The following is a 576,716-nucleotide window of genomic DNA, read 5'->3' as shown; positions in this document are numbered from 1 at the left end:
TCTTCTCACCTGTCTATCACCACCCCTGGGTCCTGTCCTCCTCCCCTTTCCCCTACGGTCCACTCTCCTCTCCTATCAAATTCCTTCTCTTCAGCCCTCGATCTTTCCCACCCACCTGACTTCACCCATCATCTTCGAGCTAGCCTCCTTCCGCTCCCTCCACCTTATTTATTCTGACATCTTCCCCCTTCCTTTCCAGTCCTGAAGAAGGGTCTCAGCCGGAAATGTCGACTGTTCATTCATTTCCATAGATGCTGCCTGACCTGCCGAGTTCCTCCAGCATTTTGTGTGTGTTGCTTTGGATTCCCGGCATCTGTAGAATATCTCGTGTTCAAGCTTACTTTGTGCTGCTTGAAACTTTAAACAATTGCAGCTTAAATGCATCCTAACTGTGCTTTTAAAAGTCTTATTGCCAGCTACCCTGCACTGGCTTAAGTGGACCGGTATTCTTAAATAAAGCAACCAACCATGAAGTCAAAGGTCCAAAGTAAATTTATTATCAAAGTATACATCCGGTGTGTCACCTGAGATTCATTTCCTTGCAGACATTCACAGTAGAACAAAGAAACACAATAGAATCAGCGAAAACTACATGTAAAGCAGCCACTGTGTGAAAGACAAACTGTGCTAATACAAAGAAGAAAACCATACTGAGAGTACGAGGCGTAGGACGTGAATTGATTCTGATAAAGTTATTCATGAAGTCTTTCTGATCTGGAAATTAAAAACAGAGCTGTAAGTTTTGCTGGAGTCCTGGTGGAGAGGAGGGAGGATGTGCAGTGTCACCAGTTGATCAAGGTGCCCTCCAGATAAACTCCATGGTACCGAGAGTCAAGCTGAGAAGGAATGGAAGCTGTGCCGTAAGGAATTCAGAGACCACACAAGCACTTAAAGAAGCATCTTCACACATCAGATTTCATGTGCCTACCCCTGGCAACTGCTCAATGTTCCACAGGCCCAGCGTTGAAGTGCTGTCACTCCGGATGGTAACCCAACGTCCGGTCCGTGCTCAACGCTCGCCAGAGACACCAGTTGCTTGTTCGCCCCGTGAGCTACTCAACCCCGATGTCACTGTGCAAAGCTGACGGTCTATTCCTCTCCAATAGGTCTGTGAGCTTTGATATCCCGCGGGTTGTCGCAGACTGTCCTTCATGTCACTGGTGCAGTGGAAGGCGTTGATGGTGAGGCACTGCAGTGAATCCACACTGCACAGATGAACTAAACGTCCCTCTCCCCGGTGGAGGGACGGGTGACTACATTCTCACCCCCTGCGTGCCATTTCCAATGCGTTCCATGCTATCTCACGAGCAGCTGGTACGAAATCCACACTTTATTACAAGCACCAACGCCAGAAACAGCCAGGGCTCCCAGTGGCCACTCATTTCAACTCTGCTTCCCATTCCCATTCCGACACGCCAGTCCACGGCCTCCTCTACTGCCGCAAAGAGGCCGCACTCAGGTTGGAGGAGCAACACCTTATATTCCGTTTGGGTAGGCTCCAACCTGATGGCATGAACATCGGTTTCTCGAACTTCCGGTAATTACACCCTCCCCTTCACCATTCCCCATCTCACCTTATCTCCTTACCTGTCCATCACCTCCTCCCCCCTCCCCTTCTTTCTTTCCTATCTACCCTCTCCTATCAGATTCCCCCTTCTCCAGCCCCTCATCTCTTTCACCGATCAGCTTCCCAGCTCTTTACTTCTCCCCCTCCCCTCTCCCTGTTTCACCTACCACCTTGTATCTCTTCCTGCCCTCCCCTTCTTACTCTGACTTCTCATCTCTTTTTTCCATCCTGCTGAAAGGTTTCCGCCCAAAACGTTGACTGTTTATTCTTTTCTGCAGACGCTGCCTGGCCTGCTGAGTTCCTCCAGCAGTTTGTGATTTTATTAGGATCTCACTTGCCCTGCAGCCCCTCATCAGAAGCCTACCCTTGATGTTTTAGCTACCCCATACTGCAAACTCGGGGTGGAGGGGTGGAGATGCATCTCTACCAAAGGAGGTGTACGGCACCTGCAGGTCACGCTTGGGCAAGTTGTCGCGCCTGCTTAGCCCCCCAATCAGGGTCACGTGAAGCCACGGTAGCAGTTGGTGGATGGTCGTATGAACAGCTGGTGCACATCACAAGTCCTGGTTATGCGACCACTGACACCAGGCAGACCATCTCTGAAGAGTATTGATAATGGCTGGGGTCACTCTTCTTGTAAAGATGAAGAAGACAATGGCAAACCACTTCTGTAGAAAAATTTGTCAAGAACCATCATCGCCCACATCACACAACACGGCACATAGTGATGATGTCACACGACACGGCACATAATGATGATGGTGATACTGCAACCTGACCATATATTGACTGAAGAGGAAGAAGACAGCATTAGTGTAAAGTATCGTTACTCAGTTTCAAATGATGCCAGCAGAGACACTGATGGGGACCATCAATTATGATTTGTGAACCAACAAAAATACTTTCCTTAATCTTGGCATCAGTTATTCTGACTTGAAGTAACAAATTAGGCAAAATGTGACAGGAAAATTTCATGGTGACTTTCATGATCAGCAGCAGCCCAAAATCCATAAGGTACACACAAAAGTATTCAGGAAGCAAAATCTCTGTTGTCTTGTGTTATATAAATAATTATATAAAATGAAATTAGAGGTTGAAGTACAAATATGGAATGAAATGTGAATAATATACACAAATACTAGAATATATTTACAGTGTAAACAGGATTAAAGTGTCCCCTTTAGTCCTTGAAGATCCTTATTTATTCTCTACTCATTTTCCCTTAATATACATAAAATTTCTTTGTATTTTCCTCAGTCTTCTCTGCCAAAGGTATTTCATGTCCACTTTCTCCCTTCCACTCAAGTCCACTCCTTGTACTTCTTACGAGTTGGCAAAGTGAACGTATGGTGTCATTGGCATCATACCTTTGGGAAAATCTGCAGACACGCGCTCCCTGCCTGCTGTTCTCTGGCGGACAGGAACGAAAAATAATCAGCTGCCTTTCAGCAGAGGGCATCGGCGGCCTCCTCTATGGAGCGGCGAACAGCAGGCCGAGAGACGTCCCAAATATCTCCAGCTCCAGCCGGGAAGGAGCCAGGCGCACAGAAGTTCACGGCCAAGGCCACCTGCAGTCCGACTCTGAAGCTGTACTTGTGTTTGGAGCAGGTGGCGGATTTCACTGAAGAGCTTCTTACTGAGGAATGGAGTCCCACTAGTCCTTCCTTAAGTTCAGGGACGTTGGTCAGTTTAGAGTTCTTCCCCTCGGAGTGGCTGGTGCTGCTGAGTGTCCTCAGCTCAATCTCCCTGTCATGTAGTATTCCACAGGGAAATGCCTATTAATGTATAGGCACTCTGGTCCGGGAGCAGCTGGTTCACTCAGGGCTCAAGCTAAGTCCTTCGGCACCTGCCACACCAGTCCCCGCAACTCTGAGGTATTCATTAAAGCAGCAAGCACTTGTACCAACAGACAGCAGAAATCAATCAACAATCCACCTGAAAGCAATTGAAGGCCCCTTTAAATAGTTCCGATTGAGTGTCTATCCCACTATTGAATGTGTGCTCAGCTGTGCAAGGTTAAGGGGGGTGGGAACGCTCGCTGGAGCATTATGTGCCAAAATGGACATCACTGATGCTAAATCAGCATCGCATGCTGATTGATATCACCATCTGCCATTGCTGCATGCTCCTGACTGTGCAGACATCTCACAGCCTCACCAAGATGGCATCTGGTATGAACTGCATCTGAAATGTGCAAGCAGATACCAGGCACCACACTGGTAAAGAACTAACACCTGTACTGCTAAAAAAAGTGCCAAATTTTACACTAATTGTCATGTCACTGTGAATTACCATTCCTATTTTTATGCTGAGTAGTTTCATTTCAATGTGAAGATAATCCACCGAAAATTACCAGTCAACAGATTACAACAGGATATCTTTAGGGAGCGGTGTCTCAGAAAGGCAGCGTCCATTATTAAGGACCTCCTGCACCCAGGGCATGCCCTTTTCTCACTGTTAACATCAGGTAGGAGATACAGAAGCCTGAAGGCACATACTCAGTGATTCAGGAACAGCTTCTTCCCCTCTGCCATCCGATTCCTAAATGGACATAAAATCTTTGGACACTACCTCACTTTTTTTTTAATATATAGTATTTCTGTTTTTGCATGTTTTTAAAAATCTATTCAATATACGTAATTGATTTACTTGTTTATTTTTTTTAATTTTATTTATTATTTTTTCTTCTCTGCTAGATTATGTATTGCATTGAACTGCTGCTGCTAAGTTAACAAATTTCACGTCACATGCCGGTGATAATAAACCTGATTCTGATCATTTATCTTTTAACCATCATTCTGAAACCCAGTCACAAGGACAACATTCGATCTTTATAACTAACATGCTAAAATTGATGTTTTAAAATATTTAAGTTTTTAGATGTTGATTTAACATTGCAGATTTGTACGTGTCTTGGTGGAGATCTATGAGATAAAAGCAAGCTAAATTTGGAATTATTTAGAATTGAAGTTGAAGGCTGAATGATTAGTAGCTCTCAAAATGGAAGACATCTCAAATGTGTTTTCTTTGAAATGTGAAATTTGCCTCTGATGTTCTTTCAGGACAGGACACCCAGCTAAATGACTTTCCTAAAGGTTACTTGAAATTTTCTTTGTTCTCCTGTAAACTTTTCTGATGGAGGGAAAGAAGGAAGTGTTATTTTCCAACAATTCAAGCTCAACCATATGCTAAACGAAACTATGTTTAGAGTTTTGTTGTCTTTGTTTTTCGTAATACTGTGGAAGAGCCCACACCCCTTTCCCCAGCCCTTGAAGAAAACTGCCTTTGTTGTCACCAACTTCAACTTTCTCATACCATCCCATTTCCTATTACAAATTGTTTCAATTCCTTAGACTTTGTTTTCAGTAACCAGATATATATATATATATAAAACTATTTTGTATATGTGCAATGGCCTGTTATTCTGTCTGAATCTTGAAATCATGCTAAAAGTTATGGTATATGGTATAGGTTTTCACAAATAAAACTGCAGGAGGCATTTATTGTCCTCCAAAACACTGGACACAAGGTGCAGTAACAGAACATGAGTGACGGTAACATCAGCCCAGCCCAGCCTCTACCAACTCACCAGCCCACAAAACTCAATGTCTGTGGTTGTGAATTATGTACATTTCCACCAATTGTTTGTTGTTGTTCAGTTGGGTTTTCATGGCAAGATACAGAAGCAGATTGCCAGGCCTTCCTTCCACACAGATACCACTGCTGCCCAAGTTGGGACCCGGCTGGGTTTGAACTCAGAACCATCTGCCTCAAAGTCTAGAGCTGATGCCAATACACCAACTTCCTGACATTGTATTTTCCATCAACAGAGACTAGAGCTATCAGTCTGTCTCACTAGTAGTTAGATCGTCATTTTCCTCTGCTTTCACGGTTAATTGCTAATCTTTTAGTGATCACTGCATTAGGATTTTATTAGTGAATGTGCAGCTTCATCACAAGCCTTTTCTTAGTTGTACTATGTGTGAAATAACATGAAGGTTGATGTTAAATAAGAAAAACAGTACTGGTAGTTTGTGGACATTTTGATGACATTCACTCTGCACTTCAGTATGTTGATTTACGAGTGTGGAAGATATAATGTGCTCCTGGAGATAAAGTATCTTCCATACAACAGAAAAATATTCACTCAGCCGATTAAATTAGAAAAATTTACACTGAATTTGTCATTCATTGACCACATCCCAAAATCTAAGTTCTGAATTCATTTTCCAAACTGGTTAATTAATCATTTTTTGCAAATTAACATTAGAGTATTTTTGATCATAAATATTATAACAGGTCTTTCAATACAAAATTGTTAGAGTTTGGCAGAATCACCATAACAAAAAATGGTCATTTAAAAAACTATTGGATATCCATTGGGTTCTGAGGAACGATTTCTACAGCCCTGAGATTTCTATTCACTCATGGCTTGACCATGTCTCTCTGTCTTACCCATTTAAGGACAAAAATGATGTATGTGACATATCCCCTTTGAGATTATTCCACTCTTTTTGGCCCAGAGTTCCAGCACAACTAACTGTGGCCATAAGACCAGAAGAAGCAGGAACGGCAATAGGCCATTCAGCCCATCAAGCTGACTCTATCCGCAGCCAGTTTGACATTTCTCAAGGCCACTTTCCTGCCCATTCCCAACAATCTTTTATCTCTTTCCTGATAAGGAATCTAACGCAGCCTTAAATAGACCCAAGGGATTTGTCCTCCTCCCAACCCCCCCCCCCCCCACTCCAGGTCTCTAGTAGCAAGAAGTTTTGAAAACACATGATCCTTTAGGAAAAGAGATTCTTTATATTATCAGACTGACATGGCACCCTTTAATACTGAGACCAGGCTTTCTGTGAGAGAAAACGTTCAGTGTTTATCTGTTGAGCCCAGAAGATATATAATACGTTTCTAGATTGCTTTGCCATTCTTCTGACATCCAGTCTATTTAACCTATGCCCATATCCTGCATTAACCTAGTGAACCTCCTCTGAACAGCCTACAGTGAAATAATATTTTCCTTAAATAGGGAGACCGAAATTGTTTGCAGATGTGGTCTAGACATTGACTCACTAATGCCTTGTAAGTTGCAGTAAGATTGCCCTGCATTTTTTTTACTCCAACCCCCTTAAAATATGGTCAGCATTCCCTGTTAAAAGTTCTAAGTAATTTTATTATCAAAGTACATGTATGTCACCATATACCCCTGAGATTTATTGTCTTGTGAGCATACTCAATAGATCCATAGGATAATAACAGTTACAGAATCAGGGAAAGACCACACCAACCTGGGTGTTCAACCAATGTGCAAATGCAACAAAAAGAAATAATAATAAATATTGAGAACCTGAGATGAAGCGTCCTTGAAAGTGAGTCCATAGATTTTAGGAATATTTCAGTGATGGGACAAGTGAAGTTATTTCCTTTGGTTCAAGAGCTCGATGGCTGAGAGGTAATAACTGTTCCTGAACCTGGTGGTGTGAGTCTTGAGGCTCCTGTACCTTCTACCTGATGGCAGCAGTGAGAAGACAGCGTGTCCTGGGTGGTGGGGGTCCCTGATGATGGATGCTGCTCTCCTGTGACAGTGTTTCATATGTGTTCAGTGGTGGGGAGGGCTTTACCTGTGATGGACTGGACAGTATCAACTACCTTTTGTAGGATTTTCCATTCAAGGGCATTGGTGTTTCCATACCAGACTGTGATGCAGCCAGTCAATATACTCTCCACTACACATCTATAGAAGTTTGTCAAAGTTTTAGATGTCATGCTGAATATTTGCAAACTCTTAAAGAATTAGAGTTGTTAATGTCCTTTCTTAGTAATTGCACTTACATGCTGGGCTCAGGACAGGTCTTTTGAAATAATAACACTGAGGGATTTAAGGCTGCTGACTCTCTGTACGTTTGATCGCCTGATGAGCACTGGCTCATGGACCTCTGGTTTTCTCCTCCTGAAGTCAATAGTCAACTCCTTGGTCCTGCTGACATTGAGTGAGAGGTTGTTGTTATGGCACCACTCAGCCAGATTTTCAATCTCCATTCTATAAACCACTTTTGATTTGGCCTACGACAGTTGTGTCATCAGCAAACTTGATGATGAAAAACATGGTTTGTTTCTTTTTATCAATTATGCTATTGTTTGCACTGTTGTAACTATGTGGTTTTGTGCAGGTCTTGTAGCTTTAGTTTTTGGTCTTGTTTTGTCTGGTGGATTTGGAGTTCCTTTCCGGGGAACGTGCTAAGATGGTAGCACGATATTAATAAGCAGCAGCCTCCCCGGACTCTGGATTGGGGATTGCCAAACGTTACGTGGATTTTCTGGTGTAGTTTGTTTGTCTGTCATGTGCTTTTGTGATATCATTCTGGAGGAACGTTGTCTCATTTTTTAACTGCATTGCATTTGTGGTTTCTGAATGACAACAAACTGAATCTGAATCTGAATATGGCATTGGAGCTGTGCTTAGCCACACAGTCAGAAGTGTAAAGAGAGTAGAGCAGGGGCTAAGCACACAGCCTTGTGATGCAGCTGTGCTGATGGAGATTGTGGAGGAGATGTTGTTGCCAATCTGAAATGATGGGTCTGCAAGTGAGGAAATTGATGATCCAATTGCATATTGAGGCAAAGGTCTTAGAGCTTATTGATTAGTTTTGAGGGGATTATGACATTGAATGCTGAGCTGTAGCCAATAAAGAGCATCCTGATGTTCCAGGATTGTGTGAAGATCCAGTGAGATGGCATCCGCTGTGGACCAGTTGCTCCAGTAGGTAAAGTGGAGTGGATCCAAGTCACTTCTCAGGTAGGAGTTGATATGGTTCAACACCAAACCTTCAAAACGATGGTCACCACATTCTTCTTAGGCAGTGGTATAATTCAAGCCTGCCTGAAGCAGCTGGGGAAGTGAGAGGTTGAAGATCTCAGTGAACGCTCCAGCCAGCTGATCAGCAGAGGTCTTCAGTACTTGGCCAGGTACCTCACCCGGGCCGGGTGCTTTTCGTGGTTTCTCCCTCCTGAAGGCTGGCTACGGCACTTTCTCTGCTTCCTTCGCAAAGCGTGCCTAATCCCTTGTGATGCAGCTTTCTGTGATTTCCTTTTCTGAAATAAACAACGCTTCTCTATTATCCTTCCTTCCAAGGTGAACAAGCTCACAGTTTTCCCATGTTGCACTCTCTTTGCTGACCTTTGCTGGCTCCTGAAACGTGTATCTCCTGGTGAATTTTAGCTATTTTGGATTACAGCACAGTAACAGGTCCTTCTGGCCCATCGAGCCTGTGATGCACAATTGACCCCCTAACCTGCATGGCTATGGAATGTGGAGAATATGCGGTCACTGGGAGAACATACAAACTCCTTACAGAGAGCAGCAGAATTGACGTAGGCTGCTGGTGAGGTAATAGTGTCGCGCTAACCGCTACTCTAGAGTGACGCCCAAATTGTTAGTATCCCCTTCACAAATTGTTTTTGTGATGCCTCCAATCTTCCCACCTCCTCGTCATTGATATGCATTGCAATCAGTTGCACATCTAGCATCGATTCCTGTGGTACCCTCTGGTCACAGATTGCCAAACCTGTAAATGTCAAGGGCTAGGGTTGGCCAGCAGGATCCCAGCAAACCCTGAGACTTGCACTGAAGTGTAGCGTAGAGGTTAGCCCAAAACCTTTTACAACTTGGAGTGTCAGAGTTCGGAGTTCAGCTTTGGCGCCCTCTGTAAGAAGCTTGTGTGTCCTTCCCGAGAGCGCGTGCGTTCCACCCACCCCACACACACACACACACACACACACACACTAATTAGCAGGTTAATTGCTCATTGATTGTAAGTTGTCCTGTGATCAGGCTCGGGTTAAGTAGGTGGGTTGCTGGATGGAGTGCCTCATTAGGCCAGAAAGGACTGTTCCACGCTGTATCAATCAATCAATAGATAGGTATGTCCTGCATCATAGCCAGACTTCTTTCTATGCCAATATGTTACCTCCAACAGTATGTAACATCAGCTGTTATGTCAATGCGGCTGAACAAAAATATTTACTTTTCATTTTAGTTATTTCTTTCCAGCCGTGTTTGTGTATGAAACATTATACAGGTGAAGTCCAAGGCGGACATTTATTATGGATCATATAACAGCACAAGAGGTTGAAGTAAGAGTGGGTAGGGTTCAATCTGATGAGTATTTGCTGCATTCCTATTACAACCATTACATAGACAGGGAAATTGGACCGATAGCTCTCCAGGCTCCATATAATTGCACCAAGGTATCTTTGCCTTGGTACTCAAATCCTCTTGCGATAGTGGCCAGCATAACATTAAATTTACTAATTGTTTGCTGTGGTAGATAGTTAATTTTTATGTATTTCTTATATAAAGGCTTTCTGAATGCCAACAATGTTCAGTCCTTCCTAATTTAAGAAACATTCCACTTTTCTTGACGTACAAACAAGCTGGATGAACTCAGCAGGTCGGGCAGCATCCGTTGAAATGAGCGGTCAACGTTTCAAGCCGAGACCCTTCGTCAGGGCTTTTCTTTGTTTTTCCCCCATGGTCGTTGGCCTCACTCTCCTCCACATTGTATTCCGTTTGCCACGACCTCGTCCCTTTACGTAACCTCCAGAAGCCTCTCCGCATCCACCTCACGAGGGGGGGGGGTAGGGTAGGGGTGCAGCTCAATAGCTTCTTGAAAGTGAACAGGGTGATAAAGAACATGTCACTTGTCAGGACACAAAGTATAAAAGTTAGCAAATCAGGGTGCAGCTGTACTAAACTTTGGTCAGGCCACATTTGGTTACACACTATGTGAAGGATGTGGTGTGTTTAGAGAGGGCGCCGGGCAGAACAGATGCCCCAGGGTGTTGGCTGTGCTGGGGTGTATGATCTACAGGGAGCTGTTGGACAAACTTGGATATTCTCCCCTGGAGTGTCAGAGGCTGAGCAATGACTTGATAGAAGTACATGCCATAGGTAGTCAGCGTCTTTCTCCCGGGGCAGACACGCCAATGCGAGAGGGCACAGGTTCAAACTGAGAGAGCGAAAGTTTAAAGGCAGGTTTTCACACAGAGAACGTTCGGTGCCTGGAATGTGTAGCCAGGTGAGGTGGTGGTAATGGATATGATAAGAATGTTTAAGAGACACATAGACAGATGTAGGGAGTACAGGATGCCACCTATGTGCGGGCAGAGGGGATTAGTAAGTTTGGCATCAACACGGTGGGCCAAAAAGCCATATTGTTCTATGTCCTATACTTTATCCCTTATGTTTTGTGCCACAAAGCCCTCTTGGCTGTTGACCTTGTTTCCCAACTAAATTACCCATTCTTTACATGATGTTCTCCAAGAGGACTACAACCTTGTCATAGGGTTCGGAGGCTTGCGTGCCTCAATTACCCAGAGAGCTGTGTTGGCTGGAGTCAGGGCCTTGTGCTTTGGCTTTTGGTAGGGTCACCCATACCAAACTGGTCAAAGGGTAGAGGCCAGACTAAGAGTGGTCCACCAGTCTTCCAGGTCTGAGGGTTCAGCTCAGGCTAACCACCCTGACTGGTAAGACAAAATCACTACGGAAACAGCAATGGAGAATCCTTCTTCATCTGAGTGGGACGGTATTCCTGAGTCTCCACCCGGGACCTGCGTGACTGACAGTAGTGAAAATCGAGAGGAAGCTACTGACAGGATGAAGGAAGCCCTGAACACCACCAGCAATGGAGGACCTTCATTGCTGCCCTGAACGCCTGAAACGTAATGGGCAGATAAGTACTGTAAGTTACACTATGTCCAAGAGACAGGGTTGTGTGCTGACTCCCGACGCCACTCTTGAAACGGGAATCAGAGCGTGTCCTGTCCCTGCCCACGACCTCTCTTTGGTATCAGCCGTGTTTACATGTGGAAATATTCCAGTACTGTGCAGTTGCACTGCCCCCTGTTGAAGATGTTTTCGCTGCCAAACTGGAATGAGGAAATTCTGTCTTCTTTATAAGCAACTGAAGAAAGAGCAGGCTCGCCATTGCCGGCTCTCCTCAAGCTTCATCCTAACAAATTGAGTCAGCCATAGGAATCGTTACACAATAAGGTGTTACAGTTGTGGTATATACTCTTATGGTAAGTTCTCATTAAATTATTGAACTTTGTCTTTAGTTGCAAACTATTTTGCAACTTTAAATCATTCTCCAAACTGCTGTTCTATTAAACAATATAAACAACGGTTTCTTGCATCTCATGCCTAAGCAAATTATATAATTTCCGATTTGCAAGCAAAATTGTGATGTAAGCCATACAGATGGAATTTTAAAAAAGAACCCCGCACTGCACTAAACTGCAGTGCACTTGAAACAGAATAACACGTTGCTCTTGATTTGGAGCAAGCTCCAAACAAAAACACATTCCAGTTGTGTTTCATTACTTGTAATGTATATCCATTGAGTTATAAAGTTGCGTGCCATGCATCAGCATAAAAATAGGAAGCAAACAGTTGTTATGAAAAATGATCTGTTGTTGATAAAGGGAAATGTACAGAACAAAATCAGTACATCACGGATGAAATGACAAGTTGTATGATTAAATCTCATGGAGGAAAATAATCTTCAATTTATTGCCTTTAATATACAAAGTACTCTCTGAAATGATACCAGAGTGATCTGTATAATTAAGGAGTGATACAGGAAAATACAGTCTAGGTGATGATACATTAGAAATTTTATTAGTTGCAATTTACTTGCAAGGCTGAAGTTAACAATGTTGCAGCACTTTACACTTATACAAGAAACGTATCTGAGAGCCATTTGCAAGGCTCAATAGACTTCGGGGTTCTAATGTTTCTTCTGTCATTCATTCTTTGGGGGGGGGGTTTCTTCTGTTTCGTGGATGTCTGTGAAGAGTAAGAATTTCAGGTTGTAAACTGTATACATTCTCTGATATGAAATTGAACCGTTGAACTAGTGCAGTAGTGGAAGTGAAGTGGGTCCATGATAATACATTGTTATTTTACTGTGCTATACCAGTGATACAGATAGAATTTCCATTATCTACCCTAACAATTCACCTTCCCTATTACCAAACTCAGTTTTCAAGGAACAGTTGATGGCTTGTCAGGCAATCTGCTAACAACTCTTTCTATGCGACTAGCAGTCTGTTAGTAGAACATTATTTAGGTTGTGCTTCATCTTTGGGTGTGAGAATAAGCTTTAAGGCTTTTAATTATCTGTCAAATCCTGTAACTACCCTTGCCTTTCCTTTGTTACCACAGAAATCCAAATCTTTGGCTTCAGTACAACACAAAGTGTGTTCTTTGAACCTTAGCTGTGCTGTAAGCAAGAAAGGATAGAGATTGAGATGTGAGGGTTTCGTGTAGCTCTGACAAGTTAATTTTCATTGACTGGAAGTGGAAGCAACTGTGTGCTTCTGCAAGTGGGACATGGCAAGGGTAAGATCACAACAAGGGGCGAGACATATGCAAATATTAATGACATTTCTGACCGATTGTAAGTATTGTTTCAAACTAAATCATAATTAGTAGCTGGAAATAACACTCTTTTGAATCAGCATAACAAACGACAGTTCCCCAAGTAACAAAGGAGGAATAATTTTGTATATAATTCCTAAGGCAGATCACTTAAACTAATAGATGTAAAATACAAGTTTTACCATGTTAACATTTTAAACCGTAAGTTAATTGCAACACATATATTGACAACTGTAGTAATGAAATGTATTTATAATATGCCCTTAGATAGACTCATTACACTTCCTTGGTTTTACCCTCAGAAAGGAAGTATTGTTCAGTTCTGTGAGATTTGGTGGGGTAAATCTGATATGAAGTGACACCATGACCAAGTGAAGTCCTAAACTGGAAAGCTTTTCTGACCAAGGTCATTTTCCTTGTTGTTTCCAAAAATACTTTGATACAAATGTAATATGAGTACATTATTGAATATTATATGTACAGGGTGTATAGTTTCAAGAAAATACTTCAGGTTGACAGAATTAGATCTGGTTTATATTGCAGACGATGCTATATTGTCGACAGTAAATTAAGATTTTCATACAATACAAAGAGTTGCCATTTTCAGTTCTGGTTCTGAAAAATACACTACATGTGAATTTCTTCAATACATTAAATGTTAACTTGAGATTGTTAAATGAAGTTCACGAATATGGTGATGATTAACGTCTTGTCAAGCATCAAGTAATATCTTTGTGTGAGCATTCAAAACACATTAACATGATCCTATCCCTTAATATATAAGATAATAAAGAACTACATTTTGAAATGTCTGACTTTGCAACATCAGGATCAGCCAATGCAAATTTATAGATGGTTTATAGCTCCGCCACAAAATCAAGATTTTGCAATAATGCCACAGCTATGTATGTTTTGGCTACAACCTTAGGGCTTAATATTTGTTTCCATGTAAAGATAATTTAAAAAAGTAAATGCAATAACTTACCTCTTTGTAGTATTCCCCATTCCTTAGCGTACCCTCTACATACCAACACTAAGGTCAGCATACCAACAGGGAGATCACTAGGGATCCCCATCCCTTTAAGGTAATTTTCAGATAGTGCCAAATGACTTCTTCCACTTTTGCTCTCTATATTTAGAGCTCCTTTCCCTTTAAAGCAGTCTTTAGGTCTCTTCTAAGCCAGATGGCAGTGAGACAAAAGAAGAAAAACTCATAGCAGCTTTGGAGCAAACTGATCTTTTTCAAGTTTTAACCGTACAGATTCTGATAGCAGGAGATGGCACTCTAGTTTAATTAGCTTGTTCCAGATAATTGTGACGCTCATTTCGCTTCAAACAATGCAAACCCCTCTGCAGCGCCTGCACATTCTCTCCATGATGGTGTTGATTTCTTCCAGGTGCTCTGGTTTCTTTTTGCTCCTGAAAGATGTGCTGATAGTCAAACAGCCACTGTTAAATCATCATCAGTGCCCTTTGCACCTACGGACCTTTGGGGTCCCTATGTTTTATTCTGTCATTTGCTCTTTGGGTGGGGGGGGGGTTTCTTCTGTTTTGCAGATGTCTGTGAAGAGTATGAATTCCAGGTTGTATACTGTAAACATTCTCTGATGTTAAATGGCACCACAGAACCATTGAAACTATATTAAAAAATAAACAGGAGTTCATGGCATGTGAGAACAAGAATCATTTGCAGGATATAGGAAATAGGAGAGGAGAATGGGACTAATGAATTGTTGCCTTGGGAGTCTGCATGTACTTGTACCCTCTCCTTTCTTACAAGGGTAAAAACTGTTAGAACATGAAAAAAATGTTCTAAGCCAATTAGGGAAATAAAATCTTGATTCTCCTGTACGACCGGCGCACACCCGCTGCCGACCACTCCACCATCTTTACACCCACCCCCACCTCAGTAAGGACAACTCTGCCTGACCTCTCACTTGAAAGGATTGACTGAATTGGTGCCCAGTGCATGAGCTAGTATTTCAGATGTGTGCCAGTCTCTGGGGAGGAAAATCGCTTTTGAAAACCCTATCTGCATCTGGCTTTGTGCCACCCCATATTGGTCACCCTGTTCCCTTCCATCCCATTTAATTAAAGGTAGCTGTCCACCAAAATAATTCTCCTCATCACCTCACAAGCCTCAATCAGATCTGTACTACATTTAAAGTTCTTTGAAGTCTAAAAACTACCTTAGATGTTTCCTGTGAATAGGCACAAAGATTGTATGATTAACCCATTCTCTGCTGAAGGCAGCTCATCAAATTTAAGCTACTTACTCATTATATTGACTTTGGCACCCAGCACTAACTGTACAATTGATTGTCTTTCCTCATGCCCAGTTTCAGTTCTGGCTTCCACTGCTTAGAGGTAGTCTGGACTGTTCAAAGCCTATTTGCATCTTTTAAAGGATTATAGCAGGGAGTAGAGTCATTGAAAAGTACAGCCAGAAACAGGCCATTCGACCCATCTAGTCCATGCTGAAACTATTTAAGCTGCCTGTTTCTATTATCTGCACCGGGACCATAGCCCTCCATACCGCTGCCATCCAAATACGTGTGCCAACTTGGCTTAAATGTTGAAATTGAGCTCGCATGCATCACTTGTGCTGGAAGCTCGCTCCACACTCTCATGACCCTTGGAGTAGAAGTCATTGTGGAGGAGATTGCACCTTGCCAAAAGGCAGGCCAAACACCATGGGCAAGGATAAATCCCTCAGTTTGCCACTTAAAGTGGAGGGGCAGAGGAATGTATATCGGGTAAGTGCCAGGAGCTAAGTTCAGTGATTTGGATGCTGTGTTTGATAACGTCTCTAACATAGTTAAGTTCAAGTGAATAAATCCTCAAGTTGTTGTAACCATTGACAAATTAGTCCTCTCCCTGCTCTGACGAGTCAGTTTGTGGCAGATGGAATATTTGAGTAAGGACATTATATTGAAGTATTGCATATCATTCAGATATTATTTCTTCCTGGGAGACTTACATAATAATTGGTCTATGAAGACTCTGGATAGGTTTAGCCTCCTACAAGGAGCCTTATTCCTCTTCTGATTTTTCTTCCTAGTCTCATAGAATAAGATAAGGGAAATCCTTAATCATGTGGACAAAGATTCTGCAGATGCTGGAAATCCAGAGGAACAAACACAAATTGCTGGAAGAACTCAACCGGATCAGGAAGCATCTACTGGGAGGAATGAGTGGTCGATGGGTATTTCAGGCTGAGACCCTTCACAGGCACTTTCTTTATCATGTATCCTTATCAAGGATTGATGGGTTTGAACAGAAGCATTAAACTTCAGCTCCTGGCACACTAGACCCACAACCATAGATACTTTGAAGAACTAAACACAAGTTAACTCAAAGCATAAATTCATTAGTAACTAATCACAGGTTGTTGATGTTGAAGAAGATCCTTCCTGCTGTTGATCTGAATTAGCTATGCAAGGATTTAAAAAAAAATTTGGTAATATGGTAGTGCTGGCATCAAATCAGCGTTACCTACAAAACTCACTAGGCAGGTGAATGTTTGTGGTCTGAATTGTCAGTTCTTTTAGCCGAGCTCGCTGAAACAAAACTGGTTTTTATTACCCAACTCTATTATTCCTCAGGGTGGCGGTGAACACCCATGGTGTTGGTCGGTGTGGAATTTCCAGGATTTGCATCTGGCGAGGACCAACATAGTTCCAAGTCAGGCTATTGCACGATTGGATCAGGACTTGTATGCGGCTTTCTCCTGTATGTGCTTGGCCAAGGTATTTAGTGGGTTTGGGAAATACAAGGTGAGTTGCTACAATCCAAATTATAGGCGGTATATCCAACATAGAGGAAGTGAATATCTGAGATAGAGGGTTGGGGGCCCAATAAAGTGATAGAACATGGAACATATTAGCACAATACAGGCCCTTCAGCCCACAATGTCGTGCCGACCTTTTAACCTACTCAAGATCAATGTAACCATTCCCTCCTACACAGACCTCCATTTTCTATTATCCATGTGTTTATCTAAACGTTTCTTAATTGCCCGTAACATATCTGCCTCTACCACCACCCTGGCAGGACGTTCCACACACCCACCACTCTCTGCATAAAGAACTTTCCTCTGATGTCCCCCTTATACTTTCCTCCAATCACATGCGCCCTTGTATTAGCCATTTCCACCCTGGGAAAAATGTCCCTGGCTGTCCACTCAATCTCTGTCTCCTGTAATCTTGTACACCTCTATCAAGTCACCTCTCATCCTCCTTCACTCCCATGAAAAAAGCCCTAGTTGAAGTTGAAGGATATTGAGATGTACAAAAAAGCTGGATGAACTCAGCAGGGCCGGGCAGCATCCATTGAAAGAAGCAGTCAACGTTTTGGGTCGAGACCCTTTGTCAGGACTAAAGAAGGAGGGGGCAGGGGCCCTATAAAGAAGGTGGGGGGAGGGTGGAAAACCAATCAGAGGAAAGATCAAGGGGTGGGGGAGGGGAGATAGGCAGGAGAGGTGAAGAAGGAATCTAAAGGGAAAGCACTATGGTTAGTAGAAGGCAGAACCATGAGAGAGGTGATAGGCAGCTAGTAGAGAAGACAGAGTGAAAGTGGGATGGGGGAAGGGAGAGGGAGGGAATTACCAGAAGTTGGAGAATTTGATGTTCATACCAAGGGGCTAGAGACTACCCAGACGGTATTTGAGATGTTGTTCCTCCAACCAAAGTTTGGCCTCATCATGGCAGTAGAGGAGGCCATGTATGGACATATCCGAATGGGAATGTGAAGCAGAGTTGAAGTGAGTGGCAACCGGGAGATCCTGTCTGTTGTGGCGGACGGAGCGTAGGTGCTCGATGAAGCGGTCCCCCAATCTGCATCGGGTCTCGCCGATGTAGAGGAGGCCACACCAGGAGCACCGGATGCAATAGGTGACCCCAACAGACTCACAAGTGAAGTGTTGCCTCACCTGGAAGGACTGTTTGGGGCCCTGAATGGTGGATCGCAGATTGGGGGATCGCTTCGTCGAGCACCTACAACAGACAGAACAGACAGGATCTCCCGGTTGCCACTCACTTCAACTCTCCTTCACATTTCCATTCGGATATGCCCATACATGGCCTCCTCTACTGCCATGATGAGGCCAAACTTCGGTTGGAGGAACAACATCTCATATACCGTCTGGGTAGTCTCCAGCCCCCGGTATGAACATTGAATTCTCCAACTTCCGGTAATTCTCTCTCTCTCTCTTCTCCTATCCCACCTTCACTCTGTCTCCTCTTCTAGCTGCCTATCACCTCTCATGACTCTGCCTTCTTCTGCTACCCATAGTGCTTTCCCCTTAGATTCCTTCTTCACCTCTCCTGCCTATCCCCTCCCTGCTTCCCCTCCCCCACCCCTTGATCTTTCCTCTGACTGGTTTTCCACCCTCCCCTCACCTTCTTTGTAGGGCCCCTGCCCCCTCCTCCTTCAGTCCTGACGAAGGGTCTCGACCCGAAACGTTGACTGCTCCTTTCAATGGATGCTGTCCGACCTGCTGAGTTCATCCAGCTTTTGTGTACGTCTTGATTTGACCACAGCATCTGCAGTGTACGTTGAAGGATACTGAACTTGTTGGGTGTTGTTGCTCTGGCGTAGAGTCAGGAAGTGAGGGTGTCACTTACCAGTGACATGGTCTCGCTTCCACAGTACTTATGAGGCTGGTCCGTTTTAGATTGATGTTGCACCCTTCATGTTGATGGGGATTTTAGCGATGATTTGACTGCTGAAGGGAGTGAAATGAAACACAGAATTCAACCATTGATCCCCTCGCACCCTTTCCAGAGTACTAATGTCACTGTAATTGAGGAATTTGATTAAACTGTGTGTTAAGAATTTTCTAAAAACAATATGTAACATAATTATTAATTATTGGTATAAACTCAAACTTATAACCACAGAGAAATCTGCGCATGGCAAAACCTAAAGAGGAATGAATAGTACAGAAAAAATGAAATGAATTTACTGTTTTCTCTCTCTCATGAGGGAAGATTAAAGATCACAATTATTCTTCTTGACTGTGGATGCACATGATATGTCAGGCCATTTTCTTTGTAAGTGAAATATTGTTTTAATATAGTAACATTGAAGGCTCATAATTATGTGTGTAGACATATCTTGACAATAAAAAATAACCAGCCAGAAGGCTTCTTGTTTTTTTGCTTTATGCTGACTTACCTGCATTGGGATCTAACTATTTTTCTGGTTTTTATAGTGAATTCAATCAATGGTTGACAAATTTGCACTTAAAGTGTGAAGAAACAGGTCGTGGGTTGGCTTTGTGAAGGATTGTAGTGGTTAGAGTCATAGAAAAGTAAAGCAGAGAAACAGGCCATTTGGCCCATCCAGCCTGTGTCAAGCCATATCCTGGAAGTTCTTAAGATTCAGTTAACTTGAGAGTCAGTAGTGAGTCAATGGTTCTGCAAATAGTCATTCAGTTTGGGCTGGATTAGAAATTGATCCTTTTATATTGGGAGTCCCTTTGGGGAAAATGATATTGGCAAACGGGGGTCTTGTATTGAATCACAAAGGGCTGGTTTGCAGGTGCAGCAGGCTAACAAGAAGACAAATGGAATGTTGGCCTTCATTGCTAGAGGGATTGAATTTAAGAGCAGGTAGGTTATGCTGCAACTGTACAGGGTACTGGCGATGCTGCATCTGGAGTACTGCGTGCAGTTCTGGTCTCCTTACTTGAGGAAGGAGATACTGGCTTTGGAGGTGGTCTTGAGGAGGCTCACCAGGTTGATTCCAGAGATGAGGGGGTTAGACAATGAGAAGAGATTGAATCACCTGGGACTGTACTCGTTGGAATTCAGAAGAATGAGGAGATTTTATAGAAACATATAAAATTATGAAAGCGATAGATAAGATAGAGGCAGAAAAGTTGTTTCCACTGGTAGGTGAGGCTAGAACTAGGGGACATAGCCTCAAGATTTGGGGGAGTAGATTTAGGACGGAGATGAGGAGGAACTGCTTTTCCCAAAGAGTGAGTGTTGAATCTGTGGAATTCTCTGCCCAATGAAACAGTGGACTTCAGTAAATATATTTAAGACAAGTTTGGATAGATTTTTGCATAGTTGGGGAATTGAGGATTATGGGGAAAGGCAGGTAGGTGGGGATGAGTTTATGGCCAGATTGGTCATGATCTTATTGAATGGTGGAGCAGTTTTGATGGGCCAAATGGCCTACTCCTGCTCCTATTTCTTATGTGAAGAAGCTAATTTTCACTTGAGGATTGATCCTTTGGCTTGACAGCAAGTGTAGAGAGTGCAATACGTCAGATCATGAGGTTATAGATTATCAGGCTATGTTGCTGCTGATGGTCCACGGTCCCTCATGGATGCCCAATTTTCAGCTGCCACATTTATTTCAACCATTTCTATACCATTTAACACAATTAGACAATAAGACATAGGTGCAGAATTAGGCCATTTGGCCCATCGAGTCTGCTCCACCATTTCATCACAGCTAATCCATTTCCCTCTCAGCCCCAATTTCCTGCCTTCTCACTGTAGTGCCAGACATGGAGATTGTCCTCAGTCTGCTCGGGTGGCTTTCTACAAGAACGGTGCAGCTGTCACATCTATCAGTGGCATCGTGGCAAACACCGCAGGTAGGATGGCAGTGATGAGGTCAAATTGTTTTACCCCACCCCTCTTGGTTAACTCATTAGCTACCTCAAACCCAGCTAGCACGAGCACCCTTCAGCACACAGCCGGCTCAGTTAGTGCTGATGCACGCTGAAATCCCCATGCAGTTGCACATTTTAATGCCTCCTCCAGCCGTTATTCAACAAGGAGCCATTGGGATTCATCAGGTGAGGAACTACAATGGGAGGCATTCAGGAGGAAGTTTCCTTGCCCACGTTTGACTTGGTGCCATAATACTTCTTGGGGGTCTGGTGTCCACATTAAGGACTCTTGGGGTTACCACCTCTGCTTTGAACTGCTATGCCACTGGGACGGAATGTGATGGAGAAGTCTGAGACAATATCAGACTGTTATTGACCAGAGTGTGGGACAGTTCTCAAAGTCTAGGCACCGATCCCCAGATGTTTGTGCTGGGAGCAACTTTGCCATGTCCATTTCTGATGCTCAAGTCCTTGCCAGGAGATCCAGGTATTTTATTCTTTCTTTGAACAAAGCGGTATTGGTGGAGTTGAGACATTTGCTGATAAATGAGTGAAGAGGCACAAACAGGCCAGCTGGGATAAGAAAGGTAGATTTCCTACTCTTGAATGACATTAGCAGCAATTCAGTAGTTTTCACATTCATTATTACTAACACTACTCGTTTCTGCATTTTTCAAATTATTAACTAAATTTAAATTCTTCAGCTGCTGTGGGAGGGATTTGAGCCTGGTCTCTGGAATGTTAGTCCTGGTCTTGGGAGTTTTTACACCAGTGGTTTGAATTACACCAGTCTGCAATTCTTGGGCTCCCACTGGAGATTACTGCGAGGTACCTTTCTTATTTTTTGCAGCCAGCGGGGAGCCCCCTTTACTGTCTGCTGGTTGCAAACCCTAGATATTTTCTTCCTGGCTGGGATTGAACGTTACCAGTCAAGCGACTGCGGAGAAAATTAGGGTGATCAGCTGTTGCATTCTGATCTTGTATACCACAGCCCATTTCTTTTTTAAAATACCCTGCAGTGCGCAACAATGGGAAATTTTATTTCAACCTGTCAGTTAAATCATTCCTTAATTTCGGCATATCCAACATTTGGTGAATTGGTTTATTGGCGTCACTTGTACAGTGAAAAATGATTTTTGCATATCGACCATTCAGATCAATTCATTACAACAGTCAGGTAGTAAAACATAAAACAACAGAAGACTGAAGAGTTACAGTTACGCAGAAAGTGCAGTGTATGCAGACAAGTACAAGGCTATTAACAAGGTAGATTGGGAGGTCTTATCATATTAGGGACGTTCAATAATCTTATAGTACATGGGGTGGGGGGGGGGGAAGAAGTTGTTCTTGAGCCTAGTGGTACAGTACATGCTTTCAGGCTTTTCCATCTTCTGCCTGACGGGAGGGTGAGGACAGAATCTCTGGGACGGGTCTTTGATTATGTTGGTTGCTTTACCAAGGTAGCATGAAATGTAGATGGAGTCCATGGACGGGAGGCTGGTTTCTGAGACGGGTTGAGCTGTCTTCACTGCAGTTTCTTGCAGTCACGTACAGAGCAGTTGCCGTATCAGGTTGTGATGCATCCAGATAGAACATGTTCTATGGCAGGGATGGCCAAAAGTGGCGCATTGCACCCCAGTGATAATAATAAAAAAGTAAGCCCACTCATGCAAAAAGTATTAACCAAAAACCGATCTGTAGAAAAAAAAAATCTGTAACAGGAATTCAAGTAGCTTAGAGCTAGAAATGGGTTTTACTGAGAATAAATCTAAAACTTAGCAATTATTTTTAGCAATTTTATTATTTCGTGCACATCTTTTGGCGAAAGTTATCTTCTTTCACATTAATCTGTTTTCAATTAAAAAACAATGTTCAATGAGTCAGACGAGGAAAGAAGGACTTCTGTTCTGCAGTCGTTCCATAACTGTTCAATACACGTTTGATACTTGTTTGATCCTGAGGCGGCAGGTGTCTGCACCAGCGGTGTGTCGCAGGTTTTTGACAGTCAGTTTACAATTGACACTCATGTGCTACGGAGTTGTGCTTTGTTCTTCCTTTGTGAACAACTGCAGTTTTGTACTTCTTCGAAGATTAAGCCTTGTTTTTACATTCAGTTACCCATCACAGTGCAAAAGAAAATGAGCAAAAGAAAAGCAGAAAGTGATAGTAAGCGTGAATTCAATGAACAGTGGGGAAATGAGTTCTTATTTATAGCGGGTCCGTCAGGAAAACCGTTGTGCATTGTTTGTGAAAACACTTTCTCACATAATAGAAGACATGATCTTAATACTATAAAACATCAGACTGAAATAGAAGGAAAACTGAAGCTCGTGCTTGGGTCTGAGTTACGGAAAGAATATGTGATTAAGAAAAAGGAAGAAATCAAAAGAAGACAAAAGTAAGTAATGTTTATCTTGTTTTTATATTAAATCAATATATCATGTAAAAATGCTAAATATGTCTATATTAATATATTTTTACAAGAATTGAATGGGGGTACAAGAGTTGTACGGCGCATCTGAACTCGTGCATGAAAAAATTGACGCATGGAACGTAAAAGGTTGGCCACCCCTGTTCTATGGTGTATGGATAAAAATTGATGAGGGTCAAAGAGAACAATGCCAAACTTCTTGAGCCTCCTGAGGAGGTAGAGATACTGGTGATCTTTCTCGGTCATGGTGTCTCTGTGATTAGAGCAGACCAGGCTATTGGTCATGTTCACTCTGAGGAATTTGAAGCTCTCAATCTCAACACCTTGATGTAAACAGGAGCATGTGCACCACCCTGTCTTCCTTCAGTCAATACATACTCTTCTGCTTTGTCAACATTGAGGGAAAGCTTATTGTCATAACTAGGCCCTCTATCTCCTTCTTGTACTCTGACTCAGCATTATTTGAGATACATTTCTTTCCTCAGTAGGAATTCTGGCTGGCTGCACAGACAGAATTTGTAGGTTCTTAAAAGCAAGTTTGGGGATGTACTATTAACCCATGTCAGTTGCTTTCGTTACAGAAAGCAGGGGAACTTCTTGGTGCCTGTTTACCTTTGTGATCAGCCAATGTGAATATTGGCTGGATACTTCAGAAGGTGGCTGGTAACATGAATGGCCAGCAACAATTTAAAAAATTAAGTTGCAGGACATTTCTACTGAAATTTCTCAGAACAAGTGCCCTAGGCCTAATCTTCCTTCCAACACCAGGCCATAATAATGGAGGTGTTTGCCAATGACTACACAGTGTTAAATCCACTTACAACTCTATGAAAAATGGACTAAACAGGCAATATTTAGTCATGGGTTTATTGAGTGGCAATTAATTTCATGCCACATGTGACCTTGGCAATAACCAGCTCCATCCAGCCACCAATTAGTGATATTCAATTGCATTACAATGGACGTCCATCATAATGTAATTGAATCTAACCAGCTGGTGGATAGACTCTCTTTTGTTGGAGATGGTTATTGCCAAGGTCTGATCCTGTGGTGAGTGACTGTAGAGACTGTTGACCATGGAAACAGGCCCTTTAGCCTGACTGGTCCATATAGACCAAGACATGATTTTCCATGTTTGTCCCTTATTCCCCCGAAACCTTTCCTATCCATGTACCTGTCTAAGACTCTTTTAAGTGTTCAGAATCAGGTTTATTCACTGTCTTGTATGTGTGAAATTTATTTTGTTTTGTGGCAGCAGTACAGTGCAGAGACACAAAACAACTACCAATTTGAAAAAAGAAAGGAATAATGAGGCAATGTTGCTGATGACAGAGGGGAAGAAACTGTTTCTGATCTACTGAGTATGGGTCTTCATGCTCCCGTACCTGATGATTGTAGCAAAAAGAGGACATGTCGGGGATAGTGAGGGCACTTCACTAGTCAGAGGCCTCCAACACCCCCTCGACCAAAGATAGCCTTTCACCCTTACCCTCTGTTTCCTATCATCAAGCCAATTATGTATCCAATTAGGCCTCCCCCTGGATCCCATGCAAGGCAGAACTTTTTCAAAGGCCTTATTTGAGTCCATGTAGACCATGTCTACCACCATGCCATCATCATCCTTCTTGGTTACTTTTCAAAAAACTCAAATCAAATTTGTGATGTATGGTCTTCCACGAACAAACCATTGCTGACTTTCCCCTAATCAACCCCTGCCATTCCAAATACATTTATATCTTACCACTCAGAACCCCTTCCAGCAACATCCACTTCTCTATAAGTAATAAACTATTTATTCCCTGCTTTCTGGTATATCCCAGATACAGTATATACCATTCACAAAACATAATGGGATTACTCCAATAATAGCATGAAAGCACTACCCTAACCCGTCATCTTTTTCTTCCAAAAAAAAGGGCGTGGGCAATGAGAGTACAGAAACGTCAATGGTATGATAACTTGCTAACCTAAAGATGACACTGGCTTAAAAACAGAAAATGTTGGGAAAAACTCAGCATTTGTAGAAAGAGAAACAGTTACTTTTTGAAAACATTTTGCAGTTCCGTAGAATGTAATTAATAATCCAAAGATAATCTATTAATAGTAATTTTCTCAAAGTGTGATATTTCACCCTCAACACTTCTGGATGCATTTTTAATTCAATGACCAAAATCAGGCACAATTTTAGTAACAGGCTACCTTTAGACAGGTTATCATCAAACATATATGGACTATTTGTCTGCAAACTTATCCCATCTACACTTATCATTAGACAAGTTGACTGCTGCAAAATATCGTTAAGCTAGATAGTGACTGCTGTGATAGAGCTATTTATGCTTTCCAGGTTCTCAGAATTAAAGAAATCAACACCAAGCCATCCTGAAGATCAGCACTTACATCTCACAAAATAACACTTCTTGTCCACACTTATATCTAATGCTTAAATATCAGATTAATATTTTTAGTAAGATGCACGGCTGAAAGGTTTCTTGCCCTCTCCCCGAATTGATCTATCTGACGGAAAATCTGTTAATTGCCAAGTAGCACAAAGTTACCAATAACACTCACAGTAATCCAACAATTTTAGATTTTTAAAAAACAAATAATATTTCTGAAGCAACATATCCATAAGGGAATATTACTTAAAGCAGTCATTTTTTTATTTGGGTAGAAGACAAATGAGACATATTGTGATTAAAAACTGTTCAGTTTATTCAGAAATTGGAACATTCAAATTGGAAGAGTTAATAATTCATAATCATACTACTGACAATGTCAAAAAACTAAACACTTGATTGTTGCATACACTTTTGAGGATAGCAAAATATAAATTAAATTGTTAGATGTTCTACAAACTACAGAGAGAATCTTATTAAAATGCATGCTTAAACATTGCATTCTTAGTGTGACAATTTAACAGCATCCCAGCATTACTGCTTATGGTTATGGTTTTCTTTTATGCTGGTAGATACCATAGAAACTCTTTATCATAACTTCAAAAGATACTGGGCATGTATAAACATTATATTACTCCAATTACTCCAAGGTTTCCTATCATAATTCAGATTAGGCAATTTGGTATTTCTGTTACTGGTCAGCTCTTATCATTTAAAATTCTGTTTCCTTTTAAGAACAATTTTTAAACATAACAGCAAGCAAAGGTAGTGGGAGTAAGTGTAGGATAGATTAGTAACAGCTATGAGGAATCATGCATCTCATTTTGAGCTCAGTAGAGCAAGACTGGAAGAAGTATTCCAATCCTGTCAATCATCATTTAATTTATTCTGTGTCAAAATTAATGCTGGAAGAATAACTAACTATTTTGAGATTAATTGTTCAATTTATAAAAGAGAATAAATTTGGGGCTTATTTTTTCCAGTGGTAAACTGATTATGTATTTAAAAAGAACTCCATAAAATTAGATGTAGGCTGAAGACAGTATATTCCCTGGAAGGTTTCTTTTCATCTCAAGAATAATTGGCAGTCACAACTGCGCTTGATACTAGGCTGAGTCTAAAATATTTCTAAAAAGGTTGTGGTCCCTGCTGATTGATTTATTTTCAGCTGTTAAGGATTTTTACTGTTTGTGTTGAGAAGCTTTCAAACCAATAAATCAAAACAAAAATGCCAACAAATTAGCAATGAATGCTTAAGGCCCGTATTTCCTTATCAGTTTTTCCCCCAACAACTCAATAAAATGTAATTGTGTTTTATTGTCAATAATGCAGAAAAAATGGCTTGCAGAAATTCTGGAGCAAATACCAAAATATTGCCATTGTTTGCATCTGGTGAAACTCCATTCGTTCTTATTCAAATACTCAATTGTATTAATAATAATGAATATATGGGTGTGACTGCCAGACTAACTAATGAAAGGATTCCGATCAAGGGAATTACTGGCTCAGCATCTGTCTGAGGTAGAGAAGGGGCTTTTCTGGCAGCATTTGCATTGCATTCTTTTATCCCCTGAGGAGTACGTATCAGGGTTCAAAGCAAACGAAGACCGCTTTGCCACAGTTGGGCAGCAACACTTCAAGGATATTACACTGAAGCCCTTCCATGTCTATCATTCTGGAACACCACAAGTGCTGAGGCAGTTTTCAAAGAGTAATTTTTCCATTGCCTAAGAAGTTGATCTGAAAATCTGGATAACAGAAACATTTTTCAACAATGTCTTGTGTCTATATTTTGTCCCACAATAAGAAGATACTGTGAAGATAGTGGCATCAATCCCAAAGAGTTCTAACTTCTCAACAATGCCTAACGGTGCTATGAAAACTTCGGTTCAGTCTGGACCACCACCTGTGGGACTTGTGTTCTTCCTGACATACACAACTTCCCTTCTACAGGCCATGTACCAGTGCAACATTAACACCTTCAAGTAAATTTACCCCTGGTGCGTCTCTAGCCAGCTGGTCAAGGAAAATGTAGGCAACAACAGTCCATTAACGACACCTGGAAGTCTTATAGCATCACTCAATTACATTACAATGGACATAACCACCAGGATGTCTGTTAAAGTAGAAGGCATGGTTGGAAATCATTAATACTTCACTGATTTTAAGGATAAGGTAGAAGTAACCAACTATATCAGGAGTCAGAGTTAACAATAATGTTCTACAGGAGCTCTTGACTCTCACAAACAAATACTCAACAATGAAAAGCTGCAGAAATTGGCTCAACAGTAAGTTGCAAATGAGAGGTAGCTTTACACTAAGAATCTGAAAATCTGATATCATGGAGGTTTTCTCAAAAAATGTAGCAAAGAAGGATTGTCCTGCATTAGATATTCTTTGGGATTGGAAGGTAGGGGCAAGGCAGTTAATATTCAATATCTTCTTCAAGGAGAAATCTTCAGCTTCACAGGATGAGCAACAGCCAGGTCCTGCTACTTCATCTCTCATGCCAAAAGTTAGAAGATTAAGTGTGTAGTGGAAACAAAGGCAACAGTGACCAACGTAAAATAAGCTCCGAGGAAAGTTACTGGAGGCGCTATTATTTTTCAGCTTATTTTAATGTACTCTTTTCCACTATTTAGCAAAATCTAACATACCCCCACTATGGAATATGAATTATTGCTACATAAAATTCAAGCCACCAGGCTGTTCTCCAAAGCTGGATTCACTGTAGTATTCAGCAAGAGAGTATGGACTTGGGTTGATAGCTTACCATTTTCAGTGCAAACTCACCAGGATATTCTGCACTTGGTCCAAAGACCTGCAAGACTGTATTTTGACAGTTTCAGTGGAAGAAACGTGCAAAATCTTAATTTGAATAAAATATCCAGTGCTGTTGAAGGGTCTCAGCCCGAAACTGTACTCTTTTCCATAGATGCTGCCTGGCCTGCCAAGTTCCTCCAGCATTTTGTGTGTGTTGCTTGGATTTCCAGCACCTGCAGATTTTCTCTTTATGATTAAATTTCTGTTTCATTGTTTTGTCTGGAACAATTTTTTACTAACCTCCATAATACCTCTTAGGTTATGTCATACAAGTTCCTACTGGACAGATTGCATTGTTGGACTGATTCTATTATTAAATGAATTTAGCAGCAAGTACCCGCTGACTGAAAAATCTAAGGCATGGTATTCATTTCACTGACTGTTAACTACTCACATCTATAAATTTTCTAAAATATACAACCATGCCCTGGTTGCAGTTTTCCAACTACATAAAATGCTAACAATTAGAAGTCATGTTGGTATAAGCTACATAGTTCTTCATAGCTGCCTATTAGTACAGTTCTTTACCAACTGATGAAAGATATTGTGGAGCGGTAGAGAATATCTCCAATCATAGGATGAGGTTTTTAGTAATCGAGACAAAGGATTCTTTCTGTGCTCTACCCTTCTGAAATCCACAGTTGTAATATAACACCTGTTGTGTGTTTAAAATGAAGATCCATTACAATTACTAAAATTAATCCAAGTTAAATAATTTTATTACAGTTAATTAGAAATCTTAATAGCTGCTGAAATGGCTAACACCAACAAAAAATGTAACAGTGTAAATGTACAATTGGACCACTGATTCATTTAGTTACAAGATCAATCTGTCCTCCCCACCTTCCTGAATCACCTGACCAACAGAATTCTGGTTTTGCTGCTTCAAAAAACATTGCTTCTTGGACTCCATCAGTTGTTCAAAATCTCGCCACATTTTAACCTGCTTCATGTTTGGACCATGGCTCTCCCGCACAGCTTTCTGTTTCTCCCTTAGTTTCTGTAGGTAAAAAGAAAAATCACAGCAATGTTCAGAGCAATTAAACTGCACTATAACTGCACCATGCAGCAGGTGTTCTCTTAAGTTTCTATTCCAATCTTGAAGGAAAATTGAAATCGTACTTGAAACAATAATTTCAGCAGTAAATATTCCACCCATTTTAATTAGATGGACTAGTCCATAGTAAAACATAGCTATAATAAAGAAAAGAAATTGTGCAAGTATTAACATTAACATGAATTGGCAATGCAAATTATTTGGAGTATTCATTATATGCAATTTGTTGCATTGTTTGAAGAATCCTGTTCACCCTATACACATCAGACTTCCAATATAACTCGGAGTCCTGCCATGTGCAGAAGTTCGCTGATGACACGGCCATAGTGGGGTGTGTCAGGAATGGACAGGAGGAGGAGTATAGGAAACTGATACAGGACTTTGTGATATGGTGCAACTCAAACTACCTGCATCTCAATATCACCAAGACCAAGGAGATGGTGGTGGACTTTAGGAGATCTAGGCCTCATATGGAGCCAGTGATCATTAATGGAGAATGTGTGGAGCAGGTTAAGACCTACAAGTATCTGGGAGTACAGTTAGACGAGAAGCTAGACTGGACTGCCAACACAGATGCCTTGTGCAGGAAGGCACAGAGTCGACTGTACTTCCTTAGAAGGTTGGCGTCATTCAATGTCTGTAGTGAGATGCTGAAGATGTTCTATAGGTCAGTTGTGGAGAGCGCCCTCTTCTTTGTGGTGGCGTGTTGGGGAGGAAGCATTAAGAAGAGGGACGCCTCACGTCTTAATAAGCTGGTAAGGAAGGCGGGCTCTGTCGTGGGCAAAGTACTGGAGAGTTTAACATCGGTAGCTGAGCGAAGGGCGCTGAGTAGGCTACGGTCAATTATGGAAAACTCTGAACATCCTCTACATAGCACCATCCAGAGACAGAGAAGCAGTTTCAGCGACAGGTTACTATCGATGCAATGCTCCTCAGACAGGATGAAGAGGTCAATACTCCCCAATGCCATTAGGCTTTACAATTCAACCGCCAGGACTTAAGAACTTTTTAAAAGCTATTATTAATGCTTTTTGAGATAGTGATTTAGATGCATATCATATTTTTTTACTGAGTTAAGTATTGTATGTAATTAGTTTTGCTACAACAAGTGTATGGGACATTGGAAAAAAAGTTGAATTTCCCCATGGGGATGAATAAAGTATCTATCTATCTAATGCAGGAGTGCAGAACCAGGGCCACCAAAAAATTAAAAAACCAGGAGTATAAATGGGTACTCAGTAGGTTCACTATTCCCAGTATGTTATAAACCTATCGACGATTACAAAGATAGGCTCAAATGAATAACTCCTTGTAATCTTCCAAAACACATGAGCCTCTTAAAAGAGCACAAAGAAGAGCAGATTGGTAACTCATGGATTTGAGTCTCCTTGGAGGCTTACGTCATTCTTGAGGATTGCAGAGAAGTAAAGATTTGTTAAACTAATGAGGGATTAACTATTTGTCACATGTACAAGTGTGTTGTTTGTGTCATCATTTGTGATAGGCTGGGAGAGCCCGCAAGTATTGCCACACTTCTGGCACCAACATAGCATGTACATAACTCAATAACACTAATTTGTGTGAGGAAACTAGAACACTCAGAGGAAGGCCACGCGGTCACAGAGAGAATGTACGAACTCCTTACAGGCAGCGGCGGGAATTGAACCCCAATCAGAGATCACTGGCGCCGTAAAGTGATAACACTAACTGCTATGTTACTGTACCGTACCGTGAATGTTCAGATTAATCAGCATGTTAGTATGTGGGTATGACAGGCAATTTGGAAGATAAATGGGGAAGTTCTGCTATAATTATACAGGGCTTCTTGGAATCCATATCCAGGTATTACATTATTTAAATCAACTTATTTAAAGCTTGACATGCTAATTTTAGAAATAGTGCAGAAATGGTTCACAAGATTGATTACTAAAATGGAGGGTTGTTTACAAGATTGAGTGGAATTTAGAAGGTGAAACCACATGATTTTGGGCCTTGTTATGGTAGATGCTGTGAGGGTGGTGGAATCTAGATTGGAAGGCATAAAGAGAATGGCCATTTAAGATTGAGATCAGGAAGGCATGTGAATGTTTGGAATTCTCTACCCAGAAAGCTGTGGGTGTTGACCATTTGAGAGATTTTAGACCACAAGAAGAACAAAAGGTTACAGGAATCACCTGCAAAGTAAAATTGAGGGCAATGATCAGAGCAGTTCAACCTTATAGAATAATGAACAGGCTGGAGGGACCATGCAGTCCACTTCTCTGTTAATGTCAGAATGCTTGAAATAAGAGACGCTTATCGAAGCAGTATCCTGCAGTAGTGGGAAAAAGCTGACAGATTCTGACAGAGCTTTTCTAACCCTTATTACATAATGTAACTTAAATAAGTAGATGCAAATTATTTCCTTATTCTTTCAGGACTTAATTTTTCCAAGTACTTTTTCTACATCAGAGGTTTCCAAATAAGAAGAAAAAGTCTCTGCAAACGCTGCTTTTTTTAGATAGATAGATAGATAGATACTTTATTCATCCCCATGGGGAAATTCAACTTTTTTTCCAATGTCCCATACACTTGTTGTAGCAAAACTAATTACATACAATACTTAACTCAGTAAAAAAATATGATATGCATCTAAATCACTATCTCAAAAAGCATTAATAATAGCTTTTAAAAAGTTCTTAAGTCCTGTCGGTTGAATTGTAAAGCCTAATGGCATTGGGGAGTATTGACCTCTTCATCCTGTCTGAGGAGCATTGCATCGATAGTAACCTGTCGCTGAAACTGCTTCTCTGTCTCTGGATGGTGCTATGTAGAGGATGTTCAGAGTTTTCCATAATTGACCGTAGCCTACTCAGCGCCCTTCGCTCAGCTACCGATGTTAAACTCTCCAGTACTTTGCCCACGACAGAGCCCGCCTTCCTTACCAGCTTATTAAGACGTGAGGCGTCCCTCTTCTTAATGCTTCCTCCCCAACACGCCACCACAAAGAAGAGGGCGCTCTCCACAACTGACCTATAGAACATCTTCAGCATCTCACTACAGACATTGAATGACGCCAACCTTCTAAGGAAGTACAGTCGACTCTGTGCCTTCCTGCACAAGGCATCTGTGTTGGCAGTCCAGTCTAGCTTCTCGACTAACTGTACTCACAGATACTTGTAGGTCTTAACCTGCTCCACACATTCTCCATTAATGATCACTGGCTCCATATGAGGCCTAGATCTCCTAAAGTCCACCACCATCTCCTTGGTCTTGGTGATATTGAGACGCAGGTAGTTTGAGTTGCACCATATCACAAAGTCCTGTATCAGTTTCCTATATTCCTCCTCCTGTCCATTCCTGACACACCCCACTATGGCCGTGTCATCAGCGAACTTCTGCACATGGCAGGACTCTGAGTTATATTGGAAGTCTGATGTGTACAGGGTGAACAGGACCGGAGAGAGTACGGTTCCCTGCGACGCTCCTGTGCTGCTGACCACCGTGTCAGACCTACAGTCTCCCTACAGTTTTCCAAATAATCTGAAAACCAAAGGAAATTCTGCAGGTACACCACATTGATAACAGGGAACATTGTTTGTTAATTGACTATAGAATCAAATACGGGGGGGGGGGGGAATGTACCCCTTATCTGAAATTCCAAAATGTGAAAACCTCTGAAATCCAATTTTTTTTTTGAGTGCTGACATGACGTCACAAATGGAAAATTCCACAAGGCGCTGGGAAGGTTCCCAGGCGATGCGCAGGTCTCTGCACACCACAGACAGTTCTGAGAAATAACCTCACATACGTAATTATCAGTTAATGAAAAATAGGAAAACATTGTATAAAGCGAAAAAAGATCTCAATCGTGTATTGAAAGAAAGGATGCATCAGCAGAATGAACATATGCCGCTTGACGATATGCTGATCACGAAACAAAAATTAAATCTAATTGTGAATATTTAGCAGGCTGATTGTAGAAATTTAAGTAAGCATTACATTTTTAAATATTTGTTGTGATAAGCGTCTGCTGATCACGAAGGAGAGAAATTCGTTGATGAGCTACTGTCGCTGATAAAAATCTTAACACACTGAGTGGCTGCATCAATAAACATGTGATGAACACACATAAGATAAAGACTGCTTACCGGTAGCACATAAATTTAGAATCGGAAATGATGGTGATCCCAAGCTATATCATAATATATTCCAAATTCCAAAAAAATCTGAAATCCGAAATACTTCTAGCCCCAAGGTTTTGGATAAGACGTACTCAACTTGTACCTTTTTGCTGATGAGTACAGATACATGAGTCCAGCTTTGAGATGTTCCAAACATTGTTGGCATATTCAAAATCTTCTGTTCTGAAGAACTATTTGGTATTATGGATTCATTCGTTTCTGTAAACTGCACATCAATTGTACTATACTTCAAAATGGGGTCAATACAGGTCCACAACCCTTCCCAAATGTGGATGTGTATAATATTCCTCATTTCCACATCACAAATTTGTGTCCATATTAACAAGCAATACATGCTTTTAAACTCTATATCCCCAAAGCTCTTGGAGACATATTAGCTAAGCAACAGTACAACAATATACTATAGCAAATGCAAACTCACTGGCTCGCCATTGGTTTTGCAAGAGCTGGACAACAGCAAAGCATATGCCAGATTGCTGTTTACTGATTTCAGCTTGGCATTCAACAGCATCATCTCCTCACTACTAATCAACAAGCTTCAAAAACTAGGCCTCTGCAATTGGATCCTCGACTTACTTACCAAAAGACCACAGTCAGTGCAGATCGATAATAGCATCTCCTCCTCATTGACAATCAACACAGGTATACCTCAAGGAATGTGTACTTAGCCCACTGCTCTACTCACTATTCATTTATGACTGTGTAGCTAAGCACAGCTCAAACGCCATTTGTAAATTCACTGATGACACCACTGTTGTTGGCAGAATCTCAGATGGCAGTGACAAGGCGTACAGGGTTGAGACAGATCGGCTGACTGAGTGGTATCACAACAACAACCTTGTACTCAACGTCTGTGGAATTCAGGAAGGGGAAGTCTCAGCTTGTGGTCGGTGGTCAAGCCCACTAGCGGATCAGCTGTTCTGGATTGAGTGTTGTGTAATGAACCGGATTTGATTAGGGAGCTTAAAGTAAAGGAACCCTTAGGAGACAATGATCATGACAAAATTCACCCTGCAGTTTAAGAGGGAGAAGCCAAAGTCAGATTACAGTGGAGTAAAGGGAATTACAAAAGCATGAAAGAGGAACCGGCCAAAGGGGACACTCGGAGAGCAGCAATAGCTGGGGTTTTTGGAAGCAATCTGGAAGGTGCATGATAAATACCGTACTTCTGAGAGAGGAAATATTTTAAAGGTAGGATGACGCAACCGTGGCTGACAAGCAAAGTCAAAGCCAACATAAAAGCAAGAGAGAGGCCATATAATAGAACAGAATTATCGAGAAATTAGAGGATTGTGAAGCTTTCAAAAACCAACAGAAAGCTATGAGGGCAGGTGGGGCAGAGGGGAGGTGAAATATGAAGGTAGCCAACAATGAAAAAGAGGATACCAAAAGTTTTTCCAGATATATAAAGAGTAAAGGAGAGGCAAGAGTGGACCACTGTAAAATTACACTGCAGAAGTAGTAATGGGGGACAAGGAAATGGCAGACGAATTGACTATGTATTTTGCATCAGGCTTCACTGTGGAAGTCTCTAGCAGTATGCTGTAAGTTTGAGAGTACCAGGGACTGAAGTGAGTACCAGTTCCTCTCTCTCTCTCTCTCTCTCTGGCTATCCAGCCCAGGGGATGATGATGGTTCCTTTCAGTCTGCTCAGAAAGGAACAGCATGTGTATGAATGGGTTTTAGGTGAGTAGGGGATTGCACAGGTCCAGACCCACCCTCTTGGCATCCCCTCCCGGATCCAGCAGCACGGTGGGGTCCAAGACGGCTGGGGGAAGTTCTGTTGCAGTGAATGGCCAGACCAAGCTTCGATGCAAGGGATGCCCTTTCTGCGCTTCACGTGTTTGCTAGATGGCCGTTGACCCTATGAGAGCGTTCATCCGCCCTTTGACAGGTCTTGTTTTTTGTCCTGCAGGGTGCCTAGCCACCCTCTTCACCAGGCAAGCCTAGTAGGGGAGCCGGTTTAGTGGCCGCCCACCCGACCGTGCGACAGGTAGTACTGGGTTACATGGTACCAACAGCACTCAGACGAGTGACCTGACAGTTCTTATTACTAGGGAGGAAGTGCTTTGGAAACTGCAAGGTCTGAAGGTAGATAAGTCACCTGGACCAGATGCTTCACAGTCCCTTATGTAACATCCCTTCTTGAAAAAATTCACATCTCCTCTGCATTCTTGATTCTTGCTGTGTAGAAGCACAGATTGGCGACAGATTTGATAAGCTAGTGTGGGCATATTGACACGCTGCAAAGTACTAATTGTAGTAATCATGTATAATGATAAGTTTTATATACTGTATTTATCATAATTATCGCTATTAATGCCACCAAACAATTTTATTAGTTTTTCTGAACTGCAATTTAATTCACGGGCACTGCTAAATTCATTATGTAATGTATTTATGCCCCACTGGCCTACCCTACACTGAAAATGAATAAATATAGCATATACTAATTTTCCATTTTGGAATTAATTAACCTGGGGTCACGTAACAGGTTTTAACTGGTTGGAAGACGTTTATGATGGCATTCACTCATCCATGTATAAGCTTACTCATCTATGATTAAATCTCATTAAAGATAACCTTACTCATTAAGCTGTTATTCAGAGGATTCAGCCCCACATTTTGTACAATTAGAAGCATGATTTTACATTTTTGTGTGGCAACATTTCAGACAGTAAACAATACAAGTGCCATATTAAAGTGGATCACTTGCCGCATTAGCTCACTGCAGGAGATTAAGCATACTGTAACTGTTCGGTTGGAGTGTACAGATGAAATATTGTCATCTCCAGTGCATCCTTAAAGCACATACAGTACTACACTAATAATCATGCATCACTGAATAAATTACTCTTAACAAAAGAAACTTGTTCTAAATTAACGTAATTTATCATAAAAGCTGATAACATGCATTAAAAAAAACCTTCAAAATAGGTTAAGCAAGTCTGTGGATGTGCACGTATTGTACTTAAGCTGGTTTCAGTTGTAATTATAGATGCAATAATAGTAATTGCAATATTTTAAATTCACCTCCAGAAGAACATTTACTACACCAGCTGCAAGAAGGTGACCAGGAATACTACTGCATTATTATAAAACTGTGACCAGTACTCTAGAGGAAGGAAATGCCATCCTCACAGCTTGCCTCACCTCTAACCCAATCCATATTAAATGACCAGATAGAGTCACACAACACAGAACTGTGTCCTTCAGCCAATCTCATCTATGCTGAACTTTCTACCCATCTACACTAACTCACTGGCCCATATTCAGACCATATTCTACTATCTCAGTCTAAATGCCATTAAAATGAATAATTGTATCTCATTGTGTCACCACCTCTGGCAGTGCAATCCAGATACAACCACTGTCTGTGTAAAACAACCTTATCCCTGACTTCGGAGATTATATATCATGACCATCTTAAAGAAAGGAGACAAATCTACCTGTGGTAACTACAGACAGTTCCTTTGCTGTCCATCACAAGTAGTCTTCAACCACTTTTTCCCCAGTGGCCAAAGTGTGGATTCTGTCCATCTGGAGCCAGAGTATACCTGGTCTTCATGGGTCTACTCTAACAGAAATGCTGTGAGCATCAGCCACCAAACACAGCCTTCTCTGCCTCACATATGGTTTCATGGCTTGCATGACATGATCTTAACCACTAAGCCAGCAACAAGCTAGGGTACATCATCACCCAATACTATTCTCATTCTCACCTCCCAGAAGCTTTCCTTTGCAATTGAATTTAATTGTAAGATTAATAGAAATTGAAACTGCTCAGCAGCAGGCAGTGAAGAAGGCTAATGGAATGTTGGCCTTTATTACAAAGGGAATTGAGTACAAGAGCAAGGAAATCCTCTTGCATTTGTACAGGGCCCTGGTGAGACCACACCTGGAGTATTGTGTACAGTTTTGGTCTCCAGGGTTAAGGAAGGACATCCTGGCTGTAGAGGAAGTGCAGCATAGATTCACAAGGTTAATTCCTGGGATGTCAGGACTGTCTTACGCAGAGAGGTTAGAGAGACTGGGCTTGTACACGCTGGAATTAAGGAGATTGAGAGGGGATCTGATTGCAACATATAAGATTATTAAGGGATTGGACAAGATAGAGGCAGGAAATATGTTCCAGATGCTGGGAGAGTCCAGTACCAGAGGGCATGGTTTGAGAATAAGGGGTAGGTCATTTAGGACAGAGTTAAGGAAAAACTTCTTCTCCCAGAGAGTTGTGGGGGTCTGGAATGCACTGCATTGGAAGGCAGTGGAGGCCAATTCTCTGGATGCTTTCAAGAAGGAGCTAGATAGGTATCTTATGGATAGGGGAATCAAGGGATATGGGGACAAGGCAGGAACCAGGTATTGATAGTAGATGATCAGCCATGATCTCAAAATGGCGGTGCAGGCTCAAAGGGCCGAATGGTCTACTTCTGCACCTATTGTCTATAACATATTACCTCCACTCCAGAACCAAGGTTACCCCTTCGTCAGTAATTTAGCTGCAATATGCAGAGAATACTTATGCTTGGGCGTGTTTGGAGAGTGACTTTGAAGATCATATCCTCTAACCTGGCACAAAGCTCATTGTCTATGATAGATAGATAGATAAATAGATAGATAGATAGATACTTTATTCATCCCCATGGGGAAATTCAACATTTTTTCCAATGTCCCATACACTTATTGTAGCATAACTAATTACATACAATACTTAACTCAGTAAAAATATGATATGCATCTAAAATCACCCTCTCAAAAAGCATTAATAATAGCTTTTAAAAAGTTCTTAAGTAGTTTACTTAAATACATTGAGTCCTAACCCCGGTACTTTAACATATCTTACTCCTGGCGGTTGAATTGTAAAGCCGAATGGCATTGGGGAGTATTGATCTCTTCATCCTGTCTGAGGAGCATTGCATCGATAGCAATAATCCCTGTCCTTCAAAGCACTGGACAACACAGAACATAGTACATAGAACATTACAGCATAGTAACAATCCCTCTGACCTGCAATCTCTGTGCTGAGCAGGATGCCAATTTAAACTGTACATCTGCCTGCAACATGTTTTATATCCCTCACCCTGTTTGTTCCAATGTCTATCTGAATGATTTTTAAATGTTGCTGTCATATCTGCTTCCACCACATCCCCTGGCAATGTGTTCCAGACACTTATCAGTCTCTGTTTAAAGAACTTGCCACATAAATCTCCTTTAAGCTTCCAACTTTAAATATGCCCTCTAGTATCTGACATTTCCTCCCTGGAAAAATGGGCTCTGACTATTTAGACTATAATTTATACTTCGATCATAACAACTGTCAGCTTCTGACATTCCAGAGAAAACAGTTCAAGTCTGTTCAACCTCTCCTATAGCGAACACTTTCTAATCAAGGCTATATCTTGGTGAAACTCTTCTGCACTTTCTCCAAAGCTTTGACATCTTTCCTGTAATGTGGTGACCAGAACTTCACACACACAATTTCTTCCAATGTCTCCAATGACATTGATATAATACTATGCCATTCAAAGTATCTTGGTGGTAAGTTCACAAGAGAGGTACAATGTTGAAGTTGCAAACATTTCAGCAGTTAACCACATTCTTGACCCTTGTCTGATATTGCTAAAAAACAAGTGACAAGTTGTCTACAAGTGGAATTTCTTTATAATTTATTTTTAAGCATTCAGTCTGGAGCCCTAGTGCCCTGGTAAAATTGTCCAACATAACTAAAACTAACAAAATAGCTTTAACCATGGAATCTTGACTCCCTTAATGAAATATTATCTTATCACTTATTATTTTAAACAATGACCTGGAAATGCAGTCTCATTTTGCCTGCACTTATTGAACCTTATTTCCCAACACCTTTAATGTAATTTTTAAAAATCTACTTTATCCTTCTCACTTCATTTGTGAGGCTAATCACAAATTTCCATTCTTGGATTACCAGGGAAGAATGGACACACAAGACTCATTCAATTCTCAAAGAGAATGGAGAGTGACATATACAGAAATGAGTTATTCAGAAAACAGTTGTTTCGATGAATAGGATGTCTTTAAAGAGTTTTTTCTAAGTTAATGCTATCAGGAGAAGAATTGTTCTAATAGAGCACAAAAGGAGACCTTTAGCCCCACCATAAGCAATTAGAGAAGTTCTTTAGCAACACGAGTGAATCTGCAGATGCTGGAAATAAATAAAAACACAGAATGTTGGCAGAACTCAGCAGGCCAGACAGCATCTATGGGAGGAGGTAGTGACGACGTTTCGGGCCGAAACCCTTCATCAGGAGTGAAGTAACATGGGATGGTAGAGGGGGGATAAGAAGTGGGGGGGAGGGATGAAGTAGAGAGCTGGGAAGTGATAGGCCGGAGGGAAATGGGCTGGGGGAAGGTGGAGAATTATGGGAAATAAAAGAGAAAGAAAAGTAGGGCTGGGGGGGAGATTATAGTGAGGGGGGAAAAAGAGAAAGAGAACCAGACTAAAATTAAAGATAGGGATGGGGTAAGGGGGGGCAGGGGTATCAACGGAGGTCTGCGAGTTGAATGTTCATGCCGGCAGGTAGGAGGCTACCTAGGCGGGAGATAAGGTGTTGCTCCATCAACCTGTGTGTGGCCTCATTTTGACGGTAGAGGAGGCCATGGACAGACATATCGGAGTGGGAGGGTTCTGTGGAATTGAAGTGTGTGGCCACAGGGAGATCCCGCCTCTGCTGGAAGACCGAGCGCCGGTGTTCGGCGAAACGGTCTCCCAGTCTGCGGCGGGTCTCCCCAATGTATAAATGGCCACATCGGGAGCACTGGATACAGTATATCACCCCAGTTGACTCGCAGGTGAAGTGGTGCCTCACCTGAAAGGACTGTCTGGGGCCTAGGATGGTGGTGAGGGAAGAAGTGTGGGGGCAGGTGTAGAACTTCTTCCGTTTGCAGGGATAAGTTCCTGGAGGGAGGTCGGTGGGGAGGGATGGGGGGGGATGAATGGACAAGGGAGTCGCGTAGGGAGCGATTCCTGTGGAAAGTCGAGAGTGGGGGTGAGGAGAAGATGTGTCTGGTGATGGGATCCTGCAGGAGGTGGCGGAAGTTACAGAGGATTATACGTTGGATCTGTAGGCTGGTAGGGTACCTAGACTATTCCTCCTCCCACCCTGTCTCCTGCAAAAATACTATCCCTTTCTCTCAATTCCTCTGCCTCCGCCGCATCTGCTCTCAGGATGAGGCCTTTCATTATAGGACAAAGGAGATGTCTTCCTTTTTTAAAGAAAGGGGCTTCCCTTCGTCCACTATCAACTCTGCCCTCCATCGCATCTCCTGTATTTCACGCACCTCCGCCCTCACCCCATCCCCCTGCCAGCCCACCAGGGATAGAGTCCTCCGGTCCTCACCTATCACCCTACCAGCCTACAGATCCAACGTATAATCCTCCGTAACTTCCGCCACCTCCTACGGGATCCCACCACTAGGCACATTTTCCCCTCACCCCCACTCTCGGCTTTCCGCAGGGATCGCTCCCTACGCGACTCCCTCGTCCATTCTTTTCCCCCCCCCCCCCCCATCCCTCCCCACCGACCTCCCTCCAGGAACTTATCCCTGCAAACGGAAGAAGTGCTACACCTGCCCCCACACTTCTTCCCTCACCACCATCCCAGGCCCCAGACAGTCCTTTCAGGTGAGGCACCACTTCACCTGCGAGTCAACTGGGGTGATATACTGTATCCAGTGCTCCCGATGTGGCCATTTATACATTGGGGAGACCCGCCGCAGACTGGGAGACCATTTCACCGAACACCGGTGCTCAGTCCTCCAGCAGTGGCGGGATCTCCCTGTAGCCACACACTTCAATTCCACAGACCACTCCCACTCTGATATGTCTATCCATGGCCTCCTCTACCGTCAAGATGAGGCCACACACAGGTTGATGGAGCAACACCTTATCTCCCGCCTAGGTAGCCTCCTACTTGCCGGCATGAACATTCAACTCACAGACCTCCATTTATACCCCTGCCCCCCCTACCCCATCCCTATCTATAATTTTAGTCTGGTTCTCTTTCTCTCTCTTTTTCCCCCCTCACTATAATCTCTCCCCAGCCCTACCTTTCTTTCTCTTTTATTTCCCATAATTCTCCACCTAGCCTATTTCCCTTCAGCCTATCACTTCCCAGCTCTCTACTTCATCCCTCCCCCCACTTCTTATCCCTCCTCGACCATCCCATGTTACTTCACTCCTGATGAAGGGTTTCGGCCTGAAACATTGTCACTACCTCCTCTCATAGATGCTGTCTGGCCTGCTGAGTTCTGCCAGCATTTTGTGTTTTTATTAGAGAAATTCTTTGCAGGCCATAACGGGTGTATAAAATTAGTTACAGTAGAAGTGTCAAACTTGGAATGAAGAACTCTCACTTGAACATGTCACAGGAACAGTTACTATTAGGGATGTAAATGTTTGTGATAGGGGAAAAAGTGCATTGGTAATGGAGCTTTATTTCATGAAGGACTGAGGCATATCTGACTCAAATTCATGGTTTTAATGGAAGGCAAAGGTTGTGTATTTCCTAAGTCATTCTGGATTCGATGCCATCATCCCCTCAGAACTAATCAATAAGCTTCAAGACCTTGGCCTCAATACTTGCTTGTACAATTGGATCCATGATTTCCTCACTTGCAGACCCCATCAGTCTGGATTGGAAAATCATCACCAACATCTACAATCACCACCAACACAGGTATATTACAAGGACCTGTGCTTAGCCATCTGGTCTACACACTTTCTATTTATGACTGTGAGGCGTATCACAGCTCCAATCCCGTATTTAAGCTTGCTGACAACACCACTGTTGTACGCCGCATCGAAAGTGCTGATGAATCAGCATATAGGAGGTAGATTGGAAATCTGTTTCAGTGGTGCCACAACAACAACATCTCACTCAATGTCAGCAAGACCAAGGAGCTGATTATTGATTTCAGGAGGAGGAAACGGGAGGTACATGAGCCAGTCCTCATTGGAGGATCACAGGTGGAGAGGGTCAGCAACTTCAAAATTTCTTGGTGTTATTATTTCAAAAGACCTGTCCTGTGTTCAGCACGTAAGTGCAATTATAAAGAAAGCATGGCAACTCCTCTACTTCCTTAGGAGTTTGTGAAGCTACAGCATGACATTAAAAACTTTGACAAAATTCTATAGATGTGTAGTGGAGAGCATATTGACTGGCTGCATCACGGCCTGGTATGCAAAAACCTATGCCCTTGAATGGAAAATCCTATAAAAAGTAGTGGATATGGCCCCACCATTGAGCACATCTACATGAAGGTTCATCACATGAAAGCAGCATTCATCATCAGAGACCCTACCACCCAGGGTATGCTCTTTTCTCACTGCTGCCATCAGGAAGAAGGTACAGGAGCCTCAGGATTCACACCACCAGGTTCAGGAAGTTATTACCCCCTCAACCATCATGCTCTTGAACCAAACGGGATAACTTCACTTGCCCCATCATTGAAATGTTCCCACAACCTGTGGAGTCCTTTGAAAGACTCTTCATCCCATGTTCTCAACATTTATTGCTTATTTATTCACTATTATTATTATTTCTTTCTTTTTGTATTTGCACAGTTTTGAAGACTGGTTGTTTGTCAGTCTTGTTGGGTGTAGTCTTTCATGGATTCTATTATTATTATTTCATTATGGATTTGTTGAGTATGCCTGCAAGAAAATGAATCCCAGCGTTGTATATGGTGACATGTATGTACTTTTGATAATAAATTTACTTTGAACTTTGAACATTGGATTTATAAAACAAAATGCACCAATTACATTATTTTATTCTAATCAAGGTAAATATTTCATATTCTAACTTAAATATTAAAGCTTTTAGTTTTACTAAATATTTGATTCAATTGGTTCTGTTGAATCACCCAGAAAAGCTGCAGACAATATTCATAGTTTTCCCCGTTACTTCATAAAGTTAGGAAAAAATAGGCCATGACCCAGTTTAAGTAGATTAGAAATATTACATCAAATTTAGAAAACCTAGACCAAAGAATATTTGACCCAATTCCAGTTTCACCTCCACATTTGTATTTTCCCTTTACATTCCTTTGTAAGATTATAAACCCCAATTATTGCACAATAAATATATTGCACCAGCATTACTTAGTATTAATATTTAAAATGGTCCAATCAAAATGTTACTGAATTAAGCAAAATACATAATTACCGAAACACATCTGCAGAACTGGCCTGGTTTCTAATAATATCTATTAGGAGCACCTGCCGTTAATGCAAATATATGATTAGCCAATCATCTGGCAGCAACTCAATGCATAAAAGCATGCAGACATGGTTCTAGAGGTTCAGTAGTTGTTCAGATCTAACATCAGAATGGGGAAAGAAATGTGATCTAAGTGACTTTGACTGTGGACTGATTGATGATGCCAGATGGGGTGGTTTGATCTCAGAAACTGTTGATCTCTTGGGATTTTCACTCACTACAATCTCTAGAGTTTACAGAGAATAGGATGAACATCAAGAAAAAACATCCAGTGAGCTACAGTTCTGTGGGCGAAAATACCTTGTTAAGCAAGAGGTCAGAAGAGAATGGTCAGACTGGTTCAGGCTGACAAGAAGGCGACAGTAACTCAAATAACCACGTGTTACAACAGTGGTGTACAGAAGAGCATCTCTGAATGCACAACATGTCAAACCTTGAAATGACTGGGCAACAGCAGCAGAAGACGATGATAATACACTCAGTGACCACTTTATTAGCTAAAGTGGTACCAATAAAATGGCCACTGAGTATATTTCTAGCTTCTATAAGGCACTACAAATAGACTAAATTTGTTTTTGTGTTTCATCTACAACAATAACCACTGCTGAAGTAGCAAAGTGGAAAATAAGAAGCAACATATTGTATGCCTAAACACACATTCTTGAGTCTTTGCCCGTAGCTAGATTTTCAGGAGCGTAAAGAGAAACATTATCCCAGTCAACTCATAGGCTCTTAAGTGTTCTATTATTTTAAACCTTCATGTACAACTTTAAGTAGTGTTAAAAAGTTCATAGTGTTATATTACACAAATACGATATCTGCTTCTTGGTGCAATGGATGTAGATTTTAAAAATAACAGTTGCCCATTCTTCAACCTCACAACATAATTGAGAACAAATCTAGTCTGTTAGGGTAATTTACTCTTTTTGGCAGCTAACTTAAACTTAAAAAAAAAACTGTTTCAAGCAATTTAATAAATATAGAATAAAACTTTGATAAACTGCTCTTCAACAATCCAGGTGATTCACCATTTGGTATACTGTGATATTTATTGTGTTCCATTGAAACTCATGGGGGTTCCAGTTCCTCCGCTCCTTCTGCTCACTAGGGCTCTGGTTCCCTCAATCCCTTGAAACTCAGTCCCTTTATGCTCACTAAGCCCCAGTTCATATGCTCTCTTTAAATAGACCAAAGCCCCATTCCCATTGCCCCCTTAAACTTACCAAGTTCACTGGAAAATTTATTACAATACTGCATAATAACCATTAAAAAGTTAACAAAAATATGTATCATCTAAGATTCTTAAAATCTGCTGCCAGATTATCGATTACAACCATGGAACCACCTCTGAAAATGTTAGAAGATTTATTGCACCAAAATACTAATAAAATCAGAGTGAAAATGACTAAACATTTCCATCAAAATTTGGTAGAGATTGCCTTGAGATCATTTCCCATTTAAATATAAAAGAAACTTTCAACTATATTATCACAGTATAGAACCTGAACAAACATTTAGATTGCATTAAGGAACACCAACCATACAATAAAAGTTTTAAAGAAAATGGAGCTGAAAAATATTAGTCTGAGGTCCAGAGTATGTGAATCTGCGTCAGCAAAGCCATGTGGGAATAATCATATGCTGCCCTAAGCAAACAAATATTACCCTAACTCCTTGCAACAACTGAGTATATTTAGATCCTGGTAGCTTTAAAAATTTGTTTACTTAATCTATAACTTGTGTTTGTAGCACCAACAACTTACAACTAATACACAATAGTTATAAAAGCAACTTGTAATGCAACTATTGTTGGTAATGACATGCTGGCTTTAATGGTACAGTTCATGCTGTTCCTTGAAGTCACAATTGCTGATATTGTCATTTCTCAAGAGATTAGTTACCAATGTCATCTGCCAAGTTTTCTTTCTGGTTTGCTGTGCCAGGATTCTGGACAGCTGGCTAAATCCTTCGCTGTCTGCCAGAAACAATGTGTTAGTTAATATAGATTTTCCCCATGCAGCAACATTCCCAACATGGCCTATTGTACAGATACTCACCTTCCCCAGATTTTCTTGCTCCAGGATATTTCGATTATATTGCTCCCTGAAAGATGCAAAGTAATTACTAAGTTAAGTACATATTCTGCTTTAGAATTTATTACTTGACTCGTATAGTAAACAATTTGTTGAAACACTTCAATATTGTATCAGCACTTTGTTGAGAAATTGAATGTTCCTGTCAGGCAATTAATATCAGTCATATTGCAAGGCTATTTTCTAAGTTCTTACAACAATTTCAGTGCTGGTTGACTGCTTTAGAACATCAAAATACAATTAAATCCTGCCAACATAGAGATGTATGCTGTAAAACACTTCTTCCTTTTAGAAATGGTGGAAAGCAGTATAATTGTTGTGGATGCCATAATATTTCTATGGGAAATTAAGGAAAATAACTGTAATAATGTGTATTTTTAAATGAAACACAGATTTGTTATTCAGTGCTATTACAGTATCACAAGTAGAAATCTTATATAAAAGGGATGAGTCCTCATTATCTTTTTACTGTCTTAATATTGTTCCTGATCTACAGGAACATCAAAGGAATAGCAACAAATCTGGAAGTAAGCAACATAAATATACAGTGGAAATAAGGGCAAAGAGGAAACGGGATCAAGGTTCTTTAAAATTTTTAAACAGTAACATTAAAAGATTCTCATATGCTCATAGTACTTTCCAGACAGTGGACGAATTAATGACACAGCTGTGATGAAATTGCCATTATAGAAACATGGCTCTAGGTGCCCAAAGCCGAGAGTTGAACGTTCAAGCAATACACACAAAATGCTGGATGAATATTCAAAACTTACGAAGACAAAATGGAAAAGGAGGTGGGGTAGAACTATTAGTGATGAGATTACACTGGTGAAAAGTAATCTTGGCTGAGCATATCATGATGTAATCTTGGAATCAGTTTAGGTTTGGGAAACAGCAAAGGCTGAAAACATTGTTGGCATTATTCATACGCCATCAAATAGTAGCTGCAATGTTGAGTACAGCAAAAGGAAAAAAACAGCAAAGAGGAGCATATAACAAGAGTAAGAGGATAAGCATAGAGAACTGTAATCAGTATGGACCCGTAACTTGCAGTGCTCAAGTTGTATTCCCAAGAACAAGAGTGGTTGTGGAAACAACTCTATAAATATTACAGTATTACGGACTGACAACACTGACGTGCCAGTGAACTCCTGCCCTCCCTGCGGCTGCCCTGGACACCTGGTATGGATGTAGCAATGAGATGCCCCGTGGCTCAGTATGGTGAGGGTGCCTGTGAGGGCAGTTGCTACGGTGATATGTGGGTAAGGCCCGCCCCCATGCCATTGTTGGGCACTGACAGAAACTGCTGCAAATGTTTGTAAAAACAAAATGACTGGAGAATCTAAATCCGAATCCCTTACAGACGAGGCAGATGAATTTACAATGGAGAATGAGGAAATGGTAGAAGAAATAAGTAACTACGTTACGCATGTCTTTTTGTGAAATGAGACAACAAGCATGCTAGAAATACCAGAGAACCAAAGATTTAGGGAGAATGTACAAATATAGGAAATAAGTATAGTTAAAAAGGTGCTCAAAAAAAATGAAGAAATTTAAAAATGAGGGGTAATTTCAAAGGACCTAATAGTCTACCTCCAGAGTTTGAAAGGCAGTTATAACACTCTGGTTATCAAATTACAAAACACCACAGATTTTAGGATTACCCTTGCGGATCAGTGGGTAGTAAATGTCCTACTACTTAAGATGGACAGATGAAATTGCGGAGCAGACTCAATGGGTCAAATGGCTGAATTCTGCTCTTATATCTTATGGTCTTACATTCTCGAATCAAATCAACAATTTGACTGGATGGAGGGAGCAAGGGTAAAGACTGATTTTCCCTGTTGATAAATCAAAAGTAGGCATTATTGTGAATAAGGAGGAGGAAATAAAGAAGGTTCAAAGGAACATAGACAAGTTGAATAAGTGGACAAGTACATTATCCATTTCAACACGTACTAACAAGCTGGAGGAACTCAGCAGGTCGGGCAGCATCCGGATACTGAGTTCCTCCAGCTTGTTTGTACGTGTTGATTTGACCACAGCATCTGCAGTGTACTTTGTGTTAATATTATCCATTTTTTTGGTGCATTAAAAGAGAAAACCAGAATGATTTATAAATGGTAAGAACTAGGAAATGCTGATGTTTAAATGGACCTAGGTGTCTATGGATTACTGAAAGACAACATACAGACATGGTAAATGGTATTTTGGCCTCATTTGAATCCAGGAGAAAAGGTACCTTATCTAACCTTGCTGAGACAGTACCTGGAAAATTGTATAGTTTTTTATCTCCTTACTGAAAGAAGGATATTCTTGTCATTAAGAGAATTCAAAGATTAACCAGATTGGTTCCATTGTGGTAGGTTTGCTGTAAAAGAAGAGGTTCAAGGGACAGTATTCTCTGCAGTCATATGAACATACAGATTGTTTGAAATGTTCAGAATTCTTATAGGGCTTGACAGAGTAGATATAGGGTGAATGTTTCCCCTTGGCCAAGGAGTTTAGCAGCAGAGTCACAATTTCAGAAGATTGAGTAACCTATTTAGGACTAAGATGAGGCAAAATTTATTCATGTAGAGGGTGGTAAATGGATTTCTTTACCCCACAAAGCTATAGAAGGCTCAGTTTGTTATTTTATTCAAAAAAGGAAGTTGATAGATTTTCATTATTAAGAGGATCAAGGTACATTCCCTTTTAAGTACAAGAAAACAGTAGTAAGGTGAAATATCAGCCATGATCTTGACAAAAAGCAGAGCGGGCTTGTAGAACCAAGTTGCCTACTCATTCTCCAATTTATCATGTTGATAACACACACTTCCCATCCTATTCTCATCTGTTCAAAGTCTTGTGGCAGTGCACTTTACTTTTATGGCAACTGATTAACCCCAGAATTTGGACAGAAATCACAGACTTTATTAATATAAAAATAGCAACACACTACAAGTCAGGTGGCCACTGTGGAAAGCAAAACAGAGCTAACATTTCATTCTCCAATCACTATCACAGGCTGGCTTTCATCTAACAACCAAACCACTCCTGGATCTCTTGAGTCATAAGATACATCACACAAAACAGGGTACATGAGATTGCAAATGGTGTTTTTTTCAGGACACATAAAAACATAACACCAAATACAAATGCTCTATAGAGCTAGTGAACATTAAGATCTCATTCTCATGATGAGTGCCTTGACTACTTTTCCATTATAAAAAATAATTCTTCTCTGCCTGAACACATCATTCGTTTGTTATGTGTCCTCTCGCCTGACACATAGGTCCAAAAAATTACTAGGGTGCATTAAAAATGAAATCAGTGACTGGAATAAAGGCAGGTGTCAGTAGTGATCCTCTTTCCCCTGTTTTGATGAATAGTCTTCAACCTGAAACCTAACACTACTCTGGCTTTCTTTCACAGATGCTACTTAATCTGCTGGTGTTTTTACAGCTCTTTCTGGTTTATTTCATATTTCCAGCTCCTGTTGTTCTTTCTTATTTTTTATTTGTAATTCATTAATTGATGGCTCTCCATCAGCACCCAAATGGGAAGGTGGTAGAAGATCAGAAAAGCTTTTCATTGAGAAAGGTGACAAGTACAGCAAACAATAAAGAACTTTAAGGAATTCAAACATGACAGAGGCAAGAGATATAATGAAACAGAACAGAGATATAACATGCTCCATTAATGATGGCTCAGATGCAAAATTTTATAAATATACTGCAAGGAAATGTTATTTCCCAGACTAAAAGGAAACTGTTGCACAAGTTATTAAATAGATATCCACAGAAAATATACATACACATAAAAACATAAGTACTTAAACTTGCAGGTACCTCATAGCTTTCCTTCTTTCTTGTGGATCTGCAGATACGTATAGTTTCATTTCATCAGCAGCACGCTGTATCTGTCTTTCAGTAATCTGTTCAACAGAAAACAACTTTCATCTCTGCAATGCTTTCCCAAAGCTAATAAAATCAATAGGAAGTTACAAGAGTTTTTTATACCCTTCTCAAGCAGTTGGTATAATGGTATCTAGTTTCCTCCTGAGCACATTCTTCTCTGAGACCTTGGACTTCCTGAAAAAGGTTCTCATTTAAGAATCACTTTATCTGAGAGAAATTTAATCACAAACTACATTTTAAATATTATAAACAATCAATATTACACATATTTTAGTCGACTATCCTTTTGAATATAGTTGATCATTAAAGTAAAAATATAATGATCTTTCCTACCAAAAAGTATTTATAATTTACTCAATGAAATCCTACCTACAAACAATAATTATAGAAATATTTTTACCAGCCTTCCTAAAAATTGCCAGTTAACTTTAATCAGCAAACCTTTTAAGAGCTATGTCATTTTTTTAAACAATAATCTCTTATAGCAAGCAAATCTAGAGAAGATGTTTTCTATTCAAAAGGTTCTAAATCCTCCCAACTAACAAAAAATTATGATTTTGCAGTAACTCCACAGAATTATTAACATTCCCCAAATGGACAGTGGCTCTATTTGGTAGCAATGGATAAGCTGAAACCTTCTCAATATTCCCTAAATGGAAAGCAACTCCGTTTGGTTGCACTGTATACGCTGAACCTGTCTATCACTAATCTGAACAGAAAATTCGAATTTCTTTGGTCGCAAAATATACTACCCAAGTATCCCAGAAGGCCAAGTGACACTGGCAGCAACAGTTCTTTGTGGGCAATAAAATGACGATGAACTGTCATCAACAAGGATAATTTTGCAACATGATCTTATCCTCAGGGCCTCTTGATGTATTTAATATAGGGAAGGTCTTTCCTAGTCTTTGAATTCTCAAGTATTCAAGTCAAATGAGAGTAGGGCAGGCTACAATGACAAACAAAAAAAATCTCAGAAAATATGCAAAGTTCCTGAAGTCTTATTTACTTAATGTTCTGGGCATAAACCTAGATGAACGCATTATTCACATGCCTGAAAACACAGAGATTCTGGTCTTTTGTATTAAGTGATGTTCTGCAAGTGAGAAACAGAGAAGATCGGTGGACGTTTTCCACAAGTGGTGGAAACAATTGAAACAATTAACAAAAATGATTGATCTTAGTAAAATCTTTGCCAATTAATTGCATTTAAATTTCCCCTCCTGGGCAAGGGGGAAATGATGAAGTATGCTGCAGTACCACTAATGGTATTTTCCAGAAATTCTAGGACAAAAACGGGTAATTGAAATTTAAAAAAATGAAACTGATACAGGACTTTGTGATATGGTGCAACTCAAACTACCTGCGTCTCAATATCACCAAGACCAAGGAGATGGTGGTGGACTTTAGGAGATCTAGGCCTCATATGGAGCCAGTGATCATTAATGGAGAATGTGTGGAGCAGGTTAAGACCTACAAGTATCTGGGAGTACAGTTAGACGAGAAGCTAGACTGGACTGCCAACACAGATGCCTTGTGCAGGAAGGCACAGAGTCGACTGTACTTCCTTAGAAGGCTGGCGTCATTCAATGTCTGTAGTGAGATGCTGAAGATGTTCTATAGGTCAGTTGTGGAGAGCGCCCTCTTCTTTGTGGTGGCGTGTTGGGGAGGCAGCATTAAGAAGAGGGACGCCTCACGTCTTAATAAGCTGGTAAGGAAGGCGGGCTCTGTCGTGGGCAAAGTACTGGAGAGTATAACATCAGTAGCAGAGCGAAGGGCGCTGAGTAGGCTACGGTCAATTATGGAAAACCCTGAACATCCTCTACATAGCACCATCCAGAGACAGAGAAGCAGTTTCAGCGACAGGTTGCTATCGATGCAATGCTCCTCAGACAGGATGAAGAGATCAATACTCCCCAATGCCATTCGGCTTTACAATTCAACCGCCAGGAGTAAGATATGTTAAAGTGCCGGGGTTAGGACTCAATGTATTTAAGTAAACTACTTAAGAACTTTTTAAAAGCTATTATTAATGCTTTTTGAGAGGGTGATTTTAGATGCATATCATATTTTTACTGAGTTAAGTATTGTATGTAATTAGTTTTGCTACAATAAGTGTATGGGACATTGGAAAAAATGTTGAATTTCCCCATGGGGATGAATAAAGTATCTATCTATCTATCTATTAGAAATAGTTTGATATTTCACATTGGTGAATGCCATCAGAAGGCAAGAACTATTAACAGATAGCTAAAGCCTGATGTTGTTTTAGTAAACCAGATTCCAGTTTGAGGAAACTCAGACTGATCAATACAAAATGACTGAACAGAGAATTACCACAGTTAGCTATCCTTGCACTGACTATATCGGAAACAAACACAGCTTCAAAAGAAAATGAACTTACAAGTACAACAAGATACATCTTCACACTCTTTTCAAGATATCCTAAAAATGCTTTACACTCAAAGAGGTGCACAGCAAACTTCCATTAGCAGCGACGAGATAAGGACCAGATAATGTATCTTAGAAATAGTGAGTGAATGATCTACATTGGCAGAAGCATTCTCGCCAGAACACTGCGGTGACCCTGTTGCACTTCTTTAAAATAGAGCTTTGGGATTTTTAAAGCAAAGGAAGCTGTTGACTAAAGTGTTACCCTAGATTTTTGTGCACAAGTAACAGGAGTGAAACTTTAACCCATAACTGTCAAGTTAAACAAAAAGAAACTAAAATGTTCTATGTAGAGAGATTGTAAGGATGTAATAATACTACACAATTCTTAATCAGTTCTATCAATATTTACAAGCTCTTGAAAATTAACACTAAGTCATAGACATGTTCAATTACTGCTTGCACTGATTTAGCAAAACTCAGGCAGAATTCTGGGGCGAGTCCTTTCCTTCAGTCTAGGTTGCAGTTTTACAAAATGTTCTGTATTGCATGTAAGTGCATTAAAAAATCCCTCTAAATTATCCAAGTAGAGTAAAAAGTCTAAAATGGGCATAGGAATTATCGCATATGTGGATTAAATTATGACATTTATTTACCTGTTCAAGCTTAGATCGGTTGCTTTCCAAGCCTGCTGCACAGCTGTCATAGAGTGCTTTTTTTTCTTCATACTCTTGAGTTAGTTCCTAATGTGAAAGGGCAAACTGTCATGTAAATGAAACTGTGAACTAGCAGCATGCGACACTCAAACAATGTATGTCCTTGTCAATCACAAGTCAAGACCTTGCATTCTGAAATAAATTTACACATCCAAGTTCATGTGTAAACCAAACAGGTGGCTTCACATCCTTGTATGTGGAGTGAAATATTGTTACTTGCAGGATTCATCCTGGTGTTCAGCATGGAATCTGTTTGGTTAAGCCTAATTATTCTCCAAACAACACTCGTTCGAACACTTTCCTGTACTTTCGTAGCTACTTTGTGAGTAATGCAAAGATGGCAAATTGTCTGCCAACTGACACAATGGAAGTTATTGCACTTACTGTTTTGACTAAGTTAGTGCAGTAACTTGGCAACCAGCCAAAAGAAGGGCAAGAAGCAACATATTTCGACAGTACTCTCATTGTTGCTTAAAGTCCACCACTCACCTGGCATTTCTGTCTCAATGGCCGTAGTTCTTTGATGACTGGGGCCAAGGCAGATTTTTTTTCAGCAATACTATTATTAAGTTTCTTTATCTGTAGAAAAATTGGCACACAAAAATAAACAAGATCTATGCATTAACAGTTATGGCACTTTTTCAATTTCTTTTTTGCTATAAACTGGCAGAATTGCCATTTACATACTGAAATTTTCACCAATAATATACATTTATGCACAGCTTTTTGTTTCTCTTCTTTTATGAATCTTATATTGCAGAAACATATTATATAGAGAATCTAAAACGTGGGGGTGGGGGAGAAAGAACAGCAATGTGGCAAACAGTTGTAAATATTGACCAAGTACAAATGAATACATGCCCCTTTGGCTGACCTTCCTGGGGAAGGATTATGTAATGAAATTGATAAAGAGGAAAGATTTATTTAGATGGTATCTTTCTCTTGCACTTTCTCAAATCACTGGACTGAAACCCATACCAATTATCTGAAAATCTGCTTTCTGTTAATCTGAGGTCTTCACTGAAATTAACTTGAGCCAACACAAAGAATCACAAGAAAATGGTTAAAATGATAAAAGAAACAGAAGGTTAAAAAATGTAGAAGCAAACCCAGAAATAATAACAAGTACACAGACACATAAGATAAAAACTGACATTACAAATATGATGTAGGACAAAGAATAATGTACTTTTACCTGCAGCAAGAACATATTGCTTCAAAATTTGTAATGGTAATAACAATGTTTAATGTTACCTCTGGATAAAATTGGCAGCAACTTCAGGGATCCACACTCACAGATGGAAATTCAGAAGCTGTTGATGTAAACACTCCTCTTCCCAATACAGAATTGTTATAAAGGTGTGATCTCAAACTATCTGCCTATTGTTCTGATTTGAAAAACTTAAGCCATGTTCAACCAGGTGGAATGGGTATCCTTATACATCAACCGCCGTTAATTGACTGAAAGGATCAGTGGTCAATTATGGAGGCAAACAGGACATTGGCATTTATTTCAAGAAAATTTGAGTAGAAGGGTAGTGATGATTAGGATCATCATGAACCGTTGTTGGGTCGCACTGGTTGTTGAGAAAAATGACACATTTTGCTGTACATTTCAATGTACATATGACAAAGAAATGAATCCGAATATGGATAATTATTTACGGATCTCCATTATTAAAGAGGAATATACTTGTGGTAAAGGGAAGGTAGTTAAGGTTTGCCAGATTGATCCCAGGAATGACAATTTCTCCAAGGAGAGATTAAGCAGATTGGGTTAATAATCATGGAGTTTAGAAGACTGAGAAGTTATCTCACTGAAATGTACAAAATTCTTATGAGGCCTAACAAGATGGAATCAGTGTTGATGTTTCCCTGGACTGATGTCTCTGGGCCCCAAGTAAGGATCATCTGTTTCTTCATCCAGAGAATGGTGAATTTTCAGAGTTCTTTATTCAGTAGGGCTGTGGAGACTCAATCACAAGATTTTTAGATTTTAAGGGAATCAAGGGAAATAGGATTAATGCAGGCAAGTTATGGTAAAATAAATATTGAATGAATGAGCAGGCACAAGAGGTCAAATGTCCTCCTCCTCATTCTTTTTCTTATGTTCATGGTGAATAAGAAGCTTCTTTATCTAGTGAGAGAAAAAGTTGGGGGCCATTATTTTATTAAAAAAAGGTTGCAGAATATCACGAGCCTCGTTTGTAATACCACGTATAGTCATGGAACACCGGCTAAGCACATTAATGCAAATATGGAGTTTAATCTGCTGCCACTGCCTGAAAGTAAGCTGCCTAACTATCTTTTCTAGGTTACACAAGGCCCCAAGCAACACGCACAGATAAGAAAAGGATTTTTAAAAGGTCTCATCTTAATTTAAATGGAAACATTTTAAGGAATTACACATTAATGCACACATATTTCTAAAAGTTTAGTACAACACTAAAATGACACATACAGTTGCAATTTTCAAGTCATTTATGTAATGCCTATGATTTGAATTAACATACAAAAATCTATCTGCCAGTCTTCCAGAATCAATTAATGTGTTCTTCTTGGCATCAACATTATTTTGGGTACAAATTTGGTGAATTTTGATATTAATTGTCTTTCTATTTAACTCTCTAACAGCAGAAAAATATGCACGATTTTTAAATTAGAAATCAATGTAACATTAGTTGACTATCTTTTTTCTTGAAGATGCCAGAAAGTTATGAAAAAACATCTGACACCCTGTTTAAGGTGTTAACACAAAAATATACTGGTAGTTACTCATTCACTGTAATTTTCTTTCATTAAAATTTCAATGAGCTTAGATGTTCTTTTTCCTAAAATGATTACATATAAATGCTATGATCAAATTATTGAAAGATGAACAAAGGAACTTAATGAGCATTTGGGCGAGATAGCCTGGTGACTGAAAAATCTCTCCCTGGTACCTTTCAGAAATTGTGGGAAAAGAAATTAAGCAGTAATGAAAAATAAACTTCTGCAATATTCTCTAATTGCTTAATGTTCCAGACATCATAACTCTGGAGGACCATGATGACAAAAGCTTAAATCACTTGCCCCTTTCTGAATTCAATGACTGCTTAAGATTAATAAGAAATTACTATTACATGCTTTCACACATCTATTGCTTTGATAAAAGATTGTTTAAACTTGTTCAATTCTTTCACAGGTTCTAAACACGTCAATCTTACTTTTGTTTTTCAGACTGAAGTCAACCAAGCAGAGTTCTTGCTCCCAGCATAAAAGTCAAGGCCTCTCAAAGTCCAATGCTACGTCCCCGTCGTGAGAGGTGGAAACGGGCAAGGCTGGCTAACAGGGCTCTGGTGAAGCTGTATAAGCCCATCCCAGGCACAGTGGGTACAATGGATTACAGAAACTTTGATGAACTCCAACCATACCATTGACTTTGGATGATGGAGATGGGAGGTCAATGGCCTCTGCTCCCCTGGGAGCTAGGAGCCCAAGAAGAAAAAGAATAAAAACTGAGACCTCTTTAACAGATCATATTATCTACATGAAATCATGAATGAGTGACTGCACTCTAAAGTCCACTTTCTTCCCCCTCAATAAATTAATTCCATTCAATGTTCACTTCATTAAAATTAATAAAATATTTACACAAGAGATATTATATTTACACATTTTCACAGAACAACATAAATGTACTGATTTTAAAGGCAACTCCAGAATACAAACTATGTGCAATAAATATTATATTTTTACAACACGTTTCACCCAAGTTACTGTTGATCATTTACTATTTACTTCTGAAACGTTTGAGCTGATGTTTAACACTTCCTGAGAATCACTGGTTGCTATCATCATCAGTCTCAATAAAAGAATAGTTAAATTCAAAGATGTTCCATCTGCGGTAGACTAAACTCCCTAGCACTTCTCATTCTCATGAAACAACATTAAAAATCGGTGCTGGGATCACTGCAAAAGAGCTAAGAGTGCATAGAAACTGATAAATATTATATACTCCCCTTTAAATGTGTGCATGGGATATTTTATGCAAATATCTATAGCTCTGAGAAGTGCAGAATACTGATTAAGTGCTACAGAATTCAGTATAGATCAAGTTCAGAATTAACTCCAGACAAAAATAAAATAATCAACCGAATGGATTTTTTGTTCAACAATAAAGCAGCAGTGCTTGCTCCTTCAGGACTGAATGGAGTACACTTCCCCTCATCCGGTACAAGCTGTTAGTAAATGGTTTCTGTTTAAGACTTGCCACATTCAGCAGAGTTACGTCACAAAACCTGCTGATCGGACAATCAAACTGAAGGATTCTGATAGTTCTAATTTTTATAATCTTTAAATACATCACAGAACGGAAGGGTAGAGGCTGAAAAATCATAAACAATCAAATAAAATTATATTTACAATTTATTTTAAAATCCATGAATCTTGAAAATACTATTCTAAGAGAATTCAGGAGCGCACAAATAAAGTTAGATTTTCAGAACTAAGAGGTACTTCGGCAATAATTATGGATTTTTCTTATTCATTATGCAATTTGACAAGCATTTAACTGGCAATTCTAATTACCCTACTGTTGAGAGTTCAGTTAAACTCCATTCATTGGGGACTTAGATTTTATTGGTCTTACACTAAGACGAGCACAAAAAAGCTCACATCAAATTAACGATTTAGCTTTGAGACCCCCAACATGGCCTTGACAAGAAGTCGCAAGGGAACCTCCAGACTTCTGTGTTTAATTGCATGCAGGTGGACATCAGAAGCTGCTGTTAGCGATGGTGGTGAATGCTGGAAGTTATACTCTTGTTCCATCTACAAACTCTGGGCCAATTTCATCCAGGGGGCAGAAGAAAAGCTCTACAATGGATATTTTCAAGCATTATTGAGTGGGAATGTGTAACATACAGATATTTCAGCCAGTAATTTGTCCTCATAGAATGTTATTATTAAAGGATATTTGACTCAAATAACACTGGCAATCTATAACTGTATTAGGTAAGTAGTGGAAAGAAGCATAGTTACCATAATTTAAATTATTATAACTGTTCCCCACAAATTGTAAACTCTTAATATATATCCAAACACTAAATTAATTTTAGTCTTTTTAAAAAGAAGGATCACCATTTCTGACATTTCATCAAGTGTACGTCCCTTCACTTCATCCAACTCGCTCTTCAATGCAGATACTCTCTCCAGCTCTTCTTGAGTGTCACTGAAACCTGTAATACCATGCTTTGCTTCAATCGCTTGCTGTAAACACAAATAATTTGACAAAGATTACCATATACGGATCTCAGCTGGTAAGATAAATCTTAAACAATTATAATGCAAGTCTTATATATAATAGCCAAGGACCATAAAATATAAACCATGAAAGCACTAGTTAAAATACACTTGGAATACATCTGAGGAATAACTTCTTTGTGCATTTTGTGAATGACCAAGCCTTATTATCAGCTTTATTTTCTGTCTATGCATCACCTCACACAACTTGAGTCTAATAACTCGCAGGGAAAATAAATTTCAAAGGATCCACTCTTCTGACATCTGGGTACAAAACAATAATAGTTAAAGGCAAAATGATGCAGGAAATGAAGCTGTAAATTAATATGGCAATTATGCTTTCAATTCCACCCTTTATCAAAATTCTCTGCAATTTCTACCAAAATCAAACCAATCTGATGACAGTCCCATCCCATGCGCTGATTAGATCAATTATAATTGCATCTTCTTCAATAACCTGTACTTATATAGCACTTCTAACATTGTAAATCATTCTAATAGGTTTTTCAAAGACAATTACCAACAAAATGTAGGGAAACAGGCATCTGAATTTTGTTGAAAAGACATCAACCTTAAATGTTAATTGTTTCTCTCTTCACCAATGCTTTCAGGTTTGCAACATCTATAACTTTTAACTTTAAAATTTTGGATGAACTAAATTTTACAGGTTGTAGTCTCCATTACTGTGAGGATCAGCTGAGCTTAAATGCTTAAGGGAGCTAACATGGGGGATTACCAAGCAAATTCAATTCTACATATTTTGGATTTTTAAAAAACATATAGTAAAACCTAGCTAAAGAACCAAAGATAACTGTAACAAGGACAAATACTATGGAAGTTTGAACTAAAATTGATGCTATCAAAGAGAACAGAGCAACATTAAAAATCTGTTGCAAAAGGTACCAGCAAATTTTTTTGAGCAATAAAAAATTAATTCCTGTGTAATAACACCTGTTTACAAAGAACACAACTGCAAAGGCAAAATAATGGATTCATAAAATCTTATTTTTGAATATTATTAATTTTTGCCTCAGATGATAATAAATGACAAGTAGACATTTGCTTATTTTTAAAAAAATCAATAGATAGAAATTGAGGGAATAGATATAAAAAGAGGGAACAACTTCATTCACTCATCACTGAGCTGTTCTCATAACCCTTGGATTCACTTTCAAGCTTTCTTCACCTCCTGTTCTCGATATTTATTTATTATTATTACTTCTTTTGTATTTGCACATTTTGTTGTTTTTTGCACATGGTTGTTTGACCATTCTGTTCAGTGTAGTCTTTCATTAATGCTATTGTGTTTCTTGGACGTATAGTGTATGCCTGCAAGAAAATTAATCTTAGAGTTCTATATGTTGACATATATGTACTTTGAACTTTAAATAGAATACTAGCTCCTGTAATTTTAAAGAGGGCAAAGAATTACAAATAGGTTTAATGTAAAGAATGTGAAAAAACAACATTTAATTATCTGAGAGACATTCTACATGCTTAAAGATAAAAATTATAAATTAGAAGCTAATATTAACTTATACTTTTCTCAGTAATCACTGAGCATTACTTAAAGGCACTGGAACTTGTAGGGGGATGACTGAAATGTTTCATGGTAAGTTGTATCATTTCAGATAAATTATCAGTAACTTCTCAGAATGGACCTGAGCATTGAAGTGTACTGAAAGCAAGGTTCTCATATTACCAGTTGTTGCTGCATGGCTTCATGCCGCTGTTTTAGAATTTCTTCTGTCCTTTGCAGGACACCATACTCTGCTCTCAGTTCTGCCAGTTCTTGGCGCTTCTTCTTATATACAGTACTCTTGCTACGAAGTTTGCTGACATAGCGTTTGAACTAAAATTTAATGAGAACAAGTTAATATAGTCAGTGCTGAAAATAAATTGGGAGGCCTGCTGCCTCCAATACAAAAATACTGGAAAAAAGGTATTATTAGTTTCAGAATTGACAATAATCTATGTCTACAGAACAAAAGAGAGACTGCCAGTGCTAAATATGGCAGTCTCATTTTCTTAGACAACATGGAATAGTCTATAAAAAGTCCTAGGCAGGAAGCCAAAAATAGTCATGAAAATGTATCACGTAGAGTTTTCCCCACCCACTAACTTTCCACCATGGAGCTAAATGTTGAAGCATCTTATTTAAATAATTCATACCAAAATTTGAACCCTTTCTTCCCCAACCAAAAAAAATTAAAACAATTTCAGCAGCTAAGCCAAGAATAATTAATATAAGCTTAAAAATAATAGCACATTCAATACGATTGTTGTGATCCATAATTCATACTCCACATAATATCTTTAGCATTTATAGTACAAAGCTAATTTTCATGTTATATAATTATCAATAGTCTACAATCTTTGCAATATAATTTGTTCTAGATTTGCCACTGAAATATTAATTTAAGTAGACTTTCTATTTCCACTAAATCAATTAGCCAGATTTCATTTTCATTAAAAGATCTAACAGATACAGTTTACTTATGTTGAATGACTTAAATGTAAATTTATAACTTATAATAATGAAATTGACCAAAAATTCATATCATTCACTAATACGGCATATCAAAGCAGTTTAAATGTTCTCAATCAGAAAATGACCAGGTTACTTTTTAAAAATTTACTTAGAGATACAATGTAGAACAGACCCTTCCAGCCCAACAAGCTACAGCACCCAGCAACCCACCTATTTAACACTTGTTACACTTCAATTCCAAACTGTATTTTATGAAGAAAAAGATTAGCTTTATTTGTTACATGTACAATGAAACATATAGTGAAATACATAATTTTGCATGAAATCAAATTGGTGAGGATTGTGCTGGGCAGTTCACAAGTGTCACCTTACTTCTGGCGCCAAAATAGCAGGTCCATAACTCGCTAATCGTAACTGTACATCTTTGGAATACAGTAGACTTGAACACCCAGAGAAAGCCCGTACAATCACAGGTAGAACGTACAAATTCTTTACAGACAATGGTGGAAATTGAATCCCAATCTTACAGCTGCTGCTGTAAAACATTATGTTGACCCTTATGTTACCATGCCACCCTTTTGTTTTGGCACTTTCTTGTAGTTAATGATGTATTAACCATTGTATATTAAATACTGATATTTAATTCTAAATGGAATGGAATTTTTTATCGCATTCTGTATCGATCGAATGCTCTGCAGCATTAGGACAGGTTTTCTGTTAAAATGGCAGCACTCATCAATGAGCATTCATTCTTATAGAATGACAGATTCCACCAACAGCTCAAATCTCTCTAAAGCTCATCTTACATTCTCTAGTGCATCATAAATGGGTATTGATAATACCAAGTATTAATGGATATTGATTACAATTCAGTTTTTGGGAAACACAGAGATCATGAGGGATAACCCCACACTATTCTATTCCAGGACACATTTATCACCAATTATCTAGTTGTTACATTCAGACTAAAATTAATAGTCACATTTAATCATTGGTGAAATAATTAAATTGCTGTGGCAAAACACAGCAAGTCATTGATCTTATAGGTGAAAGAAAAACAACCATAAAAATACAAGTTAAAATATATCTTTTACCCATTCTTATTAATGATATGCACCCAAATATAAATAAAGATCCAGAATTTCTAAAAAAGATTTGTTATATTTTAATGGCACATTGGGTTAGTTTTCAATGTGAAAATCCTAAGAAATGACAAATTATGTAAATGAATTCATTGTTCATGCTGTGTAACTACTTCCTTGGTCTTTCAACAATCTTGCCAAAGTCATGCAAAATTAGTCATAATTCTGGTCTGACACCTCACTACTTTACCCTGGTCAACAGATGCAAATTTCTTCATTCTATGGCAGTTGTCTCAGCAGCCTCTCAGACTGCAAAACAAGGTCATAAAGGAAATAAATTTATGAATATTAAAGTAAAAGAAAATCATTGCACTTTCATTTTAATGCCAGATTTGGTGGCATCAGTATACTTAATAATTTACAGGCTTGGGTAGTCTCATTACCCCTGAAATAAACCAGGAGTCCTTCAACAGGAGTAGAACACAGTTCTAGAAATACCAGTTCCCTTCTGAGGCTTCCCCTACGTGGTCATTCTTCATTTATACACGATGCTAGCCAAGTAATGCAGAGTAGCAAATCATAATTTCTCAAAACTGAATACCAATCCTAGCCATATCCTAGTCACAAATATAGCTGCATAATAGTTCATTGTAGTACCTGGCAGCAGCTACCTGTCTGAAATCAGATACTTATTGAGGACCAAACACAGGATATGCTAAATTGCCAAATTCTACCTGATTATTCTTTCACTGAACAACAAAAAGCAACAAACTAACAGAAGCTGGAATTCTGAAATAAAAAAATCTGACTGCATGGGAGAGAGGGGCAATAGCAGGGAAAGGTAAATAAAATTGAATCTCTTTCTTCCCTTCTAATTACCCTTACTAAGAAGGTTCCAGGTTAATTTCATGCTGAAAAAAACTGCCAATTGCTGTGTGCAGCCTAATGAATCAACTCCTTAGTACAGCATAATTGCAATAAGTTAAAACAAAAATCCAGCTGATGCAACAAAGGGAAATTCAAATACTACAGCAAATTTGTTTCAAAGCTGGTTCAAGCAATACATTTAACCTTTCAAAACTTTGTGTGAATGCTTTGATTATGTGTCCATGTAAATTCATAAAATACAGTTAGAGTGCCTGCAATTTGCATGATTTGAACCACATTGTAAACTTCTTTGATAAGCATTAAAGAGAAAAAGAAAGTTGTCATCATTTGTAGGGCTGGTACCAGCCGCGCATTTGTTGAAGAAAGCTAATCAAAGAGCTACTGAGAAATTTTTAATTTGTAGACTTATTAACAAAGATAAGAAGCAAACTTGTTGAAGCTTGCATGTTAATTATACTTTGATCTTCAAAAGATCTATGGAGCTTATTCAAATACTGTGTAAAGAATGCAACATGTGTAACGTATTTGTCATGGGTCATAGCCACCTGTTTTTTGGCAAGCCACAAATGATAATCATAGTTTGGTAACTGGAGCTGCAGCACTACATACTTAATAGGTTACAAGCATCCACCCACTCAGCCTTCCTCCTCTGTAGGTCTCAGACTACACCATAGGTATGCAGCTCCACCTCATGTCAATTAAAAAGAAAATAATATTTACAGCTTAAGCTGGAACACACATTTACCCTTAGAAATAACATTTGCAAGAAAATGACTTTTATCCTTTTGAAAATTGAATAATTCTACTAAGCACAATAATCACAAACATTAGGTACAACCAGTGTAATGGAGACTTTAACAAAAGACCTTAAGGGCTATAAATATACAGCCCATACAATTCTCCACGGCCAACAACAGTATTAGCTTGCGGTGTTTATAGATCCATTTGAAACTGGTTGGGGAATATTGTCGGGGCAATATAAAACTGCTCACACAAGCAAACGCCACTCAGGAGCAACAGTTTCTTACAGTATTGAGAGGAGGCAATGAACTGTTATAAAGTGGAAAATCTTCACCACAATCCTCTCAACTTCCAGATTGAGCAATACCATCTTCATTTGTTTAACAGATAGGGACAGGTTACCCCAAAGCACATAGCAAGATGGAAAGTAGCAGCATTGACATTGATGTATTGTTTTTTAGTATATAGTAAAATAACAAGATATATTTCAAATTTAAATATTAGTCTTGCTCAGGGGCTGGGTAGCAGCCTGGTTCTATTCCCCATCTTCAAAATACATTATTGAAATAGCCTTGTATTTAGCAAAATTACTGTACAAAGTGCCTTTGAAGTAGCTTTGAAGAACAGCTTGAAGCAGAGTTTTATAACCTGACTCTTTTTATAAAGAACATGGACTCTAATCCTTCTATGCAGTGTCAGATTAATTAGAATAGATTTTCCGCAAACACATGCTGTTTACATTAACACATTCAGTGTTGACTAGGCCCCAATTCTTTTGAGGAAATGGTGGCAAACATTTTTTTACAAGGCTAGGGGGATAAATTCAAACATTTATAGAGGTCAAAACCTTTTTGAATAAACAGTTGAGGTGAATGCAATTCATCAGATTGGAATTAAACATAGTGATTGAAAAGTAGTTAATTGTGTTTTCTCAGCAGCATAAATGAGTAAACTAATACTAAACTAAAACTGTAGAAAGGCACAATGTCTGAACCTCCATATTTCATTTCTCATTACTGTTATTGGCTTCACTAAGGGACTTAACCCAGGCAGAAAGCAGCTTGATTCATAATGTTGCTTTCTGAACATTTAAAACCGCAACATCCAAACTCACCTCAGTAATACCTGTACAAATTTCCCACCTATGTTGATTTCAATAACTATGAAGGTTATTGCAGGATTTTGTTGTGGGCAGAAGTATATTATAATATAACATACAACTGAGTCAAGAATTGACATGGCATCTCTTAATTTTTTTCTTAACCCATTAAAATGTCTCATTTTCAATGCTACATATGTATATATCAGTGATGTATATTGATGAGTTGTTTATGCAAATTTGAATTATAGGGTGGTATTCACCATATATATTTATTTTCACACTGCCTGATCTGATATATCCAGCATTTTACATTATTTTGTCAGGCAGCATATTCCACCACCCCTCCAAACCCAATTCCCTTACCAGGCAATTTGTAAATGACTCAGCAGGAAAAATAATAACTAATATAAATATTATGTTTGCCTATGTCCAAGAATCCCAATATCCTTAGAGCACTAATAATATAGACACATGTATTTATCATTACTACTTAGAATCTGCATTATTATTATTATAGTATTTGCTGAGGCAAAATTATTTGATAAGCTTAATTAGAAGTATTTTGGAAACAAAAGTCCAGTTAAATTCAAAAGAATAGTTCTCAAGTGGTAATTATTTGAATGCATCTCAGTAAATGTGACAATAATAAACCAATACCAATACTTTTCTTTTGCAGCCACATACAAGACCAGGGAGGTCAACCGTCAAATGAAATCGGGTAACCATAACTACCGGTAGTTTAATCTGCAGAGTTTTCACTGCTATCTCAAAGGAAACACTGTAACACTACAGAGGCTACAGAGGAGATTTATAAAGGTAATACAAGGCCTGAATAATTTTGGTTATGAAGATAGATTAACTAAGCTGGGGTTGGTTGTTTTGTAACGGAGACTGAACAGTAATGTGATTGAGACATTCATGATCATATAGGCATGGGTAGAGTGGATAGTAAGGGCCCAGCTCCTTTAGCAGAGAGTTTAATAACTAAGGGACACATATTTAAGGGACGTAGAAGTATTAAAGGGTACTTGTTCCCCCACCTAGATGTTAGCTGGGCTCTAGAACTCACAACTTGACATGATAGTAGAGGTAGAAACTCTGATCACATTAGGGATAAAGAGATATAAACCAAATGCAGGCGAATGGGACTAGCTCAGTCAGACAACTGGACTGGCATAACCATATAACTCTATCATCACTTATGATTGTATCTGCTGGGTTTTACTGCAGCAATTCGCTGTGATTTCTTTAGAAACAACTTTAAAATTCATAAATTCTACCACCTAGAAAACAAAATATACATTATTGCCTCCAAGTTGCAGATTATGCTGAAATACATCAATACCCTTTCATGGCAATTGAATAATCCTGGAAAAGTATTCCTGATGGAATTGTGAGAATATGTTGATGATCTGTACAGCTCAAGAGAAAGACAAGCAGCAACTTTTAGAGGCAAGTAGGGATGAAAAACAAATGCTGATTTTCTTCCATATTCACAAGAACAAATAACTGAAATATTCAATGTTTAAAATAAAGATATTAACAATCTTTTACTTTGCAGGGTCTTCCACCTGAAGTATTAAATCTGTTTCTCTCTCCACAGATATATGCTGATGTGTTGCTCATTTACAACATTTTGTTTTTATTATAAAAAGATCTCAAATTTTCTCAGAGCTCATAAAACTCCAAGAAGGCACCAGACCATTTTATCAATTAAGGAGAAAACCCACAAGACAAGACAGCAAAGCAATTCAGTCTATCAAAGTTAACTCCTTGTTGAATAGTACTCTTACAATACCAATGGAACTTTAGAGGTTGGCTTGTATGACACACGCATCATGAATCAATAAATGTATATCAAATTAGAATGTACAACACCTAACAAATATCTTGTTCTTTCTTCAACTGATGAGATAGTATTGATATAACCTGCTTCAGTTATCTTACCTCATCACCTTTCAGAACTTCAGTGCCATCAAAATCACGAGCCTGACTCGTTTTCTGTGCCAGCTCTTTCTCCATGCTCAGAAGTTCTTCTCTGCATTCTTGTAACTCTTCAGCCTTTGCCTCTTTTTTGCGGGAAATGATAGATGCCTGGATGAAATTTAAATTTTACTTTAGAAGTTGGTTATTTCTAAGGTCTCATTACAGTTAAAACCAGTCCAAACATGGAACTTTGGAACTCATGTTGAAGTTGTCTTTTTATTCACAGTTCGGACCTACAGTCAGTGGGAAAGCACATACCAAACTCTGAACTTTGCTCGAAATTCATTTCGAACAACGGGCTCTTTTTTGGAAGTAGTGACCCTTCTTCCTTGAAGCCATTCATTTTCACAAAGCACTTCATGCAACGGGGAGGCTTCCCACGACATCCTCCTCCATTTTTCCTCCTATATTCTCCACAGCTCCCGCCAAAAGGACCACGAACCCCACCAGTGTCCGTCACAACTCTCTCTCCACCCAGCTTTCTCTAGAACCTTCTCCCAATTCCACCATCCTGATTAGCTGACACAGCATTCCTAAGTTGAACATCATAGCCCCTTACCTTTAACCGGAAACCCAAACATGCTAAAAGAAGAATGCACTACTTTTTCAGAACTGATAAAATGATATATCTACGGCATAGCAGTAAAAACCTTAACCAGGGCTTGGCACATATTATTTCAAAAGGATATGATGAAAATCAGAAACAAGCAAAAATACTAATCCCATTGTGCAATCGCACATTTTCATCAACCCCTCAGCAGAAGCTTAAGTACTGTATTCAACTTCTAGACAAAAATCTAAAGCTTCAAAATGATGTATTATTTCTGCAGCACCATTGTCTATTACATTGTTCAACTTAACTACATGTGTTAAAAGAATCCAGTAGTTTGGGTATTCATAAGCAAGAAGGGTCACCCCCAACCCCCAAAAAATTCACATATTCCTATTCTTTGCTTTTTGTTCATTACCATTCCTGAACTGACAATATGTGCTCTAATTTTGCTTACCCTTTCAACATTAGTGAATGAGCCTCCTGAATTTGAGTCAGTTTCATCAGACACATTTCTCAACCCAAGTACTGGAAGCACCTCCCCATTCAATTCTATGAGAGGAAATCTGACAGTGGAACATAGTTGTCTCAAGAGCAGCAATCAGCTGTGTAAAAATTCAGGTCATACACCTTCACTCGGGAGTCATGAAAGTCTCTACAGTTACAAAGGTCAATGCCTGCAGTTTCACTTTTCAAGCCAATACTTTTCCTCACCAAAGAGGATACTCCCAATCAAGGATAAAGGATGCTGTATAGGCTAAAATAGATAAAGGTCATATACTAGAGAGGCTGGAGTAGAAGATTAATTACTAAGTTTAGATATGAAGGTTCCAAGCAAACAAGGACTGAAATTTGTAGCTACTGACCATAAAATTCCAAATTTCTTCAAATGATGTCAAAAAATTGAAAAATTTCAAAATATACCTTTTGTGTAAAACAAAAACTTGCAAGAGTAAATACAGCAACTTCAAGCTATTCTAACTCTGATGGTGGGGGAACCTGGGGCATAATTAATAGTCGCGTACATTTCCTGAATTGGTTAATTTGCTCAGGTCTAATTTCATTGTCTGTGCCGGTTCCACATAGCTCTAAGTTCCCCAATCTTTCCAACATATACCAACCCAAGAAGCTCCTAATCTTAAATTTAATTTTAAAATTAAGTTCAATTTTCAGCTTAATTGTGCACCCCTCATTTGAGTCTCTCCCACCACTGGAAACATCTCAAAATCTACCCTTTCATACCTTCCTAACACTGAGAATATCTGCACAAACACCTTCACAAAAAAACAGTATCCATCAGCTAGGACCTCCACCACCCAGGCCATGCTCTCTTCTGACTGCTACCATCAGGAAGGTGGTACAGAAGCCTCAGGACCCACGCCACTAGGTTCAAGAACAGTTACTACCTACAACCATCAGCCTCTTGAACCAGAGGCTTCATTTGCCCCATCATTGAACTACTCCTATGACCTATGTACTCACTTTCAAGGACTCTACAACTCAACTTTGTCAATATTTATTGCTTATTTAATTATTATTATATTTTTCTTCTCATTTTGTATTAGCACAGTTTGCTGTCTTTTGCATCTTAGTTGTTGTCCATCCTATCAGAGGCAGTCTTTCATTAACTCTATTGTGTCACTTCTATTTACTGCGAAACTCAGGGTTGTATATGGTGACATACATGTTCTTTGATAATAAATTTACTTTGAACTATTGAACTCCTAGTTATAGCATGTGATTCAGTAAGATCATCCCCCATCCTTTAACTCCAAATCTAATTTCTTTAGTCACCATAATAAGACCACCCTCTCATTTGAGGAATTAGCTTAATGAATCTCTTTAGAACTGCCTCCAACACTGGTACATCCTTTGATAAATAAAGGCAAAACAGCAGTTCAATAAAGATTTTTTTCAATGGAGGCAATAAAGATTTTTTTACTACAAGTGGTACAGTATATGGGAATGCAAACCGGCTAGAGGACATATTACCACTATTAGTAAAAGTTTAAAGTTCAAAGTAAATTTATTATCAAAGTATATATTTGTCATCATATACAACTCTGAGATTTACTTTCTTGTGGGCATACACAGTCAATCCAAGAAACACAATAGGATCAGTGAAAGACTGCACTCAACAGGAAGGACAAACAGTGTGTAAAGGAGAACAAACTGTACAAATGCAAAAGAGAGAGAAAAAATAAATAAGCAACAAATATCAAGAACATGAGATGAAGAGTCCTTGAAAGTGAGTCCATAGGTGTGGGAACAGTTCAATAATGGGGCAGGTGAAGCTGAGTGCATTTATCCCCTTTGCTTCAAGAGCCTGATGGTTAAGGGGTAAAAACTTCTCCTGAATCTGGTGGTGTGAGTCCTGAGGCTCACAGTTATAAGTACAAAGCAAGTAGAGCAGGAGGCTAAGCACACAGCCTTGTGATGTATCTGTGCTAATAAGAGATTGTGGAAGAGATGTTGTTGCCAATCCAAACTGACTGTATAAGTACTGACTACTCTTTATACAGGCAGCTTCTACAACCAGATTATACACGTCCATTGGGCATTTAATTTCATGCAGCGGTAGTTTCTAAATGGGCTCCCATATGCTATTGATAAAAGTATTATCATAACTGCCAAAGACTAGGTTCCTTGCTGAATAGAGTTCCAGTTGGCAACCAATAGTACAAATCCCATTTCCAGAAAAGTTGGGATATTTTCCAAAATGCAATAAAAACAAAAATCTGTGGTATGTTAATTCATGTGAACCTTTATTTAACCGACAAAAGTACAAAGAAAAGATTTTCAATAGTTTTACTGACCAACTTATTTGTATTTTGTAAATATACACAAATTTAGAATTTGATGGCTGCAACACACTCAACAAAAGTTGGGACAGAGTTAAAATAAGATTGAAAAATGCACAGAATATTCAAGTAACACTGGTTTGGAAGACTCCACATTAAGCAGGCTAATTGGTAGCAGGTGAGGTATCATGACTGGGTATAAAAGTAGCGTCCATCAAAGGCTCAGTCTTTGCAAGCAAGGATGGGTCGTGGCTCACCCCATTGTGCCAAAATTCATGAGAGAATTGTTAGTCAGTTCAAAAGGAACATTTCCCAACACAAGATTGCAGAGAATTTAGGTCTTTCAACATCTACAGTACATAATATTGTGAAAAGATTCAGAGAATTCAGAGACACCTCAGTGCGTAAAGGGCAAGGTCGGAAACCGCTGTTGAATGCGCGTAATCTTCGAGCCCTCAGGCAGCACTGCCTAAGAAACCATCATGCTACTGTGACAATTATAGCCACCTGGGCTCGGGAGTACTTTGGAAAATCATTGTCACTTAACACAGTCCATCGCTGCATCCAGAAATGCAACTTGAAACTGTATTACGCAAGGAGGAAGCCATACATCAACTCTATGCAGAAACGCCGGCGAGTTCTCTGGGCCCCGAGCTCATCTCAGATGGACCGAAAGACTGTGGAACCGTGTGCTGTGGTCAGATGAGTCCACATTTCAGCTAGTTTTCGGAAAAAACAGGCGTCGAGTTCTCCATGCCAAAGATGAAAACAACCATCCTGATTGTTATTAGCGAAAGGTGCAAAAGCCAGCATCTGTGATGATATGGGGGTACATCAGTGCCCACGGCATGGGTGAGTTGCATGTATGTGAAGGTACCATTGACTCTAAAGTGTATATTAGGATTTTAGAGAGACATATGTTGCCATCAAAGCGACGTCTCTTCCTGGGACGTCCATGCTTATTTCAGCAGGACAATGCCAGGCCACATTCTGCACGGGCTACACCAGCGTGGCTTTGTAGACACAGAGTGCGTGTGCTTGACTGGCCTGCTGCCAGTCCAGATCTATCTCCTATTGAAAATGTATGGCGCATCATGAAGAGGAGAATCAGACAACGGAGACCATGGACTGTTGAGCAGCTGAAGTCTTATATCAAGCAAGAATGGACAAAATTTCCAATTGCAAATCTACTACAATTAGTATCCTCAGTTCCAAAACGATTAAAAAGTGTTATTAAAAGGAAAGGTGATGTAACACAATGGTAAACATGCCTCTGTCCCAACTTTTGTTGAGTGTGTTGCAGCCATCAAATTCTAAATTTGTGTACATTTACAAAATACAATTAAGTTGGTCAGTAAAACTATTGAAAATCTTTACTTTGTACTTTTGTCAGTTAAATAAAGGTTCACGTGAATTAACATATCACAGATTTTTGTTTTTATTGCATTTTGGAAAATATCCCAACTTTTCTGGAAATGGGGTTTGTACTTTATCACATTAATTAGCTGTAACTGCCAAGCCAAAGATTTGCACTCCATTAAATATTTATTAGTCAATAGATAGATAGATAGATACTTTATTCATCCCCATGGGGAAATTCAACTTTTTTCCATGTCCCATACACTTGTTGTAGCAAAACTAATTACATACAATACTTAACTCAGTAAAAAAATATGATATGCATCTAAATCATTATCTCAAAAAGCATTAATAATAGCTTTTAAAAAGTTCTTAAGTCCTGGCGGTTGAATTGTAAAGTCTAAATGGCATTGGGGAGTATTGACCTCTTCATCCTGTCTGAGGAGCATTGCATCGACAGTAACCTGTTGCTGAAACTGCTTCTCTGTCTCTGGATGGTGCTATGTAGAGGATGTTCAGAGTTATCCATAATTGACCGTAGCCTACTCAGCGCCCTTCGCTCAGCTCCGATGTTAAACTCTCCAGCACTTTGCCCACGACAGAGCCCGCCTTCCTTACCAGCTTATTAAGACGTGAGGCGTCCCTCTTCTTAATGCTTCCTCCCCAACACGCCACCACAAAGAAGAGGGCGCTCTCCACAACTGACCTATAGAACATCTTCAGCATCTCACTACAGACATTGAATGACGCCAGCCTTCTAAGGAAGTACAGTCGACTCTGTGCCTTCCTGCACAAGGCATCTGTGTTGGCAGTCCAGTCTAGCTTCTCGTCTAACTGTACTCCCAGATACTTGTAGGTCTTAACCTGCTCCACACATTCTCCATTAATGATCACTGGCTCCATATGAGGCCTAGATCTCCTAAAGTCCACCACCATCTCCTTGGTCTTGGTGATATTGAGACGCAGGTAGTTTGAGTTGCACCATATCACAAAGTCCTGTATCAGTTTCCTATACTCCTCCTCCTGTCCATTCCTGACACACCCCACTATGGCCATGTCATCAGCGAACTTCTGCACATGGCAGGACTCCGAGTTATATTGGAAGTCTGATGTGTACAGGGTGAACAGGACCGGAGAGAGTACGGTTCCCTGCGGCGCTCCTGTGCTGCTGACCACCGTGTCAGACCTACAGTCTCCCAACCGCACATATTGAGGTCTATCTGTCAAGTAGTCCACTATCCAATCCACCATGTGAGAGTCTACTCCCATCTCTGTTAGTTTGTGCCTTAAGATCTTGGGCTAACACCTACAACATTTTTTGAAGAGAATCTATTGAGAGCACACTTTCTTTTCTAATGGTTTACATTTTCCTTACCTGTTGGCGGAAAAGGAAAAGTTTGTCATCCATTGGATCGTTTCTCATCATTCTCTTTTCAATTAATTGGTTAATTTGTGTATTAACTTCCTTGATCTAAAAGAAAAATCAATCATATCAGTGAACTGCTTCTAGAAATAAAGAAGCAGTAAAAGTAGCAAGAAATTGAGAGGAAGTTCTAATCATAAGACACAAACACAACAACTAGAAAATATACCTAGAGGAATAGATACTTATACAAGTACAAAGCAGAAAGAGTTAGATAGACACAGACGTAAAGTGAGAAGATGGGGTGGGGGTCGTCTCATTTCAATTCTGTCTTTTGTCCTTATATAAGCTTTGCACTTGCTTTTGCTAACTATTATTTTCAAATTTTAGAATTCCTAATATTTTGTTTTCAAAAGGAAAGATTTTAATTAAAATACAAATATTGGATAAAAAGTTTGAAAAAAAGAGTATCGTTATTTAACAAAATGTGTGACTGGATAATATTTTTCTCTTCTTTAGCAATGGGTATTGAAGACAAGGAGCTGCAGTTGTCACCTCAGTAGATAGCAACCCAATGAATTACATTTTTCCTTGCTGGCTTAAGTTAGCAATCCGTGACTCCTGAGTGCTGCCCAAATGGACAAGGAATTCAGAACTAACCTGAAAAATGCTTGCTGCCATTCCAACAACACTTCAACCACTGGATTCTCATTGAGTAAGGCAGCAGACAGCAACTTTGTGCAATTTCACATCAATTATGCTGAGAAATGTAGGTGCCAAAACTGCAGTATCTTCAACAACCCCAGCAATTTCAATGGAGAGGAACGGCTCTCAAGCAATTTATATGTTTAAGTAATCTACATTTTTAAACCAAATTAACTGAAATGTGTTTAATTGATAAGTGTATTCATTATTTAAGTTTGCTTAAACACAAGTTTAACTTTAGTACTAATCTTGAGCAAAGACTTAACTCAGCTGATGAAGAACCTTTAAGGTGGGGCTCTGTGGTTTTTGGCAGAAATTTCAGTGCAGTGTATAACTCCACTGATTAATAGTTGACTTCTGGGAACTAGTTGTTGGCACTTGTCTGTAAATTAGGTACATTAGAGATATTTTGTGCTGTGCCATCTTAAGAGGCAAGCATAACAAAGCCTAATACCATTCATTGGAAAGAACTATTCAATTTCTAGTAAATTAACTTGTCTTCCCTTAGGTCTGGGTTAATGAGCAGGCTGGAGAGGATAGTGTATCCTTTAAGTGAAATACAAGTCCCTGAAAAATAGACCAGCTGATGATAACAATGCTGCAAGCCCACAAGTGCTGCAGGTATAGTTCTCACATTAAGGAAGGTTGAACAGAACTATCTCACAGGATATATGTTGAGTTTCACAGAGTTAGAATGACACTGTTGTGTTAATTTAATCAGTAAGCCATTAAGGAAAGTTGCAAAACATTCCTTTAGTTTGCAAAGTACTCATAATTTATACATATTGCACAAAAGAGGACTTTGCTAAAACTGCAATACTATTAAACACAATCATCAAATGTAGCAAAAAATTATGAACAACATTTCATGAAATAGTGATGACAGAAATTTTCATTTCCCCTTTATTTTGTTGTATTCCTTCATAATTTACAGGAAATAACAGGCAGGACAGACAAAAGAGAGTCAGTGGATGTTACTTATTTGGATTTTCAGAGGCCTTCGACAAGTTGCCACACACGAGGCTGCCTTACAAGAGCCCATGGTATTATTCTAGCATGGATAGAAGATTGGCAAGACCCAAAGAATGGAAATAAAGTGGACTTTTACTCATTGACTGCCGGTGACTAGTGATGTTCCAGAGTTTGGGACTCTTCTTTTCACATTATATGTCAACAATTTGGATGACGGAATTGATGGCTTTGTATCTAGGTTTGCAAATGATATAAATATAGGTGGAAGGGCAGATCGAGTCGAGGAGGCAAGAGGTCTGCAGCAGGAATTAGACAGGTTGGGCAAATGGGCAAAGAAGTGGCAGAAGTGGTATAGGGCATTGCTCAGACTAAATTTGGAGTATTGTGAACAATTTTGGCCCCCTATCTAAGAAAAGATGTGTTGGCACTGGAGAGGGTCCAGAGGAGGTTCATGAGAATGATAACCAAAATGAAAGGGTTAACATATGAGGAGCATTTGATGACTCTAGGTCTCTACTTATTGCAGTTAGAAGAATGAGGGGGGATCTCATTGAAACCTACCGAACATAGAAAGGCCTAGATAAGAGTGGATGCGGAGAGGATGTTTCCTATAGTGGGGGAGTCTAGGGCCAGAGGAACAGCCTCAGAATAGAGGGACATACATTTAGAACAAAGATGAGGTAAAATTTCTTTTTAACCAGAGGGTGGTGAATCTGTGGATTAATCAGGGCATCAAAGGGTACGGGGGAAGGCAGAAGAATGGGGTTGAAAGGGATAATAAATCAACCATGATGGAATGGCGGAGCAGACTCGATGGGCCGAATGGCGCGATTCTGCTCCTGTGTCTTATGGTCATAATTTAACACACTAAGAATGTGATAAATTAGGTCCATTTGAGGCAGTTGTCAATCGCTAACAAAATAAGATTACAAAGAATGTACATAAGGCATATTCACTATAATCAACATCCAAAGCGATATAAAACATTGTCACGTCACTGCACCTTAGCTTCAAGATCATTGAGATCAGACTGTCCCATAGCAGGTTCCAGGGCCACCTTTTGTAAAAAATTAACAGTTTTCTTTTTGCTCTCTAATTCCTTAGGAAGTTTGTCAGAAACCATGTAGGTATTAAATTTGATCTCTTCATCCAGCCTCTTCATCAAACCTGAAATGAACATTCAGTTATTATCAGGCAGAGACAATAAAGTACTTTACTCTCAAAATAAAACCGGGCACATTAATTAACAGTTACTGATTGTTTCTTTTGAATAGATTTTATTTTTGGTTTCTTTTGAATAGATTTTATTTTTGGTTTCTTTAAATTCTATACCACATTACTCAGTATGTTAACTTTTGAATCTTTATTTTAGATAATATTTATTATAGATTCTACATGCTGGTCTATTTTTCAGGGATTTGGATATTTTTCAATCTACAATTGTCAGCACTAGAATTCACAAATGCTTAAAACCATCACCACTTCCATCGAAAGGCTTAAATAAACCTCACAGTCTGGTTATTAGGCAGATCACCTCAAATATTGAATAATATTTTCATTTCATCATGGAACAACTATGCCTTCTGCAGGCTGAACATGAGATTTCATTTACAGAGAACTTTGTATCTAGTGTAAATCCTTATACAGGAAATTTGTACTCTCTCAAGATAACTCAACACCACCTTCTTAAAAACAATTAAAAGCAAGACATTACAAGCACTACTCATTTCTTATAAATGAATAAAAATTGGAACTATTAACCTTTATTTGTAAAGGAAATGAAAAATTGAAGCAATGAAATAATGTAAGACAATTAATGACTGCAAAATATTACATACTTTCAGATTTGTTGTCAATTCTGCAAATGTTTTCTTTCCATCCATGACACTGGACAACAAAGATTTTGCTTCCTGAATACTTTTGGGTATATCTTATGGATTTTTGGCTGCTGAATATCACCATGAAATTTCCCTATCACGCACCATTTTTGAAATCGCCTATATTTGCCGTTTCAATTTATAATTCAAGTCAATTAAAATGTTGCTCAAAATGTAATCTGAAAAGTTTTCTACCTTGTCCAGGCATGACTGGGCATGCTTAGGCAGGGCAGATGCTGAATGGCAGGTTTTAGAAAGGCTATAAATTTCCATGAAGGATTTTGATATTTGAGATACATAATTCCAAAAATAACTGATGTCAATTTTTTTTTGTAATTTATTTTTTTTAATTGAAGTTCATCATCAAACAAACATTTCCATAATATGTATTCCAGACATTGTACACATATATCATATAATCATATATATCACAAATCTCCACAAAGTATTTATCTGAGGTATACAGTTATAGAAAAGAGTGGAAAGAAAAAACAAACAAAAGGAAAAAACTATGTACAAGTAGGGAGTGATCTTTTTTTTTTACAACCTATTCATTGATTTGTGAGAATAAAATCAGGCCTATGAGGCATAATGTAGTTAAACCATTTTTCCCAGTATAAATCAAATTGTTCTAGCTTATGATTAACAGATGCTGTTATCTTCTCCATTTTGTAAATGTTCACTGTAATTTCCATCCATGTATTTAAAGTTGGGCTCTCCTGTGATAACCATTTCCTAGTAAGAGTCTTTTTACCAGCCACCAACAATATATTCATTAAATATTTATCTCTTTTCAACCTTCTTGAGGTATATATCCAAAATATATGGTCTTACTCTCTAAGGGTATTTCACATTTAAAGATGTCTTGTAGGGCATTGTGTATCCCCCTCCAATAGTTTTTGATAACAGGGCAGTCCCAAAAAATATGATAATGATTTGCATTTTGATTTCCACAATTTCTCCAGCAAACAGGGAGGTTACTATCATAATGGGATTTCTGAGAAGGTGTAATAAAATATCTTATCAAGTTTTTCCACCCAAACTCCATTTCCGTGAACTGGTACACTTCCATTGATACCTCCATATTATTGTCCATTCTTCCTCAGATATAATTATCCCTCCTTCCTTCTCCCATTTTGTTTTAATGTATGAAGTCGAATGTGTTTTAAGATTTGACAACCCCTTATACATGCTTGAAATGATTCTACTACCGTTATCTGAATTATATGCTTTTCTAAATAGCTCTATCAAGCATGTACTTGCCTTGGTTATAATTTTAAGCATCTTATTAACATATTGTCGCATCTGTAAATACCAATAAAAAGCATTTCAAAACTGAACGGTGTTCCTTCTTTCATTATGTAGCAAAGAACTGTTATTCCTTTAGTTGTCTAGTCCTTAAATCTAGCATCCAATTTATTTGGTGTAAAATCCGAGTCATATGCACACCATTTAAGAATTTCAATATCTCCCTCTAGATTATGGTAAATTCTTTTATAGTAGTTTTCCACATTTTAAGAGTCAATTTCACCCATGGGTTATCAATAGTATTTATGTACCTTTGCAGGTTGTTATCAGCCAAAATTGCTTGTATGGGGATGGGAAGTACCTGCTCCTCAATGTTTTACCATTGAGCGTCATATGATGGGTTGCACCAACATATCACAGCTCTCAACTGTGCTGCAAAATAATAATCTCTAAGATCCCTTTTCCTTTGCTAATTGCTAAGTTTTGAACTGATGTCAAATTTAAGGAAATCATTTTTGTTGGTCCACAAATCAAACAAGTCACCAATGACAGGTAATTCAAAGAACTTCTACTGGAACTAGAGAAAATCACATGGAAGACATTCAAGGATGTTGTTCAAAATTTTCTTGACAACTACAGAGCACCAAACCATATGCAGCTGGTTGATGATACTTGTATGCTTCAAGCACACAAAACCATGAAGTGCAACATGTCGCTAAAGATTCATTTTCTGCATTCCCATTTAGACTTCTTCCCTGCAAATCTTGGCACTGTCAGTGACGAGCACGGTGAAAGGTTTCAGCAGGACATTGCGATCATGGAGAAATGGTATCAGGGCAACTGGAATTCATCAATACTGGCTGATTATTGTTGGACACTTAAGCGAGAAGCCTCAGACACTGAGTACAAATGAATATCATCAACAAAACATTTTTAGCTTAGTTGAACTATTGCAAAGCATCAGCACCATTATGCAATTAAACACATTATATTAATTAAAAGTTACTTTCTTTTTTTCTCCAAATTCCTACATGACACAAGTAAACTGAAATTATGTTTGTGTTCAGCTTTAAATGATCTATCATAAACAAAAAAAAAATCTGAGGAAACAAAACTTCCAAAAAAATTTATTGTCTGGTGTAATCACTCTACTATCACACTAGAGCAGATCCAAGCAACATCCAGGTTTCATCAAACAGTAACATAAATAACAGGAAATTACCATCTCATAAGAATATATTTAATCACTCCCCTTTTACCTTTCAACAGTGAGACCATGACTTAATTCCTGATCGTTGCACACCTTCACTTAAAGCTAAGAAGATTAAAATTAAGCCGCTCATGGTATAGGAAGTGGGAAGAAAGTGGGGTTAGCTTAAATGAAGGAAAACTGAATGGGCTGGCTGATTGACGTCTGTGATACAATGTTCTAGTCCTTGATTTTGACATAACTGTCTAAATTTATCTACACCTCTGCAATGATTATTCTCAATACTGGTACTGTACTCCACAAGGTTGCGTCCTCAGACCCTACTCTACTGCCTGTGCACTCATGACTGTGTGGCCAGATTCGGCACCATTGCAATGGGCCCCGATCTCAAATAATGATCAGTTGGAGGAAAGAAATAGAGAGCGTAGTAACATGTTGTCATGGCAACAGGCTTTCCCTCAATGTCAGCAAAGCAAAGAGGAGTGATGCACATACTCCTGGCCATATAAATAGTGCCAAGCTTGAAAGGATTGAGATTTTTAATTCCTTGGTGTAAGCATCACAAGCAACTTGCTCTGGTCCAACCATGTGCTCACCACAGCCAAGAATGCCTCTATTTCCTCAGGAAGCTATGTAAGTTTGGCACATCCCTGTGGACCCTTTCCAACTTTTATGAATGCACCATATAAAGTATTCTATCTGGTACATAATGGTTTGGGATGGCAACTGCTCTGCCTGGGACTACAATGAACTGTAGAGTGTGGACACAGCTCAGCACATCATGGAAAATAGCCTCTCCTCCACTGACACTGTCAGTACGTATTGCTGCCTCAGTAAAGAAGCCAACATAATCAAAGAGCCCTGTTTCTCTTCCACCCTTTCCAACAGGCAGAAGATACAGAAGGCTAAAAGCATGTACCACCAGGCTCAAGGACAGCTTCTACTCTGGCGCTGAATGGCTCTCTAGTATGATCAGATGGACTCTTGACTTCACACTCTACCACGTTAAGTTCTTGTACCTTATTGTCTACCTGCACTGCAGTTTCTCTGTAGCTGTTAAACTTTACTGTGCATTCTGTTATTGATTTATCTACTTCAGTCCAGTGAACAATGAATTGATCTGTATCAGAATCAGACTTTAATCGCCAAGTACCTATGCACGTACAAGGAATTTACTTCCGGCAGATGTTGTCTCTCTGCTCATAACAATAATAATGATAAATATAAATGAAAATATAAATTGTACATACAGGTAGTGCAATCCAAGTAATAGTTAGCTGACAGTTAACCGGCAGTTAACTGTTCAGCAAAGTGACCGCATTAGGGAAAAAACTTCTCCAGTGCCTATCAGTCTTAGTCTGGAGGGATCTGAAGCGCCTACCAGACGGAAGCAGAGCAAACAGTCCGTGCGCAGGATGGGAGGAGTCCTTTATGATGTTCCCCGCCCTCTTCTTCAACCTGGAAGAGTACAGGTCCACAATAGAGGGCAGGGAGGCTCCAATAATGCGCTCGGCAGTCCTCACTGTGCGCTGTAGTCTGGTTCTATCCTGCTTGGTGGCGGCTCCAAACCATACAATGATGGAGGTGCACAGGACAGACTCAATGACTGCAGTGTAGAATTGCAGCAGCAATTCCTGAGGCAGACCGTATTTCCTCAAGAGCCGCAGGAAATACATCCGCTGCTGGGCCTTCTTCAGGATGGAGCTGATGTTCTGCTCCCACTTCAGATCCTGAGAGATGGTGGTTCCCAGGAACCTGAAGTATCCGAGACAAGCTTTTCACAGTAAGCCAGTCCAATTCCATTTTTCTATTTCAACCTAAATTTGCTTTGATATTGTAGAACTTACAGTGGATAAATTCCGTTTGTGGTGTAACAATATATAGCAATTCCATGGAAAATAGCAGGCAGTTAAATGGCTCTTTTCCATGAATTCATCTGCACATGTTCAAAAATAATTAATGGTGTCACAAGATATCACATTAAAGACTTCTTTACAGCACAAATATTGAAAGAAAATTAGCTCTTACTAGCTAGACAGGCTAAGAATAAAGCAATACAAACATTTCAAACATTAGTCTGAAGGAGAGATATAGAAGCTGCCACCCAGCCCATTACTATGTCAGCAAAGTGAAATGTTCCTTGCTCGTTCATTCATTATGTGCCGTGTCGTATGACGTGGGCAATCATGGTCTTTCCATGACTGTAATTGTTCTTGGCAAATTTTCCTACAGAAGCCTTCTACTGAGCAGGGTCTTTACAAGACAGGTGACCCCAGTCATTATCAATAATCTTCAGAGATTGTCTGCCTGGTGTCAGTGGTCGCATAACCAGAATTAGTGATATGCACCAGCTGCTCAAACGGCCATCCACCATCTGCTTCCATGGCTTCACATGTCCCTGATCAGGGGGCTGAGCAGGCGCTACAACTTGCCCAGGCTAGCAGAGGGAAGAAGCACCTTACACCTCCTTTGGTAGAGGCGTATTTCCACCCTGCCACCCAGAAATATTCCCACTTCTGCAAAATTAATAAGCATACATAATCTGCATTCCCTCTAACCACCCAGCGAGTAGTGGAAATCTGAATGAGTTGACGTAAGAGAAAGACTGTAGAAGGTACGTGGTCAGAGTGCAAAAAGTGTGTGTGTGTATATATACGTATAAAGGTATAAACAGTACGCTTGTTGTATATGTACACATACATACAATGATGCTAGAAGGTTTGTGAACCGGGCAGAATTTTCTCTATTTCTGCATAAATATGACCTAAAATGTGATCAGATCTTCATGCAAGTCCTAAAACTAGATAAAGAGAACCCAATTTACATAAATAGCACAAAAAATTACACTTGTTCATTTATTTATTTGAGAAAAATGATCCAATATTACTTTTATTTGTTGGGGAAAGTATTTGAATCTTTGCTTTCAGTAACTAGTATGACCCCCTTGTACAGCAATAACTTCGACCAAATGTTTCTGGTAACTGTTGATCAGCCCTGCACATTGGCATGGAGGAATTTTAGGCTATTCCTCCTTCTAAAGCTGCTTGCTTCAACTCTGTACTGTTGTCGGGCTTCCTTGCATGAACTGCTTGCTTCAGGTTCTTCCACAATATTTCTCTTGGATTACAGTCAGGACTTTGACTCAGCTATTCCAAAACACGAATTTTCTTCTTTTTAAACCATTCTGTTGTTGATTTACTCTTGTCTTTTGGATTATTGTCTTGTTGCATTATCCAACTTCTATTAAGCTTCAGGTGACTGAATGCTACCTCGACGTTCTCCTGTAAAATGTCTTGATACAATTTTGAATTCATTGTTCCTTCAATGATTGCACACTGTCCAGGCCCTGAGGCAGCAAAGCAGCCCCAAGCATGATGCTCCTTTCACCATGCTTCACAGTAGAGATGAGGTTTCAGTGTGGTGTGTAGTGCCCTTTTCCTCCAAACACTGCAGTGTACATTTCTGCCAAAAAGTTAAACTTCTGTCTCATCTGTCCACAGAACATTGTCCCAGTAGCATTGCAGAACATCCAAGTGGTCTTTTGCAAACTTGAGATGTGCAGCAACTTTCTTGATTTTGGAGATTAGTGGTTTCCCCAAACGTGTCCTTCCATGAACACCATTCTTGCTCAGTGTTTTTCTTACAGTGGGCACACAAACAGAGACTTTAGCAAGTTCTAAAGATTTCTACAGGTCTTTTGCTGTCAACCTTGCATTCTTTTTCACCTCCTTCAGCTTTGCCCGTTGTGCTCTTCATGTGATATTTGCCGGATGCCCACTACTAGGTAGAGTAGCAACAGTACTGAGTTTCCTCCATTTGTAGACCACTTCTCTTACTGTGGACTGATGAACACTCAGGTTTTTAGAAGCACTTTTGTAGGCTTCTCCACCTTCATGCATCCCTACAATTCTTCTTCTAAGGTTCTCTGAAAGTTGTTTTGATCAAGGCATGGTGCACATAAACAGATCTTTCCTGCGAAGAGCAGGCTCTGTCAGTAACCTGACTTTGTGTGTCCTTTTTATATATATATATATAAGGCAGGGCACCTCTACAACTCACTTCTCCAATATCATCTCATTGATTAGAATATCTGAATCCAGATAGCTTTTGTAGAAAACATTACCTCTGAGGTTCACATACTTTTCCCAACAAATACGCGTAACATTAGATCACTTTTCTCAATAAATAAATTAAAAGTATAATGTTTCTGTGTTATTTATTTAATTTGGATCTCTTTATCTAGTTTTAGGACTTCCATGAAGATCTAATCACATTTTAAGTCATACTTATGCAGAAATAGAGAAAACTCTACATCTTTCACAAACCTTCTAGCACCACTGTATGTACAACTATCACTGTCTGTGCTTTTGAGCCAAGTCTCCTATCACTTAGGCTTTCTTTGTCCAATGGGCAAAACCTTTGCTTTATCAATAGCACACAACAACCAGTGTGCAATGACCATCCCACATTTTAAAAAAATCACAAAAGGGATTATCCACTCATCAGAATTGGAGTAGAGACACACTATTCTTAAAACTAAGGATTTGCACAAGAAGGATATCTTCCCACAAGGCAGAGCAGCTTCATGAACAATCCAATTTTGTAATCATTTTTTCACATTTGTCCAGAGCTCTTTTCTCTGTTATTTCGGTTTGAACACATTTAGTAAGATTGCACTGTTCAGTTTTGCACTTACTTTCAGGCTTTGCATCTGCTGAGGCCTGCCGGAGGTCCTTCAATTGCTGTTGTGCTCTCTGTAGTCTTTGCTCTGCATGGAATAACTGCAAAATTAAATATAAAATATAAAATCCCGCATAATAAAACGGCAAAAGATGACAAAAGGATATTTATTTAAAATGGATCAAGGCTAAGCATAAATTTACTCTCATAAGATTAAACTCTCAACAGAATTTCATGTTTCACAGATATTGGCCCAGATTAAGTTACTATGGCACTTGCTACTGACTTCAAATTAAAGCTGTTCAAAAAGAACTGGCAATTTTCATGGTATAAAATTTCCCACTTGCCAGCATCAGTTTTCGTCAGGAACCATGTCCACTAATAGCAGAGTCATTAACCAAACTAAAGGTAAATCACAATAGAATAAAATGACTGACAGTGAAAAATATCTGACATAAATTTTACAACAGATACATTACACAGGGCAAAACAAAGATTAAATTAATCCCTCCATTTTTACGTACTTCAGTTTAATTCATAAAGATCAATTTTTTAAATTGCTGAATTTTTAAATATTTTATAGGACAGAAGTTATCAGACATCCCACCTCTCCCAGAAGTTCCGGGAGTCTCCCGCATATTGATAGTGGCTCCCTGATGCCCGCAAATTATATACAATGTCCTGAAAATCGATTTTTTTGAGAGCGAGGAGAGGGGAGAGGGGAGAGGGGGAGAGAGATGTAGTGAGAGAGTGACAGAGAGAGCATCCTGATTGGTCTCTCTTTGTGCTAAGTAGACCTATCAGTTTTCTCTGTGGGTGGGTTTTAGTTGACCTCTCTCTCACTCATTGTCCATCATTTCAGTTTAGTGTCCTGCAGCGCCATGGCAGAGTGTTCCAAAAAAAGAAAATATAAAATGTACTTCACCCCAGACTACACTAAAGTGTACCCCTACCTAATAGGGGTCAAAAATAATGACGGTGTTGTCCACTGCACTGTTTGCAACAGTGACTTTTCTATTGCCCATGGTGGGTTAAATGGCTGTAAAAGACATGTTGAAGTGAGTTTCACAGGTGTCATTCATTCATTCATGTATTGAGGGAACAGAACATTCAGGAGATCGATGTGAGCAACCCTGAAATTCACCGCCCAGATGAAGAGCTTTTTACTGGGTACCTGGCAAGGAGGCAGTCGCTAAGCCAGGAAGCACAAGAGATCCCCCCCCTTACAAGACAAATCAGTTCTTCAAAGATGCCAGAGCATTCTATGTCAGATGCTTTCAAAAAATCTTGGAGAAGTTCCCAATGACAGACCAAATCTTGAAAAATCTCTCAGTGGTCAATACAGAGAGCCAATTTGAGGTGGATCCAGAGCAGATTCTGCCTTTGGCAGAGAGATTTCCAAAGGTGATCAAGGCAGATGCAAGAGAACAGCTCCACTTGGAAGTCCTGGATTATGTCTCAACCAACCTTGAAGGACTGGTGCCAAACTACAAAAGTTTGCTGGTTGATGAGTTCTGGGGGAGGCTGTCCAAAGTAAAATCTGTGAGCACAGGGCAGTCGAGATTCAAAGAGCTCTGCCAGTTGATGAAGCTGCTTTTGGTGCTGTCAAATTCTAATTGTGATGTAGAAAGGGCATTCAGCATGGTGTGTCACATTAAGACAGAATTCAGAAGTCAGCTGTCTCATAAAACACTTCTGAATCTGATGTCTTGCAAAACTAACAAATTCATTGACACAGACTGTTATGAGGTTGAGACTTCCGGCAAAATGCTCAAAACTGCCAAGCAAGCCACGTCACAGTACAAGGAAAGTTTGCAAAAGAAATAGAAAAGCTATTTGCATCAGCATTTAGCTATTAGTATTGAGACTGTCAACAAAATACACAACAAGGAATGTGTGCGCATGTGTGTGTGTAAATAGTTTCAATATATGATCAAATAAATCGTTGTGTTCTTTCATAATCAAATGTCCTGTATACATACACCCTTGGAGGTCAACCAGGTGGGGGGGGGGGGAATATGGGGTTGCAGGGGGGGCGGGGATGGTGGTACTACCTCCCTGAAATGCATTTTTGTAAGGTGGGATGTCTGAGTTATACATAAAATTTGAAAGCCAGAGCAATTGTCTAGCTGTAAGCACGGTTTAGCACTATCTTAGTCCTCAAGTAACACAACTTAGCACTTTCAGTTCTTGTTTCCCTCCCAAAAAAAAGTTAATAAAGACCCAAAGTTACTTTTAGAAAACTTATTTCTTAAGATAATAATAGACATGGCTTCATAACTGTAACTCATGTGAAGGACCAGAAAATCATACACTTGGTTTTCTGGTTTAATGGTACAGTACATATGGTATGTATATTCCAGAAGTGTACCACATTCAATGTAACGTCTGCAGTTTCGCTGCAATGACACTGCAGTACCCGAGCCATTGTCTTCATAATGAAAATTACACCTGGTCCCAAAACATAGCACAACTTATCCTGAGACAGGATAATAATTGGCACAAGTTTGTGCAGTTATAATCCTTTCTCATTTTAAGTTGGCGTCTTCAGACTCAAGTACACAATATGCTTCTATCAGTCAATGCCTACATCAAAGATTTCCTCCTACTTATATAAAGTAGAGTCTGGAAATGATGCATATGCGATCAACAGTTCAGTACAGTTTCAGGCTTGGTAACACATTTCATTAAACTTGGAAAATATGCCGCCCACTGACTTCAGGTATTGAGTACAATAATTTTAGTATTCTATTTTGTGCAGTTAGTAAGTATACAACCTTTTGGATTAAATTTAGGAAATTAGTGAAGTTTTCTTTCATGAATTTCTGATCAAATTAATACAACAGTGTCATTCTAATTCTTGTGAGCAGAATTCTGAAGCTACTCAGGGTAATTCTCCATTGATTTGCATCAATTGTCATTTATAAGCATTTATCACACCTGATTTTTCTGTTCCTGTTTTTGCTGCATTAAAGATTCTTCCCGTTCCTTCTCTACACGAAGCTGCCTTGCCATTTCCAACATCCGCTGGTGATTTGATACAGTGTCAACCTGGTGAAAACATGTAAATATTGCTTTTCACTATTAGCGTCTTAAGAAAATCTGATCAAGCTCAGATTTCACAGATTATTTTCTCCTCCTATTAATAAACATCTGCAGCTGACAGCATGGAATTCACACCAATTATATTAACATGCACTCATTAAGTACTCAACTCCTTGCAGCGATTAATTACGCTCCAAGGTTTCCGTTACTCAAATGCGTTATTCAATCTGTTCCTTAAGCATGCTTCCTCAGTCCAGATCTGTACTTCTCAATGTGACAAAGTATGGCTGATAAAAATAATATCCTTGCAATATAACACGATCATACCCTTTTCTTTAGACGTTCAACCCGCTTAATGAGTTGATCCTTCTCTTCCTCCATTGCATTTATATCCTGCCAATTCAACACAAAAATTTAATCATGCATTATTTGTTGCATTTATTTTTTTAAATTATTTTAAATATGTTGAGGCTACCTTAAACACATTAATTGCCAGATGAAATTTCTATCTTTCAGTAATAATATTTAAATATGATATTCTGCATGGTGACACTTTAGAAATAACTGACAACATATTTCTCTCATATGAAAAACATACTTCTCTTACATAAAATTAATTCATAAGATATAGGAGAAGAATGAGGCCATTTGGCCCATTGAGTTTGCTGCACCATTTCATAATGCTGATCCATTTTTCAGCCCCAAACTCCTGCCTTCTCCTCATATCACTTTATGCTTTGACCAATCAAGAATCTATCAACTTCTGCCTTAAATATACTTAAAGACTTGGCCTCCACAGCTGCCTGTGGTAAAGAATTCCATAGATTCACGACTCTCTGGCTAAAAGAATGCATTCTCATCTCTGCTCTAAAAGGATACCGCTCTATTCTGAAGCTGTGTCCCCTGAGCCTGGACTCTCCCAACATAGGAAACATCCTCTCCGCATCTACTCTATTAAGGCCTTTCAACATTTGAAAGGTTTCAATTAGGTCACTCCTCATTCTTCTGAATTCCAGTGAATACAGGCTCAGGACCATCAAATGCTCTTCATGTAACAAGCCATTTAATCCTGGAATCAATTTCATGAACCTCTTTTGAACCCCCTCCTTTCTTAAAATAAGGGACCCAAAACTGCTCAAAATATTCCAAGTGAGGCTTCACTAGTGTTTTATCAAGCCTCGACATTACATCCTTGTTTTTATATTTTATTCCTCTTGAAATGAATGCTAACATTTGCCTTCCTCACCAGATTTGACCTGCAAATTAACCTTGAGGGAATCCTGCACAAGGACTCTCAAGTCCTTTTGCATCTCAGATTTTTGAATTTTCTCTCTATTTAGAAAATTGTCCTTGTTAATAGTCTTTAGAAATTAAGTACAAGAATCTGCGAGTCTCAGTGGCAGCCCTTTTTACAATCTGTACAAAAATATACATTAAATCGTGGAAGCTATTCTTCCACAATTTTTTAATGTTAAGTACCTCAGTTTTATTACTAATTTTCCTCTACCGCAACACACAAATACCGAATAAACTAAATCAGAGTAAGTTTGTCTATTCCTACAAAACACCAAATGTTAAAAACTAGATATATAGTTATTGAGCACACCAAATATGAAGAATAACAGCAGTAAATGTTAACATAAAATCAACGGAAACTCAATGCACATTACTGCAAGGAACTAACCCTTGGAGCATACAGTATTTTGAATAACAGTCTGATTTATGCATCAGTGGAACCAGCAACACATTTGTCGTATACTGCTTTTAATGCAAATCAAAAATACTTCATAAGAACAATAAAGGAATTCAAGCCATTTTAGACTCTAACAGGACAGGTGATGAAAAGTTTGAAAACTGAGAAAAAGGTATGGAAGTGACAAAGTTCAGAATGGGATTTAAACATCATAGATCTGTTAGTTAGGGGCATATCTTCCAACTGGGAAGCTAGAAAATTGGGGAAGTAGAAATGAATATTTGACCCCAAAAAATTGGGTGGTGGTAGTGTTGTAGAACATTGGGAGCCACCCGTCTCTAGTTAAGATATTTATAACAATGACAGATGGTCATATTTTCACAAAGTACCTATCTAAAACAGGCTTAAATATATTTAATGGCTTCCAGCAATACAAGCAAGGCAACAATACGATGATCTTGAAATATAAAATTCTGAGGGGACTTTTGTTACCAATAAAAAAGAATACAGGAATAGTAATGTTAACTCCACATTAAAATGTTATCAAAATATCTTTGAAGATGAACAAACTTAAAAGTTGAAGAATTTGATAAAATAAATCTTACTGGTGTGGTGCACTAAAAAAAAATGAGCATGGAGGAATTTCAATTCTTGTGCATTCAGGCAAAGGTTCAAGAAGAAGTTGACTTCCCACTTCTTGAACTGGGAGCTATTCATGGGCTGGAAGATTCTGGGAAAATTACTTAATTTGTGGGAAATAAACTAAAATATATTGAAACAAATACTTCACAACAGTATCTCTAGGAAGCAATTGCAAGCAAAGTTAAGTCACTATTTCAGGCAGTTTAAAAAAACTATATTCATAATACCACCACACCAAGTCACCCGAGGCACCTCAATGTGCAGAAAGTTACTTTAAATTGCAGTCATTTTTATTATGTAGAAAATAAGCTCAGTCAAATCTGACAAATAGCAATGAGTGGAATGAATTGTTTATTTTTTTAACCTGGACTAGTTGAGGGAAAAATGCAAGATGAAATTCCTTAGAAATATCTCGGGGATAAATATATCAAGATTTAAGATGCTTCTCTATACAGAAGTTAAAGTGGGACAAATGCCTTTCTTCATTAGTCAGACTATTAAAATTTTTTTTGCTCAGAAATAGTTTAAGGGCAATTTTTTAAATTAAATCCCACAGTTGATCTAAAAGGTTTAACTTTCTTATACATAGGCAATAGTATTTACCAAACCAAGCTCACAGCTCACCCAGATTAAATGTTATACCCTCCATCAGGAGGAATTGTCAAACCAACATGGAATTCTCAATAATAAAAAATACTGTAAGCACTCAGCAGATTAGGCAGCTTCCCCACAAAGAAAAAATAAATTAATGCTTCAGATCAAAGACCATTGCCAGAAATGGAAAAGAGCAAAAATAGAAAACAGTTTTAGTTGTAGAGTGGGTGAGGAGTGATGCAAGAATAACAGGAATTCTGAGACTGAGAGGCAAGGGTTGCCATGGAGATAGGATGTAAATGAGATTGCCTGGTCAAAAAAGCAATATGGGAAATGGAGGGAGAAAATCTGAATAAGGGGATATAGAAACTAGGAAATAAGGCCAGGAAGAGTAAGAACACAAAGGAAGGAATGTGACAGTTGTGAAATATTACAGACGGAGGCCAGTTCAGATTATCTGAAGTAACACACACAAAATGTTGCAGGATCTCAGTAGGCAGGCAGCAACTATGGAAAAGAGTATAGTCAACGCTTCAGGACCCTTCATCAGGACTGGAGAAAAAGATGAGGATTCAGAGTTAGAAGGTGGGGGCAAGTGAAAAAGAAACACAAGGTGATAGGTGAAACCAGGAGGGAAGGAGGGGTAAAGTGAAGAACTCGGAAGTTGGTTGGTGAAAGAGATACAGGGCCGGAGAAGCCTTGTCCATTCATCCCTCCCTTTCTCCTTCTTGGCACTTATCCTTGTAAGCAGAACAAGTGCTACTCCTCCTCCCTCACTACCACTCAGGGCCCTGAACAGTCCTTCCAGGTGAGGCTACACTTCACATGTGAGTCTGTTGTGGTTATTTACTGTATCCGATGCTCCCAGTGCGGCCTCCTGTATATCGGTGAGACCCAATGCAGATTAGGAGACCACTTCACCAAACACCTAAGCTCTGTCTGCCAGAAAAAACTGGATCTCCCAATGGCCACTCATTTTAATTCCACTTCCCGTTCCCATTCTGACATGCAGTCCATGGCCTCCTCTACTGTCGTGATGAGGCCACACTCAGGTTGGAGGACCAACACTTTATATTCTGTCTGTGTAGCCTCCAACCTAATGGCATGAATATCAATTTCTTGAACTGACAGTACTGCACCCCCTTCACCATTTCCTTTTCCCTCTTTCACCTTGTTTCCCTACCTGCCCATCACCTCCCTCTGGTGCTCCTCCCCCATTTCTTTCATTCATGGACTTCTGTCCTCTCCTATCTCATTCTCTCTTCTCCAGCCCTGTATCCCTTTCACCAATCAACTTCCCAGCTCTCTACTTCACCCCTTCCCTGCTCCTGATTTCACCTATCACCTTGTGTTTCTTCTTCCCCTCTCTCAACCTTCTAACTCTGACTCCTCATCCTCTTTTCTCCAGTCCTAATGAAGGGTCTCAGCCCGAAATGTTGACTGTGCAATTTTCTATAGATTCTGCCTGGCCTGCTGAGTTCCTCCAGCATTTTGTATGTGTTGTTCAGATGTCTAGCATCTGCAGATTTTCTTTTGCTTGAGATTATCTGATGCTATCGAATGCAATAGTTAGTCCAGAAGGTAGCAAAGGTGCACGATGAGGTGGGACCTTGATATCATAACAGAAAGCCAGACAGGTAATTACAACAATCATACTTTCAAAAGTAGCTTAGTTAAGAAAAGATTAAAGCAAAACTATTTTGATTTTTCTTTCTAAATAAGAATCAGCTGATTTATGTTACAAGTTCTTTTTCAGTCATGTTTAAAACCCTTGCATGTTTTGGTAGATTACCAAAAATTCTTTTGACTAAACTTGTATGTTAGCTGTAATTTATTACTTACCCTTCTTATTTCTGCAGTTGAAAAACCAGAGTTCTTCAGTTGTTCACATTCCTTATGCAAGGTTTTGAACCCTTCTACTAATTCCTCATACTGTAAACATAAACCAGAATGATTTTTAAACACATTTCTGCCAACTGCAATATTCTATAAACAAAACTAGATTGTTTTATACATTTAGTACTTTTAATAAATTAAAAGCTAAATGTTAACCATATATTTTATATGAATAATGTTCAGAGCAAAATACAGATCAGAGTGACTGAAGAATAAATGGAAGTAAACATCCATGCCATGTTATAATAACAACCCATAATTTGAATTATACGTATAACTACAAAACCTGGCGATAAGTGTCTGCCACTACATCATCCTGCAGAAAGTCGGCAGGGATTTCCACCTTGACGAGGAAGCGTGCCAGATACGCTCGTTTCTTAAGCTCACTTGTTCGTTGTAGAAGCCAATGTAAAATGGGATGTATTATAGGCTTACTTCCAGTCACCAGACCCGGTCGAAAGGCATTTCTAGAGGAATGAGCACAATCACCTGATCAGATATTTCAATCAACTGCCCTCGGAAGTAAACCATCCAACCCCACCACAATGTTCTTAGTGATTTTATCTTGCAAGATATACTTAGGTGCCTAGGGAGCAAATAACCCAACTCAAAATTACAAGTTGTCTTTATGATAGTTTTTGCACTCCTTTATTTGTGAATAATGATCTGAATATTTTTCTATATTAGCATTTGCTCGTATTTGGAGAATCAAGTAGTATTTCACTTCAAGAATACATAAAAGCCTATAGATGTTGTAACAGTGCACTGTTGGAAGAACTCAAGCTGGTCAAATAGCATCTGCAGAGATAAAGATGGTCTAACATTTCATGCTGAGACCCTGCATAAATTACGAGACTGAGTTGTGATGCAGAATCTCAACCCAAAACTTCCAGTAAGATGGCAGTGTGTCCAGATGCAGTGGCCCCTCAGGGGCAAACCAAAGGTGTTTTCTTCTTTATTAAATGCCTTTTTTTATAATCACAAGACCATACTGGATTCCAAAAACTTTGGGTACTACAGGTCCACCCTATCAGTGAGAGACTCATTGATCGGAGGGGCTGGACGGGGTGCAGAGCTTGTTGCTGCCTGCTACAGGAAGGTGCTGAAGGCATCAGAGTTGGTGTACGAGGATGGCATGCAGTGTAAACATGGATGATTGTCTTGGAGGTTTCTCTTATAATCGCAGGAGCCTGTTGCACAGTGATAATGTAATATACCACAGGCATGTTACCCCGTCTGGTGGCACGACAGGTGGTGGGGAAACTGCGTAGCCTCGGTTGTACCAAAGGCTAGACCTCAAGCCACAGGCTTGCCTACTGCTGCTGTCCAGGAGAGGAGACACCGGAGGCGGTGTAGCGTGGCATGCCACGCTCGGTTGGGGCTGGACTCTCCCGTCAGTGCTGCCCTCCAGTGATCGATCTGTGGAATGACTGACTGGATTGCAGTGGCTATGAACTGCTGAGATCTACAGGACATGCCACTCAGGAACTTGAGCTATATATATGTTTTATTGAGTGACTGTAGCGGTGTGCTACACGCAGCGCTGAAATAACGACATGTAGTCGGTGAGCTGCAGTTGCAAAAGAGGTTTATTCAAACTTCACGGCCTCGCTTTAAAGCTTTCCTGTTCCCCGCCTCCCCGGGCGGGAATGCTGTAGGAGGCGTGTATTCACAGTCCCGTCCCGCGCGCAGGCTTTTCCCCTTGCTGGTGAAGCAGGCTTGGCACCCTCTTTGGGACCGGCCTCAATGCCAGCGCGCACCACTTTGTGAGCTGGTTCGAGTGCGCTGGGAAGTGGGTTGTCACATAACCCCCACCCCAGAACCGGCGATACACCCCCCAATGTCCTCAGTCTGGGTCGGACTCTGTTTGGGAGGTCTGCCTCTGTGCCGCGGTGCCTGAATCTCGACCGGCTGCGCCAAGTCCACATGGGCCGGTTTGAGTCGGTCCACTGTGAAAACCTCCTCTTTCCCCCCAATGTCCAGCACGAATGTTGGCCTGCTGTTTCTGATCACCGTAAACGGCCCCTCGTAGGGCTGCTGTAGCGGTGCCCGATGTCCGCCCCATCGTACAAAAACAAACTTACAGTTTTGCAGGTCTTTGGGTACGCAGGTCGGGTTCTGCCCATGCTGTGAAGTGGGTATGGGGGCCAGGTTAGCGAGCCTCTCGCGTAGTCTGCCCAGGACTGCTGTGGGTTCTGCCTCTTGCCCCCTTGGGGCCGGTATGAACTCTCCTGGGACGACCAGGGGTGTGCTATACACCAACTCAGCTGACGAGGTGTGCAGATCCTCTTTGGGCGCCGTGCGGATTCCGAGCAGGACCCAGGGAAGCTTGTCCACCCAGTTAGGCCCTTTGAGGCGGGCCATGAGAGCCGACTTCAGGTGACGGTGGAAACGCTCCACTAGTCCGTTTGACTGTGGGTGGTAGGCAGTTGTGTGGTGCAGCTGTGTCCCCAAAAGGCTGGCCATAGCTGACCACAGGCTGGAGGTGAACTGGGCGCCTCTGTCGGAGGTAATGTGGGCCGGTACACCAAAGCAAGATACCCAGGTTGCAATCAGTGCTCGGGCGCAGGATTCGGAGGTGGTGTCGGTGAGCGGGACCGCCTCTGGCCATCTTGTGAACCGGTCCACGATAGTGAGGAGGTGCCGCGCTCCTCGCGACACTGGCAGGGGGCCCACGATATCCACATGAATGTGGTCGAAACGCCAGCGGATGGGTTGGAACTGCTGCAGCAGAGCTTTTGTGTGCCGTTGCACCTTGGTTGTTTGGCAGTGCATCCACGTTTTGGCCCATTCACTGACCTTGCGGAGTCCGTGCCAAACGAACCTGTTGGCTAACATCCGGACGGCTGTCCTGATGGAGGGGTGCGCTAAGTTGTGAATGGAGTTGAAAATGCGCCGCCGCCAGGCTGCCGGAACGACGGGGCAGGGTTGGCCGGTGGTGACGTCACAGAGTAGGGTCCTCTCACCTGGGCCTATGGGGAGGTCCTGGAGCTGCAAACCGGAGACTGCAGTCCTGTAACTAGGGATCTCCTCGTCTGCCTGCTGCGCCTCCGCCAGCGCTTCATAGTCTACCCCCTGGGACAGGGCTTGGATGTTAGGGCGGGAGAGGGCGTCCGCCACGACATTGTCCTTTCCCGAGACATGCCAGACATCTGTCATGTATTCGGAAATGTAGGACAGATGTCGCTGCTGGCGGGACGACCAGGGGTCGGATGCTTTCGTGAACGCAAAGGTAAGAGGTTTGTGGTCCGTGAACACGGTGAAGGGCCTACCTTCTAAGAAGTACCTGAAATGCCGGATTGCCAGGTATAGCGCCAACAGTTCCCGGTCAAAAGCACTGTATTTGAGCTCGGGTGGTCGTAGGTGTTTGCTGAAAAACGCCAGGGGTTGCCAGCGACCCTCGATGAGTTGTTCCAGCACTCCACCGACTGCCGTGTTAGATGCGTCCACTGTGAGGGCGGTAGGGACGTCCGTTCTGGGGTGCACTAGCATCGTGGTGTTTGCCAAGGCTTCTTTGGTTTTAATGAAAGCGGCGGCAGGCTCCTCATCCCAGGTAGTGTCCTTGCCCTTACCTGACATCAGGGCGCATGATTCAGGCTACTGAAGGGAGGAAGCGGTGGTAGAAATTCACCATACCCACAAATTCCTGAAGGCCTCTGATTGTGTTGGGTCAGGGGAAATGGCGGACCGGGTCTACCTTGGCGGGCAGAGGGGTTGCCCCGTCTTTAATAATCCTGTGGCCCAGGAAGTCGATGGTGTCGAGCCCGAACTGGCATTTGGCCGGGTTGATTGTTAGGCCATGTTCACTCAGTCGGGCGTAGAGTTGACGGAGGTGGGACAGATGCTCCTGACGACTACTGCTGGCTATGAGGATGTCGTCCAAATAGATGAAAGTGAAGTCCAGGTCGCTTCCCACCGCATCCATTAATCGCTGAAAAGTCTGTGCGGCATTCTTTAGGCTGAACGGCATGCGGAGGAATTTGAAAAGGCCGAACGGGGTGATGAGTGCCCTTTTGGGGATGTCGTCCGGATGCATCGGGATTTGATGGTATCCCCGGACGAGGTCTACCTTGGAGAAGATCCGTGCGCCGTGCAGGTTTGCTGCAAAGTCCTGAATGTGCGGCACAGGGTAGCGATCAGGTGTTGTAGCCTCGTTCAGCCTGCGGTAGTCGCCGCATGGTCTCCAGCCCCCTGTTGCTTTGGGCACCATGTGCAGTGGGGGAGGCCCATGGGCTGTCGGACCGTCGTATGATCCCCAATTCCTCCATCCTCTTGAAGTCCTCCTTCGCCAGTCGGAGCTTGTCCGGGGGAAGCCTTCGAGCACGGGCGTGGAGGGGTGGTCCTTGTGTCGGGATGTGGTGCTGTACGTCGTGTCTGGGCATGGCTGCCGTGAACTGCGGTGCCAGAACTGATGGAAAATCTGCCAGGACTCTGGTGAAGTCATTGTCAGTCAGCGTGATGGGGTCTAGGTGTGGGGCCGGCAACTGGGCTTCACCCAGGGAGAACGTTTGAAAGGTCTTGGCGTGGACCAGTCTCTTCCTTGGCAGGTCGACCAGTAGGCTGTGAGCTCGCAAAAAATTTGCTCCCGGGAGTGGTTGGGCTACGGCGGCCAGTGTGAAGTCCCACGTGAACCGGCTGGAGCCGAACTGTAGCTGCACCGTACATGTGCCGTAGGTCCTTACTGTGCTGCCGTTTGCGGCCCTCAGGGTGGGACCTGGTTCTCTGTTGCGGGTGTTGTAACTCGTCGGAGGTAAGACGCTGATCTTGGCTCCGGTGTCGACCAAAAAGTGGTGTCCTGACTGCTTGTCCCAGACATACAGGAGGCTATTCCGATGGCCAGCCATCGTAGCCATCAGCGGAGGCTGGCCCTGGCGTTTCCCGGGAACTTGCAGGGCGGGCTTCTGCACCCCACCGCTGGTGGTAGAAGCACCATTGTTCGTTGATCTCCTCACCCCTGCCTCTGGGGTTAGCGGGCTCTGCAGCCGGGCCTGGTGTGGTCTGCTGCCGAGAGCATGGCCTGGTGATCTGTGCGATGGACGCCCCACTCTCCTTCTTGGCTTTCCACAGCACATCTGCCCGGGCCACCATCTTCTGGGGGTCACTGAAATCCACGTCAGACAGCAGCAGGTGTATGTCCTCGGGCAGCTGCTCAAGGAACGCCTGCTCAAACATGAGGTAGGGCTTGTGTCCTCCGGCCAGGGACAGCATCTCGTTCATCAAAGCCGATGGTGGCCTGTCCCCCAAACCATCCAGGTGCAGTAAGCGGGCAGCTCGCTCGCGCCGTGAGAGTCCGAAAGTCCTTATGAGCAAGGCTTTGAATTCTGTGTATTTGCCGTCCGCTGGGGGCGATTGTATGAACTCCTCAACCTGGGCAGCTGTCTCCTGGTCGAGGGTGCTCACCACGTAGTAGTAAAGTGTGGAATCCGCGGTTATCTACCGAATGTGGAATTGGGCTTCTGCTTGCTGGAACCATAGGTGAGGTCGCAGCATCCAGAAGCTTGGCAGTTTTAACGAAACTGCATGAACAGATGTGGCGTCGTTCATCTTCGGCCGAAATATCGTTTGGGCTGTCGGGGTCACCAATTGTAGCAGTGTGCTACAAGCAGAACTGAAATAATGACACGCAGTCGGTGAGCTGCAGTTGCAAAAGAGGTTTATTCAAACTTCGCGGCCTCGCTTTAAAGCCTTCCTGTTCCCGCCCTCCCCAGGCGGGAATGCTGTAGGGGGCACATATTCACAGTCCCGTCCTGCGCGGGCTTTTCCCCTCGCTGGTGAAGGAGGCTTGGCACCCTCTTTGGGACCAGTCTCAATGCCGGCGCGCGCCACTGTGTGAGCCGGTTCGAGTGCGCTGGGAAGTGGGTCGCCACATGACTACGTTTTTATTTGCTCGCTATTTTGATTTATGCGCTGTGTGTGTTTTGCACACTGTTTCATTTGGCTGTATTCATTTATGGTTGAATGATAACTAAACTTGAATTTGATTTGAAAACTTTGGATATTTCACTTCAATATTGCTAATAAAATGCTGCAGATACATTTTCAAAGTATACTGAAATTATGAAATAAAGCAGAGTATTTAAAAAAAAACTTTGTTTTAAATATTGAACAGAAGTAGAACATAGTAACAAGACCAGAGATCCTGCAGATGCAGGAGGAACTCAGCAGATCAGGCAACATCTCAGGAAAGGAATAAAAAGCCCACACTTCAGACTGAGACCCTTTATCGGGACATTCTTTATACTTCTCTATAGATGCTGCCTGACCGGCAGCATTCCTCCAACATTTTGTGTTACATGGTAACAAGAATTGAAGTATTTTTCAAAAATTCTCATTAAAGTTATACCATACAGGCTTTGTTATCCTATACAACAAATGTCCTCTACAGTCCAGAGGAATCACAGGCAGATTATAGGATGAAATCTGCAGTTACTCTCACACCGCCAGAATACACTGCAAAATTGTGGCCATGTGGCCATTTCAATTAACTTATTGGGCTGACATTGACACCCTCCTCCTAATTTCTTTCCACTGGGCTGTTTGTGGAAACAGCCCAATCAATGTCAAAAAGAAAATCACTATTTTGTGCTTCTCCAAAAATAGACAAAGAAATAAGTACTAATAAAATAATAAGGGAAACTGCTGAATACAAATCAAATAGTCAGTACAAAGTATCTGTCCAGATTCTTGGTAGAGAACTGGCACATAACACTTAGTAAATAAAATAGCTTACAGTAAAAAAGAGATCCAAAATTGAGATCTGATAAAAACAAAGTATTTCTTTTAACCAGACTGCTGACTTACCGGTAGTTTTCCTTTTTTCCATAATGGTATATATTCTAAATGCTGACAACACAGACAGAAGATCACCTTGTGAATTGACAGTGAATGCACAACAGAAAACAGGACATATATAGGAGAGAAAAATAAAAATACATAGTTTGTCCAATTTCACCAATTAAGAAAAGGGAACACTAAAATGAGAAAGCTACAGAGAAAAATGATGAAATAAGTATTATTCTCAACAATGCAGTATATTGCTACATACATATCAGAAAGATTTCCAGGAGGCTTGTATTTCAGAATGCCCAGAAGACTAAACATCCGCTTTGCTGTTTGATCTGGAGCTTCCTCGCGTATGTCAATATTATGCTGGCAGAAAAGACAAAAACGTTGTTATTTGATATTAAGTATTATATTTCCAGGATATGTTTAAATTACAGAAACCTTATGGAAACCACAGGTTGTTCACACAGGTTCCGGGTGTAACAGCACAAAGCAACAATAAGTGCAGGAAAACGCAAAAGAGTATGAAAGGTTTCCAGCACAGTAACATTATCAATAACACGCCTCTGTATATATTATGTTAATCCTTTGGCACTTTTGTTCTCGTGAACATTTCAACATACTTGTTAAAATTACAGCAGCTGCATTATACATATATACATACTTTTGGATCAATCTCAGCCAGAACTTCATTGAGAACCTGCAACAATTGCAGTGGCTCCAAGGAATCAAAGGTGATAAGGTTAAAATTCTTCTTGAAGGGCTCTTTATTGAGCTGCTCTACAATGAACTTGATCTGTTCGCTCATTTTAGTTTGTCCTGAAAGAAAACAGAAGTATTTAATTCATACATGATTCAACCCTTTTTGGTATCAAATTGGCTTTTTGCAAACTGTCTAGAATATGACAAACTACAAAGATGCAAGAAAGAGATTTCATTTGCATCAGAAAACTATTTATTTGTAGAAACAGTTCAAATGTTGAAATATAGCACAGCAATATTTTACGGGGGGAAAATTAACCATTAATTCTGTCTCTATCACGTCCCCCTTTGCACAGAGGTTGCCTGAAATGTTTTAAAAATTGCGTCACTAGTGATGATGCACATAAAACTATCCAATTAAGTCAGCAAATAGTAGTCGATATGACTCAGAACATTATGGGTAAAGCTCCCCCCCCCCCCCCCCACCCAACCATTGAACACATCTACAAGGACCACTGCCACAGGAAAGCAGCATCCACCATCCAGGCCATGCCCTCTCTTCCCTCTGCTGCCATCAGGAAGAAGGTACAGGTCCCTCAGAACCAGCACCACCGGGTTCAGAATCAGCTATTACTCCTCAACCACCAGGCTCTTGAACCAGAAGGGATAACTTCACTCCACTTCACCCGCCCTGTCACTGAACTGTTCCCTCAACCTATGGACTCAGTTTCAAGAACTCTTAGTCTTCGTCTCATGTTCTTGATATTTATTGCTTACTTATTAATTATATTTTTATTTTCTTTTGTATTTACAGTCTGTTTTCACATTGGTTATTTGTCCTGATGGGTACAGCCTTTTATTGATTCTACTGTGTTTCTTGTATTTACTGTGATTGTCAGCAAGAAGGTGAACCTCTGGGTTGTATATGGTGACATACAAGTACTTCTGCACTAATTATTTTAACAACTATTTAATAGACATACATATACCTAATGTAACTCAGTTTATTTCCTCTATATTTACTTATGTATTTCATTGTACTGCTGCAATAAAGTTAATTTCATGACATATGGTGGCGATATTAAATCTGATTCTGATAATAAATTTACTTTGAACTTTATACTTTGTCACAAAAACCCACTTGGTAGTCCAGGGATGAAATCCAGCAGGTGAAGATTAAATTCAGGCAGAATTGAAAAGTAAGAAGGCAAAGCATTCCAGTTCACCCTCAGCCTTGAGATACCAGTTCAGCAAAGAAAGTCATCGAAAGAAATTCACCATTTCCTTCAGTACACCGGCACAGCCTTTGACCCACTAAATAAAAGGAGTGTTTGAAAATAAGACCGCAAACCTGACACAAAATTCATGGTCTACCAGGCAGCTATAATCTAGTTCCATATAATACACGTTCCTGAGACTTCAGCCCTCCTTCTTACATCTTAATCACGTCTGTACTTACTTAAAGTCATTATTTTTCATATAGTTAATTAATCTCACACGGATTGAAACTCTAGGGGTTTTAAACAAAATAAATATAGCTTAAAATTTTAGGCTATTGTTGCAAGGAAAAAGAGCTTCTGATATTGGAGGGAGCACATTAATGTAGACAGAAAATCGTCCTTAACTGTATCAGACTGTGACTCGGATTAAATAAATAATATTTTAGCATCAATTAACGACAATGGCTGTTGCCATTTGCGAGCTCACATAATTGTTTTACTTCGACAAGGAATGTTTAAGAATTTCAAATTTATGGTGCAGGCCAACGTCGGACTTCGGCGAAATACCAGGGGTCCTAACAATCTTGACTGAAAAGGCGGGCGGGTCAAAAGAACAGAGAGTTTGAGGATCATCTTTAGAATTGCAAGATCTTGACAGGACAACCATATCTGCCGCTCCTTTACGATGCGCATTAAATATAAACACAACCAGATGCTTTATTGGGTACTTCAGGCCTCCGTTACTAAACGCGTTAACAGCATCGTTTTAATATAACCAAAAGGCTATTAGATTAGATAAAGAAATGTGAGAGGCAACTTACACGCAAATCTTTCGACACGACAACCAAAAACTCTTTGAAACGGAGCCGCTTGGAAACCGTGAGTTGTTAACCGGAAGTAACTTTACAACAAGCGGAAGGAGGTGTAACTAGGCAACGGAAGAAGCTCAGGCTGATGTCTTCTTCTTCCTTGAGTTTTTACGGCAGTTGGCATCCACACTGTTGCATTACTGCCATCTTCAGGATTTACTGTCCATTCACTTGACTATCTTTCCAGTCCCGTCGCCCTTAAAAAGCTAAACAACCATTTCCTCCCCTTGTTGTTTGAATTTCCAGCATCTGCAGATTTCCTCGTATTTCCTCCCCTGATCACTCTCCCCACATTCCAATAAACCTTTAACACTGTTCTCTACCAGTCCTATTTTGCGTAATTGTTGTAGCATTTGTTGTCTTTCCTGTGCAAATTTCCTGCATGAAATCAGGATATGCTCTACTGTTTCAGTCTCCTGACATAGATCGCAAAAACCTGTCGGATGTTTATTTATGATGGCCAGAGTACCATTAAGGTTGCTGTGCCCAATTCTCAGTCTACTTATAATTACTTGCTCCTTCCGCTTTACTCCCCTACTCCTTCCCATATCTACTCTGTTCTGAATTGAATGTAAATGTCTTCCTTTTATTGCTCTATCCCAATGCTGCTGCCACTGTTGATTTATCCTTCTCCACACTATGCTCTTCCCCTCTGATTTTGATAGTTTAATATTGACCTCTACAGATCCTTTTTTGACTGCTGCTTTTGCCAGCTTATCTGCTGTCTCATTTCCCATAATACCCGAATGTGCTGGAACCCACATGAATGTGATATTTTTGCCTTGTCTAGCCGGTCTTGAATTTGTAAACAGGATTTCATAAAGCAGATCCTGGCATCCTCTAGCTGTACCCACCTTAATGTTTGCAAGGGCCAATACAGAATCGCTACATATCACAAAATTACTACAATCAACCTGCTTACTCCATTCTAGTGCTAACAATATGGCAAACATTTCAATTGCATAAACACTCAAGCAATCCGATGTTCTCTTGCTAATTTCCACTTGATAACTTGGCACAACAATTGCAGACCCTGTTACACCCGTTTCTGGATCCTTTGATTCATCCGTAAAAATCTGTACATCTTTTATCTTTACATAACCTATACCTATAATATTCACTGAGTATATCAGCTGTTTTATTACTGCATTTAATCTTAAGCAATTCCAAATCTACAGAGGGATTTTCTAATACCCAGAAAGGTCTGACAGGCCACACCACACTTGGACAAAACTCTTTATCATATACACCCATATCTTTTGCTGTTTGCTCTCCTGTCCAGCCAAAACTTTCTTTTTGTGTCCTTTCCTTCTCCCAGCATGTCTCCAACACCCTTTTTGTAGGATGGCTAGCACCATGCCCCATTAAATTAATCCAGTAATTGGCCTCCAGCTGTTTATGTCGCAGCCCCAATGGTATTTCATTTGCTTCAACTTGGAGTGCACACACTGGGGAAATTCTAACCGCTCCCAAGCACACCCTTAGAGCCCGAGCTTGCACAATATCCAGTTCCGCTAACACAGATTTTGCTGCTGACCCGTATACAATACTTCCACAATCTAATCTTGATCTTACTAATGCTACATCAATATACTTCAGTGATGCAAAACCAGCACCCCATTCCAAACCAGCAAGACACCTCATGACATTTATCACATTTTTACATTTAGCAACTACTTATCTAACATGTTCTCTCCATGTTAATCTCAAGTCAAAGTGCACTCCCAAAAACCGAAAACTTTCAACTCTCTCCAGGTTACTTCCATACAGAGTCAGATTAAGTCCCCTGAGCTTTTTCCTTGTAAAGAACATGGTTTTTGTCTTCTCCACTGAAAATTTAACACCCCACTTCGTCCCCCACTCTTCAACTTGATTAATTCCACCTTGCATTTTCATAACTATATGTTCAATATTTCTTCCTCTTTTCCACAAAGCCCCGTCATCTGCAAACAATGACCTCCCCACTTCCGTTGGTATATTTACGAATATATCATTTATCAAAATGGAGAATAAAGTTGGACTCACTACACTCCCCTGAGGCGTCCCGTTTTCTACAACATACTGGCTTCATAACCCTGATCCTATCTTCACCTGAATAGTTCTCCCATTTAAAAAGTCCTTGACCCAATTGAACATTGCCCCCCCGATTCCCATTAACTGCAGCTTGATTAGGAGCCCCTCCTTCCATAACATATCATAAGCTTTCTCAACATCAAAAAAAACTGCAACCACTGTCTCTTTATTTACTTGTGCTTTTCTTATTTCATCCTCTAGACACACCACTGGATCCATAATATTCCTTCCTTTCCTGAACCCGCTTTGATATGTAGCCACTATACCTCTACTTTCCAGAAAGTACACTAACCTCATTTATCATACATTCCATAAGTTTACATATATGAGACATCAAGGCAATTGGCCTGTAATTTCCTGGCCTGCTGGTATCTTTTCCAGGTTTCCTTATTGGAATAATTATGGCCTCTTTCCAGCTCCCTGGTATTCTCCCTTCATCCCAGACTTTGTTATACAGAAGCAGTAGTTTCTTCAGACTTCCTTCACTCAGGTGTTTTATCATACTATAGCATATTTCATCTTTACCTGGTGCAGTCTTTCCTGTTCTATCTAGTGCCTTTCTTAATTCTCCCATGCTGAAAGGGACATCTTGCACACCATCAAGGTTAGTTTTCCTACATAAAGCCTCCATATTTTCAGCTTTTGTTCTCTCTCTACCTCTTCTTCCCTTCTCAGACAAATTATCAGAACTATGTACCATAACAAAAGTACTTGCCAACAACTCTGCCTTTTCCTTATTTATTACTGCAATCACATTTCCATCCACCAGAACTGGGTACGTCCACTCTCTCCTGTCCCCTCCCATCCTTTTTATCACCCCCCACACCTCTCCTACTTGGGTTGTGTTTCGGATTGAATCACAATTCTTTTTCCAGTGCGTCCTTTTAGCATGTCTTATTGTCCTCCTTACTACTGCCTGAGCTTGTTTGCACTGAATCATATGTTGGAAGTTATGAGTTATTTTAACCAATTTAAAAGCCTTATTTCTATTTCTCACTGCTTCCTTACAATTATCATCCCACCATGGCATTACTCTCTTCTTTGTTCCTCCTTTACTTTTAGGAATGGATTCTAATGCAGCTGATGTTATACCTTGTTTTAATATGCTGTCAAGTGTTTCTATGTCCATCTCATCACTGACCTGACTTAGATATCTATCACTTTTTTCCAGAAACTTCTCCCAATTGGCTTTCTCAAGGATCCATTTCCCACCTGTATTCTCTGTGACCAACGAGAGTTCCTTCTTGGTACACTAACCACTCACATACTGATGCAATAGAGTTTGATACTAATGTAAGATCAAGCACAGATTCTTTACCTGTATTAACATCATTTCTAGTATTCCTGCCATCATTTAGGCACACTAAATACTTCTCATCTGGCAGCTCCTCTATTACTTGACCATTGATGTCTGTTCTGTCACTCCCCCATAATACATTATGGCCATTAAAATCACCACACCAAACAACATTACTACTATTCTGCCCTTCTATCTCCTCAAGCATGTTTAACTCTAGCTTTTTGCATGGATTATAATAATTCACAATCACCAACTCTTTCCTTTCAGCCCATACTTTTACTACCACATACTCTTGTTCACTTCCTAAACCTAGTATTCTATAAGGAACACCTTGCTTTACATAAGTTGCACATCCTCCTCCTCCCGCCTTTCTCCTGTCTCGCCTTACTGCCTCACAACCATATAAAACAAAATCTAAATTAGGATTTAACCAGGTCTCCTGGATACACACAACATCTGGCTTTTCTCTTCTACTAGCTATAAACTGCTTGAAATCTTGTCCATTACTAATCAGGCTTCTTGCATTCCATTAAGGAAGTAGCATTATTAGTAATATCAACCCACACTTACTGTCTCTTGACTTGACTGTACCCTGAGTTCATCATTTACCTCTTCTCAGTTTAATCCTATCATACCCAAATGGTGCTCTGCAGCTTTCACAATAATCTGAATCCTTTCAGTTTTAGATTTGATCTCACAAGTTGCATTTACCACTCCTGCTACAAAGGTCACCAATTTCTTCTTCTCTATCCATGCATTCTTCTTATCTTGCCTTTCTTTAGCTGCCACTTGCTCTTTGCTACATCCTCCCTCATTCATTTTCTTCTGTCCTGCCTCAGCATATCAGACTTTTTCCTTCACCCTTATCTTCTGCACCTCCACCTCTTATTTCACCATTTCACATCCCCAGTATGCTACACTATGGTTACCTCCACAATTACAGCACCTTGGTCCCACTCCCTCTCCACATTTTCCGTATGCATGTTCCCCACCACACCTTGCACATCTTCTCTTTCCTTTGCACACTTTGGCCACATGCCCAAACTCCCGGCAATTGAAACACCTCATAGGTTTTGGTACATATTCTCTTACATTGTATCTCAGAAATCCAAAATATAACTCCTTTGGAGGCACCTTATCCTCAAATTCTACCAGAACAGTTTCAGTCTCCCTTTCCTCTGCTCCCCTTGTCATTCTTTTCACACTCTTCACTGAACTATTCCTCACCCTTAAGTTCTCCACTAGCTCCTTCAGATTAACAGTGAGGGGAACCTCAGAGATCACCCCCTTGCAACCACTGACCCTTTGTGCTCCAACTCTTACAACCCTGGACACTTTGACTTTCCCAACATTAGTCACCTTCATTGCCTTCTCCATCTGCTCTTTAGTTTTACATCCTGTCAGCAGGTTTCCATCTCCTAAAGTTCTCGCATGTCTCACTTCCCCTACTTGCCCTCTGATGATTTTTGTTAGATTAAGTGGATTGATTTTCTTTACTCCCCCCTTCCCCCTCAAATCTTAGGTTAGCTCGGGCCCTTCTCAACTTCTCTTCCCTCATTTTCCGATCCACCTACACTCGACCCACCTCCTTCCTTTCTCTTCCGACCCATCACCTTCCTATTCTTAGTCCCTCTCCCCACCTCTTCCCACTCAAACTCCGTGCTGCTGCTGTCACCATCAGTCTCCCTCCCGCCATCCTATCGGAGTTTGCAAGGAACCGTGTACGAATATCGTTCCGGACGTCCCACAGAATGTCCGCCACAACACCCAGCAGTTCCTCAGCCCCGAGTCCAGCCACCTCTCCGGCAGCCAGCCTCAGGCCGATGTCCCAAGGACGTACTTAATTAATACAGTTTATGTGGCTTCCGCTGTCTCTGCGCGGCAGTTTTATGGGCAAAAATGGGCAAGAGGAGACTAGTTTGCTGCTTTGAAAATAAGAAGTGATAAACACTGTGAAACGAAGATTACTATCTATTCTATAAAGAGGCAATATACCATGTTGTGCAGTACGAGGTCAAAAGGCAGAAAATTCGTTAGAACCTACGGAAGGGTGATAATACAATTAATATAAGTAAAATAATGGATTATTAGAACGAACGAGCAAAAAATATACAAAAAAACATAAAGCAGGGACGTGTTCAAGTATGTAAAAGAGATCAGTGAAGAAGTTGGTCCATAGAGTATTAGAATGCGGAATTAGTAATGGGAAGGAAGGAAAGAGCAAGAGAACGAATATTTCGTTATCGTGACACAAAACAGTTATCACTTTTCAATAGAAGTGGAAGTCCAGTACGGGAGATGGAGAAATTTGGCTTAAACCACTTTGTTATCGCTAGGGGAAAGATATTGGGCAAACTTACAGGACCGCAACAGAGTTTCAGGGGGGTGGGAAGCAGGGTGTCAGAACAGATAGTGGAGAGATTGTGAAGACAGATGTTGTTAAGACCTCAAAGTCAGGAATCAAAATGTTGAGCATGTCCCGAGTCGCCTATATTCCAATGCAGGAAGTGTGGTAGGAAAAGCAGCCGAGACCAGGGCATAGATCACATGGAATTATGATATTATAGCCCAGGAGGGGCAGGGCTGGGAGCTCGATATCCGGGCTTCCATTGTTTTAGACGCGACAGAGCGAGAGGGGTTAAAGGAGGGACTAGCCAGGGAAAATGTCACGGTAGTGCTCAGTCAAGACAGACTGGTTAACTTGTCTAGTGAGGCGTTATAGGCGGAAATGAGGAATAAGAAAGGTATGACGACTTTAATGGGGTCTATATTACAGACCGCCCAACAGTCCGCGGTCTTTAGAGGAACAAATCTGTAGAGAATGCAGGTTGTTGCAAGAAACCTAAGGTTGTTATAGCAGGCGATTTTAACTTTCCACATATTGACTGGGACGTCCATACTGTAAAAGGACTAGACGGGATAGAGTTTATCAAATGTATTCCGGAAATTTTCCTTAATCAGTTCGTAGAAATCCCAAGGAGAGAGTGGGAGATTCTTGATCTGCTATTAGGGAATGAGGCAGGGCAGGTGACAGGAGTTTGTGTAGGGGGACACCTTTCATCTGGTGGTAGTAATGCCATTAATTTCAAAGTAAATATGCAAAAGTATAGTCGGTGGGTTGAGACTCTAAATTGGAATAAAGGTCAATTTTGATGGCATCAGGAAGGATCTGACGAGTGTGGACAGGGCAGCTTCTTTCTGACAAAGGTGTACTTGGTAAGTGGGAAGCCTTCAAAAATGAAATCTTGGGAGTATAAAGCTTGAATGCGTCTGTCAGAGTAACATAACGGAGTAAAGATAACAGGCTTAGGGAAGGCAAACACGAGGAAATCAGCAGATGCTGGAAATTCAAGCAACACACACAAAATGCTGGTGGAACGCAGCAGGCCAGGCAGCCTCTATAGGGAGAAGCACTGTCGACAGGTTTAGGGAACATTGGTTTTTACGAGATATTTGGGCCTTGATTAAGAAACAAAAGAAGATGCATAGCAGGTGAAGTCGGGTAGGAAAAAATTAGGAACTTATGGAGTGTAAGAAATGCAAGAGAATGCTTAAGAAAGAAATCAGGAAGGCTTAAAAAAGGCATGAGGTTGACCTAACAGACAAGGTGAAGGAGAATTCTGAGAGATTCTACAGATATGTTAAGAGCAAAAAGATTGCAAAGGACAATATTGGTCCTCTGGGAGATCAGAGTGGTAATCCATGTGTGGAGACAAAAAAGATAGGGGAGTAATTAAATGGATTTTTTTTACATCTGTATTTACTCAGGAAGGAAACACAGAGTCTATAGAAGTGAGGCAAAGCAGCATCAATTCATGGACTCTATACAGATTATACAGGAGGAGGTGTTTGCTGTCTTGAGCCAAATTAGGATGGATAAATCACCAGGGCCTGATGAAGTGTTCCCTCGTATCATATGGGAGGTAAGTGCAGAAATTTCAGGGGCCCTAGCAGAGATATTTATATCATCCTTAGTGACAGATGAGGTGTGAGAGGATTGGAGGACAGCCTCTTCCGCTGTTTAAGAAAGGCTCCAAAAATGAACCAGGAAATTACAGGCCAGTGAGTCCGACATCAGTTATTGGAAGGTATTCGAAGGGACCAGCTATGTGAGTATTTGGATAGACAAGGACTGATTAGGGAAGGTCAGCATGGCTTTGTGCATGGTAGGTCATGTCTAACCGATTTCATTGAGTTTTCTTGGAAGTTACCAGGAAACTTGATGAAGACAAGGCAGTGGATGTTGTCTACATGGGCTTCAGTAAGGCATTGGACAAGGCTCCACGTGGCGACAAAGGTTCAGTCCTCAGCATTCAGGATGAGGTAGTAAATTGGATCAGACATTGGCTTTGTGGGAGAAGCTGGAGAATGGTAGTAGATGGTTGCCTCTCTGACTGGAGGCCTGTGCGTAATGGAGTACCACAGGGATTGATGCTGTGTCCATTGTGGTTTGTCATCTACAGCATGTCAATGATCTAGATTAACTGGATCAGCAAATTTGCAGATGACACCGAGATTGAGGATGGAGTGGTCAGCAAGGAAGACCTTGCGGAAGCATCTGGACCAGCTGGGAAAATGGGCTGAAAGTGGCAGATGGGTTTTGAAACTGACAAGTGTGAGGTGTTGCACTTCGGTAGGGCCAACCAGAGTAAGCCTTCCGCAGTGAAGAGTCGGGCACTGAGGAGTGCGGTAGAACAAAGGAATCTGAGAATACAGGTCCATCATTCATTGAAACTGGCATCATAGGTCAATAGGGTCATAAAGAAAGCTTTGGGCACATTGGCCTTCATAAATCAAAGTACTGAGTACAGGAGATAGATGTTATGCTGATGTTGTATAGGACATTGGTGAGACCTAATTTTGAGTACTGTGTGCAGATTTAGTCACCTACCAACAGGAAAGATGGAAATAAGGTTGAAAGAGTCCAGAGATGTTTCCTGGGCTGGAGGACCTGAGTTATAAGGAAAGTTTTAACAGGTTAAGTCTTTATTCCTTAGAATGTAGAAGATTGAGGGGAGATTTGATAGATGATTTCAAAATTATGAGAAGTATAGATAGGGCAAGCAGTCTTTTTCCACTGAGGTTGGCTGGGACTACAACTAGAGGTCATGGGTTAAGGGTGAAAGGTGAAATGTTTAAGGGGAAAATGAGGAGAAATTTCTTTACTCAGAGGGTCGTGAGCATGGAATGAGCTGGCAGCGCAAGTGGTGCATGCAAACTCAATTTCAATGATTAAAGAGAAGTTTGGATAGGTACATGGATGGTAGGGGTATGGAGGGCTATTGTTCGGGTGCAGGTCAAGACAACTAGGCAGTTTAAATTGTTTGGCATGGACTCGATGGGCTGAAGGGCCTGCTTCTGTTCTGTATGACTCAAAGCTGACTGTTCTTTTGAAGTGATGCTCTGTATCCAAGGATATTGTAAAAAAAAGTGACTGGAAATACAGTGAACACATAGGTTGTGATCAGTCAAAACTCTCTAGATTTTGAAAAAGATTGTCTGGCACAAAAATAGAGTTAGAAAAAATAAATCCTTTTCTGGGTGACAAACTATAGCTTTAGAAGGGCCACAGGATTGGTTCTGTGTCTTCAATTATTTACAATCTACTTTGATGATTTATATATAGGGACTGAGTGTATTATAGACTCCATTGTTACAATATAGATGGGGAAACAATCGGTGGAGATGATGTAAGTAGTCTATAAATTGAGTAGGTAAGTATTTGGTGGATAGAATACGAATACAATAAGAAATGGGTGTGTAATTTGAATAAGTCTCCATTATTGTATTCAAATTATCTTGTGTGTGTGTGGGAAAAAAACAATATCCTAACTGTTTGTCATACCTACATGCTATGGGCTTACAGGGACACATTGAAATCTGTCACTGAAATCATGATGGCACCATCCATTTTGAAAGACCTTCCCTATTTGACATATGCTCTCTTCTCATTACTACCATCAGGGAGCAGTTCTGGGAGACAAAGACCCACACCCAATGTTTGAGGGACAATTTCTTCCCCTCTGCTCAGATTTCTGAATGGTCCAGGAAATCATGAACACTACCTTGCTATTTGCCTTCTTTAGTTATTATTGTAATTTGTAGTCGTTAGTGATGCCTGCACTGTACTGCTGCCACAAAACAAGTTTCACAGCTTATGTCAGTGACAATAACCCGGATTCTGATTCTGTCAAAGCCAACATTATTCCATCCTTCACCACAAAAGAGAACACTCCATTTTTTCCTCTACTAAAATGGATGACCTTCTACTTTTCCTTATTTTCTGCCATGTGCTTGTCTGTGTCCATTCTCTCAGCTTATCCCTGCCTCCTTGCATTCCCTTCACAGTCAATCTAGTTTCATGTAATTAGCGAACCTGGATATATTACACTCAATCCTATCATTGAAGTCATTCATAAGCAGTGTAAGCTGGCTGGTGGGGTAGTGGAATCTGCACCGGGCTTCAAGGGGAGTGGCCCCAGGTTCGAATCCGGCCGCCTCCTGCACGCTTTCCATCCGTGCTGGCAACCCTCCCTTTCTCTTGTCGAGCTAGCAGCTTGGCCTTGTAAACAACAATGCTAAAGAAACAAGAAGGTTGCTGCCCAATGCACCACAAAGTGCAAAGAGGAACAAAAATAAAGAGTGTAAGTAGCTGGTCCCCAGCTCCAATCCTTCTGGCACCCCACTGGCTACAGCCCAATTAATTCATATTCTAAGCTGATTTTGTTGAATTAACTAGTGTTCAATCTAGTCTTATATATTGCTGTCAGTATCACACTTAAAGCAAGATATATTACATTGTTCTTATATTATTAATTGCTATTTTTAATTTCATTGTCTTAATCACAGTATCGGTAAAAGCAATCATAGTATTCAAGGCCCCAAACAGTTCTTCCAGGTGAGGCAGCTCTTCAGCTGCGAATCTGCTGGGATCGTCTATTGTGGCCGGTGCTCCCGCTGCGGACTCCTCTATGTTGGTGAGGCACACCGCAAAACGAGGGACCACTTCGTCATTCACCTCCACACCCTCCGGCCACAAGCGGGACGTTCCAGTCGCCAAACATTTTAACTTCCATTCCCATTCCCGTTCTAGTGTGTCACTCCATGGCCTCCTCTTGTGCCAAGATGAAGCCACCCTCAGGGTGGAGGAGCAACACCTTATATACCACCTGGGTAACCTCCAACCTGAAGGCATGAATATTGACTTCTCCTTCCAGTGAACAAATTCCTCCCCCTCCCCCCCACTTCACTTCTTCTCACCTGGGTCCTCTCCTCCTTCCCTTTCTCCTAATGTCCACTCTTCTCCCCTGTTAGATTCCTTCTTCTCCAGTCCTTGACCCTTCCCTGCCCACCTGGCTTCACCTATGACCTTCCAGCTAGCCTCTTTTCCCCTCCCCCACCTTTTTGTCCTGGTATCTTCCCCCTTCCTTCTCAGTCCCGAAGAAGGGTCTCCCCCCCAAACGTTGACTGTTGACTCTTTTCCATAGGGTTCCTCCAGCATTTTGTGAGTTTTGCTTTGGTTAAACTAAGTTGCCGGGTGACAGTGCAGGGCCTGGTAACGCAAAACACGAAACATCTGAAAATCAGAAAATGTTGGAAACATTCTGCAGTTCAGGCAGTATCTGCGTAAGGAGAGACGGAAAGGTTTCCATAGATGCTGCCTCCAAAGCTGAGCACTTGCAGCGAAACTTGTTTTTATTTTTGGATAAAATCTCTTGTTTTCTACAGCGTTTGCGGTTCAGGAAAACTGACTGATTTCCGCGAGACTTAGTGGGTGTTACATGAAGGATTTAAAGGGATCCAGGGCACCACTGCTCAATACAAGAGGACGTGGCTCTAAGGTAAGGGGAGGAAAGTTCAAGGGGGATATTAGAGGAAGGTTTCTTTTACTCAGAGAGTGGTTGGTGCATGGAATGCACTGCCTGAGTCAGTGGTGGAGGCAGATACACTAGTGAAATTTAAGAGAGGTATATGGAGGAATTTAAGGTGGGGGGGGGGTTATATGGAAGGCAGGGTTTAAGGGTCGGCACAAGATTGTGGGCCGAAGGGCCTGTACTGTGCTGTACTGTTCTATGTTCTAAAATTTGAGCTGTTGCTGATGGCTCAGTGAGAAACGAAATAATGTAATCACATGATAAATAGTTCCGTTCAGTGAGAAGTACTTAAGACAGTCGTTTGACGGATTTGAAGTCTCTTTTAACCCGACACGGAACAATGAAAAACTGCTGTACTGTAGCTTGTGATGCATTTCTGGAATATGATACTCCCAGGATCTTACTCATCAACAACAGAACCATCGGAGTCCTGAACAGGCTGGTTCAATTAGTAATCCTCGCCTACGTTGTCGGGTGAGCGCATATTGAAATGCATTCGGACTTTCCAGTCGCATAACCTGTTAAAAGTGTTTGTAACAATGAGCACAATGTGATTTTTTAATGATTGCATAATAACTATCATTTACGGAATCCCTGTGGACTTCGGCCGTCCATCCACATCTATGAAGAGCGCCTCCGGATTTCCGTGAAACTTTTAACGAAGCGGTTTTTAAAAAGCGCCTGGTGTAGTTTTGGTGGGTTGTCAACTGTGGCTCAGCTAGCACAATTTTTTTTTACCGCTAAGATAGTTAGAATATATTTTTGGTTTTTTTTTCATTGATGAATGCGCATTTTGTTAGCATTTCTCGTCCATCTCCGAATGTAGGAAAGGCGGTGGTGATAACTCGAGTGGTGAGGTTGTTGCATAGGGAATTCCAGGATTTTGACCTGCTATAAGGAGGAATGAATGAATCTATGTATATTTACAAAACAGTTTAGCGTGTCACTTGGATGAGATCTTAGAGGCAGTGGTGGAGTAAGATTCTGACCGGTCGTGGGAGCGTGGCATATTTTAATTCAAGGTACCTACCCGCCTATATTGATTTTATGCGTTGCATGATGTTACACCCTTCGGCGCTAGTTTTATTAGTGCTGCATGTTGCTTCAGAATAGCTCGTTGCCATATACTGTATTCTAGGATGCAATGAAATTGTTTGCCCGCCTCGTATTTATTACTATTAATATTAAATACAACGCACAGCGAGTTCAAAACACCAGAAAGTTCAGTGGTGAAAACTAAAGTTTCAATGACGGAATCATCGACAGGGATAGAATGAAGATGGGAATGTAAGAGAAGCGATAGGTTTAGATGTCTGATAGCTACGTGGGAAGAAACTGTTTCTGTGTGGTCCTCCAGGCTTTCGAGCTCCCAGGGGGGTGGAAGGACAGAAAGGAATGGCCAGAAGTCCAGGCATCCTTGACCATACTGCCTTCCTGATACAACACACCATGACGATCGACGGAAGGGAAGGAAGTGACAAGTCTGTAACCCTCTGGGCGGTGTCTACTCCTTTCTGCAGGCTCTGTCAGTCCAGAGCAGAGCAGTCGCAACCCGTCGGGATAATTCCTATTGTGCATCTGTGGAACTTCAAGAGAATCCTCGTGGACCAGCTGAATTTTCTCAGCTCCCTAAGAAATCGCACATGCTGATGCTCTTTCTTGGTTACCACATCAGCGTGGAAGAGACCAAGGGAGGTTGCTGGTGAAATAGATGCTTAGGAAATAAAAGCTGTGACCATCAGCCACATTAAAGAGGACCAGGTTGTGTTCACTCCCCCCACACTAATCCCCTGAGCTTCCTTAGGTCAACAGCCAGCCCTTCCTCTTGCTAGCATTAATGACCAAGTTGTTATGATCGCTTTCACAACAACTTGTGGAAAGGGGAAGTGGGGAAAGGGGATGGGAGGGTAATTTCCTGTACTCCATCTCTGGACTTTTGTTAATTGGTGTATAACAGTGGATTCATCACCAAACTTGAAGGTCAAGTTGGCACTATATCTGGCCACACAGACATGGGAGTAGAGCAGTGGACTGAGCACCAGTGTTGAGGGTCAGGGTGGATAAAATGCTACAACCAATTCAAACCGATTGAAGTTTGCCACTCAACATCTAGAAGCCAGTGGTAGATCCTCCCCCACCCCACCCCCAGCCAAGGTCCAAGGGTTTAAGAGATGACCTTATTAGGTATTATGATGTTGAAACTGAGCTTCCATCAATGAACATCAGCCTGACATATGTATTTTTATTCTCGAAGTGATACAGATCTGATGGTGTCTTCTATAGATCTTCTCTATCTTGTATGCAAGTTGTAGGCAGTGTAGATTGTCTGGGAGGTTGGTGCTGATGTGGGCCATTATCAATCTCTCAAAGCACTTTGTGAAGAAGTTCTGAAGAAGGGTCTCGACCCAAAATGTCAACTGTTCATTTATTTCTATAGATACTGTTCGAACTGTTGAATTCCTCCATCATTTTGTATGGGTTGTTTTGGATTTCCAGCATCTGCAGAAGTTAGAAAGCACTTCATTCTGTTTGATGTTAGAGCTTCAGGTTAGTATTCCTTGAGACAGGACACAGTACTTTCCTTGTGGACGAAGATGATGGCCACAGTCATCCAGCATCTGCATTTGTCTTTATGCTGCCTCCCTATTCTAGATTTAATTCAGAGCTGATGCCTGAAGAATACATCTCACGGTGCTCTGAACACATCATCAGTGATGTAACCTGGGGTCATCGGGTGCTTTGGATCTTTCACCCTCACCCAGGCAACCCAGCTGTGGTTGATCAAGCCATGAATTGTGTTCAGGATGCATGTGCTGCAGATGCCCATGGACTTGTTCTGTCCATCCAGGGCCATCTTAAGGCTTTCTCTGCTGCCTCGGTGACGCTCAAGATGGTTCTCTGCCTCCGTGTACCAGCAATGCCCAATGGGCTGAGGGCTCTGTGAAGAGTCTGTCCAGTGAAGCCCTGGCAGCACACTTCAATGGGCAACAGACACAAAATGCTGGTGGAACGCAGCAGGCCAGGCAGCATCTATAGGGAGAAGTACGGTTGACGTTTCGGGCCGAGACCCTTGGATCTCTGTACTTTTTCCCATCGATGCCGCCTGGATGAAGGATCTCGGCCTGAAACATCGACAGAGCTTCTCCTTATAGATGCTGCCTGGCCTGCTACGTTCCACCAGCATTTTGTGCGTGTTGCTTGAATTTCCAGCATCTGCAGATTTCCTCGTGTTTGCGCTTCAATGGGCATGCACTTTGCCTCCCCCCCCACCCCCCCCCCCCCCGCCTCCAGCAGCTGCTGGCCAGCTCCTCGTATACAGTTATCGTGTAGCCTTTAAAAATTGTGTTATTCCTGTAAATCCAACAGGAATGAGAAAGGAGGAGCGGAGTTAATGAAAATGAGGGTGGGAAGAGGAATAGTATGCAGAGCAACCAGGCTAACATCTGCTGGACAGTGGCGTCAGGGTGTAATGGTAGGTCTGGTGAATAGCTTGCCGAGAACTTGTGGAGTTAATCCATGCTGCCGATGAGGACCACTAACCAGCCTAATGGGACTTGCCATGGAGCTGGTTGGACAATGTCTCTTCCATTTTAGCTCCGAGACCGAGTAAAATAGGTGATTCTGGGAAATCAGTGCAGTGTGCTAGGTACTCGCTCCCCAGTTGCTGATGAAAAATGGAAGGGTTGCAGCTTGTCTTCAACGGGATCTATTGGACAACAACCTTGTTTGCAGGTAATAATGCTTTAAAAATTATGAAGTTTATGTAACTTAAGCTGTACGGGCCCCCCCCCCCCCCAGGACACAAATATGCCTACTGTATATTATTGCTATTAAGAAAAGGCAATATTCTGCACAATCTTAATGGTATTGTTCACAAACACAATTCAGATATTGAAGCTCAGTTAATGTGGGATGTAAACGTCTTATAATTCATTCATAATTTAAAGATCTTGCTGTTGGCATGTTATAGTGATGTGTCCAAATGGTAATCGCAGATACTAACAGGTAATTCAAGGCACTTAAAATCTTGCTACCAAGAATAATAAACCAAAGGGCTTGGAATGTTTTAGTAAGTAGCATTGATTGACAACAGAAGTTGATAAGGTACAGATTGAATGTAAATTAGTAAGAAACATTAGAGTTTGTAAGAAATTCTGCTACAATGTATAAAGCATGATTAAGATTTGGGGCTCATGGAAAACAGCAGTAGGAGAAATTATAATGGGGAAATAAATGAAATATTGAGAAATTAAACAATTATTTGCTATCTATCTTGTCGCTGGTGATAATAAAATAAAATGAATGGGCCCAGAACACACAGATTCTTATGACATTCTCCAACATATTTTATTTACTTGTGCACAAGGAGAACAGCATGGCTCCTGTCACCCATATTGCTCTGAATCCAGGGTGGAAAACTGCTATTTTTATACAGAATTAGCTTATCAGTTATGGATATTGACCATCTGGTATCTTGTATATGTTTGAATTTGTTACTTGCAAGATTAATTGTCATTCACAGTAGAGATGTTAAAAGTGAATAGAAACTACAAACCGACAACCGATGATATTTTGAAGTTAGTAAAGCATTTGTCCCTTAGTTGTTGGGTGTGTTTAACATCCTTCCATTATTTCTTTCTCATCTGTTTCAGGCACCCTTACTGTGTAAAGGGAAGCAATGTTCTTCTAGGTTGGTTATACACTGCCACAATCATTCCCACCTACCTTGTCTGCAGTAAGCAAGGTTGGCTCCAGCCATCTCAATTCAAAGGTCTTACTTGACTACAACCTCCCCAGGCTGTCCTTGCCTGGGTATTGTCTTTAATCCTTGCTTTACCACAACTTTCACACTGCCTCTTCTTTGTCCTGTAGAGGATAACATAAATCTTACTTAATTTCAACAGCACTGGGTTTCTGAAACTCAGGGACTGTTGGCTGTTGATTTCAGAGACGTATGTACGATACTCCTGTCTAATAATGGCACAAGTACTATCTCTCTTAGACAACAGGAAGTCTAGCTCTAGTCGATTTTGAAGGGTCACAGTGCAGATTGCCAGCGTCTTGGCAATAATGTCATTGATAGCCTGAATTGTATCATGTAGCACTGAGGGGGTATCATTAGCCAATTTCTCCAGCAGCATCGAGCCCATGTTAATGCTGTCACAAGCCATTCTGGCAAGTTCCCAGAACAGGAACACAACAATCCAGAAACACTTAGTCTCCATAGACTTTCGATGGTAGCCCCACACAGCAGGATGTAGAGAGGGAGGAGGCAGCTAGTACATCTATGGTACCACATAGGTCAGATAACAACAATCCCTGCATGGCTTTGGTTCAGATGACAGATCCCATTTTAGAAGGAGTACTCTTAGCCACTAGTGATAAGCTTATCAGCCACATACCCAGTACGTAACAGTAACGGATTTGGAGGTTACCGCTTGTATAGATATTGCACATACTGTTACCAAATCTAGTCCTGTCCCTTGATGATTTCAGTAGCGTACTTCACCCCTATCTCTATGTAGCAGCTTCAGAGCAGGGGAGGTTATGCAATCATTGTTTGCCATTTGATACTATATTGTGTATTTAATATTTCAGTAGAATTCAAGCAATATTGTAAACGTATTGCTTGATTAAGCATTCTTGTTCGTTTAACTAATTCATTACGGGTTATATGTAAAAGTAAGTGAATTGCGTACGTAATGACGCTACCACGTCTCGCTTAAAGTAAAAAGGAAAGTACAGAAGTTTTCCTGGGCTCCCATAATTTTGCTTTCAATTAGCTTAATATTTTGGAGTTACAAAATGTAATACTATCCCTTAAAACAAACTTGCTGCGATCCAGGGGTGCAGGCCACATTGGCAAGCCACCTCCCAAAAGTATGGACAACCTCTCGAGCACACCCATGCTGGCTGGTTAGTATGCGACGCATATTGATAACTAAGGCAAAGAAAAGTGTTAGAAGTGTTGGTGTTGTGAGATACTTCTACATTTAGCCAGGTTACCCAGAACTTATGATGGATAGTGATTACTTATGGTGGCAAATAGCAAAGGTCAAGAGTTTAGTCCATCAGTCCTTATCATCAACGTTCTTCTGGCCATTTGTTCCCTGGTCTGCTGGCACTGCTGGCTTAGTTTACGAGGTGTTCCTCAGACCTATAAATAGGATATGTGGTCAGCAGCACTTGGAATAGACCTTCACAGCAGGCAGTTCTGTTGTCGGTAGGCTCTCACCAGCACCCAGTCTCCCGGCTGGACGTTGTGACAAACTGCAGCCAGCATGACCTTCCAGCTTTAAGTAACTGTTGATGGAAACCTTGAAGAGATTATATTAGATCTATACAATAACACAATGTGCTTTCGCTCGTAATATGGATGTCCATCTGTCTAATTAAAAAGGGAGGGGTGACTGGCAAGTGCATGGGGACAACCCAAAACTGTCTCATGTGGAGATAGGCCTGCTTCACAGTTTGGAGGGCACTGCTGGCCACCTCAGCTCAGTCTCATTGCACGATTCAGTTCACCTACACTTCTGGGCCCCGTTCTGTCTTTCAGCTGCCCTGTAAGATTCAGGGTAGTAAGGACATGTGAAATGATGTTTACCCTACAAGACCTTTGTCAACTCCTATATAACTTGTAAAGCAAAGGCCATCACCACTTGAGAATTTCTCAGGGATCACAAACCTAGGAAAAAGTTCTCATGATTAAAAAAAATTAGCTACAGTTGCAGCATCATTTCTTTAAGTTGGATAAACTTATACTCATGGAGACAACAAGCAAAACAACAAGTACGTTATCACAACCCATACATTTAGGTAACTGCATAAAGTCCATTTCAAGATGTACAAAAGGCCTGTGGGAGAGCACAGCACCAGCAGATACCAGCAATGCCTCTGGCAAATCAAAGGTTGCTGTTACTTTTCCTGCTATTGTGGTGAACTACATATACCTGTCTGGACTGCTCCTGTGGCTCCTCCCACAGACCCCTGCTGACTGCTCCTGTGACTCCTCCCACAGACCCCTGTACAAAGGCGATTGAGGCCTGAGCCCGGCCTCATTCTCCAGGATGTAGTGTTCTTCATTCTTCCAGTCAATAAAAGCCGATATCTCGCTTCTTACGTCTCAGAGTGAGTTATTGATGGTGCATCAGCTATGGTCGAGAGCCTCTCATTTTATTTGTTTAGAGATACAGCACAAAACAGCCCCTTCTGGCCCTTCGAAATACGCCACCCAGCAACCCATCAATTTAACCCCAGCCTAATCATGGGACAATTTACAACGACCAATTAACTCACTCACTGGTACATCTTTTGATTGTGGGAGGAAACTGGAGCACTCGGAAGAAGCCCGTGCACGCACGGGAGTAAATGTACAAACTTGTTTTCTGATTATTCCCATCATCCTTTATAGACTCGCACATAGTGTGCTTTAGTCCATAAAGTTCTTTCTGCTTCTGAAGCATCACGCTGTAATTGTACTAGTTCATCAAAAGAACTTGAAAAGTCTTGGCAGCCTGCCCGACCACACTGTAGTGCTACGAGGCCATAAACATCTGCTGTTGCTTCCTTAGCAAAGGAGTCAGTTCATTTGTTCCCGCTAGTCCAGGGGTTCCTAATATTTTTATGCCACGGGCTCCTACCATTAATTGAGGGGTCCACGATCCCCAGGCTGGGAACCTTTGCTCTGTCATCCTTCCTGTTAGTACGAGCCACGTATTTTATAACAGCAATTGCAGCAAGTAATTGAAAAGCAGAAAAAGGTTCATAGTTAGTTCACTATATTTTATTGGAGTTCTGAAGAGGTGAGAAACCCAAGGCAGTTTCCATAATTGTCCATTGGCATACCGAGGTTGGCTGTCTACAAACAAAAGCATACCACTCGTGGACATGCCCATCCCTTTCGTGTCCACCATCCGATTGCCGTGTTTGTTGATGTAAATCAAAGGAATATAAAATCATACATTTGGAACATCATTTCTAAAATATATTAATGTCACTATGACTAGTGATGAAATGTCTGCAAGCTAATTGCCAAGCTCGGCAAACACCACAACATCAAATGTATCTACTCTGTTCAAAACAAAAATATTACCAGTCACAAGTGGTTACATGAGCCATATGTGTATAAGGCAGGTAATCTTAAAGTTTACAGTGAAACCTTAGCAGAAGTTAATCAAGTTCAAGTTCAAATTAAGTGTCATTCAACCATAAGTACATACCCATGAATACAGCCATATGAAACAGCATTGCTCTGGTGCCAAGATGCAAAACACAGTACCAACAGTCATACACATTATAAGGCACATATAAGACAGCAAGGACAAATAAGAAAGCAGTGAAATACAGTCACACACAAAAAAGTGTAGTCCAGGACCCTGAGTTCCTGAATGTTGCAGCAGTCTGCAGTTGAACACAATGTGGATTGTCTTTTGCCAAGTGAATACTGGGGGGGGGGGGGCAGCACTGAATCCAGTTTGAACACTGCACCACATTGCCTCTGAGGGAGCACCCCAACTCCGACGCCTCACCCCTGGGTGGCTGTGATCAGGCGACACTGTGGCTTGAGGCCTAGTTCTCATTACAATTGAAGCCACGCGGGCCTCCCACCGTCTACCAATAAACCAGTGAATATGACTTGCAGCATTCCACATTAATCATGTTCAACAGGGTCTTGTGATCACAAGAAAGTTGACTAAGGTCATTACTTGCTGTTGGGCTGGTCACTGCCTGCACACACCGACTCCTCCGATGCCTCTCCGATGCAGGCTGCAGAATGCTCCGCACCAAGTCCAGCTCCTTCGTTTTCTCTGCCAACAAGCCGCACAATGATGGGGTAGATCTGCACTACTGTAAGTTCTTAATGTCTAGCAGGGTCTTGCAATTGTAAAAAATACATTTTAAAAAGACACTAACAGCTTTGGTTGGCCCATTGGAAGCTATTGCATCCAAGCACGCTGCCATTTTACCACGAGTGTAATCTGGTAATGATTAGCTAATATTTGGTTACTGTCAATTTAGTTAAATATAAAACAAAGCTGTAAGTTAAAATAATATTACGGGACAGCTTTCGCAATACTCTTAAGGCAACGTACAATATTACCCAGAGGCTACAGTGGAGGAATCAGGAAGTATCACAGAAGTATTGTCCCTATTCCCCTCAACAGTTTTAATCCCTTCATTTTGGAATTTCTTTGGACAATATTGTAAAATAGTCATAATTTTGCTTAACTCTTCTCATCTCACATGGTTAACAGTGTATCTTTTCCTTTAACCTAGATTGCAACTTATTTACAATAACGTTTATTAAGGTAGGCATCCCTACTAGAGTTAATCCAGGATACTTTTGAACACATTTACGCCGGCATTCCACATTTCATTAACGTCATCGTCTTCTGTCCGACACTACTTTATGCCAATCTACTGTGCGAGGGAAACATTTTCTGAGAGTTCTGACTAGATCAGCTCAAGGTACAGTTGAATCCATTTCAATCGGGATCCCCTCTGCACCCCTTCACCTCCTGTCTCCTGTAGTGATCTTGTCAGGGCACTGGCTGGCGCTGACCTCACCGAGTACTCAGGAAGCGCCACTTGGCACGAGCCTTGTTGAAACCGTGCCGGGGGGTGGGGGGTAAGGGCTCAGCACCTAGTTCATCCTCAGACTCTGGTGCCAACTGTTTCTTTTTTAACACTGAGGTAGACGCTATTATCCTTTGCCTGTTCTTTCTACCTCACTTTCTTCTTCAACTTTTGCTCACATTCTCTGCTTTTTTTACGGAATTAATCTAACAGTTTTTGCATTTCACATCTACCTTGAGCAATCACAGGCTCAATGTTCTTCTCACATTTCCTTTCTCTAACAACACATCTGCAGACACTCACTTAGTCCATTCCATCTTTCTAAACTACTCTATGCTTTCTGATCCAAAACATACAAACATACACGCTACCGGAGTCCGTTAAAGTTCCGGGCAGGGGATTTTCACGCTGCCACTCATGCATACAAAATCAAGGTGCAAACACACACGCACACAGACACACACATTTTGGAATTCCTTCTTTTTAAAAGCCACACCCTTACCAAATTTTCCTGTGCTCCCTGTGGAACCCGACCCAGACCAGGACTCTTTGCGTGGGATATGACCTGGATCAGGCAACCTCGTGTGGGACATGGCCCAGACCACAGCAACTTAATACAGGCCATGATCCGACCACAGCTGCAGCATTCCTATGTTGGCAACTAAGGTGTTGGTGTACCTCGACTACTCCAGAATAGGAAATGAGTATCCCAGCAGCGGACTCAAACATGAGCAGCCTAGGATTTAGGACCGATTGGCTACAGTGGCTGAATTCCTTTCTCCTTTATAATGACGCCAAGTGTTCCTTGATTGAACCTCCAAATAACTGTCATCCCCAATATTAAAATAAAACAACTAAAATAGCTGGGCCCAGAACACAAGCACTCTTATGAGTTAAACATACTTTATTTACTTGTGCACAAGGAGAAGAGCATGGCCCCGTCACTCACATTGCTCTGAATCCAGGAGAGAAAACTGCTATTTTCACACAGAATTGTCTTATCACTTACAGGTTGTGGTGAACTACATATACCTGCTGACTCCTCCTGTGGCTCCTCCCACTGACCCCTGCTGACTGCTCCTGTGGCTCCTCCCACTGACCCCCGCTGACTGCTCCTGTGGCTCCTCCCACTGACCCCTGCTGACTGCTCCTGTGGCTCCTCCCACAGACCCTGCTGACTCCTCCTGTGGCTCCTCCCACAGACCCCTGTCTAGACTGCTCCTGTGGCTCCTCCCACAGACCCCTGCTGACTGCTCCTGTGGCTCCTCCCACTGACCCCTGCTGACTGCTCCTGTGGCTCCTCCCACTGACCCCTGCTGACTGCTCCTGTGGCTCCTCCCACAGACCCCTGCTGACTGCTCCTGTGGCTCCTCCCACAGACCCCCGCTGACTGCTCCTGTGGCTCCTCCCACAGACCCTGCTGACTGCTCCTGTGGCTCCTCCCACAGACCCCCGCTGACTGCTCCTGTGGCTCCTCCCACAGACCCTGCTGACTGCTCCTGTGGCTCCTCCCACAGACCCCCGCTGACTGCTCCTGTGGCTCCTCCCACAGACCCCTGCTGACTGCTCCTGTGGCTCCTCCCACAGACCCCTGCTGACTGCTCCTGTGGCTCCTCCCACAGACCCCTGCTGACTGCTCCTGTGGCTCCTCCCACAGACCCCTGCTGACTCCTCCCACAGACCCCTGCTGACTGCTCCTGTGGCCCCTCCCACTGACCCCTGCTGACTCCTCCCGTGGCTCCTCCCACAGACCCCTGTCTAGACTGCTCCTGTGGCTCCTCCCACAGACCCCCGCTGACTGCTCCTGTGGCTCCTCCCACAGACCCCCGCTGACTGCTCCTGTGGCTCCTCCCACAGACCCCTGCTGACTGCTCCTGTGGCCCCTCCCACAGACCCCTGTCTAGACTGCTCCTGTGGCTCCTCCCACAGACCCCCGCTGACTGCTCCTGTGGCTCCTCCCACAGACCCCCGCTGACTGCTCCTGTGGCTCCTCCCACAGACCCCCTGCTGACAGCTCCTGTGGCCCCTCCCACAGACCCCTGCTGACTGCTCCTGTGACTCCTCCCACAGACCCCTGCTGACTGCTCCTGTGGCTCCTCCCACAGACCCCTGCTGACTGCTCCTGTGGCTCCTCCCACAGACCCCTGTCTAGACTGCTCCTGTGGCTCCTCCCACAGACCCCCCGCTGACTGCTCCTGTGGCTCCTCCCACAGACCCCTGTATAAAGGTGATTGAGGCCTGAGCCCGGCCTCATTCTCCAGGATGTAGTGTTGTTCATTCTTCCAGTCAATAAAAGCCGATACCTCGCTTCTTACGTCTCAGAGTGAGTTATTGATGGTGCATCACAGGTATCGACCATCTGGTAAACTGTATATGTCTGAATTCGTTACTTGCAAGATCAATTGCCATTCGTGGTAAAGAGGTTAAAAATTACTAGAAGCTACAAGCCGACAACCGATGGCACTTTGAAGTTAGTAAAGGAATTGTCCCTTTGCTAGCTGTGTTTCTCATCCTTCCATTATTTCTATCTCATCTGTTTCCGGCACCCTTACTGTGTAAAGGGAGGCAACATTCTTCTAGGCTGATTACACACCGCCACAGTCATTCTCACCTACCTCGATGCTGGCAGAGGATGTTATCGAAACTCTGAGATTTATGTGATTATCGGTCTGGACTGTAGTTTATATTGATCTCCTTCAGTCTTCTGTGTTTTCTTTTTAGTTGCCAATTGGCAAGTTGGGGGGGGGGGGGTTAGGGGTTTGTGGGAGATCTGTTAATTTTTGTGCGAGGGAGGGATTGGGGATTTGGAGTCTGATGTTCTTGTTGGTGATTTTTCTGTCGGGGGATTTGTTCGTTTTCTGTGTGCCAGAGAGGGGATTGAGAGTTTGATGTCCTGGTGGGCGGTATGCTAATTTTTGTGCGAGGGAGGGATTGGGGATCTGGGGTCTGGTGTTCTTGTTGGTGTTTTATTTCCGTGAGGTGCATTTGTTAGTTTTGTTGTGTGCCAGAGAGGGATTTGAGGGTTTGATGTTATTGTTGCTGTTTTTCTTCCTTGAGGGCGATAGGTTAGTTTTTCTTGTGAGGGAGCAGGTGGGGGGTTTGGGGTCGATGTTCCGGCTGCCATTTTCCAGCTGGGCAATCAGTCAGTTTTTGTGCGAGGGAGGGATTGCGGAGTTTGGGGGTTTGCGAGTTTATGTTCCTTTTTCTTTTCTCATGCGGGTGGGGAAGGAGTTTGATGCTTTTCTTTCAATGACCTCCACAGTTTTTCTCTATCTCATGGCTACCTGGAGAAGATGAAACTCAGACTTGTATTCTGCATACATATTTTGAGAATAAAATGATCCTTTGAACCTTTTCCAGTAAACAAGGTTCGCTCTAGCAGTCTTGCATCAAAGGTCTCACTCGACTACAGCTGCCCCAGACTATTCTTGCCTGGATGTCGTCTTTAACCGTTGCCTTACTGGAACTTCCAGTCTTCACTGCAGAAGATACAGTAAGTGTGGCAGACGTGGGGCTAATAATGCCAAGAATAAAAAGCTATTAATATAATTAATGAGGAAGTTTTGGAGGAACTAAAACTAACCAAATCTCCTCAAGCTAGCAGTTTGCATCATAGAATTCTAACAGAGGCTGCTCCAGAGAAAACAACATACTACAGATTTTCAGACACACTCAGTGAGTTGAAAGACAAGATGTGCAAACACTAATTAAGAAAGTGTGGTGAACTACATATACCTGTCTGGACATGCCCCCGCCCCCCCGCTGACTGCTCCTGTGGCTCCTCCCACTGACCATGGCCCCTCCCACAGACCGTGGCTCCTCCCACAGACCCCGGTATAAAGGCAATTGGAGACACCGCCCCGGCCTCAGTCTCCAGGATGCAGTGTGGTGGTCAATTGCTGCTTGTTCTTTCTTCCAGCCAATAAAAGCCTATATCTCGCCTCACGTCTCCGAGAGTTATTGATGGTGCATCAGAAAGAAACAAGAGCAGAAAGAATGTAATGGACCAGTTAGCCTTGTATTTGCTGTAAGCAAGATCTATCATAAAGGGAGGCATTAAAATGGCACTTGGAATATTACAATATGATTAGCTTCACCTAATGAAGGGAAATAATGTTTGAAAAATATAATGATTTTCATTGTGAGAATATAGCTAGCTGGGTACATAAAGACCTGCAAGTGTATATTTAGATTTTTAAAAAGGCATTCTGTTAAGGTACCACTCAAAATAATGCAGGTATATACAGTACGAGTCATTTTAAGCTCGGCGTTATATTATGTAAGGTACCATGGATAAATCTTGGGTCCTTAGTTGTCCTAATGCTTTTAAATAAATGAACTTTGCAATGTGTACAGAATTACTGCTCATTCAAAAGTAAATGGGAAAATGAAGTGTGAGAGGGCGCCAAGTCAGCAAAGGTGAACGAGCTGTCGGGGAAGTGGTTGGGACAGTTACATTAGCAACATGCAGAAGATACTTAGGCCGGTTCATGGATAGGAAAGGTTCAAAGGATATGGCCAAACGCAGACAAATGGGAACCTTGGTCGGCCACCTACTACCACCGTAATTGCAACCTCAGAGAGAGAGGAATTCACAGATGAGATCTAGATAATTTTTTTATCGGTAAGATTTAGATGAGAAACTGGCTGAATGAAAGATGCTGATGAATCAGATTACAGGAGGGAGATTGAAAATCTGGCTGAGTCGTCCCACACCAGCAACCTCATGGTTAATATCAGCAGGACCAAGGAACTGATTATTGACCAGGAGGAGGAAACAGGAAGTCCATGAGCCAGTCATCGTCAGGGGATCAGAGGTGGAGAGAGGCAGCACCTTTAAATTCCTTGGTGTTATCGCTTCAGAGGATCTGTCCTGAGTCCAGCACGTAAGTGCCATTACAAGGAAAGCAGGGCAACTCTTCTACTTCTTCGGAAGTTTGCGAAGATACGACATGACATCTGAAACTTTGACAAAGTTGTATCGATGTGTGGTGGAGAGCATATTGACTGGCTGCACCACAGCCTGATATGGAAACAGCATGGAGTGCTGTAGCAGGAAAGCAGCATCCCTCATCAAGGACCCCCACCATCCAGGCCATGCTCTCTCTTCTCTCTGCTACCATCAGGAAGAAAATATAGGAGCCTCAGGTCCACACCACCAGGTTCAGGAACAGTTATTACCCCTTAACCATCAACCAGTGGAAATAACTTCACTCACCTCATCACTGAACTGCTCCCACAACCTATGGGCTCAGTTTTATCTCATGTTCCTGATATTTCTTGCTATGTATTTATTTATTTAATATATTTTTTCTTCTTTTCTTTTTGATTCCCACAGTTTGTTGTCTTTAGCACATTGGTTACTTGTCTGTCCTGCTGGGGGCAATCTTTCATTGATTCCATTGTGTTTCTTGGACTTACTGTGTATGCCCACAAGAAAATATGACATATAAGTACTATATGATGACATATATGTACTTTAATAATATATTTACTTTAAACTTTGAACTCCCTTTAAACACTCCAGGGCCCTGGTTCACATGAAAATTTATTATAGTACTTTGCAGAATCTTAAATAAAAGTGAATTAAATTTCTCTTGTAGTTCCCAACAACATCTAGTATTCCAGAAAAAATTTAACTCCAGCAATACCAAAATCTCAAATGCATTGGGTTAAAGGAGGTTTACTGTATACATGACTCATTTCCTTTAGAATCTATTGCAGTACATATACACATAACTCATTTCCCTTAGAGTAGCCAAACAGTTACTATTTTTGTTGAATGCTGACCAGACCATCTTCATTTGTTATTGTATTTCAGATGGGTGTTTATGTGGGAGAAAGGCTACCAAGAATTTGACTACCCCTTCTCCTCAGTCACCACCAAAGTGAAAGGTATTACCTTTACAAATTCAACTGAGTTTGGAGAACATCTTTGGGATGCACCTGAGTATGTTATTCCTCCACAGGTACAGTTTCAAACTTTGGGGGGGGAGAGGGGAGAAGAACTTATTGAGATTGTGAATATGAACATTTAGTTTCTGTATCTTAAAATGGTTCCCTCTAGTTAAGTAAGTTCAGGATAGTTCGATGCTTGTGGAATAGATTAACTTTGTAATGATCTCAGGTATCCCAGTAACAAGAACTTCAGCAATTTCAATGGTTCAATGGTTCCATTTAACATCAGAGAATGTAGACAGTACACAACCTGAAATTCTTACTCTTCACGGACATCCACAAAAACAGAGAGAACTCTAAAGAATGAATGACAGTAAAACATTAGAACCCCAAAGCGCCCCTCCCATGCACAAGCAGCAGCAAAGCATCAACCCTCCCCACCCCTCCCCATTCCAGCAGGAAGATCAGCACCCACCACCCACCAATAGCAAAGCCCCCACAGGGAGACCACGATCTGCAGTCCAACAAAAAAACAATTGTTCACCTGACATGTCACTGCCCCTCTCTTTCTCTCTCCCCCCTCTCCCCCACCCTCCCTCCCCCTAACAAGGGACAGAGAGGAGTCGCCCCCTTTTCCACAGCACCTTTAATTCATAAGTGTATGGATGGAAAGACTGAGTAAAGAAAGGAAACTATTATTATTAGGTACTTAACACGGGCTCCATTATGGATCAAACTCATTTTAGAAGTGTCAATGTGTTCATGTTCCAAATGCCCAGTATGGCTATTTGAGGCTGAAACTTTTCTCTGCTACTTTTAATGCAGTTTCTAATGCAATTTTGTCAGATTTCTATACAAACTATTTTAAGAAGCAGTATGTGGGTGCTTGTCGCAAATAAGTCCCTCAATGTAGGGTACATTCATCAATCGGTCAGGAAACAAATTTGTGTTTTGCTGAAGAAGTAACTTAAATAAATACTAATTCAGACAATCCAAATCCTAACCAAAAGCAGAAGTATTTTGTAGTTAAGTGTCAGCCTGTACCATAATACTTCTGTGAACATTAATGTGTGTTTAATATGATGGTGGTTTGAGTTACCAAAAATTGCTTTTAATTAATTAAAAAATCTTTATTAAGGTACTTATTTTTCCTATAATAAGCTATACAACTAGATGTATTTCATCAAATGCAGAGGGAATGCACCAGATTTATATGGGAATAACAATGAGTGTATTACCCATTTTTATAATGGAGGGAATCAACTTCTGGAATATGTACATGAGTAGTTAAGTGCGAAAATTCAGAAGTTGATGTTAGAAAGTCCATTGATTTCACCATTGCATTCTTTCCTGGTATAATCAGCAGAACTATGGAAAATCAACTTTAAAAAAAAATGAAGTCTGGAAGTAGACTTAATTTTTAATGGCATACTAAATCACGTTAACTGCTTAGAGCCTATCTAATTCTAAAACACTCATTTTATATGTGTCACTATAACCCTCCAATAATTATTTCAAATTTTCATGATTCATTTGGTTTTAAAGAGTTTATGCTGGTTCAGACCACACATTAGTATTGCATGGTTTAACCCTTGGCTTCTCTGTAAATGATTAAAAACTTAGTTTCAAAAAGTTGAACCTTCTCATCCTTTTCAGTAGTCCAGGTTCCAACCAGAGCTGGGTGCTATCTGTATGGAATTTGCATGTTCTCCTCCCTGTGATCACATGGGTTTACTCTGGGTCCTTGGACATGTGGTTCAGTAGGTTAATTGGCCACTGTAAATTGTCTTTGTGTTGTCGGTGAGTGATGGACGCTGGGTGGCATAGATGAGAATATGGACAGAGAGTAAAAGGTGGAATTAATGTAGGACTAGTGTAAATGGGTGTTTGAGCTTTGTGAGCTGACCTGACTTTCCGTGTTGTATTGCCGTATGATTCTAGAAATAGAGCTTTTTATTTCCTGGTTTTCCGGCTGTGAAGATTAGTCAATGTGATTGGTTGCTGTTCCATACAACCATAGAACATTACAGCACAGAAACAAGCCTTTTGGCCCTTCTTGGCTGTGCTGAACCATTTTTCTGCCTAGTTCTACTGACCTGCACCTGGACCATATCCCTCCATACACCTCTTATCCTTGTACCTGTCCTTCTTAAATGTTAGAAGTCCTCCTTAAATGTTAGAAGTGAGCCCACATTTACCACTTCACCTGACAGCTCATTCCACACTCCCACCACTCTGTGTGAAGAAGCCCCTCCTAATGTTCCCTTTAAACTTTTCCCCCTTCACCCTTAACCCATGTCCTCTGGTTTTTTCTCCCCTAGCCTCAGTGAAAAAAGCCTGCTTGCATTCACTCTATCTATACCCATCATAATTGTATATACCTCTATCAAGTCTCCCCTCATTCTTCTACACTCCAGGGAATAAAGTCCTAACCTATTCAACCTTTCTCTGAAACTCAGTTTCTCAAGTCCCGGCAACATCCTTGTAAACCTTCTCTGCACTCTTTCAACCTTATTAATATCCTTCCTGTAATTTGGTGACCAAAACTGCACACAACACTCCAAATTTGGCTTCACCAATGCCTTATACAACCTCACCATAACATTCCAACTCTTATACTCAATACTTTGATTTATAAAGGCCAATGTACCAAAAGCTCTCTTTATGACCCTATCTACCTGTGAGGCCACATTTAGGGAATTATCTATCTGTATTCCCAGATCCCTCTATTCTACTGCACTCCTCAGTGTCGTACCGTTTATCTTGTATGTTCTACCTTGGTTTGTCCTTTCAAAGTGCAATACCTCACACTCAATTGTATTAAACTCCATCTGCCATTTTTAAGCTCATTTTTCCAGCTGGTCCAGATCCCTCTGCGAGCTTTGATCCCTCTTCCTCACTGTCCACTACACCTCCAATCTTTGTATCATCAGCAAATTTGCTAATCCAATTTACCACATTATCATCCAGATCATTGATATAGATGACAAATAACAATGGACCCAGCACTGATCCCTGTGGCACACCACTAGACACAGGCCTCCACTCAGAGAAGCAATCCTCCACTACCACTCTCTGGCTTCTCCCATGGAGCCAATGTCTAATCCAATTCACTACCTCACCATGTATACCTAGTGACTGAATCTTCCTAACTAACCTCCCATGTGGGGCCTTGTCAAAGGCCTTACTGAAGACCACGTAGACAACATCCACTGCCTTCCCTTTGTCCACTTTCCTGGTAACCTCCTCGAAAAACTCTGATAGATCTGCTAAGCATGACCTACCACACACAAAGCCATGTTGACTCTCCCTAATAAGTCCCTGTCTATCCAAATACTTGTAGATCCTATCTCTTAGTACTCCTTCCAATAATTTACCTACTACCGACATCAAACTTACTGGCCTATAATTTCCCGGATTACTTTTAGAGCCTTTTTTAAACAAGGGAACAACATGAGCTATCCTCCAATCCTCCGGCACCTCACCCGTAGATACTGACATTTTAAATATATCGGCCAGGGCCCCTGCAATTTCAACACTTGTCTCCTTCAAGGTCCGAGAGAATATCCTGTCAGGTCCTGGAGATTTAACTACTCTGATTTGCCTCAAGATAGCAAGCACCTCCTCTTCTTCAATCTGTATAGGTTCCATGACCTCGCTACCTGTTTGCCTTATTTCCATTGACTTCATGCCAGTTTCCTTAGTAAATACAGATGCAAAAAACCCATTTAAGATCTCCCCCGTTTCTTTTGGTTCCATACATAGCCGACCACTCTGATATTCAAGAGGACCAATTTTATCCCTTTTGCTCTTAATATACCTGTAGAAGCTCTTTGGATTATCCTTCACCTTGACTGCCAAAGCAACCTCATGTCTTCTTTTAGCCCTCCTGATTTCTTTCTTTTTTTTTTGCACTTTTTATACTCCTCAAGCAGCTTATTTACTCCCTGTTTTCTATACATGTCATACATCTTTCTCCTCTTCTTTATCAGAGTTCCAATATCCCTAGAGAACCAAGGTTCCTTATCCTTATTCACTTTGCCTTTAATCCTGACAGGAACATACAAACTCTGCACTCTCAAAATTTCTCCTTTGAAGGCCTCCCACTTACCAATCACATCCTTGCCAGAGAATAACCTGTCCCAATGCACGCTTTTTAGATCCTTTCTCATTTCTTCAAATTTGGCCTTTTTCCAGTTTAGAACATCAACCCGAAGACCAGATCTGTCTTTATCCATATTCAAGTTGAAACTAATGGTGTTATGATCACTGGAACCAAAATGTATCCCTACACACACTTCCGTCACCTGTCCTAACTTGTTTCCTAATAGGAGATCTAATATTACATCTTCTCCAGCTGCTACCTCTATATATTGATTTAGAAAACTTTCCTGAACACACATTTTACCAACTCTAACCTGTCTAGACCTTTAACAGTATGGGTGTCCCAATCAATATGTGGAAAATTAAAATCCCCTACTATCACAACTTCATGTTTCCTGCAATTGTCTGCTATCTCTCTGCAGATTTGCTCCTCCATTTCTCGCTGACTATTGGGTGGTCTGTAATACAACCCTTTTAATGTGGTCATACCTTTCCTGTTTCTCAGCTCCACCCATATGGCCTCGGTAGAGAATCCTCTAATCTGTCCTGCCTGAGCACTGCTGTAACATTTTCCCTGACTAGCAATGCCACCCCCCCCCCCCACCCCTCATTCCTCTGCCTCTATCACGTCTGAAACATCGGAACCCTGGAACAGTAAGCTGCCAGTCCTGCCTCTCTTGTAGCCAAGTTTCACTAATGGCTATAATGTTGTACTTCCACATGTCAATCCATACCCTCAGCTCGTCTGCCTTCCCCACAATACTCCTCACATTGAAATAGACGCACCTTAGAAGATTATTACCACCACAAACAACCCTTCTATTTGTGACTTTGCATGAACTTCTAACATCATTTATTTTCACCCCTGCTCCACTATCTGCTCTGGCACTCTGGTTCCCATCCCGCTGCAAATCTAGTTTAAGCCCTCTCCAATTGCACTAACAAACCTCCCTGCAAGGATATTGGCTCCAACTCCATGATATCATGCTGCTGGAAGGATCCAAGGTATCTTAAAGGCTAAAAGCCGATGATAATAAAGAGAATATCTGAATGAGATTGTGAGTATTTTAGGCACCTACGGTTTTGCAGTAGCAAGTTACTAATCAAAAACCGTGGGAAGCAGCTTGTGCTATGTCACCAAGATTTTTTTGAGTGAAACATTTCATTTCTCTTTGTGAAAGCATTTACCCTTTCATTTGTTATTTGTTGGCAATAGTAAACTGGGTGCCTTTCTTCTGAGTGCTAGATCTCTACATTCAGTACTGTGAGTGTCTTCAGCTTTTTAAGAGAATTGGAACTTTCTCCAGCTGAAGTTGGTTGCATTAGTTTCAGAAGCATACACAATCTTTCTTTCTGCTGCTGGAGGTGTATATATCAACTGGTATCTAAGGTGTAGGCAAGAGGTGGTTTGTTTGACTGGTTTACACAGTAAATTAAAGGCTAACTTACCTTCACTGGCTGATCAGTAAACTAGTAAAGTTATTTTGATTTATAGATCCTGAATAGTCTAACATTCCATTTATTTCAATGAATAAAAATTGAACTGGCTCCCTATAGGATTATTGATTTTCCTTCATCACTTAACATTCAGGCAACAGAAGTGAAATTGTATCTGTGCTTTTCTCAATTTGGCTGCAATGGGAATCTGTTTCTCTGCTTAAAACGTACAGTATTTCTACACCCATTTCAATCACTTATCTCAAATTTGCAGAATAGGGAATAAGGAAGTTCTGTTTTACTGCTTCTCTCTCTCTCTCTCTCTCTCTCTCTCTGCACTGGTAGATTACAGTCATGTCTCAAAATGTTCAGGAATTAAAAGCAATTTTGTAGCTATTTATGGCTTAAGTCAAAGTAGAAAAATATTAATGAATTTAAATTTTTTAAAAAAAAATCCAAATAATGCAATCTTGCAGCCAGCAGAGCTGCTTTGCAGATCTCATGATCAAGTTCAATGCAGTGTGCGTGTGTGCAGTTTGCATATTCTACCTGTGACTGTATGGATTTCCTCCAGTTGACCTCATCATGGAGGCAGTGTGTTGGTTGATTAATTGAGGCCCTCCATAGCTCAGGGTCCACCATGGACGTTGAGTCCCAGCTGTCTACGTGATACGTATGCCAGTACACAAGCCAGGGCAGTACAACATGGAGAGCAAGCTGTTGCCCATGTAGCAAGCTCCCCTCTCCACACAGCTGATGAATCCAGCAGAGACCGATAGAGTTTGACACCAGCGGCTTTGCAGGAGTTGCCAGTCAGCATTAAACTCAACGTAGAACTGCCTTAGGGAATCCAGCTTTGTATTTTATTTCATGGTTTACTCTTGAAGCCCTCTGCGTGAGTGGGTATTGCCACAAGGCAGTGGAGGTTTGAGATTATGAAGACTCATGTCCTCATACCTCGACTCCATTCTTACATCTACACCACTTCACATGCTCTGAATCTCCTCAGTAACTTTCAATTCCCTGGCCCTGACCACTTCTTTTTTACCATGGATTTATAGTCCCTATACACTTCTATACCCATCAAGAAGACCTTAAAACTTTCCACTTCTTTCTCAACAAAAGAACCAACCAGTTCCCCTCCACCAACACCCTCCTCTGTTTGGCAGAGCTGGTCCTCACCTTCAACAATTTTTCCTTCAGCTCCTCCCACTTTCTCCAGATTCAAGGGGCTGCTATGGGCATCCACATGGGCCCCCAGCTATGTCTGCCTTTTCGTTGGCTACATAGAACAGTCCATGTTCTCAGCCTTCCCTGGTAATGCTCTCCATCGCTTCCTTTGCTAACTTGATGCTGCTTCATGCATGCATTCTAAGCTCGTCAATTTCATCAACTTTGCCTCCAACCTCCACCCTGCCCTGAAATTAATTTGGTCCTGACACCTCCCTCCCCTTTCTCAATCTTTCTGTCTCCATTTCTTGTGGTCAAAACGTCTAATGGCATCTTTTATAAACTTACCAATTCCCACAGCTAACTTGACTACACCTCTTCCCTATTTCTTGTTAAAATGCTACTCCCTTTTCTCATTTCCTTCATCTCTGCTGCATCTGTTCCCAGGATGAGGCTTTCTTTTCCAGGTCATCAGAAATGTCCTCCTTCTTCAAAGAACAGGGTTTCCCTTCCTCCACCATTGATGCTGCCTTTACCCATTTCCTGGACATCTGCGCTTACCCATCTTCCAGCCACCTTAAGAGGGATAGAGTTCCTCTTGTCTTCGCCTTTCACCCCATGGGCATCCTCATACAACACACCTTCCACCATCTCCATGGGGATCCTACTACCAAGCAAATCTTTACCTCCACCCCCCTCCACTTTCCGCTTCCTCCATGATTACCTTTTCCATTCACCCTCCTGGCACTTATCCCTGCAACCAGTCAAAGTACTGGATCTGCCCATTTACCTCCTCCCTCACCTCCATTCAGGGCCCCAAACAGTCCTTTCAGGTGAGGCATCACTTCACCTGCAAAGCTCTTGGGGTCGTCTACTGTATCCAGTGCTCCTGATGCGGCCTCCTCTACATTGGTGAGACCCGTCATAAACTGGGGTATCGCTTTATCGAGTGCCTCCACTCCATCCGCCAAAAGCAGAATTTCCCAGTGGCCAAACATTTCAATTCCTATTCCCATTCCTGTTCCAACGTGTCGGTCTATGTCCTTCTCTTTTGCCATGATGAGGCCATTCTCATGGTGGAGGAGCAACAAGTCATATTCTATTTGGGTAGCTTCCAACCTGATGGCATGAACATCGCCTTCTCCTTCCAATAAAGAAAAATTCCCTTGCCTTCTCACTTCTTCTGTTCCCCATTCTAGCCTCTTACCTCTTCTCACCTGGCTATCACCTCCCCCTGGTGCCCCTCCTTCTTCCCTTTCACCCATGGTCCACTCTCCTCTCCTTTCAGATTTCTTCCTCTTGAGCCCTCTACCTTTCCCATCCACCTGGCTTCACCTATCACCTTCTAGCTATCCTTCTTCCCTTCCACCCCACCTTATTAATCTTGGGTCTTCCCCCTTCCTTTCCAGTCCTGAAGAAAGGTCTTGGCCTGAAACATTGACTGTTTATTAATTTTCATAGATGCTGCCTGACCTGTTGAATTTCTCAACATTTTGTGTGAGTGGCTGCATTGATCTGAGATCAGAGTTTTTCTTCTCCTAGATGAGCTGCCAACCACAGCTGACTAGCCCCAACTGCCTGAAGCAACTAGTTTTAAGATGTTACTAACCACCCCCACCCCCATTTTGCCCTTATCATGTCAGTAGAAACAGTTGCAAAGGCTAGGAGCTGGACTTAGTTGTCAGATGCTATTTGTGATGCACACCATTGGGAATATTTAATAGGTAATGGGAGCTTGTCTCCATTACCACCCCCAGTTATAACAACCTTAAGGAACCAAGATTAATTGGTCACTGTAAATTGTCCTTAGTGTGTGGGTGAGTAGTTCAGTCTAGGGAAGTTGATGAAAATATGGAAATAATAGAATGTAAAGTAGGATTAGTATAGATTGGCCTTGATGGTTGGCATAGAGTCAGTGGGCTGAAGGGCCTATTTGCATGCATCTTGACTGTAATTTATTTAAGATTATGTATGTAATAAAACATTTATTCTCTCAACAGCAAGAATCATCATTTTTTGTTATGACCAATTTTATTATTACGAAGAATCAATTGCAAGGCCAATGCCCTGAGGTGAGAATCCAGCAGTTATACCAGATGATGAATTGCTGTGGCTGATTCTATATTTAAACATACATTATTTACAATTCAAATAGATCATAGCCCATTAAATCATAGATTTAATCACCAAGTCACATTACAATTAAGTTAATTTATCTTTGTATTGTACCATTGCAAGTCCCTTGATCCTTTAGTTTCATCATCAGAAATATATTAACAATAAGAATTTTACAAATGTTCACTCAGTGTTAGATGTTTGGAACTTAATACTTTTTTTTCATTGTTCCAGAACTCTTGCTTTCATGCTCAGCACGTGCCAAATTTTAATCCCTGACTTCCCTATTGTCACTCTTTTCAGTGTTGTGTCAAAGACGGGATTCACGGAAATATACACTAATAAAGTGACCACTTTAACAGGTACAGAAGTACCTAATAAAGTGACCACTGAGTGTAATTACAGCTTCAAAAACTTTTCCTGATATTTGTTTAATTATGAATGATAGCTACCCCATGTTGTCCCATGCCTTTATTCCAATTAACAAATTTCATTAATCTCAGTTTGCAAATTCCATTTACCGGTAACTGTTTTTTGGTGAGTGAGTTCCAGAATTACTCTATGTTCTTTAGTAAAAATATCACATAATTTCACTCCTAAAGGGCCTAACTTTAATTTTGTGTGTGGATTCATTGGATAAGGAAATAATTTGCCTAAACTATCAAACCTTTCCATAATTAAATATAACACCATTTAATAGTTTTTGTAGCAAATCTATTCCCACAATTTAACTCCTAGATCCTCACATAATTCTAAGGGATCTGTGATGTGTCTTTGCAGATCAAGATGTATTTCCTGTGGTGGCATTCCAAAACCTGTAGTATTTAACAAAGTTTTATACAAGTTCAATTTCCTCATTGTTGAATTTTTAAGCCAATTCAGCTAATCCCTGATCTAATTTGATGATGGTCTGTGTACTTGCATTATCTTTCAAAGGTTATTATACATGGATCATTTTGTTTCTTCTCCACAGCCCCTTATTTTTCACTAATAAGAAAATGTCTCAGTTTTATCTTTCTTGGATAGAAAATAGATGAGCCCACACATATCCAAACTGAAGACCATCTGACATAGTTTATCCTCTCACTTAGTGCATGTTCCTTTGTTACTTCCTGCTCCCGCCTACTGTGGCTCCTATCCAGCTTCTTTGTTAATAAGGTTTACAACATTCTATTTCGTTATCCTCTTTTCTATTTATATGGAAACCCGAAGAACACCATATATTAGAAACATAGGAAACCTACAGCACAATATAGGCCCTTCGGCCCACAAAGTTGTGCCGAACATGTCCCCACTTTAGAAATTACTAGGCTTACCCATAGCCCTCTATTTTTCTAAGCTCCATGTACCTATCCAAAGGTCTCTTAAAAGACTTTATCTACCACCGTTACCAGCAGCCCATTCCACACACTCACCATTCTCTGAGTAAAATACTTCCCCTGACATCTCCTCTGTACCTACTCCCAAGCACCTTAAACCTGTGTCTTCTTGTGGCAACCATTTCAGCCCTGGGAAAAAGCCTCTGACTATCCACACGATCAATGCCTCTCATCATCTTGTACACCTCTATCAGGTCACCTCTCATCCTCCTTCGCTCCAAGGAGAAAAGACCGAGTTCACTCAACCTATTCTCATAAGGCATGCTCCCCAATCCAGGCAACATCCTTGTAAATCTCCTCTGCACCTTTTCTATGGCTTCCACATCCTTCCTGTAGTGAGGCGATCAGAACTGAGCACAGTACTCCAAGTGGGGTCTGACCAGGGTCCTATATAGCTGCAACATTACCTCTCAGCTCCTAAATTCAATTCCACGATTGATGAAGGTCAATACACTGTACACCTTAACCACAGAATCAACCTGCGCAGCTGCTTTGAGTGTCCTATGGACTCAGACCCCAAGATCACTCTGATCCTCCACACTGCCAAGAGTCTTACCATTAATACTATATTCTGCCATCATATTTGACCTACCAAAATGAATCACTTCACACTTATCTGGGTTGAACTCCATCTGCCACTTCTCAGCCTAGTTTTGCATCCTATCAATGTCTCGCTGTAACCTCTGACAGCCCTCCACACTATCCACAACACCCCCAACCTTTGTGTCATCAGCAAACTTACTAACCCATCCCTCCACTCCCTCATCCAGGTCATTTATAAAAATCACGAAGAGTAAGGGTCCTAAAACGGATCCCTGAGGCACTCCACTGGTGACTGACCTCCATGCAGAATATGACCCGTCTACAACCACTCTTTGCCTTCTGTGGGTAAGCCAGTTCTGGATCCACAAAGCAATGTCCCCTTGGATCCCATGCCTCCTTACTTTCTCAATAAGCCTTGCATGGGGTACCTTATCAAATGCCTTGCTGAAATCCATATACACTACATCTACTGCTCTTCCTTCATCAATGTGTTTAGTCACATCCTCAAAAAATTTAATCAGGCTCATAAGGCACGACCTGCCCTTGACAAAGCCATGCTGACTACTCCTAAACATATTATACCTCTCCAAATGTTCATAAATCCTGCCTCTCAGGATCTTCTCCATCAACTTACCAACCACTTAGGTAAGACTCATTGGTCTATAATTTCCTGGGCTATCTCTATTCCCTTTCTTGAATAAAGGAACAACATCCACAACCCTCCAATCCTACGGAACCTCTCCCGTCCCCATTGATGATGCAAAGATCATCGCCAGAGGCTCAGCAATCTCCTCCCTCGCCTCCCATATCTCATCTGGCCCTGGTAACTTATCCAACTTGATGCTTTCCAAAAGCTCCTGCACATCCTCTTTCTTAATATCTACATGCTCAAGCTTTTCAGTCTGCTGCAAGTTATCACTACAATCACTAAGATCCTTTTCCATAGTGAATACTGAAGTAAAGTATTCATTAAGTACCTCTGCTATTTCCTCTGGTTCCATACACACTTTCCCACTGTCACACTTGATAGGTCCTATTCTTCCACGTCTTATCCTCTTGCTCTTAACATACTTGTAGAATGGGGTTTTCCTTAATTCTGCCTGTCAAGGCCTTATCATGGCCCCTTCTGGCTCTCCTACTTTCCTTCTTAAGCTCTTTCCTATTAGCCTTATAATCTTCTAGATCTCTAATATTACCTAGCTCTCTGAACCTTTTGTAAGCTTTCTTTTTCTTCTTGACTAGATTTATTACAGCCTTTGTACACCACGATTCCTGTACCCTACCATAACTTCCCTCTCATTGGAATGTACCTAAACAGAACTCTACATAAATATCCCCCGAATATTTGCCACATTTCTTCTGTACTTTTCCCTGAGAACATCTGTTTCGAATTTAAGCCTCTAATTTCCTGCCTGATAGCCTCATAATTCCCCTTACTTCATTTAAACACTTTTCTAACTTGTCTGTTCCTATCTCTCTCCAATGCTATTGTAAAGGAGATAGAATTATGATCACTATCTCCAAAATGCTCTCCCACTGAGAGATCTGACACCTGACCAAGTTCATTTCCCAATACCAAATCAAGTACAGTCTCTTCTCTTGTAGGCTTATCTACATACTGTGTCAAGAATCCTTCCTGAACACACCTAACAAACTTTACCCCATCTAAACCCCTTGCTCTAGGGAGATGCCAATCGATATTTGGGAAATTAAAATTTCCCATCACGACCACTCTGTTATTATTACACCTTTCCAGGATCTGTTTCCCTATCTGCTCCTCGATATCCCTGTTACTATTGAGCGGCCTATAAAAAACACCCAGTGAAGTTATTGACCCCTTCCTGTCCCTAACCTCCACCCACAGAAACTCCACAGACAATCCCTCCATGGTGTCCACCTTTTCTGCAGCCGTGACACTATCTCTGATCAACAGTGCCATGCCCCCACCTCTTTTGCCTCCCTCCCTGTCCCTTCTGAAACATCTAAAACCCGGCACTTGATGTAATCAGTCCTGTCCCTGAGCCATCCAAGTCTCTGTAATGGCCACCACATCATATCTGCAAGTACTGATCCACGCTCTAAACTCATCCGCTTTGTTCACAACACTCCTTGCATTAAAATAGACACATCTCAAGCCTTTGGTCTCAGTGCGTCCCTTCTCTATCACCTTCCTATCCTCCCTCTTGCACTGCTCACAAGCTTTCTCTATTTGTGAGCTAACCTCCTCTTCCCCAGTCTCTTCAGTTCAGATAGATAGATAGATAGATAGATACTTTATTCATCCCCATGGGGAAATTCAACTTTTTTTCCAATGTCCCATACACTTGTATCAAAACTAATTACATACAATACTTAACTCAGTAAAAAATATGATATGCATCTAAATCACTATCTCAAAAAGCATTAATAATAGCTTTTAAAAAGTTCTTAAGTCCTGGCGGTAGAATTGTAAAGCCTAATGGCATTGGGGAGTATTGACCTCTTCATCCTGTCTGAGGAGCATTGCATCGATAGTAACCTGTCACTGAAACTGCTTCTCTGTCTCTGGATGGTGCTATGTAGAGGATGTTCAGAGTTATCCATAATTGACCGTAGCTTACTCAGCGCCCTTCGCTCAGCTACCGATGTTAAACTCTCCAGTACTTTGCCCACGACAGAGCCCGCCTTCCTTACCAGCTTATTAAGACGTGAGGCGTCCCTCTTCTTAATGCTTCCTCCCCAACACGCCACCACAAAGAAGAGGGCGCTCTCCACAACTGACCTATAGAACATCTTCAGCATCTCACTACAGACATTGAATGACGCCAACCTTCTTAGGAAGTACAGTCGACTCTGTGCCTTCCTGCACAAGGCATCTGTGTTGGCAGTCCAGTCTAGTTTCTCGTCTAACTGTACTCCCAGATACTTGTAGGTCTTAACCTGCTCCACACATTCTCCATTAATGATCACTGGCTCCATATGAGGCCTAGATCTCCTAAAGTCCACCACCATCTCCTTGGTCTTGGTGATATTGAGACGCAGGTAGTTTGAGTTGCACCATATCACAAAGTCCTGTATCAGTTTCCTATACTCCTCCTCCTGTCCATTCCTGACACACCCCACTATGGCCGTGTCATCAGCGAACTCCGAGTTATATTGGAAGTCTGATGTGTACAGGGTGAACAGGACCGGAGAGAGTACGGTTCCCTGCGGCGCTCCTGTGCTGCTGACCACCGTGTCAGACCTACAGTCTCCCAACCGCACATACTGAGGTCTATCTGTCAAGTAGTCCACTATCCAATCAGTTCAATTCAATTCAGTTCCCACCCCGCAACAATTCTAGTTTAAACTCTCCCCAGTAGCCTTAGCAAACCTCCCCGCCAGGATATTGGTGCCCCTGGGATTCAAGTGCAACCCATCCTTTTTGTACAGGTCACATCTGCCCTAAAAGAGGTCCCAATGATCCAGAAATCTGAATCCCTGCCCCCTGCTCCAATCCCTCAGCCACGCATTTATCCTCCACTTCATTCTATTCCTATTCTCACTGTCACGTGGCACAGGCAGTAATCCCGAGAATACTACATTTGCGGTCCTGCTTCTCAATTTCCTTCCTAACTCCCTGTACTCTTTTTCCAGGACCTCTTCCCTTTTCCTACCTAAGTCATTGGAACCAATATGTACCATGACCTCTGGCTTTTCTCCCTCCCACTGCAGGATATCTTGGATGCGATCCGAAATATCCTGGACCCTGGCACTCGGGAGGCAAACTACCATCCGAGTTTCTTTCCTGTGTCCACAGAATCACCTGTCTGACCCCTAACTATAGAGTCCCCTATCACTCTTCCCTTCCCTACTCTTCTGAGCCACAGGTCCAGACTGTGCCAGAGGCACGGCCATTGCCGCTTCCCCCTAGCCTGTATTAGATTCAGATTTATTTATTCTATGTACATCGAAACGTACAGTGAAATGTATCATTTGCATTAACAACCAACACAACTAGGAAGTACTGGCGGCAGCCATACATTCCAGTGTAGGGGTTGGTAATATCTACTGCATCCAACCAACCTGTACACTCTGCCTCTTACTTGCTACGTGCCACAAGATTTGCTTCAGCCTCCTTTTGCTAATGTGGAACTTTACATAATCCCTGCTGGCAGTTTATATAGCTTACACAAAAAAACATTCTTAGATACACACCTATCTACCATGGGTTACTCCACATGAATCTCCCAAATTTTCAAAAGTCAACATTACACTGATAATCCCCATTTATTTCCTGCTTTTGATCACTTTCCTCCAAAGTGACCATACCTCTTCTTAATATGGTGAGCTAAATCAAACACATTACTCTGATCCGATCGGTGTTCTGTGGATTGTTAATACTATCATGCAGAAATATACACATTCTGGTGATCAATGCATGCTAATCTATTAGCCTTGGCAGGATTGCCAAGCAAAGTAACGAAGTGTTGAATGCTTCCTAAATTTTCCCACCCAATAATTTCTCTGTTCCTCTATAAGAATCCTTCAAGAATATGTTTTAATTGTGTTTGTTATAAGGACATAAAAAGGAACTAATACAGGCTATAAACCAGCCTGTCAATCTGTAGATTATGTCTGATCCACTTCCTGCTTATCTATTATTTCTTTATTTTCTGCATGTTTGAATAATTAATTTTGAAAACACTCAACATATAAGCACTTACAGCTCTCTGGGAAAGAGCTTCAAATATTCTTTTTCTTACTCCGGGAGTTTCTGTATATGATATTCAGAAATATGTTAAACCACACCAGTTACAAGCTGAGACATAGGGTGCTTTCATAATGTATTTGCTTAAGATAAAGAATTGGAATAAATGGGTCCCTTTCTGGCTACAAGGACACTACTGGTAAAGTGCCTGAAGCATCAGATATGGGCCTTCAATTATTTATAATTTATATTAATAAACCTAATAAGGTGGAAGAGAGTAAGAAAAGCAAGGCTGCTAAGTAAATATCTACCACTCATGCACGCACGCACGCACACACGCACGCACGCACGCACACACACGTACGTTTAGGCACCCCTGGTCAAAATTTCTGTTACTGTGTATAGTTAAATGAGTAGAAGATGAACTGATCTCCAAAAGTCATAAAGTTAAAGATGAAACATTCTTATCAACATTTTAAGCAAGATTAGTGTATTATTTTTGTTTTGTACAATTTTAGAGTGGAAAAAAAGGAAAGGAGAACCATGCAAATGTTTGGGCACCCCAAAATATCTGAGCTTTCAGATAACTTTTACCAAGGTCCCTGACCTTAATTAGCTTGTTAGGGCTATGGCTTGTTCACAGTCATCGTTAGGAAAGGCCAGGTGATGCAAATTTCAAAACTTTATAAATACCCTGACTCCTCAAACATTGTCCCAACAATCAGCAGCTATGGGCTCCTCTAAGCAGCTGCCTAGCACTTTGAAAATTAAAATAAATGATACTCACAAAGCAGGAGAAGGCTATAAGAAGATAGCAAAGCGTTTTCAGGTAGCTGTTTCCTCAGTTCCTAATGTAATTAAGAAATGGCAGTTAATAGGAACAGTGGAGGTCAAGTTGAGGTCTATAAGACCAAGAAAACTTTCCGAGAGAACTGCTCATAGGATTGCTAGAAAGGCAGATCAAAACCCCCGATTGACTGCAAAAGACCTTCAGGAAGATTTAGCAGACTCTGAAGTGGTGGTGCGCTGTTCTACTGTGCAGCAACACCTGCACAAATATGACCTTCATGGAAGAGTCATCAGAAGAAAACCTTTCCTGCGTTCTCACCACAAAATTCAGTGTCAGAAGTTTGCAAAGGAACATCTAAATAAGCCTGAAATGGTTGCAGCAATGAGTAAAGGTATGTTTGGAGAAAAAAGGGTGCAGAATTTCATGAAAAGAACACCTCTCCAACTGTTAAGCAAGCGGGTGAATCGATCATGCTTTGGGCTTGTGTTGCAGCCAGTGGCACGGGGAACATTTCACTGGCTGAAATGTTGAAATATTTCAACCATTTCAAATGGCTGAAATAAAGAATGAATTCAATTCAATACCAGCAAATTCTGGAAGCAAACATCACACCGTCTGTAAAAAAGCTGAAGATGAAAAGAGGATAGCTTCTAAAACAGGATAAGGATCCTAAACACACTTCAAGAGGTGCAAGCTGAAGGTTTTCCCATGGCCCTCACAGTACCCCCGACCTAAACATCATCGAAAATCTGTGGATAGACCTCAAAAGAGCAGTGCGTGCAAGAAGGCCCAAGAATCTCACAGATCTAGAAGCCTTTTGCAAGGAAGAATGGGCAAAAATCCCCCAAACAAGAATTGATAGACTCTTAGCTGGCTACTGGAAGTGTTTACAAGCTGTGGTACTTGCCAAAGGGGGTGTTACTAAATACTGACATGAGCAAACTTTTGCTTCTGGCCTTTTTCCTTTTTTGTCATTTTGAAACTGTAAAAAATGGAAATAGAAGTATTAAAGAAATGTGTCATGGATCATGGGACGGGAGGCCTCAGGAGAAAGAAAGGGGGGAGCCACCAGAGGGAGATGGAGAACAGGCAAACAACTGAATATGTCAGGGATGGGGTAAGAAGTGGAGGAGGGGCATTAACGGAAGTTAGAGAAGTCAATGTTCATGCCATCAGGTTGGAGGCTACCCAGCCGGTATATAAGGTGTTGTTCCTCCAACCTGAGTTTGGATTCATTTTGACAATAGAGGAGGCCATGGATAGACATATCAGAATGGGAATGGGACATGGAATTAAAATGTGTGGCCACTGGGAGATCCTGCTTTTTCTGGCAGACCGAGCATAGTTGTTCAGCAAAACAGTCTCCCAGTCTGTGTCGGGTCTCACCAATATATAAAAGGCCACACCGGGAGCACCGGACACAGTATACCACACCAGCTGACTCACAGGTGAAGTGTCGCCTCACCTGGAAGGACTGTCTGGGGCCCTGAATGGTGGTGAGGGAGGAAGTGTAAGGGCAGGTGTAGCACTTGTTCCGTTTACAAGGATAAGTGCCAGGAGGGAGATTGGTGGGAAAGGGATGGGGGGGGGGGGGGGGACGAGTGGACAAGGTAGTCGCGTAGGGAGCGATCCCTGCGAAAAGCAGAAAGAGGGAAAAATGTGTTTGGTAGTGGGATCCCGTTGGAGGTGGCGGAAGTTACGGAGAATTATATGTTGGACCTGGAGGCTGGTGGGGTGGTAGGTAAGGACAAGGGGAACCCCTATCCCTAGTGGGGTGGCGGGTGGATGGGGTGAGGGCAGATGTGCGGGAAATGGGAGAGATGCGTTTGAGAGCAGAGTTGATGGTGGACGAAGGGAAGCCCCTTTGTTTAAAAAAGGAAGACATCTCCTTCGTCCTGGAATGAAAAGCCTCATCCTGAGAGCAGATGCGGCAGAAACGGAGGAATTGTAAGAAGGGGATAGCCTTTTTGCAAGAGGCAGGGTGGGAAGTGGAATAGTCCAGGTAGCTGTGAGAGTCTGTAGGCTTATAGTAGATATCAGTAGATAGGCCTTCTCCAGAGATGGAGACAGAAAGATCAAGAAAGGGGAGGGAGGTGTCGGAAATGGACCAGGTAAATTTGAGGGCAGGGTGAAAGTTGGAGGCAAAGTTAATGAAGTCGACGAGCTCAGCACGAGTGCAAGAGGCGGCGCCAATGCAGTTGTCGATGTAGTGAAGGAAAAGAGGGGGATGGATACTGGTATAGCCTTGGAACATGGACTGTTCCACAAAGCCAACAAAAAGGCAGGCATAACTGGGACCCATACGGGTGCCCATGGCTACACCCTTGGTTTGGAGGAAGTGGGAGGAGCCAAAGGAGAAATTATTGAGAGTAATTGAGGCCTCCCGTCCCATGATCCTTTCCCTTCTCCAGCTCTGTATCACTTTCGCCAATCACCTTTCCAGCTCTTAGCTTCATCCCACCCCCTCCGGTCTTCTCCTATCATTTCGCATTTCCCCCTCCCCCCACTACTTTCAAATCTCTTGCTATCTTTCCTTTCGTTTAGCCCTGACGAAGGGTCTCGGCCCGAAATGTCGACAGCGCTTCTCCCTATTGATGCTGCCTGGCCTGCTGTGTTCTACCAGCATTTTGTGTGTTGTTGTTGTTTGAATTTCCAGCATCTGCAGATTTCCTCATGTTTGATCTTTAACTTTATGCCTTTTGGAAATCAGGTCATCTTTTACTTACTTAACTATTCACAGTAACAGAAATTTTGACCAGGGGTGCCCAAACTTTTGCATGCCACTGTATATAAACAAATATGTAAATGCTGTAAAAGTATATGGTCTGCCAGAACACCACTTTATTGTATTAATTTAGTGACTGTTGACGTTTTCAATATTTTTCTCTTTCAGTTGCCAAGTGAAATGACTAGATGTAAATCAGACAGTGATTGTGCAAAGGGACATCATAGTCGTCATAGCAATGGTATGTTACTGAAATAGCATAATAGTGAAATACTGGTCAAAATGAAGTATATGCTGCAGGGACTTTAAAAAGTAATTGGGAAGGAGAAGGGAGTAAAACATGAAAGATTAAAGGAAATACCAAGGCATTTTGAATAAATGCATCTGGTTCACTTTTTTCCCCTTGTGGCAAGATATCTACCATACTTACCCAGACTGTCTGTTCTCAGGTCCTGCCCCATCAACGTGTGAGTTAATTACCCCTGAACCAAGGAGGCAATTATGAAAGGGAATCAATGCCGACTTTGCTAGTCATGTCCAAATCCCTATGAATTTTTGAGAAAAAAAATCTTATAACTTATAATTCCATAATCAGGGAGTTTTAGTGTGCTGATTTGTGGTGGACTGCACTAGGAAGGAATCACATCCAAGGTTCCTTTCCCTACTGTCATGACCCATTCATCTTCAGCAGTTAATAGAGCAGCATCAGTAATGTTGCAAGGTTCAGCAGAAACTTGTTGTACCATCAAGGCTCATGTTTGGTAATATATTTGAATCTTTTCCTTGACTGGTTGCAGACTATCAGCATCCACCCTCAGGCAAAAAAAACCCCAATTCTTTCTTTCCCCGGAACGTCTTATTATATTCATGTACCCTCCTGAATAAAACAGAAAATACTGGAAATACAAATCAGGTTAGGCAGCAGCTGTGAAGAGAGGAAAAATTTTGAAACCTTTCATTCTCTTGAAAGCATTTTGTTTTCGTTTCACATTTTCAGCAGTTGCAGTGTTTTGCTTATCAAAGATCCTTAAGTATTCCAAAACTTTCATCCTTCCTCCATGGTGAATATCTCCAAACTTTCAAAATGTCATCATGATTACATGGCCAGTATTGAATTCTTTTTAATAAGAAAACTAGAAAGAGGGGCAAGAAAAGGCTATTTGTTAGTAAATAAAATCCTGTCTAATCTGTTATTTATTTTGATTTTATTTTTATGTATTGAGATACAGCGCAGAATAGGCCCTTCCAGCCCCTTGAGCCATGCCACTTAACGACCCTGGATTTAATTCTAGCCTAATCACAGGACAATTTACAGTGACCAATTAACCTTTCAACTGGTACGTCTTTGGACTGTGGGAGGAAAGCGACGTGGTCACGGGGAGAACGTACAAACTCCTTACAGACGGTGGTGGGAAATGAATTCAGGTGGGATTGGGGGTGGAGGGACTCATTCCTGCATCTTTTCTGTTCAGCCATTCATTCAAGCCTTTCTATAGTTCTCCCACTGCCATTTATCTTTGCCAGCAAAGAACCTGCAAACACCAGACTTGAGTGCCTTAACCAACCCATTGATATAGATTGTGAACAACTGGAACCTCAGTGTCTACAACACTCACAAATAACAACCTCCTAATCCAAAAATGACCTATTTTCTGACCATTACCACGTCCCCAATTAATGTGAGCATATTTCCCCCAATATTCGCAGTATAATTTTGTTTATTTTTTCTACGGTGGATCAAAATATTTTAGGCGATGACTTTACACCACAAAGTAGCTTAGTGTGTAAATAAAGTCATTTATGGATATCGAATTTTAGATAATATTGTTTTTCTTTATTCATGTTTAATAGTGTATTTGCCCAATTTAGTAAAGTCCTGGATTGGGTCTAAGCTTCTCTCTTGAGGAATTCTTGCTTTAACATATACATATTTAATGATCTTGCTATTTAGTGCTGCTTCAAATTCTTTGCGACTGTGCGTTCCTAGTTTCTTACAAAATCCTGAGGGGTCCTCAAGGGGTAAATATAGAGAGGATGTTTTCTGTTGTGGGGGAACCAAGTGGCCTCTGATCTTGTTCCTAATTCATGTGCTTCTATCCACGTTCTAGTGCTGGAACATTAGAGTGTGAAGAGCTAAGTGCGGGGAAAATGGTCTCAGACAGCACATGTATTGTGATATCATACTTATTTATGCACTGCTAAGTAAACCAACATTTCACAATTAAAAAACGAAAGGCCAGGTTCTGGGTTGCAGAATTTGGCCACAGGTATAAGCATGCCATTTTGAACCCATTCTATTTATGAAACAGAAGTTTTTTTTTAAATTACAAAATGATAGTGAGGAGTCAGGGTCCAAAGCATAGGGTAATAAAAGTTCAAAAGAATAAAATAGATGAGGCAAATAGTTATAAGAAAAAGGTGACCAAGTGTCTGTGTTTTTTAAAAAAATGTTCAAATGTAAAAGGTTAACTTATGATATTAATATGCTAAATTTTTGCAGATTAATCTTTATTTTTTTACATTCTATTTCATGTGAATTACAATGTAATTCCTTTATTTAAATACTTTCAATTCTTATGCAATTAAAATTGTTTTAATCAGTTTGTTTATACTTAATCTCATAGCTATATTCCAATATTTATTTTGCACTCCATAAACTTTTTAAGATTATGTAAAATAGTGATTTATTATTTTCTGATTTAAAAAAATTGGAATTTTTCATTCACTGTTGCTGCTGATTTTTGCCAGAAATCCTTTTAAAATTAATGGCAAGATAGGTGAAAAACATACACAAATTCACAAAATCTTCATAGATAAACTGCTAAACTGCTTAAAATATAATTTTGAAGGAGGCCTACAGATTAAAGATATGATCTAAAAATTTCAAGTCTATTTGCTTTTCCAGTAAAATTTATTTGGTAACTGACTATGATAATGCAAAGATATTCTTGTGACTTTTTAAAATACGAATAAAACCCTGTGGCAACACAATGCAGTAATATCATTTAATCCAAGATCAAAATTTCTAATCATATTAATTCCAATTCACATTTTAATTGGTGAATAGTATAATTTGACAAATGCAGTACAAAGTTGATTGAATTATATTTTGCTTTAATACATCAATTTCATGCACATCAAGCTTGCCAAAAAATTTTCATTTCATCATGCATGCATTAGGTTCATGTGGCCAAGATCGGAAAATAACTAAGTTGAAAAATTGGACAATTTAAATCAAATAGGCAGATGTACAAATTTTTCATCATGCTGAAGATTTCCATTGATTTTTTTTGGTCAGTTGCTTTTATTAAATATTTTTGATATTTCCTTCTCATAACTTGACAAAAATTTATTTGGGGCAAATTAAATTAGTTGTGGCTAGCAGTTCTGATGGGGATCACCAGTGTTCTACCTGACCCTACCCCTTCATCTGATATTTTGTGCTTGCATGTAAGTATATACTGGATTTTCTTGATTGCACAATAAGTCTGGAATGAGCAGAGTTACATATGATCCTGCATCCAAAACTCCACTGTGTGTGATACAGCCATTTCATGCTGAGGTTTCCAAGCTGTATACCAGCGTATTTGTATCCATGATCTTGTGCAAGTCAGACCTAAGCATTCATTTGAATGGGGAATTCCTGATCTGGGCGTCAAGAATAGTAAATTCAAATAAACAAAATGCTCTGCTTATTAATTTTTTCATCTATATTTAAATATAATTACATTACAGAAATAATTAGAGGTCAACAAACTGACAGAATACAGCTCCATGTTATCAGGGTATTCTGTAGGTGAGTCCTTGCCATCTGATGTTGGCACTGGGATGCCCAGGCAATAGATCTGTGTTTTTACACAAGGATACTGTAGTTGTGGCAGAATGTTGGTTGGTGGACTGAATCAAATGGTGTTCAACCCATTGTAAAATGAATGTGTTAGTTTTCAATTACTAATATGACTAATTCTGAGTTTTGATTTAATTCAGGCATTTTAACTGGAACATGCAATAAAGAGGCAAACACCTGTGAAGTGTATGGTTGGTGCCCTGTGGAGAATGACACAGTTATTCCCAAGTTAGTAAAATGTTAATTTGTTATCCTTTAAGTCAATGTTGTTAATTATTACAAAAGGCATTGATATCATTCATCTATCAGTTTTGAGAGACTTAAAAACTTTGGATTCCCTCTAAATAAGTCCACACATGGTAACTGAAGCTGCACGGGTAGCTCCAATCAAGCCAGACAAAACTCCAACATTGTTTTAGCTTAAGTTGCACATCTAACTTACATTTCAGCATTTTATTTGTCTTCTTCACCACTGAACAAATAGTGTTACACATATATTAAAAATGACAGGCTACTGGCTACTTGAGCCATTGTCACAAATGTTGTGCTGAAGTTTTAACCTATTCTAAGATCATCCTAACCCCTTCCGTCCTACATAGCCTTCCATTTTACTGTCCTCCATGTGCCTATCTATGATTTCTTAAATACCTCTAATGTATTTGCCTTTACCATCACCCATGGCAGAGCGTTCAATGCACTCACAACTCTCTGTATAACAACTTATCTCTAACATCTAGTCACCATAAAATTATGCCCCTTGTATTAACCATTTTCACCCTGCGAAAAAGCCTCTGGCTATCTACTAGATATATGCCTCTTAACATGTTGTACACCTCTATCAGGTCACCTCTTATCTGCCTTTGCTTCAAGGAGAAAAGCCCTAGCTCGCTCAGCCTATTCTCATCGGATATGCTCTCCAGTCCAGGCAGCATCCTGATAATTCTCCCCTGCACCTTCGCTAAAGCTTCTGCATCCTTCCTATAATGAGGTGACTGAATGAGGAGACGAGAACTGAACACGATATTCCAAGTGTGGTCTAACCAGGGTTTTATACAGCTGCAACATTACCTTGTGGTAATGTCTACAACATTATTAAGTCATGTAAGGTTTAATGCTGCATAATTGGGTCACTTATATTAAAAAAAAAACCAAAACCAAAAACTGTGCTGAAATTTTAAATAAAATGGGAATGATGGAAATATTTAACAGATTTGTGGAGAGAGAAACATATGATCTTTCAGTTAATCATCAGAACTGGAAAGTGTTAGGCATGTACAGAATTCAAGCAAAAACAGGGACAGATTTAGAAGGGACTGAAATATGGTGACTTGCAGAGGAGGAGGGTGTAATGTATTTTATATTTCAGTGATATTTGAATAATAAATATATACTGTAGATTGATTGAATGTTCTTTGATGTTTACATAATTCATTATAGGTTACAGTTATATATAAAAAGTATGTGAATGGCATCCATCATCATGTCATATGTGAGCGCCTCATTAAAGACATGCATCCCGGCTCCCATGTTTTTCTTTGCAAGGGGAGAGAGATGTTTGAGTTTTTTTAAAAAAGGCAGAAAATTGATAAAATTCATGGGTTCATAAGTGAGTACCAGGTGTTAATAAATAAACTAAAAAAGAATAAATACAAAAAATTACAAAATTTAAAAAAGAAAAAAAAGTAAATAAATATGCAGAAATGCTTGGCTATCAAAAAGACAGATGTGTTCGATTGCACAACAAATAACTGGGTGAGAAGATGTTGTTATGAACCCCGTAACTGGGTAACTTATCAGCAAAGATGGAGACGTCCGTTGAAGTCTGATGATACTATTTTTAACAGTATTTATTAGTAAAAATACACAAAAATAATATCAATGCAAATATACAAATATACGTCATCAATACTAAATCTAAAAGTGCGAGTATAATAATAATCAATAAGAAGTGAGCTCTATCGTTGTTTAGGGGATAATGTATTGTCCGATGGAAATATAAAGCTCACTCAGTTCATGCAGGCTGCAGCCGTTGGGGACCGCTGGAGGGAGAGAGGGAGAGAGGGAGAGAGAGGGGGAGAGGGGGAGGGGGAGAGGGAGAGGGAGAGGGAGAGGGAGAGGGAGAGAGAGAGATATTTAGGAGAAAAGCTTGCCGACTTTCCTTTATGATTTCGGTCCGTCAGTGTCTCGTTGGTGTGGCCGTTCAAGTGTGACCTCTCCTTTAGCTAAACCGTTCTTCCGTGGTGAGCTCGCCACCCCAGGCAAGGGAGGACGCACACGAGCCCCCACCGGCTTTCGCTATTAAACGCTGTCACGGGATTTCCAGTGTTTCTCCTGGTGCGTCTGAAGGGGTTGTTCCCCAGACCCCTCTTTTATCCTTACTCATGGGGTCTCAGATGTCAATCAGGTTGGGATGATGCAATCCCTCAACCAGACGACTCTGGTTGTCCCGAGGGGTTTCAATGAATAGTACAGTACTCAATACACAATTCCGTCTTCAAGAGACAATACCGTAGTCAGTGGTTTCGTTCCGCTGATGTCAGGTCACATTCCACCTGGTTGTGTATTCCGTATGTCTCTCTCTCATTTCCTGGGTCTCAGACCCGAATTAATAGCGATCTTGCGATTCTCAAAAAAGGAGGGGGCGACTTTGTACCCTTCGGCCCCTCAGAGTTGTTTCACATTCATAACAATGTATACTGAATGAATTGAGCAGTATCTTGAAGCCAGTGAAAAGCGAGTGACAGTGTTACTAAGTGCAATAGGTGGAAAAGCATACAGTTTAATTAGAAATTTAACTTCTCCAAACAAACCAGTTGAAATTAGTTTTTCTGTTATAATGAATGTAATGCAGGAACATTTAGAACCAAAACCATTGTTGATTACAGATCACTTCAGGTTTCATAAACGGAAGGAGATTTCACTTCAGCTTTCATAGCTGAATTGAAGACGTTGGCTGAGCATTGTCAGTTCAGTGAAGGGCTTAATGATGCACTGAGAAATTATTTAGTTTGTGGAATCTTAAAGAAAGCATTCAAAAATGCCTCCAAACTGAAGCGCAACTCTCATTTTAAAAAACAGTTGAAATTCCTGTATTAATGGAAACAGCAGCAGGAGATGAAATTGAGTTGCAGTCAGGAATGAAAGTGAACGTGAACAAAATTGCAACATCTGAACAGAAACCTGCCTGGCCAAACAAATTGTGTTACCGTTGAGGCTAACATACACTAGACCAGTGCAGGATTAAAGGCAATGCTTGTAGAAAATGCAACAAAGTAGGACGAATACAAACAGCATGTTGGGCAAATAAAAATAAATGATAAGAGTCAACTTTTTGGGCCAAGAACCTTCATCAGGATTGGCAAGGAAAGAAGTCAAACTGAAAAGGTGGGCTGAGGGGAGGAGGAAATACAAGGTGGCATGTGATAGGTGAAACTGGAAGAGGGGGAGGGGGTGAAGTAAAGAGCTGGGTAATTGATTGGTGAAAGAGATAAAGGGTTGGAAAGGGAGAGCTTGATAGGAGAGGACAGAAAACAAGGAAGACAAATAGTTTGAGAAATTGATGTTCATTCCGCTGGTAAAATCTCGCTTTTTGTTGTGGACAGAATGAAGGTGCTCAATGAAGATCAGGCTTTGTCCTGGTGGCTATTTATTTCAATTCTACTTCCCTTTCCAACATATCAGTCCATGGCCTCCTCTACTGCCATGATGGGACTACACTCAAGTTGAAGAAGTAACGCCTTATATTCCCTCTTAATAGCCTCCAACCCGAAGGCATGAACATCAATCTCTTAAATTTCCAGGAATCGCACCCCACTTCACCATTCTCTATTCCTGTTTCCCTCTCTCACCTATCTCCTTACTTGTCTGTCATCTCCCACGGTGCTCCACTCCTTTCCCTTTCTTCCATGGTCTTCTATCCTCTCCTATCAGTTTCCCCCTTCTCCAGCCTTTTCTTTCTTCCACCAATCAACTTCCCAGCTCTTTAGTTAACATCCCCCCCTTCCTGGTTTCACCTATCACCTACCCCTGAACTTCTTCCTCCCCTCCCCCCACCACCTTACTCTGACTTCTACTCCCTTCTTTGCCCAAAATGTTGATTTTTTAAAAACTCTTTTCCATAGATGCTGCCTGGTCTGCTGAGTTCCTCCGGCATTTTGTGTGTGTGTTACTTGGGATTTCCAACATCTGCAGAATTTCTTGTTTTTGTAAAAATAAATGGACTGCACAGGGAAGATAAAAAGTCAAGTTGCAGTTTCATAAAGAGCACTAATCTGCATGCTTTTGATGGAACAGCTGAGCCGATTTCCAATTTTTCAAAAGCATGCAAATAAGTACATTAAAAATCATGTTTAATTTAAAACATTAATTAAAGAAATCTAAGTATGAATTATTGGTTGCAAATTAATTTGAAGATTTTTTAAACTGTATAGATTACCAACAATAGGAATTTTACTTCCATAGAATAAACCAGGCTAAATAAGAGAGCTTCAGAAGAAGGCCAAATAAAACTTAAAGGATATTTAATATAATCTTATAAATGTTATTTCATTTCAGGCCTGCAGTTCTTGGAGAAGCTGAGAACTTCACAGTATTAATAAAAAACAGTATTACCTTCCCTAAGTTTCAATTCTCAAAGTAAGTTCATTCATTTGTACATCGTAAGCTCACAGTATAAAGTCTCACAGACATCACAGTATAAAGACTCACAGACATCCATTTTTCTTACCTCAGGAGAAATATAATGCCAAGTGCAAATGCCAGCTACTTAAAAGTTTGTAGCTTCGATGAGGAATTTCACCCATTCTGTCCAATTTTTTGCTTGGGATACATGGTTCGAAAAGCAGGAGAAGATTTTCAGACGTTATCTGTTCAGGTTTGTAATAATTATGTCAATCATGTATTATTACACAGTTGTAGATCTAATAGCCTGTAATAGCGTACCCAGCACTAAGTGACGGATAAATTGCAAGATCATGTTTAGAGTGGAGCAAAAATGTGACAAGATTGCTAAACAACTGGCATCCTATATAAAATATGCATTTTTAAAAGTATTGTATTCTAAAAAGATCATTATGGTTGAGAAGGTTTGAGTCATTTACAATCTTTTACTTTAAGATGTTGGAAAAGATTCGTAGCTTGGGCTGAGAATGTTGTTGCTGAGTGGCTCACTGAGCTGGCTTGTTAGCTTGCGGACCCAGCTGGGCAACATCATCAGATAGAGTTGTTCTGGTGTGGAGGTTTGCCGGTTAGCAAAGGTTGATGAGCAAGTTTGAGCGTGTTGCACCCGTAGGTCCCTCTGGTACTGCAATCTTATTCTGATGTTGTCATATTTATTTTCCATAGACCAAACATTAGCCAAGAAAATGGTGGTGGTGGTGGTTTAGGCTTATGGCTCTGCATCTCACGTTTATCTGCATTCCTCCCTGTTGCCAGGTTTTCTTAGACAATGGAAACTTCCCTGAGTCTTCAACAGCTGCGCTCGCTCCTTGAGTGGCCTGCAGTGCCAAGTTCTGAAGATCAGTGTTTTTTTAAATGACTTGAAATAATGTTGCTTTAGTGTTTGTAGATTTCAGTTTTAGCAGATCTAAACAGGATCACCTCATGATTCCCTTGGGAGCTGCACACAAAAAGTCTTGGTTAAGAGGATACTACTACAAATCGTCAAATAAGTCACACTCCCTTTCCCAGCAGTTTTTCTCCTCGTCTTTCTTGAAAGCATTTAATCATTCTGGAATATGCTTCTACTAAATACTTTAATCCTTCACATGCAAAAACACTATCACTAACAAAATGATGCTAGGAACATGCCTTTCTAAAGGTTAATTTAATCCCTTTATCATTCTTGAATTTTATTTCTCTCTCAGCCTCACTTCAATGCTTTTTTCTCTCCTCACTTTCTTTCTTACTTCTTGTTTTTATCTTTAGTAAATCTCATCTCTCTATTTGAATTTTCAATTTATAACTGTATTTTCCCACTTGTTTGGAGTTGCAGAACAGGATGTGGAGAACAGCCAACTTGCATGATACTGATATTATACTAATTTGTGAATGATGACTATTATTTAAATGATCACCAAACTGTTGTTGACAAGAAAATCTCCCACGAGGTCCCACCACAGCAGATGCCGATGCTTTCTTTGTGTTATTTACAAAAACTCTTAGTGGAAATTGAAGGGTGGTAAACAGGCTTATGGGAATTTGCAATCTATGCACTGGGAAAAATTGAAGCAGTGAAAATGTTTTCCACTGCCCTGAGAAGAACAAGGTAAACACAGACCAAGAATAACAAATAAAACTTACCTGGGTTATACAAGTCGGAACACGAGGAAATCTGCAGATGCTGGAAATTCAAACAATACACACAAAATGCTGGTGGAACACAGCAGGCCAGGCAGCATCTATAAGGAGAAGCACTGTTGACGTTTCGGGCCGAGACCTTTCGAAGGGTCTCGGGTCTCGGCCCAAAACGTCGACAGCGCTTCTCCTTATAGATGCTGCCTGGCCTGCTGTGTTCCACCAGCATTTTGTGTGTATTATACAAGTCGGTATGGATTTGTAAGTGCCCATTTTTGTCTCTTTATCTCAAGAAATTACCAAAATAAAGTGACAGCTGCAGAAGATCTTTGGATAGCAATAGTGCACATAATTGAATTAGCAGATAAAATATGTAAAAACTCCATTTCATTTTTATTTAATACTTGAATATTGTCTCTTTTTCAGGGTGCAGTGATGGGTATTTTAATAGAGTGGAATTGCGATCTGGATCAATCGGCATCTAAATGCATTCCAAAGTACACCTTTGAACGACTTGACAAAAGTTATGGTAGAGCGGTATCACCTGGTTATAATTTCAGGTATATGTTCACTTCAAAACATCTGTCAAATAAGAGATTAAACAATAGTAAAATAAATACTCAGCTGTCAGCATACATGGAAATGTACACTAACGTGAATTAGCTGTCAAGAAGGGAGAGAAGATGAAAAAGTCTTTTAAAAAGTCACCAATTTTAAGTCCTGTAATATAATCAAGAGGTATTATATAGCTTTTTAAAGCTGAGTTATGTGAAAACATTTTCTGATCTAATTTTGCCCAGAATTTATCTGTTCTTTATCCATTCTTTATTTGTGAGTAGTTAGTAGTCAGGTTACTCTATTAAACAACTACAATTTACCTTTCTAAGTGCACAATTCCACCTGCTTAGTGTGTAGAAGTAGGTTTTGGGAAATTGAGGATGAAGATGAAATCAACAAAGAACCTGCAGCACAAAACTATATATCAGAAAGAGGTGAAGCAAGTGTACTCCATCCACTGAAACTTAAGCTTGATACAGGTAATTTCTTAGCTAGCTACATGGTGAATGATACAGCATCCAAACATAAAATTTATATAGTAAAAGCAATAATATAAAATTGTGATGCATGTTAACATAAAAGTTTTATAGCAAAAAATTGTTTTGTAGGGATCTGTTCTGTGACCACTATTGTTTATTGTAGATAAATTATGTAGATTGATAAATTGGAGGGTTTGTCAAAATTTATACATAAAAGGATACAATTCCACAGGGAGTAGACAAATGTAAAAAATATTGACTGCAAGTAAGTTGGCAGGTGGTTTATTTATGTGGTATTGATCCCGTAGGACAGAGTTGTAAGGATGTAATCAAGCAGCTGCAACCAGATTAAAGCAATTTTACCATCTCTGTTTACATACAAATCGCCTGTTAACCTGTTCAATATACATCATAAATACAGTCAGGAAGACAAAGACACTAGAAAAATTATCTTCATATTTCATCAAAAGTTGTTGGTTTAATTTTTACACTCTATTGAACAATGGCATTTATTGGAAATTCATGTGAATGTTTCTTAAACATGGGTAAACCAAGTTGCAGTTCTACATAGGGAAATAATAGGTATAAAAATGCATTTTTTTCAACATTATTGTTTGGCATATTATGTGGGCATTGCTGGTTTTGAAGAAGGTAGACAGTAGGCCATTTTCAGAGAATTACGGTATTTAGAGGCAGCTCTAATGAGGAATTGGGTTCAGTGTCAAAACGGCCCACTGCATGCAAGGGCATCATTAATATTCTCTCATCATCAATATGTTCCAATACTGTCATCTATAGAAGATGACATTTTAAATCCAGTACTAGGTACACTAAAGAAACCTATTGGCAAGTAAGAAAACAGCCCAGAGGGGCTAGGTAATGAGATTTAGATTGTGATGACAAGATATGAAAGATAATGCAAATAATTGATACAAAAAAAGATGACTTGGTATTTAAATCTTTATTGGTGATAGGATGTTTGCAAAGCAGTTTTTCAGCAGAAGCACAGAGTTCAAACACAAGAAAGCAATGCCAAGAAGTATTTAAATGCTATTATGGCCACAGGTAAATATTTTGACCAATTCAGGGAATCATTATTTATCATAGAGTCATACACTCTACAACCCAGTATGTCTGTACCAATCATCAAGCACTTACCTGCAACCCCACATCAATTCTGCCACCAACTTATATGGGGGGGGGGGGGGGGGGGTCGCAATTTGCAATAGTCAATTAGAAACCTAAACATAAGAGTTTCTTTAACATGGAATAAATCAGATGATGTACAGCAGAAGTGGGCATATATTAGGCAGATGTTTCAAAGTCAAACCTGAGTGGTTATAGTGTTGCTATGCCAAGATCATTGTAGCATGACATATTTAACCTTGTACTCAGTTCTTCTAGCTATCACCTACCTTTTCAAATTGTAAGCTGCTTATGTGTATTAACATGCAGTGGTGCAAGAAAGTTTAGGCCATTCTTCCTTACAAAACTGCTTCAACTCTGGGATGTTGGTGGACTTCCTTGCATGAACTGCTTGCTTCATCTCCTTCCACATTTCTATAGGATTAAGGTCAAGACTTTGAGTCAGCCATTCTAAAACATGAACTTTCTTTTTTTATATATAAATCATTGTGTTGTTGATTTACTCGTCTTTTGGATTATTGTCTTGTTACATTATCCAACTTCTATTAAGCTTCGGGTGATGGATTGCTACCCTATCATTCTCCTGTAAAATGTCTTGATACAATTTTGAATTCATTGTTCCTTCAATGATTGCACACTGTCCAGGCCCTGAGGCAGCAAAGCAGCCCCAACCACGATGCTCCTTTCACCATGCTTCACATTAGGGATGAGGTTTCAGTGTGGTGTGTAGTGCCCTTTTCCTCCAAACACTGCAGTGTACATTTCTCACCTGTCCACAAACATTGTTCCAGAAGCATTGTAGAACATCCAGGTTGTCTTCTGCAAACTTAAGACATGCAGCAGTGTTGTTTTGCAGAACAATGATTTTCTCCATGGTGTCCTTCCATGGACATCATTCTTGTTCAGTGTTTTTCTTATAGTGGATACATGAATAGAGACTTCAGCAAGTTCTAGAGATTTCTGCAGGTCTTTTGCCTTAACGTTGGGTTCTTTTTCACCTCCTTCAATATTGCGCGATGTGCTCTTGGTGTGATCCTTGATGAATGCCTACTTGTAGGGAGAGTAGCAATAGTACTGTGTTTCCTCCATTTGTAGACTGGACTGATGAACACTCAGGTCTTTAGAAATGCTTTTGTAGGCTTTTCCAGCTTCATGCATCTCTGCAATTCTTCTAAAGTCCTCTGAAAGTTGTTTTAATCAAGGCATGATGCACATAAACAGATCTTTCTTAGGAAGAACAGGCTCTGTCAATATCTTGACTTTGTGTGTCTTTTTATAGGGCAGGACAGCTGTATAACCCATACCTCCAATCTCATCTTATTGATAGGAACACCTGACTCCAAATAGCTTTAGTAGAAGGCATTACTCCAGTGGTTCACATACTTTTTCCAACAAATACATGTAATATTGGATAATTTTTCCTCAGTAGATAAATTAAAAAGTGTAATGTTTTTGTTGTAATTAGGTTCTCTTTATCTAGTTTTAGGACTTGTGTAAAGATTTGATCACATTTTTAGGTCATATTTATGCAGAAATATAGAAAATTCTACAGGGTTCACAAACTTTCTAGCACCACTGTGAATGACACCCAGGTCCCTTTGCACATCAGTATTTCCCAGTCACACTTCTTTCAGAGCACTGGCCCCCAACATTTTTTAAGCCATGGACTCCTATCATTAACTGAAGGGGTCCATGGATCCCAAGTTGGCAAACCTTGTTTTAGAGAGAAGCATACAAGTTACAAGTCTCTCCAGAGATTTCTTTGTTCAATTTTTTTTGGCATATGATTAAGGTACCAAAGGTACAACTACCAATCTAGTATTTAGTTTTACAATATCTAACTTTAAAAATAATTTAAAACAGATTTGCAAGATACTACAAAAATGAGAATGGAACACAAACAAGATATTTGTACAAAGCATTTGGTATACGATTCGTCATTAAGGCTTTTGGTGAGGTGAGTGATTTTTTTTGGATTGTCACTGCTATTCAATGAAGGAAGTTTCCTCTGAATGTTTTATTGCATTAATCAGTGACTATCTTATATTAATGCCTTCATTATACTTTTTCCCACAACTGGTAATATTCACTCTGTATATCCACTCTCAAAAGGTTTAGGTCTGTCAAGCTACTCCTAGCCTTCCAAAGATGGCCAGTCAGTTTAGATAGATAGATGATAGATAGATACTTTATTCATCCCCATGGGGAAATTCAACTTTTTTTCCATTGTCCCATACACTTGTTGTAGCAAAACTAATTACATACAATACTTAACTCAGTAAAAAATATGATATGCATCTAAATCACTATCTCAAAAAGCATTAATAATAGCTTTTAAAAAGTTCTTAAGTCCTGGCGGTAGAATTGTAAAGCCTAATGGCATTGGGGAGTATTGACCTCTTCATCCTGTCTGAGGAGCATTGCATCGATAGTAACTTGTCGCTGAAACTGCTTCTCTGTCTCTGGATGGTGCTATGTAGAGGATGTTCAGAGTTATCCATAATTGACCGTAGCCTACTCAGCGCCCTTCGCTCAGCTACCGATGTTAAACTCTCCAGTACTTTGCCCACGACAGAGCCCGCCTTCCTTACCAGCTATTAAGACGTGAGGCGTCCCTCTTCTTAATGCTTCCTCCCCAACACGCCACCACAAAGAAGAGGGCGCTCTCCACAAAGTTTATTCTTTTCTAACACAGATATTCTTGCATTTCTGATATTATCCATGTAAATATTTCTATATTTTTATATAACATGGCAATCAAAACTGTATGTAGTAATTATGGTTAAATTTAATGCATATTCATCATTACCTTTTAATTCTGTCCCTAAAAAAAATAATCAACCAAGGTGGCTTGGTTTGCTTTATCTTTGGCCAGGCTAACATTTTAGTGATGCAAAATCACTTTGCCCTCACCTAGACCAACATCTTAGAAATTCACTAGCTAATTAGATGTCCATTCTACAAGCTTAGTTATGTTGCTTGCAATTTGTTACAGTTATAATCAAAATTGGCTCCCACCTATAATATGGACATTTAGAAATTGTTCAGTTCCAAATTAAAATTATGAAAATGTGGGCTCAGCATTACTCCTTGGGGAACACCAGTGCCCAACATTCTTCACTTTATTCCTCCCCTTTGTTTCTGACTTGAAGTTATATTATCCATAATGGTATTTGTCTCCTGATTTTCCATTCTCTCACCTTATTCACTAACTAATGATGTGGTACCTTATTAAAGATGTTTTGATAATCTAGAAAAAGTACAGTAAGCTGCATTACTATCATCTACTTTCCCCATTACTCCTTCAGAATATTCAGTAAGACTGATCAAACTTTATGCTTTCCTTTTCAAAGTCCAAATTGGCTTTTCATTATTATAGATTTCATTTCTAGATTTGGCATTCTTTTAGTAGTGATTCCATAGTTATTCATCATTATTGGTTTTCTATTCAGCTTTTGCTAAGATTTTTTTAAAAATGGGAGGATGCAATTCATCTGATCCATGGGGTTATGATGATTTTATTTTGTATACCCCTTTATCTGTTTCAAATGCACTCCACGTAGCTCATAATTTGATGTTATGTCTATCTGTTTTATACCTTCAGTAAATAATTTGTCATTTCCCCAATCCTTCCCACCTTTTTTTCCTGATGGATCTGTGAAATTATTTTACTTCTGTATATTCCGTGATTAAACTTCATGTTTCCTGTCATCCTAATATTTTGTCAGCTCTTATACAGCAATGTTTGTGTAGTTAATTTGCACCTCCTTTTGTTTTTTTCTTATGTCAATATTCTTCTGGCAGTGCTACATGCATTTCCTTTGATATTTTGCCTTCAAGCTGTAGGATATAATTTTTGTCATGGTTATTTTACAAATAATCTCCATTTTGGAGACTAAAGACTACCAGTGCTGGAATTTGAGCAATAAACAAATTATTGGAGCTCAGTGGGCAGAGTAGCATGCCTTTACCTGAAATACAAATAGTTCTTCTCACAACTCCCATTTCTGCCTTTACATGAGATGGGTGCATTGAGGGATTAATGTTTAGAAATGAAAACTAAAGCTTGCAAAATATGGTGGGGGTGGTTTTTTTTGAGAAGGGCAAATCATTTAACTTTTGGATCTAGCTGCAGATCATTTAATTCTAGATGCATTAATGTTGGGGCAAGTTTTGACCCATTATAATTCTCGTGTGAATTTGTCATAAGGTATGTATCTGCTGAAAATGAAACAATTCAGGCTTAGGGCTAAAGTGATTAAATTTTTCTTCCATAGATTACAGTCTGAAAGTAGAAGTTACTAACTTAAACAATTTATCAATACTTCTAATACTAATACATATTGATTTAAAACTTGTATTCTGCACAGGCTGGAAAATTTAGCATTATCCCAACTATGATAAATATAGGATCTGGTTTAGCATTACTGGGAATGGTAAGTTGTTTTGTGTTTTGTGTATCCTCTACAGCAAAGAGAGCAAAGTAGTCCTAGAATTCGGATTTCTTCCAATTACATAATTGGTACCAAAAATGATACATTTATTTGCTTTTCCATTACATTCAAGTAAATCCTCAGAAGTGAAAATTTGTGAAGGAAACAAATCCAACTTGTACTGATTATACCTAAATTCATAAAATCAACAAACTAGATTGTGGGTTTTAATCCCTTTGCTTTGAAATGTGGTTAATGGTGCAACAGGCGCACCAATCACAACTGGTTTACAACTCTCGGTTGTTTTATCTGGGAATTATCTGAAGTCTTATCTTCTATTCCTGATCCTTCAGGTTTTCATTTTCCTCCCCAATTACAGAGATGCAGTTGGACATCCACTTCCTGTCATTCAATTTTATAATCATATGGTAGCTGAATCCTGTAAATTGTCCCCAAGTGTGCAGAAGATTTTTAAAAATTGGAGGGGAGGTAAGGGGGGGATTGATGGGAATGTGGCAAAAAGGAAACATGGAATTAGTGCAGGATAAGTGTAAACGTGTATTGATACAGTGATACTAGAAAGTGCATAAACCCTGTAGAATTTTCCACTATTTCTGCATTAATATGACCTAAAATGTAATCATTTAGTTTTAGAATCTTCACAGGTTCTAAAACTAAATATTGAGGAACCAATTAAATAAATAACACAAAACATTATGTTTGTTCATTTACTTATTGAGAAAAATGATCCATTATATGTATTTGTTGGGAAAATTATGTGGACCTTTGCTTTCATTAACTGGTGTGACCCCCTTGTACAACAATAACTCAACCAAATGTTTCTGGTAACATTACATTTGTCCTTACAAACTGCTTCAACTCTGGGATGTTGGTGGACTTCCTGGCATGAACTGCTTGCCAGGTCCTTCTACAACACTTCTATAGGATTAAAGTCAGCACTTTGACTCTGTCATTCTAAAACACAAATTTTCTTCTTTTTAAACCATTCTGTGGTTGATTTGTGTCCCCTGGATCAATGTTCTGTTGCATTATCCAACTTCTATTAAGCTTCAGGTGAAGGACTGCTATCCTGACATTCTCCTGTAAAATGTCTTGATACAATTTTGAATTCATTGTTCCTTCAACGACTGCAAGCTGTCCAGGCCCTGAGGCAGCAAAGCAGCCACAAACCATGATGCTCCTTCCACCATGCTTCACAGTTGGTAAGAGTTTTGGTGTTGGATTCTAGTGTCCTTTTCCCTCCAAACATTACTGTGCAATTCTACCAAAACGTTCAACACTTGTCTTATCTGTCCACAGAACATTGTCCCAGAAGTATTGTAGAACATTCAGGTGGTATTTTGCAAACTTGAGACATGCAGCAATATATTTTTTTTGGATAGCAGTGTTTTCCTCCCTGGTGTCCTTCCACGAACACCATTCTTGTTCAGTGTTTTTCTTATAGTGGGCACATGAACAGAGACTTTAGCAAGTTCTAGAGATTTCTGCAGACTCTTTTGCTGTAACCCTTGGGTTCTTTTTCACCTCCTTCAGCACTACATGCTGTGCCCTTGTGTGTGATCATTGCCAGATGTCCATTCCTAGTTAGAGTAGCAATAGTACTGAGTTTTCTCCATTTGCAGACATTTTCTCTTACTGTGGACTGATGAACACTCAAGTCTTTAGAAATGCTTTTGTAGGCTTTTCCAGCTTCAAGCATCTCCACAATTCTTTTTCTAAGGTCCACTGAAAGTTGTTTTCATTGAGGCATGGTGCACATAAACAGATCTTTCCTGAGAAGACCAGGCTCTGTCAGGAACCTGTCTTTGTGTGTCTTTTTATAGGGCCTGACAGCTCTACAACCCACACCTGTAATCTCATTTTATTGACAGGAACACCTAACTCCAAATAGCTTTGTAGAAGGCATTACCCCAGAGGTTCACATACCTTTTCCAACAAATACTTGTAATATTGGATAATTGTTCTCACTACATGAACAAGTATAATGTTTTTGTGTTATTTATTCAATTGAGTTCTCTTTAACTAGTTTTAGGACTTTTGTGAAGATCTGATCATATTGCAAGTCGTATTTACGCAGAAAGAGAGAAAATTCTACAGGGTTCACAAACTTTTTAGCACAACTATAAATAATGTGGACTGAGTGGGCCAAAATGCCTGTCCTTTTCTGAGCTGTATACTCTATATTTATGAATATCAGTTGAAAAGGGAAAGTTAACTTAAAATGCACAGGTAAAATTTGTTATGCATTTAAATTTTATAAAAGTTAAAAGTTGTATTAATTCATTTCAGATTATGGAACCCCTCTAAAGCCTCAGTATAATTAAAATGTTTCCTTTCAGGCAACAATTGTGTGTGATATTTTTGTCTTGAATTTCTTAAAGAAAAGAAATTACTATAAGGAAAAGAAATTCAAGTATATTAAAGATGAAGAATTGGTAAGTCAGTAAAAATTTATCCCTCTTGAGGCAAATGAATTATTTGTAGCAATTAACCCTATTTTATAGTATTGCAGATAAATTGTGCAATTGGTAAAAAGTAGAGATGTGATAGGTTCATTTGTTTGTTGTTCTCCTGTTCTCTAATTTGCATTCATTTGCCAACCCACGATTCATTTGCTTTTGTTATCCTAGTTACCATATTATGCTGCAGTAACAACTTATTATATGCCACATGCAATATTTGTAGGGCTATAAAGACAATCCTTCCTGACATACGGCAAAAATATTTTGAACCTTTTTTAAAAAAAAGTTGGTGATTTTAATTTCCTATCATTGTTTATACCATGAAAATATTGAATGCCAAAGCCAAATGGACAAAATATAGAAAACTTGTGAAGTCAGTTATACAATACATTTAGCACCACATTAAATAATGTTTACAAGCACATCTCCAAGAGTGAACTATTAAAAAAAATCTGAAAAAAGTCAAATTTCCCACTGAATCTTATTACATTATAATGCTGCAGTATGAACAAGAAATTCATGGACTTATTTAAGAATGTGTTATAGTTAGGAAAATCCAGGAGTGTATAACTGTATTTTCATGTTAAAAGGATATTGAATCAGAAGATGGATTTGGAGCTATATACAATTCCAGCACTTCCAACTGACTTTTGATATATGAATCTGCGGTGTGCAAACGAAATTTTCTTGCTTTATGACTAACATGCCAACGTAAAATTTGGAAATATCGTTGTAAATATGATTGACTTGAAGAAAATAAACCATAAACTTAGAGGAAAGCAGTGTTCTGTTAACTAACGAATTTTGATGTTGAAATAAAAATAACCAAGTAACAAACTAATGTGCAGATAGTTTGTTGAAAACACAATATAAATTTACCTGTTGAAAATATAAATTATTTAAGAACTGATGCTAATATGGGCCAGCTTTTTTCCTTTAGGAATGGACAGAAAAGTGTTGAATAGAAAAACTTGACAATGCCAGAATTTTCTGAACTTGAACTCAAAGTTCAAAGTAGAGAAGTACTTGTGTAAGTTACCCTTCTGAAGTAATTTAGCAGCTTAAGCACAATTCTAGTACAAAGATCTTCAATTTATTTTACCAGGATGGTTTTTGAAAAAATGGACAAAGCTTATAGTTATATTCAGTTTTCTCCATACACTTTAACAACTTGCTTTCTTTGCTCCTTATTTGCACAATAAATCAATAAAAATGTTATTTTCTTACCTTATCACTCAGTTGGATAAACACTATAAACACCACTATTTTGGAAGAACAAACTTGATAAAGATTACAGCTTATAAATACCTTTTCAAGTTGTTTTATGGATGGTATCAGTGAATACAGAATTAGGGCTACTGAACATGTGAACATGACTTGTGATTGTATTGTAATTTCTATATAAATGAACATACTTCATTCATAACACTAAAATCTAATCTAACCATTTGCCCTTCAGTTACTAAAACTGTTTTGGATCAGAAACTGGTTCTAAATTAAATTACAAAATCAAACGAATGATCATAATGGATGTATTTACTGTTGCAAACATCAATTTAATAAGTGTAAATAACTTCTACAATTTTTTTTCTATAAATCCATTTTAATTAATAAAAGTGAAGACAAATTACTTACCAACATTAAAGTCACTGATAACTGTAGACCATCACAAAATCTAGCATGTATCCATACTTATGATTTCATTATGCAACTTAATATAATTAAATCTTAATTATAGTGCTTCCAGCTCCAAAAATAATGTCAGTATATCAAGACATTAGGTAAAGTTTAATTTAATTTGATACATTTGTTCTATACATAGAAATTCAAAGCTTTTGAGAATGTAATATCAAATATAAGTTCACCAAGAGATAGCCAGAGCAAAGTTCTAATGTTGAAAACATCTATGTATGCAATACCACTGATATTAAATATAATTGTTTCCATAAATACATAATGCAGATAATATTTATAATCTGTATAAAACATAACCATACATAATTTTAGTAAATATACAAGTTATATTTGGCAATACACCAGAAATTTTGCAGCAATATCATAACTGTAACTTTTATCTGACCACTGAAAAACTGTCAATATCACAAAAGGATAGAAGGCCACTGTGTCCTTTGTTTTCAAAATGTTAAAAGATATTTTTATCATCAGCAACTTGCACTTACACAGTGACTTTAACAGAACAAAATGCTTCAAGGTTATCGGACACAAACTAACAGTCAGGTATTAGAGGATGTATTAGGATAAGTAGTTAAAAGAGGTAGGTTTTACATAGCATTTTAAAGGAGCAGTAGATAAGTTTCACCAAAATTTGAATTTTAAACCGTTACTAGATAATAAAGGGGTTCTCTGCATTACGCTCACTATTCCTCATTCTCTAATATGATAATAAATTGGAAGTATCTATTTAAATATAATGCACAGTGCATCAAATTCATATGACTACCTACAAGCATTATTCTCCTAGTGCATTTACAAAAGCTTACAACATTTAATCTATTATTCATTCTAATGAAAAAAAACCTATAGTCCTCTACATTTTCAACAGAATTCACATAGTGGGAAATCCAGAACAAAGACTAAGCAGCTACCCCATGCATATAATTAATTGATTAACGCACATTGCGCACCACAGAACTAGTATTTTCCCTCTGGGAAAAAAATGTATTAAGAAACCACAGCATTTTGTTTTTGCATTTGTTTACTTTCAATAATTATAGCTTTTCTGAAGTGGGGGGGGGGTGTTCACTCATTGAAATACATAAAGGTAACATACACATAAAGAGGCCATTTTTACAGCCAGCTCTATAACCTTATCTGCTTTTTAAACCATTGGTGAAACAATGAAATGATACATGCTTGTTTCATGAATAAATATGCTTAACAAACCACTCTATAAAAATGAATAACTTCATAAATAACTAGCAACTGCCATGGATGTAGCATTTCAATTCAGAAAATTATGTTAATTAGTAATAAAAATATTAAAATGTCTGCACTACAGATACTTTACAGATTTATAAGGAAAATAATGTTTAGTAAACTACATATCCTATATAAACTAATACTAATACCACAAAATTAAACTACCAATAATGTGCATTATTCTTGATATTGTAATTGTTGAACTATGATAATAGTTTGTAAAAATTAGTCAAAAATAATAGTAGACCTTTACATTAAATGAATTTTGTAAACATTTTGCAATATGCATTCTGATTGATATCATGATGTGAAAATCACTTTAAGTATCTACATTTTTCTCTTCTGAAGGTGAAATTCTAGGCCCCAAATGCCTTTAAGAAACATGCGCCACAAATAGAAAATGTCGTTTTTTTAAACATTCTGTATAAGATTTAAAATGTTAAGATTAATCAAACATCTACACTCATAGAACTATCTCAATGACTTAAAATGAGCACATCAATATTTCAGGCAATTATGCATTTCAAAGAATTTCCATGCAAAAACACAAAATACATTACATTGTGAGTTGATTATGCAGCTGGTAGTATCATACTGATGCATTCATTTAGTTTCTGACACATCTACAAATATCAAACAGCTGATAATCTTTTTGGAAACCCAAAGAATATGCATGTCCTTTATTGCATATAACCTCATGGCAAAACTTCATCCTCTTCAACTTCTGGTAGTTCGGAGTTTTTCATACTATCTCCACTACTTTGTTTTCTGTTGAGAGAAAATGTACATCCCATTCAACGTGTAACTAGAGCATCAGTTAGGATCTGATCTCAAATTTTAATACATTTTGTTAGTCTCTGGTCTCAAGATGAGGGATACTATTTATGTGCAGAATTACCATGATGAAGTTTTAAATGGCATTTTAAAACATTGTAAAATATTATACAAAGATTGCTGTCTTATGAATATTTTGTATGGTATCTCATATACATCACAATTGAGAATAATTAAACAGTTGTGTTAACATGCCAACTATAACTCACTGAATTATCCCAAGGTAGCTTTTGGAAGCTTTGCATCCAATACTAGAAACTATTACAAAGATAAATATTTGACCTAACTTTTACATGCTTTATATGGAATGACTTAAAACATAAGATTCTTGAAGTTAAAGTAATAGGACAAATGCTGGATTGAAAAAATCAAGGATGTGCCAGAGGTTAAAATTGGAGAACGACTAAGACGAACATGGAGATGGGAAATTTCAAAACAAGGCAATGCTATCAGTAAACCAGGGGATAATAAGCAATGGTACTTGTTGGGAAATTTTTTAAAAAGGGAGTAATAACTTTGGGTGATTTCAGGATTATGAAAAATATTAGATAGTCCAGGACAACATTGGAATACTTCTAATGATAAAAGGTATGCTTGAGGAATTCAACAGCAGATGGACTGAACAGGGGATGATAAAGAAGGGGATATCAATGGTAATGAACCACTGTGTACATCTTAAATTAAAAGAACACATCTTGGGTAAAACAATTTAAACATTAACTTTTGAACTTTGAACTGTGTTTCAGTATGATCACTTAACTGTCCTACTAAAAACAATATGCAAGTCATAAGAATATAGAATACCCATTATTTATTGTGGCAACAGCCCAGAGTAGTGATTTGTCTGGACCTACATCTCTAAATGGATTTTTCTTCCTTAAATAGGAAATGGAGCAAGGGTATCAGTAAAATGAAATAAGATAGTTTACAATGGAATGCCAAATGTGTACTTTCATTGAATGTTCCAGATAAGTTACTGCATTTTGCTAAAAGCCCATTTCATTTACTTTGGTCAAATTTCAAATTATTTGCACACTTTGATTTAAATCCTTGCTCTTTATCAGTTTAGGTAATTTAAAAGATACAATAATGCAAACATCCTATTTTATCCAATTAGTTCAAATCAGTGTGTTTGTCCTCAATCTGTAAAAATAGTTTTAATCATATTTACTAATATTGATCTTATTTCTGTTCAATGCCCTTTATTGTTATTCACCTATGCAATCTGATCCAATTTACAAATAGTCTTCCAACTGACTTCCACCATATCTCTGTGCAAACTAATTATTCTTCCCAACTTTTCCATTGCTTTCAATGTGTTTCATTAGTTTACACAGTTTTTTAAATTAGTCAGTGATAGACAAGACAGTCTGGTGTGGTTTATATTAATTCAGTTACTCAATGTACACTAGCTTAAACAATATTACAGGTTTAGTTTACTTGTATAATATAACTGAGATCGTAACTGAAAATAGATTGAGTTCCAAGATAAACTTAGCACTTTGTACAGCTGCTTCATCAACTTCGTATGATAACGTTTATACAAAAAAACTTCACCACATGACAGAATTATTATGCTTTGTAGACAGAATACATTTATTGCACAGAAATTCTATTGTTTCATTTCATGCAGAGTTTGAATTTGCCAGTAACTCTGAAGATAGATTTGGAAACAGAGTGATATGTAGTTTAATACATAACTGAGTATAAATCCTAGGCAGACAATATGTAATAACAATACAAAAGAAAATGCAACTAGACTCTCAAAGATTTGCATTATTTATGTACGCTTGCAGAGATAAGTGCCCTGGTCCACCCGTCCCTCCCCACGGAGCTCCCACATCTTTCCCTCTCTACCCCTCTCCACTTTCTGCAGGGATCATTCCCTCCACGACTCCCTAGTCCACATGTCCCTCCCCACGGATCACCCACCTGGCACTTATCCCTGTAAACTAAGTGCTTACACCTGTCCCTACATCTCCTCTCTTACCCCAAACAATCCTGCCAGGTGAGGCAACACATCACTTCTGAGTCTGTTAGGGTCACCTATTACATCTGGTGCTCCCAGTGCGGCCTCCTCTACATCGGTGAGACCCGACGTAGATTGGGGGACTGCTTTGTCGAGCACCTCCACCACAACAGACAGGATCTCCAAGTTGCCACCCACTTCAACTCTGATTCACATTCCCATTTGGATATGTCCATACATGGCCTCCTCTACTGCCATAATGAAGCCAAACTCAGGTTGGAAGAGCAACACCTCATATACTGTCTGGGTAGTCTAGAGCCCCTTGGCATGAAAATTGAATTCTCCAACACCTGGTAATTCCCTCCCCCTCCCTTCCCCCATCCCAGTTTCACTCTGCCTTCTCCTCCAGCTGCCTATCACCTCCCTCATGGTTCCGCCTCCTCTACTACCCATAGTGCTTTCCCCTTACATTCCTTCTTCACCTTTCCTGCCTATCCCCTCCCCCACCCCTTGATCTTTCCCCTTACTGGTTTTTCACCTGGCACCTACCAGCCTTCTCCTTCCTACCCTCCCCCCCCACCTTCTTTATAGGGCCCCTGCCCCCTCCCTCTTCAATCCTGATGAAGGGTCTCGGCCCGAAACATTGACTGTTCTTTTCCGCGGATGCTGCCCGACCTGCTGAGTTCCTCCAGCATGTTGCTTCAAATCCTTATAAAGCCTCAACATTATATCTTTGCTTTAATTTTCTAGCACTCTTGAAATGAATGCTATCAATGTATTTGCTTTCGTTACTACTGATTCAACCTGCAGGTTGCCCTTTAGAAAATCCTGCACTAGGACTCCCAAGTCCCTTTGCACCTTCAGTTTCTGAATTTGCTTCCCATTTAGAAAATAATCCACACCAATATTCATTGTACCCAAGTGCATGGCTATACACTTACCTACACTGTATTCCAGCTGCTGCTTTTTTGCAATTCTAATCTGTACAAATCTTTTTTGCAGATCCCCTGCTTCCTCAGTACTTCGTTGCTCCTCTGCCTATCTTTGCATCATTCACAAACCTGGACACAAAGCCATCAATTCTGTCATCCAAATCATTAATATATAACATTCAAAGTTGCCAACACTCACCCTGTAGACTAGGCACAATCCCCACCATTAGTCACTGCAGCCAACCAGAAAAGGCCCCCTTTATTCTCACATTCTGCCTTCTGCCAGTCAGCCAATCTTCTATCCATGATAGTATCTTTCCTGTAATACCATGGGCTCCTATCTTGTTGAGCAGCCTCATGTGTAGCACCTTGTGAAAGGCTTTTGAAAATCCAAGTAAACAACATCCACTGACTCTCCTTTGTCTATCCTGCCTGTTACTTCCTCAAAGAATTCCAACAGATTTGTCTGGCAAGATTTCCCCTTTAGGAAACCATGCTGATTTCAGCCCGTTTTATCATGTGCCTCCTAGTACCCCAAAACATCATTAATAAATTACTCTAACATATTACCAACCACTGAGTTCAAGCTAACTGGCGAATAATTTGCTGACTTTTGCCACCCTTCCTTCTTGAAGAGTGGAGTGATATTATTAATTTTCTAGCCCTCCAGAATCCATTCCAGAATCTAGCAATTCTTGAAAGATCACTACTAATCTCTCCACATGCTCTTTATGTATCCCTTTCCTGGCATGTCATTCCTCTGGTTCAGGCAATTTATCTACCTTCAGACCTTTCAGCTTCACAAGCACTCCTCCTTAGTAATAATGATTATGCTCACTTATACCCCCATCCCTCTCAAAATTATGGCATGTTGCTGGTGTCTTCCAGTGAAGAGAGATGCAAAATACTTATTCAGCTTGTCCACCATTTCTTTGTTTCCCACTTCTATCTTTCCAGCAGTCTGAATTCCATTCTTGCCTCGCTTTTACTCTTTATAAATCTGAAAATTATTCCGTATATTATTGGCTAGCTTACCTTCATATTTCATCTCTTCTCCTTATTTCCTTTTAATTGCCTTCTGCTAATTTTTAAAAGCTTCCCAATTCTCTAGCTTCCCACTAATTTTTGCTATATTATATGCCCTTTCACTTTTATGCTGTCTTTTGACTTCTCTTGTTAGCCATGGTTGCCTTATCCACCCTTTAGAATGCTGCTGCTTCGTTGGGATGAACTGATCCTGCATCTTCCGAATAACTCCCAGAAACCCCAGCTTTACAGTTATCCCTGCCAGTGCCCTTTCTAATCAATTCTGGCAAGCTCCTCTCTCATGGCTCTCTAGTTTCCTTTACTTAACCGTGATACCAATACATCCGATTTTAGCTTTTCTCAAATCGTAGGTTGAATTCTATTATATTATGATTACTGCCTTCTAAAGTTTTGTTTACCTTAAGCTCCCTAATCAAATCTGACTCATTGCACAACATCAAATCCAGAATTAGCTTTTTCCCTCCTACCGAGCTCGACCACAAGACATCTAAAGAGCCATTCCACAAAATCCTTCTCTTGGTATTCAATACCAAACAGATTTTCCTAATCTAACTGCATATTGAAATCCCCCAAGACCATTGTAACATTGCCTATTTTACATGCCTTTTTTATCTCCCATTGTAATTTGTACCCCACATCCTTGCTACTATTCAGAGGCCTGTATATAACTCCCTTTAGAGTTGTTTTACCCTTACAGTTTCTTAACTCTACCCACAAGGATTCTACATCTTGATCCAACATCACTTGTTCTAAAGATTTGATTTCAGTCTTTTACTAACAGAGCTACCCATCACCTGTGCCCATCAGCCTGTCATTTCCATACTGATGTTAAGTTTCCAACTGTGATCTTCTTTCAGCTACAACTCAGTGGTGCCCTTGTCATACTGCCAATTTCTAACTGCTCTATAAGCCCATTTACCTTATTTCGTATACTGCAAGCATTCAAATACCTTCTTTCCTGTATTCACTATCCCTCTCAATTTTGTCTCCATGTTGCCTACAGTTATATTCTTAACCCTTTCTAACTTTTGTCTTATTCTTTATTCCAGAGACTTCAGTACCTCTCCTGCGCTTGAATAGGGGACGGCACGGTACCATAGGGAAGCAGCACAGTAGTGTAGCAGTTACAGTGCCAGTGATCACCAATCAGGGTTCACTTGCTGTCATTGTCTAGAAAGCATTTGCATGTTCTTCCAATGACTATGTGAGGTTCCCCCTATTCTAAGGGCTTACGGTTATGGGTTAGCAAGACATAGGCATGTACGTTGGTTCCGGAAGCGTGGTAACACTTGCAGGATGGTCTCAGCACAATCTTCAGACTGAGATGGCTGCTGACGCAAACAATGCATCTCACTGCATGTTTTGATGTACATGTGACAAATAAAGCTAATCTCCCTTTACCTGCACTCTCCTTCCCTTTTATGTTATCCATACTTTTCCAAGCTGTTGAACCCACCCCTACCATTTAGTTTAAAGCCCTATCCACAGCACTAGTCTTGTCATTTGCTTAGGCCCTGGTCCCACATGGCTAAGGTTGAACTTGCCCCTTCGGAACAGTTCACTCCTTCCATAAAACTGGTGTCCATATCCTATGAAATCAAACCCAGTTCTCCCACACCAATCTTTGAGCCATGCATTTAGCTCTGATCTTATTAACCCTGTGGCAATTTGCACATGGCTCAGGTAACAGTCCAGAGATTATTACCTTTTTGGTTCCATGTTTTCCTAAATGCTCAAATTTCCTCAGCATAACGTCTTTCTTTGTTCGTCCTACCTCACTGATATACACATGGACCACAGCAATTGGGTTTTTCCCATCCCACTCCAAATTCCTCTGCAGGTCAGATGAGATGCCTCAAACCTGGGCACCAAGCAGGCAACACAGCCTTTGGGACTCTTGATCTTTGAGGTAGAAAATTGTGTCTGACTATACTATACTCAATTACAACTACATTTTTTCTTCTCTTGCTCCTCTTGAATAGCTTCCTGAACCAGCGTGTTCATGCAATAAATTCTCAATACCATGTGGGATGATTGATAAATGGAATTTTGGTTCAATCTATATATGGGGGAGGGGGGAATTAGTAGTTAAATCCTATTAGCCTATACTAAAACACTTGAGTAATGTTGTTTGGTTGTGATCTAGCACAACACAAACTCATGCTGATAAATGACACATACACAAAGAAATGGGACATCGCTGAAAAAATTCTTTTGATCAACAAGAAAACTGGAGTAAACTACAAAAAAATCAACATGTACCATTTGACAAATTTAATCTTTTACTTAATCAAATACAACTTATGAAACTTATTTCTCAGTGACCTGTAATGTTGATATGAAAACAAAAGTTACCAGAATGAACCAAAATAAAACTGGAAACAAATAATGAGATTTTTCTTTTAAAATACATTTGATAAAACAAACTTCCCCTGGTTATACTGCAAAATTCTGAATTATTAAATTCATGTTATACTTTCAAATTGCAGTAATTTATAATACTCAATTTGGTGCAATGGCATATCTGACTTAACTTCGATATTGCTTAGTGTATTTGATTACTGGCAAAATGCAAACTTGTGCATGCACACAATAAGCACCATGCTATCAATATTGTGACAATTTGTTTGTTATCTCTCAAAATTTCAAGCATGCTTTAGGAAGCACCATGCAGCAAAGAACACAATACTCATCTCTGGATGTAACTGCCCTCTTAAATAATGTGTGATCCATTCCAATAGGATAAAGAATATTTCAATGTTGACTTAATTAAGAGTTAATTCCCCATTGCATAGCTTGGGAGTGTTTGAGTTAATGTCCAACAAAAATCAGCCAACCAGTAATAACATTTAGCCATAATGCACAAATTTTAACAGTGAACTACCAGTATTGAATTATCAGGTAAAAGGAGCAAATTGATCTTTTTTCTAACCTGATAGGACTTTGCTAACAGAATGACTGTGCAATAACCAGGAATATTAGATTTATTAAATATCAGCACTTAATAGTCCATTTACTGCTCATGAATACTGATAGCATCTATGAGGTGGTTCAATTGCATGTAGAGTTTTAACTCCTCTTTTGCCATGCTTTACCTGTACTGATTGCAAGCAATTCATTACAAAAATCAGAACACCGGGGCTTGCCAGGGCCATTAGTTTGGGATTTATATGTAAATTAATGTGAAATCCACTTTAAACTTTGTCACATGTGCTCCATATTTAAGCAGTTGTGACACAGTGTGACCAAATGTGTACAAGCAGTCCAGTGCATGTATTACAAATATATCTATAGAACACATTGAGATGTTTTGCATTATCAATACAGTAAATGAGAATTCTTTACATAACCTTTAAAAATTCCAAGGGAAAACTGATTCATATTGATACCCTTTAAGGTCCTGGTTCACACATTATGTCACAGAACATGATGCAATTAAAGTTATTAGTTGCATGATATAACATGCAGACTTGTATACTCAAATTAAGTGTTTACCTTTGACTACTATGCAAATAGCAGTATTTCATATTTCCTGACTTGTTTTTTCTGGAAATTGGTGGAAAGTTTACACAAAAATGAACAAGCATTTGACAGCTGATACTTTCACTTTTAGGTTGAATTTGTGAACAGCATTCAACACTCTTGTGATAGTGGCATTATTAACTTAATCATCATAGATATTATACTTCACATGAACCTTTCGATTAGAATAAGCTATTTTCTTGTATAAGCAAGCTTCAGAAAATGTGTTTCTTTTGTATCTGACAACAGCTAGACACTTAAAAATACCACTGAGATTTGAGAAGCTCACCACACAAGATAGTGCTTTTATGAATCTTTGCTATAAAGAAAGCTAGCATATTTCAACATACAGAAATAAATCTGGGATTACAACGTTTATACAACTGGCATCTAATGGCATTTGCACTTCAAATTCATATCCATATCACCATGACTGAATCTTTCAGATGCCATATGAAAAGATGCCAAAGAAAGAAACAATGAGCAAAAAAATCATAGATCTGCGATAGTTATATATGAATGCAGATTAAGGCATCATTTCTTTTCTCTTTAAATGCTTATTTCCATACAAAAAGTTGCTCACTGTTTATCAAAACTTTAAAATATTCATTATGATTTAGGTGTGATTCTTTTATTAGTACATAGGAAAATTACTTACTTTCATTTATTACAAAATTTCAAGAGATCCAAGACAAAAACTGCTAGATTTCAGCTGGTCAAGCAGCACTTGTGGAGGCAAGGGAATGATCTTAACATCTTGGATTGAGACCCTGCATCAGGACTAAGAGAACAGCAGGAAGATAGCTAACATAAAGAAGAAAGAGGGGGTAACAAGAGGCTTGTAGGTGAAAGGTATAAATAGAAAAAGGAAAGAATAAGCCTATAGTGTTGTGTTGACAAGGGGAGTGGGAAGGGTAGACACAGAGGCTGGTAGGTGACAGGTGGAAGATAAGGGAGGGATGATAGCCAGATAGAACCACGTGAGAATCATCTGCTTCTTCATCAACCCCCACTTTGTTTGCAGCTTTCACTTATCAAGCTCTAACACACCGTTCCCCCTTTTTCTGTTTGCCTCCATCTGGCTCTATCTATTACCTCCCTGCCTCTTGTCTCATCCCTCCTTGTGACCAATGTATATTCACTATGTTCTCTCTACACCCTTAGTCCTGATGCAAGGCCTCAACTCTAAACAATAACCATTTCTTCTGCCTCCACAGATGTGACATGACCCACTGAGTTCCAGCAGTTAGTTTGTTGCCCCAGGTTCCAGCATTCAGTTTCTTGTATAAACGAGATTCATTACTTCCTACCCTCTTTAAGCTCTAATGATATTAAAATCAATAATAAGTACATGTTTATTCCAATTATTCTTTGGACAAAATATGTTCTTTTGTATAACCAACAAGCACTGCTTTATGCCTCACATCCACCTATATTTTAACTCTTTCAATCATCATCACCACTGCTATACCAATGGCCAGCACATCCTGCAAAATAATAGAATTGATCACTTTACATTCGCACACTTGAAGCAAAATGACCAAAACTATAAATACCATTTTGTTAATATTTTTCACTGGTAAGCAGCTTGATCAGTGAAAATAAATAAGGAAAACTTTTTATTAATTTTATCAGTTAAAATTTTAAAAATCAAATCCAAATTACAATCAAAACAGACTACTGTGGAGACACAAGAGATTGCAGGTATTGGAATCTGGTACAAAAACTAAACTGCCAGAGGAACTCAGTGGGTCAACCAGTATCTCTACAGGCAAATAAATTGAGCTTTGTGAAAGTCCAACCTTAGTTCAAACCCAGCTCTATAGTATTTTCACTATAAAAATGCAAGGCTCTTGCAGTAGTACTTAAGAATTTACTCCAACCTGCCTGCAACTAAAAAAGTATTTGGATGTCACTGTGACACCCATCTATTGCATTAAAAAAATTAGGCATTTATCACTGTGTGGACATGAAAGTTAAATTGTGAACAGTCCTCAATGTTTGCACAAAAAAATTAACAACTCTAGCATGGTTAGATAAATATTATTTGAGAGCTTCAAAGCTTCATGCTTTAACTGAAGAGTGAATTAGTAGGTTAAATTGATGGAGGTCCCATTAAAATTGAAGTCAGTCCATTCTTATTTGTTACCCAATTTTACACTTCCTGCAGCTAAGAATGCTGACAAAACTTTCCTTTTTATTTCCAATAAACACCTTGTCCTTCAGCACTTTTGATAAAATTAACCAATGGAGCTTTAAAACCAAGAAAGAACAAAACTGGGTCTTTCCTATCTTTGACAATCTAATGTAATTGTACTAAATAGATTTACCCATCATCTCAACAGAACAACTATTCTGGGCAGAGTTAAGATAGCACCAAGCTCACTTGCAGAAGCAGCTTAAATTCTTCTCCTTAATGTCCCTTTCAAGGTGGTTGGGGTTCTATCAAGATCCTGATCTGTAAGTGGCACTCAAACTGCATTGTTTTTGAAACAGTAATTAAGTTCCCATTCCTGGACACATACAAGAAAAATTCTACAGATGCTGGTAGGGTGGTGGAAGGATGGGGTACCCCACTAAGGAACACCGGGCCATTATCTCCCACATCATCACCAACCTTATGGACTCTGGGAATCTCCTAGCCACTGCCACCAACCTCATAGTTCCCACACCCCACACCTTCTGTTTCTACCTCCTACCCAAGATCCACAAACCTGCTTAACCAGGTAGACCCATTGTTCCAGCTTGTTCCTGCCTCACTGAACTCATATTAGCATACCTTGACTGTTTTATCACCCCTAATTCAGTCCCTTCCTACCTATATCCATGACGCCTCACACACTCTTTGATCTTCTCAAGGATTTCAAGTTCCCTGGCCCCCAGAATCTTATTTTTACTATGGATGTGCAGTTCCTATACACCTCCATCCCCCACCAGGAAGGCCTCAAAGCTCTCCGTTTCTTTCTGGACACCAGACCCAACCAGTTCCCCTCCACCACCACTCTCCTCTGTCTGTTGGAACTGGTCCTCACTCTCAATTCTCCTTTGGCTCCACCCACTCCCTCCAAACAGAAGGAGTAGCCATAGGCACTTGCATGGGTCCCAGCTATGCCTGCCTGTTTGTCAGGTATGTGGAACAGTCTATGTTTCAAGCCTACACTGGTGACTGTCCCATACTTTCCCTATGCTACATTGATGCTGCTTCCTGCACCCATGCTGAATTCATCAACTTCATTCACTTTGCCTCCAACTTCTACCCTGTCCTTAGATCACCAGGTCAATTTCTCACACATCCCTTCCCTTTCTTGATCTCACTGTCTCTGTCTCCATAGACAACTTATCCAGCAACGTCTATTACAAACCCACGGACTCTCACAGCTACATAGACTACACCTCATCCTGCCCTATTACTTGTAAAAACGCTATCCCCTTTTCTCAATTCCTCCATCTCTGCTGCATCTACTCTCAGGATAAGGCTTTTCATTCTAAAACAAAGGAGATGTCCTCCTTCAAAGAAAAGGGCTTCCCTTCCTCCACCATCAACACTGTTCTCAACTGTATCTCTTCCATTTCACACATGTCTGTTCTTACCCCATCCTCCCACCACCCTGCTAGGAATAGGGTTCCTTTTATCCTCACCTACCACCCACTAGCTTCCGTGTCCAGCACATAATTTTCCAAATCTTCCGCCAGGATTCCCCCCACCAAGCACATCTTCTCCCTCCCAACCGCCCCACTTTCTGCTTTCCGTAGGGATCACTCCCTACATGCCTCCCTTGTCTATTCAGCCCTCCCCACTGATCTCCCTCCTGGCACTTGTGCTATACCTGCCCTTACACCTCCTCTGTCACTACCATTCAGGGCTCTAAAGAGTCCTTCCAGGTGAGCTGACACTTCACCTGGGTCTGTTGGGGTCATTTACCATGCTCGGTGCTCCGTGTGGCCTCCTGTACATTGGTGAGACCCAACATAAATTGGGAAACCGCTTTGCTGGGCATCAATGTTCTGTCCACCAGAATAAGCTGGATCTCCCAGTGGCCACCCATTTTAATTCCACTTCCCATTCCCATTCTGATATGTCCATCCATGGCCTCCTCCACTGTTGTGATAAGGCCACACTTAGGTTGGAGAAACAACACTTCATATTCTGTCTGGGTAGCCTCCAACCTGATGACATGAACATTGATTTTTCAAACTTCTGGCAATGCACACCAGATCCCCCTTCTCCATTTCCCATCCCCTGTTACCTCTCTCACTTTAGCTCCTTGCACGTCCATTCCCTCCCTCTGGTGCACCTCCCCCTTTCTTTCTTCTATGGCCTTTGTCCTTGACCAATCAACATCACAGCTCTTTACTTCATTGCCCCCCCTCCAGGTTTCACCCGTCACCTGGTGGTTTTCTCTCCCTTCTCCCCACCTTTTAAATATACCCCTCAGCCTTTTTTCTCCAGTCTTGCCAAAGGATTTCAGCCCAAAACATTGGCTGTATTTTTTTTCCATTGATGCTGCCTGGCCTATTGAGTTCCTCCAGCATTTTGTGTCTGTTGCTCCCGTTTCTGGAGCTTGTTGGCTAACTATTTTCTGACATTCTCCAGGTGCAGCCCTATGGACAACCGATTCCAGGCTGGTGTTGCTGACTGAGGTGTAACATCAGGATTTTGCTGCAGGTCTCTGTAGCAGAGGTCACTCTCTCTCCATCTCTGGATGGGGGGGGGGGGGGGCAGGATCCTCGATTCGAAAATCTCATAATAAAAAGCAACGTGGCAGAGTGTAACACCAGAACAGCGACCATCAGTTTCTCCTTTCACTGTGAAAATTGGTGATATCTCTCTGTCCCTTGAGAGTGAAAGAGTGAGGGAGTGACATAGTGAAGGAGGAGTGAGAGCGAGGGAGGGGGAGTGAGGGGGAAGGGGTGAGTGGAGGGGAGGGGGAGTGAGAGTGGGAGAGAGAGAGAGGAAGTGAGAGTGAGAGAGTGAGAGTGTGAGAGTGAGAGAGAGAATGTAGCATGTCGAACTGTCAGGTAAACAATAGTTTTTGTTGATTGCAGATCATGGTCTCTTTTTGGGTGCTTTGCTGTTGCTTGGTGGTTGGTGGGCGCTGACTCTGTTTGCTGAAACTGGTGGAGGCAGGGGAAAGGTTGATGCTTTGATGCTTCCTGTTGCTTGTGCAGGGGTGGGGGAGAAGGCTGTTTGGGGTTCTAATGTCTTCCAGGTTGTATACTGTATACATTCTCTGATAATAAATGGAACCATTTCTAATCAAACAAAATTATGTTGACCTTGTTACATGTATCCAGAGAGCTGTGCCTGTCATGTCACAGCAATGCCCTCACCAGGTCGGAGGTCACACCACATGCCACTCAACATTTCACCCCTCCCAACTGATTACTGCACACTTAACCACTGGCCACCTTAATTGGATTAACCCATCTATCACCAGACCTTTGGCCCCCCCGGTGAATCACCTGGGCTGGACCCTCCAGCCCCCTGACCTATAAAGGGTGCTTCACGTGCTTGGGTCGCTCTCTTTTTGCCATCTCGAGGGACCACCCTGCTTCACTCCAGGCTGAAGACTGCAGAACAGCTCTGGAGACACATGGTGAGCTGTGCATTGAATAGGGTTTGGGAGCATTTATTATTGTCCCTGTAACAGAGAGCCGTACCTGCCCAGGTCAAGGGGTGGCGGATATCGTAGTTACTTTTCCCTTGCTTGTATGTGTACCTGTACTCTGTCCCCACACCGTATTCCTGTGTATTGTACTGCCGACCCAACTTTTCCCACACTCGTCTATTTAAGCGCATTTGTGCAAATATTGTAGCTGCTTGTGTTGTTCCCAAGCTTTTTTCCCCTTGTAAATAAACTCCTTATTAAAACTGTGTGTCTAAAGTTCCCTTACCTTTGAGACCCAAAGAATCTGTCTCATTTCCATCACAACACAACATCAATGGTTATTTAAACAATTATTAAACCTAGCTGTGTTGAAGTTGTTAAACATATGAACTCACACTAACACAGACTGTGATTCTTCTTCAGCCTATGTAGGGAGTTTTGAAATTTGAACACCTGACTTCTAATCAATGATGTATTAGCAAGGGAATCACAGGAACATGCATTTAAAAATTATTCAAGATTAACAGCAACAGAAATTTCAACTTATTATAAATAGTCATGGATAAGATTTTGCTGAGCATATTAAGAGAAACGTGTAGTTTATTTAAAATTTCCTAAACATGGAATTAATCTACATTTTGTTTTCATTTCACTACTCAGCAGGCTTTTCACTTTTCCTGAGTTGGTTTGCCTTGTTAAGCTTCTGCTACCTGCTGATTATCAAATCTGCAAACAAAAAAAAACATTTTTTGCAGTCCTGTTCACTTCCTACACAAAAGCTAGAGGTAGTGACTTTAAAATGACATACTTTTTTTTAAAGTGCAAGCTGGCTGCTGGATACTGTGTCAAAAAGTATACAATTCAGAATTGCCTTGTCCAAGACAACAGAGAGTGACAGACAAGTGTATTCTGCCTGGGGAGTGGTGAACAGTGGTGTTCCACAGCAACTTATTATAGTATCCCTGCAATTTCAATTTTTTAATAAATGACTGGGATGAGGAAGTGGAGGAATAGATTAGCAAAGAATTCAAATGACACAAAGGTTGAGGTGTTGTGGATAGGGTAGAAGGTTAGCATAGGTTAGAATGGGAATACAGGCAGGATAGAGAAGCAGAGAAATGACAGACGGAGCAATCTGGAAAAGTGTGAAGTGATACACTTTGGAAGATCAAACTTGAAGACTGAGTACAAGGCTAATGGCAGAATTCTTAGCAGCGCAGAGGGACCATGGGATCTGAGGGTCCAAGTCCATAGATTCCTCAAAGTTGCCAGGGTGGTTAAGAAAACATATAGTGTTCTGGCCTTCATTAGTAGGGACACAGTGTTCAAGAACCACAAAGTAATATTTCAACTCTGTAAAACTCTAGTTCAATTATATTAGTGTTGAGTTCTGGTCACATCATTAAAGGAAGCATGAGGAAGCTTCAGAGAGGATGCAGAGAAGATTTAACGGAGTTAGAGGAACTGTTATAAAAGGAAAGATTGCATAAGCTAGGGCTTTTCTCTTTGGTGTGACAAAGGAGAGGCAACTCAATAAAGGTGTACAAGTTCATGAGAAGCATAGAGTAGATGGCCAGCACCTTTTCCCAGGGGCAGCAGTGGCCAATACCAGCTCACCTTTTTAAGGTGAGTGAAGGAATGTTTCGGAAAGTTGTCAGAGGTAGTTTAATTTTTTTTTAAAACAGTAGTGGGTGCCTGAAAATATATTTTGCCTGGAGTAGTAGCAGAGGCTAATAGGGACATTTAAAAGACTTTTAGATAGGTACATGGATACAAGAAAAAAGGAGGGTTATGGGAAGGTAGGGTTAGATTGATCACTGAGTAGGTTTACATAGGTCAGCACATCCTGAACCAATGGCCCTCTACTATGTTGTACTGTTTTATGTTCAAAATCTGCGGATACTGGAAACTAAAGCAACACACACAAAATGCTGGAGGAACTCAGCAGACCAGGCAGCATCTAGGAAAAGAGTACAGTTGATGTTTCAGGCCAAAACCCTTTGGCAGAACTAGTGAGAAAAGCTGAGTAGATTTAAAAGGCTGGGAGGGGGGAAGAGGAGGGGAGAGAGAAACACAATGTGATAGGTGAAACCTGGAAGGGGAGTATGAAGTAAAGACTTGGGAAGTTGATTGGTGAAAAGAGACAAAAGGCCATGGAAGAAAGAAAAGGGGGAGGAGCACCAGAGGAAGGCGACCGGTGGGCAAGGAGATGAGGTGAGAGAGGGAAAAGGAGATGGGAGATGGTGTAAGGGGGGGGCATTACTGGAAGTTTGGGAAATCGATGTTCATGCCATCAGATTAGAGGCTACTCCAACCTAAATGTGGCTTCATCGTGACAGTGGAGGCCATAGATGGACATATTGGAATGGGAATGGGAAGTGTAATGAAAATGAGTGTTAGGTTACCATGCACAAGTCCCTGGGCAATGGAAGCAAAAACGTTCCCAAAGTTGCCCTCATCCTGATGACCAGCTTCGTGTGTGGCTGCTTCAGGTTGTGTGTGGATCCCAGGTATGTGGGCACCAAGTACCACTATGTGCCCAGGTTCTACCTGTCACCCTGGCTACGAAGGATGGGACTGGCCCCACTCCCCCGCGATGCCCCAGTCAGCTGGTCATTGCCGCCATACCTATCCTTCATAGAAAAGTTCTTCCAGGTCAACACCTTTGACCACAGAACCATCAGGCAGTGGTCAGGATGTAATGTCCTGCAGACACTGCAGGAGAAGGACATGATGGACACAGTGGGGTGGTTCCCTGAGCAGACCATCCAGTTCTTTTGGCAAAATGCCTCATCGCCAGACCTCACCAACGGGCACCAAGACCTCACCTGGCTGGCAGTGAGAGGTGCCCTCCCAGTCAGATCCCTCCTGTACACCCGGAACGTCGTCTCCACATCCCGCTGCCCATGGGAGGGCTGCAGTGAGGAGTCGTTGGTGACCCACCTCTTTGCACACTGTGGGTTCGCGGAGAAAGTGTGGAGGAGGATGGAAGGGACAGCATCAAGATTCATCCCCAGCAGCTGCATAACACTCTGATCTACGGGCTGTTTCCGGGGATGCACAGAGACCAACATCCAGTGCCGCTGGCAGATCATCAACTCGGTGAAAGATGCTCTTTGGTTGGCCTGAAACTTGATGGTCTACCAGCACATGGAGATGTCTGTGGGAGAATGCTACTGACTGGCACATTCTTGGCTGCAGGAGTACGTGCTGAGGGACGCACTGAAACTTGGTGCATCACCGCAAGGGCCCAGTGGGGAAGGACCACAGTTTAAGGTTCTTCTCCCGTGGGAGTTGAGGGGCAGAGGAGCGGGGTGTATACCCCTCAACAAGGGTATGTAAATATGAAATAACAGAGTGCCACCTACGTGGCTGAAAGTGTGGAAATGTAAAGACCGTAATGGAAACATTTGTAAAGGATTGAGAGTCATTGAATGGTTTATTGTACATAATTTTATTTTTGAATAAAGTATATTTTGTTTAATTAAAAAAAAGTGTTCACTGGGAGATCCCGCTTTTTATGGCATACAGAGCACAGGTGCTCGGCAAAGCAGTTTCTCAATCTAAGTTGGGTCTCACTGATATACAGGAGGCCACACAGGGAGCACCGAACACAGCAGATGACCCCAACAGACTCATAGGTGAAGTGTTGCCTCACCTGGAAGTTCTATGTCATTTTGAAGTTTGTGTCATCCATGAGAAATGTTTCTGATAATGATCAAATGTCAGAAAACAGTGTATTAATCAGATATATTCTTAAGGTGGGGTCAATCTCCAAAGACATATTTAAAGTACATTTATTACCAAAGTATATACAACTTGGAGATTCGTCTCCTTACAGGCAGCCACCAAATAAAAAAACAATAGAAGCCATTTAAAAAAAGATTGACAACCCCATGTGCAAAAAAAATTAAATCTTGCAAATAATAAAGGTAAGCAAAAAAACACGTGGAAATGAAGTTTATGAAAATGAGCCCACAGCCATGAAGCCAATCGTTACTGCAGTTGATCCAGGAACCCGTCAGTTGCAGACCACAGCCTCAGGTCAGCACAGAGTTGAGTAAACCTCGCCCGTCCCTCTCCTCTGGCCCCGACACCCTGATCGTTTCAATCTGGTCCAGTGCTTAGATCAGCCAAACCTCAGGTTGTTCCCTGTTCTTGTTCTCTGGCCATGCCGCTTCGATATGCTCTCAGGCCCTGGCCCTGCCTCCTCCATGTGGCCTGTACCCGATCTTTCCAATTTGGCACAGTGCTTAAATTGGCCAAAAAGTAGGTAATTTATTCACAATACTCATCATGTACTTGACAACAATCTTCACCAATCAATAGTTAACTATTTCATACGATTTACTCCACCCTCATATACCTACTATTTTTTTTTTAAGTCCCACACCCATAGCTCACTGCTCCTACACTCTCAACCCAAACTGCCATAACACCAAAAGATATCACAGGGTATTCACTCAAATGCTGCTCTTGCAGGATAAAGTGATACATAAAAGTAGATAACAAAAAAAAGAAAACCTCGATGTCAGAGGAACTGTTTGCTTAAACTGTCATGAAGGCAACAGCACTAATGATGTTGGGAATGAACATTATTGTGCCAGCACAGAAAGAATCAATGAAGGTCTCAGCATTTTTAATACATCTTCTCTCTCATTTTAAAAAAAATATAAGCTGAAGATATTTTTCTTGTTTTTCTCAATACAACCCAATTCCAGTTATATTTTCCATGGACAGGGGACTTGCCCAGTAAGAGAAGCTGTCCTAAGTAATTATGGAGAAATACCAGCACTCAATCTTTTACTTGCAAACCATCGCTTAAGAGTCTGAATACAAGCATTTTAGAAGCTAGACAGAAGGATCTGTTTGCTGAGATAGGAAACACATGTTCTCAAAATAATAGCCATGTTGCCAGAGGGTGAGGTTCCAGACTAGTTCTGCTGGAGGGAATCAGATGATTACTTTGAAAAGCCAGGTTACATAACTTAGTCAGCACAACTAAATGCTTGAAGCTGCAAAAGCCTGCCAGAGTACCCGAATACATGAAGATGTAATGTTTTTTTTCCAAAGCCAATAGCATCAAGTGGGGTGAATACAGTTCTACTGATGAATATCATTCAATTCAGATCAGGAGCTTGTAAGGTTGATTTTCTGCAGCCAATAATATTCTACATCACAGGGCAGCCTACAATTCATACAAAACCTCTTTTTTTCCCACTTCTTTCTGGAACCAGCAATGAGATTAATGATGTTATTGAGTATGGGTCCTCAGCAGCTTTGTAAAGCTTTGTTAAGAAAATAAAATCCCTAAACACCATCACTTGCCAACAGCTTTTGTTTTCTTCTGAGCTCTCCTCAGTGTGGCCTTACTTCATTTTCTCCTTTATGTTCCATTTCCAGAAGAACAGAGGCAGGCTATATGCATGGAACCAGCTTCTTAAGCACAATAGTTTAAGTGACCATATATGTGCTAAAAGACAAGCCAGGTCATTACCTGAACTCAATCTTTAGTCAATTATAGAAAATCTCCAACAAAACAATAATTACCTCAGAATGATTCAATAACTAATCCATACATATTTCATAAACACTGGTGAGAATGTCTTTATTTATGTCATATCGAGAAGTGTGTGGGAATGACTAATTACAATAAAATATTCAGTGCAATAACATATATTTTATGCTATGATCTCACAACTCCTCATATTCCAAATGTTGCTAGGAATACTTGTATACTGGAGAGGGTAATGGAGAGGTAATAAAAGCCCTTTCATTAAGACACCACAGCAATTCACCTGTATGTGGAAGCAACTGGTTTGGCAACTTCCAATCTACTTGATGTAAACTTTTAAGACTTTAAACAACTACACCAATGTTAAGGAGTATTACAGTTTTAAGTAGAAGAAACAACTCAGAAACCTACATGCAAATAGTTAAATTTAAATAGTACCAGTAAGAAATCTTCTGTGCATCTAAAGTTCAGCTAGGCAAAGTTGAGAAAAGATGCAGGCTGAAGCACTGAGGTAGAAATCAGTCATGCTGCTGGCTGTAAAGTGCTTTTATGCTGTTACCAAACTACAGGTGAATGAGAAATCCTTTTTATCAATATAGCATCTGAAGCACTTGGCTTTGTAAAAATGCCTATAGAAATCATGGTAAAACCACAGTGATGGCAAAATGGGAACTGCCATACTGAAATGTACTCTTTTTTTTAAAAAAAAAAGCCATGAATTAATATAGAGCTGCATTATTTATTTTAATAAGGGCTTAAGAAATAAAAGCAGGAACTTTTAGACAAAAAAACAAGGCTTTTGAAGATATTAAGCAATGCAGTTAAGTGGTTGCATCTTATTTCTAATCACGTAAAAACAAAGAATAAATGTATCTGTTTACTTACACAAGAATGCTTCCTGATGCAGGCAAAGACTTTTCCTCTCTCCTATTCCCCTCAAAAGGGTTTCCAAAGGAGCGTTTGCGTAACATGGTTTTAACAAGAATCTAGTGAAAAAGCATAAATTTTGTACTGTTCTACATCTGAAAGCATGTGATTAACTATGTTCCTTTATACATCTAGAGCCCCTGATTTACATAAAAAGTAATCTGGTTTTGTTTATATGTTTACATTTAAACGCTACTAACAATAAAGAAAAATAGTGTTGGAAAAATAGTGCTTAGTAACTTTGACTTTTGAAATTGAAGTTAATTTTGAAATAGTTGTCTGTGGAGCAAAGATCTGCATGTGACAATAAACATTATTATCATATTTTTAATCACCGGAAATGATACGCTACAATGAAGAATATCTATTAGTACATACCAGAATGGGCCCAACATTATTAGAGACATCTGAGGCTCAAGTGATAGATATGCATAATTTAAAATGTTTCTATGACCTGCTGAAGACTAGGCAAATAGATACAATCATCGTATGGTAAATAAGGTCCATGTATCATCAGCATGGACCATACTTACAGGACATACTGATTTATTTGTGACTCTGAATTAACATTATTGCTTACCACTGTTGCTAGGCTTGGAATATGTTTTACAGAATTCTCAACCTCCTCTTCAGTTACTTCAACAAGCGTACAATTCTCATCCTCTGTAGGGAGTGTTTCAGCACCATATCTCGTTACCCATGGATGCAACTGTAAGTTAAAGGAAACAACCACAAAAATAGGTTCCTCAGCATACTGCTGGATATTCACTTTAATGTTATAGTAATAACTGACCACATTTTTAATCAAACATACAATTGTTAATAAGTTTTGCATTTACAACTATAAAAACTTTATTCTAACCATATTATGAGAACTAGTGTCATAACACAACGATTCCATTACCTTTTCAGCAAAGCTGTGGGCTGGATGTAGTGTTTTCCTTCTGGTAAACTTATCTACTTCACATCCTATGAATGGCAACTCCCCAGATCCTACCACCAATCCTCTTTCTTCCACATACCCTATTTCTCCAAACCACAATGAGACAAAGGCAATAAAGTCCATGCTACCCTCATTTCCCAAACTTGCCTTCACTATTAAAGATAGACATCACTCCCCAGATGGTTCTGGAGCCAAATGGGAGGGCCCTGAGTGAAAGGCCATGAATTCCATAATGGATTAATGTGCAAAGGCCAGGATAAGAACATCACCACTCTTTGGAGTCATTAACGGTAGGGAAAGCCCCACCTTTAGTTTTGTTAACTATCAAGATTCTTCATTATTTCTGAACATCTCATTTAAATGAGTGGGTTTATGTTACATCTGGTTCAGAATACAAGTGTAAATTCTCCATAGTATGGAGAATCTTAAAGGACAGCCCAGGAGATGGAAAATGACCAACTGACCTTGGCTAGATAGTTTGAGAGATGGGGATTAATGCAGGAATCCTAAAACTTAATGGCAACTCTGCTGAGAAGCATCACTAACTCATGCACAAATTCTGGAAAAATCCTACAAAACCCAGGCCAAGTTAATACACTCAGTGGCTACTTTATTAGGTACACATGTACACCTACTCATTAATGCAAATATCTAATTAGCCAATCACATACAGCAATTCAATGTATAAAAGCATGCAGACATGTTCAAGAGATTCAGTTGCTGTTCAACTGATCTAAGTGACTTTGAATGTGGAATGATCGTTGGTGCCAGATGGAACAGTTTGAATTCATCAGAAACTGCTGATCACATAACAGTCTCTAGAGTTTACAGAGAATGATGTGAAAAATAAAAAACATCCAATGAGTGGCAGTTTGGTGGACGAACATGCCTTGTTAATGACAGGTTAGAGGAGAATGCTGAAACTAGTTTAAGCTGACAGGAAGGCAACAGTAACTCAAATAACCATGAGTTACATCAGTAGTGTGCAAAAGTACAACTTAGAATGCACATCAAACCTTGAAGTGGATGGGCTACAGAAGATGACTACACTGTATTCTACTGCTGTACCCAGTAAAGTGTATCGCCAGCTGAAATTACGAGCTGGCAATCATATGCTTTTATTCATTTGATATTGCCCCTCATTGACTGTGGACATACTGTGAAATGGTTGTCTGAATAATATGGGTATCCTCCTCAAAATTATTTTCTTGTGTACTGAACTTCAGACTAACCAAAAGTGTAACAACTTATTTCAATTTACTCATATGTTTATAAAAATATTGACAAAGCATATATCAGCAAAGAAATCTCCAAATAATTGCAGAAACAATGTTTCCCTTTGTTACCTTGATTTGTGAAACTGTAATTCTGGTTTCTGGGTTTTTATCTAACATTTTAAAAATAAGATCCTTCACCTCTTCAGAGAGCTCTGACCTAGTTTGCAAAATGGGAAAAAAAGACATTTAAATATTTTCTACCGAGAGCAGCAACACTTCCCATATTAAATTATCACACACCTTAACTCACAGAAGTTTGCAAATCTAAGTCACTGAACAAGAATTTTAAAAAATGATAAAGCTAGAAATAGCAAAATTCAGAAAAATTAGAAAAAATATTAATCATTAATACTTACTGCTCAGGAAATTCCACCAGATGGTTCTTAATTTTGTTATGCAGACTTAATATATGATCATCCATAAAGGGACACTAGGATGAAAACAGAGCTTTATCAGTTTCATATCCATTTTCTACAGCTTGGTTTGAAGTCATTAAAGTGTTAAAGAGCTTTACGGAAACTGCTGTATTAATTACTTTTACTTACTTGACCCACAACAAAGCAGTATAATGTGACACCCATCGCCCAGACATCCAAAGCCTAATCAGAGAAATCACAATCAGAATCAAAATTAAACACACAGCAACATGTTATACATCTGAAGCTAAAGTCTTCAGAAAACATACTGAAAGACCACTCCATGTAAATAAACATAATAATTGAATATACATTCAAGTTAAGAATTTAAGAAAGTCCCAAGGCTGATTTTCCTAACATTAAAATTTCCAGGGGAATGAATTGATGGGATGTAGAAGTTCCTTCACTCGGTTTTTTTTCCTTTTGCAATAAATTTAGTTATTTTTTTCCATGACCATTAGACTTTTTCAATAAATCAAGTGTACAAAATACAAATTTTATAGCTTTATTAAATAGTAACTGGCATAACTATTTCTTTTTGATCCAGAATGAGAACACATAGTTTTAAGTTTGCTTTAAAAGTAATTCCTCATTATTAAAAGTAACCACTGCTTAGGGAAGGGGCTTCCCACTTAAAGGGATGGGTTACAAACTGCTACTAGCGTCTGTAACAAAACAGATAGGCAAAAATGATCATACTAAAGTTGACACAACGTCAGGATTAAAATTCAGTTCTAATGCAAAATAAGTGGGAAATAGCACAAATGTAAGAATCTCAGCTAAATATATTCAAAGGCTAATTAAGTTTTTTTTTGTAGAAAATTAAAATTTTCCTTTTGTTTTTACCTTTCCATGAAAATTCCTCCTGGATTCTAAAATAGTCTCTGGGGCCATAAATGCAGGAGTACCCACGCTGCTGGTTAGAAGAGCGTCAGTTCCTTCAAACTGATTGCTAACCCCAAAATCAGCAATTTTGATACGTCCATCTTCTCCAACCAAAAGATTGGAAGGTTTAATGTCACGATGAATGATCTTTTGATAGTGCACTGCACAAAGAAAACATTTTGTTAAACTTTTATTATTATTTTCATTGTTAAAATCTGCAGCACTACGTCTTAGGGCAGGAGGGACAGAGTAATGCTTTATATCTCAAACTAATTTTCCTACTACAAATAAAACCAATTACCTACACATACCTGAGACACTTTTGAGTAATTAAACATCAAGCTAAGAGCAAACCTGTGTCAAATTTAGCAAGGATCTCAAGCCATATTTCAAGTACAAATAGAAGAAAGCTATTATTAGAACATTCAGGTCAAATAACATTTATCAAGAGAAAAACATGTTGGTGATATACAGGGATATACAGGTTTTAAGGAAGACAGGAAGGAGAGGGAGGGCAGGGGGAGGAGAGGAGGGAGGGGGGGAGGGGAGAAGAGGTATGAGATAGTGTGAATACTTGGGATTATGCTCGAGAAGAAATGCTATCAGACCTTTTTACATCCTCAGCTATTCACTAAGATCATGAGATATTTTACATCAATGTCATGTTGCCAGATTAACATCCTACTTCATTTCTCTTAACACTCAAAAATCTATCGACTTGTGTATGGAATGCATTCAGCAACTGAAGCATCAGACCTCAAGTACAGAATTTCAAAGATTCACACAGTCCGGGTGAAAAAAGTTCTGGACTGGAATGAAAAGAACAATTGACCCCTTATATGAAGTTGTAATATGCATGAGGGAAATAACATACACGCACCTATAACTGTCAATATTCTAAAAAAAATAGCATCTCTTGGTTGGAACTCCTCTGAATACCGAATACAAGTTTCACAGAACAGTCACACAATCTACACTTGATTACCTCATTCACTATCTTATTCCCACTCTGACTGTCTCTTCAGTTCTGCATTTCAACTCTAACAATCAGCTGCGACTTTGAACTTACCACTGCCCACTGCTATCTTGACTTCTATATTTGACTTCCTACACTGCACCAATGAAATTCAAGCTCAATGGGACAATTTTTCATCCAATTGGACACATTTCAGCTTTCTGGACACAGTAGTGAGCTCACCAATTTCAGGAAATCTGCACTTATTGTTTATTCATTTCACGTTTCAAAACAGCCATAATTTTACTTTTCTGGTGATTTCAGACAACCTGGCTATTTTGCTTAATTTCACTTCCTCCAAAGTTTCTTTTGTTATTCAGCAATTTCCCCTTTCATCCTGCACTACCAATGTATTATTCATTTATTTTTCTTGTCTTTTGCTTTATCTCAACTTTCTTTTCATTTCTCTCCTCCTTTCCCCTCACTTTCAGCTTCATAAAGCCTACTTATCTCCATCCCCATTTCTTGATAAAAGGTCATTCAGTTCAAAGTAGTTTTGCCAGAATTATTGAATGTTTTGTTTATCGATTATTATTAAAGGATCATTTGGATTGCTTCTAATAATTTCTTACTTCTGATTTCCAAATTCAGACATGCGTAAAGAGAGAGAGAGAGAGAACGAGAGCGAGAGACTGAACCACTCTCATACTTAAACCACTTCACTACTGACAGCATCGCTCAGGAAAAGGTTCAGCAGTTTACTTCCTAGAGAGTGCACATGATACAGTGAAACAAGAGGAGGAATTTAAAAAAGTGAGCAGTATGTCAACCAGACATTACATTTCTTTCCCTCTCTCTATTCAGAAACACACAAAAGGAATAGGTCATGCACTTACAAAATTCAATTCCCATGGTCAAATCTTGGAAGTAGAATCGTGCTTGTTCTTCTGTCAAGGGTTTATCAGTTGGAATTTCCATCACAGGGCTGAAACAATATATAATCAATTGGAAACAAACAGGTAAGGCTGGAGTCCCAACATAAACAATATTTATCTGAGCTGTAGGATGAATGAAGATCTAATACAGTTTTAATTTTTGCAGGTCCTTAGGAGAGGTTAGAAAGGTCACTTGTTCAGATTGAGAGAAGTGGGATCATTAGCAGAGTTATTAATCACCAATGTCATTTCCAGACAGCACAATAGTTGAAGTGCCAAACTGATCCAAAATTTGGATGCATGGTGTGAACAAAATCTTCTGACACAAGAGCAATTTATACTTCTGTGGTCGCCATTTTAAATTTAACACCACTCTTAAGACAACTGGCTATAAAGATCAAACTGAGTTTTTGCTTGATAACAATTAAAATGATGCTCTTAGTGGAGTTGTAGAAATGAACATAGAACACAATATTGTAAATACACTGTCAAGATGAAAGGGGAAAAAATCAAAGGTAAAACAAACTGGTTTGTAGATTAGAGAAATAGAAATAATATTGAATTACTGGAAAAGTGATTCAATCATATAAATCATATAAAAGCAACGCTTTTCAAATAAAATAACATTAATTATTTTCCTAAACTTTCTCTGAAGTGAGGCCACAATTTGTATGTTTTTTTTCCAGACTGGGAGAATTCCATCCAGAAATATTAGAATGTGCTTTCTTTTTACACACAATTTGCAGTGCATCAAACACATTAAGTGTTCAGTTAATTTTTAAATTAGAATAGTATTTTAAACTTACTAAAATAAAACATGGGTGCAATAAAGCAGAGTGGGTGAGTAAAAGCAAACTGGCAAAATTAGGCTAAGAGTGTGGTCAGCTGATTGGCTCTAAGAGATATTTAAACAACATCTTTCACAAGGCATTTGCTAAGATATCACATTGAAGAATTACTGTAGCAAATAAAAGATAAAGTTCTCACTTTTGACATTACTATTTATCAACCATTCCTTCTGCATCCTCAATTCATTTATGAAAGTGGTAAAATCTTGAGGACCCAGAACAGATTCCCGAGCCATATAATTTATTACATCTCATCAACAAAAAAAAGGTTCATTTATGATTACTTTTTGTTAGCTAATTAATCTTCAATCCAGATCAATATATTACAACCTCCCATCATGGCATAAACATTCAGTGTAACATCTGAGCAAATATCTTGTAGCATCTATTCTTACTCACAAAACAACTCTTAAATGTAAGGAGGTTATAAGGAGATAATTTAGTGAATGGACAAAAGTTGTAGTAAATGGACAAAAATGTGAACTCATCTATTTTGGGTATAAATTTAGGGAAACTAATGGCAAAAGACTTGCAGAGCTCTTAAGATGCAGAGGGTTTTGGATGACTTAGCGCATGACTCAAAGGCAAATAGCAGGTATAGTAAATAATCAGGAAAACTAATAAAAGGTTATTATAATAAACTCCAACTCAATATAGAATGCATCTGAACTATATACACAGTATATATTATAATGCAACTACTATATACAGACTTCACAGCATAGTAAAATTTTAAAATGTCCCATTCAGGCTTAAAGATTTAATCACAGTGGAGGATTTTTTAACTTTGTGGGATATCATCTTTCTTAACAAGCGATATCATTGCTTGGCAGGTAAGACCAGTGGCTGTAAAATAATCTCAGGTTCTGGGGCCTCTTCCATGCTAGTTGCAGGAGTTGACTCTGACACTGCAGGAAGTGGTTCTGATAGTGGTAGTCACTTTTCTTCTTTATTTTTCTTCTTCTAGTTTGTGCATCTCGATCATGGGAAGGTGCATTTAGATCACTGGAGTATTCTCTTCTTAATCCTGCTATTGCTCCCTTTATGGTCTTCTTGGTTTCCTCATCTACAATCTTTTCTGATGAGTCCTCTGTTTTCATATATCCATTATCTCCTTTCTTTTTGGCCTTCCATTCATCCAGCTGGGGTTTGGTCTTTACATCTACTTTTACAAGCAGCTTTCTGTCTCCTACTTGAGGTTCATGCACTAACATTAATGCACACAGAGTAGAGTCTGGTAGAGTCTGGTTCACAAAATTCTAATGCTTGCAACTTTTCTGAAGCTCCTTGAACTCACTTCCATTTTAAAACTGCCTGATTAACATATCAGAAGCTTTCTCTGATATACTGCCTACAAAAACTGTAGTTGGACCACTGCTTTTGTCACTTCCATGCTTCTTCTGAGCAGCATGGCTCTTCCTTGGTCAAATATGCTTTCCGACCAGAGGCACAAAGGATGGTACCAAAACCTGGTTGTCCTCTGTTGGGCAACGGCTCATGGTGTTCAGCATGGAGATAGTTGTGGCATCCTCCAACAACTTTCTTAATTTGCTTTCATATGGCTTCATTGCAGAGGATGTGGCATGCAAATGATGGATGCATCTCTAATCAAGAAATAGTTGTCTTAGCCAGACAAGCCCCCACAAAGCTGGTCCATCTATTTTTAATCACACACACACTCAATATGGCTTGTTGGTTGTTGTAATTCACAGTTGCAAATGTCATTCCTACAGGAGTTATCTGTTCTCCAGTATAATTTCTTTGTTGAATACCTGCAGACTTCAGTTTACTAACTTTGAAATATCATTCAAACACATCTTATGGAATGACTGAAACAGCCGAATCAGTGTCTAATTACATTTTAATTAATTTGCCATTAACTTCTCATAAGCCATATTTATTTTCACACTATAAATTTCAAGGCTACACAGTTCTGTGTCATTCTCATCATTATCAGATGTTTCAATATCATGCAGGTTAGTGCTCATTTTGAAACTGCAATTTGAATTTTTAGCTTTTTCTCTTCCTTGAGCAGTCCATTTATTTTTTGTCTGCCCAACATGCTCTTTATTTCATCTCCTACAAATTTCTCCTTTAAATTTGCATTTGTTTGGTGTATGCGTATCCCAACCACAACGGTCAATTTGTTCAACCAGGCCAGTTTCTGTTTAGACAATGCCACTTTGTTCATGCTTACTTTCGTTCCTGACTGCAACTCAATTGCATCTCTGTCTACGGTTTCCATTGCTCATCTGAATAGACAATAGGTGCAGAAGTAGACCATTTGGTCCTTCGAGCCTGCACTGCCATTTTGAGATCATGGCTGATCATCTACTATCAATACCCGGTTTCTGCCTTGTCCCCATATCCCTTGATTCCCCTATCCATAAGATACCTATCTAGCTCCTTCTTGAAAGCATCCAGAGAATTGGCCTCCACTACCTTCCAAGGCAGCGCATTCCAGACCCCCACAACTCTCTGGGAGAAGAAGTTTTTCCTTAACTCTGTCCTAAATGACCTACCCCTTATTCTCAAACCATGCCCTCTGGTACTGGACTCTCCCAGCATCTGGAACATATTTCCTGCCTCTATCTTGTCCCATCCCTTAATAATCTTATATGTTTCAATCAGATCCCCTCTCAATCTCCTTAATTCCAGCGTGTACAAGCCCAGTCTCTCTAACCTCTCTGCGTAAGACAGTCCAGACATCCCAGGAATTAACCTTGTGAATCTACGCTGCACTTGCTCTACAGCCAGGATGTCCTTCCTTAACCCTGGAGACCAAAACTGTACACAATACTCCAGATGTGGTCTCACCAGGGCTCTGTACAAATGCAAGAGGATTTCCTTGCTCTTGTACTCAATTCCCTTTGTAATAAAGGCCAACATTCCATTAGCTTTCTTCACTGCCTGCTGCACTTGCTCATTCACCTTCAGTGACTGATGAACAAGGACTCCTAGGTCTCTTTGTATTTCTCCCTTACCTAACTCTACACCGTTCAGATAATAATCTGCCTTCCTGTTCTTACTCCCAAAGTGGATAACCTCACACTTATTCACAATAAACGCCATCTGCCAAGTATCTACCCACTCACCCAGCCTATCCAAGTCACCCTGAATTCTCCTAACATCCTCATCACATGTCACACTGCCACCCAGCTTAGTGTCATCAGCAAATTTGCTGATGTTATTCTCAATGCCTTCATCTAAATCGTTGACGTAAATTGTAAACAGCTGTGATCCCAATACCGAGCCCTGTGGAACCCCACTAGTCACCACCTGCCATTCCGAGAAACACCCATTCACTGCTACCCTTTGCTTTCTATCTGCCAACCAGATTTCTATCCATGTCAATGTCTTCTCCCCAATGCCATAAGCTTTGATTTTACCCACCAATCTCCTATGTGGGACCTTATCAAATGCCTTCTGAAAATCAAGGTACACTTCATCCACTGGATCTCCCCGTCTAACTTTCTGGTTACATCCTCGAAAAACTCCAACAGATTAGTCAAGCATGATTTACCCTTGGTAAATTCATGCTGGCTCGGCCCAATCCTATCACTGCTATCTAGATATGCCATTATTTCATCTTTAATAATGGACTCTAGCATCTTCCCCACCACCGATGTCAGGCTGACAGGTCGAGAGTTCTCTGTTTTCTCCCTCCCTCTTTTCTTAAAAAATGGGATAACATTAGCCATTCTCCAATCCTCAGGAACTGATCCTGAATCTAAGGAACATGGAAAATGATTACCAATGCATCCACAATTTCCAGGGCCACCTCCTTTAGTACCCTAGGATGCAGACCATCTGGACCTGGGGATTTGTCAGCCTTCAGTCCCATCAGTCTTCTCATCACCGTTTCCTTCCTAATGTCAATCTGTTTCATTTCCTCTGTTACCCTATGTCCATGGCCCATCCATACATCTGGGAGATTGCTTGTGTCTTCCTTAGTGAAAACAGATCTAAAGTACTTATTAAATTCTTCTGCCATTTCTGTTTCCCATAACAATTTCACCCAATTCATTCTTCAAGGGCCCAACATTGTTCTTAATTATCTTCGTTCTCTTCACATACCTAAAAAAGCTTTTGCTATCCTCCTTTATATTCCTGGCTGGCTTGCGTTTGTACCTCATTTTTTCTCCCTGTATTGCCTTTTTAGTTAAGTTCTGTTGTTCCTTAAAAACTTCCCAATCATCTGTCCTCCCACTCACCTTAGCTCTGTCATACTTCCTTTTTTTTTAAAGCTATGCAATCTCTGACTTCCTTTGTCAACCACTGTGGCCCCTTTCCCCCCTTTGAATCCTTCCTTCTCTGGGGGATGAACTGATTTTGCACCTTGTGCATTATTCCCAAGAATACCTGCCACTGCTGTTACACTGTCTTTTCTGCTAGGATATCCATCCAGTTAACTTTGGCCAGCTCCTCCCTCATGGCTCCATAGTTTCCCGTTAACTGCAACACTGACACCTCCGAGCTGCCCTTATCCTTCTCAAATTGCAGATAAAAACTTATCATATTATGATCACTACCTCCTAATGGTTCCTTTACTTCAAGATCGCTTATCAAATCCTGTTCATTACATAACACTAAATCCAGAATAGTCTTGTCCCTGGTCGGCTCTCGTACAAGCTGATCCAAGAATGCATCCCATAGGCACTCTACAAACTCCCTATCCTGGGGTCCAGCACCAACCTGAATCCCAGTTCACTTGCATGTTGAAATCCCCCATAACTACTGTGACATTACCTTTGCTACATGCCAATGTTAACTCCCTATTCAACTTGCACTCAATATCCATGCTACTGTTTGGTGGCCTGTAGACAACACCCATTAGGGTCCTTTTGCCTTTACTGTTCCTCAGTTCTATCCACACAGACTCTACTTCTCCTGATCCTATGTCCCCCCTTGCAAAGGACTGAATCTGATTCCTCAGCAACATGGCCACCCCACCCCCTCTGCCCACATTTCTGTCTCTACGATAGCAAGTATACCCTTGTACATTCATTTCCCAGGTCTGATCTCCCTGCAGCCATGTCTCCGTTATCCTGTAGGCACTCTACAAACTCCCTATCCTTTATCAGGTGTAAGCTGTGCTTCAGATAGGAGCTGTTTTTGAATGCTTTCTCTTAAGATTGAGGTGGCACGGCAACAGCAGCCACTCAGACCTGGTGTTAATTTAATTTTCTAATTTAAGTTTGATACACAATTTTCAATTAGGGCACATGGATAACAGAGCGACTATCTACCATTGCCAGATACTACTATAATACAGAGATCACCCAAAAACAAACCTTCACAAAGATCTGCTGGTTGAATTACGCGACCTCAGCTTGCTGAGGGAAACGGGCTTACATTCCTCGGACTCGCATGACGCTGGTAGCTGGAGATGGAGATGTCGCAAGCGTTGTGCGAGGAAGCGGAAGCGAGGCAAGCGGGCAAGGGTCCGTGCCAGGCTAAAAGCAAACCCTAGCCGGCCGGCTCTCCCGTCCATTTTGCTCTCCAATGTCCATTCCCTGGACAATAAATTGGACTACATCCGACTCCAACGAAATACTCGGTGGGAGTACAGAGTCTGTTGTACGTACGACTTTACAGAGACATGGTTCACTGATGGAATTTTGGATGCCGCTATTCACTAGACAGGCTTGCCTTGTTTCGAGCAGACAGGGATGCAGCTCCTCCGGTAAGACTCGTGGTGGTGGTGTGTGTATTTACATCAACATGGAATGGTGTAAGAACTCTGCTGGTTTCCAGACGCTGCTCATCACAAGTGGAGTTTGTGGCAGTTAGATGCAGACCATTTTATTTGCCACGGGAATTCACCTCTGTTTATATATTCGGTGTCTACATTCCCCCCAGCGCTAATGCTAAGGAGGCGCTCTGTGAACTGTACGGGGCTATTAGTGAAATGCAGAATGCACACCCTGATGGACTGTTTATTGTTGCCGGTGATTTTAACCACGCGAACCTTAAGTCAGTGCTCCCCAAATTCCATCAGTATATGGACTTTGCAACGAGGGGGGAGAACACGTTGGACGTGGTTTACAGAAACATCCCTGATGCATACCAGGCAGAGCACCCCACCCCCCATCTCGGTTACTCAGACCACATTTCTGTTATGCTAATCCCAGCATACAGACTGCTTGTCAGGCGCTCCAGACCAGTCCAGAAGCAGGTGAAAACCTGGCCAGCAGGAGCCATCTCTGCTCTTCAAGACTGCTTTGAGCACACTGACTGGCACATGTTCAGGGAGGCTGCAACCAATGGCGACTCTACATAGAGGAGTACGCAGCATCAGTGACCAGCTACATCCACAAGTGCATTGATGATGTTACTCTGTCCAAGACCATCACTATACGTGCTAACCAGAAGCCATGGATGACCGCGGAGGTGCGTGCGCTGCTGAGGACCCGCGACTCCGCCTTCAGAGCAGGCGACAAGGCAGCCCTAACAATAGCAATGGCCAAACTGTCCTGAGCCATCAGAGGGGCAAAGCGTGCACATACCCAGCGAATCCACAGCCACTTCCAGGACAGCGGCGACACACGGCACATGTGGAAGGGCATCCAGGACATCACCAATAACAGGACAACATCACCTGACTGTGCAGGTGATGCCTCCCTCCCAGATGCGCTGAATAACTTCTACGCCCGTTTTGAGGCAGAAAATGACATGGCGGCAAGGAAGTCCACCCCTCCTACAAATGACCAGGTGCTGTGTCTTACCATGGCTGATGTGAGAAGAACCCTGTGCAGGGTCAACCCATGGAAGGCTGCTGGACCAGACAACATTCTTGGTAAGAGTGCTCAGAGGATGTGCAGACCAGCTAGATGTCCTCACTGACATCTTCAACATCTCCCTGAGCAGCGCCACAGTTCCAACGTGCTTCAAGGCTGCCACCATCATCCCCGTGCTGAAGAAGTCTTCAGTGTCCTGCCTAAATGACTACCATCCCGTTGCACTCACATCCATCATCATGAAGTGCTTCAAGAGGCTCGTCATGAGACATATCCAGACCCTGCTGCCCCCCTCACTGGACCCTCTGCAGTTTGCGTACCGTCCCAACTGCTCAACAGATGACGCCATTGCCATCTGGACAAAAAAGCCACATACATTCGGATGCTGTTCAAAGACTTCAGTTCAGCATTCAACACAATCATCCCTCAGAAACTGATTGGAAAGCTGAGCCTACTGGGCCTGAACACCTCCCTCTGCAACTGGATCCTAGACTTCCTGACTGGGAGACTTCAGTCAGTCCGGATCGGGAGCAGCATCTCCAACACCATCACACTGAGCACGGGGGCCCCCCAGGGCTGTGTGCTCAAGTCCACTGCTGTTCACTCTGCTGACCCACGACTGTGCTGCAACACACAGCTCAAACCATATCATCAAGTTCGCCGATGACATGACCTTGGTGGGTCTCATCAGCAAGAATGACGAGTCAGCTTACAGAGAGGAAGTGCAGCAAATGGACTGGTGCAGAGCCAACAACCTGTCTCTGAATGTGAATAAAAGAGATGGTTGTTAACTTCAGGAGGGCACGGAGCGAGCATTCCCCGCTGAACATCGACGGCTCCTCGGTAGAGATCGTTAAGAGCACCAAATTTCTTGGTGTTCACCTGGCGGAGAATCTTACCTGGTCCCTCAACACCAGCTCCATAGCAAAGAAAGCCCAGCAGCATCTCTACTTTCTGCAAAGGCTGAGGAAAGTCTATCTCCCACCCCCCATCCTTATCACATTCTACAGGGGTTGTACTGAGAGCATCCTGAGCAGCTGCATCACTGCCTGGTTCAGAAATTGCACCATCTCGGATCGCAAGACCCTGCAGCAGATAGTGAGGTCAGCTGAGAAGATCATCGTGGTCTCTCTACCGCCATCACGGACATTTACACTACACGTTGCATCCACAAAGCAAACAGCATTATGCAGGACCCCATGCACCCCTCATACAATCTCTTCTCCCTCCTGCTGTCTGGGAAAAGGCACCGAAGCATTCGGGCTCTCACGACCAGACTATATAACAGTTTCTTCCCCCAAGCTATCAGACTCCTCAATACCCAGTGCCTGGCCTGACACCTTGCCCTATTGTCCTGTTTATTATTTATCGTAATGCCTGCACTGTTTTATGCACTTTATGTAGTCCTGGGCAGGTCTGTAATCTAGTTTAGTTGCGTGGTTTTTTTTCTGTGTTTTTTTTTTATTACGTAGTTCAGTCTAGTTTTTTGTACTGTGTCATGTAACACCATGGTCCTGAAAAACGTTGTCTCATTTTTACTATGCACTGTACCAGCAGTTATGGTTGAAATGACAATAAAAGTGACTTGACTTGAAGACTCCACAAACTAAAATATCTCTCAGTATATCATTAAGCCAATTACCAAACTGACAATGCTCAGACAATCTCTTCAATTCAGCCACATTCACTGAAATGGACTCCTTTCTGATTCTGCTTATGAAACCAAAAGCATTCTCCAGTCAACAATTGCTTTGGTTCCAAGTGTCCCTGCATCACATTTACAATAACAGCAAAGCTAACTTCTCATGGTTTGGTTGGAGCAGTCAAACATTGAAGCAAACTATATGCCTTTAAACACAATGCATTTCGCAAAATTGGTACTCATTTGCTATTTCTATTGCTTCAAAATACTGTTCCAATAGTTCAGTATACGTGAGCCAATTACTCGTCTTGTAATCAAATTCGTCAATCTTTCTGATGTAGCAGGCCATCAACGCTTTTATTCATGATTATTATCACCCAGTACTCACTTTCTAGAAACCTGTGAATTCCGATTTTTAAAACTTTTTTTAATAACTTGATCATGTCTTCCCTTCCAAAGAATATGTGGTGTGCTGTTTTTTTAAACAACCAATTGTTACACATGCTGGACTACGTCTTTTACTCGACATTCCTCTGCATTTTGCTGGTCTTGAACTGTCTCTGGGTCGCTTTAAAAATACCGTGCTGCCACTGTTGTTTTCTAACTTCAAAACATTAAATTAATTCAAAGGAAGATAAGGAGTCTGAAAACATGGTTCTCCTCTGAGTTTACTTAAATCGAGGTGTGCACATATCACGTGGTAGCATGATGACATAAGCATTTTTACATATAACTATTTAAATGTACAAGAATGCTTAATCAAACAATATGTACAAGATTATTCAAATATTATTGAAATGTTAAATACAAAATAATCGGGGGTTGTGGTAAAAGACGGATGAACATGTGATTTGAAATCATAATCAGATCTTTCGTGATCTTATAATTGTGAAGAAGATTAAAGAAGCAGAGAACTTTATTGGTCTAATCCTGTGCCCAATTCTTATGTTTATATGTATGTAAATGGCACAAATAGAAAGCAGAATATCAATAGTAAGATAGATACTTACCCTTGTTTCACTAATTCAAAAACTGAAAAAGAAATACAAATAATATATCAGATTATATTTTATTTGCTGAGTCACGCAGAAGTACACTCTCAATGCTGTTTATCTTGGTACTTAATTCTTTATGATTTACATCAACTGTGTATTTATCAATTCTGTTTTCACTGCTTGTTTATAAACATATTTCCAAAAGAAAGTGTGAACCTCTGCCAGTGTTAGAAACAGACGTGCATTTTAAGCTTATCTGCTGCACTTTAAACATTTAATTATCGCAGTAGGATGCTAGTCTAAATATTATACTTTTTTTGATTTGAAAGTTGGTGTGTACTTCAAGAAGAAAACTTCCACCTATATCAGGATGACCCAGAAACTGCACAAACATAAATGGGATAGTTATCAATATTTACCTGATGTCTGATCCCCTCTCCTTCCATTTACTGCCCAAGACAAATGCATTTTGCCTCCATAACTTTTTAAGTTTCCTTTATTATGGTTCCCTTTCTCCTCCTGCATTTTTCACACTTTATTCATCTCTATTAATCATTATGTTGAGGTTATTAATACAAATTTTATACATACCAACTAAGAGGAATGGTTTTTCCTCTAAAACATTCTGCAAGGTATTACAAATTTCCCTGCAACTTTTTTTTAAGCTTCATGCAATTTAGTAATTTTAATTGTACACCTTACTTAAAATGCAAGATAATGAACAAGAGCAATAGCATGGTCTCTCAAGCCAGCTTTGCATTTCAACAAGATCATGGCTGATCCTGTGCCATAAATCTACTTCTACATCTTTTTACATATTTAAAACTCAAAAATATCTATTAACAAATATAGAGGATAAAATTTAATATTATAATTTAGAATACTACATATTTAACATTCTGCTTTGGAACTCACAAAAGTGATCTCCTCCATAGACAGAAAACCAAACTCAAATGGGTAACATTATTTCAAATCATTTCTCTTCAGTCCAAAAGGGCTACCCTGAGATTCTAGCTGTCTTGCACTTTAATTTTGCATTCACTCCCACTCTGAACTCTGTCTTGGGCCTCCTAAACTGTTCCAACAATAAATGAACAGCACATAAGTGCCATTACAAAGAAGGGACAACACCACCTTCATTTTCTTAGAAATTTGTGTAGATTATGCTATAAATCTGTAGTGGAGGGAAAACTGACAGGCTGCATCGCAGATAGGTAAGGAAATGTTAGTGCCCTTGAACAGAAAATCATACAAAAAGTAGTGGATATGGCTCAGTCCATCACGGGTAAAGCTCTCCCCAACACTGAGCACATCTATAGGAAGCCCTGTCGCAGGAAAGCACCATTCACCCCTCAACCAGCAAGCTCTTGAAAAAAAGGGAATTTAATCTAACTTCATTAGAGATGACTTCATTCAATTTCACTTGCCCTGTTATTAAAATGTTCCCACAACCTATGGACTCACTTTCAAGGACTTTTCACCTTAGTTCTCAATATTTATTGCTTATTTATCTATTATTATTTCTTTCTTTTTGTATTTGGACAATTTGTTGACTTTTTCATACTGGTTGAACACCCGTTGGTGCAGTTTTTCATTGTTTGTGTTATGGTTATTACTCTATTATGGAATTATTGAGTATGCCTGCTAGAAGATGAATCTCAGGATTGTATATAGTGACATACTATATGTGTACTTTGATAATAAATTTACTTTGAACTTTTGAGATTCAGCATGTCACTAAACACTTTGACAGACCTATAGATGTACAGTGGAGAATATCCTGACTGGTTGCATCACAGTCTGGTATGGAAACACCAAGGCCCAGGAATAGAAAGGGCTACACAAAGTGGTAGACACAACCCTGACCATCACAGCATTGATGTCCGCTCCCCCACCAATGAGTGCATTTACATGGAGCGGTGCTACAAGAAAATAGTATTCATCACCAGGCCATATTCTCTTCTTGCTACTACCATTGTGCAGGAGGTAGCAGCCCCACACCACTTGGTTCAGGAACAGTTATTACCCTACAACCATCAGGCTCCTGAACAAGCATGGATAACTTAATTCACTTATACTCTGAACTGATTCAACAAACTACAGACTCACTTTCAAGGACTCTTTACAACTCAGGTTAGAGTCACAGAGTGATGAACACTACAGCACAGAAACAGGCTCTTCGGCTCATCTAGTCCATGTAAAACCATTAATTTGCTTAGTCACATCAACCTGCACCTAGACTATAGCTCTTCATAACCCTCCCATTCATATACCTACCCAAATTTTTTTTACATTTTAAAATCGAACCTGCATTCACAACTTGCATTGGCAGCTCGTTCAACACTTTCACCACCTTCTGAGTGAAAAAGTTCCCCCCTCAAGCTCTTCTTCAACACATCACCTTTCACCCTTTGTTAATGATCTCTAGTTGTTGTCTTACCCAACCTCAGTAGAAAAAGCCTGCATGCATTTACCCTATCTATACCACTCAACTTTGTACACCTCTGGGAAATCTTCCCTCAATCTTCTACATTATCCACAAATCCTGTCAGACTTGCTGAATATTTAAAGGTATTTCAGTTTTTATTTAATAGATCAACTTTGTTGAAATTGGTAAAAATTATCTTGGGAGGTGGTGATGCCAACATTTACAGACTAAAATTCACATAAGAGACTGCACTCCAAAAATAACTTGCTGAATACAGTATTATAGAAGAGTTTTGTATAATAAGGTGAAAAATGGGATTGTATCCTTTTATGCCCTGTAATAAATAGAACTTAATCATAAGATCTCTTTGAAACCTCCCGTCTCTCATCTTAAAATTACGCCTTCTTGTTTTTGATACCTCTACCACTGGATAAAGATTTTGACTATTTACCTTCTCTGTGCCTCTCACCTACTTCCAATGGGTCATCGCTCAGCCTCCTGGACTTCAGAGAAACAAACCCATCTTAACCAATCCCTCCTCATAAATGAGGTAATCTAATCCAGGCAACATGCTGATGAATTTCCTTCACTCTCTCTCCACCATATTGTTTCTCTTGTGTGGTGGCCAAAATTGTATACATTCCTTCATGAATGGCCTACTAGTTTTGTAAAATTTCAACAAAAGATCCAAACCCCTATATTGTAATCCCAAACCCTTGAAGGCAAGCATACCATATGTTTTCTTCACTATTCTCTCCACCTGTGTTGCCATTTTCAAGGAAGTATGAACTTCAGCACCATGGTCTCTCAATTCATCAACATTCTTTAGTACCTTAGCATTTACTGTATTTGCCTCACCCCGTGACTTTCCAAAATGCATCACCTTACACTTGCTGGGTGGATTAAATTCCATCTACCAAAGCTCCACACAACTTTCCCACTGATCTATATCCTCTCCACACCACCACCAATTTTCATGTCATTCACAGACTTACTAATCCAACCTCTTCCTTCCTACAACTGAAATGTTTGAAATGATTCATTATACCAAGTTGAATATAATTTATGAATTTATGACATTTTTAACTTAGTAATTCTTTTTAGAATGAACTATTTCTAAGCTAGTCCGGAACACAAATGAACTAACAGAAGGCTTTCATTGGACATACCCATATACAAATGATCCTCATTGGGGTCATCAAGCACCTGTAAAGGAGAGTGATATCATTGAAATACGCCTATACTTTGAACAAGACTCAGTATTAGAATACATCGTAAAGACACAGAACCATAATTAAAAAATTAAGTTGTAGGTTCACTACAAACCATTTTAGCCAGCACTTATTATCTACTGTTAGCAAATAAACATTAAGATGGTGGTGGACCTACTTGAACCCTTTGTGCAAAACATTAGTAATATTTACAATAATATCACTTTTATTATCATTCAGAGAATCAGGAGGTTTGGGATCCATGGAAACTTGGCTCTGTGAATTGGCTTGCCCATAGGAGACAGAATGTGTTTGTAGATGGAGCAAATTCTGCCTGGAGGTCAGTGTCTAATGATGTTCCTTAGGGATCTGTACTGGGACCCTAGCTCTGAGTATTTTTAATAAATGACTTGGATGAGAAAGTGGGAGGGTGGATTAGTAAATTTGCAGATGACATGAAGATTAGTGGTGGTGTGGATAGTGTAGAAGGTTGCCGAGGTTTATAAAAGTACATTGGTAGAATGCAGAATTGTGCTGAGAAGTGGCAGATGGAGTTCAACCCAGATAAGTGTGAGGTGATACACTTTGGAAAGTCAAATTTGAAGGCAGAATACAGGGTTAATGGCAGGTTTCTTACCAGTGTGGAGGAACAGAGGGATCATGGGGTTCATGTCCATAAATCCCTCAAAGTTGTTGTGCAAATTGAAAGGTCTGTTAAGAAGACATATGGTGTATCAGCCCTCATTGGTCAGAAGAATGAGTTCAAGAGCCACAAGGTAATGCTGCAGTTCTATAAAACACTGGTTAGACTACACTTGGAAATATTATGTTTAGTTCTGGTTGCCTCATTATGGGAAGGATGTGGAAGTCTTAGAAAAAGTGCAGAGGAAATTTACTAAAATGCTGCCTGGATTGGAGAGCATGTCTTATGAGATAGGTTGAAAGAGCTAGGGCTTTTCTCTTTGGAGCAACAAAGGGTAAAAAGTGGCCTAATAGAGGTGTATAAGTTGATAAGAGGCACAGATCAAGTGGACAGCCAGAAACATTTTCCCCAGGGTGAAAATGCTCGTATGAAGGGGCATTATTTTAATGTAATTGGAGGAAAGTAAAGAAGGATGTCAGAGGCAAGTTATTGTTACACAGAGGATGGTGGGTGTTTGGAATGTGCTGCCAGGGGTGGTGGTAGAGGCATTAGGGACATTTAAGAGTCTCTTGGATAGGCACGGGGATGATAGAAAAATCGAGGGCTATGTAGGAGGGAAGGGTGATATTGACATTGGAATAGGTTAAAAGATCAATTACAGTATAGGCCAAAGGGCTTGGACTGTGCTGCAACGTTCTAAGGTCTATGTTCTAAATTATAAGACACTTTGCAACATGAGGTAGTCAATTCTGATAAATCTTATTGTTTTACCTATCATCACACTGCATATATTTCTGGGTGTTTAACTGAGAATTGGAAAATATTTTAATTTTGTAGCAAAATTACTTTAATCCAGCATAAGCAATTGAAAATATTTTAGCCAAAATTAATTAATTTTGCTATATGGCTGGTTTGTAGAAAATACTGTAAGGAGGGCAATCTATTTCCTATATCTTAAATGCACAAATCTCTTCCAGCATTCTACAAGATAAAAATAGAATCACCAATAACTTATTTCACACTAAAACAGAATTCAGCAATAATGAAAATGCCTAAACATGTTGATCATGGGAAAACAGATGTTTAATGAATTATGTACAGTTGAAACTCTATATTAATATAGCTATTTCCCTAGACTGTCAAACCAATGATGTATTCAAATCTGCAAACAATACTGTGACTAAGTTTATAACTGAGCTTACACTAAAGGGGTGAGTACTTTCTGATGAGAGGTTATGTTTTTAATCAATTTTTGTACTTTTGTTGTCCAGGTTCAATTCAAGGTTTATCCATTAATAATTATAAATTTACACAAAGTTGGGCTTACACCAGACTAGATGGGAAATTACATATTAATATATTACTTCGTGCATATGTAGCTTACTGTGGAGAAGTGTAAAAGCATATGATACATATTATTTCATCAGGTCTTGGCCTAAAATGTTGACATTTTATTCCTTTCCATAGATCCTGCCTGACCTGCTGAGTTCCTCCAGCATATTGTGTGTATTACTCTGGATTTCTAGTATCTGCAGAACCCTTTGTGGTCATTTACAGTAAATATTATTCAGTTTTAACCATATGCTCATAAGCAACAGTTGCAAGTATGAAAAGCTGTGTGATTTATTGTGTCTCTGGTAGATTAGCACTGCAGCATAATTGTAAGGTGGTACTTTTACCACTCGTTACACTTCTGCCATTAGTGTGGTACATGCAATATTGCCTTATTAATGTTTTGAACATTCAAATGGATTTGAAACCTCTATACCACTTTACATACATAATAAATAAAAATGTCAACGTGGGGAAATGAGCCAAACAGGACAAACTGCTGTAAGGTGGTGGAAAAGATGTGGACAGAAGGGCCCCAAAGAGAAATTAGTAAGGAAATGATGTAAAACATGTTCATATTTCAATGAGGATCCACTCTAAAATGTAATAACCTGCTCAGAAAAGTCATATTGAGTTACACCTTGGCAATAAAGGCTTTCTTTCACATCCATGAAAGAACCTGGTCCAGATGTGGGAACTTACTTCGTTAGCTTGAAACATTCCAGGTTCTAATAACATAAGCAATGACAGGGCCTTGAATGGCACACTGGAGAAGATATTCAGAAAATACTATGAAAACTTTGACAGCTCTCAGGGATTTTGAATATTTCTGAATGTAATAATATTCTGAAATATTTGAAGACTTAAAAAGATGCTCTAATTATTAAAATAGTTGTAAAAATAAATTTTAAGTTAAATATATAACTTATTCAATGATAAGTATACAATAGTGTCTTTTAAGAGCCTCTTAGATAGGTACATAGAGCTTAGAAAAATAAGAGGGTTATGTGCTAGAGAAATTCTAGGCAGTTTCTAGAGTAGGTTACATGGTTCGCACAACATTGTGGGCCGAAGGGCCTGTAATGTGCTGTAGGTTTCTATGTCCTATGATAAGTAATGTAAAACAGAACACAATTTAAAACAAAAACTTTATCTTACTTTCACTCCACCCCGTATATATGGGACTTGGACACTAATACTTTTTTTTTGCAAATTGCCTCACAAGCATGCTGTATTAGGAATTATTCCCTCCTCCAATATTCTCTCATGCCTCATGACATAGCTGCTCTTCAGAAAAATCAAATTTCTGCGAACTTTTTATATTTCTTCACAAAACCATAATAGGATAAATGAACAACATACACAAAACGCTGGTGGAACGCACCAGTATTTTGTGTGTGTTGCTTGAATTTCCAGCATCTGCAGATTTCCTCGTGTTTGCGTTATAGGATAAATGAGTAATGTTTTAAAAATATTTATTATGCTGGAGAAATCTTTCAGCAATAAAATAAGGCAACATATGAATACTTCAAATACTGTTGCAGCATGTTTGAAAAAAAGACAATTAAGGTTTGCAAACTGATACAGCATTTTAAAAATAGTTAAGATAACAAATTATGTTCATGCATGTAGGATGCAGATTAAAAGAATTCTGATAATCAAACTATTTTTAACAAATATTATAGTCTTTTCAGTTGTTAAATAGTAAATAAAGAAAAAGTCAAAACCTACTTCAATTAGCTTGACCACATTTGGATGATCCAACTTTTTCAGAATAGCAATTTCTTGGTACACACAATCCAAAGGTCCTTTAGGCTGCACTGAGGTTTGTGGAATTGCTTTGGCACCTCTAGGTGGAGGACGACCTAATAAGCAGATGAGATCCATCATTTTCTTGGTAGCCACATACTTAAAGTATCTGTGCTTAAGTAGTCTTCCACACAATTTGTACTTCAACACAAGATAACCACTACTTTAAAAAGCTGTTCACATGTCCAATGATGATAGAAGTAAAATGACAAGTATGCTTTTGTTCCAAACTAAAAAAAAAACTACTTTTGAGGGTTTAAATGAGGGAGCTCCCTTGCAAATGGTCAATCCAACAACTGCCTGCACTTGGTTTCTACTGTATCATGGTATCAATAGATAAGGCTGTGCTGGGGGCTTCCACTTGAAGGACACTGTGTGATGCAGTGGGCCATAAGTGGCAACTGGGCAGCTGGCTCTGGAACGAAATGCCCCATCACCCAGTATTATGATCTTCATTGACTTCTTACAACACTATAAACATCTTTGATTTTCAAACATTTAAAAACTGACAAAATAGATTAAAAAATTAAAAAAATAAACATTAAAAAATAACTAATCTTACTGAGTCTTCAGCTCACAGAAAACCAAAGCCATTGCTAGATTCAGTGGCCAGTCTAGCAGTGCAAAACCAAGTCAGATATATCAGCATACAATGCCTGATATATTGCAAGCTTCTTCACTAAAATATTCAGATTCAAAAGCCAAAAGTATGCTGACAGTGGAGCATTAAGGTCAATGACATTTAATCCTGCCTAATAGATACAATGTTGAGATATGAAACCCACAGCAGCACTGCTTGAAGCATACTTTTGAAAATTTAACACTGGACATCATTAAACATAGAACATTAGAGTACAAGCCTTTCAGCCCACAATGTTGTGCTGACCTTTTAACCTAGTCTAAGATCAATCTATCCCTTCCTTCCTACATACCCTCTATTTTTCTATCATCCATGTGCCTATACAAGTTTCTTAAAGCCCCTAATATATCTGCCTATACCATCATCCCTGGCAGGACTTTTCATGAACCCAATACATTTTGTGTTTAAAAAAAAAAGTACCTCTGACATCTCCCCTTTACTTCCCTCCAATCACCTTAAATATATCCCCTGATATTAGCTATTTCTTCTCTGGGAAAAAGTCTTCGGGCATCTATTCAATCTATGCCTCTTACCTTATACACCTCTATCAAGTCTCCTTTCGTCCTTCTTTGCTCCTTCAACCTATCTTTATAAGACATGCTGTCTAGACTGGGCAGCATCCTGGTAAATCTCCTCTTACCCACTCTATAGCTTCCACATCCTACCTATAATGAGGCGACCAGAAATGAACACAATACTCCAAGTGTGATCTAACCAGGGTTTAATGCAGCTGCAACATTACCTTGTGGCTCTTGAATTCAATTCCCCAACTAATGAAGGCCAAAACACCGTAAGCTTTAACAACCCTATCAACTTGCCCAGCAACTCTGTGGGATCTAAGGATGCGGTCCTGTAGTGTATTAATATTTGAGTGATATTGTGAATATATAGTTTGGTTACATAATTCATTATGGGTTATATGTAAGAAGTACATGAATGCCGTATATCACTACACCAGCATGTCATACGTGAGTGCCTCACTAAAACAAAAATAAGTACGTATGTATCCTGGCTCCTGTGTTTTTCTTTCAATTACTTCCTGGAGTTATAAAACATAACTGTGGTGATGAGGAAGTTCTAAAATGAACTCAAGATGACTACCTACTGTTGAAGCGCAGCAGGTTTTTCTTTACAAGGGGAGTGAGAGAGACGTTCAAGTTTAAAAAAGACAGAAAATGGACTAAACAAACAAGCAACGAGCACAGCCATGGATTCTTAAAGAGTGAGTACGGGATGATGATGATGACGATGATAATAATAATAATAATAATAATAATACATTTTTAAAAAGGAGAAATGGCTGGCTACTCGGAAAGACAGATGCATCTGATTGCATAACAGATAACTGGATGATGTATAATGAACGAATTGGGAAGTATTTTGTAACAAATGAAATAGTTGATGACAAATGGGTGCCAGTGCTGCTGAGTGCAATGGGTGGAAAAACATACAGTTTGTTTAGAAGTTTAATTACTCTATCCAAACTATTCTAAATTAGCTTTGCTGATATCATTAACATAGGAACATTTAAAACCAAAATTACTGTTAATTGCAGAATGCTTTAGATTTCATAAGCGAATGAAATGGATGGGGAGTCCACTTGAGCTTATGTGGCTGAATTGAATAAATTGTCCAAGCAATGTCAGTTCAGTGATGGACTTAATGGTGCACTGAGAGATAGTTCAGTTTGTGAAATCTTAAAAGGAATTATTCAAAAGAGCTCCTCACCATGGAGGAGGTCCCAGAACCTGAGGTTGTTTCATAGCTACAAGTCTCACCTGTCAAGCAGAGAGACCACCCCCCCCCCCCCCCCCCCCGGGTCAGGAAATATATTTTCCTGGAAGAGTAAGAAATCCTCCACAGTGATTAAATCTTTAGACTTGAATGGAAAAATTTAAAAGATACTAGGCTGTGATGTCTATATAGTGACTTGAGAGTAATATGTTATATATTTGTGCTGAGATGCATTCTTTCTTGAGTTGATTTATAGCTAAGCAGGGAGGAGTGTAGCTTATTTAACATTTCAGTAATATTTGAGCAATATTGTAAATACAGTATTTTTTAAGCATTCTCTGCTTACATAATTATATGTAAGTAGTACATAAATGGCATATCCCATTATGTCACCATGTCATATGCGTGTACCTTACTAAAAAAACAAAGGGAAAACAAAATAAGTAGCCAAGTATCCTGGCTCCTGTGTTTTACTTTCAATTAGTTCCTAGAGTTACAAAACATTACACACCCCAAGATCCCTCTGGTCCTCCACACTACTAAGAATCCTGTCATTCACCCTCTATTCTGCCTTCAAATTTGACTTTCTGAAGCAAATCAATTGTACACTTTTCCAGGTTGAACTTCATCTGCAACTTTGCTGAGCTCTGCACCCTGCCAATGTCCCAATGCAACTTACAACAACCTTACACACTATCCACACCGCCAACCTTCATGTCATCTGCAAACTTACCCTTTCACTTCCTCGTCCAAGCCTAATCTGAAAAAGTGAAGCACCATTGGCCACTGAACTCCATACAGAATATGGAGTATCTACAACCACCCTCTGCCTTTTTATGGCAAGCCAATGCTGTATCCACACAAGCAAGTTGCCCTGGATCTCATGCTTCCGGACTTTCTGAATGAACCTACCATGGAGAACTTTATCCAATGCCTTACTAAAATCTATATGTATCACACCAACCTCTCTACCTTCAAAGTACTTTGTCACATCTTCACATAAGTCAATCTTGGGAGCACAAAATTACCTTCATACATAATATAAATGATTAACATTATTTCTTCTCTTTCCCCCTAAGGTTCATGATCAAAGTATAAAAAGCATTATCAAACAACTGTCCCCACATTTCCATTGTTTACATGGGAACCAATAGGTTTCCCCTTCTTTCATGTGGGGTAAAACATTCGCACATTTCAACATGATCTAAAGTTCATGCCCAAGGCAGTTCATGCCCTTTGTGTTAAATTGCCATAGAATCTGTATTCTAACACTCAGTATAGCAAAGAGTATCAACTTTATTTGCAAACCGAAAAAAGTATTCATTTTGATAAAGGTGTTGAAAATAATTAAGAGATAGGACAGATAGCAACAAACTGATAGCATTAGAATTACAGAAAGAAAACACAAAATACATTTGGGACAAATCAATAGACAATTTCCTCAAAGGATTTCAAGACTTGCAAAATACTCCATTGAGAAAGTATTTGATGTGGGTCATTTAGACCAATATCCGTTCTTAATGTAGATTATAGATTATTTACCTCCATCATGGCCAAACGATTAGAAGAGTTTCTACCCATACTGATATGTAACGATCAGACAGGCTTTATATGACAACGCCAAACACAAGACAATATACGACGGACAATTCACATTATGGATCATGTACAAAAAAATAAAATCGAAGCAATAGTGATAAGTGTGGACGCTGAAAAGGTATTTGATTCAGTTAATTGGAATTTTCTTTACAGAGCTTTACATAGACTTGGTTTCCAAGACACAATTATTAAAACTATTCAGACACTATATGACAACCCTACTGCTAGGATTAAAATCAATCGATATTTATCAAATAGTCTTACCCTAGAAAGGGGCACGAGACAGGGTTGTGCATGGTCACCGCTACTTTTCGCATTATATCTGGAACCATTAGCTCAATACATCAGACAAAATGAAGATATCAGGGGAGTTACTATTAAAGGGACAGAGCATAAATTGGCTTGTTACGGGGATGACATTTTGATTTATCTAGGGCAACCAACATACCCTTTACCTAAATTGATGCAATCCTTTGAACAATATGGTCAATTATCAGGATACAAGATCAACATAGATAAAACCCAATTACTTTCATATAACTATAGCCCACCAAGAGAAATTGAAAGTAGATATCCCTGGGCATGGCAAACAGAGTCTTTCAAATATTTGGGCATCATAACGCCAAAAGATTTGGCAAAATTATCAGAATGCAATTATCAGCCTTTATATAAAAAAAATTAAGGAAGATATGTCAAGATGGAACCTGATTCCTTTTTTTAGTCTCAGTTCAAGGATTGAGTCTATTAAAATGGATATACTGCCCAGACTGTTATATCTCTTTCAGACCCTACCAATAGAGATTAATCAAAATCATTTCAATGAATGGAACAAGATGCTATCAAGGTATATTTGGCAGGGTAAAAGGCCTAGAGTTCGTCTCAAAACTTTGCATAGAGATTATTATTTTGCAGCACAGTTGAGAGCTGTGATATGTTGGTGCAACCCATCATATGACACTCAATGGAGAAACATTGAGGAGCGAGTACTTCCCATCCTCATACAAGCAATTTTGGCTGATAACAACCTGCAAACGTACATAAATACTATTGATAACCCATGGGTGAAATTAACTCTTAAAATATGGAAAACTACTATAAAAGAATATAATCTAGAGGGAGATATTGCAATTCTTAAATGGTGTGCATATGACTCGGATTTTACGCCGAATAAACTGGATGCTAGATTTAAGGACTGGACATCTAAAGGAATAACAGAACTTTGCAGCATAATGAAAGAAGGAACACTGTTCAGTTTTGAAATGCTTAAAGAGAAACACTTATTAGAAAAACAAAATTTTTATCAGTATTTACAGATGCGACAATATGTTAATAGGACGCTTCAAAATGTAACTAAGGCAAGTACATGCTTGATAGAGCTATTTAGAAAAGCGTATAATTCAGATAATGGTAGTAAAATCATTTCAAGCATGTATAAGGGGTTGTCAAATCTTAAAATACATTCGACTTCATACATTAAAACAAAATGGGAAAAGGAAGGAGGGATAATTATATCTGAGGAAGAATGGCCAATAATATGGAGGTATCAATGGAAGTGTACCAGTTCACAGAAATGGAGGGATTTTGGATGGAAAAACTTGATAAGATTTTTTATTACACCCTATCAGAAGTCCCATTATGATAGTAACCTCCCTGTTTGCTGGAGAAACTGTGGAAATCAAAATGCAAATCATTATCATATCTTTTGGGACTGCCCTGTTATCAAACACTATTGGAGGGGGATACACAATGCCCTACAAGACATCTTTAAATGTGAAATACCCTTAGAGAGTAAGACCATATATTTTGGGTATATACCTCAAGAATGGTTGAAAAGAGATAAATATTTAATGAATATACTGTTGGTGGCTGGTAAAAAGACTCTTACTAGGAAATGGTTATCATAGGAGAGCCCAACTTTAAATGCATGGATGGAAATTACAATGGACATTTACAAAATAGAGAAGATAACAGCATCTGTTAATCATAAGCTGGAACAATTTGATTCATACTGAGAAAAATGGTTTAACTACATAATGCCTCATAGGCCTGATTTTATCCTCACAAACCAATGAATATGTTGGGGAAAAAAAAGATCACTCCCTACTCGTACATAGTTTTCTTCTTTCGCTTGCTCTTTCTTTTTTCTCTTTTCTATAAGTGTATACCTCAGATAAATATTATGTGGAGATTTGTGGCATATATGACTATATGATATATATGTACAATATCTGAAATACATCTTATAGAAATGTTTGTTTGATGATGAACTTCAATAAAAAATAAATTACAAAAAAAAGAGGAAGTATCTGAAATACTGAATAAAGATGGGACAAAATGGGACAAAAGGTAGTTCCGTTTCCACACTGCTGATATGGAAAATTCGTTGGGTCAGACAGTGCATTACATTTTCTAATTTCATTGATTGTGGAAACATTACTACATTTTAAAAGCAAACAGGTTACTTACGAGGAAATCCAGCTTGCTTTATTAACTTCTTTTTAGAAAGGACTTTCATTGCCTAACAAGAAAATTATTAGTGAATCTTTTAACTCATATTTCATTCTTAGAGAGCAAGACAAAAACATTAATCTTGAATTTCAGAAATATGAAAACATGCAGCAATATTTACTGGATTAAATGATAAACAAATGACTTTCATCTTTGTTATATTCCTATCCTGACAATATCCACATGTGGAGGGTCTGGCTTGCTGGCCCAAAACTTCCTGAACTCTATAAACAAGACCTGGACAATGTCAGATATCCTGATACAAAACTGATTATGATCCAGGCCTGAAAGGCATTTTGTTGGATGACCAAGGTCAGCTTGAGCTTTACCAGGTGTCAAAGCTGACAAACTTTTTTTATTATACCTATACAGGCATACTTAAAATATTAAAAATGCAATAAATTATTTCATTTTGAAGATCTTTAATAAACTTTAAGAAAACAAACATGATCAAAACATTAAACTAATCAAAACAACTTTTATTTGTCTGTCAGAATGAAATAATGAATACTTACTACAAAGCATGCTTTTGGGACAATTACGTTAATGAACTGAAGCCTACTTAGATTTTGTTAGCAGTTCAGATGAGCAACATCTGTAAACTGCTCTAAGTCAGTTAGTGTAAGCTTAAATTCCCAGCCTAGATATTGTAGCACAGAAATTAGGAAGCATTAGAGCATCTGACCACCAGATCTGCTGCTGAACTCAGTGGTAGGGAACAAATATTTCCAGCTGAGGAGCCTGCCCTCAGCTTTATGTCAGTCATAATTAATGTTCTGGAACAACCCTATACATCTGAATGGGTTCATCAACCTGCATGGAAAAAGTACAGGCAATGGTTCTTTTCACAATATTAGTGCATTAATATTTTAATTAATTTAAAACAGTAAAGTATGTTTTAAATATATTACCATTTTTAATCTTTTAAAATGTCTATCAGGAGCAGGATCACAGATTCGTCTATTAAAGGGATGATTGCCACCTGCAGGCTGCTCCATTTTGTGAGGCTTTGAATTCCACTGACTCCTCTGGACAAGGTTTATCCAGATGCAGAGACTGCTCTGAGGTGCTGGGTCAAGCACTATCTAGCCAATGTTAAATGGGTCACATTTGTGAGAAAATAATTACATTTATTTAGGTTATGTTTATCAACATAAAAACATATAACAGGAAATACTGCACCCCAACACGTACATAGTAGGTGTTATCATCTTCATTATATGCCAGTTTGACAACTCCGTAGGAACCCTACATAAAAAACAAATACTTTCAGAAGACAAATTGTATAATTCACAAATTAGAAGCATGATATTTCCAAAAGCTGTCTTAGTTATGAAATAAATTCACTATCAGCAAATTAGTATTTTGGTAAAAATAACAATAGAATTAATTGATTGTAAGTCACTTACAACATATGATTATTGATGCAAGTGTAATTAGAAAATAAATTCTAGCATTAGATCTCAGTTACATTTTGCAAACTCATGTTGCTCAGTACAGTTTGCATGGTGTCATAGGGCAGGACATCTTACAAAGTGCCTTGGAGGGAGATATTTTCTTTGCTAAAGAGCTTGAATTTGCCAATGTATTTTTGTTTTATAACAAAGTTCTTGAAAGTGAAAGAACTATTGCATTGTTGGATAGATTATCAAAACTTTTAACATGTAGGCTTTTTACAAAACAACTTTGTCTCCAATATTCAAATAGAAACATCCAATTCCATATGTCGGAGCCATGTATCTGTTTTCTATCTGTATTGTATTTGGTGTTGCACATTTATTATGGTAGTTAGTCATGTGGGTTGGGGTGTAATAAAAACAAAGAGTTTAGTTATGTAATCATGCTTTGTCAATAGGCAGTTAGAGCTAGATACAGCTGGGTATGATGTCTTTTTGTTGACTACTTAATTTTGCTTAAGTATGTGTAACTTGGCTTAATTTTAATTACGTTTAATATCACTAGATTTATCACTTAAAGATTGTTTGTTTTGCTAGTTGCTTATTAAAGGATCAAATACAATTCTTTGACTTTGAACATTATTATTAGTGGATTGGATCTGAAGGCACATCATAAAGGCTAACTCCTCATTCTTGGTCTCTAACTGCAGCATTGGAATGCTCAAGTAGCTGCTCTATCATAGGTAACAGTTTGAAAATTAAAAGTGGAAACTTGTTTATAATTATTTTACACTAGTACCCATTTGTTGATGCTTACCTTTCCAATTTCATCTTTTAACTTGTACTGGTTTAACTGCACACAATCCTAATTGTGAAAGAAAAAAAACTCAATAAATAAAACATTATGACTTTGTCTCCCAGAATAACAATAATTCTGTATCTTGGCCAATGAATTGTTTTCAATTTGCAAATGCACAGGCAATTAAATCTTATACTAGGAATTTCATTTATTTTTATAGTGGATTATAATTATTTAAATTGTACATATTTTAAAGCATTAAGTAGAGTATTTAAATTATTCAGAGGTAGCTATTTTCTGAACACATGAAATTTAAAGTTAAAAATGTATGAAGCTGTTAGTTCACACTAGTCTTACAGGAATCAGTGTGTAAGCTTTGTGTAAATGGGTACGTGGACTCGACAAACTATTTTTTTCTACCATATGATTCTATTAACATCAAAAGATATTGCGTCACCTATGCTACCTTAGTTATCCTAACACAGACATTCCCTTTGTTCACCCAAAATAGTACCATTTAAGGACACAAAACTTTAGCATATTCAGGTTTTCTTTGTTCACTAACACACAGAATACAAAGGAAGTCTGTGCACTGAATCGAGACTTTGAACTGGGATAAAACTACAAGTAAAATTGGTGATTTGGTATCAGAAAATGCTCTTTGAATCTTGATGTCCATTATTGAAAACTTCATTTAATGGAGGATTGTGCTTATCTGTGAGAACTGTGAGCAATTTTGGTTCAGAATACTGCTGTTGTTATTCACTTCAATTGTTTGCATGGTCTTTGTGACATCAATACCCCTGTCCCAGCGGAGTAAGAGCAAGGAACAGGAGAGCAACCCAAACCCAGACCATTACAACCTGCAATGGAAAAGAAGATCCAGGGGCGAAAGCTGTTGATCAAGCAGCCAAAATCCTGCGAGAAGGCAATGTGGGAGGAGGTCAATGCTGACCTCTGCAACATCTTAGAGATGCTCAGAGGTACCACCATGAAGCAGTTGGAAAAAATGGAGAAATTAATCTCTAGCTATGGAGCAGAACGTTTTGGAGTGCTAGAGAGGAAGAAAACTACACCGATGATCCCCACTAAGTCCAGGAGGCAGAAGGAAATAGATCATCTAGTCAGAGAGAGGAGGCAGCTGAAGAAACTATGGAGGAATGCCACAGAGGAGGAGAAGGAAGGCATAAACCTGTTGCAAGCAGACATCTAGAGCAGGCTTGCGACACTGAGGACAGCTGAGAACCTGGTAAGGAATAGCAGGAAGAAGGAGTGGTCAAGAAATAGCTTCTATAAAGATCCCTTCAAGTTTGTGAAGGGTCTCTTCACAGAGGAGAAGAGTGGAAGTCTCTCCGTGTCAAAGAAAGAACTAGAAAAACACCCGGAGGGAAAAGTTCTACACAGACAACCGACGCCACGAAGAGATCACCCTCCCACCTGACATACCACCAATCCATCCACCAGAACACCAACTAGATATCAGCCCACCTAGATGGAGTGAGGTGGAGAAAATTGTGCATAGAGCAAGGGTCACATCAGCCCTAGGTCCCAACGGAGTGCCATACAGGTTCTACAAAAATGCGCCAGGTGTCCTGTGGTTCCTCTGGGGGCTCATGAAGGTGGTATGGTGGAAGCAGGAGATATCAACATCCTGGCAGAGAGCCGGAGGAATCCTGATCCCAAAGGAAAAGGGTTCATCAGCAATCAGCCAATTCCACCAGATCAGTCTTCTAAATGTCGAGGGCAACATCTTCTTTAGTGTGGTGGCTCATAGGCTGTCAAGATATCTGCAAAGAAACCATCTCATTGATACATCAATCCAGAAAGCAGGGATCTCGGGCTTCTCTGGCTGTCTGGAACACGCTTGCAACATCTGGCATCAGATCTAGGTTGCCAAGAAGGAGGGAACAGATCTTCACGTGATGTTCCTGGACCATGCCAACACCTTTGGCTCAGTCCTTCATAACCTCCTCTGTACTGCTTTCGACTTCTTCAGGGTCCCAGTGGCCCTCACAAGCCTTGCTAAGGCTTACTTCCAGGACGTGCAGCTATATTTGACAACAGCAGACTACACCTCAGCATGGCAACATCCAGAAGTAGGAATCATGGCTGGTTGTACCATCTCCCCGCTAGCCTTCACCATGACCATAGAGGTGATCATTAGAGCATCCCGATGGGTGGTTGGAGGACAGCGTATAAGACCTGGCCTGAGGCTGCTGCCTATCAGAGCATATATGGGCAATCTCACAACACTTACCACAATGAAGGCTTGTACTGTATGCCCGTTGAGAAAGCTTCAAGCAGGTTCGGCTGAACATCAAGGAGAGCAAGTCCAGAAGCATCTCCATCGTCAAGGGGAAGCTGGTAGACCAACGCTTCTACATGGGCGATGAGATGATTCCAATAGTCTTCGAGAAGCCTGTGAAGAGCCTAGGTCAGTGGTATAATGCACTCCTCAAAGACACAGAACAGGTAGATCAGCTCAGGAAGGATGCTGTCAGTGGTCTCGACAGCTTTGACAGAACCACACTCCCTGGCAAGTTGAAGCTGTGGTGTATGCAATTTGGGCTCCTTCCATGCCTCATGTGGCCACTAACCCTGTATGAAGCTGGAGAGACTGATCAGTTCATATGAAAGGAAGTGGCTTGGTCTTCCCAGGTGCCTCAGCAGCATAGGGCTCTATGGCAAAGGAGTCCTAGAGCTACCCATTTCGAGTCTTTCAGAGGAGTACAAGTGCGCCAAAGTAAGACTGGAGATGATGTTAACAGAGGTGAATGATCCATTTGTAGCACAAGCTGCCCTCATCCTAGACACTGGGAGGAAATGGGACTCCATCAGAAGCAACCAAGCAAGTAAAGATGGCACTCAAGCACGGGGACATCGTGGGCCAAGTGCAGCAAGGGAGGAGCGGTCTTGGCTTTGGGGACAGTACACCAGCCTGGAACAAGGCTGCTCCGTCTCAGAGACACAGGAGATACGTCAGCAGGAGGTGGCGGCAAGGTGTGCAAAGGCCCTCGCTCAGGCAAGGCTAGGGCAATGGATGAGATGGGAGGGAGTGGAGAAAAGAAAGATCTCCTGAAAAGAGCTGTGGGAGATGGAGACATTCAGAGCGAGCTTCACCATCAGGGCTGCCTACGATGTCTTGCCGTCTCCCAGGAATTTCAGCCAGTGGTATGGAGAGGACCCCTCATGTTCCCTCTGCCCGACTTCAGCAACACTAAAACACATTCTGGTGGGCTGCAAGACCAGCCTCACTCAAGGTCGATATACCTGGTGGCACAACCAGGTGCTGCGGTGTCTTGCAGCAGTGCTGGGAAGTCGGCGGACAAGCATGAATGCTTTCCCTCCCCGTTCATCCCGCTGGCTGTTAACAGCATTTGTCCAGAAGGTGAGGGTCAAGCCAGACTCCCCACATCAAGACCAGACACCAGGTGGCTAGGCCACATCAAGACCAGACACTGGGCGGCTAGGCCACATCAAGACCAGACACTGGGCGGCTAGGCCACATCAAGACCAGACACCGGGCGGCTAGGCCACATCAAGACCAGACACCGGGTGGCTAGACCACATCAAGACCAGACACCGGGCAGCTAGGCCACATCAAAACCAGACACCGGGCAGCTCGGCGGGGCACGTGATTGGAAGATGGTGGCAGACTTAGGCCAGGGGCTCTGCTTCCCAACTGAAATCACAGAAACCAACCTCAGACCTGACCTTGTGCTATGGTCGGCCTCACTCCATCTCGTTTACATCATCGAGCTTACAGTGCCCTGGGGGGATGCACTGGCGGAGGCCTACGAGCATAAGAAGCTGAGGTACGCTGAGCTTGCAGCCGATGTGCAGCAACATGGCTGGAAAACAAGGGTCTAACTGGTCAAAGTAGGCTGCAGAGGATTTGAAGCCACATCAACATCAAGGTTACTCCAGGAGTTGGGACTGCAAGGGAAGACACACCAACAAGCAGTCAAAGACCTCTCCAGAGCTGCTGAAAATGGTAGTCAGTGGCTCTGGATGAAGAGAAAGGATTCCATCTGTGCCCCCAAGTGAGTGAAAGGCATCTAGGGGGTGAGCCCAGGACGCCAGGATTCACTGCTGAACCCTCTGGAGGTGTCGTGGGCCTATCAGCAAAACACTGAAGAAAGAGGGCGCCCACTTGATAACCCAGAAGATGCCACGACTCACTTGGCTACCCCGCAGAGTCTAGGCAGCATGTCCCCGGAGTGCAAATAAGGGATATTAACATCTAGTCTTACATAACATACATGATTTTTATTTTTTTCTCTTTTTCCTGCACATCAAGTGTTGGTCTTTTTTTTTCTTTAATTGGGATCTTTTGAGTTTCTTGCTTTGTGGCCACCTATGAGCAAGCAAATCTCAAGGTTGTATAATATATACATTCTTTGATAATAAATGAATTTTGAATCTTGAACTGCATGGCAGATATCCAAGCAAAACTCTTACTATGAGAATTGTTCACAGTTTTAATGGTAATCAAGTGAAACTCCGGAATACTTATTTAACTTTACAATGCACGATTTTCATTTCAACAGTGTTTGTAATATCATGGATTGGATAGTGAGGAGGTGAAGGATAAGAGCATTTCTTGTTATCCTAAAGACTTTGTACCTCATTCTAATCCACAACACAGCTGCGGAAAAAAGTCATTTTTAAAAAAACAGCTGTATCTAGAGAATCTCTGTTTGCATGTTTGCAACTCTAAAGTGTGCAGTTGGTGAAATTATTTGTCTGTTATGTGTTTTTTTTTGTGGAAAAGAAATGGGTTAAGCTTTGGGAGAAAACATATAATGGGTCACCAAAGGTGGCAGACTACCCGAAGGACTGCCATATCCCTTCTCAAGATGCATCCTCAAGATGAATATACATTTTCTGAACTTTGATAAAAAATACATAATAAATTGTAAATTATCACAACCTTTTCTGATTTCAGGAAAACTCCCTTTAAAATATCAGAAAATACAACATACAACTCTTTACAACCCCCTTTTAACATTCTCAAGAAATACTGTAAACAAAATATAATGAGGTTTTGTATATTTGTAACACAATCCGCTCAGAAGCACGAAGTAATTCCTGATAATGATGTAAACCTCAACAACAATAGAACTTTAAATAGATTTTTGAATTCTATCAGGAAATTACTTAATGTAAGCAACATTCATATATTTTTCCAAATTCTATTTCCCCACCTTATTTTGGTTACAATAGAATTATTGTCATCTTCTTCTGCACTGGATTTAATCTTGTAGGATTTATCTCCACAATCAATATGTAATAGATCTAATAATCTCAATCAAATCACTAGAGATAAAGCTGGAGGAAAATTTTGCATTCTCTCACCACTCCCTGAACTTTTATGAAATTGCACTTTTAATAAAAGCTAATGCACTGCCTCCACCTAGTGACCACTGCGTAAATAATCAGTTCAGTTTCCAGCATCATCATATTCCCTTTGGCAAGAACAAATATTTAGAAAGGATACTAGACTAAGTTTGTGCTGAGCTAACTATGGCTATGGCACTGATGGTGGCCTAATTGTTAAGTGTCACTGAGTAGAAAAGAGCAAACTAATCAGGATTCCTACTAATTATTGCTGTAAAAAAATCAAATGTTTGAACACCAGCTTGGAATAGGACCTGGCTCAGAGGTCCATGGACCCTTTGGTTAATCGTAGAGGTCCATGGCAGAAAAAGGTTGGAAATCCCTGACTAGCTAATTGTGATAACTGCTGCAGCTGAAGAATACAGAGACATGTGTAATTTTGGTTCTGGCAGGAAGAAATGTTGCTTGAACATAAGAAATAGGAGCAGGAGTAGGCCATCCAGCCCATTGAGCCTGCCCACCATTCAATAGGATTATGGCTGATCTGTAAACTCAGCTCCATCTACCTGCCTTTTCCCCATAACCCTTAATTCCCTTACTATGTAAAAACCTATCTGTTTCTTAAAAATATTTAGTGAAGAAGCCTCAACTGTTCCCTGGGCAGAGAATTCCAGTTTCACCACTCTCCTCATCTCCATCCTAAATCTTCACCCCTGAATCTTGAGGCAATGTCCCCTAGTTCTCGACTTACCTACCAATGGAAACAACTTTCCTACTTCTATCTTATCTATCCCTTTCAAAATTTTGTATGTTTCTATAAGATCCCCTCTCATTCTTCTAAACTCCAGAGAGTGTAGTCCCAGGCGACTCAATCTCTCCTCATAGGTTAACCTCCTCTGCACTGCCTCCAAAGCCAGTATATCCTTCAAGTATGGAGATTAGAACTGCACACAGTACTAGTGCCAATGGAATAATCACCCAACAAATACATGACTTCTCAAAGGTGGGATAAACAGTAAGAAATATGGTGCTTGAAAAAGAAAAGATCAATAAAAAAGTTTAAAAATGTGATTCATTTTAATCAATGGCTCGCTATTGGAATAATGCAAATTTGGAATTAAGAAATAGGAAAGAATGCGAGGAGAGAAACACATTCATTAATAGCTGATTCAAAGTACAAAAAAATTGTGAAAATATGTCTTTACTGATGCTGTATGACAGAAATGGAAAATTTCAAGCTTTCCACTCCAGATATCAATACTCGGGAGTGTTACGAACCCCGTAACTGGGTGTCTTACCAGCAAAGATAGGAGTAGCCGTTGAAGTCTGATGATACTATTTTTAACAGTATTTATTAGTAAAAATACACAAAAATAATATCAATGCAAATATACAGATAATATACGTCATCAATACTAAACCTAAAAGTGCGGGTATAATAAGAATCAATAAGAAATAAGCTCTATCGTTGTCTAAAGGATAATGAATTGTCCGATGGAAACATAAAGTTCAGTTCAGTTCATACAGGCTGCAGTCGTTGTTGATCACTGTGTTGCAATTGTTGGAGAGAGAGAGAAAAACTTGCTGACTTTCCTTGTACAAGCTTGATCCGTATCCGTCCTTTAGCTAGACCGTTCTGTGGAGGACTCGTCACCCAGGCAAGCCCCCCACCGGTCTCGTAGCGTCTCTCCTGGTGCGTCTGAGGGGTGTTCCCCAGACCCTACTTTTATCCTCACTCACGGGGTCTCAGGCGTCAATCAGGTTGGGATGATGCAATCCCTCAACCAGACCACTCTGGCTGCCCCGAGGGGTTTCAATGAATAGTACAGTACTCAATACACAATTCCTCCTTCAAGAGACAATAGCAGTAATCTCTCTCTTTGTCAATAGGAGACATTGCACCTTGTGTATTCTGGCGTTGTCTCTCTCTCATTACTGACATGTTGTGTCTCTCTCTCATTTCCTGGGTATCACCCGAAATAATAGCGATCTTGCGATTCTCAAAAGGGGGGGGGGGCGGGCATTGGCGATTCTGTACCCTTCTGCCCATCAGAGTTGCTCCTCATTCGTAACAGGAGAAATATAACCTTGACACTAAAAATGCTGGAAGTATCCAGGCCATGCAACACTTGTAGAGACAGAAAAAAAGTTCATATTACAGGTTAATGACCCTTCATGAGAATACACTTTCAAATAAACAGATTTAAATGCATGAACCAGCTCCACTATAGATACAAACCACCCCACTATCGAGGACATCTTCAAAAGGCAGTGCCTCAGAGTTGGCATCTATCAGTATGAGCTCTCACTATCTGGAATGAGCCCTCTTCTCATTATTACCATCAGGGCAGAGGTACAGAAACCTGAAGACGCACACTCAACAATTCAGGAACTGTTTCTTACCCTCCATCATTAGTGATAATAAACCTTATTCTGATGACAAAGCACTTTTTGCAATGTCTTTAAAAGAAAGAACTGATGAGGCAAGAGATTACAAATATAAAAGGACTTCCCCTTCCCCCTCCTCTAAATTTTTATTTAAGAATGCCCATCATACTTGTACACGTTGTTAACTATTATTAGATTTCTCTCCACTTCCCCCATTATAATATTTGAAGCATGGTATTTATAACCATAGTTATTAACTCGCCTTCAAAGTAATTTAAAAACTTGGAAGCTATCATATTGGTTTGTCTTTGTCCATAAGTGAGGAAGATAATTCATCAGGTTAGTGACAATTTTTCCCTGCCTTTTTAAAAAATCTCAATCCTGTTGTCACAACAGAAGTTATCTATCAAGATTTACAAACTCCTGATGTGAAATTCGGGTGCAAGATAATGGAATATTGCTGTTTCCTGAGAATATCCTATTCAAACATACTCACTGCAGAGTACAAAATAAAGATTGAAATCTCACCAATTACACTCCTAGTGGAAGAAGATCCTTCGAAGGAAAGGAAATCTGAGAAAACATTACAAATTTTTAAAAATCAATAAAATAGAAAAATTATTAAAAAGCAACAGAAATTGTGAATATACAAAAGATGATAAACTGAAAAAGAATTGTCAGAAAATGATGTAATCCAAAGGAAAACAATGAAGAGTACAAAATTATGAATTAAGTTTGCATGAAAGGAAAGAAAGTACAGAAATTAGAAACAGAGGAAAAAGAATCATTCATTTAGACACAAGCTTGTTCTGCCATTCTGTCATGACAAATCTATCACCGAATTCCATGATATAATATCCTTTGATCATTTTTTTCTATTTAGGCAATTTTAATTTTAATTCAGTTTCTGAAATATTTCTGGGGAGGAAAAAAAGGTTTTTCTCTATTTAATTCCTGGCTGGACAATGGTAATTTAAAAAAATCTGTTTTCTGGCTCCACCGCAACAGAAAAAGATTTTCTGTTTATATAATGGAATCCTTCCGTAATTTTAAACAGCTTGATTAGTTCATAAGTAAACTTATAAAAGGGAGGCTTTTAAATAACAAAAATTCTTCATTGAAATTTAACTCTTTAGTCCACTAAATGTATGGCACGCAACATAGTAACCATTATTGTACAAGATTTTGATTATTCTCATCAAGGCAGCTGTTGGTCAACTAACAATTAATGCCTCTGTAACTGAAAATGACAGATCAAAAGGGGTAATTCAAGTATGCAAGAGACTACTATCTGAAATCAAGAAGACCTAAAAAAGAAAATCTAAACTTCTGCATATATTATCCCCATAACCATACAAACACATGAAACATACACTAAATCCCACTGACACTGTCAGCTATGTATAAAGTACTAGCAACTTGATTCAAGCAATGTGTTATCATTTAATTATGAAATATTCTCCTTTTCTAGTAAATACAAAATGATTATCATAAATAGCAATTATTATTGCTACTAACCTGGCTACAATAAATGAAGAAATTGCTTAAAATGTACTATGATGAGATGACAAAATAATAAATATCATATTTGTATAAAGCTCAGTAGAGAATTATTATTCTTGTAATGCTCAAATATCTCCCAGAAATCTCTAAGTTTCACAAATTAATTAGAATTAGGTTTAATATCACTGGCATCATCAGGAACCCCCACCACCCAGGTTATGCTCTCTTCTTGCTACTGCCATCAAGAAGAAGGTTCAAGAGACTCACAACTCACATTACCAGATTCAGGAACAGTTACTGCCCCTCAGACATCAGGCTGTTGAACCAGAGGGGACAACTTCACTTGACCTAATACTGAACTGTTCCCCACAACCTATAGACTCACTTTCAGGGATTGTTCATCTTACGATCTCGATATTTATTGCTTATTAATTAATTAACCTTTTTTTTTGTCTTTTGCACACTGATTGTCCACCTTGTTGATACAGTCTTTCAATGATTCTATTATAATATTGGATTTATTGAATATGCTCACAAGAAAATCAATCTCAAAGTTGTATATGGTGACATATATGTACTTTGATAATAAATTTACTTTGGACTTTGAGGCATCACCTTTTGAAAATGTCTTTGATGCTGGGAAGGCTAGTGCCCATGATGGAGCTGGCTGAGTTTACAACTTTCTGCAATTCTTTCCAATCCTGTGCAGTGGCACCTCCATACCAGATGGCAATACAACCAGTTAGAATGATCTCTATAGTACATCTGTAGAAATTTGTGAGCATCTTTGATGACATACCAAATCTAACTCTAACCCTAGCCCATATCCTGTCAGATTCCTAATGAAATACAGTGGATTCTGGTTAACTGGAAAACATCTGGACCAGTACATTTTGGCCCAATTAAGTGGATGCCCAAATTAGCTGAATTTCATGGAAATAGTTTAAAAAGGTATATTAAAAGACAAACTGCCATTTAACTGAGTAACAAATTATGCATTTAAACAAAATACAGAATTAGAACACTTAATACAGTATTTTTTAAAAACTGTATTAATTCCCAATAATTATTGGAAGAATTGTGCTGCTGTGTTCTTTTGACTATCAGTGAACAAAAATCAGCACAGACACCTAGTACAGATTACAGACTGCCTTCATAGATTTGATAATTACATCCTCCAAATCTTCATTTTCATTGTAACATTCAAGATGATTGCCAATACCTACAGATTCTTCATAATTCCTAACTTGTTGAATCAGTACTAAACTAATTCAACCATTACCTGTGTCTGTTTATCCCTTGAGTTATTGGTTAGACAAAAGGACATCCTAGATGGTTTCATTCATGTAGAAGTTTACATGCTGCCAATGAAAAATCAGTAACAATAAACACCAGAAAGTCTGCAGATGCTGGAAATCCAAAGCAACACATGCAAAATGCTGGAGGAACTCTGCAGGTCAGGCAGCATCTATGGAAATGAATAGATGGTCGACGTTTCGGGCTGAGAAGGAAGAGGGAAGATGCCAAAATAGAAAGGTGGGATGCAGGGGAAAGAGGCTAGCTGGAAGGTGATAGGTAAAGCCAGATGGGTGTGAAAGATCAAGGGCTGGAGAAGAACAAATCTTATAGTACAGGAGAGTGGACTACAGGAGAAAAGGAAGGATGAGAGCCCAGGGGAAAGTAATCAGCAGGTGAGAAGAAGTAAAAGGTCAGGGCGGGGAATAAAGGCGGGGGGGGGGGGGTGAAATTTATATACTGGAAGGAGAAGTTGATGTACATGCCATCAGGTTGGAAGGTACCCAGGTGGAATATAAGGTGTTGTTCCTCCACCCTGAGAGTGGCATCATCTTGGCACAAGGAGGCCATGGACCGACACGTTGGAATGGGAATGGGAATCAAAATGTTTAGCCATTGGGAAGTCCAGTTTGTGGCGGATAGTTCAGAGGTGCTCGACAAAGCGGTCCTTCAATTTACGATGGGACTTACCAATGTGGAGGCCACTGCATCGGGAGCACTGGACAAAATAGACTTGCAGCTGAAGCGTTGCCTCAGCTGGCAGGACGTTTGGGCCCTGAATGGGGGCAGGAAAGGAGGTGCAAGGGCAGGTGTAGCACTTAGGGATAAGTGCCGGAAGGGAAATTAATGGGGAAGGACAAATGGACAAGGAAATCATGGAGGGAGCAATCCTTGCAGAAAGCAGGGTGGGGGGTGGGAAGGTAAGGATATACTTAGTGGTAGGATTCCTTTGGAGATGGCAGAAGCTGCAGAGGATAATGTGCTGGATGCAGAGGCCAATGGTGTGGTAGGTAAAGACAAGTGGAACTCTATCATTATTAAGGTGGCAGGAAGATGGAGTGAGCACTGATGTATGGGAAATGGAGGAGTCGTGGCTAAGGGCAGCATCAATAGAGGAGGGAGGGGAACCCTGTTCCTTAAAGGGGGAGGAGATCCCTGATGTCCTAGAATGGAAAGCCGCGCCCCGGGATCAATGTGGCTGAGGCGAAGAAACTGAGAAAAGGGAATATTATTTTTACAGGAGATCGGGTGGGAGAGGTATATTCAAGATAACATTGGTAATCAGTAGGTTTATAAAAGACGTCAGTTGACAGAGAGATTGAGAAGGGGGGGAGGTGTCAGAGATGGGTGGAAGTCAGACGCGGTCAATGAAATTTACGAGTTCAACATGGATGCATGAAGCAGTGCCAATGTAGTTGTCAATGTAACAGAGGAAGAGTTGGGTAGTATAACTGGAAAAGGCTTTGAACATGGACTAGTCTATGTAGCCAATGAAGAGGTAGACATAGCTGGGCGCATGCGATTGCCCATGGCTACCCCTCAGGTGGGGGGAGCTGAAGGAAAAAATGTTCAGAGTGAGGACCAATTCTGCCGGCCAAAGAAGGGTGATGGTGGATGGGGATTGGTTGGTTAATTTGTCAAGTAAGTGGAGAACTTTGAGGTCTTCTTGATGGGAGACAGAAGTGTATAGGGACTGAACATTCATGGTGAAGATGAGGTGATCAGGACCACCGAACTGAAAATTATTGAGATCAAAGGCATGATAAGGGTTGACGATGTATGTAGGAAGGGACTGAACCAAGGGGGATAGAATGGAATTGAGATAAGAAGACACGAGTTCAGTGGGGCAGGAGCAGGCAGAGTCAATAGGCCTACCCGAACAATACAATTTGTGGATCTTGGGAACGAGCAGTGCGGGGTAAGGGAATCATGAGCTTTGTGGCAGTGGATGGGAGTTCTCCAGAGTGGATGAGGTCAGTGATGGCATTTGAGATAGTTTTCTGATGATGTGGAGTGTGATCCCCCTGAAGGGGTAGGTACGAGGAGATGTCTGAGAGTTGCCACCTGGTCTCAGCAAGGTAGAGGTCAGTGTGCCACACTGATGGTAAGGCTGGGATTGGTGCAGAGAATGTGAAAGATAGTGCATTCAGCGACAATGAGGTTGGAGGAGGAAGCGAGGTATACCAAAGTTGAGACAGTTGATGGCTCGTTGACAATTTGACATGAAAAGATCCAGAGCAGGCAGAGAACCAAAGCGGGGTGTCTGGGCAGGGGTGGGGGGAGGGGGGTTGAAGACAGGATAAGGGCATCAGTGCGGTGTGTGGAATCGTTGCCAAAGAAGTGGGCTCGGAGACAGAGGTGACAGAAGAAGAGCTCAACTTCATGGCAGGCGCAGAACTTACTGAGGTGCATGCAAAGGGGGACAAAGGTGAGGTCCTTGCTGAGCTGTAACAATGTGTGGCAGTGATAAATGTACCACAAAGTCCTTAGTACAAAAATCAGTAAACTGATGTAGGGTAATATCAGTCTAATATAGAGCTTAATTTCGTCAATAAGAGATTTAATTGCAGAATACAGCAATTGTTTTTTTTAAAATACATCAAATTAACATGTGTTTACAGCCTCAAGTAAAATATTTAATGATCAGTGTTAGGCAAGACAGTGGCACTATAGCTGTCCAATAGCTCCAATAATCTACATTCAGTTCTGACATGTTGCATATCCTCCCTGTGATCACGTGCCTTTCGTTTGGATGCTCTACCTTCATTCCATATTTCAAATGTGTGCTTATTATTAGGTTAATTGACTACAACAAATTATCTACAATTCAGGTGGACGATAGGATGTGAGGTGCAATAAGTAAGCAAATGGAATTGATGGTATTTCTCTGAGAGCCACCAGAGATAGGATGATTTGCATAGCCTCCTATGTCGTAGTAAAATATAAACATTGGTTATATTCTCTATCCAAAAACAGCAACTCTTGCATTACCACACTCCACAGATCTAGGTTCACCATTTGTACCTTGACCAAAAAGACAAACCTCAGTTAGAGCTGAGGGACTGTCGGCGGGCTACTTTGCAAGCCATATTAGTGCCCACATATGCACTTTCTAAACATGTTCTCTAAAGAGAAGGCTAACTAACTTATTTCCTAATTAGGAGTTACCCCTCATATTGCTCATGAGGTGATCAGCTTACTGAACAAGAAACCAAACAAAAAGGACATAAATTTCAACTCTGTGGACAATAAATACACAGCATTTTTTCTTGAACCATAGATCACACTACTCTACAAGAGAGGCAAAAATAGGCCACCCAGGCTAATGCTGCTTTACCTTACAAAATCAAGATGAATTTGCCCATTGGAGATACTTCCCTGTACTATGCCCCTATTCTTTCATTTCAGGACATCCCAAATGCCCTTCTTTTTTCTTAAAACATGGCTTCCTCTCTACTGTGTTGATTGTGCTCATGCATTGTTTCCCAGACCTGCTCTCATGATGGGTAGTGATAAATCACGCTCCAGATGAACAACAAATGCTTATACATTTTCCAGTCCTTCTGTGTACAGGCAAATGTGATTGCGAGAATGGCAGTACACAGCGGCTCTATGTGGATTATGCCGCTGAATAATTACACTATCGTGTATGGGTAGATGAATAATTAGATTTGTTTAGTGAGCAACTATACCTGGATTTGTAGCTAAGTAGATTGTTGAGAGATTGGATGAAAGATTGAAAAACACAGGTTACAATGAAGATGAAGTAGAAGACAAAAATTCTCTCTGCAATGTAAATATTTGCAATTGATCAAAAGCTGTTTAAATTAAGTTCACTCAAAATGAAGGGCTGTTGGACCTGACCAACAACATTACCTTGATTTACCCAATAGCTGTAACATTAAAAATGTACTGATGAATTATTTAGTTAAACACATGATCCTCATCATAAAACTGAGCTTTTGTTTCCAGCCTGACCCTTAACCACAATGGATATCAAGTACAGCACAGGAATGATTTCTCCTTTTGTTATTTTATTCTTGCAGCAGGAAGACTCAGTATATTTTATACACTGATGTTTAGTTCACAAAATAAATTAAATCAATATTGAAACAATAATCATTCTATTTCTCTCTTCAGAATCTCTACAGCCTCAAAGATCTAATGACTAGCTCCAAGAGATATTTAGAGCAGGCAATTAGGAGAATCTAAGAGAAGGGTTTCTCAAGCATGGGAACTACCTATGAATTTATAAATAGATTTTAAGTGTAAATGCTTGTTCCACTTAAGACAATTATGCAAGGCTGAGTGTACTTATTTATTTTTAGAGCTACAGCATGGTAACAGATCCTTCCAGCGCAACAAGCTCGCATAGCCCAATTATACCTATGTGCTTAATTAATTTACTAATCCATATGTTTTTGGAATGTGGGAGGAAACTAGAGCACGGTCACAGGGAAAACATAAAAACTCCTTACAGACAGAGGCGGGAAGTGATCTCTGGTCGTTGGTCCTGTAATAGTGTTATGTTAACTGCTATGCTACAGAGATGATTCATTACCGTAGATTCCGGATTTTAAGCCGCTACTTTTTTCCCACATTTTGAACAGCTTTGAACGTTGCGGCCTTTAAAACGGAGCGGCTAATACATGATTTTTTTCATGCCGCCTCGTAAACATTTTGCCTCATAACAGTAGACCAATAAAATTGATGAGTAGTTCACAGAGGTCCAATGAAATTGTACGATAAATCAAGCGCACTTTCACAATTAAATTATTGTAAATCAGTCATTTGTACTCACCCTCATCAACATGGAAAACACTCGAAGAAAAGCATTGTGCTGCCTTTATGGCAGTTACTTAGTTTATAATATTTTCGCTTAGTAATTCATTTGTTAGTATGTTTTCTGTACTACAGCCCGGAATGCTAGACGTCACATCCGGTTTTGCCGCGTCTTGTGGGAAATGTTTGCGATAAACGCGAAAGTGGGGGGCATTACGCGAGCACATCAGCCGAGCTCATCAGACCCGATTAGACCCGATCGCATCAGCCGAGCTCATCAGACCCGATTAGACCCGATCGCATCAGCCGAGCTCATCAGACCCAATTAGACCCGATCGCGTTACGCGAGCTGATTAGACCCGATCGAAAACGCTGCTTTTAAGTTAAAGGCGATCAATAACTTTTCCTGGTAGGCTGCAGTATATATATTTTTTACCAGTCGTTAGGAGATACCGTAGATTCCGGACTACAGAGCGCACCTGATTAAAAGCCGCTGGCTCTAATTTTAGAAATAAAATCAATTTTTTAATTGTAAAGGCCGCATCGGATTTTAGGCCGCACCGGTTTTTCGGCCGCAGGTGTCCCACGTTGTAATATGAGATATTTACACAGAAAGATATTACACGTGAGGATTTTTTTAACTTTTAATTAAATCCATATGGTAACAAAAACAAATACATATTGCAAATGCTTTTTTTCGAACCGTGCCCGTACGCGGCTACTTTTAAATATACGTTGCGTATACTTCTTTACTGAACAACATTCCAATATCTCCTAACGACTGGTAAAAAATATATATATTGCAGCCTACCAGGAAAAGTTATTGATCACCTTTAACTTAAAAGCAGCGTTCGCTCATATCCAAAGCCGCTCGCGTAATGCGCTCCCTCCCTCCGTCCCGTTTCATCGCAAACCGGCATTTAAAAGCAGCGTTCGCTCAGATCCAAAGCCGCTCGCGTAATGCGCTCCCTCCCTCTGTCCCGTTTCATCGCAAACCGGCATTTTCCCACAAGACACCGCGAAACCGGGTGTGACGTCATAGCATCCCGCGATGTAGTACAGAAAACAAATATAGTTAAAACTCTTCTAACTTTAACTAGAAAATGAATTACTAAGCGAAAATATTATAAACTAAGTAACTGCCATAAAGGCAGCACAATGCTTCGAGGGTTTTCCATGTTGATGAGGGTGAGTACAAATGACTGATTTACAATAATTTAATTGTGAAAGTGCGCTTGATTTATCGTACAATTTCATTGGACCTCTGTGAACTACTCATCAATTTTATTGGTCTACTGTTACGAGGCAAAATGTTTACGAGGCGGCATGAAAAAAAAACATGCATTAGCCGCTCCGGATTATAGGCCGCAAAGTTCAAAGCTGTTCAAAATGTGGGAAAAAAGTAGCGGCTTAAAATCCGGAATCTACGGTATTAGAATGTTGTTCAGTAAAGAAGTATACGCAACGTATATTTAAAAGTAGCCGCATTACGGGCATGGTTCGAAAAAAAGCATTTGCAATATGTATTTGTTTTTGTTACCATATGGATTTAATTAAAAGTTAAAAAATCCTCACGTGTAATATCTTTCTGTGTAAATATCTCATATTACAACGTGGGACACCTGCGGCCGAAAATCCAGTGCGGCCTGTACAATTAAAAAATTGATTTTATTTCTAAAATTAGAGCCAGCGGCTTTTAATCAGGTGCGCTCTGTAGTCCGGAATCTACGGTAATTATTTTGTCAAATAGTGTCCATTTTGTTGAGAGACATTGCTTTCTTACAAGTGGAGTATGAGTGACCTTCTGTAGCTGACACCAATTCAGTGTGGAGAATTTAAGTTAAAGAAGGAATGTAATGCATTTGAGAGCTCAAAACTAAGTCCTGGAATACAAAACAAGGTTAGGGAAGAACTATATAAAACATTAGCTAAGTCACAACTGGTCTTCCACTCTCATATATGAGGAATGAGACTGGACATAAAGTAAGATGAGAATCTGTGATACTAATATGATAGTTTTATTTGGAACAGGGGAGCTGAATAGATTTTATTGAGCTGCATAAAACTTCAGCCCTCGTTTGAATGGAGAGATGACTTCCTTAACACAAATATTAAACTGGAGAGGGCATAAATGGTGTGCCATGGTAGCGTAGCAGTTGGAGAAACACTATTACAGCTCAGGACGCAGAGTTCAGTCCTGGTGTCCTCTGTAAGGAGTCTCTGTATGTCCTCCCCGTGGAATGCGTGGGTTTTCTCCAGGTTTTCCGGATCCTTCCACAGTCCAAAGATGTACTGGGTAGGTTAACTGGTCATTGTAAATTGTCTTGTGATTAGGATAGGGTTAAAATGGGGTTGCCAGGGGTTGCTGGGCAGTGCAGCTTGAAGGGCCAGAAGGGTCTATTCCACTCTGTGTGTCACTAAATAAAGTATATAAATCTCAGATCATTTAGAGTGCATAGAAGAAGTGTCGCTCCCCCCCCACCCCCCCACCATCTAGCATCGGAGGAGTCTGGGACTCATTGCCTGACAAGGTGGTAGAGGCTGAAACAGTCAAATACAATGGATTGCAGTTAATTGGGATACATCGGGACCAGTACATTTTGGCCCAATTAAGTGACTGTTCCATGGAAATAGTTTAAAAAGCATAAAAAAAGACAAACTGCCATTTAACTGAACAAATTACGTATTTAAATGAAATACAGAACAAATTAGAACACTAGTAATACTACATTACTATAAAACTGTATTAGTCCCTAACAGTTATCGACCGAGGATGTATGTTGCCGCTTTCTTTTGGTTAACTGTAATTGAGCACGATCAATGCAAATACCTGGTGTAGATAATGAACTACCTTCATACAATGCTTTTGATTACTGCATCCTCCAAATTTTCATTTACATTGTAACTTTCTAGATCACTGTTGATACCTTCAAATTCTTCAGATTTCCTAACTTGTTGAAGAAGTGAAATTGTTTCATTTTCATTCCTGGCCATTTCTGGCATCCCCAAGCCTGAATGCTTGAAACCACAGTGAGCAAAACAGTTCTGAATTGCCTTACAGCTTACTTCTCACCAACTAGTAGCTGTCTAGTGTGTCTGAAGACAACAGGAAACCTGTGTAGAAGAGTTTTTAAAGTGGAAAAGCCATTGCAGTGGGGCAGTTCCAGTCTCTCAACCTCAGAAGTCTCGATCCAGTGGTATAAACAAACATCACAACTGGTGTTTACCTTGGTTGCAGGGGTGACTATGATTTCTTCTGTGCGTCGTCATGCCCTTCGCTCTCTATGGAGTGTTGTACTGTAGATCTCATCCACCCAGTCCACTGAAGCTTATTTTGCATTCTAAGACAGACAAGTCCCTATTTAACTGAGGTGCGCTGCTGTCACAAGCAAATAACTACTTGGAGCTACAGGTGAGAGCTGAGTGTCCAGTGGGGGCCAAAGGTGCGGGAATTGCCCCAGAATGGACACAACAAGCCACGTCACCAGAACTGCTACCTCTCCCTGGACATCCCATAAACCCGAATTCCATTTCTTGCCAAACATCAGTGAAAAATATGTTACTTTCTGAACACTAGCACATGCAAGTGAGACTATTTAAAAATGTCTGCTGTAAACACAATGTAGTATCTAACTGCAATACAAGTGCACTTATCTGAATTTCACTATTTAGAGATTGTTTGACAAGTCTCCTGCCCCAATTAAGTGGCATAGTATCCCTAGTAAATGAAGGGAAACCTGGCTATTTTCTTGATTAGTTTTTGTTTTTTATGTGTTGTCCCAAATAAGCCGCTGTCCCAATTAACTGATATCCACTGTATTTCACACTAAGAAATTCATGTACAAATAATAAAAATGTACTTAATTCTATAGCCTATTGTTAATATATTAAAAACACTAATTTACTGGTAGTTCAACATATATTTTATGAAAGAAGACTTCCGTAGAAAATAAAATGTAATCCCTTGATCTGATCTGGCGCAACCAGTTTGAACTTATTTGGGAAAACCCTAAAAAACAAAAACTAATCAAGAAAATAACCAGGTTTCTCTTTGTTTATTTCAGACACTATGCCACTTAATTGGGGCGGGAGACTACTGCTGAACAATTTCTAAATGGCATCAGATAAATGCCCTTGTGTGGCTGTTAAACACTACACTGTACTTAGAGCAGTCTTTTTAAATAGCCTCATTTGTGAGCCTGCCTACTACATCCCAATTTAAATTTCTTTTTGGAAATTTGAAATACTTAAAAACAGCCTTTCTCCATGTTCTTTCCAGAAATTGACTCCTGCTATTGTACAGTGGCGAAGCTCTGCTAGCATTTACAGGTACTATTTTTTTCATGCGTGAACCTAGATTATTGTACCAACAGCCATCATGGCTACTCATTCTTCAACTTGTTTTGGAATTTGCTCATGTAGTCAAGAATTAAAACACTTTTTTGCTCTAACCCTTTGTAGTTACAGAATGTCAAAGGCAACACTGTCAGTCCTGCCAAAGGTTTTTGACCCGAAACGTTGACTGTGCTTTTTTCCTCATAGATGCTGCTAGGCCTGCTGAGTTCTTCCAGCATTTTGTGTGTGTCGCTCGGATTTCCAGCATCTGCAGATTTTCTCTTGATTGTCAGGTCTGTAAATACTTCAAGATGGTGTCTTATAGCTAGCTTAACTGTAATTAAGGATGAGGAATAAATGATGGCCTTGCCAGCAAAAATCACTACACAAGAAATAGAAATAAAAGAAACAATACCTAGATTATCTAATTTAACAAAACCTGGACATGTAAAATGCCAAATCTTCCATCTTGTAAGACTAAATGTTACATATAATTAATTCTGCCAATGCAAGCATCTGTAGTTATTGAAATCTGGAGCAAAAATATCTTCTATCAGATGTTAATTTTTCACACATTAACCCTGGATGTCCAACTTTTTAGAATAAGTTCAATCACATAACTAAATAACGAATGAACAGAGGACAATGCCACAGAAAAAAAGGACATTCAGACTTTTACTGCGTAAAAGACTTTCGATGTATGTTCTGAATTCAGTTTCTCCATAGGTGAACAATATACTTTATTTAGTTGCTTTGGATCCGCAGCTATTAAAACTTAAGTCAATCTGTCTTGAAAATATCAAATTGCTTCAATATCTACAACTCCTTTAATGAGAAAAAATGCCTTAATTTTATTCTTAAAATGTCTAGTTCTCAATAAACTGCCCAAATACAAAGTAGTGTAGTTTCTATACACATATGTACACATATCATTTAACCCTAATTCCACCCCCCCCCCCCACCTCCCCCTGTGTTATGGCTGCTTTTGGACTGGTTTGATTCTTTGGCCATCACTGGTTCTCTATTTCACAAGAACTTTGCTGTTTTTTCAACTAGACTAGTACCACCCTATTTCAACCAGTCAATTGGTAAAAAATATAACAATGGGGATGGGGAGCATAAAACTAATTATTTTGTGCTACTTAAAACTATTATCTCCATCTTTCTGCTTGATTGCCCACAGTTATAAATTCTTTGCTATGCTATGTTGGTTGCAAAGGTCTAGCAAAGAATTATTCCAATGGATTTTGTTACTTATCCTAAATACATCATAGGTCACCCCAATAGTATGACTTATCAGATTACAGCCCAATAATTTAAAATTTGTGATAGCGCATTGGCAAGAGGGAAAGAAAGAAGTATGGATAATTTAAACAAATGAAAATTCCCTATCTGGAATTGTTTCCACCATTCCAACACAATTTGAATTTCACATTTTTCCATAGAACCACCCATCTCACAGTGCCATCCATCCCTCAAAGGCCCAACATCTTCCATCCATAGTCACAAACTTAAACAAAAGGATATTTAACTTTTTCTTCCTAGAGTCAGATTTTTCCCACTTCCATTTTAATCTCAGGCATAAATTGAATTTATTTTTATTAGATGAAGCTTAACAGTAGCAGCAAGAACGTTGAATCCAATGAAGTGATTCATGATTCATTTAAAGTGTGAGATTTTTCTGATTTCAGAATTGAGACTGTATGGGGGAGAACTTGATTTCATGACAACTAGGTGGTAAATCTCATCAAATATGTACACATTATCTATCAGCAATCACTGTACAGTGAAATATTTGGAGGAATGTGCAAGACTAAGTGCTCCAGTGACAAAATAATTTTATTTCAACCTTATAACTGCAGAATAATGGGTCTCTTCAAAACAGGACATATGCAGTGTGGCATCACAGCCAACTATGGTCGATAGATAAAAGAGATTACCAGTCAAATTCATTTATCACTTTCACAACACCTAGTAGAAAACTTAACAACATTTGCCCAGTCAGTAACTGACTCAAGGGACACAACAAACTACAAGAACCAGTTTTGTTTCATATGTTTTATATGTACTGACAATTTAATGTTACCAAATTGGCTCCACTGGTTGTGTTCTTTGTCAGACTGCACAGTACAAGCATTTACTAAAGGTCTGAAAATAAAATTGCATCAGAATTCTCCATATAGCAAAATAAATGTAACAGCTCATTTCTGGAATACTTATATAATTTTAACATTATATAACTGCACATATTGATTCCAAGAATTATTTTTTTTTTAAAAATAATGGTGACCATTCATCCTTTGCCCTCAACTTTGGAAATCCCATAATTCACATCAATTCTTTAATGAAGACATTTGCACACTTGTCATCTGAACTGGAATAATATGATGATGAAAAGGAGAATACTTCTTAGAAACTAACCTATAATTACATTTTTAATATGACCTCTACTTCAATGATTTTGAACAGATACAGTGGCATACAAAAGTTTGGGCACCCCGATCAAAATTTCTGTTACTGTGAATAGCTAAATAAAAGATAACCTGATTTCCAAAAGGCATAAAGTTAAAGATGACACATTTCTTTAATATTTTAAGCAAGATTACTTTTTATTTCCATCTTTTACAGTTTCAAAATAACAAAAAATGAAAAGGGCCCGTAGCAAATGTTTGGGCACTCTGCATGGTCAGTACTTAGTAACACCCCCTTTGGCAAGTATCACAGCTTGTAAATGCTTTCTGTAGCAAGCTAAGAGTCTTTCAATTCTTGTTTGGGGTATTTTCGCCCATTCTTCCTTGCAAAAGGCTTCTAGTTCTGTGAAATTCTTGGGCCGTCTTGCATGCACTACTCTTTTGAGGTCTATCCAGATTTTTGATGATGTGTAGGTCAGGGGACTGTGAGGGGCATGGCAAAACCTTCACCTTGTGCCTCTTGAGGTAGTCCATTGTGGATTTTGAGATGTGTTTAGGATCATTATCCTGTTGTAGAAGCCATCCTCTTTTCATCTTCAGCTCTTTTTTTAAAAACAGACACTGTGATGTTTGTATGCTTCCAGAATTTGCTGGTATTTATTCATTTGAATTCATTCTTCCCTCTACCAGTGAAATGTTCCCTGTGCCACTGGCTGCAACACAAGCTCAAAGCATGATCAATCCACCCCCGTGCTTAACAGTTGGAGGTGTTCTTTTCATGAAATTCTGCACCCTTTTTTCTCCAAACATACCTTTGCTCATTGCAGCCAAAAAGTTCTAATTTAACATCATCAGTCCGTAGGACTTGTTTCCAAAATGCATCAGGCTTGTTTAGATGTTCCTTTGCAAACTTCTGTCACTGAATTTTGTGGTGAGGATGCAGTAAAGGTTTTCTTCTCATGTCTCTTCCATGAAGGTGATATTTGTGCAGGTGTCACTGCACAGTAGAACAGTGCACCACCAGTCCACAGTCTGCTAGATCTTCCTGAAGGTCTTTTGCAGTCAAACAGGGGTTTTGATTTGCCTTTTTAGCAACCCTACGAGCAGTTCTCTTGGAATATTTTCTTGGTCTTACAGACCTCCACCATTCCTGTTAACTGCCATTTCTTAATTACATTAAAAATTGAGGAAATGGCTATCTGAAAATGCTTTGCTATCTTCTTATAGCCTTCTCCTGCTTTGTGAGCATCATTTATTTTAATTTTCAGAGTACTAGGCAGCTGCTTAGAGGAGCCCATGGCTGCTGTGTGTTGGGACAAGGTTTGAGAAGTCAGGGTATTTATAAAGCTTTGAAATTTGCATCACCTGGTCTTTCCTAATGATGACTGTGAACAAGCCATAGCCCTAACAAGCTCATTAAGGTCTGACACCATGGTAAAAGTTATCTGAGAGCTCAAATCTCTTGGGGTGCCCAAACTTTTGTATGGTGCTCCTTTCCTTTTTTTCAACTCCAAAATTGTACAAAACAAAAATAATATACTAATCTTGCTTAAAACATTGAAAAGAATGTTTCATCTTTAACTTTATGACTTTTGGAGATCAGTTCAACTTCTACTCATTTAACTATTCACAGTAACAGAAATTTTGACCGGGGTGCCCAAACTTTTGCATGCCACTGTATTTATTTCATGTAAATAGAGTGCAAAATACTGTTTTGCTATGTTACTACATCAATGAAGGTGTACCTACCTGCAGATCTGTAATTGACACTCTGTGCGACTCAACTGTTGGCCGACGAGGCAATCGAGGAGAAGAATGTGGTGATGTAATTGGAGAATATGGTAAAGAAGGATAAATATAACGTCCATTAATGGTTGAGCAGCTTCCAGATGACTGTGTCAAATTAGATCTTTCTTGAAGAGATAGCTTCCGATCTGACATATTTAACCTAATTCTAGGTATTCGGACATCTTCTGACTGAGCTCTTTCTAATCGTCCTGCAGATTTATCACAACATGGTCTGATCTCTTCATTACTCTCTTGCATAGGTTCATCTTCCAGCATTTCTTCTCCATTTTGTCCTAGCTCACCGCCAGTGACGTTCTGATCACATTCAGTTACAATAATGAAAGACTCCATGCCTAAGTCAATGTTTAGGGATGACAGACCACTACTAATATCTGGCTGATCGATGCTGTTACCACATTGTTCATCCTTGTTAATAGGCCTCCTAGCAGTAGATCTGCTTGAGACACATGATGACATGATGTCCTTCTTAGTATCATCCAAATGGACAGGTCACATGACCTAGTGTTGCCTAAACAAATAATATAAGCTGGTTAGAAAAAATATTTAAATCACATTAGCTATTGATGAATTATCCAGTGAGGACTATTATCAATTGTAGTGAAAATATCTTGCAATTTGAAATCAGTCTCATAGTAAAGAAATGCTCTATTCAGTTATTAGAAACTCAGGTTTCATTTTATTCAACAATACCATGAACTGCAAAAGAAAAAAAAATGTGCCCACATCATCCGGAGAGGATCAGAGCAAAATCTTATAGTAACTATTGAAGTTCTTTTTCTTACATTAAGGGTCAAAAGATGTATTTGGCCATTAAAGAATGTTCATGGAAAGCTTAAACATGAATGATGGTATACAGCAACAATGCTAAATCAGTATTTTTAGTTGTCTTAGTTCATAAATTTAAAGTTGTCACCAAAATGAATGGTCAGTGCTAAAATTGTTAATATTAAAACTGATGAGCATATTGGCATATATAAATTAGGAATATTGAAGTGCAGTCTATGATATCAGTTTGAGAGTCACTAAAGAGGACATGTATACTTCCTTAGCTTTAACTCTGATCTCATTTAATGTCTGTTCTTTGTCAATGTCAACATCTAATTCTTAATCATAATTAATAATACTGCATAAAATAATAATTAATAATACTGCATGGAATTACTAAGCACACTATTTGAGAGACCGGACCTGTCTCTCAGTTTCTTTTCGCACTACCTTACTTTCCCTTTTCTATTTTCTAATTATGGTTGATAATTTAAATTTTTAAAAATTATATTTACTTCGATTTGTACTCCAAAGAGTGCGAAGCGCAGAATCAAATATCACTGTGATGATTGTACGCTCTAGTATCAATTGTTTGGTGACAATAAAGTAAATAACATATGGAATGTTTCATATGATGTTAAACAAAAAGCTTTTCACTATATCTTGGTACACATGACAATAAAAAACAATACAAACTTCCTTGTTTTTTTAACCATAGTGCAAAGGAATCTAGTTATTTTCAAGATTCCTCACCTAACCAATGTTGTTTTTCCTATAAATGTATCTTTAAAGGATATATACTCAATATATACAAAAATATATATTACAAAAATATACATCCATTGTTATATGCTCCAATACATCCATTGTTATATGCTCCAATACTATTTACAACATATTCATGTGCATGCAAATATGGCAAATAGCATGATCCAAGAGAAACAATTGCTACTAGATAATGTGCACACTTCCACTTTCGTTTCCTCATTTTGTAGCTTCATCTCTCAGACAAAGCTTTTCATGGCAGGTTACAATATTAGTGGCATTAGGGAGCATAGGTTAGCCTTGAAGGTAAATATCAAAAAATGTTAATTGCACTTCCAAGATCAATACAAAATGTATTTTAATAAATAATTGAAATTGATGTATACAATTAAGTAACACCAAATCTTTTTACTAAAAAACATTTTTGCACCTTTTTTTTGATACTTTTCATCTTCCCCTCTCTGAAACAGAAAATGCAAGGAGTTCCTATCTTATAAACACAGTAAGTCAGCACTTGTTCTCCAATGATCTCATCGCCAATATCCAGTTCAGTTTCAACAAAATTACTGAGCTCTTGACCTCATTTTAGCCTTATATCAAATACTGACGAGAAAGCTCAGCACAGTGGGAGAACATTCACCTTCTGTGATGATTCAGGAATGCCGCTTACTTTCACATTCTCGTGCAATTTGGGTAATAAACTAGGGACAGGGAACATCCAAATCCTAAAAATGAATTAAAACACTGCAGACTGTAGGCTCATTTAAAAAAAACATTCTCTGAAAGATAAGCTGGCAGATAATTTGAAAACAACTCTCTAACAAGTACCACCAAAGACTCTTGTTTATACTGCATAGCTTTAATAAATATTTTTATGCCTGTAAAACACTTCAACGTTTCAATAAGTTTTTGATAGCAGTAACTTTTATGTTTTTACAATGTTTAGAGCAATACAGAACATGCCACTTTGGTCCAACTCCTACATGTTACACAAGTCATCCACGCTGACCAAGGTGGCCAAATCAGCCTGCATAAAGGCTACTTGCCTGCATTTAGCCTTTAATTCTTTCCTATCTGTATAATTATCTCAATATTTTTATAACGTCATTATTATAAATGTTTCAAATACTTTCTCTGGCAAGTCCCTCAATATCAGTACTATCCTTACTCTACTGGAAGAATCTGCTGCTCAGGTCCCTTTTCACTTTAAAATCTATGCCTGCGGATTTTGGTTCCCTTTCCTTCCATGTCTATGCATATTTTTATGTTTAGCATTTTCACAGCAAAACTGCAATGGTTTTTTTTGCTACCTTATTTATGGACGTTGATCTTTTAGCCATGCACATCGTTTAGTCTCAAAGTTTTAAAATAACTCAGTTATTTTACCCAGTTGACCTCAAATTTAATTCTCCGTTGGGGAATCGTGGAAGTACGATGATTTTGGTTAGTGCGTCTTAATGAAGTGTATCTGAACCCCCATTAGAAAGCTCTGATAAAACACTGAGCTCAACTGCCTCGGGAGGATTAAATTGTGCAAATTAATATTACCTTCCCGTTGAAACAAGGCGATACAGAAGCCAGCAGAATTAACAGGTAACATAAAATATTACTTCAAAGGAGTTATATAATTATATAAAAACAAGTTCCAATGTGTTTAATTCATACCTTACTGCGCCTCGAGATTTTTATTTTAAGACTTTGTTTTTGAAGATAATTTAAATATGAACGGGGAACACCCACAAAATTATTGCAAAAATGAAACGTACGTTGGCATTGAACATAGCGTTCAATACCAACGTATGGTGTGAATGAACAGCGAGACCAGAAAGACCTGACAAACCGAGCAGAGATGATCTATTTGTAAAGCTTTCCAGCTGCAATTTCCTGGGCGACAGGCACGGCCTCGGTAAGGAGACCAGAGAAAAATTCTAGGCCTGAAACAAAGACCCCTCCCTCCTTCTCTCCGCCGCCGTCTCCCCGCTAACTTAACAACAAGCTTTGTTGGTGCTACCAGCCAGATTTCGAAATCGAAGTGCAAATCACTGGCAATTTTCTCCGCCCACAACCTCCAGTCCAGCGATTTTTTTTTAAAAAAAAGGACGTCTGAGGATGCTGCTGGGGGGAAAGCTGGTTCGAAACTACACCAAGTCCTTCCTGCTGCATCCTGTAGTCAACATCCCGGCTGCCGGGAATGTCAGACACCGGGAAAGACGTCAGGTTTCCGAGAACAACAGCCTGACAATACCTTCATGGCAGTTCCTTGAACTGGCCGTCCGGAGCCCTGGGCGACACGTCGCTCCGCCGCAACCGACGGCAGCAGCTCGCGCTCCGTTAGCCGGCCGGCCGTCCGTCCGCTCGCGCTGCAACGCTTGCACTCACAGCCAGACAACGGAGGGGGCTGATTGACATTCGCTTTAGCCAATTAGCAGCGGGCTTCCACGCCGTACAGGAAACTTCAGAGGAAGGATGAACCACGGAGAGGGTGGTGTTGTGTCTGATGGGGGGGGGGGGGGGGGGGGGGGGGGGAGCTGAGGAAACAAATATTTCAGGCAGCACCTGAAATTTAACATCTCAGAGTGACGACCTTCCACCTGAGAGAGCAACCTTTAAATCTGCAAAAGAACATTTGAAAGTTGGCGTGGCTTAGCCAACCACATTAGAAAGCTGAAGTGAATGTATCAGTAACTTTCAATGGGAGATTTATTGTGCTTCGAGGAAAAGGTCTAGTGGCTATTACAGAGGAGTGAGACTAGTCTCTGAGCAGATGTGCCGTGGTAGAGTGAACAACTTGCATGCCGTACGTCCAGCGTCCTGATAAAAGGGTCTCGGCCCGAAACGTTGGTTGTTTATTGTTTCCCATAGATGCTGCCCGGCCTGCTGAGTTCCTCCAGCATTTTGTGTGTGTCCCTTTGATTTCCAGTATCTGCAGATTTTCTTGTGTTTGAGATCCATACAGATCAATTCACTACAATGGTGCAATGAGACAGTGCAAGGGAAAATAATAACAGAACTCAACATAAATTGTTTTGGTGCAGAGAAAATGCAGTGCAGGTAGATGTAAAGTGTTAGGTCACAACAAGGCAGATTGAGGCAAGAGTCTGTCATACAGTAGTAGGAAACCATCCAATATTCTGACAGCAGAATAGCTCTCCTTGAGTCTGGTGTTATGTGCTTTTAAGTTTTTGTACCTTCTGCCCAGTGGGGTTGGAGGGCTGAGGAGAATGTTCAGCTGGGTGGGATCTTTGATTGTGCTGGTTGCTGTACTGAGGCGGCAAGAAGTGTAGACAAGTCCATGGAAGGTAAGTGGGGTTCAGTGATAAGCTGTGTCCACAAGTCTCTGCAGTTTCTTGCAGTTGTGGGCAGAACACTGTGATGCTTCAGGTTAGGATGCATTCTATGATGCAACCATAAAAATTCGAGGGTCAAAGAAGACATACAAAATCTCTTAACCCCTCCCCCCCCATCCCCAGGAAGTAAAGGCACTGGTGATACCAGAATGCTCATTTGTTGAATATATGACACAAAATATTACATAGCACCTGCATTCATTTCACCAACTAGCATAAGAAATGACTTTTGGTTCTTTTCATGTTAGATTTCTCAAATTACTTTGGAATGATTTTAGATTTGTTTGCGGACACTAGCTGAGAAAGAGTGTAAAGTATAAACTGGAATCAGCACATCTCTCTGATTAGCTGGCATTAGCCAGATTACAGATGCTTATACCCAACAGTCAGGAGCTATATGTCATCCTTGGGTAGTAAACACAAATTGTGTTGGAGTTTAATTAATGATGGTTGAAGTGCTGAAACCAGTAGTTACAGATGGCTCCATCCTTGCATATATCTTTCCATTCAAAAAAATTAGCATGACACTCAAGAAACTCCCAAGCTACCACTTTTACCCCAGGAACCATTTACAAACATATAATGAGCAGACAATATTCTTAAAGTTTGCAGTTCTCTAAAAATAAATCAGCTCGTAAAAAGAATTGGAGTCAAGACTCGAAAACCAATTGTCTACAGATTAGCTGTCTCAGAGTTGCAGAGCTCCACAACACAGAAACAAGTCCTTTGGTCCATCTGATCCACACCAAGCTGTTATTCTACCTAGCCCATTGACCGACATCTGGACCATAGCCTTTCATGCCCCTCTGATCAACGTACTTATCCCAACTTCTCTTAACTGTTACAATTGAAACATCAGCCACCACTTCCGCTTGCAGGTCGTCCCACACTCACACCACCGTCTGAGTGGATAAGTTCCCTCTTAAGTGTTTCACCTTTTACTCTTAACCTATGATCTCAAGTTCCAGTCTCAGACAACCTCAGTAGAAAAAGCCTGTTTGCATATACCCCTCTACACCTCTCATAATTTTGCATGTCTCTATCAAATCTCCCCTCATTCTCCTACACTCCAGAGAATGAAGTCCTAATCTATTCAACCTTTCCCTATAACTCAGGTTCTGGCCACAGCCTTGTAAATTTTCTCTGCTTTCTTTCAATCTTATTGATATCTTTCCTGGTGCACACCATACTCCAAATCTGGCCTCACCAACATACAACTGGCCAACTGGTATTATACAACTAGCCAAAAGTTGTCATTATGAACTTATCTACTTATGACACTGCTTTCAAGAAATTATGGAATTTCCAGCTCCCTCTGTTCTACTGCATTCCTCAGTGCCCTACTGTTTACTGTACTAGTGCTTTCCTGGTTTGTCCTTCCAAAGCGCAATATCTCATACTTGGCTGCATTAAATCACAGCTGCCACTTTTCCAAAGTTTAAAGTAAATTTATTATTAAAGTATATATACATCACCATATACAATCCTGAGATCCATGTTCTGGTGAGCATATTCAATAAATCCAATAACCAAAATAGAATCAATGAAAGACCGCACCAACTGGGCGTACAACCAGTGTGCAAAAGACAACAAACTAAGCAAATACAAATAGAAAAAAAAAATAATTATAAATAAGCAATAGAGAACATGAGATGACGAGTCCTTGGAAAGGATCCCGCTGCAAGCTTTGATGGTCTTCCTTGCTATCCACTACACACCCAGTCTTGTGTCATCTACAAATTTACTGATCCAGTTTAACTACATTATCATCTAGATCATTGATATGGACGCAGCACCAATTCCTACAGCACATTTCTAGTCACAGGCCTTCAGTCCAAGAAACAATCATCTACTACCACTCTCTGGCTTCTTTTGCTAAGACAAAGTTGAATCCCATTTACTACTTCATCTTGAAAGTAAAGCAGCTGAACTTCTGGACCAGCCTCCATGTGGGGCCTTGCCAAAGTCCACGTAGACAACATCCACTGCCTTTTCATCATCAACTTTCCTGGTGACCTCCTCAAAAAAAACTCTGTAAGACTGTTTAGATATAACCTACCACATACTGTACAAACCATGTTGACTTCCTCTAATCAAGCCCTATCCAATTACTTATACATCCTGTCAATTAGACCTCCCAATAATTTACTCACTAGTGACATTGATTCACCAGCCTACAGTTTTCCAGCTTATTTTTCACCAGTTATTACAACCCATTTGCAAAATGAAGGATTACCTAAATGTAAATGTTAGGGTGCTAAAATCATTTCCTGGTGACACATCTTCTATTCATTATCATCAGACTATGGATAATAATGAATGGAAGACATGTCAGAGTGAACGATTAAATCTGTTGTTGACACATTTATTCTTATATCTGATAAACTGAAACTACAATCATTCCTTTGAATAACAATACAAAAAAAATCGGTCATTTATTTGCATTATTAAGCATCTTTAATATTGTTCTAATAGTTTAACAAGATTAACTATATGGCCCTGTTTTCTTCATTAGCCTCACACCAATTAAGAACCAGATAGAATGCCTGAATGCCTAAATTTATAATTTAAAAAAAATTGAGATACAGCAGAGTAGGCCTTTCCAGTCCTTCAAACCATGCCGCCCAACAATCCACCAATTTAATGTTCACCTAATCACGGGTCAATTTACAATGATCAATTAACCTACCAGCTGGTCTTTGGTATGTGGGAGGAAACCCATGCAGTCACGGGGAGAACGTACAAACTCCTTACAGACAGCAGCAGAAATTGAAACCAGGTCGCCTGTGCTATAAAACGTTGTGTTAACCACTCCCCTACCGTGCTGCCCAACTTCATAGCACTTGCACTCGGGAGGGTTTCACTGTATTATTCTTGGATTCCAAATCAAGTGAAGAGTGTGGGTAAACACCTTCTCCGTGAGGTGTAAGCACCCCTGCAATATCAACTGTTTACAAGCATCCACAACAACATACCTTCAATGATACCACATATATTTTGTCATCCAGTATCCACCAGAATTCACATCTTTGACACTTCCCTGAATGAAGATTTTGCAAATAAACTTTTAAATGCTACTTTTGTTCCTGTAGCTCACTTTGCACACCTGTATGCTTAGCATCAATACTGCAGGTACACAACGGATATTTTAAAATATTTTGTTTATCAAAAATATAACTGCTCTATTCTTCTGCCAATATTGCAGTATTTCCTTCTTGTCACAAATGAATATATTGTAAATGTATTGGCTGCAATGTTTCTGACAGAGGTTAAGAAAGGTACTAACTAAATGCTGCAGTAAAATACTGCAGTATTATATTGCAGATGCTGAAAAACTGATGTAATGTGACAAATTCTCCATTCTTCCCAATAAGCAACTACATTGTCAATAAAATGTGATTAGAATGCAATTAATATTTTGAGAATGGAATCATTAAATTATGTAGTCTCAGGCTTGGTTATCTGTTTCTTTTTATTTCAGTGGTAGATTTTTGCAGCTCAAAATATAATGCTGCATCAAACTAATTTTGTCTCACACAATATAAATGTGCCTTGTAACATGGTTGCCATAACAGCACATCTTATCATGTGATTAACATAGCATCGAAAGTACTCACTAGCATTTTTAAATTATAGATACTTAAAATGAGTTGATGACGAAACATCATGCACCAGATTTAATAAATTTATTAAAATTCAAGCATTGCATCACATCATTATAATAAAGACCATTTATTGTGAATTAAGGGAACAGGAAAGAGTGAAAGCTTTAAGGGTTGGAAAGAGGTTTGGAATAATTCAACAATTAATTGATTATTGGAGTGGAATATACCTTACAAAACTGAACAGAAACAGATGCCTTAAATCATAAAGAAACTAATTTTCAGGACCATCACAATTCCTTATTTACACCTTTTAAAAACGTTCATGTTACTTATGCCACAATATTTCTTGCGAGAACCATATTTTTACAACAGTTATACATCAGGAGGCCTATGAAAGTAAAAGGAAGTTGCTGCAATCATTGCATACAATTAAAAATTTTATACTTAATTACATTTAATTTTCAATGGTTCCACATAGCAACTTTAGAATTAAAACAAATCAAGCTGATTGAATAGATTCTTTGAATCAATCTGAACTGGAGATCACATTGCTTAAGTGACTAGGGTTAATTTCAAGTACTTAAGATTTGTTTATGTCACAGCAATGCTGTAAACTACAAGTAAATATACAATTTGCTGTAAAGCAATCGGTCAGTTTCTAAGTCTACAATAAACCCAGAGAAACTCCTATTTTTTAGCTGAGCAGCACAGCTAAATTTGCTAACGTGCTTCTGTCAATGCTCTTAATTTATAAAAGACCAGAATTTCAGTTTATTTCAAAGTCAGCAATAATTTATTAGCTGTCCTCAGAAGCTTCATTTCTAAATTTTACAGCTCAGATTTTATGAAATGCTACGAAAGAAGAGCCACTCCATAGGTTGGCAATTCTTGATGTAGTTGACGGAACATCATAGCACATTTATTTCTTTCTTTTGTCTTGCCCAGAGCGTTGAACAGTCTTGCCTGCAAATAGAGGACTTCTCTAATCCTCTCACTGGAATCTGCCTTCTCAAAATACACCTTGGCTTCATTCAGATTTTGAATGGCTGATTCAAAAGCTTCAGGAAGAAAAACAAAAGCATGTCAATTATGTTGCACTGAAAGCATGTTGAAAGCAAAGTTAATGCGTAGCACTATAATATTTAGCCATTATCTATATACAGATTTCAACATGGACAGATTTTAACCAAAAATGTTAACATACTGTAAATTACTGGGCCTTTAAATATTTAGCCTTCAGTTATTCCACTGTATTAAGAAATTGGTGCAAATTCAATCAGTAACTTTCTTGAACATTATTACTAATTATTAGGTGATTTTTTTTACATGATATGATAGAGTCCATGTTTGCATCCAAGACAGACAGACAGACATACTTTATTGATTCCGAGGGAAATTGGGTTTCGTTACAGCCGAGCCAACCAAGAATAGTGTAGAAATACAGCAATATAAAACCATAAATAATTAAATAATAATGTTAATCATGCCAAGTGGAAATAAGTCCAGGACCAGCCTATTGGCTCAGGGTGTCTGACACTCCAAGGGAGGAGTTGTAAAGTTTGATGGCCACAGGCAGGAATGACTTCCTATGATGCTCAGTGCTACATCTTGGTGGAATGAGTCTCTGGCTGAACGTACTCCTGTGCCTAACCAGTACATTATGGAGTGGGTGGGAGTCATTGTCCAAGATGGCATGCAACTTGGACAGCATCCTCTTTTCAAGCAATGGGTAACTAAAAAGAAGTGTCTGGCTACGACCACCATAAGCAATTATAACCACCTACACTTGATTTTAAGCTATAATAGCACTCTTGAATCTTCCATAATTAATGTCATTGGAATCATAACTGAGTAGAAACTCAACTGAATCAGCCATATACAAGTACAGGTTAAAATGTGGACATCCTGCAGCATGACTCAATGCCTGATGCCCTATAAATGGCTATGAATGACACAATAGCTGTAATAATTGTGAAAATATGACATTTATTGGGAACATATTCAGCTTCTAAAATATCAGAAGAGAATTTAAAAATAATCATTTTACAAATGGTTTAATATATTGTTCAAACTACATATTAAATGAGCATTAATGAAAAAGGCAGATCCATCAGAGAAAAAAAAACATTTTACAAACAATTATATATCAGTAAATCCAACAGATCTGGAGAATGTTTTTTAAACATTTCAATTCTATTTATAAATATTATTGAATATACTGTACAGCATGAAGTCAAAAGAGTTCAAATATTTACCCTCAGCTTTTTCTTGAAGAGAGCAAGAGGATACAGAAGCAACCTGACATTTTGCCAATAGCAGCATGGCACGTCCTCTATCCAAGACTGTTCCATTAGCCAGAATAGGTTCAATAGCCATATGTAGAACAGTCAAAGCTTGGTCTGGAATTCCAAGCATTAGCTAGTTTAAAAAAAAATTCTTGATTATTCAGAAATTTTTAAATGTTGTAGCTACAAATGTATTTTCAAATACATTAAAATACAATTTTGAAATGTTTCTTTCATTTAAAAAGTATGACTGAAATTATTAGTATTACTACTATAGTGAAAAATAAAAATTAAGGGAAACATCCATTTAAAGAAATATTCATAAGCACATTAAGTATCAAAGTTTAAATAATTTAGCTCCAGATATCAATTTTTCCACAAACAAGGATGATAAATTGAAAATTAAACCAGGTATTACAAATAGCAGAACTGAAAGTTAGTATATTAGATTTAGAGTCTTCAAGTTAAGCAAAATTTCAAGATACTTGAATTCTAAAATAAAGCATAAGTGCTTGCTGAAATCATCAGCAATTTTTAGACAGTATTTATGGAGAGTTAATGTTCTGATTTAAGATCTTTGTGAGCAGAAATATTAACTGTGTCTTTATACAGAAGAGTACTTCCAGCATTTTACCTATTTGGTCAGAAACTTACACTGAATTAAATTGCTACCCAATAAAATCATGTCCCATGTGCAAGTCAAAGGTAAATATCCAAAATTTATTTTCCTTATAATAATCACATTGTCTGAATTCAGAGGGGGCAAAAATCTATGAATTTCCTTTTCCTGATAAGCATTATTAAATGATTAGTAGTAAATCTTGATTACTATTAGCTTCACCTGAAGTCTACAGCGATTAAAATAGTAATGTTGCTATGGCAAAGGGCAGAGTGAAAAAAAATCAAATATAATATTGAGCCTGTACAAAAATTTAAGATTATAACTGGGTGTGTAACGGAAGCTTGGATGAAAGTTTGATGAGGCATAGGTGTTCTAAAAGAAAATGGCATCACTGCAATGGAGTGCTGTCGTGTCATCATGCTGTTTCTATAATGAGCTGCTGTTGGTACATTATCATTAACAAACTGCTACAATCAGAGGGTTTGATAATGTACAAAATGGCCTCTGTGGAGGAGTTCTTTCATTTTAAACCCAAATAAAAATATGCATTCCTTGACTCATGCATGGCTATATATGCAACTTCAAATTTGTGGCAAGGCTCACCTGTGAAAATGCCAAATGCAGGATGGCTTCTGAAGTTAGATATTCCAAATGATATTCACGACTAAGAGCCAATGCTTTCAGGAGTAAAGGAACTGCCACTGCATGACACGATGAACGCCAGAAAAGTTCAGCCTCCAAAATAAGAACTCTAAAATTACAAGGTTTTTTAAAAATGAAATGCAGTTAAAAAAAAAATTTCCAGTAGAAATATAGCTAATCATACATTTTTTCATTTCCAAATCACAGCTGAACAACTAACTTTTCTGAACCTTTTCAACTAAACTGCAGCCCATTAATTTCAACCTACAGTATGTCTATAGAAAAGGTAGCCAGCAGTGTTTTGATAACAATACCATGACATTAGACCATGGGTTATTTTGTGTCTCATCAACATCTCTCAGGATTATTCTCAATTTTAAGTATCAAGAAATTAAGAATGATGCTATTATAAATGCCTGGTCATACATTTCACTACATCAAGGTGTGTATTATTGCAACAGAGAAATCCATTTCACTATACAGCTTATCTATCCCATTGAAAAACCCTTAATTGTTAAATTTGCCTTCATGTGTTATCTTCAGAGAAACTGATTATAATAAGCAAGTTTAAGATTTCAATCACAAAGCCCGACACCTAAACTAACAAATAGGATGGTTTTGAAATAGTCAAGGCATAAAGAACTAAAGTCAGTTAAAAAAAGAATCAGGTTTTACAAAGAAGAGATAGAGTGGCATATCAGGACTTCTTGAGCAGGCAAAAGCTCCAGGAAGAGCTGAATAGCCTTCCTCATTACTTTTCTACAATTTAGTTAGCAATAACTACTGTACATCAGAGGCAGAGTTTAATTCTGTTTATATTACTAATTGCCGGTGTACTAATATTTAAGGCAGAAATACGCCAGATCTGAAGTAACAAGAATCTCACACCACATATGTACTGAATCTAGTCATTTTCAGAACATTTCTAAAGGTGCCTCCCAAGATCCCCAAGTTCAATTAGATTTAGACAGTTTTGCATTCAAATTTTATCAGAAGTGCTTATGTTTTCAAGTCAAAAGTGTACATAATGACTGAGTTGATAATGAACACAGAAATGAGAAAATGTCTTCAATATTTGGGAGGGAGGGACACTGATTTCGGGTACTTGAAAAATAAATTTACTTAGAACTTTGACTACATATCAACAATTTTGAATAGTTAACTCCTGGATAACACCCTTGCAGATTTTCATTGTTCATCTTCTTTCAATATAGTAATTATTCTTGTGTATCTGTAATCATTCTTAAACTATAATACTGCTCTTGTTTTTGCAAACTATTTTGTTTTTAAAAAACTCAAAATTAGATATGCAAACAATCACAAAATAACATAATCTTTACAAATTATATCAGAACGAATTTATAATTCATTTGTTGTATCCATATTTGTATTAGAGACAAAATTGCCTTAAAAAGATTTGGGAATCTACAAAAAAGCTTTCATACCTTGGAGACATTTAGAAACTTAGAATCATTTACAAGTATTCACCACTAACTTACTTGATCAACATTTCTGTCGACTTCTTTTTCTGACAATGGATTAACAGGTTTTGCAGAAGCCTGTAAGATTCTGTGATTTGATTTTGTGCTTTCAAAACAAGAGCTTTCCTTTATGGACCAAAAGAAATAAGTGAATTTTATACAACAGAATTTTAACATATTTTCAGCATCACACTGAATACAACATAATCTGGCTCACACAGCAAATTTATGTCCTTGGAGTAGAGGAGATGCTATTTTATGCATATTGTGATACAATGTGACACAAAAGCACCGATTATGGTAACTGAAACCATTTGTATTTAAGTAGTGTCCTGAAGGTCAAACTCTGCGAGTATTAATTTTCAAATGAATAATGTAAGCCAGTATTCATTGCATATTACTTACATACATAATTCATCTCTTTTCAAGAGCCACAATTTTAACAGCAAGATGTCAAACATTAGGGCAAATTGATAATTTAAAATATTTTTATTAAAATATGTATTTATATTCAATACGCAATACATTTAAAATTTGTATCATCATAATTCAATGTACATAGCTTAGAAACCATGCAAGTTAAATATAATTTATGTTTGTCATGTGTGTAATGTGCTGGACAATGAACTTGAAGGAACACAGTCAAGCATTCCTTCTCCCACCCCTTTCCCCCAACACCCCTGACCCCATTTCTCAACAGCATATTAATTTTTATTGAAGAACTTCAAAAAGTTAACTTTAACATTTTCATTTTAGTTACATAAACAAAAGGAAGCAAATTAGGACAAATATGATAAACGTGACAGATATTTGAATAGGTAACCATCTGAAACAAAAAGAAGGTATTGTTTAATTAATGAGGGCATTTAGAGAAACAGAAGAGCATCTCTAAGTAGTGAAAGGTGACAAAACTGGAGGGAGTGTTCATTTGGAGAGGAACAGGCTAGTGTGACACAAACAAGAGAAAGCCAGTTACCCAACAACTGATGAGTTTCAATGTGGCCTGGAAATCAGCAATGTGAAGAGGTTCTGCTCCTCAGGCTTACATTGGACTTACAGTTAAAACAGTGCAGGTGCCTTAGACAGACAGGAATAGTGAGATGGAAAAAAATGAAGTAACAGGAATTTGGAATTCAGACACACCAGGAATATAGTGGGGGAATCTCATTGAAATGTAACTTAATTCAATAAAACCAAATCCAGGCATTTCCTTTAGAATACCTGCTGTTCACAGCTTTTCTATATTCCTTTATCTTAAAGCTCTAACATTCCTTATTAATCTTTCAGTATATTACTACCAACTTCTAGGATGATGATTTTATGCCAATCTAAAAAGATACATTGGGATCAATTCACTAAAACAAGAGTCTAAACAGTCTATTACCGAACTGAGGAGATATTCAATACCAGAAGTCAAAGTAAATTTATTTTCAAAGTACATATACATCACCACATACAACCCTGAGATTCATTTTCTTGCTGGCAATCACCGTAAATACAAGAAGCACAATAGAATCAATAAAAGACCACACCCAACAAGGACGAACAACAACCAATGTGCAAAAAAACACCCTGACTGCATATACAAAAATTAAGAAATAAAAATAATAATAATGAATAAATAAGCATTTCATGTTCTCAATACTTATTGAGGAGTCCTTGAAAGTGAGTCTGGTTCAGTGGGAACAGTTCAGCGAAGGGGTAATAACTGTTGCTGAACCTGGTGGTGCAGGTCCTGAAGCTCCTGTGCCTTCTTTCTGATGGCAGCAGTGAGAAGACAGCATGGCCTGAATGGTGGAGGTCCTTGATGATGGATGCGCTTTTCTGCGACAGCACTCCGTGTAGATTCGCTCAATGGTGGGGAGGTCATTACTCATGACGGACTGGGCCGTATCCTCCACTTTTTATAGGTTTTTCCATACAAGGGTATTGGTGTTTCCATACCAGGCCATGATGCAACTGGTTAATATACTCTACACCAAACATCTACGGACGTTTGTCGAAGTTTTAGATGGCTGAATCTTCGCAAGCTTCTAGGTAGAGATGCTTCCATGCTTTATTTGTAATGGTACTTGTGCTGGACCCAGAACAGATCCTCTGAAATGATAACACTGAGGATTTTAAAGTTGTTGACCCTCTCCACCTCTGATCCCCCAACGAGGGAGCTCCGGTTTCCTCCTCCTGGTCAATAATCAGCTCTTTGATCTTGCTGACATTGAATGAGAGGTTTTTGTTGTGACTCGAGAGACATTTGAAGACCAGGTGATATCTAACAATATAACACCCTCAATGGTGCTCATGTTTGGTGACAAAATAGAAGAGAGCATGAAAACTCCACTTTTTAAAACAAATAAGGTTTTTGTAATTTGAAGGAACATTCTTTTAAAAGATACAAGATGAACAAATTTATTTTTATCATTCAAGAAATTAGTCAAATAATTCCTCAAAAGTTATCGTTCTAAAAGTCTAACCAATTTTATAGAGTTTTGAGGAAGTTACCAAAAAGTTGATGAAGCCAGGGCAGTGGATATTGTCTACATGGACTTCAGTAAGGCCTTACATGGGAGGTTGGTCAAGAAGGTTCAGTCGCTTGGCTTAGACTTTGGTTTCGCAGAAGCCGAAGAGTGATAAATGGTTGCCTCTCTGACTGGAGGCCTGTGACTAGTCGTGTGCTGTAGGGATTGGTGCTGGGTCCATTGTCATTTGTCATCTATGTCAAGGACTTGGATGCTAATATAGTAAACTGGATCAGCAAATTTGTGAATGACAGCAAGATTGGGGTGTGCAGTGGACAGTGAGGAAGGCTATTAAAGTTTGCAGCAGGACCTGGACCAGCTGGAAGAATAGGCTGAAAAGTAGCAGATGCAATTTAATGCAGACAAATGTGAGGTGTTGCACTTGGGAGGGCAAACCAAGAATGAAATAACATTGTGAGCAGTGAGGCATTGAGGAATGTGATAGAACAGAGGGATCTGGGAATACAGATCCATAATTCCTTGAAAGTAGCATCATAGATAGATAGGATCAAAAAGAATGCTTTTGGCTAATTGGCCTTCATAATCAAAAGTACTGAGTGCAGGTGTTGGAATGTTATGTTGAAGTTCTATAAGATGTTGGTGAGGCTTAATTTGGAACTTGTGTTCAGTTTAGGCCAACTACCTATAGGAAAGATGTCAGTAAGATTGATAGCGTGCAGAGAAACTTTACAAGGATGTTGCTAGGACTTGAGGACCTTTCTTAGAGGGGAAAGTCTGAATAGGTCAGCACTTTATTGTCTAGAGCATAGGAGAATGAGGGGAGACTTGACAGAATGAGGGGAGATTATGAGGGGTATACAGTGGCATGCAAGTTTGGACACCCCTGGTCAAACTTTCTGTTACTGTGAATAGCTAAGCGAGTAAAAAATGAACTGATTTCCAAAAGGCATAAAGTTAAAGATGACACATTTCTTTAATATTTTAAGCAAGATTACTTTTTTATTTCCATCTTTTACAGTTTCAAAATAACAAAAAAGGAAAAGGGCCCAAAGCAAAAATTTGGGCACCTTGTTCAGTACTTAGTAACAGCCCCTTTGGCAAGTATCACAGCTTGTAAATGCTTTCTGTAGCCAGCTAAGAGTCTTTCAATTCTTGTTTGGGGGATTTTCGCCTATTCTTCCTTGCAAAGGGCTTCTAGATCTGTGAGATTCTTGGGCCGTCTTGCATGCACTGCTCTTTTGAGGTCTATCCACAGATATCTGATAATGTTTAGGTCGGGGGACTGTGAGGGCCATGGCAAAACCTTCAGCTTGTGCCTCTTGAGGTAGTCCATTGTAGATTTTGAGGTGTGTTTAGGATCATTATCCTGTTGTAAGAAGCCATCCTTTTTTCACCTTCAGCTTTTTTACAGACGGTGTGATGTTTGCTTCCAGAATTTGCTGGTATTTAATTGAATTCATTCTTCCCTCTACCAGTGAAATGTTCCCCGTGCCACTGGCTGCAACACAAGCATGATTGATCCACCTCCGTGCTTAACAGTTGGAGAGGTGTTCTTCTCATGAAATTCTGCACCCTTTTTTCTCCAAACATACCTTTCCTCATTGTGGCCAAAAAGTTCTATATTAACTTCATCAGCCCACAGGACTTGTTTCCAAAATGCATCAGGCTTGTTTAGATGTTCCTTTGCAAACTTCTGACGCTGAATTTTGTGGTGAGGATGCAGGAAAGGTCTTCTTCTGGTGACTCTTCCATGAAAGTCGTATTTGTGCAGTGTCACTACACAGTACACAGTGCAGCAGCACTACAGAGTCTGCTAAATCTTCCTGAAGGTCTTTTGCAGTCAAACGGGGATTCTGATTTGCCTTTCTGGCAATCCTACAAACAGTTCTCTCGGAAAGTTTTCTTGGTCTTCCAGACCTCAGCTTGACCTCCACCTGTTAATTGCCATTTCTTAATTACATTACAAACTGAGGAAATGGCTACCTGAAAACGCTTTGCTATCTTTTTATAGCCTTCTCCTGCTTTGTGGGCATCATTTATTTTAATTTTCAGAATGCTAGGCAGCTGCTTAGCGGAGCCCATGGCTGCTAATTGTTGGGACAAGGTTTGAGGAGTCAGGGTATTTATAAAGCTTTGAAATTTGCATCACTTGGCCTTTCCTAACGAAGACTGCGAACAAGCCATAGCCCTAACAAGCGTATTAAGGTCTGAGACCTTGGTAAAAGTTATCTGGAAGTTCAAATCTTTTGGGGTGCCCAAACTTTTGCATGGTGCTCCTTTCCTTTTTTTCCCCACTCTAAAATTGTACAAAACAAAAATAATACACTAATCTTGCTTAAAATGTTGAAAAGAATGTTTCATCTTTAACTTTATGACTTTTGGAGATCAGTTCATCTTCTACTCATGTAACTATTCACAGTAACAGAAACTTTGACCAGGGGTGCCCAAACTTTTGCATGCCGCTGTAGATAGGGTAAAGGCATGCAGGTTTTTTCCACTGAAGAGGTCGCGGGTTAAGGATGAAAGCTGTAATGTTTAAGGGGAACACCATCACTCAGAGAAAGTGGATCGAGCTGCCAGTGGAAGTGGTGGATGTGGGTTCAATTTCAACACTTAAGAGAAATTTGGATAGGTACATGGATGGGAGGGGTACAGAGGGCCCTCCTGGGTGGAGGTCAATGGGACTAGCCAGATTAATAGTTTGACATGGACTAGATAGACTGTAGAGTACTATTACTCTTTAAATTAAAAGATCAAATATTTTGCACAGAGTTCCACCTTAAATTGAAGTTCTTACAAAAACGTACATTGTGCAGTATTAGTTAAGTGAATGATATTTTATTATGAAGTTATTAACATTAATGTTGTTCTGAACAATTCTGTTGACTATTACGTACACTTACCTATACAATCCTTCTGGCCCATTCAGTGCTGCTATTCCAGGAATTAGGGAGTCAGCTATATGGTACTTCCCATCACACATAGCTCGATTAAACTGGATGTTTTGCTCAAATAGCATCCAAAGCTTTCAGGAAGAGTAATAAAGCATTAAAAGCAACATACAAAACCATAGATGAATAATAGCAATATATTTTATGGCATTAAAAATCCTAATAATGCAATTACTTACCAGCATCAAATTTATGGCTATTTACTTTGGTTGACCCATAGAAACCACTGCAATCAAACTCACCACCATCTTACCGGAAGTATGCTGTATTTGAACAGCCCAAATAGATAATTTATCATGAGTTACCATATTGTCATGTCACTGCGAATGAAAATCTCAGGTTTCCACCAGAAACTCCTGACTATTTTAAGTCATGGCACAAGTGTAGAGAAACAACATAACTGCTTTGGTGCAATGCTTTGCAAACTCAATTCAAAATCTATTTCAAATAGGTCTTCAGCTTTTAATTAAGTTCCTTTAAACTAGTTAGAAAAAGGATTTAACATATCAGTGTTTACTACATTTCACCAATTTCTTCCAGGTCAAATCCATTGAAATAACCAATGGCTAGGAAAGAAGCGAAGTAGAGTTACAATTAGCTATTCTTTGAAACCATCAGTCAAAATTAAGCCAATCATAACCCATGCATGGACACATATCCTAGTGTTGCTGGGTTAAGTTTAGTTATTAGGAGTCTTCCTTAGTCTCATTCCCTTTTTGATGGGAGATTAATGGCTTTCTTCTTTTCTGATGTCTTGGAGGAAAATGGGTGGGGAAAATGTGGCTGGTTATGGTAAGAAACCTATAACCCAAATGCAGTCCAATTCTACCTAGCTGCAAGGACGGTTAAAACAGCAACAAGGCTCGTATTTGAAAAGCACGCGGAGAAGTTTCTTGCAGGTCGGCAGTGCTCGTTTAAAAGGAGAGCTTCACAGGCGTTCAGTATCATTCCGATGTCCCAATCAGCGGCGGGAACAGTGCAGAGAGGAGATTTCTCGCAGGTTGGTGGCACTCATTTAAACACTTCGCAGGCATTCAGTGTCATTCCGGCGGTCAATCAGCAGCGGGAGCAGAGCAGAGAGGAGTAAATAAGTGTATACAAGGGACAAGTGGAGCAGCTGTTGGGAGTGGGTCAGTGGTGAAAGTGGGAGTGTTGGGCTTTGGCTCAAAGGAGGCTTCGGCACAGAAGAGGCAATGGTTCTGGGTAAATTTTTGTAAGTTTCTTTTTTTCTTACTGTGTCAGGGGTACCTAGTGTAGTTTAAATTGCCATTGTGTGTTTTTCATGCTAGGGAGCTACATCTGTGTGAAGTGCACCCAGCTGCAGCTCCTTGAAGAAGGTGTTAGGGATCTGGAGCAGCAGCTGGATGACCTTCAGCTTGTACAGGAGAGTGAGATCATCGATTGGAGTTACAGGGAAGTAGTCACCCCTAAGTTGTAGGAGGTGGGTAACTGGATGACCATCATGAGAAGAAATTGGATGGTGAATAAGCAGTAAGCACAGAGCACCCCTGTGGCCATTCCCCTCAACCGTTTTGGATACTGTTACAGGGCATGACCTCCCAGGAGAATGCAACGGACACCAGGTTACTGGCACTGAGCATGTGTCCGTGGTGCAGAAGGGAAAGAGGGAGAAGAAGAGAGTGGTAGTGATAGGGGACTCAATAGTCAGAGGAACAGAGAGGAGGTTTTGCAGACGTGAATAGGACACCTGGATGGTATGCTGCCTCCCAAGTGCCAGGGTCAGGGACATCTCTCATCGCGTACACAGCATTTTGGAGGGGGAGGGGGAGGGGGAGCAGCCAGATGTCTTGGTACATATTGGTACCAATGGCATAGGAAGGAAAAGCGAAGTGGTCCTGAAGAGAGAATTTAGAGAGCTAGGCAGAAAGCTGAGAAGCAGGACCTCCAGGGTAGTAATTTTTGGATTGCTACCTGTGCCACACGCCAATGAGGGTAGAAACAGGATGATTTGGCAGATAAATGCGTGGCTGATCTGGTGCAGGGGGCAGGGCTGCAGGTTCTTGGATCATTGGGATCTCTTCTTGGAGAGGTATGACCTGTACAAAAGGGATGAGATGCATCTGAACCCGAGGAGCACCAATATTCTTGCGGACAGGTTTGTTAGAGCTGTTGGGGAAGGTTTAAACTAATTTGGCAGGGGAGTGAGAACCAGAGTGAAGGGACACAGGATAGGACAAAACAAAGAAAGCTTGTAGTCAGACTATTAGGAAGGGTGGGAAGATGACAGGGCAGAATTGCAGCCATTAGGGTGCATTTGGGATGCAGAATCAAAAAGGGTAGAAAATACAGTACTCCGTGTTTTTCTCAGTGCATAGTGCACAAGAAGTAAGGTAGATGATCTTGTTGCACTTTTACAGATTGTCGAGTATGATGAAACCATCACTGAGTCGTGGCTAAAGGATGGTTTTAGTAGGGAGCTGAATGAACAAGCTTACACACTGTATTGGAGAGATAGGAAGGTAGGCAGAGAGGGTGGCATGGCCCTGCTGGTAAAGAATGGCATCAAAAATATATGACATAGGATTGGAAGATGTTGAATCCTTGTGGGTTGAGTTAAGAAACTGCGAGGGTAAAAGGACTGTGATGGCAGTTATATATAGGCCTCCAAATGGTAGCTGAGATGTGGACTATAGAATACAACAGGAAATAGATAAGGCGTGTCAAAGGGCAATGTTATGATAGTCATGGGAGATTATAACATGCAGGTAGATTGGGAAAATCAGGTTGGTAATGGAACTCAAGAGGGTGAATTTGTTGAATGCTTATGAGATGGCTTTTTAGAGCAGCCTGTCATTGAGTCTACTAGGGGATCAGCAATACTGGGTTAGGTGTAATGAACCGGAAGCGACTAGTGAACTTAAGGTAAAAAAAAACCCTTAGGAAGCAGTGATGACAATATGATTGAGTTCAATTTGAAATTTCATAAGGGAGAAAGTAATGTCAGATGTAGCAGTATTTCAGCAGAGTAAAGGAAATTACAGTGGTATGAGAGAGAAGGTGGCCAAAGACAGCAGAGTAGAAATGGTTTTAAGTTTCTGGGAAAAATGAGGAAGGTGCAGGACAGATGTATTCCGAAAACAAAGAAATACTCAAACAGTAAAATAGTACAACTGTAGCTGACAAGGTAAGTCAAAGCTAATGTAAAAGCAAAAGAGAGGGCAAACAACAAAGCAAAAATTAGCAGAAGATAGAGGATTGTGAAGCTTTTAAACACTTACAGAAAGCAACTGAAAGAATCATTAGGAAGGAAAAGATGAAATATGAAAGCAAGCTAACAAGCAGTATCAAGGTGGATAAAAAAAGATTTTTCAAGTATATATAAAAAGTAAAAGAGAAGTGAGAGTAGATATAAGACTGCTAGAAAAGGAGGCTGGAGAAATAATAATGGCGGGGGGGTGGCTGGAACAAGGAGAAGGCAGATGAGCTAAAGGAGTATTTTGCATCAGTCTTCAGTGTGGAAGACACTAGCAGTATGCCAGGTGTTGAAGAGTGTGAGGGAAGAGAAGTGAGTGCAGTTACTATTACGGGGGAGAAGGTGCTCAGAAAGCTGAAAGACTTAAAGGTGCGTAAGTCACCCGGACCAGATGCACTGCACCTTAGGGAGGCACGAGTAATAATTTTTCAAAAATCATTGGACTCCGGCCTGGTTCAGGAGGACAAGAAAATTGTAAATGCCACTCCACTCTAAGAAAGGAAGGAGGCAGCAGAAAGGAAATTATAGACCAGTTAGCCTGACCTCAGTGGTTGGGAAGATTTTGGAATCAATTGTTAAGGATGAGGTTATGGAGCATTTGGTGGCACAGGACAAGATAGGACAAAGTCAGCATGGTTTCCTTAAGGGAAAATGTTGCCTGACAAACCTGTTGGAATTCTTGTGGAGATTGCAAGTAGGATAGATAAAAGGGATGCAGTGGATGTCATATATTTGGATTTTCAGAAGGCCTTTGACAAGGTGCTACACATGAGGTTGCTTACCAAGTTAAGATCCCATGGAATTACAGGAAAGTTACTGGCATGGTTAAAGCATTGGCTGATTGGTAGAAAGCAGCAAGTGGAAATAAAAGGACCCTTTTCTGGTTGGCTGTCAGTGACTAGTGGTGTTCCGCAGGTGTTGGTGTTGGGACTGCTTCTTTTTATGCTGTATATCAATGATTTAGATGATGGTATAGACGGCTTTGTTGTCAAGTTTGCAGATGATATGAAGATTGGTGGAGGGGCAGGTAATGTTGAGGAATCAGGAAGGCTGCAGAATGACTTAGATTAGGAGAAGGGGCATGAAAGTGGCAAATGAAATACAATGTTGGAAAATGCATGGTCATGCACTTTGGTAGAAGAAATGAATGTCCAGACTATTTTCTAAATGGGGAGAAAATCCAAAGATCTGAGATGCAAAGGGACTTGGGAGTCCTTGTGTGGAACACCCTAAAGGTTAACTTGCAGATTGAATCAGTGGTGAGGAAGGCAAATGCAATGTTAGCATTCATTTCAAGAGGTCTAGAATATAACAGCAGGGATGCAATGCTGAGGATTTATAAGTCACTGGTGAGGCCTCACCTTGAGTATCGTAAACAGTTTCGGGTTCCTTACCTAAGAAGTGCTGGCATTGGAGATGGTTCCAAGGAGGTTCACAAGGATGATTTCAGGAATGAAAGGGTTATTATACAAGGAATGTTTGATGACCCGGGCCTTTACTTGCCAGAATTTAGAAGGAAGTGGGGGGGGGGGGGGAAGAAGAGATCTCATTGAAACCTTTCGAATGTTGAAGACCAAGACAGAGTAGATGTGAAAAGGATGTTTCCCATGGTGGTGGAGTCTAGGACAACAGGGCACAGCCTCAAAGTAGAGGGGCGTCCATTAAAAACAGAGACGCTGAGAAATTTCTTTAGCCAGAGGGTGGTAATTTGTTACCACAGACAGCTGTAGAGATCAGATCATATGGTATTTTAAGGAGGAGATTAATAGGTTCTTGATTGACAATGGCATCAAAGGTTATGGGGGCAGGGAGGCCAGGGAGTGGGGCTGAGGAGGGGAAAAGGGATCAGCCATGACTGAATGGCAGAGCAGACTCAATGGGTCAAATGACCTAATTCTGCTCCTATGTCTTATGGCCAAATAGTAAATGTATCAATTTCCAGAGTTTACTAAAAGTAGCAATCTGCAGATCCAATCAAGTTGCCAGATGAGGAACTGTCTATCCTTCAGCAATTAGAATTCCCAAGTTCAAAGAACAATATGTCCAATTGCTATTTACTTAATATCTATACAAATATTGAAATTTTTAAACAAATAATTCTCCTTGATCCGAACAAAAGTAACAATGTCACACATACATTCATAACTCTCATGATGACAATTATTCCTTTTTAAAAAAAAAAATCAGTAAACAGTAAATTGTCAGTATACCTTTGCATGCTGACTGTGGGGAGGGAATCGATCTTTTAAGTGTTTCAGGATTTCAGAAGCAGCTGAATAATAGCCCTATGTCCAAAAAAGAAAACTTTTGCATTACTCACAGTCAAATATATGCCAAACATTAAATTATCACAGCATTTCTGATGCTTAGGTCTCTTTCAGAGGCAGAAATCAGAGAGAAAACAAGGAGTTGGTCTAAATTAAAGGGAGCTTGATGATCAGTTGCTTCTATTTTAACTAAAGAAATCATCTCTGGAGCTCTGCTTTGCCAGTAAGTCTCAATGAAAAGTTATATGATTGTCATTCTTTTCATTAGTACAGAAGCCAATTTGAAAGGAATTACGACCCAAGAAGTGCGAATCAGCTGATTTGACAAACTTAAACAATATTTTCTTAAGACTAGTTTAAGTAAATGGTCTTAACTAAATAATGCACATTGAAATTACATAATACTTGTTAAATATGAACAAAGTGTGATTGGTGTAGCCTTTCTAGATCATCTATTTTTAGCTCCAGATTTCAGCATCTGCAATCGTGTCTGCCTCCAAGTCAAAATGTTTGATTTGTACATCTAGCAAGTAATGCCTGCATAAAAAAGCCAACAAAAACCCTCATCAGAGCCAACTCACCTGTTCTGCATGAAGTTCTGCCAAGTGGCAAAGTACCACAGCCATTGCCTCGGTATTATTTTGGTGGATATCCATGTTTACCGATTCCAAACTATGCATATACAGAAGTAGTTGTGTTTGCTGTAGTGCCATTGTGCTGCAATGATGAAAATTAAACTAATCGTTACTGCAAGAATGTTTTTAAAAAAAAATAGATATCATGGCAAAATATTTCTGGCTACTCCAATCAGTGCCACATGGGACAAATGTAGAACCAGATTGCAAATCCAGTATCAACCCTGCTCTGGACTCTGGATTAATGATACAGAACTCAAAAGGGGGAGGCACAAATATACATATTGAAATAGGGAACCACCACTTTCGTGACAGCCCTTCTTTTGACCAACAGATTTGTTTTCTGATGCTAACAAGAGGGTATTTATGAGAATACAGAGCAATTGCAAGAAATTATTGGTTTATATTATTAATTGGAAATCAGAGAACAGTTTTTTCCAAAACACTAAAAATCTACTGAGTAAAAAATCAATGGAATTGGATGAGACCCAGAGGCAGCTTACCATCAGCTGTTCTTGGTTATTGATTGATATGAGATTAATAGTAATCATTCAAATACACACATACAGTTATTCTTGAAGGTCAAAATAAATTGTTATGTACCTTTGTCCATACATTTTCCAAATTGCAGTTTTCTGTGCTATGCTTACATCAATAAGCTCCGAAAGTCCATGTTTCCAATGCAACATGTCAGAATCTTTCATCGCATCCATGAGCTTATTTGCTGATCTTCCAGAAAAGGCCCTCTGTTGTACTAGTGATTGGATACCCAGAGAAGCCAAGTACTACAAGAAAAAAAACAAGCAAAATGGAGATATATTTTTGCTTGTTCTTGACCCTTGTTGGTGTGTTAGAGCTTACCATTCTTTACCAATGCTTAGTTGTTCAGTGAGGAAATAGGTCAGATTATTCTCTGCCACTTAATTTGGTTTCTCCATTACCTATAAATACCAGATTCAACAAGCTTATGATTTAATGGCAAGATAAAAATTAAGAGCAGAAGTTGGCTATTCCTGACTATTTAAGGTAACCTTTCATCCTCTTGCTATCTGTCCCTTAAAAGATTCAAAGACTATTTTGACACCATTTGAGGAAAAGATTTGTCAAAGACTTATGATTGAGACAACTTTTTTTGAAAAAAAAAGACTACATCTAGCTCAAATGGGCAAGTCTTTTTTTAAAATAATGGCCCAAGTTTTAGATTCTCCAGACAGAAAATATCCTCACTCAACATCCATCCTATTAAGATCTTCCAGGTTGTTAAGTTTCATTCTTGTCCCTCGTCACTCTTCTGAACTTCAGAAGTCAACCACGCCATTCCAAGTTATTATTTGGTAAAGTTTGCCCAATTGCTTCAAACATTTTAACATTCTTACCAAAACAAGGAGACCTGTAGTGTATACAGTATTCCAGAACCTCCCTATTTTCATAATTTCAGCTCAAAACAAACAGTAACGTTATTAGTTTCAAACAACAAACTGCTGCAGGAATCCAGCAGTTCAGGCAAAGGGATGAGCAGAAGTCCTGAAGCATGGTCTCAACCAGGCCCTTCCTGCGTTCATTCACCATCCTCTGCCTCCATGGACGCTGCTTGACCTGCTGAATTCCTCCAACAATTTGTTATTTACTTCAGATTAATCATCTTCATTTTTCTGTCTGAACTTCATTAGCTTTCCTAATTACTTATAGTATCCGCATATATGTAATTTTCTAAGTAATGCACTAAGACACCTTGCTCCCTCTGCATCTTGTCTCTCACCATCTAGGTAATCAGCCTTGTTAAATTTTTGCCATTCATTTAACCCATACCCTTTAGTAGCCACCTTTCCTCCTCTTCAGAATTTATTTTGTTAGCTGTCTTTGCATCATTAGTCAGCAAACATATCTTCATTTTATTCACCCAAATTATTCATATGAATTAGAAAATGTTAAAGTCACAGTATTAATCTCCCTGGCACACCACTTGTTAAATTTTACCCCAAAAAAAGACCCATCAGCTTCTACCTGTGTCAAAGTGTTACTTGCAACACCATGATCTGTTATGTTCTAATATATAAACTCAACTTGCAGGTTTGCTAGCACACAAACATCTGCAAATATTTTATATGTACTTTCAGTTTCATTACATGGTTTCAGTTAAAAACTACAAATTTTTATTAAAACTGATATTAAACAATAGTTGTCTTGACCTTTCTCATAAAATGCCGTAAATGTTTTACTTTACAGATGTTTACTTACAGGTAGACCAAGTTGCCCAGCCTTTTTCACAGAGTGCTCAACGAGAACTGTGTTATCTGATCCCTTCATCTGTTCCAGTATGTAAAGCCAACTCTAAAATCAAAGTCGCAATAGGAATCAAGCTTGCATTGCTCTTAAGATACCACCATTCAGTAAAATAAAACTCTTCCAGCTAATTATTCTATTAATAAATTATATAGCAACGTAGGCTATGGAAAAGAACTGTTTTTTCAACTAACCACTAACCACTAACCACAGAGTGGTCAGCAGCACTGGGGCTCCACAGGGGACTGTCCTGTCTCCCTTTCTCTTCACCAATTACATCTTGGACTTCAACTACTGCACAGAGTCTTGCCATCTTCAGAAGTTTTCTGATGATTCTGCCATAGTTGGATGCATCAGCAAGGGAGATGAGGCTGAGTATAGGGCTTTGGTGGGAAACTTTGTCACATGGTGTGAGAATCATCTGCAGCTTAATGTGAAAAAGACTAAGGAGCTGGTGGTGGTGGACCTGAGGAGGGCTAAGGCACCGGTGACCCCTGTTTCCATCCAAGGGGACAGTGTGGACATGGTGGAGATTTACAAATACCTGGGGATACGAATTGACAATAAACTGGACTGGTCAAAGAACACTGAGACTGTCTACAAGAAGGGTCAGAGCTGTCTCTATTTCCTGACTGAGGTCCTTTAACATCTGCCAGACGATGCTGAGGATGTTCTACAAGGCTGTGGTGGTCTGTGCTATCATGTTTGCTGTTGTGTGCTGGGGCAGCAGACACCAACAGAATCAACAAACTCATTTGTAAGACCAGTGATGTTGTGGGGGTGGAACTGGACTCTCTGACGGTGGTGTCTGAAAAGAGGATGCTGTCCAAGTTGCATGCCACCTTGGACAATGACTCCCATCCACTCCATAATGTACTGGTTAGGCACAGGAGTACATTCAGCCAGAGACTCATTCCACTGAGATGTAACACTGAGCGTCATAGGAAGTCATTCCTGCCTGTGGCCATCAAACTTTACAACTCCTCCCTCGGAGTGTCAGACACCCTGAGCCAATAGTCTGGTCCTGGACTTATTTCCACTTGACATGATTAACTTATTATTTTTTAATTATTTATGGTTTTATATTGCTATATTTCTACACTATTCTTGGTTGGTGCGGCTGTAACGAAACCCAATTTCCCTCGGGATCAATAAAGTATGTCTGTCTGTCTGTCTCTTACCAAGCAATGCTGTAGGCAAACATGGTCACTGGATTCTTGGGCAATGCGAATAGCTTCCTGTAAAGCATATTGGGCTTGCTCACTAAAGAAACAACAGATACAAAATCAATGAAGAAAAGCATATATTATTTATCTGATATAAATTGCCTCAAGATTTATTACACTGTAAAAGCACACTGAGTTTCCTAGTATTTGCTGGCTCCCATATCACCTGCAGTTGCAACTCAGCTCACTGTAGTTCGGAGTGTCAACTTGAAAGAGATCAATATGTCTATTGACAATGCCAATAATAGCTCTACTGAATTAACAAGGGTTACAGAGATTATTATCAGAACTGAATTAAATAGAAAATGCTGGGAATATCTTAGTTAGCCATTATGTAGGGAGAAACAATGCTAATATTTCAGATCAATGACCTTTCATCAGAACTGAGGAAAGCTAGACATGTAGCAGATGAAGAATGGAGTTGATGAAGCAAAAAATGAAGACTGCGATGGGGTGGAAAGGAGTAGGATCTAGAAACATAGAAAACCTACACAATACAGGCCCTTCGGTCCACAATGCTGTGCCGAACATGTACTTACTTTAGAAATTACCTAAGGTTACCCATTAGCCCTCTATATTTTCTAAGCTCCATGTACCTATCCAAGAGTCTCTTAAAAGAACATACTGTATCCACCTCCACCACTGACACCAGCAGCCCATTCCATGCACTCACCACTCTGCGTAAAAAAACTTACCCCTGACATCTCTTCTGTACCTACTTCCAAACACCTTAAATTCGTGCCCTCTTATGTTAGCCGTTTCAGCCCTGAGAAAAAGCCTCTGACTATCCACATGATCGATGCCTCTCATCATCTTATACACCTCTATCAGGTCACCTCTCATCCTTCTTCGTTCCAAGACAAAAAGGCCAAGTTCACTCAATCTGTCCTCATAAGGCATGCTCCCCATCCAGGCAACATCCTTGTAAATCTTCTCTCCACCCTTTCTATAGTTTCCACATCCTTCCTGTAGTGAGGTGACCAGAACTGAGCACAGTTCTCCAAGTGGGGTCTGACCAGGGTCTGTCATAGCTATAACATTACCTCTCGGCTGTTGAACTCAAATCCCACAGTTGATGAATGCCAAAACACCATATGCCTTCTTAACCACAGAGTCAACCTGCGCAGCAGCTTTGAGTGTCCAATGGACTCAGACCCTAAGATCCCACTGATATTCCACACTGCCAAGAGTCTTACCATTAATACTATATTCTGTCATCAGTTTTGACCTACCAAATGAACCACCTCAGACTTATCTGGGTTGAACTCCATCTGCCACTTCTCAGCCCAGTTTTGCATCCTATCAATGTCCCGCTGTAACCTCTGACAGCCCTCCACACTATTCATAACACCCCCAACTTTGTGTCATCAGCCAATTTACTAACCCATCCCTCCACTTCCTCATCTAGCTCATTTATAAATATCATGAAGAGAATGGGTCCCAGAACAGATCCCTGAGGCACACCACTGGTCACCGACCTCCATGCAGAATATGACCCATCTACAACCACTCTTTGCCTTCTGTGGGCAAGCCAGTTCTGGATCCACAAAACAATGTCCCCTTGGATTCTTTGCTTCCTTATTTTCTCAATAAGCCTTGCATGGGGTACCTTATCAAATGCCTTGCTGAAATCCATATACACTACATCTACTGCTCTACCTTCAATGTGTTTAGTCACCTCCTCAAAAAATTCAAAGCCACGCTGACTATTCCTAATCATATTATGCCTCTCCAAATGTTCATAAATCCTGCCTCTAAGGATCTTCTCCATCAACTTACCAACCAATAAAGTCAGACTCACTGGTCTATAATTTCCTGGGACTGACCGACTGACTGTTTGTGGTGACATGCCTGGAAGGATTATAAACAAAGGAACAAAACTCGAAATACTAGAGAGAATGAAAATCCAATGCTGGAAATTTGAGCTGTGTGACTGGAAGGGATAATTATCTTAATGCGCCAAATTCATTTTAAGTCCTGATGGCTAAGACATGTTAAATTGAAAGATGAAGTGCTTATGTTAAGCTTTGTTCAAACAGCATAGAAGGCCAAAGATCCTACTGAAGTAGAGAATTTAAAGTTATAGGCAACTCTAAGCTGAGGTTCACCCTTGCAAATCTCACCCAGCAATGAATTCACTTTGCCTCACAGGCACTCATTCACTCTATTTCACGTTGCCAGCATTGTTTCCTTCTCCTTAGAACCTCACCCTCTTTTGATCTTTTAAGATTTTATTTGCCTCCTCCTAGCAACAAATCCTCCAAATTGCTAGCTCTTTAGAGACAGAACTGCCAACATTTGTGCCAAACAATTTCTTGTATTCTTCACACTAATGCAGACTTTTCCTTTTGTTCCCTCTGCAACATTAAACTCATTTCATCACTAATCTTCCCTGGCCCGATAAATAGTCATTCATCTGAAATTCCAATTCTAGTGGTGAGGTGTTGCATTTGGCAAGACAAATCAGAGTAGGACTTACATGGTGGAAGATAGATAGGGCACTGAGAAGTGTGGTGGAACAGAGGGATCTGGGAATACAGATCCATAATTCCTTGAAAGTGGTACGGTACTGTGCAAAAATCTTAGGCAAATATTTTTTAAAAGTTCTTCAAAGCGAAGATGGTTTCCAAAATAATGAAATAAAGTTTCGAAATATCAAAAAAATTACTACAAAGAGTAGTAGACAGTAAAAATCTAAATCAAATCAATATTTGGTGTGACCACCTTTGCCTTTTAGATAGATTGTCACGCAGTTTTTATAAGAAAATCGGCTGGTAGGTTGTCTCAAGCATCTTGGAAAATTTGACACAGTTCTGCAGACGCTGGCTGTCTCACTCGCTTGTCTCTGCAGGTAATCCCAGACAGCTTTGAGGATGTTGAAATCGAGGCTCTGTGGAGCTTATTGTATCTGTTGCAGAACTCCTGTTCTCCCTTTCTCTGAAGATAGTTCTTCATGACTTTGGCTGTTCGTTTGGAGTTATCGTCCTGCTGCAGAATGAAGTTGGGACCAATCAGTGGCCCCCATGATGCATGATGGATGAAAATCTGCTGTACTTCTCAGCATTGCAGATTCCATTAAGTCTGACCAGACCACCAACTGCAGAAATGCAGCACCAAACCTGTAGGGAACCTCCGCCATACTTTGCTGTTGGCTGCATACTCATCCAGGTAGTGCAGTCCAGCTCTTCTACAGACAAACTGCCTCCTGTTTGAGCCAAAAATTTCAAATTTTGTCTCTTCAGTCCAGAGCACTTGTTGCCATTGTTCAGCACTCCTGTCCTTGTGTCTTTGGCTTTGTTTCCACTTCAGGGGAATGGCTTTTTGGCAGCAACTTATCCATGAAGACCACTTCTGACAAGACTTCCCTGGAATATAGAGGAGTGTACTTGGCTTGCAGTAGTTACTGTGAGTTCAGAGCTGATAACAATGCTGGACTTCTTCTGATTTAGAAGGTACATCAGTTTGATGCATCTATTGTCTACTGCACTCGGTTTCCATGGACAACCACTGCACTTCTGGTCCTCAACTTTGCCCATTTCTTTGTACTTTTTCAGAACAGCTTGGACAGCACACCTTGAAACTCCTGTCTGTCATGAAGTTTTTGCTTGGGAGAGACCTTGCTGAAGCAGCATGACAACTTATGCCTTGCTGCTATGCTCACTCTTGCCATGGTGAAAGAATTTAAGATTTGAAAGTTAAATTGTCACATCTGCCACACCCTTATCTTTTAGCTTGGTTGTCCTTCACCCAGTTTGAGTCCTTCTACTCCTGTTTCTGTTTAGTCTATTCAATTTATTACGTCATTGATCATTTGCACCTGTTTGTTATATTTGTTTAAATATGCACTGGCTGTATATCTACAAAGTAATCAAGATTTTATTTGAAAGTGGTCTATTACTTAATGTTACTTTCTTTAATGAAATACAAAACATTTACATTTTTGGAAAATAGATGTTTGAAAATCTAAGATTTGCTCCTTTCTTCTAATATACTAACGCAGAAGACAAAAAACATCTAAAACAATTCATATAACAAATCTAGGGTGCCTAAGACTTTTGCACTGTATTGTACATCAGCACTGTTTGCAGACTACCACTGAGTAAAATATTAAGTGAAGCTGACATGGCAATGCTTTTGTACAAACATTTCTGTAAACTTTGTGAGTGCTATATACCGCAGTCACAGACCACTTTATACATTTTTAATGGCACCAATCTTCTTTAGAGATATCAAACCTTCATTTTCTTTTTTAAGCACTGTTTGTGAAATATTTTTATTGTGCTTTACAGCTGGAAACAAGGTGGAATGTAAAATACTCACTGATGGCCGAATCTACAGTTCAGAGCAGCAAGATTTAGAGCTGCGTATCGCAAACTTCTTCCAAACCCATCCTCTCCACTGCTTTTGCTATCACTGCCAGTAAGGATTAGCCGATCAAAATAATGAAGTAAACTGTGCATTGCACTGAAGTAATCTTGTACTCTGAGACTATTTAAATAGCTCAAATAATGCTGAAAAATATTAAAGCATTATAGTTATTGTCTTAATGTTTTTAAATATTTTAGTAACTACATACTAATTTTTGAATTTATTAAAAAAGCATTTTACAACTTATCAAAGTGAAAGGTTGGGGACATGGCAAGCATTTAAGTGTACTAGCCACAAATGAGAAGCTGGTGTAGTTATCAAAATAGAAAGCAAAAAAAAAATTATCAATTCTTGGGAACACAGGGAAAACAAAATCTATTAATAGTTTTGATTGTACAAAATCAAACCATTTTCAGATAGAAGAAATACGATCAGTTACTAAGCACAACAATTATTAAAATGTCAGTTCATGAATTTAAAAAACATTTACCCGCCTTAGTTTCATCAGTGCTAAGCTTTTATCATTCAAAAGATGATACTGGGTCAACATTTACTTAGCAGTATTAGTGATATTTGGTGGATTCTTTGTGAAACTCTTCAACAAAAATTATAAATAATTTGAATTTGGTAGATTAAGAACATGAATACTTACAGCTTCTGAAAAATCAGGATTAAATTTAAGTAGGTTATTCAATTCTTTCTGGAGAGCAGCTGGCGAAAGAGCCTTGTTTTCATTGTTTTTTAGCAATGATGCCTAAAAAATATTAAAATTAGCATTTATTATTTCTGTCAAGCAAAGCTGGTAAACTTAGCAACTGTGATATTAGAATTGGCTTAATTATTTTATTCTATACAAGCAGAAATTAATTCTAAAGGTTAATCACACAAAATGAACCACAAGGGCTGTATCAACCAATAACTTGTAAAGGGATTCAAAACAAATTCTCTAGATAGACCAGAAAAATCCAAAGCTTGCTTCCTGGCCTTTGGAACCTTGTGAGAAATCCTAGAATGTTATTTTTACTCATTAATACGGTAGATTCCGGATTATAAGCCGCTACTTTTTTCCCACATTTTGAACAGCTTTGAACTCTGCGGCCTTTAATCCAGAGCGGCTAATACATGTTTTTTTTTCATGCCGCCTCGTAAACATTTTGCCTTGTAACAGTAGACCAATAAAATTGATGAGTAGTTCACAGAGGTCCAATGAAATTGTACGATAAATCAAGCGCACTTTCACAATTAAATTATTGTAAATCAGTCATTTGTACTCACCCTCATCAACATGGAAAATACTCGAAGAAAAGCAAGACCCGAGCGCGTCAGACCCGAGCGCATCAGACCCGATTAGACCCGATCGCGTTACGCAAGCGCGTCAGACCCGATTAGACCCGATCGCGTTACGCAAGCGCGTCAGACCCGATTAGACCCGATTGCGTTACGCAAGCGCGTCAGACCCGATTAGACCCGATCGCGTTACGCAAGCGCGTCAGACCCGAGCGAAAACGCTGCTTTTAAGTTAAAGGCGATCAATAACTTTTCCTGGTAGGCTGCAGTATATATATTTTTACCAGTCGCTAGGAGATATTGGAATGTTGTTCGTGCTGTTCAGTAAAAAAGTATATGCAACGTAATTTGTGTTACCGATACGTATGTATATTTAAAAGTAGCGGTGCGGCCTTTACAATTAAAAAATTGATTTTATTTCTAAAATTAGAGCCAGCGGCTTTTAATCAGGTGCGCTCTGTAGTCCGGAATCTACGGTAATTAGATGCAAAAGCATCACCATTCAAAAAGGAATAAGGACCAAATACTATACCTGTTGAGCAAGGAAATATTCAGCTTGTTTCTGAGATAAAGGTCCTCTGTCACTAACTTCATCATCTCTGTTAAGCAGCAAAATAGCACAAATAACATTATGTTAAAAAAACAAGTATCAGATAATCAGTTAAATTTTTTCTTCTGTTTTATCAGTTCTAGCTGAAGTTATGTATCCATAGCAGCAAAGTTGTAAAGTACTCCTTTGAATATAAGATTCCATATTATTTCAGCTTATTTCCAAATACAGACAAAATATTGCAGCGTAATAACAACAGATGCTTAAGTTTTTCATTGCACCTGTGCATACATGGATATATGCATATTACAATAAACTCAACTTTAACTTTAATGTTATTTTATTTGCACTGATCCAATTTAAAAGAATTTAACAAAATGGGTAGTTTCTACATAACTGATCAAATACAAGATAGTATTCTTGTCTCTAGCAAAAATTATTTTTTTACTGTTCATATCTGCCACAATTTACTATTTTCCTCAGATGTATTGTAATTTTCCACTAAGTTAGAGAACTAAGAGTAATGAAGTTGAGGGACAAGGTTAGTCAAAAAAAATGAAATCTATTTTCTCATACTAATTGATCTGTAAAACACACACATTAAGAGCAGCACGAGAACTTTGAGATCAGAATCCAATTCACACCAGCACAGCAGTGAGGAAGAACAAAAGCAATTAGTATTGGAGTATAAAAGTATAGACTTTAACTATGAAGTCAGTTATTTGCTATGCATGTACTCAATTTAGTAGAATGAAATCTTAGGAATGTAGAGGTAGCTAAAGAGCTAAAGAAATGTAGATTAGAACATTGCTCAGTTCTGAGTTTCCTATTTGCTATGCATGTACCCAATTTGGTAGGAGACTGCAGTCTTAAGATGACAATGGTGTGTTAATGAGAGGTAGCTAAAGAACTAAAGAAATGTAGATTAGAACATTGCTCAGTTCTGAGTTTATTATTTGCTATGCACAATGTACGTGCAGCACGTGTAAAATGCAACTAGAGATTGCTATAAAAGCTGCTGTGTCCGAGGATCGGTGGGCAATCAGCGACTAGCTCAATGACTGTCTCAGCTTTGATTTGCAAATTAAAGTTTAACCCTTCTTGAAGAATCTTCTGCATCTCCTGGTCATTTGTAAGGCACGAAAAACCACGACATTAGCAGATAAGAAAAAAGTAAAGCACTAATTGAGCTCCATGCTAGTTTGTGGCAGCATTTCTAAGATATTAAGCTATAGCAGAAAAACCAAGTGGTATCATTTCTTTTTAAATTCAATGAATATTTAATCTACAAGACATAGGAGCAGGATTAGGCCGTTCAGCCCATCAAGTCTGCTCTACTATCCCATGACTGATTTATTAGCACTTTCAACTCCTCCTTCTGCTTTCTTCTTGTAACCATTAGATGTCCTGATTAATGAGGTACTCCTCAAGCTCCACCTTAAATAAACCAAATTACAGCAGTCTGTGGCAATGAATTCCACAGATTTACCGAACACTATACCTGTTGAGCAAGGAAATATTCAGCTTGTTTCTGAGATAAAGGTCCTCTGTCATTAACTTCATCATCTCTGTTAAACAGAAATTTCTCCTCATCTCTGTTCTAAATAGATAAATCTCTACTCTGAGGCTGTGTCCTCTGGTCCTAGATTCCCCCACCATAGAAAATATCCTCTCCACATCCACTCTATCTGGGCCTTTCAATATTCGATAGCTTTTACTGAGATCCACCATCGTTTTAAGCTTCAGCACATACAGGCCCAGGGCCATCAAACACTCACATGTTAATCCTTTCAATCATTCTCATGACCTTCTCTGGACTTTCTCCAATGTTATTGGAGTATAAAAGTTGCATTGTTTGCTGTGAAACCAAAACTATGTAGTCAGCTTTGAACTTGCTATTTGCTAGAGAATGAAATCTTAAGAATGTAGAAGACAATGGTGTGTTAATAAGAGGAAGCTAAGAGATGTGGATTATGTAGTCTGAGTTTGCTATTTGCTATGCATGTATCCAATTTAGTAGGAGAATGAAATCTTAAGAATGTAGAAGACAATGGTGTGTTAAGAGGAAGCTAAGAGATGTAGATTAAAACATGATTAAGTCAATAGGTAATAACAATAGTGGCGGATGTACTTGTGATACGCACCTATAGACCGATTGGATATGCTAATACAACTAAACCAGGAGATTGGTATAAAAAAACCACAATGTCAGCACATATTTTCTTAGATAATGAGCACAAAACTGCTCATAACACACCCAGCATGGTCTGACGCATGCCTTATAAAGCCTCAGCATCCACATCTTTGCTCCTACATTCTAGTCCCCTCAAAAATCAATATTAACATTACATTTGTCTTCCTTACCACCAACTCAAACTGCAAGTTAATCTTTAGTGAATCCTGCATGAGGAACCCAAGTCCCTTTGCACCTCTGATTTTCGAATTTGCTCCCCAGTTAGTGTCGTGGTTTCTCGTGCTCCACAAACGACCAGGAGACGCAGAAGATTCTTCAAGAAGGGTTAAACTTTAATTTGCAAATCAAAGCTGAGACAGTCATTGAGCTAGTCGCTGATTGCCCACCGATCCTTGTACATAGCATTTTTTATAGCAATCTCCTGGTTTAGTTGTATTAGCATATCCAATCGGTCTACAGTTGCATATCACAAGTACATCCGCCACTATTGTTTCTACCCATTGACGTAATCCTGTTCTAATCTACATCTCTTAGCTACCTCTCATTAACACACCATTGTCTTCTACATTCTTAAGATTTAATTCTCCTACTAAATTGGATACATGCATAGCAAATAGCAAGTTCAAAGCTGACTACGTAGTTTTGGTTACACAGCAAACAATGCAACTTTTATACTCCAATATTAGAAAATCTATTACTTCGACAAAAGTGCATAACCATGCACTTCCCTACACTATATTTCATCTGCCAATTTTTGCCCATTCTCTAAGTCCTTCTGCAGACACCCTGCTTCCTCAACACCACCTGCCCCTCCACTAACTTGGCCACAAGGCCATCAATTCCTTCATCCAAAACACTGACATATAACATGAAAAGATGCAGTCCCAACGCCAACCCCTGCAGAACATTAGTCACAGAAGCAAGCCAGAAAAGGTCCCTTTTATTCCTACTCTCTGCCTCCTACCAGTTAGCCAATTCTCTATCCATGCTAGTACCTTTCTTGTAATACCATGGGATCTTGACTTGTTAAGGAACCTTATGTGCCGCACCTTGTCAAAGGCCTTCTGAAAATCCAAATAAACAACATCCACTGACTCTCCTTTGTCTATCCTGCCTGTTATTTCTTCAAAGAACTCCAAATGAAGGAAACCATGCTGACTTTGGACTATTTTGTTATGTGCCTCCAAGTACCCTGAAACCTCATCCTTAATTGACTCCAACATCTTTCCAACCACTGAAATCAGGCTATCTGGCCTATAATTTCCTTTCTTATGCCTCCTCTTCTTAAAGAGTGGAGTGACATTTGCAATTTTCCATTCCTCTGGAACCATTCCAGAATCTAGTGATTCTTAAAGGATCATTACTAATGCCTCCACAATCACATCTACTACAGTTACCCCTTTCCAAAACCTGGGGTGTAGTCCATCTGGTCCAGGTGAGACATTTATCATCCCAAGCACCTTCTCTTTAGAGATAGCAATGACACTCACTTCTGCCTCCTGACACTCTTATATTTTGGCATTCTGCTGTTATCTTCCACAGTGAAGACAGAGACGCAAAATATTCATTTAGTTCTTCCGTCATTTCTTTGCTCCTATTACTACCTCTCCAGCATCATTTTCCAGTGGTTCAATATCCACTTTCATTTCTTTTAATCTTTATATATCTGAAAAAAACTTTTTGTATCCTCTTTGATATTATTGACCAGCTTACCTTCATATTTCATCTTCTCTCTCTTTATTGCTGTTTTAGTTGCCTTTTGTTGGTTTTTAAAAGCTTCCCAACCCTCTAGCTTCCCCCTAAATTTTGCTATATTATATGCCCTCTCTTTTGCTTTCATGCTGTCTTTGACTTCCTTTGTCAGCCACAGTTGCCTCATCCTCCCTTTAGACTACATCTTCATATTTGGAATACATCTTTCCTGCACCTTCTGCATTGCCCACAGAAACTCCAGCCATTGTTGTTCTGCCATCATCCCTACTAGTCTCCCCTTCCAATGAAATTTGATAAATCCAATTTTAGCTTCTCCTTCTCAAATTGCATAGTGAATTCTAACGTATTATGATCACTGCCTCCTAAGAGTTCCTTTACCATAAGCTCCCCTGGAGGGCTCAACTACAAGCTGCTCTAAAAAGCTATCTCGTATGTATTTCACAAATTCCCTCTCCTGGGATCCAGCGCCAACCTGATTTTCCCAATCTACCTGCAATCTACATCCCGCATGACTATCGCAACATTGCCCATTATACAAGCCTTTTCTATCTCCCGTTGCAATCTGTAGACCACATTCTGGCTACTGTTCAGAGGCCTATATATAGCTCCCATCAGGGTCTTTTTACCCTTGCAGTTTCTTAATTCTACCCAGAAGGACTCTGATTCTATGTCACCTCTTTCTAAGGATTCAATTTTACTTTTTTTTAAAATCAGCAGAGCCATCCCAATCCCTCTGCCTACTTGTCTATCCCATTTCTACCCTAAACTCTATTTTAATTAAATCTTGACTTAGCAGCCAGTCTAGAAACATTCCATACAAAGCTGCAAATGAGCTAATCAGCAAGATGCAGATATTTGACCTCAAAGCAAAATTTGAACTGCAATTAGTTAATAAAATGTTCCAAATAACTAAATTATGTGATAATCATAGCACAAAGTTCAAATAGACTGAATGAGAACTATGGCATTTGGACAGGCAGAATGATTTATAATTATATTTTATTGACTTTAAAATCATTGTGCATGGCTTATCAAATACTGCTTCTAAATTGTAAAGTACAAGATCTTAAGTCAAGTGGGTTTGAAGTAGTTACAAACCAGGAGGAAAATTGTACCTGAGGTCACCTGAGGTCATTGACAATAGGTGAAAAAGCAGTAGCTTGTTTTCAAATACTGTTCCAAATTCCATGGATAGAAATCAGGAGGCAGAACAGCCAAAAAAGTTCAGCAATAAAATTCTGTCTTAATAACCAGATGCCAATGATTTTTTTCTAGCTAAGGTACTTTTTGATCTGTTAGCATTAGTTTTTATAGATCCTCTTGAATAGCCTTTTTTTCCAAAAAACAATCAACCCCCATGGCAAAAATCCCTTATCCCAAGGACCAATCAAATCAACCTTCACTGCTGCCTGCTAAATGGATTGCAAAAATCCAATCTGCTTTAACCACGTACTGACAAAAAAATTCTTCAAGAATGCTTTGCTTAACAAAGAAAGTTCCCTTCCAAAGTTTCATTCTATTTAATTGATTGCAAATAATGTTACCTTAATGGAAATTCTAATTCCTCTTTTTCCATTTTTCTTTCAAGATCTAATGATGTTAATTCCATATCTGTATCTTCTGTTTCTGCACATCTTGGTGACATCTTTTCATAGCTTTGATAATATTGTTGTAAAGCAGTGTAAAGCTTATAAACCTGACTGAAGGACAGTTTGTTGTAGGCTAGGATCATGTGCCGTAAGAACAGACCTGCAGAAATGTTAAAAGCTAGTTAGCCACTGAGAAGAGCCTATTTTCAAACTGTGGCCTTGCACACAGTCTAATTAGTATGGAATATATTTTAGAATTATGTAATAATATTTCTGGCTCCACATTGTAAAGTTATGAGTTCACATTTCAGTCTAGATGGTCATTACAAAATTCTTTTGTAACTGACAAAACATCATAGCAAATTCTTAAGATTCACAAACTCTGGTTGGGAAAAGAAAATCTCATTTTATGCATAAATAATTACCCTTTCCAAAAGACTATAATAACAATTTGTAGATTTTCCACTGGAAGAGACAAGCACATTTATTCTGAAGCCCCCTTAAGAACTTTATATGATCACTTCATATTCCAAACGCCAGAGAACAAAGGTTTTTTGTAATCAGTTCTCCACAATAAAAACAATTCCCTCAGCCTAAAAATTAATCCTGTAAAACATTGTCCCATTATCTTTAAGAATGTTTTCACTTCTTTCCTTAAGAATTGCCCTTTTCAAAGACAACTGTGGGACAAAAGTGAATCTATTACAATTGAGAGCACAACAGAATGGGATGAATTGTGTGTCACCAAATGTGGTGGAAAAGTATGTAAATTGTTTCCTGAATGAGAACTTTATTTCACTTATCTGTCCTTATCCCTCATCAAATCAAGAATTCCCCCCCCCCCAATGAAGTGGACAGAAGGAATCTACAGTCAAACCAAACCAAAGTAAACCAAAAAAAAGGTTGACCAAACAAAATATCATGTTCCAATTACACTGTAATTTAACTTTTGTCACAAATCTGGTACGAGATATGCACCAAGAAACAGCGGATCCATCTTCGGGAATGTTTTTAAGACAGGCAAAATTCATTGGCTTGTTTTGCAAGTGGAAACATACAGGTACATAAAGTGAATGGAGGACATTAAACATAGTGGCTCAGTGAACAGAAGTATTTCTCAGTGAATAGATGTTTGCAAACTCATCAACCCATAATTTCTCTCCACAATGGTAAATAAGCGCAGGTGCTCAAATTATGTAGTATTCTCCAACTGCAAATTACACAATCAAAAATCTCGACCACATAACACTGGTGACTGTAGAGTTAAGAAATACTTCAACCAACTTTCAAAAATTTATACCTATGACACTTGTCTTGTGAACTGCTGGTTCTGTACCATTAAAAACATGCTGTAGGGAAAAAAAGAAGTTCTCCATGTCTTTCAACTCTCCTTCAGCCATCAACTTCACTCTGAGAAGGGCAAATTGTGAAAGTGTTACTGAATTGCATTTAGCAATGAAAAGATCAATCTACATTTTTCAATAAATTTATTTATAGTAGTTTTTTAAAATAAATATTGCAATTTCCTGCACCTGATTCTAATTTGAAGGTGGTCCTAATATGGCTGTTTTTAAGAAATATATTTGAGCCAGTTAACCTGAAATGTATTTTTAATCACATGACCACCTTATTAGCTTTTTAAAAATTAGTTTAAGGAATACAGGCATCATTGGTAAGGTTAAAATTTATTTTCTATCCTAATAACCCCAGTGGTTTTGATGAGTCATTATCTTGAACCACTGCTGTCCACACGGTCCAAGTATTGCTGTTGAGAAAGGATTCCAAGCTACAAATCCAATGAAAGAACAATATTTCCCATTTAGTACATGGTACAACCTCCTTATGATAAAGGAGGCTGCAATTTCAGCTTACTGAGTCTCTCGTGGCTTACGGAACAATTCTATTCCCTAGTTTTCCCGATAACACATTCTAATATTTTCCCATAAATGTCTCCCAGATTCTAACACCCACTTACACACTAGAGGCAATTTACAATGTCCAATTAACTGATGCATATCTTTGGCACACAGCAAAAAAAAACCTGAGCATCCTTCTGCATTTTTCACTGTTTCAGGTTGGTAGCCTAGCTTGAAGCCAAAAGTGGACCAGGTCACATTCAGGGCAATGAGGTGACAGTTTGCGATGGAATGCAGTTTTGGTGCAATCATAAGTTTTGCAATTCTGGGCTATCCAGGCTTGATCTTATATTTTTTTCCCTAGAATATCTCACTTAAGATGTTACAAACCCCATCTTTACCTACTCTACACTATGATCAGTGGTGGACAGTTAACAAAAGCTGCCTCTGTTTCACTCTCCACTGATACTACCCAACCTCCAGCTTTTTGTTTCTATTACACACTATATCTTACTTTTGTCAATGTTTGTTCCAAATATCCAACATGTACAAGTAATAATTTATTGGGTGTAGGAAGGTACTATGGGATACTTGCAAGTCATTATCTTGACCTTTTGACCTCATTTCTTGAGATTTCACAGATTCAGGAATAAACACTGAGAGCTCCTAGGGTAACAATACCTATCACAGCACCTCTTACACAGCATTTTTGAAAAACACAGATTCAATTCATTGACGGGTCACTGATGGAAAGGGTGAGCAGTTTCAAGTTCCTGGATGTTAACATTTCAATCCTAGGTCCACAATACAGATGCAATCATGAAGAAGGCATGCCATTAGCTCTACTTTGTTAGGAGTTTGGAGGGCATTTGGTATGTCCTCCAAGAGTCCTCCAAAGAGTCTAGCAAATTTCTACAGATCTGCAATGGAGGGCATTCTGAATGGCTGCATCATCATCTGACATGGAGGCTCCAATGTGCAGGATTGCAAGATTTCAGAGGGTTGTAGACTTGGCCATCTTGATCATGGACACATGCCTACTAGAGGACATCTTCAAAAGGTGGGGTCGCAAGAAGGCAGCATGAATGATCCTCAACATCCAGGGTGTGCCTTCTTCTCATTACTACCATCAGGGAAGAGGCATGAGAGCCCGAAGACCCACATTTTCCCTGCCATCAGATCTCTGAATGGCGAATGGACATTACCTTGCTATTCTGCTTTGCTCTGTTTTTATTGTATGTATAATTTATTATGTCTGCACTACAGCCAGAAAACATCAAATTTCACGACATATGTCTGTAACAATAAATAAACTTGTTCTGATCTGGCTTTTTCTACAATTTATTGTTCAATACATCTACGATATTCCACAACTCTGTAATACTTCATGCATTTGCACATTTACCTTGTACTGACGGAACTTGCTAATTTAGGGCAACATGCTCCAATAGTCTTCAACAACTGAAATAATGTCATATCTGGACCCTAAATCGAAAGTACAGACATGCACATATTTAATAAATTAATAAATCCGACTGGAAATTAATTCATAATCAAGAGGTACCCTCACCTGCAGCAACGGTAAATTTAACTTGTTCATTTGGAGACGTCTCGTTTCAACTTCAGGTGTCCCTTGTCCCTTACAAGTGGCCATTTCGTGCAACAAAATTAGGATTGAGATTTTGTGAGGGGTAACCCAGTCTTTGATTCCAAAAATGTTTGCGTGAACCACGCCGTTTGCCATCATAGGATTAAAAAACATACTCTCGTGAACGCTGGCCATCATAAAAGATGGAACTAAATACCGGAGCGAGAACAGAGAACGATTAGGTCCAATTCAAGTTGTCCAGCGCCGCACTAGGCCTCATGAAAGATGTACGCACAGATAAGAGCTTCGATTTCTTAAAGGCATTTCCCATTAATAAACTGGCAACATCCCTGTTATGAAACTTGGATGTATATCAGCCGTAAACTAGCATATGTTATCAGGCGTTTTGCAAAAGTGCCGGACACGAACAAATCTGCCGCTCCACAAGGTAATCGCCACCCATCAGCAGCAGGCTTACCAATCAACGCGCGATCGCATGACAGCTCGATTCGCTCGATCATCGTCTCCAATGGCTGAACCCGGTCTGCCGCAGACGTCGCACAGAGTACGCATGCGCATCGAAAGGGGGAACGTGGCTCTGAACGCCTGGGTAAATACTACTGAAGATTAATAATAAAAAAAATTGGAGATATTGGAAGTGTGAACAATAGAAAACGCTGAAAACACTCTGCAGGTCACACAACACATGTGCAAGAGATACAAAAACCTGTCAGAATTGGGAGAGACATTTCTGGTTGATATATTAATGTGGGGATTTAGTGAGAGAAAAAGGCATGGAAGGCTGAAGTGCAAATAAAGAGCTGTGGGAAATGGCCAGCTGATCAAGCAGTTTCAATAGAGAGATGACAGCTAAAAGGTGCTCCACAGGAAAAGTGAATTAGCTGAACCCCGTGCAGTTTGATATTGATTCACCAACGGCTACTTGTGCAGTTTAAATTGGGAGGATAAGATGTTTCTACGGCGCAGTTCTTTGATTGCAGTGGTCTCCAGAGTGGAGGCTCCGGTGAGTAGGAACTTCGGGAAAATCTCGACATTGGCTTTCAGTTTAACTATGTAAGTGCAAGTGGGTGGTGAGTTTTCGTCACTTTTATAGCTTGCAGATTGTTTAGTGTGGCGAGGAACAGCAGCACGGCTTGGCTGCATAGAATGCATTTTCTGCGTCATGTTGAATGCATGCTTCCAATGTTTGCAGACAACCACATGTGCAGAAACGATCTTCTGCTGCAGTCGCTTAAGTTTAAGCATTTTGGGCCTGAATTGTCAGTCACTGTGGCTCATTCACAGTTATGTGTTAAAGTGATCACGCCGCAACTTAAATTTGAGCAGAGAGGGTATTAGTCATCAGCAGATAGACTAGATGGAGTAGGTAGGCAGTGCCAGAGGTCTGAGTTATTCTCAATCTTTCATAAAGAAAGAAGAGTGACAGAGCAAATAATGATTGAGTATTCGGGAGTTAGGTGGAAAGTGTTTCTGTAGCCTTAGACATAACGTCGGGGTGGCATATTGACTCCCAATTCCAGGTTTGAAGATGCCACTGAATGGCTACAGGGCACCATGAAAGAGAAGGGTATTGTCATCCATATCTACAGATGGGATGGACGGGGAGAGAGAAGGTTTACTACAAGCCAAGCTTAAGGAGCCGGGGAAAAAAGGTTAAAATACAGTACAACTACAGGCGCAACAGAAGTGAGCAGTTAATAGTTATAAGTGGAACTAAATATTATATGGAATTTAACATTTGGGAAGGAAAGAAAAAGTGGGTGATATAGCACTATTAAAAAGAGAAGGGTTTAGTGCAGTGGCGAGGAATGATCTTGGTTAACAGATCAGTTAGTAATTCGTTATTAGATATATTGAGATACGGCAAAAAAAAACTTTGTCATGCCACACAGGTTATTTCAAAAACATCAGAACATTGAGTAGTACAAGGAAAAAAAGTAACACAATGTAATGTGAAAGAGCAGAGCAGGTAGACATTAAGGTTCAAGGTCCATGATAGAGTACACTGCGAGATCAGGAGTTAATCTTTATTGTACAAGAGATCCAATCAGTAGTATAACAGTGGGATAGAAGCTAAGCTTGAGCCAATGATGCACATTTCCGTGCATTTGTATCTACTGCCTGATGAAAGAGAGGAGAAAGAGAAGGTCCAGGGTCAGATGGTCTTTACCTTGGATGCTTTTCCAAAGGAGAGAAAAGTGTTGTCAGATTTTTCTATAGTGCATTTATAAAAATTGGTAAGGATCAATGGTGACTGCTAAATTACCTTAATCTTCTGAGTAAGTAGAGGTGCTGGTTTGCTTTCTTGGTCTAGTATCAGAATAGCCAGAAAAGCCAATAGTATCAGCCAATAGGCTGGTCCTGGACTTATTTCCACTTGGCATGATTAACTTATTATTATTTAATTATTTATGGTTTTATATTGCTATATTTCTTCACTATTCTTGGTTGGTGCAGCTGTAACGAAACCCAGAAACCCAATTTCCCTCGGGATCAATAAAGTATGTCTGTCTGTCTGTCTATCACTGACATGTGTTGTGAAATTTGTTGTTCGTGTCTGTGTGGTTGGACCAGCATAATTTATTGGTGATGTTCAAGTGCGAACTTGAAGCTCTCAATGATCTCAAACTCATTTCATATAAAATTTAGGATTTCATATAAATTGATCATTGACATAGCTTCCTAATTAATCTCTGGTTTGTCACCTATTTTGCAGCAATAATATTGTCAAACTGACAACTGCTTGAAAGACTTTTGCTTATCCATATTTTGACAAATGTTGTAGTTACTGTCGAGTGTCCTCTACTTCTACACAGTGCAGTACTGTATAGCAGTGTTCAAACGAATCAAGGAATTCATCGTATTCACTTAAGCTAATCTTGAATAATGCACCTAGGATGTTATCCTTGAATGATTTGAAAATTTAATTATGAAGTCAATACTACATAATCTTTAAAAATATTTTTAAATTTTAAAATTCTAATTCCTTATGGATTTTAGAATACAAATAAAATTAACTTTTGGAAAGTTTAGTTTGCATGGTTAATCGTGATATTGTACAATTTAAAATAATTATTTTAATAGAATTTTAAATATCATTAAAATAATAGCATCACAATGCTAATTAAAATTCCGCCATACTATGACGTTTCTTCGACATCGATGTCAGCGCCAGATTCAAGCAAAGAGTGTGGTTGGAGAAGAAGACCTGAGGGGCAGCGGTGGGAATGAGACAATTTAACTTCGAAGCAGAACAGCTCGCCGCCATCCTCAGATTTTCGAGGCACCCTCGCCTTCTCTCCCCGCCCACCGAACAATGGCGAGCCGGCGGACGTCACTTCCTGTGGTTTGGAGCTCTGCCTGCCGATTGGCTGCGGTGAAGGTCAATCAGGCGTGACTCGGTTGGAGCGAGCGTCGCGGGCAGCACGGGCCGCGTAACGGACGCCGAGCTTGAGTTCGCCCTGCAGGGCTGTCGGCGGCGGTGACGGGTCCGATAATATGTCGCTGTAGCTTTCAGTCGGGGCCTTAAGGCACAAGAACTGTCATGAAGGTACCTGTTCTGCTTGCGCTTTGCGGCGGCTGCCTTGTCGTTTTCCTGTGGTCGTGTTGCTCATTAACCACCGTCGCGGGGCAACTGTGCGCAGATGGAAGGAAGCTCCTGAAGTCGATCGGAGGGCGATCCAGCGTATCCTCGGATCCCCGTTAATTGTGGAATTGGCGACCGTGGGCAGGGAAAATATAAGTGGGCGGGGTGGCTGTACTTCGGTTTTGAAATGTAGATTAAATGAAGTGTGGTACCTGCTTAAGTTATTCAAAGCGATGGCGGGAGAGGGAGAATTCTTTCCCGTCAGTTTCAGGCCTGAGTTTGTGTGTTTTTTCCTCTCTCTGGTGTCTTATAAGAGGACGCACGTATCCCTGGAGATTGTAAAACTTCACGTCCTCGGACTTTGGTCAGCTTGGACCCCATCTCTTCCGCCTCTCCCTCAAACTGCTCACTGCACTGGACTCCAGAGAGGGGAAAAAAATTTATGAGAATGGAAGATCGAGGAGTAAATAATGTGGGATGTTAATGCCTGTTTTCTGACATGTATACAATGCTGACTATCTTGTGTGTGTCTTTTTTTAATGGAATAACTTTATGATGGCGACCGTCATGTAGGCACGTATAGCCTTAAATGTACAGTATTTCATTTTTGATATGATCCAACCCCGGCTTCCATGATCTACGAAGGTTTTTCAGGTCTACTACAGCTGATATTTTTCTTGTGAATAGTAAAAGGGAAATGTTAAACCTGTTGCCCGCAATAATTAGTCATTCGCAGTCCAAGCAAGCTACTAAAATGAAATTAGATTTAATTAGGAATATTTTAAACTGAAACCTTTTTTAAGCGGAGTATAAAGATCGGAATTTGGTCAGAAGAATGTTTGGTTTATACAACAAATCTATCTTTTGTCTAGTTCATATGAACTGTCATTTTGTGTCAGTTGCTTTCAACATTTCAAAGCACTGCTTTAAAATAGTAGGATTGACTATTATTTTCTGATCACATACATAATGTCAGAAATCAGATCTTAACATCCCATGTTACTTAGCCTGGTGGTAAAGTATACTGAATTTCTCTAGCACATGTCTATCTTGAATCTATGTCTCAAAATAATTAAACTGGAGTGACAATTTGCACCTTTTTGTCATAACAAGAGGGAGGTCAGAATACAAATGTAGCAAATAAAATGAGCTTGTGAGAAGCAAATTAGTATCCACAGACGTGGAACCTATTTAGTGGTATTGTGTGAATGCTGCCTGTGAAAATAAGTGTAAAGGCTTTTGGGTGGATAACTAGAGTATGTCCAAAAGGGGAACGGTAATATGTTAGTTACAGGGAAATTCCATAATTAATGATGGATAACCAGCATCCTCAGCAGGATCAAGATAGTGGATACAGCCCAGTTCATCACAGGTAAAGCCGACGCCACCATTGAGCACATCTGTGGAAGCCATGTCATTGGGTATATTTAAGGCAGAGGTTGATAGACTCTTGATTAGTCAGGGCATGGCAGGTTACGGGGAGAAGGCAGGAGATTGGGGCTGAGAGGGAAATGGATCAGCCATGATGAAATGGTGGAGCAGACTCTAAATGGACCAAATTGACTAATTCTGCTCCTCTTTCTTATGGCTGTATGGTTTTATCTTTCAACTGAAAGGGGAGGTGAAGGTAATTGAATAAATATCGAGACGTGGGCCTCAAATGTCTACAGAAGAGATTCTGCAGATACTGGAAGTTCAAAGCAACACAACCAAAATGCTGGAGGAACTCAGCAGATCAGCCAGCATCTATTAAAATAAATAAACTGTTGACATTTCAGGCCAAGACCCTTCTTCAGAAAGGGGGAAGACACCAGAATAATAAAAAGGTGGAGGGAGAGGGGAAGGAGGCTAGCTGGAAGGTGATAGGTGAAGCCAGGTGGGTGGAAAGGTCAATGGCTGGAGAAGAAGGAATCTGATGTCATGTATGTGGTATTAATCAAAACAGACTGAATAACACTTCATCCTTGACTATTACTTTCCTGTTTTCTTGGACTATTTGATAGATTCAATGAACACACACTCAATACATTTATTCTCTTTTTTTGTAGTATGAAAGAGCATGAAGGATTTTCAGAAGCAGTATGTTATGGAGCAGATATTGCTAGACAGCACTGTATTGTTATTAGGCCTATGAAAAAGTTACTCTGTATTTAAAAAATATGCAAAGCAAAAATTCTTTTGAAAGACAAAATAAACTGCAGAACTTTACTGGCATTTCAGTCACATTTTTTAAATGGCAGGGATTGTTTTGAGTCCAAAAGAAATTCATTTTTGACACTGGTGAGTCTGTTTTAGGAGACTGTTTTAAGTCAGCTGGCTGATTAGCTCTCAATTTGGAAAAAAAAATCCATGGTAGTCTCAAAGAAGTGTTGTTATGTCTTGTCATTTTGCCTTGTCATCTATGAGCAAAGTGGAGTTTTCTTGTATACATTAAGTATAAATGCTTCTAAACCAGATAACAACTGAAACATTGAAGTAAATAAACCTACCAGCACACTTGCTGAATCAAGAAAGTTATTAGATATTCCAGTACACTTGCCTTTAAAATTATACAGTTGTATAATACTGGATACAATGCCAGAAAGCACTAGGTCCCAATATCTATCCTGAAAATCTGCCTAATTTTTGAAAAGAATGATTAATAATTGAAATTGCCCTGAATACCTCCAGCCACTTCATGCTTCCTGAACCTGATTTTTCCTTCTATCCAGAGCAAGGAAAGGGCACCCTTGCCTTCCACCCAACCAAACTCCATAATTAATGGATCATGTGACACTTTCAATGCTGTCACCACTATATATTTATGCTGTTCAGCTTTCAGAATACTGAAGGGTCTATTCCTTCTGTAATTCCCTAGTTCACAAATCGATCTCCATCAACATGCACTCTCCCTTCTTGTGGTCATTTCCCATACAACTGCAGGGAATGAAAAGTCTACCTTTTACCTCTGTCCACTATCCTGGGAGCCAAGCATTTCCTTCAAGTCAAGCATTTATTCACTAGTTGGTTTTATGCACATGCATTTGATGTACATATTATTGTATCCCTTGAACTGGTGAAACAGATTGCAGATTGTATGACTGCTTTGTTTAGAATACCAAGGTGATCCAAAGCTTCCAATTATCTTGGACTTTAATTCTTCACCTACTTCCCCTTTGAATCAATTTTTGGCTTCTTCCAGTCTTCCAAAGAAGTCTAAATAAGCTGAAGAGTAACATTTCAACTCCTGGCTAGGCATGTTACAACTCCCAGGATTCAGTGCTGAATTTGACAATTTCAGGTAGTCAGTCTTTCAGATTTGTATCGGATCTGGATAGTTTTAATGAAAAGATTGTCAATCTGTAACAATATAGGAGTTCCTCCTAGACAGGGCAAAATTGGCAGGATTAACAAACCCTGAATGATGAGGGTATTGGTGCACTGGTTAGGAGAAAGAAGAGTTTCTGTTAGGTGCAGGCATCCACAATCAAACAAATTCTTTGAGGAAAGTAAGAGATCTACACCCAAAATGGGAACAGGAGGGAAAAAGAGGTTATGTGATAGTTTTAACAAATATGGTACAGGAGGTTTTACAGCTATATTAAGAACAAAAGGGTAACTAGGAAGGATCATTGTGGTAAAGATGGGAAAAGTATTAAATAAATAGTGCTTATCTGTTTTAACCATGGGAACTGTCTGAAGCTAAGGAATTATGGAAAATGAATAGTGATGTATTGGAATATATTGCAAAAGAGGAAATGCTGTCAATCTTAAGGCATAAAAGGTGGATAAATACATCAAATGTCATAGATTTTGTGAACTTGCATTAATTTCTCCTACCCCTCTTGTTTTCTCTTTCTCTATGCCCCATTCTAGTTCCGCTCTCATCATGTCCCTTTTCCTTATCTACCCATTCTAGCCTCCCTAATCCCTTCCTCCTTCCCTTTCTTCCATTGCCCACCATCCTTTCCTTTTAAACTCCTTTTCCAACCGGTTATCTCTTTCACCTATTACCTCCCACCTCCTTACTTCATCCCACGCCCACCCACCTTTCCCTTCTCCTGGGTTCATCTATCACCTGCCAGCTTGTACATGTTTTTCCACCCTACCTTATTTTGGGTTCTGCTCTCTCCCTTTCCAGTACTGATGAAGGGTGTCAGCCTGAAATGTTACATTTTCTCTGCTCCATAGATGCTGCGTGACTTCCTGAGTTCCTCCAGAATGTTGTGCATCTTACTCAAGATTTCCAGCATCTGTGTTTAGGATAAATAACCATAGCTTGATCAAATGTTTCCTAGGACAGGGAAGTTGCAGTTGAAATTGTAGGGTTATTTCAGAGATGTCTGCATTTTCTTTAGCCTTGGGTAAAATACCAGAAGGTTAAAGAGCAACTGATATCATATCTTTATTTACGAATGGCTGCAAGGACAAGCCAGGCAGCTGCAGATTGGTGAATCTAACAGCAGTGGTGGGAAAATTACAGCATGGTATGCTGAGAGATAAGCATTTAGAAAAGCAGTGACTGATTAGCAGATGTGTGTGGCAGATCATGTCTCATGAATTTGATTGTTTTAAAAAAAAATAATATCCAATGAGGGCAAGATGGGACTAGGTGAGAGTAAGCATTTGGCATGGACTAGAAGGGCCGAGATGGCCTGTTTCCATGCTGTAATTGTTATATGGTAGATATGGACTTCAGTAAGGCCTGTGATAAGATTCCACAGGGTAGGCTAATATGGAAAGTTAACTTGTAAGGGATCCAGGGAGAGCTTGCTAACTGGAGACATGGCTGGCTTGATGGTAGAAGCAGAAGTTGATGGGGGAAGGTTGTCTGTTGGACTGGAGGCTTGTGACTAGTGCTGTTTCCTAGGTGTTGGGCCCATTGCCATTTGTCTTGTATATTAATGAGTTGGGTGAGAATATAGAATGCATGGTTAGTAAGTCTGCAGATGACATCTAAAATAGGTGGTATCATAGAAAATAAAGATGGTTATGTGGATTGGATCAGATGAGTAAGTGGGCTGAGGAATTCCAAATGGAATTTACTTTAGATAAGTGCAGGGTGTTGCTTTTGGAAAGGCAACAAATCAGGGTAATACTTTGACAGTCAAATGTAGGACCTTGCAGAGTATTGTAGAATGGAGAGATTGAGGAATGCAAGTAGATAATTCTCTGAGATGCTGTTGCAGTAGACAGTGTAGTGAAGACATGAAGTTCAAGTTGAAGTTTATTGACATTCAACCATACATATACACTGCCAAACGAGATAAAATTCCTCTGCACCAAGGTACAAAACAGTGTCCATATAACTTACACACATAACACATAAAGTAATATTACCACAATCAATTAACAAATAATAAGGTGCATAGACGATACAAGTTAATAAGTGAATAGTATAACATTACAGGCACATCACGTGTTGAGACTTGGGTTGTGGCAGATTGTTTGGCAGTCTTATGGCCTGGACAATTCTTGTCCTAATGCTATAATACCTCCTGCCTGATGGTTGGGGGTGGGGTCAAAGAGTCTGTTGGACGGATGGGAAAGATAATTGACAATGCTAAGGCCCTGTGTATGCAGCGCTCCTGATCAATATCTCTAATAGGTGAAAGAGAAACCCAGCTGATCCTCTCAGCAGTCCTCGCAGTCCTTTTTGGGGACGTGCGGTCAGATGCCTTTTCAATTCCCTTACCAGACAGTGATCCAGCTGGTCAGGATACTCTCAATGGTACTTCTAAAATCAATGTTAGCTTTCATTCAAGGCATTGAATATAGAAGCTGGGATGTAAGTTGCAGTTGTATATTGGTGGAGCTGAACTGGAATACTATATTCAGTTTTGATCACTGATGTAGGAAAGAGATACCATGAGGCTGGAAAGAGTACAGAGGTGAGTCATGAAGATGTCACCGGGACTCAAGGGCTGAGTTATGAGAGAGATTGAGGAGATTGGGGCTGTTCTTGTTTGAGCACAAGAGAATGACGGGTTGTGTTACAGAGGTGAAACAAAAATCATGAGTAACAGAGGTTAATGTGCAGAGTGTTTTTTTTTCCCCAGGTTGGGAAATTGAGACCTAGTGGGCATGGGCTTAGGATGAGATAAGAGAGATTTAATGGGAACCTAAGTGACAACTCTTTCACCCAGAGGATATTGATATTTGGAATAAGCTGCCACAGGATGGCTGAGGTAGGTACATTAGCAACATTTAAAAGGAGCATGGACAGTTGATGAATAGGAAAGGTTGAGAGGGATACGGGCTAAACACGGGGAAATGGGACTAATTTAGATGGCAGTCTTGGTCAGCATGGATCAATTCGGCTAAAGAGCCTGTTCCCTGAAGTATGACTATAAAAGAATGGTCAATATTGTGCATTACAAATCAATGTTTTCTAGATGACTGTTCAACACTCCAATAACCTGGCGTATGATTATTCAGAGATCCTTATTGTTCAGGATCTGGTCCAGAATGTGAGCTTTGGGGAAAGGGTTCAGAGTGCAAATGAGATGTACAGAGAAAGCTGGGGGCCTGGAGTGCTGCCAGGTGGGGTTTAGACTGGATTGGATGTGTGGCCAAAGTTAAGATTGGGGTCTGAAATAGGGCTTAGAAAGTCGGATTGCAGCTGAAACCTAGATTTGAGTGTGTATTTCCCAATCCCTTTTAAGCTGCCTAGCTTGCTGCAAAATTTATATTACTGTAACACAAAGAAATTATAACTAAGTTTCAGTATTACTAGGAGTAACATCTAATAGTCTAGAAAATCCAAGGTTCCATTGGTGCTCTATTATTGGAGTTTTACTACATTGACTATTCTGGAAGCAAAAGTATGTCATTGTAAAAGAGGGAAAAATTGAACAACCTTAAGTTGCAAATTTTGATTTGCTTTTTTACTACATTTATTTTTCTTAGTCCAGTTCCTAAAGTTTCCAGATTAAGTGAATTATATGTCATACATTTCCATGCTTCACATCTTGTGCTTTCTTTATTTCTGATATCATCTAATTAATGTGTCTAATTTTGAGGTTTTTGAACTATAGATTTTGCTGAACAGTATGTTGTTAGCTATGTTCTAAGGCAAGCAATGTACTTAAGTAAAGTATGATTCTTTTTCTGTTTTCGTAGGCTGGGGCCACATCGATGTGGGCTTCATGTTGTGGTTTACTAAATGAAGTAATGGGTACTGGAACTGTGCGCGGCCAGCAGCCTGCTTTTGGTGGAGGTGCAGGTCCATTCAGATTTGCCCACAGCACAGGGTATTCCTCATACCCATCCCCATCGACTGAAGTTCCAGATCTAGTCTGCGAAGATTGTGGTCAGCCATTTACTCGTTATAGGAAGAAGGTATATTGGGTAATATTTTTATATCTTGGGCATAATGTAGTATTCTTGCACTAAATCAGAGAAAGCATAAGGTTTGAGTATAAAGTTGGATATAAGGCCATATGTGAGTAGTATACAATAAATAATGCTGTGATCTATGCCAACTGTATATGACCTACTTTAATGTCTAAATGGTTTCAAATTATGCAAACAATAAAAGTAAGCAAATAGCATTCAGAACTGAAGTTCATAAAAGTGATACCACAGCTGATTCAGAAGCCTGTTAGTTGCAGGCCACAGCATCAGCTCAGTGCAGAGATGAGTAAACCACGTGGAGCTGTGAGCTGAAGTACAGTGCAGAAACAAGTAAACCTTGTAGAGCAGCAAGCTGAACCGGCCCATCCCTCACCTCCAGCCCTGACACCCTGATCTTTTCAATCTGGCCTGGCTCTTAAATTGTCCAAACCTCAGATCTTTCCTTGCTTTCAAACCCTTGTCCTATTACTTTGATATGCCCTCTGACACGAGCCCAGCCACCCAATTCAGCCTGTACCTGACCTTTTCAATTCAGCTCGGCGCTTAAATCAATCAAACCTTGGGTTTTTCTTCACTCTCCGGCCCGGGCTCCACCTTGACTCCACCTTTCCTTTGTTTGCCTCGGTTCTGGTGCATCAACCTACCTCCAAGGACACTCCAGCAATGGCCATGCTTTGGCTCATTCCCTTCTCTCCAGCCCAGGCACCGTGGCCTCAATTTGGCCTGTACGTACTTCATTGTAATCATCCTGTCCAGTAGAGACTTCAGTTCACACTGCAAAAATCCCATGTCGTACAGGTGTTTCTAAAGCTCAACTCACAAATAAAACAAAGAAAACATGTAAATATTTTATTAATCACAGATGTTCTGGTAAACAATCACTGCAGACAATAGCCTGTAACTTCCTTGTTGGAGTTGAGCTTTTGAACTGCCTGTACAACCTGACATTTTTGCAATGTGAACTGAAGTCATCTCAAACTGGATGCTTTGCCAAGTCTTTACAGGCAAGGATGTTTTTTTTTAGCCAGGGCTGCTGCTGCTTTGCCACTCTTCCATAAACACCCTTTGTGTGCAAGGCCTCCCCAGATTTATGTTTCTCTATTATAATTTCCCTGTCTTGTCTTGAATGCTCTTTTGACCTTGATTTAGTTTGGTCTATTGAAAATCTACCATACTGTTAGACCTTGCAGAGAGGGGTTATTTACTCTTGTGAATTCACTGAAAATTTTTACATCTAATTTTCTACATCAATGAATTGGGTAAGTTGGTAAGGTAATATATTGTTCAGGAGGAAAGTTAGCATAGTAATTACAAAGGGGATGAATACTTTTTCAGCCTCTCAATTTTGTTTTTTAATTTTTAGTAAATTGTTGACAGGTTGTGGAATTTTTCTTATGATTTGACATGATGAACTATTTTGTAGATTAGCTCAAAAAAATCCCACTTCAATATATTTTTAGATAAAGACAATAAGATGTGTAAATAGTGGTGGGGCTGAACACTTTTTCAAGGCTCTGTGCCTTGTGTACATAGTTAAAAAAAATCTAATTTAAGGAATATGGATTTATTGTTCAGAGAAATTGGCATTTGAAGTATTTCAAAATCATTTAAAAAGATATCTTGTCATTTAATCATATATATCATCGAATACAATGCATTGTATGTGGGGATAATGTACTTTTATAGAATAGATAACTTATTGGTCAGTGGACATTTCAATATTTACTAACTGGATAAATTACTTTTAAATCATAGAAACGGGCATTTCATCCCAACAAATGCATCTGTGCTAATGTCACTTTATTCACCCTATATCCCCATTAACTTCCTGGATTCTTATTGATGAGGATTTTTTTTTCTTTACCCCTGTAGGAAATCTGTCTAATTTTTGAGCTTCACTGTTGAATTTTCTCTTCATCTTAATGAAGGAAAAATTTGGTTTTAAATAGCAATGAACTTATTTCACCAAGTCTGCTGGTTATATATACTGCCTAATAGCATTTTTTTTCTTCACTAGTATACATGTAAGGATTGCAAGAGAAATTTCTGTACATTTTGTTCAGTGATGCAAGAAAATCTACGGAGATGTTGTACATGTGAATTGCTACAACAAACTTCTTTTCAACATGATGAGCTGATGAAGTTAAAGGTGAAGGATCTACGTCAGTACCTTAACTTGAGAAACATACCCATAGATACTTGTTGCGAGAAGGAGGATTTGGTGCAGCTTGTATTGAGCCACCGTAGATCAGGTGCTGATGGTGCAGACACAGAGAGTGTACGCTCGCAGAGATCACAGGGTTCGCAATTTTATACTGCCACTACTACTGCCACCTCAGCCTCTGCAGCACCACCTTCTCAGGGGATTTTGTCCAGTCAAAGACCAAGCTCAGGGACATCAAGAATGCACCAGGTATTTCATTGCTTTTCTTTCCCACAATTAACTTGACAAAGAAACAACTTTGAGAATGTGCTTTTTGTTCTTTTAAAAATGTTTTAGTTTGCTGAAATTGGGTGATATTTAAGCATCCATCTGTTTTTTAATTTAGCGTTTTCCCCATTAATTTTATTCTTGATCAATTTAAAGCACATTTCCGAGGGCTGTGCATGACACTAATGTACAGCAGTTATTATTCATCCCTTACTGCCATTTTGGATGTTGCTAAGTCATGTGATGAATAATCAGAATCGGATGTATTGTCATTGACATGACATGAATTTATTCTTTAGGGCAGCAGTACAGTACCAAGATATAAATATCTATAAACTATGAAAATAATAGTGCAGAAAAAGTAATAATGAGGTAGTGTCAATGGACTGTTCTGAAAGGTGATGGCAGGAAACCATTTATAAATCATTGTGTATGGGTCTTCAGGCTCCTGTACCACCTCCCTGGTGGTAGTATCACATAGAGATCATGTCTGGGATGGTGAAGCTCTTTAATGATGGATGTCACCCTGATGCACTGCCTCTTGAAGCTGTTCTTGTGGGGAGGAGGGTTGTGCTTGTGATGGAGCTGGTTGAGTCTGTAACCCTGTGCATCTGTGTGGTCCTTCTGGTGAATGGTAAATGTTATGTATGGTAAAACATTGATAATGTGGCATCCAATTGTTTGAAAGTTCTGATTATTTGCTGTCTGGCTGTCTCATTAATCTGAAATGTGAACTGGGAGTCTAGAGTGCATGTTCAGAGTGAGGCCAGGGCCAGAATCTAGTCTGCAGGCTGACTGGAGCGTTGGTCTGGAGTGCTTGGATCTTTATCAATCTCTAAACTCACTGAATTTACAGGTTAATCTTTTTCAGAACCTGGAAATGTAAACAAACTATAATTTGAACAGCAGATTTTATAAGAAAAGTCATGGGCAGCATTCTTTACAATTTTCCTTCCCATGTAAACACAGAAGCATAAGCATTTAATTACCATTTTATTTCACAAATAACTTTATTTGTAGCTGAAACTTGTGGGGTTATTTGTTAGAAAACATAGAAAACCTACAGCACAATAAAGGCCCTTCAGCCCACAAAATTGTGCTGAACATGTCCCTACCTTAGAATTTTCTAGGCTTCCTATAGCTCTCTATTTTACTAAGCTCCATGTACCTATCTAAAAGCCTCTTAAAAGACCCTATCGTATCTGCCTCCACCACTGTTGCTGACAGCCCATTCCATGCACTCACCACTCTCTGGGGAAAAAAAAACTTACCCCTGACATCTCCTCTGTACCTACTCCCCAGCACCTTAAACCTGTGTCCTCTTGTGTCAACCATTTCAACCCTTGGAAAAAGACTCTTGACTATCCACACGATCAATGCCTCTCATTATCTTGTGCACCTCTATCAGGTCACCTCTCATCCTCCTTTGCTCCAAGGAGAAAAGGGCGAGTTCACTCAACCTATTCTCATAAGGCATGCTCCCCAATCCAGGCAACATCCTTGTATATCTCCTCTGCACCTATGATCTTCAAGGTAACATTCTTTTTCATAAACTATGGCAGAGATTGAAAATACTGTAAAATAGGAGAATAGAAGATGTCTGTCTTCCCTGTTCCCTGGTGTATCCTGATTTTTCATTGTTTCTTTGTTCTGCTTTATTACTGTATATAAATTCTCATTCATTTTACAAAATTTGTTCCATCTTTTTTCCAAAAATAAGGTTTGATGCAAACAAATTATTGTTCTATTTTAATTAACGATTTTTGAGATTGGAAGAACTCAGGATGTTAGATAAACGTGTCCTGTGTTTTACTGTGCACAACTTAAGTCTGGTAGTTAAATGGGCTCTGATCTCATATTTATACTGTTTAATCTGTATGGTCCATGAGCACTGCCTTGATCCTTTTTATTTTGCATTACTTATGTATTCGTAATTTTAGTAATTTTGTGCCTTTGCATTGTACTGCGAAATGACAAAATTTGCATCTAATAGGACAGTGATAATAAACCTAATTCTGGTGAAGGCTCCTTTCCATTCAAGGCATCATTGATGACTGGACGCTCATCTCTTTCTACTTCATAGTATTGATAAAGTTTCTTTTTATAAATCCTGAATCTTGTTTTGGTCTACTTTAGAGTTGTAACATTTGTGTTGTGCAGTCTGTATCCTCAAGCTAGTCTAGTCTTATTTGCCACAGTTTAGCTTTGGTGACATTACTTTCCGGTTATAGAATTTGTTATTCCTCTCCGTGGCCTGTGGTGCATCGGGTGGCAACCTTGCTTTTCTTTAGCATTTTGTCTGTTTTTTTTATGATGCCAAATTGCTTGCTGGACGCTCAACCCAGCACGGATGGAAAGTGTGCAAGGAGCCTGCTGGATTTAAACTCAGGAGCACTCACCTCGAAGTCTGGTGCTGATGCCACTAGCATATTATAAAATAATTCTTAGAAATAATCAAATGGGATACAATCATTAACTTCTCTGGAACAATCTTGTAGAACTTCTGTAATGTATGCATTGTAGATATATATTTAACTTCTCATTCATGTCTTAACAGGGGAGAGAAGAAGCATCATTTCAAAGGGATAGAAGATCTGAAGCAGAACAAAATCAGGTAATAGATTTGGATTTTGCATCAGTGACCATGCTCTAAAGACTGTTGATTGAAGCATGATATGTATGTAGCTTAGGTGAAAATCCCTGAGAAGCTAAATTTCTCCAGATTCTGAGGATCCCTGTGTATTTTCTGCATTATTTGAATCTACTAAATTTCAATATTATTTAGTAACTATTCTTTATTATTTTCAAAGTATCTCTGTAATGCTGCTTTTGGCTTCTGAGGTTCTTTTTGTCTTGATTAACCTTGCATAGAACTTGTTTGTAAATGGTCTCATTTGATATATGTGCACAATTACTGGCTCAGTGGAACAGATGTTAAAGAACCATGGTGTCAATATGAGTATTCTTTGGACAAAAAAATGGGCATTTATGTGGTCCTTCTGTGTGATTCTGATTGTCAGAGGCAGCATTGATATATTGTTCCAAGGTCTTGATTCAAAAACCACTTTGAATTTATTAAGAAGTGTTGATGTGGTCATAACATTGTGCCCAGAACTTAATTGTAGTTTGGAGATCATGATTATTGAAAATGTGGTGCATTCGCTTCCCATAGGCAGAATTTGCACATCTGACTTTATGCAGGATAGCTTTGTCAGTATTTGATTTCTGGACAAGAAGACTATCCAGGTAGGACAAATACTGTTTTCTTCTGTATCAAGCTAGATGGATGATGGTGGCATAGGCTGATCAGGTCCTGGTTGATTTAATGATTTTATTTTCTTGCTATTAATGATAAATCTGATATCTATGTGCATTTTAAGAGGCTAAGTCATCTGCACAGGTTCCTTTATGATTATTATTATAGTACAAACATTGGCTTGGTTAGAGTTAATGATTAATGTCCTTGTGATATGAAGACAGGCAAAGTTGAAAATGTTTCTTATCCCTTTTAGTATTTGGAGGCAATTCTGGCAGGTTGCCAATGTAGGACAAGATAGCTAAAAGAAAATAAGGTGAGAAAGATTGCGACTGTACGTATCCTTCACTTGTGATGTTGGCTGTCTCACTTAACCCAGCTGACTGACTAATCTCAGAAACATCCCTAAACTGCAGTTCAAAACACAAAAATCAGATATGCAGTCTTTAATGCACAAATATTGGAATGTAGGTCAGCAATTGATGCATAAGAGCAGAAGTTCCCAACCTTTTTTTTTATGCAATAGACAATACCATTAAGGAGAGTTTCCATGGACCCCAGAGAACCCCTGCATAAGAGCTTGCAGTGGCATTCCATCAACATCACAGCATGAGAAATAAGGTAGACCAGGGAGGAACAATGACTAAAAGGAGCAGAAGCTACATTTTCTATTAGAAAGCAGTATAAACATAAGAAGCACTTTCACAGTAATGTTTTTAATCATTATAAAGATTTGGATGTTGGAACTACCAACTAAAGTTACTGGTTGTTTCATGACTCAGACTCAAGTTGACTAATAAGTTACCAAGGTTGTCAGTGCTTCAACACTTAGTGCTGAGGAAGAATAAATAAAAGCTCTTTTGTGTCAGTCTCAGTCCTCATTATGATCCTTATCAAATGGATCCTTCTTCTTGGGACTTAATAGGAGTTACTCAGTTAGGAACCTGGTCAGCATTTGAGTGTAGTATAGTTCTATGCTTTTAATGGAAGAGTTGGTGTGGTTCTACCTCTGAATAGTAGTGGTGGTAAAGAGGGAGTAGAAAAGGCTAATTCCAGTGGGTGTTTCCTTGCCAAATGTACTAAATTGTTTTTTGCGATTGGATGTCAAAAGATCTGGAAATGCCAAAGTTCAAAACACTGCACCGCCCTAATTTCTCAACATGTTGGGTTGGGAACTGACATCACAAGAACTATGATGGGTGCTGATTGCCACTGAATTCATCATTAGCTGGTAAGATCCAATATGCTTTTCAGGAGCCTTCTAATACAACGCTTCCAAGCCATGTACCACTCTGTTGCTCCAAGATCCCAGGAAACATAAGAAATTGGATCAAAGCTTGACCAAAGAACTCTCCTGACTGGTTAACGAAGAGTGCAACCTCTAAGTTTGTTGGCAGGTCCTTGAAACAATCAGGAATAAGGTTTTTCTTGAATCCTTGTGGTTCACCACTAAACGTTATTTTGAGCAAAAGAGTGAAATCTTTTGTGACTGACAAAACAACTACCGTATATCTATGCAACTGCACTTAACCTAATGCATTAAGTTAATCACAATCATTTTTGTACCTTGATACTTGTTGACTTCATTTTGCTAGTACAGTTTGATGCTATCTTCAAAGGCAGTCACTCTCTCCTGCTTTTTGGAATTCAGTTTTTTGGGCCACGAAGCAGTCCCTAGACAGTGGTGCTGGTATATCTCAAACTGGGATGGGCGAACAGGTTAATGAGGGTGTAAATGCCACCAACTAGCATAGTTGATGACATCTTTCATCAATTTGAGAGGTGGATGGAAAGGACATAACTCTGGTGGAATGCAGAAGGCCAGGCAGCATCTATAGATGCTGATATAGATGCTGCCTGGCTTGCTGCGTTCCACCAGCATTTTGTGTGTGTAGCTTGAATTTCCAGCATCTGCAGATTTCCTCGTGAAGGACATAACTTGGATTTTGTGAACAGGACAAATCTAAGTTATTTTCAATGTTGTAACTATTACTGAAGCTTGGCTGGTGCATGCTTAGTTTTGAAGTGTTGATCTTCAGTACTGTGACAGGGTTCTTCACATGTTTACTCACCATAGTATATTCCCTCAGGATTTTACCTGTTTAATATTCTTTCAATTGATCTTTGCAGTTTCATTTATCTGTCATGAATTACCTTTAGAGCAGTACAATACAGTGATATCCTTGCCAGATTTGGTTCAACCAAGTTACTAAGATTAGAAAGAGGAATGCTAATCTTTTATCTCCCAAAAAGGACTGCAGCATTATTAATGTGTGAAACATGCATCTCTTGGGATCCCCTTTTTCTGGGAGAAGATGGATTCATTGAAATAAATACTTTTAGTTCTAATGTTAAAAAAGTAGGTAAGGAAGTGAAGATGGGTTTTTAACACTTCAAGGTAGAAATTGTTACCTATAAATTTTTCTACATCTATATCTTTATTGAATATTTTTGGTTGTAAGCAGAGTGATAAATGTGTTTCAATTAAGTGTCTGTTACTCTAATTGAAAGGATACAGCACCCCTGTCATTAATGCTGTTCAGGTAATGGAAGTTTGCCCTTGCCATTTTCCCAAATTCACTCCAAAAATCTGAGAAATATATTTCATGAGCAAATCTTTCATTCTGTGTTGGGGAGGGGGAGGGAGGTGGGTGAGAGAAAAAGTTTTGTCTTTTCAACTCTCATTTGCTACACAATGACACAGCTTCATGTTATGGAAAATTACTGTATGAACTCCGCATGAGTTACGTGTATATCATCTGTCGCATGCATAGCTCAGTAATGAAATAACCTAGAAATCTGAAATCTTACATGTAAGTTAGGATTAGCATTACACTTTGGATGTTCACTTCTGAAAACCGCCAGTGGAGACCCCCAGAGCCCAAAGGAGGCCTAATTTTAAGTTTCCTCATTGAAAATTGATGAGTTTTTTAAGATCTGTTTTTTGAGGTACATTGCTGAATTTTTTTTTTGAGTTGGTTGACTTGAAGTCATATTTTCAACTCCAGTTAAGTTTGTTAACTATAGAGCCTCCAATATGTAAAATTGAGAACGGCAAAGGAAAATGTTTTTTAAAAAAATTGTCAACTTGCCTTAAATATACCCAATGACTTGGCCTCAACAGCTGTCTGTAACAACAAATTCCACAGATTCATCACTGACTGATTCAGAAGATTGATTTAGTCTTATTTTCAACATAGTTTTTCTACTCTTTACTTATCTCTTGACTCCCTTGTAGTTTAAAAGTTTATCATAGTATTTTTATACAAATTTGTCATAATATATTAAGTGTCTGATTTTGGTGATAAGAGATTTCCAAAGATTCGCAATACCTTGAAGAAATAAATTTCTCCTCAGTTATGTCTGAAATGTGCAAATCTTATTCAGAAATAGTGCCCCCACTTTTGCAATACCCTTACGAAGTATCCATTCTCACCCCCTCCCCCAAGAATTTTGTTTCATAAGATCATGTCTCCTTCTATAATGCAGTGAGTTTTGGGCAATCTTTCTTCATGCATCAACCTAGTGAATAAATACAAACATGTCATTCCTCAAATATGGTGACTCAAAACCATTTGCAGTACACTGGCTGGGGTCAAAACCTTACTTTGATACTCCATGCCCGTTTCAATATTCCATTAGTCTTCCCAGTTGTATGTGTGGTAGAAGTGAGATAGGTTGGGTGGTGTTGCTGCAGCAATCTTGCACTCAACATCAGCAAAACCAAGGAATTAATTGTGGGTTTCAGAAAGGCAAAGTTGGGATAACACACACCAGTTAGCAGTGGAAAGATGAGCAGCTTCCAGTTCCTGGACAATAGAAACACCTACTTCAGACTTCTGTTTATTGCTTGTAGCTCGGCATTCAATGCCATCATAGCTTCATTATTAATCAAGCTGCAAAACCTAGGCCTCTGTTCCTCTTTCTGCAACTGGATCCTTGACTTGCTCATCAGACCATAGTCAGTGCAAATCAGAAATAACATCCCATTGCTGACAATCAACTCTCCTGCAATAATACAGCTATTGTTGGAGTAATTTCAGATGGTGATGAAGAGGCGTACAGGATTGAGATAGATCAGCTGGTTGTGTGATGTCGCAACAACAACCTTGCACTCATTGTCTGTGAGATGAAGGAATTGATTGTGGACTTCGGGAAGGGGAAGTCGAGGTAATACACACCAGTCCTCTTTGAGGGATTAGCAGTAGAAAGGGTGAGCAGTTTAAAGTTCCTGGGTGTCAACATCTCTGAAGATCTGTCCTGAGCCTAACATATTGATACAATACAAAGAAGGCATGACAGGGGCTATATTTCATTAGGAGTTTGAGAAGACTTGGTATGTCACCAAGCACACTAGCAAATTTCTATTGATGTACCATGGAAAACAATCTGACTGGTTGCATCACCATCTGGTACGGAAGGGCCACTGCACAGGATGAGAAAAATCTGCAAATTTAGCCATCTCCATCATGGGCACCTGCATCGAGGACATCTTCAAAAAGCAATGCCTCAAAAAGGTGGCATCCAACATTAACGAGCCCCATCACAAAGGGCATGCCCTTTTCTCACTGCTACCATCAAGGAGGAATTACAGGAGCTCCCGAAGATGCACACTCAATGTTTTAGGAACAACTTCTCCTCTGCTATTAGATTTCTGAATGGCCAATGAATCCATGTACAACACCTCACTTTTGTTTTTTGTGCTCATTTATTTTTAATATCTTGTTTTCTTGTAATTTGTAGTTTTTATTACGTATTGAACTGTGCTGTTGCTGCAGAACAACAAATTTCAAAACAAATACCAGTGATATTAAACCTGATTGTGATTCTACACTATTTTTGTTGCAGGCATATAGGACAAGTGACAACAATCAACCTAAAAATACACGAGTCTCACTATCAGATCTATCCAGTACTGATGAGGTTGAAGCATTGACAGTTCGTCAGCTGAAGGAAATACTGGCTCGCAACTTTGTCAGTTATTCAGGCTGTTGTGAAAAATGGGAATTGGTGGAAAGAGTGATCAGGTTATTCAAAGAAATGGAAGAAAATCGCAAATATTGTAAGTTTGTAAATTTTGCAAAATATTTTTGTAAACCTATTAACAATTCAAAATGTGACTTTCTAATTTTTTTGTTGCAGTGGAAGATGGAAATAATCAAGCTGAAGTTACCGGCAAGTAGTATTTTTGGCATCTATAAATCAGTTATTTTCTAATATTTTAATCGGGGGTACTTACAAATTAATATAAAAGTACATTCTGAATTTTAACATTTTAAAAATGTAACTATTCTTATGTCATGAGATCCTGGTTGAATTTTTCCTTAATCCCAGGATCTCTGTATAAGTCAACGTCCATGATATCATCAAAAAATGAAGTGTCGCTCGTTATGAGGAAATAGCCACATTTTCCATTGTTAGTTTTAGTGGAGCTCTGACATGCCAGGAAATCAGGCTATACTCTGGAGACAATGATTTCCTGGAGTTTTGAGCTGTTGCACTGACAGAACGATCAAGAGTCTCCATGGGTTCATAGATACTGAGGGGAAAAATGTGGAAATTTTCAATGCAAGTTAATTTTTATTTATAAAAATTTTCATATGCATTGAGATTTCAGTTATTTTGTTTTTGTTTTAAGTAGGTACATTTAACAACTGATATTCCAGATATCAAACTTATAAATTTAGCTAACTTGCATAATCTTCCCTGGAGAATTGAAGTTTTTGTAAATACTGGATTTGCGTAGTTGGATTTGAACCATTGAAGTAATTAATTTCCATATTGTTGATAAATTTGTGAAATTGCATGCCAGTACAGTAAATGCTTGGGCTTGAATGACTTAAGGCTAAATGTATCAAGATAACACAGTACATCTATAGTGAGACGTGGAAGTTATGCTGCTATAAATTGTGAAACCAACATCAATTTGTGCTTTCTGTATTGTTTATGCTTTCCATGGTAATCTTTCGTCTGTTTACTTTTCAGTTGAAGAAAAGATGCAGCTAGGGAGTGATGAGAATCTGTGCAGGATCTGTATGGATGCCGTGATAGACTGTGTTCTGCTGGAGTGTGGTCACATGGTTACCTGCACTAAATGTGGAAAGCGCATGAATGAATGCCCCATCTGTCGACAGTATGTTGTGCGGGCGGTGCACGTTTTTAAGTCTTAATTTTGGTTGTGTTTGATAGAAAGAAGATTGAAATTAAAGTTTTCTTGTTAAGATACATTAAATTCACCAAGAACATTATTCTTGACTGTATTAATGACAATAATTTTGGCTATGTTAAATGGTGTAGAAGAATAGAATTTCTTTCAATTTACTAACATTTATCATTGCTTATTTCTGAAGCCTTAAATCAGTGTAAAAAAAACACAACATATGTTAAGATGCAAAAAAATGCAAATAACTTAAGCCTACTTAAAGTTACTCGGAGCCAGACTAAATCAAGAATATGCTGGAAAAAAAGTGCAAAGTCTATTTTAAACTTTTCCTATCACTTTTATAAGTCTCATTAAACTTTTAACATTTAATGGATTATCATGTGGTGTGGAGTACTGGTAAGCTGTTACTAATTGAGTGTGTGTGCTGGATATGAATGGAGTATTTTGTAGTGCCCAGCCTGTCTACAATGAAGTTTGAATAGAAAGAAAATTGAGCAATCTTGTGTCATTGCCTGCCAACTGCCTTGTTATAGTTTTTTTCATTTTGCTTTGTATATTTTGTATGTTTTTGAAATTCATGTATGCAATTTGACAAATAAAGAATTTAATTTAATGGAGTAGTATTTCCATCAGTAAATTTTAGCCAGAACTGTAATAACAGAATTATTTGCAACATTGCTTCTGTGTATCTGATTTTATGTAGAACTGCTAGAAGACCAGCATGTGCTGAACGATGGGTGCCACTGCACAAGTCTGAATGTGTTTGGATTCCACAACTTTAAAATCATGAATGAAAACAGAAAATGCTAGGAATGCCTTTGCTCAAGAAAGGTTACAGGGATAACTGGGGATTTTAGACCAGTGAGTCTTATATCAGTAGTGGGCAAACTCTTGGAGATAGAGGATTTATGAGTATTTGGAGCAGCATTGTCTGATTAGGGATATTAGGCATGGCTTTGTGAGGAGTAGGTTATAGTAGTGACGGAACAAATTGAAGGTAGTGCAGCGGATGTCGTGTATATGAATTTTGGTACGGTCAAAAGATTTCCTCCGTGTAGGCTCATTCAGAAAGTCATGAGGCAATGGATGCAGGGAACTTGGCTGCATGGATTCCTAGTTAGCTCAACCACAGCAGGGAGAGAGTGGTGGTCGATTCTACATAAAATCAGTGACCAGTGGTGTTCTGCAGGGCTATGTTCTGGGATTCCTATTTTTTGAACTTTTTACATATATAAATAACTTGGATGAGGAAATGGAAGACTGGGTTTGTAAGTTTGTGGAAAAGTTGGTGTATGTAGTGTAGAAGATTGTGTGGGTTACATTGGACGTTGAGAGGATGAAGAGCTGGACTGAGAAGTGGCAGGTGGAGTTGAATATGGACGTATGAAGTGATACAATTTTTGGAAGATCAAACTTGAAGGCAGACAACAAGATTAATTAATGGTAGGATTCTTGGCAGTTTGGAGAACAAAAATCTTGGGTCCACATCTTTAGGCTCCTCAAAGTTGTTTTGCAAATTGATAGCATAGTTAAAGAAGGGATATGGAGTGTTGTCCTGTTATTTGGTGTGATTGAGTTCAAGAGCTGTGAAGTAATGTTGCAGCTTTTTAAAAAAAAATTTAAAAACCCTGGTTAGACCTTACTTGGAGAATTGTGTCCAGCTCTTGTCCTCGTTATAAGAAAGATGTGGAGGTTTTTGAGACAGCGTAGAAGAGATTTACCAGGGTGCTGCCTGGATTGAGAGCATGTCTTATGAGGATAGGCTGAATGAGCTAGGGCTTTTCTCTTTGGATTGGAGGAGGAGGAGGAGGAGGAGGAGAGGTAATTTGAGAGGTGTGCAAGGCGATAAGAGGCATTATAGAGTGGACAGCCAGAGACATTTTCCCCAAGGTAGATATGGCTAATATGAGGGTGCATAATTTTGAGGAGATTATGGCAGGGGGGAATGACAGTAGTAGTTTTTTAATAAACAGTATGTGTGTGGAACATGCTGCCAGGGTGGTAGAGGTATATACATCAGGGATATTTAGGATAGGCACATGAATTAAATAAAATGTAGGGCTATGCAGGAGGGAAGGGTTCTGTTGATCTTACAGTACATTTAAAGGTTGGCACATGGTGGGCTGAATGGCTGGACTCTGTTGTACTGTTCTATGTTCTTAAATACTTGGGTCTGGGAGTACATGAGAGAGAACCAGATATGGATGAAAATTCACTGACCTCAAATGCCAGCAATATTTTTGTACAGAATATTTTCTGATCTTTTCCAGCATTTTGTTTTTAGTCCATATTTCCAAAAGGAAACCTACAGAATCTTGCTTTCAATCCAACCTTAAATTAAGAGGAAACACTAAGCTGTAAGGTTTATTATACTTTAATATCTTGCAAAAACATACTGCTAGGTAAACTGACATTTTGGATTGAGACTCTGCAGCAGGATGGTTTACTGCATTTGTAAATGCCCCCTAGTATGAGAGTTTAAAAACTGAACGCATACTAATTTTAGGAAGTGGCAAGGACCTGACTTATCCTTGGCTTTTTAAAAAAAATTTTGGTATGGGGGGGGGGGGGGGGTTAAGATCAAGATATTGTCCATCTCAAATTTTCCCTTGGGAGGGAGTCACTGCCGTGAACTGCTGAAGGTACTCCCAACAGAAGAGTTGGGTAGTGAGTTATAGGATTCAGACCCAGTGCCAATAATGAACTAGCAATTATATTGCTAAGTCAGGCCTGTGTACAACTTTGAAGTGGAAATTGCAGTTGGTGGTTACTCCTGTGCATTTACTGTTCTTGTCCTTTGTGATGTTGGAATAGCCAGGTTGATTAATGTAGTACATTTGTAGTTGGTAAAAACTGCAATACTGTGAACTTGGTGGAGAAAATGAATGTTTAATAATTACATTATCATATATTTGTTATTGGAGGTGCATTCATCCAGGCAGATGGAGAGTATTATTCCATTACACTGGTGATATGACTTATGGTTGTTGTAAAGGAATTGGATAAAGGAGACCAGTTGCTTGATGTGGGAACCCCAATCTTTAACTTGCACTTGTTGCCAAAAGATTTTGTGGCTCTTAGTTGACCTTCTAGTCTCCTTGGATATTGATGGTAGGAAACGTGGCAATGTAGATGCCATTGAAGTTTAAGAGTTGATGAGTGACTGACTTGTTGGATATTCATTGCCTGATTTGGACAAGCAATATCTGTGCCACAAGTGCCAACGTAGTACCTGGACAGTATGTTGGTGTTGCTGCACACAGCTATGGATTTGCAACTGAATTGAACATCAGTTGTGATGTTCATTGATGACTTCCCAAATAAGCCTTGTGAGGCGAGACACTTTTTAAATAATGTTACTCATGATGAGCACCAAGGAAAAGTTCACATCTTAAGCTGTTCTCATCCAAACTTGGTACAAGTCATAGGGTTGAAATCAAAGCAGAGAAATTCCAGCTCAATTTTGTCCATTGGCTTGTTCTACAGTACTTCCAATTTGAACTCTGTCCCTCATTACTCCATTTTGTTTTTGGTTTGGGGATTGTTTGAACAATACAAAGCTGAATGCTAAAATGTATTTAATAAGCTTTTATTTACATTATATGTATAAAAATCTGCATGTAAATTACATTGTTATTCATCTAAGCAGTGATTACCTATGCAATCACTATTATAACTTAAAATACTAAAATCTGCCTGGAATAAGTGCAGCTTTCTCAAGATGTTGACAGGTTCAATGGTCCCCAAGCATGTGTTTGCTTCAGCTGTATCCCACAGGTTGGCAGATAAAAGCCTTTAGGGAATTTTGGCACCAAGGAAAATAATTAATGCAGGGATGTTATTCTATATCACAATAAAGTATTTCCTATAGCCCTTTCAACAGATAGAGCTGCATCAGCTCTGCTTGCATTGCCAAAGAGGAGTGCTCCAAAAGTGAAGGATCTATGTGGCTTAAACTCTCATTCGTTCTCCATAGCAGTTAAGAGGACGGAAGTTAAGGTAAATGGAGAGTGCTTGAGTGGTGAGATTGGGGTGGGCTACAATGATGATGGCAGTAAAAAGGCAACATCCACCTGGAGGAAAATGAATGTGTCATTCTCTGCCATCGGACCAGTCTATGCAGATCCTTTCACCAACACCAAAGCAGACTTAAATTCTTTTAAAACCTGCTTCAGGGTACCAATATGCAAGCAATGTCAAATAAAGTGCTTATTTGACATTAATGGCTGAGTGCACTGTATGCACAGAAATGTTGGCTTCTACACAATTTAAAACGGTGTAACTTGAAATAGAACTGTGTACTCATGTATAGTAATCACAGTAAAGTTTTATACAGTGACTCTTTTTGCTACACAATTTTAAGATGCCACATCAGCTGTACTGAGAAAATGAACATTTGAAAAGGGAAAGCTTTATTTTATGATCTGCCAAATGATCATAAATTTCTTCTAAAGGTCAAAAGATTCGATTGAATCCTCAATTCAGAATGTTTGGCCTTCACTAGAACTAGACGATCTAACTTTAAACATTCTTGCCATTTATACAAGAACATTATGCAATGTGCAGTAGGTGGCAATATTGACATAACATGGAAACATACTTGTTCTCACTGATTACTTCATTAAGTAAATTAGATTAAGCTGAAAAGTTTGTAATAGAAGTTGTGGTCATATTGAAACCACCACTGCTCAATATTTTCCTTGACTACAGTGGGTAAACTACACTTACCTGAACATTTGTTAATAACAATTTAGTATCACTAGATTACAGCATCTAACAGTAAGAGTAAGCAAAATCCCTTTCTGATCAGGCAATCTGCAGTGAATAACTGTGGTTTCATATTGGTTTCATCTGTTCTTTGCCATCTCCATTGTATTGTTACCTACAATTCATCACAAAATGTATGGATTTCCCAACTTTACTGATGTTGTCATGGAATTGCAAACATCAACCTCATAACTGAAGAACTGGGTGCAAAGAGCTGAATTTCTCAAACATTTTTCAAGGGAGGATGAACCTGCTCTTTTCAATCAAGAATGTGGAACCCAGTCTTGTTCTATAGAACTTGTGCTGATCAAGCAGATCCAAAAGCAAAAATACTTCGGCTTTAAGTAGCCACCATAGAAATAAATTTCTTATAGCATGACCCTTCACTTCCATCTTCTTACAATGCTTACCAACTTGCAGATATAAAATAGGAATAGAAACTGTTGAGAAAATTGTCAAAGGCTTGTATATTGTACAGCATTTAAAATGCTGCTCCCCATGAATTTACCAATTGTTCAGTATTGAAGACAAAAGTTTTATACAAATTCAGCAATGACAAAATGGCAACAACATTTGGTGGAAAACCAACATCTCATTACAGTGTTATTACTGCTAACATGATTGCCTTAAAGGCATGCAACGATGGCACGTACAAATGTCACAAAGATTGTTCCACGTGAAACATGTGGAACTATACAGAGATTAAACCACAAGTAACAAATAGGGAAATTTGAAATAAATTGCATTTCAATTGTATATAAGTAATAATGTTACCATTGAAATTTCCACATTACTCTCAATAAAGTAATTTCTGTACAAAAATACTTCTGCATAATGTATGATGTGTAGATTGTAACAAAACAGAACAATATTTATAACATGGTCAAAGTGATTCCAATGTGTGGTTGGATCTATCTATAAGATAACCCTTTTTTTTAACCAAGATGGCATTTTTAAAAAGAACACAAATTAAAATTTACAATGCACATGCTTCAGTTGTAAAACGTGCACAAAACTCTTAGTTTTTTAATCAATATTCTTCTTGCCACATGTTTATGCGTACCAAGTAAAAACACTTGTAGATCAGTGTCTTTTTATACATTATTAAAACTTATGAAATAAATTCAAATTTGAGTGATTCTTCACGTGTAGAAACATTTTTTGTTCGGGTAAGTAGCTTATGCTACCTTTACATTTCTGTCCTTTGCACAGTTCGTCCATGTCCATTTGTCTGATGGCAATAACAAGGAGCTGGTCATAATTAAATGTGATGAAATTAAACGTTCTTTTTGTTTTGGTGTTCAGTTTCTCTGCTTAGTTAACTAAGTTTTTGTAACAGTTTCTCCTCTGACAAATTGAACTGAACGCTAACAGACATCTCTGCTATGAACTGTTCGCAGCCTTCCTTCGTTACCTGCTTACAATAACGAAGATCTATTCGGCAGATGTTGCCACAGCGTTTGAAATAGGTTAGGCACTGGTCAGTGATTTTATTGCAAACTGAAAAAGATATTATGCAATTTAGTACGATAAAGACTGACATTTCAACTAATATTCACGTTCAATTTTGCAGAGCATGCAACAAATAATGTTTTTGAATGGGGCATGATATACAGGTTAAGTATTCAAGCTTGAATATTATAAAATAACAAGTAATATTTAAAGTGTACACATTTTTTTCCCCCCAAAGTGTCCCAAGTAAACAGATCTAAGGACAAAATAATAAAATGTTACATGAAACAAGGTGAACACTTTGGTAAAATTCTGAGGTAAACTTGGCAAGGGAAAAGCAAAAAATGGTCATGCTGGAGGAACTCAGGACAGACAGCACCTATGTCATACATAAAGAGTATGGTCAACATTTTGGGCTGAGGCCCTTCAACAGAACTGGATAAAAAAAGCTGAGGAGTAGACTTATTACAATTGTACTCTTTTCCATAGATGCCGCCTGGCCTGCTGAGTTCCACCAGCATTTTGTGTGTGTTGCTTGGATTTCCAGCATCTGCAGATTTTCTCATCTGTGATATTTATTATTTTATTAAACAGAGAAAGCCTTCCTAAATTTTAAAAATTTCCCCATGCTTTAATTTAGTAATGTAACAGCAGTTTAGTGTCATTGAACTTAATCACTCACAAATTCCAAATTGTGATAGGCAATCACTCATGACATACATGCATCTATTTCAAAATTAATTGTCATATTGAATGCACTTACCCGATAGATTGATTTCTGTTAAGGAATCTCTTGTTGTTGTGCCAACTGCTGTTAATAGGTTAATTGACTGGTCTGTCAGATGGTTACAGTAACTAAGATCTAGTCTGGAGAGCATCGGCATGTGCCTAATAATAAGGCGGAGTGTTGCATCTGTAATATCCAGGCCAGCCAAGTGAAGATCTGTCACGTTACGTAATTTGCTACGATTGTCAATCTGGCCTTTAAGAAAGAACAACATTTAAGACTGGATTTTGCTAGTTTTACTTAACACTATTAAAAATGCACTTAATTATTAAAAGCCTAGTGCAGTATCTTGAGATTGTCTTACACAATCTCAACCAAGATAACTGGGATTTATTTGCTGACTTCAACATTCTTTTTAGATTTCTCATTCCAAAATAATAACATAATGAAAAGGTATACCATTATGTAGGGACACAATTTTAACACCAATGTCAGTACTCAACAAAGCTTCAATGCTTTATGAGTGGTTGCAGTTGCTATCTTATTTACAAACACCACAGAACTCAAATGGAAGATTTGTTAATTTGTTATTCAAAGTTAAGGTGGAAGTGTAGCGGTGTGCTACACGCAGCGCTGAAATAACGACACGGAGTCGATAAACTGCAGCCAAAGAATAAGTTTATTTCAAATTCACAGTCTTGCTTTAAAGCCTGTCTCCCCCATCCGATACCTCGAGAGGCACGTACTGAAACCCCTTGAGGCTATCTTCCTTTGTGCCTGTGCTCTGACTATAGTCAGCCGGTTCGAGTGTGCTAGTAATTGGGTCGCCACATAACCCCCCCGCCAGAACCGGCGGTACACCCCCCAATGTCCACAGTCTGGGCCGGGCCCTGTTTGGGAGGTCGGCCTCTGCGCCGCGGTGCTGGAAACTCGACCGGTTGCGCCAAGTCCACATGGGCCGGTTTGAGTCGGTCCACTGTGAAAACCTCCTCTCTCCCCCCAGCGTCCAGCACGAATGTGGACCCGCCGTTTCTAATCACTAAACGGCCCCTCGTAGGGCCGCTGCAGCGGTGGCCGATGCCTGCCCCTTCGTACAAACACAAACTTACAGTTCTGCAGGTCTTTGGGTACGCGGGTCGGGTGCTGCCCATGCTGCGAAGTGGGTATGAGGGCCAGGGCACCAAGCCTCTCGCGTAGTCTGCCCAGGACTGCTGCGGGTTCTTCCTCTCGCCCCCTTGGGGCTGGTATGAACTCCCCGGGAACGACCAGGGGTGCGCCGTACACCAACTCGGCCGACGAAGCGTGCAGATCGTCTTTGGGCGCCGTGCGGATGCCGAGTAGGACCCAGGGAAGCTCGTCCGCCCAGTTAGCTCCTCGCAGGCGTGCCATGAGAGCCGACTTCAGGTGACGGTGGAAACGCTCCACCAGTCTGTTCGACTGTGGGTGGTAGGCAGTGGTGTGGTGCAGCTGAGTCCCCAACAGGCTGGCCATCACTGACCACGGGCTGGAGGTGAACTGGGCGCCTCTGTCGGAGGTAATGTGGGCCAGTACACCAAAGCGGGACACCCAGGTGGCGATCAGTGCCCGGGCGCAAGATTCAGAGGTAGTGTCGGTGAGTGGGACCGCCTCTGGCCATCTTGTGAACCGGTCCACGATAGTGAGGAGGTGCTGTGCCCCGCGCGACACTGGCAGGGGGCTCACGATATCCACATGAATGTGGTCGAAACGCCGGTGGGTGGGGTGGAACTGCTGCAGCGGGGCCTTGGTGTGTCGCTGCACCTTGGCCGTCTGGCAGTGCATGCACATTCTGGCCCAGTCACGGACCTGCTTGCGGAAGTCCGTGCCAAACGAACCTGCTGGAGACCATCCGGACGGTAGTGCGGATGGAGGGGTGGGCCAAGTTATGAATGGAGTTGAACACACGTCGTCGCCAAGGTGCCGGAACGACGGGACGGGGCTGGCTGGTGGCGACGTCACAGAGTAGGGTCCTCTCACCTGGGGCTACGGGGAGGTCCTGGAGCTGCAAACTGGAGACTGCGGTTCTGTAACACGGGATCTCCTCATCTGCCAGCTGTGCCTTAGCCAGCGCCTCAAAGTCTACCCCTTGGGAAAGGGCATGAATGTTAGGGCGAGAGAGCACATCCGCCACGACATTGTCCTTACCCGAGACGTGCCGGACGTCCGTCGTGTATTCAGAGATGTAGGACAGATGGCGCTGCTGGCGGGACGACCAGGGACCGGACACCTTTGTGAATGTAAAGGTAAGCGGTTTGTGGTCCGTGAACGCGGTGAAGGGCCTACCTTCTAAGAAGTACCTGAAATGCCGGATTGCCAGGTATAGCGCCAACAGCTCCCGGTCGAAAGCACCGTATTTGAGCTCGGGTGGCCGCAGGTGTTTGCTGAAAAACGCCAGGGGTTGCCAGCGGCCCACGATGAGCTGCTCCAGTACCCTACCGACTGCCGTATTAGATGCGTCCACTGTGAGGGCGGTAGGGACGTCCATTCTGGGGTGCACTAGCATCGTGGCGTTCGCCAAGGCATCCTTCGTTTGAATGAAAGCGGTGGCAGACACCTCGTCCCAGGTAATGTCCTTGCCCGGACCGGGGAAACAGGGGGCGCATGATCCGGGCAGCTGAAGGGAGGAAGCGGTGGTAGAAATTGACCATACCTACGAATTCCTGGAGGCCTTTGATCGTGGTGGGTCGGGGGAAATGGCGGACCGCATCTACTTTAGCGGGCAGAGGGGTTGCCCCGTCTGTGGTCATCCTGTGGCCCAGGAAGTCAATGGTGTCGAGCCCAAACTGGCATTTGGCCAGGTTGATCGTTAGACCGTAATCACTCAGCCGGGCAAAGAGTTGTCGGAGGTGGGACAGATGCTCCTGACGACTGCTGCTGGCTATGAGGATGTCGTCCAAATAGATGAATGCGAAGTCCAGGTCGCGTCCCACCGCGTCCATCAACTGCTGGAACGTCTGTACGGCATTCTTCAGGCCGAACGGCATGCGGAGGAACTCAAAAAGACCAAACGGGGTGATGAGAGCCGTTTTGGGGACGTCGTCCGGATGCATCGGGATTTGATGGTATCCGCGGATGAGGTCTACCTTGGAGAAGATCCCTGCGCCGTGCAGGTTTGCTGCAAAGTCCTGAATGTGCGGCACAGGGTAGCGGTCCGGTGTTGTAGCCTCGTTCAGCCTGCGGTAGTCGCCGCACGATCTCCAGCCCCCTGTCGCTTTGGGCACCATGTGCAGGGGGGAGGCCCATGGGCTGTCGGACCGCCGAATGAGCCCCAATTCCTCCATCTTCTTGAACTCCTCCTTCGCCAGTCGGAGCTTGTCCGGGGGAAGCCGCCGAGAGGGGTGGTCCCTGGGTCAGGATGTGGTGCTGTACGCCATGTCGGGGCATGGCTGCCGCGAACTGCGGTGCCAGAACCGATGGGAAATCCGCCAGGACCCTGGTGAAGTCGTTGTCGGACAGCGTGATGGAGCCGAGGTGAGGGGCTGGCAACTGGGCTGCACCCAAGGAGAACGTCTGAAAGGTCTCGGCATGAACCAGTCTCTTCCTGGGCAGGTCGACCAGTAGGCTGTGAGCCCGCAAGAAATCTGCACCCAGAAGTGGTTGGGCTACGTTGGCCAGTGTGAAGTCCCACTTGAACCGGCTGGAGTCGAACCGTAGCTGCACCGGACGGGTGCCATAAGTCCTTATAGTGCTGCCGGTCGCGGCCCGCAGGGGGGGACCCGGCGCCCTGCTGCGGGTGTCGTAACTCGTCGGAGGTAAGACGCTGATCTCAGCACCGGTGTCGACCAAAAACTGGCGTCCCGACTGCTTGTCCCAGACATACAGGAGGCTATCCCGATGGCCAGCCGTCGTAGCCATCAGCGACGGCTGGCCCTGGCGTTTCTCGGGAATTGGCAGGGCGGGCAACAACAGCGGGCTTCTGTGCCCCACCGCTGGTGGTAGAAACACCATTGCTCGTTGGGCTCCACACCCCGGCCTCTGGGTTTAGCGGGCTCTGCGGCCGGGCCTGGACTGGTTTGCTGCTGGGAGCGTGGCCGGGTGATCTGTGCGATGGACGCCCCACTCACCTTCTTGGCGTTCCACAGCAAGTCCGCCCGGGCTGCCACCTTCCGGGGGTCGCTGAAATCCGCGTCGGACAGCAGCAGGCGTATGTCCTCGGGCAGCTGCTCCAGGAATGCCTGCTCAAACATGAGGCAGGGTGTGTGTCCGTCGGCCAGAGACAACATCTCATTCATTAAAGCCGATGGTGGTCTGTCTCCCAAGCCATCCAGGTGCAGTAAACGGGCAGCTCGCTTGTGGCGGGAGAGCCTGAAAGTCCCTATGAGCAGGGCTTTTAATGCCGTGTACTTGCCGTCCGCCAGGGGAGACTGTACGAACTCCGCGACCTGGGCCGCTGTGTCCTGGTCGAGGGAGCTCACCACGTAGTAGTAACGGGTGTCCTCTGAGGTTATTTGCCGAACATGGAATTGGGCTTCTGCTTGCTGAAACCATAGGTGAGGTTGTAGCGTCCAGAAGCTTGGCAGCTTCAAGGAAACCGCATTAACAAATGCAGCGTCTGCCATCTTTGGACCGTCGGGGTCACCAATTGTAGCAGTGTGCTACACGCAGCGCTGAAATAACGACACGGAGTCGATAAACTGCAGCCAAAGAATAAGTTTATTTCAAATTCACAGTCTTGCTTTAAAGCCTGTCTCCCCCACCCGATACCTCGAGAGGCACGTACTGAAACCCCTTGAGGCTATCTTCCTTTGTGCCTGCGCTTTGGCTAATTGTCAGCCGGTTCGAGTGTGCTAGTAATTGGGTCGCCACAGAAGTACAATTATCTGCAAGTTATAACCAATTTAAGTTTGAAGCTTTCAGTGATTGACTGCAGCAAACAAGAACCCTAAATACAAAATCAAGTTTAAATTTAGACTTGCCACTGACCAATTATTCAGGAAAAGTTTATGCAACACATTACAAAAATTGCTTTCATGGAGATTAACTGATTACAATGTATTAACTCCGATAGCATCAATAAAATATTAAATCTGACATTCTCTTTTTTAAAAAAAACCCTTAATGTTCATGAAAGATATTTCGGTTTGAACTGAATAAATGTTATTTGAAACACACAAATGAGACAAACTAGATTAACATTTTTATCATTTAAAGAAATGGGTGTTACTTGTATGAATATATTAAAGCATGCATTATTGTTTTGCTTCTTTTACACAAGGTGACAGTGCTCAGTGGTTGTTCTAATGTTTGGCTGCCTACAGAATAAAAAGTGACTGTTAGTCTCCCCTTTCGCTGTGAAATGGGTGACATCTCTTTGTCCCTTGTTAGGAGGCAGCCTGTGGCATGTTGGACTATTGGGTAAACAACAGGTTTTGTTGACTGCAGATCACTGTCTCTCTTTGGGGGCTTTGCTATTGGTGATGCTTTTTTTGCTGAAATGGTTTGGGGGAGGGGAGGTTGATGCTTGCTGCTGCTTGCATGGGGAGAGAGGGGGGCTTTGGGGCTCCTCTGTTTTTCTGTCGTTCATTCTTTTGGGGTTCCTCTGTTTTTTGTGGATGTCTGTGAAGACTAAATATTTCAGGTTGTGTACTGTATACATTCTCTAATAAACAGAACCACTTGAAATGAATCCATTTGAAGAAACTATTTCTAAATAATTTTAAAATCCAAGGTAAAGCTACCTTCAAGTAAAAACGTTTAAAATTACATGTATTTAGAGTTTTTGCTCAAGATGAAGCACGCCATGTGTATAATGTGTAATTAATGACACCCAATTAAATAATACAAAATACTTGGCAGCTTAATGTAACATTTTGAAGCACAATGGAGATGGACAGATTTCCTACCTGGTCTGTTGTCAGTTGGAGGTGAAAGCATATCTCTCATTTGAGCATCTTTTAATCCTTCCACCCATCTGAGATCTACGGTTCTGAGCAAGGGGCAACTAGAGCTGCAAAGTGCTGATATTGCTGCCCAGGAGCAACCAGAAACAATCAAGTCCTTAAGACCTGAACAGTAAGATAAACAAATTTAAATCAATTGTGCAGAAAAGTATGGGATGAGTATGTTCAAAAAAAAAGTGCTAATCACAGAACACATGGCAAAAAGAACCACACAATGAATACCCAACCACAGCTTTATTAATGCACGGAGATAACTTTGCTTGATGTATAAATTTTATTACTAACAACTCAGAGATTAGATTGTTGTTGCTGTCTATTTGTGGTCAACTATGTTGCTGCTGAAAAATCCATTAATTCTTGCTAATATTCAGAGCTAGTTACGTTTAAGGTAACTTAATTTTATTTATTGCAAGTTAAACGGGGTAATTTGTTCTCGATCATCTTTTTGACAGCTATCTGAATATATTTTCATGTTCTGTCTTTTTACTTAAACCTTTAAGTACCTTCTATCAAAAGAAACTTTGATAACTTTTCCTTTCTCAAAAATTTTATTGAAGTTAAACTGCATTCACCAAGACTTATTTCTTTAGATACTGAAGAATGAGTATCTGATGGCTTTCTCACAGATGCCAATTCTTTTAGTGTAGTCTTTAAGCATATCACAATGGGGTAGTTGTAAGACTGGCTGTAGCCACTTGACCAGCGACGTGATGGAAAAAGAAACTAACCTTACATCATAAGCACCACATTATTGCCAGAAGAGAAACAGAACAGTATAAAAGGTGATTTGCAAAGGCAACCATCCCAGAACGAAAGCAAGACAGCTTCTACCCAGGAAAATGGCCAGCTGATATTTCAGACAGAAACCCTTCATTTGGAGACCACAATGTTTAAGGGTCTCACACATTGACTGCATTTTCCTCATTTGCCTGATGTGCTGAATTCCTATTTAGTATATTGTGTTGCTCCAGATTCTAGCGTCTCCCTTCTGTGTTTCAACCCCAGAACAAAGGTGCTTTCAGCTTGAATAAGCTATGCACAAAGACAGTTAATGGTAACAACTAAATTGGAAGGATCATCTCAGTATTTGATCACAGAATTATGAATTGGAAATAGCTTTCAGGAGCCATCTGTGATTATTAAACTATGAACAACCGACCAAACTAGACCTTCATGAAATAGAAAAGACATAAAACAATACAATACAATAACACCCACATTGTCTCTGCCGAACATGATTCCAATTTAACCTAATCCCACCCACTCACTGCCTATTCATGCCTCTTAAACATTACTAGTGTATCTCCTTCCACTGCTTCTCCTGGCAGCATTTTCCAGGCACCTGGGGGACAAAAAAAGCTTTGCTCTCTATTGCCTTAAAGCCATGTGTCCAGTACTCAACAGAACCAAGACTTTGTACTTTATCTGTCTTTTTTATACACTTTTAGCCAGTCACCCCTCAGTCTTTGACAAGCCACAGAAAACAATCCAAGTTTGCCCAGTCCCTCTTTATAGCTTCTCTACTCCAGATAACATCCCAGTGAACTTCCTCTGTACTTTCCACAAAATTTCTACATCCATCCTATAACTACACTTGCAAAAAAAGTTTGTAAACACTTTGCAATTATCTGCAATAATGCAATTTTCTGCATTAATTACTCATTAAATGCGGTCTGATCATCTAAGTCAGAATAATAGACAAACACAATCTGCTTAAAATAATAACAAATGTATTTCTCATCAATACTGAGTATGCCATTTAAGCCATCATAGTCTAGGTTCTAAAAAGTACGTGAACCTCTGGGGTAATGCCTTCTACAAAAGCTATGTGGAGTTGGGTGTTCCAATCAATGAGATGAGATTAGAGATGTGGGCTGTAGACACACACAAAGTCAGGTTACTGACAGAACCTGCTCTTCTCAAGAAAGATCTGTTTCTGTGCACCATGCCTCGATCAAAGCAACTTTCAAGGGACCTTAGAAGAGTTGTAGAGATGCATGAAGCTGGAAAAGCTACAAAAGCATTTCTAAAGACCTGAGAGTTCATCAGACCACAGTAAGGGAAACTGCCTACAAATGGAGGAAATTCAGTACTGTTGCTACGCTCCCTAGGAGTGGGCGTCCTGCAAAGATCACATGCAATGCTGAAGCAGGTGAAAACAAAACCCAGAGGTAACAGCAAAAGACATGCAGAAATCTCTACAACTTGCTACAAAGTATCTGGTCATAAATCCACTCTCAGAAAAACACTGAACAAGAATGATGTTCATGGAAGGACATTGCTCTCCAAAAAAAGAACATTGCTGCAAATCTCAAGTTTGCAAAATACCACCTGGATGTTCCACAATGCTTTTTGGACAATGCTTTGTGGACAGGTGAGACTGAAGTTGAACTTTTTGGCAGAAATGCACACCACTATGTTTGGAGGAAAAAGGGCACTGCACCAACACCGAAATCTCAAGCCAACTGTGAAGCATGGTGGAAGGAGCATCAGAGTTTGGGGCTGCTTTGCTGCCTCAGGGTCTGGACAGCTTGCAATCGTTGAGGGAACAATAAGTATCAAGACGCTTTACAGGAAAATGTCAGTATAGCGGTCCAACACCTGAAGCTTAATAAAGTTGAATAATGCAACAAGATAATGATCCAAAACACAGAGTAAATCAACAACAGAACTGTTTAAAAAGAAGAAACTATGTGATTTGAAATGGCTGAGTCAGAGTCCAGACCTTAACCAAATTGTGATGCTGTGGTGTGACCTGAAGAGGACTGTTCATGCAAGGTATCCCAGAATATTAAAATAGTTTTGTGTGGAGGAATGGTCTAAAATTCCTCCTTACGGTTGTGCAAGTATGATCAGTAGCTACAGGAAATGTTTGATGGAGGTTATTGCTCCAAATGAGGTTGTACCAGTTATTAAGTACAATATTCAACACCTCAACCCGTGAAGGCAAGTATATCGTACACCTTCTTCTGTAGAGCGATCCCTCAAGTTGAATATGATGTTCTCCTAACGGGTTGTCTTTTGATGTGTCCTCAGATGGCTCTGGAAGCCAATCAGGAATCCACATATTCTGGTGCAGTGTGTGTAATAGTAGTGGTAACTGTGGTTGGTTGTTGGGTCTTTTGCAGCTGCCACTTGTTCTCAGCAACACAGTGGGGGTCATTCTCATGTGGCACAGCTCCTCCTTGAACTGATTTCCTACAGGTATATCTGTCCGTTGAGTGCAATGTCTTCTCAGTTTTAGATGTAGTATTACCCATGAAGCATTTCCTTTGCATTAATCCCTCTGTACATTAATGCTCCTAAGGATCAATGTGCAACACCTCTAACTTGTCTAGAGTAAACTCTGTCATTTCAAACTGGTCTATGTTCTGCTGAAACCTTTGATAACCTTCCTCACTATCCACAATTCTGCCAATTTTTGTCATCTTACTAATCAACCCACCTAGACTTCTATCAAATCATTTAAATATGTTTCAAACAGAAGTGCCAGCACTGCTTCCAGTCAGATAAAGAAGCAAAGTTTCAAAGTCGTTTTGTGACGGACTCATCATTGTTAGTGGGCAGTTATCTGGACTTGGTCCAGAAGACCTAATTAATGGTCACTCACTGGTAGAGAGACTATAGGTACATTTTGAAAAAGCTCCCACAGCACCTAAGGCCGAAGCAGTGGCAGAAGGACTGGTTACTATGCTAATACCACGGCCTAGGTTAAAATAGTGAAATGTGGAAAAACGATCATGAGACCCACATGGGGAAACTGTCAGAAGCGACCAGACAGCTCCTGTGTCTAATTGGCTCAGTTGGGTTGGAGGAGTATTTTGGAAGTTTGGTGTTAAAACATATAAAAGTAGTAACTTTTGTACACTGGCAGCAACAACTCTGGAAACCAACAATTGACAAGGAAGAAATGGATAAGAAACATGAGCAGCAGTCAGAATCCTTGTAGTACTGAGCCTGGATTCAGAAAAGTAACACAGTGGATTCTGGTTAATTGGGCCATCGCTTAATCGTGTCAGTTGTTTATTTGGGACAACTCTTAAAGAACAAAAACTAATCGAATAAAATAACCAGGATTCCCTTCATTCATATGGGACACAATGCCACTTAACTGGGACAGGAGACTGTTGCTGAGCAATTTCTAATTAGGGTCAGTCGAGTACACTGTGTAACAGTTAAGACATTACACCATGCTTAGAGCAAGCAGCTTTAAAGTAGCATCAGTTGTGTGTGTTTGTGTTCAGAAAACATTCAAATCACTGATAGTTGGTGAGAAATCAGAACTGTTTCGCTCACTGTGGTTTCAAGCATTCAGGCAGTGAAATGTAGTGAAACGATTTCACTACTTTAACAAGTTAGGAAATCCGAAGAATTTGAAGGTATCAACCAACAATCAACTTGAATGCTACATTTGGTCCCCACCAGGCACACAGCTCTCACCTGTGGCTCCAAGTAGCTGTTTGTATGCGACAGCAGCCAAAACCAGGTGAGGGTAGCCAGTGGGTCTCACACCCCAGTGAGACAGGGACATGCCCGTCCTAGCATGCAAAACAACTCCGACAGGCTGGGTGGGTGAGATCTAATGGCCAGGTCAGCTGTTCTGCAGAGATAACGAAGGGCACAACCAGGCATAGAAGAGGTCACGGTCACCCAATGTAATTAGGGAAGACTTCAGTTGTTGTGACGTCTACTTCTACCACTGGACCCAGATTTCCGAGGCCAAGACAGTGGAACAACTCCAGAGCAATGGCTTCTCCACTTTAAAAACTCTCCTGCACAGGTTTCCTGTCATCGTCAGATATGATGGACAACAACCAGTAGTATTGGTAGTGTTCTAATTTGTTCTGTATTTCATTTAAATACAGAATTTGTTACTTAGTTAAACAGTATTTTTTAAAAATACACCTTTTTAGCTATTTTCATGAAACTTCAGCTAATTAGGCCAAAACATACTGTTACCAATGTGTCCCAATTAACCAGAATCCACTGTACGTGATCCCTTGTGGCACAGTGGGTGGCAACCTTTGCCATTTCTTTAGCATTTGCTATTTTTTTAACGAGACCGAGTTGCTAGCTTGACGCTGAAACCCAGCATGGATGTAAGTGTGCAAGCAGCCTGTCGGATTTGAACCTGGGACCACTCACATCGACGCCCGGTACAGATGCCACTACACCACCAGCTGGCTAACTGTTCTTAATACTTAGTGTTTAACACAACAGCACAAAGCTAGTAAGATAATAAATAAAACAGGTCCTGAAGTAAAGAATACAAAATCTTTAATTTTCGCTGCATGACCAAAAGACTGGGTTTCAGCTTAACACTGGTAAACCAGTCTTAACCAGGTGTAATCAGTAAAGCATTATCATCAGAGTCTTGCATCATCAACATCCTGAGAGTAATTAGTGATCAAAGATGAACTCAACTAGTCATATAAATACTCAGGTTCCTGCATTGATCAATTACCAATTTCTCAAACATCCGTGCTAAACCTGCAATCATTCAGGCACAATTCAGGACAGTTAGGACTTCATCCATGACCCTGGCACATTCATTCCTTCCAACACTGCTGCAACGTAACAGGTTATGTATAGTTACTACCAAGAATACTCTGACAATATCTCCTTCCACAAATGACAGGATCACAGCTTCCCCTCCAAGTTATACACCACATTGTCTTGGAACTATACTGCTGTCACTGAAGCCTTTTATCCAACTATATTCTGGGAGCACCGTCACTAAAGGATTATAGTTATTCTAATTGGCCATCATCTTCTCAAAGGATAGGCAGTAAATCTTGGCCTTGCCTGTAACAGATGCCATAAATAAAGTATTCCCTTCAATAATGGAACTGGAAAATGTTTACAACAGTTACTACACTAAGTTCATAACCATAACTATTCTATTCAATATGGCTTTCAAGGCAATATTCAGTCTCTTAGATTTTGCCAAGGTCCATAAGACGCATTTGTCAACAAAAAACAAGCAACTTCTAGTGTTTGCGATTTTATCTCGTCATACAAACCTGTCCAAAAAGAGCCATTTGCTCCTTAAACAAACCATATATACAGCACAATAGCTAAAGGTATTTTGCAATTGAAAATATTTCCTCACTGAACAGAACAAAAATGGCACATTGACTCACTGTACATCAATGCTCACGATACAATAATCATTCAAAGCACAACAGGTTCAGACAAAGGAAGTACCTTTGATATAAAGACTCATGCAGCAGAAGTCATACTGACCTCATTAAATGGTCCACTGTGGAAGGATTCAAATCACTGCTCTGACTTAAAAATCTGAGATAGAGTGCTCAAAAACAAGACCTATACCTTTATTAAAATGAACCAATAATTTTTGGATTCCAGCCCATACCCCTAATTTAGAATTTGTGTTCCTATGCTTGTTAATCATTTTCATTACCATCCATTCCCTACGAAAACAAATAATCCTCTTCCAGCACAACCAACCATGAAGCGTACAAGCTCACTGCACAATTCAACAAACTGTTCCAATTGTCACAGCAGAAGCTTTTGTTCTTATTTTGTAGAGCTGAAGTGATATCCTCGAGGGAGGGCTTTCAGCCAGAAAATGTTTTCTCTCTCTACCTCTCCCTTCCCCTCCTTACGACCACTGCTTACTAAAAGCTGCACTTGGTTCAGGAATGCAGGTATTTCTTTGTACATTTTGAAGGGGAAGAGAAACAGTCCTACATTAATCACCCTGACCTTAATTAAAAAATGATAAAAGCCTCCCTCATCAGAAAGTATGGATAAGAAGGGAACAATGTTTAACTTCAGAGCAGTAACAAACTCTTACTGGAGGAACTCAGCAAGTCAGGCAGCGTCTATAGAAATGAATAAACAGTCAAAGTTTTGAACCGAGACTCTTCATCAGGACAAAAGATTTCCAGCATCCGCAGACTTTCTCGTGTTTACAAAATGTTACCGATAGCTACATTTATAATTTTCAAGGCAGATGTATATGCCTATGTAACCCATCAATATTAAAGCACAATTGCATCATTTACTAGTGGTATTCTGCAGGTGTTGGGTCCGCTTCTTTTTATGCTGTATATCAGTGACTTAGATGATGGAATGGATGGCTTTGTTGTCAGGTTTGCAGATGGTACAAAGATTGGTGGAGGGGCAGGTAGTGTTGAGGAAACAGGTAGGCTACAGAAGAACTTAGACAGATTAGGAGAATGGGCAAGAAAGTGGCAAATGAAATACAATATTGGAAAATGCATGGTCATACACTTTAGTAGTAGAAATAAATATGCAGACTATTTTCTAAACTGGGAGAAAATCAAAAAATCTGAGATGCAAAGGGGCTTGGGAGTCCTTGTGCAGAACACCCTAAAGGTCAACTTGCAGGTTGAGTCAGTGGTGAGGAAGGCAAATGCAATGTTAGTATTCATTTCAAGAAGTCTAGAATTTAAGAGCAGGGATGGATTATGAGGCACTGGTGAGGCCTCACCTTCAGTATTGTGAACAGTTTTAGGGTCCTCATCTAAGAAAAGATGTGCTGACATTGGAAAGGGTTCAGAGGAGGTTCACAAGTATGATTCGGGAATAAAAGGATTATCATATGAGGAACATTTGATGGCTTTGGGCCTGTACTCACTGGAATTTAGAAGATTGGGGGGATCTCATTGAATCCTTTCGAGTGTTGAAATGAGAATGTTAAAAGACAGAGCAGATGTAGAAAGGATGTTTCCCATGGCGGGGGAGTCTAGGACAAGAGGGCACAGCTTCAGGATAGAGCAGTGTCCATTTAAAACAGATGTGGAGAAATTTCTTTTGCAAGAAAGTGGTGAATTTGTTACCACAGGCAGCTGTGGAGGCCAGGTCGTTGAGTGTATTTAGGCAGTGCTTGATGGGTTCTTGATTGGACATGGCATCAAAGGTTACGGAGAGAAGGCCAGAGAGTGAGGTTAAGGAGGGGAAAAAGGATCAGCCATGATTGAATGGTGGACCAGACTTGATGGGCCAAATGGCCTAATTCTGCTCCTATGTCTCATGGTCTTTACCAACTTGGAATTCTGTTATTGTAATTGTAAAGTGAATATTAAACTGTGTGTAGACAGCCAAAATGTGGGACAGATAATTTTTTAAAAAAAATGATAAAACCAAGCAGAAGGGAAATCTAAATAATATGCCCCAAAATGACTAATATCTTCAGTTTACTTTTTCAAAAGATTTAAGGAGCACACATGGTGATAAAATATTAAAAGACACACAGACATACTTTATTGATCCCGAGGGAAATTGGGTTTCGTTACAGTCGCACCAACCAAGAATAGTGCAGAAATATAGCAATATAAAACCATAAATAATTAAATAATAATAAGTAAATTATTCCAAGTGGAAATAAGTCTAGGACCAGCCTATTGACTCAGGGTGTCTGACACTCCGAGGGAGGAGTTGTAAAGTTTGATGGCCACAGGCAGGAATGACTTCCTATGACGCTCAGTGTCGCATCTCGGTGGAATGAGTCTCTGGCTGAGCATACTCCTGTGCCTAACCAGTACATTATGGAGTGGATGGGAGACATTGTCCAAGATGGCAGCAACTTGGACAGCATCCTATTTTCAGCCCCCACCGTCAGAGAGTCCAGTTCCACCCCCACAACATCACTGGCCTTACAAATGAGTTTGTTGATTCTGTTGGTGTCTGCTACCCTCAGCCTGCTGCCCCAGCACACAACAGCAAACATGATAGCACTGGCCACCACAGAGTTGTAGAACATCCTCAGCATCATCCGGCAGATGTTAAAGGACCTCAGTCTCCTCAGGAAGTAGAGACAGCTCTGACCCTTCTTGTACACAGCCTCAGTATTCTTTGACCAGTCCAGTTTATTGTCAATTCAGGTATTTGTAATCCTCCACATGTCCACACTGACCCCTTGGATGGAAACAGAGGACACCGGTGCCTTAGCCCTCCTCAGGTCCACCACCAGCTCCTTAGTCTTTTTCACATTAAGCTGCAGATGATTCTGCTCACACCACGTGACAAAGTTTCCCACCGTAGCCCTGTACTCAGCCTCATCTCCCTTGCTGATGCATCCAACTATGGCAGAATCATCAGAAAACTTCTGAAGGTGGCAAGACTCTGTGCAGCAGTTGAAGTCTGAGGTGTAGATGGTGAAGAGAAAGGGAGACAGGACAGTCCCCTGTGGAGTATTGGAGCCACTATGGCGCGGCATCTTTGGTACAGGGATAAACATTTAAAAATTTATCTTCAATCTCATTAGGTAAATATAGTTAATAGAGTTTAAAAACTTTCCAATAAATAATTGTATAATTTGATTCTTTAACACAGTTTTAAATAAACTAATAATCTTTAATTACTTTGCTAAATTTATAAAATTAATTTGTGCAACAAGTTCATTCTTCAAAATTATGTATGACATTTTACATTAAAAATACATGTTTGGGAAATATGCTTATTCAGACAGCATAATTATATAGCTTGACTAATTCCACATATTAATTTAACTTAAGTATAGGAACCCAACACCTTAACATACAAGTTGATTAATCCTAGTGATGGAAACTTAAGCCTCATCTGAAAAGCAACAACCGATTTCTACCTGATCAACAGTACAGCTAACCTTAATCTTAGATTGAATGTGTCTAATCCTAAACAATATCATGTAATATTAGACTGGAGCTTGATCTTCTGGTGACTGCTGAGCTCAGTTGAAAAGGTCAGGTGTTGGTTCAGTTTTCAGGAAGCTGACAAGAAAATCATGGGGCTCCTTGTCCTTGGACCCTCCAAAGTGCAATGATTTCCAATGGTACGTGCCATTCTGTCAGTCACACAACTCTAGAATTGACAATCAATGTATTCAGAGTCAGGAATGTTCAGATCAACTTCTGCTGACTGACGTACAACCTAATTCAAGACTGTCTAATGTCATTTCCTGCACGCAAGTGTAAGGAGAACAAAATAATTGTTACTCCAGATTCAAAGCAGCACAAAAAACCCCACAAAAGATAAAGAATGCAAATAATAATCCAAAAAGAATACAATAAATATAAATAGGTAAGATAGTTTATATACATAGGTTGATTGTACATCCATAAAGTCACACTAGTCTGAACATAACGCGACAGATAGGAAATAATAAAGTAGTGGGTGGAGGTGTTGATCAGCCTTACTGCTTGCGGTAAGTAACTATTTTTGAGTCTGGTTTTCCTGGTGTGGATGCTACACAGCCTCCTTCCTGACAGGAATAGGACAAGCAGTCCATGAGCAGGGTGTGTGGGATCCTTCATGATGTTCCTGGCCCTTTCCTGGTGCCTTTCTGTATACATGTCCTTGACGGCAGGTAGGCCAGTGCCAGTGATGCGTTGGATAGTTTTGACAACCTATTGTAGAGCCTTCCTGCCCACCACAGTGCAGTTTCCGTAACCTCTACAGCTGAGAGACAACACCCTCAAAGATTCCTCCACACAACCACTTAAAATAAATCCAAAATAAAAATCTCATAAAGCTCTAAATGGAATTAGCTTAAGACCCTCACAGTTAATTTTGATGATGAGGTACAAAGGAGGGGTTCATGGTGAACTTCATTTACTGGAAAGAAATATCTTGCTCTTAATCCCTGTCAACGAAATCACTGGTTCACGAACTATGTCAATATAATACTGAAGACTGAACCATATTTTGGAAGATGCAGTCAAACTCTGTTCAAGTGGAGAATAAGGCAAACACATGTGGATGACTGTGGTCATCCAGCACAGATGACGGAGCGTATCCTGTTCTGTTCTTTTATCATAAACAATATCATGGTTGACATAAGGTGCTGATTTCTTATCATGTTCATTCATATTTAAGTTTCTATAAGCTATATGAAATTCATTTTTAGCCAGAGTTCTTTGAACTATATTTGTGTTTTATAGACACTTACCTGGCAGCCTGTTGATTAGCCAAGTTAACTGCTTTTTTGAGATATTTGTCCAGCTCAGGTCAAGCGTTACAGGTTGCCTCCTAATGATTCCGCTCAACATCAGAGGCGTGATTGACTTGCATCGGCCCAAGTCGATCTTGGTCCATAACCTCTTGTCACAACACCTGGGAAGACGAAAATGTAACACTGAATTGAGCCAAACTGTGAATATTTATGTAACAAAATTAGAGATTCTCAGGAAATTTACATGCAATGCTATATTGGGAATGATCCAATAAATTACTTGTGGACAGTATAAATAAATTATATTTGGTGCATGAGACTGTACATCTTCTTCAGTTTTAAAAATGCTTTCATGAAACTATTAGTCTTATTTTCTTTTCCCACTGTACAATAAGATATTATAAATCATTAAGGGTAAATACAAGGCTTAATATAACGCTAATATACAAGATCAATGAGTATGTAGGATCGCTGTCAGTCGGAGCACAACAAACTCATTGCCGGATTCATTAATAAATGGTAAAAATTTGGCTAAAATGTTCATTGACAATCAACAGCAAATTATATTCCAGAAAAAAATATCAAGACCATGCTGTTGGTGGTAGTGGAATTAAAACTGAATGAGTGCAATAAATCATTTAGCTTCCCATCTCAAAACACAGCTCTATTCATTGTAAATTCTGTATGTATTTCAAGCCTGTATAAGAATCTTACCAACGTGCAATCACCTTAGCAGTGGATGTAGGAGCAGACCTGATCCTAGCCTCTGCATATACAATACAATTTGATCTACAAAGTACGACAATTTCTCTTTGAATTTGTCTTTGCTTAGGAAAGCATCATTTCTCAGCAATTTTATTTGGAGATGCTGTCTCATGCTAAATTAATTCATGAACACATTATAACTGCAGTGTCATTACGTCAGTGCACAATTCCATTTAACCATACTGTGTAGTAATGAATTCATTAAGTCTTTCATTTTGTGGTTTAGATATAAATAGTCTTCAAATATTAATTTATAAATTTATGATAGCTCAATAGGCAGACAATTATGAGTTTTATGAGTGTTAGAGCACCATGGTAGTGTAGTGGTTAGCACAATGCTATTACAGTTGGAGTTTAGAATTCAGTTCCAACGCTGACTGTAAGAAAGTTGTACGTCCTTCGTGTGACTACTTGGGTTTCCTCCGGGTGTTCCGGTTTTCTCCAAAGACAGTTCAAAGACTGCTTAGTAGGTTAATTGGTCATTGTAAATTGTCCTGTGATTAGGCTAGGATTAAATTAATGGGTCATTAGGTGGTGCAGTTGGAAGAGCTGGAAGGGCCTATTCTATGCTCTATCTCTTCAGAAATAAACTAAATGAATAATGCAAATAAAATATGTAGCTTAACGTTTGAATGACACTCCATTATACACAAACTGTAAAATCTGTAAATAAATAAATAAAAACTGAAGATGCTGGATGTACATAGCAATTCCATCAGAACTTAAGAGAAAACAAAATAGTCTACATTCCAAATATTAAAAACAGAAGGAGTCACCCTGTCAACTCAAGAACATTCTGCCATTCCGCAAGATCAGTCTTTGTCTCAACAACACTATCCCACACTCAACTTCCTTGTAGGATAACGACAGAAAATTGAACTACAAGGAAGTCGAGCTATCATTCAACGTCTCCACCTCCACAGCTTTCTGGGACAGAGTGTTCCAGTGAGTCACGACCCTCAGAAGAAATTATTTTTTTCCATCACAAATAGATGGCCCTATTCTGAAACTGGTTCTAGATTTCTGCACGAGATGAAAACAACTTCTCAAGATTTGCCCTGTTAGACCCCTCAGAATCGTATCTTTTAGTACAATCACCCATCATTCTTCTAAATGCCAACGAACCTTACGATCTAGTTGATCAACCTTGTGCACACATTAATCCCTTCATTCCAGTAATCAACCAAGTCAATCCTTGCTGCACTATCTCCACTACTAGGTTTAACTTCCTCCAATCTGGAGCCTAGTACTGTACACAGAATTCCAGTGCCATCTCAATAGACAATAGGTGCAGAAGCAGGCCATTCGGCCCTTCGAGCCAGCACCACCATTCAATGTGATCATGAGTCATGGCTGATCACCTCATCAGTGCAATTCACCTCAACCATCTTCTGTTAATCTATCAATCCATGCTAACAGTTTACTCTCAAACCCGTGTTCTTATCTTGCAAGATAACCTTCAATGTGGCACCTTTATGTTTTTTTTCTTAACATGTCCTGATCTATCTTGTTTTAAACGCTATGTGATCACTCTGGTTAGTAAGAGAGAGAGAGCCTGTGGCTTGTCAAATCGTTGGGATGAACAGTGGTTTTTAATTGACTCCAGATCATGGCCTCTTTGGGGGCTTTCCTATTGCTTGCACGGTGGGTGGGGTGGGGGGGCTAATGCTTTTGCTAAGGCAGGCAGGGGGAGGGGGAAGGTTGATGATTTGCTGCTGCTTGTGTGTATGGGGGGGGGGGCTTTGGGATTCAAATGTCCTCCTGTCATTCATTCTTTCTGTTTTTCTTCTGTTTCATGGATGTCTATGGAGAGTAAGAATTTCACGGTGTATCCTGTATACATTCTCTGATATTAAGTGGAACCATTGAACCATCCAACTCGCGCCTTCAGTTTTCCTGCACAACTTTTCTTCACTATGACTACATTTCCGGTGCACTCTTAAGTTTGTGCCCTTTATTCACAATAGTATTACACTTTGTAAATAAGTTGAAATAGTAAACGGCAGCATGGTAGTATAGTGGTTAGTGAAAAGCTTTACAGCACTAGCTGCATGATTGGATTCAATTCCAGCTGCTGCCTGTGAGGAGTTCGCATGGTAGGTTTCCTCTGGGTGCTCCGGTTTCCTCCCACATTCCAAAGATGCACGAGTTAGGATAAGGAAGTTACGGGCATGCTATGTTAGTGCGAGAAGAATGGCAACACATCCTCAAACTGCCTTGGTCATTGCACAAACAACTCACTTCACTCTATGTTTCAATGTACATATATAAAGCTAATCTTTCTTTCTTTAAATTTATGTTAAAGTAAGGTATACTAATTTTCCCCCCATTCCTATCCACCCAAGTATCCCAATTCCTGGGTAACAGAAATAAAACTTACCATCTATTCCAGGTTTTACAGACTCTCATGCAAACACATAAATCTCTGCGACTGAGGTAGCCGAACACAGCCATCCACACCTCCCTTTGCATCACGTGGTCTTCGCCATCATCAAGGGGCAATGAGTCTGGGGGTGGGCTGACAGGTGGAGGCCGCACCACATGCCGCTCCATTTGAATGGATTTTGTTGGGGACACCGAAGGTGGAGGTCGGGTAATAACCCTGGGAGCCCGCCTCAAACTCGTTGTAAGCTGGTGTCTAAACCTAGGAGTTCCATTTAACTTGTGTAGCCGCTCGCTGCTTACCAGCAATCGTTTAGGCTTTTCCACTTTTTCACTGTCTCCTTCAGATGTAATAGGTTGGTGATTCTCATTTGCTAGGCTACTCTCAGTTTTATGAATTTCCTGATTGAGTTCTTTGCTCAACTCTTTACTGAGTTCTTTATTGTGCAATCGCTTTTTGCGCTTTTCTTTAAACCTCTCGCTTTTCTTCTCCTTGGACTCTGCACTTTCAGTGCTAGGACCAGCTCTCGGAGAGCTCGACCGAGATTGGTCACTTTCCTTTGTTTTCTGAGGAGTCTCGGGTGGATCATCCTCTGGCTCTTGTTTGATATTCCGTAGTAATTTGACAGGTGTTGCATGGTCTTCGGTTGGATGCAAGGATCGTTTCTAGAAAAGTAAATGGATTGAAATCTTGACTTGACAGTTTTAGCATTTCAAAGAACTTACAGATCTAAGGAAAATGATATGACAACAGTGAAGTGAATTACAACAGACTTCTGTTATTCAAAGCCTACAAGGTAGCAAAAAGATATCTTGTCAGGGATTGCTGTAGATAATTAGTTAGGTTGTCTTGCTCTGTACATATCTTCTCTTATCCCCTCCCCCATGTTATTAAATGAAACCAAGTGTTATTAACCTAATGTGAATCATGAACTAAAGATAAGGCCCATGAAATAACTATTCTCAATAGATTATCACAGTATTGCAGACTAAAGAGAAATTTAATTCAGCAAAACAAATAGATGTACAAGCTGCTTTATCCAGGAGCAGGAGAGACAACTGATGCATTCTTGTCATCTGTTATCAGACTTACCATCTATTACAGGACAATCAATCGTTAAATAATCTAAAATTAAATTTGGTTTACACAAAGGATGTATTAAATGCGTCTAATATGTCACATGGTGTGTTTTATTTCTGCCAAGCACGTATTTAATTCAAATCTCTAAATGAAAATAAACCCTGATCCAGGCTATGCCTGGTGAAAGCATGTATAGGAAAATTGCTAAAATAGCAATGTGCCTTAGTCACTTCAAATTCAAAATAGTTTTTAAAAAGTGCAATATGACCTGGTATGACTACTGCATTTATAGAAACTGCTAAAAAAAAAGCAAGGAACTGGAAAAAAACTTAAAATATTTGCTAACACAAGAAAATCTGCAGATGCTGGAAATCCACACAAAATGCTGGAGGAACTCAGCAGGCCAGGCCGCATCTATGGAAAACAGTACAGTCGACTTTTCGGGCAGAGACCATTCAGCAGGATTATTTAGACTACAGAAGCTCTTTTTCATCAAGCCAGACATTGTATCCTCTGCCATTACCCTAGCAAGCCTCCACAACAGACAACATTAAAACACCAGGTAGAGATTTTGGATGATGAAAACCATCTTGAAATTACTAATACCACAACAACGTAACACAGCTGGGTGGCAGTGTGAAATGTCAGGAGGATGTTATGAGAATGCAGGGTGACTTGGACAGGTTGGGTGAGTGGGCAAATGTATGGCAGATGCAGTTTAATGTGGATAAATGTGAGGTTATCCACTTTGGTGGCAAGAACAGGAAGGCAGATTACTATCTAAATGGAGTCAAGTTAGGAAAAGGGGAAGTACAACGAGATCTAGGTGTTCTTGTACATCAGTCAATGAAAGCAAGCATGCAGGTACAGCAGGCAGTGAAGAAAGCTAATGGCATGCTGGCTTTTATAACAAGAGGAATTGAGTATAGGAGTAAAGAGGTCCTTCTGCAGCTGTACAGGGCCCTGGTGAGACCCCACCTGGAGTATTGTGTGCAGTTTTGGTCTCCAAATTTGAGGAAGGACATTCTTGCTATTGAGGGAGTGCAGCGTAGGTTCACAAGGTTAATTCCCGCAATGGTGGGACTGTCATATGTTAAAAGATTGGAGCGACTGGGCTTGTATACACTGGAATTTAGAAGGATGAGAGGGGATCTGATTGAAACATATAAGATTATTAAGGGATTGGACACGCTGGAGGCAGGAAGCATGTTTCCGCTGATGGGCGAGTCCAGAACTAGAGGCCACAGTTTAAGAATAAGGGGTAGGCCATTTAGAACAGAGATGCAGAAAAACTTTTTCACCCAGAGAGTGGTGGATATGTGGAATGCTCTGCCCCAGAAGGCAGTGGAGGCCAAGTCTCTGGATGCATTCAAGAGAGAGTTAGATAGAGCTCTTATAGATAGCGGGGTCAAGGGATATGGGGAGGGCAGGAACGGGGTACTGATTGTGTATGATCAGCCATGATCACAGTGAATGGCGGTGCTGGCTAGAAGGGCTGAATGGCCTACTCCTGCACCTACTGTCTATTGTAACTTAATGTGGTAAATGTAATGAAATCAAAATTAATCTTGAAGTGAAGTGATTGTGCAAAACATTAAATTTCAGAATAGCAGCTGATGTACCAAGTCTTGTATTTTGAGGGCTGATATGTCAAACTTATGAAAGGTGTTGATGCCTGTTCTAAATCACAGCACCAAAATGAAATCCTGTCCCTACCTTTTACCCCAATTCCATTTTACAAAGACTTTTTTTTTTTAAAAGTGACAATCTACAGGTACCTATTGAATTCCTTCAGAGCAGCAGATAACTTGTGCTCACTGTCTATTTGTAGCACACTGCCTCGTAGCATTGTATGGCAATGGAGCATTAGAAAGCACTCTGTTTCATCCCAATGATCAGAGTTAGCTGACCTTGGTATAGTAGGGAAGGGGATGAAGGTTCTACAGCTAATTTTGGACCTCAAAATGTAAGGAAAGAAATAAAAACAAACCAGTAGAATACAATTCAGATAAGCTCAATGTATTTTGGCTGTGCAATGTCATTAGAGGTCACATTTGTGTTTGAATTTAATCACTGTGCTCAAGTGTATTTAGTGTAGTATTGCAGCTAGAATGGGTTATTAGATCTTGCATCACATATAGAGGCTGTTTGCTCCATCATGCCAATGACAGTGCTTTGAAAGAAATACCCAGTTATTCTAATTTGCTGTCTGTTTCCCCATAAACCTGCAGTTTCTTTCTTTGTTCACATCTAGCTCCCTTAAAAAGTTTTGTTGAATCCAATTCCATCACTTTCTTAGACAGCGCATTCTGTTCATTCCCACCCTCCGGCTATTATGGCTAATTATCTCAAATCTGCGTCTCTGATTTACCAACTATTCTGCCCATTTAGAATTTCAAAATTGTACATAATTTTGAGTGACTCCACCAAATCTTTCATTAAGCTTTCCTACTTAAGAAGAAATAAGCCACCTTCTCTTGTCTTAACAAAATTCCCTATTGCTAAAGGATAAAACTATCTATTGAAGGGGATTAAAATTGTAAGAAAAAAAATCGATTAGTTATACTTCACAATGAGGAAATTTGAACTCTACAAGCATGAGCTGATTCATCCACTAGATTAATTCCTCATAACAAGACATAATCACGGCTACCTTCTAACAGCAGCAACTGCTTTTACTGGATTTGGTGGAATGGATGAGAGATTCCAATCCATCATAATGAACATTAATCTACTTTAAGCTCCAGCCATAACTGAGCAATGCTATGACATCCAAATCTAGTGTTTCTGAGTGAACCGGTAATTTAGAGAGAGAGAAAAAAAAATCAAACTTGAGAAAACAAACATTTGTACAGTGGTCAAATGTTTTAAAATATGAATAAGCACAAATACCTTTCTCCTTAACAGCTTTTCTTCCCTTCCAATCTTAAACTGCCAGAAAAGAACACAAAGTCAGCTTCAAGAAATATTGACAAATATGTAAAAAACTTACTTTCAAAAAAAAAACCAATTGTTTATTTCAGATTTCCACATTTCACTCTTGATATAAATCAGGAGTGAAATGTTGCCCTGCTACCCTGTTAACACAGTCAGCACTTGTTCAGTGATGTGATGCAAATATTCTGCAATGATTACTTAATAACAGCTGTTGCTAAATTCATAATTATAGAGTCCACTGAATATTTAGTAAACCAGCAATTAAAAATTGGAACCTTACTGCTAATGTTATTTTTAAAATTAAACCATACAAAGCAGAATAGAAATTTTTAAAGAATGGTTACATGTTATAGCACAAAAATAACAGCTTTGCATTCTATTGAAAAATAAATCATTGCACTGTTCATTGGAAAATCTAAACTTTTTGAAAATGTTGTTTGGTTACTATTTTTCCAATATAAAAAATCCTAGAATTAATTCTGCAGGATTGCTATGTGATAATGGAACATTAAAAACTTCAGACAAATTTGTCAAATTTTTATGTTGCACCTTTTTCCTGACAACTGAGTCTGATGATCTATCAGCAATTCGTCGCTTCCGTATCACAAGCCCATCCTCGGATTTCCTCCTGGGAACAGAGTCATCTGATTGTTTCTTGGAATGTTCCTCGGATTTCCGCTTGGAATTTTCCTCTCGCTCACCCTTTTTCTTGACTGTTTCCATGTTGTCCTTATGCTCTTTGTTCTGCCTTTGCTCTTTCAGCAGTGAACCTGGGAGGTTGGAGGCATACTTAAATCCTGGCCCTCTTTTCTGCTTATAGACCAGAAGAGAAAAAACAGATACAACTTTATACCTCTTGTATTTCAGCATAATGTAATGTTAATTGTCCTATACTGCCTCCGCACAACTCATAATGAATTAAATGCCAGACCACCCCATATTATCAGTGCCTTTATATAAACACACACATAAATATACCATATTACAGATATTTAAAGAATATTCTGCAGAAGAAAACAAACTCCAGTGCATACTAGAACCACTGATAAAAAAAACCAGAACATGTTTAAATCTGTTAAGTTTGTAGAGATTGTTGAGAATTGAGGAGCAGATCCTCAAAGGTGGGTATCTCTGGAATTCATGGAGTGCTGTGCGTGAAGCAACACAGAAGCAGTAAAACAAAGTAGGTTAACATGTGGCTGGAGATAACAATGCACCAGCCTAGAGCTTCAAATTCAAGTGGATACAGAGGGGACTGTACAGTTGAATTATGATATAAATAGGAATAAAGGAAACCAGACTATCACACAAAATAGTTGCAATCTATATTTCTAGGCACCATCTTCATGAAAAGGAAAAAGAAAGATAATAAGGAATTTCAAGTAGTATGACAAGGACCCTCTCTAGAAACTGAGGAAATGAATGAGGTTTTCCAGGTCAACATATAAACTTATTAAGATTTAAAGAACTATGAAGGATGTGCAGTGCCAAATGGTGGGGGAAAAGTCAGCAAGAAATTTTCAAGCAAAGTTCAAAAAGAAACAGGAATCTTATGCTTAAGTGATTAAAGGAAAGCTTTTCTTGAAGTAGATTAAAATAACATTGTGCATGGAATTCCTGAGGTGCACAAGAGATTGTTCTTGATTTGAAACTTTTGGTCCAACAAGAAGGAAACTATGCCAATCTAGTACTAGAAAAAGAAGTGCAGTTTTAAATGGGGAGCATCTAAGAAATAATTTCATTAGGTTTAAAGTGGTTGAGGAAAACAAGAAAAAAAAGTGAAAATGTGCAATTCCAATTGATGAAAGAGAAGCTGACCAAATGGACTGGAATTAAAAATTGGAAAGTGAAACTGTAATTGGGCAAAGGAAACCTTCATGTTGAAAGATTCTTTGGTTATAATTAGAAATATTCCCAGTAGGTGAATGGAAAGGAATCCAAAATTGAGATAAAAAGATGAAATTAAAATACAAGAGAAAGGAGCACAAACATCAGGCTTCCAACATGATAGGGATCCTAGCTGAATGTAGAAAGTACAAAAGAGAATAGGAAAAGGAAATTTAAAAGGTTATTTGTACATGAGAAAAATAACCTCATGTATTTTTGATATTATGAATACAGGATAAATATATTTATATAATATAAAGAAAGACTTTCCTTTAGCAGTAAAAAGAAAGGCAGAAGCAATAAAATATTCAGCTGTGGAGGTAGAGGAATAAGAGTTAATGTTTCTGGATGATGACCTTTGCTCAGAAATGTGAAAAGTTGTAAACTGTGGAAAAGATGAGGGTGAGGAGATGGGGACAAAATGGAAGATCTGCAATACGCTGATGATCAGGCAAGATTGAATGACATAAATAGGGAATCTTTGGTTGAATGAGCGCAGTCATCAGGTGAATAACATAATGTACATTTGGGGAGCTGTAAATAGGAGACGATGAATGAAATCCAAATTTACCTTCAGGAGATCAATTAAGCTGAAAGCTGGAAACGTGAGATGAAAGGCAAGAATGGCCAATTTCCTGAATTTGTTAAGTCAACACAAAGGTTGTAACATGTCCAGCTGAAAGATAACTTGTTAACTCTTCAGGTTTATAGTACATTTCTTTGGGCCTTAGTAGACCAAAGGAGGACAAGTCAGAGTGTGAGTGGAATGGATAATTAAAGTCACCGGGATGCCCTTGTAAGCTGAATGGGAGCTTTCTGGAAAGCAGTCATCCAATCCCCGATGTCAACATTGACAATGGAGATGTACTTCAGTGGCAGGAAGTGTGGCTGAAATATTAAAAACACTTTGCACGCATATTTGTAAAATATGAGGATTGTAAATTCAAGAAATCACACAGTCCAGGGATTGCTAAGGGAAGAAAGAATTAAGTTAACAGTTGTTTTAACTATACTCTTTGAAGCCTTCTTAGAAAATAGAAGCAAGAGTAGGCCATTCTGCACCGATCATGTTCCACCATTTAACAAGGTCATGATTGATCTATCTCAAACACCATTTCTCTGCCCTTTTCCCAAGATTCCTTTATTCCATATCTAGAAATCTATTAATCTCTATGTTGAATGTTGGCTGAACAGTCATATGCCTCTGGAATAGAAAATTCAACCTTTGACTAATTTCTTTAGGATTCCATATGTGGGGAAAACCTCCTGTTAAAGTCTAAGAATTTTTCACATTTTATAATTGTCTTGAACTGAAATCCTTTAGATTAAACACCAAAATACCACAAGCCATCTTATGCTAAATCAAAATTGCACCTCGTACAAACCGCATGGCCACACTTGGTTCAGTAACTACAGTATGTGGGATGGAATTAGACCCCAGTCTCACTCATGCAGTAGTCCCACAAAGCAGTTATTCAACAAATATAAACTTTAACTCATTGGCCAATATTATGAACTTGTTAAGTTCATAAAATGCCTCAGGGTCTCAGCCTCAGGGTCCTGCATCTCCCATACCCCAGTTCACTCAGATGCTCTTTAGAAATTAAATTGCAAATGGTAAAAATACTTAACATCTGTAGATAGAAATATAAAGCCAGTGCTTAAGGTTGATGAGCTTTCATCTGATAGAATTGGTACTGTTAAAGGTCTTCTCAACAGTTTAAAAATAAATATAAAAAATGTTGAGATACTCTTAAATTATTTTAAAATATATATTTTTTTAAATTTAAAATTCTCTTTGTCCAAATAAGAGAAAAGGAAAACAAATTAATGTCGAAGTTTTGGATGGGGGAAGAGTGGGTAGGGCACAGTGAATGTGGGCAAAGCTGGTGCTGCCTTGGGAGAACGCTGTAGAGGAGGCAATCCATTTGATACGTCAATGTGGACAATTATGGAAGGAGAACATAATCCTTTGTTAACAAATATTATGAAATGAGGGCAATTAGATTAAGAATACAGAGCAACGAATGTAGAGTTTGAAATGCAGGGGTACATTGTGAATGATGAGGCTGAGCCAATGTCAAAGATGGATGATCTCGACTGCTCTGATACAGGGTATGAAAAAAGTAATTTTTAGCTGTAGAGTTCGACATTGAGTCTGGAAGTTTGAAACATGCAGTTGTTCAGCTTACACTGGGCCTTATCGTAACAGGCAGATGGATAAAAACATGATGGAGAATGTAGTGGCAGACATCACCCTAGTAGAATGTTCAGGCAGTGACCCAATCTGTGTTTGGTGTCTCTAAATGTAGAAAGGACCTATCTGTGATGATCACAGTTAAACTACTATGAAATATGCTTCTCTTTCCAAAGTCAGTGCATGATCTGTGAGAAGTTTTCAGTAAATTCTGATTTTATTTAAGCTGTGACAGTGATGGATAATACAATAGCAAAATGAATATCAGAATGCTGCATTGCAAATATGGCTAACCATCTCATATGATTAATTTTGTATCAGAAGCACGTGTCACTCCCATTCCTTCTACTTATTTATACCTCACCATTTAGCAAAGAGCACATTATTTCCCTGGCTGATGTTCCACGCCACATGGTGGCAGTCTGTAAATGGGTTACCTATCCTTTCAAACATTACTTTGACCAACAGAGCCTTCAAGATGTGCAAGAAGAAAAAGGGACCCTTAAAAAAACCCAAATATAAACTCCAATATAGCACTCAAATCCTAGCTTTAGATGTTCAAATGCTTAAGAATTGCCAAATTACTCAGAAAATAACGTTTTGAACAAAGCCTAATAAAATCTTGAGCACACTCTGATGATGAGTACTGTATGCATCCTTAGACCACATCAGACATCAATTATAAAGTGAATAACAGCATTAAAGAGCACATTTTTTGGTGCTTACATCAGAACTGAAATGTAATTATCATCTACATCAAGGTCAAATTTATCAACAATCCTTTATACAGTATAGTCAACACCAGCAAATCATTATCTTCTCAGTTTTAACCAATCAAGTGATCAGTAAACTGAAAACAGAATATAGTCATAGAGCTCTACTCCAGAGCCCAACAAAAATAAGGCTGTTACAAAGTGTGTTTTACTCCTAGTGTCTTGGTTGTAAACTAATGTTTTCAGAAATTTACATTTTAGATAAATACATACTAAAAATAAAATTGATGTAAAACTCCAACTTGGAAATAGAACAAAAAACTAAAATAATGAGATTCCAGTGTCAGATTTTAAATCCAATGATCGTTATTCTGCAATTGTTTTAATTGAAATATATCAGCATATTCTATCTTGCTAGCAAATATTAGCTTGTCAGTTTATTGCACAATGACAAAAACTGAAGCAGTATATTTAATAGCCTACTGCCCATTTTGCAAAATCTGATGTGCTGTAAGTACACAAAATAATCACTTTAACATGCTATTTAGAAATCAAACATAAATAAGTGATCAAATCAAATTCCAGCCTCTGGCTGTTGAGCCGTAAAGAAATAGACTTGTTCAAATGACAACATGGTTACTGACTATAAATGTGTCCTTCCAAAACAGTTATTAACGTGCTAGACACTGCTCAGAACTAAATGTTGTTGATGCTACTGAAGCATGTTTGAGCATTGAAGATAAATGTACTCCAGCTATAAACTGATTAGGCGTCACATTTTTTTTGTTCACTTCATTAACTCATTTAGACCTTCAGAATGCCCACCGTCTTTCCCTGGTTCACTTGTTTGAGTGTTACTTACTCACTGATGCAGCGAGAAGTCATGAAATAGCTGGAGCAGCAGCACTTAGTAATTTCCGCTATGATGGATTTTCACAACACATGGGAAAAGATCTGAGTTGAGGATAAGAACTGAATCAGTCCTTGCAGACCAGATTGACCTTTTGGCAAATGGACTAAAATAAGCCTCGCCAGTGATCTCTGGAAAGGTCACCAGTTTGAACTTTTGGTTAAAGGTACAGAAAGACTAGCCTCTGAAAAGGTAAACAAAATAGAAAATGACTGTTCAAGGGAAAGGAATTGGTTTACTTCAATGGACTAATGGCCCTCATTCAAAATTTACTTCCTATCTTTTTAAATTAAGAAGCTGTGTGCCCAGAAATACATGAAATTAACAATATGATTTACAATATAAAGATACATTGAAACCTTCACACAGACATTATTTCCACAACAATAGCAGGCATTTTATGCTGTACTCCTCATCCAAACTAAAGATGCATCTATACAAACTGAAGCATATCTGAGTTATTATTTATTCTGACAAACTGATGTTCCATTGCACTGGCTGCCTTTCACAGTGATCTAGGTATGCAAGTTGTCATAATCTGACTGAATGGAATGCTTTCAAGGATGGATTCGCAACACACCTTGCCCACACCAATCAATTGATTCTACCACCTTCTCTAACAGCATATTCCAGATAATCATCACCCTGTTTGAAAATTTTACCACTCAGAATCCCTTCAGAACCTTAAACCTGTGCCCTTCAAATCCTGACTCCTTGCACTGGAAAGAAAGACTACCTATTCTACCTGTGTCCCTTCAATTTCATAAACTCGATGAAGTTATCTCTCAGGAATAAAACCAACCGTTTATCTGACCTTTCCTGATAAATTACAACCCTCCATTCTAGGCAACTTCTTGCAATTACCTAGTGCACTCAAAATTCAAGTAAATTTATTATCGAAGTACATATAAGTCACCATATACAATCCTCAGATATGCTTTCTTGTGAGCATAGTCAGTAACTCCAAGAACCATAATAGAATCAATGAAAGACCACACCCAACATGGCAGACAAGCAACCAGTGTGCAAAAGACAACAAACAGTGCAAATTAAAATAAAGGGAATATATACATCTCAAGAACATACCTTAAGATATAGGAGCAGAATTAGGCCATTTGGCCCATCAAGTCTGCTCCGCCATTTCTTCATGGCTGATCCATTTCCCTCTCAGCCACAATCTCCTGCCTTCTTTCCACATCCCCTCATCTCCTGACCAGTCAAGAATCTATCAACCTCTGACTTAAATATACATAAAGACTTAGCCTCCACTGCTGCCTTTGGCATCGAATTCTACAGATTCAACACTCTCTGGTTAAAGAAATTCCTCCTCAATCTCCATTCTAAAAGGACCCCCCCCCCCCCCCCATTCTGTGGCTGTCCCCTCTGGTCTTAGACTCTCCCAACATAGAAAACATCATCCACAAACACTCTATCAAGGCCTTTCACCATTCGATAGGTTTCAATGAGGTCACCCCTCATTCTTTTGAATTCTAGTGAATACATTCGCAGAGCCATCAAAACCATCATCTCTAGCTTCAGCACATCCTCTCTAAGATAAGGGGCCTAAACCTGCTCACAATACTCTGTAAGGCCTCACTAGTACTTCATAGAACATTACCATCCTTGCTTTTATATTCTAGTCCTCTTGAAATGAATACTAACATTGTAATTGCCGTCCTCACCACAGACTCAACCTGTAAATTAATCTTCAGGGAATCCTGCAAAAGGACTCCCAAGTTCCTTTGCACCTCATTTTTTGGTATTTTCTATCAATTTAGAAAATTGTCAACCCCTTCAATTTCTTCTACCAAAGGGCATGAGCATACACTTCCCACACTGTACTCCACCTGGCATTTCTTTGCCCATTCTCCTTATCTCTCTAAGTCCTACTGTAGCCTACTTCCTCAAAACTACCTGTCCCTCCACCGATCTTCATATTGTTTGAAAACTTTCCAAAAAGCCATCAATTCCACCATCCAAATTATTGACATATCACGTAAAAAGAATCGGTGCTCACACAGACCCTTGTGGAACACCACTAGTCATCAGCAGCCAATCAGAAGAGGCTCCCTTAATACCTACTCTTTGCCTCCTGCCAATCAGCCACTGTTTTTCCATGCTAGAATCTTCCCCGTAATAAATGGGCTCATAGCTTGTTAAACAGCCTCATGTGTAGCACCTTGTCAAAGGCCTTCTGAAAATCCAAGTAGACAACGTCAACCAATTTTCCTTTGCCTATCTTGCTTGTTATTTCTTCTAAGAATTCCAACAGATCTGTCAGGCAAGATTTTCCCCTGAGGAAACCATGTTGACTACAGCCTATTTTATCATGTGCCTCCAAGTATCTTGAAACCTCCTCCTTAATAATCCAACATCTTCACAACCACTGAGGTCAGACTAACCGGCCTATAGTTTCTTTTCTTCTACCTTTCTCCCTTCTTGAAGAGTGGAGAGACATTTGCAATTTTCCAGTCTTCTGGAACCATTCCAGAATCCGGTGATTCTTGAAAGATCATTACTGATGCTGCCACAATCTCTTTAGCCACCTCTTTCAGAATACCATCTGACTTACCTACCTTCAGACCTTTCAGTTTCCCAGGAACCTTCTCTCTAGTTAAGGTAACTTCACACACTTCATGATCCCTGACACTTCCACCATACTGTTAGTGTCCTCCACAGTGAAGACTGACGCAAAATACTTATTCATTTTGTCCACCATTTCCTTGTCCCCCCATCATTCTCCAGCAGTCCATAATCCACTCTCGCCTCTTTTACACCTTGTGTATCTGAAGAAGCTTTTGGTATCCTCTTTAATGTTATTGGCTAGCTTACTTTTGCATTCCATCTTTTTCTTTTTAATGACTTTTTAAGTTGCCTTCTGTTGGTTTTTAAAATCTTCTCAATCCTCTACTTGAATCAGAACTTGGAGCTATGATGCGGTGGCCATTACAGAGACTTGGATGGCTCAGGGACAGGAATGGTTACTTCAAGTGCTGTGTTTTAGATATTTCAGAAAGGACAGGGAGGGAGGAAAAAGAGGTGGGGACGTGGCACTGTTGAACAGAGATAGTGTCACAGCTGCAGAAAAGGAGGATGGCATGGAGAGATTGTCTACGGAGTCTCTGTGGGTGGAGGTTAGGAACAGGAAGGGGTCAATAACCTTACTGGATGTTTTTATAGGCCGCCCAATAGTAACAGGGATATCCAGGAGCAAATAGGGAAACAGATCCTGGAAATGTGTGATAAAGCAGAGTTGTCGTGATGGGAGATTTTAATTTCTCAAATATCAACTGGCATCTCCCTAGAGCAAAGGATTTAGATGGAATGGAGTTTGTTAGATATGCACAGGAAGGTTTCCTGACACAATATGTAGATTAGCCAACAAGAGGAGAGGCTGTACTTGAATTGGTATTCGAAAATAAACCTGGTCAGGTGTCAGATCTCTCAGTGTGAGAGTATTTTGGAGATAGTGATCATAATTCTATCTCCTTTACAATAGCATTGGAGAGAGATAGAAACAGACAAGTTAGAAAAACATTTAATTGGAGTAAGGGGAATTATGAGGCTATCAGACAGGAAATTGGAAGCTTAAATTGGAAACAGATGTTCTCAGGGAAAAGTATGGAAGAAATGTGGCAAATGTTCAGGGATATTTGTGTGGAGTTCTGCATAGGTACATTCCAATGAGACAGGGAAGTTATGGTAGGGTACAGGGACCGTGGTGTACAAAGGCTGTAATAAATCTAGTCAAGAAGAAAAAGAAAGCTTACAAAAGGTTCAGAGAGCTAGGTAATGTTAGAGATCTAGAAGATTATAAAGCTAATAGGAAAGAGCTTAAGAAGGAAATTAGGAGAGCCAGAAGGGGCCATGAGAAGGCCTTGACAGGCAGAATTAAGGAAAACCCCATTCTACAAGTATGTTAAGAGCAAGAGGATAAGACGTGGAAAAATAGGACCTATCAAGTGTGACAGTGGGAAAGTGTGTATGGAACCAGAGGAAATAGCAGAGGTACTTAATGAATACTTTACTTCAGTATTCACTATGGAAAAGGATCTTAGTAATTGTAGTGATGACTTACAGCGGACTGAAAAGCTTGAGCATGTAGATATTAAGAAAGAGTTTGTGCTGGAGCTTTTGGAAAGCAAAAAGTTGGATAAGTCACCGGGACCGGATGAGATGTACTCCAGGCTACTGTAGGAGGTGAGGGAGGAGTTTGCTGAGCCTCTGGCAATGATCTTTGCATCATCAATGGGGACGGGAGAGGTTCCGAAGGACTACAGAGTTGTGGACATTGTTCCTTTATTCAAGAAAGGGAGTGAGATAGCCCAGGAAATTATAGACCAGTGAGTCTTACCTCAGTGGTTGGTAAGTTGATGGAGAAGATCCTGAGAGGCAGGATTTATGAACATTTGGAGAGGTATAATATGACAATAGGTGCAAGAGTAGGCCATTCGGCCCTTCGTGCGATCATGGCTGATCATCCACAATCAGTACCCCGTTCCTGCCTTCTCCCCATATCCCTCGACTCCGCTATCTTTAAGAGCTCTATCTCTTTCTTGAAAGCATCCAGAGAATTGGCCTCCACTGCCTTCTGAGGCAGATCATTCTACAGATCCACAACACTCTGGGTGAAATAGTTTTTCCTGAACTTTGTTCTAAATGGCCTACCCCTTATTCTTAAACTGTGGCCTCTGGTCTGGACTCCCCCAACATCGGGAACATGTTTCTTGCCTCTAGCATATCCAATCTCTTAATAATCTTATACATTTCAATCAGATCCCCTCTCATCCTAAATTCCAGTGTATACAAGCCCAGTCGCTCCAATCTTCCAACATATGACAGTCCCACCATCCCGGGAATCAACCTCATGAACCTACGCTGCACTCCCTCAATAGCAAGAAGTCCTTCCTCAAATTGGAAACCAACACTGAACACAGTACTCCAGGTGTGATCTCTCCAGGGCCCTGTACAACTGCAGAAGGACCTCTTTGCTCCTATACTCAACTCCCCTTGTTATGAAGGCCAACATGCCATTAGCTTTCTTCACTGCCTGCTGCACCTTACATGCTTACTTTCAGTGACTGGTGAACAAGGACACCTAGATCTTATTGTACTTCCCCTTTTCCTAACATGACACCATTCAGATAGTAATCTGCCTTCCTGTTCTTGCCACCAAAGTGGATAACCTCACAGTTATCCACATTAAACTGCATCTGCCAAGCATCTGCCCACTCACCCAACCTGTCCAAGTCACCCTGCATTCTCCTAACATCCTCATATTTCACACTGCCACCCAGCTTTGTGTCATCTGCAAATTTGCTAATGTTACTTTTAATCCCTTCATCTAAATCATTCACGTATGTTGTAAATAGCTGCAGTCCCAGCACTGAGCCTTGCGGTACCCCACTAGTCACTGCCTGTCATTCTGAAAAGGACCCGTTAATCCCTACTCTTTGTTTCCTGTCTGCCAACCAATATTCTATCCATGTTAGTACCCTACCCCCAATACCATGTGCTCTAATTTTGCCCACTAATCTCCTATGTGGGACCTTATCAAAGGCTATGTTTAGGAATAGTCAGCATGGCTTTGTCAAGGGTCATGCCTTACGAGCCTGATTGGATTCTTTGAGGATGTGACTAAACACATTGATGAAGGTAGAGCAGTAGATGTAGTGTATATGTATTTCAGCAAGGCATTTGATAAGGTACCTCATGCAAGGCTTATTGAGAAAGTAAGGAGGCATGGGATCCAAGGGCTTGCCCACAGAAGGCAAAGAGTGGTTGTAGACAGTTCATATTCTGCATGGAGGTAGGTCACCAGTGGAGTGCCTCAGGGATCTGTTCTGGGACCCTTACTCTTTGCAATTTTTATAAATGACCTGGATGAGGAAGTGGAGGGTTGGGTTAGTAAGTTTGCCAATAACACAAAGGTTGGAGGGATTGTGAATAGTCTGGAGGGCTGTCAGAGGGTACAGCAGGACATTGATAGGATGCAAAACTGTGCTGAGAAGTGGCAGATGGAGTTCAACCCAGATAAGTGTGAGGTGGTTTATTTTGGTAGGTCAAATATGACGGCAGAATATAGTATTAATGGTAAGACTCTTGGCAGTGTGAAGGATCAGAGGGATCTTGGGGTCTGAGTCCATAGGATGCTAAAAGCAGCTGCGCAGGTTGACTCTGTGGTTAAGAAGGTGTACGGTGTATTGGCCTTCATCAATCGTGGAATTGAATTTAGGAGCTGAGAGGTAATGTAGGACCCTGGTCAGACCCCACTTGGGAGTACTGTGCTTAGTTCTAGTCACCTCACTACAGGAAGGATGTGGAAGCTATAGAAAGGGTGTAGAGGAGATTTACAAGGATGTTGCCTGGATTGGAGAGTATGCCTTATGAGAATAGGCTGAGTGAACTTGACCTTTTCTCCTTGGAGCGATGGAGGATGAGAGGTGACCTGATAGAGGTGTATAAGATGATGAGAGGCATTGATAGTGTGGATAGTCAGAGGCTTTTTCCCAGGGCTGAAATGGTTGCCACAAGAAGACACAGGTTTAAGGTGCTGGGGAGTAGGTACAGAGGAGATGTCAGGGGTAAGCATTTTACTCAGAGAGTGCTGAGTGCGTGGAAAGGGCTGCCGGCAACAGTGGTGGAGGCGGATACGATAGGGTCTTTTAAGAGACTTTTGGATAGGTACATGGAGCTTAGTAAAATAGAGGGCTATGAGTAAGCTTAGTAATTTCTAAGGTGGGGACATGTTCAGCAAAACTTTGTGGGCCGAAAGGCCTGTATTGTTCTGTAGGTTTTCTATGTTTCTATGCTTCTCTAATTTCCCACTAATTTTTGCTCTATTATATGCGCTCTCTTTGGTTTTAAGGTGGCTTTGAGTTCTCCTGTTAGCCACAGTTGTGTCATCTTTCCTTTAGAATACTTCTTCCTCTTTGGGATGTATATATCCTGTGCCTTCCAAATTGCTTCCAGAAATTCCAGCCATTACTGCTCTGCCATCATCCTTGTCAGTGTTCTTTTCCAATCAATTCTGGCCAATACCTCTCTCATGGCTCTGTAATTCCTATTACTCCACCGTAACACTGATACATCTGCCTACAGCTGCCTCTTCTCAATTTCAGGGTGAATTTGAACATATCATGATCACTTGCCCCTAAGGGTTCTTTTACCTTAAAGATCCCTAATCAATCATTGCACAACACCCAATCCAGAATACCTGATCCCCTGATGAGCTCAACCATCAGCTGCTCTAAAAAGCCATCTTGTAGCAACTCTAGAAATTCCCCATCCTGGAATCCAGCACCAACCTGATTTTCCTAATCTACTTGCGTATCAAAGTCCCCCATGACTATTGTAATTTGTTGGCCACATCCTTATTACTGTTTGGGAGGCTTTATACAACTCCTATCAAGGATATTTTGTACTGTTACAGTTCCTTAGCTCTACCCACAATGATTCAACACCTTCTGACCCTATGTCACTTAATTCTAATAATTTGATTTGATTTTTTAACCAACAAAGAAACACCATCCCGTCTACCCTCCTGCCTGTGTTTTCATTAAGTATATTTAAGATGCTGTTTGTTAGATTTTTGCTTAGTTTGGGAATTAAGGGTTCTGTGGAAAAAGCAAGTGGGGAATGTCCACAGCCAGATCAGCCAAGACCTTATTGAATGGTGGAACAGACTCAAACAGCCACGTAGCCTACCCCTGTTCCTATTTCTTATGTTCTTTTGTGAAGGTATCAGTTTAAGGCTTTCTGGGTAGAACTAAATAAAAAAAGCAGCAAATACTTTCACACTGCACTGTGGACTTCCCAGTAGTGGGAGTGAGAAGAAGAGACCAGCTGGCAGATCACAGAAGGTTAGAAATGCAGTTAAATTGTATTGGTGGGGATTTTAACTTTCTAAATATTGACTGGGATTTCCTTACTCTGAGGAGTTTGATAGGATACAACTGGTAAAAAGCGTCCAAAAGGGTTTTTTGAAGCAGCATGTAAAGAGTCTTGCATGAAAAGGATAAAGTTGATCCTCATGAAAACTGGGGAAAGACAGGACCTGGTATAAGTATATTGGAAGCAGTGGGTAAACTACATACCATGTAGAAGGCATTTTAAAGGCAAGTTGCAAAGAGATCAAAGTCAACACATCCAGAAAGGGGAAGTTTAGTGAATCTTAGTTAATAAAGGACATTGGAGGTTTAAAAGAAGCATTCATCAGGTATGTTGGTATCAACCAAGGCCTTTTGAAGTTTATAGAGTCTAAAGGAGAAAGATTAAGAATGAAATAAGTAGGGCAAAATGTGGCCAAGAAATATTCTTGGCAAGTAGGAGATGAAGATATATTAGAATTTTATATTAGAAACCAGAGGGTAGCCAAGAAAAGAGTAGGCTTTCCAAGGGCTGATCTATATCTGGTGTTATGAGCAAGGTCCTAAATGAATACTTTGCAGCAGTATTCACTTGAAGAGCGAAGGACGGGGTGCACTGATATACTGCAGTATATCTCAAAGTGATTGCTCTATATATTCTTTCCATTTCAGGAAAGAGCAAGTGATAGGAGTATTGGTGGGTATTATTGTGGATAAGATCTCAGGTTCTGATGGGATCTTTCCTGGGATGCTATGGGAAGAAGGGAGAAGATAGCTGAGATAAATCTACTGCTTCCCTGGGCAAAGAATTCAACAGATTCACTACTCTCAGGGAAAAGTAATTTCTACTCATCTGTCTTAAATCTATTCCACTGAATCTTGAGGCTCTGCCCCCAGTTCTAGTCTCACCTACCACTGTGAACATCTTTATCTATCCAGTTCATAATTTTGTTTTTATGAAAGCTTCCCTCGTTCTCCTGAATTCCAGGGAGTATAGTCCCAGCTGACTCAATCTACCGCATTTCCATTATCAACCTGGTGAACCTCCTCTGCAAGGACTCAAAGAAGGAGACCAGAATTGTATGCAGTCATTCAGCTGCACCGTTACCAGTACCCTGTACAGTTGTGGCATAACCTCTCTGCTTTTAAATTCAATCCCTCTAGCAGTGAAAGTTAACATTATAACTGTGAGGCTAAGCACAGCTCCAATACCACATTTAAGTTTGTTGACAATACCGATGTCATTGGACAAATCAGAAATGGTTATAAATCAGCAAATAGGAGGGTGATGAAAATCTGGCTGAATGGTGCCACAACAGCAATCTTTAATTCAATGTCAGCAAGACCAGGCAGCTCATTATTAACTTCAGGAAGAGAAACCAGAGGTCTAGGAGCCAGTCCTCAGAGGATCAGAGGTTCAGCAACCTTAAATTCCTCGTTGTTATTTCAGAGGATCCATTCTGGGTCCAACATATAAACACCATTACAAAGGAAGCATGGCAGCACCTCTACTCCTTTAAAAGTTTGCAAAGATTCAGCGCGACATCTAAAACTTTGATAAACTTGTACAAATGTGTGGGAGAGGGCACATTGACTGGTTGCATCACATCTCATATGGAGACACAAAAGCGCTTGAACAGAAAATCCTACAAAAGGTAGTGGACATGGCCAAGTCCATCACAGGTAAAACCTTCCTCACTCAGTGTTGCTGCAGGGAAGGAGCAGTCATCATTAGGGACCCCCGTCATCATGCACGCGCTCTCTCCTCACTGCTGCCATCAGGAAGAAAGTATAGGTGCCTCAAGACCCACACTACCAGGTTCAGGAACAGTTATGACCCCTCAACCATCAGACTCTTGAACCAGAGGGGATAACTTCACTTGCCCCATCGCTGACCTGCTCCTACAACCAACGGGCTCACTTTCAAGGACTCTTCATCTCATGTTCTCAATATTCATTGCTTCTTTATTTTTCTTTCTTTTGTATCTGCACAGTATTTTGTCTTTTGCACATTGGTTGTTCATCCATCCTGTTAGGCAGGGTCTTTCATTGATCCTATTGTGCTTCCTGGATTTACTGTGTACACCTGCAAAAAATTAACCTCAGAGTTGTACACTGTGACATACTTGTACTTTGATAATAAATTTACTTTGAACTTTGAACATTGTATTTGCCTTCTTAATAGCCTGTTACACCTGCAATTCATGCACAAGCACACCCATTTCCCTTTGCATGTCAGCATGCTGTAATATCTCACCATTTAAATAATTTTATCTTTCCAAAGTGGATAAACTCACATTTACCAACACTGTGCTCGATCTGCCAGACCCTTGCCCACTCACTTAGGCTATCTATATATCTATGCAGACTCTACACAACTTCTGAACAATTTGCTTTTCTACTCAATTTGATGTCATCAGCAAACTTGGATGCGTTAAACTTGGTCCCCTCTTCCAAATCGTAAAGTACTTGGAAAAGAAGCGAGCCCTGCTCCAGTGGTTAAGGAAGCAATGTCTTGCAGATGCCAAAGTTTATAAAAATAAATCTTTTTTCTTCATCACAGATACATTTTGTTTCCCAAAACAGTGCATTACTGATTTACTACTAATACCATATATTAAAAAAAAGGGGGGGGGGGCGGGGGCAGGATTATCAGTAACATTTCTGAGTACTGATGTAATGTTCTCCCTGATCAGCAGCAGTCCAACATACCCACCCATTTCAGACTTCTCCTTGCAGTGCAGTTAAACCAACCTACCACCCTTCTCATGTTCCCTTTTGTCTCTGCCTGCTCTTCCCAATGATACAAAAACCTGAACATGTTCTGCTGTACACCTCTTCATCTGTCCTATCTTCCTATTTCTTTAAAGAACTGTGCTGAAGTCCTGGGCATATATATATATAGCTAGGATGCATAAGACTTTTTCACAGTACTGCAGTAATTTTATATACTGCACTGCTGCCGCAAAAAGGCAAATTTCATAACATACGCGAATGATGATAAACCTGTTTCTGATAAGGGTCTCAACTGTCGACTGAGAGTGGGAAGGAGGCAAGGTGAGGGAATCATGGTTGGGAAAAGAGGAAGGGAGTGGGGAGGGAGTGGAATGCACCAGAGGCAACCTCTGTAATGATCAATACACCAATTTTTAAGACATATTAACTAGCAAGGAAATTACATTATCAAAAGTCAGTAGTACTTCACATATGCTCAATATAATAAACTTATCTCTACCACAGTCAGATTCTTCAAAGTTCAAAGTAAAATTTATTATCAGAGTACATACATATCACCACATACAACCCTGAGATTCTTTTTCTGCAGGCATACTTAGCAAATCTATAGAACAGTAACTGTAAACATCGGGAACTGTAAACTAAACAAACTGTGCAAATGCAGATATAAATAAAAGCAATAAATAATGAGCATGAAAGAACAATATAACATCCTTCAATATAACAGAGTCCTTACATGAGTGTAGCTATCCCCTTTTGTTCAAGAGCCTGATGGTTGAGGGGTAGTAATTTTTCTTGAACCTGGTGGTGTGAGCATCTGTGCCTTCTACCTAATGGCAGCAGCTTGAAAAGAGCCTGCCCTGGATGGTGAGGACCTTTGATGATGGATTCTGCTTTTCCAAGGCAACATTTCACGTAGACGTATGCAATGTTTGGGAGGGTTTAAACCCGTGATGAACTGGGCCAATGCACATTCTCAATTTCATGATCCCCTAGGCCCATTATTGCCACACTGCAATACACATAAAGTTGAATATATTTCAAAGTATTACAAAGAACAGAATCATTAAACACAATTTAAAGGAATATAATATCTCAATTAGAATAAAACTTGATTTATTTAGTCATTAAAATAATTTGGTCTTGATTAAGGGAATTGATAGCTCTGTGTATAATTTTTACTGAACCAATGGAATCTCTATGAATCCAATAAAAATCCCAGATTTCTCATTTACTAAGCTGGAAAGTATATCAGGTCAAAGATATCTACTGGGTCCTAACAAAAAATTTGCTGCCCTTATCTCTATTCCAAAAATCTAGCTACATTTAACAGAAAAGCTCCACACTGCACATTAATTAAAATCTCAGCCACAGGTCTATCCTTTCCAGAAATATTTACTTCCTTAATCTTCTAAATTAATCTGACACGCACTACCCTGAAATAAAGCTGTTTCCATCCTTCTGGCAGTGAGCTCATCAGCCCACAGCAGCATTAGACAAAACCCATATCTTATTTCATGGCAAAAACTATCCATGACCTTTAATAGGTGCATTTCACTCACTGTTCTGTATATGATATTAGTTACACATTGATAGAATAAGTGATCGCAGAGACACAGTGGAAAAGTGCCGATCTATGGAGGATTAACCATAATTTAGTTAAACTCTCTTGAATAGAACCAAGTGCCACATCCATTATTTGCTACAAAACGCACAGCAGCAAAGTCCACGTGTGAGCTAACTGATAACCAGGTTTGTTCAGATGTTTATCTGTTAGGCATCTAACTACATGCCTGCATTGAAAACTGTCATGTGAACGTATAGGAACAGTGCCAGACACAAGATTCTATAAGGGATTATGACACCAATATAGTGTCATCAGGATGCATAATCACATTCAGCACAGAAGTATTCAGTACATCATAAAAGGCCACATGTCTCATGTAAGAAAGAACAAACTACAACTTTACATGCATAGAATTAGCCACACTTTATCATGGTATTTTTAAGACAAGTTGTTGATTGGCTGAACCAGATAGTACTGAATTTCACTGAGAGCATCCTGAGTTGAACACAAGCAGTTAAGACTTTACTGGAATTCATATTGGAAATTATTATTATTTTTTTAAAAAAGGTATTAGCTTGTCAATAAATTAAGATGCAGTTTCTCTCATAATGATGCACAATAATGGACTTCCAGGTCCATTTCTGGGGGAAGTTTAACAATTTGCATTAATGGTGGGAACTGCAACAAACAGGGAATCATGCTTAGCTTCCATCCTTGCTTTTAAACCAGAGGTGCTTACTGTAATTTTAAATCAAGTGGGAAAGTGCCTTGGAGGAACAAAGGTCCAGAGAATTTTAAAGGAGTAGGACTTGAGTCTTTGTGAGTTTAAAAAGAGTGGAAGCAAAGATTGAAGAACTTAGAAGGCCCGTTGATAGCCTGCAGGAGTATTGACAACGAACTGCGAGTAGGAAGTGTATCCAGCTGCAACCAGTGGTTAAATACACTATAATATGTATTCATTTGGAGTATCCACAAACCTAACAGGTATGTGGATAATGCATTTAGAAATACAGCCACAGTCAAGAAGGGAATGAGTGAATGCAAGGTATTGTGAAAGACATGAAGTAGTGCAGTTGCTATCACCACTTTTTAATGGAGGAGGCTGCTGCTGCCTTTTCAGGTAAGCCAAGCTGGTGGAACCACAGGTAGCTCTGATATGCAGGTGCAAAGTTCAAAAGAGAGTTACATTGATAAGATTTCATTATAAGCGAAATAGAGAGATGTTACAACAACTGCAAATGAGATTCCAAGCTGGCTTTTGTCACCCTGGTGACCGGCTTATGATTATGTTGAACGTCAGTGCAGGCTCTTACGGTCAAATGGCCTACTTCTAACATTTTTTTGTTTTTAAGTGTATAGGGGCAGGGTTAGACTTGATTAACCGTACTCTCTCCGGTCCTGTTCACCCTGTACACATCAGACTTCCAATATAACTCGGAGTCCTGCCATGTGCAGAAGTTCGCTGATGACACGGCCATAGTGGGGTGTGTCAGGAATGGACAGGAGGAGGAGTATAGGAAACTGATACATGACTTTGTGATATGGTGCAACTCAAACTACCTGCGTCTCAATATCACCAAGACCAAGGAGATGGTGGTGGACTTTAGGAGATCTAGGCCTCATATGGAGCCAGTGATCATTAATGGAGAATGTGTGGAGCAGGTTAAGACCTAAAAATATCTGGGAGTACAGTTAGACGAGAAGCTAGACTGGACTGCCAACACAGATGCCTTGTGCAGGAAGGCACAGAGTCGACTGTACTTCCTTAGAAGGCTGGCGTCATTCAATGTCTGTAGTGAGATGCTGAAGATGTTCTATAGGTCAGTTGTGGAGAGCGCCCTCTTCTTTGTGGTGGCGTGTTGGGGAGGAAGCATTAAGAAGAGGGACGCCTCACGTCTTAATAAGCTGGTAAGGAAGGCGGGCTCTGTCGTGGGCAAAGTACTGGAGAGTTTAACATCGGTAGCTGAGCGAAGGGCGCTGAGTAGGCTACGGTCAATTATGGAAAACTCTGAACATCCTCTACATAGCACCATCCAGAGACAGAGAAGCAGTTTCAGCGACAGGTTACTATCGATGCAATGCTCCTCAGACAGGATGAAGAGGTCAATACTCCCCAATGCCATTAGGCTTTACAATTCAACCGCCAGGACTTAAGAACTTTTTAAAAGCTATTATTAATGCTTTTTGAGATAGTGATTTAGATGCATATCATATTTTTTACTGAGTTAAGTACTGTATGTAATTAGTTTTGCTACAACAAGTGTATGGGACATTGGAAAAAAAGTTGAATTTCCCCATGGGGATGAATAAAGTATCTATCTATCTATCTATCTATTACAACAATCATCTCACAATGCAAGACAGGCCAGAAAGAAAACTCTAGTTAAACTTACTTTCCCTGTTTTACCCTCATGGTTGCACTTTGGACATTCCCAGCAGTTTGGCAATTCTTCATTGACAACTCCATCTCCATCCTGTAGCTGACAAGCACAGGAAAAAACATTCATTAAAATTGATCATTCTCAACCAATACAAAAAAGACAGAATAATGCTTTAACTAAAACATAAAGAAAGGAACGGATAAATAATTCAGCATAAAATTCACCATGTAACGGTAACATGATCTGATTACTAAGGTTTGGTATAAAGAGAAGAAAAAACAGGTCAGAGGACTGCATTTCAAACGGCATAGTTTTAAAATTATGAATCATGACAGCAGCCAAATCACATACCATTGCATATGTCTCCATTTTCTAGAGGCAGAGTGATAGGGACTCAAATACAAATAATTTTAAAGCTCTATAAACATGACCACTGAAAAAAAGAGGATTAAAATGGTGTCCTATTGACAATGGTGAGATTGCAAGAGCCAGACTATTTTAAGAGTCAGAATAATACTTCATGATCAAGAAAAAAAAATGCGGCTATAGCATGATTATTCAGAGTAATGAAGACTGGGTGGGAGTTTATATATCTCTAAAATAAGCTTAACCAGTTGCTTTATGATTAAAATTACAATGTTGAACAATACTAGCTTAAACAATAACTCTGAATTAGTGAAAATAAAAACATTGTACACTGTATTTGGAATTTCTCAATTTAACATACAGAAAACAAATGAGTTTCATAAACAAAATGAGTGTTTCAGTTCACAAATCATTTGATACATGAGCCTAATTACAAAATGTCTCACATCAGTGCCTTTAACTAATTTGTTTTAAATTAATTTCTTTTAGTGTGGAACACAAAAGTGTCAACATCATAAGTTTCAGGTCACGTTTCTGAGTTCCAGTCCAGAATACACACTTCTCCAAATCTCAGATCAAAGCCAATTCTCAGTTAAACATAAGATGCATTTGAATCTGAATAACTTATCAGTTCTCCCCAAAAATATAGTAGTATGTCAAATAGATTTTTTTTAAAAATGCATTTAATATGTTCAGAGCAGAATTAAGACCACAGGGATAGGAGCAAAATCACACCATTTTCAGCCAAGTCTGCATTGACATTCAATCATGGCCGTGATATTTTAAGACCCTGCTTTCCCGCCTTCTGCCTGTAACTCTTAACCAATCAATTACCTAGCTCTGCCTTAAATAAACCCAAGGACTTGGTCTTCACAGCCCTCTGTGAAGACCAATGATTTCCACAGTCACCACCAATTGGCTGAAGGAACTCCTCCTCACTTCCCTTTAATCTGATGCTCTGCCCTTGGATTAGACTCCCCTATTAATGGAAACACCCTCTCCACATCTGATAATTTAGTAAAGTGAAAGGATTTTATTTAACCATTAATCTCTATAACTGGATGTTATGATTAAAAAATGTAATTATGCAGTCATAACTGGATTTACATATAGAGTCTGCTTTAGATCAACCTCACATAAGATAATTTAATTCTTTTTCCTTCTTCATCCTCATGACTAGGCAGAATATTGTGATCTATTTCAACTTTGAATATGCTTTATAAATGCAAGTTGTTGATGAGTTGAAAGCTAATTACTCATAAAATGCCAAGTGATGATCAAAACACTGCAGTAAAAGCTTAAATTTCAATTTAAATATCTATAGATTCTACTTGATGCTGAAATCCTTGGATTATTTTTGAGGCATTTTCTTCCAATTTCTTTTTAAATGTAATTGACAGTCTGGTGGAATTCATTACTCAAATTATAGATGAAAAAAATACCCAGCAAAAGGATAAGATTAGTGGCAGGTGGGGAGGGTGGGGGGGGAGAGAAACATCAAGTTTGACTGTTTTACCTTTAAGCAGCCAGGATGCACAATTTCATTACAAATGGAGCATTCCATCAGCATGAAATTGAACTTTGCCTCCTCTTCTTCCACAGTGTCCTCTTTTCCTGCTTCTCCACAGATAAGACAGACTGCTGTGTGTGGCAGGACTGGCTGCAAAGAAAAGAGAAACAGTTTAAAAATCCTGTTTATGATACATCTCATCAAGACCAACCACAATTATTCCCAGTCCACTTCAGTATCATCTCCGTACATCCAGACTCCCATTTTTCTGGATAACTATAACATAGTATGCTTTAAAACAAATAGCTCTTTTACAATCCTTTAACCTTAAACGAAAGTCAAAAAAAACTGCAGATGCTGGTAATTTGAATTAAAACAGAAACCATTCATCGGAACCCAAGTTCACTTTCACTCCAAGGTATTTTAAAAATTCTCCCTGGTACTTTTATTTCCTACACTCTGTATCTATCTTACTGATTTTCCCCTACTTACATTTCCTGGCAAGTACTTTGCCTTTAATTTGTCTGACTGAATGATAAAGACAAATGTTTGTGCAAAACTCACATCTAGATGTGCAGATAATTCTTGTGGTTCTCAATTGCTCTGCACACTCAATTCTAAATAAGGTTCAAGAAACTAAAAAAATATAGGTCTGCATCATCTTGGCTAGACTTGCTTCTAAGTTTGCTGCCATTGTCATTTCATTGTACCAACTCTCTTGTATTTTTCAATGGTCATTCATGTCTTATTATGAGCTCATTGAATTTTAAATTCCTGTTCTTGCTTGCCATTCTCACCACCGCTTCTTGCCAATATACCTCTGCAACCTTGTATAGCTCTTTGTGCTAGCTCTGCAGTGACACCTTTCTTCACTTAAACATTAATGAGCTCTCCACCCCATCATTTAACCAACTTTAAAATCCAACTTTTAACATCTTTGATGGACAATAATGTAGTTATTTTCAATATTTCGTATCCTTCTGTCTTACTGTGTTGAATGCAGTTTGTTGTAGGAAAGTGGGAGATCACTCTCCTGAAAGTGAAGACAAAGCAAAGGCAAAATACAGGAACTTTTATTTTGGTTTTAACTTTGTGTTGTTGCAAAAAATTCAAATAAGTAGCATTAGTCTCCGTGAAAAGAATGCTCACTGTTAAACGCTCAGTAAAATTTCACCAGTGTTGTGACTCAGTCTACTGGAGAGAATATTTATAGAAAATAAACATCGAGTATTTCAACAATTTTGAGCATCAAGTTACAAAACCCTTTAGCTATGTCTTAATCACTAAATGCTGCAAAACACTTTCAAATTAAGTGACATTAGTGATGTTTATGATAGTTATGGATTTTTTAAAATGTTGAGCAAATACAGCAGGACGGTAATAGAGTGAAGGCATTCAATGAATCATTTACCCCATTCAACTACAAATTCTTGTTCATTGAACACTATTTAACACATAGATTACATAATTAGAGATTTATTGAATTAGAGAGACTTCCTGGCTTCATTGTTAACGTGGAAGTGCATGAAAGCATATACAAATTAAAATAACCACACATGTTCCAATGTGGGAGCAAACTCACTGAATTTGAACCCAAGGGAACTTGGCATTAAACACGAATGCATCTGGTTGACCTTATGTATTTTTTTGGTTTACCCAATTTTCATCACGAGTTCTGAGCCAACAGCAGGATTATTGACAATGGTTCTGTTTTGTAAGAAATTAGAAAAAATGCTCAGGAGGGAAATGTTTAAAGTATTAGCTGCAATTTCATGAACTAATCATTTATATGATAATACAGATGGATGCCAACCATTGTAAAACATCTCTTTACAGGCACCACTCAGTAACTGCTCCTGCGGGATATGAAAGAAAGTATGACCCCTTTACCACAAGAAAGCTTTATGTATGAGGAACCAGGGAACTGAGTTAATTCTGCTGATAATTACTACTGAAAGAATCCATTATTTAATATAATGTCAGAAGCTGCCATTCTGGTACACTAAAACAAAAAACAGAGCATTTTTTAAAATGGTGACAGTTAAGGAAATGTTCAAAGGGACTTCAGACTTGTATAACAATCACCTAAAGCTAAAATGCAGCTGTAGCACTTAATGGTGAAAGGATTTGAGTATAGCTGTAAAGGAATCATACTGTAATTATATAGGACCATACTGAAAGTACTGCATACAGTTAGGCCTCTTTCTCTACAGGACACATTTGCCAAAGTCTAGCAAACATTCACTAAACGTAGAATGGCCAATTTCCCATGAGAAATTGAGTGGATTAGACTAAAATTCTTAAAGGGCTTGACAGGCTGGAACCAGGAAGAGCCCCTTGGTTAATGAGTCAAGAACTGAGAGTACGCTTTTTAGGACTTAAATAAAGAGAAATGTCTTCACTCATTAGCATGATGAAGCCCTGAAATTCTTAGGCACAGACCTGTGGATGTTCAGTCTCTGAATTCATTCAGAACATAGTTTGATGGATTCCTGGAATATTAAAAGAATTAAGGAACATGGGAACAGTGCAGAAAAATGCTTTTTAGACATATCATGATTGGAGGAGCAGGCTAGGAAGGTCAGATAGCTTACTGCTGTTCCTAATTCTCATGACTTGTTTTTATTACATCGCTAAAAAAAAATCACTCGTTTATACTGTTTATTTATTTCTAATAAGGGTGAAAATTGATGACAACATAAATTCCAAATCACATTATATTTTATTTGCAAGTTCTTGATATTGATAACAGCCAACATTTGGCCCATTGTGTTTGGTTTCCTTTAAAACACCCAATTAGTTCTATTCAACTACTTTTACCTATATCCCTGCAAATGTTACTATGATTATGCTTCAATTACAGGGCAAACATTTTCTCAAGTGACTTTGATAGTAACGTTGCCTAAGACATTAATTCCACACGAAACCTAACTGATCAGGTAGGTATCTTATAGGCATTTAAAAATAGTTTTGCTGAAAAAGATGCATGAAGGCAATTTTCTGGTTGTTCAAACTTTTCCAAATCACTGAAAATACATCAATTTGTCATTTATGAAGGGAGGCAGAAAAAGTGGAAGAAGAAAAAGTGGAAGATTACTTTAACTATTCGTACCAGTTTACGCAGTTTTAATGAGCCTGAGAACAGGTATTTAATAAAACATAGGAGTGCAAGGGTAAAAAGGAGAGATTGGAACCATGACCAGTAATAAATGTAGGGTAAGATTTAGAGACGATGCAAATTTTTGCAATGTTCTTTCTGACGAAGTCCATGACTTACGCAAACTGTCCAGGTTTGCTCATTATAAAGGCAAAGATGGAGTATTACAAATAACATCAAGTGCTCTTAGAAAAAACGATGGGATAAATTTTAGCTTGGTATATTCCTGGTCGTTATTAACTGATGTACATTGGAAAAGCATAGGATAAGGAAAAGACATAGCTCAATGCAATGCCCATCAAGGGATGAATAACCAGTTAATCGAAGTAGGCTCATACATGGGGTACACCAGTTTTAATAGATTATGAGGACCTCTTGGAGATGTTGGGTTGTTAAGTTTTCCAAACATTAAATAGCTGGCCCTTTTGATGCTACTGACAAGATAAGAGTTTAATTACTATGCAAATTAACAGAGTTCATTCAACTGCAGAGTGAGTGTTTACAGTTAGAGACAGTTAATATCAAGCAGAGTAATTGCCGCATCTTAGGCACCAGCATTTTCTTTCTTCTTCAATAATGTTTTAAATTCTCAAGTAGACTTTTATATACGCCTTAAGCAATTGTTTAACATAAGAGCTTCATTCATTTTAAATTTTTTATTTTTAAGAGTTAGTTGTCTTCCTTCAAAACAGCCAAAGCCTAAAAATGACATGTATGTTAACTGCTACTTATCAACTTACATGTTAATGTTGTCCGCTCTTAGTACATGTGATCACTACCTGCTCCAACTTACAACTAAAAGTAGGGCCTTGGACATTGCTCTGAACAATCACCTGTTGTGATATATCACTTCATCAGATATACAGCATTCCCTTTATCCTATCCATGCTTCCCTCAATGACTCAGTAACTTAGAGCTAAATTGTTTCTCTTCATTCCAAGTGCTAATAAAATGGCTTTAACCTGCAGTTTTATCTGTTTCTCTTTCGACAGATGCTGCCTGATTTGTTCTCCAACTGATTAGATTTGTTCTCCTATGCTGCGGAGTATTTCATTTTAGTAGTTTCTGTAAAAGTAGAGTCCTGCTGGTAGAATGTTTTGGCTTTGGCTAAAGGGGCCATGTTGTTCAACTTGGGAATGTTGTGTCAGCCAATTAGGATGATGGGATCAAGAGAAGGTTCTTAAGAGAGAGATTTGTGATAGACAGTGGTGTGCTTCATGGTCTTTTGCCGGGAGATGCAAAAAGAGAAGATCGGGAAGACGCCTGTAGAATTTGATCCAATGGGAATATGCTATTGCAAGAAATGCTTCACGAGGATGAAAGAGTCCAAGATAATAAGTTCTACTGGTGATTGGTGATGAGAATTCAGCACTCTGAGTAGCAGTTGTGCCCAGCTTTTGGAAGAGATGAGCTCCAATGGTCATATACATATTTAGACTGGTCTAAATGCAATAAACCCTCTTTACTATTTTTTTCCTTTCTTTTCTTTTTCTTAATAACTGAAATTGGTAAATATACTTAGTTTACAATTTTATGCTCGTGTAGGATTTGTCATTTCTTGGCAACCAGCAACTCTGTATGGGCAGTATTTACACAGCATTCATAGAACCATAGAACACTACACCACAGTACAGCCCTCCATGTTGTGCTGACCCATATAATCCTTAAAAAAGTACTAAACCCACACTACCCCATAACCCTCCATTTTTCTTTCATCCAAGTGCTGTCTTAAATACCCCTAATGTTTTAGCCCCACCACCATCCCTGGCAAGTCATTCCAGGCACTCACAACCCTCTGTGTAAAAAAACTTACCCCTGATGTCTCCCCTAAACTTCCCTCCCTTAATTTTGTACATATACCCTCTGGTGTTTGCTATTGGTGCCCTGGGAAACAGGTAATGACTATCCACCCTATCTATGCCTCTTATAATTTTGTAGACCTCTATCAAGTCCCCTCTCATTCTTCTATGCTCCAAAGAGAAAAGTCCCAGCTCTGCTAACCTTGCTTCATATAACTTGTTCTCCAATCCAGGCAACATCCTGGTAAATCTCCTCTGCACCCTGTCCATAGCTTCCACATCCTTCCTGTAATGAGGTGACCAGAATTGAACACAATACTCTAAGTACAGTCTCACTAGAGATTTGTAGAGTTGCAACATGACCTCTCTACTCTTGAACTCAAAGAGACTTGACATTCACTCAAATCGAGACTTGTTCATTGAAATATCCCAACTTCCCAGTTTTGTCAATCCCCAAATTGTAACAACCTTAGACGTATATTGTTGTAAAGGTGGCCTTCTCACCACTGAGCCATTTGTCTGTTAACAGTTAGCCATTGAGCCAAGTTTGCATACAAGCCCCTCTAGGGGGTTACATGTACAATTATATGGAAATGTTTCACCATTGTGACTTACTGCAATGCACTGTCTCATGATACAGGATTGTTTCATTCTCCCTGGTCCTCCAAATTTCTTCATATCCTTGCAGAAATGGCATTTGCCACATTCGGTTCTTAAACATGCCTCGCATTTCCGACATCTTGTTCTCCTCCTACGTGCTCCAGCTGTAGCTCTGTTAGCAGCAAGCTTCACTGCTGCAGAGGTTCCAAGCTTTCCTTTTGGCCGGCCTACTGTCCTATGCTGTAAATAATCAAAACAAATTTGAATTAGCTCGGTTTGTTCAAATCTTTACAGTTCTATTTTCTATATGTAGAACTACAGAAATGAATTGGTTGGAAAATGCTTGCGAATCTTAAGAAATTGCTTTGGCAGCTGTATATATTTATATGTGGGAGAAGCATGGAGGAAGAATATTCTTTAAGGACAAGTGGAGTAAAATTTAATATGCTAACTTAGAAATGACATGGTTGGGGAAATATTAAAAAACGGAAGATAGGAGGGTAGGATCAATGTACCATTATGCCTCTACAGCACCTTCAGAAATGGCTGGCAATAGCTTACAAACACTAGAAAGTCTGCGGGTGCTGGAAATCTAAAGCAACACAGAAAAAATGCTGGAGGAATTCTGCAGGTCAGGCAGCATCCAAGGAAAAAGAGTAAGCAGTCATGTTTCAGGCTGAGACCCTTCTTCAGAACTGAGGAAGTGTCACTGCACAAAATGTCGACTGTTTACTCTTTTCCATGGACGCTGCCTGACCTGCTGAGTTCCTCCAGCATTTTGTGGCAATAGGTTAATAGCACTGCAAGATCAATTACTTACTGACAGGACAGCACCTGACTGACTGAACCACCTAGAAATGTATGCTACCTAAATACTTCAAAACTGGGCAAAGGTACAACACAAATCTGCAGCAGTATTTTACCTGACAAAGGTTTCATCAATGCATTTCTTAACTGCTAGGTTTTGCGTCTACTGGGAAAATCATGGCAAGTCATCTCAGACACAGTAAGGAATTATCAATCCCTCATGAGAGAAAGCAAGCACATACAAGATGCAATGAAGCAATTTTCCTTTTTCATTAGACTTTTGATAAACACATTGCTAATTTTCTAAACACAAGAGATCCTGCAGATGCTGGGTCCAGAGTAATGCATACAAAATGCTGGAGGAACTCTGTATCAAAGCTTAAATACTCCCCTTTCCCCTTGGAATTCATTCCTCTCCTTGAAGTTGTTTAAAATTAAAAGTAAGAAACGCATGATTTTGAAAGTTTGAAGTGTGGTGGATCCCCCAGGGTCAGTGAGTTGTCAGGAGGTTCTGAAGTTGGAATCCTGTGTGAGCAGGAGGAACGAGGTTCGATGACCCCCTGGGTTTGCAAATCAGTGTGCCCAGAGCACGGACTAATGCTTGTGGTCCTGTGGTCTGTGAATCCAGAGTTTGTGATCTGGTATTCGGTAACTGGCGTTCCTATAGCCGATGCCAAGGAGTGAATCAGAAGTCCACAAGTCAAGGTCTGATGCCAGAACTCCTGCTCTGCAAATCTCAGTGAGTCTGCTGAGGCAGTCAAAAAGCCCAATGTCTGCGTCTCTGCATCCAAATCAGAGCCAACTGGAGGCAGAATAATACAGACTAACTTGGAGTTATAGGACTGTGTATATGTGAGAGTCGGCGGGAAGAACAGGGCTTGTTTTTGCTGTTGTTGTTTTGTTGCTTGTTGCATTGTGTGTTGTTCTGTTACGTTGGCACCGGAATAAGTGGCAACTCTCGCGGCCTGCCTCCTTTGGGTACGCTGGTTAACACAAACGACACATTTCATTGCATGGTTCCCTGTACATGGAATAAATAAACTTGAATTTTGGGTGTGTAAACCAAGAAAGGTGACTAAACGCTGTTCATTTCAGATTTTTTTTAATATATTGAAAACAAAACGACTCACAGTATGAGTAGCTATACCAAATCAATTACTGTTTCCCATGGATGAGGACTCTGGGTTTCGATATGCATTCCTATTATTAGCTATAAACTATACAACATTGTTTATTTCCTGTCGATCACAACACACTTCCTATGTCAAATCTATTCAGTTGCAGTTTCCTGCCAAATTTCTTGCAGCTGAATGAGATGCAACTTACAGTTGAAGCTGTTTCTAGGTCACAGAAGCACAAGAGGAAGAGCAGAATGCAGTCAGCCTGCATAAGGTAGCTGCCCCATGCCAGCAAATAATATTACCAATATATGGATGATGTAAATGATAGAACCAGGGATCAATCCACACAAAGTTTTATAGCCATGAGCAGACAATTCATTTATAGAGTCAATTTCAATTGAGTAGAAATTGAGCTAATGTCAGGACAGCCCCCGGAGATGGGCAATATAAATGTGTCTAAAGCAGAAGCTAGTATATTTATAAGAAACAAAAAGGCACTACAAGTAGTCATCTTTTTCTTTAAATGGAACTCGAAATGTAAAGTAGTGTCTGCTTTGATGCTTTCTTCCAGATGATGGTTTTCCCTACCACCACTCTCCCTCACTCTTTCTTCCCTTCTACACTCTTGCCAGGATTCTGTTCACTGGCATCAGATTCTTCCCTCATACAAATTGAAGTTCATTAGCAATTTCCATCATTCATCCTTAAACGATACCCTAATCAATTCAAATACACCCGTCAACTCTGGGTATTTCTAACAGGAGACCCAATCTGAATCAAAAGGGTGCAGGATTTTAAGCGCCACTCCAGCTACTTGAGCACAAGATTGAAACTAATAACAGTGAAAATTATGGAAATATTTAGCACATCAGGCACCAAATGTAGAGAGATAAACTAAATACAAGTTCTGGCCCTTTTACAGGAATAGGAAAAATGAGAAAACAAAAGAAGTAGAAACCATCCTATCCAGATGCATCATAGCTTGGCGTGGCAATTGCTTTACCCAAGACCACAAAAAAATTGTGGAGAGCTGTGAAAGCAGCCAAGTCTATCACAAAGAGCAACTTCTGATCTCTCAATCCACCTAATGATCCTGCACTTTCCTTTCTGTGTAGCACTATATTATGCATACTATTATTGCTTTTCACATTCTACTGCACTTATGTACTTAGGTTTAGAATGATCTGTATAAATGGCATGCAAAACAAGTGTTGTCACTGTACCTTTGTACATGTGACAATAATAAACCAATTACATTGCAAAGAAAGTAAGGTGTGGGGAAAATAATGAAAACGTCTGTGATAGGGTGGAAACAAAAATAATCCATGCCTTAGGTACTTTGAGAGGGAGATTGGTCAATCCCAGCAAATCTGTCTGGTGGAGGTGTAAATAGAGGATGATAAATAAGGTCAGAGAAACAAAATATTGCAGGAAAACAAGAATGCCAGAAATGTCAGGAAGTCTTTGAAAAGCAAAAAACATGTTCATACAACTGTGGATACCATTACATTTCCACTGGCCAATCCTTGACACTAACTGGAAAAGCTTGTTAGGTGAAATTCATGAATTCAATATCAAATCCAGAGGGCTGCTATGTGTTTAAACAGAGGATTATGTGTTGCTCCTGGAGTTTATGTTACGCTTTGTTGAAAAAGTACAGGAGGGCAAAGAACACGGTTAAGATTGAAAATAGGATAACAAGAGTTGAAGTGGCAGGTAAACGCAAGGCTCCCTTGTTGATTGAATAGACACATACTGCAAACAATCATTCAGCCTGCATCTGGTTTCTTGCATCTGCTTTGGTTATTTCTCCAGTCTCACTCTTTTCCCTTCTTCCTCTACCTACCTCACAAGAATAGAAAGTCAAAATTATAAGCTTTAGGTTTTTACCTTTCTTTCAAATAAACTTACTTTTAAAATACAAACCACACCAACCCTCCTTCAACTCTTTCCTCAATATTCCTTACCAATGTTGGAATCTTTTCCAGCCATCCTAGATATTTTTTAATAAACAGAACCCCAAGTCTTACATCACTGCCCATTATTTTACTTTATGCTCAGAATAAATTCATTGTCGATATCAGAGCAGCAATCTTTCAAATAATTCCTCAAACCAAGGACTCCTCTATCCTCTCAGGTGCATGTGAAATTCCCAAAAAACTACCGAAAGAAGACCAGATGACTCCCAAATATCCGAGCCACTGTATTAATTATCCAGAGATTTATCCACTGAATTAAGAAAAAAAAATGGCTTTTGCCACATTTCTTTTTGAAAGTCAATGCTGTGCATAAATTGGCAAGTGTGCTCCCCTGATCAAAACAGAGACTTTACAAGTACTTTATCGGCTGCAAAATGCATTGAAGCAATACTGAAACATGAAAATCTGGGCATAAAATGGAAATATTTTTTAAAATATCAATCTGTCTGTAATGGGGCCTTATATTCATATTATGTGGCTTCACTGAAATGAAAAGAAATGCTTTGAGAATAAAATGACACATTGAAATAATTTCAATACAATAATAAAATAACAGAGAAGAATATGGAAAATCTACACCCAGTTTGTTTCACTTTTCTGTGTGCCTGAGTGGATGACATCCCCTGATGCGAGAACATTTTAATTACCTTAAAATGAGCAGATTGCATCAAAGAGCAACTTAGCATGTAAACATCAAACTGGCCACAGACCAAAACTACCACATTTAGCCACATGCAAAGTCAATCAGTAAGATTTTAAAGAAATAATTTTACAAAAAGTCATACATAGAGTTGAACACAACAAAGGAACAGACTCTTAGCCCACTATCCATGCCAACCTTTATTACCATCTACATTAATAGAATCAATGAAAGTTTCAGCACAGAAGATCAGTCAAATACTGCTTTGTGAGGGCAAAGCAAAATAAATATTGCCCAATTATTTCCCTGCTGCCTTACACGTTGTTCTACTTCATACATTTATCTGAATATATGTACGTTACAGACACAGTGATCTCTGCCTTGGGTACCCCATGACAAAACATTCTTGCTCCACCAACTCCATTTAAAATTCATTTCTCATTGCCGCCTTCATTCCTGAGCAATATTCTTTCTTGAATGGGGCATTTAAAGCTATAATCAACATGCCATCGTGTAGCCTTGATAGTTGCTTGTCTTAGTTCTCTATTACTTCTATTATACTAAAGGACTACAAAATTCAGAAGCCTAAATGCTACTAGCCTTCCAGTGAATTTATCCATCAGTGCATTTTCTCAGGCACTCACCCAATTTGCCCACATATGACTTCACATCGACTGTTCTACAATTATCTGCTTATCCTCCTTTAGCTAGTGTCTCATGGCACAAACTATATACACGGACTATGTAAAAATTGCAACTATGATATCCAATTTGAACACTGATTTGCAATTGCAGCTGAAAGCAAACTCCACCAAACTCCAGACCTTTGGAGTCAACAACTCCCTCTGCAACTGGATCCCCAACTTTCTGATTAATAGAACCCAATCAGGCAGGATAGGCAGCAAGACCTTCAACACTGTTATTCTAAACACTGATGCCCCATAAGGTTATGCCTCAGCCCCCTACTCTACTCTCTGTACAATAATGTCTGCCTGGCCAGATTCTGTTTTAACTCCATTCACAAGTTTATAGATGGTTCCACTGTCGTGGACCACATCTCAAATAGCAATGAGTCAGAGGCGAAGAAAGAGATAGAGAGAATGGAAGAGCTGATAATTGATTTCAGGAAGGGATACAGTGCACATACATCAATGTTGCTGCAGTTGAGATCTTTATCACCAATAGCCTGTCTTGGTCCAGCCACATTCACACTGTGACCAAGGAAGCTCGCCAATGCCTCTACTTCCTCAGGAGGCTAAAGGAATTTGGCATATTCCTCTCACCAATTTTTATGTACCATATAAAGTAACCTATCTGATCGCATAATGGTTTGGTCTGCCAACTGCTCTGCACGTGTCAAGACAATACAAAGAATTGTGGTCACAGCTCCATACCAACCTCCCTTCTATGGACTGTGTCTATACCTCGCACTGCCTCATTAAAGCAGACATCATAACCAAAGACTCCAACCACCTTGGACGTTTTCTCTTCTCCCTTCTTCCATCAAGCAGAAGATATAAAAGCCCGAAAACATTTACTACCAAGTTCAAAGACAGCTTCTACCCAGTTGATATAAGACTATTAAATGGTTCCCTAGTATGACAAGATGGATTTTTAACCAATGTTCTCATTATGACCTTGCACCTTACTGCACGTACTTCCTCTGTAGCTGTTACACTTTATTCTACACTATTGTTTCACCTTGTTTTATCTAATTGCAGTGTGTAATGACCTGATCTGTATGAACAATATGCAAGACAAGCTTTTCACTGTATGACAATATGACAATAACAATAAATTAATCTCAAATTGTCAGTAAAGACTTAGCTATTGCTTTCCATCCCTTTTAACTTCCGTAGATTACATTCATGCCCTGATAACATCCCAGTCTTGTCTCCTGCTAATTTTTGTCCCTGAAAATTAGTATCCTTTGGAATGAAATCCATTGGCTCCTCTATCCTCAAGCACTTGGAAGTTTTCAATTTCACCAATCTATGTTAAAAACAATATATAGTAACTATTTTGCACTCAACACTCATTCACAAATAGTAAAGCAATATTTAATGCAAAGTTATATTTAATGCTACAAAACATCACAGAGCACTAAGCTGCAGCAACAGATTTCACACTAAACTATACAAGGAGCTAGAAACTCTGCTTCAGTTGTGACCGCAGGTACTGTCTGTGTGGACTTTGCACATGTTTCTCTTGACCACATCTAATGTTCTGGCCTCAAAAGGCACAGTTTGTTTTGTACGGACATCACGTCCTGTATGTAAGATGCTTTTTATATCATTTCCTACATGGGGTACAATTTGAAGCACCCAGTGGAAAGACATTCAACTCCATCCTCTTTATTTGCTCTTGAAACAGCAATATCTGAGTCTTGAGTTTTTGTTAATATTGGTAAACATTTAGTTAGGTATATTTTGAAGGAAGTATTGTTTTTTTAATCGTTATTAAGCTATCATTGTTAACACATCAAGGCTATGTGCATTATCTTGGTTAACACTATTTGTGAGAATAATCAACAGTATTGGTATATTCAGATACTCAATGATTCTGTATTTTACTTAACTTTCTGCAGTTTCACAAGTAAAAGACCTCATTAAAAACCCTGAAGAAAGTTGCCATAGAAACATAGAACATTACAGCACAGAAACAGGCTTTTTGGCCCTGCTTGGCTGTGCCGAACCATTTTTCTGCCTAGTCCCACTGACCTGCACCTGGCCCATATCCCTCCATACACCTCTCATCCATGTACCTGTCCAAGTTTTTCCTAAATGTTATAAGTGAGCCTGCATTCACCACTTCATCTGGCAGGTTATTCCACACTCCCACCACTCTCTGTGTGAAGAAGCCCTCCCAATATTCCCTTTAAACTTTTCCCCCTTCACCCTTACCCCATGTCCTCTGTTTTTTTCCCTCCCCTAGCCTCAGTGGAAAAAGCCACTCTATCTATACCCATCAGTCCGAACCTATTCAACCTTTCTCTGTAACTCAGTTTCTCAAGTCCCGGCAACATCCTTGTAAACCTTCTCTGCACTCTTTCAACCTTATTAATATCCTTCCTGTAATTTGGTGACCAAAACTGCACACAATATTCCAAATTTGGCTTCACCAATGCCTTATAAAATCTCACCATAACATTCCAACTCTTATACTCAATACTTTGATTTATAAAGGCCAATGTACCAAAAGCTCTCTTTACTACCCTGTCTACATGTGACACAACTTTTAGAGAATTTTGTAATTGTATTCTTAGATCCCTCTGTTCTACTGCATTCCTCAGTGCCCTATCACTTACCTTGTATGCCATCGCAGGTGGTTTCTGAGAAGTTGTTTAACTCGCTACATAGCTGTGTAGAGACACACTGCAAGGACAGTAGATCTAGTTTCTGCGCACATCCCCAAGATGTGTGGGTATGCAGTTTAACTAGCCACGATAAGCTTTCTGCCAGTCTACTAGAATAGACTAGTGGTAGTTGTGAGAATGAGGGGATAATTAAAAATTACATTGTGTTGGATTAGAGCAACTCAGTGGGAGGTGAGTTTCCTTGTTGCATCACTCCAGGACTTCACAAATAAAAATCAGAGTTACATTTTGAGCACTATCCTAGAGACTGGGGGAGGGGGCTTTGGGAAGAGACAGACTAAAACCAAAAGAAACAAACAGAGACAAAGATTTGGGACAGAGTCAGAAGGTCAGGCCCAGAACATCTGAAGTATATGCCACCATAGTGGACATGAGACCAAAAAAGACAACAGTCAGAAGTCACAGCAAGTTATTAGTCTAGACAAAGTTGCACATCTAGAGGGGGACAAATCCACAGAGAGATTTAAAAACAGGATCCAAAGATGTAGGAATATATTTGTTTTGCGATGTAACTAATATTTCAAAGCATCCTGCTCCTGATCTCTTAACCAATTTGCAACTTTAATCAATGCTAAGATTTCTCATTTTAGCATTTTGTTTCTTCAAATGAGATTGGCTTTCTGGGCTGAGTCTTCCTGATGTGCATCTTAGAACTGCCTTACAGGGCAACAGGTTCACAGCAAATGCTATCTCATTGGACCTGTACTCAACCCTGAAATATCTGAACAACAAAGATACATACATCAGGATACTCTTTATCAATGACAGCTCAACATCCAATACCATCATCCCCTCTAAATTAAACAAGCTTCAAGACTTTGGTCTCAGAAGTTCCTTGTGTGATTGGATCTTTGATTTCCTCACTTGCAGATCCCAGTTAGTTCAGATTGACAAAAACACCTCCACGATCTCCATCAGCTCAGGAGCACCACAAGGCTGTGTGCTTAGCCCCCTCCCCTCCCCGGTCCACTCACTTTACACTTATGACTGTGTGGCTAAGCACAACATCAGTGCCATATTCAAGTTTGCTGATGACACCACTGTTGTAGGCTGAATCAATGGTGGTGACAAATCAGCACATAGGAGGAAGATTGAAAATTTGGCTAAGTAGTGCCACAACAGCAACCTCTCACTCAATGGCAGCAAGTCCAAGGAGCTGGTTATTGACTTCAGAAAAAGGAAATCAGATGTCCATGAGCAGCTTTAAATTCCTAGGTGTTATTATTTCTGAGGATCTCTCCTGGGCGTGGCATCCAAGTGTAATTACGAAGAAAGTACAGCAGCTCTTCTACTTTCTTAGCGTTCTGTGAAGATTCAGCATGCTATCTAAAATCCTGACTAACTTCTTCAGATGTGTCGTGGAGAATATATTGACTGACTAAAATCCTATAATGAGTTCTAAATACGGCCCAGTCCATCACGGGTAAGGCCCACCCCATCATTGAACACATCTGCATGAAGCGTTGTCACAGGAAAGCAGTATTCATCATCCGGGACTTCCATCACCTAGATCATGCTCCCTTCTCACTGTTGCCATCAACAAGGTGGTACATGAGTCTCACAATACATTACCCCTCAACCATCAGGTTCTTGAACCAAAGGTTCCCACAATCTATGGACTCACTTTCATGGACTCTTCATCTCATGTTCATGATATTTATTGTTTGTTTATTTATTATTTCTTTATTTTTATATCTGAACAATTTGATGTCTTTTGCACACCAGCTAAACGCCCAAGTTGGTGCAGTCTTTCATTGTTGGTTCTAATATGGTTATTATTCTAATATGGATTTACACAGCATGCCCATAAGAAAATGAATCTCAGAATACTATATGGTGACGTACAAGTACTTCGATAATAAGTTTACAAGGGGTGATTGATAAGTCTGTGGCCTACGTTAGGAGTCAGTTTTAGAAAACTCGGCACATTTATTTTTCCTACACTTACACACTTAGTCCAGTGGTTGTGGAGCATATGGATCCCTTCTTTGTAGAAGTCGGCACCTTGGACCTCTAGAAGTAGTCCACAGCAGGGGTGATTGATAAGTTAGTGGCCTAAGGTAGAAGGAGATGAGTTATTAACTTCAAATTTTCTGCATTTTCACTCAAAGAGCTGAACCGCACATGAATGTAACGAGAGATGTATAACTCATCTCCTTCTACCTTAGGCCACAAACATATCAATCACCCATGCTGTGGACCACCTGGAGGTCGAAGACGCTCGTTACATGCACGTGCAGTTCAGTTCTTTGAGTAATAATGCAGAAAGTTTGAAGTTGTTAACTCATCTCCTTCTACCTTAGGCCACGAACTTATCAATCACCCCTGCTGTGGACCACTACTACAAAGAAGGGATCCACATGCTCCACGACTGCTGGACAAAGTGTGTACATGTAGGAGGGGACTATGTTAAAAAATAAATGTGCTAGGTTTTCTAAAATTGACTCCTTCTACCTTAGGCCACAAACTTATCAATCACCCCTCGTACTTTGAACTTGGAGCAGATCCTCTTTTTTCAGTATAGTCTGCTTTATCTTATTAACTACCCAAATATATTCTTTAATGTTTTTGTGATTTTAATCTTGAGGCTCAACAACCCCAGACTTTCCTAAGCTCTTTTCAAAGTCCAGTTGCTCTCAGGAAGATGGAAGGGATCAAATGGCAAGAAGTGGTTCTATTTGTGTGCGAGGTGAGGAAACAGGGTCGTTTTGTAATTTCAATTCCAAGTCCCCCTTCACAAAGTAGTCTCTCAAAAATAATACTGTACAGATGAAGTTTCATCACCTTTCCAAAGAGGGAATATTCTTAAGCAAGCAACGCACAAAAATGTTGGGGAAAATCAGCAGGCCGGGCAGCATCTATGGAAAAGAGTACAGTCAATATTTCAGATCAAGACCGTTCATCAGGACTGAAGGATAAGAAAAAGCAATGGGAAGTCAGAGTTGGAAGGTGGGGGGGGATGGGGAGGAAGAAACACAAGGTGATAGGTGAAACCAGGATGGGTGAAGTAAAGAGCTGGGAAATTGATTGGTGGAAGAGACACAGGGCTGGAGAAGGGGGAATCTAATAGGAGGGGACAGGACAAAAGGCCACAGAAAAAAGAAAAGGGGGAGCAGCACCAGAGGGAGGTGATGGGCAGGTAAGGAGATGAGGTGAGAGGAAAAAGGGAACGGGGAATGGTGGTGGGTGGAAATTACCGGAAATTAGAGAAATCAATGTTTCTACCATCAGGTTAGAGGCTCCCCCGGCGGAATATAAGGTGTTGTTCCTCCAACCTGTGTGTGGCCTCATTGCAACAGTAGAGAAGGCTATGGACTGACATGTCAGAATGGGAATGGGAAGTGGAATTAAAATGGGTGGTCACTGGGAGATCCCGCTTTTTCTGGCGGGACAGAGTGCAGGTGCTCGGTGAAGTGATCTCCCAATCTACTTTGGCCACACCGGAAGTACTGGATACAGTAAATGACCCCAACAGACTCTCAGGTGAAGCATTGCCTCACCTGGAAGGATTGTTTGGGATTGAATGAAATGAGGGGGCAGGTAAGGCATTTGCTCTATTTGCAAGGATAAGTGCCAAGGATAAGAGGGAGGGACGAATAAACAAGGCAGTTGAGTAGGAAGCGATCCCTGTGAAAAGCAGAAAGTGGTGGGGGGCAGAAAGATGTGCTTGGTGGTGTGATCTCATTGGAGATGATGGAAGTAATGGAGAATTGTGTAGGACATAGAGGCTGGTGGGGTGATAATTGAGGACAAGAGGAACCCTATCCTTCGTGGGGTGGTGGGAGGACGGGGTGAGGGCAGACGTGCGTGAAATGGAGAAGGCAGTTGAGGCCAGCATTGATGGTAGAGGAAGGGAAGCCCCTTTCCTAGAAGGAGGAGGACATCTCCTTCATTCTGGAATGAAAAGCATCGTGAGAGCAGATGTGCAGACAGAGGAATTGCTGTCTTTGCACAATTGATGTTTACGCCACCTCCACTGTAAATGTTCTCAATTCCTCTGTCTCTGCACATTTACAGTGGAGACGGCATAAACATCGATTTCTCAAACTTCCAGTAATGCCCCCCCTCACCATTCCTATTTCCCAGTCCCTTTTCTGTCTCACCTTATCTCCTTACCTGCCCATCACCTCCCTCTGGTGCTCCTCCCCCTTTTCTCTCTTCCATGACCTTCTGTCCTCTCCAATTAGATTCCTCCCTCTCCAGCCCTATATCAACTTCCCAGCTCTTTACTTCACCCCTCCCCTCCCAGTTTCACCTATCACCTTGTGTTACTTCCTCCCCTCTCCCCCCCACCTTCTAACTTTGACTCCTCACCCCTTTTCTTTTTCCTTCTTCAGTGCTGTTGAAGTGTTTCAGCCCGAAACATCAACTGTACTCTTTTCCATAGATGCTCATTAGCCTGTTGAGTTCCTCCAGCACTTTGTGTGTGTGGCTTGGATTTCCAACATCTGCAGATTTTCTCCTGTTAGCACATTTTTAGGAAGATGAATCAAAATAAAATGGCCCAGTAACCGGTTTACCAGATACAGACAGAGATATTTTCACGAGAACCCCATTTATACCAGTGCCCTAGAAGTGTGAGCTGCCTTAATGACTACCGTCCAGTAGCACTCACATCTATGGTGGTGAAATGCTTTGAGAGGTTGTCATGGCTGGAGCCAACTCCTGCCTCAGCATGGACCTGGGCCCTATCGCCACCAACAGATCTAGGGCAGTCACAATCTCAGTGGCTCTTCATGCGGCCCTAGATCACATGGACTATACAAACACCTATGTCATGATGCTGTTCATTGATTATAACCCAACAGTTAACAACATTATTCCTAAAGTCCTGATTGGAAATCTACAGAATCTGGGCCTCTGTACCTCCAACTTCAATTGGATCCTCACCTTCCTAATCAGAAGACCACAGTCTATGTGGATTGGTAATAACACCTCCTCACTGACGATCAACATTGGCGCACTCAGGGATGTGTGCTTAGCCCACTGTCCTACTCGCTATATACCCATGTCTATGTGGCTAGGTATAGCTCAAATACCATCTACAAATTCGCTGATGATACAACCATTGTCGGTAGAATCTCAGACGGAGATGAGAGGGCGTACAGGAGCAAGATACGCCAGCCAGTTGAGTGGTGTTGCAGCAACAACCTTAGACTCAGTGTCAGTAACATCAAAGAGCTGATTGTGGACTTCAGGAAGGGCAAGACGAGGGAACACGAACAGAGAGATCAACATTGGAGAGAGTGAACAATTTCAATTTTCCGAGTGTCAATATCTCGGAGGACCTAACCTGACCCCAACATATCGATACAGTATAAAAAAGGTAAGACAGCAGCTATATTTCATTATGAGTTGAAGAGATTTGGTTTGTCACCCAAAACACTCGAAAACTCCTATAGATGTACCGTGGAGAACATTCTGAAAGGCTGCATCACCAACTGGTATGGGGAAGTTACTGCAGAGGACCAAAAATAGTTACAGAAAGTTATAAAATTAGTCAGCTTCATCTTGGGTACTAGCCTCCACAGTACCCAAGACACCTTTAAGGAGCAGTGCTTCAGAAAAGCAATATCCATTATTAAGGACCTCCACCACCCAGGACATGCCCTCCTCTCATTGTTACCATCAGTAAGGAGGTACAGAAGCCTGAAGGCACACACATAGCGATTCAGGAACAGTTCCTTCCCCTCTGCCATCCAATTTCTAAATGGACATAAAACCCACGAAAAATATCTCACTTTTTAAAAAAATTATTTTTGTCTTTGCACTACTATTTTTAAATCTAACCTTTTAATATATACTTACTGTAATTCATTTTTTTCCCTATATCATATGCTGGTGATATTAAACCTGATTCTGAGAAGGATCAGGATCCATGTGTGGCACCCTACCATCAAAATGAAAAACAAATGTTAAAAACAGCAGATTACTGTGTCCTAGATGTGTCCAACACCAACTGTGTCCAATACCAAGGATGTTGCTATTTCTTGTGAGTAAACTTGTTTTTTTGTATACCCTAATGTTAACCATAAACAACAATGTAATGGATTTCTGTATAATATACTCCAAAAAGTATGGTGGTTTGCGGTGCATAAAATTTCTTTGAATTCCAAACACAGATTTTTTTAAACTCCCCTTAAGCTACTGAAACATCACTGATAGGTTTCACAAACACTATATTTTTGGAATCTTCCCCAAATTTAAATTCTGAATCAATACCCAAAGTCAATAAATAGCAAATAGCAGATGCCAATTAAAATTATTACCATATTGAATTCCTGACCAAAGATAGCAACCCAATACTTATACATCCCAAAGACCACAGATGAATCAGAGACACACTTGCTTAATTTTATCTCCCTTAGCACAAGTAAGGAATATGTAGCATCCTGCCATAGTCCAACATGAGATCTACTGACTTAGCTCCAACAAGGAAACAGAGTCAGAGAGTAACACAGCACTGATACATGGTTTTCTGCCCATCAAGTCTGAACCAACCTTCAAGCACCCACTTGCATGAATCCCATTTTACTCTTCTCATGCTTCCACCAACTCCCCCTGGACCCTATCAGTCACCTACATGTCAGGGGTAATTTACAGTGGTCTTTTAGATATGGGAAGCAATTGAATGCAGTTACAGGGAAAATGTTCAAGCTCTAAACAAACAGTCTTCCAAGAGGACCACAGCCTCGCCATACGGTTTAAAGACTTGCGTGCCTCAATGACCTGGAGAGCTATGTTGATTGGAGTCAGGACCTTGTGGCTTTAGCCCTTGGTAGGTCACCCATGCCACACAGGTCAAAGAGTAGAGGCCAGACGAAGAGTGGTCCACCGGTCCTCCAGGGTCATGGGTTCAGCTCAAGGACAACACCGATTGTTAAAACAAAATTGTACGGAAACAGCAATGAAGAAGAATCTTTCTATGCAGACAGAAATGGAAGACCTTCATTGTTGCCCTAAATGCCAGGGGCATAACAGGAAGTAAACAATCAGCATTGGAAGTCAGGACTGAACTCAGGTATTCAAAAGTGAATCAAAATAGAAATAGCAAAAGAACATTTTAATAGCCACGTTACCCAATAAACTAACAAGCTACAAACTATCTTCACAAGCTGAGTCATCAGGATATGTAATGCACGCTTCTTAAAATCTACAGCCAAAATAAAACGTTTAAAAAAATTCCAAATTGTTGAACCTGCCTTGGAGCCACATTCAACATCATAGAAGAAGACACAACTGAACAATGGCAGAGAAAGACACCGAAATATTAATATTCAGAGATTTCAGAAAATTAATGCACTGATGGAAATTAAAGAACTATAAAAAGGCAGGCGCGAAACCGCAGTGAGAATTGAAAGCAACAATGAGAATTGTTTTAACTGAGACATTGTTTGGGTGTGGGGGAGGGTAGCCAATATCAATAAGTGCCCAGAACACAGGGATAAAATAAAGCCTGATACAGGTTAGGATGATCCGAAATTCAAGGGCAGTGACAAATTAAAAAGCTGGTCAAGAAGGAATAATTGTGCCTTGATATCACAAAATTTTAGACAAAGATTGTATTAACAGATGAGCTGAGATACAATTGAAGATGATTATTAGCTTTAAGGATGTAAAAGTTGGCTGTTCAATTGATGGAGTGGATAAGTATATCGGCTAGGCGTTTGTGCTATATGAACTTACAATTTTCCTCAACTGTCATTCAAGAACTTGTTGAAATTTATGTTAAAATCAATGAGAACAGAACTAAACTTTCTTCTCTCTCTGTCCAATATCTGCCCATCCATACGTACTTCAGCCATCAAGGATGTTTCCTTACTTGAAACAGTCCTTCTGGCCCAACCAACGGGCTGTACCACCCAGCAATCCCCCAGTTTAATCCTAGCCTAATCGCGGTTTAACTTACACTGACCAATTAACCTAACAACTGGTGCATCTTTGGACTGTGGGAGAACAATGGAGAACCCAGAGGAAATCCACACGGTCACAGGGAGAACATACAAACTCCTTACAGACTGCGACGGGTATTGGACCCTCAGTTGATTAATTGATGAGCTTCACCTTCAAGTTTTCATACAATTGTGATGACAATGTCAACGTTAGGTTGCATCATGCCCTCCTGACATTTCCCGATGAGCATTAGCAAACCTGAAACAATTACATTCAGCCCTCTGCCTGATTCTATCCACCTACCTCACTGCTCAAACTGGCAAAAAGCTGGTGTCCTTTCTGACACCCAAGTGATTCACCAAGCATTATTATTTGCACTATTTTCCATCTTTACACAGAATCACAGAAATTTATTGCCCATGATAGATATTTGGACACATCACTAATGTCGGTTAGGTTGCTACTGGCAATAGAAAGTCTTTAGGCAGTGGGGTAGGGAAGAACGAATGAAAACAAAACTAAATTTACATCTGTAAGTATTTCTATACATTGACTTAAAGTACAGAATCTAGCCAAACCAGCATAATCTGACCCATTTCATCAAACTATGCCCTACCATCTGTTTTCTCAATTCATTCTATCACATTCATGTCAGTAGAAGAGCAATACATCTTAATCTCACTTCCAGTATGCAACAATTCAAGTGTGTATCCATTTTTATTTTATATGTGATGAGAGCCTCTGTCATTATCATTTCTTTGTATTCACCCCCCCATCCTCATCACATTCTACAGGGGTTGCATTGGGAGCATCCCGAGCAGCTGCATCACTGCCTGGTTTGGAAATTGCACCAACTTGGATCGCAAGACCCTGCAGCGGGTAGTGAAGTCAGCTGAGAAAATCATCATGGTCTCTCTTCCCGCCATTACGGACATTTACACAACACGCTGCATCCGCAAAGCAAACAGCATTATGAAGGACCCCACACACCCCTCATACAAACTCTTCTCCCTCCTGCCATTTGGGAAAAGGCACCGAAGTATTCGGGCTCTCACGATCAGACTATGTAACAGTTTCTTCCCCCAAGCTATCAGACTCCTCAATACCCAGAGCCTGGACTGACACCTTACTGCCCTATTGGCTTGGTTATTATTTATTGTAATGCCTTTTGTGCACTTTATGCAGTCCTGGGTAGGCCTGTAGTCTAGTGTAGATTTTTTCTGTTGTTTTTTACGTAGCTCAGTCTAGTTTTTGTACTGTGTCCATGGTCACATTTAACACCATGGTCCTGAAAAACGTTGTCTCATTTTTACTATGCACTGTACCAGCAGTTATGGTCGAAATGACAATAAAAAAAAGTGACTTGACTTGACCTTTTATCTTTTTACAAATTCAGTGTTTGCTTGGTATTTGACTTTTCTAACAGGAAAAATAGGTCATTTCCACACACTCTACCTAGGCATACACTGGGATACACTTGTGTTAAAATTTATCCCAAATTTTCCTGCAAGGAAAACCATTTCAGTCTAATCTTTTCTCAGAGACGACATTCAGAATTTCATAGACTTTTTGCAGCGCCCACCTAGTACAACATCATTGTGTTTAGAAAGTTCACTTAGCAAAATCTTGAACTGTAACTTAGCTAACTCCCATTATAAATGGAACTTTACATTTTATCCCGCTCATTTATCACCTCATTGCCATCACGCTGCCCAACTCTGTTTTCCTTCTTGGGTCCAATTTCCGCTTTAGCCTGCGTCCCTACCCCTGGGTACATCTCCACTTGTGGTTTCCATCAATGACCCCTAGTTTGTCACACTGCGGTAAGTTAACTCCATCGAAAAGTTAATCATTTCCTCAGTGGGTGCCTTATTTCCTCAACCGCCCACCCTACAAATTCAGACACTCCTGAAGGATCTTTGAACACATCATTCATGTCAAAATTTAATCTGTTGCGGGGGCGTCCCGAACTGCGCCGCCATACAAAGTCAGCATTTCGGGGTGATTTGTTTTTGTGGGGGGTGGGGTGCAAAACTAACTTCGCACGCCTGACACTTTTTACAAAGTACAGTAGTATGTTATCCGGATCTGGATAAAGTACTGAGCCGAGTCAGCCGCGTCTGACATGACTGAAAAAAAACACCCGCCCTGTCGTGGTTCTGTCGAGATAGGGGTCGGGTAGCCAATTTCCTTTTGTGCAACGTATGCACGCCAAAATGTAAATGCAGTTTTCCATGATTAACGAAACTGCCAACTTCGACAGTGGTGATCCATAAAGGGTCGGGAACTCGGGGAACAAAGAGGAGAAAACGAGTTACGAGTCTGCATTTACCTCAGAGCGTATGATAGCATGTCAACAAAGACAAACCTCCGCTGGCTGTCAACCGCCACCCACAGTCGCAATATAAACAGAAAGCGCGTTTAAATTCTGACCTTAGTTCGGCTCCAGAAGCGCGCGACAATGTTACAACTACGTGCTTTAACCCGCACGTGGTAGTGAACGGTTCAAAGATGTAAGAATGGAAATAATAAGTTTTAGGTACCTCAACATCGCGCTTCTCCTAGGCCAGACATTCAGTGTTTAAGGTAACAGATTCCAATGAGGACAGGCCAAAGGAAGGCTGGCGCTTGCTATCAGACTTCCTCTGGCACTTACAAAGAAGCTATTGTACACTATATGAGGACAGGCCTTACAGAGCGGCGTACATTTCAATGAAATCGGTGCGAATATTAAATAATACTAGAACAACAGACAAGTGAGAGGCCTGCTTTATCAGCTGAAACTTGTGCACTGGAACCCTCGTCTCCCACAATACCCACATTATTGCAATGCTGCCACAAACCTATGCGTACTAGACAGTTAAGTTAGAGAAAAAGATATTTAGGCACAAAGTTCTTTTAGGCCCGAGTAGTCAGCAAACTAGTACAGTGATGTGGGTGACGGGGTCAACTTGGGTAAACACTACCCAGCTACTTAACATTTTTCTGCCAAAGTACTTTCAAGCATTCATCATTTAGACAATACCCACAATCACGGCATTTAAAGAACTCTTCGTTGTTAAACCCTAAGATTTCTTCTCTCCCCCTCCCCCACTTTATTCATACACGAACAAGACAGATCTGGCTTTCATGTTTAATAGGTTTACTCCTCAAAGGTAATATCCATTATGAAAAATGTACTTTTTTCGTAATCACTATGAGTTTGGGAGGTTATTATATATGGATTATCATCTATTTGTATTTATACTTTAACCTATTAATTATGTATTCTCAAACTCTCTGTATCTATGTTTCTCTTATGTTTGTTTAAAATTAATAAAAAGATATAAAAAGAAGAAAGAAAAATGTACCTCCACTTCGAGCCACAAGACCTGATGTCTAACATTTAGGAACTGCTGCACTTTGAACCAAGCATCGCTGCAAATCCAGCTTTACGCAGAAACACAAATTCAAATCTCATAAATAAAGATGAATACAGTAGAATATTGCATTTTCCCTGTAGACATACTGTTAAAAACAAATAACTAATAAAGCATGTAAAACATAGTGAAGCGAATATATTAAAATATCCCTGGCAAGAGCATGTGTCGATTTGCTTGTGATAAGTACGATGCATTGCCTATGAATTCCAAGCAGCAGTTTTACTAAAAATGGATGTTAAATGCCCTAAAGGATGAGGCTAAAAATGCCATATGGGTGAGTACTTTAGTTTGTGACCTGAGTAACGGATACCTGTAAACAGACAGGATTTTAATGACACGTTTCAACTTTAAAAGTAACAGTATCAGAAGGAGAAGGGAAGAAAGAGCAAGCTATTTGACAGCTATTCTCAAAAAAACATGAACAGCCACCATCATTATTCAGCACAACAGAGCCTGGATTCAGCTTAGCTAGTTTAGACTCTCACATTGTTTCCCAATAAGGGCTTTCCAGTCTTTAAAAAAAATTGAAAATGTTTCCACTGTGCCCACAATCAAAGCTGAAAGCTGACCTGCTCTGGGTCTGAGTCATACTCCTCATCATCTGCACTCAGGGACATGGCCATTTCTCAGTCTGGGCCCAGGCAGAAACAAACTGACATGGCTGGACTGCTGTAGTAACGAGCCTCCACCATAAACCCAGCTTCCACATTCAAGACTCATCAATATTCATGAGGGAAGGTCAGGATAGGGTTGAACCGTTTCAATTGACCAATCAAAAATAAGCAGATGTTTTATTTTGAAAAGCCTACAACAGGGCTGCTGCTGGTTGTGATTATACTCCGCAGTCAGCAGGAAGAATGACATTGTGAGGGCACACACGCGACACATTAACAAATCATCTTACTAAAATGAGTTTAGAGCTCTTCCCCCGGCCCCCTCCACCTCCAACAATCATTAATACTAATTTACAAGCGAGCCTCAAAGAGTTTAATGCACTGAGCAAATAAAACGAGTGAAGATGTAATCACACTTCAGTTACAGCTTTATCTGTCTTTCCATTAATGAAATACTCCGTCCTTTCAGCCATTGTGTAAACATTGCTACGCGCAGCGTTTGCCGCCTGAAACAGCAACTGATACTCATACAAGGGTTAAATTACAGCATACCGCGGAAATATGCAGCTTTTGGCTGTATTTATTCTCTGCAAAATATGGTGCTTCGAAGTTACCGTATGAAATAAAGCTTCAGTGGTTTGGCAGCAGTTCATTGCCAAGTGCTGACAAAGCAAGGAAGCGAATTTATTTTGAAGTCAATAAATAACGATTGCTATGGATTCAATTTAATTTCAGATCGAAAACAAAGAAAAAAATACAAGATTAATAAGGAAAATTAGCTGTCTCAGGGCAATCTCAGTGTCCCAAGAAACACACCAGTATTAAACACATCCTAGCTGTGCAAACACTTTTTCTCCTTCTCCCTCTATATCTCTCAGGGTGGAAGATGATTTGTCACAACTCCAGTATTGTGCCTTACTTATTTTATTGTGGGGGTGGGCAACTGGCATCATTAGCAGCAGCACCATATATTGACCAGTCCTAATGCAGTCATTGAGCAGAAAAGCTTGAACCGACTGGCCACTTCACTGAAAGCATTTAAGAGTGAATACCATCAATGGGTCTGGAGTCATAGACAGGCCAGTCCAAGGATAAACCACTCCAAAAGGTAATTAGTGAACCAGTTTTGTTAAACAAAATCCAATGGTTCCACAATCATCATCATCAACAATTTTTTTCAGAAACATCATTGAATTTAGATTGCACAGCTGCCATGTGAAATCAGCTTCTGAATTACGAGTCTGGCAGTTAAACCAAAGCAAGGAGATCTGTAGACTGTGCCATAGGTCACACAGCTGGGTGTTTGATGGGGTGGCTGGGTACAATGAGATGTTGTGCCATCCTTCTGCTGTTTACTTATGGCCTCCAACTATTTGTGTCATGGAAGCATGAGGCACTAATGCATTCTGAATGCTCCTCCACTTTGAGCAGTGATGGATATCCGACTCTAATAAATCAAGGAGGATCTGGCATTCCTTCAGGGAGACTTTCAAAACTTCCATGAGCACTTCCTATACCTAAAAACCTCCTGCTTCAGAGCTGAGGTAGAGTGCTTCCCTGTATGATTTCAACATTGCAGATGGTATGGACTGCCTACATAACTGAGTAACGAAATATCATTTCTGGGAGAAGATGCTAGTAACGATTTGTCAATTCTACTAATAGTTTTAGAAGGTCTTGTTGAAACAGTGTCAGTGTTTCTTCTTCAATGTTTTGACATGCCACATGTCTGCATAAGCACAGGAAAAATTACTGGTGCTCAGACCATATTTGATGACTTGATTTTCAAAGAATATTCTTGGTAGACTGAAGATTCCACTGGAACACAAGTAGCAGGGGAAAATTTTGTTGTTGACATCTACCTTTCCTGAGAAGTGATTCTAGCATAATAGAAGGTGATAAATTTTATCTCCCCCCCCCCCCCAAAGGTCCTGTCATGGATCTTGGTGAATGTGGATACTGTTGAGCAGTGGGAGCAGGCAGAGGTCATTTGCTTGGCAGATGTTTAGTGTTTGACACAACTTCTTGCTCTCTTCAGTGAAAGAGTCAATGATTATTGGAAGCATTGAATGTCCAATATGCAAGTAAAATCTAACAGATGTAAATAAAATTCAAATGACCTTGGCTGAATAATTTACTATTCATACCCCAGATTAATTCTACTTTAATTGCAAATTCACTGGAGGTGAGGTACACCACTACAAGAAAGATTGGAAAGGATTAGTACAATGATGCTGCAATGTTTGAGCCAAGGCTTGGGTCTGTAATGGGCATGTTAACTTGTTCATGTACTGTAGCAGACACAAAATGTAAACAAATTCTGGGGACAGCAAAATTAGAAGAGCATTCTCCAAAATTCTTCTTGGTTAATGGAGTCAAAAGCTTTTGTGGAAGTTAAAACAAAAAATTGTGTTTAATGATCGACACTTCTCATTATTCTTTGTTTGACTTTTGCATCTCTGTGAAAATTATGTCCATTGGTGGCTGGAATCTGAAGTGCAAGATGAAGGAAACTGCCCTTCGATCCATGTGAGGTGACAATGGGGATGATCCTTGTGATGATTTTCTTTGTGGCAGACACCAGCAAGACCTCTCTCTAAGACTACCGCAATTCTTGAAAATGGTCAAGATATAGTAAGTTTAATATCACATGGCATTTTCTTCTCCACCCAACTGAAGATGAAGTTAACAATTTGTTCCAGTAGTGCTCATCCATCATGTTTCAGGCCATTAGCAGGGAACCTATCTGCTCCAAGGAACATTATTTTACCTGTCAGATGAGCTTCTCAACCTATTATCAATTCAGGATAGCGCTGAGATGGCAGTGCACAGTGTGCTGTAGAATTGGAATCAAGGACACTTGCGTTAAACAGTCTTAAGTGAGGAGACTTTCAAAGTAAGAGAAAAATCTTCAGATACTGGAAATCCAAGCAACACAAAATGCTGGAGGAACTCAGCAGGCCAGGCAGCATCTATGGAAAGAGTTAACAGTTGATGTTTTGGCCCAAAGCCCTTCATCAGAACTTTCAAAGTGCTTCTTTCAGCAGGTACTAATTCCTTTTATTTCCATATTGACTTTCAACAGAGAGGGTCTTGAGGTAGTTGAACTCAAGATGCCCTTGACAGCACAGCAGAATGCATGTGTTATGGACTAATTGTTGAGTGCTTCTGCTTTCCAAGCACCATCTATTCTTTAGCTCCTGAAGATTTGCTTCAGATCTCAATAAGTACCAGCAGGTCAGTTTTTTGCCCCTGGTGGCGTTGTGATGTGTTGTTAACCAAGGTAGGAATGTTGTGCACATTGAATTTTCTATTGTCTTCCAAATAGTGCAATGGTACCTTGCACACATATCCACATATCAAGTGGATATGTGTACAAGGCTTTAAATTTCATTTTAAAGACTTTAAATTTAAATTTCATTTTAAAGACCATTTTAATAACTGAAATCAAACATTAAGTTTTGATGGGATTAAATATGCCATCTTTTAGCTCAGAGAAATGAATACTGAAGCACCATATTGCCTAACCAGATTGTACATCAAAAGATGATGGGGGTGCACACACAGCAAATCTAAACACACTATATTAAAGATCCATCACCACAAAAACAGTCCATATTAACTGCATAAAATGCCTGTACATTGCACGGAATCATCAGACACATTTGCAACTATTGATGCAAGCAGTAAAGGTGACGAAAAGATTTGTCAAGGCACGTTAGAAAGACTTAATGGCTTGACACCTCGATAATAGAAGTCACAAGTCTGGCATGAAAGAAAGTGAAGGTGAAATAATAACAAGACCTGGAGGAACATGCGATCCGAACAGAATCAACATTGCTGTGACACAGTGGTTTAACAGGTAGTCCAGCCATCTCAAAGCTCAAGCCAGCAATATCGAACATGACGTCCACTTTATGCAAGAAGTTAACGCGTGGTCCCTGTGAACATGCGGATTTCTCCTGGGTGCTCCAGTTTACTAAATCATGTCAAAGATGTGTTGGTTGGAAGGTTAACTGATTACTGTATGTTATCTCAAGTGTAGGTGAGTGTTAGGAGCATCGGTGAAGTTGAGTGACATTTATAGAGAATTTGTTTCAGGGAAATTGGGGAACTGGATTGCTGTGAGGGTTGGCATGAGTTGTAAGAAAATATGAAATAATAAAAATATGAAAACAATCTTCAAAATCAAAGCAATCAATATGTATATCGATAGTGTGAGGACAAGATTGTGCCAAACTGTGAAAATTTCAGAATTGAAAATCAAAGACCCAACTATCCTGGACATTTGTTTTCACTCTCCTCTTCCATCAGGCAGAAGGTACAAAAGTCTGAAAGTAGGTGTCATCAGACTCAAGGAGAACTTTTATCTACGGTAGTTATGAGACCATTGAACAGTTCCGGAGTTCAAGAATGGACTCTTAACCTCACGATCCATCTCATTAAGAACTTACACCTCATTGTCTACCTGCACCACACTTTTCTCCGTAACTGTAATACCTTATTCCGCACTCAGTTATTGTTTTCCCTTCTACTAGCTTAACGCACTGTTGTAACAAATTGCTCTGTAAGCAAGACAAGCTTCTCTCTATACCTCAGTACATTTAACAATTAGAAACCAATTTACCAATTTAAGTTGTGGGAAAAAAAGGATCTCTGTTCCCAAAGCTATCCAGTTATTTGCTAAGTGTGTGTTGGTGAGAAAAGGGCATGGTTTTTCCACCATCACAACCACTATCCATTCCCCTTCCAAAATAAACTGGCAGCTTTAAAATAAAGTACAACAAAGTCCCATCATTGTAGCTTAAAGCTGCATATCTACAAAATATCCATGACCAAATCAATTGACCACGGCATCTCCTATTTCTATGAGTTTTTGATCGAAAGAGCAATGTATATGCCACGTTGTATTGTATTCAAACATGCTCCCCGACATTGCTGGCTTTAGTGCTTGTAATTTAAAAGCCTCTTTGGTAGAGTGCCCCTCACTCAGGATTTGCAATCTTTATGAACTAGAAATGAAACTATGTAAATCTTTTTAAACTGATCTGTCTGAACCACGAAATACCAATTAGAGAAGTTAATTCATAAAACCATAGATTATAGGGCCAGAATTAGGCTACTTAGCTCATTGAGTCTGGTCTGCCATTCAATCATGGCTGACTTTATCCCTTTACCTCAGAATCAGAATTAATATTACCAGCATATGCCGTGAAATTTATTAACTTCGCAGCAGCAGTACAATGCAATGCATGATAAATAAATATAGAGGGGAAAAAGCTGAGTTACATTAAGTACATGTACGTCTGTATGTCTATTGAATAGTTAAGTTAAAATAAGTAGTGCAAAAAAAACAAATAAAAAAAGTAGTGAGATTGTGTTTATGGGTTCAATGTCCATTTAGAAATCAGATGGCAGAGGGGAAGAAGCTGTTCCTGAATCGCTAAGTGTGTGCTTACAGGCTTCAGTACCTCCTTCCTGATGGGTATCAAGAAGAAGAGGGTATGTCCTGGGTGGTGGGGCCCTTAATGATGGATGCCGTCCATCAAAAACCTATCAAGCTCAGTTTTAAATATACTTCCACAGCCCTCTGTGGCAACAAATTTCACAGATTCACGATCCTCTGGCTAAAGAAATTTCTCCTCATCTCAGTTCGAAAGGGACATCCTTTATTCAAAGGTTGTGCACTCAGATCCTAGACTCTCCCACTAATCTGTGTCCACACTATATCAGGCAAGTTTCTCATGAACCCCCATCATGTATAGGGCCAGAGCTATCAGATGCTCCTCAAACATTAAGCACTTCATTCCTGAAATCTTTCTTGTCAACCTCCTCTGGACCATTTTGGACACTGGAACTCTGGACCCCTTTATTCCCACTCCCTGACTTCTACCGGTGAGCCAGTTTTCCATCAATATCAATACCTTGGTAATATCTAAACTGACTCAAAAGCACATGTATGTTGTTGATGAATAATTCTGCAATCCAAAATCAAAATAATGCAGTTGCTGAAAATCTGAAGTAAAACCAGAGAAATGTGGAAATAAGAACAGAAACTCTGGAATATCTGTTGTGCACCATTTTCAGAGAAAGAAAAAAAGTTAACACTTTGGGTCAACAGAACTATCAGGATTGTAAAGATTAAAACAAGTTTCATATCACAGAGAGGGGATGAGACAGAAAACTACAGGAGTCCAGGATATGATGGACACTAGGTGAGACTCGGTTACTCACACCTTGTGCTGGCAGAAAGTGTGATAAAGGTAGATCTGGAGCAGGTGTAAATGCAAGAGCATAAATGGAATTTGAAATATGTGAGAGAAATAGCTGAAATGGTAAAAATGGGGGGATACAAGGATACAATATTGATAAATATTAGCAGCAGAAGCCAGGGAAATGGAGTCACTGGGGGAAAAAAATGGTGTTGAGGTAAAGATTCAATGCAATCTTACTGAACAATGGAGCAGCAACAACGTACTGAGGACTTACTAATGATTTTATTTCTAATGCTTACATTGTCAAAACTGGAATGGCTGATCATCTAAAATAGTGAATTTGAAATTGAGAACTGAAGGCTATAAACATGCCAAACAGAAGACATGGTGTTCCTTGGCCTTGTCAAGCTTTGTTGGAATAACGTAGAAAGCGTAAAACGGAAGTTAAAATGAGAATGGGGTAGAGAATCCAAGTTACAGGCTATTAGAAACTCAGGATCACACGTGGATTAAACGAGTTTTGCATTTCCATGAATGATTTATTTAATGGCATGGACAATGTGTCAGCTTTCATTGGATTTATTACGCAAGTACAACAACAATGAGACTCTTGATAGGGTGTCATTATAGCAAATCTTTTGGTGGAATGGGACATGTCAGACACTTCCCTGATTTCCATCTTTATTTGGGTACATGCAATTTTGTGAACGATGATTTCTGAAATCTACACTAAAAACAAAACTAGAATCATGATTCTTTTTAGACCAGAAATTTTAGATCATACCATACATCATTCCCTCTGCACACTGGACTTACACTGAACTTGAAATGCGAGCAATATTCACAAAAGCGATGTAAGTGGTGGCAAAGGTTACTGCTTCGTTCAAAGAGAGACAAAAGAACTTGTAAGGAAAATGGTCATCGGTATGCTGATAACACAGATGAAAAATATAAGGGTCAAGTCTCATTTTAATTGCACTTTATTTTATTGAAAGCCTTTCTTCAAGAAGTATTATTCTGAAAGGTATTTTTTTTCTTTTGATAATGAAGCTTTTAATATATACTAGTTGTTATATTGGATGTTGCAGAACAATAAATTCAAGTAGTCAACTGACATTACGTAGAGAAGGAAAGTAAAATTTAAAACTGATTTTTTTTTAATTGGCCTAATCATCTATCTATACATGAGCTGTATACAACGTCTGTTACAGATTACAGGCATGCTTATTGTGTGCCGGATTTAATGAAGGAAATCTGTGCAATGCTTTTCTGATTTGCTCAGGTGTTAAATTAACCATGCAGATTTACTTAATTAAAGAAAGATGCAATCAGAATGGAGAAACCTACCAATCAACAGAAGAGAATCTATCAGCATCTAAATAAGTTATCAAGCCAAAAACAACAATTTTCAGTATTAAAAAAAAATAACTCCGCCATCTCATAAAATGTCATCATTTAATATTAGAAAACCGTTGGTAAATTGTGCCTCAAATAGCAGGTTTTCTAGTTCCTTTTCATAAAACCAGTTTGTATTTTCATAACTGAAAATCATATTTCAACTCTGTGCCTGAAAATGTAACTACACACATATCTGCAGTCAGACAAGCATATCACATGGAAATAAGACAGAATATTTGAAAATAATAGCAGTGGATAAAAGTTCTCAGCTTCTCATCTGTCAACTATGAGTTTCTGACATACGTATTTATCTTGACTGCCTGCATTTCTCACTCATCAATTTAGTACCAAAGAATGAAATCTCAGTTCAGAGTGCTGCCAAAGAGATTTCCAGAAATTCATAGTTTATTTTCAAGGTCCCAGGTGTAGTTGTCAATTAAAGTCAGCCATAGGATGACTTAAACTGGAAAAGAACACAGAAAAGATCGTCAAGTATGTTGCTGGGATTGGAGAAGTGGTCAGGAAGCCAAAGTGGCAGTAACCCCAAAAGTTTGGGAACCACTAGTTTAGAGGGATAGGCCAAACACAGGGAAATGGGACTAGCTTAGTTAGGTAACTTGCTCAGCTGGACTGAAGTGCCTGTGTTTTTGTGCTATTTAGCTCTATGAATCTGTAACCTTTCGAACAAATCTTTTCTCAACAAGGCAACTGAATTATAGAAACAAGAGATTGTTCCAATAGTTTTAAATTTTGGAAATAGGTTTGAAGAAAAAAAATACAGTTCTTTAATCAATTAAGTTTATAAATAAATCCAACAAAAAGGGGAACCAAACACCTACTCTAGTCACACTCACAAAGTTAATCATGTGTATGCTTCCTGGCTCTTTTCCCTCTAAATCAATAAGTCGTTTACTAAAAATATAAAATATTAGATCTGTTAAACCAATCTTAGTCATATGAAAATTATTAGTGATGTCATACATTCAAAACAGCATGAAAATCTTTGAGCAACACACACACAAAATGCTGGTGGAACACAGCAGGCCAGGCAGCATCTATAGGAAGAAGCACTGTCGACGTTTCGGGCCGAGACCCTTCGTCAGGAGTCCTGATGAAGGGTCTCGGCCCGAAATGTCGACAGTGCTTCTTCCTGTAGATGCTGCCTGGCCTGCTGTGTTCCACCAGCATTTTGTATGTGTTGCTTAAATTTCCAGCATCTGCAGATTTCCTCATGTTTGCTTTGAATATTTGAGCCTTCTCAAGAAGATATCACATACCAGACACTATTCTACAATGCAGATGGTAAATATTTATAAATAAAGCATTTCCACATAGATATACAAGTATTACAAAGAAAAGACTCTAGTTGAAGGAACATACTTCTCACAATAGTGAATATTGACATTGACTAAAAATACTGCCACTATACAGAGAGAACAGCAAATTTGAGATGTACTGAGGAAAGAAAGCAAAATGAGCCTGTATAGGATTCTATTTCATACAAGTAAAAGCCACTTGCAAGGATCAGTTCACAACTTAGAGAAAGCAAACTAAAATGTGTTCTATGGTATTCTTCCTACTAGGAGGAAAGTGTTGGTATTTGAAATAAGGTTTGCTAGAGCTATTGGGGATGATTTAAATTAATTTGGTAGGGGAATGGTAATTAAAGTGACAGGGCTGAGGATAGGACAGTTGTTATATAAGTCGATGCGTTATGTAGTGACACTGAAGAAGGGCAGGCAAAATTGCAGTCAGTGGGATGAGTTGAAGTGTAACATGGGGACTAAGATTGAAAAGGGTGATGAATACAGAACTGATGCTGCTACTGTATACTTGAACGTATGTAGTATACAGAAAAAGGTAGATGATCTTGTAGCACAGTTAGAGATTGGCTGTTGTGGGTATTACTGAGTCATGACTGAAAGAATAACATAGTTAGGAGCTTAACATCCAAAGATACACCTTGTATCAAAAGGACGGGTAGGTAGGTAGAGGAGTTGCAGTGGCTCTGTTGGTAAAAAAAATGAAATCAAATCTTTAGGAACAAGTGACATAGGATCAGAAGATGTAGAGTGAAGAATCTGTAAGGGTAAAAAGACCCTGAAGGGAGTTATATACAGGCCTCCAAACAGTAAGCAGGATGTGGGATACAAATTTCAACAGTAAATAGAAAAGGCGTGTAATAATGGCAATGTTAGAATAATCATGGGGATTTCAATATGCAGGTAGATTGGGAAAGTCAGGTTGGTGCAGTATCCCTAGAGAAGGAATTTGTAGAATGCCTATGAGCAGTTTATGGTTGAGCCCATGAAGGAAAAGGCAATTCTGGATTTGGTGTTGTATAATGAACCACATTTAATTAGGGAGCTTAAGTAAAGGAACCCTTAGAAGACAGTAATCATAATGTAACAGAATTCACCCTACAGTTTGAGGAGAAGATAAAGTCAAATGTATCAGTATTACAGTGGAGTAAAGGGGATTACAGAGGCATGAGAGAGGAGCTGTCTAAAGTTGATTGGAAGGGGAACACTAACAGAGATGACGGCAGAGCAGCAATGGCTGGAGCTTCTGGGAGCAATTCAGAAGGTACAGAATAGAGACATAGAAAAGGTGAAGTATTCTAAAAGGGAGGAAAAGGCAACTAAGACTGACAAGGAAGTCAAAGACAGCATAAAAGGAAAAGAGAGGACATATAGCAAAAATTAGTGGAAAGTTAGACGATTGGGAAGCTTTTAAAACCAACAGAAGGCGACTAAAAAGCCACAAGGAGAAAAAAAGATGAAAAATGAAGGCAAGCTAGCCAATAATATCAAAAAGGATACAAAAGATTCTTTTCCTCCAAATACAAACGTTTGTACATAAAGAGTAAATGAGAAGCCAAAGTGAGTAACTGCTGGAAAATTATGCTGGAGAGGTAGTAATGGGGAACAAAGAAATGGCAGACAAACTTAGTAAATATTTTGAGTCAGTCTTCACTATGGAAGACACTGGCCAGAAATCCAAGAGTACCAGGGGTGGGGGAGCAGAAGTGAGTATAGTTGCTATTACTAAGGAGAAGGTGCTTGGGAAGCTGAAAGGTCTGAAGGTAGATAAATCACCTGGGTTCTGAAAGAGGTAACTGAAAAGATTGTGGAGGCATTAGTAATTATCTTTCAAGAACCACTAAATCCTGGAATGGTTCTGGAGGATTAGAAAATTGCAAATATTACTCCACACCTTAAGAAGGGAAGGAGGCAAAAAAAAGAGGAAATTGTAGGCCAGTTAGCCTGACTTCAGTGAACGGGAAGATGTTGCATTGATCAGTCTGCACTTGGAGTATTGTGAGCAGTCTTGGGACCCTTATTTAAGAAAAGATGTGCTGGCATTGGAGAGAGTCCAGAGAAGGCTTACGAGGATGATTCTGGGAATGAAAGTGTTAACATGAGGAACGTTTGATGGCTCTAGGCCAGTACTCGCTGGAGTTTAGAAGAATGAGGGGTGATCTAATTGAAAACTATCCAAAACTGAAAGGCCTAGATAAAATGGATGCGGCAAGTACGTTTCCTATAGTCGGGGAGTCTATGACCAGAGCGCACAACCTCAGAATAGAGGCACATGACATTTAGAACAGGGATGAGGAGAAATTTCTTTAGACAGAGGGTAGTGAATCTGTGGAATTCATTGCCATGGACAGCTGTGGAGGCCAAGTCATCTGAGTATATTCAAAGCGCAGGTTAACAGGTTCTTGACTAGTCAAGAAGTGAGGTCACACATACCTAAACATCAACAAAGCCTTAATTTCTAATAATCTTTGCATGTAACTTTTAATAGCTGGATTGCCTAGGTGAGTAGATAGTAGTAGATTAAGCTCTAGATACATTTTAAGTATCTGCTATCTAGAGAGGGAACGGATAACATAATGTTGCTCATATCAAAACTTCTCAGAAATGGTACTATATAATTTATACCAATTGCAAAACAGTAACAAAACTGTTGGCATAAATTGTTACATGAACCACCTATATTTTCCACCTTGATCACAGCCTCTCCTTCAAAGTCACAAAAGTTTCCCCAATCACATATTTACTCTCGCTTACACTTAATATTCTTGCTATTCAAAGTACATCACTAAATAATCAATAGTTGGCTAGACTTTCTTTTCATTAAGCAGGAAAGCAGGGCATTAGTAAATACTCAGTACAAGTTTGTTACAGCCAAATTTAAGGCGTACTGACTTCTCTCACTGCTGGTCAAACTTTATAAACACAAGAGATTCTGCAGATACTGCAAATCCAGAGCAACACACACTAAATGCTTCAGAAACTCAGCAGTCAGGCAGCATTCATGGAAATGAATAGACATTGAAGTTTTGGGCTCAACACTCTTGATCAGGACTGGAAAGGAAGGGGGAAGATACCAGAATAAGAAGGTGGGGGTAGGGGAAAGAGGTCAAGCTAAAAGATGATAGGTGAAGCCAGATAATGGGGATTGGAGGGGGATAGAGTAAGAATCTGGGAGCTAATATGCAGATGAGGAGATGAGGTGGGGGGGGGGGCCAGGGAACCGGGGGAGGTAATAGACAGGTGACGTCCCCCCCACCTCTTCTTTTCTTCTCACAGCCTATCACCTTTCACCTGGTGCCCCTACACCTCGTTTCTCCCATGGTTCACTCTCCTCACCTCACAGATTTTTTTCTTCTCAAACCCCTTACCTTTTCCACACATCACCTCACAGCTTCTTACTTAATCGCCCCTCCCTCATCCACCTGGCTTCACCTATCACCTTCTAGCTTGTACTTCTTCCCCACCCTCCCACCTTCTTATACTGGCACCTTCCCCTTTCCTTTTCAGTCCTGGTAAATGTTTTCAGTTGAGTCAATAATGATATCGTCAAACTGAAGAGGGTTCAGAAGAGATTTGAGGACACTGCCTGGTCCAGAGGGCCTGAGGCTGGCCATGTTCGATATTTAGGGGAAACAGAGGTGACATCATTGACGTTTAGAAAATCACGAGGTATGGAGAAGTCATTAGGAAGTCCAAGGTTTGAAGGCACAGATACAAGAGGGAAAAGATTTAAAAGAGACCTGAGACAATACTTGGACAGATATATGGATGGGAAGTGTTTTTGGAGAGATGTAGCCAAACGCAGGCAAGTGGGCTAAGCTTAGATAGGCATCTTGGTTGGCCTTGAGAAGTTAGGCCAAAGGGTTCGTTCCATGCTCTGTGACTCTAGGCTTTGAACGCACTTTTCAATTATCTTTCCCTATTTTCCTGTCAAATCATTAAGCGAGGCAGGATAATTTAAGGACAAAAACAAAACATATGACGTGCTTGGCTTTATGAATACAAAACAAAAGCTAGAAATTCCTTCAAATCTTTATAAAATCCCAGTTAACACCAATGCTCCCTCTAATTTGTAATAACCAGTGTGCGCAAAAATCTTGTGCTGTGCAATATTTTGCCCAGAGGCAACAACATGCGTGCACTGAAAAGTTTCTTCAATAAAAACAGTATAAATAAGCCAGTTCTAAAACCTACAGACATTGAAAACTCTATGTTGCCAACAGCACCTGCATCAAAAACCAGAAAAGGAAATGTGATTGGTGTACGATCATGAAATATACTAAACATGACAACGAGGTAGAGGGTAACCACCTTTTGTGCGCAGTTTAAGATGCATGTGCGCGCGCGTACACACACACATCTTAGAGGGAATATGGTTAGCCGTTCCTCCCCACTCACCCCCAATATACCACGTTATTCACCACAGTTTAGGAAGGGTATGAAGATCTCAAAATACAGTCACTTGTTATAGTGGTGTCAGGAATGAAGAAATTCAGCCACTCCTCTCCACAGCTGCTCATCACCCTCCTTTGGTCACTGATTCTTTAGCAACTGTTCCTACAACAGGGTGATCAAAACTCTGCACAATATTCTACATACAACTTATATAACTGCAACATAATGTCCCTACTCCTAAAATCAATGTCTTGACTGATGAAGGCCAGCATCCTTCTTCACTACCCTGTCTACTTATGCAACCAATTTCAGCGAACTGTGTACTTGTACTCCCAGGTCCCTGAATTCCACAATGCTCATCGGTATCCTGCCAATCTCTGAGGCAGCACAATGCTTTACAGTACAGGTGACGGGTTCAAATCCTGCTGTTGCCCATAAGGGCATTGTAAATTGTCCCATAAATGGGCCAGCATTAAATCGGGGAATTGCTGGGCACTGCAGCACAAAGGGCTGGAAAGGGGTACACCACATTGTACCTCAATAAATAAATACACAAGTCCTAATCTGGTTTGACTGTCTGAAATGGATCACCTCACATTTGTCCAAGTTGAAATCCATTTGTAATTTGCAAATCATGCCATGTACGTTCACATCCAAAACTTATACATATATACTGGATAACAGAGATGGTAATACTGACCAATGGGGCACCCTTCTCGTCACCATCCTCCAGGAGAATAACCCTCTGTTTTCTATCACCAAGCCAATTCTGATTTAACCTCGCTGACTCCCTCTGAATCCCATGCAACCTAACCTTCCAGATTGACTTCGTCAAAGGCCTTAATGAAGCCCATAAGGACAACATCCACTACCCTCGCTTCATCCATTCCCTTAGTTACCTCTGAAAAACTCCAAAAGGTTTTTCAGACCTGACTTCCCACACACAAAACCATTGTCACTACTACTGATCAGGCTTGACTATCCAAGTGATGGTAGATCTTGTCCCTCAGAATTCCCTCCAGTATATTTCAATACAAATGAAGTCAAGCTCAGCACTGTATTTCCCTGGCCTGTTCTTGCTACCCCTTCTGGAACAATGGAACAACATTAGCCACCAAATGTCATGATGCAATTTGACAAAACACCAGTTAGACCACACTTGAAGTATTATGTACAGCTCTGATCATTATACCATAGGAAGGATATGATTGCACTGGACAAAGTACAAAGGAGATTCACCATGATCTTGCCTGCATTGGAGGACTTTAATTACGGAAAGAGATTGGGCAGGCTGGGTTTGTCTTTCTCTGGAGCAAAGGAGGCAAACAGGTGACCCAATAGAGGTATATAAAATTATCAGAGACATAATAATTTTCCCATGGGAAGGAGTCAAACTCAAGAGAGCATAGACTTTAAATAAATGTTTTAAAGGGGATTTGAGAGATTTTTTTTGCTTTACACAGAGAATAGTTAATATCTGGAACATACTGGTAGTGGAACCAGATACAATCACTCAGTTTAAGAGACAGTTAAACAGGCACTTGTACATGTAAGGCATAGGAGGTTGCAGAACAAATGCAAATGGAATTAGTGTAGCTGAACAAATAGAAAGGCATCAACACGGTGGGCTGAAGAGCCTCATTCTGTGCTGTACAATGTTATGATTCCATGACTTCTGAAGCTAACAATCTTCAAGGAGCTACATTCTTTCCCAAAGTGAACACAACATCTGAACATATATTAACATTGCAATGGTTGGTACGAGTCAGTGCAAGCAAAATTAAAAAGTGCATAAACAAACATATTTTATTCAATCACATTAATTTATGAATTCACAAATCAAAATTGTGCTACCAAAAATAAAATATTTTAAAAAAGGTACCTTAAATCACAACTGTTTAATGTTTCTTCATAAATCCCAGCACAAGAACTCAAATGAAGACATCATAACTGGCTTACAAAATTACTCCGGAGTTTTCCAAAAAAAAATGTTGCTTTGCAAATTCCATAGATTCTGAACAGATTATTTGTAATTTACAACATCCTGGTCATATTAATGAGACATCTGCTCTTCTACAACCACAAAAAATTCAACTGGAAGCAATTACTGAAAAAAAGTATAACTGAGCATTTCTTTAACTTTATTATTCATGTATTTCTCCTTACCTTCACTGTCTTTTTTGGCCATGTTACAATTGGGACTCCAGTAATAGCCAATTTCTGATCATCATCAGCATGTTCCTCCAGAACAGTCTAGATTCACAATAGAGAAAAAGAGAAGAATATTTTGGAATCACGCCACAATAAGCTTGATCAATATACATACATCTATTTTAGTTAGAAAAGTAAAAGTAAATTGACATGTCATTCTCAATGACTGATTATTTCAATTTTGATGACTTTCACTTTTCCCTCAGTTCCCCTGCTATTGAAACCCCATCTGTGCCTTTATTACTTTTAGGCTCAACCTTTCTAACATATCCTTGACCACATTCAAATTTCTGTAAATCAGCTATCAAAAACTCCACTGCTCAGACGTTAACACACAAAAATATCCAATTCATTCATGAACTCCGTGGCTGTTAACCCATGTGGACAGCTGGTTAAACATGTGTAGAGTTTGAAATAAAATCGTGTTCCCATCCTTCTGCGAAATGTTTTGGAATTTTATTATTTCACTTCACATCAAATGTAATTCCTGTTGTTGATTTTTTGAAAGAAGCTAGTAGATCGTTGCTTGTAGGTGACTTGGAACACAGTAGCTTTCAAAATACAGCAATGCTTAAACTAGCCTGTTCCTTTAAAAGTCAAACAGTTCCTCTCTTCTACAATTTGGAATCTGTTTAGAAACATGCAAGCCATTGTCTGTTTGCAACTATTTACATCTTTTCTATTAATATAAATTATTTTGGTTTGGATCATCTTTGAGGCACAATGCATTTTTAAAGAGATACATAAACACTGTAGGCAAGGTGCCCCGCACCATTTAATTCAGACCCCTTGCTTAATGGTACTGGTCCATGGCATAAAAAAGGTTGGGAACCCCTGATATTGTTCCTTAAATGAGGAGAAAAATTTCTGCCTGATCAGTTTCTTCATTTTCAAAGTTGTGACAAAATGAGAATACTGTTGCAGGTCCACCTTTCAAAAGATCCTTGGCAAAGTGAATTTAACCTCAAAAGGTAAACAGTACAAATTAGTAACAAACTAGTTAAAGGAGAGGAAACAAGAATACAAATGAGAAAGAATGCCTATCGATGGTGCTGGAGAAGGAGTAAGAAAGAGAAACAGAAGAAATATTATTAGCCTGCTTTCAGAATCATGCTAGGAGTATTTTTTTTATTTCTAACTTACACAGAGCCACAATTCAGAACACCAATGTGAAGTGCTAAGTTTTGCAAATTATACAATATTTTTAACCATGTCTATATTGGTAAACATGGTTAAAAAATAAGCAGACCAATGGTAATTTTATACAGATCAAATTACTGCTGTACGCAAAGCAGCATATAGTAGAGAAAACATGTATCAATGATGAATGAAATGTGAAAGAAACTGAGGATTATTAGAAGATTTGGTGAACAAGTTGAGCTCACGCAGAAAGCAATCGAGACAACCAACATGATGGAAAACTACATAACCAAATGGTGGAACATTATTGAGACAGTAATAACATTCTATTACTTATTCTGCTGGGTTTCAATGTAGCATCCAGTTCCTATCACTGAGGGGCATTCAGTGCTCAAGACAGAAATTACACTAACCCTGACATCTGAAGAATAGAAATGTACCTGAAAAAATGGGTGGATAAACAATGATGATGAAGATTTATTCATATATATTTATCACAACTTCAGGATGCCACGAAGAACTTTACAGTCATTGAAGACACTTAAGTGCTATGATGACTATAACATAGGAAATCTATCTGCCAAACTGCACAGAAAGATCTCATAAACAGCTACATGATAATGATGAGGTAATCTGTCTAGGTAGTGATGTAGATTAATATGTACAAATTGACAAGGATACTCTAAGGACTACTTTGCAGCTCATCAAAATAGTGGCATTAAATTGGATGTACTCTCCAGTTCAGCATAAACACCAGAGATTATGCAGGTGCTGGAAATACAAGATGACAGAATGGCCGGAGGAACTCAACAGATCAGGCACATCTAAGGAGAGGGATAAAGAACTAATATTTTGGGCTGAGACCCTTCATCAGGTCCTTTAACATCTATTCTAAAAACAAACTTCCAACAGTGCGGCAGCTTCCTGGCCCTGATTTTAGTGTTAAGTCTCTAGGGTGGAAATGAACCTACAACAGTCTGACTCAACAAGGCTCAAGACCAGACATACATTTTAATCATTTACAAAACTGTTCAGGGTTCAAAATGAATAATATAATGGAATTATAAGATGCATGATGGCTAAAGGATGCTACTTTTTAGGGTGCAGGTTTGGATCTTTCTTCACACAAAGACATTAAGTATAAAACTCCACATACAGCACTTTAAAAAATGCCACAGCTGACAGTTGAACTATCTTAGCTGCGCTGAATGCTCTTACTAACCACACATTGTTATCTTGTGAAATTTTAAGTGTTAAATTGTTTTTCCACCACGTGTTGTTAAGCATCAGCCTCAAGAGTGTTTATTTCAAAGATCAAGCAGATACATGGATAAATATGAACTTTGTACATCCTTTCAAGTTCCACACCAATGTCCTCTTTGTATAGTAAAATGAGTAGAATTTTGGCCTGATAAATGCAGACTATTACTATATTTACAAAATACAATGGGGAAGAAAATGTTAACTATGTCATTACATATCCAGTGTTTGTCACATGCTTCTTTTCTAGAAGCCATTAAGCAACAAAGAGAAATGGCTCCAAGGAGTCTGAAAGAAGCAAGTGCACAGTCAGAGACTGAATATACAGGGTCAAAAGCATACACCTGATTCATAATTTCAGTACTCTAAATCATTCATATAAACATTTTTTAAACAAACCAATTATACTTCGAGGGCACAATCTATTTATCTTGAAATTCCATCTCTCGGCAATATTAACATAAGAGAAACAAAACCATCACATTTGCTTGGCATAAGATTACACAAAAAATTGTCAGTAGTAATGACTCTTAATGTCTTGTACTTCAAACCTCCTCTTTCACTCTCATACACCAATGTACAATGTGCATAACAAATTAACCAAGTTTGAGTATCTACTTCTATCAGAAGTGAAGCATGTATGTTGTTTTGGAACCAGTAATTCAATAGGGGTAAAATCTTTTAGTCCCACTTGCTTGTCCACATTTCCTCCTCACCATGCTCTGAAATATTTTCCCCACAGCCCTGTCTTCTTTTGCTCTTTGGTTGCTAAGCCCTTTCATCTTAATTTAAATATTAATCAACACAGCTCTGCTATATATGCCTGTTATCATTATTGAAATATCTGTATGGCTTTGACAATATTACCCTGATAATTAAATTACTGTAAATTGATGAGGTACGAGCAAGTTAGCAGTAAGGTAAATCATATTAAAGAGATTATGAGGTTCATATACCGTATCAACAGTTTAAATTTTACTAATATGGCCATTCTACATGAGTGAATTTGAGAAAAATCAGCATCATAGGCATGCCCAATCCACCATCTAGTCAGACACTGCAGATGCAGAAATGACTGCCGGGCCATTGTGGAAGCAAGGCGCTGGCATTTCAGGTTGAGACCCTGCATTAGGACTGGTGTTGGGCCTTGGTTGGTGTCCTCCAGCAGTTTTTTTTTGTTCTACTGCCTAAGTCCTTTCAAATGACCAAGGCAAAAATATATTCCTGTAGAGGCCGCCAGGGAGAAATTATGAACAGGAAGCACAATTGTACAATGGACAATAAATCAAACTTCGTTCAGCAAATTATGCAAACTAAAAATGAATCCTACTAAACCAGTTTAGAGTCATAGTCATAGAGTTATATAACACGGTAACAGGCCCCTTAGGCCAACTCATCTATATTGAACAAGATGCAAATCTAACCTGTCCAATTTGTCTGTGTTTGGCCCATACCGTCTACTCCCTAAAGTCTTCTAAACAGTCAACTGTACCCACCTCTTTCATTTCCCTGACAACTTTCTATATACCCACAACCCACTGCGTGAAAAATTTGTCCCTCAGATTCACTTCACATCTTTTGCCTCTCACCTTAAATCTACGCCCTCTAGTTTTAGACTCTCCTACCTGGGGAAATGGATGATCATCTATCCTAATTATACTCTTCATGACTTTTACCCCTCAGTCTCCTCCTTCAAACCAGAGACAACAGTTCCAGCCTATTCAAGCTCTACAGATCAGGCAGTGTCCTTGTGAATCCTTTCTGTGCCCTCTCCGGTTAATTACATCTTTATGAGTCTTGGCACGTTTCACTCCTGGAAAAGTTCAGGCCAAGCTCAAAATACTATGTGAGCACGAGGGAAAAAACACAAGTGCACAGCAACAAGAAAAAGCAAAAAAATACCAAGACTGGTTTATATAATATGATATCTGGTTTAGATGAAAATGCAAACCAAAAAAGTCCCCCATGGTCCAATCTCCTATCTTATCAGATTTATTTTTCTTCAACCCTTCACCTTTTTCAGCCATCACTTCCCAGCTTCCTACCTCCACCCACCTTCCTCTTCACCTGGTTTCAGCGATCACCTGACACTTACACTCCTTCCCCTCCTCACCTTCTTATTCTGGCTTCTTCCCCTATCTTTCCAGTCTCGGGCTGAAACATTGACTATTCTGCCTGACCCTATCAGAGGTCCTCCAGCATTTTGTGCGTATCAACCAAAAATGTTTGATTTTGTGTATATAAAATTATTCCTACTGTATTATGTTTCATCATCTTTATTATTAAATAACTTAACAAATGGATGTGTTCATAGGTCTTCATTTTACATTACACTGCACCAGACTTATCACGTGAGCAATACACAAACACTCAACTTCATAGGAGACCTTCCAGCATAAACTCATAGCTACTTGGACCATAATTTCAGATCTATTTTCCCATTAAGATTTACAAGGATGCCTTACCTTTTATATAAATTTTTATCCATATAGATATTTGAGATAATTGAGATAATTGCTCTTCTTGCTTTTATATATATGTACTTTTTTAATTAATAAAAAGATTGATAAAGAAAGTAAAAAAAAGATTTACAAGGCTGTTGCCTGGATTGGGGAGCATGCCTTATGAGAATAGGGTGAGTGAATTTGGCCTTTTTTCCTTGGAGCCACGGAGGATGAGAAGTGACCTGATAGAGGTGTATAAGATGATGAGAGGCATTGATCATGTGGATAGTCAGAGGCTTTCTCCCAGGGCTGAAACAGCTAGCACGAGAGGGCACAGTTTTAAGGTGTTTGGAAGTAGGTACAGAGGAGATGTCAGGGGTAAGATAATTTATTTATTTGTTTGTTTGTTTATTTTACACAGAAAGTGGTGAGTGCGTTCAATGGGCTGGTGGTGACAGTAGTGAAGGCGGATACAATAGGGTCTTTTAACAGATACATGGAGCTCAGAAAACTCCAGGGCTATGGGTAACCCTAGGTTATTTCTAAGGTAAGAACATGTTCGGCACAGCTTTGTGGGCCGAAGGGCCTGTACTGTGCTGTAGGTTTTCTATGTTTCTGTTTCCCACCGTCTCTGGTAACCTTTCATTTCCGTGTTTATGAACAATTCCTCCACCTCGATCTTCTCCTTTTTAAGATACATCTGACAAGTTACCACAGTGACCAACCAATCTCCTGATCACTCAGTGGTTCAATATCAATTTCATTTTTCTGCCAAACATATGTACAGTAATCACCTTGAGATACTTTACAATATACATGGTGCTACTTTAACCAAGCTGTTCAAGTTGCACATGAACATTCGACAGGAAAAGGTTAGGCCACATGGTCTCTCAAGCCTCATCCATTATTCAAAAAAAAAGCTAATGGCTGATTTTACACCTCATCCATTGTCCCAGTCCATCTCTGCATCCAAAAAAATCTATTTATTTCAGCTTTCAACAACCATTGATACAATACCCATGGACTTCTCACCATCCCTCTGAAAACACTATTTTCCTCAATTTAGAAGTCTCAGACTATAGTCCTGACGAAGGGTCTCGGCCCGAAACGTCAACAGTGCTTCTCCCTATAGATGCTGCCTGGCCTGCTGTGTTCCACCAGCATTTTGTGTGTGTTGCCAGACTATATTTGTTAGTTTTCAACTCATCAGATTGGAAAACGGCCCTTTGGAATTTTCCATGGCAATCTGTCTGAGAATTTTGTATATCCTAAAATGCTGATCTCTCATTCTCTTAATTCCCAATGGCTAAAGCACTCCCCACAGTTTAATACTCTCATCTGAGAAATCAATCCAGTGAATCTGTACCTCACCGACTCCAAGTGATTAAGCTTGTTATCTAAAGACCTCTAGAATTTACAGCATGATTTCTCTAATTTTGTACCTTACTGTCCTAAATCACAAATCAGTTTACCAAGATCTTGCTATAGACCAACTCTTATTAATCACCTAATTATCTTTCCACCTCACATTTTGTCAGACTGTACCCCACCTGCCACCTTCTTGCTGACTTGCATAACCTGTCTGTACCCTCCTCCGTCAATCTCACAACCCACGTTTCAATTTACCTTTGTACTGCTGGATGTGTCGTTTTTGTACTTTTATGAATTTTTATGAATGGACCATGATTAGCTGAATGCTCAGGTCAGGTTCTCAGTCACACCAATGGTAGAAGTAGACCAATTTTTTTTTAAAATGCTTTGTTTTAGCAACAAGTTCTCTTAACCCCAAATCATGCATGGTCCTAATCTGTATGAAAATTTCATCTAATTTCTTATGAAATACTAACTGAAAATCAGTTTTGACTGGTTCCCCTTTACTTACTATGTTCATTAAATTTCCTAAAAATTAATTTATTTAGCCAAATTTTTCATAATTTTCAAAGCACTTTCATATGTGTTTTGAAATATCAGTCAGCACTGAAGCTTGAATTGCAGGCTGTTATGCCCTAGAGGTATGTATGCTTTTCAGTCTCAATTCCTGAAGTTGTTTCTTTTTGGTGACATTAGTAATGTCATGTTTCATACTGTCATTCAAACCTTGTTTCTTCTTCATTTCCACCACATTTATAGTCTTCCACATTAAAGGCAGAGCAAAATGTTTATTTATTATTGAAGTCATTTTTTATTCCTAATTTTAATTTTTCCTGTCATTATTTGAATTTTTATAGTTATAGCTGTTGAAAGATTATATGTCATTTCTTGAGCAACATACACAAAAAGCTGGAGGAACTCAGCAGGTCAGGCAGCATCTGTGCAGCTGAATTAGCAGTTATTGTTTCATGCTAAGACCCTCCTTCAGGACTGGAAAGGAAGCGGTAAGAAGCCAGAATAAAGAGGAGGAGGAGGAGAGGAGTGCAAGCCGGGAGATGATAGGTGGAAAGGGTAAATGGCTGCTGGAAAAGGAATCTGAAAGGAGAGTGGACCATGGGAGAAAGGCACCAGGGGGAGGTGATAGGCAGGTGAGGAGAAAAGAGGGGAGCCAGAGTGAGAAATTGAAGCAGAGGCAAGGGTGAAAAGTGAAAATTACCACAAATCGGAGAAATTGATGTTCATGCCATCAGGTTGGAGGCTACCCAGATGAAATATGAGGTGTTGCTCCTCCAACCTGAGAGTGGCCTCACTGTGGCAGTAGAGGAGCAATCCCTGTGGAAAATGGAGAGTAGTGTGGAGGTAAAGATGTGTCTCGTGCTAGCATCCCATTGAAGATGATGGGAATTGTGGAGAACAAAGTAATTGGTGTGGAGGCTCATGGGTAGTAGATGAGGACAAGAGGAACTCTATCCCTTTTAGGGCAGCAGGGAAAATGGGGTGAAGGCAGATGTCCAGGAAATGGAGGAGATGCAGGTACAGCAGCATCAGTGGTGGAGGAAGGTAAACCCCATTCTTTGAAGGAGGAGGACATGACTGATGCCCTGGGGGAAAAAAATGACATTCTGGGGATAGATGCAGCAGCGGCAAAGGAACTGGAAAAAGGGGGAAATTGCCTATTTAGAGCAGATGGTAGGAGAGATACAGTCAAAAATAGCCATGAGAGTTGGTAGGTTTATGAAAGATATCGGTGGACAATTTGTCTCCAGGGATTAGAGACAAAGAGCTTGAGAAAGGGGAGAGGTGTGTCAGAAATCGACCAAGTTAATTTAAGGGCAGTGTTTAATTCAGCTTTGGAGGAAAAATTTATTAAATTGACAAGCTCAGAATCAGCACTGATGCAGTCATCAATGTAGCGCAGAAAGAGCTGGGAGCATTATCAGGGAAGGCTTGGAACATGGACTGTTCCACATAGCCATTGAAAAGGCAGGTATAGCTGGGACTCGTGTGGGTGACTGTGACTCCACCTTGAGTTTGGAGACAGTGGGAAGAGTTAAAAAAGAAATTGTTGAGTGTGAGGACTAGTTTTGCCAGACAGAGGAGAGTGGTGGTGGTGGGGAAATGATCGAGTTGGTCGTTGAGAAAGTGATGGAGAGCTTTAAGGTCTTCTTGATGAGGGGATAGAAATGTACAGGGACTGCACATCCATAAAATGAGGCAATCAGGGCCAGGAAACTAAGTTTTTGAGAAGATCAAGAGCACGTGAAGTGTTGTGGATGCAGTTGGAAAAGGGCTGAACTGGAGAGGGGGTGGGGGGGGGGGGAGATAAAGTGCAGTTGAGGCATGCAGCCATGTGTTTAGTGAGGTGGAAACAATGGCCCTTCCTGGACAGTCAGGTTTTGGGTAGGAGGTAGAAACAAGCAGTGCAAATTAAATGAATCTTAGGTAGGAGATATAAACTAGTAGTGCTGGGCAAGGAAACTACATTTGAGGTTGGTGGCAGTGGATGGGAGATGGCCAGAGTTGATGAGATTGATAATAATGTCCTGATAGTCCTGAGAGGAGATGCCTGAGAGTTGCTACTTTGCCTCAGCAACGTAGAGGTCAGCCCGCCAGACTACAACAGTACCCTATTTGTGGGTTTGATGGTGAGGATGGGATTTCTGTGAATTGGATGGTGATATTTGTCTCCATCTCTGGAGACATGATGTCTATCAATATCTTTTATAAACCTACCTATTCCCATGGCTATCTTGACTATACCTCTCCCACACTGTCTCCTGTGAAAATGTTTTTGCTCTTTCTCAGTTCCTTTGTCATTGCCACATCTGGGATTTGCCTTCCTCCACCACTGATGCTGCCCTCATCTACATCTCCTCCATTTCCAAGACATCTGCCTTACCATCTTCTCACCACCTTAATAAAAATAGAGTTCCTCTTGATCACACCTACCACCCAATGACCCTCTAACATTATTCTCCACAACTTCCACCGTTTTCAACAGGGACCCTACCACCAAACACATCTTACCCCCACCCTACTCTGTTTTCTGCAGGGGGTCGCTCCTTCTGTGATTCCCTTGCCCATTTGTCCTTCCCCACTCATCTCTCTCCTGGCACTCATTGCTGTAAGTGGAAGAAATGCTATACCTGCTCATTCACCTCCATTCACTGCTGCAATCATTCCAAGTGAAGCAACACTTCACCTGTGAATCTGTTGGGGTCACCTACTGTACATGGTGCTCCAAATGCAGCCTCCTTAACACTGGCAAGACATGATGTAGACTGGGGACTGCTTTGTCATGCACCTATGCCTCTTCCTCAAAAAGCTGGATTTCCAAGTGACCAACCATTTTTATTCCAATCCTCTTCTGACATGCCCATCCAACAACTTCCTCTATTACCACAATGAAGCCTCTTTCAGGTTGGAGGAGCAACACCTCATATTCTGAGTAACCTCCAACCTGATGGAATGAACATCAATTTCCCCAACTTCTGGTAATTTTCCCCCTCCCTCTTCACTCTGCTACAATTCCCCACTCTGGCCCTCCTCTTACCTCTTCTCCTCATAAGCTTATCACCTCTCCTTCCCTTTCTCACATCCTATTGCTCACTATCCTCTCCTATCAGAATCCTTCTTCTCTAGCCCTCTACTTTTTCCACCCATCACCTCACCCTACCTCTCCCACCCACCCGGCTTTATCTATCATCTTCTAGCTTGTACTCCTTCCCCTCCTCCAACTTTTTTATTCTGGCTTCTTACTCCTTCCTTTCCTGTCCCGATGAAAGGTCTCAGCATGAAATGTTGACTGTTTATTTACGTCCATAGATGCTGCCTGACCATTTTGTGTGTGCCGAATTCCTCCAGCATTTGCAGATTCTTTTGTGGTTATATTTTATTTCTTGCTAACTCATTCTCATAATGAATTGTCTCCCTCTCTAGTCATTCAATTCTGCTTCCTAAAAGCTTCTCTGTTCTCACTATTACTCCACATAGCAACGGCATAAGCCTTTATTTTTCTTATGCATTAATCTAAATTCAAAATAGCATTTATGCTGGAAATCTGAAAAAATAAAAAAGGCTATTTGAAACACTAGCACTGTTTCTTTCTTCACAGGTGCTACCAGTATTTCAACTATCACCATTGTATTTGCTTTTCTTAACCTCTTGACAGATCACCACTACTAAATTTCACTTGTTCATCTAAAACTGTTAGAGATGGATACAAATAAGAGTAGTTTTTGACTGCTGAGATGGTTGCAATTACTATATGAACCAATCCCTTCAAACAGGCTGAGAGAACCTTGCAACACGTATGACATGCTAGAGGAAGTCAGCAGGTCAGACAGTAACTATCGAAATGAATAGACAGTCAATGTTTTGGGCCGAGACCCTCATCAGGACTGAGAAGGAAGGGGAGAAGACACCAGAATAATAAGGTAGGGGAAAGGAAAGGAGGCTAGCTGGAAGGTGATAGGAGAAGCCAGCGAGGTGGGAAAGGTCAAGGGCTGGAGAAGAGGGAATCTGATAGGAGAGGTGAGTGGACAATAGGAGAAAGGGAAGGAGAGGACCCAGGGGGAAGTGATAGGCAGGTGAGAAAAGGTAAATGGTCAGAGTGGGTAAGAGAGGAAGCAGGGGATTTATTTACTGGAAGGGGTAGTTGATATTCATGCCATCAGGTTGGAGGCTACCCAGGCAGAATATAAGGTGTTGCTCCTCCACCCTGAGGGTGGTCTCATCGTGGCAAAAGAGGAGGCCATGGACCGATATGTCAGAACAGGAATTGAAATTAAAATGGGAAGTTCTGCTTGTGGCAATGGAGCAGACATCATTGGTTGGGTGGATCCATTGCCTGAACTATGAGAAGCAAAGCAGAGAACATTTTCACATTATGGTATTAGATATTCTTGTTTCAATGTTCAGCAGCTTGATGCCAGTCCTGCAACAACTTTGATAGATTACTTTTCTAAAAACATAATGGCAATATCTACATTTATAATACCACCTTATCATGCCCCACACAATACAAGAACCCACTAACCAAATAATTATTTTGAAGACATTCAGCAAATGAGGCATCCAACTGGCACACAGTAAATTACTGAACTACCAGACCCCTCTGTGCACCCCAGAAAACATTTCCATTTAGACCCATCTCAGTATGTGGTTGGATTTCAGTTTAACACTTCAGAAGGTGTGAGCTTTTTCAGTGAAATTATGGCTTGGATCAGAACCTCAAAGTTCATTGTTAGGTACTGACTCAGAACAATCTGATTCCAAATCAAGAGTGACACTAATTAAGCTATTCATCAATTGTACATTTCTCTCCTTTCGTTGTGCTTTCTAATCACTCTAAATATGCAAGGCAGTGTGGGCTAACTCAGGAAATCATGCAGGTACATTAAACCTATAACATGACAGCATTTTGGCTAGGTGAAATTAAAGAGCAATACAAAAATCTGAAACAGATGAATACAAAATTCTAAACTTGTACAAAAATAATACAGGAAAAAGAATTTTAATCTCAGCAAGTTCTTAAACCAAGTAGCTAATTTAAGTTTATTCTGCACAGGCACACAAAGCAACACAGAAAACAAGCGAAGATTACCAAAATCCGAAAAATAACTTTGAAATGTCTTTACTTATGAAATGCACAAGGCAGCAACAAGAGAACAAGAGGTTCATATCTTAGAATTTCAGTGTAAAATTTATAGTTTGAATGAGAAAATAAATGCAAATATAAAGAACAAAACCACTAGAAAGACTTCAGATGCTGGAAATCAAAGCAACACACACAAAAGGCTGGAGGAACTCAGCAGGTCAGACAGTACCTATGGAAATAAATGAAGAGTTGACATTTCGGGCCAAGACCCTTCATCAGGACTTCCAGAATTCTGTGTGTTGCAAGCATAATGAAATTTTAGAGAATGACTAATGCAAGTACTGACAGTATCAGTTTTATGTCCAAAGCAGCTTCTGGGAATATTCAAAGTCTATCCACAGCATGATACTTCATTTGATACATTTGACTCTTCAGTGGCACTGCATTATTTAAATAAATCTAAATTGCAAAGGGAGATGTTCTCTATTTTATTTAGAACAATTCTTCCTTTGATAGCTGGGAATTTTCTTACAGCTTTTTTGAAATATTTTTACTAAACTTCAGTACCTAATTATTAACTGGGAACAAGCAGCTTTATTTCTTTCCACTACAAATTAGGACATTCAACCATTGTATTATGGGCAACTTCCTTCCAAATGCTGTCCCAAAGAATACTGTGTCGCCCAGGTAACTGAGCATCCTTCTGCTTCAGTCGCCTGTTTTCCTCTTCATCCCCAGTTTTATGTGTCCATTCTTCTGTCTCTCCTTGGGATTTTCTCTCTGCCTTACCCTCAGCAACATTCCTGAGCATTCCACACTCTCCTTCTCACATACATGCTTTTTGCCAATCCAGTCATTATCACATTGCTGTCTGTGGCAGTATGGTGACACAAACTTTGTTAGGTTTCCTACGGTACAACATCGAATCTAAAGTGCTTTGGGACATCCTGACAGTGAAGAGAAAGGCAATATATAAACATGTCTTCTTTGCCTGAGTTATTATATCAAATGGCTGCTTAAAAGCTTTTTTGCTGCATGTACTTTGTCAAGTGGCTGTTTAATGGAGCAAACAGTAAGAAGCTTAACATTGTGAAGGATAAACCTAAGAAACTGTTTCCATGGTAACAGAAAATATTGGGGTGGTCATAGTAGCTTTGCTCAATGTGAAAAAGTGTCTTATTTCATTATAATGTTCTCTGACACTGTTAAAAAATATGTAGACTACTAATTCCAATTTATCACATAGTTATCGCAATGTTAGTGATCAATTGCTTTATACCACAAATGTTTCACAAAGGTGTGAAGTTAGCATACAGAGCTCACTGGAGAACCATGTTCAAGATTAATACAGGTTTTGTTGCCTGCAAATACCACCTGTCCAAGACCAATGGAGCGATGGCTGTTAGGTATCAAAACGTATACCTCTGTGCTCAGGTTGGATCAGGCTGGGCTGAACCTTTACAAATTAAATTACACAGTGATTGCTGCTGTTGGAAAAGCATGAGTGCCTGCAACTATGTGGATGAATCCAGGTCACACAGGAAGCGGTCAAAGTAAATAATTTTTCAACGTATGGCTTAACTGTACTGCTTAGATTCAAAGATCAAAAGAATTAAGTCCTCAGACTTGGTTAGAATAGGAATTAGTTTAGCTAGTCCACCCTTTACCAGTCTCTTATAAATAACTGGTTAATCGCAGAACTTCTTATGATTATTGATTGCTCTTCCCTAGTTGATGTTTGCATATTCTGAACATCCTAGAAGTTTAAGCTTTGAGCAAAGAACAGACAGCTACAGGAACATAGCAGATCAAGCAGCATTAGTGGAGTCAAAGGGATGTTCAACATTCCAGGCTGAGACCCATTCATCAACACATGAATCAAAGTTTTCACTGTTTACACTGTGAATTCTTTCAGAACAAGACATTTTTTTCTGCTCTATCTTCCCTAATGTGCACAGGCTGTCTTTGAGGTGGCTTCATGGAACACTTTTTTTTCTTCCAGAATAACCTTGTTGGTTACACTACTAAACTTGCAAATTCATCATGCAAGTCTTCAAGGCTTCCATTTAAGAAATATGTGATCTTCAGTTCAACAACTCATTTGTCATTTAACTCATCAACAGTGTGTGTAAAAGCTTGCCTACTTTGAGGCTCAATAGCCATCGGTCAAGAACAGCCAAGGAGCTGAATTTTTACATTCCAGTCTAAACTCAACTTTGCCCAACATCTTTCAACAAATTCTCAGTCATTAGATAACAGCAGAACAGTTTTAAGAGAAAAAAAATCTCTATGTACATAAGCTACATCAAAACTACTGATATCAGTGGTGGAAAATTACACAGTCCATCTATCTTCATTTAGCCTTCCGTATTGATTGCCTCATACATCAGTGTCAAGTAGAAACACAGATGTTTTTAAACTTTTCATGGTCTTAGGTTATTCTAAAATGTTTTGTAACAGTGAAATAATTTTTGAAGTATAGATAACATAGCAATCAAACTGCACCCAACAATCACTTACAAATAAATTTGTTTACCTTATGCAATTTACTTAGTGATAAAATCATGAACAAAGCACCAGAGACCCATTGTCCTGATCTTCAAAAATAATGCTATGAGATCTTTTCTATTCACACCAAAGAGCAGACACATGCGAGGCTTAAAACTGATTTGAATGATAACACATTTGACAATGCTGCCTGCCTTCAAACCAGCAAGCTGGATTATTGTGTTTAAGTATCTGGAGTGGGAATTGAAATCACAAACTTCTGATTCAGAGATAAAAGTGCAATCAACTAAGCTGTAGCTGACCATTGATGAAGTAATAGTAATTATAAGAAATTATAGAACCAAATGATGATTGACTTTTAGGTTTCCAGTATAGAATCAATAGCTATTTTACAAATTATTCTTTCAAGAAATTCAGTGGCTAGCAATCTGGGATGCTTCAAGAATCCAACAACTGTACCCAACTTTAAATTACTTAAATAATTTACGAAACATTGAAAAGTTAATCTGCATTCTCTTCAGAAACTGAATCAGCTTAACAAAATAAAAGAGACAATATTGTGAAATGCACAATTTTTAAAAAAAATTCCTATTTAAACCCTAGATTGATCCTGGGTCTATACTGCAGTGTTGCCTAAAATGATAGGCTCCCCCATGAGGTGCCAGATTGAAAGAGCATAAATTCTCAACTGGAACTCTATTGTATGTATCAGTTGAGTTGTTTTATGCAAGAGAACAGTAGAAGCTGATTGGCCACTAGTTACTAGATTAGGAAGGAGAAAACTGGCTAGGAGAAGCAATCATGTACATTGTTCAGTGACCTATCAAGCAAGGTCCGCATCAAGCCCAATTGTGAATCCTCACTTCGAATCTTAAATACAGCTGAACAATCTCCTGGACAAAGCACATTGTACCCCCTACAATGAATCAAAAGTAGAAAAAAAACTATGGATATAAGTGACAAGAATCAGCTATAAATCAAGTAAGGAGTTTCTTTCAAATATGCTATATTTTATTGATTGTGAGTGCAATAGTTTCTCTTGTATTTGAGGATATCCTAAAAAGGAGAGAACCAAACGTTTTTTTTAAATATATGAATTTCATCAATACCAACCAATAAAACCCCAGATTTAAGGCCAGCTCTATCTGGGATGGGTTCTCAGCCTCAGTTAAAATATAAAGTACTGCAGCAGAACTGAGTTGGAACAAGATTATCCAGACATCTCACTCCTGCATGCATGCATGAAAGCAAATACATAGCTGCATGTCTGGATGGTTCACCCCATTTATAATCATTTGGCAAAAAGCTTTCTACTAGATATAATTTAGCTCCAAAGAGTAAGGTGTGATCTAAATGAGAAATTCACAATTTTGAGAGGGACTGACAAGGGGAATGCTGTCTCCTTCACAAAAAAGAAATTTCATTAAGAAGAGGACTAAATTTTTTGAAATGCTCCACCTTAGAGGGTTGGAAATCATCACTGAGTATCTTCAGTACTGAGGTCAGCATGTTTTTGGACACAATGTGATTCAAAGGATCTGCAGGACCCTACAGAAAAAATAGAATTGTAGTACAACATCAGCCACAAACCCATGCATCTTATAGGCTTGTGTATCTTTCCATGCTTGAAAGAAGCATATGGCTTCACACATTGAGAACTGCCTTCTGGGTATCATAACTGATTAATCAGCAACATTAAACAAAAGATACATGAAAATAATTTTTGATTCATATTCACTTAATCCTCCAAGCTGAATGTTGGCAGAATCTCAGATGGTGACAAGAGGATGTACAAGAGTGAGATATACCAGCTAGTTGAGTGGTGTCGCAGCAAGACCTTGCATTCAACGTCAGTAAAAGCAAAGAATTGACTGTGGACTTCGGAAAGGGCAAGACCAGGGAACACAAACCAATCCTCAGAGGGATCAGAAGTGGAGAGAGTGAGCAATTTCATGTTCATGGGTGTCAACATTTCTGAGGACCTAACCTGCCTCAACATATCAATACAGCCATAAAGAAAGCAAGACAGCGGCTATACTTCATTAGGAGTTTGAGGGGATTTGGTACATCACCAAAAACACTCACAAATGTCTACAGATTTACTGTGGAAAGTATGTACTTAAAGCTTACTGTAATCTGTTTTTTCCTATATTATATGTATTGTACTACGGCCGCAAAGTTAACAAATTTCACAACATATGCCAGTGATATTGAACCTGATTCTTACATTACATCAAATCATGCTTTGTTGCCATTTGATGAGGCCTAACTCAATTTACAAGCCAGATTTGCTGATCTGAGTGTCAGAAGACCATCATGTTTCTCTATCATGTCCTGCAGACTGCTCCTTCAGAGAGAAAAACCTGCCATGCTCATGTCCTCAATTAAATTTATGTATGTTACACTGAGGTTGTATAAGATGTTAATAAGGTGTGATTTGGAGTATCGTGTACAATTCCAATCACCTAACTACAAGAAAAATCATAAGATTGCGTACAGAGAAAATTTACAGGCATTTTGCTGGGACTTGAGAATCTGAGTGAAAAGAAAAAACTTAATAGGTTAGAACTTTATTCCCTGAAGTGTAGGAGAATGAGGGGAGATTAAATAGTTATAGAAAATTACAAGGGGTATATATAGAGCAAACACGAAGAAATCTGCAGATGCTGGAAATTCAAACAACACACACAAAATGCTGTGGAACACAGCAGGCCAGGCAGCATCACTGTCAACGTTTCGGGCCGAGACCCTTCGTCAGAACTAACTGAAAGGAAAGATAGTAAGAGATTTGAAAGTAGTGGGTGGAGGGAGAAATGCGAAATAATAGAAGACCAGAGGGGCTGGGATGAAGCTAAGAGCTGGAAAGGTGATTGGCAAAAGTGATACAGAGCTGGAGAAGGGAAAGGATCATGGGACAGGAGGCCTTGGGAGAAAGAAAGGGAGAGGACAGGAGCACCAGAGGGAGGTGGAGAACAGGCAGAGTGATGGGCAGAGAGAGAAAAAAAAAACAAAACTAAATATGTCAGGGATGGGGTAAGAAGGGGAGGAGGAGCATTAACGGAAGTTGGAGAAGTCAATGTTCATGCCATCAGGTTGGAGGGTACCCAGCCGGTATATAAGGTGTTGTTGACTTCTCTAACTTCCGTTAATGCCCCTACTCCCCCTTCTTACCCCATCCCTGACATATTTAGTTCTTTGTTTTTTTTTCTCTCTCTCTGCCCATCACTCTGCCTGTTCTCCATCTCCCTCTGGTGCTCCCCTTCTCCTCCTTTCTTTCTCCCGAGGCCTCCCGTCCCATGATCCTTTCCCTTCTCCAGCTCTGTATCACTTTCACCAATCACCTTTCCAGCTCTTAGCTTCATCCCACCCCCTCCGGTCTTCTCCTATCATTTTGCATTCCCCCCTCCCCCCACTACTTTCAAATCTCTTACTATCTTTCCTTTCAGTTAGTTCTGACGAAGGGTCTCAGCCCGAAACATCGACAGTGCTTCTCACTATAGATGCTGCCTGGCCTGCTGTGTTCCACCAGCATTTTGTGTGTGTTGTAGGGGTATATATAGATAGGGTAAATGCAAGAAAACATTTTTCCATTGAGGTTGGCTGGGACTAAAGCTAGAGGTCATGGGTTAAGGGTGAAAAGTGAAATATTTAAGGGGAACCTAAGGGGGAAAACTCTTTGCTCAGGAGGGTGGTGCAAGTGTGGGATGAGCTGCCAGTGGAAGTGTTGGATACAGGTTCATTTCAACACTTAGCAGAAATTTGGATAGTTGGGGTATGGAGGGCTATGATCCATGTATGGGTCTATGGGACTAGGCAAAATAAGAGATCATCACAGAGCACTACAGCAGATAAACAGGCCCTTCAACCCATCTAGTCTTTGACTATAGCTCTATGAAACAAGGGAAGCAGGTTGCCAAGCCCAAGCATAATGCAACTCTTAAACTAGGAAGGGATATGTTACCGGGGAAGTTTCTTCTCTACATCAATCAGATGTCAAAATTGACAAAGTTTTGATACACAAGATGCATATCAGTTTTACTATATACTGATCCATATTGACTGCATACAAATCTCTTTGGTTTTAAAAATCTAATTTAATAAACAATTCCCTCACACATTTCAAATATGTTCGATTTTAAAGGTTAGTTTTGTCACATAAACAAGAGATTCTGCAGATGCTGGAAATCTTGAGAAACACAAACCAAAGGCTGGAAAAACTCACCAAGTCAGGCAGAATCTATGGAGGGGAATAAAGAGATAACATTTCTGCTGAGATCTTCACTCCCCTCCTCCACTCTCTTATATTTCATCTTGTACCTAATACTCATCTGCCTGCTTAAATGTTGTCAGTAAAAATTGTATTGCAGAATCTTTGATCAGATTGGCAGCTCAGTTTACTTGCCAGCATTATTGCTGTTGAATGATCTCTGACCCTAAGCAACATTAGATGACAAGAGATCAGTGCTATCAAGATCACAAGCTCTGTGTTGTAATTGGTTTTCTTTGTAGTCAGCCCCAAATACTATTAGCTTGAGTCTAATTGCAAAATATAGCTTTAATACCTTTAAGTTTTGAACTTAGTTAATTGGTTGATTGATTACCTTGGCTGATTGCATTTCTGAACTTTCAAAATGTCTCTGGCTAGGTACAACATAGTATGCTACTTCATAAAATATATATGATACAAGTCATAAAATCATAGAAACATACAGCATGGAAACAGGCTGTTCGGCCCAACTCATTCATACTGACCTGCACCCACTCTTTTGTATAAATCCCATTACCAAGCACTTGGTCCATAGCTCTTCAAGAAAAAGTGATTCAAGTACTCAACTTGACACTTCTTAAATAATGTCAGCAGCTCACCTTCAACCACACTCTCAAGCAGTGCATTTCAGGTACTTACCACTTTCTGGGTGAAGAAGTCCCCCACGTTCCCCTCTAAGTCTCTTCTACGCTAAACCTATAACATCCATAGCTTTATTTACCTCTGATATGGGAAAAGTTTCCTGTAGTCTACCTCTTATTCACATCCCCTCTTAACCTCCACCACTCCAAAGAGAGCAGACTACTAGTTTCTCCAGCATCCCCTCATAATTGAACTGTTCTATCCCAAGCAACATTCTACTGTATCTCTTCTCCAAGCCCTGTTGCACTCAAGAACACATTCCTGGGTTTGATAAGAAGTCGATAGCCATCTCATTAAAGGGACCTTGATTACGGTACAACCTCTGTATAAAGCAGGGGTTCCCAATCTGAGGCCCATGGATCCCAGGCTTAATGGCATTGGTCCATAGCAAAAAAAGGTTGGGAAACCTTTGCAAAGACCACAGTCAATTTCAGAGTGATCAAAAGAAGCCCTTTCATTTTTAAAAAATTCTTAACATGAAGAAAAATACCAGGTTTCCTGCAGAAACACAGGATACTCTGCAGAAGCTGGATATTCAGAGTAAAACAGAGCTCTCCATAGATGCTGCCTGACCTGCTGAGTTTCTCCAGCATTTTATGTGCATGTTACTCTAGGTTTACTGTCATTCAAGGCATGAAAATCCATTTGGGGAATGTGTCTGCATATCATGGACATTTAAAATAATGGAATTTATCTGGCACAGCAAATGGCAAGCAAGTCTGGTGCGATGGAAAGCAACACTGGTGTCATGAGTACCTAAGCACTCACAACCAGTACTAAGAGACTGTGGCCAAGTAGGTCCTTGTGCAAAGTCCCCAGTTCAGCTTAGTCAACTGCTCAGTACATCTAGAATATTATGTCAATTACTGGTTTTAATACATGTCAAGATTTAAGGACCCTGAAAAAAAAACTTAACTATCACTGTGAATCAAGAAATCAACAGTTTAAATCGTAAATTCCAGGAGATGGCTAGACATGAATAAAAATTCACTAGAGGTATACATGGGCTTAGTCAAAGTCAGCATGCACATAGATCTTCACCTACAGTTTCCCTTCTAGAGTGTACCACCAGACTGATTTGGAACCCCATCACTGCTCCTTTATTGTAACCAAGTCTAAATACAGCATATCCACACTCACAACAACAGAATGACTGCAGTAGTTCAAGGCGGAGGGTCATTACTACATTCCGAAAGTGGCTTTGCTGGCGATGCTGACTAAAAGTAAATAACTAGAATTTCAGTAGTTAAGTTTGAGGAACTGAAGGGACAGACTGTAAAAATTGAGAACACATAAAACTAAGGAGACATCAGTAGAAATGTGTTTCCTCTGAGCACCTTTTGAAATGTGGAAGTTCATATTTCAAAAAAAGTGAATACATTTCAAAAATCCTTCACTGCTTGTAAAGTACTCTGGGCTGCCTGGAAGACCTAACTCTGTCCTTTCTTCCTTTTTATAATCAACTAAAGACAGCAGATAGTTTTTGAAGACCCAGTATCAATGCCTAGTAGACATTATGCTTTTTGATCCACCTCATGATCATTGCGAATTTCCAGAATTCATCTTTAGTCATGTTTCAGTTCCAAAAGGAGATTCACAGAATTTCCTAACCTGACAGATGTTTTTCACCATTATGTTTTTTGGGTACTTTCCACTGCAGTAATTAACCGTTCATGAATGGAGAGCAATAGAGCAATTAAGTTAGGTGCAACATTTTGAATGGGGAAAATTCATCACGTTAGATGGCACTTTGTGGGCTATCTTTTTCAGATGTTATTAAGTGCCTCACTTGGAACAGTTTGTGACAGAAATCATGACACAATTCCAGCCAAGTTGTGATCTGTTGATTAAAAATCACCACCCTCCCAATACTTATAAATATCCCCTACTAAACAGAATAACCATTTGCAAAATATGCCATGAACACTTTTCTCACTGAACAAAAATGACTACAATGACTGACATCTTCCATCAGCACCTCAAATATGTTTTTACTGCCATCCATAGTTTCTGATCTTGTGTTTCCCATGTCTTGTCACCAGAGTACCGCGAACCAAGATATGAAACTGAAGTGAGCAGAATTCAGAAGAAACCTCATCTACATTCCAGCTAGATGGAAGGGGATCACTTTATAAAGTCACTGTAGTCAATTACACACAAACAATAGTTTTGATCGGATAGCTACAGAGTGAAAATATACAGAGAAAATCTCTTACCCTTCTGAAAAAGTTACTGTTACTCAAATAAGTATATTAGAATCTAAGAGACTGAATGTAAAAAAAAATAAGAGTCATCTAAAGAGGGGTGGGGGAAGAGGGAAGAAATCTAATGTTTTAAGATGCAGAAAGTTAAAAGCACAACCAGACTGCTTAAAACTATGTGTCTGAGATCAGTACTGAAGAGAACTTGAAATATAAATAGAACAGGTTACAGACCTAGACAAGGAAAGCAATATAATTTTAAAATCAAGGTATGACTAGAACAAATATAATTTTAGCTTAGTAAGCACAGGGACAATTGGTGAATGAATCTTGGTGTAAGTTAGGATGCAGGCAATACAGCTATGAATGTTGGTGCGTATGGCAGGTTTGGAGATGCAAGGCTGGGCAGGAAAGCAATGGGAAAAATATTGAGTTAAGGAGCAACATGGATGGAGGATTCGGCAGCAGTGAGATGAGGCAGGGGTGGAAATGAGCAAAGTTACCATGTTGCAACGGGTATGTGGTAGAAGTTTACGTTAAAAAGAATGTCAAAGATATAAAAAATCTATTTTGTCATCAGACTGTGGCAAAGTTGATGACCATGGAAAGGAGCTTCTGGCATGGACTCTTAACATGGAATTCATTTTTTTTAAAACAATGTTTATTTAGAAGAAATGCCAATGGTAAAATGAAGAACTTTGACAAGCAATAATAAATCAGAGCATTAAGGGCAGACTGTGCAACAGTTGAAAAGGTTGAAATTTGGAGACTGTATTATCCTTCTCCACTGTTTGCTGATGTTCCAAAAACACTACTTCATACATATTTAACGACACATAAATAATAAAGCACAGAAAATTATCAGTAAGTCAACTTGCCATATACAGTTGGAAGAAAAACTAATGATGCTAAACTCCAAAGACTGAAACAGAAATGTCAGAAGCACTCCATTCTGGTGAAGAGACACTGCCCAAAAGTTTTGACTGTTTATCTCTTCAGAGGGTTGCTTTACTTCAGGCATTTTCTAGTTTTGTTCCTATAAAGGATGCTGTGTTACTTTTTGCAAAGAATTAGTCCATGGAGACAGTGAACACCTATCTTTATGCAAGCAGGCATTCATTGGTTTCATCAGTCCAGGTGAATTCCAGGTGGCTATCTGCTCCGGTTGGCCATCACATCTCACACTAATATTGTGCAAAACTTGAAGTAGTAGACACCAAATCATACCAAGTTACAACATTATCTAAGACAGTGGTGATTTTTAGCCACTAGCTTCAAACTGGTTTTGAGCAACAGGAGTGGAAAATATAATTTACAGCTGGAAGCTTGTGTAGCTGATCCAAGATGAAATTACTATCCACTCTGCAAGGGCTACTGTAAACATCTGCTGCGCTGAAATCAGTACAACATTAAAAGCCTTTATTAACAAGAGAGATAACAGGTGCATTTTCACCTAAAGTTCTGGATAGGCACAGGAGAATAAAAGCGCTCAATTCTCTGATAATTTGGAAACAAACTTTGAAATTAATTTAATCATATTTTCAGTAACTGAATACATAGTCGACTAAATCTGGTATAACTTCAGCATATAACATATTAGGTTAATTGCTCACTTTTGTAAACCGAAGATATTAAAGGGGCATTGAACAATAATACCTCCAAGAGGATCACAACCTCACTGTAGGATTTGGAGGCTTGCATACCGCAATGACGCGGAGAGCTACGTTGGCTGGAGTTGGGGCTTTATGCTTTGGCCCTTGGTAGGGTCAACAATGCAAAACAAGTCAAAGAGTAAAGACCAAACTAAAAGTGGCCCACTGGTCCTCCAGATTCGGGGGTTCAGCTCAGGACTAACAAGTCTGACGGATAACACAAAATTGTCATGGAAACAGCATTGAAGAATCCTTCTATATACATGTGCGACTGTATGGACAGACACAAAGATGGAGGACCTTCACTGCTGCCCTAAATTCCAGCAGCATAACGGGTGGTAAGTAAGAAAGAAGAATGATAGGTTACCAAGGCTATCCCATAGATAAGATATAACCTGACCAAGTGATGGAATGGGCTCAATGGTGTTGATTGTTTACTCTCACAAGGCATTTGTACCAAACAGTAAAGCCACTCAGAACTGCACAGGATTTAAGAGTAAGCCTTTGAGTAAGCTTCAATTGTAAAATACCCCTGAAAAATAGACGTACATCCTCAACGGTATTAAATAAGAATTCCACTGTATACAAGTCAGATGCATCTCTTCAAACTACTCTTGCAGTAAGGGACAACACTTTCACAACCAGGTGTTTGTCATCGTTAGTGTACTAATGGGGTTTCTTAATTATCTCTCCCAGATTAACTCTCCTGTATCAAATTCATGGAGCTATTGCAGGAATTTTGTATTCATTTTGTCAATCTTCAAAGATAACTGATACATTAATTTTAAGCTTTAAACTTAATTAAACTATAAACTTAAACTTAGAATGGTATCATTAGCAAAATATAACCCACAACACAAAATATACCACATAATAGAAATCATGGCAACTTCCATTTGAATAAAACTGCTTCCTAAATGGCTAAATGACCGTGTCAAGGCCTCTGAAAATTTTACAAAACTAACCTTCATATCTTCCAGAAGGGCGTAAGGATCTTCTATTCCTTCAGGGACGCATTTCTTGTTCTCTGGTAAGGATTCCAGTTTTTCCACAAGTGCCTTTAACCCTTTCAGTTCAAACTCAGTCAGGTGAATCCATTTGTTAGACCCCTCAGATACTGGCTGAGAGGGGTCAGGAGATCCGCTTGGGGTCTTTGGGCAGTCCGTCAGCATTGGTGACTTAGTACTGTCATTTGAGTCATTAGATAAAGTCCGCTTTAAATGCCTCATCGGTTTCTGTGTCTTTCCAGTGCTATCATTTCCTTCTGAATGTGTACTGCCGGGAGAAGGCAAATCATCATCAAATCCTTTCGTGTTTTGAGTGCTCATTTTATCTTTTGTCTCATCTTTCTCCTCCTTGACATGCATATCAGAAGATTCCTCATCCATGTCGAGTCGGGAATCTGATGAGGGACTCTCTGTATTTGGTTTCTTCTCTGTATCTGAGAACATTTAAACTCTAATGTAAGACATCAAAATTAATTGAGAAAAGGAAAATATTTTATTAATATTAAAACACAATGATAGGCAATTACTATAAGGAATTTAGAAACAAAATTGAAACCACAAATTCCAGTACATTCAGGGCAATGTGCCTAAGCCACTCATAGACAAAAATACTTGGGCTAATGCCACTTGCCTGGTTGTAGTCTTCAGTATTGGAGATCATGGCATTTCAAGTGCTTGTACCACGAGTTAGTAACAAGGATTTCTGTAATACGTTTCTTTTGACACAATGGTGCAAGTGTCTGCCACTCTTTAGGTGGCAAAAAAATCCTTAATTACCCTCTAATTTTCTTACCAATAGGTTTAAATACATTACTCCTTCTCTTATCAATTAGTTTAATTACTGACCTTCCTGCTAAAGGAAACCTCTTATCTAGGTCTAGACCCAGGTCCAGGCTTAAATAAATTTATATATAAAATCATATGATTCACATCTATTAAATCTCTGTAAGACTTTGGGCAGAATGATGCATTTGCGCCCCGTCATTTCACCATAGCTGATTTATTATCCCCCTCAAACCCATTTTCATGCCTTTTCCCCGCAACCTTTGACGCCCTTACTAACCAAAAACCCATCAACCTCAGCTTTCAACATACTCAATAACCCGGCCTTCATAGCTGTCCGTGGCCATGCATTCCACAGATTCACCACTCCCTGGTCCTAGAATCACCCACTATACGAAATATCCTTTCCACATCCACTCTGTCTGGGCCTTTCAATATTCGATAGCTTTCAATGAGATACCCCCATCATTCTTCTAAACTCCAGTGAGTACAGAATCTGAATCAGGTTTAATATCATCGGCCGATGTCGTAGAATTTGTTGTTACACAGCAGCAATACAATGCAATAAATAAATAAAAAGCTCTAAATTATAGTAAATACACAAAATCACATATATACCTATGCGTGCGCACACACACACACAATTGATTGATTTTATTTTTATATTATATTTTTTAATATAAAAAGTAGAATTAAATAAATAGTGCAAAGAGAGAAAAAAAGTGAGGTAGAGGGTTATAGTAAGTTTAATATCCATTCAGAAATCAGATGGCAGAGGGAAAGAAGCTGTTATTGAATCATTGAGTGTGTGCTTTCAGAGTCCTGTACCTCCTTTCTGATGGTAGCAATAAGAGGGCATTTCCTAGCTGATGGGAGTCTTTAACGAAGGATGCCACTTTTTTGAGGCATCGCTCCTTGAAGATGTCCTGGATGCTACTGTGGCTGGTGCTCGTGATGGAGCTGACTGAGCTCACAACTTTCTGCAGCTAATTTTAATCCTGTGCTGTGCCCACCCCTCCCCCCACCCTGTATCAGACAATGATGAAACTAGTTAAAATGCCCTCTACTGTACATGTAGAAATTTACAAGTCTATTTGGTGACATACCAAATGTCCTCAAAGTCCAAACAGAAATATAGTGGCTGTCATGCCTTCAATGTAACTGCATCAATATGCTGGGACCAGGATAGATCCTCAGAGATGCTGACACCCAGAAACTTTAAATTGATCACCCATTTCACCTGATCACTCGATAAGAACTGGTTGTGTGTGCCCTAATCTTACCCTTTCTGAAGTCCACTATCAGTTCTTTGGTTGAGTGCAAGGTTGTTGCTGCAACACCACTCAACCAGCTGATCAATCTTGCTCTTGTACGCTTTCTCATCACCATCTGAAATTGGCCCAATAACAGTTGTGTGGTCAGCAAATTTATAGATGGTTTTTGAGCTGTACCTAATCAGTCATAGTAGTAACAAGACTAGAGCCATGGTTTAAGCACACATCCTTGAGATGTGCCTGTGTTGGTTATCAGCAAGGTGGAGATGTTTTTTCCAATCTGCACAGGCAAGTTGTCTTCCAATGAGGAAGTCAGGGATCCAGTTGCAGAAGGAGGTACAGAGGCCCAGGTTTTGGAGACTTTTGGTCAGAAATTGTGTTAAATGCTTAGCAGTAGTCAATGAACAGCAGCCTGATGCAAGTACTAGTATCTTCCAGATGACCCAAGGCCACGAGAAGAGTTAATGAGATCACATCCGCTGTAGACGTACTGTGGAGATAGGCAAACTGCAGTGGGTCCAGGTCCTTGCTGAAGCAGGAGTTGATTCTAGCCATAACCTAACTCTCAAAGAACTTCATCACTGTCAATATGAGTTAGTAGACAATAGTCATTAAGGCAGCTCACCCTGTTCTTCTGGGGCACTGGTATAATTGTTGCCCTTTTAAAGCAAGTGGGAACTTCCAACTGTAGCAATGAGAGACTGAAAATGTCTTTGAACACTCCCACCAGTTGGTTGGCATAGGTTTTCAGAGCCTTATGGGTAAACCATCAGGGCCTGCCGCCTTGCAAGGGTTCACCCTCTTGAAAAACAGCTTGACATCAGCCTCTGAGACAGAAATCACAGGGTCACTGGATGACACAGGGATCTTCAAAGCTGTAGTTTCATTCTCCCTTTCAAAGCGTGAAGAAAAGGCATTGAGCTCATCTAGGAGTGAAGCATGACTGCCATTCATGTTGTTATGTTTCGCTTTGTAAGAAGCAATGGCCTGCAAACACTACCAGAGCAGACGTGAATCCAATTCCACCTCTTACCTCAATCAGAATTGCTCTTTTGCTCTTGAGCTGGCCCTCCATAAGTTGTACCTGGCCTTTTTGTACAGCCCTGAATCACCAAGCTTGAATGTCACTGATCTAGCCCTCAGCAGACTGAATATCCTGGTTCATCCACAGCTTTTGATTTGGGTATGTACGATATATTCTCATAGGCAGATCTACACAGGTTTTAATGAAGTCAGTGACAATTGTGGCACATTCATTCAGATTTGAAGATGAATCCCTAGCTACTGTCCAGTCCATCAACTCATAGCAGTCCTTTAAGCGCTCCTCCATCTCCCTTGTCCATACCTTCTTGGTCCTCTCTATTGGTGTTGTGGTCTTCAGTGTCTGCCTATATTCAGGAAGTAGAAGTACAGCCAGGTGATCAGACTTTCCAAAGTGAGGCATGAGATGCCACGGTACACATTCTTGATGGTAGTATATCAGTGGTCCTGTGTGCTGGCTCCTCTGGTTCCACAAGTGATATGCTGGTGATAATTACTTAGGGACTTTTTAAGCTGAGTACAGGCCCAGAGCCAAACACTCCTTGTATGTTAACTCTCTCACTCCTGGAATCATTCTCATGAACATCCGCTGGACCACCTCCAATGCCAGCACATCTTTTCTTAAATGAGGGGCCCAAAACAGCTTACAACACTCCAAGTGCGGTCTGACCAATGCCTGATAAAGCCTCAGCACTTATATTCTAGTCCTCGCAAAATGAATGTTAACATTACATTTACCTTCCTTACCACCGACTCAACCTGCAAGTTAACCTTCAGGGAATCCTGCACAAAAACTGAAAGTCCCTTTGCACCTCTGATTTTTGAATTTTCTTCCCATTTACAAAATAGTCTATGCCTTTATTTCTTCTACTAAACTGCATGACATATACTTCCCTACACTATATTCCATCTTTCAGTTCTTTGCCCATTATCGCAATATATCCAAGTCCTTCTACAAGGTCCCTGCTTCCTCGACAGTACTTGCCTCTCCACCTAGCTTTGTAGTATCTTGACTACAAAGCCATTAAATCCGTCATCCAAATCATTGATATATAATGTGAAAAGAAGCAGTCCCGATACTGACCCCTGCGGAACACCCAATAGACGCCGGCAGCCAAACAGGAAAGGCCCCTTTTATTCTGACTCTTTGTCCCCACCAGTCAGCCAAATTTCTATCCATGCTAGTATCATTCCTGTAATACCACGGGCTCTTATCTTGTTAAGCGGCCTCATCTACGTCACCTTGTCAAAAGCCTTCTGAAAATCCAAGTAAACAAAATCCACAAACTCTCCTTTGTCTATCCTGCCTGTTATTTTCTCAAAGAATTCCAACAAATTTGTCAGGCAAGATTTCCCCTTAAGGAAACCATACTGACTTTGGCCTATTTTATCATGTGCCTCCAAGTACCCCAAAACCTCATCCTTAATTCCACATCTTCCCAACATCAGGCTAAATGGCCTATAATTTCCTTTCTTCTGCAAGAGTGGAGTGACATTTGCAATTTTCCAGTCCTCTGGAATCATTCCAGAATCTAGTGATCCTTGAAAGATCATTATTAATGCCTCCACAATCTATTCAACAAACTCTTTCAGAACCCTGGGGTGTCCATCTGGTCCAGGTGAGTTATCTACTTTCAGACATTTCAGCTTCCCAAGCACTTCCTCCTTAGTAATAGCAACAACACATACTTCTGCCCCCAACACTCTCAAATTTCTGGCATACTGCGTGTGTCTTCCACAGTAAAGACTGATACAAGATACTTAACAAGTTCATCTGCCATTTCTCTGTCCCCCATTACTACCTCTCCTGCATCATTTTACAGTAGTTCAATATCCACTCACATTTCTCTTTTACTTTTTATGTAACTGAAAAGAAAATTTTGTATCCTCTTTTATAGTATTGACTAGCTTACCTTCATATTTCATCTTTTCTCTCTTTATGGCCTTTTTAGTTGAATTTGTTGATTTTAAAAAGCTTCCCAATCCCCTAACTTCCTACTAATTTTTGCGATATTATATGCCCTCCCTTTTGCTTTTACGGTCTCATTGACTTCTCTTGTCAGCCATGGTTGCCTCGTGCTCCCTTTAGAATATTTCTTCATCTCTGGGTTATATCTATCTTGCATCTTTCAAATTGCCCCCAGAACCTCCAGCCATTGCTGTTCTACCACCATCCCTGATAGTGACCCCTTCTCATCAACTTTGGCCAGCTCGTCTCTCAGAAGATTTTATCTTCTCCCTCTCAAGCTGCAGGGAGAATTGTATCATATTATGATCACTGCCTCCTAAGGCTTACTTTACTGTACGCTCCCTAATCAAATCAATTTGTTACACAACACCCAATCCAGAATTGTCTTTCTCCTGGTGGGTTCAACCACAAGCTACTCTAAAAAGCCATCTCGTAGGCATCCTACAAAATTGTCTCTCTTGGGATCTAGCACCAACCTGATTTCCCTCAATCTACTTGCATATTGAAACCCCCCATGACAATCCTAACATTGCTTTTTTTACATGCCTTTTCTATTTACCATTATAATTTACATCCCACATCCTGGCTACTGTTCAGGGGCCTGTATATAACTCCTATTAGGGTATTTTTACCCTTGCAGTTTCTTAACTCTACCCACAAGGATTTGCAATCTTCCAGTCCTATGTTACTTCTTTCAAAGAATTAATTTCATTTTTTACTAACAGAGCCACCCCATCTCCTCTGCCTACCTGCCTGTCCTTTTGATATAATATGTATACTTGGACGTTAAGCTCCCACCTAGGATCTTCTTTCAGACACGACTCAGTGATGCCACAACTTCATACCTGTCAATCTCCTGTCAGTTTACTTCACTCCATTAAAAAAATAATCCACGGAGTTAAGATTGTCAAATCCTGTCAATTTCCTAATCAATCTGTGCACTACTGAGTACAGCTGCTGAGGTTAATTCCTGGAATAACCACTAGAAATCCAGATTTTTGATCCCGAGACGATCTCAAATGTTATTCTCTAGAATTTAAATCTTAAAGCATTGTATCAGTAACAGAAATCATATAACCCATCTAGGTTACCAGGCCTTTTAGAATGGGAAATCTACCATAATTTTCTAGTCTGTTTTTTTCAGTGTGACTACAAATACACGATCATGGCTGTTAGTTCAGGGTTAATTGGCCTCAGGCATCAATTCCTGGTATTGCCAGAGTTGCCCATATTTGGTGAGTGAGTAATTTTAAAATCTTCACTGGCTATGCTGGATCCTCCTTGTAATGCAGCAAACAAAAATGAACGTCAATGGTGATCAATACACAGCAAAAGTAATTTATCTCAAATGAAATAGGCCAAGCATGGCAATTGATAAAAAGACCCACTTTCTTTTTTGATGAACTTCCTTTTATTCCCGCCCCAAAAAACAAATCCACTGCCAGTTCAGCCCATCAGTATGTGATTAAGATAAAAATACTGACATGAAAAACTGATTTTCAAATTAGCTGCACTCAAATTTTCTTTGCAGAGCAATTCAAATCAAAACTCAACCTGCTCTGTTCAAAAAGGCTACATAGTAAGGTTGAAATGTTTTGTGTGCAGAGATCAGATAAGACATTAAAGTAGACACCACTCATGCAAAATCTGAATTAAATATCAAAGTACTGTACACATGAATGCTTTTCCACTAAATTACTTACTCACTCTATGCAGACCCAATTAACGTCAATAAAACACTGTGTCTAATTTTCAAGGCATCTTCAAAATGGCTGAAGACAAATGCTGCATTAGATTTTTTCCATAACCAACTGCTACTCTTCATTGGATGTCAACAGGAGTGAGCTGCAGTGTCTTAATCTTGTAGATCTTAATGCACTTTCTTATAAGTATTCATTAGCAGTCTTCAAGCATCAATTTAGATACTCCACAAAAGTTCAAGATACAACATTTATGATCTTGAGAGTTACCTATCACTAATTTAGTAGCGTATTAAAGGGCATTTTCTCCCCATCAAAACTAGTGACAATTTTGAAGGCTAAAAATGGTTCTGGAGGCTCACTAATAGCAAAGTCATATTAATCAGGGTTGAAAGGGAGGAAACGGACACTAGGACAGTTCAAGAGCGGCTTTACGAAAAATGTTGCTTTTAAGATACATTGATTGAACTAGAGTGGGAAACAAAGGGTTACAGAATTTAAATGAAGTACCTCAACATCACCCTGTCTAAAGTCTAAATGACTAAGGCAGCAAGGAGGGGAAGAAAACAGCAGTGACAAAAAAAAAGCACGAATAATTTCCTCTCAACTCAGTAAGCTGTGACTACTGGGGCTGCTGTAGGCTGGTTGAGTCAGAAGGGTCTGGTATGGTGCTGCATCTCTAAATAAATAAATAAATACGGATTACTGTTTCAGTTCCAATTACTCACAACTTACATCAATATTTTGGCTGAGGGATCCAAACGTATTTCCAAATTTGAAACAAAACTGAGAAGGAATGCAAATTAAACAAAAGTGTCTGAAACACAAACAGAAAATGCTGTCGGCCAGCATCTGTGGACAGACAAACCACTGTTGTCTCAGGTCTGAAACCTTCCATCAAAAGTGGGAATGTAATGATAGGACAAAGCTTCAAGGGACAAGTTAAGCAAGTGGACAACATCATAGAAGATAGGGTACAATGTAGAGGGGCGGGGGGGAGTGGTTTGGAAGAAAAAAATAGAAATTTAGAAACTAAGGTAATCTATCAAGAAGGTAGGCAGGTGTGTCCCTGTTTGGTTAAAAAATGAAATTAAACCAATGAACCAGGAGATTTAGTATTTTTATGCATAGAATTGAGGAACTGCAAAGGTACAAAGATCCCAATGAGTTATGTACAGACCTCTGAATAGTAGTCAGGATGTGAGGTATAAATTACAGTAGAAAATAGAAAGAAAAAGCACGTAAGAAAGGCAATATTACAGTGATCATGGAGGATGTTTAAATGCATGTACACTGGGGGGGATAAAAAAGGCTGGTGGTGGAAACAAGAAAAGGAATTTGAGGAACACACACAAAATGCTGCAGGAACTCTGCTGGCCAGGTAGCATTTTTGGAAAAGAGTAAACAATCAATGTTTCAGGCAGAGACCCTTCATCTGATTAGGCAGCTTGTGAAGGAACCCTTAGTGAATAGTGACCATAATATGATAGGATTCACCCTGCAGTTTGAGAGGGAGAAGCCAAAAATAACATTGTGGCCAGGTTTGTAGACCATACGAAGACAGAGGAACAGGTAGTGTTGCAAAGGCAGAGACAAGACTTGGACTAGTTAAGTGACTGGGTAAAGAAGTGGCAGATGGAATACAGCAAAGGGAAGTGGAAAGTTATGCACTTTGGCAGATAAAATAAAGATGTAGGCTATTTTGTAAACAAGTAGAGAATGCAGAAATCTGAGGCTCTTAACTCCTTGTTCAGAATTCACTTAAGGTGAACTTGCAGGTCGAGTTGTTAGTAAGCAAGGCAAATGCAATATTAGCATTAGTTTCAAGAGGACTAGAATACATGCAAGGATGTACTGCTGAGGCTCTGCAGGGCGATGGTCATACAGTAATTGGAATACTGTGAGCATTTCTGGGACCCGTATCCTAGGAAAGTCATGCTACCCTTGGAGAGAAGTTTCATAATGACCCCAGTAATGAAAAACTTAATGCATGAGAAACATTTGATGGATCTGAGCTGGTATTTGGAGTTCAGAAGGATGGGGCAGGTCTCATTGAAACAGCATATATTGAAAGGCTCGAGATAGAATGGACATGAAAATGATATTTTCATTATAAGAAAAGTCTAGCATCTGATGGCAAAGCCCCAGAACACAAAGACGTCCCTTTAGAAATCAAATGAGAAGGAGTTTCTTCAGCCAGAGATGGTGAATCTGTGGAATTCATTGCCATGAAGGTCTGTGGAGACCAAGTCATATGGTATGGTAAGGGAGAGATTGGTAGTTTCATGATCGGGGTAAGGAGTTAAAGGATCACAAGGAGAAGGCAGGAGAAGGAGGTTGGAAAAGAATCAGCTATGAATGAATGGCAGAGCAGACTCAAAAAACAGCATCCATCAATGATTCTCACCACCCAGGTCATGCTCTTCGCTCGTTGCTGCAATCAGATAGAAGGTATAAGTGCCTTCGGACTCACAGCAACAGGTTCAAGAACAGTTACTAGCTCTCAGCCATCAGGCTCTTGAACAAAAGGGGATAGCTATACTCATTTAAGGTCTCTGTTATATTGTTATTTCATGCTTGTCATTTATTGCTATTTATTTATATCTGCATTTACACAGTTTGTTTACAGCTTAAAGTTACTGTTCTATAGATTTACTAAGTATGACTGCAGAAAAAGAATCTCAGGATTGTATGTGGTGACATATATGTACCTTGACAATAAATATACATTGAACTTTGAAGAGATGATCAGCCTAATTTTGCTCACATATCTTACAGTATAATATAAACCTCAGTCAGTCTGTACATGACCTGCATAACTTTAATCTTTTCATTTTTACCCAATTAGAGTCACTCTGATCTGTTTTTGTTTCCTGTTTGCCTATTTTCATAATTTACATCAGGCAACTCACATTGCATACCTCCATAGTTTGGATTATTCAGATTTAAGACCCCAGATCCAACTGAACTAAATCACATTCAATATGTATATAAAATTTTTACTTATTATTATCACTGTTCCCAAAAGCACCCTTAACAACAAGACTAAATGGACTCTTTCTCATTACACAAGACTAGAACTAACAGGTGTGTGTTCTTTCAACACACACAAAACGCTGGTAGAACGCAGCAGGCCAGGCAGCATCTATAGGAAGAAGTACAGCTGACGTTTCGGGTCGAGACCCTTCGTCAGAACTAACGGAAAAAAGAGATAGTAAGAGATTTGAAAGTGGAAGGGGAGGGGGAGACCCAAAATGATAGGAGAAGACAGGAGGGGGAGGGATGAAGCCAAGAGCTGGGAAGTTGATTGGCAAAAGGGATACAAGGCTGGAGAAGGGGGAAGATCATGGGACGGGAGGCCTTAGAAGAAAGAAAGGGTGAGGGGAGCACCAGAGGAAGATGGAGAACAGGCAAGGAGTTATTGTGAGAGGGAAAAAAATTAAAAATTAGGGATGTGGTAAGAAGGGGAGGAGGGGCATTAACCGAAGTTAGAGAAATCAATGTTCATGCCATCAGGTTGGAGGCTACCCAGACAGAATATAAGGTGTTGTTCCTCCAACCTGAGTGTGGCTTCATCTTGACAGTAGAGGTGGTCATGGATTGACATATCAGAATGGGAATGGGACGTGGAATTAAAATGTGTGGCCATTGGGAGATCCTGCTTCCTCTGGCGGACCGAGCGCAGGTGTTCAGCGAAACGGTCTCCCAGTCTGCGTCGGGTCTCACCAATATATAGAAGGCCACACCAGGAGCACCGGACACAGTATATCACACCAGCAGACGGTTCTTTCTTTGTTTCCTAAACAAACTGATCTTGAAAATCATCTCTCATATATTTGGTAAATTGATCCTCCAAACTATTATTGTTCATGTTGAATACTCAGTCTATATGTAGATTAAACATTCCCTGTTCATTGCAAGCACCTTTATCTTTCTAATTTATATTATGTCCTACATTATCATTACTGTGTGAAAACCTACATTTTACTCCAACCAGTGTTTTCTACCCCATGCCATTATCCACTAAAAAGATTGTCTGAACTAGAATCTTATATTTGTTTTTTTCTACTTTAGGGTGGACCAAGATGCTATTTTTCATAGGCACATCTTAAGATCAAGGCTTTTCAACTGTAGAATCCCACTAAATTCACACTAATTACAAGGATACAAGATGCCAGCAGGGGTTACTCACTATCAAAGAGTATGGTTAATGGCTAATTATGCCCTCCCTAGATCAGACTTAGTATATTCCAGGAACCTTACTGGTTAAAATGGATCAACTATCACATGAGAAACCAGCTGGGCCATAAGGGATTAAATTAATTATTTCCACACAATCAAGCTATTTTTAGTCCACTTAAAGACACTGCATGTTTTATTGAATTTGTTAATGACATTTTGTCTGTTTATAAATACTGACAAAATAAATACCCTGTAACACAGCACATGAATATACACATTAATATTGCTTACCAATTAACATTGATTCCCTCTGGTACTGTTTGGTGAGATGAGACCGTTTTGTCAAACAGAACACATATCTTTCCAAGACATACCAGCACATTTCATAGTAGAAAGGATAACGGAACTTGGCATTAACCTGGAAAAAAACAAGCAATATATACTTAACGACTGCAAAAGGTGGTAAAGAATAATATGCATTTTAATCATTATTGCATTAATAATAACTGTGGATTAATAAATAGCTAATATTTACTATATGTAAATATTTTAGGTTAACAGTTTACAATGACAAATAATTCCTGAAAGGACCTAAAAGTAGTTATACTTTTTGCAACCATTTTCTTTAATTGGTCTATTGGATACAAGACAATGAGAGACATATTACGTGCAAGATTGTGACCCTTTTCTCAAATCCACTGCCGAAATCATTCAGTATTCATATTTCACTAATAAAAAAATTTGGAAGGATTGAACAGATGTGCAAATTAATAGGGTATCCTGAAAAAAAGTTAATATAATTCAGTCTGACATTTTTTTTAAAAAAAAACACTTCCCAAGCAAGTTACCACTTTACACATTAAAAATGTAATAGGCAGAGGGTAAGTTAGTAACATGGAGAGAGATAGATAGGAAAAGTTCCAAAAGGAAAAATAATGGGAGAAATTTCCCATCATCTATCATTGTCTATCTGACAAACTTCTGATTTGGAATTTCCAGGGGAGTACTAGCTAAAAATGTATGTAAGAGTGTGAAAGAGATTAATCTCAAAGGTTGAGGGAAAGAGTGTTCCTCAAAATGATGAAGGATTGAGAATTCTCAGGAGGTTCTCCCAGAGATGTTGGATTGGAATTTTATTCAAGAGCAGCATAGTTTACAAAACTGTGAGCATTTTTGCAACAGTATCTGCTGCACAATAGAGAGCTATTTTTATATTAATTACTTGGATTATTGTTGCAACTCCCAGACAAATGAAACTAAATTGTTAATCATTGCTGTCAGACTACTTCAAAAGTCTACTATAGGTCTGCTTTTATGTCCAATTATTTTGCTAATTGACTTGGCTCTAGAACAAATCTTCCATCCCAGACTAGCAATTAAATATCACAAAACAGAAATCCAAATTTAAAAATCTGTTAATAATGTACTGATAACACTAATCTTCCAAGCAGAGCCATGGATTATCTTTAATTAATACATAATCCACATTTTCACTTCTTTATACGTTTTCACTTCTTGCTCCCAAAGTTGTTGATTACCAAATAGGATTTGATTTAAACTTGCTCTTTAATATTTGGCAGAAATATTATCAGTCAGTATTGACCATAGGTTTCTGTAAGCTTTTGATTGCTTATCAATCATTACAGCCAAGCCTAATTCTCTTTTCATCCAACATGCACTTCCAATAAAAGAGGATGGCAACAATCATGATCGTGAATGAGGGTTCCCTTTGTAACTGGCGTCACAAAAGCTAACTGACATACTACTGGAGTTGTGATTAATAATCACATTCATACTAAAGGTAGGATCTTTCTGGTCCATGAGGCTCAACTATTGATTGGTCCATAAGTGAAAATTTAACTTCCAGAGAATTTATCCAATTTCATAAGAATTTAAAATTTAGATCCAAAACACTTTCACTTACAAGACAAGGGACTGAAGAGACAGAATGATTTACTCAAGTTTATCCAGATGAGTAGTTGTGTTAAGAAGAACAAGTAGGTGATCTACCTGTTACCCTGTGACAACATTGCTTAAATGCATCGTCTTTCCTAGCAATTGTTTACCTGTGGATAATTGTCTGGATTTTGCTCAACATCTCCCTCTGTGGGAATTCATGATCTTCCCAAAAGAGAAACAATCATCAATATTACTGCAACATCACTTAACAATGTCAAAGTTACACTTGCTTAAACTGATGAGGTGCAAGCAAAAATGAAATTCTTGTGAAAAGAAATTAAAGGATTTCTGTACTTGCTGTAAACTTACTGTACCTAGAGGATTTCCTTTTTAAGATAAGTTACTCATCTACAATTTTAATCTACAACACACAAGGCAGACCCTCATATCTCCCTCTAACATGTTCATAAAACTACAAGCACAAAAGGATAAATCTGGTTCCAGTGCATGGAAAGTTAAATAGGTGCCCTTTAACAAAAGGGAAAGCAAGTGATGTTCTCCTAGGCTTCTTTCAATAGTGCTCAAAGCAGTCAAAGGCAATATCCTGACGCATGTTGTTCTGCAAATCCAACTCCTGAGGATAAACAATGAGATCAGACAAACCAAACCAGAGTACAACAGATGACAGAAATCAGAAACTGAAAACAGAATATTCAAGAAACACTTAAATTAAGTAACATCAGAAAAAGGGGAAGGTTGGGGATTAAAAAGAAGTTTTAAGATTCAGAAACTGGGGTGGAGGATGAGAGAATACAAGGATAGGCCTGTTATTAGGAAAAAGAGAAATCATTCAAGTCACCTAATAAGAATATTGCTACAATGAGGCCCTTCAGAATCTTGAGGAACACTACCTCCTCTTCTGTCTGGAGATATTACAACCTTCTGAATTCAAAACTGAATTTCTACAACTTCATGGCATCCATCAGTGATGCTAGTTCATATTCTTTTCTTTTCCCTTTCAGAAAATGGAGCACATTCACAGCCTGACCTGCCAGACGTCTTTCTGCTCTGCATTTTGCAAATCTTACATGTTCTGTTTGTCTAAGATCTCACTCTATAACTTCTCCCTTTCAGATGATTCTATTTACAAGTTATCCCCATGATCACCCCAGTTTTATCCTGTCATAAGCATAACACCCTGCAGCATAACAGGCTTCCTGGTGGCCAAACATCTTCATTCTGATTCCCATTCCAACGTGTCAATCCTTGGCCTCCTCGTGACAAGACGAGACCACCCTCAGGGTAGGGGAGCAACACCTTATATTCTGTCTGGACGCCTTCCAACCTAATGGCATGAATGTCAATTTCTCCTTCCGGTAAACAAGTTACCCCACACCCCCCCCCCACCCGTTTTCCTCTATCCCCCACTCTGACCTTTCATTTCTCACCTGCCTATTACTTTCCCCTGGGTCCCCTCCTCCTTCCCATTCTCCTATTGTCCTCTCTCCTCTCCAGTCAGATTCTTTCTTCTCCAGCCCTTCACCTATCACCTTACAGTTAGCCTCGTTCCCCTTTACCACCCACCTCTTCATTCAGACATACTCCCCCTTCTCTCTCAGTCCCAAAGTAAGGTCTCGGCCCAAAACCTCAACTGTTTACTCTTTTCAATAGCTGCTGCCTGACCTGTTGAGTTCCTAGTGTTTTGTGTGTGTTGCTTTGGACTTCCAGCATCTGCAGACTTTCTTGTGTTGGTGCATAGTAGGCTTATTGTTATGCAGTTTTAAAAAAGTTTTGATAAGATCATCTTTTTCTCTGCCCTTTTACTGCATTTTAAAACCTATATCTCTACATTTTAAAATTTTAATGAAAAACTTAATGACCCAGAAATAAATAAACAAACACACTTGTGCACATGGTATAGGAACAGAATTAGGCCATTCAGCCGAAAATATTTCTTCCCCTGAAGATGTGATATGGTCTGCTGGATTATTTCCAACATTTTTACATGCTCAAGTGATGAGGCTTGAAACTCTATTTGACAAAGGTTTGCAGCCGATGGTTAAAAATGCCAATAATTTAGACAAAAACAAAATTAAGATATCTTTTCAGTGAAATCAACAGACAGTGCCTATAAAAATTATTCACCGCCCCTTGGAAGTTTTCATGTTTTATTGTTTTACAACATTGAATCACAGTGGATTGAATTTGGCTTTTTTTAAAAACACTGATCAAAAGAAAAAACACTTTCATGTCAAAGTGAAAATTTCTACAAAGTGATCTATATTTATTACAAATATGAAACACAAAATATTTGATTGCATAATCATTCACCCTCTTTAATATGACACACTGAGTCATTACTGGTGCAGTCAATTGGTTTTATAAATTGAATAGTTAGTTAAATGGAGATAACCTGTCTGCAGTCAAGGTATTTCAATTGATTGTAGTAAAAATACACCTGTATTGGGAAGGTCCAACTACTGGTGAGTCAGTATCCTGGCAAAAACTACACCATGAAGATGACAGAACACTCCCATCAACTCTACTAAAAGGTTATTGAAAACAACAAGTCAGGCAATGGATACAGAAAATTTCCAAGTCACTGAATATCCCTTAGGGTACAGTTAAGTCAATCATCAAGAAATGGAAAGAATATGACACAGCTGTAAACCTGCCTAGAGTAGTCAGTCCTCTAAACACTGAGTGACCATGCAAGACGAGGACTAGTGAGGGAGGCCACCAAGAGACCCATGACAACTTTGGAGGAGTTACAAACTTCAGTGGCTGAGATGGGGGAGACTGTTGCCCGGGTGCTTCACCAGTCACAGCTTTATGAGAGAGCGGCAAAGAGAAAGCCACTGTTGGGAAAATCATCTTCAAAAACACACCATCCCTACGGTGAAGCATGGTGGTGGCTGCATCATGCTGTGGGGATGCTTCACTGCAGCAGGCCCTGGAAGGTTTGTGAAGGCAAAATGAATGCAGCAAAATACAGGGAATTCCTGTATTCCTGGAGGAGAACCTGATGCAGTCTGCAAAAGAATTGTGACTTGGGAGAAGATTGTTTTCAAAGGAGACAATGACCCCAAGCATAAAACTAAAGCTACACAGGAATGGCTTAAAAACAGCAAATTTAATGTCCTGGAGTGGCCAAGTCAGAGTCAGACCTCAAGTTGAGAATTTGTGGACGGACTTGAAAAAGCCTGTTCACTCACGATCCCTGTGCAATCTGACAAGAGCTTGAGCAGTTTTGTAAAGAAGAATGGGGAAAAATTGCAGTGTCCAGATGTACAAAGCTAATAGAGACCTATCCACATAGACTCAAGGCTGTAATTGCTACCAAAGGTGTATCTACTAAATACTGAGTTGAAGTGGGTGAGTAATTATGTAATCAATTATTTTGTGTTTCATAACTGTAATAAATTTCAAAACAATTTGTAGAAATCTGTTTTCACTTTGGCCCAAGAGTCTTTGCTGTTGGTCAGTGTCAAAAAAGCCAAATTAAATCTACTGTGATTCAATGTCGTAATCCAATAAAACATGAAAACTTCCATGTTGGGTGGGGAAAATACTCTTTTTTTTTAAAAAAAAAGGTACTATACCATCTATCACAAAAGTGATCTTTGCTACCCAAACCCTACAGCCCTTATCCTTTATTTTGTACATCACTTCAAAGCGTACTAACAACTGCCCTCATTTGTAATTTAGTTTATGAGAAATTAAAAGGTACTGACCTCTGCCCCTATCAGTTGCACTCTCAATAAGCTTCTAATTACTGTTCCTTTGTTACACTGATGAGTAAAAGCTCTAGAACAGGAGCTCCCAATCTTTTTAGTGCTATGGACCACTGCCATTCCGTGGACCCCAGGTTGGGATCCCCTACTCTAGAACCATTCCTCAAGACTCCCAAAATAGTGGAACCTTGTAATGATTTGTTTGTTGTTCTTGCCAGATTAATTCTTGGAAACAATCAGAAGAATGAAGTTTAATCTCAAATCTGAATCTATACCTCATATGCACATCGAAAAACAAAACTCACGATGAAATGCCACTTTCTTGATGTAGCACAAAGAATGACATGCTACTTATATTTTCCGAAGGATTTGCAAAAAACTATGAATATTTTGAAATTTTGAATTCCTTTGTAAAATGCTGTAATATAACTTATTAATTGTACTAGGCATAAGAATTTATACAGACCAGACCCAAGGTTACACAAAAGATCCTTCATTTTAAACTTAAATTATCAAAAGCCTGTGAATAAGCCAAACTAGTCTTATCTGAGATCCTTACCTAATATAATCAGTTTCACGCACCCCAAGGAGTGAGGATAATCACTGCCTCCATTTTACCTTTCACGTGATGGTATATCACAATTTTATGTGCATTTATCCCACGGGAAGATTAGAATCAAAAAGACTCACCAGGCTGCCCATCTGACAAGCATATAAAAACCTGAAAGGCATTTTACACTGAAGAATTGATTTTCACAGTGTGGATGTGATACTTTTGCTTTTAATCTGTTTCCCAAAAGATAATACATATACTGGTGAATCTCCCACGGCGCTGCAAGGCTCTCTTACATATCTGTCAATTTGCTAACACCTTCTGTTCACCCTCTACATTTGCCTGTCTCTTCATATTCTCTCCTCTAGAATCTGTCCTTTTCTGTTCCTTTCTTTGGCGTGGCAGATGGTGGTGGCATAGAACTAAGCCAATAATGTCTAAAGGTTAGGAAATAGACTTTTTTGAAAAATCTAAGACTCAAATGATACTGGAAGTTGGTGGAGTTTGCGTGCTATGAGACAAGAAAACAGACTAATTATCAAAGAGGCAATATACAGTTAGCTCATGGATTAAATCAATTTTTCAGCACAACTGTTAAAAGCTCTTAAAACCGTGCTGTTGAAGTGTAAAATCCTGGTCACTTCAGGGGTAGAATTCTGCTCAGTTGTATCTCAACTAAATGCCTGCACCTGGCAATAAGGAGTTTGAAAATGAATCATCTGAACCACCATTTAAAGCATTACTCATCTCCTGTACTGGTGGTGTCCAATCTGACCACCAAAAACCTAGACAAGGCGCTGGCCAAACTACCTGGCAGTTCGGAGGCTGTAATCAAGATAGATCCAGGCAGCCTTCCCTACTGATTTTCTACCTTTCTCTTTCTGCATCCACTCTGATATCCCTTCCTCAACATCTGGATGATAAAGAAGTGGGAAGGTCACAAACTTACTATCTAAAACTCTGTAAATGTTCATTATATGGGTGCAACAGAGGTAAAAAAAAAATCAATAGACATCCAAGGGAGAATTGCTGAATATATTCAACGAGATAGTAAACATACTTACACACAAAAGTTATCAAGAATACTGAGATAAGAGATCCACCACGATCGTATAAATGGCAGAGCCTGCTTGAAGTGCCAAATAAATTATGCCAGAAAAGTGTCTATTAGTTATGTATTTCATCAAAACAGATAACCTTGTATCAATTCCATGATGGGATTTTATCCAGAAATATTTTTAAATCTCAGCTTTTATATCTTACTCTAACATAGTGACATGCCAAAATTATTCTGAATCATTAGTTATCACAGTAGGAGTCTATATTGAAAATGTTCTATTTGAAGTACTTAACAGGTTTTCAGAATCAGGTTTAATATCATTGGCAAATGTAAAATCTGTTGTTTTATGGCAGTGCAATACTTCATTTTTTTAAAAGTTCTAAAATACAATCAGTAATATAGTTGATTCTGGTTAATTGGCCCATCAGTTAATTGGGGCAGTCGCTTATTTGAGACAACTCTTAAATGACAAAAACTAATAGACAAAATAGCCAGGACTCCCCAAATTTATCTGGGACATTGTGCCACTTGATTGGGGCAGGAGGCTGCTGTCAAACAGTTTCTAACTGGCGTCAGTCATATGCACATGTGTAGTTGTTAGAAACTACACTGAACTTAGAGCAAACAGTTTTTGAGTAGCGTAACTTGTGTATTGTTATGTTAGGTTATCAATTTGGGCCAATTGATGCAGATTCAAGATGCTGTGATTTTCAATAATTTTATTTTAAAGGCATTATCTGCACTAGGTGTCTGCATCAACTTTGTTCATTTTCAGTCAATCGAAAAAAAAAGGATTAATTCCTCCATCAATGACTATTAGGAACTAATACAGTTTGATAGTACTCTAGTAGTATTGGTAGTGCTCTAATTTGATCTGTATTTCATTTAAATACAGAATTTGTTACTCAATTAAACAGTGTCCTTTTTTTTAAAAAAACCTTTTAAACAATTTCCATGAAACTTCAGCTAACTGGAGCAGCTGCTTAATTGGGCCAAAATCTATCGGTCCTGGTGCGTCCCAATTAACTGGAATTGTGTGTGTGTGTGTGTGTGTGTGTGTGTGTGTGTGTGTGTGTGTGTGTGTGTGTGTGTGTGTGTGTGTGTGTGTGTGTGTGTGTGTGTGTGTGTGTGTGTGTGTGTGTGTGTGTGTGTGTGTGTGTGTGTGTGTGTGTGTGATTATACATAATATATATACTAAATTAAATGAGCAGTACAAGAGAGAATTAAGGAAAATCGTAAGGTAGTCTACATGGGTTCATTCCTTTATAGTCCAAACCATGACAATGTACAATTCCACAGATATCAAATTGTAAAACTCAGTCATCATTCATCACATTACAACTTTGGGAATAATTAATGGTTGTCTGTTTGATAGTGAAAGCCATCACTATTAGCTCTGACTTCAGCTGGTATTCACAATGATTAACGACAGATTGGTAACAGGTTATCAATTACAGATGGCAAATCCATCTCATCATTTGTCATCTTGCTTTGGAAAAGCAGGCACACATTTTAGTGGCTAAGATTACCTAACATGATCTTACCAGCACCATATTGCCCTGTACAAAAATATCATTTAATGCAGTATGAGCATAACTTGCATAAAACCATGAGATATAGGAGCAGAATTAAGCCATTCGGCCCAAGTCCACTCTGCTATTCAATCATGTCTGAATTTTGTTTAGCCCATTCTCCCCATAACCCTCAACCCTCGTGGCGTTCAAGATGTGAATCTCTGTCCTAAATGCACTGAGTGTTTTGGCCTTCAGACTCTATATCAATGACTTCTCTAGATTCACCATCTCCTGTCTGAAGAAATTCCTCCTCATCTTAGTTTTAAAGGGACAACCCTTTATTCTGAAGCTGTGGTCTCGAATCCCAGGCTCTCCTACTAATGGAAACATGCTCTATACATCTACTTTAAGGCCTTTCAGTATCTGGTAGTGGGCATGATACTACAGTACAAGCATACAACCTCTCCCTCCCTGTCAGCAAAATAAAGAGTGATCATTATCTTCAGGAAGGAGGGAGATACACATGCTCTAGTTCATATCAATGGTGAGGAGGACGAGAGGGCTGGGTTCAAACTCCTCGGAATGAACATCCTTGGTTGCCCATCCTGGTGCAACCATGCAAAATAGAAAGCATTGTCTGGATGCATCCTGGCTTGATATGGCTGCTGCTCTTCCCACTGCTGCAAGAAACTGCAGAGCTGTGGATACAGCTCAACACATCACAGGAACCAGCCTCCTCCTCCATCGACTCTGTCTACACTTCTCGCAGTTTCGGAAAAGCACCAAGCATAATCAGAGACCCCACCAACCCCAGGCACTCTCTTTTCTCCCCCTCCCATTGAGCAGAAGATACAAAAATCTTAGAGCACATATCACCAAGCTCAAGGACTGCTTCTATCTCACTGTTATAAGACTTTTTGAATGGTTTCCTGGTATGATAAAAAAGATAAAAACCTTACTGACAACCTAAACTACACTTTAGTTACACTTTATTCCACACTCTGTTATTGTTTTACATCATACTACCTTAATGCACTGTTGTAATGAACTGATCTGTATGCAAGTTTCTCACTGTACCTCTATACATGTGAGAATAAATCAATTTAGCAGATTGCCACATCTCTGACATTGTTGCAGTTATCATCTTTATAATGACTTCATTACTCTTTTAAAACATTTCAAAAAATTTTGCAAGGTTTCCAGCTTGAGATAGGGTCCAAGCTCCAAGTACATAGAGCAGGGTAACACTTTAAACATGCACAAATAGAGGGGAAGCAGCGGGTTACCAAAAGTACTACATCATAATTGTCATTCTTACAAATTATTGCAACAAAATCCAAACAACTCCATTTATAATCCTTCCTCCCAGAGATATCAACTCTGGTTATGCATGAATAGGTACCAGCAGCAATGGCAGGCTTCTAGCACCTCATCAGATGGTCACGACCCATGCAAGAGCCTGGTGATAAAATGTACAATTGAACCTTATCACACCTTATCAGACATTCACATGAAAATATCTGAGTGATGATCTGCAGTGGGATTGGTGCACTATAGGCAACACTAGCACACATCAATACTGACATGAAAGAAAACAAATTTAGGATTACAGCAGAAGGTGCTTCTTTAAGGCTAGTTCTTTATACTCTTTTAAGTGAGATCAAAAATTCACACAAAATTCTAGGTGCAGTCTGACCAGGACCATGTATAATTGCAAGAGGGAAAGATGTGATAGCTCTATGCAGAGATGGGTTAGATGAGATTTACGTGCCATGTTTTCAGGAAAATCTTAGTTTGGAGAAACAATGGTATGGAGTAGCATACCATTTGCTGGGATAATGTAACAAAAATGATACCAAACCAGAATTTTCAGTAAAACATATAAACCTGTACTTTTTAAAATCAATTACAGCATTAAATGTTTCTTCTTTGAAACAGAGCAGAGTGATAAAATATTTAATTGAGGTGTATAAAACTCAGCCAGCTCTCCACAGTGTTATTTGGACAAGTGTAGTTATATTTGCAATGAGACTCAGAACTAAGGACTACAAAATTTTTTCACAGATGAACGAGAGACTGATGGCCAGCGCCAATTTGGTCAGCTGAAGACCCCTTTCCATGCTGCATCTAGAACTGTATAAGTGAATACAGGATAGCTGAACGCTTCTCCTTCACACTGTAAAAGGGCAGTAGTGGTAGAATTCTTCAATGCATTTAAACAGTACTTGGATAAGCCTTTGAAACTAGAACCTCATGTTCATGAACCAACATCTGGAAAGTACACTGAATAGCACTTGTTGGTTGGCGTTGCTAAAATGACAGAATGGGTTCTTTGGACTTGATAAACTTCAATGATTCTCGTATGACAAAGTACACTATTCACAGGGTCAATTAAAGTGCACCAAGTTCAAAGAAAATTATTTGTTAATTTAAACCAGACATTATGTGATAAAAATGGAATGTCTTATGAGGTTGTAGGTCTCCAATTTTAGGCCTATGGTGTAGCATACCATTTGCTGGGATAACGTAACAAAAATGTTACCAAACCAGAATTTTCAGTAAAACATATAAACCTGTACTTTTAAAATCAATTACAGCATTAAATGCTTCAAAACAAAAGACTTCTATTTTTGGAAAAGGGAGCGACTTTTCACACAAACCAAGTATGCAGAACTAAATATCACAATCACCAATACAGATATTATATCTTTGAATCTGAAAGAAAATATTCTGCATATACAGAAATAGAATTTTGCAACATTACATTGCTTAATTAGACCAAAAGAAATTAGCAAAGTGATCCACTTTTAAGAGGATGATGCATAGTAATGGGAAAAAATTTGGAGAGCAAAGCAGAGAGCCTAGTACAGTAACAAGTATTCGTGTTCAGTATTTAATCACACAATCAGGATCATACTGCAATACAAAAAAAAAGGAAAATCATGCATTGAGTTCTTTGGTTGATGTCATTTGTTAATCACAGCTACATTGTCAATGGAGTTTTCAGAATGTTCCCATTATTAGAGTGAAAAAACTAAATGTCACAGGCTTTAATCATACTTTGTGAAACGCAGCAAAGTACTCAGTACTTTGACAAAGTACTGAGAAAAGGATCAGTGTTGACTGCAAAGCAATCTACCTGCTCCACCTCCCCACCAGCTGAGTTGCCTGCTAATAATCACAAACTGTACAAAATGTGAGAGCCTAGATAATAGGAATGCTGAAAGTAATGGAGAATTCATCTCAAAAGAAATAAGGACAAACAAGTAAAGAGCGAAAAATTGCTTTAAGTCTGCATTCATTATAGAGGAATTACCATGGAGATGACTTACCCGAGTTCGATCCTCAATCCCATAAATATAAAGCTGCATGGGAATATTAAAGCTGTGCAGGAAATTTCCGCCAAAAACCAACGTGTCTACTGGAGTGTACACTGCATGGATCCATCCTGAAAAAAAACATTAACAACTTTAGTTTGTTACAATTTGAAGCATGGTTATTAGGCATTTTAAGAGGGGTTGTTAAAGCTCTAACGCGATGGGTCTAATTCACATTGATCAGTTAGGGCCCTGGGAGAAAAATGGGTGCAAAAGATTTATAGCATATCTGACAGGAGAAGATAGTCGGCTACATTGGGAGATATTCACAAAATTCTATTTGTAGCTACATTGCTGTTACCTAGGGTTCATTAAGCAGTAAACAAAATGACTTTCATGTTTAAGAACATTTCATTACAATATAATACAGACTGCAGGCTGAACGAGATGACAGGTTTGTATGATCTGATCTTTACAGTTCCTGCAAGTTCCATACAACCTCAGGACAACAGGGGTGAAGTTTCTAACCATCTTTTCATAATCAGAAAAGACAAGGAAATTCCAGGGCAAAAGGGGAGTAAAGGAAGATTAGGGAGGATGAATGCTGATTTTCTGGAACAGAAAGATCTTAAATATTTTTGGTGCACTGAAGCATCCTGTTTTCTTAAGTACAGAGTTTCAGTTTCCTTTGTAGTAGTCTTCATGGTTCTCCAAGAATTCTACTTTGTGTGGCGAAGAGCATCTCGCATCTGGCCCTGTAAGTCTTGTATTTATGCACATGGGATTTCACATTCATTTATAATTTTGAGGCTCCTGACCTTCTTTAGAAATGTGCATTTGGCTCTTGGCTGAAAATGGTTGAACATCTCTTCTCTAGGGTGTTTATGTAACATCATGTCAATTCCGTGAGCCACATTATTTATGCCCGAATTCTGCTCTGTTGCTGTTTTTGTATTTTAATATTATAATTAGACAGTTTAGATGCTGGTCTAGATCCCTCTTAAATATTTTTAGAGACTCTGCTCTTACTCATCTGGGTACTTACTATTTCCCCTCAATCTCTGTCATCTAGTGTTATTCAACTCTGATATGGTTAAAGGATTTCTGCAGTCTTCCCAATCTACACCCCTCCTAATTTTGTACACCTCAATTACATTCCTTCTTTTTCTCTTCTGATCAAAGGAAAAAGATCAAGCCCTTATCCTCATAACTAAAATTGTGGGACGTCACTCCATCCCATGCAAGTGAATCTCCTCTGCATCCTCTCCAGCACTTTCACATCCATCCTTTAAAAGGTTCAAAGGTTAATTTTATTGTCACATGTACAATACAATTCCAATGTTTGGTTTCTCCAGACAGCTATGAAATGCAGAAAGATCATGGGTGTTGCTGAAAGAAAAGACATCAAGTTCCCCTCCCACCCCCCACAGCATGATAAAGAAAACAGAAACAAAACTCACAAATCCCAAAATCCCCCACCCCCTTCCCCACAGAAAAAACAGTGACAATAGCAACAAATCCCCAATCCCTCCCCTGCAGGAAAAAAACAGTGACAATAACAATCCCCAAACCCCTCACTCACAAAAAAGTATCAAAACCCCTACCCGCACCCCCCCCCCACACACACACACAAAATTAACAGATCACCCATTTGCTTATTGGCCACAAAAAAATAAACACCAAAAAAAAAACTGAAGGAGACCAAAATAAAGTGGCCAGAACTGCATACTGTACTCCAGATGAGGTCTGACCAATGCTTTATAAAGCTGGAACACAAGCTCACTCGTCTTGTATTCAACATCCCAACTAAAGGGCAGCATCCAAATGCCTTATTAACCATTATCTACCTGCAATGCCAACTTCAAGATTCTTTGGACTTGTCCACTAAGATCCTTCTGTTTCTCAGTACCCCTGAGACATCAACATTCGCAGTGTATATCTTACCATTAGTATTACTCACAAAATGCATCGCTTTACATTTATCAGGATTAAACTACACCTGCCATTTCTCAGACCATTTCACTAATACATCAATATCACCCTGTAATCCAAGACTCTTTTCCACAGGTAGTGTTACCTGCATAATGACTGACCATACCACCTACACAGACATCTAAATCATTCGTGGCACAGGCATTCAATCAGAAAAAGAACGTCCACTATCACCCTATTGTCAACCAGTCTCTCAAGAGTGACCTTGTTAAATCTAAGTAAACTATATCTACTACACTGCCCTCATTGGTACACATTGCTACCTCCTCAAAAAATTCATTCCAATTGGCTAGACAAAGATGCCCTTGACAGAGTTGTGTTGTTGATCTCTGATTAGTTCCTGTCTTTCCAAGTAATCATTAATCTTGTCCCTCAGATTAATTGACCATTGAGCACATCTACATGAAATGTTGCTATAGAAAAGCATCAACGATCCTCACTAACCAGGCCATGCTCTTTTCTTGCTGCTACCTTCAGGTTGAAAGTCCAAGTGTTTAGTACTCACACCACCAGGCTTAAGAACAGTAACTAACCCTCAGCCATCAAGTTCTTGAACAAAAGGGGATAACTACACTCATCCTATTTCTGGTGTTCCCAGAACCAGTGGTCTCACTTTAAGGACTCTTTATGTTGTTACTTCAGGCTCGTCATTTATTGATTCTTATTTGTACTTGCATAGTTTTGTTGTTCATTGTTGTTCAAGAGGATGACATTATTTAAGATAACCCAATTCCCTAGCTTGTATAATGTTTGATAAAGATACATAGGGAAACAAAAATAAGCACATTCTCAATTAAATACACATTGAAACTGCCAGCACAAGTTTCTGATATTTCTTCAAACTTTCAAAATACCAAAACCTGTAACCTCTCCAATCATCTCCACAGTAGATGGTCCCAAGCCCAGCTGAGAGAGGAGGAGGGTTGAGAATGGGGCTATCAACCACAGCCTGTAAAATCCCAGAGCTACAGAAATGCCAACAGGAGCTCCAAAGACCATATCCCTGGGAGAGAAAGGCCCGTCACTTAGAAGACCTATGAAGCCATGCAGTGAAAGCCGTAAATCCATGGAATCCACAAGACTATGGCGAGATGCTTTCGGTGGCCGATGCCCCAAGTAAGTGTGATGGTCTTAAGAAGAAGAATCTCTCAAATCAGCAAGGTACATCAGTCTAACAATGCCAGCATCCAGATACTGGATAAGAGCAACAGGACACAGCTGTATAATAACCTTTACAGGATGTCAGAAGAGTTATAATTCTGCAAATATTTTGATCAGTCATTTCATTGTAACTGCCACAAGGGTATGCAGCAAAATGAACGTTGAGGATCTGTAGCTATAAAATTAGATTTGAAGGGGAGGAATAAGGAGATAATGTCTTGCAGTAATGTCAAATGAAGTGCATATAATCGAACCAAAGCAGCATCATCTTTTAGAATTATTCATTATAAGCCACTTAAAAATACATCAAATCTCTATCTAGCAAATGATAATAGAAGTAGTTTCTAAAAATTCACAAATTGAGTGCGACAGATGAAGTTTCATTTAAAACTCAATTTCTAGGCATACTTCTACTGAAAGTAAGAGGTTGATCCCCCCCCAAGAGTAAATCAGATCAAATTGAAAATCACAAGTAACACAAGTAGAATGCATCTCACTAAGATGTTAAGTACGCACATGAACTGCATACAAATATAGCAAAGGTAATCGTGATTATACTAAAGCCCATTATATTAGATGATGCTAGTTACTCAAGAATAAATGGCTTACAGGAAAAGGTACTTCAGTTTTACTGAGTTATTTGCAACACACAAACCTTGCCACACTTAACGACCTAAATAAAAGGATAGCATAGCAAAATCGCTGTTTCCAAATTCAGTTAGGTTTAACAAACAATCCTACTCTCCATTAATATACTTATGAAAACAATATTTATTTAATAGATAACAACTGTCTTCACTTACCTGAAGGGATCAGAAAGGTATATCCTTGTTTTAACTCAATTCGCTGGCATCCATCCACTCTGTCTCCAAGGAAAATATCACCTTGTTTTCCTGACAGAACCCATTCTTCATAAATCTCCAGATTGTGCGATGTGGGTGGAACTAACCAGAATACCTGAGGAGACAGACTGCTTGTAAAACTGAGTGTCTTTAGAACAATTAAATTTCCCACTGCATTAAAAATTAGCTCAAATTTAAAAGGTTTGAGAATTATTCTAATGTTTTGATATGCAGTACTGATGTACATGAACTTTATTAAAAGTCAAAAACATGCAAATAAAATACAACCTCCTCCACCTCCTCGGAACAAATTAGCAATTACTTAACAAGGTGGTAAAATTCCATGTGGCAATTTTCATAATTTTCTGTGGTTCTAAATTCAAAATTATTCAGAAGCACAACTGAATAATTGCCACATTTACAAAAGAGCACCTTTACATAATACCCTAATTATTTCATGTGATTTTCCCCAATATCAGTTTCAGCTACACGGTGTTGGATGTTGATACTTTTGTGATCCAAAGGTTCTTCGGAAGTCAAGAATGAGGCATAAACTTATTGCTTACAATCATTTTATTAAGTGTTACAAGAGCAGAAAACGAACAAGGAAGAAGAGCTGAAAGAACAAAGAAACGACAAAGGAAAAAGCAGTTGTGGCTATCAGACAAGAGTTAATAAAATTCCAGTGATAACAATTCAATAGTAAAATAGCTAGATTCAATTAATGTGACACCTACTACAGAAAACGAACAAGTTTCTAGAAAAATAGCAACTGTACCATAACAACTGAAAAATCCACTGAACATGTGCATATCGCACTGAACATATCGCATGTGCATAGGCGATTATATAAAAGTACATGGCAGCTGGTCAGTGGTCTAGTGGCATCTGCACCAGATTTTGAGGCGAGTGGTCCTGGATTTGAAACCGGCTGGCACCTTGCACATTTTCCATCGTGGTTGGTTGAGCTATCAACTCAGCCTCATAAAAAAAGTCTAATTTGCTAAAGAAATGGCAAAGTTGCCGCATGGTGCACCACAAGGTGGGGAAAGGGACAACAACAACATAAAAATGCAAGCAAACATAGGAAAGTTGAATTAGAAGAAAAATATAGGGAAATAACAATTCTACAGCCCAACCCAATAAAGTGCTGTGATTAAATACTGCAAATTTTCTATGAGTAAACAGAATATTCAACTGAACTTAATAGATAAAATGGCAAGATCACATCTCTATTCGCTGATCCCACTATCTTGCATGCTACTGAATCATGCCATTCCAAAACAAACTCGTGGATGCTAAATTATACCATTAGAAAACAAGATGCACATTTCACATTAGCCCTCAAGGAGAACTAATTTCTGTTCCACAATCTGGGTGAGGTATGTGACAAGCTAGCATTGAGGAGCAGGGCTGGGGGATTATAAAGAAGAAACACAAGATCTGTATAATTTGCTCCGGTCCAATCAAGATTTTCCTCACTACAGATCTCCATCAAGAGTATCAATTCCATTCGTTTTCCTGAGGGCTAATGCACAGTCATAAGGTTTCAAAGAAAAAGGCAGAAAGAATACTGTTTATAGAAATGCTTGATATTTGCCACATTGATTTCAAAGGGACCAGCTCTTCAACATGCGCCTAATAATGGAGAAAATGAGAGGTCAATACCCCCCTGTACATCTGCTTCATAGACTACTCAAAGGTGTTTAACTGTGTTCAATTCACCAAACTTGTGGATGACAATGATTCAGCTCGGCGAGGCACCACACCTAGTGGCTCTTCTAGAAACACTGTATGCTATGCAATCCTCCAGCCTTTGGACCACATCTGGCGAGACAATCATTCTGCAATGGGAAAGGAGTCCGCCAAGGCTGCATCCTTTCTCCACACCTTTTTAACATCTACACTGAGATGATCATGAGACTGGCAATTCCAGACAACACTGGCATTAAAATAGGAGGAAGAACCATCAGTAACTTGAGATATGCAGATGACATAGCCCTGCTAGCCACAACAGAAAACCTATAAGCACTACTCAATAACGTTGCAAAAGTCTCTGCTGAATTTGGACTGCTGATAAATGGCAAAAAGACCAAAGTTATGGTGATAAGCAAAACTGCAACTCAAGCTGACATCTACATCAGACACAACAAGATCGAACAAGTGTCCTCCTTTATATGCCTTGGTGCAGAAGTAAATGACACAAACAAATGCAGCAAGGAAATAAGGCGAAGGCTAGCAATGGCATACACAAGCACTACCAAACTCTGGAACATCTGGAAAGATAGATCTGTGAGCACTGACACCAAGATACACCTCCTCAAGAGACTCGTCTGGCCAGTAACCCTATATGGCTGTGAAACATGGACCTTAAAAGCAGCTGATGAAAAGAAGTTGACAGCATTTGAGATGTGGACATACAGACGGATCCTCAGGGTATCATACATTCAAAGGAGATCCAACAATTTCATCCTAGAAAAGACTGGCACGAAACCAATACTTCTGGAAACCGTTATCCAAAGGAAACTGCTATTTTGGACACATCTCAAGAACTGATGACATAATGGAACGCACTGTGCTTGAAGGCAGAGTAGAAGGAAGCCGCTCCCGAGGCAGACAGAGGAGAACCTGGATCGACAACATCAAGAAGTGGACCAACCTCATGCCAGAGAGGCAAGAGGTTTGACTGCCGACAGATCTCAGTGGAAGAAAGTGGTCGCTGAGGCTCTGGCAGAGTATGGCACATGATGATGATTTCAAAGAAAATTTACATTCCTCTGAAACGTGCACCCAAAAATATTCGTCCAAAACTCCTTGTAGGTGTATTAGAGAATATGGTTTCCACTAAGATATACCGTTACTGTTTTTGTATATTAAAATATAATGACTATGCTGAAAATATAGAAAACACTCTTCGAAGGTTGTCATGGCATTATATACACTGATTTGGAGTTGAGGCACTCTTTAGAAAAGAATATCTCCTCAACAATCACCTATTAAGCTATGGAACAGGACTTGATTCCCCATTTTTAACACTGTTTGGCTGATCCATGATAATTTACAATTTACTCAGCCTAGTATCCCCCGATCCCACAAAAGATCTTATCCAACCAACCATTCTTTATGTAAGAACCTAGATAATGAGCATCAGAGGGTGTCTCTTAACCATGCAGAATTTTATTTAACCGTAACCTATCATTACCTGATGTCTAAACATCTCACCTTCCAAGAGGAGTAACTGAAGAGTAACTGAAATTGCTACCAATCGACCAATCCAGCAATGTCTATGAATTAAACTGGATCTGTACGGTTCAAAACTACTGTAGGCATGCTCTTTAACCAGCAGAAAGGCCCAGCGGTTTTGGTTTTGATTTGTTATATATAAAATTCATCATTTTATTGTTATTATTCCAAAACATCTTTGCTTTCAGTCCCTCCAAATAAGTCATATAAACAAAGCAATCAATATTTAAGTTTATCAAATTTTAAAGTAACGAAAGACAATAAGTATGCTACTTACCTTCCCTCCTCGAAGAACATGATACCAAACTGAAGTGCCGCCAAAGTCAATGTGAAAATCGGTGTAACAACCTTTGACGCTCATTAAGCAGTACCTGCAGGGAAAGCATTTAACAATTAATAATTTCAAGCCTTAACACTCATAAATTGCTGGCCTAAATGGGGGCTCATTGTGACCAAAAACAGCAGCAAGTTACATCCTCTAATGACATGATGAAGGTCAACAAGATTGGAACATTTAATGCAAGGCCCCTACTTTGAAAATAAGTATCGGGTTATTATATTCTGTGCTCCCAAATGCAGCAACACCCCTGCACATTGGTGAGACATGACACAGATTAGGGAAAAGTCGTCTACAGTAATAGCCAGAATCTCTTGCCATTTTAATTCCACCTCCCATTCCCACACTGACATGTCTGTTCATAGCCTCCTAAACTGCCACGTTGAGCCCAGGTGCTAATTGGAGGAACTCACCTCATACTCCATCTTGGTAGTCTCCAACTTGACCACATCAATATCGATTCCTCTAACTTCTGCTAATCACTCCCCTCTGTTTCCCCTCCCGCCCTTTGTTTTCCTTAATCCCTCTGTCTCTTTTACCCACTCACTTTACCCACTCACTTTACCCTCTCCCACCCTCACGATCCACCCATTACCAACATGTTCCCTCTGATTTCACAGCTCCTTTTTATTCCATGGACGATTACCCTGTCCTACAAGATTCCCCTTCTTCAGCTTTTTGCATTTCTATCTATCACCTCCTAGCTTCTCACATCATCCCCTTCTCCCCTCTCTACCACTTTCCTACCTTTCCCCTTCACCTGTATTCACTAATCTCCTGCAAGCTTGTGCTACTCCTGCTTCCCCTGCCCTTCTACTTCTGACTTTCTGTATGCGCTCTGTCTTTCCTTTCCTGACGAAGGGTCTCTTTTCCCTTCACAGATGCTGCCTGACTTGCTGAGTTCCTCCAGCATTTTGTATACATTGCTCCAGATTTCAAGCACCTGCAGTCTGTCTTGTGTCTTCAGTTACCAACACTAATAAATTTTAGGATAATTAATTGTTTTGTTTTTGCATTTCACTGTACATTTTTGTCACCCAAGGAAAACAGTAAATCATGCTTGCCATTTGCTACATCACTGAGAACCATAATGCAGGTGTATTTCAAAGACTATGAGTGAAATACTAGGAAAAAAAATCTGTCTAAACCATGAACCAACTTACAAATAGGAACTAGTTACTGCTTATAAGTAGATGGATTAAAGAGACAAATGAAAATTAATTTAAAATTTACAAAGCACACATCCAAAAAAAGATAACAGCCTTAAATAACCCCATCAATCTAAAATTTAAATAAAAAATACTCAGTTTTAACATGCCTACTATTTGAAGGAAAATAAGCAAGTGCTCTCGTAATGCACTGTCAAATGGCAACAGTACATTTATTATAAAATTAATTCCCTGTTAACACGCAGATTCGACTTGTTCATGTCCCCGCTAGTTTAAGCATCCAGTCAAAAATTTATGGCTCACAAGCATTATGAACTTTGTTACACATATTGTGTGTGGAAAATAATATGCAAAGCCATTGCATATCTTAAGACAGCTGTACTCAGTCTCAAAAATGAATAGAAAATGCCAATTAGTGCCCTGCTTATGCTATCACACAATCGGGCTAGATATCCACAATGTAATCATATTCCAGCACTCATCAGAAGCAGTTCCAACCTCATTAGAGGTCAACATCTATACCCAAGTATTTCTAAACAAAACCACACACAATCTGATTCCCAATCTATAGGTCAATAAATTAAACCTACTGCCAACATTTGTTGCTTTCCACTCACTGCATGAATCCCCAGTCCTTTTAGATTCAGCAGCAGCCATCAGCTGTAACTAATGGCAGAATCAGACTGATGTTTCATGCACCTTACAAATAATTCAGCTGTTCATCTGAACCCACCATTACTCCGATGTTGCTTTTTGTGGGTTATGTTGTGTCAGCGTTGGTGAACTCTTCTAAGGATCATTTATTGCCTCATCTCCTCTTCATTTATTGCCTTCATTTTAAAGATAGAATCTAGGCAGTATGCAGGCTGTGCACACACTCGTCTGCTGATAGGCTGTGAAGGACTGTACCAGGTGGCTACAGCAGCAGTCTGCAGATCAGAGCTGCTTCTGGCTAAGGAGAAGTCCGCTGCCTAGCAACAGGATCCAGGATTGAGGTTGACAGAAAGATATGCACTGATGTCATGAAGACTGCTTGGGCAATTTGCGGGGTCTAACAGTCTTTGTTCCCCATTGTTACTGCTACAGTTCTCTGAGTCAGATTTGTTAAGAAGACCCTCCATGTTCTTTATGGAGCAACTATCAAAGAAGCCCTCTTGCCCCTCCATACCACAACTTGTGTGAACCTGCAAAACCTATTTCAGGAAACAAGCTGGTGCTTACATAATCATCTGTTTTAGGTTCTGTTGTGGCACGATTAAAGAGGCAGCCTTCATGTAGTTCAGCTCTGTCAGACACGTTCAGACTCTGTATGCAAGCTTGCAGGTGATAGTGTTGAAATTTTAATTCTAATTGGAATTTAATGACTCGTATTACAAGATAAAAGGCAATGTTTAGAAACCTTTATGGAGTTTATAACAATACGACAAGATATGCAAAATTCTATTTTTAAAACGGTAATCAGAACAACAAAAAAAAGTATACAGATAACATTAATTTTACAAAACAATATTTAGAATTTTATTTTTTAAAAATGTGCCAATAGTAAAATGCTCGCGGCTAGCTTCTCAGGAGCAATTAAAGATGCACAATAAACGTTAGCCTTGCCAATGATGCATCTCCCAAACAATGAACATTTTGAGAAAATCCAATATTCTAAATAAAGCAAAAGGGATAACGTGACCACATACACCGAGCTAGATATAAAGATAGCTGGAAAAAGCTGCATGCAGTGCAGAACTCAAAAATAAACTGGTTTCAGTGCCTGAACATTTCTGTTGGATTTTTTTTAATATAACACAACTGTTAACACATTGGCATCCACCTCTGTTGCCACTCTGCCATCTGTCTTGCATCTTTCATAAGGCTGGATGAAGACAAATAATGTTTCTTCTGCCTTTAATCCTATTGTTCAGATCATTGTACGCAATGTTCTATGCGTTTATCGACAAACTGCTGCACTTTAATAATTTAATAGCTCACCACAGTTCTATCATACAAATACCTTCTCATTCATCATTTACATTATCAAGTGATAAATTCATCAATGTCAGCAACAGGACTTTAATAATACAATTCAAAAAAGTTACCCAGCACTTACAGTCCCTGGCACAATAAATACAAACAAGTCTACAGAAAATCAATTCAAATGGCTAATGCACCCAATATATTAATGAAGAAAACACTGAACTAGTAGTCAATTTAGCTTTTTGTCAGATCCAGATGTCGGATGAACTATGGGCACAGTAGGGAAACATATCAACTCCATTGCAAGGCAAGAAAGATAGTAGGGGTTCCAACACATTTATTTAAAGAGAACTACTTACTGATTTCTCATGGTGTCCCTTCTGAGTTTGTACACACGATATTATAGGAACATTTTTTTCACGATTTTAAAAGAACCAAAACATTTTTTCCAGAAAGTCTATACTAAGCAAACTATCCTCAGTATAAAAGATGGAAAATTTAAATTGGTTAAGATGGAATACCAGGCCTTCTCTTAGGCAGCTTCTTGACAATTGAAGATGACTAGTTTCCACTCTAGATCTGTGGACTTTCAGGTATTTGATCAGGCCTCTCTAGGACTTGTAGATCTTTCCACAGATGAGGCAGAAGGTATCTGACGGGACACACAGTTTGGTAACTTGTGTATACCTCCATTCAAGCTGCTCTCAATGCATTTTCTCAAAGTACTCAGTGCCACCTTGAATGCTTCTTCTCCACTTTAAGTAGTCACGGGCCAGGAATGTTACATTTTTTAAAGGAAGCTTTGAGAACATTTTGAATCTCTTCTTCTACCCAACAATAATTTCTTCCTTTGAACAAGTTCAGAAGAAGGTACACATATTGGTGAGTTAGGTATGGGCTGAAAAGTAGCTTGCACGTTGAGACTGTAATTAGGTCTCAGTGTTAGCAAGTTGACCTGGGACAAAACAGTGACTTTGGCTTGTGGAAGAGCCATGAATGCCTGTCTGTATTGTATTTTGTGTTGAATGTTTATTATGGCTAATTTGTCACATTGGTCAGGACATGGTAGAAGCAAATGAGTTATGTATTCAAGCTTTGTCTTAGTTTCACTGTGAGGGAGTGATTGTTGTGTTGATCTTATTTCATTATTTTGCTAATTTGAAAACCAATTACCATCATTTTGCTATAGCACTAATTTAGTTTCATTAGTTTTTTAAAAAATTGCTATAAGATTGCCCAACTTTGTTGGTTTTGTAATAAAGGATCAAACATGCTTTTCTCAACTTGGAACTTAGTTATTTTGTAAACACTTCATAGTTTCAACTCCCATACTCAACCTCTCAGCAGATCGTAGATGTCTGCCTTGGCTGACAAGTAGCTCTCAAGATATGGGAGGAGATCCACATTTTCTTGGGTCTTGGCATGAACATGTCAATGGGCTGTAAGGCAAGTTCAGCCTGGTTGTCGAGCTTTGTCTTGCAAGTGCTGAATGCAAGACCTCAAGGAAATGTCTCTACAGGTATCCAAAGGTTATACTCCAGTAGAAAATCCATCACTGAGAAACGAGTTCAGAAGGACCAGAAAATAGCTTACTGTCAGATACTTCAGAGGTATCATCAGAAAACCCAAGGCCCAATCTAACAGAGAATGAAAAATGGAGGTGAACTTATCAACGGTAGAGAGGCGATCAAGCTCTACCACACAACAGTCTACTCATTCAAGGCTTGCCACCACCCCCAGACCAAAGTTAGGAAGTTCACATAACAAACAAAAGACCTTGGAAGAACGTGGTATCCCTTTTTAAATTCAAAACTCCACAATAAAACACACGAGTTATAAATCTACAGCCTCAAGACCCACATCTGAGAAGATCCTCAGAAGAAGTGGAATTGTGGAAGAAAGTCAGCCAAGTATTCACTCTTTTTTAGCTTTTCAATAAGCATCCTCTCTCCACAATCTCACCCATCACCTCTTCCCCAATATGGGCAAATATCATGCTGGACTGAATAGATTGATATGTGGTAGAATCGAGGGTACTCTCATTAAGATCATCATCACTGCCCCACCCCTGAAGGCTGACTGGCTTTTTGTCCTGGTTAAGTTCTTCGTTCTCAGTAAAACCAGGCCCCAAGTGTTTTGGCTGTAGATGGCCTCAGCAGTTCTAGTATCTGCTCATGCTACATCTGTCATTCAGTTGCTGACCCACCTGATGTCAGCTTGGTATCTGTTTCACAATCAAACAGCTTCATTCCCTAACCTACCAAACAAAAAAAAAAATCCCTGTTTAGGTCCAATACAAAAGCACAAACTGTGTCCTAAAATGAGAAAACTTGTTCATGAAAAGAGCAGAGAAAAGGCAAGAGGAATGTACACATACATATTTATTTGTGAAAATGGTACAACTATATAGACACTGGTAAAGGTAAATCCACATGAAATACTAAATGATTGCAAGCCCAACATCCTAATGTGCAAAATTCTCTCAAACAACAATATAACTTGCATTAATATGGTAATCTGTTTATTAAATTTTGTGGCTTTGCACATCCTCTGCCTCTCATTATATTTTCCCATTCATTGTGCACTCTTTAGGCCTCTATTATCACATTTATAATAACAAACCCTTAAGCTGGCTCCAAAGCATAGATATTAACAAAAGGTAAATGTTCATCCAAGTTCATTTAAAATAAATTACATGTATATAAAAATAATTTTAATTTTAAAATTACTTAATTAATTCTTTATACATAACAGACTCCACAGTAACACAACTCCACCTTGTTCCCAAAATAGCACGTCACTCATTATACAAAACTAGTCTCTTTGGAACACATATCGTCCAGCATCACATAAGAAACAGCACATATTGTTTCCTAACCTTATGCAAAAGTCAGGAAGGGCATCTAAGAGAAACATTCCATATACAACTTCTAACATAAACACTTGGACACATGATAAGCTTAAATCTGGCATATAACTTAATTTTAATGTCATATCACTGGGAAAAAGATACAAAAGCTACAAAATTCAAAACCAACAACTCACACGGTCATTGACTATTAGAAATAAGGGTTAACAAAACCAATTAAGTCATTCAAAACACACGTTTAAAGATTGCTTACTTCTATCAAGTCAGAGATAGACAATCCACATCAGGGAGTCCATTAGACAGATTATCTTTTAACCAGGACAGCAATCAAGATTTTAAAGGCAGAGTTTCACAACAGTTTCTCTGATCAGCAACTAATCAGCAAGAGACAGTGCATACATAGCTACCTTTCAGCCGGGTCTGCGTTCAAAACTAAAAAGAAGAGCTTTGCACCAGTCTTCCCGAGTTGGACAATCCAAGATGGAGTATGTTAGAGAGCTACCTTTTAATCACGCTGGTGATATAGATTTTAAAGACAGATTTGGAGCTGGAACTGGATGAACTCCGAATCATTCGTGAGGCTGAGGGGGTGATAAGATAGGACATATAGAGAGGTAGTTACACCAAAGGTGCAGGACACAGGAAACTGGGTGAGAGTTGGGAAGTGGAAAGGGGTTAAGGAGCCAGTGCAGAGTATCCCTGTGGCCAACCCCCTCAACAACAGGTATCTGACATTAGATCCTGTTTTTGGAGTTGACCTAACAGAGGAAAGTCAAAATGGTCAGGTCTATGGCACCGAGTCTGCCTCTGTGACTCAGAGGAAAAGAGGCACACTGTAGTGACCGGGGATTCATTAGTTAGGGAATGCACAGGAGGTCCTGTGGGCAAGAACAGGATTCCCAGATGGGATGTTGCCTCCAGGGTCACAGGGTCTGGGATATCTCGGATCGAGTTCTCAACATTCTTAAGTAGGTGGGTCATGGTCCAATGATATGGGTAGGACAAGTGACAAAGCTCTGCATAGAGGATTCAGGGAGTTGGGTGCTAAGTTAAAGGGTGGACCTCCAGGGTTGTGATCTCAGGATTGCTACCATGCCATGTGCTAGTGAGACCAGGAAGATTACACAGTTTAACATCTGGCCAAGGAGTTGGTGTAGGAGGGAGGGCATAAGATTTGTCAATCATTGGGCTCTCTTCCAGGGAAGGTGGGACCTGTTCAGAAGGGACCGTATGCATCTGAACTGGAGAGAAACTAATATCCTAGCAGAAAGACATGTTAAAGCTGCACGGTGGGGTTTAAACTAGAGTTGCAGGGGGATGGGAACCAGAGTGCCAGGACAGTTAGTGGTGAGGTTGTGGAGGCAGATGTTAGCAAGACCTCAGACAACATTAGGAATCAAAAGGTTGAGCATGGTGCAACTACTGTCCTGAGCTGTATGCATTTCATTGCAAGATATATCATGGGAAAGGCAGATATTAGTGCTGAAGATAAGGTAGCTGAGGCAATATGCAGTGAGGAGAGACTGTTGATAGGGCAAAATTTCAGTCAACAGATGAGTTGCAATGTAAAAGACAGACAAAATCGAAAAGAGCGAGTGCAGGACTGAAGTTGTTATATTTGAATGTGTGCAGTATACGGAATAAGGTACATGAAATTGTACCGCAGTTGCAGAGTGGCAGGTATGATGTTGTAGGTATCACTGAATCTTGGCTGAAAGCAAATTATGGCTGGGAAATTGACACCCAAGGATACACATTTATTCAAAAGGGCAGGAAGGAAAGGAGAGGAAGCAGTTTCATTAGAAAGAGGTGACATAGGGTCAGAAGGTGTTCAATCTTTGCGGCTAGAGCTAAGGAACAGCAAAGGTAAAAAGACCCTGACTGGAGTTGTATACAGAACCACTCCCCCCCCCCCCCCCCCCCCCCACCAAACAGTACTGAGGATGTGGTCTACAAATTACAACAGCAGACAGAAAATGCAGACAAAAGAGCATTGTTACAATAATCATGAGGGATTTAAATATGTGGGTAGATTGGGCAAATCAGGTTGGTGCTGGATTCCAGGAGGGGGAATTTCTAGAGTGCCTACGAGATGGCTTTTTAGAGCAGCTCATGGTTGAGCCCACTAGGGGATCAGCTATCTTGGATTGGGCCGCGTGCAATGAACCAGAATTCATTAGAGAGCTTAAGGTAAAAGAACCCTTTGGGGAAAATGATCATAATATGATCGAATTCACCGAGATTTGAGGAGAAGCTGAAGTCAGCTGTATCAGTATTACAGAGACGTAAAGGCACGAGAGAGGAGTTGGTCAGAATTGATTGGAAAAGAGCACTGGCAGGGATGGCAGCAGAGCAGCAATGGCTAGAATTTCTGGAAGCAATTTGGAAGGCACAAGATATATACAGCCCGAAGAGGAAGAAGTATTCTAAAGGAAAGGTGACACAACCAAGTCAAAGCCAACATAAAAGCCAAAGAGAAGGCATATAATAAAGCAAAATTCAGTGGGAAGTTAGAGGATTGGGAAGCTTCTCAAAACCAACAGAAGGCATCAAGAAAGTCATTAAGGAGGGAAAGATAGAATACAAAAGTAAGCTAGCTTTCTACAGGGGCACAATTGAAAGCATCCTGACTGGCTACATCACTGCCTGGTATGGAAACTGTACTCCCCTCAATTACAGGACCCTGCAGAGAGTGGTGCGGACAGGCCAGCACATCTGTAGATGTGAACTTCCCACTATTCATGACATCTACAAAGACAGATGTGTAAAAAAGGCCTAAAGGATTATTGGGGACCCAAGTCACCCCAGACACAAACTGTTCCAGCTGCTACCATCCAGGAAACTGTACTGCAGCATAAAAGCCAGGACCAACAGGCTCCGGGACAGCTTCTTCCACCAGTCCGCTATATCCTGCTGTGAACAATCACAATCCTCTCAATTTTGATTGTTCTACCAAGTCTTGTGTCACCTGTAAATTTAAAACTTGCATCTTAGGACCCCAAACCCACGTTATTATAGATCAAATGAATCAATGGCCCCAAAACTGATCTGGTGGAATGCCAGTATTCATCTTTCCAGTAGTCTAAAGAAACCGCTCCCCTTATCTGTTATTTGGCCAATCACCAGACAACCAATCCATTGTCCGTTATTTGGCCAACTTCATATCCATGTAATCAATCCCTTTTATGCCATATGCTTAGACTTGGCTGATAAACCTTCCACCTAGTTTGCGGCAAATTGCCACCCTCTTTTAATGAGGCATCTATTATTCTTTTATTAAAAAAGGGTAAAGACCCAACAGAGTGTTCCTCGTATAGGCCGATCTCTTTGCTTAATGTTGATGTTAAAGTCTTGGCTAAAGTTTTGGCTTATAGATTAGAAACTGTTATTCCCTCTATTATCTCTGATGACCAAACCGGTTTTATTAAAAACCGTCTCCCTTTTTTTAACATTCGGCGTCTATTCAATATTTTATATTCACCCCCAACTGAGATTCCTGAATGTGTTATTTCTCTCGATGCGGAGAAAGCATTTGATCGTATAGAGTGGAACTACCTTTTTGCAGTTTTAGAAAAATTTGACCGGTCAAAGTTTTATCTCTTGGATCAAATTGCTGTATTTGTGTCCTACTGCCTCTGTTTTAACTAATTTTCAGAAATCCCAGTTATTTAACCTCAAACGTGGTACCCGTCAGGGATGCCCTTTAAGTCCCTTTCTCTTTGATTTGGCTATGGAACCTTTGGCGATAGCATTTCGAAATTGTCCTGAATTGACCGGGATCTGGAGAGGGGGTGTTAAGCATAAAGTTTCTCTTTATGCTGATGACTTATTACTTTTTCTTTCAAATCCATCTACATCCTTACCTCCAATGTTTTCACTTCTTGACCAGTTTAGCCAGTTCTCTGGCTATAAACTTAATTTACATAAGAGCGAACTTTTCCCAATTAATAAAGAAGCACAAGAATTAACATTTTGTGATCTCCCTTTTAAAGTGGTCCATAATCAATTTACCTATTTTGGGATTACAGTCACAAGGAAGTTTAAAGATCTCTTTTGTGAAAATTTTGCCAACCTTGCATATACTATAAAACAGAGTCTGGTACAATGGTCACCTCTATCTATGTCTTTGGTAGGTCGTATAAATGTTGTTAAAATGTATGTTCTTCCTAAACTTTTATACTTATTTCAATCAATCCCAATTTTTATTCCTAAATCTTTTTTTGATTCCTTAGACTATTATTTTGTCATATCTGTGGAAGATTAAGCACTCTAGAATTAATAAAGTCTATCTCCAAAAACCTAAAAAAGAGGGTGGCATGGCTTTACCTAACTTTCGTTTATATTACTGGGCAGCCAATATACGTTGTGCTACCTTTTGGTCTTTTTTCCATGGCCAACCCGAGTGCCCTAATTGGGTGGCAATGGAGTTGAGCTCCACTAAAGAACTATCTATCTCTGCACTTCTTGGCTATGAACTCCCTAGTAGTTTGTCCAGATTAATAGTTAATCCTCTTGTTAGACACACTTTGCGTATTTGGGCTCAGTTTAGGAAATTCTATGGTTTCCATGGTTTTTCCGTTTCCAGCCCTGTCGTACATAATCACCTTTTTCTACCCACTACGTATGACTCAGCATTCCATGATTGGTATAGGAAGGGCATTAGACATTTTGAAGATCTTTTTATTGATAATCGCTTCGCTTCTTTCCAACAGCTCTCTGCTAAGTTCAATCTGCCCAATGCTCATTTTTTTTAGATATCTCCAAATTAGACACTTTATTAATCCTTTAATTCCTAACTTCCCTGTAATGCCTGAGAAAAATGTTATGGACTTTTTCCTTTCCATTAATCCACTAGGTAAAGGTTTAATATCAAGTATTCAAGATAAATTAGCAGCCTTACGACATGCCCGTGGATGAAATTAAAATGGCATGGGAGCAGGATTTAAATACCTCCGTATCTGATGAGACTTGGGACTCGATTCTCAAATCGGTTAATACAACCTCTCTTTGTGCTCGCCATTGCCTCTTACAGTTTAAGATTGTTCATAGAGCCCATATGTCTAAATCTAAACTATCTCGATTTTACCCTAACATCAGTCCGCTTTGTGATAAATGCAAAAGGGGCGAGGCTTCTCTCATTCATATGTACTGGTTTTGTCCTAGCTTGGAGAAATTTTGGAAAGATGTCTTTATAACGTTATTGTATATTCTGAATCACCGCCTAGAACCAAACCCTTTAATTGCTCTGCTCGGTTTCTGGGGTGAGACAGATTTACGTCTGAGTCCATCTAAGTGTTGAATATTATCATTTGCCTCTCTCCTGGCTAGATGTTTAATCCTTCTTAGATGGAGAGATGTTGCCCCGCCCACGCATGCTCAATGGCTTAACAACATTATGGCCTGCTTGGACCTTGAAAAAATTCATTATTCAATTCTTAATTCGGACTTAAAGTTCCATAAGGTCCGGGGACCTTTTATTGAGTACTTTCATAACCTTCCTCCTATCTAAGGTTTTTTTTTTCGGTCCCTTGCTTTCAGCTCCTTTTTCTTTTGGTAGTAGGCATTAATATCTTCTGTTGCTAAGTGTATTCACAGTTTGGGGGTTTGATTGTCCTGATTTATATTCTCTATATTGTGTTGTGGGTGGTCTGAAGTTTCCTTTTTTTGTTTTGTGTTGTGGGGCTTGGGGAGGACACTAATTTTACTTGTCTTCAATTTGGGTGCTTTTTCAATTATCTTTCTCTGTATCAGATTGTTATTGTATGCTTATTTTTTGCACTGTATCAATGTCCTTCATTTTGATTTGGGTTTTTTTTTTATCTGTAGTTATGTAGAAAACATATTAAAAAAACTAAAAAAAATTTTTTTAAAAAAACACCTTCCACCTAGTACCTTTTCATCATCCTTTGTAACTAATGCCATTCCTCAGATTCACTCCTCGGAACCTGAAGCTCTCGATCCTCACAACCTCAGCGTTGTTGATGCCATTAGACCACTTTTAGATTTCCATTTATTTTGGCAGCTAACATTCTTCATAGCTCCTTGCTTCTCTACAGTTTTCACTTCTCTGAAACTAACCACTTCATTCTGCAGATGCTGGAAATCCAAACTAACACACAAAATGCTGGAGGAACTCAGCAGGTCAGGTAGCATCTATGGAGAGGAAAAGGGGCCAAGTCCCTTCATCAGGACCTGAAATATTGGTGACTCTATTCCACTCCACAGATGCTGTTTGACCTGTTGAGTTCCTCTTGTGGGAAGACATTTTGTGTGTTGCATCAGAAGCAACCTTTTTCATTTCTTCTGAATCTCTTTTGTTTGTGAAAACACAATTTGCACTTCACAGCAATATACCTCAACTGTCCCTGAGACAACCTTTCCTCAAAGGCAGTCAATTTGTCTTTCTACAGTTCTGCCTGTCATCTTTCAGTTCCAATTTAACTGACTAGATCCATTCACATCTTTCTGAAATTGACCTTGTTGTAACTATTTTTTACTTTGGATTGTTCCTTCTCTCTTTATATACCAAACCTAAATCTTAAGATATTGTAAGACCATAAGACGTAGGAACAGATTTAGACCATTCAGCCCATCAAATCTGCTCCGACATTCCATCATGGCTGAACCCAGATCCCACTCAACCCCATACACTGTTTGTAACTTATTCACTTAATTTTCAAAGTCTTACAGTTTACTGAAGAGCTTGAGGTAACATGCAGCAGCACCCAGAGGCAAATCTACAAACAATTTCAACAAATGTCTATGACCAGGACTGACATGACTATTCACTAAATTGACCAGAATTTACAGTAGAAAAATAGTCCCAGAAAACTATTTTTTTCTGCATTCAGCAAAATGTTACATTTTAGGATTGAACACTATAAATTCTGAATTCTTTTATCTTTTTGATGGCATCATTTGAAAAAGTTGTTGTTGCTTAAACCTGTAACAACCATCATCAAGAGAGGCAAAATAGATGTTCATATTTTCTTCTATATTTTAATACACATCATTGATTTTCACTTCACAAACAAGAAGAAATCATGCAGATGCTGGAAATTCAAGCAACACACACAAAATGCTGGTGGAACGCAGCAGGCCAGGCAGCATCTATAGGAAAAAGTACAGTCAAGGTTTCGGGCTGAGACCCTTCGTCAGGACCAACTGAAAGAAGAGTCAAATATTTAAAAGTGGAATGGGGAGGGGGAGATCCAAAATGATAAGAGAAGACAGGAGGGGGAGGGATGAAGCTAAGAGCTGGAAAGTTGATTGGCAAAAGGGATGTGCAGCTGGAGAAGGGAAAGGATCATGGGACAAGAGACCTAGGGAGAAAGAAAGGAGGTGGTGAGCTCCAGGGGGAATTGGAGAGCAGGCAAGGAGTGATTGTGAGAGGATAAGAGAGGGAAAAAAAGGGGGGGAATGGGGAATGATAAATGAATAAATAAATAAAGGATGGGGTAAGAAGGGGAGGAGGGGCATTAATGGAAGTTAGAGAAATCAATGTTCATGCCGTCAGGTTGGAGGCTGCCCAGACGGAATAGAAGGTGTTGTTCCTCCAACCTGAGTGTGGCTTCATCTTGACAGTAGAGGAGGCCATGGATAGACATATCAGAATGGGAATGGGACATGGAATTAAAATGTGTGGCCACTGGGAGATCCTGCTTTCTCTGGTGGGCAGAACGTAGGTGTTCAGCGAAACGGTCTCCCAGTCTGCGTCAGGTCTCACCAATATATAGAAGGCTGCACCGGGAGCACCGGACGCAGTATATCACACCAGCCGACTCACAGGTGAAGTGTCGCCTCACCTGGAAGGACTGTCTGGGGCCCTGAATGGTGGAGAGGGAGGAAGTGTCAGGGCAGGTGTAGCACTTGTTCCGCTTACAGGGATCAGTGCCAGGAGGGAGATCGGTGGGAAGGGATGGGGGGGGGGGGGGGAATGTGGACAAGGGAGTCGTGTAGGGAGCGATCTCTGTGGAAAGCAGAAAGGGGGTGGGGGGGGGGGGGAGGGAAAGATGTGCTTGGTAGTGGGATCCCATTGGTGGTGGCGGAAGTTACGGAGAATTATATGTTGGACCCGGAGGCTGATGGGTGGTAGTTGAGGACAAGAGGGACCCTATCCCGAGCAGGGTTGCGGGAGGATGGGGTGAGAGCAGATGTGCGTGATTTTCACTTGTTTGTTTAGCCTGATTAAATAGACTAAATCACATGGTGGGGGGGGGGGGGGGGGGGGAGAACAGAGTAGATTGGAGATTGGATTGGGACCATCCAGCCCAAGATCTTAAAGCACAAACTAACGGAGATGGGAGTAGACTCTCACATGGTGGATTGGATAGTGGACTACTTGACAGATAGACCTCAGTATGTGCGGTTGGGAGACTGTAGGTCTGACACAGTGGTCAGCAGCACAGGAGCGCCACAGGGAACCGTACTCTCTCCGGTCCTGTTCACCCTGTACACATCTGACTTCCAATATAACTCTGAGTCCTGCCATGTGCAGAAGTTCGCTGATGACACGGCCATAGTGGGGTGTGTCAGGAATGGACAGGAGGAGGAGTATAGGAAACTGATACAGGACTTTGTGATATGGTGCAACTCAAACTACCTGCGTCTCAATGTCACCAAGACCAAGGAGATGGTGGTGGACTTTAGGAGATCTAGGCCTCATATGGAGCCAGTGATCATTAATGGAGAATGTGTGGAGCAGGTTAAGACCTACAAGTATCTGGGAGTACAGTTGGACGAGAAGCTAGACTGGACTGCCAACACAGATGCCTTGTGCAGGAAGGCACAGAGTCGACTGTACTTCCTTAGAAGGTTGGCGTCATTCAATGTCTGCAGTGAAATGCTGATGATGTTCTATAGGTCAGTTGTTGAGAGCGCCCTCTTCTTTGTGGTGGCGTGTTGGGGAGGAAGCATTAAGAAGAAGGACGCCTCACGTCTTAATAAGCTGATAAGGAAGGCGGGCTCTGTCGTGGGCAAAGTACTGGAGAGTTTATCATCGGTAGCTGAGCGAAGGGCGCTGAGTAGGCTACGGTCAATTATGGAAAACCCTGAACATCCTCTACATAGCACCATCCAGAGACAGAGAAGCAGTTTCAGCGACAGGTTACTGTCGATGCAATGCTCCTCAGACAGGATGAAGAGGTCTATACTCCCCAATGCCATTAGGCTTTACAATTCAACTGCCAGGACTTAAGAACTTTTTTTTAAAGCTATTATTAATGCTTTTTGAGTTAGTGATTTAGATGCATATCATATTATTACTGAGTTAAGTATTGTATGTAATGAGTTTTTGCTACAACAAGTGTATGGGACATTGGAAAAAATGTTGAATTTCCCCATGGGGATGAATAAAGTATCTATCTATCTATCTATCTATCTAAAAGGGATCAGTGTTGGGAGTGAGACTTGGGAACAACATTAGTAGTAGCTGAATGGCAGTCACGAAAGCACTGGTAGTAGGTGGCTGGCCAATGAAAAAAAATAAATGTAGGCTTTAGTATAGTGTTGTGAAGACCCACTTGTCCTTAGAATGCAAAAACCAATGTTGCCCTGTCATGCAGAAATCACATTAGGCATACAAAGGTGCACTGCATCCTTTGGTGCACACAAATTTTTGAAGAGACGCAAAATGACTCCAAAATTATTACTGCATTACATTCCAGAAAGAAAAACACTTACGAGGCATGTAACACGAAAAAACAGTGATGTTATTCAAGAATATTTTCAGATACCTGTGCTTAAATAACTCACTGTAAGAAACCAGTGAAGTAAGTGAAATGAATACTAACGTTCTCAATCCCTGAGTCTACAACCAGCGGAAATATGATTTGACTAATCGATACATCAAAATTTCAGAACTATAGTATATGGTTTTACGTTTTCTGTGCTTCTTTCATCAATACCTTGTTTATGGAAAGTTAGCTGAATTCAACCTCAATCAAAATCCGTCCAAGTTATCTGGACACAGTGACTAAAAGAGAAACACCTCCAATCAAGACAGAGTACTGCAAATTCAATTCACTTGGGTGACCAGTTCAGCTCTCCTTCATAATTAATTCTATTACTCCGAACCCACGAATGAGAAGCATTGTGGTAGCTCCAAGCAACTGCATGATTAACTTAGTACAAAATATCACAAACATCTCCTTCACAATATTCTAAAAAAAAGTACATTTCAGAAATATAGTGTACAACAGCATTGCCTCCCAAGGGGTACCTTACCTTAAACTCTGGTTTGAACCAGTTGAACTGGCCAAAACCAGTTTGAACATTCATTCCAGAGTTACGACTTTATAGAGAGCGTAATTATGGATTAATTAAAATATGAACTAGTTTTCAAGAAGTAAAATCTGTATACAATTTAATGGGATATTCCGATTCTGTCCCTTTGAAACAATTTAGGGGAAAACAATAAATATTCCTGCTATTCGCACATTGTATGCTAGCCAGTTCAGAACTGATCTGTTTTGTCTCTTAACCTTCTAGTTATTTGTATATTCATGAAGACATTCCTCAATACTGTAATTAAAGGCTTACATTTTGGGTGCAGACTTAAGTATTGAATATTCAAAGTGGGATGTGCTACCATTGTAAATATGTAATGCTGGAAATTTAGCTGACTATTCAGAATGTTGATGCAGGTGATTATAGCAATTGAAACTGTTGTTTTAATTTATTATCTTTGTGTTCAAGTTTGTGTCAGGAGAGAGAAATTCTCTCGGACTCTCTCTCCTGAAGGTTCACTGTGTGAATAATGACTACAAAAATAATCCGACCAGTGCCTCATAAAGCCTCAACATTTCATCCTTGCTTTCATATTCTATTCCTCTTGATATGAATGCTAACACTGCATTTACCTCCTTACAAACAAATCAAACTTCAAGTTAAACTTTAGGGAATCATTCACAAGGACTCAGAGTCCCTTGGCACCTCTGATTTCTAATTTACTCCTCGTTTAGAAAATAGTCTATGTCTTTATTCCTTCAATCCTATAATTCTTTACGCTGTATTCTGTCTACCACCTCTTTGTCCATTCTCCTAATCTGCCCTTCAGCAGATTCCTGAACGCTACTTGTCCCTACACCTATCTTTGTATCATCCACAAATCTGGCCACAAAGCAATCAGCTCCATCATCCAAATTACTGAAATATAACATGAAGTGTTCCCAACAGCGACCCCTGCAGAACAGCACTAGTCACTGGTAGCCAAGGCCCCCTTCATTCCCACCCACCCTTTGCCTCCTGCTAATCTTCTATCCATGTTAGTATCTCTTGTAATACCATGAACTCTTATCTTGTTTAGCCACCTTGTCAAAAGCCTTCTAGAACCAGTCTGAACTGGTTTAACCTTCATTCCGGAGTTATGACATCATAGTCACATAATTGTGGATGAACTAAAATAAGAACCCGTCTTCAAGAACTAAAACCTGTACCCAATTTAAAGGGACATTCTGATTCTGTCCCACTGAATCAACTTAAGGACAAATGATTAACGTCCCTATTATTAGCATATTGTTGAAATATTGTCCCTGCCTCTTAACGCATAGTTTTTTGGAGGTCTATTTTGCCTCCATGAATACACAACCATTGCTCAACATCATATCTAAAGGGACATATTTTGGATACAGAAACAAGTATTGATGTGCTGCCATTGTAAATATGTAATTCCGTAAATGTACTATTCAAAATGTTAAAGAAGGTTATTGTAACAATTGAAACTGTCGTTTTTCATTTATTGCTAGCTTTGTGTTGAAGGTTCACTGTATGAAAGAAGACTCCTACAATATCCCTAGTGTGGTCTGACCAATGCCTTATAGAGCTTCAGCAGTACATTGACTGGTAGAAGAGGTAAAGGGCTGAAGGAGGAGGAATCTGATAGGAGAGCAAGGGGAAGAGGAGGGAAACCAGAGGAATATGATGAGTTAACAGTGAGAAGGGATCCAGAATGGGGCATAGCAAAAGAGCTGGCAGGCAGGGGGGGGGGGGGGGGGGGGAAGGTCAGAAGAGAAAGAAATTACCCTTAGGGAAATTGATATTCACGCCATCAAATCAGAGGCTACTCAGATGGAAATTGTGCTGCTTCTCCAACTCGAGCACATCGTGGCAGTGGGGGAGGCCATAGACTGACGTGTCAGAATGGGAATGGGATGTCGATCTGAAGTGGCTAACCATTAGGAAATCTCACCTTTTGTGGTGGACAGAGTAAAGGCACTCAAAGTAGTTCCCCCCCACCCCCCACCAAATCTATGTCAGGTCTCACCGATGTAGACTGAGCACCAGATACAGCAGATGATTCCAGATGATCACAACAGGCTCACAGAGGAATTGTTGCCTCACCTGGAAGGATAGTTTGTGCCCCTGAATGGTGGTGCAGAGCAAGAAGTGATAAGTGCCAGAAAGGAGATCAGAGGGGAGGGGCAAGAGGACAAGGGAATTGTATAGAGAGTGACCACTTTATGAAAAGCAGAGAATAGAGAGAAAGATTTCCTAGGGTTAGGATTTTGTCATAGATGATGGAAGTTATGGCGAAAGTTATAGTTTTTTTTCTCCCTCCATTAGATTTCATAACAGTCTTTGAACACAGCATTATTCCAAATTCTATGTACTATTTATTTTTGTTATTTATAGTAAAATTATGTCCTTGCACAGTACTGCTGCATAAAACAACAAATCTTGCATCATACAGCCAAAATATACAGATTCCACTGTCTGCTTTCAACATTGAAAACTTCTACTTACTTCTGAACTTTGGGATATTTCATCTCTGCAATTGCATTTGTGGAGTCAAGTTGCTTTTCTTTCAAGTGTCGTGGCCACATATTGTCGACCCAGTCCACCAAGTCCACCTGAAACAACCAATGCATCTTTTAAAATCTTTAAATGAAACATTAAATGACATCAATCCAAGAAACTGGTCAAAAATTACACCTTAGCTTATTTAACAGCTCATTCTTACAAATAATCAGTTTAATTAGAAAGTAGGAATCCAATCAAATGCTCAGAAAATGTTCTTCCGCAATGAACTTGTCAAGATTTTTTTTCAGATATTAATTAGAGTTTGGGAAGTATAGAACACAGAGCTAATGTTCAGATTTTAGCTCTAGAATACTAACATCACTGTGTAATCCAACAGTTGCAAGGATGCCAGGTAATCTTACATTTCTATGCTAACTTTGCTTATTGATGAAGAAACCCACAAAGGAAATAGTCTTATGTTTTTTGGAACCTTAGGGGAGCAGGAAAGCTCCTAAGGAATCTTACACCTCTCTCTGCCCTTCTCATTGCTATCATCATGGAGGAGGGACAGAAGCCTGAAGGGACACACTCAACAATTCAGGACAAGCTTCTTCCCCACTGCGATCAGATTTCTGAATGGACAAAGAACCCATGAACACTACCTCACTACTTTTTTTAAAAATTTCTATTTTTGCACTACTTATTTAATTTAACTATATTTTTCCCCATTGGAAGGCAAATTTCACCCTTTATTTAGAAAATAAATCAAGATGTGTATGTTCTCATGTGAATGTCAAGCTGTCTTACAGAATCCCATTTATAGCTAAATTACAACAATATTTCAAAACAATATTCATTTAACTGAAAACACTTTTCCAGTTAAGGACCTTTCCACCAACTTAAAAACCTTTTTTAATGTCCAATTTTTTGAAATATAAATAAGACACAACAACCAATAGGAAGTAAACCCAAAAATAATTCAATGTGCCAGAGTAACCATGTTACAGTAGTGTGGATTTCATCAGGCTACAAACATGTTAAAAAATTAATGCAATAATAACTCCCATGAGATTAATAACCCTACTGATTCAATTCAGAGACACCTATCAGGCCAGTTTGAGACAAGCAAAGTTTAACTAGTTTTATTCAGCACAATCAGGAAGCCTGCCCAGGCTCAAAGAAATGAAAAAAAAAGCTCTCAACAGTACATGCTTTACATCAGGCTCATTAAACCTCTATTGCCAAGAGTACCCACCTTGCTAGTCCAAGCAAGAAAACCCTCCAAAAATAAAGACCCAACCTCAATAAGTCACCTCGGGTTGGAAGACATTGTAACAGTCTGACCTGGGCTACAAAAATTTTTCTCAGCTTGCAAAACAGAAGGTTATGCCCCTGTCCCACATTAAGACTTGCACATAAAGTCCAGTGCAGTAGTGAATCAATGCTGCATTGTTGGAAATATCACGGTTATCAATTGTGGCTCACTTGGTCATACTGCCAATCAGAAAACTGGAAAGCTGCAAGTTCAACTCCCGCTCTAGAAACTTGAGCAATAAAACAGATTGAAACCCCAATATAGTACAGTGGGAAAGTGTTAGACTTGTTGGTTTACAAATGGGTTGTTACACTGGGGCCCAAACTAATCTCCTAAATGGATGCAAAACATCTCGTGGTACAATTTTGAAGACAAGCAACTCAGTTAACCCATTGCTCTGGAAAATATTCACCTCCCACTAAATATTATTAAAATGTTGCCTAATAATTACATAAGTTAGCATGCTTCCTATACTGCAAAAATAACTTGCAAATTTTGCCTAACCAGTCCATCAAGGGAATTATCTACTTCAGGATTTCCCAGCCTGGCTTCTATGGACCACTTGCTTAATGGTATTTGTCCATGACATACAAAGGGTTGGGAACCCCTGATCTGCTTGCTGTCGTACTGTGTCTTCAGTTATGAAGCCCAGAGATACAAGTGCTTTATTCATCATTTTAACCCCTCCACATCACCATTAAAAGGTTTATTCATATATCAATTTCTCCCTCTCTTGGTGTACCTCCTTTATAAATGTATCCTTTATTCTATATTGACTCAATTTATTCTTCTGCCAACATTTATCACTTTATTCTTCTTCCTATTAAATTTCATCATCTGATCTGTCCACCTGCTAATTCTCTCCTGGAGCCACAAGAGACTGCTAAAACCTGGAGAAACTTACAAGAAGCTGGAGGAAGTCAGCAGCTCAGGGAGCATTCATGGAGGAAAATGGATTGTCAAAACATAGGGTCTAAACTCTTCATCTGAATTGAAAGATAGAAGAGAGATAGCATTGGGGGGGGGGGGGTGGAATAGAAGCTGGTAGGTGATAATTGGATCAAAGTGAGAAGAAGTGCCAGGGAAATGGGAGCAGGGAGAGTGGAAATAACATGAGAAGCCAGGTGCTGATATTTCGAAGCATGAGATTTGATTGAAGAGGAGTCAAGGGATGGTAGTAGGGAAGGGAGATTGGAATTATACGGGTGGGAGGAGTGTGGGGATGATGGACAGATAGAAAGACAGGAGGAGGAAAGAGATGGGGCTGGGGCACATGTAACAACCCATCTGTAAACTGACTCTATCACATTCCCACTGTACTGAAGATGCTGCCTGACCCACTGAGTTCTTCCAGTTATTTTGTGTGTTGCTAATATTCCAACTGATCCACACACTTCCAAGTTAAGTGTAAGTGTATTTGTCAGTGAAGCTTGCACACTTTAGAAAATGTTAACTTTTATGTGAAGAATTTTCAAAATACCTTCAATGGGGAGTAAATAGATTTATCAGAACACCTTAAAACCAATGGAAAAGTGTAGAGTTAAAATTTAATCAACATTATGCTTGAATTTGTAAATACAGTAGATTCCAGTTAATTGGGCCATTGATTAATTGAGACAGTAGCTTACTTTGGACAACCCTTAAAGAACAAAAACCAACAGAAAATAGTCAGGATTCCCTTTGCTTATTTTGGGACACCATGCCACTTAATTGGGACAGGAGACCATTGCCGAACAATTTCTAACTAGTGTCAGTTGTGTGCACTCGTGTGGCTGTTCAGATATTACATTATTGTAGCAAATAGTTTTTAAAGGGCATAATTTGTGCATGTTTCTGTTCAAAGGGCAGGTGATTTTTGTCACTGATGGTTGTCGAGAAATAAGCAATAAGACAATTCAGAACTGTCTTGCTCACTGCACTTTGAAGCATTGGGACTTGGAGTTGCCAGGAATGGATGGGAGTGAAGATGAAACAATTTCACTACTTCAACAAATCAGGAACAACAAAGAATTAAGGCATCATCAATCATCTTGAATGTTACAAGGAAAAAGATTTAGATGACACAATCATCAAACACATAAGAAGACAGTCCATTATCTGCACTGGGTGTTTGCGCTGATTTGTCAACTTACAGTCAATTACCGTAAATGAACACAACAGCATACACTGCATGAATCCCTCCACTGTTAACTATTAGGAACTAATACAGTTTTATAGCACTGTAGTAGTATTTGGTAGTGTTCTAATTTCTCCTGCATTCAATACATAATTTGTTACTCAGTTAAATGGTAGTTTGTCTTTTTTTAAAAAAAAAAATACCTTTTTCATTATTTACAATAAACTTTGACTAATTGGGCCAGCTATTTAATTGGGCCAAAATGTACCAGACCCGATGTGTCCCAATTAACCAGAATCCACAACATTACAAGTGAATTTCTTCAATTTAAGAGCTTCATTATCATGCACATTAAAATACACTAACTACATTAGTGCTCAGAAGCTGATAAGTGTTAAAACATTATCACATTTCTGTAAAAGCCCTTCAAAAGGGAAAAAACATAACATTTCTGTAAAAGCCCTTCAAAAGGGAAAAAAGAGGCAAGTAATGAAACAATGGTCAAACTATCAAGCTATGATCAAATCTTGTTAAAATATAATTTAATTAAATTACAAATACAACTTCCTTACCACATCAGGCCGCTTGACCAGGTTCTCAAGTTTTGTGTGACTGAATTCCAAGCTTATGACATTGTAGAGCTTTTCCCTTTCAGCCTCTGGCGTCTCGTAGTACTTGACCCATTGCGACATACTCATTTCAATCCCTTTCTGTGTATTGACATCCATAACATCAACAATACGACGACTCCCTGAGTTGCACACAAGGTAAACAACTTTATTAGTTTCAATTTAATTCTTGTACACCCTCATGGTTCATCATTGCCATACTGAAGTTTTCATTAATACAAACAGAAAACTCAAGAATCCATGAAATGGAAGACGAATATACCACTCAAAACATCGAGAAAATCAGCAGTGCAGAAAACCCAAAGCAACACACACAAAATGTTGGAGGAACTCTGTAGGACCTTCTTCCTGATGAAGAGTCTAGGCCCGAATCGCCATCTGTTTGCGCTTTACCATTGATACTGCCTGTACTGCTGAGATCCTCCACACTCAAAACTATTTTGCTATCATTGAGATTATGGCTGAGCCTGGAAGTCCACTTTGTTTTCCAACTCTAAAATGCATCCAAAACTATACTCAGCAACTGAGCAATCATAACACTGAGGTAGAGTATTCCAAAGATTTACAGCCTCTGAAAGAAATCTCAATTCAGTACTAATGAGTACTAATAAGAAGAGGGACGCCTCACGTCTTAATAAGCTGGTAAGGAAGGCGGGCTCTGTCGTGGGCAAAGTACTGGAGGGTTTAACATCGGTAGCTGAGCGAAGGGCGCTGAGTAGGCTACGGTCAATTATGGATAACTCTGAACATCCTCTACATAGCACCATCCAGAGACAGAGAAGCAGTTTCAGCGACAGGTTACTATCGATGCAATGCTCCTCAGACAGGATGAAGAGGTCAATACTCCCCAATGCCATTAGGCTTTACAATTCTACCGCCAGGACTTAAGAACTTTTTAAAAGCTATTATTAATGCTTTTTGAGATAGTGATTTAGATGCATATCATATTTTTTACTGAGTTAAGTATTGTATGTAATTAGTTTTCCTACAACAAGTGTATGGGACATTGGAAAAAAAGTTGAATTTCCCCATGGGGATGAATAAAGTATCTATCTATCTATCTAATGGCTATCTCCTTAATCACCATAGTGTGCCTCTCCAGCTTGAACAAATAACCTTTTCAGTACACTGTCCATCCCACATTCTTTTAACTCCATTCAAAATATATCAATCACATATAATGCCCTCAAAAACATAGCCCCACTAGTGTCAAAACTACACTGCATATATTTGTAACAAATGCATTCTTCTTTCAGTAAAGACAAATCTACACACCGAAAATAATTTTAAAACTCTGTAAATCTCTAAATGACAACTTTACTCCTGTAATCCCTAGCAATAAAGGATAACAGAATATTTGCCTTCCTTATTACTTACTGCAGTGCATGTTTATTTTTTGTAACCATGAACCAGCATTTCAGATCCTCGTGCACATCAATTTGAAAACAAAGTGTCTTTTAGTCCTAACAACATGATCCGATTAACCAAAGCTACCCTCTATTTTCTGCCCTTTAACCATATTTTGGGTTTGTGAATGCTACTGCAACCAGCGTGGTTTTTTTTTTAAGGTGGAAGCTGAAAACCGTAGATGCTGAAATTCTAAAGCAAACACAGAAAATGCGAGCAATACTCCGTAGTCAGGACACATCTGGAAGAAGAAAAACAAAAGCAACTCACACAAAATGCTGGAGGAACTCAGCAGTTCAGGCAGCATCTACAGAAATGAATATAACCAGTCGACATTTTGGGCCGAGACCCTTCTTCAGGATTGTGAAGGAAGGGGAAAGACACCAGAATAAAAAGGTGGGGGGGAGGGGAGGGGAATGAGACTAGTTGTAAGGTTAATGCTTGAGCTCGGCTGACCATCCATTAGAAGGGAAAACAAACAAGTCAGTAAAGCTGCAGAAAGACTGGGGGGGGCGGGTGGGAAAGTCTCTGACAAGGTAATATCTGAGTGATCAGGAGATAATTGTTTTAAAAAAGCTATCTGATCAATGAGTGAATGGGAGCAATTAGAGGGCAAGAACCTAGACAAAAGAAATGTAAAGTAACACACATAAAATGCTGGAGGAGCTCAGCAGGTCAGGCACCAGCTACGGTAGGGGATCCCAACATGGAGTCCATGGACCCCTCGCTTAATGGTATCGGCCTTTGACGTAAAAAAGGTTGGGAACCCCTGATCGACAGAAAGAAATAAATAGTTTTGGGCCAAGACCTTTCATCGGACTGTAAAGAAAGGTAATGGAGGAGGACAAGTTCAGCGGGTCAGCGCTAGATATATAATCCACTCTTGAGGGAAAAATAAGGAAAGGTAAAAATGAGTTAATATTGCAGATGGATGACTTAAGGAATCTTGATTTATTGGTGAGTGTCAATAATCCATGAAGTGTCTCAGCCTGAAACGTTGACTGCTCGCTTCCACGGATGCTGCCCGACCTGCTGAGTTCCTCCAGCATGTTGTACATGTTGCATCCATCAGTAATATTAGCTCACACAAAATGCTGGAGGAACTCAGCAGGTCAGGCAGCATCGATGGAGAGGTACAAAGAGTTCACCATTCAGGCAGAGACCTTTCACTGGGATCTGTGTGTTACTCAGGATTTCCAACATCTGCAGAAACTATTGTATTTGGAAAATTAGCTCAGCAATTTTGCCCTCCCTTTTTGTCCTCTCTCCGACAATGGAGGCCTTGTCCAGCCTGACCTGCAGGGAATGTCTACCTGCTCTGTATTTTGCAACTCTCACATTCATTTGTCTATGTTCTCAACAATCAGGAGGAGGAGGCCCAGTAAAACCCTTCACTTTGATTGTCACCAATGACCAATATTTGAGAGACGAGAAGTAAACCTGGGCATTCCAGAATAATGTGATCCCCATTAAACAGTAAACAGTTAAGTTTGTCCCTAGGTTACAAACATGTGAACTATAGTCTTTGCATACAAAAGCACTCCCATATTATTAAATTCAAAAGTCCAACATTCTTATATATGACCATTTCTACAAACATCAGAACTACTTTCCTCTGATCCTCCACAAAAGTTATTATTCTTTCTTCTTTAGATGTCACTCATTACAAACTTTGAAACAAATTTTGTGTTTTCTAACTTAACCTTCGGAACCCATTTGTTACCCAGGGGCAGCCTGCAATTCAACATTTAAAAAAAAGGAGAATTTGGCCTTCCTCCCCAAGTCAAACAATTGCTACTTCATTGAAAACTTAATGAAAATACTGCAGATGACACCAATGTCCCTTTGCAAATCTGACACTTCCATAATGCACTACTGGACTTTGAGTGACAAGTTATCTGGTCAGGGGTCTTGCGAAACACTCAAAGCAGGGCTTGTTTTAAAATGATCCTGCAACACATGAAACCGTAATTGGTGCATTAGAATGAGAAATCACACCAATCTAACAATTTGTATTTACTTTGCATTTACTGAGTACAAATGTACCTTTTTGGTAAATTGCTCAGTGATCTCTCATGCATTTATTCCATTTAATGTGCATTCATATCAGTAAATAAGTTTATAATGCAGGCAGCTAATTGCTGATATGCATAATGTATTTTCTGCAGCTGAATACAATTCAATCTTTATGACATTTGCTGCTTCTAATCATTTGTGATGATGCAAAGGCACCAACATTAAACACCTTTTAGCTAGATCTGAAACTACTTACTGTTTAACCACATTTTTTGTGTTGCTGTTTCGAACAATGTTGCACAGGAACATAACACCAAATGGAATAAAAAGGAAAAAAAACTGTATTCTGAGCATGTTGAACATTAGTCACATAATGCTCAGAATATGATGAAAATATTTAGCTTAAAAATACAAATATTAAAAGATTGCTTTTGGAAGAAGACGCAATAAAATTAGATGTTATTAAAAACAGCAATTTTCCTTTGCAGCTTTTATTTTAGAAACTTCAATAATCTACTTGAGGAAACAATGCATTAATAAGGCTTTTCTTGTGTTTGATTAAAATATTATTAATGTTCTTTTAAACTGCTTAATCTATGAGGCTTTACAACTGTGACAACCTTGGATTTGCAGAAGGTAAAGTTTACCTTATTAAACTGCCTAAAATGCCTATGTAATTGTAGCAAATAAAGTTTATGAATGCAAATTATAGCTCTAAATTTTTTAAAAGGCTTAAATAATGGCAAAAATGAAAATAAGATACACATAGCATCTCTGGAACTAATGTGCAAGTTAACATTTGCAGTGTAAATTCTGTCAAGATATTAACTAATATGAGTATTTTACACTTTCCCTGCCTTGATGTTTATAATCACAATTTTTTGTGAAATTATAAACAATTCAAGTTTAAGACGACTGCTCCATAAGATGACCTTTTGCTGCACTGCGCCAAACGTTCATTTATTTTGAGGGGGAGAGACAGACGGGGGGGGGGGGGGGGGGGGGGGGGGGGAGAAAAGGGGAGTTAAATAGCTTCATTTAAGTTATGCTAATTCAGTCACCACCTAATGGTGGTGTTCAAGAGCTCAACTAATGAATTTCCCTATCTGCAATCAGCACTCAATTTTCAAAAATTATTAATATCTTAACATTCAGAGCTGATGAATGCTCTAAACTCACCAGATTACAAAAACAAAGAATTGTAATTTTAAATGTGGCCACAAGAGGTCTATCAATACTTAGGAAAAAAACTGAAGACAATTACAGTATTGTACAGTATAAAAACAAATCAATACTACTAGAATTGCACTACTAAATGGGTTTAAATTTAGAGGCAAGCGATTTAAAAGGGGCGTCAAGGGCTGCTTCTTCATGCAAAGAGTGGTGGGTATTTGGAATCAGCTGCCAGAAATTGTATGAGACGGCATGTTAACAACATTTTAAAACATCCAGATAAGTACATGGTTAGAAGAGGTTTAGAGGACTATGAGTCAAACACAAGAAGATGGGACTAGTTCACTGGGGAACACAGTCAACAGGGACAAGTTGAGCCAAAAGAGCCACTTCCATACTGTATGTCTCTGACTTCACCACATCCATGAAGAAAGCTTGGTAAGACTGCATGTTATGATTGGAATTAAAACACTTAAAATATTCAAATGTTATAATATACTATAAATCAATTCACTACTATAACTCTCGGCAAATTTATTTTCTCTTCTCAAATAACTAGATGAGGAAGGATTGCTGGAGCCTGAGCAAACCATAAGCTTCAAGTTTTTTTTCAAGATTCAAGATTGTTTAATGTCATTTCCTGTGCACAAGTGTAAACAAGAACAAAATAATTGTTACTCCAGAGCTGATGCAGCACCAAAAAAACCACCAAATATAAATATAGCAGAACTTACACACATAAGTTATTTGTATGTTCATAAAGTGAGATACTTGACACAAGGGTGACTGTGACAGGAAGTGATAAAGAAGTGGGGGTGGGAGGTGTGTAGGAATGGGTTAGTGGGCGGAGATGGTGTTAAAACATCAGAAATGACATTTTGGGTTCTTTGCTCTTGACCACACATCCTATGTTACAGGCAGAACAATGAGTCAGTTTTACCTACTCCATAGTTATACAGAAGGATCTTGGCCCTTCAACCGCTTATTTCCTCTCCGTAGATATTGCCTAATCTGCTGAGTTCCTCTAGTTTTCAATGTCTATTGCTCAAGATTTCTAGCATCTTCAGAATCTTATGTCTGTACCAGAAAACTGGATGTACTAAATTCTATGAATAACTGTACACTTTTTAAGTGAAATGAAAGTACAAGTAATCAGATTTTCAAAAAAAAGACGATATTTTATTTTCTATTACTGTACCTATTTATAAAGAAATGCAGTTTGACAATGAAACAAATTTAAATTAGTCCATTAGCTCTGATACAAAGCTAATAACAAACTTTGCATCAAGAGCCACTGGTAAATGGACCACTGTTAAATAAATGCAAGGTTGAGGTAACTTCCCTTGGATTAATTAGGTTTACTTTGAACGTAATTAAAATTTGACACTAAACACCTTTTGTAATTTAAAATTGAACATCCTGGCTTACTCTCTTGTGAATGTTGACTGTTAGGATATTATGGTTCAACTACTGATAGTAGTTTTCCCAGGACTTATCCGAGAGCAGCTTGGACAGCATGTGCTCACAAGTTATTTGACCACAGAAGGTGATCAATGACCAATTTGCCTTCATTTGTGCCCCTCAAATTTCCAACAAGTAAGATCCAATGCAAATACCTTTCCTTCTGGCCCTGGAATGGAATGGATAATCAATTTACAGCTTCCTTTGGGAGGCATAATGAACTCACTCATACTACTTTCATGTGTATAAACATTCTCAACATGCTTAATGCTGCAAGACTATGTATTAGTGTAGAAAAGTACTTAATGACTGACATGAATGCACAAGCCATGCATCGGTTTTCTATCTGCATTGTATTCTCTGTTGCATGTTTATTACAGTAGCTAGCCATGTGAATGAGGCGTGGCAAAAATGTAGGGTTTAGTTATGTATCTGGGCTTTGTTCTCAGCAGTTTAGTCTGGTACTGAGAACCAGTGGATGCCATACCCTTTATTGACCACTTAACCATGCTTCTTAACGTCATTTAATTACATTTGAAATCTCTTAACTCTACTTAACTTTGACTAAGTCTGCTTAAGTACATTTAATATCACTGGTCTTACAGTTTCAGAAATTGTATCACTAACAGTGTATGCTTTTCTTGCTGCTAATAAAGGATTGAATACATTTCTTCGATTTTTTTGAACATTATTATTGGATTGATCAGAGAACACATCATACAATGATAACAATCATGGGGGTCTCCAGCTGTGGCATTTGTTTGTTAGAGTTTGCCACTACAATGGACATAGGAGCCCAAGGACCCCTTTCTGTGCTATATGATCCCATGACTATTGTGGGGGATACCCCACCCCTGTGCAGGGTTTTGACTACAATCTAGTGTTAATATATTGTTCCTTTGGCACAATCAGGCTTTGTTAAGTACAGTTATAGCCAATTATTTGTTCTTACTCCAGTTACACACTTAATGTATGCTTTATGTTGTGCTTAGGAGGCTCAAATATACATTTATTTTGTAATCTATGGTAATTTTCTGTCTTAGTTGCCACAAAACAACAAATTTCACATCATGTCAGTGATAATAAAGCTGATTCTCACTTGTGTTATCAATGAACAACTAAGCTTTAATATCAATAAAAAACATCTGCAAGCTAAATGTTTAAAACAAATTTCTCAAGCACTCAGGACCTTTTTTAAAAAAAGGAATAAAAACATTCCATAAAAAGAAACCCTTTCTTGCGCTGTACTGTATGGTAATAATAGTCTGACTGGCCCAGCTTTGCAGTGCATATTTCTGTAAATAACCTGTTAAACCTACTATAAACTTGCATGATGACATTTTACCACACACTTGTGTTATTACATAATACTGAATACATAATCAGTATTTACTCAGTATCTCTCAACCTGACAATAACTTCCAGAATTTATGTACTTTAAAAGGTTATGATGTAATTCTTAATTCTTTCTCCCAGTAGTTCCCGAAAATACTTAACTTCCTGCTGCAGTGAAAATGATTAACAATTATAATCTTGCTTACTATTTGCCTTATTTACTGTAATGTTTAGGCTTGGATTTTAAAGGCTACAGTATGAAACAGGTAAGTTGCAAAACAGGAACCATCTATACCCAGTCAGGCATTCTTTTGCTTAGGAGCATAATGTATTCAAAACAAATGCAGTTTACACCACCCTTCCATGAATGGAATTACGGTAGCATTTAGGGAGTGAAACTATTATTAGGTACAGTAACTGCAGTCTGAAGCTTGGAGCACCAACAAGGTTTTAGGACAATTATTTTCTTAGGCTCATTGACCCAATGATAAATAATAATAACTGACAACAATAATAAATAATCCTTCCGTGAATTGCGGATGAAATCCTGGATCTCATCTGAACTTTAGTACACCACTAACTCGTACACCAATTCTGTGAATTGAATTGCCACTCAAACCGAAGTTATTGCAGGTCACAGGAAACATCATCAACATGATGAACCCCAGTGACCTGCAGGACATCAGCAACCATTCAATTTGACCCTGAGAAGCATAATTTGTTTGTATAAACCAACTGGGCACATTAAGTAGCTGCAAATTTCCCATGGATCAATCAGAAATGAACATACAAAAACACCTGAAAAGGGATGCAGAGGTGAATGGAACTATAGCCACACATCAGTGTTATAAATTCTGACTGAAATTTGTCTTTACATTATTCCCGCAAATTTTTAAGAAAACAAAGCAACTCCTGGAAATTAATTTAAAGATTGATTGAAAAGCTCTTAACTTTTCACACAAATCTAAAATTGGAGCAAGTTCTCAAATCTCGATTAAATGTACCTAAACAGCTATGTTAAAATACACTCATAATAGAAAACTTAAGACTGGCAAACATGAAATTCAAACACTTGCTCAAAGCTACAACATTTAATCAAATGCAGCACAGGTTTGGCTACACAAAAACAAATCCAAAAAAAAGCTCTAAAAGAGTTCTTTAAAGTTCAATATGTGTAGAATGGAAATGAAAACCTACTGAAATCCAAACTTCAATGTAAATTTTATTATCACAGTACATACAGGTCACCATATACAACCCTGAGATTCATTTTCCTGTGGGCATACTCAGCAAATCTAAAGAAAAAAATACCATGACAGGATCAATGAAAGATCAACCAGAGTGCAAAAGACAACAAACTGTGCAAATGCAAAAATAAATACATAGCAATAAGCAACTAGAATGTAAGAAAACAAAATTAAGATTCTAGGAGTTTATTTTTCCCTTTCCTTTATCACAAGAAAATAGAAGTAAATCTAAAGCTAAGAACCAATGCTTGAATGCACATTGAATGGAACATAATCCAGTTTGACATCAACAAACATTTTTCATGATACTTAAATCAGTTGGGCTCTTCCTGGTTTAATCAATCCCCTCTCTGGATAGAATGATAATACCAAAGAGGACTGACTTATTTACCTTAGAATCTCCAAGTTCACTGCAAAACAAATCTAAAAGAACTGGTGTGACCAGTGTTATGAATGTACCACAGCTCTGAGGGGCCGAAGGGTGTGCGGGACCAGCTCCCTCCTTCCGGAGAATCGCAAGATCGCTATTAATTCGGGTCTTGGACCCAGGAAATGAGAGACAATGCAACGGATTTGACCATTGTTCTTAGAGGCACCTGTGTGAATTGCAACTCTATAGTACGTGCCAGCTATCAGGGACATGGACGCCCTTGGGCAATGTGGGGTGGGGATTGTATCACCCTACCTTGATTGACATTTACAAATCTGCCAGTCATGATAAAAAGAAGACTGCAGGAGGCAGTACTCCAGCGACGCACCAAACGGAGACACCATCGCTCATCGCTCCCGTAAGGACGGGAAGCTGTTCGGGAGCCACGTGTGATTTGGTTCCCCTAGCTAGGGAATCGAGTGGCTGATAACCCCGAAAAGGATTCCGAACTGACAACGGGGAACTCACGTTCCCGATTCCACGATTTGAGTCCAACAGGCTGGCAAGTTTATTTTCTCTCTCCAACACGTGAGCCCCAGCGGTCTCCGAAAGGCTAAAAGCCTGCATGAACTTCAGAGACTTTGATATTTCCATCGGACGATAGTTTTACCCCTAGACAAACCATAGAGCTACTTCGTATTGTTGATTATTACTATACCCGTGCTTTAGATTGAGTATTGACAACGTATATTATCTGAATGTTTGTAATAACCTTACTTTTGTGCCCCTTTATAAATAAAAACGTTTAAAAATGGTACCATCAGACTTCAGCGGACCTCTCTATCTTTGCTGGTAAGTGACCCAGTTATGGGGTTCATAACACCAGAAAGTAAGACAAGGCAGTAAGGGAATTTATTCTTAACTAATGTTTCTGGTAATCAAAAGGATGATGCATTTTTCTGAGGCGTGTATGTTATTGGAGCTATCTGAAAATAAGAGAAAGGAAAATCAGTTATTTTGAGGATATGCATTTTATTGACATTTTCAAAGTGGGAAAGAAGTGGTGATACATAGCAGGGAAATTTAGGAAGGGAATTTTAAAGTTTGGAGGCAAAATGACCAATGTCTATGGACAGTGGTCTGGAACTGAAGGAAGGAGCAAGACTTTGGACGGGAATGAACTTACAACCATTCCAGTTAAAGAACAGGAAGAATACTCAGGATCAGCAACTAAAATAGGATGCTGTCATCAACACTTTGAACAAATTGGAACTGATGCAAGAAAATGAGCAGAACATACAAAACTGTCTGAAAGTGGAAACATACAGAAAACTTTGGAAATAAAGTGAAATGGGAGTAGTCACGAAGACGGACTAACAAGTCAAATAGGATATTAAAGCTTCACAGGCAAACTCTCAAGAGAGTTCTTCAGAGGGAGTTATCTGCCTTTGCCATTTCCAGTCAAAATTTGTCTGTGCTGCTCACAAATTTCCTGCAACAATCAAGGAAAGGGATTGAAAATGGGCACTTGTGTAGGATGGGTTTGAGTCATTAAGGAAAATGTTACAAGTAACTTTGTTTTGACCATTGTTTTCAAATAAAATATGCATTACTGACTATATGCTACAGTTTGGACCACCCTATCAAACTTTATTCTGTGCACCTGAAAGGTTTTAATAAAGTACAAGTTTTAATAAAAATCCTCCATAAGAAGCTTCTGGTTTATGATACTGAATAATAACTTTAAAAGTTAGAAGGAAGAGGAAAACAGATAGAAGACTTGGCACTCACACAGGAAACCTTTCAATGCTAATCCTGGTTTTACATAATAACTAAATCAAGACAGCTCTGTGGGACTGCATGACCTCAACTTTCAGCAAGGTAATACAGAAACTGCAGAAACATATCTGAAAGTTTGACACCATTCAAAAAGGTTAAAATCCTCTTTGAATTTCTCTATTGCAAGCATCCGTTCTGAAATAAATCAAAAATTGTATACAGTACTCCAGATATTGTATCACCAGTGCCCTCTATAGCTGTGACAAGATTTCCCTCTTTTTATACTTGATCCCTATTTCAAGTGAGACCAGCATTCCATGTGCCTTCCCAAGTACTTAGTGTACTGCATGGTAACATTATACATGTACAAGGACATCCAGATCTTTCTGTACTGCAGTGTTCTGCAGTCTCTCCACTTTAACAATATGCTGCATTTCTATTCTTTCTATCACACCCACCTTTACGCTCCATCTTTCAAATTTTTGCCAATGTTACCCACATCTTTCTGCAAACTCCATGCCCTCCTCATACCTTGCTTTCCTACTTACTTTTATATCGCCAGCGCAAATTGCAGCAGTTACATAGTCCATTCATCCAACTCATTAATGTAGATGGTCTGTTGTAACATGAACAAGGTCACCAGAGACACTGAAGCTACTGGATACAGAAGTGTTTTATTCAATAAAGTGAGACACTCTTGGAGGAAGAGACCTGCCTGACCCAATATTACATGAGAAACACACACAAAATGCTGGAGGAACTCAGCAGGCGAGGCAGCACCTATGGAAAAAAATATAATCAACATTTCAGGTCGAAACGTCAACTATACTTTTTTCCATAGATGCTGCCTGGCCTGCAGAATTCTTCCAGCATTCTGTGTGTGTTGCTTGGATTTCCAGCACCTGCAGATTTTCTCTCGTTTGTGATCCATGACATGATATTTTATATGCTAAATATCAAAGGCAACAGCAGGACAAATCTATAGTTACAATGCATCTGCAACGCTTCCTTTGAATTACATATAATTGTCACATCTCCTTCTTCGTACCCACACTCCACCACCCAAAGTGAATGTTAATCAGCATTACACACAAAATGCTGGTGGAACACAGCAGGTCAGGCAGCATCTATAGTGAGAAGCACTGTCGACGTTTCAGGCCGAGACCCTTCGTCAGGACTAACCGAAAGGAAAGATAGTAAGAGATTTGAAAGTAGTGGGGGGAGGGGGGAATGCAAAATGATAGGAGAAGACCGGAGGGGGTGGGATGAAGCTAAGAGCTGGAAAGGTGATTGGCGAAACTACTTTCAAATCTCTTACTATCTTTCCTTTCGGTTAGTCCTGACGAAGGGTCTCGGCCCGAAACGTCGACAGCGCTTCTCACTATAGATGCTGCCCGGCCTGCTGTGTTCCACCAGCATTTCGTGTGTGTTGTTGTTTGAATTTCCGTTAATCAGCATTATCTGGTTTTCAATCAACTGGTGTCTACAGCTCTAGGAAACCAACATACAGGGCTGCATTTTAAATTTAAACTACAATCCATATTCAGGTCTGAAGACTGATGGCTGAAGTTAATAAATGCCATACACTCTAACTCCAGAATATGCCCTAACATGATAAATAACAGGCCCCAGCAATGATGCTTTACATTTCATGGTACAACTAATTTTAATATGATCCTCAGTACATTAAATTTTGAAGATGCAATGTACAACTATTCCAAAGAGTTCCATATGCCTTCCTAATTACTTGCTGTACTGCACGGCAACTTTATGTACAAAAACATCCAGAACTTTCTGTACTGCAATATTCAGCAGTTTTTCTTCACTTAAACAATATGCTGCACAACTATTCCAATGTGTTATATCAGATACTTCTAGTACTAAACACAATCAAGATGATTTAACAGATTGAGCACTACGTTTATCCAGTTTCTGATCTCAGTGGTGCATCCGAAAAGACAACCCAGATGGACAATGAGAAAGACAGACTTTAGGAGGAGAATGAGTAAACAAAAACAATGTTAGCACAGCTATTCTTACAAAGATCTCTGCATTAATAACTTACAAACTATCAGTATCATTCTACCAATTTTACATGCACCAATTCTAATAGAGTCCCAACATTTCGCATCACCTTTAGTACAGCCTTCAGTCTCCAAATAATGGACGTTTACAGCACCAGATGCACAAAATAACTTTCTTAAAAAAGATTATTATAATCAACTGAAATAATAAAATGGTATCACTGATATGTTTTTTTTAGTGATTTTGTTGATTTCATTGTCATTGATGTAATTTACACAAGGCTAGGAATTAGCTTTAACTCTTTCCTAGTGCTCTAAAAATCCTTTTCGCAAAGAATTGTGATGCTGTGGAATTCATGGAAAAATCTGCTCACTGAAAACAAGGGGAAGATGAAAGAAGTTATAATCATTAGTTATGGATGCAAGGGAAGCTGAAGTGACTTTGACCCTGAGTCCTTGGATTGCAGAAGTGAGGGGGGGAAAAGGCTGCTTGCAGATTCACCACTTCTGTAAAACTTACTGGCTGAACCACAAAGTAACAGATAATCCCAGGCATAATGTTAACAGAGTAAAAACTGTAAGTGTATTTTTCCTTTCAGATTATGAATTTCATCAAACTTGACCATCTGAAAATTTAAGGCTAATTTATCTTTGGTTTGACAGTTGGTAAAAGCAGCAATTTGAAATTAAAATTCACATTTTTTTACATGATAGTTATACTTTTATGTCAGATAAAGCTTACAGAAGGAATGAATGACCAATATTTAAGATGCTTCACATGACTGTGCTTGCATCTGGAACCACAGAAGTCATGAGGGTAAAGCATGAGAAGATAGCGGAGTATGTGGAGTGGGGGGGATGGGGGCTGAAAACACAACTGAAAGTGAATGATTTACTTGGTGAAGTACATGTCCTTAATCTTAAGAGAGCAAGTAGCTATGTTGAGAGGCAGATAGTAAAGACATAGTGGCCAAAACCACTCCAGCATTTGTCTGGTGTGTGGTTGAAACTAATGAAACACACAGCTTTGCATTGGCTTTTGTTCCTTTTACAAAGGGATGGGATGGTCAACATTCAATAATTGACTGAGTGAATTTTTGCTCCAGCTTTGAGAGGTATTCTCAATTTTGTATCCTTTCTCCCTTACAGGATGCTATTTCTCATTAATGGTGCGCCCTTCCTTCTGTGCTTTCTGTTCCCCTTTGCCTTAATAAAGATCTCCAACTATCAACTAATCTCAAATTCACTTTATATGTGAATTTATAGCATGGAAGGAACTTCATTTGGCACAATACTCAATTCACAACCTATGCTGCTAAATATCATTGCCAATTTCTACTTATCCTTAATAGATGGTAATCCTATCCTTCTAAAAGTGTCTAACTCGTATTTAATGGTTGCTCTTCTGATGTTCTAAGAAATCATGTCACTTAATTTTGCCAGCTCACACACAGCAGCTTGGCTCAGTTATAGAAATTTCAATGTTGAATACAGCACATGAAATCAGCCCAACAATCTAATCCAAATAGCAAAGGGCAATGATATTGTCTAAAGTACCATCCTTCATGAAATATGCTACATCAATCTTTACATCAATTCAGGAGGATGACAAACATCCCTTAACATTAACTGAATAAAATCAAATTTCCCTTGCTTCTCTTTCAAAAATCACTTGAAGTCAATTTATATAACTTTTCTGCCATTTTTTCATTTAGCAATGGACCCATTAGATAGCGCTCCACCTCACCAAAAATGTGCAGTGTATCAGTGTATCTTTTGAGATGTAACAAGAATATGTCTTTGTGTTTATTTTTAAAATATCATATGAGCTTGTGATATACATCTGTTAAAAAATCATTCTCTTGAACTTTACCCAACTTTACAATCAGCTTGGTTTGACAACTCCCACTTGCATGTGCCAATGGCCAATTGTAATGGCCGCAGAGTTACAGATTAAATTCAGTAAAACAAAGGCAACAGGAGCCTGAACAACTAGCCTGGAAAGGGAGAAACCCCATCACAACAGGCTAGAATATGGAAACAGGAGCTAAACAGGAGAAAAACAGGCAACATATTAACTAATTTGTTCCAACCTTTTAATTTCTTACCAGTTAATGCTCCAACAGAGCAAAGAAAGTTAGTGCAAGAGCAATCAACTTCCACAAGTACTAAAATTAATTAAAATACAAACACAAACACAAGAGATTCTGCGGCTGCTGGAAATCCACAGTTACACAAACAAAATGCTGGAGGAACTCAGCAGGTCAGGCAGTATCTATGGAAATGAATAAAAAGTCAAAATTTCAGGCCAAGGCCCTTCATCAGGACTGGAAAGGAAGGGGGAAGGCAGCAGAATCAATTCAGAATTCATTCAAATATGCCTAAGCTTACCAATGCATCTTATAACTGAAACATAATTTCCCTACTTGAGAGTATACCCACACGTTTCTTTATCCACAACTCACTATTACTTTTTCAAAAAACTCTAGTCACTCTTTATTTCCCTTTCACAAAATCACAAAGACTTAGTTACCTTGATTACCTTTAAGTGCATTGCTCCAACACCTTAATAGATTTGAACAATTTCCCAATAATAAACATAAAGTTAATTGGCCTGCAATTTCCTCCTTGCAACTCCCTCAAATTTCCAAACTAATGGAATTATCTCAAAGTGATTTTTTTATTTTTTTAAATCCAAACCAACACAAAAACTACTTCATTAGCAACTTAGTTATGGTCTGAGCATACAATCCATCAGACCCCAAATATGAATCAACCTGTAGCTCCAACAGTTTCTCCTGCTAATTGTACCCATCCTAAGTCCCCCCCTCATTTCCAATTCCTGACTTACAGGGATTTTAGGAATGTTACTTGTATTTTCCAAAGTGATGACCAATGCAAAATACCTATTTAATAAATCTGACATCTCCTTGCTTGCCATTATTAATTCATGAGATCCACTTTCTAGAAATACAATGCTCACTTTGTAAACTCTTTTAAAATAGCTAGAGAAGCTCTTACAATCTGTTTTCACTTATCTGGCTAGTTTTAACTTGCATTCTGATTTTTCCATTGATCCTAAGTCATCTTTTGCTTCTATTACAAACTGTCCAATCATTTGACCTGCTGGTCACCTTAGACATAAAAGCATAGAAAAATTATTCAGAAGTAAGCTGTTTGGTCCTTCAAGTCTGTTCCAGTATTCAGTATGATTCTGGCTGACTCTTCACATCAGTGCTATATTCATTCCTTTTCTCTTCCCACATCCTTTGATGCTTTTTGTATCTAGAAACCAATCTATCACCTTATATACGTTCATTATCTTGCCCTCCACTGCCTTCAGTGGTAGAGAATACCACAAGCTTGCCACACACCGATTAAAGAATTTTCTCCATTACTCCATGCAAAATGTATTTCCCTGTATCCTGAGACCTCACAGCCGGAAAAAACATCTTCCCTGCATCCAACTGAATCTGTACCAGAATGTAGTACAATTCAATGAGATCTTCTCTTATTCTAAACTTCAATGAATGCAAGCCTACATTGCAGGGTCAGCTTGTGAACATTTGTTGCACTCCCTCAATGGCAAATGCACTCAGTGGCCACTTTATTAGGTGCAGGAGGTGCCTAATGGAGTGGTCATTAAATGTAGGTGGATCCATCTCAGGTGAGGAGATCAAAACTTGAATAGTAGAATCCATTTGTAGTCACCAAGATCCTGTATGATATTCACAGAAATCCTTATTGCTGCACTCAAAATTTATGTTAACGTAATACTTGCTATCTGAACAGCTGGCTGCACTTCTCCATGGCTGCACTCAAGATCAACATTTCCCAATCCATACACATTTAAATGCTAAGCATCTATATCTGCCACTTCTATTTGTCACTTACCGAACTTGCCTAAACTGATACAAAATCCACTTCGCAATTTAATCCCGTGTTGACAGCAAACTTTGAAATATTACATTCAGATACAACATCTATATTATTGATATAGAGAAACCGTGCAATCCGCTGCACATAGTGCTGGATTAACAAATTTTCTGGGCAATTACAATGATACATTTTTCAGAGCATGAGGTGAGTTTAAAGGGAGCATGGGAACTAGGGCCCCAGGAAGTTTAAAGGAAGAACAGGAATCAGCACCCAATGCATCAAAATGGCAATTGGGATTTCTGAATGGTTCAATGGTAGACTGTTGGAGCTTTACTGTATTGTGATGTTCATAGCTCTGTGGTACCCGCCATACAAAAGATCCATTTATTCCTGCTCCGTTTTCTGTCCGTAATCTATGCCAGGACATTATCCTCAAATTTTGGATACTAATCCTTTATTTGGGACTTTACAAATGACATTCTGAAAATTCAACATCCACTGTCTCCCTTATCTATTTTCAAATAACCTATAATTACATTCACAAAAGACTTTGTTAATCATTTTTAAAAATGAATTTTAATCAAACACAATTTCCCTCTCAGAGATCCAGCTGACTTTGTCTAATCCTGATGATAATTTCCAAGTGAGCGGTTATTACATCCCTTATAAAAATTGACTAGCAATTTTCTTTTTATTGACGTTGGGCTAACATATTTCTAGTTCCTGGAATTCTCTCCACAAGTGTTGTTAAATACAGTTGAACTTGCCACCCTCTAATCTGTAGGAACTGTTCAATAATCTATAGAATATTGGAAGATGTAATATTCCAATATTTATTCATCAAGCCCTGGGCATTGAAATGGTTTTCAGTCACAGCATTTTTTTTTTTAAACTGATACTATTTTGCATAATTATCAGCATCAGGTATGGCATCATCTTTACTTTGCATCAATTGAGACCCCTCCGATTTCTTTCCTTTCTCTTTGAAATGTTTATTGCGGAGTCTACTTGTATGTCTGCCAATACAATTTGTCTGCTATTGGGCTTTGCTACAATTTTTATTTTTCCAGAGTTACTAAATCTGAGTTGTAAATAAAATTCATAATCATAGCTTGGTAGATATTTATTCTTCAATTTTCGGAGGTTAAGGAGATTGCTCAGCATGTGACATTACTTTGAAAGCTGAATCTGAATGGGGTTGCAAAGATATGATAGATGATATTTGGCAATAGTCAATACGCAAGGGCAATCTATTTGCAGAAATTAACACAACCTTCTTGCATCCTCTATTGTAAAATCTTGTTTTGCCATTTGTAAAACTAAAACAATGCAGTGCAAAAAGAGACCAGTCAAGCCACTATGCCTGTGTGGGCACTAAAGGCTAACTAATTAGTTCAGAGTGGCTAAACATCTGTGCCGGACGGGTCAATTTCAGATTGGGGCACTAGCCAAAATTCTGCATGTTAGCACACATAGGTCACTTGGCACAAGCAATGATGTAAAACAGAATGCAATCAGAGTCCTATCGTGTATATGAGGCCCCTGATAATATCAAACCCAAGGGTTAACGTCTGCTTCAGCATTATAAAAAGGCTCCAACTAACCTGAGCCTCTCTAACTGTATCCTCCTTCAGGTATATTGCTGCTTTAACTTCCCATTATCACTGAACACCTGCAACTCCTTAGCCCTACTCTGTTGATAATGCTCTTCGCCCTTCACTCAACCCATCACATGCCTGATTAGCCATCCAGGTGAGAACCATATCCCACCATATGCCCAACACACGTTCCCCACCTCCATAAGCTATCTTCTCTCACCATGGTGTCATCATCATCCACAGTGGCAGGGGATCACCAAAGATAGGACTGCTTCACAAGTTAGAGAAACAGCTTAAACCAGAGTTGCTTGCGGCCATGCTTTGGAAGTAGTGGAATTGATCACAGAACTCTGCTCCATCCCCATCGCCCTCTAAGAGTTCCCTTTTCAAGGTCATGTTCTTCTGAAAGCTACTGTTAAACCTGTTTCCTAGAATCTCCCAGGGAATGCATTCCAGATCATAACAATTCACTGCACTGGGTTTTGGCAGGAATTGGTGAGCTTGAATCTTTGTTTCTTGTTCGTATCTTCAAAGACAAATGCAGCATTTTCCTTTTGAAAATCTAAACTAAAGCAGCTGTTTACAGACTTACCATGTCAAGCCAAAAATCTTGGACACCCTAAAGTGTGGCCATTTTCACAACTGAAGGATTTAGGAAATGCTCCCTTTCAGAATACAAATTAGTGGACGCAAGAACCGCTTCAAGCCATATGCTGGATTCCTCGGTTTCACTACAAATTCATATCTTTGGTTCAGGGACATAAGGAGTGCCCAAGTTAAGAAATTTAAATCTTACAAATTTCCCTTAACCATCACAAGCATGACGCATGTTAAGTAGCTCTGATATTGGCTCATTAGGCTCCATGCACAATCTTGCAAATCACTAACTACTGTGTTCCTCTCCTTTACAATGTACTTCAGTAATGCTCTTTGCTCACCATTCACTATGTACTTGATCACTGAGTGCTACTCTCTCTCAGAACATTCATTATGCACCCTTGCCTCCTTCTCTTTATTAGTGTGCTTATATCTTAACCCGCAAAACTAGAAGCTTTCAACTACATCCAAGCATCATTTCTCCATCAGTCACAAGGTTGCCGCAACAATTCCCAATTGCTCGTTAATTGCTAAGATTAAGAATTAGAAATTTAATGAAAATTGTATAACATGCATTTGCTGGAAAAATGGTGTACAACAGATACCTCTGGAAAAGATGAATTTTAAGAATTAATTCCCAAAGTTAATACCGAGGCAAATTGTTTTAGAGGCATATGAGCCAAGGGCCAGGAAAGCTTGAACATACCTGTACATCTCAGTCAACAATGACACATATGGGCCAAAGGGTCTATTTCTGTGCTGTACAACACTGACTCCCTTGTTTTTTGTCTTCCAAAGTTCTGATGAAAGGTCTTCAACCTGAAATATTAACTGTTTCTCTTTCCATAGATGCTGCCTGACATGCTACCATTTTTTGCTTAGATTCAAAATTTATTTTACTGTATATATATATTTTTTTTAAATTATCTTTGACTCCTAGCAGCAATAAGGTGCCACCAATCTCACTCATTAGACCTAACCTAGACCTCAAACAGCATGATGTGGAGCTTGCTCGTGATTAGATCCTTCTTTGTTACACCTCTTCCACTCCCATGATATCACATTCCCAGCAACCTCTCTCTGTTTCAATCATTGCTCAAATCTCGAATGATAGGTGTCAAATTTATTTCAATGTTGGCCTCATTCCCCAGGCTTAAGAACATCATGCCCAGGTTCCTACTTTGATGCGGTATTTTTTTCTGAATGAGTGCTTAAACAAAAACTCCATTTATCATGACAGAAATCTGAAAGATCCCTGGGCACTTTGCCAAATGGAGGGAGCCATAATACGTTTGATCAGCTGCTAATAAAACCCACTGCACTATCAAGACAAAGGAAAATATTAATATGCTGCATGAGAGCATTGTATTGACCACAATCCATATTTGGAAAGTGTGGGTCAGCTAGTTTCCTCTCTAAAGGCATATTAGTTGAGAAGGCGGAAGATGTTACTCACTGCAGGCTATCTCTTATATCAAATTTTGCTGCATTTGCTCAACTTTAAAAGAAACTTTCAACTCTGAAGAATCAAACACATATACACTTATTGTGACAGAACTCAAATTTATTACCATCAGGAAGAGCTTAAAACATTAATTCTGAAGTCAGAGGGTACACCAAACACCAAACTCAAATCTATTTTGTTCAAATAACAGAAGGACATGTTGTTCCATTGTTTCTGCACCAAGATGGCAAATGCAGACAGCCTTGACATGGGGCAGTTTGAAAATTACGCTATTAAATTAAAGCTTTCAAACAAGGAGAATGCAGTAAGTAACAAGATTAATACAAACACTTGTTTTTGCAAAGTATTTTCCACCACAAAAGAGATACAATCACTCTGGTACATTTCATCTTTCTTACTGCCACATAATCATACAGGGAAGTTGAGGAAGAAACAATTCAGTCGTTACTTCCTCCAACTGGCCAACAGGCAAATTATACATTACAGAATTGTCAACATTAACCTAGATTTTCTTATTTGCTTTTTAAAGTCTTGAATTGTGTCACTGGTATATTATACATATCTAAATAGATATTTTTCTAATCAACCCACAAATGTGGCCACACTCATTTTTAGATTTGTTTTCCTGATATCTATCATTACATCCTGCTGTGATGGTACTGGGTTTGTTGACCGCGAAGTTCTAAACTCAAATGAAGACGAAGCCCCATCGGATATAATTAGTCACGAGTACTTTCACTGAAGTGAGATTATACTGTAACTACCCAATCTTCAAAGACTTGTTTACTTCACTGTTTATTCTCCACAGTGAATTCAGCTGCTAATACCCACTAATCGAGCAGTGGGTTCCATCTCCCTACAAACCATTTCCAAAACTCAAAGGATTAAACATAAAATGTAGAGGACAAAGATTTTCCAAACCACAGGTACAATTCCTAAAAAATTATCAAAAATGCAAACAAGTCGTCCATTGCAGAAACCGAAGCTGGAGAAATGGATTCTTGTTCAGCATGTGTTTCCTCCATGTTTCATTTTGCCTGAACTGCTCTCTACACTTATACCCCTTTGCTCCTACGAGTGACTTCACAAGCATGTGATATTTCCACAGACATCCTTTTAACACAACTGGTCTAAAAGCAATTTTGAAGACATAGATCTTAGCAAGCTACCATTAATGCAGTAGAGCTAACTTCTGAGTACATAAAACTCTTCCAACTATAAATACATCAGTTGAGATACTAAATGATATTATCCATCTGTTCTGCAAGCTACTTGAACTAAGAATCTTAAGAGTCAGCTTCTCTGTTTGAAAAACCCAAATTAAATAACCCATTGTCTATACTCTTACTCTAGAGCAATAACAAAGCGAATGCAATGATTCTTTACGGACAGAGCATTTTTAAAATGTAGAGCCTTTTTGTAAAGCCGTTCTATAAGAAGCTTCAAGCTACCTTCCATTTACATTCCAAGAACTGAAGGCTGACTGCCATTTACAACCAGAAGTTAAACAGAGCAATATAGTTGAAAGTTATTTACAATTGTTTGTGACCGTTCAAAAGGCCGCTGCTATTCAGAAAGCAAGATTAGCAAACAACCAAGAGAAAGAGGCCTACTGGCCAAGAAGTGAATATCCATCACACTGCAAGAAAAAGTCTCTAAATGCTTTCATATTTAAAATTGAGAACACTTACACATGCACTTCCCAAACACCCTACTCCTCTTCCTCATTCCCCAACCACAACTCTGCTTCCCATTCAATTCACCAGTTACTTTAAATTTTCTTATCCTTTCACCAGCCTCATCTTAGATTAAATGCAGCACAAGTATTTTGTAGTCTTTCCTTATTAAAATTCTGTCAAAATTGCAGGATGAACTACTACAAGATTATGAAGGAGCTGCCCACAAGATATACAAAACTGAGGAAAATATTATTTTAATTGCAATAACACACACAAATTCAAAGGTGTATGTGTTTCTCAGGAAAGAAACTACTTGAACTTTACTAATATCTAATAATATCTGTAATTTTAAAGTTAGAGGGGAAAATGACCTTTTAGAAAACTACAGCACAGAAAAAGGCCCTTCTGCCCTTCTAGTCCACACTGAACCATTTAAACTGATTAGTCCCATCTAATAAAGTTATTAAAATATGTTTAGATGGTGTTATTTGCATAACCCCTACTAGAAAAGTAAAATAGCTTAAGCAACGTTGAGCAACACACACAAAACACTGGAAGAACTCAATCACAAGCAGCATCTTATAGCAGGAAATAAACAGTCCTACATTTCAGGCCAAAATCCTTCATCACAACTTCATGTGGATTACAGCTCAATGCACCAAATTCAATGGTGATGGATCAGTTCAGTAAATAAGATCTGCTACAAGTATAGGCAGATTTGATCAACATTTAGCAGTAACTAGTGAGATACCACCTTAGTCAAATAACTAAAGACAATCTGCATTGCAGCTCACAAACATGCCACTTGAGTAATGTAAAACAAAACTGCTATCATTACAAATATCCTATAGATTTGGACACAATAAACTTTTATTGTTTTATTGGGAAAGGACAGAGATGGTATTCTGAGAAAAAGATAAGTTTCCACCATGTGCATTGCCACAGACTGAGAAGGAATGAGATGGATATTATAGTGGTGGTAACTGGGGCTCTGCAAAGCAATTATGCAATCTATGTTTCAATACTTTAATATAGAGATCACATTGTGTACACTGAGTGCAGTACACTAAATTGTAAGGAATGTAAGTTAATCACTTGGATGGTAGGGCAGAAAGAACCTCATTATCAGAACAAATACAGCAGAGATGGAGGAACTGGGACGACAAGTAGGTGGAAGTACAGTCAAACTACTATGGGAGCTTGTAAGCTTGCACTGGATCTTCTAAATGATCTATCTCCTTAAGACCGAGGCAGAGGAATTTAGAACGGGAAGAGAATCAGACCAATGGTCATGTCAACATGAGAGCAGGATGGAAACTGGCAGCAAAAGTAATGAAACTATTACATTGTGTATGAAAACAGCTCCAATATACTGGATAAAGAGTTGAGCAGTAGGTCCTTAATTGGACTGGAACAAAGACCACCACATATCCCACAAAAAAGGCATAGTGAAATTACACTTTAGCTTCACACACTAATCCATTTGACCTGGCCTCATCTTATACATTTTGTCCTTTCCATCTTCACTCTGCAACCTAAAATTGGTTTTTTTTTCTCTTTCCTAATTCTTATGAAGAGTCTTGGTCCTGAAATATTCACTCTTTTTCTTTTTCCACGGACACTGCCTGGACTGCTGAATATTTCCTGCATATTCTGTGGTTGCACTTTACATGCTATTTAATCAATGAATTTTGATTCTAACCTGAATATAAAAATGAACGAACGGCAAATTTTATAAGCTGAACCAAGTTGAATTTTATAGAAGAGGCAAGAGTGACCCCTCTTAACGTGAAGGTAGTATTTGATTGGAGAGCAGCGTCAAGGAGTAGTGCAAAAACAAAAATCAATGGGGATTGAAGAGAAAACACTCCGGTGTTTGGAGACATAGAAAGATGGTTGCAGTTGGAGATCAGTCGCACAACCCATGTACATCACAACAGGACAACTTCTGTGCAGTGTCCTGGCCCAACCAGGCATAGCAAGTAGCATTCATACCACCTTTGACTAAAAACTTAACTGGACCAGAACATAAATATCACAGCTACAAGTGCAGGTTGAAAGATTGGATATCCTGTGGTGAATGATGTGCCTCTCGACACCCTGAAGCCTTTCTACCAGCTCTGCAAAGCACAATCAAGAGTTAAATGTTCCACCACTGATGCTCTGTGACTACAGTGTCAACCATCTACTAGGTACACTGCAGTTAGTCACCCAACCTATCACAGTGCATCTAAGCAAACTATTAAATTCCTGAATAAGGGTTGAGTCCAGAAGGAGGGTCTCAGCCTGAAATGGCGACTGTTTACTCTTTTCCATAGATGCTGCCTGACCTGCTGAGTTCCTCCAGTATTTTTTGAGTGTTGCTTTGGATTTCCAGCAGATTTTCTCTGTTTGTATTAAATCCCAACACCAAGTAGGACAAGTATAGCCAACACATGCAGTTTCATCTCCAAGATGCACACCACCCTGATTTAGAAATATATTGCAGTCACTTCATCATTGAATCTTAATCCTGTGGGAGTAACTTCATTAGAAGGACTACAACAGTTTAATAAAGCAGTTCACCATCATCTACTCAGGGACAACTTGGGATGAACAAATACACAGGACTTGGCAGCAACACCCAGATCTTGAAAAATAAAATTTTAAAAGTCAACATTGAGATTAGTTGCAAATGTCGTGTATAATTCCTGTGTCATACATCTGGTTTTCTTCGTCCATGCGTATCTATCAAAATGACCAGTAGATCCTGAGTACATTCACATTTTTGTCTGTTTTCCCTTATTGGACACTTGATGCTGATTTTACTCTTGTTATTTTTTCCCTCGTGTGTTATTGCAGTCATATGCTGACAAGATCAGCTGAACTCTGCCAAAGAAAACATTTGTCAAAGTAATCTTTTTTTAAAAAAGGGAGAATAAAAACATTGGCAGAGTCCTTTAGAAAGATTCCTTCAGAAATTGGGAACTTTGGACAACTTTCAGACCAGCTTACTTAGAAGTATTCATATGCTATAGGTAGGGTGAGTTATGATGAGCATCTAAGCTCTTGACACTTCATATTTTCTGTGTTTTGAAGCTTTCTTCAAATGAGTGGCTGCTCTAGAGCACTTGACTCTGCATAGGAAATATAAAGATGATGTTTCCAAAACATCATAAACCGTGGCTGCCAGGCAACAAAAAATGAACACTCCACAACTATTTCTGGGTTTAACTGGACAACCAAAGTGAGAGATACCTTGCCTGCTGTACGAAAGAAGTACATATCCTGGAATCTGAACTCCATCTGCCATCATGAACAAGTACTGAGTTAAATTAATAACACTGGTGCTTAAACTGGTTTAAATCCTTGCCAGTATTCAACAACAAAATCCTGATCCTCCAGTTCCTGCAATTCCAATACTGTTTCACTGCTTCAAAATAGCTCTCAAAATGGATCAGTGAATTAGTCTACTTAATAACAGATTCACATTGATCAGGGATAGAACATCTCCTCAACCCTCAGCAACTCCTGACTTGGCACCCTATCAGAGAGCATTCATGAAAGGGGAAAACTCCAATAATATACTACACCAGAAGTCCAAGGAAAGAAATTAGGTCTTTAAAAAGAACTCAGCAGGCCAGGCAGCATCTATGGAAAAAAGTAGTCAATGTTTCAGGCTAAGTCCGTTCGGCAGGACCCAATTGTAAAGAAGTGATTTAAGAAAGGGATGACTCAAACAAGGTAAAATGAGTATGGGGTTGGGGACGGAGTGGACATTCTGGGCACGTATGACAGGTAGGGTCAGTTTGAGCAGAAGACCAACGACATGAACGGGGAGATACCTGTGACAATACAAAGTTCAGGAAAGCACTTAACTGAAGAAAGATAAATGCCTTGGAGTTCCAGGTAGCAGCACAGATAAAATGGGATATTTTAGCTATTTCAGGCCAAGGATAAAAGTAGTCAATTCTGGTTAAGCAACACACACAAAATGCTGGTGGAACGCAGCAGGCCAGGCAGCATCTATAGGGAGAAGCGCTGTCGACGTTTCAGACCCTTCGAGACTAACGAAGTGTAGTCCTGATGAAGGGTCTCAGCCCGAAACGTTGACAGCGCTTCTCCCTATAGATGCTGCCTGGCCTGCTGCGTTCCACCAGCATTTTGTGTGTGTGGCTTGAATTTCCAGCATCTGCAGATTTCCTCATGTTTGCAATTCTGGTTAAGACACATTTCAATGTTCTGGCTGGACCTTACACATGCAACAGAATTTGGCCCAAATGGCATCATATGAAGGTTGAATTTAATTTGATGCATCTGTACAATCCAGTAACTTCTGTACATTAGCATAAGTCAGCAGTTTTGTCCCACAGACTTTTGCTCCAATCCAAAACCTACAAACCTTGACTCATCTTCATTTGGTTAACCTGCCTAATTCTTGAGCATAATCTTAAAATTAACAAATATATGCTAAATGAAAGAGAAATTAATTAATACATTCAAATGAAGTAAGGAAGAAAGACAAGCTGCATCCTGGACAGAACAGCAAGGAATGATAATAGTAGATCAAAAGAAATCTGAGAAGCTATCTACTTAGCCTTTCAAGTCTGGTCTGCTATTTGATCAGATAATAGCTAATGTGATTGTGGGCTTAAGTTCACCTACTTCCATGTCCTCCTACTTAATTTTTCCAATCTTCTAAAAAATTTATCTTAGTATCAACACCTCACTGATAGAGCAAATTCTAAAGATTCACTATCAATTGAGAGAAGAAACTCCTCCTCATTTGAGTCAGAGATGTTGACTCTTAATCCTGAGACTACACTGGACACACCTACCAGGTGAGAGAAAATGCTCCATCAAGCCAACTCACAATGGGTTTCAAAAGATCTAATTCTTATAAATTCTTGAGAATGCAAACCCAGGCTATTCAATCATTTCTGCTAAGATAGTCCTTTATCTCAGGAAGCAGTCCAGTGAACATTGTCTACACTGCTTGCAAAGCAAATATTTTTTACCTTGAAAAAAATAATAATACAGTACCGCGGGTGTACTTCACTGCTTTTCTACTCTCTTAGAATAAGATCAAGTTCAGTTTATTGTCATTCAGCTGTACATGTACCAAATGAAACAATGTTCCTCCAAACCTAGGTGCACAGTACATACAACTCACACACATAACACATAAAGCAACATTACCATAAATAAATTAACGAATAATAAGGTGCATGTAGGATGAAAGTTAAAATGTAATACTACAGGTGCTTCATACGTGATGAGACCATATGATGAGATTCATACATGGTGCAGGGAGTTCAGTAGTTTTGAGGCCTGGGGAAAAAAGCTACTTCCCTATCCTAACAGTTCCTGCCCAATGGTAAGGGATCAAAGATATTGTTTTACAAATGGGAGTGCTCATTGACAATACTTAGAACCCTGTGTACACAGCGCTCCTGTTATACATCTCTAATGGGTGGAAGAATCTCCCCGATGATTCTCTCAGCAGTCCTCGCAATCCTTTGTAAGGATTTTAGGTCAGATACCTTGTCATTTCCTACCAGACAATGGTCTGGACACTTGTGATGATGCTCCTCTAAAATTTGGTTAAAATGGGTGGGAGACTCACTCGCCTCAATTTCCTCAGAAGGTGGAGATGCTTCTGGGCTTTCTTGACCAAACAGGTGGTGTTGAGCGACCAGGTAAGATCGTCCGTTATGTGCACTCCCAGAAACTTGGTGCTCCTAACTCTCTCCATGGAGGAACCGTGCATGTACAGTGAATAAAAGGCAAGATTCAAGATCTCCTAATTATTTGCTTTAATTTCTGATATGGCTTGTGCAAGTACATCTAGCTCTCTCCACATGGTCAGATAGGCAAAGAAAATATTGAACCAAGCATAAAGATGCCAAGTATATTAGTGATAAATTTGATAAAAGATGAAAACTCTAAAAAATCTTTAATCCAATTTTCTTATCGTAGCTTTATGATGATTATTTAATAATTTTACCTACTAAGTTAAATCATATCAGATTCTAAAAGAAAATACCACATATGGCTAACAACGTAGATTTTGTTCCTGAGGAAATGGTACCCCAAGTAAAGGTCCCACAAAATGCCTTTGATAAAGTATTGCATGCAATTGTATTACTTATAATTATAATGGCATTGATTCAAGATAAGCCACAAAATAGCTCAGAAATTGGCTTAAGTTAAAGTACAGAGAACAAGCCACGGGAGGGATACTTGTGTGGGAGGAGTTGCCATTTTTAATTTAATGCCTTGGGTACAGAATCATGTAGCCTATAAAACCAGAGAAATGAAAGCAGCTGACTGTGTTAAGAGACTGAGAAACACAATATGTGATAGATAAATTAGTTCACTCTTAATCCAGATAAATTTAAACTACTGTGTAAATGGTAAAATTGAACGACTGAACACGGAAAAACACTGAAACTTAGATCTACAAGAATGAATGACCCAAGGAATTAGTAGGCTATTGCTTTTTACAACATCAAATACTGGGAATCAATTAATAAAAATGCTGAATAAAGAACCTAAAATAGAAAGTTGCAATAAGAAAACACTGAAGGAACATAGGAAGTTAAGAAGCACTAGGGAATAGAGTTACAGGAATCAATAAAAACACGTATTTACATCATACCTTCAATGAAATAGCATCCTAAGGTGTTTAACAGGAAATTACTAAACAAAATTGAATCACACAAGGCTAGGATGTGATGAAAAACTTGGTCGAAGATTTAACTGTGTCTTAAAGCAACAGGACAGAGAGGCATCTGCATCAATCTAATAAGTGGTTCAGAAAGTTCTCAGTTCCTGATAAGTAATGAATTTCTGCACTGTGAAGTAAGTTTATGTCCCATCACACAGAGAACCATCCCTTCACACTTCATATTACAGCCTTACTCCACCATCACAGAGGTTAGCAATTTTCCATTTGCCTGAAGTCTTATGGCCTTAATAGGAATTGCTCATGAAAACAAAATCCAAGTCACTATGATTTATTTTATTATATGCCAATTTTTAAATTGCCTCAATGGCTGGGGAAGCAAAAAAGACTAAGTTCAGCTGAAAGATTATTAACCTGAAATGCTAATTGTTCTCTCTTCACAGCTGCTGCTTGAAATGATAGCTATTTCCAGCATTTTCTGAACATTTTCAGCTTCCCAGCATTTCCCATATTTTACATTTACGTTATCCAATGACTACTGAAATTAGTATTTACAAATTAAAAAATAATTTTACTTTATTCTACCAAACCTTAAATTAAATAATAGATAACAGTTAAGTCATAACTACAACAAATTTATCTACCATTAATAAAAATAATAGATCTAAGATGACACAATTGTGAAATTAGCTTGATAACTTCATGGGAAATATAACAAATAATAGGTAAAGATACAGAGCTCTACAAAATATAATCCAACCTCACAATGCCAGAATCAAACAGCATGTCCAGAAAAATAAACCTCAATGAAATGAGAACATGTTCAGACAACTTTGGCTTCCAACGAAGAAGCAATACCATTTGCTGGTTCACTAAGAAAGCATTTCAATTAAATTGATTTATAAACAATGAAGTACTCCTCGAAGCATTGTCAGTTGTTTTAATTTAATTTGTTATGTTATTGCTCTTTTGGATACACATTCTCAACAATGGCTTTCTGAATAATAACATAAGGAAATAGAAGCAAGAATAGATTCTATTCCACCATTCAACAGGACATAGGCCAACTTATTCCCTATAGCTCTCGATTTCAGTCCAAAAACCTATCTTGGCCTTGAATATATTCAGTGATCACTGCCACAGCACTCAAGGTTAGAAAAATTCATTACCTTCAATGGACAATTCATTACTTAAAAACTATTCTTCCCTAGTTCCAGATTCACCCATCAACAGAAAAATTCTCTCAGCATCTTATCCTGCCAAGGCCAAACTTCTAAACATCAGTGAGTACAAGGCCAAACAAGTTTTATAGCTCTATCATCGCTAATCTTTATTCAGAAAGCAACTCTCATCTTTGGAATCACCCTAGTGAACCTTCACAAATTTGCCTACTATGCAAGATCATCTCTCCTTTAAAAAGAACACCAGAACTGCACACAAAACATCAAACGTGACTTTGCTGTGCAGTTATAATAGCACTTCCCTGTCTTCATATGCCACAAGTTTAATTTTCCTTCATGACTTTTTGTTAACCTTCATGTTCAAAGACAGTCAGATTCCTCAGTAACACAGCATTTACGTTCTCTCATAAACAAATCCTCACACTACTCTTCTTTCTACCAGACTGCATAACCTCAATATTTCCATTCATCATAGTTCACAAGCTTATTGTTTTGACCACACAACCCACCCTACTGATGAATCATTCTTTTCAGTTGTTATTTCTTAACATAGTACCTATATATTTGTTGTGAATTATGAATTATCTTCTTAAATGCCTCCTGTTTGTATTTTCTATTGTTTGCATGATTTGTATTTTTCCCCTCTTTCTCTGCACATTGGGTATTAGTCTTTTTTTAAATTGTGTTCTTTCAGGTAACTTGCTTTGCGGCTGCCTGTAAGGAGACGAACCTCAAGGTTGTATTATTTATACATACTTTGATAATAAATGTACTTTGAATTTATCCATTCCTCATATATTGCAATCCATTTCGCCAGTCTGCTTCAACCCTCTCTGCTTTCATGACTCTGTAATTCCATTTGTTTTAAGACAAAAACTCTTGATCAGTGTCGCAAATTCAATGTGAAATTCAACCAACAGTATGATCACTTGTATCCAGATGACCATTCAATAGTTTTAATTCTGTCCTATTACAACACATTATGTGATATAAACAGCGTGTTCCCAATTTGCTTTCCAGGACTTAGTATTTGAAGTTTAAGTATAGTGATGTTGATTGAAGATAACAATTGGTCAAGACTCGAGAGAAATCTGGGAAGCCTCAATCTATGGTGTATGACTCTGTGACTTTAAACCAGGAAATCAATTTTTCTGTTGGGTGTTTAAAAGAAAATACAAGCAGGATGATTGTGTGTGGCTGTTTAAATACAAGAAAACATTTAAGCCTGTCTAATACAGCTTTCAAACTGTTCAAAACTTTTAACAGGATGCATTACTGGAGAAACTGTAGTCCCTCAGGCAAGGGAGGGCATGAAATTATTCTTTTTTTTAAATTCTACATACAAATGTGTATAATTTTTATTTCTTAAATTCACTTCAATATTATTGATCTTATTAAAATATAGCTGATATGGTCCTGGGAAAATGCATATGTAATATGTACATGCAGAAACCCAAAGCCCGAATGAAATAAAATCAATTATGAGGGGTAAAGATAGGATAAATGCAAACAGGCTTCTTCCACTGAAGGTGAGTGGGACTATAAACAGAGGCCATGGGTTAAGGGTGAAAGGTGAGTTTTAAAGGGAATATGAAAGGAAACTTCTTTCAGACAGGATGAAGAGGTCAATACTCCCCAATGCCATTAGGCTTTACAATTCTACCGCCAGGACTTAAGAACTTTTTAAAAGCTATTATTAATGCTTTTTGAGATAGTGATTTAGATGCATATCATATTTTTTACTGAGTTAAGTATTGTATGTAATTAGTTTTGCTACAACAAGTGTATGGGACATTGGAAAAAAAGTTGAATTTCCCCATGGGGATGAATAAAGTATCTATCTATCTACTCAGAGGGTTGTGAGAGTATGGAATGAGCTGCCAGCGCAAGTGGTATATGTGAGCTCAATTTCAATATTTAAGAGAAGTTTGGATAGATACATGGATAGTAGGGGTATGGAAGGCTATACAGGTCAAGGGAGGAAACATTTTAAATGGTTTTGGCATAGACTAGATGAGCTGAAGGGCCTGTATCTGAGCTGTACTTCTCTATGACTCTAATCAACTATCTGTTTCTTAGGCCAAACACTTCTCAACAACCCTTTTAGGTCAAACTGCATGATCACCAGTGCTAGTCAAGCAATCATTTCGTAAACATTTCACTGTGTTGACTTTCTCTCAAGCACAAGAAGATATTTATACACTCACATGTTGATGCTGTACTCTTACCCGTGAAAAATGCAAAGCTCTTACAAGAGTTTTAATTAGATATATAATATTATAGCACCGCAAACCCTAGGATGAATTTCAGATATTACTTCCAGATAAAAGGTCAGTACACTTCTGGAGTGTACAACATTGACTAGTATTGGATTACAGTTATCTGTTAAATACTGTACATAATCAGGAACCATTTTAAAAAGTCTTCCAAATACAAATACTAATAAGTCTTAAAACAAAACCACATATCATGACTGTAACAAATGTGGAATTCTAAGCCTCGATTCAATAAACAAAAAGAACAAATACATAGTTTGCTCTTGCTCACTGATACAGTCGAAGACATCAACCCACTAAACTGAACACAGAAAATAATATATATTAAGATATTGGTTATGTCCAGCTGCTGGGAGTAGGAGGATGTCAACATAGAACGCCAAATAAAAGTTTAAATGCTAAACTATCCAAGCCTCACACACAAAATGCTGGAGGAATTCAGAAGGTCAGGTAGCATCCATGGAAATGAACAAACATTGAACGTTTCAGGCTGACACCTTCTACAGGACAGGAAAGGAAGGTGGAAGGTGCCAGAATAACGAAGTGGGTGGAGGGGAAGATGGATAGCTAGAAGATGATAGGTGAAGCCAGGTGGGTGGGAAAGGTGTACAGCTGGAGAGGAAGGAGTTTGACAGGAAAAGAGGGTGGAACATAGGAGAGAGGGAAGGGGGAGGGGAACCAGGGGGAGGTGATAGGCAGGGGAGAAAAAGCAAGAGGCCAGCGTGGGGAATAGAAGATGAGGGAAGGCAAGGGATTTTTTTCCTCCCCAGAAAGAGAAAGCGATATTCATGCCATCATGTTGGAGGCTACTCGGAGAGAATACAAGGTATTGCTCCTCCACCTTGAGAGTGGCCTCAATGTAGCACAAGAGGTGGTCATGGAACAACATGTTGAAATGGGAATAGGAATCAAGATGGTTGTCCACCAGAAAATTCCACTTTTGGTGAATGGAGTGGAGATGCTTGACTAAGCGGCCTCCCAATTTATGATGGTGTCCCACCAATGCAGATACAACATCGGGGGCACCAGATACAACAGACAAACCTGAAAGACTTGCAGGTGAAGTGTTGCGTCACCTGGAAGGACTGTTTGGGGGCCCGAATGGTGGTGAGGGAGGAGACAAATGGGTAGGTGCTGCTTGCAAGGATAAGTACCAGGAGAGAGATTAGTAGGGAGGGACAGATGGACAAGGGAATAACGGAGGAAGCAATCCCTGCAGAAAGTGGAAAGCAGGGGGGTGAGGGGGAGTAAAGATATATTTCATGGTAGGATCTCTTTGGAGATGGAAGTTGCAGAGAATGATGTTTTGGAATGCAGAGGGTCATGGAGTGGTAGGTTAGAATAAGAGGAACTCTATCCCTGTTACATTTACTCATAACTAAATTACTTACAGAAAGGAACTACACACAGTTATAATACTGCTTACCAAAAATATAATTGCTAAACTCAATTATTCCCTTAAGGGGAGGGGGACAAATGAAACTGTGAAGTACCGATCTAATATCAGTCATACTAGGCTGTTCTGTGGATCCGTTAATGAGTCATAAAGCTCGGCAGATTCCCGAGAGAACATCTTAAATTCATCACTTGGCTGGAGAAACACAATGGATATTTCAGAACAATATATTTCATAGTTAACCCCTTTCTGAAAACAACCTGACTTGTCACTTATATATTAAGTTTTTCAATATATACATTTGAAATTTTTGTTTTTTTAAATGTGTATTATTTTACAAACTAAGTAATAGAGCATGTAGGCAAGTGAAGCTGACTGGTTCAGTAATGTGCTTTTTTAAAAAAACTTGCTCTTACTGTTATCAGGAGTCTACTATTGGGCATGAAATCATCTCCTATGACTTACACAGTAACAGGAGGAGGATAGTTTTGCTTAAATGACATCCAAACAAATAGTATAGCAGCTGACTATTTTTTTTAAAAAAGGTTTCAGCAACAATGAAGTAAACAATCTAAATTAAAAGATTGTGTTTGAAAATGCGCAAAATAAATCCCTCATTTAAAAATCAATGGCAGTTTGAAATATTGATCCAAAGTAAAACTCCAGCATGAATATTTTACTTTGTTGAAAGTTAACTTGTGATTTCTTTTGTTTTCTTATGTAACCAGCAAAGTGCTTATTTTGTGTTACTTTGCATGAAAAGCCAATTATCAGTCATGCAAACAGAAACAATATCGAGCTTCGACACGGTTTATAAGACTATTCAAGCCAGGTAAGGGCTTGCCAATTTACGAAAAGGTTTTGCTTGAAAATCCTTAGAAATGTCTCTGAAATATGTCTGTTGACCGTACCAACCAGCCCATATAACCATCCACTTTCATTCACATGGCTTCACAACACTGTGGACTCAACCAACGAGTAGCAGACAGAATGTGTTTGGGTCAAAGAGATCAGATTGATAGTGGAATATGAAAATGGAAGTACAATCCTGTAAGAATCAGTGCCAAAACTTTGCTGTTCACAACTTACAAACTAGATTGAAATTGTAACTGATAATTGAAAATAAAATACAGAACTGAAACTGTTAATCAATAATGACCATAGGATGGCCTTAACTAGCACAAGCAAATAATTGGCAAATTAAACTCAATACATAAATAAGACGAGCACCATCGCATAATGCTTCTTTTCCAAATCCACAATACTCACATCCCTTCTCACAGCACCCATCAATGCAACACCTACCATTTTACTTCTTCCCACCATTTATGGGCCCAATAATACTTCCAGGTGAACCAATAACTTCCTTAAACTTATTTCAATTTCAGTTACTTAACTCAGTTCTCACAAATTGGGTTCGTCTACATTTCAAATTTCCAGAGTCTGTCATTTCTTTTGATTTACAAGTACGTAAATAGTTACGAGATAAGAGACTAAGTATTCTGCAATATAGAAATTACCTCCCAATATTCCAAAGCCTTTCTACAATCTAGAAGGCATACGTCAGGACCATGATGGAATAATTTACACATTATCTACAATCCTAAACATCAACTCTGTCCCCCATACCAGGAAATATATTATTTCACCATCACCAGATGTAATTCCTGGACTTTCAAACGGGGACATTGCAAGTGAGCTTTCACCAAACAGACTGCAATAGTTCAAGAACGTTGTTCAGCAGCAACTTCACACAGGAAACAAATGCTGAGCTTGCCAGCGAAGCCCACATCTCAAACACCGAATAAATAAAATTAGAATGAAGAATGTACAGTTAGTACTCTGACATAATGAGGTTGAAATATAAGGAAGTCTTGCTGTATTCACACAGGACTCTGCAAAGACCAAATCTGAAGCACTCTATGCAATTCTGGCCACTGCAAAGGCAGGATACATTTACCTTGGTGCAAGTTGCAGCACCCATCCACCAGACTGATTCCTGGGATGAGCGAGTTGCCTTCTGGATCAGCAAGATTGGCCTGTGCCCTTTGTAATTCAGAACAATTTTATGGATACATTTTTGGTTCTGAGAGATACTGACTAGATAGATGGAGAAACTCGTATCTGTCCAAAATTTAGCCTTGGATATACATACTCGAATAAGCAGACTCCATGGTTCTCTAGGTAGTGGATTCCGAATGTTTATTATTTACTTTGGCTTTAAGGTTCTCAGGATCAGAGAACAACATTCAGGACTGAGATGGGAAAGCTCCTTAGACTCTCGTAGCTCAGTCAAATCCAGGGCCATGACCAATACCAATCGAAAAAGGGGAGGGGGAGAAGATCAGGAGGCAAAATGGATTTAAGATACAAGACCAACAATAATCTTACTGAATAGCCCACGCCTGCCTCTAATTTCATGTTCTTATGCATCAGCTTTCACCAAGGCCTAATGCTGCAGACAAATAACACTAATTTGCACAGAGTTTTCTTACTTTTGCTCATAATTACATTTGGGGTGGAAGGGACCTTCCCAGATAAAATCCCCACACAAACTTATTTTAAAACACATCCCTATAAATGTACTGAGTGAACACAAAAATACATTATTTCCATTTGTTCACTAACTAGATTGTAGCATTCATAAACTTTTATTTTTCCAAACTGAGAGCTTCAGCTGCAACTTTCACATATCCCACTCCTACTTTTAATGTTAATGATACAGTACGTCTGGAACGAGAAACTCAAATCAAGAAGTGCCAGGAGAACAACTCCGAAGGGGTTTTTTTAAGGAGCCCTGATTTCACAACTGATATAGTACAGCTACAAGAGTTCACACCAACTTTAAAAAAGAGATCAACAACCTAGGAGTTCATTTATATTTCTTGATACTATGGGCATACAATATTAAGAACATATCGATTAAAGATGAGGAGGATAGGGAAGAACATGCAACAGGTTATTAATAAAATCTTCCATTTAATAACCTTAAGTGCCTTCTGGAAACCCAAATACCACCATTTAACTCTTAAGCCCCATGTCATTTACTTTATTTGGAGATACAGCTTGGTAACAGGCCCTTTTGGCCCAACGAGCCTGCGCCACCCAATTACACCCATGTTACCTATTTGCCTAACCCATACATCTTTGGAATGTGGAAGGAAACTGGTGCACATGGAGTAAACCCACATAGTCGCAGGGAGAACATTAAAGCCTCCTTATAGACAGTGCCAGATATGAACCAAGGATGCTGGCTGGCACTGTAGAAGCATTTCGCTAACCACTATGCTACCATGACACCCCAGTTCTTTTTCCAAGAACTCTAAAAAATTGTTCAAGCCAGATTCCCCTTGCATAAAACCATAGTGATTTTGCCTGATTAGCTTGAATTTTGTAAATGCTCTGCTATAACATCTTTAGTCTTAGTTTATATTATTTTCCTTATGTTAACCTAACTGATGTACTTTCTGTCTCCCTTTTTGGAGAATAGCAAATGTAACTCCTTTTTATAATCAAATGGAACCTTTCAGAATATTAAGAACAAATCCATTTCACTAACTACATTCTTGAAGACAGTGGAATGAAATCCGTGAGGAGCTGGACACTTGTCAGCTTGCAGTTCCAATATTTTGCTCAGTACCACTTCCTCAGAAATTGTAATTTCTCCAAGTGTTTTTTCTACCCCCAATTTACAGTATTTCAGGTATGGTACTTGCATACTTTACGGTGAAAACATATGCAAAATACCTGCTGAATTCTTTGCTATCTACTGTTTTCCACGATTAATTTTGCAGTCTCATTTTGTTAGTCTTTTTAAAAAAGATCAGTTGAAACATAGCATGTGTTTTTACAGTTCTACCAGCATTACTCTGTTGTATTTTCCATTTCAGACCAGTTTCACTCTAATTTTTCCATTCTTGGCCAGCTTTACTCTGTTTTGCTTCTTTACGTCTGTTTATCTGGTCATTCTTTGTGGCTTCTAAATTATGTCTAATCTCCTGACCTGCCATTCGTCTGCACAATTATGTTTTTTAACCTCATTACTTTTTTTTAAAACTTGTAATTACCTACAAATGGTAAATCCATCCATGCAAGTTTTATTTCTAGTCAGAACATATCCATTGTGCATGCTGAAAGATCTTGACTCCTGCATCCAAATTGACCTACCTTAACCTAACTAATTTACCAGGTTTTAGCTACTTGTTTTCACTTATTTAAATTACCAATCTTCAACCAATTCTATTCTTGCTCAAAGTAAATATGAAACTTACGTCATGCTACGATCATTGCTACTTTGTGGCATTTTCAATTGGACATCACTAATTAAGTCTATCTCGTTGCACAATACTGCTGGCAGCAAAACCTAGCTAACTCTAGTCTAGATAATTGTTTACTAAAAAAAATTACTGGGTGTATTCTATGAATGTGACATCTAATCATACTTTATCCAAGTATTTATCCATTCTAGATGTAGACTAAAATCTTCCATGATTATTATAACATACCATATTTCTTCACACGGCAGACAGGATTGATGGGCTGAATCTATCTTCCATCATTTCCCTGCAAGCTCAAACATGCCCATTTAACACTCTTCTGATTCTCCAACCAGTTACCAGGTAAGTTTACAGAAGCCAATTATCTGACTGACCAGCACATCAGGAGAACAAAATGAAACCCAGAATGCTGAAGCAATGAAACAACTGCACTACCTGCGGTTCCACCGTGCCATTCCACAAGCCAAAAGGTTCCCATTATTTCTCCCTTTGTACTCTGTCCCACCATGTTTTGTGGGGGGTGGGGGGGGAGTACATATTACTCCCACAAGTGCCTTGAATTATTATTTCCCATTGCCAGCGATACAAACATTATGTCATAGGTCACCCAATCTCCCTTGCTCAAAGACCTTCACTGGTACCAGCAACCCAAGTTTGATTTCCACCGCTGCCTGTCAGGAGTTGGTACGTTCTGCCTGTAACCACGCGGGTTTCTTCCAAGTGTTTCAGTTTCCTCCCACAGTCAAAAAAGACATACCGATTGATCCATTAATTGGTCATTGTAAATTGTCCCATGATTAGACTGGAGTTAAATGGGGGATTGCTGGGCAGCATGGCTCAAAGGGCAGTAAGGGTCTGTTCCACACCGTATTTCAATAAATAAATAATGTTGGGTAGCCTTCAATATTCAGATCCCAAGACATGGCATATTCATGACTCTGTATTGGCCATCAGGTTATGTTTATTTCTACTTGCACTTTTAGTTCATGCGTTTTGCTTTGATATTATACCCATTCAGACAGTTTAAAATTTTTCCCTTTTAATGTTTTTATAATCTCCATTAGTTACTTTTAGATTTGTACTCCCTAATCCTGCCTATTAGACTTTTATCATTTCTTTCCCACAGCCCTGCCTCTAATCTTTAATTTAACATAATCTTTCCAAGTTAGCATTTGCTGCCCAACCTTACCTGTCCCAAGTGACAAATTAAGCCACCCCTTATTGGGTATTTAAGTATTAACCAAGTACTGTAATGCAAAGCAGAAATTTTAATAAAGCTGTAAAAATGTTGGATAGAAATAAAATAGTGAACCTGGTATCTCTCTTTTATTTTTAAATAGCCTGCTGACATCTTCCATGATTTTTTTTTCCCTAATGCTAATGTACAAATTACCAAAATTATTACATCACTCCACAGATACCTTCACAGTATACCACACAGGGATTTGATCATGTCATCTCACAACTATTGACCTGGAGGTAACAACTGAACTACCATAAAGTTCCTGAATGTGGCAATCAGAAAAAAAATTAAGATACAGAAAGCTATTTGCTCCATTGTGTCTGTACGCAAGTTTAAAAAAAAGAGCTATTCTATTTAAAGCTACCTTCCATTTCTTGGTCCATAGTACTGCAGATCATGGATCTTCAAGTACTGTTTAAATGGGATGAGAGTTTCTGCTTCTACTGCTCTTACAGGCAGCATATTCCTGATAACCAATCATCTGGTAGTTAAAAACATTTTTCCTCTTCTGTGTTCTAATCCTCCTAACAATCACCTTTTCAACTCAACTGCTAAATTAAATAACTCCTACTTATTTCCCTTGGCTCTCATCATTTTTATATACTCAAGTCTTTTCTCCTCCACCGCACAGCCACCCCTGCTTTCTCTGTTCCAAAGAAAACAATCATAACTTATTCAACTTCCTACAAAGCAACAATTTTCCAGCCCTGGTAAATAAACTTTACAATCATTTCAGATCAATGAGAACAAGAACTATATATAGTAGTCAAGCTCAGGACTAACTGGTATTGCTTATTAAATTGTAACAATGGAAAACAGATCTTGTGTTAACATTTGTTGCAAGAGTCTACTAAAAAATTAATTGTCCAATAAAATACTTCTTTGCTGCTACCCAGCAAATAACCACAAGATTCAGATATTTAGAACGGATCATCAAGCAAACTTTGACAGATAGAATTCATGAACTTACTTCCTGTTTTTGCATTCCTAATAGGAAAAACAGAAGGCTCCCTTGGATTCTTTTCAAAGGGCACAGCATTAACTAACTTTCTTACATGGAAGTAGGCTGCTGATTTCTTTTTCAAGCAAACATCACTCCATTCCACCTTTAAGAAAGCGTTCTCCTTCCTCATCCACAAATAATACATCTTAAAAGAATATTTTAAGTAGTTCTTCAACACAACAAAGCAATAGCACTGTGAAGTCCATTCCATTCACATTGCAAAGGAAGCTCTATATAATACAAAAAGAACCCTATCTACACAAAGGATTTCCATTTTCACTATCTGCTGTTCCCTTAGCGACTGAAGTACACTGTACTTATTAGCAAGCAGGAAAAGGGCTTGGCTATGCCAGTGGCATTATCTATTTATATTTACTGCAATCTCCAGTGATTTAAGGCTCTTGACAATCCAAGAACATCTAAACTGTGAAGATGCATACATCAGAATGCTCATCTGACTACAGCTCAGCATTCAACACGATCATACCCTCAAAACTAATCAATAAGCTTCAAGTCCTAGGCTCAATACTTCCTATTTCAACTGGATCCTCAATTTCCTCACTTACAGACCCCAGTCAGTTCAGATTAGCAACATCTCCTTCAAAATCTCCCTCAGCACAGGTGCACAAGACTGTGTGCTTAGTGCCCCCCACCCCCACTACTGTTCTACTCACTTTACACGACTGTGAGGCTAAGCACAGTTCCAATGCCATACTCAAGTTATGATTCTATGAAGTTTTTTGTATTTACTGTGATTGCCAGCACAAGAGATCTCAAGGGTTGCATATGGTGACATATATATACTTTGACAATAAATTTACTTTGGTGTTCCTGTTCTTCTGATTGTAGTGACATAATGTCTGTATTTCCACAAAACATAGGAGGCCAACCAGTCACAAAAGGCTAAATCATCATCCACATTAGCAATCATATTAATGGAGATGATTGGGGGGGGGCCTCATTTCAGATATTAATCAAATAGAGAAAAAAATTCTTAAAACTGCCTCTGCTTAGCTTCATATAATAGAACATCTCTCTTAAAACTCAACTCTGAAATTCAGAATTCTTTATCATTGCAGAAATTTAGAAATATTTGTTCAAGGTTACTTTCTCAATTAATACAACAATGCAATTGTGAAGGCAGAATCAAGTTGCTTAAATATCTGCATTTATTTTTAAAATCTGAATACTTGTTCAAGATTTCAAGCAAACATCAAAAATCGACACCATGAAATTTTAGGCAATGAAGTAGCAAAAGCATTTCAATTCCAATAGAACACTTTCCGTTTGTTTTCCAAAAGTAAATCAACAGCTAATGTTATTTAACACTTTGTCCCAGATGACTGAAGTTAATTACCTGACCTGCTATTAATTGGCTCCTGAGAGAGTCTGCAGTCCCAAAGAAATAAAAACTTACTTTTTTTTAAAAAAGTGAAGTTCAATTGGCTTTCTGCCACTACTAATTATATTTTACTGAACATCAACTAGGCAACACTCCAGTGTTCTTTTCCATTTCATTTTTAACTTCAATATACTATCCAACAGACCACTCCTCCCTCCATCCTCACTGTGCTTAGTTCACTCATTACACTAGCTATTCTTAACAATAGTGGTATTTATCATTGTCTGTCGTGCTAAAATGCATTAAACTGCTTTACAGAGTGAATTATTTTCTGGAACACAGTGAAAATGTGTTTACACATTTTCCAGAATATCAAAACCATCACATACTTCACCCCTTCCCTTAATCACACAATTCATGCAATTCACAATTTCAGTTCACTTCATCATTGTATCTGGCTTCATCTTATTCCTGTTACTCCTCAGAACTGGTTTCTCAGTACAATAGCTTGGTCATTGATGCACCATCAATAACTCTTGGAGACGTGAGACGAGATATAGGCTTTTATTGGCTGGAAGAAAGAACAAGCAGCAATTGACCACCACACTGCATCCTGGAGACTGAGGCCGGGGCGGTGTCCCCAATCGCCTTTATACCAGGGTCTGTGGGAGGAGCCACAGTCAGTGGGAGGAGCCACAGGAGCAGTCAGTGGGGGGGGGGGGGCGTGTCCAGACAGGTATATGTAGTTCACCACAGTCATGTATAAACATGACTGGGCTGTCAAAAGTACATTAAAAACATAAACAAAAAGGTCAAAGAAAAACAATCATTTGGGAAAATTATAGACTAAAGAATGCATTCATGCAAAACAAAATCTTGCAATTGGGTTAAATGAGAAAGAATGAATCCTGCATTGCAACCAAATGTTCTGATTATAAAATAAATGGATGGACCAGTGTTCTCTATTTCAATTAAAGAACATTCACAAGCATTAAGAACATTTGAATACGCAGCAAATTAAATGATCACTAGCAAATTAAATGTTCACTCCCAACTTAGCTGGTCACCAGTTCACAGCAGAATATTGAAACAGAAATGAAGTCTTCTTCCTGAAACAATGTTTACGGAGTCATCACAATTCTGCTTTAAGGTGAATTTTACTAATCCACTAGTGGAGGGCATCTTCACAATAGCAGAGCAACACCCATTAAAATGTACAAGAGAGGGGGAAGCAGGAAATGCAGGAAATGCAAGACTTGGAAAAAGATTATGAAGTGCCCAAGGGGATCATGGAAAGCCTTCCTACTTCTTAAACCCAGCCTCACAACAAACTACTGCTCTATAGCACACAATGCCTGATCCTACCAGTGATGATATCGTTTTAAGCATGAGGGGAAAAAATAGGAAGAAAAACAGACCACCTTACTGAAATTCAGCTGAGATGGACCAGTAACTATGAAGTAATGCAGATTTTATTCAGAAAATCTAGTGTTTGTCTAAACAGCAATAAAGACTAAATGGAACGCTGGTCTTTGCATGAAGAAAGTTAAAACAAAAAAATGAGGAAGTGATGCTTCAGGTTCAGACAACCTTGATCAAATCCCATGTGGGGCTTTGCATTCAATTTGGGCATTAAACTTCAGGAAAAGTGTACTGCCATGGAAAGAGTATAGTGGGTCCCAGGTTCGAATCCTGCCGGCTCCCTTGCATGCTTTCCATCCACACCGGGATGAGCATCAAGCTAGCAACCTGGCCTCATATACAAAAAAACAAAAAAAAATGCTCAAGAAACGGCAAAGTTACTGCCCAAAGCACCACAAGGCACAGAAAGCAACAACATAGGAAGAGTGCAGCACAATTCAACAAAATGATATGAAGGTATATATTTATAAGGGTTATTTGCACTGGAGAGGCTTAGACAATTGAGAAATGGCTCAGAGAGTGTTTAAAGTTCTGTTATGACAGGTACATTGGAAGGTGGTGGGGGGGGGGGTGAGAGTCATAAGACTAAAGCTAAGCTATCTAAGGGTGAAAACGGGATGTTTTAACATTGAGAGTAGTGAAAGTCCAGGATTCTGGTGAATTGATTTTTCAATTCTGAGTATGGCAGAATATTAAATGAGTGCATGGAAGTGGAACTCAGAGCTCAAGCACCAACCAGCCTTCATCTTCACCATCGGCTCCCTACCGGCAGTCCAGGAACCTCTCAATTAATAGTAGGGAGTCAGTGCATTAAAAAAATGGGGAACTCCTGATCTACAGGAAGAGCAGAAGAGATCCGAGATGCTGAAAGACCTGCTCCAGTATTGTATTATTTGGCAATACATAACGATGATCCAACATGATCACAACCAGTAATTTTATTGCAACCTAATCTCCAGTAACTATAACGAGATTATTTATAATGTTCATAAGCATCTGAAATCATGGCATGCAAACTTTTATTGAATTATTAAAGCCAAGATTCCATATCAACAAGATTATATCGATGTTTTCCTCCTCGTGTATATACAAATATTAAAACTCCATTTGAAACATGAATAACCAGTTAATTCTTTATCGGCATCATTTACAAAGATCTTTTCGAATGATATTTGTAACAATAATTTAGGTATTTTTCACTACGCCATTTTGTTCAAATAAACTTGGATAACGTATCAAGAGAAGTGACATTTAAGTATTTAAGAGTTTTCTCCAAAGTCGACGTTCAGCGTTCATAATTAAACAAAATTAAATTCAATAAACAACGCAACCTCGTACATTTCAAATTTCACTTACCAACGAAGAGTTTTACATCCCTGATACTGAAATCGGTATCTGGTGTTCTGCGGTGAAGACAAGATATAAAATTTTAGTCTCACATTCCGCCCGCTAAAAATGCTTTAAAACAAGTGACGCGTGGTGGCACAGTTCACCGTTATAGTCAGGCTTACCTACGAAGCCTCCAGCAACATAATGTTAAAATTTTACATTGCACTAATGGACGCTGGGTTTTATCCAATAGGAGGTTTCCATTTCGAACCCGGGAGCTTCAGGGAATGTAAAGGCTGCTTTATGAATTAAAATTGACCACCCCAAGTACCATCTCAGGCACTGGTACGTCTATCTATTTACGCTATGGTATTTAAGTCGCACGAATTCAGCTTGGTTGTCCTTGCCCTTCATCACTGATATTGTCTGTCGTGGGGTTGTATAATGAAACACGATCTCTCACTGACTGACAAAACTAAGATTCTGCGAACGCTGCCGAAACTTTATACCTTTACAGCTTGTTTTAGTACTACCGTTACTAGCTTTCGCCCCCCCCCCCCACCCTTTCAAAGATACCCGTTTGAAACAGAAGTTCAGTTTTAAATGGAATCTAATGCGGCGGCAGCCAATTGTTATCCCCCTAATTATAGACTACCAGGTGAGTGGATGGGACATTAGCGAAATGTTACCACATCTATCAAAGTCTACGATGACTTTCAACCATCTTGTATATTTTAATTGGTATATTTAAACCGACTCCAGGCGAATGAAAATGCTTGCGAAGCGTGTTAGCAACCCCGTATTAGACACGATCTTTCTCAACCCAAATTCAAAGACCGTTGTTACTAAAGTTTGTCTTCCCTCCAGCAAGGATAACAGACACGGGATTTGAATTTCCGAGAGAGCAAAAATTAAGATTCGGATTTATCACCGTCTTAAAACAAATCATATTCGTGTTATGCTCAAGGCCTCGAATGAACTGATTATGAACAGTGACGCAACGGGTGCCCGGTTTAGATGTGATACATGTGAAGATGTCAGCGAAACAAAACGTGTTTCTTCCCCCCCCCCCCCCCCCGAGAATCACGTTCTCATTTTTTTTCACGGAGGAGGCGGCATATTGCGAATTTAAGGGACCCAGTGGACGTTCTCTCAAGGGATGCTGAAGAACAGTTAAACTTTTAGAACTGCCGAGTCCGTTGAAAATGGAGAAGTTCCCGTTTTTCAACCTCGTGTGGCATTCTTTCTTGGGGACAGTCGGGCAACGGGTTAACGAGAGTTCCTGCATTATGGATACAGGGCTGGAGGAATTATACAATTCACAACTGAAGATTGATTTTTAATCTTCATTATTAAAGTATTAAAGACGTATGGTAGTTAATTGGCTTAATGAGCCATACCTGCTAAAGAAACACGGTACACATTGGAAAATTAGTATCAAATATTACTCTAGAGCGGGTAGTATTTATTTGTTTAGCTGCTCTTCCATGGCAAAGAAAAGCAACAGTTCTCCCTCCTTTACGTCAAGAATAATTTGAGGCAGGCGGAGGAAGAATATCTATTTCGTTAACGATCCAGAGTACACCGACGTTCCGCATTACGCCGGTTTCAGGCAATTTCTCATATTGAATGTTTAATAAATATGTTTGATACGTGCTGGAAAAAAGAAACACATTGATGGCATTTGCTGAAACGTTAAGAAACGGTAAACGTAATCAAAACATATCTATTTGCAAACTTACTTGATTCCTAGACCATCTTTGTCCCTGAAGATAATGGGGACCTTGATAGTCTCTCTCTGCACATATTCAAGGGTAAAATCTGTTGCAACATACAGTAAAACTTAACTTTAGGACGAGAAGTGAGAAAAAGATCCCAACAATAATTATAAACAAGAGATGCAATCGCTTCATACATGTACCACGTTAAACAGGGATTTACCCAGGGTTCTAAGTTTTGGTCTTATTATACTAAATCAAAACAGTACTTATCACGAATCGTGAATCCGCGGAGCCAATAATACAACAATATCTCGCCATTGAATACAAGTTGGCTTCCATTTGTTTAAAATAACAATTGACATTGGCTGTGAATCGCTCTTTCCCACCCCCGCCCTATATACCTCGCTCCCATCTAACGCTGGCCAAATCCCTGTTAGATAAAATTCTGTAAATCTAAACGGGTCAGATAACAACATGCAAATTACAAAAGAAAATAAAACGATATCAGCAGGTCTACTTGTGGTTATTTTATTTTGTGGCCAGGTTACGATCATTTACAATCCACACAGCTACATATAGAACATTAGATTTTCCCCTTTCCAGTCAAGCGGTTTTTTAAAAATTAAGATACACGTCTCCCAACGACTTCCCTCTGGTTCGAATGACATTTCATTTTGAAATGGTTTACTTAACAAAATATTTTTATACACAGTAAATAAGAGGCGAATTTGAGACCATGACGAAACTCGTCAAACTCATCCCTTCCCTGAACGGCGGGAAATTCGAGAGGCAGAGCCCACTGACCAGCCAAGCTGCAGTACTGCAGCTCCACTCGCAATCTGGACGGGATATACAGACATTTTAAAACAAAGAACACCTCTCTTACAATTCTTACCTTTTCCTTTCATAAACTGCACGTAACTTGAATTGTATGAGTCACTACTAAGCTTTTCCTCCACATCAAAAGTCCTCATGCTGGCTATGTCATCGTCTGAGAGGTCCTCATTGTCATACCGCCTTCTACAAAATGTGCGCTATAAACAGAAGAGAACCAGACCTATATGTAACGCTACACCAGTGTTTAACCTACAGCCAATTCAAATAATATTTTATAATGAAACATTATATGTGTATTGCCTAGATATTAAACTTAACCGTATGAATGTGCACGGCCCCCCCCCCCCCGAAAACAGCATCAACTTATACAAATAACCAGTTTACATTTATGAGACGGAGGCACTGACTGGAGGAACACAACGAACTTCAAATGTAAACATATCTTGTTTAGCACTAATTTCTTTGAAGATGAATTTGAAGTTCCTTTAACATAATATTCATAAACGTCCATTTATCAATTCAAAGACATTTACAACTCTTATGCAAATATGAATTTTAATGAAGCCGTCCCACCAGGATCCTTCCTTCGTAAAATTATATTTTAATCGTGTTTAAGTGCATTTTCATCCCTTTTAAGGTTACAACAATCACAATTTTAGAATAACTTCATAACTCGTGGTCCGTTTTTTTTAAAAAGCAACTTGAATGAGACTCCTGCTGTCGAGGCACCTTCAGACCTGCTGTGTTACAAATACGGATAATTGGCTCTTCCGTTAAGTGACCGGTTACATCTAATAAAAGGGGGAATCGCGACGCAAACAGTGCTGGAATTCAATTTTCTGTAAACACTTTTACGAGCATCAAAGACTTGGACCAAGTGGGCGCCTGGTCCAAATAACTGAACCGAGGTGAGCTTTCACCCAGCAAGATTTGAATTATTTTAATACAATTACACATTAATGAGGGCGAGAGAGCTTTTCATGCAAAACTAAAATCAAAACGGAAAGGTGAAGTTTCGATTTCCTGATTTTAAGCTGCATATTTTAGGCGCCAGAGGTTTGTAAACACGGACAATTTTTTTTTGTGCCCAGCTCTCTCGTCGCTAGGCGTCCGATTCGAGATGAGTTCGAAAAGCACAAATCCAATCCTTCGGTATTCGGCTTTTCCGCTCGTCTCTGAGGTACGTCTCCCTCAAAATAAAACGAGAGAGAGAGGGGGGGAAAAATCACACGGAGGCGAGGCGAGAACAGGCGATTCTAAATGTTTTGTTTTGGGTGAGGAGGCAGGACTAGGCCGAAGAGCCTGGCGGTGGGATGGCAGAGGCCAGCGGGAAGCAGCGCTTCCTCCCGCAGACACTGTAAACACATCCCAGCCCCTCACTTCAGCCACTTCCCTCACAACTTGGAACCGTAGCTGGAGCGGAAAGGAAAAAAAAACACAAACGAGGGAGGGAAGGGGGCGAGGGGAGAGGGGGGGGGAAACATTTTTTTTAATAAAGTCCCCCTCCTCCCACCCCCACTGACCCTCAAAATTAAACAGGAAGTCACTACTCCAAAAAAATATAAAATAAAAACAAGAGGCCATTTCAGCTTCAGTCACACGGTGATTCGTCTCCCCCTCCCCTCGATATTACTACTAGTAGCTGCACAGAGATCCTCTCACTCTCTCTCTGCTTTAATATGGCACAAAAACTCGTTACGTTACAAAAAACTACAGACCAATCTTCGTCCAGTCTCTTTCTCTACATCCATTTTTGAGAGAGCATTACTCTAAATCACCAATGCATCACCCAGGATTTTGTGAATCCAAATAACTTTCAGTCACTCTACTGCCCGTGTAAAAAGACACCATTTTTCTATAGGACTCTATTGCATATGACGTCATACATTTCCAAAGCCAGAAAACACCTTACGTCACGCCGTTTTTCCCCTTTTTTTCCTCTCATTTTTTAATATTTCAGGCACCCCACGTGCAAAAAAAAAAACACAAAATAAAATTCCGCCCGATTTCGGGCTGTTGGGATCAGCCTGGTGTGTTTTTTTATCCCCCTCTCTATCTCCTCCTCCTCCCGTTCACATTTGCATGGGGGGGGGGGGGGTTGGTGTAGGCGCGTCCCCGCCGATCGAGCACGGATTGTGGGAGAGTGGGAGCACGCACGCACGGCGCCGCTTTCTGCACGGCTTTCCTTCCCCCCCCCCCACCCCCCGTGAGCCGAGGCTGATTTCACCCCCCCCTCCCACCCCAAGCGCCCACAGACCTCCAACTGGCCGCCCGCATCTCCCCCCCCCACCCCGTCTCCAAGTTCAAGGAGCAGAAACAGCGGGGTGACACTGGAGAACTAGATTATAGGTTGCACCGTCTTTTCAGAGCGCTGGACGCGTGTGCCTGCGAGGATTAGATCCCCCTGTGTGCGATGACAGACCTGTGTGCATGTGTTGAGGGGGCAGGTGGGTGGAACGGGGGGTCAATTAAACAATCAAACGACACTGGAGAAGTACACTCTATTCAGGATATCCCTTAATAAACACAGACGTGGAGGGGGGCGCTTGAGGCGTGGGAGAATGTTACGACGTGAATGTCAATTATTGATAACTGGTAGTTTTTTTCCCCTTCCCCCCCCCCCCGCATTGAATTCACACTGCATTGTTTTGTAAAAATAAAAAGTTTCGCACATCACCTTAAATGCTCAGTCCTTAAAAGTCTCAAATCTTCGCCGAGGTGGCATTCTTTTACACGGGCAGATTTTAGATATTGAGATTGCCACTGTCATAATCTCAACGCGTGTTTAATTTCCTAATAATTTATTGTCAATTAATTCGTAACGGCATTGTTGTAGAGCAAATTTTGTGGTGAAGCAGCAAATATTTATTTTTTGTCTCAGTACGGAAACGTTTGTTTACAAAACAAAATTATCTTAGCACTAACAAAGTCATCTTTGGAAGAGCTTCAGGAATGAAAGCAATTTACTTATTTGAATATCTGTAAATTGTGTAGGTTTCCGTTTCCTGAATGAATATTTAATCACAAGAGATTACAGATTTTTTAAATTAGGAATTATTAATATAGTTTTCAGCCTATATTAACCTAGTTTACAATTTTTGCTTCATTAATGGATAACATTATTTGGGAACTTGTTATGGCAGCACACATACTCATGACACTTTAGTCTTGGTGACAGCTAGCACCTCCTGGTGACTGGCTTTAGGGGTAGTAGCTTAATTTATTTATCTTGCTGCAAAACAGAAGGCCGGCCCATTTGGCCTGAAAAATCAAAACATATTACTGTCAAAACAAGTTGAGAAATAAACGATGATTGGAAATACGCAGGGTCTTGAAAATTTATAGCAGTTGCTGATAATATTATCACTTCTTTTGTCTTCGTGCAGGATAACTCCGGTTCATCAGAAAATCAAGCCTAAAACCTACTATAAATCTGTCAAATTTTCTCTACTTGTTTGCACCATATCTCACTGGTACTATTACATGGGCCACGGCCTCCTTCAAAAATGGTTTTAATATTATTTAATGACTGTACAACAATTTAAACTTTAAGCAACTCTCCCTCTATGCTATACTTTGAAACTCCATACAAAAATGACCAAAATGTATCACATTCAGTCCTAAAAATAAATTATCTTATTAACTTATGATCACCTGGTTTGCAAGAATTAATTCACCTGTAAAAGTAATGGCTACAACTTGAAGCATCTTTCTATTGACAGCTGACAGTCTATCATTTTAACTTCTCATACATTTTCCTTGGAGATAGTGAATCCTGTCCAAAATCAACCAGCTTCTAAAGACAGATTTCTAAATGTCCAGATTTTTTTTCTAGATCCTTCAATTAACCTTACAGCCTATAAACATTCTTTCCTGGATGTCTTATTTCACATCATTGACAGGACATAAATTTCTCACTCTCCAGCCTTATATAAAGTATGAAGGCAGCATATGTTTTAGATAAGAACCTATTGATGGTTAATCTCATTGTTGTATCAATTAACCTAAACAATAAATATGTCACCAGTATGTATGTGTGTGTACACACACACACACACACACACACACACACACACACACACACACACACACACACACACACACACACACACACACACACACACACAAAATGCTGGAGGAACTCAGCAGGTCAGGCAGCATCTACGGAGAGATGCCAAGGCAGCCATCATTAAGGGTCCCCACCAACCAGGACATGCCTTCATCTCATTGTTACAGTCAAGAAGGAAGTACGGAAACCTGAAGGCACACACTCAGTGATTTAAGAACAGCTTCTCCCCCTCTGCCACATGATTCCTAAATGGACATTGAACCCACGAACACTACCTCACTACTTTTTTTATTTGATTTTTTTCCCCCATGCACTACTTATTTTAATTTAACTATTTAATAGACATATATCTTATAGTAATTATTTTTCCTATCTATTTATCATGTATTTTATAGTATTGCTGCCATAAAATTCACAACACATGCTGGCGATATTAAACCTGATTCTTATTCAATAACGTAAACATTTCACAAACTAAATCTCTTGCTCTAACTCGAGGTAACATTAGAAATACTGAGTAAAAAGAGTAAGAATAAGATACCAAACTCGTGATACAGCTGTCTGTCAAGCTACCATATAATGCATTGTGTAATTGAACTAAATATTGAATATTAAATATTAAGCTCGTAATTCTTTACCAAATGTCAAACTAAACACTACAATATGTTATCATTTACCTCATACACATGTAGTTGTTCTCAATATTATAAGCCAAACTAATAGTCTCAGCCAAGCATTTTATTTCAATATTGAAGCACATTTTCTGTTAAACATAGAAACCAAAATTTTAAGAATAGAATCTTCCCTTGATGGCAGGAAGGTAATAGTCAGCAGGGAAGGAACCTGTTCTTTCATGTGCCACAATGCCCAATACTAGGAAGATTTGCTTTGCCTGAAAATTTTCTTCAACTATTGACATTAATCAGTTACCAGAGAATAAAAAACTTCATCAATGGAATGAAGTTTCTCTGGGTAATTTCCGACACCTTTTCCCAGACCCTGTCAAACATTTTGCACATCAGAAAACAACACAAGAACTTTTCTAGCCAAAAACTCTGAAAACATCTTTGCTGTCTCACAGATAAAAGGAATTAAGCATTTTCAAAAACAGTGCATTCAGGACCAGAATTGACAGGGGGAAAAAAAGCAATCAGGATCCATGGCTTTAAATTCAATGAACAAAATCAAGGTTATATTAAGCTTTATTATTGGCTCATGAAATGCAGACATCACTGGCAAGGCCTTTGTCTATGGTCTGTCCACTAAACTCCTGAGTAGTATGCTAGGTCATTATAAAATCAACAATAGTGCTCCTAAAATTAGACACAGGCCACCTCATGAAAAGATGCAGATGTCTTCCCCAGAAGGACTTTAGCGAAATTTTTGAGTTATGCTGGAGCTGGAGGAAGAATAAATGTTGGACAGTACACAAGAATACTTTCTTGTTTATGTTTAAAAACATAAGGAGAGGGTGATTTATAGATAGTCGCTAGCTTTCTAGTAGAGGTGACCAGGGTTCAAGTCCCACCGCTGCCTGTAAGTAGTTTGTGTGTTTTCCCCGTGACCGTGTGGGTTTCCTCCGGATGCTCCAGTTTCCTCCCACAGTCCAAAGACAAACCAGTTGGTAGGTTAATTGGTTATTAAAAATTGTCCCATGATTAGGATAGGATTAAATCGGAGGAATTGCTTGGCAACGTGGCTCAAAGGACCTATTCTGTGCTGTATCTCAATTCTAAAAAATTTATATGAATCATATACTTAGATCCTGGCTTGCTTACCATGTGTGCTAAAAAAATAGCAAAAGTTGTTTAAAACTTGACATTTGTAAGGAGTAAATGAGTCAATAAAGAATCCTCTATCCTTTGCAGATCTGTTGACACATGTGCTAAAAGTTCAAGATGAAAACTACGTACGTTTTTGAAAATATCACATAGTTTTCCTCCTTCCTGGATGAGAGCTGTCCAAAAAAAATAGCCAATGGTTATGTTTTGACAATTGATGGCTGAAGGTTTTCACTGTAACTTCTTACATCAGCATTAGTAAATTAAATTCACCTTGGGTTAAATTTATGCTAATTGATTATTAAAAAGCAGTACAGAAATTCAATGAAGCATGAATTCAGATTCCTTATGAAAAGTGTACCGGAAAAGTTCAAGTGAACATCGGACATATTATGTTGATTGTTAATGGAATGCATCAGCATGTACAATACAGCCAGGAAAACTTCATCCTCGTCCCTAAATTTAAGCGTTTCGTGATGAGCTAAGTCGTCAAATATTCATTGTGATGGCCAGCTATAAAAACTTCCAAACTTACGTAGAAAATCAAAAGAGAGAACACTTTCCCCAAGGTTAAGGCTGACCAATTGGGCAGCACCAAAGGTAGAGCACAGCCCAATGGACCTGGGTACAATCCTGACCTTGGGTGCTGTCAGTGAGGAGTTTGTTTGTTCTCCCTGTGTCTGTAGGGTTTCCTCCAATTACTTCCCACATCTCAAAGATTTACAGCTTTGTAAATCTTTAAATTACTGGCCACTGAGTTTTCCCCTCAGTGTGTAGGTGAGAAGTAGAACGTAGTTAGCATAACGCCTCACAGTGCCAGCAACCTGGGGTCAATTCCCGTTGCTGCCTGTAAGGAGTTTGCATGTTCTCCCCGTGACCATGTGGGTTTCCTCTGCAGGCTCCACTTTTGCTCCCACATCCCAAGGGCATATGGGTGAGTAGGTCAGTTGGTCACCTGGATGCATGTGGGCAGCACAGGCCTGCTGCCCTGCTGAGTCTCAAAATAAAATAAAATTTGATGAGGAAGCAGGTAGTGGGTGGATCTGATGGGCCATAAGACCTGTTTCAGTGCTCTATCCCCTTATGACTATAATTTCAGAAGGTCTATTGTTATTTTCTATGTTAGAGCTTCACACTTAACTCAGTCTGTCACCTAAGTTATGGGCCACATTACCAAAATTAACTTGTAGTTCGATACACGACTGAATGAGTATTGTACTGTTGGAGGTGTCATTTTTCAGCTGAGAAATGAACTGAAGTTCCTCTGCCCTCTCAGGCGGATGCAAGGGATTCCTTGGAGCTATTAAACTCCGGAATTCTGAAAAATATTTGTCCCTTAATCTAAATTGTTAAAAAAAAATTTGGTCATTAACTCACTGCTCTTTATGGGATATTGCTGTGTGCAAAATTGTTCATATTATCAATAATAAACTGAAAAGATAACTCAGGACATTATGAATGCACTAATGCCATTACTGTACTTACTTAAATGAATAAATGGCAGTGTGGTTCAAAAAGTTTTATTTGGTTTTGTGACTTTGGGCCAGTCTAAAAGGTGGGAGTAATAACTTCCTATCCAACCAACTCAAAACAGAGCAGTAACTCTCTTCTTTTCAGGCACTTATTAGACCATGTTGAGTACCCAGTATGGTAATGCAGGAGTTCCCAAGAGAGGCTGGGAGCCCCTGGTCTAATAGGTCAGGTCATTTGATGGAAACTTTCCTTATTCCTTAAAAGAAATAGAGGCAAAATGCTTTCTTTCCAGAAGAGGGGGGAAATTATCACAGAGAAATCTGTTGGATTTACAAAGATACTTCAATACATACATATTTATTTTGTACACAATCATATTTTATATATATATATATATTACACTTCCCCACATGAAATTGAACATCTGTATTTTACAGCACAGCTGAAAGGCTGAAAGCATCATTGACAAAGCAGCAGCTCCCAAACATGCATCCTAACTTATACACAATAATATAACAGGCTTGACATTGCTTCTCAATGGAATATGAATCATGTTTAGCACAATTGTCCTGTAACTATTTTTAACAACATTGCAACATGAAGATTCCATCAGTGAGTTCATTGTTTGCCAACTCAAAATAAGTATTTCAAACCCTTGTGAAATCAAATAAACGAACAACTTTGTAATTTGCCTTTCCTAATCCACATTTGCCACGAGCAAGACATTTTATAATTTCTGAGATTTAACTTGATATCTTCCCATCTGGGTGGTTTAGTTACACAGAATTTTACTGGGCCATCAGAAGAGATTAAAAAAATGCTTATGAGAAAAATCTTGTTCCTCCAGGCCGTGTTGAAAAATGCATTCTTCATTACGTGTCCCCATGAAACTACTTTCATAGTTTATGACACAAGCTTTCTGACAAAGCCAATTAGAAACCCAATGAAGCACTAATTCAGATTGCTAAAGGCAGCTAAGCATTTTTTAAAATCCTAGAATTTACCAACTTTCAACGTAGAACAGTGTTCCAATCTACAGCTAATCTAATCTGTTAATATTTTGTGCTATGTTACATTAGCATCATTTCTAAATTATCAGTAAACTTGATACAAATAACTTGTGAATGATTGGGTTCAAAAAGACTAGACAGATTGAATGGAGTTTAAACACCAATTGGGGCCATTGTGGGGAATGGCTGAACAGGGTGGGCAATATTTTTCATTGGAGTTTTGTGGAGTTGGAGGCCACCTTTTGAACTCCGTGAGATTCTGAAGAACTTTACCATCAGGCAGTCAACAAGCCCATATGGTACAGGATTTTCCACATATGAAAAGATAACATGGGCTGTGGTTTGGAGACTTGAATGCCTCAATGACCCATAGAGCTATGCTGGCTGGAGTCAGAGCTTTATTCTTTGACCCTTGGAAGGGTCACCAATGCCAAACAGGTCAAAGTGCAGAGGCCAGACTAAAAGTGGTCCACCGGTCCTCCAGGTGTGGGGGTTCAGACCCTGACTGGTAAAACAAAATTGTTACAGAAACAGCAGCACAAAATCCTTCTACATCTGAGTGTGTCGGTATTCCCAAGTCTCCACCCGGGACTTGCATTACTACAGTGGTGAAAACTGAAAGGAAGCTAGTGACACGATGAAGGAAGCCTCGAACACCGCCAGAGATGGAGGACCTTCATTTCTGCCCTAAACGCCAGTAGCGTAACAAGCAGTCAGTATCCCATATACCAGTAGATAAGACCACAAGAGATAGGAGCAGAATTATGCCATTCAGCCCATCAAGTCTGCTCAGCCATTCCATCCCGAATCCCACACTCAACCCCATACACCTGCCTTCTCACCATATCCTTTGATACTCTGACTGATCAGGAAACAATCAACTCCCACCTTGAATATACCCATGGACTTGACCTCCACCACGGTCTCTGGTGGAGCATTCCACAGATTTACTACTCTCTAGCTAAAAAAATTCCTCCTTACTCTGTTCTAAAGGTTGCCCCTCAATTTTGAGTCTGTGTCCTCTACTTCAGAATACCCCCACCATAGGAAACATCCTCTCCACATCCACCTATCTATCCCTTTCAATAAGTTTCAATGAGATCTTCCCCGTATTCTTCTAAATTCCTGTGAGTACAGGCCCAAAGCTGCCAAACACTCTTCACGTTAACCCCTTCATTCCCAGAATTATCCTCATGAACCTCGTCTGGACATTCTCCAATGGCAACACATCCTCTCTGAGATATGGGGGCCAAAACTGTTGACAATACTCCAAATGTGGCCTGACTAGTGTGGTATAAAGGCTCAGCATTATCTCCTTGTTTTTATATTCTATTCCCCTTGAAATAAAGGCCAACATTGCATTTGCCTTCTTTACCACAGACGCAACCTGTAAATTAACCTTCTGGGAGTCTTGCACGAGGTCTCCCAAGTCCCCTCTGATGTTTGGACCTTCTACGCATTTAGATGCCAGGAGGGTAGGACTAGGAGGCCCCAGGAAAGTCACAGCTCCTTAAAAGGAGCATCTGCAGGTGTCATTACTGAATTAGAAGGGAATGACAGCTAGGAGGAGTGCTGAGTTTATGTAATTTAAAGAGTACTCGACTCGTCTCACCTTCCACTTAATCCCCAGTGCCACCCAATTCCTGGTCCAGTTCACCAGTCCCATCCACTGCAGTTCTCGGACCTTGTGGTCCACCTGATGCCTGGCCAAGACCAGGAGCTCTGGAACCAGATTTAATAACACTAGGGGCTAGAGATCCAAGCACAAGACCTGTTCTGGGAGCGGAGCCTATGAGCCCAAGATTCAGATCATGGAAAAACAAGAGACCCAGATTCCATGCTGGCCTGGGACTATGGAACCAAGGATGAAGGGGGCAGAGGACTAGTTACAGAGATTTGAGGCCATGATCAGATCAGCCTGTAGAATTACGAAGCAAACTCTTTCTGTGCTGTACATAATCTGTAATTCTATACAGTAACATAGTCATAAGTTCACCTTCACCAGCTAGCCATTATGAAATTATTTGTTGTCTGATCAAATACAAAACATCCCATCTAACCACACCCCAATTTACATTTTTTTTTTGTCTAGATGGTTATGAAGGAGAGGAAAAGCCCAGGCTTCAAAAAGAATTGCTTTGTGGCAACTTGAGCCCATGAAAAATTAATTACCACATTAAAAGAAAACTAATCCCATAGCAATTCCAGAACACTAAATGCAATGAACGGGCTGTATCATTTAATACACACAGTTGCAAGAAAAAGTTCGTGAACCCTTCGCAAATTACCTGGTTTTCTGCATTAATTACTCATAAAATGTGCTCTGATCTTCATCTAATTCACAATAATAGAGAAACACAATCTGCCTAAACTAATAACACACTAACAATTGTACTTTTCATGTCTTTATTGAACACACTACACATTGTTTAATCATTCACAGCCCAGGGTGGAAAAAGATTGTGAACCCTTGTATTTAATAACTGGTAGAACCTCTTTTAACAGGAATAACCTCCACCAAACATTTCCTGTAGCTACCAATCAGACTTGCACAACAGCAAGGAGGAACCTTAGACCATTCTTCCACATAAAACTGTTTCAGTTCATTGATATTTCTGGGATACCTTGTATGAACAGCCCTTTTCAGGTCATGCCACAGCATCACAATTAGGTTAAGGTCTGGACTCTGATTTGCCCATTCCAAAACACAATTCTTCTTATTTTTAATCCATTCTGTTGTTGGTTTACACTTGTGTTTTGGATCATTGCCTTGTAGCATCATCCACTTTCTATTATGCTTCGGGTGATGGACCACTACCCTGGCATTCTCCAGTAAAATGCCTTGATAACAATTTAGAATTAATTGTTCCCTGAACGATTGCAAGCTGTCCAGGCCCTGAGGCAGCTAAGCAGCCCCAAACCATAATGCTCCTTCCGCCATGCTTCACACTTGGGATGAGGTTTTGGTGTTGGTATGCAGTGTCCTTTTTCCTCCAAACACAGCAGTGTGTATTTCTGCCAAAAAGTTCAACTTTCATCTCATCTGTCCACAAAACATTGTCCCAGAAGCGTTGTGGAAATCCAGCTGGTCTTTTGCAAACTTGAGACATGCAGCAATGTGTTTTTTTTGGATAGCAGTGTTTTCCTCCATGGTGTCCTTCCATGAACACCATTCTTGTTCAGTGATTTTCTTATAGTGGACACATGAACAGAAACTTTAGCAAGTTCTAAGAGATTTCTGCAGGTCTTTTGCTGTTACCCTTGGGTTCTTTCCCACCTCCTTCAGCATTGCACATTGTGCTCTTGGTGTGATATTTGCAGGACGCCCACTCCTCGGGAGAGTAGCAACAGTACTAAGTTTCCTCCATTTGTAGACAATTTCCCTTACAGTGGACTGATGAACACTCAGGTCTTTAGAAGTGTTTTGTGGCCTTTTCTAGCTTCATGCATCTCTACAATTCTTCTAAGGTTCTCTGAAAGTTGTTTTGATCGAAACATGGTGCACATAAACAGACCTTTCTTGAGACGAACAGGCTCTGTCAGTAACCTAACTTCGTGTGTCTTTTTTTTATATATAGGGCCGGGCAACTCTGCAACCCACACCTGCAATCTCATCTCATTGATTGGAACACCTGACTCCAAATAGCTTTTGTAGGAGTCATTTATGATTGTTTAAATAGTGTACTCAGTACTGATGAGAAGAAGCACAATAATGTGGGTTATTAGTTCAGTCAAATTATGTTTTTCTATTATTGTGACTTAGATAAAGATCAGACCACATTTTATGAGTAATTAATACAGAAAACAAAATATTTGCAAAGGGTTCACAAACTTTCTTTGAGCTATATATTACACTTATCACATTTAGCTTGTTAGGTTTTGGAGGCCATTTGTGCTCTAAACTGGCATTTTAAATAAAAGGATCAGAGTTCTGTGGTTCGAACAGAGAAGGCTGTGAGATTCCAAATTTTTAGAGGAACCAAAGTTTGGAATAAAATGAATTGCCAAAAGACCCTTTAATGTAGGGGTTCTCAACCTGGGGTCCATGGACCCCTCAGTATGAAAGGTTTAGCCCAGTTTTTTTAAAAATCATTTTATTTTTAAGTTAGTTGTTTTTTTTTTAAATTTCATTTTGGGGGTTTTTCTTCTCATTATAAATACAGGATGAGTTTGGAAGATTTGGCACATTTGTGTTACTAATAGTTGTTACTTGTATATACTTTCTATTAACTTTGTATTCCCAATCTCTCTATTTCTATCATTACTATGTTTTGTTCAAAAATCAATAAAAAGATTTAAAAAGAAAGAAAACGTTGGGAACCCCTGCTTTAATGGAAGAACTAAAGACATGAAAAAAAACGAGTGAGACAAGGAGTTCAAAATACTCCTTACAGTGGGAATCAGGAACAATAAAAAGTACAGCAACACACACAAAATGCTGGTGGAACGCAGCAGACCAGGCCGCACCTATAGGAAGAAGTACATTCGACGTTTCAGGCCGAGACCCTTTGTCAGGACTAGCAGAAAGAAGAGATAGTAAGGGATTTGTAAGTGGGAGGGGGAGGTCCGAAATGATAGGAGAAGACAGGAGGGGGAAGGATGAAGCCTAGAGCTGGGAAGTTGATTGGCAAAAGGGATACAAGGCTGGAGAAGGGAGAGTATCATAGGACAGAAGGCCCTGGAAGAAAGAAAGGGGGAGGGGAGCACCAGAGAAAGATGGAGAACAGGCAAGGAGTTATTGTGAGAGGGAAAGAGTGAGAAAAGAAAGAGAAAGAAATATATATTAAAGGGATGAAGGAAGAAGGGGAGGAGGGGCATTAACAGAAGTTAGAGAAATAAAGTACAGCAATTCATTTAATAAAATCAACCAGCTAAAATTCTAATATTTTGTTAAACATAGAAAAAACAATAATATTTTAAAGCAATAAACAGAAATGTAATAATAAAATATATTAGAATATGTAGGCTTCTCAAGAAGTGATTTTTTAAAATCCGACTGCTGGACAAACTGTTTACGGAGATTAAAACTGAAAAAGGACACGCTCAGCAGTTCAGGTAGCACCTACAGTAGCAGAAACAAATTAATGTTTCCGGTCATTGATCAGAACCTCCAGATATTTTGCTTTCAGATTAGCAAAATGAGGAGATGGTGGATTCACATGACGCTAAGGACCTGAACAAGTAAGTTAGACAGAGGTGACAATGCAGCAATATTGTAATAAGCATCACTTACTGGGTAAGATTTTAATCAAAACTGTCAGCATGTTAATCATTTCATGAACACAACACAAATGATTTAAGATTCAAAGTACATTTATTATCAACGAATGGATAAATTATACAACCTTGAGATTTGTTTGCTTACAGGCAACCACAAAGCAAGAAACCTGAAAGAATCCTATTAAAAAAAATTTAAAGACCAACCCCTAGCCTTCTCTGCGCACAGAGAAAGGGGGGGGGGGGGGAGAAACCACAAATCATGCAAACAATAGAAGCAAGCAACAGCATTCCGAGCCTCAGACCCAACTCACCGAAGCAGCCTAGAGTAGGCCCAAAGCCTCAGTATTCAGTTAATCATATTAGCAGGGCAAACTGCCGGAGAGTTCGCAGACATGATAAGGACATAAAGTTCAACAGTCCAGGCCAACATTTTCCTTCTCGTACCTCCACCAGATTAAATAACTTGACGTCATACTGCATTATGCAAAACACGGACACCGATTTGGTTGTCAAAACTTGCAATGTGATATGGATGCAGAAGGATTTGTACAATTCAAGTTCTTACTTTATTTCCCCAATCAACCTGCAGAAATAATCACACTACTGTTGTCATATTACTTAAAGCAAAACTCAAAAGCTTTTCCAACAGGCAAAGCTCTTTCAGTGCCCAGTTTGTCTGCTTTCATGCGCCTGATTCCATTCTCACCTACCGAACAACAGGATTATCTGCAATAAGCTTCTCTTCCTGGTACTTTTCTCATCTCCAGTATCATGATGCATCTGTCCTTGGCCCTCTACTACTTCTCACTAGCAAGTGGTCCATCTGGAACATATTATGTTGCAGATATAGGCCAACAGCACATGGCTACATCCACCATTTCCATCTCCCTCAATCCCTCTCCTATACTTAGGTGACTTCTTGTTGAACAACCCGAAGCCCTACCTTCAATTCCCATCATTAGGCAGTGACCACACCTTTATATCCACAGCTGAACGGGGCAGCTCCCATTGCTGATTTTATACCTACGATAGCACATTTGCACCATTATTAAAACTGTCCATTCCCCCTTCCGTAGCATTGTCAGACTCATGCTCTTCCATGCCCCTTCCTTCCAGACTTGACAATGCATTCCTGCTCAACCTCCCCACACATCATCCTCTACAAAACTGGGTCTGTCCAAAACTGCCATCGCTCCATCATTCCAACACTCCTTTGGCCAGCAATTATTCAGCAGTTCACTTTTAAAATGGTCAGCCCTTGCTTTCACATCCCTCTGGGCCCTCCCCTTCCTGTATGAGTAACTTCCTCCCACTCAAAAGTTCTGCGACATATCCGAACTGTTCAAATAGTGACCTCCTTTGGAGATAGGAATTCTTTGCAAGAAAAAAAATTGTAACTAATTGACTATATAATCATCTCCCTCTAACCAATAATGAGGATTACCTACATTCAGTGCTGCCTTATGTCCCCTCCTTCCTCCTCTTGAACATCCACATGAATATCTCTGCTGTGAGGCTTAATCATCTAGCAAGGATGACTTTGCATTACCTTCCTCATGACAAATGAGTATCATGGTACAATTTTCCAACACTTGCCTCACATTTAAATTTCCCCATTCTATGTGAACTGAATTGATTCCTTTCTAATGTCTCACTAACTTTCAATGCCTCTTAACGTTCGACACCAGTTGCACAAAAATGTAATTTTATACCCCCTTTCCTTCACAAGGGGAATGCAGCAGTGTTGGAGATGCTGTCTACTGGGTCAGTGGTAACACCAATGGCCTACCTGCCTTCTCAGTTGACAATCAAGTCCAAGCCATCTGTCACCTTTACCAAAACATGTCATTTATTCACTACAACCTCCTTTGCAGAATTTGCTCTGTGCAAACTCACTGTCATATTTCTGATATTGTAACACGGCCAGATTACTTCAGCAATTGAAAATTGCTTTGCGCCGGTGTGAAACACCAGCAAGCACAAAAGCAAGTCTTTGACTCAACCATCACCACATATGTGCGGATGCATATATGAGTGTTACCCTCCAAGCACTTTTCTATTAGCAGAACATCCATTCCAAATATCTAATCAAGTGTAAGCCAGCTCAAAGTTTTCCAACACACATGCAAAATGCTGGAGGAACTCTGCAAGTCAGGCAACATCTAGGGAGGGGAATAAACAGTAGAAGTTTCAGGCCGAGCCAACATCAACTGTTTATTCCCTTCCATAGATGCTGCCTGACTTGCTTAGTTCCTCTATCATTTTGTGCGTGTGTTGCTCAAGATTTCCAGCATCTACAGAATATCTTATGCTTATGAAAAATTTCTAATTCTAGATTCATGGTATTACACATTCATATATTTCCCACATTTCCTGTGTGATCTGGGAAGAGGCCATTTAGCCCATGAATTCTCAGAGCAGTCCCATTCCCCCCGTTTATTTCCCTGTAATCAACTATCTCTCTCACATAACCAACATCTCTTCCAATTTCCCCCACTACCCAACCGCACAGTGGTCATATACAGCTGTCAACGGCCAAGACCTTTGAGAAAACCTACACAGTCACAAGGAAAACACGAGACAGCTTTAAACCTGCAATGCCACTGTATGAACCAGGAGTCATACATATCACTGTTCTGACTTTAAAGGGTCTGGACCCAAACCATCAACTATTCTTTTCCCTCCATAGATAAGCCCTGACCCAATGAGTTCCTCCAGCATTGTGTGTGTTGCTCCAGATGTCCAGCATTTGCAGTCTCTCATGTCATGTATACATCACACAAGTTTTTAACAACCTTACCAAGGGACCTTTCATCTACCCATCTAAATCATCTTGAAATCTAAAATACCAACTACATTGTACGTTTTCAAATTATCAGAAAAGTTAGGAAAGTTGGATTCCATAATGCAAGTAACATTTTTAATGCATGGTCTGCGCAAAATCAATCCTTGGTGATTCTCAACATATCCAATTCTTCCACTTATTTCCCTCTAATTATCGCTCTCATTTAACCATCATGTAAAAATTAAGTACAAAAACAATTAAGTAGAAATTCAGATTTAGACTTCACTAATAAAACCAGACAGATAAGAAAAAAGTAGTTATTTTCTCTTGTGTATTAATCTCTCACAAATGAATGAATTTATTCTGAAACAACAGTAGAGGTCACAGTATGATTCGCTCCCAACCATTCCAATATTTCTTATAAGTGGCATAAAGAGAAAAATATCTTTCAGCCTTGTTATCCTTTCTATTCCAAGACTAAACTGCATCAGCAAAATGCAGAACTGGAAACACAACCTCACATGGCACATTAATTCATACAATTATCACCTTTTAACCAAATCCAAAACATTACTTAGCTGAGGTCTGACTTAGGATTCAGCACATTTTCACTATGGTTCCGGTTTAATCGCTAATCAGAAAAGCTGTCCTTTTCCAGCTATTTAGATCCACGCTAGTTAATGCAGCTGTACAAAACAATATCTGCTTCTGATCAACATTAACATTTATACCAGCTTCCATATAACCAAAGTCCTTTAACCATGTCATCCCTGGAAAGAAACTCATGGCCATCTATTTACCCATCTCCCTTGAGCGTGGGACACAGAAATGTGCAACAGTGACTGAAATATATTAATTTCCTTCATATTTGTGTCAAATCCCTTCACGTACAAGTATGATTCATTGAAATGCAAGTTCTCACTGCTCCTACATCCCCTTTTAAATTGTTACTCTTTAATTCATATCATCACCTTTCATTCTTTCCAAAATACACCGCTATATTGTACACTTCTCCATTTTAAATCACAGCAGTTATTTGCCCATTTCACTAGTTTCGCGCGTTCTGAAATCTGGTGCTAGCCTCGTCAGTGATCAGTGCACTGGAGTTTGCTGTCCTGTTAAGGACACCGAGTATGGAAAGACACATTTATAAATATATGTGCAAAATAATTGCATGGGGGCAAATCTCCAATTGTAAATATTTAATTCAAACAAATCACCAGAGTCAATTTAAACAACAGCAAAAAAAACCAAAGATGTGATAGCCAGAGATTGTTCATCAAATTTTTTTAAAACTGTTACTCGAATGAAACATCAGAATTTCAAGCAACTGCAAGAAAAGTGTCAAAAAGGTTGAAATTAAACTGCTTTCAGATTTATAACTTAGTCAACTCTCTAATGACCCCTGATAAAAACATACAAATCTGTGGATAGATCATTAGTAACTGCATTAATATAATCCCACAATTAACAATGTGAATTTACCCTCACCTTGCCAATCCCCTAACTATCAGACTCTCCCGCATGTGAGGAAGAGTGGGTTCCAGATAACACTATGGCTGCCATCTTATGTTGGGCACCAGGAGGCACACATCAGAATGAAGGCATTGGCCCTTTTTACCGTTTGTACTGCGTTTAATAAAAGGCAGAAAATAATTGAAGGGATGGGTGGGGAGCTAATTAAAATATATTCCGTGAGGTCTAACTAGAGATCAGCAGTACATTACAGCCAATCATTGATGGGGATGAATGTTACGCTGAAGCGTTCAGTCACACACAAAAAAAAGCTAACAGATTGAAGTTATGAGAATACCAGCATAATTCAACAGATTCGAGATAAATTCACAAGACAAATCATTAGAGAGAATTATGGCTTCATTAAGATTAAAAAGATAAATTAATTTACGCGAACACGTTAAGAGCTTCCCACAATGATTTCTTTCGGGGCCTCACGGTGCCATGCTCTCTTCCACCACCTCTTCCCGCAGTCACTATATTTTGTAATAAATATAAAGCGATCATATGTAACTTTTTTTGATATAGCTCTAATTTGTTAACACGCGTCTTTACTACCGAATAAAATCAAAAATGAAAAAAGCTTCAGAATAAACTTTGTTTTTCTCGTTCCAAACCCTCTAACCCCCTCATTACGTGAATTTTTAAAGTGACACTGCCTACAGGCCTGTGTACAAACCATATACCAAAAGCGCATTAATCGTCTAACTTACTTCGATATCGGGTCGATTTCCTTCTGATATGAGAACTGCAATGGGAGGTTTGTGTGTTGTGTTGGATGGGGGGGCGAAAATAGATTTTTTTTTAAAAAAAAAGGAGTCCACCCCCGCCACTACCAGGTTCTGGAGCCGTTTATATGCAAAACACTTTTTAATGTCCTTCCTACCAGCATCTCTGCATGCTGCTTACCACAAACTGGCAGAGGCGGCAATAGCGAGAGCCAATGAGTCGGGATTGGGAGGGGAGGGGGTTGGAAGGTTGCGAAGGAATCATTGGTGTCCTGTCCTGTGTGCAGCGAACCGATTGCGATCTGGGTCAGGCTTTGAATCGATGCCGGGGCGGCGCGACTGTCGGGGACGGAGTGTCAGCCGCGTCCCGGAGCGCTTGATTGACAGCCGAGGTCTGGGCTCGGCTCGTTCACGGGAGACACACTCACACTCACACACTCAGTACACAGCGATCGACCGGCACGGGAGCGCGGCTCCTGCCTGCAGCGGGCCTTGAACACACACACACACCAGCAAGCTGTACGGTACATGGAGCAGAAGTCACGCTTACAGTCGAGGCGACATTTCTACTTAGAATTCGAGGAGCGAGAAGAAAACCTCACGGCGAGCCTCACCTGAGAGACTTTGCTGCTGCCCGTAGCTGGGACTACTTTTTTTTCTCTTTCTCTCTCTCTCTCTCTCTCTCTCTCTCCACCGGCACGGGAAGAAATAACCTGAATTGAATCGGGAGAGGGTTTTTTTTTTAATCTTTAAAAATGAGTTTGAACGAGCATTCAATGCAAGCTCTGTCTTGGAGGAAGCTTTATCTCAGCAGGGCAAAACTCAAAGCCTCTAGCAGGACGTCAGCTTTACTCTCTGGTTTCGCCATGGTAAGTTTGTACAGCCGCAGAACGATTAAAGAATTCACCAAGTTGCTATGTCAGTTAACTACTATCTGATTCCCCCCCCCCCCCCGTTTTAACATTTATTATCTATGCCTTTTCCCCCCTTGTAAACTCACTTATACATAATTAAGCACTAAAGAACCCTTCACTCCGAGCATATTTTGCAGATTGACCAGTTATAAATAGCGATAGAGACTGCACTAATAATGTTACAAATTAACATACGCTTAATTTGCGTTGAGTAAAAAGGAGTGGATTATTTCCGTACAGGAGTTTTAAAGCACCCGTTACTGCGGTGTAAGTAATTTACTGTATCGTCGAACTGTCGGACAATGTGTAATCCAGTTAACAGCTGGAGAAATGTGAATGGTGGTTTTGTGGGACCAAATTTTTGGTATCAGCAACATTTGACTTCAGTGTAGTATCATTTGCAGACAGGTTTAAAATAATAATTTGGAGGTACAATATTGATGAAAATCGATTTTGTAATTCTCGCATTCCCTCTCCAGAACAAAAAAAACTGCAGTAATGCAGCAGATATCCACGTGTATACTTGGCTTTTTAAACGGCTGCTATAAACCCTAAATACATTTGCAAGTTCCTTCATTTTATTTAACTTTTGCTTTTCTATTGAAATGAAGGGATTTTAATTTAGTCTCTGCATGTTTTTAATTTGAGCCTTTTTGCAGAATCGTTTTGGTGGGGTATTAGTAATTAAAATCTCCGCAGGGAGGAAGAGCCTTTTCATTGTATTTTCACAGTTATTTCAAGTTTTTGGTGGATTTTTGATATTTTCTACAGATTGTATTCAATCGTTACATCTGAACAAATACAATGTTGGCCATTAATTCATTTTTAAATACAGTAATATGTTTCTAATTAAAGACTACAAAATATTCCTGACCCTAGATATTATGTTTTCAATTACTGGACCCTGGAAATGGCACTGACAGCTTGGCCAGCTGTACAAAATTTTTTATCGTATGGAAATCTGACCCTGACGCTTCAATTTACTACACCATTCTCCCTCACTTTCTGAAGTTAATTGAGTCACGTTTCCACAGAAAACAATTCTACTGGTACCGTTCCTCAAATGGGTTTGTTAACTGAGTATTGGGATTGCCAAGTTCTTTTGAAGGTAACTTAACAGTTGAGTCAATCATTAAATCTTTTTTAAAAAGTTTGCCCCTAGGTTCCTAAATAAAAATTTCCTAAGTAACTATTTTTCTTAATGATGATTTTAGGAGGGATGTATTTCCAATAAAGGAGATGGAGCCAGCATTTTGGGTTGGTGATTTTCCAACAACACTTTGGGCTGTTGATTGAAATCTGTTTTAGTCAGCACAGATGTTGCTGCAGGTGCAAAATATATTCTGTTCTGTTTTGGATATTCGATACCTGCAGTATTTTATACATGACCTTTATTATCTGCGGGGGGTTTTCTTTTGTGAACCCCAATGTGCTTCATAATTAAGTCAGTTGTTCGTGAGTTATGAAGAACGAAATGGGCACAATAGCATAGCGGTTAGCAAAACACTTTACAATACCAGGGACCTGGGTTAAATTCCTGTGAGGAATTTGCATGTTCTATCCGTGACCACGTGGGTTTCCTCCGGGTGCTCCGGTTTCCTCCCACAGCCCAAAGACGTACCGGTTGGTAGGTGGATTAGACATTGTAAATGGCCCCGTGATTAGGCAAGGATTAATTTGGAGAATTGCTGGGCAGCGTAACTTGAAGGGCCTATTCCATGTTGTATCTCAATAAATAAAATGTTCAGTGGAGATGAAAGTATTTCCTGCCCCGGTCCGACAGGACGTTTGAACCTCAAATTTTAGCCCTTTATTTCTTAATTTGTTTTGTATTGTAAATAATTTCTTGAGCGCGTCCATCAAACTTAAACTTGTGCTTGGATAAAATGGTCAATGCTAATGTGATAACATCTTGAGGATATTTGAAATATTGTAGTTTTCTCTTCTGGAATTGCTTTCATTCATTAGAGGAAGATTTCAATTTATTTTATGTCTTTGTATACTTGCATAATCCTAAATTGTTCAGCAGCCAATAAAGTGTGTGGGAAATGTGGCCTCTTGCATTTATTGTAGCAGTTCCCAAGCTTTTTTAATGCCTTGGACCCCTACCATTAACTGAGGGGTCCGTGGACCCCAGGTAGAGAACCCCTGTTGTAATGGATGAATTGAGGCACTCCTCTACATTTCCAAATATAACAATGACATTGTTAACTTTTTAAAAAATTCAGGTGCTGGAAATACTCAGCAAATTGGTTTGCATTGTTGAGATGTTCCCACAACTAATGGTCTCACTTTAAGGATTCTATCTTGTTCTTGTTATTTATTACTATTCATTTATATTTGCATTTGCATTGTTTGTTTTCTGCACTCTGGTTGATCTTTCATTGATCTTGTTATTGTAACTGTTCTACAGCTTTGCTGAGTATGCCCCCAGGGAAATAAATCTTGAGGTTGTACAAGAAGATACGTTTGTGCTTTGATAATAAAATTTACTTTGAGCTTTGAACTTTAACATGAGAAACAGAGTTAATATTTAAGATGCATAACTTTTCATCAGAGTTGGTGATAATAGAATTTATTTTGTAGTGGTGTTATGAAAGATGTATTGACCAGACAATAAGGGACTCTTGCTCTTTAACATAGTACATTGAAGGCTATGGTATTCTCTTTGGGACAAAATGGGGTCTCAATTTAATGTATTGGCACATAATGTGGAAGTCCTTCCCTTGTATAGAACTATCAAAGCTATTTTGTGTCAAGGTTTGCACTGGGACTTGAACCCTCAACCTGATTCAGATGAGAGCCTCTAATTTAAAAAATTAAAATTGGTACAGATGTGTTACTTTTTGCTGCAGAAATTGCTTAACTATTTGTCACCGGATAGATTAGGACACCAAGTAAAATATACTCTACCAAAATATGTATACTGTATTCATGACCTGGAGATTAGTCTTCTTTGCAGGCAGCCACAAGACAAACATAATAGAACACATTTTTAAAAACAACACCACACAACAAAGACTGTTGAAAACACCCGGCGTGAGGAAAGGAAAAATTTTGTAAATAACACACAGAAAATTAACCGCCTTATTAACTCATGTTAGTACAATTAGCCTGTTTCTAATAACGCATTTTCCCCTTCTGTATAACAGATTTTACTTTGAATCTCTTCATTCTACAGCACAGAAGCAGCCTTGCTAGCCCTTTACCACAGCAGTCTTTGGCAGTCCAGACGGTCATTGACCAATGCTTCTGTCTGATCAGCCAGGTATAACCAACACAGCAATATAGCCTGGTCTTTACCTGTGCCATTTTTGCTATAGTCCTGTTACCCTGCCCCCACACTCTTACAACAATCAACACTTTGAACCTCTCTTATCGATATGTGAGGTTTGAGTATCCAATGACATGGATTTGCCTACTTCACCATCTGTATAAATAATTGTCATTGTTGTCAGGCTTCTTGTTTGAAATGGGAAGTATCTCTTTTGGGCACCTCCTTCAAAGAGCAGGTGTGATTGGTTAATTCATGTCCTTCAGTGTGATGTGATTAAATAGAGGGTGGGGTTCGGAAGAGACATCATTTTGGCTTGTTCCTGGAATTGAATGGTTTGTTGACACAGCACCATCTGTTGGCAGGAAATCAAACAGCATCAATGTTCAGTATTCAACACCGTCTTTAAATTTTCAAAACAGTTCCAATGTTCATAGTTGTTTTTTGTCGTTCCATGGCTTCTTGGAGTTAGCCATATGACACGGCAACAGGCCCTTTGGCCTAACTAGTCCATGCCAACCAAGATTCCAAGCTGAGCTAGTCCTATTTGGTCCTTATCTCTAAACCAACCTGGAGTCCACGGCATGGGTCCCTTTGGTTAATGGTAAGATTCCATGGCATAAAAAAGGTTGGGAACCCCTGCTCTAAACCTTTCCTTTTCCAAGTACCTTTTTTTTCCAAATGTTGTTAACCACTTCCTCAGTTAGCTCATTCCATTTATCCCTCAGCTTCCAATTAAATCTCAAAAATTTAACCTCCAATACTTGATACAACCTGGAGAATCGCCTCCTTACAGGAAGCCACAAAACGAAGAAACCTAATAGAACCTACGGTATTTTAAAAGACTGTCAAGCACCCAGTGTGCAGAGAGGGAAGAAAAAAACCCAATAAAAGTTAGCAAATGGTATTCAGAACTGAAGTTCATGAAAGTGGGTCCACAGACACGAAGCCAGTCACTACTGCAGCCGATACAGGAACCGGTCCCCACACCCTGACCTTTCCAATCTGGCCCAGCACTTAAATTGTCCAAACCTCATGTTGTTCCTTGTTCTCAGACCCAGGCCCTACTGCTTCAATATGCTCTCGGGCCAGTGGTCCGCCACCTTGATTCAGCCTGCACCTGATCTTTCCAATTCGGCCCAAAATAACTCTGGTCTTTTCCTCGCTCTTGGGTCCCTCTCACCTTAAACTTAAATACCTCTATAGTTGTTGATTTCCCCAACCCTGGGGGGAGAAAACTAGTGCATATCACTCCACCTCTGCTCCCCATGATTTTATACACCTCTATGACATCACCCCAATCCTCCTACGTTCTAATAAAAAAAAGTCCCAACTCCTCTCCGTAACTCAGTGCCTCAAGTCTTGCAACATCCTTTGTAGGTCTCTGCACTCTTTACTTTTTAATAATACTTTTCTTATAGCAAGGTGACCAAAACTGAATGCAGTATTCCAAATGCAGCCTCACCAACATCTTGTACAACTGCAATGTAACATCTCAGCTTCGATACTCAATATCCTAACTGATAAAAGCCAGTGCAAAAAGCTACCTTCACCACCCTGTCTGCATGTGACGTCACTTACAGGGAACCATGTATTTATAACCCTGAGTACTTTTGTTCTACAACAATCCTACGAGCCCTAAAATTGACTTCAATACCCTATCTTGAGTTGTGTTCTCAAAATGCAACACTTTGCACTTGTCTGAATTAAAATCTATATGCAGTTCCTTGGCCCACTTAGCCAGCTGATCAAGTTTCCTCTGTAATTCCTGATAACTAGCTTCACTTTCAATGACTAGTACTGTCATCTGCAGACCTTCTAACTATGCCTTGTACATTCTCAACCAAAGCATTGATATAGATGACGAGTAGCAATGGGCTTAGCACTGGGGTGTGGTGGGGCGAGGAGACTCTACTAATCGGGGGTCTCCATTCTGAAATAATCTTCCACTGTCACTCTTTGCTTTTGACTTTCAAACCAATTCTGGATCCAATTATCTAACTCCCTGGATCCCATGTTGTACTGAATTCTAATTGAATTTAAAACATCCAATCTATAACTTTGAGCTTGGGTTCACCAAGAAACCAATTGTGATAAAATTGATGATTAAAATTTGCAGGATCAAGGCAAACAAGTTATATTATTTGATAGATACTAAAATGTACTGAACTTATAGAAAAAAAAGTGAAGCATTGGGAAGGAAAATGGTAGTAATTTAATCTAGATAAATCTTGATTTTTTTTGTAAAATGTTTACTGTGAAATTCATTTAGATCGACACTTTCTCTCAAGCATAATAATTTAGCAAAATAATTACGGTAGATTCTTCAACCTTGCTGACAATTTCAACCAAAGCTAAATTTTGGTTAAAGATAAAAGAGGGGTCTCTCGGGGGGAATGAAATGAGGATATTTTGATTTTTGTTTTAATCTCAAACTTGCAGTGTAAGTTTTATGAGGAAGTTCCTCTAAGGATCTTTCATGTCTACAGTATTAATCTGATTCAAAAACTTTTGCAGTTGGAATAAAGTTTAAGCTAATGAAATTTGTGAGCTATTTGATTAAAAAAAGGGAGTACAAGGGAAATTAGATTTTGGCAGAGAAAATGGGTTTAAATAGTAGATTGTTGTTTTACAAAGTAGAACGTGGAAGCAAAATATACAGCTGGAGGGGAATTTCAAGTTAGATTATTTGAAGCTCAAAACTATTAATGTGTAATGATAATGTGGAATTAGTTGAGGCAATATGATATCACATATTGAATATGCTGGAATTTTCACTTTTTCTTTCCTTTGGCAAGCCAAACATAGAAAGCAAATTTGGCAGGGAAATGATGGTATCTGTGGAATAGAGCAAGTAAAACCATTTGAATTAACATGTTGAAGTGAAATATCTGAATTAATGATTATTAATTAGTAAGAAAATCCAGAACAGGAAAGGAATCCTTTTTAGGATATAGGCAGGATTTATGAGACCAGAGTGGAAGACTACAAGAGACAGCTAATTGGTGGGCAGAGAATCAAGGAAAGAAGACGCAGAGGTTATAAATTGCAATTAATCAAAATAAGAGCAACTAGTTTTAAATGATACAAGAGTACTGAAATACTTTAAAAATGTATGATGTAAAGTCGTGGATAGGAACAGATTATCCTTTGGTTCCATTAGTCCAGTCTATTAGAAATGTAGTAGGTTCTGGTTAATTGGGCCATCGGTTAGTTAATCAGAGTTTATTTGGGACGACTCTTAGAGAACGGGACTAAATTATTTGGGACACTATGCCACTTAATTGGGACAGGACACTGTTGCCAAACAGTTTCTAACTAGCATCTACCACATGCAATTGTGCAGTCTTTAGATGCTACACTGTGCATAGGACAATCCATTTTTAAAATGTTCAAAAGCACTGATTTTTTTCACTGACAATTGGCAAGAAATAAGAAGTAAGGCAGTTTGGCAACATGAGATGCTGGAAATGCAGAGCAACGCACACAAAATGCTGCAGGAACTCAGCAGGTCAGGCAGCATCTATGGAAATGAATAAACATTCAATGTTTCGGGCTGAGACACTTCTTCAAGACTGAGAAGGAAGGGGGAAGATACCAGAATAAATAAGTGGGAGGGAGGGGAAGGAGGATAGCTGGAATGTGATAGGTGAAGCTAGGTGGGTCGGAAAGATAAAAGGCTGGAGAGGGAGGAATCTGATAGGAGAGGAGAGTGGACCATTGGAGAAGGGGATGAAGTAGGGGCACCAGGGGAAGGTGATAGGCAGTGAAAAGAGGTAAGAGGTCAGAGTGGGGAATAGAAGAAAAGGGAAGAGGAAAGGAAAAGCATTTTTTTTTACCAGAAAGAGAAATCAATATTCATGCCATCAACCTAATGACATGAAAATTGATTTTTCCTTACGGTGAAAATGTTTTCCCTCCCCCTTCCTCCTACTCCTATTCCCCTCTGACTTCTTACCTCTCCTCCTTGCCCTCCTCCTTCCCCTTCTCCCAAGGTCCATTCTCCTCTCCTCAGATTCCTTCTTCTTGAACCCTTTCCCCACCCATCTGACTTCACCTATCACCTTCTAGCAATCCTTCTTCCTTTCCCCCCACCTTTTTATTCTGGCATCTTCCCCCACCTTCATTATCAGTGCTGAAGAAGTTCCGTCCGAAACAGCGACTGTTCATTGCCAAAGGCAATTTGGAACTGTTTTGCTCACCGCAGTTTCAAGCATTCAGGTTAGGAGATGACAGAAATGGTTGGGGGTGAAAACAATTTCAGTATTTCAAGTTAGTAATTATGAAGAATTTGAAGGTATTGACAATCATCTCAAATGTTACAATGAAAATGAAGATTTAGAGGATGTGATCGTCTAAAACATTGTATGAAGGTACTCATTATCTACACTAGGTATCTGTGCTGATTTCGTTCACTTGCAATCACGGCAGGTGAATTCCTCCATCGATAACTAGTAGGAACTAATACAGGGTTTTATAGTACCGTAAACCAGGGGTTCCCAACCTTTTTTATGCCATGGGCCCCTACCATTGACCGAGGGGTCTGTGGACACCAAGTTGGGAGATGTTAGTAGTGTCCTAATTTGTTCTGTATTTCATTTACAGTAAATACATATTGTTCCTCAGTTAAATGATAGTTTGTCTTTTTATATACCTTTTAATGATTTCCATCAAACTTTGGCTAATTGGGACAGCTGCTTAATTGGGCCAAAGTGTACTGGTCTTGATGTGTCCCAATTAACTGGAATCCACTGTATTCGCATTTAGAGCTGAACTGTGGTTGACCAATCAATTTTCCAACATTACAATAACAGCTATTTCACATAGGCTAATGCCTGTAACCATTTTGTTTGTGGTCTGTGGTTGTGGGAAGGCCATTAAGTTAGTCTTTTCCCCCCCAAAAAAACAAACTAAACAAACAGTTCAAGCTGGCCTGGAACACGTTGACCAACATAGCAAGCTGCAGGCATTGTTCCAATGAGCACTTAGATGCAAGTACAGTAGTTTCCCTTCTGCTTTGGGAAGCTGTTTATGTCTATCAAGATGCTTAGTGGGAAAATTAATAATTTTGATTTTTTTTTTCTCAATGCAGTTATGTAGCCACATTCCCAGTAACCTGTTATGACACAGCAGTGTAACAATTTGCAGATCTGCTGTAAGATTAGGGTTCAATTCGCTCTGCTGTCTAATGAGTTTGGACATTCTCCCTGTGCCTACATGGGATTCCTCCGGGCATTCCAGTTTCCTCCCAAATTCCAAAAGATACATGGTTAGGGTTAGTAAGCTGCTGGCATGCCTTGTTAACACTGGAAGCAGGCTGACGTGTGTGGTCTGCTCAATCCTTACGAATTTGATTTGACACAATGACACATTTCACTGTATGATCTGATATACCTGTCATAAGCAGCATCCATCATCAAAAATCCTCACCACCCAGGCCATGCTGTTTTTTTATTCTCACTGCTGCCATCAGGTAGAAGGTACAAAGGCCTCGAGACTTGCACCACCAGGTTCATGAACAGTTACTACCCCTCAACCACCAGGCTCTTGGAACAAAACACTATACTCATGTATTGAGATGTTCCCACAACCAGTGATCTCATTTAAGGACTCTTTATCTTGTCATTTCATGCTCTAATTATTTATTGCTATTTATCTATATCTACATTTGCGCAGTTTGTTGCCTTCTACGCTCTTCCTCTTTCATTGATCCTGTTTACAGTTACCATTCACCTTTACTGAAATGTTTTCAAACATCAAAATAGTGTCCATTATTAGGCATTTTGAGCTTCTGAATTCAAAGGGACACTTTAACTATTTGAAACTGATGCATTTGAGATGTGCAATGTATAATTTTTCTGCAAGTTTACCTTCAGTGGTAGAAACTTACCCTGATTTAATTTTCAAGCACTGATGCTTGACAGCTGTGGCAGGGCCTGAATATCATCACCTCTTACAAAGTGAGACCAAGTGACATGGGTGACAACAAGGTTTTGCTCCCAGGTGAGTTCTGCGCCTTCCATGCTCGCCTTGACCAGCAAAACGTGCAGGAACCTTCACAAAGTCTCACAGCCCACGATGACCTTGTGGTTTCAGTCTGATGCTGAGATGAGAGCATCTTTCAGGAGGGTGAACCCATGGAGACCATCCAGCCCATTGGGGTACCTGGCTGAGTACTAAAGACCTGTGCTGATCAACTGGCTAGAGTGTTTACTGGTGTCTTTAACTTCTTGCAGTCTGGAGTGCCCACCTGCTTCAAGCAGGCTTCAGTTATATTGGTGCCTAAGAAGAATGTGGTAACCTGCCTCAATGACTATTGTCCAGTAGCGCTCACATCCACTGTGACAAAGTGCTTTGAGAGGCTGGTGATGAAGCTTATCAACTCCAGCCTGAGAAGTGACTTGGATCTGCTCCAATTTGCCTACAGGCACAACAGCTCCATAGCAAATGTCATTTCATTGTCCCTTCACTCAACCCTGGGACAGTTGGACAGAAAAGATGCATACATCAGGATGCTCTTTATCAACTGCAGCTCGGCATTCAGTGCTATCATCCTCTCAAATCTAATCAAGAGCTTGGCCTCAGTACCTCCTTGTGCAATTGATCCTTAATTTCCTCACTTGCAGACCCCAGTCAGTTTGGATTGGCAACAATATCTCCATCAATGGAGGTGCTCCACAAGGCTGCGTGCTGTGTGCTTAGCCCCCTATTCTTCTCACTTTACACTTGTGCCTGTGAGGCTAAGCACAGCATCAATGCCATATATAAATTTGCTGACGACACCAATGTTGTAGGCCGAATCTAGGGTGGTGACGAATCAGCATATAGGAGGGAGATGGAAATTCTGACTGAGTGGTGCCACACCAACCTCTCACTCAATGTCAGCAAAACCAAGGAGCTAATTATTGACTTCCGGAGTAAGAAACCTGAGGACCATGAGCCAGTCCACATTGGGGATCAGAGGTGGAGAGAGTCAGCAACTTTAAATTCCTTGGTGTTATCATTTCAGAAAATGTATCCTGGGCCCAGCACTTGTGTAATTACAATGAAAAGCACAGCAGCGCCTCTACTTCCTTAGAAGTTTGCCAAGTTTCAGCATGACATCTAAAACTTCTGACAAACTTCTACAGATGTGTGGTGGAGAGTATGTTGACTGGCTGCATCTCAGCCTAGTATGAAAACACCAATGCCCTCGAACGGAGAAACACATCTACTCAGAGTGCTGTCGCAGGAAAACAGCATCCATCCTCGAGGACCACCGCCGCCCAGGCCGTGATCTCTTTTGCTGCCACGATCTCTGAAGTTACAGGTGCCTCAGGCCTCAGACCACCAGGTTCAGTAACAGTTATTGCACTTCAGCCATCAGGCTCTTAAACCAGAGGGGATAATTTCACTTGCCCCATCACTAAACTGTTCCCACAACCTATGGACTCACTTTCAAGGACTCTTCATCTCGTATTCTCGATATTTATTGCTTTTACACTGTTTTTTGTCATCGTCTGTCTTGTTGGGTTTGGTCTTTCATTGATTCTATTGTGTTTCTTAGAGTTGCTGTGTATACCCGCAAGAAAATGAATCTCAGTGTCATATATGGTGACATGTATGTACTTCAATAATAAATGTATTTTGAAGTTTGAACTTTGATTATTTTGATCCAGGCTTGGGAAAGTCTGAAGTTTTAATAAATTTACCTTCACGGATGGTATAGAGGAAACCCCTGCTTTAGGACCTTGGAGTAATAAAAATTTGCCCGTACAAATTCATAAATCATAACTCAGAAATTTGAGATACAAAATTAAATTCATTCTCACAGAATAAACTCTCAGGCTTCCAGTCGGGTATAGGTATTGATTATAACTGACCTGGGCATGTCTAGTCCGGTGGTATTTGTACCCCCATAGTCCGTCCCTCCTGATTAGTTAGTCCTCATCCAATCAGGTTTCTGCTCTCCCACTTTGTGTACAATTGGTTATTCGTCATTAACACCCGGAAAGCCCTAGATTCTTTTTCAATTTTAAGCAAGGTGGGAGAGCGGAAACCTGATTGGATTAGGACTAACCAATCAGGAGGGCTGGACTAGAGGGGTGTAAATACTACCAGACTACGCATGCCCAGGCATCATCCCTGATGAAGATAGCAGAGTTTATCATGAAAATGTCGGTCAGAATCGATATCTGTACCAGGCTGGAAGCCCGAGAAGTACTTATTTGTCTTGTACGCCGGGAAAACACTAATTTCTTTTTCACTGGTGTGAGGGAGGGGATTCAATAAACTCTTACACTCACTTGCATTTCCTTGACACACACAGACAATGCGGCTTAGCATTATGGAAAATCACAACGTGGATAATTTTTTCGGAAACGCAAACTCCATCCCCCACAACCAAGGGTTACCTATGTTTTTATTCTCGTGTAAGGTCAGTGTAACTTTGAAACGTGTACCTTGTTACATTCTCTGTACACGAGCAGACTTCAGAATTTTAATTCCTTACCCTGCACCTTCTCCACGATATCTGCTGCTACATTCCTGCTCAGCCGTTTATTCCTGAACACAACTTTAATTTCTTTATTCTTGCTTGGCCTCCTTTCCCTCTCTCAGACTAATTATTCAGTCTTGTACCTCTCCGCCGTTGGCAGCTCCCTTACTGTCTTTGTCTAATCCAGCATCTTGCTTAGTCATATATTTTTCACTAGAGTTGCTCCTATAATTAAGACGAGAGATGCTGGAAATCCAGAGTAACAGGTACAAAATGCTGGAGGAACTGGGCAGGTCAGGAAAGGAATTAAGTGCTGACGTTTTTGGCTGAGACTGGGGTGGGGGAGGCTGAGTAAGAGGAAGGAGTACAAGCTAAAAGGTGGTAGTTGAGGCCAGGTGAGGGGGAAAGGAGAGTGAAGTGAGAAGCTGGGAGGTGATAGTGAAAAGAACTGAAGAGGAGGAGGTGAGTGGATTGTGGGAGAAAGGGGAAGAGGAATGACACCAGAGAGAGGTGACAGGCAGGTGAGAAGAAGAGGGGAGCAAGAGTGGGGAACGGAAGAGAGATGTGAGGGAGGGGGAAATTGCTGCAAGTGGTTCATGCCATCAGGTTGGAGGCTACCAAGACGGAATATGAGTTGTTGCTCCTCCAACCATCTTGTGGGAGTAGAGGAAGCCATGGGCCAACATGCTGGAATGGGGATTGGAATAAAAAATGGTGGGCCACCTGGAAATTCCTGCCTGTCACGGACGTGTCCCGCCGATGTTGAGGAGATCTCCTCAGGAGCACCGAACCCAGTCGATGATCCTTTCGGACTTGCAGGTGGCGTGTTGCTTCAGCTGGAAGGACTGCTTGGGGCTCTGAATATGGGTGAAGGGGGAGGTGAGTGGGCGCGTGTGGCACTTGGGTTTGCAGGGACAATTAGTGAGGGGGAGGGTAAAGATGTGTTTGGTGGTAGGATCCCATTGAAGATGGCAGAAGTTCTAATAATCTTCATCCGTGTTTGTTTTTAAAAACCTCCTATTATCATACCACCTTCCAACCTGTTGTGACTGTGATATAGCTCGAGAGGTGTGGCAGTTACTTCTGAGGCTACTCTGACAAGCACCTGCAAAATCAACAACAGGTGCTCAAGGACACAACTGCCTGAAGTCTTCATACAGCTCCCTGGCAGAGTCTCACACGATCCTGCCTTAGAAAAGTATTTCTTCATTGCAGGGTCTGTTGTGACCATCAATGAAAACCACCAGAGAGACAAAATGCTGGTGGTATAAAAATCTTTATTCGGCGCACTCAAGCTGACATCCCTTGGAGTCGCTCTGGATAGAGGCTCACTGACCCAACTTTACATCACATATGCTAAAGGTCGAAGGTAATGACAGGGACAATTCTATAGTTACAATCTATCTACAGTGCTTCCTTTGAATTGCATATAATTTTCAAACACCTCCATCTTTACATCCACACTCCAGACACCCAAGATGAATGTTAATCACCCTGCTTCTTTGCTGCATTCATCCAGATGCAGACACCTCAGGTGTTTGCAGTCATTCCCAATCTGCAGCTCCAGGAACCGTTGTTTTGAGCAGCATTTTAAAACTCTAATCTACAATCCACATTCTGAAGACCCGTTGCTGTTGAAATTGATATTTGCTATACTCCATAAACTCCAGAATACACCCTAACAGGTCTAAGTTTCAGAACTCCCTACCCAACAACACGGGGACTATCTCCACAAAGCTTGGTGGTTCATTAGGGAAGCCCACACACCACTGTCTTTCTAAGGCAAGCTTGGCATAACCAACGAACGCTGGAAATTGAGTAAATAACCTAATTCGAATGCAAATTTAAGTCCCCTGAAGTGCTGGTGGTTTTGCTTTGCAGCCTGATTACATTTAGAGCAGTGCGTGTCATTGCTAAGATATTGCAGTCCATATCGTTTGATGTTTTAGTTCATTGGCAAGATACTTGCTTTTAACTCATTGCAAAAAGAGTTGGTGCTTATAGGCTTGAAACTGAAAGGAATTGCTTGTAATAGTTAAAACTGCACGCATATTTTTTCAATCACTGGATTTGAACAGGGGTTTAAATAAACAAGTACTCCTAAACCATCGAGTTTAGTCAGCCATTACTGGTATGAAGCCTGTCTCTTGGCTGTGATCTCCACCAGCTTATCTTTCGATAGCAGTTGATTTCCATGGTGTTGTCTTTGTCCACATTTTGCTTTCACAAGTCAGGAAATGGGTTTACTTTAAGTGAAGCTGCACTCAAAGTGAAACATTTAACAGGAAGTTCTGAAGGCTGCTTTTGTATAGTGCTACTGTGTTTTCCATAAATTTGAAGTGTAGCTCCTGCTTGCTTAAATGTACGAAATGCAGACCCAGGTTTTGCATGGACTGTTGTAACAATTGGATAATCAGTGTTAGATTGCAACTCTGTCTGGAAAAGACACAGAGCACAATTTGTGCAAGTGAAGGATGGATTGGCAAAAGTTCCAAATGAGTGACAGAATGGGGCTATAGAGCTGAAAGGCCAGCTTGTGTTTGTGGAGATCCTTATTAGGAAATTATCTTGCGAAATGTTAGCAATCGGTCTATTGATCTGGAATTGTTCAGTTTTAGGGGCAGTTATGCACTGGTGGGGAAGTGGCCCAGGCTTCTAGTAACCAGTCTGTAGCCTTGCTTTGTAGTGACAAAGCGAAGATGGCCATTTAATCTTTGTCTCTTAATAGCAAATCCAGTTTGTCCCTTTGTGTTTGTTTTTTCTTATTTTTTATTTCATACTTTATATAATATATTTTTATGTAATTATTAAAACATACAGTGGAACAGTACAGCAGATCCTTTTAGGCTATGATGTTAAACTAATCTATACAAACCTACTCCACAATCAATCTACCGTAAATTCCAGTGTATAAGCTGAGAATTTGGCCCCAAATTTTGATCCTAAAATTAGGGGGTCGGCTTATACACAGGATGCCAACCTTGGAGAAACAAATACACAGAAGACAGGTCGTATTTATTGGCTGTTTTTGAGTCAAATTCATTCCACTGTCGACGCATGAATTCTCTGAATGATTTGTTTAAACTCACACCTAGTGGCTGGAGCACGGAGATCAAACCACTGGGGATGACTGCAATGTCCGTATTTTCAGCTTTCAATGCTGCTTTTGTCTCACCTGACAAGTGCACTTTGAAGACGTCCCAGACAAGTAGCGACTTTTCTTTCCCAAAACCTTCGGGATGTCGACGCCACACCTCTTTAACCCACTTCAAGCAGCTGGGTTTGTCCATCCAGCAGCGTTCTTGAACGTAAACAACACTCCACGGGAATTTTCAGAGCAATCTTGTGTTTTTTGTCTCAACACAAGATCATGTCTATTCATAAATCGGGTGCACCAACTTCGCGTAGCTTTGAAATTTTCGCTGACCTCACGGTGTTTTTCGTCCCATTTCAGCGCTTGAACTTGAATCATTTCTCTGGTAACAGTGTTTCTGGTCGATCGCTGGTGATTCACCCACTCTAAAACTTTTTCTTCTAGTTCTGGCCACTGGCGTGTTTTCCCGCGGTTTGCACATTTCATCCTTGGCATTTCCCTCAGCGGGTCCTCTGCCTTTCTCCACTCTCTCACTTGTTTCTCGTTTACACTAAACTTCTGAGCAGCTGCAGAATTATTCGTTCCTTTAGCAAAATCAACAACCTTCAGCCTGAAGCCAGCATCATATCGCATTCGTTTTAAACTTTCGTACATGGCGGTCACAAACTCAATACTGAGTAGATGTACTGGTCCCGCCACCCCGTGTTATGTTTTAATGAGATTACGATGGGCGCTAAATGGTTTCGTGGGGGTTACAATTCTGAGGATTCTTTACCTTTGGAGACCTAATCCAAGAAGATTTCCCTCCCTGATTTATTTATTGAGAATCCGCCTATAACGCTCTATGATGTGTAGGCCTGTTTTCTTAGCAGGTACTGATTCACAAAATTTCCTGGTTCTGGATCCAGCAAAGCTGAATACCGGCATGTGATATCTTGTGATCTTTTCTGGTTAAATCAAAAACCTCTACAAAAGGGGTCGGCTTATACAAAGGTACCGTGAAAAAGGCACTTTTTTAACCTTGAGAATGGGGGATTGGCCTATACTCCGGAATATACGGTAGGCATTCATCTGACCCAGTCCATAACAGTCCATCTTTCTTAGATGGATGTGCCTCAGAGGCTTTTAAATGACTCCATTGTACCACCATCATGAGCAGTGCATTCCAGGCACCCATAGCTCTCTCTCTCTTCAGATTCCTCTGATATCGTCCCCCAAACTTTCTTTGAATTAAAGGAATGTATTGGCCACTGCCACCTTGTGGGAGAAAGATGCTAGCTGTCCACTCTAACTTTGCCTCTTACCATCTTGTACACCTCTGTCAAGTAATTTCTCACCCTCCTTCGCTTCAAAGAGAGAAGCCCCAGCTCACTCATCCTGCCTTCATAAGCCATGCTCTCTAATCCAAGCAACATCATGGTTAATCTCAGCACACCCCTCCCGTGATGAAGCGAACAGAATGAAACACAGGCTAACCAGGGTTTTCTCAAGCCACAACATTACCTCACAGCCCTTGAACTCAATTCCACGACCAGTGAAGGCCAGAACACTATATGCCACCTTAACCACCCCATCAACTTTGAGGGATCTATGGATCTGGATCCCAAGATCCTTATGTTCCTCCACACAGCCAAGAATCCGGCCATTAATCTCAGATTCCACCTTCAAATTCACTCTTCCAAAGTGCATCACTTTTCCAATTGATCTCCATCCACCACTTTTATCAATGTCTATATTCCATTGTAACCTACAACACCTCCAACCTTCGTGTCTTCTGCAGACTTAGTAACCCCACCCCTCCACTTCCTTACTCAAGACATTTATTAAAATAATCACCTAGCAGGGTTCCCAGGACAGATCCCTGCAAAACACCACACAATGCTGTTTATCCCTATTAAGACCATGATTCTCCCAGTGTTCATAAATCCTGTCCCTAAGAATCCTCTCCATCAGTTTGCCCACCATTGGTATATCATTCCCAGGATGAGACCTGTTTACATTGAACGACGTTTGCCAGCCTGCAATCCTTCACGGCCACTCCTGTGCCTGTGAGGGATGTAAATCTTGTTGGCAATCTCTTTCCTCACTTCCCATCGTAACCAGGGGTTTATCCCGTCTGGCCCCAGCGTCTTATCTATCCTAGTGTTTTCAGAAGCTCCACTGCTACCTCTTCCTTAACCTCGACGTGCTCCAGTGCACTAGCCTGCTCTGCCCTGAGCTCACGTTTATCGAAGTCCCTTGGTGATCACCAAAGCAAAGTATTCATTAAGGAGCCCCCTGTTGCCTCCACATCCAGGTACATGTTATCCACCTTTATCACTGAGCACTCTAATCATCTTCCTGTTCTTCACATTAAGTGTAGAACACCTTGAGATTGTCCTTAATGCTACCAAGGTCTTCTCAGTCTAGCTGTCCTCAGTCCCTTCTTTAGCTCCTTCTTGGCTACCTTATAATCCTCGAGTTTCCTGCTTTCCGTCTGGGTAGCCTCTGACCTGATGGTATGAACATCGATTTTTCAAACTTCCAGTAAATTTCCCCCCCACCTTCACGATTCCTCATTCCCTTTACCCCCATCACCTTATCCCCCCCCCCCTTGTGTGCTCGCTTCGGCAGCACATATACTAAAATTGGAACAATACAGAGAAGATTAGCATGGCCCCTGCGCAAGGTTGACACCTTATCCCCTTGCCTGTCCATCACCTTGCTCTGGTGCTCCTCCCTTTTTCTTTTTTCCATGACCTTCTGTCTTCTCCTATTAGATTCCCCCTGTATCTCTTTCACTAATCAACTTCCCAGCTCTTTACTTAACCCTTCCCCAAAGGTCTTCCCTTATCACCTTGTGTTTCTTTCTCCCTCTCCCCCCCCCCCCCCCCCCCCCCGGCTTTCTTACTCTGATTCCTCATCTTTTTTCTCCAGTCCTGATGAAGAATCTCGGCTCAAAATTTCGACAGTTTACTCCTTTCCATAGATGCTGCCTGGCCTGTTGAGTTCTTCGGCTATTTTGTGTGTGTGTGTGGCTTCCTGCAGATTTTCTCTTGTTTGTGTCAGGAATCCTTCCTGGACACGCCTAACAAACACAGCCCCGTCTAAACTTTTTGCACCTTTCCAAAATCTGCGGCCTTATTTGCACCTCAGTTTCCCAAGGCTGTTGGGGGGAGGCTATAGAATACTCCAAACAGAGTGATTGTTCCCTTCCTGTTTCTGACTTCCACCCATACTGACTCAGCAGATGACCTCTCTTCCTGCAGCTGTGATATATACTCTGTGATTAGCAATGCACTCCTCCGCCCTCTTGTTTTTTAAACCAACCGTCCTACCTCCTTTGCAACCTCCAGACCCTGGAATAACAAGTGGCCAGTGCAGCCCTTGTGGGAACTAAGTCTCTGTAATGGCCACAACATCATAATTCCATGTTCTGATCCTGCTTGTATGATATCTAATAAAACACATAATTGCATGTAATATATATTGTTAACAAAATGTTCATTTTATCTATACTAATCACTATTGCTAATCACTGGCTGCTGTTGGAAGAAGACCCCGTACTCGAGCGATCCCTCTCTCTATCTCTCTCTTTTGATGCAGAGTGGGATCCTGTCGGTCCTCGAGACGAGGATGGGGAGGGTGCTTGGAGACGTGATGCGGAAGTTGTAACCTCAGAATGGGGAGTTGCTGGTTGCAGGAGCGACTTCTCTCTCCCTCGATAGAGGGAGAGCCTGTCTGAGATGCTGGGTTATGAACTATAGTTTTTAATGGTCACTGGATCAAGGTCTCTTTGGGGTGCTTTGCTGTGTGGGGGGGGGGGGTCAACTCTGCTCCTGCTTGTGCGAGGGGAGGCTTTGATATTTTGATCATTCATTCTGTCTGGTTTTTGTCTTGTGGATATCTGTGAAGGGTAAGAATTTCAGGTTGTATACTGCATACATTCTCTGATATTAAAAGGAACCTTTGAACTCATTACCATTTGTCTATATATTTGTTATTTTTTAATTGACATACAGCATGGAGTAGGCTCTTCCAACACTTCGAGTCATGCTGCCCAGCAACCCCCGATTTATTCATAGCAGTTTAGCATGTAGCACGATTTATTCGTAGCACAGGGCAGTTTACAGTTTACTAACCGATACATCTGTGGATAATGGGAGAAAGTGGGAGTACCCATATAGTCACGGGGAGAATGTACAAACTCCTTACAGGCAGTGGTGGGAATTGAATCCAGATCGCTGGTATTGTAAAGCCCAGTGTTAACCATTATGCTACCGTGCCACCCCATAGTATTATTCTATCAAGAGTCTCCATAATTGTGAACACTGGTATTAAATCCTTTTAATCAGAACTGCATTGGAATGAACACAAGTGGATTTGATTATCGTCCCTTTGTTTGCCATTTGCTGATGCAGACACAATGTTAAACACAGTTTTAAAATTCCAGAAAGAAAAATGAAAGATAAACAAAACTACAGTTCCAAGTGCAATATTGAAAACCGAGATAATTTTGGCAGTTTGGTGGGAGGAATAGGGCCACTGTATACATTTCTCTGACAGGGACACTAAAGATCTTGGACAGAACTCGTAAACTGGGAAAAACAGAGGTATTTTAATCAGAGACTACTACACAGTGATCTGTAGAGAGTTGAGAATTTGACCTGAAAAATTGAAATTTTGCGAGTCACACAAGAGGCTCGGAAATCATGAAGGTTGTACAGCACAGCAACAGGTTCCGGAATGTTAACTCCTGTACTTCAGAATTCGTTCCAAGTAATTGTCTTGTCTTCTGTTTTTAGGTAGCCATGGTGGAGGTGCAGCTTGAATCGGGACAGGATTACCCACAAGGTCTCTTGATTGCTTTTAGTGCCTGTACAACAGTACTGGTTGCAATACACCTCTTTGCTCTCATGATTAGCACTTGTATCCTTCCCAATATCGAGGCCGTTAGCAACGTCCATAACCTCAACTCTGTCCACGAGTCGCCCCACGAGCGTATGCACAGGCACATTGAACTTGCGTGGGCCTTCTCCACGGTTATCGGGACCTTTCTCTTCCTTGCTGAAGTTGTGCTGCTGTGTTGGGTTAAATTTCTTCCATTAAAGAAAAATCCTGTGGATTCCACGGAAAATAATTCGACGTCGATATCGCCCGGAAAAGCAGCAGCTATTACATCCACAGCAATCATGGTACCTTCTGGAATAATTTTTATCCTGTTTGCTGTTCATTTCTACCGGTCGTTAGTGAGCCACAAGACCGAGAGAGTTGAGAGAGAATTGGATGTACTTGTACAGCTGCAGGATCAGCTGGACAGAGGGGACACATTGCACCCTGCTGGGTCTCATTTTGGATAAGATTAGTTGTAAACTCATTGGAATAGCCTTATGACTAGTTTACAGCACTTTGTGCATGAGATGACTGTTACACAAATCTACAAGTGCTAGCTGATCCTCAGTACTACTATTTGACCTTGGGTCAGTAACTAGCAGAGAACACCTCTGTTTTTACTTTTAAATTCAGATTAAATGACTGCATGTATTTACTTTGAATTTGTATGGAATTTTAAATGGATTGTTTAAACTTTCATTATTAAAGAAATCGGGTGTACGTGTGTTTTACAGGCATGTCTTAATAACAATGTTTTTTTCTAATGTAATACACAAGTTTCTCTTTATTTAAAAAGCATTTATTTATGGGTTATGCAGTGCTGGTTTTCAGGCAGCAGCCAGTACCATTAGTTAATTTGCTGGTGAATTGTGAGCGGGGTGGGGGGGGAATCGCACTTTGGTCAGACAAGTAGTCTGTGTGCCAAGGGTGTCTCTTGACTGTTTGTCATTCTCAAATGCTTGCTATTTCCTTATCCAAAGAAATTGATTGTTACTGTCACCTATGCCTGTCCCTGTTGTTTGCATACAGCACATCTATCTTGACTGTGATAGACCTCTTGAGATATTCCAATTTTCCCCGTTCTTTTTTAATACACACACACACACACAGGGCATTAAATCAAACTGCTATATTTAATCCCATTCCTGTCACTTCATTGCCGATTACCTTGTATCTGTCTCAGATTAACAATCCTCATGTTGCATTCCCTGACTAGTCTAGAAAAAAACTTTCATATCTCTACAGTGCTTTTATTTTTCACATATTTGACACTGCTTACTGAGCGTAAACTTCTAGTTTATCTCCCTCACAACTTTATTCAAGGCTTTTGCCAGATGCCGTGCTGTCAGGGAAGGAAGAAAGGAAGTGTATTATGATAAAACAGCAGTATACATAAGTGACCAGTGTACATAAAAATTGACATGTGAACACAGAACAGTGTTGACTACCTTTTTGAATGGCTTACAACAATCAACAATTAACTCAAAGTGAATCAATATTGTTTGCAGCAATGGAAGACGAGCACTGCTTAAGAGCTGGTGATGGCTTCAAAATAAAAGACAGTATAACCACTCCCTTTATATGCATGTACAGCTACTGTACATCAGTTCAAGGACGGATGTATTCTGTTTGCCTGCTTGATCAGTGTACTTGGCATTCTTACGACAACCAAGTCCACTGGTCTGCAGTTAAGGACTCTGCATAATATTGCACTAACACTATTAGCGAAACACTCTAGTAGAATATGGGTTCCATTTTGTTACTACAAGTAAAGAACATCTCCACAAGAGAGATGAGTCTCCTCAGAGACTAAAAAGGAAATTTATACATGGAGATAGAAGATGAGGCCAAGGTAACAAATGAACACTGCAGCATTAGTTTCCTCCTCGATGATGATGAACGGAGTCTCAGGAAGAAGTCATTGAATTCTGAAAGGGCTACTTGAGACAAGATACCAGAAAAGCTATCTGCATCTAATTGATCAGATGACATGCATTCCATTTTGACAAGAGAACTGTTGGGTTAAGGGTGGATCTAATATAGTAGATGAGGGACAGCCAAGGATGTGGTTAATTAGATTCTCAGAAGACCTTTTAAAGCCCCTTACAGGAGGATGGAGAGCAAGGTTAGCTTGTACGGAATTGGGGACAATCTAACAATGGGCGAACAGATGGAAGACGTAGAATGGTAATAAAAGGGTTCTGGTTGACAGATTGTGATTTGTGAAGTACCACAGGGATTAGTGTGTGCCACAACCTTTGATAATCTATTACAATTTTATGCTAAGGGGGACCAAATCTGCTGAGGGCATGAAGCTATGTGGGTAATGCTGAAGAAGTTGAGTGAGGATATTGTAGTGAGTGAATTGTATGTCTAATGCAAGGTAAACACAGGAATGCAGTATATTTCTTAACTGAAGAAACTGGGATACGTTGATGCTCAAAGGGATTGGGGATCACTACGAAAGTCACTAAAAGCCAACGTATAGACAATGAGGAAGGTAAATTGGTTGTTATTATTGATGGTCAGCTTAGTGGTGCACTTAGAATCACTGCGTCACAACTCTGGGTTCAGTCATGATGATTGGATGCTGTCCGTGAAGTTTGTATGTTCTCCCTGTGACAACATGATTTGTACTGGGTGTTCCCGTTTTCTCCCACATCTCAATGACAGGCCAGTGCGGAACGTGTTGGAGAAACTGAGAATGAGTAGCAGTTTTACAAGGAGGGAAGTGTGTGTGAATGGGGTTCCCTTTCCTCAAAGGCTGTAGAGCTGGGGACAGAACCGGACGATGTTGAGCAGGTGATCAGCCCTGATCTTGTGTAACTGCAAAGTGCGCCCATGAGGACTGAACAGCCTACTCCTTCTCCTTGTGTTGTGGGTGGTGCCTGAGTTTTGGTAAACCCCTGTAACTAAAGACTATTCGGTTTATTCTCAGCGATGAGGAAAGTTTTAGAAACATTACAGTGCCAAATTAGAAATCAAGAGTGAGAAGGTATAGATTAGTTGAAGCCAAATAATCACCTAATACTGAATTTGTGATGAAGTGGCAGATGAGGGAATTGCATCTCATTGTTGATCTGCACTTCCAGAAGGCATTTGATGAGGTACCCCTTAATAAACTTACCAAATTTGAAGGCTATGGAATGAAAGGCATTGTAAGGATAGAAGACTTGGATCAGTACAAGTCGTGTTTCTTACGGACAGTGTAGGAAAGTGAACAGCTGAGTTCCCCAAAGATTGATAACAGTATTGGTCTGACACAAGGTACAATTTCCAAGTTTTTGCATGATGTAAAAATTTTGAGGTGGTGTGAACTGACAGGAGGATGGTAATATTCAAGAAAATATAAACAGGCTGGTGGAAAGGACGTAGGAGGAGATAAAACTTATATTGATGGAAAAAGTGAAATGTTGCAAGAAGAAATGAAGAGGATGCAATTCTAAAAGGGGTATAAGAAGAGATGGGGGTTATTTACGCATTGAAACTGGGGAGGCAGATTTAAAAAGAACCTAAGATCCTGGCATTTATCAAGTGCAACAATCAAGAAATCATAGTTTCTTGGGCAAGTCTCCTTTGAAAAGCCCTTTGAGATGATGCAGAAGGAACTTGCTGAATCATCCAAATGAGGATCCATGATTGTGTGGAGAAACTGAGATGGTTTTCCTTGGAACAGAGGAAATTGCATGGGAATCGGATAGAGATATTCAAAGTAGTGAACTGTGCAGATGAACAGAAACTGATGAACTTCCTACCTGCTGTAGGATTTCAACGGAGAATTGTTCTTGCACAGAGCTAGTCCAGATTTACAGACCAAATGGTCTTCCTACAGCCTCCAACCATTGTGATTCTGGTGGTTCTGTTGATGACACACTTCATTGGCAGGGTTGGCAGAGCAAAGAGAAGAATGATGTATGAAGAAAGCATTTTGCTTCCTGTTTAAAATATCCAAAATGGCAATACAAGGTCAAGCACAGCAGATGCTGGAGATGTAAAAGGAAACAAAATAATTGGAAGCATTCAGACTCTGAAACATTTTTAAACAAGGAAGTCTGTTCACCATTGGGAAAGATCATTGTCATTCATGCCTGTGCCTGTACCAGAACTTAACTACGCTTCCCTCCTGAGGTCTTTTGTTGGCACGTGCTTGCCTCAGCCTACCTTCCAAGCTGCTGTGGATTTCCACACACATCCGTCCAGCAACATGTACTAACGATTCACAGCTTCAGTTTCATTGAAAAAGGGTAGCAGTGAAACAGTAAGTAGAACTTTTTAATTTAACTTCAATTCATTACTTTATATTTAATTGTTGATGCGTGAATTTATTTTCGTTTTTTGTTCTTTAATACCTTGTAGTGTTTTTGAATGTGGAAGATACAAAGTTTCAAGTTCATTGACCACTTTTACAGTTGATATGTGTTGGGTGTTGACGGTGATCGTCCTTGTCAAAACCATTTTATGAGTGCTGTTGGCTTTTGCTGGGAGAAATGTTATTCTCACTCTATTGTGCTGGTCCATACTGGTGCACTGGCATTGAGCATCCAAACAGAAGGCCACCATATGAGGAAAAACTCACTTTTCTATGAACGTAAAGCCAGAGAACTTGCCGAAATTGGTCTGTCCCATAGATTTTGCTTCTCAAGTATACTGCCTGATTTGAGTATTCCCAACTTCTACTGGAATGTTAACTTGAATTGTGGTTCTAACTTGATAACAGTTTTAGCAAAGGGTGCGACAGCAGAGTAGCAGTGACACCAGCTGTAAAATCAGGAAAAATTCCCACTGCTCTCTGTTTGTACGTTCTCCCCATGGCTGCATTTGTTTCCTCCAGGTGCTCCAGATTCTTCCCACATTCCAAAGACATAGGGGTGAGGGTTAGTAAGTTATGGGCATGGTATGTTGGCACTGGAATCGTGGTGACACTTTTGGGCTGCCCAGCGTAATGTTTGCTGATTTGATCTGATGCAAACAATGCCATTCACTGCATGTTTCAATACACATGTGACAGAGCTAACCTTATATTTACAGCAAATAAGGGGTACTTCTAAATTACCCAATTGTTAATGTTCAGATTAAAACACTATAATATTGGTTATCAATACAGTATGCTCGTTCTTTTATAGTTGTGATATCCACAGCTCCTTTATGTAATTTGCCAGGTATATAGAGTATACGTAAGCTTGGTATCACACTATGGTTTGAAACACTCTGGTCCATAGCCTGTGATCCAGTGTGCTTTGAATCCTGTAGTACAGATCGGTACTAATTAATATTCTAAGGTCTGCTTAAGATCTAAAATTTAACCAAGATTTGTATAAACCTGTAACTAGTTGACATTTGCAATCGCAACTGACACCATTCCTGATTAATCTTTGCATAATCGGGGTGTATCTGCACTTAAAACAGTTCTACTCAGAAGATGATGATTAGGAGCAATTTCTGTGGCCCGGATGTTCTATTGTCTGGTACCAGCTGTATCCCAAGGAGAGTTTTCATCTGTATTATTTTACCAGGTCTGAACGGTACTGAGTGCTGCCTCTTGTAAAGGCCCAAGGAGCTCTGTGACAAATGTGTCCAGTATAGCAAGCATGAGGCCCCAGATTCTTGTGGCTTAGTGATGCCAAGGAAGTCCAGTGGAACTCCTAAGCATGACACACATAGATTATCAAACGATTCCTTGAGGGAACCCACTCTCTCCTTAATTACCCCCTTTGCTCTTAATATAGTTACAGAATCTTTTATAATTGTCCTTTACCTTATTTGCCAGGAATATCTTGTGTTCTCTGTAATGACCTCCTAATTTCCTATTTAAGTGTACTCTTAAATCAAAGGACTTGCTTGATCACTGCTGCCTATACCTGATGTGTCTTTTTATCCCTTGCTGATCGGGGTTTCTTCATCTTGGAGCCTTGCTACTCACTCCAGTCTAACGGAAACATGCTGGATCTGAACTCTTCCTATTTTACTTTAATAAGCTTCCCACTTGCCGGACGTCCCTCTCCAATGCCATCAGAATTAGCCTTGCCCTAATTTAGGAATTCAACATGAGAGTTGGTTCAACCTTCTTCATGACTTAATTGAAAACAAAACATGGTTACTGCTCCCAAAATGCTAGCCTACTGACACATCAGCCATTTATCCAGCCTCCTTTCCTAAGAAGAGGTCAAAAGTAGCTTCTTCTCTAACAGGTCTATCTAGATCTAAAATTCTACATCTATCTCTCCAAAAATGTTCCGGACACACCTAACAAATTCTGCCCCAACCAGTCCCTTTGTATAAAGGGAAGGTAGTTAACACCTTGAAAGGTAACTGCCCTGATGTGAAATGCAGTGTTTTCTTTTCCAGTCAACTTCCAATCAAGATGGTACTTAACTGTGGTCTCCGTCAAGGTCATGACTCAGACTTGTTTGATTTTTTTTAGGTTTGTTGTGATGATTTTGGGGACAGAGAGGAGAGTTAGGGGTCAGCTTAGTGTTTAGGGATAGGGATGTAGGGAAGTTAGACATCAGGCCTAAGTCTAGGCTTTTCACTCTGTATTTAAAAGCCAGCGACATGGATGTGTGACAGAGGATGTCTGTGCTTCGATGTCAGGCTGGCAGACCAGTGAGGATGAGGCACCCCACCACCCCGGGCTGGTGAGTTCCAGGATCAGAGTTCCACATGGGTAGGAGGCACAAGGACCAGTAACACCCCCACCCCCAGGAATGTGAGTCAGTGAGACTGGAGCTCCAGGCCTCGTGTTTGAGGTCCTGTCATCAGTAAGTCCAGAGATCGAGGAATGGAGTTTGGGATCCTCATCGGCAAATCCTGAAGTTTGAAGCCCAGGCCCAATGGTCAAACCCTGGGTCTGTGAGCCTACAGGGAAAATCAAAGGCCCAGTGTCTCTGAGTACACGAGTCTGCTGCAGGCCCAGAGACTGCCCGTCCTGGGGTTAGAGGACTGTCCGTATATGGGTGTGCATGGCTGGGTCAGTGTGAGGAGAGAAAGGGGCTTGTTTTGCTTTTGGTGCTGTTGCTCCTTGTGTTTTTCAGCAAATATGTTGGCGCCAGAATACGTGGTGCCCTTAGCACGTCCTTGGATTGTGTTGGTTAACAGAAACGAGGCATTAATTTTACTGTATGTTTCGGTGATAAACAATAAACACATCTGAATCTGGTACAGCTGCCCATAGTATGGAAAATGTTAAGCACTGCTTTGCTGTAAGGAGAGAGCTATCCCAATGCCCATCAACACCTCCTTAAAGCTTATTCATCAGCCACCCAGGAGCAGTCACAGGAAGAATGCTCACCTTTGTGCCAGAACCATCAAGTTCACCAGGATCACCTTCAACCAAGTACTTGTGATAAGCCTGCTTCTCCTCTTCCCCCTCCATCTTCTATATATAAAGCCAACATATGAGGCACAAGAATAGACCCTTGAGCTTTGAGCTTTCTCCACTATTTAATAAGATCATGGCTGATATTGCTATCTCAATTCTGCATTCCTTCCCACTTGAAATAACCACACTGTTAAAGAATGTGCCTCAACAACGATTCTGTTTCCACTAGCCTTTTGAGAAATGTCATGAGAAAAATGTCTCACTTGTGTCTTAGATGTTCTTGATTCTCCAAAAATGGAGAACATTCATGCTGTCAAGATCCCACTGGATCTTGTATATCATTTGCTGAGTGCCTCAAAAGGATTAAGTTGGTATATTTTACGTTCAGATATAATTTATTTCAGATGCTTTTGTTAATGTATTCTGCGGTGCTTTAATTTTTGGACCTCTAGAATGTAACCAGATTTTTATATTGAGATTAATTGTAAATGTCTTCTCAACTTTGAATTTTCATTTAGCAAAACACTTTTCTGGAAAGCAAGCTATTTATAACAAGGGGATCTGTATCAGAAATCATTCTGCATCAAACAATGCTATGACAAGGGAAACCTGCACTAGAAACCTTAAAGTTAATAGCATAATTTGAGACTCCGTGCAAATCAAATCTTTCCCTTATCAATGTACATGTTGCGAACTATGTGAATATTTGACAAAATATTAAATTCAGTGAAATTTAATTAAGATTATAATTTACAAAGGTGGGACTAATGTTTGGGGGAAAATTTCATTAAATATGTTGCTGAATAAGACTAGATACCAGATAGACTATATTCTTAGTATTTTTCTATGTTCTAATTCAGTACCTTTTGTGGCAAGTGGAATTACACAAACTTAGCTTGTACATTTCATAGTGCAGTGGATTCCGGTTAATTGGGCCATTGGTCATCAGGGCGACCACTTATTTGGGGCAAA

The 576,716-nt window shown here is 39.7% G+C and overlaps 7 protein-coding genes, 2 long non-coding RNA genes and 1 other non-coding gene across 27 annotated transcripts; 5 read left to right on the top strand and 5 right to left on the bottom strand.

The window, feature by feature from the left end:
* Positions 1–12,379: 12,379 nt before the first annotated feature.
* LOC140738382 (uncharacterized) lies at positions 12,380–14,299 on the bottom strand. Its single transcript, XR_012101367.1, has 2 exons — positions 13,996–14,299; positions 12,380–12,416 (listed from the first exon to the last, which is right to left on the bottom strand). It is a non-coding gene; the product is annotated as an uncharacterized lncRNA (long non-coding RNA).
* A 14,683-nt stretch (positions 14,300–28,982) lies between these two features.
* Positions 28,983–100,719, bottom strand: ift81 (intraflagellar transport 81 homolog). The gene is made up of 19 exons (XM_073065617.1): positions 100,627–100,719; positions 98,548–98,702; positions 98,146–98,249; positions 91,387–91,567; positions 91,047–91,136; positions 86,603–86,668; positions 86,171–86,281; positions 83,247–83,331; positions 75,219–75,382; positions 72,551–72,646; positions 66,427–66,573; positions 59,878–60,027; positions 58,014–58,142; positions 53,382–53,471; positions 52,833–52,919; positions 49,888–49,959; positions 49,717–49,802; positions 45,848–45,893; positions 28,983–29,290 (listed from the first exon to the last, which is right to left on the bottom strand). The coding sequence occupies exons 2-19, from the start codon at positions 98,689–98,691 to the stop codon at positions 29,108–29,110; spliced, it is 2,031 nt and encodes a 676-aa protein (XP_072921718.1). The 5' UTR covers positions 98,692–98,702; positions 100,627–100,719; the 3' UTR covers positions 28,983–29,107.
* Positions 100,720–112,230: 11,511 nt separating this feature from the next.
* On the top strand, positions 112,231–182,597 carry LOC140738380 (P2X purinoceptor 4-like). Of its 6 annotated transcripts, none has more exons than XM_073065614.1 (12): positions 112,231–112,395; positions 127,319–127,466; positions 136,107–136,178; positions 146,496–146,568; positions 150,315–150,402; positions 154,729–154,809; positions 154,906–155,047; positions 156,895–157,028; positions 160,515–160,608; positions 163,022–163,087; positions 165,487–165,540; positions 181,406–182,596. In XM_073065614.1, exons 1-12 carry the CDS (start codon positions 112,262–112,264, stop codon positions 181,445–181,447), a joined length of 1,128 nt encoding a protein of 375 aa, XP_072921715.1. In that variant the 5' UTR covers positions 112,231–112,261; the 3' UTR covers positions 181,448–182,596. The 6 variants fall into 6 exon arrangements, with proteins under 6 accessions (XP_072921715.1, XP_072921713.1, XP_072921712.1 ...); XM_073065612.1 differs by having other exon boundaries at positions 165,445–165,540; XM_073065611.1 differs by lacking the exon at positions 181,406–182,596 and adding an exon at positions 166,158–166,395 and having other exon boundaries at positions 165,445–165,540.
* LOC140738379 (calcium/calmodulin-dependent protein kinase kinase 2-like) lies at positions 166,639–248,373 on the bottom strand. Of its 5 annotated transcripts, none has more exons than XM_073065606.1 (17): positions 248,238–248,373; positions 244,403–244,970; positions 220,617–220,664; positions 219,597–219,650; positions 218,361–218,412; positions 211,844–211,977; positions 208,096–208,132; positions 204,514–204,535; positions 194,235–194,323; positions 192,345–192,544; positions 191,628–191,681; positions 191,439–191,512; positions 191,152–191,239; positions 189,443–189,571; positions 188,821–188,921; positions 176,785–176,835; positions 166,639–169,275 (listed from the first exon to the last, which is right to left on the bottom strand). In XM_073065606.1, the coding sequence occupies exons 2-17, from the start codon at positions 244,916–244,918 to the stop codon at positions 169,203–169,205; spliced, it is 1,722 nt and encodes a 573-aa protein (XP_072921707.1). In that variant the 5' UTR covers positions 244,919–244,970; positions 248,238–248,373; the 3' UTR covers positions 166,639–169,202. The 5 variants fall into 5 exon arrangements, with proteins under 5 accessions (XP_072921707.1, XP_072921708.1, XP_072921710.1 ...); XM_073065607.1 differs by lacking the exon at positions 248,238–248,373 and adding an exon at positions 247,658–247,751; XM_073065609.1 differs by lacking the exon at positions 176,785–176,835.
* Positions 248,374–253,008: 4,635 nt separating this feature from the next.
* On the bottom strand, positions 253,009–288,662 carry anapc5 (anaphase promoting complex subunit 5). 2 transcript variants are annotated; one of them, XM_073065604.1, is made up of 17 exons: positions 288,155–288,662; positions 287,990–288,069; positions 286,029–286,138; positions 284,684–284,888; positions 279,215–279,281; positions 278,048–278,149; positions 277,348–277,538; positions 272,983–273,064; positions 271,757–271,849; positions 270,122–270,303; positions 269,465–269,600; positions 268,827–268,901; positions 263,355–263,476; positions 257,993–258,100; positions 256,455–256,602; positions 255,200–255,362; positions 253,009–254,002 (listed from the first exon to the last, which is right to left on the bottom strand). In XM_073065604.1, the coding sequence occupies exons 1-17, from the start codon at positions 288,368–288,370 to the stop codon at positions 253,797–253,799; spliced, it is 2,286 nt and encodes a 761-aa protein (XP_072921705.1). In that variant the 5' UTR covers positions 288,371–288,662; the 3' UTR covers positions 253,009–253,796. The 2 variants fall into 2 exon arrangements, with proteins under 2 accessions (XP_072921705.1, XP_072921706.1); XM_073065605.1 differs by lacking the exon at positions 287,990–288,069 and having other exon boundaries at positions 288,155–288,290.
* A 141-nt stretch (positions 288,663–288,803) lies between these two features.
* LOC140738376 (E3 ubiquitin-protein ligase RNF34-like) lies at positions 288,804–311,577 on the top strand. 2 transcript variants are annotated; one of them, XM_073065602.1, is made up of 7 exons: positions 288,804–289,196; positions 298,881–299,099; positions 301,132–301,527; positions 304,103–304,159; positions 309,650–309,863; positions 309,944–309,976; positions 310,787–311,577. In XM_073065602.1, the coding sequence occupies exons 1-7, from the start codon at positions 289,143–289,145 to the stop codon at positions 310,969–310,971; spliced, it is 1,158 nt and encodes a 385-aa protein (XP_072921703.1). In that variant the 5' UTR covers positions 288,804–289,142; the 3' UTR covers positions 310,972–311,577. The 2 variants fall into 2 exon arrangements, with proteins under 2 accessions (XP_072921703.1, XP_072921704.1); XM_073065603.1 differs by lacking the exon at positions 288,804–289,196 and adding an exon at positions 291,576–291,743.
* A 4,602-nt stretch (positions 311,578–316,179) lies between these two features.
* Positions 316,180–547,954, bottom strand: kdm2bb (lysine (K)-specific demethylase 2Bb). Of its 7 annotated transcripts, XM_073065598.1 has the most exons (23): positions 547,782–547,919; positions 547,460–547,544; positions 529,274–529,412; positions 528,400–528,478; positions 526,685–526,731; positions 482,435–482,613; positions 478,435–478,541; positions 459,631–459,724; positions 456,072–456,225; positions 452,131–452,246; positions 440,330–440,456; positions 429,048–429,523; positions 404,954–405,040; positions 369,621–369,845; positions 364,056–364,199; positions 362,186–362,272; positions 342,464–342,736; positions 341,870–341,908; positions 337,895–338,562; positions 334,747–334,910; positions 323,772–323,933; positions 317,947–318,165; positions 316,180–317,231 (listed from the first exon to the last, which is right to left on the bottom strand). In XM_073065598.1, exons 3-23 carry the CDS (start codon positions 529,350–529,352, stop codon positions 317,050–317,052), a joined length of 3,708 nt encoding a protein of 1,235 aa, XP_072921699.1. In that variant the 5' UTR covers positions 529,353–529,412; positions 547,460–547,544; positions 547,782–547,919; the 3' UTR covers positions 316,180–317,049. The 7 variants fall into 7 exon arrangements, with proteins under 7 accessions (XP_072921699.1, XP_072921698.1, XP_072921700.1 ...); XM_073065597.1 differs by lacking the exon at positions 547,460–547,544 and having other exon boundaries at positions 547,782–547,954; XM_073065599.1 differs by lacking the exons at positions 547,460–547,544; positions 547,782–547,919 and adding an exon at positions 547,045–547,358.
* Positions 530,309–532,863, top strand: LOC140738375 (uncharacterized). The gene is made up of 2 exons (XR_012101366.1): positions 530,309–530,395; positions 532,602–532,863. It is a non-coding gene; the product is annotated as an uncharacterized lncRNA (long non-coding RNA).
* Positions 547,955–548,077: 123 nt separating the features above from the next.
* On the top strand, positions 548,078–569,202 carry LOC140738374 (calcium release-activated calcium channel protein 1-like). Its single transcript, XM_073065601.1, has 2 exons — positions 548,078–548,665; positions 568,339–569,202. The coding sequence occupies exons 1-2, from the start codon at positions 548,552–548,554 to the stop codon at positions 568,891–568,893; spliced, it is 669 nt and encodes a 222-aa protein (XP_072921702.1). The 5' UTR covers positions 548,078–548,551; the 3' UTR covers positions 568,894–569,202.
* Positions 566,152–566,258, top strand: LOC140739048 (U6 spliceosomal RNA). The gene has a single exon (XR_012101557.1). It is a non-coding gene; the product is annotated as a U6 spliceosomal RNA (small nuclear RNA).
* Positions 569,203–576,716: the final 7,514 nt, after the last annotated feature.

Source organism: Hemitrygon akajei, chromosome 14, assembly GCF_048418815.1.
Source record: "Hemitrygon akajei chromosome 14, sHemAka1.3, whole genome shotgun sequence".
Lineage (NCBI taxonomy): Eukaryota > Metazoa > Chordata > Chondrichthyes > Myliobatiformes > Dasyatidae > Hemitrygon > Hemitrygon akajei.
The sequence above is the reverse complement of the archived record's forward strand: the minus strand, read 5'-3'. Positions and strand labels throughout refer to the sequence as shown.

Coding starts and splice junctions, on each gene's coding strand:
- ift81 (XM_073065617.1), bottom strand. CDS start 98,691: ATGAGCGAACAGATCAAGTTCATTGTAGAGCAGCTCAATAAAGAGCCC. Junction 72,647..75,218: donor TCAATGATCTTGAAGCTAAG/GTGCAGTGACGT, acceptor TTTTTCTTTTAG/ATCAAGGAAGTTAATACACA. Junction 60,028..66,426: donor AAGTTCTGAAAGGTGATGAG/GTAAGATAACTG, acceptor ATTAAATTTTAG/TTCAAACGCTATGTCAGCAA.
- LOC140738380 (XM_073065611.1), top strand. CDS start 112,262: ATGAAAAACTGCTGTACTGTAGCTTGTGATGCATTTCTGGAATATGAT. Junction 136,179..146,495: donor TGCAAGGCCAATGCCCTGAG/GTGAGAATCCAG, acceptor TTTCTCTTTCAG/TTGCCAAGTGAAATGACTAG. Junction 163,088..165,444: donor GTTTAGCATTACTGGGAATG/GTAAGTTGTTTT, acceptor GTTTCCTTTCAG/GCAACAATTGTGTGTGATAT.
- anapc5 (XM_073065604.1), bottom strand. CDS start 288,370: ATGATGGCCAGCGTTCACGAGAGTATGTTTTTTAATCCTATGATGGCA. Junction 286,139..287,989: donor GCAAGTTCCGTCAGTACAAG/GTAAATGTGCAA, acceptor TGCCCTTCTCAG/AGTGAAGTTGATGGCTGAAG. Junction 270,304..271,756: donor CTGGGCAACTTGGTCTACCT/GTAAGTAAACAT, acceptor TTTTTCTTGTAG/TACTTGGCTTCTCTGGGTAT.
- LOC140738379 (XM_073065606.1), bottom strand. CDS start 244,918: ATGTCATCATGTGTCTCAAGCAGATCTACTGCTAGGAGGCCTATTAAC. Junction 204,536..208,095: donor TGAGGATCATTTGTATATGG/GTATGTCCAATG, acceptor TTTCTTTTTCAG/TTTTTGAATTAGTGAAACAA. Junction 192,545..194,234: donor GACCATGGGAATTGAATTTT/GTAAGTGCATGA, acceptor TTCTTTGTGCAG/TGCACTATCAAAAGATCATT.
- LOC140738374 (XM_073065601.1), top strand. CDS start 548,552: ATGAGTTTGAACGAGCATTCAATGCAAGCTCTGTCTTGGAGGAAGCTT. Junction 548,666..568,338: donor TACTCTCTGGTTTCGCCATG/GTAAGTTTGTAC, acceptor TTCTGTTTTTAG/GTAGCCATGGTGGAGGTGCA.
- LOC140738376 (XM_073065602.1), top strand. CDS start 289,143: ATGTTTCTACGGCGCAGTTCTTTGATTGCAGTGGTCTCCAGAGTGGAG. Junction 289,197..298,880: donor TCTCCAGAGTGGAGGCTCCG/GTGAGTAGGAAC, acceptor CTGTTTTCGTAG/GCTGGGGCCACATCGATGTG. Junction 301,528..304,102: donor GGACATCAAGAATGCACCAG/GTATTTCATTGC, acceptor ATGTCTTAACAG/GGGAGAGAAGAAGCATCATT.
- kdm2bb (XM_073065594.1), bottom strand. CDS start 530,966: ATGGATGTAGAGAAAGAGACTGGACGAAGATTG. Junction 362,273..364,055: donor TGCATCCTGGCTGCTTAAAG/GTAAAACAGTCA, acceptor TGTGCTTGTCAG/CTACAGGATGGAGATGGAGT. Junction 341,909..342,463: donor ACTCAGTTGTCAGGAAAAAG/GTGCAACATAAA, acceptor CTTTTCTGGCAG/TTTAAGATTGGAAGGGAAGA.